At 38.3% G+C, this 417,030-nt stretch overlaps 6 protein-coding genes and 2 long non-coding RNA genes across 13 annotated transcripts in view; 6 read left to right on the top strand and 2 right to left on the bottom strand.

Moving 5' to 3' along the window:
- The first annotated feature begins 12,379 nt into the window (after positions 1 to 12,379).
- mocs1 (molybdenum cofactor synthesis 1) lies at positions 12,380 to 34,097 on the top strand. 2 transcript variants are annotated; one of them, XM_022673197.2, is made up of 11 exons: positions 12,380 to 12,634; positions 15,742 to 15,874; positions 17,487 to 17,654; positions 20,789 to 20,953; positions 23,273 to 23,334; positions 24,262 to 24,373; positions 27,135 to 27,247; positions 28,093 to 28,203; positions 29,185 to 29,305; positions 30,585 to 30,632; positions 31,669 to 34,097. In XM_022673197.2, exons 1-11 carry the CDS (start codon positions 12,461 to 12,463, stop codon positions 32,703 to 32,705), a joined length of 2,244 nt encoding a protein of 747 aa, XP_022528918.1. In that variant the 5' UTR covers positions 12,380 to 12,460; the 3' UTR covers positions 32,706 to 34,097. The 2 variants fall into 2 exon arrangements, with proteins under 2 accessions (XP_022528918.1, XP_022528919.1); XM_022673198.2 differs by having other exon boundaries at positions 12,382 to 12,634; positions 30,585 to 30,647; positions 31,669 to 31,807.
- Positions 34,098 to 49,595: 15,498 nt separating this feature from the next.
- On the bottom strand, positions 49,596 to 248,739 carry daam2 (dishevelled associated activator of morphogenesis 2). Of its 3 annotated transcripts, none has more exons than XM_022673199.2 (26): positions 248,558 to 248,739; positions 158,779 to 159,029; positions 144,022 to 144,111; positions 127,568 to 127,642; positions 117,875 to 117,969; positions 98,235 to 98,568; positions 96,848 to 96,958; positions 94,354 to 94,457; positions 94,179 to 94,245; positions 93,887 to 94,004; positions 91,891 to 92,029; positions 84,874 to 84,932; positions 84,059 to 84,243; positions 82,633 to 82,941; positions 82,359 to 82,466; positions 80,667 to 80,696; positions 77,050 to 77,156; positions 73,649 to 73,733; positions 72,538 to 72,644; positions 67,694 to 67,782; positions 64,238 to 64,406; positions 62,837 to 62,944; positions 60,514 to 60,574; positions 59,222 to 59,353; positions 52,225 to 52,395; positions 49,596 to 50,509 (listed from the first exon to the last, which is right to left on the bottom strand). In XM_022673199.2, the coding sequence occupies exons 2-26, from the start codon at positions 158,944 to 158,946 to the stop codon at positions 50,294 to 50,296; spliced, it is 3,237 nt and encodes a 1,078-aa protein (XP_022528920.1). In that variant the 5' UTR covers positions 158,947 to 159,029; positions 248,558 to 248,739; the 3' UTR covers positions 49,596 to 50,293. The 3 variants fall into 3 exon arrangements, with proteins under 3 accessions (XP_022528920.1, XP_022528921.1, XP_022528922.1); XM_022673200.2 differs by lacking the exon at positions 248,558 to 248,739 and adding an exon at positions 187,209 to 187,471; XM_022673201.2 differs by lacking the exon at positions 80,667 to 80,696.
- Positions 52,353 to 53,753, top strand: LOC111193252 (uncharacterized). The gene is made up of 2 exons (XR_007424022.1): positions 52,353 to 52,486; positions 53,302 to 53,753. It is a non-coding gene; the product is annotated as an uncharacterized LOC111193252 (long non-coding RNA).
- LOC125780979 (E3 SUMO-protein ligase ZBED1-like) lies at positions 68,379 to 71,637 on the top strand. Its single transcript, XM_049463501.1, has 2 exons — positions 68,379 to 70,511; positions 71,231 to 71,637. The coding sequence occupies exon 1, from the start codon at positions 68,782 to 68,784 to the stop codon at positions 70,153 to 70,155; it is 1,374 nt and encodes a 457-aa protein (XP_049319458.1). The 5' UTR covers positions 68,379 to 68,781; the 3' UTR covers positions 70,156 to 70,511; positions 71,231 to 71,637.
- A 22,023-nt stretch (positions 248,740 to 270,762) lies between the features above and the next one.
- kif6 (kinesin family member 6) lies at positions 270,763 to 401,144 on the top strand. 3 transcript variants are annotated; one of them, XM_049463498.1, is made up of 22 exons: positions 270,763 to 270,935; positions 272,242 to 272,351; positions 273,822 to 273,896; positions 282,589 to 282,736; positions 282,881 to 282,990; positions 285,264 to 285,393; positions 293,384 to 293,590; positions 293,816 to 293,959; positions 294,048 to 294,134; positions 305,470 to 305,573; positions 312,031 to 312,136; positions 325,077 to 325,221; positions 333,578 to 333,769; positions 355,769 to 355,871; positions 357,939 to 357,994; positions 382,284 to 382,334; positions 386,136 to 386,217; positions 386,336 to 386,471; positions 388,763 to 388,833; positions 389,601 to 389,675; positions 391,849 to 391,964; positions 398,536 to 401,144. In XM_049463498.1, exons 1-22 carry the CDS (start codon positions 270,876 to 270,878, stop codon positions 398,550 to 398,552), a joined length of 2,325 nt encoding a protein of 774 aa, XP_049319455.1. In that variant the 5' UTR covers positions 270,763 to 270,875; the 3' UTR covers positions 398,553 to 401,144. The 3 variants fall into 3 exon arrangements, with proteins under 3 accessions (XP_049319455.1, XP_049319454.1, XP_049319452.1); XM_049463497.1 differs by having other exon boundaries at positions 333,569 to 333,769; positions 388,766 to 388,833; XM_049463495.1 differs by having other exon boundaries at positions 333,569 to 333,769.
- On the bottom strand, positions 313,334 to 315,922 carry LOC125780982 (uncharacterized). Its single transcript, XR_007424024.1, has 4 exons — positions 315,822 to 315,922; positions 315,269 to 315,316; positions 314,094 to 314,189; positions 313,334 to 313,404 (listed from the first exon to the last, which is right to left on the bottom strand). It is a non-coding gene; the product is annotated as an uncharacterized LOC125780982 (long non-coding RNA).
- A 371-nt stretch (positions 401,145 to 401,515) lies between the features above and the next one.
- On the top strand, positions 401,516 to 409,157 carry LOC103040539 (potassium channel subfamily K member 16). The gene is made up of 5 exons (XM_007248490.4): positions 401,516 to 404,058; positions 404,160 to 404,274; positions 405,384 to 405,550; positions 405,716 to 405,893; positions 408,026 to 409,157. The coding sequence occupies exons 1-5, from the start codon at positions 403,846 to 403,848 to the stop codon at positions 408,241 to 408,243; spliced, it is 891 nt and encodes a 296-aa protein (XP_007248552.2). The 5' UTR covers positions 401,516 to 403,845; the 3' UTR covers positions 408,244 to 409,157.
- Positions 409,158 to 413,245: 4,088 nt separating this feature from the next.
- Positions 413,246 to 417,030, top strand: part of kcnk17 (potassium channel, subfamily K, member 17) — an 11,557-nt gene continuing 7,772 nt past the window's right edge. The window contains exon 1 of the mRNA XM_007248491.3: positions 413,246 to 413,618. Coding sequence (XP_007248553.1) covers positions 413,385 to 413,618 — 234 coding nt within the window. The 5' untranslated portion in view covers positions 413,246 to 413,384. The remainder of the gene's footprint in view (positions 413,619 to 417,030) is intronic.

The raw sequence follows: 417,030 nt of genomic DNA, 5'->3' as shown, positions 1-417,030 counted from the left end.
CAAAAGCCTGATATGAATATGAACAGCTTACAGCATCAATTCAGGAAGCTTTTCACTTCAGAATCATTTATATTTGGCACATTTTAGAATTGTGGGTATGTGACGCTGCCTCGCTGAACCCCGAGCTCGGGGACACGAAGTCAGCGGGTAGGTAGTGACCGAGGGAAAAAAATGCAGGGAATCCAGCAGTTCAAAGGGTGAGTTTTTATTTACAGTGCGTGCAAAAAAAAAACTGTGCAAAAACGGAAAATAAACGCAGTTAAAATTCCTGACTAGTTTCAGTACAGGTAAATTAAACCAAGGCCGCAAGGCCATAGGTTTCAAACTCAGTACCAGCTCAACCCGCACCTGTGCCCCCTCTCAGCATCAGGTCAGTCATAACTGAGCCAGCCCCCCAACCAAAGCTTACCCAGTCCCTCTTAACCACTTAGCCCCGCCCCCAATTTAATGGATCACACCATTTCTATACCTACAGGGGAAAATGGCTAGACTACAGAGGTTCAAAACATAACAGACACAGACAAACCAAGTCTCCCTGAAGCTGTGGCAGTCTCCCGCATTTCGGTAGTGGCTCCCGGATGCCCGCGAGTCACATATAATCTCCCGGAATTCAGAACGAGCGCCCCAAACGCGCACACAGGCCACAGACTTTTTTTCTCTAATCGCGTGTGGGAAGGAGAGAGAGAAAACAGAGAGGGTTCTGATTGGCCTGTTCTCTGCAGTTTTTAGTGTGGGCGGGCAGTGTTTTTTCCCCCTCCCGGGATTTGTTCAGTGAGTGAGAGAAAGCAGATCATGGCGGAGGAAATATTAATAATTATTGTAATATGATATGAAATGTTTCTGATGTTGTGCAATTTTTTGTGATATTGTAACTGTCAATTTTTGTCAAATAAAGGCTCCCCCCCCCCCCCCCCCCCCAAAGAAAAAAAGGAAAGCAGAGGCAGGGCCTTCCAAAAAGAAAAAAGATAAAACTCATTTTACCTCTGAATACTCTAAATTTAATTAAAAAAAAGTAAAATTAATTATAATAAAAGTAAAGTTTCGTTATCCTTTGGTGTGTGTGCATTTTTTTTTTTTTTTGGGTGGGGGGTGGGGGGGGATCAACTTTTGCAACTTGGGATGTCTGCAGACATGAAGAAATTATAACTATTTACACAAGGCCTTAACAAAGAGAATGAATTTACAAATGTCGACATGAACATATATCAATGCGAACATTACCGTTTTTGTTATATTATCTGAGGTAGCCGAGGGCCCTTCAGCTTGCCCCAGAGACAAAAAAATGTATAACAGGTAAGTAATACAGGTAAGTATCTACGCTGGTGATGAAGACAACTATTTTCTTCATCACAGGGTACATTTCAAGTTTAGAAAGATTTGACTCTTTGATAACTCTCTTCTCAATATACTGATGAGTTGGGGCTGCAATCACAGAGGATCTCATGATACAATATCATCATGTTACATTGCCCATGATAATGAAAATATCACAATACTGTGATCACACGATAATCAATATACAGCTCTGGAAAAAAATAAAAAGCCACTTCTCTTTCAGTTTCTGAATCAGTTTTTTTTTCTGATTTAGCTAATTATACCTATGTTTGAGTTGTTGTAATACAGTAATTTGACAATAGAGGTCAGTAATGTGAAGTGCTGCCACCTGAAGTCTCCCTGTATCTAACCGTTTTGTTCTGAATAAACGTATAAACCCTCAACAGGTTATGGGGTCAGTCACACAGCTTAAACTGGCTGTTTTACACGGGATTTGTATGGTATAAACGGTGTTTTGGGATTCGCAATGGAAGATAAGCTGTTTATTGAGAAGCTGAGTGGACCAGAGAACTGAGCAACATGGGAATTTCAAATGGAGCATCTAAGTTACTGAAAGGACTGTGGGCCATGCTTATGCAAACAAATAATGTAGCAGCAGATGATAATGTACAGGTACAAGCTGAATTCACGAAACGAAAAGAAAAGGCATTTTCTATGTTAGTGCTGAATGTAAGTACACCCCAGTTGTATCTGATTACAAGCTGTCAGACTCCTAAAGAAGCGTGGGACACACTGAAAAGACATTTTGAGAGAGATACTCTTGCAAGTAAGCTGTTTCTAAAGAAACAGTACCTCAGGTGTGAGATAAACCTTAAATTTCAAATGTACGTATCCAAAATATCTAAATGACTTTTTTTGTGAAAAATGTACGTGTTAAGACAAACTGTAAAATATGGTGGAAAAATAAGCTCCTTAGATATTATTCAAAAGACCGAATACCTTTGGACCACCTCAAAAAAGGGCCGTTTTCTCTTGTACCACACATTGGGTGATCAACTTTTAATGTAACGATTAAAATAAGCTCTAAATAAAAGACTTCCTCTTGTAAATTGTTGATATGCATCTCCTTTACTTATGAAAACAACTTCTTTGGTCTACATTGTTTTGCATGTTACAGTTTTTATGCTCCCACAACATGCACGCAACCCTGTTACCATAAGGAATTTTACCTGCAGAGAAAGAGTTAAAAATATTTGTCTACTGCCACAAAGGAAGTTACATCACAAGGACATTTTCTGCATACATTGCAAGACCAAGAGTAAGTACTCTAACAAGTTTCAAGTTTTTTTTCCAAATATGTTTGTCAAAGTTGTGTGTGTCACTCAGTGAACGCAACCCTGTTACTCATATTGTAAGACTAATAATGAGTAGAGTCAAAATTTACTTTATATACTTATATAACCATGTTTGGAAGTGACCACCCCTGAAATTTACCAAAATCCTGTAATGTCCCAAATATGAAAATTATAATGAATATTTATACAAAAAAAGCTTATTTCGCCCTAGATGTTTATTTTCTCATTTTCTATTTTACAGCTAAATATGCAAAAAAAAAAAAAAAAAAAAAGATATTTTGAATTATGATATTTATCTGGACCGCCGGTGGGCCAGGGCACGTTAATCAGGCAAGTATTAATTATTCAGATGGTTATTAAGGTAGCTGTCTCGTGTATTCAGATCTGTATTGTGTAAACTGGTATAGGAGTTGGACGGCAGTAATCCTGCTCCATAGCGTTGAGTAAAACTCAAGCGTACTCATAGCATGAGTAAAATTAACATTGTTGTTCTAAAAACTACGGACAACATTTCTCCCAAATTCCAATTAAAAATATAGTAATTTAGAGAATGTATTTGCAGAAACTGAGAAATGACTGAAATAACAAAAAAATATGAAGTTTGAAGAGTTCAGAAATCAATATTTGGTGGAATAACACTGGTTTTTAATCACAGTTTTCATGCATCTTGGCATGTTCTCCTCCACCAGTCTTACATACTGCTTTTTGATAATTTTATGCCTGCACTTCTGGTGCAAATATTTAAGCAGTTCAGCTTAGTTTGATGGCTTGTGATCATTCATCTTCCTCTTGATTATATTCCAGAGGTTTTCAATTTGGTTAAATTAAAGAAACTCATCAGTTTAAAGTGGTCTCTTATTTTTTTTTCCAGTACTGTATATAACAAGACAATTCTCTATGATACTAAACAGCATCTATGTTATAAAACATAAAAGGATAAAATACTTCTACATAAGTAAATACCAGAAATGTTGAATTTATTGGCGTCAGTTTCACAGAATTTCACAACTAATATTCTTCACTACAGGTTTACCCTATTTATATGATTGCACCTTGTGGAGTAACAAAACAGTAACTTTTGTAAGTGCAAAGACAGGGATACTCACAAAAATCACCAGATTTATTCACTCTACTTTTTAGGATGTTCTGTGCAATTATACATTCTCACAAAAAGCGTAGAAAAACTGCCACTTTCAGCATAATTTACATAAAACATATCAATATTCACTATTAAATAAAGATAATATAAAAATAATAATTAATAATAAAATCTGGGAGATGTACAATATCTGAAACGTGTAGAAATATCTATTTATTCACAGTGATGTCATCACTGTCCAATGAAAAATAGGTATCAACAACACAACAACTTTACAGGAGAGAGAAAAAAAAACTTTTAAACTTTTAATGGAAGTCAATGAAAAAATAGTTTATTTCAGGTACTTTTGAGAGTTTCTATTGGTCCATTCATGCCAGTTTAAATTATGTAGTAAACTGCAAATCAACAAAAAAAGGAGATACTTGGTTATCATTGGACAGCAGTGATATCCACTGGTCCTACATAGGCATGACTTGATGTGGTAACTCTATTAAAAGGTCACTGTTGTTCCCATAAAGAACCATGTTTGTAATAGTGCTGTATGATGGATTGTTTTTTCTATGACGTCATAATTAAGAGTATACTTCATAGCTGAAAGAATACAAAGCTAATAGTTACTTAAACTCTACTCTATAACAGCCAGTTTTCATCCATACTAAATATAGCATTACAGAAACACACTGACACACTTGGAATCGCTGAACAGAAGCTGCTACTTCCGATCCTGACCTTTATCACAGTAATAATGTAGGCCAAAAGCCCTGTGCTGGACTCAGTCAACACATTCCAACCCAAATTCATGATGGTGTGATGTGATTTCAGGAGAGTAATGTGTTAGTCTGTGCTGCCATCTAGTGATACTGCAAGGAATTACACTCTCAAAGCAAAGTTCATTACTATATTACACATTTAGTTATCTAACAAATCCTTACAGATCAATTCTAATTCTTCAAGAGCCCCTTTAGGCATCTCCAAGTGTCCCTTTGGGCATCTTCAAGTGTCCATTTGGGCATCTCCAAGTGTCCTTTTGGGCTTCTCCAAGTGTCATTTTGGGCATTTCCATGTGTCCATTTGGGCATCTCCAAATGTCATTTGGGCATCTCCAAATTTCCTTTTGGGCATCTCCAAATGTCATTTTGGGCATCTCCAAGTGTCATTTTGGGCATCTTCAAGTGTCCCTTTGGGCATCTCCAAGTGTCATTTTGGGCATTTCCAAGTGTCCCTTTGGGCATCTCCAAGTGTCCCTTTGGGCATTTCCATGTGTACATTTGGGCTTCTTCAAGTGTCCCTTTGGGCATCTCCAAATGTCATTTGGGCATCTCCATATGCCCCTTTGGGAATTTCCAAATGTCATTTTGGGCATCTCCAAATGTCATTTTGGGCATCTTCAAGAGTCCCTTTGGGCATCTCCAAATGTCATTTTGGGCATCTCCAAGTGTCCATTTGGGCATCTTCAAGTGTCCATTTGGGCATCTCCAAGTGTCCTTTTGGGCATTTCCAAGTGTCCTTTTGGGCTTCTCCAAGTGTCATTTTGGGCATTTCCATGTGTCCATTTGGGCATCTCCAAATGTCATTTGGGCATCTCCAAATGTCATTTGGGCATCTCCAAATTTCCTTTTGGGCATCTCCAAATGTCATTTTGGGCATCTCCAAGTGTCATTTTGGGCCTCTCCAAATGTCATTTTGGGCATCTTCAAGTGTCCCTTTGGGCATCTCCAAATGTCATTTTGGGCATCTTCAAGAGTCCCTTTGGGCATCTCCAAATGTCATTTTGGGCTTCTTCAAATGTCATTTTGGGCATCTTCAAGAGTCCCTTTGGGCATCTCCAAATGTCATTTTGGGCATCTCCAAGTGTCCATTTGGGCTTCTTCAAGTGTCCCTTTGGGCATCTCCAAATGTCATTTTGGGCATCTTCAAGAGTCCCTTTGGGCATCTCCAAATGTCATTTTGGGCATCTCCAAGTGTCCATTTGGGCTTCTTCAAGTGTCCCTTTGGGCATCTCCAAATGTCATTTTGGGCTTCTTCAAATGTCATTTTGGGCATCTTCAAGAGTCCCTTTGGGCATCTCCAAATGTCATTTTGGGCATTTCCATGTGTCCATTTGGGCTTCTTCAAGTGTCCCTTTGGACATCTCCAAATTTCATTTTGGCCATCTCCAAATGTCATTTCGGGCATCTCCAAATATCATTTTGGGCATCTTCAAGTGTCCCTTTGGGCATCTGTAAGTGTCATTTTTGGCATCTCCAAGTGTCCCTTTGGGCATCTCCAAGTGTCCTTTTGGTCATTTTCAAGTGTCATTTTGGGCATCTCCAAGTGTCCCTTTGGGCATCCGCAAGTTTTATTTTGGGCAACTCCAAGTGTCATTTTGGACATCTCCAAGTGTCATTTTGGACATCTCCAAGTGTCATTTTGGACATCTCCAAGTGTCATTTTGGGCATCTCCAAGAGTCCCTTTGGGCATCTCCAAGTGTCATTTTGGGCATCTCCAAGAGTCCCTTTGGGCATCTCCAAATGTCCCTTTGGGCATCTCCAAGTGTCCTTTTGGTCATTTTCAAGTGTCATTTTGGGCATCTCCAAGTGTCCCTTTGGGCATCCGCAAGTTTTATTTTGGGCATCTCCAAGTGTCACTTTGGGCATCTCCAAGTGTCCCTTTGGGCATCTCCAAGTGTCATTTTGGGCATCTCCAAGTGTCCATTTAGGCATCTCCAACTGTCCCTTTGGGCATCTCCAAGTGTCATTTTGGGCATCTCCAAGTGTCCCTTTGGGCATCTCCAAGTGTCATTTTGGGCATTTCCATGTGTCCATTTGGGCATCTCCAAATGTCATTTGGGCATCTCCAAATGTCATTTTGGGCATCTCCAAATGTCCATTTAGGCATCTCCAACTGTCCTTTTGGGCTTCTCCAAGTGTCATTTTGGGCATTTCCATGTGTCCATTTGGGCCTCTCCTAATGTCATTTTGGGCCTCTCCAAATGTCATTTTGGGCATCTTCAAGTGTCCCTTTGGGCATCTCCAAGTGTCATTTTGGGCATTTCCAAGTGTCCCTTTGGGCATCTCCAAGTGTCCCTTTGGGCATTTCCATGTATACATTTGGGCTTCTTCAAGTGTCATTTTGGGCATTTCCATGTGTCCATTTGGGCTTCTTCAAGTGTCCCTTTGGGCATTTCCAAATGTCATTTTGGGCATCTCCAAATGTCATTTTGGGCATCTTCAAGTGTCCCTTTGGGCATCTGTAAGTGTCATTTTTGGCATCTCCAAGTGTCCCTTTGGGCATCTCCAAGTGTCCTTTTGGTCATTTTCAAGTGTCATTTTGGGCATCTCCAAGTGTCCCTTTGGGCATCCGCAAGTTTTATTTTGGGCAACTCCAAGTGTCATTTTGGACATCTCCAAGTGTCCCTTTGGGCATCTCCAAGTGTCCCTTTGGGCATCTCCAAGAGTCCCTTTGGGCATCTCCAAATGTCCCTTTGGGCATCTCCAAGTGTCCTTTTGGTCATTTTCAAGTGTCATTTTGGGCATCTCCAAGTGTCCCTTTGGGCATCTCCAAGTGTCATTTTGGGCATCTCCAAGAGTCCCTTTGGGCATCTCCAAATGTCATTTTGGGCATCTTCAAGTGTCCCTTTGGGCATCTGTAAGTGTCATTTTTGGCATCTCCAAGTGTCACTTTGGGCATCTCCAAGTGTCCCTTTGGGCATCTCCAAATGTCATTTTGGGCATCTCCAAGTGTCATTTTGGGCATCTCCAGGTGTCCCTTTGGGCATCTCCAAGTGTCATGTTGGGCATCTTCAACTGTCACTTTGGGCATATTCAACTGTCACTTTGGGCATCTCCAAGTGTCCCTTTGAGCATCTCCAAATGTCATTTTGGGCATCTCCAAATGTCATTTTGGGCATCTCCAAGTGTCTCTTTGGGCATCTCCAAGTGTCCATTTGGGCATCTCCAAATATCCTTTTGGGCATCTCCAAGTGTCATGTTGGGCATCTTCAACTGTCACTTTGGGCATATTCAACTGTCACTTTGGGCATCTCCAAGTGTCCCTTTGAGCATCTCCAAATGTCATTTTGGGCATCTCCAAATGTCATTTTGGGCATCTCCAAGTGTCTCTTTGGGCATCTCCAAGTGTCCATTTGGGCATCTCCAAATATCCTTTTGGGCATCTCCAAGTGTCATTTTGGGCATCTCCAAGTGTCATTTTGGACATCACCAAGTGTCCCTTTGGGCATCTCCAAATGTCATTTTGGGCATCTCCAAGTGTCATTTTGGGCATCTCCAAATGTCATTTTGGGCATCTTCAAGTGTCCCTTTGGGCATCTGTAAGTGTCATTTTTGGCATCTCCAAGTGTCCCTTTGGGCATCTCCAAGTGTTCCTTTGGGCATCTCCAAATGTCATTTTGGGCATCTCCAAGTGTCATTTTGGACATCTCCAAGAGTCCCTTTGGGCATCTCCAAGTGTCGCTTTGGGAATCTTCAACTGTCCTTTTGGGCAGCTCCAGGTGTCCATTTGGGCATTTCCAGGTGTCCATTTGGGCATCTCCAAATATCATTTTGGGCATATCCAAGTGTCTCTTTGGGCATCTCCAAGTGTCCCTTTGGGCATCTCCAAGTGTCCATTTGGGCATCTCCAAATATCCTTTTGGGCATCTCAAAGTGTCATTTTGGGCATCTCCAAGTGTCATTTTGGGTATCTCCAAGTGCCCCTTTGGGCATCTTCAACTGTCACTTTGGGCATCTCCAAGTGTCCCTTTGGGCATCTCCAAATGTCATTTTGGGCATCTCCAAGTGTCATTTTGGGCATCTCCAAATGTCATTTTGGGCATCTCCAAATGTCATTTTGGGCATTTCCAAGTGTTTCTTTGGGCATCTCCAAGTGTCATTTTGGGCATCTTCAAGTGTCCCTTTGGGCATCTGTAAGTGTCATTTTTGGCATCTCCAAGTGTCCCTTTGGGCATCTCCAAGTGTCCCTTTGGGCATCTCCAAATGTCATTTTGGGCATCTCCAAGTGTCATTTTGGACATCTCCAAGTGTCCCTTTGGGCATCTCCAAGTGTCCCTTTGGGCATCTCCAAGTGTCCCTTTGGGAATCTTCAACTGTCCTTTTGGGCATCTCCAAGTGTCCCTCTGGACATCTCCAAATGTCATTTTGGGCATCTCCAAGTGTCATTTTGGGCATCTCCAAGTGTCCATTTGGGCATCTCCAAATATCCTTTTGGGCATCTCCAAGTGTCATTTTGGGCATCTCCAAGTGTCATTTTGGACATCTCCAAGTGTCCCTTTGGGCATCTCCAAATGTCATTTTGGGCATCTCTAAGTGTCATTTTGGGCATCTCCAAATGTCATTTTGGGCATCTTCAAGTGTCCCTTTGGGCATCTGTAAGTGCCATTTTTGGCATCTCCAAGTGTCCCTTTGGGCATCTCCAAATGTCATTTTGGGCATCTCCAAGTGTCATTTTGGGCATCTCCAAGTGTCATTTTGGACATCTCCAAGTGTCCCTTTGGGCATCTCCAAGTGTCCCTTTGGGCATCTCCAAATGTCATTTTGGGCATCTCCAAGTGTCATTTTGGGCATCTCCAAATGTCATTTTGGGCATCTTCAAGTGTCCCTTTGGGCATCTCCAAGTGTCCCTTTGGGCATCTCCAAATGTCATTTTGGGCATCTCCAAGTGTCATTTTGGGCATCTCCAGGTGTCATTTTGGGCATCTCCAAGTGTTCCTTTGGGAATCTTCAACTGTCCTTTTGGGCATCTCCAAATATCATTTTGGGCATATCCAAGTGTCTCTTTGGGCATCTCCAAGTGTCCCTTTGGGCATCTCCAAGTGTCCATTTGGGCATCTCCAAGTGTCATTTTGGGCATCTCCAAGAGTCCCTTTGGGCATCTTTAAATGTCATTTTGGACATCTCCAAGTGTCCCTCTGGGCATCTCCAAATATCATTTTGGGCATCTCAAAGTGTCACTTTGGGCATCTCCAAATGTCATTTTGGGCATCTCCAAGTGCCCCTTTGGGCATCTTCAACTGTCACTTTGGGCATCTCCAAGTGTCCCTTTGGGCATCTCCAAATGTCATTTTGGGCATCTCCAAGTGTCATTTTGGGCATCTCCAGGTGTCCCTTTGGGCATCTCCAAGTGTCATGTTGGGCATCTTCAACTGTCACTTTGGGCATCTCCAAGCGTCCCTTTGAGCATCTCCAAATGTCATTTTGGGCATCTCCAAATGTCATTTTGGGCATCTCCAAGTGTCTCTTTGGGCATCTCCAAGTGTCCATTTGGGCATCTCCAAATGTCATTTTGGGCATCTCCAAGTGTCTCTTTGGGCATCTCCAAGTGTCCATTTGGGCATCTCCAAATATCCTTTTGGGCATCTCCAAGTGTCATTTTGGGCATCTCCAAGTGTCATTTTGGACATCTCCAAGTGTCCCTTTGGGCATCTCCAAGTGTCCCTTTGGGCATCTCCAAATGTCATTTTGGGCTTCTCCAAGTGTCCACTCGGGCATCTCCATATGTTATTTTGGGCTTCTCCAAGTATAATTTTGGGCACCTTTAAGTTTCTGTTTGGGCATCTGCCAGTGTCCTTTAGGGCATCTCAAAAAAACTACAGTCAGATTATTTTATTTAGAGTTATGGTACAAATGCAAAGTACTGCAGTTTATTTTTGCTGGATGCAGATAAACAGGAATATCTGTTGGAAAAAAGTGTGTATATATTACTGTGGGCAAATAATTTATAGGTTCTCACTTATTTAAATAATATTTCATTATGGGCTTGATTTTTGACATTTAGTAACAATTTTAACATTGTGCAACTGCAGCCTGGCCATGACCCTGCCCAAAATTAAAATTTTTGCTCCATAAGCTATTTTTATACCTCAGAAATATTCAGCTTTATATTAGGCGATCAATGAAACTATTTTACCCAGAAAAGTAAACACATTGAGGTGCATTAATAGGCTGGGAAGGCTGAACACCCAGACTGAGCTGTTTAAATGTAGAACTTTAGCTTTTCTTGGTAAGAAACCAGCTGAATTCTGTCTCTAAATAGTTTAATTCACTACTGTTAAACTGAAGTGTTTCTCAGGATCACCACATAAGCATTGCTGCTTGTGATTCAGAAAGCATGCTTCAACTCGTTTTTAACTATAAATAGCACAAAGTGATTAACAGCGAATTTAGTACTGAGTAATAAAAATGCACCAAACTCTTAGGAAAAATACATACAGTGCTTAAAAGCGTGCACTTTGCACAAATGCCGGTAAAGAGTGCTCATTCTGAATTCCCAAAAGTAACAAACATTATATGTTTTATTTGTAGTTATATGTATTCATCTGTACACTGACTGGTAGCAAACAGGTTCTAATTAATTTACTTGAATGTATTAGAATCACTTTTTAAAGCTTCTGTAGATAGCTTTATAAAGGTTTACCAGCTGAGAAGAGTCTTCTGCCCAGGCAAAGAAAGTTTTAAGAAAGCATTTAAACATTCGGTTGGTTCTTTAAAATGTTATTGTCTTGCACTGAACCACTAGATTACTTCAGAACCCTTAAAAACCCTTTGCTTTTGCAACGTTTATGTTTGAATGATTTTTTTCAATCACAAGTTTTTCCTCTAAAACACTGGTAGCTGTAGTGTTCAAAGGTTACCATGCAGTAAAACAGTAATCTAAATCACATAAGCAGATCAAGATCAGAACTGCTGAAACAGAACAAAGTCTGGACAATACAGTATCCAGACCTCACTATAGAGCAAATGCTTTGAAGTGATCCAAAGACAGAAATTCCAGAAATAGTATATGAATTTAAAGAGGTTTGTGCTGTTCAGGTCTCAATATCAGACACTGTTTATTTGAGGTACTGCCAATAAAGCCCTAACAATAACCTTCAGTGGAAAATATGACAGTATGAACATGTTTGTTCTCTGTTAACCCTTTCAGGCACCCAGAGTATTTCTTTCAAAATGTCAGATTTATTCACTATTACAAACAAAATAAAAAAACAAAAATAGAAAAAAAAAACTAAAATAAATTATGTATGGTCTTATACAGTTAAATAAAAAAGTAAGAATTAATTTTTTTTATTTATTTTACCAAATTGGAAACCTCTGCAATATAATCAAGATGAGGATGGATGATCACAAGCCATCAAACCAAACTGAACTGCTTGAGTTTTTGCACCAGGAGTGGCATGAAGTTATCCAATAGCAGTGTGTTAGACTGGTGGAGGTGAATAAGCCAAGATGCATGAAAACTGTCCTTAAAAACCAGGGTTATTACACCATATATTGATTTCTGAACTCTTAAAGCTTAATGAATATGAACTTGTTTTCTTTGCATTATTTGAGGTCTGAAAGCTCTGCATCCTTTTTTGTTATTTCACACTTTATTTATTTACTTATTTGCAAATAAATTCTCTAAATGAACAATATTTTAATTTGGAATTTGGGAGAAACATATACCTATAAATAGCAAAATCAGATAAACTAATTCATAAACTAAAGTGGTATGTTAATATTTTTTCAGAGCTGTGTATAAATTTGGTCCAGTGTCTCTTTAAAACATTAAAAAACATCTCCGAACTACATTTCCCGAAATGCCCTGCGTGTCGCAGCTGATTGGCGGAGCAGTGACCCTCCCTCTCTCGTGTCGGTGGAGTAGAAGGGGAGTGAAGTTGATCTGCTGAGGAGCTTCAGATGGGGAGAGTGATGATAAGCTCCGGGTCAGAGCTGAGCCGGGGAGTCCTGCACTGATATGGCCCTCCACAGCGGCCTGTGCTCCCGGCTTATCTACAGCACGCACCCCGCCCAGGCCCTGCGGACCGCGGCCAACACGCTGCAGTGCTTCCGCTACTCCGGCAGAACCAAAGAGGAGAACCAGAGACATGCAGCTTACCCTGAGATACCAGAGAGACCCCAGCCTGAGCAGGTAATACCCAATAAAGTCTGGAAACAGAGCTAATGCTGTAAAATTAAAATCTTGACTGATCTGGTAATCATTCTCCAGAGTTCAGACTCTTTTTAGGCCTCTTATACATGAACTCTCATGACTTTAAAAACAGGTTGTAGTCACTTTAGTTACAAACAGTTACTTAATATAACTAATGTAACATTATTGTTACGTAATCCTGACTGCTCTAATTATTATTAAGCACTGTTTATTGTATTTTTAGGTCCTTTTTTCCCTTTTTCCTTTTTTTAGCAACTTTATCATCGTCTAATATTATTATTATTATTATTATTATTATTATTATTATTATTATTATTATTATTATTATTATTATTAAAGCACATGACAAGTTTTCAAATGGTTTATTTTATACAGTTATTTTTGAAAGGGCAATGTGTATATATATATATATATATATATATATATATATATATATATATATATATATATATATATATATATATACAGCACCAGTCTAAGTTTTTGACACACTTCTTCTCGTTTAATGTTTTTTTTTTCTTTTTGTAAGTTCTTGCATGTTTTTCTTACATTGTAAATTTTGAATATTAAAAACTATATTTAAGCTCTACAGGAACAATGTCGTGCAGAATTGTTCTATAAACAAAAAGTGTTAAACAAACCAGGATATGTTTTATACTTTGAAATTAATCTAAAGAAGTAGCCACATTTATCTTTGAGGACAGATCTGCACACTCTTGATGTTTTAATCTCAGTGTCTTCATGAGGAAGAGTCACCTGGTATAGATTCTCAGAGTTCCTGGGGGTGCTGAACAATAGTTGCTGCTTTTTCTTTATGATGTGAAGCTTCAGCTCAATATCTCAAATTACTACTTAATTCCATATAAGTCCCTTAATTGTTTTCATGCCTTTAATATTAATTTAATATACATAGAAGAAAATAAATATAATTAAGAAAAACATTGAAAGAGAAGGTGTGTCCAAACTTTTGACTGGTACTGTATACAGAATGCAGGTTAGAGGACTTCAGCTAACAAAAAGCAAAGCAAAAAAAACAAGCCTAAAGGTCTGAGTTTAGGCTGTGAAGAGTGTTTGTTCTGTAGCACTTGGGCAACTTGTCACAGTTAATCCTGACTGGCCTGGTAATCATTCGCCACAGTTCAGGCTGTTTTAGGACTTTTAAATACTTGATCTAAAATCTGGTTGTAATCACTTTAATTGTATATTTAGGGCAGTTTAGGTGACTGTAAACCATTTTTCAAAGCTTCTTTAGAAAGGAAAAAAGGTTATGCATACTGGCTTAAACTGAGTTTAGCCAGTATGTTTAGTTTAGTTTTGTCAGTACTGTAGCACATGTGGTCTGTTAAACTTGGGCAGCTTGGCATGCTGTTCTCTAGTGTTAAATGGTGTAACTGGTTGCCAGTTGTTACAGTCTTCACTCCTCGGGCAGTATTAATGTTTAGGCTCTTTTAGGTCCCCTTGCAAAGGAGTTATTTGATAGGGTTCTTTAAAAAGGGCAACTGTTATTTATACAACCTGCAGAGCCGAGGACCACAGCTTACACTGAGCTAAAAGAGGCCAAATATGAACCTGAGCAGGTAAACAAGCCTAACAGTGAGATTAGGCTCTAGTGTCTAATGCTGTAGCACTCGGGCAATGTGGCATGCTGTTTTTCGGTTGTTAACCCTAATTGGCTGGATTATAATACCTCTACTGTTCAGGCTATTTACATACATTTAAATAAAATGCATATGACAAATATACTATTACAAAAATAAAAAAACGTTTTATTTAATGTACACATAAGCAATTCATACATTCAGTAAAAACAGAAACAACAAAAAACGTTAATGTTAAAGTTAGTAGTAAACAATAACATACAAAGACCTTATTTTGTATAAAATAATAGTATAACAAAAAAAATCATGAATAAATAAAAAATGTACAGTATTTTACAATATTATTGCATATGATACAATATTGTCGCCCCCTCTAATTCATGATTCTAACATAAAAAAAAATAAACAAAATTGGAATTTGCAATGTCTTCAGTATCTATGTAAACATTACTAAAATATGTTTAGTTTTTAGTGGTTTACATTTTAAAACAGTGCATTAATGTTTAAAAACAGGTCTGTGTTTATATTGTAGATTTTGGTTTTGTATTTTTCTTTTTTGCAGCAAAAAAGTAGTAGCCTGATGTTAGAATTAGGGTTGGGTGATATGGCACAATATTTAAGAGTATAATATTGTTCATGATATTCAAAAACATTCAGTGAATCAAGACTTGTTTAACGTCTCTGATAATATAATCATTATTAATATTATCATTAGCAGTAATACTAGTAGTGTTTTACCATTGTTTTTCTTTTCAAAGTGCAGAAGAAGTGACAAGTTAGCATTGGGTGTTTTTCCCAACAGTTTTTTTTTTTTTGGAAATTGCAAAAATTATCTATACAACCTGTACAGCAGAGAACAGGTAGCTATGAGTAAAATCTGTACATTTTTTGTTTGCTTTGTAATGCTTAGGCAACTTGCACACTGTTCTCCAGTGCTAAGTGCTTTACAGGTGTTTCTTTGGTTAGCTGACTAGCTGTATATATTTAGTCTCCACTGTTCGGGCTCTTTTGAGGCGTCTCAAACATTCAGGAGACTTACAGTCTGGTTGTATTTACTTTAGTAGCATGTATTATTGTGTAATCCTCAGTGGCCTGATAACCGGGGCAAAGGTTATCTATACAACCTGCAGAGCAGATGACTTTAGTTTACACAGAAGGTAAATGCCAAACTGTGCAGGAGTTTAGGCTGGTAAAAGTGTTCTAGCTGTAGCACATTTTGTTTGTAACACCAGTCAAACTTGGCATGCTTTCTGGTGTTAATCCTGACTGGCCTGATAATCAGTCTTCACTGTTTTGGCTCATTTAGGCTTCTTAGTAGAGTTAGTTTGTTCCTACAACATTTAACACAATTCTAATTAGTTATTATTGTTATTAGTAGTAGTAGTTGTATTATTACTAAACATATGAAATGAACTAGGCTAAGGTACTTTCAAATATATTATACTTTAAAACACTTTTAATGTTTTATTCTTTTGCTTTCGCATTCAGGAATTAGTTGTAGCACGTGGTCGCAGGAGAGTTCTGAAGGACGTCTTGCCTTTCTCAGAATTCCTCACTGATTCTTTTGGACGAAGACACAGCTATCTGCGAATATCTCTTACAGAAAAATGCAACCTGCGCTGTAAGTGCTTCTTCTGGTGAAATGTAGTGCTTTATTACTATACACTGCCTGACCAAAAAAATAAGTCGCCACCTGGATTTAAGTAAGTAAATGATGTGGGGTTAATGATGCTGCAGTTGGTCTGCAGGTTTAGTTTCAGCAACAGTATGTGCTGAAAGAATGAGGTCAGCTGACTACCTGAATATACTGAATATAGACCAGGTTATTCCTGGATCAATGGATTTTTTCTTCCCTGATTATACAGACATATTCCAAGATAACAATGTCAGGATTCATGAGGCTGGAGTTGTGAAAGAGTGATTCAGGGAGCATGAGATCATCATTTTCACACATGGATTGAGAGAGTTCACCACAGAGTTCAGATCTTAACCTCATTGAGAATCTTTGGGATGTGCTGGATGGAGAAGAGCTGCTTTGTGCAGTGGTCAGACTCTACCATCATCAATTCTGCTGCAAGATCTTGGTTAAAAATGAGTGAAACGCTGGATTGAAATAAATCTAGTGACATTGCAGAAGCTTATCTAAACAATGCCATAGAGAATGTGTGCTGCAATCAAAGCTGAAGGTGGTTCAAAAAAATATTAGAGTGTGTGAGCCTTTTTTTGGTGGCGACTTTTTTTTTGGCCAGGCAGTCATACTGTTTTGTTGCTGTCCTAAACAAATGTGTATGTCCAATGAAGTAACTTTTCAGAAAAAGGAAAATATACAAAATGTAATTTTGTAGCATTTCTATTATTTCATTTTTCATAAAGTGTGCACATGACGTGAGAGAGGTTCTTGTGTGCTAATGCAGATCAACGAAAATGAAAAATCAGTCAAAAGTGTGGACTTATCTTATTCATTATTTATATTTTTTCTACATTGTAAATTAATACTAAAGTCATCCAGATTATGAAGAAACACATAAGGAATCGTGTAGTAACTTAAAATTGCTAAACACACCAAACATACTGCTGTATTTGCTGTTTCTGAGGCTGAAAACTGATTCTGTGGAACAGAACTTCCTTTCTTGGGGTGGTCCTGATGAGAGCCGGTTTCATCATACCGTTTTGATGGTCTTTGTGACTGTGACTTTGTGACATTTTTTTTTTTTAATTCTTGATTTTTTTTTGTTTCCTTCAGATTGACTGACTTTTATTTCTTATTTTTTCTTTACTTAGTTAAGTAGTTCTTGACATAGTATGCATTAGAACATTACTCAAATAGAGCTATTCACTGTATACCAACTATACCTCTTCACTACTTTACAACTGATGCTCTCAAACACATTAAGAGACAAGACATTTGTGTAATTAACTCTTGACGAGTTCAGCACAGTTGTTAACTGAAAGCCTGAATTCCAGGTGACTCATAAAACTGACTGAGAAAATGCCAAAAATCTAAGCTAGAGGTTCTACTTTGTTTCCATATGTTTTTACTTCATAGTTTGTATGACTTAGTATTAATCTACAATGCAGAACAGCAAATTTTAGGTGTCAACTTTTTACTGTACATCTATGTCTTTAAACAGCAACAGTATATTTTAGATTTGGAAACCTTTAGGAATCACAGAGATGAATAGATGCGTACAGTAGATTTAGTAGATAAAGAGTATAAATGTGTTTTTCCTCAGGTCAGTACTGTATGCCAGAGGAGGGGGTGAAACTGACTCCGAGAGGGCAGCTCTTGACCACAGAGGAGGTGCTGACTCTGGCTCGGCTCTTTGTGAGAGAGGGGGTGGAGAAGATCCGCCTGACTGGAGGAGAGCCACTTATCCGCCCTGATGTTCTCCACATTATCAGTAAGTCAACGTGATACCTATTTGGCATTTTTACAGTATAGTGTACAAGAAATAATTGTGCTAAACAATATTATTGTCATTTAAGTGCACATTAAGCTACTGCTATAATTTTCATACACTCATCAAAAACATAGTTTCACTCAGAAGGAATGAAGCATAAGCAGTGAAACTTGGTGGAAAGGTTTTAACATTGTGAAACTATGGGCTCTATTTTTGTGACCCATAGGGGAGGCGTCAACCGTGCACCACAAAGCTTGATTTATAGAGTATCAATGTGTTGATCAAATATATATATATATATATATATATATTTATTTATTTCTTTTTTTTTGTATTCGGTTTATTGTTAATGTAAAAGTTGGGTCTGTACGCTGCTGTGCAGTCAGAGGCCCACCTGTGTTTTCCATTGCCAAGATAGCAATACACCAGAAATATACAGCTCTGGAAATAATTAAGAGATCACCTTTTTTCAGTTTTTGAATCAGTTTCTCTAATTTTGCTATTTATAGGTTTATGTTTAAGTAAAATGAACATTGTTGTTTTATTCTATAAACTACAGACAACATTTCTCAAAATGTCAACTAAAGATAGTCATTTAGAGCATTTATTTGTAGAAAATAAGAAATGGCTGAAATAAAAAAAAAGATGCAGAGCTTTCAGACCTCAAATAATGCAAAGAAAACAAGTTCATATTCATAAAGCTTTAAGAGTTCAGAAATCAATATTTGGTGGAATAACCCTGCTTTTTAATCACAGTTTTCATGCATCATGTCATGTTCTCCTCCACCAGTCTTACACACTGCTTTTAGATAAATTTATGCCACTCCTGGTGCAAAAATTCAAGCAGTTCAGCTTGGTTCGATGGCTTGTTATCATCCATCCTATATTCCAATTATATATATACCAAAGGTTTTCAATTTGGTAAAATGAAAGAAACTCATTATTTGTTAAGTGTGCTCTTATATTTTTTGAGAGCTGTATATCTCAATAACATAATTATTGTGACAGACCAGAAAGATGAGTTTGTATTTTTCTGAGAACTGTATTAGAAACAGTTTAGAAATTGTGCCACCAAATTTCTTCAGTTTCTTCATTGTGATATATAATGGTAGTGGAGCAGTGAAGCGTGGTCTTGGATGAAGTCTTTAAAAGCCAATTCATTCAGACAGCCCTGCTAAGCCTGTGAGTATGCACTTCAGTCTGCAATGGATATTTAACCTTCAAACCTCTAACGGATCTAACACTAAAGTCTCTCTTTTGCACACAGAAAATGTATTTATTTTATATTACTATATGCACTGTAGGTTCTGAAGATTATATTCCTTTATTAGAAAATCACAGTGACGTGTTATGTATTTTTTTAGCAGGCAAGTTCAATCAAATGTTTTAAAATGCAGTAAAATATTAAAGTACATTGTGCCAGGCAGCCTTTCAGTATCTGTATGGCATTCTTTAAAGATTTAATTAATATTATAGTTTCTAGTCAGTGTTAGTCACTCTTAAAATAGCCTTCTCTGACATTAATATTGAATAAGGGATGTTAAGGGGCATGATTTTTTTTCTTCTCTGCCATTGGCAGCTTTCTGAGACATAAAGATGTGTGGTAATACAGTAATATTAATAGTGGTGTAACAGATGAGTGTGAGGGGCTGAGCTCAGAGCTTTAAACTGGAGATCTGTGAAGCTCTGTAATGTGTGATATTCAGTTTATTAGCATGCATAATGCCAATGTCTTGGTGAGGCTTCGCTAGATAAGTCAGCAGTCATGTGTTGTTATGCACATCATGCGTTCATGTCCCATGTCACATGAGACTACTTGTAGGTTTATGTAAATTTCTTAGATACGGGTTCAAGAAGTATAGTTTTTCTAAATCTTTTTGGTAATGCAGCAACATGTGGCCAAAGTAGACATCAAACTTATTTTCTGTGGGGTATGATGAGGTTAGCATTACTCTCTGATATGTGGGGTTTCTCATGCCCACACTTCTTGATGGTGAAATTACAAACCTACAGTAAAAAAAAATAAGAGACCACTTAAAAAGGATGATGTTCTCTGATTTTACCAAATTGAAAACCTCTGGAATATGATCAAGAGGAAGATGGATGATCACAAGCCATCAAACCAAGCTGAACTGCTTGAATTTTTGCACCAGGAGCAGCATAAAGTTATCCAAAAGCAGTGTGTAAGACTGGTGGAGGAGAACATGCCAAGATGCATGAAAACTGTGATTAAAAAACAGGGTTTTTTCACCAAATATTGATTTTTTTTTTAACTCTTAAAACTTTATGAATATTGAATATTGTTTTCTTTGCATTTTTTAAGGTCTGAAAGGTCTGCATTGTTTTTGTTATTTCAGCCATTTCTCATTTTCTGCAAATAAATGCTCTAAATGACAATATCTTTATTTGGCATTTGGGAGAAATGTTGGCCCTTTATTTTCCTCAAACATATACCTATCAATAGCAAAGTCAGAGAAACTGGTTCAGAAACTGAAGGGGAGTGATCTCTTACTTAGGAGTATAAACTTAGTGGTCAAAGTCAAGTGTATTCATTGTTATATAGTTCTCCCATTAGTTTATCACTCACTACCTGTGTTAGTTTCTTTCTAACTTGCTTGATTGGAAGCAGAAAAGCAGGTTTTAAAAATGCCTCGACCAGGGTCCAGAAAAAAATAGCCGAAGTGTGTGTGTGATTTGCAATTTCGGATCATTTAAAGTACATATTTCCTTGCCTTGATGTTGTGTGCTTTATATGATTCTATTTCTTGCTACCACATTTCGGTTAAACTAAAAATTCTTTAACCCATGGCCTTTGTTCTAAAGTGTCAGTACTTGTTTATTATATAGTTTCCTGTTTCTTTGTTAAGCTAGAGAAGCCTGTTCAAATAGGTGTCTGTAGTAATAGGCCATATTGTAATGGAAATCAGTGTATTAAGTTTTAGTCCAAATAATTTTGGAGCCTTTTTATTTTTTCTATTTAGACAGTAAAAATGACCAAACAATCTATGCAATATTTTGGTGTGACAGCAATGATAAGACATATACATAGACATAGTGTTTCTTTAGTCTCAATTTTCCTAAATGTGGAGTTTGCTAAGATAAGCTCTTTAATATGTTAACATCAACGTCTCCAGCGGAAATGAGGAAGTTGGAAGGTCTGAAGACGATTGCTGTAACTACTAATGGCATGAACCTCGCCAGACTGTTGCCGGGTCTGAAGAAGGCGGGAGTGGACCTGCTCAACGTCAGTCTGGACTCTTTGGTGCCGGCCAAGTTTGAGTTCATAGTTAGACGTAAAGGTAAGCGCTTGGTTCAAAAAGAGAGTCCTTCTTTGAGACACCAGGATTACTTGTTTTACAATCACCACTAGTGTTGCACTGGTGTTGTAACCGGTTTTATGGTATGAAAATTCATGGTTATACTGGGGAGGTTTGCTTATTACTGTTATGAGGGGTGAAAAGAGAAACAAACTGAGAATCTTGTCTATGCATGGGCATTTCTTTTTTACATCAGCTGTCCCTTAGTCTCATCAACAGGTGCTACACTTAAACACACACAGCGGAGAAAACAACAATAAATGATAGATAATGATTTAAAAAAAATAATAATCTGTGGGATTATGCTGCATTTATGTGGTGTCAGTTGTATTAGAAAAATGAGTTTCTCAACAGGAAGCACCACATGAACACCCTCAGAAGTGGGATCCTTAAAGAGTTATGATGTAAATAACTTCCAATGTGACTGAGCATGTAAACAACAGTAAAATACCAAATATTAATGCGCTTTTTGTACATTTGTTTTAATAGTCATAGTATACATCTACACACAACATAGACAGCTCTGGAAAAAAATAAGAGACCACCTAAAAATGATGATGAGTTTCTTTGATTTTACCAAATTGAAAACCTCTGATGGATGATCACAGCCATCAAACCAAGCTGGCATAAAGTTAAAGGCATAAAGTTATCCAAAAACAGTGTATAAGACTGGTGGAGGAGAACATGCCAAGATGCATGAAAACTGTGATAAAAAAACAGGGTTATTCCACCAAATATTGATTTCTGAACTCTTTAAACTGCATGATTATGAACTTGTTTTCTTTGCATTATTTATTATTTATTTGCAAATAAATGCTCTAAATGACAATATTCTTATTTGGAATTTGGAAGAAACGTTGTCTGAAGTTTATAGAATAAAACAACATTTTATTTTACTCAATCATATACCTATAAATAGCAAAATCAGAGAAACTGATTAAAAAATAAAGTGGTCTCTTAATTTTTTTCAGAGCTGTATGTTATTAAGCATATTAGAAAAAAACAAAAAACAAACGTACAACTTGACGAGCATGTGAATACAACATTACTCTGAATATCACCTAAATAAAAGGGGATTTATAGATACTGTTGGCAACTATAGGGGAGACTCTAATTGGAGTTCCAGTGACTAAGTGTAATGTAATCTCACACCCAGAAACAATCCCAGGAAAGAGTTAAACTGCCACTCTGGTTCAGGCTTATTGAAACACTGATAAGCAGGTAATCTTGTTGCTGCTCGAGCAGAACTGTTGTAAATGCCAACTGGAAAGACAGAATGCTGGAGCCTTGGGTGGCAGATACCTCTGTGCTGGAGACAGATGGAGGAGTGCGGCTCTGGAGAAGTAACAGCAGTAGACAGGAAGACATGGAGGGGGATTGTGTTTGTGCACACAAACACACACACACAAACACAGAGAAACTGGATTATTAATTAATGAGTTGTTTATTTTGCACTGTGGAAAGACCATATATCTCATTTGTTTAATCTACCATGTATTGCTAGCTTAAATAGTAAGGGTGGGCGATATGGCCCTTAAATAATATCACAATATTTCATGTTTTTTTCAGATAACGATACTCTTGGCAATATGACAAAACACTGAATTAAAAAAAAAAAAGGATATACTACTGCAACAAAATAAAAATTCGGTTTATTATTGCATTCAATATGACGTGGCACACCCCTAACTGAGATATTAGATATCAGATTTGTAACAGAATTCAGTGACCCAGAATGTCATGATACTAACAATAATGCACTCCAAATATCTCCACATATTAAAATAAAATAAATGATACTGGACAGATATAATATTTCAGTAGTAGATATATAATGTGAAATAAGAACAGTGAGAAATTTTCTATTTATAAAAACAGCAAAAAGTAGTACCCTGATGTGATAATTAGGGGTGGGTGATATGGCATCATATTTCAAGGTATAATATCGTTCACAATAATACAAATATGTTGGATACGATATTATATGGCACACCTCTATTACATAGCCATTAAAAAAACTTTGTTAAAAAGCCTTGTTGGCCAGTCATGCTGCAGTAACACATTTTGATTTGTTCTGCTATTACTGTTGTCATGTGTTAAATCTAAAATATTATTCTTGTGTCAAGAACAGAAGGACCACTGTGTGCTGTTTAATTTGGTATATACTCAGAGGAAACAAGGAGTAACTGCAGAAACACTCTGATCATTTCTCCAGACTAAAAATATGTGTAGTTTTATTTAGAAAAAAAAAAGGTCTGAACCAGGTAACCACTTAAATGTTTTTATATATATTGTCTGCAGGGTTCCATAAGGTGATGGAAGGGATTGACAAGGCTATTAAAATGGGTTACAACCCAGTTAAGGTAAATATTTTTTGATGTTTGATTATTACTATAAACACTATCATATTGCATTAAAATCTGTTTCTTTAGACATGATCATGGCCATCATTCCTTTAATTGTGGTTATGTTTATTGTGTATCTATTCTGTTTTTCAGACAGACACAGAGTCAGACAGACACAGAGTCAGACAGACACAGAGTCAGACAGACACAGAGTCAGACAGACACAGAGTCAGACAGACACAGAGTCAGACAGACACAGAGTCAGACAGACACAGAGTCAGCCAGACACAGAGTCAGCCAGACACAGAGTCAGCCAGACACAGAGTCAGCTACAATGGCATGCAATGTGACCAGTAAACTTGATTTGATTGTATTTCAGAGCTTCACTTGCATAAGAAGTTATAGCAATTTATTTTTCATTTATTCTGCTCAATGTTGGACAGAGACAGACACAGAGACAGACACAGAGACAGACACAGAGACAGACACAGAGACAGACACAGAGACAGACACAGAGACAGACACAGAGACAGACACAGAGACAGACACAGAGACAGACACAGAGACCAGTAAACTTGATTTCATTAGATTTCATAGCTTCGCTTGCAGAAGAAGTTATAGCTAATTTTTACAGTTTTATTGTACTTGATATCAAACCGACACAGGCACAGAGACACAGGCACAGAGACACAGGCACAGAGACACAGGCACAGAGACACAGGCACAGAGACACAGGCACAGAGACACAGGCACAATGGCATGCAATGTGACCAGTAAACTTGATTTGATTGGATTTCAAAGCTTCACTTGCATAAGAAGTTATAGCTGAAATGTTTTATTACATTCTGCTCGACATTTGAAGTATATAAAAGCTTCAGCTGTTTAGTTATGGTTTTAAGGTATGTTTAAACAGAGCATGGAGTAAATGTTGTTTTTTTGTGGCAGGTGAACTGTGTGGTAATGAGAGGCCTGAATGAAGATGAGCTGTTGGATTTTGTGGCTCTGACTGAGAGGAAGCCTCTGGATGTGCGCTTTATTGAGTACATGCCTTTTGATGGTAAGAATATTAAATGTGTGTAACACACCTTGTAACTGAAAATGAGTATGAATGTAAAGACATGGACTGTACATACTTGCTGGTATGTTTCTGATGTTTGTGTTCGGCTGGTTAACACTTGTAGTTAGTAGATAGATATGACTGTTCCTGCCTGCAGCTTACGTTTGCCCGAGTGCTCTTTGAACCCAGTCACGAGCTGTGATTGATGAATGAATAGAAGTGTGTCATCATTAATCAGTTTAGCCTGGCAGGACCTCCAGCATGGCAGATTTACAACATACATTTCATCTGTTTGTCTTAGTTCCTTAATGTCCTGAATTTTTTTATTTGTATTGGGCAATGATAAAAATAGTTGCTGTTTTTTGTTTAAAATAGAAACATTTGTGTGGTGTTGCACCAGCTATTTTTTTTGCATTTAATGTAGTTTATTTTTGTGTTTTTTTTTTTTTTCTTAACCTTAACATACTTCAGGTAATTTATGGATCTGAATATTTTCAAATCTTAAAAAATATATGGATTTGGATATGGATTTTTTCAGACCACTTCAGTTTCTGAATCAGTTTCTCTGATTTTGCTATTTATAGATAAAACCAAGGTAAATCAGGTAAAACCAAGATCTGCTTGGTTTGATGGCTTGTGATCATCCACCTTCCTCTTGATTATATTCCAGAGGTTTTTTATTTGGTAAAATCAAAGAAACTCATCATTTTTAAATGGTCTATTTTTTATTTATGATCTGACAATATAGCTGAGATTTTTTTATCTAATTTATGAAATACACTGTTACTGTTATTTCAAGTTTGTCAAATGTGAGATCTAATCCAAATAAACAGTCTTTTTAAGTCAGTTTTTAAAGTCCATACTCATACTTTTGATAGAGAAGGCACAGTTGGCTTGACTTAAATTTGTTTTTTTCATGTGATTTGGATACGATTTAGATATTCTGTAAATCAAATTTTGGCTACCAAAATGTGTTCTACTGAAAAGTTGAGTAGAATGTTAAAAATGATAATAAAAAAACTAAAGCATTTCTTTTTTTTTCTCCTGCTTGGGCGAAGCTGTCACTTGATGGTTTATTTTAGTTTTTGTGAAGGCTGAAGTTTTTATTAGCTTTAAAGGTCAATAAGAAGCCTGTGTCTTTCTGAGTTGTTATTAGAGGGATTTTATAAAGCAGCTGTCAGTCAGTGATTGTGATGGAGAGTTTGCGCAAATAATGACTCATTTCCCCTCTTTACTTCACTTTGATGCTTATTATGAAATACTAAGTGGGTTCTGCTTAGGTTGCATTATGAATTTCGGGTGTCGATTAAGCAATTTATACACAATATGGACAAAAGTATTGGGACACATTTGTTTATTGTCTCTTAAAAAGACTGTATCCTGTTTCTTTATTAAGTGGTTATAAATGTAATGTCTGAACTAATAATTAATATGGCTGCAACTAATTATTATTATTATGGAAGTTTACTAGTTCTAGATGATTATTTTTTTCATTTAGTCTATTAGTCAGCGATTATTTCTGGCATGTCCTCCATCTCTGAAAACAATAGAAACAGCTGATCATAAGATTTAAAAGGCATTAAAATGTCTTGCTGTTTTTTAAACGTGGAAAGTACTGAAATTTAGAGAGTAAATGTGTAATCTGTTGTGTTTGGGCACTTTTGGAGACACAGACCAAGTTGAGTATAATATGTGTGAGTCAGACATTTACCCATCTCCCATTGTGCTTCTGACTCAGCACTTTGTGTAATGCGGTACTGTTACAAAACGATCAGTCGACAATTAAATTTGTAGTCGAAAAAATTAAATAATTGACTAATTGTTGCAGGCCTAAAAATGAATTGACACTTGTTAAGACATTGTACACTACTTCATTTTAATTCTTAAGAATGTTGTATATAATAATAATTTTGTTGTACAGTACAGGCCAAAATTTTGGACACACCTTCTCTTTTTCAATGCGTTTTCTTTATTTTCATGATTATTTACATTGTAGATTCTCACTGAAGCATCAAAACTATGAATGAACACATGTGGAGTTTTATGTACTAACAAAAAACGGTGAAATAACTGAAAACATGTTTTATATTCTAGTTCCTTCAAAACAGCCACCCTTTGTTCTGATTACTGCTTTGCACACTCTTGGCATCATTCTCCCAATGAGCTTCAAGAGGTGGTCACCGGAAATGGTTTCCAACAGTCTTGAAGGAAGGGGTTCCCAGAGGTGTTTATTAGCACTTGTTGCCCCTTTGCCTTCTTTACTCTGAGCTCCAGCTCACCCCAAACCATCTGGATTGGGTTCAGGTCCGGTGACTGTGGAGGTCAGGTCATTTTTGTTAAGTACATAAAACTCCACATGTGTTCATTCATAGTTTTGATGCTTCAGTGAGAATCTACAATGTAAAAAGTCATGAAAATAAAGAAAACACATTGAAAAAGAGAAGGTGTGTCCAAACTTTTGGCATGAACTGTAAGTATTGTTAATTAATGTATCCCCTATGGTTAAGTGTTTCCTAATAAAAAATAATATAAACTATTTTATTTCAGTTTTTCCTTTTTTCTTTTTGTTGTTTTTATACAATAAAAAAATATCTTTTAATGATCTTGTTAATATTTTACCCTATTTTATCAAAAATCCTTAAAACCCATTATAAACTATTGTGCTACAGTATGAAAGCTGATATTTTATTAATTCTCATTAAATCCCTGCACTTTGTATTTGTTAACTGTGTCTGTTCTGTCTGACTCCCTCCCTCTGCAGGCAACAAGTGGAACTTTAAGAAGATGGTGAGCTATGCGGAGATGCTGGATCGCATTAAGCAGCAGTGGCCCAGTCTGGAGACGCTTCCTGGGGACGAGACGGGCACAGCCAAGGTCATCTAGTCTCCAGACTCTCCTGCTGAATAAATCATTACAATCATGAATTATTTCTAATGTTGGTTTCTTACTGGAACCTATTAGAGGATGCTATTAGTTGTGGCTCTGTGCTTAAGATAAATTACGATAGAGGTCTTTAATACTCTCTATGTCCACTCTGGAGATGATTTAGACAGTATTAGTATTGTTTTATTCTTTATATGAGCCAGTTTGCATCTAGGAGTGTGCGATATGGCCCAAACCTCGTAAAACAATATTTAGGAGTATATTTGTGATTATGATAAAAACATTGAAAAAATATCGTATTAATTTTAAGGGTATACTACTGCAAATCAATTCAAAAGAAACAGCAGAAAACCAAGACTGGTTTTGTATAACAATAACAATACAGAATGAAAAAAAAAAAAACATAAAATGACAATGGAACATAAAAATAATGTAATGTAACAAACAATAAATCCCACAATATTAAAAGTGCAGGATATTTAGTGCATTGATATAAACTGCAATACTAAAGAAATCTGCAAAAAATACCTTTAAAGCTTTACAAATTAAATTGAAATCTCACAATGGATTTATTTAGGGGTTTTAAGAATTATGAAATTATTTACTGTATTTTTGTATGGCACACTGCTATATGTACCTGTGGGTACTGCATTGTTATCTTAAGTGTTTCTGATGTTTTCAATTAATTGAGATACTCCTGAATTTTTACATGAGCACGAAATGGAATTTCCAGTAATTGCCAATTTATTACCTACATTTTACCTTTTAGAGACAGTTTATTGATTGATTATTTGATTCTCTGATTGATGTTTATCTGTGTGTGTGTGTGCTTTTAGGCATTCAGAGTACCAGGGTTTCAAGGGCAGCTGGGATTCATCACCTCCATGTCAGACCATTTCTGTGGCTCCTGCAACCGTCTGCGCATCACTGCTGATGGCAACTTAAAGGTATGATTGCTCATTATTTGCATGAGTGTTTATAAAAAAACACTGTACTAATCAGTCAGTTTTTACATACATTCGTTTAGATATCAAATCAATTGTTGTATAAAGGAGCCATCAGCCTAGAAATTACACTGTAATAGAATGTATGGAATTGAAGATAGGAACAATATGCACTAAATGTGTCTCATAACTGTCAAAATTCAATTAGGGAGCTTAATTTTTATATATGAAAAAAGTATCAAAATTATTTCAGGGTTTTAGAGAATATCTGTCAGGTTTGATCCCTGGACCTGTCAGCGAAACTTATATTCCAGTGGCAAATTAGGGTATTTAAAGGGCAAATAGGAACAGGAACTCTTTACCAATTAATATTCGTCAGGCATCTAGTGTCACAAGCTTTAAAAAGCAGCTAAAAACGTTCTTTTTACTAGTTCTGTTCCTCTTATACTTAATTATTTTATTTATTTATTTTTGCTTGTGCTGTTCTTATACTTATTCTATAATTTTTTGTTAAAATTTATTTTATATTTTATTTTAATATAAATGTCCTATTCCCTACTATTTTATAAAATTGTTACTTTTTAATTGTTTTATATTACTTTTACATTTTGCTGATTTATTTAATTTTATTGTGAAGCACTTTGAGCTGCATTTATATGTATGAAAGGTGTTATATAAATAAAGATTATTATTATTATTATTATTATTATTATTAAATATGAATTATACAGTTTTCATAAAACAAACAGATTTCCACCCCTTAATAGACAGTTCAGAGCAGAAAATACTGGCTAAAGCACTGCTCCCAGGAGATGCTAGATGCTTAGAATATTTCCTTAATATCTGATCAAGCATCCTGATCAGATAGTACAAAAAATATATTTTGGATTAAATTGCAATTATGTATTAAATACAAGTTTGTATGTTTTTCCTATTATTAGTGATGAAAACCCACACCTCTCTTTGTGTGTTCATGTGTTGTAGGTGTGTTTGTTTGGGAACTCTGAAGTGTCTCTGAGAGACTGTCTGCGCTCTGGTGCGTCGGATGAGGAGCTGCTGCAGATTATAGGAGCTGCAGTGGGGAGGAAAAAGAAGCAGCATGCAGGTATTCTACACACACAGATTCACTTATCAGAGCAGATCCACACGTGTAGGCCTGAGACAATAACTATTCTTTATTTTTTTTATTGCAATAATGTCAAATTATAAGACCAGTTTATATCATATGGTATAATGATACTAGAATAGCATAATAATGCAACTACACCCTTTAAAGAGCAATGAAGCTTTAAAGTATCTAGATTATTTGGACATTAGAATTATTAATCAGTAATGTAATTATCGTGGCAGGCCTACCTAGCCAACATTTTGATGGAACATTTTCTGAATGTTACAGTTAATATTCTTAGAATGTTTAATCTAAACATTTTTTTCTAGATGTTCTTAGAATGTTTTTATCTAACTTTTTTTTTATTATCTGGTAACATCGCTGCAATGACACTAATTTTTAGTTTTGGGAATATCACTTTTAACGTTTCTGTAACATTAGTATTTGTATAGCTGGCAATGTTATGAGAATGTTTTAATGACGTTGTGTGTTAACATATGTATGGCAAAACATATGTTTTCAGAACGTTCCTAAAAGATTATTTCTGTAATGTTACAGGCCAAGTTTCATGGAACCTTTTTATTGACATTTTGCCACCCATTTAGCTGCTACTCAACTGTACATCCCCCCATCACAAGTGATGCTACAACACAAGGAGGGTGAAGCCTCCTCTGACACACGTGAAGTCAGCCACCACCTCTTCTCAAACTGCTGCTGTTGTATCATTGCCAGGTAGCATCACAGCGTGCTCGGAGGAATGTGCAGCGACTCAGTTTTGATACATTAGCTCACAGACGCTTTGTGCTGATCGACATCACCCTTTGGAGTTATGATGAGAAAGAGTGCCATCTACCCACCCAGAGAGCGCAAGACCCATTGTGCTCTCTTAGTGCTCCGGCAGCTGATGGCAAGCTGCATGACCAGGATTCAAACAAGCGGTCTCCCGATCTCTTACCTGACATTGTTTAATAATTGCTCCTATTATTTTCCTATTTACTGTTTGTATCTTCCTCCCCTGTGGCTTAAATAAAGAGGCTCATTCTCCTCTCCACAGGGTTTAGACACACTCCACAGGTCATCATCCATCTCGCTGTAATCCACCTCTTTCTCTCCTGTTAATGGAGGAGGATTCGCTCCATTTCACTAATGCTCCCTCACTGCACTGTACAGCACAGCACACAGCCTAATAGACATACAGATTTCTTTTACGTGCCACGCTCATTTCCTCTTCCTCTGTAAGTATATGATTGTAACCATTTGTCCTTATTTTAAACAGGCATGTTCAATATATCCCAGATGAAGAACAGGCCGATGATCCTCATTGGTGGGTGACACAGCTGTACGTAATAGGCTCTGGCCCATTCACACTTGTTTTATTCATCAAAAACATTCTAAATTATGCACTAATTCTTTATGTCATAATTAAAACATTTGATTTTTCTTGCAGTTAATTAAATGTATGTTAGTTAAGATGTATGATAAGACATTTAGCTCTATCATCAAATTAAGCAAACAGCTAGTTCCGTATAGAAGTATTGTCATTTTAATATATTCATCTTTAAACTCATGATTTACCATCAATGTAAGCATGCTGTATGAGCAAATAATATTACAGCCACATACTGTACATAAATATATATTTTTCTAGTTTATCATTTTGCTGCAATTATGTGTCAGACTGCATGCTATTTTGAGATTTAAATAACAGAAAAATTAAAATTAACAAAACATTCAAAATGTATATATTATATAAATGTATTACACACATAGTGATCTATTCTTTATATTGTTGATGATTATGGCTTACAGCCAATGGAAAATCAAAAAGCAGTAAAATTATAATATTATATAAGACCAATTGGTACTTTTGGCAGTGTGGGCAGTGTGCCAAATTCTGCTGGAAAATTAAATCTGCATCTCCATGCTTTCCTCTGCTGACAACATTTATGAAGATGCAGATTTCATTTTCCAGCAGGATTTGGCACACTGGCCACACTGCCAAAAGTACCAATTGGGTTTATATAATATTCTAATTTTCTGAGATACTGATTTTGGGTTATCATTAGCTGTAAAATCATCAACAATAAAACAAACAAACACTTAAAATAGATCACTCTCTGTGTGTAATACATCATCTGTATAATATATTAGTTTCACATTTTGAACTGAATTATTGACATAAAGCAACTTTCAGTGATAATAAAGCAGTCGGACAGGCTCCACATCATTAACCCAAACATTTCTGTAAGAATGAATAATTAGAATATTATTATTCAGGCCTATTTTTTTTTTCATTTCCTTACAGTTTATTATCAGTGGGGAACTGTTTAACTGTCTTTTTTATCCTTCTTGTTCCTCAGCTGGAGAATGCAGTCAGCCTGTGCCAGAGTTAAGAGGCGAGCGAAGGGATCATCCTCTCTCCACTCCTAGCATGGCTCTCTCTGGCCCAGTAGCACCCCAGGTGCCACGTTCTCCAAGACCCCACAACCTTCTACACTGGAGTAGCCAAGATAGCGATGACTTTACTAACAGCACCTTTGCAACAGATGATTTTTACTCTACAAACTCTTCTAAAATCTCTTCTCAAACTGACACGGCGGTAAAGATTTACCATGCCCATCTGGGAAGGTGCCAGCCTGTCCCTGGAGTATTAAGAAATGATGCAAGGACAGTTTTTGATTATCAATATGTTTCTGAAACACGCACAGAGAAGTTGTTTGCACAGCTGAGATACGCACACAGACCTGTAGACCGTCTCAGACCGACGTCACTGAGGGGTCTATGTTCCCACAGCAGCATACTAGGATGCTTCAAACCAAGGCAGCAGAACATTAGGAAGTGTCACCACCAAAGTGGTGGTGGTCCTGACAGTTCTGATGGTCCTGAAAACCCCCAGTTCCCAAACCAAGATCAAACTTCTGATCATTTAACCCACACTGATGCACAGGGCAAAGCCACAATGGTCAATGTTGGAGATAAAGCAGTGACTCGCCGCACAGCCACAGCCAGTGCTCGGGTCATCCTCGGCCCTAAAGCTTTCAAGCTGGTTCGTGCCAACCAGCTTTCCAAGGGTGATGCTTTAGCCGTGGCTCAGCTAGCAGGCATCATGGGTGCTAAGCAGACGTCTTCTCTAATTCCTCTATGCCACCCTCTGCCCCTGGACCACGCCACCGTCACTATGGAGCTGCAGGAGGAAGGGCATTTGGCCATGGTTATGGCGACATGCCAGACCACAGGCCGTACGGGGGTGGAGATGGAGGCGCTGACAGCAGTAAGCGTAGCAGCCCTGGCTCTTTACGACATGTGCAAAGCAGTCAGTCGTGACATCGTTATTACTGACATCAAGCTGCTCAGCAAAACAGGAGGACAGAGAGGAGACTTTCAGCGCACCAGCTAAACTAGCGGCTAAGCTAGCATCTACACCAAACTACAAAACATCCATGAATGTTCTTCAGTGTGGCTACATGTACTTTCCTCAAAGTGTTACAAAGCTAAGCTGATACAGCTCCCCTTACCAATGCTCTTACTGACGTCTTCATCGTGCCTTTGGGCTATGTTCACACAGCAGGTGAAGGTAAATTGGTGGCCCAGATACAGTTTTTTTTTTTTTTTTTTTTTTGTCGTCATATTTAACACATATTATTGTTTGTTATGTGTGGCTGTGTGAAAAGCAAACAACACATTAAATCGGACATTTTCAATTCTGATTTGGGCCACTTTTTGAATTTTTATGTACTGAAAACCCATTATGTATTGAAACCCAGTATATATTTTGTAGGTATGTGACTCATCCTGAACAGCTGCACTGAAAATTACTGTGACGTTTATGCTAGGAATAATAAAAAAAATAGGTGCGAGTAGACAGAGACATGGACGACAGCGGCTCCATTTGAAAATTAAGTTTGATCTCTTAATCAAACAAATTTGTAACATCAATGCATGCAATCGCAATAAATAATACAAACTAAAGTGCAAGTAACCTTGAAATAAAAATATTGAAAATATATAATTCAATATAGCAGCTTTGCTCCAGCATTAGGTTGGGCATTTGCAATGTATTATGTAAATTTCTTGTATTATATTACTTGATATCTAGTTAAGCTAGTTACTGCTGTGAAGAGAACAGTTGAGAACAGAGGAAAGACCCTATGACAGCATGGAAAGACCGCTGACAAGAGGGAATAGACCCTAATGGTGCTGCCATGGGCTGGCAATCCGTGGTAGCAGCCACCATGGTTAACCATGTGTGTGCAACCATGCAAGCTACATTGAGAAAGAGAAAAGCAATACCCCAGGAGTCCGAGAGAGCAGGGTCTCAAGCACTTTGTGTAATGTATTGCAGTTTCAACGTAAAGCATTACTCTCCTGAATATGTGCAGCAGTTTAGAAGTGAACTGTTCAGGCTAATATTGGATATAGCTCTGATTTTAAACGATGGTGTAAACAGCCTAAAATAAAACGTCTGCTTTTAAATATGGTGAGAAAATCATATTTGAGCCACTTTTACCTTCTGTGTGAATGTAGCCTCAGAAACCCTCACCAGTGTATTCCTACCTGTATTCATGTATTTGCAGCTGACTGCATTTGCAGCTGACTGAAACAAACACTGCCCTGAATAACTGGACTGATTTAATGGAGGAGTTTCTATGTACTGAACTGAGAATATCCATAGAAACAGGGTAAAACTCTTTTGTGCTGTGAGTATGTTTTGATAATGTTAAAGGGGAGTTTCACTAATATTTCCAAATTCCTTTGTAATTAAATCAGTAAACAAATCATTTACCCAAAACCTTTGAGTTGTTTGAATGAAAGTCACTGTTCGAGAGAAATGTAGGCCCATTTTAAGCAGCATTTCTAAAAATACACTCCCTGGCCAAAAAAAAGCTGCCACTTGGATGTAACTATTTAAATGATGTGGGGTTAATGCTGCAGTTGGTCAGGTTTAGGTTCAGCAACAGTATGTGCTGAAAGAATGAGGTCACCTGACTACCCGAATATACTGAATATAATTCCATCAATGGATTTTTTTGTCCCTGATGGCACGAGCATATTCCAAGATAACAATACTAGGATTCATGGTGCTGGAATTTTGAAAGAGTTCAGGGAGCATGAGATCATCATTTTCACACATGGATTGTTCGCCACAGAGTCTAGACCTTAACCCATCTTTGGGCTTTGCGCAGCAATCAGACTCTACCATCGTCAATGCTGCAAGATCTTTGTGGAAAAATTAATGCAACACGGGATTGAATGCGGTCCAACCAAATAGTGTGTCCTTTTTTTGGCCAGGCAGTTTATCAGTCTAAAAGGAAACCCAAAGTAACCCATACTACTTTCATGAGTATGCCAAGAAGGGGGTGCAACTGTGTCCCAGCTGCACACTCTGCACACAATTTAAATTACTAATACTAAATAGCTATTGAGTATGAAGTATGTAGTATAGAGAAAAGTGTATAAAAATCCATGATGCATACTCAGAAATGGTTTCTGAATGTGGGTACAATGAACAACCATTATCCTACAACTCATTGTAAAACACAAAAGGAGCTACTCACATCAGAAACAAAATTAGAAACAAAAATTGTTAATACAAAACTATTTACTTTGTCCATATTTTTTGCTCTAACCTGCCAAACCTGCCAAACCCATACTATAAAAATAGTATACAGTACACATTTTAGTGTGCAATTATGCAGTTGGGACACAGCCAGTAGTGTTGGGCAATACAAAGATAATAGCATATACTGCTGTATTTTAAATTGTATGACTGTGCATTTCAAAATTACAATATTTTCAATGTACAAAATTTGTGTTACATGTCTACATCTAGTCTGTATTTTTTAATGGCCAAATTAGCTTATTAATTTATTGTGCATTACAGAGGGCTACAGGGAGGGGGTGCTGTGGGAGCCCATTAATATTGATGTCGCTCAATTAAAACAGGTGGGGAAAAAACACAGGCCTATAGAGGGAGCCCGTGTATGAGATTTTAGAAGCAATAGAGGTGGAGCTAAATTACAAAAACATAAAACTGAAAATAGTATCAACCTGCTTGTCCAGTATTTTGCTTTTTACAAAGTAAAAAAAAGTAATTTGCTAAAAAGCAAGCAAATAAATATTAACAGTATATTTCCAATTTTCTAAATATAATTTGTTGTAGAAAACAGAGACTCTGGCATACAGTTAGGCCCATAAGTATTTTGGACAGTGAGACAATGTTCATAATTTGAGCTCTGCATGCTACAACACTGGATTTAAAATGAAATAAAAATATTCTATGAAGCTTTTAGAAATTACAATACTTTTTCTACAAAGCCTCCTCATTTCAAGGGCTCAAAAGTAATTGGACAAATGTCAAACGCTATTTTAGAGGCTGCATAAGCTATTTACTCATTAAATAGCAGGTATGCAGATGATTCTATGTGTGACATTTGCATTTGGGAGCTGATGCTGTGAACCCATAACATGCGATTAAACAAGCTCTCAATGGTGAAACAGGTGAAACATTAGGTGAACTCTGAACCCAAAATGCCCCTGACCTTTACAGAATACAATTACAGAATTTCTTTCATGGTGAAGAAAGAACCTTTCACAACTTCCACCCAAGTAAAGAACACCTCAGTCTACCATAAAGAGAAGACTTCATGAGAGTGAATACAGAGGGTTCACCACAAGGTAAAAATCATCCAGAGTACTGGACTTTACCAAAAAACATCTAAAGAAACCAGCCCAGTTCTGGAACAGCATTCTTTGGGCAGGTGAAACTAAGGTCAACCTGTACCAAAACGATATGAAGAAGAAAGTTAAGAACAGAATTTGAATTTTTGAATTTGGTATAAGTATTCAGAAATGGGTTTTAAAAGGTTTAAAAAGCTTATAGAACTTAAGTTGTGTGTGCTGTACTGAAACATTGGAAATTTAAGTCTAAACAATATAAAACATTTATAAACTATGATTTTGCTCAATTGCTTCATATCATAGACTGTATATAGCTGGACAGAGCATCGTCTCTCAAAAGTGAAGCCACCACAGGTCGGGCGCCCCCTGCTGTTCGGCTGCAGAAAGCTGTGTAACCCCACCCATCCCCATAGGTTTCAATGGCAAAACAGACAACTTTTAATCGCGTTTTTTTCTAATATGCTGTAATTCTACCTCCATTATTTAAATGCAGCAGCTAGTGTAACCTCTGCTTATATTGTCAAATTTTTAAAACGTTATTCAGCTCTATTCAAAAAAGGTGTGGTTATTGTAAAAGGGCTGGTTATGGGCGGGACCAATAACAGACCGTCAGCTCCGCTCCGCTCCGCAGCCTGTGACCGCGAGGCAGCCCTCAATTCAATTCAATTTTATTTATAAAGCGCTTTTTACAACAAAGGTTGTCACAAAGCCGCTTTACAGGAAAAACAGGTCCACGCCTCTTATGAGCAGCACCACAGAGATGCCAATTTTATGGTGACACAGTGGCAAGGAAAAACTCCCTTTAAGAGGAAGAAACATTGGAAGGAACCAAGACTCAGTCCGAGGAACCCATCCTACTCAGGTTGACCCGCTCAGTACAAACAAACAACAAACAAATAACAGAACAAAAACAGTACAGAGAATTAATGTGAACTATGGCTAATATAACAGGTACTAATTTATGAATATAAGAATGTGATGGGCACAAACTATAGAGCTATGGCTAATACAGAAACAGATACTGAGTGTGTTAATGGTAATCAGTGCAGGGTTGCAGAGCCGGAGAACAACACAGCGGGCAGTGGAGAGCCAGGCTGGGAACATCAGGAACAGGGCATCTCCATACATGTAAAAGAGATAGATAGAGAAGACAGAAAGGAAAGGAAGAGAAAAAAAGCAGAAGCTAGAAGGGTTGTGAAATAATTCTGATGAGTAGAAGGACAGGGCTGATTCCTGCAAGCTGGAACCACAGACGGACACATCCAGGAAGACCGGCCGGCCAGGCGTCTCAGCACATGTGAGAAAGATAGAGAGAGAGAACAGAGAGGGGAGGGAAGAAAAAGGGGTTAGAATGGTTTTATAAAACTCTGCTGGAGTGGGATGGGCACTGGTAGCAGCAGCTCAGGACATGGGGAGAGAAAGAGAAAGCAGATGATTAGGACAGGGTTTATATTTGCTGGATAAGCTGTAAGAGGAAGAAAATTGTAATGAGACATTACTCAAAAGCTTGAGCAAATAGAAATGTTTTGAGTCTAGATTTAAAGATTGAGAGTGTGTCTGAGTCCCGTATATTAATAGGGAGGCTATTCCAAAGTTGGGGAGCTTTATAAAAGAACGCTCTTCCTCCTGCATAGTTTTTTCTAATACGCGGGACTAATAACAGGCCAGCGTCTTGGGAGCGGAGTGAACACGGCGGATTGTAAGGAGTAAGGAGTTCCTGTAGATAATGCGGGGCCAGACCATTAAGGGATTTATACGTCAGGAGAAGTATTTTATAATCTATACGAAATCTAACAGGTAGCCAATGTAGGGATGAAAGAATAGGTGTAATGTGATCGAACTTTCTAGCTCTGGTAAGCACTCTTGCGGCTGCATTCTGAACTAGCTGGAGTTTATGGAGTAATTTATGTGGACTTCCAGCCAACAACGCGTTGCAGTAGTCCAGCCTGGAGGTTATGAATGCATGTACCAGCTTCTCAGCATCTTCCAGAGAGAGTATACTGCGGATTTTAGCTATATTTCTTAAGTGGAAGAATGCAATTTTGACTATGCTACATATGTGAGCATCAAACGAAAGAATTGGGTCAAAGATGACCCCAAGGTTTCTCACAGTTTTACCAGGTATAATTAAGTGACCGTCTATGTCTACAGTATTAACATTTATGTCTTTATCAATATTAGGACCTAATAGAAGGACCTCAGTTTTATCAGAATTAAGTAAGAGAAAGTTGTGTGTCATCCAATTTTTAATGTCTTTAATACAGTCTGTTATTTGATTTATACAGAGCTCCTCGTTGGGTTTAGCAGATATGTAAAGTTGCGTGTCATCAGCATAGCAGTGAAAGTTAATACCATGCCTACGGATAATTTTACCCAGTGGTAGCATATAAAGAGTAAAGAGTAATGGACCCAGTATTGATCCTTGAGGGACACCATATTTTACTCTAGACTGATAAGAGCATTCGTTATTTAAGTAAACACACTGGAATCGATCTCTCAGATAAGATCTGAACCAGGTGAGGGCTGATCCTTTAATTCCTATAAGATTTTCTAACCTATCAAGTAGAATAGCGTGATCTATGGTGTCAAAGGCAGCACTTAGATCTAGCAGTACAAGGATGGCATTACTGCCCCTATCAAGAGCTGAAAGTAAATCATTAGTTACTCTAAGTAGAGCTGTTTCAGTACTATGGTTTTGTCTAAATCCAGATTGAAAAACCTCATGCATACTATTACTTTGTAGATACAAGCGCAGCTGGTTAAACACAATTTATTCTAGGATTTTGGCTATAAAGGAAAGATTAGAAATTGGTCTATAATTAGCAAGCTCGTGGGGGTCCAGATTTGGCTTTTTGATAATGGGCTTAATGACCGCCAATTTAAGAGAATTGGGTACGTAGCCCATGCTAAGGGATGAATTTACTATTTCTAGTAATGATTTTCCCACCTTTGGCAGTGCCTGTTTCAATAATTGTGTGGGTACTGGATCTAATATACATGATGTTGATTTTGATGAGTTAATTACACTAAGTAAATCTTTTTTTGTAACCGGGCTGAAACACTCTAGGTGTGTCTCAGAGCTGGAGCAGCATTCATCGATATCTATAAGTAAATTTTGGGGGTGATACTGAATTTTTTTTTTAATGCTATTAATTTTATCATCAAAGAACTTCATGAAATCATTACTATTAATGTCGACAGGGATAACGGAGCTAGTTTGTTTTTGACTGCCGGTGAGTTTAGCCACAGTAGTGAAATGGAATCTAGGATTGTCTCTATTTTTCTCAATAAGCGATGAAATATACTGGGATTTTGTTTTAATTAGGGCTTTTTTGTAGTCTGTGAGACTATGCTGCCATGCTAGCCGGAAAAATTCTAGTTTTGTGTGTCGCCATTTACGTTCAAAGTTACGAGCGGTTTGTTTTAATGTACGTGTGTGGTCATTATACCACGGTGCTAGCTTTTTATCCCTGATTTGTTTTATTTTTGTCTGCGCTGCGCGGTCAAGGTTAGAGCGGAGCACAGTTTGTAGATTTTCTGTTTTGTGCTCGAGATCATGCTCATAGGACGGAAGGGAGATGGTTAAGTCGGGGAGTTTATTTACAAATTCATTAGCAATTGCGGTTGTTATTTTACGCTTGCTGATATAGCGGGGCGGGAGGAGGATATTTTGATTAAAAACTATTTCAAACATAATTAGATAATGATCGGATATTGAGTCATGTTGAGAAAGAGTAACTATCTTCTTAGCCTCAATACCCAGTGTCAAAACTAAGTCTAATGTATGACTACATCGGTGAGTGGGGCCAATTACATTTTGTTTAAAGCCTAGAGCATCTTAAACTGATTTAAATGCAATTTTTAGTGGATCCTGGTCCTTTTCAAAGTGGATATTAAAGTCTCCAACAATTATGATCTTATCAGAAAGAAGAATTACTGCTGCTAGAAAGTCAGCAAATTCACTAATAAAATTTGAGTATGGTCCAGGAGGACGATACAGTGTTATAAGCAGAAACGAATGCTGCGTTTTGGAAGCAGGAGACGGGCCTGCTACCTTAAGACTAAGAACTTCAAACGACTTAGCATCCAATTGTGAGTTTTGAGATATACCTAACATTGAGTCATAGATTGTGGCAACACCACCGCCACGACCAGAGCTGCGTGGGTAACTGAAATAGCTAAAACCTGGGGGGGGGGGGGGGTAGACTCATTTAAAGCGATATATTCATCAGGTTTAATCCAGGTTTCACACAGACATAGTGCATTAAGGTGATTATCAGTAATAATATCATTAACAATAACTGATTTTGGTGATCTTATATTTAATAGCCCTAGTTTCATACGGACGCTGCTGGTACTCTGAGAGACGGATGCTGTTGTTTTAATTTTAAAAAGATTATTAAAACAGATTTTCTGAGTTTTTCGGTTTCGAGCGACACGGGGGACAGACACAGTCTCAATCCTACAAGGTAAAAATGCACTTGTATCTGAAAAAGGCACATAATTAAAACTCACAGCCTTATGCACAGGAAAGTGGCAAGATAACTCATTAGAACAATGTATATTACTAAACTGCCCATTACTTAGACCACTAACCTGGCCGGTATGACTGGTTAGAGCCAGTCAGTCCCGGCGTAGCACCGCCTCAATGTTACCAGAGAGGACGGTGGATCCCAGGCGGCTGGGGTGAAGCCCGTCTCGGTGGAAGAGGGCTGGACGTTCCCGAAAACTCTCCCAGTTGTCCACGCAGCCAACTCCACTAGCAGAGCACCAGTCCCGCAGCCAGCAGTGGAGAGCGTAGAGGTGACTGAACGGCTGGCTCCCGCGGCGGTAGGTGGGCATCGGACCAGAGATGAGGAGGCGGGCGCGGGTCAGTCTGCGAGCGGTATCCAGAAGAGTGCGAAAGTGCTCCTTCAGGACCTCACCGGGCGGACGTGTCGTTGGTACCCACATGCAGGATGACGGTGCCGGGGTCCCCGCGATGCCGAAGCACCGTAGGAAGCCGCCGGGCGACGTGCAGGACCCGAGCTCCTGGAAAACACGACACTGCAGCATTACCCTTAGCGTTAGACACCTTTAAATGCCTAACAATGGAATCTCCGACAATGAGGGTACTGCCCTTATCTGTTTTCCTCGGGGCTGGGGGAGGTGAAGGAGGCGACGGCGACGAGCTGAGGACCTCAAACCGGTTTGCGGAGGCAAAATCCCGCTGAGAAGGTAGGGGGAAAACCCGCTTTCCTCGGCCGCGCTGCCGCTCCCAGGCCCCTCCCAGAGCGAGGGTGAAGCAAACGACCGCCGGGGTCCGCCGCGCCGGCAGCACCGGGTTGGAGACGGCCGCGAAGGCGGCGTCGCGGGATTCCTCCAGCCTCGTCCTCTGCCTGTGGAGCTCCGACTGCCTCTCGAGCAGGCGGTGGATCTGCTGATCCAGACGGACGAGCTCCTCGCTGAGTGTCAGGACGCCATTACCTCGAAGTAAGCACAAAACACACAAAAAACAACGGCAAAAATCGATAAATAACACAAAAATAATGGCTACCTGAGGGATTTTATAAGTTTAGGAAGGTTATAAGACGGTTAAAAGTTAATAAGTAGTAGAAAACGTAAACAAATAGCTAAAACAGAGAGGAGCTAAACAAACCATCAGGGGCGGGGTTATTCAAATGAGTAGGAGCTCTCCACAGTCTTTCTCCCTGCTCTGGACTCTACTGCGCAGACTCTGGTCTCAGAATCGCCAAAATGGCGGAAGATTTTGGCTTCATTTTCATTGAATGAATGGGAACGGTGACACGGCGTCCATCTTTATACACAGTCTATGCTTCATATGAACCCATTCATTTTGGGTTACGCACCTGGGAGCGCCCCCTAGTGTCTGACACAGACCAATTCTCAAGTGGGTATTCTCCTCTGTAGAAGATCTCTGGCCTCTTGTTCGTGATTAGCAACCTGTTGACCTGCTGAGGTCGAATTCAAGACTAAGCCGCTGAAGTTGGAGGAAACAGTCTGCAAGATGTTCCCAAAAACAGCTGAAATACTCTCAGGTATGGGGCTTTTTCTTTTTTTAGTTAAAGTCTGTGAGTGCCGCACAATCTGCGCGGTGGTGTTAGCTGTTAGCCTGTTAACTAGCGTTAGCCTCAGAGCTAACACCACAGCGCAGTCTCGATGCGGTAGTTCTGTTTGCTGTTGAATCATTTCACTATTGCTAGTTGTAATATAATACTTGTTTCTAAAAGATCAGGTAAATCTGAAGTGATAACGCCTAGCGTTAGCTATCTAGGTTAATTAACGTTAGACCGGGTTCTGTCGGGTCTATATTCGTATCTATTTAGCTCCGCCCTTGGTTAACTGGGAGGCAGCGCTGTAAGTTAGCTGCTGTGGTGTTAGCTGTTAGCTAAGTTAGCCAGAGAACCCAAAACCGCAGAAAAATAAATCGCTTTAACAGGTAATGTAGCTAACCTTGCTTTATTGCCTGTCCACCAACAGCTGCTTAGTCCAAGTTATTCTCCCCTAAACGTTTGTAAGTGGAGTTTCATACACTCTTAAGTGTGTTATGTGGTGAACGGAGTTAGTTAAGTAAGCTTAGCATTCAAACATTCGCAGCTAATGGTCAGACTGACAGTTTAACGGTCAGTTTTTTGTCATCATTTCATTTCCATTCAGTACACTAAAAAGAATGGGGAATTATATATATATATATATATATATATATATATATATATATATATATAATTATTATTATTTTTTTTTCATGTTCTCTAGTTTAGAAAATTACAACATAATTGAAAACTATACAAAACTCATATTATATAGATGTATTACACACACGGTTATCTATTTTATGCGTGTATTTCTTTCATTGTTGATGATTAACGTTATGGCTTACAGCCAATAAAAAAACAAAATCAGTGTCTCAGAAAAGTAGAAAAGTATGTTGTGGCGTTGTGGGCAGTGTTACTGATGGTCAATGATGGTTTTGAGAGCCATATGTCATCTGCTGGTGTTGATCCATTGTGTTTTATTATCAAGTCTAAAATCAGTGCAGTTTTGTTTTCCCACAAAATCTTACAGCACTCCATGCTTCCCTCTGCTGACAACTTTTATGGAGATGCGGATTTCATTTTCCAGCAGAACTTGGCACACTGCCCACACTTACAAAAGTACTGATTGGTTTTATGTATAATATTCACATTTTCTGAGACACTGATTTTTGAAAAATCTAGATATACTGAAAATCGATGTACACATGGATACATATGTATATGGCTGCGCGTGCACACGCTGCGGCTCACCCTGTCTTTCTGTCCTGTATGGATGGGTTGATGGCTAATTTCGCTTGGACTTGTGACCATGTGACAATAAAGGCGATTCTGATTCTGATTCTGACTATTTGCAAACCAGACTGTAAAAAAAAAAGTCTATGGTTAAAATGCAATTACAATCAGATTTGTACAGATGCGTCTCAGTTTGTAATCAAATTGAATTCCAAGGTTACTTTAGTGTCACAATGTCACAGATTAAATTTTTCAGCAACACTGCCCACGCTGCCAAAAGTACCAATTGGTCTTTTATAATATTCAAATTTTCTGAGCTTCCGTTTTTGGGGTTTCATTGGCTGTAAACCATTATTTTCAACAATAAAAAACACTTAAATGTTTTTGAGATGCTCTAGTATGTATGTGTGAGTGATATTTCTGGGTATTTTTTTTATATTCTCGGTTATGTGGCAAACATTGATCTCTTTTAGAAACTTGTAAAGAACTTTTAAGGTGATCTTTTATATTTTACACTTGTCCTTAACTTAAACACAAGGACATTATGCTTGCATTGTGTTTAATATAAAAGCTAATAAGGTTGAAGGGGTCTGCTCACTGTATAAAGCAACATTTTTTATGAAAATTATAGAACCTAAACTATGAATAGAAGTCAGTGTAATAAGATTCAAGTCATTTTAAAGCATTTCTGTTGGTTCATTCAGTAAAATCCATTTTGACATAATATAAAGAACAACTGTCAAATTCATACAGTCAAAACTGAAATTACAACAGTAAAGAAGAGGTACAAGGTTTTCTGATAGCAGCTTAACAACTACAACTTTATCTTTTAAGCTTATGATTTGAAAGTGCTATGTTTTTCTTTCATTTAAATAGCCATATTATTATTTTTTTCATGGTCAAGCAAGTCTTGATGGACGAAATATGTTTGAGATTTTTCAATAAATGTATGTAAACTGAAATATCAATAATCCTCTTCATTTATCCTTTTATTTATTGTTTCAGGTGTTTTGCTATTCTGAGGAAGACCCATCTAAGGTGGTGCATGCAGTAACTCTAACCAGGCGAGGGCAGTGTTGAGCTTGCATTGAGTTGAGACTGTAAGTAAGAATGAACACAAACACACTCATTGTAAGGGAAACAGGTTTATTTTACCCTACAAAAGGACGCATGTCGAGCAAAAACAAAACAAACAAATTATAAAATGAAAGTTTTTCAGACTATGATGGGAATGAAAAACCTATTTGACATACAGGGACCACAGTATAGTTATTCATATTTATATAACATTTTTGCTGTAATGCTGTGTATACATACAAAATATAGCAAACTAAATAAGGCAAATAAATAGAGATTCAATTTACAGGAAAAAAAATGGAACATTCCATAACTTTTTTTTTTTTTCTTTTTTACTTTTCACTTTTTTTTTTTCCTCATTTTCCTCAAACAACAATAACGGTGTACAAAATATTTCAGAACTATACATCTTTCGGGTGAAGCTCGTCAAGTCAACCTTTTAAAAATACTCACTCTGCACAATATACAACCTGCCAAAGTCGAGTGCAGCTTTCTATGGTCAATACAAAGGTCGTGTAACTCGTGTAAAGGTTGTGTCTCAGGTCGCAGGTAATTTTTTTTCTATACAATTACCCATAATATAAATCTTTTATTTATTTTTATTTATTTATTTATTTTTACCAAAGGATCAAACTTGTGCACCACGTTCGAGTCGTTCTGGCAAACAACAACAAGTGCATTCATTACTGGACCAAACGAAGGTGAAAAAGGCAAACATTCGCTTGGAGAAGAGAAAAAAATACAAAAAAAGTGATGCACATGGAGGCAGTGGAGGATAGTGGTGTGCTCTGATCTGATGCAGTTGAAGTTTAACTCTAAAGGACTACATTCTCTATATATTTATCTCCTCATCATAGTGTCAACATGTGGTCACCAGACCAAAGTCAAATGTGCATTTAAAAAGTCTGTATTGGTACTTCCTGTCTTGTCCCTTTGTGAATTTAACCACATACTGACGTAAAACCAGTTCCATCCCACTTTTTTCCTCTACGGGTAGATGATGCCCAGTTCAGGCCAAGGGGAGCTGTAGCCAGCCACCTTTTAATACAATTTAGAAGGGCTATCTTTCCTACCAAAATAAATCTGACCATACTTTCTCTTACTTTCTCTCACTCGTTCCACAAACTTCTCTGCCTCTATGCATTCTTTTTCCTTTAATAATTATTATAATAATGATGATGATAATAAGCTGCGTGAGCTGCGTGTCCATACTGAGGGTGCAGGAAAAAAAGCCTTTCCTACAAAACAAAAGTGCATCAAGCAACAAAGCTACATTTATTATTATCTTTTCTTTCCATTCTGTCTGGCCAGTCAATGACCATTCATAGTACATATATCAAAATAAATCTACAAAATTAAAAATAAATGATAATACTGATGATCTTCAAATACCCCGTGGTATCAGACTAAAGAAAGTGAGCTTAGACTGTTCTACTGGTATACTGTGCAACCATATATTTCTACCAGCATCTGCTAAAGCGCTTTTTTCTCACTGCTAAAAATATTTTGAGCTGAAGAATAGAATGAACCCACAGGCCCAAATATTTAGACACCTATTTTTAAAATTGGCATTGGCACAGAGAAAGAAAATGCTCATTAATCTGTGACATAATTAATCTGTCAATCCTTTTCCTTCATCGAAACATCAAATTTATAAATCCAATGCGAGAAACATTCCAAAGTGTCAATGAACGGGTTAATATGTTCCTTTTCCTATTTGGTATTCAAGGCCTATATCTTCATCTATTAAACAACATAGCGTTACTTTACAGGAAGGACACAGTCACCATTTTACATAATGTTTTCAGTTACATACTGAAGGAAAATTACCCCACATTTAGCTGCAGACCTCTAAACCCTTTTAATACCATTTCTCCTGTCTCTTAGGATGTGTTCAGACTACAAGCAAATCAGATTTGTTCTTAAATCAGATCTGTTAAGATGACTGTCTCACTGCAATGTTATTTTCCTGTAATCAAATCGTATTAGCGGGTAGAGAAATCACATCACAACATATCTGCATGGGTTGTTGTGATAATTTGCTTGGAGTTTGTTGCATAGCAAGTGATACAAGAGACACAATTAAATACACTAAGCATCTAGATTGAGACACATCTGTACTAATCTGATTATAATCTCATTTCAAATCACCTCTGAATTTTGGTTGTCCAGACTATCAACCTTCAATCTGGATACAAATCTAGATATGCTGAAAATCAATCTAGATATATATTTGAACTAGAAGTCCAAACATAACCGAACGTAACCATTCGCAAATCTGACCTAAACCACATTTGGTGGCGGTCTAAAATGCAATCACAGTCAGATTTGTACAGATTCATCTTAGTCTGGACTCAAATAGAATTTTTAAATTAAAGGTGTCTTTTGTGTCACAGTGTAACAAACAGCGACCTTTTCATATCCAGGGAGTGACAAGTGTAAGGGTCCAAGAAGAGCTCAAAAAGGCCTCATTACCACAGCAGCTCATGTGCATACATTTGTAATGTCTGATCACTTGCAGATAACAGTGTGGACAGTCATCTCATCCGGTCTGATTTGAGAAATCTGCTTTGTCTTTAGGCTGAACACAGCCTTTGTCCTTCACCTTTGTCCTGGCCATTATGGTCTAGCATTAGGCGTATTCAGCTTATAATTTAAGGGTCTGGAACTAGTGCCGCTATACCTGATTGATTAAGCCGATAAGCTCACATTTATTAATATGCAATACATTATTAAATAAGGTAGTGTTTGATTAGATCAGTCAGACTGAACACTGGGTATTTGGTTAGTACTTTTGGTATATGCTCATTAGAGGAAAAAAATATATAGGTATATATAAATAATGAAAGAAAGTGACCACACCCAAGCCCTCACCTATTACGTATTAAACACCAAGAAGGAAACCCGTCCCCTCTCAAAAGAAAAAAAAAAACTAGAATAATGAGAAAAATATGCAGTAATTCTCTGTAATGGCACCATATGCTGTGTCTGTGTGCTATTTTATATTTTGTGCAACCAATAACCACCTAAGCTCACCTCACCTTTTGGCTTATGGATAAAGTACCCTCCTCCTGGCATACTGGCACTGGCAGAAAAGTAAAAAGTAGAAAGTAGCAAAGAATCCTTGTCCAAACCTAAACCCCCAAATCCAACCCCCAACTTAATGGGCATGGGGTGGTACCACCCTAATGAAAGATTAACAACAAGGCTTTAAATAATCAATCAAATCTATTATCCCTTAAGAGATAAGAAGGAGGAATCCTTGTATTAACTGCCTTAAACCAATGGTTTACCCATCCACAGATGGGCAAGACAGGACAAAAAAAAGAAAGGAAATGGAAAAGAAACACGCATATTAAAGTCTCTAACCCGTAACAATCTTGCAAAACCAGGTATCACCAAAAAAATAATAATAATAATAATATTTACACTTTAGACTTGTACTCTTAGGCAGTGTTCAGACAGCCAACCCAAATCGAGATTTGTATCCAGATTTGATAGCCAGAAAACCCACAAGAAATGAGATTTATACATATTTAAAATGAAATGCAGAGATCCAAAAAAGTGCCAAAGGGTAGTTTCTGACACTGACTTCATTACCACAGCAGTCTGGACACATCCGATCTGATCACTTGCAAATTACAGGACGGACAGTCACCTCTGATTTGGGAAACAAGTCTGATTTTTGGCATATCTAGATTGTATCCAGATTGATGTTTGACAGTCTGGACAGCCAGAAACCACACAAAATCCGATTTTAGCAAATGGGATCCAAACCAGATTTGGAGGTGGTTTGAAAAGTGATTAGATTGCATTTTATACAGATTCGTCACAGTCTGGGTGCTCAAACCTAAGTCCATAAAGAGTGCCATTAACATTAATTACTAATGCAGACCTCATAACCACGGCGGTCATGCAGTTATCTCAACAGATCTGATTTAAGAACAAATCCGATTTGCCTGCAGTCTGAACACAGCCTTACTCTCAATCTGTCCTCGGTTTGCTGGTTTGTCCCCCTCCCAATATCTCTCATCATTCCTTTCATTCTTGGGAGCAATATGCATCCGAATAGGTCATTGTCCGTGCATTTGCAACCTTTGTCTTACGTACATCTCTACAGAAACACTTAATATACATGTCATGAAAACCAATAACAAAAACAAACAAAAATATATATATATTTATATATAGATGGAAAAGAAAGTGGGTTGCGTCATCTGGATTTGGAGCTCATTGACTGGTTTGAGTGAGACCACTGAGGATGCAAATAAACCAACAAATGCATACCTGCTATATATTGACTAACTGACTGAATTAGTAACACAATCTGCATGTATCTTCTTTTTATATGTTTTAAACTTCTACATACTGAAAGTACTCTTGGCCTAAAGATGATACAGGGTAGAGTGGCACTATAGGTCGTTAGTGGATTTGGGGTGACTAGTCTGAGTGGTCACCAATGACAGAGCATGACATCTATGTTGTTGCTTTTATTATTATATATTTTTTTATGTTTGTATTGCATGAACCCAAGACCTTTATCAATTATCAAGGGAAACAACTTTACAGGAATTATTAAAAAGTATTAAAGGAAAACTAGAAAATGTTTGGAGAGCTTACAAAAAAAAAATTGGCATGTCTTTGTATAAATATATACTATAAATGCCACTCTACCTGCATTTAGTATTGTGTACTACATATAAACTTTTAGTTTTTGTCCCTATTCTTTTCCACTTTGGCACTTTTTTTGCAGTACCATCACAAATCCTTTGATTGAGTTTTAGACAGACTGAACTTTGACACATGCTTTCAGCATCTTCCGGTCTCAGAACGCTTTGGTTCTTTACACTTCAGTCTTTTTCCCCCCAGACGTGCTGTGCTTTCTTGGCACCTCCAACTTCACATAGTCATGTAGTCCTTGGGAATGCCATCTATTTAGCGGAGGCACTTGTGAAGGGGATATCCCAGCCAGTAAAGGCTGCGACCACAGTGTCCTGTTTTGTTTTTTTCTTTCCCTAACTGGCCATCATTATTAAGAGGTTCTCCTGCTTGCCTCATCCTTGTTTCATCTACGATACCACCATACATTACATACATAAGGTTGACAATCTATTATCGCTAGTTTTTCTCTATCGCTAGCTGAGTAGCCACGTTAGATTCATTGTTCAGCCTGATGTGGTATTAGTTATTGCATTAGCCAAGATTTTTTTTTTTAATTATTATGTTTCCCCTCCCTCTCTCATTTTTTTTCTCAGTCTCTCATTGAGGACACGGTCTTCTAATCAAAGCACCAGAGAAATGTAGCTGGAGAGAGAGGCACACAGGGTATCAGCACCTAACACAGCTGGCAGTGTCTTTCAACACAGGGCAAAAAGGTGTCCAGAGGTGTTTCAGAGAGTCCTCCCATGTTCTGCTCAAACATGTTTGCAACCTGAACTAGATTGACCCATTTCCAATCTCCAAGTGCTACTAGTACAGGCTATGGCACCAGCCAACCATATTGGACCTAGATTAGCGGTTCTTCTCAGGCTAATCGTAACCATCTTGTGATAATTTTGCGGTAATCGTGAACGTGAAAGCTAAAACTAAAATCTGGACACTGCAGTGGTTGGTTTGGGAACTCGGCAGTTTGAGGCTACATTTGGAGTTGATCTGGAGGAGTGAATACTCGTCATCATCATCATCATCATCTTCACCACCATCATCTTCATACATGCGGAGGAGGAAGACCATGTAGGATTTCTTTAGGAATAAGCAATAAGAGGAGATTAAAGAAAGTGTATGGAGCACAGTGCTCTAGGAATTTCCGGCACACAGAGGACTGTCCCACAGTGTCTGTCGTCTTTAGCTTGTAAATCGTTATGGGTTAGGACAGGATGGAAGATGTAGGTGACAAGGGAGGCGTACGGCAGTTAGGAGTTTCCTTCAGGTACAGTGTCTGTGAAACAAGCTTTCACAGGGGTCAATAGTTGACCTTGGTGATTGGCCTTTCGCGCCCACCGCTCTCCACCAGCTGGTTGACTGAGCGCTTGCGGTTGCGTTTCAGCTTTGAGAGGTCCTTATCAAACACTTCTCCCGAGCGCAGGGCCGACACCAGGTCATCGAACTCGCCCACTTCCTCGGACACACCTCCTGCACTTTTCTTGGCCCTCCTTTCTCGCTCCCTTTGATCCTTCAACTGAAAAGACACACAAGACAGGTCATTTTATTAAAAGACGTCAAACGCGGTTGGTCGCATACAATATTATACAATGGTTAGCATCAGAAATTAAGGGAGAGCAAGTATATATGCTTTCCCAGACAGGGATAAAGCCTAGTACTTTGAAAATGCTGTGTAGTCTAAACCTAGTCTTAATCTCTTTCTGGGAAACTGCTCCATAGAAATGCCTTTTGGTCCTAGAGCAGAACATTTAGAGACACCAAACATAATTTTTGTACTACTGGCCAGTTAAAGTTAGAAAAACCTGAGCGATTTTTGTCTGTAATAATTAGATTAATGACCATACCATATTTGGTAGTAACCAGCTTCATCCTAAGCATTTTATTTGTTTATTGGTGCTATAGAGCGCCAAACCATGCCCAGGGCCTATGCCCTGTATTTATTATTATTATTTTTTTTTTACATTTTGTGAGTTTGAGGCCTGTGCCATTTTTTTTCAACTGCTGTGAATGCTTCACAAATGGGTGAATCCTGTTAATAATCAAATATAAAATAATAAAAAACACAAAAAAAAAACAAGTCTTTGTACCTTCAGTCCTCATGCACTATATATCTCATGGGGTACAACTACTGCTTTCACATATTTAGCCATTTTCATTCACTAGAGTGTGCCTTTCTGTGAAAATACTCTGAATTATGTGTAAACAGTTCAGTAAGTACAGTATGTGCTTATTTTCATTGCCTGCACATGAGCACGAGTGCATTAGCTAATAAGCAGCACTGCGCCCCATAATCCACATGGCCGAGGGTTGAGTTAAAGTCAGAGAGGCTGCCCTGTTCCCAGACTCTCTCCACTCTCTACAGGCCAAGCCACATTCCCAGCATTCCCTGGGGAGGCCTGTGAGTGAACAGGCTAGGAGGGAGAGGGAACTGGGGGTGCTCCGGACAGCTGATCTGAAGGAATGACCATTTTGGAATGATAAAGTGGAGGAAAGATAAATAATAAACAGAACACACTGAAGCCTGATCTCATATCTGTGACCAGAGAGACCCTCTGTATTTATGAGAGGAAGTGAGGTAAAACTGAAGAATGTGGGCCGTGCTGGAGAAAATGTGGTAGGGGTGGCCCCAAGTCTATTTAGCCCTCTGATTAATGAATTACAGCATTCAGGCATAAAATGTGGTGGTGAGACCTCAAGCATTCGACTGTTATTACTGGCAGAAGACACATTAAATGTCTGTTCACCCCTTCTAAGTAATGTATTTAGCTACTTTTAGTTACACCAATTGCTGAAACACATGATGGGTAAACGTACACAAGCACAGCTTGTCTAGCTTCTGTAGAGAATTACTGCTAACAGGGCCCTATTAAATCCATTTTATTTATTTTTTTTGTTATTATACATTTTTTCATATATCGTTTTAGGTTTTTAATAGTGCTGTTAGGCCATTAAAAAATCTATTTAATTTCCAGAGGTTATTTTTTAGGAGATTCTAGGTTACTTAGATATGTCTTAAAGAGTAACTACACTCAGGTCAGTTCATCAGATGCAAATATTAACAAAATTTTGGTATTTCATTTCATTAGATTGCATTGGAGTAATTATAAGGCCGTATGCTAATAGAATAGGACTCTTTGGAGCAGATAAACTATTCCATGACTTTTGGCATGTCAGTGTATCTTGTAAACTGTCCTCAGACCCAGTGGTGCCAGTAAGCAATAAATCTCTTACCATAGCCTCCATACGTGCTCTCTTTTCTTCCTCCTCCTTACGGCGCTGCATGTTCTCCAGGTCCTGCCGAGCCTCACTGAATGACTGCAGGAAGGTGTCAAAAATCCCAAAGAATTCATCCGGCTGCATTCGCCCCTGCTCCTCTCCAAAGTGCTTCAGCGCCTTCATAAACTAAGAAGAGAAGACGAGTGAAATTAAGCACATCAGTCAAACAATAATCACTGGAGAAGGAGTAGAAAGTAATCAGTTCTGCTGAATGAAGGTAATCAATACACAGTGTTTAACATAAACACCACTTACAGTATATACAGTATATCTTTTTAAAGATAAAAAAGTCATACAGTAAATAAAAACAGTGGAAACTAGGGCTGCAACGATAAGTCAATATAATCAACAACGATGATTATAAAAATGTAATGGCTTCAAAATTTATGCATCAACTAGGGGACAGTGGGACAATCGGAGGGAGGTAAAGGGCTCACAGAGTTTACAATCAGCTGGATATATAAATGATTTATGAAGTTTTATTCCAAAGTGATTGAGGTCATGGCAGCAACGAAAATAGAAAAAAGGAATTCAGATTAGTTGATTTCTACAGTAATCATTAGTTGCAGCTCTAGTGCATACTTTAACATTAATTATTATTTGAGACATTTGAAACTGTGGAGAAACCCCTTAATGTTCTTTGAGAAAATGTACAAAAAACGTAAGCTGCTTTAATATAATTCTTAAATTCTGTTCTTAAAGCTGAAGCCTTCAAAGGGGGTTCCACCACACTCACATTAAAGATATCAGAAAAGTTCCTCAAGAAACTTAGAAGTAATACAGTATACTTATACAATACTATACAGTGTATCTTCAGCAATTAGAAAGAGAAGATGCGGGTACACCTTAATTTCTCCTGGACATCCTACAGCCAACCAATCGTTATGTTTAGAACTAGAAATAATACTAGACTATCATGAGGAGAGATAATATAATTAGGATAATTTGCAAAAAAATGAAAATCACTTTAAATCACTCTGAGCTTAAATCAGATGAATTTGACAAGTCATTCATTAACACCCTCTAATCCAGGTGAACATCACTGAACATCTGTGAAGCCCAAAGGCAGGATAATGAGGCTGATAAGGCAGCACTGTGTACACATACAAACAAATTGTGATGCCATTGTAGAGCTGCAGTCAGACAACTGTATCCCGCCAGCTTTCTCACCGCTGCCTTATCTGCCTGCTGATCTGTATACTGAGCAAGCTGCATCAGTTACAGCTACATCCATCAACACTGCATTCACCAACAACCACAATTCTATCTGTCTCTCCTGTGTGTGTGATTGATGAGACCATGCATGATTTGACTACCATATGTCCTCTCTTATCACTACCACCTGTCCAATGACCAAGGGCCAGAGGAGAGAGAAAGAGAGCAAAATAGATAGGTTTCCATTTCCCTGTAGAATAAAATGTAAAAATGCACAATGAATGGAAAAGGCAGAATTTTGTTTTCTGTGAATAAAGGATAAGAGTGAATGGTGAAATCTTTTACCGATAAGAGGGCGAGCAGAAAGAAAGCAGAACAAGTTCAAGAGAAAAAAACAAACAAGAAAAAGCAGAGAGCAAGAGACAATAGAAATAAGGAGAGAGAGAGAGAGAGAGAAAGGGAATAATATAGAGAATGTGAGTATGAATAAAGAAAAAAGAAACAGAGTGAAAAGAAAAATAGTAAGAGACAGCAGAACTGAGTCAGGCTATGAATGTAGACAAGAGAGAACAGGATAGATATACAGACAGACAAAAGCAGTGTTTTGGTTCTTCTCAGTCCAAGGGAGGCTAATAGACAAATATAGATGGATAAACATATACAGATGGACAGAAAGAGAAAAAAAACAATATATAAAGACAGAGGTAGACAGATATAGATGAATAGATACAAAGATCGATAGCCAAACATACAGCATTCCAGCGCTTTTAGTTGATGCTTCCAACAGGCTTATAATGCTAGAGATAGGGGCATAGCATTGCCCAAGCAAAGAAACCCCACCAGTCCATTTCATACTGGACTTCTCCTTTAAACAAATACTTATTGATAACACAGCCTAAGCTTCTGTTTGTCTGAAGATCATTAATAGAATGAGGTAGAGGAGGCCAGTGCTGGGCTGGTATTGAACATGGCCGACGCTGTATCTTTAGGAAGGGTCTGGCACCCGTGCAGTGTTAAATCATAAGGTTAGGCCATCCATTTAGATATGATTCCTGCTCTAAAAGTGTAAATCCATTTTAAGGTCAGACTGCTCCCACTGCCAAGAGCATCCCGAATCCGCAGCAGATTTGCTCTGAAGTGCTCTACGTAGCATTTATCCTGGCTCCTGCTGGCTTCCCGCCCGCTGGGAGTTTGGCCAGTTCTGCCGGCTCTGAACTCTGAAGTGGCAGTGCATTAGAGCTCAGTGCCTCAGCTTTTCCCAATAAGAGACCAGAGCTGTGTCCCAATTTAATATTAAACACTAATACTGTAAGATATTCACTCTGTACTAATCCGAACAGGGAAAGATCCCAGCAGGTTAGTGTGTGAAATATTAAAACACTGCACTGCTTGCACTAACAGGAGGTATTAAAGTGACGCTGCTATCAACTAAAAGCACGTTGCATTATTTTTTAAATAGAGCAGTCTTGATGATCCAACAGTTTACTGAAGGAAATACAAAGCCAAATTGTGGGATGCAGAGGGTGTTTTTTCAGAACTGTTAATGGAAATGGCATTATTATTATTATTATTATTATTATTATTATTATAACAGTTAAAGTGTGTAGAACAGTGATTTTATTAAGTTTGTGGGGGTTAAATTGCATATTTGCCCTTTTTTAAACCTTAAGTAAGGGCTGATTATCACTTGTTAACTTGTTTTAAATGTATTTACATTCTTTACAACACAAAACAATATTGTCAGATATATTTTTAATTTAATAAAGCAGTCAATTTTTATGTTTAAGACAGATATATTGTTGTCTCATTCCACATCACTACAGTTTGTGTTAACTAGCATTAACATTTCCTGAAGAATTGTTGCACAGATTAAATGTTTCCCATTTCCCTGCTTTTCCAGCTAAGCTACTTGTAAAATGTTAGTAGTGTAAATTTGTTTTTGCTAGGTGGTCCCTATGGTATTCTAGGTGGTTAATAATGAGTGACTTGGTTGATGCTGTTGTATTACAAGCCGGTTGCTGTGTATGTGGTAGATATGAAATTGTTGAATGGTTGCGGTGGTATATCTAGGGGGTTGGTATGATATCCCAAGTGGCTATCAAGTTCTTGCATGATTGGGGATTGTATTAAAAGTGTTAAATGGTTGGTATTAGGGGTGTCACGATTCTCTAAATCCTCGATTCGATTTCATTTTCGATTTGAGGGTCACGATTCGATTCGATTCTCGATTTTCTTGTTTTTTTTTCTTGTTATTATTTTATGCCTCATAAAATTTAAATAATATATTTATTATTATTATTATTATTATTATTATTATAAATATTATAAATATTATTATTATTATTTATTAAGATATATATGGTAATGCCATCTAGTGACTTTTTTTGGTAGCAACAGTGTGCACTATTAAAACAAGCAGTTTATCAGAGCTGTGTGTGGATGGCTGGTGAAACTGCTCATTACATGAAGCTGCAGTTCTTCATCCAACCACTAGTCGGAGCTGCAGCAGCACAAGCCCCGCTCTCTTCACTCAGTCACTACTTCAGTACAGCCCAGCCACGGGCTACAGAGCTCAGCCAGTCCGTTTTTACTGTTTCTGTAAACAAATAAAGGTTTTAACCCCACTAACCGGATAATACAGCTCACTACAGTTCATCTTTCAGCCCAAGCAGCTAACAGCAGCAGGTTAGAACAGCCGACACGCAGTCACTGCTCGGATTACATTAGAAACAGGTCAGTTAGCGCGCTGCTAACCTCAGGATGTTTATAACTACGGAGTTTAGTGGACACGGCCGCCAGGTAAGTCTTTTAAAGGCTACTGAAGACTATTAAAGGCTATTAGAGTGTAACCCCTGGCTCCCAGGGGTTACAAGAGGTTATTGAAAGCATTATTGGGGGGCAGAAATCAGTACAGGCTGGTTAGATAAGTGATGTGGGTATTGTCTTATAAATATTTACACATAACTTATATCTCTCCTGAAAAGCTTTTATTTTAGTCAGAAACACGCTTGTGTTTACTTTATCTGAGAGAAAGATGTTTTTTTAATTCAATGGAAAGCAACAGGTGTAGTCAATTATAAGTTTAAGATTTTTAATCCACCTCACTGTGATCTATAGTCAGTGTTCTCAAGTCACACTGACACACGCATTTCAGCGAGTTCACACGCTCTCACCTGCGCGCACCCACCCCTCCGTTAGATACAGATACAAAACCTGCGCGCCCTCCCCTCGCCCCCCCCTCCCCCGTTGGACAGATAAAAACAGTGATCACACTCCCGCCGACTGCGCTCATGCAGTGGCTATCTCTATTTAAATGAATAGGATGCGCTGTGTTGGTGCCGCGCCATTTGCGTAGCGCGCTGCGCTATTTGCGTAGCGCGCGCGGGAGGGATCGTCGATCCTCTTTTTGACTTCGATACTCGAGATCGTGACCTCATTTCGATTCGATTTCGATAAAATATCGAGATCGTGACACCCCTAGTTGGTATGGTGTTGCCAGGCAGTTGATACAGTGTCCCAGGTGGTTGCTATGTTGTTTCCAATTATTCCAAATGGTTTCTAGGTGAAGTGGTTACTAGGGGGTTGTAATGGTGTTGCTGTCAGGTGAGAGGTGGTTGCTAGGTAATTGTAATGAAGTTGAAATTGGTTTCTTTGATGTTTCTATAGTATCTCAGGTTGTTGCCATGATGCTGCTAAGTGCCATTGTACCCTATGTGGTTGCTATTGTGTTCCAAAAGTGTAATTTATCAAATGTCCAATCCTATAGAGAAAGTATTTTCTTTGCATATATGGCACGCAGAATTACTTTAGTACCCTAAACTCAAACATGTACTAGCAGCAGGAGTAAATAAACAGAAATGTGGCCATCACCTATGAGCTAAAGATGTTCTATCTTTCCAAAGATACCCTGAACACCTGTGTAAATGTATTAAGCTCCTTTCACTGCCTCTTAGTTTGTTCTCCACTTCCCTGTGTCCCTGAGCCCAATATTTATGTTATTCCAGGGCCACCTCAGGAGACGCTAAGCTAGCATCAACAGCAGTTAGAGTGTGGCCCCGGGAAGGCCGTGCGGAGGCGGCAGGGCCGCGGGAGTACAGCGCTGCTTTTGTTTGCCGGCAGCAAAATGTTTCAGGGTCAGGCTTTTCCCTGTGACGTCTCTTGAAATAGCCTTTTCATTTTTTATGGCAATGCTTAAATAAATAACTCGACTAGTGATGGGTGGAGCACAGTGCTGGCTGTGTGGTTGGAGGCTGAGCTCTCAGGTTTTCTGGATGCCGTGTATTTGGTCAGGGGAGAAACAGTGACCAGCTTGTCCCTAATCACATTTTCCTTCATTACAAGTAAGGAACTGGAAAAGATGAGCACCATCACACATGCTTAGAAACATAAGCACAAAACATAAAGGTTAAGAACGTCTTATTGTGGGGTCATACAGATGTGTATATACCCATGCACACACACCAGGGAGATAAAACTTTGTGATCACTTACAACTAAAGCAAATAACAGTGGTTGCTGTAGTGTAGCGGATAACAACACTGCCTTCCCTCTGTTGCTCTGGGGCATATTGGAGTGTAAGTGGTCTGAGCAGAGACAAACCACAAACCAGAGGCAGGGTGTTGGGTACCCAAGCACTTAACAATGTGTAAAGGCCACTCAAAGATCTATAATGGTCACGGGAGGAACGTGTCACAACATCAGCTATGGACCTTTGAGCAATGCTTGAAGGTCACTTTGTCTGGTAAGTCCCAGTTTCTCCATATAGCTCTGATATAGAAAAATAAAGATGTTATGCAACAGTGACAACCCATTACTAACCTTAACCTAACTAACCTTACTAATCAAAAATACATGGTTTTGCCATTTTAGTTTCAATAAACAAATCATGTAGTTTGTCTGGTTATTGTAGGTCAGGAACCTGCAATTCTTTGGTTTAGTTAAAAAAGACAAAAAGACATTTTTGTGCTGTGTAAAACAAACACTCATTCACCAGCTCATTCCCAGGAGGGCATCAGAATACGTCTCTGTTAGATTCTTAAGTGACAGGGACACAGCCTAGCAGGGGAACGGAGACTCTGCCAAAACTTTCTAAAGAGAGAGAGCTCTCTTTGTACAGAGAAAGAGAAGCTCAGAAGAAGTCAGGGCCAGCCGCTGGGTTTCCCCCGGGACGTTTAAGTCATCACACCGAGCCGGCAGGGGTACATAAAGGCTTTTCTTTCTCTCTTGCTCCCTTTTTCCTCCCTCACTCTTTCTCTCTCTTCACAGTTCCAAGATGTTCGGCCTGGCCCATGCACATGCTTGGCAGGGCTGCAGGCTCTTGTGTGTGAAGAGCAATGGAAGGCCCAGTGAGCCCATCCTTGCAGCCATCTCACCCCCCTTTCACCCCCCAGCCAACACACACCCATGGTCTACTTACAACCATTTAAAGACAACCAAGCTGGAAAACACCTCGCATCTCCACAACAACTATCAAAGCAAGCATAAAGACAAAAAGCATTAGGTATTAGGAACCAGGGAAAAATAACCAAGCCCCGTCTCGCTCTCTTGATGTGAATTCCTCTGTGCAATTGCATCTGGCTTAGATGAAAGCTCTGTAAATGAGTTCCATGGAGCAGAGATGGAGAGTAGGTGGTTTTCTTTGATGAGCATGCAGACACATTTATTAGATTAGGCTGTGGAACTTCGGCAGCCCACGCAAATTGGAGAAAATATACCTCGAGCCTTAGATCAGTGGAGTTAAACCCTCTAGATGTACGATAATGATGATGGAGCAGGTAAAAAAAAAAGGAAAGCTTTACCTTTTCTTTTGCCTCGTTCAGCAGATCCTCCAACTCAGAGAAACTAAAACTGGCCACTGTGATGAAGTCGCTGACCACAGGCACAAACTTGTCCCCTCTGTCTCGTACTCTGGCCTGCTGGTACTGCAGCTCCTGTGGTTATGAGACAGACATGGCATGCTTACAAACTCATACATCATGACTGGCTATGTTTTAACTCTTTAGTAGTCACATTAGGGGCACTGTTCCAACAAGACAATGCTTGTCCACATACTGATGCTGTCTCAGGTACTTCATTTTAAAATGTTATGCTATTTCATGGGCAGCTTCATCGGCAGACCCATTCCTGGCGCAAAATCTGCATGGGATGGATGGATCATTGCAGGCCACCATTAAGATTCTCTACAGAGTTCTGTCAAAAATGTATCATTATTTGTTACCTTCTTCCTTTTAAATAGCTTTAAAACTATTTTTTAAAATAACGACTGTATATAATCCCCCTAACAAAATTTATTATAAATATTATTAAATATAAAAGTAGCTTCAAATATTGTGATTATAATTGTTGGTCCTCACTGCCCACTCCTAGTCATAGCTCACTTTCTGTTTCTTACCATTTCCTCCTCATCAACTCTAAATACAGTCCATGTGTGTCTGACATATTGTGCATTCATGTGCTGCTATTAAACTGTCCACACGCCACTGTTTTCCATGGCGTGCAGACAGGAAGATTAATGCAGGCGCTCGATTTTGAGGCTTTTCGCTCGTCCTGTCCTCTAGTTTCCTTTTTCTTAATTACTTAATGAATACGTGGATTGGTGTACATCACACATATTGGCCTTGATCTCTGGTTCAGTGGTCAGCTCTGACAGAGGCTGTGTGAAGTGCAGCAGGGTGCTGAGAGGGTGAGTGCAACTCGTTCCTTCATTGAAAAATGAAAAGAAATGGAGTACGGCTGAACGTGACTTGTCTCAATTTACAGCTAAATAGCTTGACCACTAAGTGCTACACCCTGTCAGCCAATTCATAGCTTATATTAACTTGGACTCAGACATGAATTACACCACAGCACACTCTCACATTCTGGAATATCCGTTATATTATCCACTATAATCTCCATGACCAAAGATAAACAATTGTGCAGGCACATACAAAAGATCATGCTATGCTAACTCTACACTCACTTCTCTATTTTTAGACGGCAGTAATACCATCTAAACTCACTAATCTCTTTAATACAATAAATCATGCCTCAACACTGTGCTTTATAACAGCTCAGTACTGGCTACAGTAATGACTAATAAAATACTCACAGCCTCCAGACCCTTTAGTCCACTCTTTATACTGTAGACCTCCTTCTCCAGTTCAGCCAGACTAAGCAAAGAAGAAGAAGAACGACAGTCACACAAAGAGTAGTCACATTCAGAAGAAACAGGTTTATCTTTCTTATCTAGATGTTTTAAATAGAGAAGTTCGTTTTTTTTCCCCCCCAACAATGTCCAACTTCTCTACCCATGTTAATACTTTGTGCAACTGAATTACTGAAAAATGAGTCTTACAAAGTTTCAGTAGAAAATGCAAGATGGAATATGTTGGACTAACTGGCTGCCCCATCTTAACTGGCTGCCCCATCTTATCTTATTTTCATTCCTTTTTCCAAAAGTTCCAATAGATACGGCTCTGTCTGTTCTGTATGATGGGTTGGATCAGAGACTGTAAAAAAAGATGGACGCCGTGTCGCCGTTCCCATTCATTCAATGAAAATGAAGCCAAAATCTTCCGCCATGTTGGCGATCCTGACACCCGATTCTGCGCAGTAGAGTCCAGAGGAGGGAGAAAGACTGTGGAGAGCAGCCTACTCATTTAAATAAACCCTCCCCTGAGGGCTGCCTCGCGGTCACAGACTGCAGAGCAGGGCGGAGCGGAGCTGACGGTCTGTTATTGGTCCCGCCCATAACCAGCCGTTTTACAATAACCACACCTTTTTTGAATAGAGCTGAATAACGTTTTAAAAAACGAATTCTGTGGGGATATAAAAATTTGACAATATAAGCAGATGTTACACTAGCTGCTGCATTTAAATAAAGGAGGTAGAATTACAGTATATTAGAAAAAAACGTGATTGAAAGTTGTCTGTTTTGCCATTGAAACCTATGGGAATGGGTGGGGTTAGACAGCTTTCTGAAACCGAACAGCAGGGGGCGCCCGACCTGTGGTGGCTTCACTTTTGAGAGACGATGCTCTGTCCAGCTATATACAGTCTATGGGTTGGATATTATGTTTGATATGTCCGAACAACAATGGTTAAAACAATAAATGATCCACAGGTAAAGATTTTACCTTTTCATTTTGGTGCAGAATATATATTATAATAGTCAGAGGTAGGGGTGGGCGATATGGCTCTAAACAAAAATCATGATATTTCATGATATTTTCACGATAACGATACTTTTGGCAATATGACAAAACACTAAATTAGAAAAAATATTAAATTTTATTATTGCATGCAATATGATATGGCTAACTGAGATATTAAAGTTAGATTTGTAACAGAAGTCAATGATCCAGAATGTCATGATACTAGTAATGCACTCCAAATATCTCCATATATCCAGGATTAAAGTAAAATAAATTATACTGAACAGATATAATCTGTCTCTAGTAGATATATAGGAAATAAGAACAGTGTGAAATTTTTATTTTGCTGAAAAAGGGCAAAAAAAGTAGTACACTGATGTGATATTTAGGGTTGGGTGATATGTCACGATATTTTAGGGTATAATATCGTTCACGATATTCAAAATTTTTGGCGATATTATCGCGTACGATGCGATATGGCACACCCCTAGTTAGAGGTATATATTATAGATGGATATATAGATATATATATATATCCATCTATAATGTATATATATACGATGCGAAATGGCACACCCCTAGTTAGAGGTATATATTATAGATGGATATATAGAATAGGTGTTAAAAAATACCTATTCTTAAATGTCTGCATTCAGTAAATTCACCTGAAAAGCTGGACTTAATAAAGCTTAATAAATATTAGTAAAATACAAATGCCATTTTTACACAGTGTTCATTAAAACATCCCCAAAGCCTAGTATAAGCCGAGTCTAGTATCATTTTTAGTTCTTATTATATCAACACCTGGTTTGTTAAATCTGTGCTTAATGATGATAAATCAGGTGAACAGCTAATTGAATTGAACACATCCACAAACTTGCTCAACTATGATAAAGAACTCTAATTTTCTTTATTAAAGCTTCTCATAATTAAGCAATTAAATGTGAATAGACTGAGCTTGATTCATTTTGTGATTTGCTGTTAAATAAGTTAAAATGCATTAGATCACACTTTATACAACATAACTGAAGACTGATCTACATTATTACGATACACATTATTCATGCTGCATCTCACAGGCACACTATCCTCAACAGAACAATGCTCACAGAACAATGTTAAAATTGGTCACAGTTTGAGTTTTGTGCATAACCTATTAATATTAGATTAAGTTATGTAATAAAAAAACAACTTAATATTTAACCTCTTATGTGTAACTTACAGCACTTACAGTTCTAGAATGAATAATGACTTTTTTCCCCTGAATGTGTCACTCACTTGACTTTGGCTGCATCTGGGACACTGAGCAGATCCTGCGGTATGTTAAGGGTGTCAGGATAGTTCTTCTCAAAGATCATGATCAGGTAGTGCAACATGGTGATGCTCCTGCAGAGGAATCGCATACAGGTAAGAATCTCTCCTTATTAAACAAGGTTCAAAGCACTACAGCGATCTCCTGGTTATTGCAATTTAATACAATATAATACATTGCTCAAGTTATACTCAAGGTGCCAGTGATATTTCACTTACATATTAGTTTTAATTTATATATTAGTGTCATAGTAGTTGCTGATGTAAAATGCATTCTTTAAAAAATCTAATCTTAACCCTCTGGAGTTGACAAACAAGCTGGCTCAGCTAGTTTGAGGTCTCTTGATGTTTCTATTAATATTTTTGGGATAATACAGCCTTTTTGAGAAACTACTACTTTTACCTCTTGCCGTATTTTAACTGGTGGAATTGTGTCATATTTAACCCTTGTGTGGTGTTCGGGTCTGTGGGACCCGTTTTCATTTTTCATCAAATGATACTAAAAATATATTTTTTCTAACTCAAACTCATTGGCATTGGCTCATTTTTTGTGAAAAACATATATCAAAACACATTTTCAATAAACACACACTGTACACCCCCCCCCCCCCCCCCAACCATTTATATTACATACAGTATGTTTGGCCGAGGGCTAATAAACATTGCTTCATTTGTAAATTTGAAACTAAACAAATTTTCTACTCATATCTTGAGTTTAATTCATTTTCTTTTTTTTTTCATTCATTTTATTAAAAAAGTAATAAAAAAAAGAGTAGCACTTTTGAAAGAAATGTAACATAAGAAAGGTAAAGGGCAAATATTAAGCATGTAAGCTGTTTATATTGCTTGCAATTTAGGTGAAGCAAGCATGTGTAAAGCATTTTAATGTAAAATTGCTTAATTTTGAGTAAACGAGTAACAAAAATATGAACACCACACAAGGGTTAATTGACCTGTCTGTGTTTTGTGTAAAACTGACCAGTGGACAGAACATCAATAAGAAACTGCCTAATTGAAATTATGTACTAAAACATAAATACTTGATTAGAAATCACTAAGGACTTTCTTTACTGTGCAGTGTATAGTTATACAGAGTTTTCATTGGTCAGACACAAATCCACCATCTACCAATGAGAGGCAAAAGACAGACACATAAATCCACCAGTTAAACACAGCAAGAGGCAGAATTACAGACAAATTACTTATCTGTGCTGTATTATTCCATGTTTATTTAAAGGAAACGGTTAATATCAATAACTGAATAAGTGTAGGGGTTTAAATGCCAACATCACATCAGAAGGTCCTGTAAAGGGTTTTCACAGGACTCAGTTTAAGTGATGTGCTTCAAATGCTGATTACAGTACTGACCTGTCTATGCTCGACTTGGTGTCAGCTATCTTATTCAGGCTGGACACTTTGAAGCCGTAGGCATTCCCTCTTTGGCCTTTGTTCATGAAGTTCCCAAAGGCTAGGACCACCTCCAGAATCTGAGTCAGACGCTTACTCCTCACCAGCTCACGGGATGCATGGAGAATGGCTGAGGAAAAAGCAGGGGGAGACATGATGAAGAAACCAGTTTTTTGTTCTTGTGACTCACAGAGAGCACACAGAGCAGAGGATGAAAAGATGCTATTGAAAAACGGTGATTAGAAGGATAAAAGAACATTCTGTAACATCAGTATACACATATCAGCCATAACATTATCACCTTTCCCTTGTTTCTTACGTTCATTTTTCATCAGCACCACTGATCACACAGCACTTTGTAGTTTTATAATATGGATTATAAACCTTCTTTTTCTCTGCACACTTTATTATTATATTATCCTAACACTCTGTTCTTCAAATGGTCAGGACCCCACAGGATAGCACTACAGTGACACTGCCATGGTGTTAGCGTGTGTTTTGCTGGTATGAGTGGATTTGTGTTTAAAGCAAGAGTTGGACATCATTTCCACCCTCTGAAGGATAAAAGCTTTAAAATTGTGTTTGGGGCAGTTTCTAAGGTCTCCAACGTTGTTAGTTGTTCCACGTTGTCTAAAAAAAAAAAAAAAAAAATTGTATTTCTTCATTTTTTCAATTATGGTTATAAGAACATCTGTTATCCAGTTTTTTACACTTCTCTTACATTGATGTTTTCCTTCCTTTTGCAAGAAAATTATGTCTATAACCTTAGATATAATCTCTCCAGAAAGAGCTTGTTGTACTGTACCTAACGGTCATTCTAACTTGAAATTAATAAGTGGTCTCTTAAATTGTGCAATACTGTGCAAAAGTATCTATATTTTGATACATGTTATTTACACACTGCTTCTCCCTATATTTGTTTTTCTTTATTGAAAATGAAAAAAATAAAATAAACCATAGCAAAATCCATATTCTGCTGGTTAAAGAGGTGAAGCATCTACTAGAGCCATAGTGCTGACGTCAGCTGCGCACCATGCCGGCATCTTCCCTCAAAACCAAATCGTCCATCGTCCTGTCTTTACTATTAACGTTTCAAAAGGCACATTGTGATCAATGCAATCAAGAGCCCTGAACTGCACACAATATGTACACAGTGTACAAGACGAAGTCTTCATCCATCTTTTTTTTTCAGCATCTCCCTTCTTTTCCACAAATCAGGCGCTCAGGAACACACAGAGCAACACGAAACCACCAAATTTCCCAAAAAGCCCCTGGCTTCAGCACAAAACTGGTACTTAACCTCAGAGCGCACTCTGAAAAGAGTTTATGAATTCCTCCATCGTTGTGTGTTTGAGGGTGTTGTGAACTGGTTTCAACTCTCTCCTGCCCTCACTGTACTGGGATTCCCATCATGAGCTCATGTTACTTATGCAGGCAGTGCTGCACTGAGCAATCCTGACGCCCGGCCACGGTTTTCTCTTCACCCACTCCCATACAAAAGCATATCCCAAAGGAGCTCGGCTAAAGTTAGTTGGTAAAACACTCAAAATGCCTCCATGTTGACACGAATGAACATTCAGAGAGGCAGGGCCAGAGAAATCTCGGCCAGTATTTGATGGTTCTCACTGATGGTAGTTAAAACTAACCGTTCTCCACAGTCTATAAAGCCGATTTGGACTCCAGTTCTTCACTGGGTTTTCCTGGGTGGCCCGGCCTCTCCTGAGTTATATATTCTCAGACAGGGCATGGCATGGAAGGCGTGGGATCGCTCTCATTTCAGCTATAATCCTGACCCTCCCATGCGTGTTATTCCACACAGACGTCCAGCTAAGATGAAACAGTGCACTAACAGGTGGGGCTGGTAACGTAGCTTGTTTGCATTGTTAGCAACAGATGTCTGTGTATTGTGTACGAGAGACGCAACCTTTTTTGGGACTGGGCTGTTTTTGTACCTCAGCCAAAACGTATTTCCATTTTTGAATGAAACCCTCAAGTCTCATGAACCACAGCTCAGATACTTGGGAGTGTTCCTCAGACAGGGCATGGCAGGCGCCTGTCCCAAGAACAGTCCAGCACAGGGGAGGAAAAATGCACTGACATCACTTTTCCTTCTGAAATAGATTTTGAAATGTCAAAGATTTAAGAGTGGGGACAAAATATTGCTGAGCAATACATCATAATATTGCTTACGTTTGGGAAACATGATCGATACTGGTGTCAAATATCGATATTTGATATTTTTGCATTAAATGTTTTTGTTTTATTGTTTCTGTAAGCTTTTGTTAGTTCCGCAGTTAAGTGGATAATGCCACACTTGGAAGATTTGCAGCCAGTGTATGTATGTAAAGAGATGCGAGCAAGCAAAGCTATGCACTGATTTTATAACACCACAATTGCCTACACTATTTATTTATTTTTTTAAATATTGTTCTATTCTATTGCTTTTGATTAAACTGATTTTCTCTATGACTGTGTGAATTGTTCTTCCAGGCACATTTGTGGCTTAAGTATATTTTTAAAAATTAAATTACATTAAATAAGTTCTGAAGGAATCAAACCCAGATTGCATAATTGCAGACTGAACTGCACTAAGAAAGAAAGAGGTCAAGTGTAAATCCCACCCCTCCCACACTCTCTATCACACTCTTGCTACAACACTCACTATTTACTCTTATAAGCAAGAACAATTCAGTGTGGTGATTGGAAGATTATTGATTTAGGTATATGATTTCTGGGCATTAGGAAGCTTCTATCAATATGGATGTCTGTAATCAGGTTATTGAGGTAGGGAAATATATCAGTTTTGGTCTTGCCCAAGAAACTGTAGAGTTGTTTGCTTGAGCAGGCATACAGACAGCATTCACAAAACACTGTACAGCCACATACTGTGGTAGTGTGATGAGCTAGCAGTGGCTAACTTACTGCAGTGACCTTTCATGTGTGTGAACCAAGTGTATTGATGAGGTTTACGGGGAGGCCTGGAGCCGGCCAACAGGATAGCCTCTGTTCATACAGGGCGCACACACACACACATACACCCACCCACCCCCTTTGCATGAAGTGTATTCTAACGCTTTGAAGCAGTGAGCAGTGTTTATAAGAGAGTGACTCCCCTCTCAACATTTGCCAGCTTTCCAAAACAGCCTCCCTGGTAACCCCATTCTTTATTTGAACTGGAGAGAAACTCAAGCACAGAAGCCATACACATGCGCTCACACACACACACACACACACTCTAGTACCCCACTCTCCCAGGCCTATTTTCCCCATCTCTCTTTGGCTCACACAGACAAACACACAGAAGTTATGGCCATCGCTGCGAGGCTCTCTTGAGAATGAACTGTTCTGTATGACTTGGAAGAGGCTCTGAGTCGTGAGTTTACAGTGCAATACTCAACAATGCAGTCAAAAACTTACCCTCAACCTTTGGCTTGGTCTCTGCCAGTCTTTCTGCAAACTTCTTCTTGAAGAAGAGAGACTGAAGCCTTTGCTGGTAGTGGTCAATCCTAAATGATGCAGCAAAAAGAGAAGGAAGAAGACAAAGGGGGTTATATGCTTTTAAACAAAATATGAAAGAGTCAATATGGTTCTTTGGAGCGATGAAGCACTTTTGATCCCTGGTGATGCTTTTTTTTTCGGCATCTCTGTAAATGAGACCTATGAGTGTGAAGAACATTTGTAGTCTATAGGTTCTTAGCAGGTCCTGGTTTATTTAGAGCAATGGGTCAAGTTTGGTTCTGTTATGAATCTTTCCATAGTTGGTTCTTTAAAAAATAGGTGTTAAGTGTTGGGAAACGTGTTGCCTGTTGCACCAGCTGAACGCATGTTGTTTAGGGTATAAAGTCGATTCTAACTCACACGTTAAACTAGCCGTGTGCAGTATTTCTTGGGGTTCAACTTAACCATCAGTGCATAAACTAAGGGTTGATCAAAATACAGTCTCACTGTGGGTAGGTGTGAGTTTTAAGGACATAACTTGAATATATGCTAAGACTAGTTTGACTGGTGCAACCCATTAAAGAGTAAATAAGATGAGTCTGAAGACCATCTGTATTCTAATGGACCTCCATAAGAACATAAAGGCTCCATACCAGTTAAATCTTTCTGCTAAAACTATCAATCCAAATCCAGAACTGCTTAGTATGCTCTACTCTGTAAAGTCCTCCTCATCAGAGACAATATAAATAAAGACTGAGTACTACATTTCCTGAGCTTTTATCATTAATAAACTCCAAACATTCATAAAGAACCATGTGCAGGATGCCGGGAGACCCCCGTCCGTCTGTGTGGGGAGGAGACGGGGGGTGTACTGAATGATAAAGAGGGAAAATAATAGCGTGTTTGGGGCGCCGGTGAGACTAGAGAGGAGGCAGTGGAAATTCAAAAGACCACAGGCGACTGCGGTGGCTCATTTTATACAAGACAAAAGCATGCCATTAGTAATCAAGCAGACCACAATCAGAAGGAACTTTCATTCATGAAAACGGGATGTTTTTCATCCGCATATGAAAAGACCACTCATCCTGGACAGATATATACTAAATAGGCATGGAACGGTTTTTGTGAAGGAACCGAACCGTACGGTTTGCTTGTCACGGCGCGGGGCGTGTGTAAACCGTACAGGGTCCACGGGTTTTTTTTTTCTCCAGACGTTCGAAATTCGCATTATAGCCAAATGCCCGTATGTCACCATGTGGTTCTCATTCGTGCCAAAGAAGCGAAAGCGAAGGTTTGTGGTGGCATGGACAAACATGGCAAGTGGGAGTGGAGTAGGCAGGCTGCCTAGGCCAGAGATGAAGGATGCCCCAGCATTGTTTAAATCAGGTGTGTGGGATCATTTCGGATTCCCCGTCACATACGATGATACTGGCAATAAAAACGTGGATCGAACTGTTACAATATGCAAGCATTGCAAAACCCGCATTGCATACGCTAGTGGAAACACTTCCAATATGACCGGCCATTTACGAAGACATCACCCAAGTGTGTCAGTAAAGGGGAGGAGAGGAGAGCCTGCCAAAAAGCCATTCACAATCAGCGCGGCATTTAAACAGCCCCTGGCTGAGGACACCGCCAAGGCGAAATCAATTTCCAAAGCCATAGGTATATTCATTGCAAAGGACATGCAGCCCTACAGCGTGGTGGAGGGTGAAGGCTTTAGGAATATGATAAAGGTGCTGGAGCCGCGGTACGTCATGCCCTCTCGTAGATACTTTGGCACCAATGTGATACCGAACTTATATGAAGAGACAAGGGTGGACATAGTTAAGGAGTTATCTGAGGCATGCCAAATAGCTCTGACGACGGATGGATGGACTTCCAGGTCCACCGAAAGTTACCTTACAGTGACTGCCCACTACATTACGCCCCAATGGGAGTTACGAAGCTGCGTATTGCAAACGCGCCCAATATATGAGAGTCACACAAGCGAATTTCTCTCCGAAAAGCTAAGAGAGGTGGTGGAGGAATGGAAATTGGAGAGGGACAACGGCACCATCCCTGTCACGACTGACAATGCCAAGAACATAGTGAATGCAGTAGGTTTGACGGAGGGACTTGGGCCACAGATATCCTGCTTTGCTCACACAGTCAACCTGGCAGCCAAAAGCGCCATCTCTACAGCCCAAATCTCACGACTGCTGGCGAAGGTCAGAAAGGTGGTCACCTTTTTCCATCGAAGCACAACAGCCGCCTTCATCTTGAAAACAAAGCAGGACATGCTGACACTGCCAGACCACAAGTTAATTCACGACGTGCCAACGCGCTGGAACTCCACATACGATATGTTAAAGCGCTATGTGGAGCAACAGGCGGCCCTCTATTCCACGGTGACAGACAAAAATATGAAAAAAAAAAAGCCAAGGACATTTCCCTGTTAACCGACAGTGAAACAAAGCTGACAGAGGGCCTCATTGATGTTCTTAAACCTTTGAAGAATGTGACTACCCTGATGAGCACAGAAACATCTCCCTCTGTCTCAATGATTATGCCACTGCAGAGGATGGTACTGAAAGCAATGGCACCAAGTGCAGACGACAGTTCCACCATCAAAGATGCCAAGGCAGCCATCACCAAGGATCTTCAAAGCAGATACAGTGACCATAGTATTCAGGATTATCTGCACAGAGCCACAGCACTGGATCCCAGGTTCAAGTCCTTGCCTTATCTGGATGAAGCCTGCGTTCAGAAAATCTGGGATGATCTCACATTGGAAATTGTAAACCTCGAAGAGCAGGTAAGCTATTTTGATTTTATGATGTATATTATCTAAAATAGGCCTAAATGTTATTTATCAATTCTAAACTGCATTTAAAGTTTTTTTTTTTTGCATTTGTAATATTTATATTCCCCACTGCCCTGTGGAACATACTGTAACTGTGTTAGAGTTTAGATTCTCAGCCCGGGTCGGGCAGAGATTTCCCAACACTCGCCGGCGGGCTCTGCCTTAAAAAAAATATCCATGATGTAGGCGTCTGTTTTTAATGCTATTTTTATTTTATATAAAGCTATGGCGTGATCATCAAATATATAGAAAAGTAACACATCAAACTGTGATGTAAAAAAGTTGCACAACTTAGAATGTTATAATCAGGCAGTAGTTTAGCATTAGCGTTTTTTTATATTAGTTTATTGATTTTCTACTGTTGTGTTGACTATTTAGTTTTTATCTTTTGAAATTCGTTAGATTATATTTTTGTTATTATTTTGGGGTTAGTTTAGTTGGTGATTTTGCCAATTTCATATTTTTTTTCTGTTATAATTAAATTCGCATTAGCAGTTCCTCTGGGCTCTGCTCTGTATTTTAGCTCCCTCTTCTATCGGTGGATCGCTCATAGCGTTGGTATGCCTGAACGGCTCGGGCCTGGTCGGGCTGGCATTTTTGGGCCTGATCAGCTCTAAACTGTGTCACTTTCATTAACATTTCCTAAATGTCTATTTTCTGATTCTTGTCAGGCTCAACAACACTGTGAAGCTCAGGCAGCCAGTTCATATTCAGCAGCGGAATCTGAGCCGTCAGAGACCTCTCCTCCCCCCAAGAAATCTGCCATGGCAACAGTTTTTGCTGATTTTTTTACAACAGAGGCAAGAAGTACAAAGCCTTTGCCAGAAACCATTCGTGAAGAGGTCACCTCATACAAGGAAACAAGCTGCATTTCTGTGGATGAAGATCCCCTCGCATGGTGGAAAACCAACGCACATAAGTATCCCCATGTAGCAAAGTTGGCACAACGTGACCTGGCTGTCCCAGGTACATCTGTGCCAAGTGAGCGTGTTTTTTCCACAGCAGGGGACATTGTCACTGCAAGTAGGTCTCGCCTCTTGCCAGAAAATGTTGACAAACTGATTTTCATGCAGAAGAATATGAGAATTGAGTGAAAGGGGGAGGGCTGTTTTAAACAGTGCAGTGCAGTGCAGTGCAGGGTTTTATTGCAATATTTACACTGATGGTGTCTGTGTGTTTTTGTTCTAAGTTGTTTTAATATAACAATGGCACTTTAAGTTTAGGTTTAAAAAAATCCAGCCATATGTTTCAAAGCACTGCACTTTAATTTCAAGTGGAAAAAAATACATCCTTACTCTCAGGGATTAGAAGAGTTGTTGATTTTGTTTTCTGTTGAGCTGGTTGGATGGTGGGCTCATATTATGTTTCAATTTCTATTCTGTGATATTGAAAAAGGTTCCTGTAGATGGATGTCACCAGATGGCAGCACACATTCCTGACACTTTTTTTGAGTAATAAATGTAAAACATGTTGAAATCATCTATGTCTTCCCTCTTGTTCTATCAAAATACTATCTTTCTGAGATTGTTAAAACAGCGTGCTTTGAGTTAATTGAAACTCAAGTTTGTGCATTATTATTATTATTATTATTATTATTATTATTATTATTATTATTATGTATTATGTATGATTATGTAATGCTTTGCTAAAGGCAGCACTGTGTAATGTCATAGAAGTGTAGTGCTATGGTAGTAAAATCTTTTCAGCGACTATTACAGTGTTCCACTGGTGTAACGGCGTGTATTATGGGGCTAAGATAAAAAAAAAAAAAAAAACGTAAACCGTAGACCTCAAACCGTGATACACACCGAACCGTGAATTTTGTGATCCGTGCCACCCCTAATACTAAACTACCATATTAAAACAGTACAGGGCTGTTTCCAAACAAAGCTCTGCCTCAGCACAGATACTCACACACACAAACATACACACACCACAAGGTTCATTTATTATTACTGCATAATCTGCAATCCCTCACCTGCTCATCTCGAAGAGAAAGCGGTCGGCTCGGGCCATGCGCTCCAACTCATGCTTGTGCTCCTCCAAAAGGTCAATGTCACTCTTCTCGGGAACGAATTTAAGCAGCTGTCAAAAAAAGGACGAACATTGGTGTCCATAAACAGTTGGATAAATTCATTTATGAAGTTAAAACCTTAAAAAGTGGTCTTGTTCAGTTAGTAATATGAAAAATCTTTATTTAGAAACCAATTAGTTCTACAAAACAGGTGCCATTTGCAACAGTAACTTTTAAAGTGCAGGGAAAATAAGCTAAGGCTTAGATCTATTAATTAACTTGTTTTTGTTAATTTCTGTAAATTTCCATTAGCACATCCCTATTTGTTTAGGATGTTATGGGTATATGTGCTAACAAGACACTTTAAAGCTAGCAAGACCTTGACAACCACTGAGAAAAACCATGGCAACTGACTGAAATACAAAAACACAGCAGTCAATAGTATTTAACAATCACCTGGGTTACCAAAGGAACACCACAGCAACCAACTTGGATACCAACCACTTAGCAACCTAGCATTTTGCACTTCATAGCAAACTACAGATATACCATAAAAACCACTTAGCAACACTTCAGAAACCACCTAGTTAACACTTAGCAACAGCATAGCAACCACCTGTTATAGCAAAAAATACCTAGCACCAACTTAGTAACACCATAGTAACCACCAAGGATACCACAGCAACCACCTTAGAGCAACACCATAGCAAACACCTGCAAAACCACTGCAACTACCTTGCGAATGGTTGAAATCACTTTAGTTGCACAATCATTTTGAGATTCTGAGATCTCAACTAAAATTAAACTGTAAATTTAAACTTAAACCTAACTGCTTCTTCTGCTCCGTTTATCTATATCTATACATTATACTTTTGCCATTATAGATAACTCTATACTGTATCATACACATAAAAAAAACATCAAAGCATGAACATTTGAGACTTTTTGATCTCTTAATTAACAGTGAAGTAGATTGAGCTTTGAATAGAGTACATATTAAACCACATCAAACGGACAGAGACACAACAGTCCCGCAGCTGAGAGATCAGGATCAACACTGAAAGCTGAAGAATACCTGCTCAAGCATATCTTTAGCCAGTTCCTCCCTCTCATCCATCTCCAGAATGGCTCGCTTGATCTCCTCATTGCTCATTTTCAACCTGCAGGGTAGGAGGGAGAAAAATGGTCAGATGGGCAGAGAAGCCTAAATCCAAGTAAAAAAAAAACTCAACTGATTGTTACTTTACTAAATTCATGTCTAAAGTAGAAATAAAAATAAGCTAGTAAAGAAATCACATTGACTGGAAAAGCAACAGGTCAATACAGAGGAAAAAAACTGCAGGGGAACTTTGTGGGACATCCAGCATCTGTTAGCATTTTCTCCAATTTCTGACCAACACTCACAAAAAGGCTTTAAATGGTATTTTCTTCCATGCATTAGAGAATAGGTGGCAATAAGTTCCTATGTATCTGCTCCAGAGAGTCATATTCTATTAGCAATACTTCTCTAAGGGGACAAGCTGTGAGCAACTTTAGGTGATAAATGTATTTGTTAAGGGTGCTCTCTAAAAACATGTGGACAAGTAGTGTACACAAATACGTAAGTTGCTAATACAGATATGCAAATGCACACACACAGCTTGTCTAGCCCCTGTAGAGAAGTACCTGTTGCCACCATGCTGAATTACAGGTGTGGACTAAAAGGATTATAAAGGAATGATGATTGTGCTCCATCCAATACTTCAATTGATGCAATCAAATCCTCACAGCAATGCTCCAAAATCCAGTAGAAAGCCTTCCCTGGACAGTAGAGACACGATCAACACGCTCAGCTCTACCTTAATGCCCTTGATTTTAAAGTGAACAACAAGTAAGTAGGCGTAATTTATTCTTTTGTCCACACAGTGGATCTCTGTGGATTTCTCCAGCTGAAAAGTTCAATACACTGCACCAGGGGTGTCCAAACTACGGCCCGCGGGCCATTTGCGCCCTGTTTCCTTTTTTGGAGCGGCCCGCTGTTAAGCAGGTTTTTATAATGTGAGATTCAAAATTTGAACGCTAGGTGTCAGAAACGGCCCAAAGAGTCTAAAAGCGGCAAGAGTGCACATTTCTAGCGCAAAAAAACGGGCCAAAGAGTCTAAAAGCGGAGAGAGTGCACATTTCTAGCGCAGAAAAACGGGCCAAAGAGTCTAAAAGCAGAGAGAGTGCGCATTTCTAGCGCAGAAAAACGGGCAAAAGAGTCTAAAAGTTGCCGTAATTAAGGAGTTTAATATTAAGAGAAATCATGAAATGAAAAATCAACTTGAAAAATCTTAGTTTACACAATACTTTCAAAGATAAAGACAGTAAATCAAGTAAAATGGTGTGTAAATGAAATAATCAGGAAAAAGTATTATTTAAAGTGGTGTATTTCATTATTTGTTTTATTACAGAGTCTGTGGCCCGTGACTTCAAATATATTTCTCCTTCTGGCCCCCAACAAAAAAAGTTTGGACACCCCTGAAATACACCAATAAAGCTCCTTGGACAAGACTCCTAATGCTATCCTTACATCCTCAAATGAAAGTCACTCTGCATAAGTGCACCAGTCAAATGTCATAAATATAAATGTACAATCACATTTACACATATCCACCATCCACACACGTGATTAGGCCCTTGGCGACCTTCCACATACTCACAGTGCAGTGACTGTGTTAGGGTTAATCAATGCTTTGCTCCGTAAGCTGTGATCAATAGGGGCCTGACTGAACTACAAAGCTTCATCGACCTCCTGCTGCCCTCATTAGGACGTTAGCTGCCCCCTGGGCCAGTTCAGGCAGAGTGAACTTTCTCCAGCTCCGCTGCTTTCTCCAAAACTTGGCACGTTAAGAAACAAAACAGGCTAATTTATCTGCAGACCAAACGGCCCATGTGTGGAATTTTAAATAATCCTACCAGAACACAATGAGCTGAAGTCTAAAATGCAAGATAAACGATGCTAATCTGAAAAAAGCACATCATTTGACAGGGACTAGTATTAAGTCCATTTTGGCATGGGCAGTGTATGAGAGAAAGCACAGGACAAAGCACCAAAGATACAAAATAAAAGGTGCTACAAAAGAACCATTATTGTACAAGAGAAAAACACTGTTTGTCCAAAGGTTTGTGGTCACTCTTTCTAATGAATGCATTCTTTTTATTTAAATATGTTGCACCCATTGCTGACACTGACGTGCAAATGCATACTCAGATTGCCTAGCCAATTGGTTCTCAAACGATGGTACGTGTACTAGTGTACCACTGGTGGTACCAGAAACATCCCAGGGTGGTGTGCCAGATTACCTCAGACAATTTGCACAATGCATGCACAAAACTAATAAGGATTAGACCCATGATCAGGTTTTGTATGGTCATGAAAAACCTGGAAGAGTCAACATATCAAAATAGCAATTTCCAGACCTGGATAAGTTTTGGACAAATAAAAATATCCAGATAGTTTAATACTGAAGATTGTGTTGTTTTTTCTTACTGCATGACAGTAAGTCCATAATTCAGTTCTTCACTCTGATAACTTCAGTTCTATAATTATTATCATCAACAGCTTCACAGGCCCTATTATAGAACCACGTGGAACACCATAATCCTCAATAATTAACCTGGGGTTCACAGAGATCCTGTTATTCTCTCTTGTCCCAAGATGATGAAATTACATTTGATCTTGGGTGGTACATGGTCTTAAAGTTTTGGGAACCACTGGCCTAGTTCATATAGAAGAACTAGAGTGCTGCCAAAAGAATAGGACTCTCTGGAGCAGCTAAACATACCAAAAGTCAGACATCTTGATCTCACTAATTATCTGGTCTCTAAATGCAATCAAATCCTCACAGCAATGCTCAAAATGCTAGTAGAAAACCATCAGTCTATGGACAGTAGATACAATTACTCAGTTACTGCAGAAACAGTGAAAGAGCAGGAGTCTTTATACGTTTGATCATGTAGTTTATATGTACAGAACCTTTTACTCGTTTAAAGGGTTTAAAGATGTGAATGTTAAGGTTCTTTACTTATTTCATGGATATTCACAAAGAACAATGGTTCTTTATTGAACCAAGAATGGTTATTTCGCAGCACCCTTACTTTTAATAATCCAAGCAAAATCCAAGCAAACTGAACTGCGCAGGCAGGCAACAACAGCCATTATAAAACATTTTAACACGCACTGCCAAATGAGCAAACATTTCAGTTCTAAAAATGGTAATGATCCAAACTGATCCAATCTTTCATTACTGTGTAAACAGGTTTCACTCAACAGCCAAACACTGAGAACCTCGCAGCAGAAATGTGAACAACATCATTATTCAGAAGTGACAGATTTCTCCCTAGGGGCGACGCCCGTTACACCGAGCGGCTCATGTCCGCCTGAGCTTAGAGCCAGCTTCTCCTGAGTAAATGAAAGTACTGAGTCAGCAGGGAACTGACTCATTAAGTACATACTTGGAGAGCAAGATAACACAGTTCTGTGCCCGCCGCCCATCGATGACTGACAGCTCCTTCACTTTCCGTGAGGTGAGGTACAAGTCGTCCATGGAGCCGGTCTCCTTCTGCAAAGAGAGAGAGCGAGAGTGGAAAAGAGAGAGAGAGAGGGGTCATCGGACTGAAAACTGGACATGAGGGTCACACCCTGTGTGAGAACTTAAGAGTCTTGGATTAAAAGGTGCAACAGAATGCATTTATACTGTACTTTATGTTGTTATTTGATGCATAAATAGTATGTGAAAATGCTCACATACAGTTTTACAATTTAGCTTCAAAATAGAACACATTCATTTTCCTTTTGTAAAGGGCATGTGGAGGGAAAATGACCATTAACTGGTTTATGTCATTGGGACAACCAACAGGAGCCACGAACAAGTTTCGTACAGTCGTGAAAAACATGGAAAAGTCATGGAATTTAAACACGGCAATTTCCAGCCCTGGATAAATTTTGGAAATATAAAAAAAACACCCATAAAGTTTTGGAAAAGTCATGGAATTGATTAAAAAAAAAAAAAAAAAAAAAAAAAACGATTTTAATCATTTAATTAGCCAGCTGGCTGCTTGGGTCCTACTTTGACTGTCGTTTTAGCTGCAATATAACTATAAATTCACACAGAGATAAATTATATAAGGCATAGATGTGCAGAAATGTTTTTCATCTAGTAAAATGTGATATTTAAGGTTTTTGCACTCATTTTAGGTAAGATAAACCCCTACTATAATCAGTTTTTACATGAATCTTTTTTTTTTTTTTTTTTTTACATGAATCTTTAGTGTCCATGTCTGCACTGATGTTTTAAAGATTGTATGATCATGAGAATTAGCAGCAAAGGCATGGAAAAGTCATGGACGTTTATTGGTTTTAAAAGTGTCTGAACCCTGCACATATTGTATCAGTGAATTACTATGAAACACTTTTTATTAAACTATGGCAAAATAAATACAAATTTTCATCCTAGGACACCTTTAATTTCTCAGTTGTCTACTTTATTAATAAATATATATATATATATATATATATATATATATATATTATACATGGCTGTGTCTTTGTGATTGTGATATTTGTCTATAACTGAGTGCCCTGTACTGTGCCACCTTATACAAAAAGCATTCCAGGCTGAAACACTCCTTATAACTTCAGTCTGAATGGGCGAGTCTAAACCTCTTTATGGACATGCATTGTTTTTTGGGACCTAACACAAAAAAAAATGAATTTAAAACTAAACTGTCTGGTTTGCCACTATGTTTTATTTTTATATGGACTGTACAGACTGATAAGTGAACAACACACTTACATACTATCTAAAAAAAAAAAACAGTTTTCTGTGACATTAGCCCTTTTAATCAAAAACTGATGTAATCTGGAACAAAACACAAAACATCATCTGGCCAAAGATCATGTTAGATTTATTTTATTGTGCTAATATAAAGGGAAAAGTGCAAAGATCGCATTGATTTATTGCTGATGGTTTGATTAGCCATTCCTGGATCTTGTTCCATGAGTGCCTTAACTGTACAGTGTGTGGGTGAAGTGGCTTTCCAGTTCATCAATTTGCCAAAACTTACATCAGGGATCATGTACTTGGCTTTATAGGGATTACGAGGCAACAGTAAATTTCACCCCAAGACCCATGTTTTACAATCGTCAAGCTCGTTCCAGTGGAGGGGAATATATTGGTGCAGTATTAGACAAACAAAGGAAACTGTGAGAAGATGCATTGAGTCATAAAACGGACATTAAATCCATAACTTTCCATAAACCACTCAAAAGGACAGGAAACAGCACCGGGTTTCGGAGCAGACGGTGAGCGCGGGTCACGTGACCGAGGCTCTGCGGACATGTGAGGGGAACCTTGGCTGTTGAGGTGAGTGTGTTTAAAGTTCAGTGTGCTATTTATGGTTGGAGAGCTTTTCCTGTGCTCTGTATGTTCTCTGAAGGTTCTTGGAGTGATGCAACTGTCCCTAGACCAGCTTCCAAATAAGGCTCATTTCTTCCATGGCTGTGGGTTCTGTTCTCTCTCTCTCCCACTCCCTGTCTTTTTCTCTCATTCAGGAGTGAATGACGAGGTTTCGGTTTGGCTGGAGGGCAGGAGACTACTCCTACTCGTGTAACTTTTAGGCCATGCCAAAATACCACTCACTACCACTAACTCTGCAGATGTGCTGGGCAGTGCAGAATCAGGAATTGGAGTCTGATTTTGGATTTATTTTTGAATGGTTGAATTAATTAGCTCATTTAAACAAACATTACTACCCAGACTGGTGACAAACTGAAGGGAAAAACTATGCAAGGACTATGTTTGGCCACCACAAGCCACCAGAATGGCCTTAGGGCACCATGGCATTGACACAAGTCTTCTGGAATTGTCCTAGCATAAAGAATGGTATTCTAAGATTCTAAAATATATTTAAAACTGGGGTTTAGTTGATGGTGGTAAAGAGAGAAACTACCATAGCATACAATTTCCACCATTCCCATGCTCATTTAACAATTCAGTGACCCCTCTTGACCTATGGATGAAGAGACTACCGATTTCCATTAGATTATAAAAGTTTCATTGTAGGTTGAAGGTAATCTTTTAGAATGGCTTTGCATTGATTTGTAGTAAATCCTCTTTCTTACTCATGGGACCCAATTTAAATTTCTACCAGTTTAGCTTAGCTTATTTACCCACCCACTCACTAGGACTCTTCCCATCTCTTGTAAAAGGGAGGGTAAGGACAAGCTACAGACTGTGTAGCATCACTAGGAAGTCAACACGCTAAACCATCTCTTATTTTAGGGTTTTAGATGTGAGGTCAGGTGTGCTGTCTTGCCATGAGCACATTGACCAGTGATTAGCCTCACTTACAAGATAACACCTCACAAGTTACACAGATGTGGCCTATATGAGGAAACACATAAATTTACCAATAAATTACATACTGCTGGCTGAGTGGTCCATTAGGCTAAGCGCTGCCACGATGATAATGAGATCTCCGTTCGAATCCTGTTCATGTAGCTTGCCATCGGCTACCAGAGTCCTGAGAGAGATTGGCAATTGGCCTTGCTCTCTCTGGGTGGGTAGATGGCACTCTCTCCCCACATCACTCTAAAAAGGTGATGATATCTGCAGCAGGCGTCTGTGAGCTGATGTATCAGAACCGAGTGGCTGCGCTTTCCTCTGAGTGTGCTGTGATGCTACTCAGCAATGCTACTTCAGCAGCAGTTCAAAAAGAGTGCTAGTCTTCACCTTTCTGGTGTTGTGGCATCACTAGTGACAGGGGGAGTCCTAATGAGTGGGTTGGGTAATTGGCCATGTAAATTAGGGAGCAAATGGGATAAAAAGTAGAAATAAAATAAAATAAGACATAAAAAAATTACATACTGCTGTACTATGACTTCTCCTTTGTGAAGATTTAGGTGGTTTGTCACTTGTTTAATACATTTTTGACTTTTTAACCAATAAGAAATTCAGACATATTCATACTCTCAAATCTACATAATCCCCTGAAATGTGTTTGTTAAAGCAGACAGCTGGAAGCTGCAGCAGAAAGATAAAGGCTCTAACTAAAGAGATCTGAAGACTCACCTGCTTGAAGGATTGGTTAGTGAGCAGCTCCTGGGCAGGCAGATGTAGAGAGCAGCAGCAGAGATGATGGAAAACATTGGAAAACATGCAGAGATTAGCATCTCAAGCAGCAGAACAACAGAAAACAGGCTCAGCCAGCGCTGGGCTGCAGATCAGACAGCACGCAGGGCTGGAAGCTCCACACATCCTCTTAGGCCCACTTCCATGATGCCACAAAGAGAAGTACTGATAGACTGAATAAATAATCAATTGCTGTTACCTATTATTTCAAAATTGTATGATGAATAGACCAATAAAAATGCACCAAAAATACAATAATATCAAAATACTCTATATTGCCAAAAGTATTCACTCTCCAGAATTCTGAGAATCACGACAGACCATAGACTGTGTATAGCTGGACAGAGCATCGTCTCTCAAAAGTGAAGCCACCACAGGTCGGGCGCCCCCTGCTGTTCGGTTTCAGAAAGCCGTGTAACCCCACCCATTCCCATAGGTTTCAATGGCAAAACAGACAACTTTCAATCACGTTTTTTTTCTAATATGCTGTAATTCTACCTCTATTATTTAAATGCAACAGCTAGTGTAACCTCTGCTTATATTGTCAAATTTTTATATCCCCACAGAATTCGTTTTTTTAAAACGTTATTCAGCTCTATTCAAAAAAGGTGTGGTTATTGTAAAAGGGCTGGTTATGGGCGGGACCAATACCAGACCGCCAGCTCCGCTCCGCCCTGCTCTGCAGCCTGTGACCTCAAGGCAGCCCTCAGGGGCGGGGTTATTTAAATGAGTAGGCTGCTCTCCACAGTCTTTCTCTCTCCTCTGGACTCTACTGCGCAGAATCGGGTTTCAGGATCGCCAACATGGCGGAAGATTTTGGCTTCATTTTCATTGAATGAATGGGAACGGCGACACGGCGTCCATCTTTTTTTACAGTCTCTGCTACAGACTTCCACACATGTGTCTTTAGATCAGTTGAAGAACAGCTAACAGAGCGTAGAGAGCTTTATGAAATGAGTTTCAATGGCTGAGCAGCTGCATCCAAGCCTTTTGTCACATGCAAGGTCTATAAACACATGGTTGAGCAAGTTTGGTGTGGAAGAACTTGACTGGCCTGCACAGTCATGACCTCAAACCATATAGAACACCTTTGAGAATAAAAAGAGAGTAGACTTTCTGCCAAAATGTCAAAACTCTCCATAAACACACTCTTAAAGCTTTTACAGAACAGTTGAGAGCTTATATTAAACCCTATAAATTAAGGATGGGATGTCACTGAAGTTTTTATGCATGCGAAGGCAGAAGAGTGAAGACTTTTGTCAATAAAGTGTAGGTTAAAACAATATATTTAATATATCTGACATTTGTAATTTAATTAAAATATTTGCCATATTATTAAGACAGGTTTTGTCTCTGACACCAGTGTGCTGTTGGCACAGTCAGGCCTTAAAGAGCATCTGTTGATAGAGCCCAATGAAAGCACTAAAGATACTACTGCATGCTCAAGCTCTAGAGCACAAAACAAGCCATTCAACTACGAACAGCTGCTGGAGCTACAGCTAGAACCTTCTACTGCAATCACACCCTCATACACATCCAACAAATCAAACACAGTCATATTCAAGCATGATATGAAAATACCTAATTTAACTATATTAGAAGATGCATGCTCTTATACAAAATTGCCCATACTTGTTGCCTCTGATAAGCCGAGAACATCTTCTCGATTTCTTTCAGATCGAGAACTTTGAAGGCCCTCAGGTCATCGATGTCGTGCCAAATGGTACCAGTAATCTTGTTCTGTGGAAAAAACAAAATAACACACACTAAATGGAAGCCAAACAATTACCCAACACTTTCTCAAGCGCCCAACCTGTCCGTGTGTTTATTCTGCATTTGATTCATGTGACCTAAGTGAGCCCTTTCTGTTTGTTCAGCCATTACAGCACCATGGCATTGTGCTCACCTCGCCCAGTTTGGCCCAGTTGAAGGACTTGAGCGGATGCGAGGGCTGTGGGATGCTCTTGGTGCGCAGGCTGGTGGTGCTGCTGCTGAAGGAGCCGGGCCCTGGAGGAGGCGGAGCTCCGGTGAAGAGTGGGGGCGCTCCGGGTGGAGGAGGTGGACCGCCGGGAGGAGGTGGGGGTGGAGGCGGGGGTGGGCTGGAGAAGGGGAGTGGAGGAGGAGGCGGAGGAAAGCCACCCATCATGGGTGGAGGAGGAGGAGCCATCGGGCCTCCAGGTGGAGGAGGTGGTGGAGGGAATGGGACACCTCCATTCTAAAGAGGGACGAGAAAGAGAAATGAAATATTAACCGAAGACAAGCAAGTTTAAATTTATTAGAAGTGAATAAACTTGTCATTTCTATTCTTTTTTTGGTGGGTTTCTGCTCATGAGAAATCATCATACTTCAGCACCAGTTAAGAAATAAAATAAAGCAATAATACATGAGAGGGAGTGCTATGGCGTGTAATATTGGCACTGGTGTATTGCGTCATGGGCACGAGGCCGCAGGCCGAGAAAATACTGTTTAGTTTAAAACACTCCGCAAGTTGAAATAGTTCCATTGCTGCTCTGTTTGTAGCTGCGCTGTTTGGCTGGTAATCACTGCATCGTTGCTAGGTTACCCATATGTGGCAGAGTAATACATAGAGAGCTTCTGTTACAGTGCATTGCCAGCTGATAATGGCACTCATAGAACGCCATCCAGCCAATCACATTGCAGGGCTGGAACTAACTGTGGTATAATGTACCACAACCCTTTATTTCTAGGTTAATTATTCAGTTACATAGTACAGAAACGACCCTGACATGCCAAATATCAGGGGACAGGAACTAGCATCACACCACATGACTTTTGCAATGTCGCATGGAACATGCATGCAACACTGCACTGTAATATTACCCAGTTGCGTACTGCGCTGTCCATTGTGGGTGGTAATGTCTCTTATGATGTATTTTGGTACATATGTGACCATATGGAGTGTTGCACAAACTCCCAATCAGGCCTCGTTCCAAATCAGTGAGCACACTGACCAGTGTTCCGCCTTGTTAACAAGATAACACCTCACAACTAATACAGGAGTTGGCGTTCCCAAGTCATTCCCTGAGGTAACACTCTCATGATCAAGTTACATATTGCTGCCCCATGACTTTTGACATATCAGTGTATTATGAACTATTTACTAGCTATTAACGTAAGCACATTTTGGGGAGCCCCACAGGGCTCTATCACAGGGCCTTCTGAGATATACGACTGTAATCTAGTAGTAAATAAAATAGGAGGGGTTAAATAGTTAAACACATGATGATGCTACTTGTGGATGTTGACTTCTTAAGGCAAGAACAAGACAAGAACAATAGAACAATAAGAACAATATAAAAACTACTGAATACCGAATAGTCGTTGATCCGAGAGGACAGGTCTATAACCTGCTCTCTGGCAGAGCGCAGCTCCACTCCTTCCCTCTGCAGCTTATCCTTCATCTTGTTCAGAGTCTTCATCATTTCATCTTTCTCTTGGGTTTTGGTCTCACACTCGCGCTCCTTCCTCTCCAGCCGTGCCATCAGCTCAGCATGGTCTAACAGAACAAATACATACAAACACAGCTGTTAGGACTGTTAATAGCTTAAAAAACAACTAATTAATTACACAATTTAAAGTGATTAATCATAATTTTTATAACTGACTAAACTTTTAAATGATAGATATTTAAATGTAAAATTGAAAAATCCATGCAAGAGCATCACAATAGGATTCAATTTATATTTAAAAATATCCATGTTTAATTGTATCTTTTTAATTTTGAACACAGATTGTCTTTGGTAAAACTATGTAAAACTATGTTTAAATATCATTTAAATTTAAGGTCTAAACATCAATGTAAAATATTAAAAATGAGCAGTGAGGGAGAGGGGGATGCAGATTGAATTAACTCATAATTAATCAATAAATAAAAAGCAAGGTAATTGGTGAAAAATGCTAATATGTCATTTATTATACAGGAACTGTAAAATAAGTAAATTAAGGAAGTATGTTTTGGCCAACCTTAATTAAATGATTACATTGCATTAACTTGCATTAATGCAAGTTGACCACACTACTGAATATGCATGTGCACATACAGCAGGTTATTAAATGCATGCACACAAACACATTTTTATTCCAAAATACATAATCATAAAATCATCCAAACCTTATACACACTTACCTTTTCTGAACTTCTCAGCCTGGTCTCGCCACTGCTTCACCTCGTTCTCATTGACGAGCCTGTAAACAGAGCAAACAGCCATTAGCATACTGCGCTAAAAGCTCATACATCTGTATACAGCATGTTAAAACCTTCTCTTCTGATTTATTTTATTTTATTCACTTTACTTACCGCTGATAAATAATCAATTAATGCACCCATCAGGTTATTGTTATTTATTATGTATTAATTTAAAAGAATACATTATATAAATATCAAGTTAAAATCAGTTTTCAGGTCAGAGACGTTGTAACATGTAATAGCACACATAAATATAAACTGTGTTATTTCCATTTAATCTCAGTATTACAGACTCACTGACACAGTTAAGCTTTAAAAGTTTTATACAGAAGCAGGTTTTTAGACAGGACATTTTCTTAACAGCAAGGGGGTCATTAAATGCCTATTCATCTTTATTAGAGATGCAACGAATATTTGGCAATGGAAATTATTAAGCCAATACTGGAAAAAATTATTTCTGAATTAGCAAAAATAATGTAAAGCTGCAGAAAACTATAACTTTGTTTTATGTGGGAAAATGTGGAAAAAACATAAAAATAGTAGACTGAGAATAAAGTCATAATATTTCAAGAATAATGTATTATTTTGTGAATTAAGTCATAGAATTGCAGTAATACAAAGATATTGCTACCTGTAAAAGTCCTGGTTGCCAAGAATATTCCTGGCACGATTGTTGAAATATTATTTAAACTTATTTTTAAACATATTTTTTCTATATTAGTATTGTTATATCGAAGCATTATGACGTTATTGTTAAAAAATATTTAAACTTTAATCTCAATATATTTAGGGTTCAAGCACCGAAGGTGCGTAGAACCCTATTGTTTTTGCTAAGATTTTTCTTCTTCTTCTTCTTCTTCTTCTTCTTCTTCTTATTATTATTATTATTATTATTATTAGGGTTCAAGCACCGAAGGTGCGTAGAACCCTATTGTTTTTGCTAAGATTTTTCTTCTTCTTATTATTATTAGGGTTCAAGCACCGAAGGTGCGTAGAACCCTATTGTTTTTGCTAAGATTTTTCTTCTTCTTCTTCTTCTTCTTCTTCTTCTTCTTCTTCTTATTATTATTCTTTTTTTCCTGTAAAAACAGTTGTGCAGCCTAAACCGTAAGTCATAGAGAAATGAAACTTGGTAGGTAGATGTAGGATCAGTGCATCTCGGTGGACAACAAAAATGGCACCGATTGGTCAAGTGGTGGCGCTATAAACAAGGAAATTCATTTTTCACAATTTTCTCAATAACTCAAAAACCATAAGACCTACATTCAAAATTCTTTTTTTGATGGATTCCTTGGGTCAATACCAACAACTTTCCAATTTGGACCATGCACTTCCGTCTATATAGATTTTGTGCTAATTTGCATAATATGCAAAACCTACTTTTGCAAACTAGTCCTAGGAATTTTGACCAATCCTAGCATGTTTGGTACCAAAACACTCGTGAGAGCATGCGCTTCAATATTCATTAAGAAAAAGTTGAAATATGTAAACAATATGGCCGCCATATGCAAATTAGTCCTTCCGGATATATGCCCCATTCACTTCAAGAGGTAAATTTGGAGCACTGTTTCTCAGCAACCGTGCAACCTAGCAAGTTGAAACTTTGCATGCAGAATCTATCATACAGCCTCTAAAGGATGTTCAAAGGGCAACTTAATCAATCAACATGGCTGAACACCATCAGCCAATCAGCATTCAGTAGACATTTTGGCAGGCTGAATGTTGCTCAATCTAGATGATATTTGGCAGTTATGTTCAGGTGGAGACACTGTAGTGACCTGCAAAGTGCTGAAACAATCCGCCCACTGGGGGGCGCTGTTCCAAAAAAACGAGTATATGTCAATCATGCTGTACTATTTTGACATCTAATTGTTTTTGCCATATTTAGTACAGTGGCTCTGACAAATTTCTCAATACAACTATGTTTAAAAAGTGCTTTGTTCATTCATAATTGCTAATTGTTTGAAAATAGCTATATTGAAACTACTCACTGGATATTTGGCCTATCACCTCCATTTCAGTCTTGCTGCACACTGTAGAGTCTCTAGGTAAATGTTCATTAAAAACATTTGTGAAAATTTCACATACAATACTCTCCAGGCATCAAGCAATCTGTGCGTCCTTGGAATTTCTAACCTAAATTGCTGTAACTCTGCAGTATTTGCTGTAATCTCACAATGTTAAAGACCTCTGTACAATATCACTCTGATGAAGCGCCATTTAATACAGAACTAGATTAAGAATAACTTGACATTACATGTCATATCAGAACATTCACTCCTTTGTGCCTCTTCTCAACATTAATAACAGGTGAAAGACTTTTGATCATTTTAAATGTGACAGAATGTCTCCAATTGTGTTAGACCTTCTTACACATCACCATCCTATGCTCTAGTAGGCACCATTGTGCTAGTTGGTGCTTGATGAAGCGCCATTTAATTCAGAACTAGATTTATAATAACTTCGTAATTACATGTCATATCAGAACATTCACTCCTTTGTGTTAATTTAAACTTGTTTGGTCAAACATTTCAGCTTGTTCTGCAAAGGTTCAAAGGTCAATCTGAATACCACTTTGTGAACATTCTGGTTGAAGCCACCTGATCAATACCAATAACATGTAGACACCTTTTGACTAGTTCTAACTCACTTAATGAATATCCTACAAAGTTCACTAGATTTACATGTGAATTTAAGCACGGATCAGGTTGAAAGGCCTCTGCTCAACATTAATAACAGGTGAAAAACTTGATAATTTCTAAATGTGACAGGGCATCTCCAATCATATTAGACCTTCTTACACATCACCATTCAATGCTCCAGTAGGCACCATTGTGCAAGTTGGTGCTTGAACCCGATGATTGCCGCTTGCGGCTATATTTCTACTTTATACTGGAAATATTATTTTTTTTACTACTTCATTCACAAAAAATATGACATTATTCTCAAACTATTCCAACTTATTAGAATATTATATTACAAATATTATATTACAAATATTAGAATATTATTCTTAATATGTAGAAAAGAAAATCTATAAATATTCTGACTTAATTCCCAAAATATTACGACTCTATCGTGAAAACTGTCCAAAATATTAACACTAGTCTACTAATGTAATATATATATATATATATATATATTTTTTTTTTTTTAAGTGGCCCTAAAACAGCTTCATGACAAATGGGTGTTTGCTATTCTGTATTTTGTTCGGTTTCTGTCCAAAATTCTCAATTCGCTGCATCTCTAATCATTATAAAAGGTTTTAGTTAAATGATGAGATGAGATAAAAGTTATGAGAAGTTTATGGGAACAGATTTCTGAAAAAATGTCCTGAAATAAAAGACCTGGACAAGCACTGCTTTCCATAGCTGAGGAGAACAAAGAGAGAGTGAGAGAAGAGAATTACAGTGAACGTCTGACAGCAGCAGAGAAACGAAATGAACAAGAAAAATAAAGATGATCAACATGAACCCAGAGAAATATGATGGATAACGGAGAGTGTTGTCTCTTTCCATATAAGCAAACAGTTTAAATGTCAGCGCTTCTGATTAACGAGCGCACTGTCATTTATTTAAACATTTCTGCCCCACAGAGGCTAAACAAATGAGAGATTAAGTCGGTGGAGGACGCCAGTATTGTTGAGGTGAAACAAAAGGCTTTCAGCTACCAGCCAGCACCAGGAAAAACACTGGCTGTTTTTGTAGGACAATTTATTCCTACGGCTAGAAGAAACATGTCAGGACAAAAGGCCATTAGTGAAGCAGAAGATCCATCTCGGCTCTGTAACGCTAACGCAGGCTCCACAATACAGATGATGCAGCTTCACTACTGGAAAGAATTACACCAGAGTGTAAAAATTAGATAAACAAAAGTTCAGTAGGAGCTGGCAGAGCAGCCCACGCCACACAGGCCGATCCTGTGGAACACTTTCCAACCCTGCCTTCAAACTGGAGACTAAACACATTCATCACCGGCACTGGAGCTCTGGAGCACTCTCCTCGCTGATGGAGAATGGAAGTGTGTGAACACTGATTATTATTACTCAGTCTAAACTTAGAAACACTGAAAAAAGCATCAGGAAAAGTGTAAAGAGAGATGACAGACAGACGGACAGAGGAGTAAAATAATCACACTGCTAAATCAGCCAACTAGTCTCTACTATTATTTAGAAATGTGTGAGAGTGAGAGAGCATGAGAATGAGCAAAAGTATGACAAAGAGAATCAGAGCCAGAGATAAAGAGAGATTTAGAGTTCAAGAGTATTGTGTGAGAGAACAGAGAGAGAGAGAGAGTTTAAGAGAATGTGAGAGAGCACAGAAAGAGTTTAAGAGAATGTGGAGAGAGAGAGCACAGAGAGAGAGAGTTTAAGAGAATGTGTGAGAGCGCAGAGAGAGAGAGAGAGTTTAAGAGAATGTGTGAGAGCGCAGAGAGAGAGAGAGTTTAAGAGAATGTGTGAGAGCGCAGAGAGAGAGAGAGTTTAAGAGAATGTGAGAGAGCACAGAGAGAGAGAGAGTTTAAGAGAATGTGAGAGAGCACAGAAAGAGTTTAAGAGAATGTGGACAGAGAGAGAGCACAGAGAGAGAGAGTTTAAGAGAATGTGTGAGAGCGCAGAGAGAGAGAGAGAGTTTAAGAGAATGTGTGAGAGCGCAGAGAGAGAGAGAGTTTAGGAGAATGTGTGAGAGCGCAGAGAGAGAGAGTTTAAGAGAATGTGTGAGAGCGCAGAGAGAGAGAGTTTAAGAGAATGTGTGAGCGCAGAGAGAGAGAGAGAGAGAGAGAGTTTAAGAGAATGTGTGAGAGCGCAGAGAGAGAGAGAGAGTTTAAGAGAATGTGAGAGAGAGAAAGCACAGAGAGAGAGAGAGATAGAGTTCAAGAGAATGAGAGAGCGCAGAGAGAGAGAGAAAGAGTTTAAGCGAATGTGAGAGAGTTCAAGAGAATGTGAGAGAACGCAGAGAGAAAGAGAGGAGAGAGAGAGAGTTTAAGAGAATGTGTGAGAGCGCAGAGAGAGAGAGAGAGAGAGAGAGTTTAAGAGAATGTGTGAGAGCGCAGAGAGAGAGAGAGTTTAAGAGAATGTGTGAGAGCGCAGAGAGAGAGAGAGTTTAAGAGAATGTGAGAGAGAAAGCACAGAGAGAGAGAGAGAGTTCAAGAGAATGAGAGAGAGCGCAGAGAGAGAGAGAGAGTTTAAGCGAATGTGAGAGAGAGAGTTCAAGAGAATGTGAGAGAACACAGAGAGAAAGAGAGAGAGAGCGGAGAGAGAGAGAGTTTAAGAGAATGTGTGAGAGCGCAGAGAGAGAGAGTTTAAGAGAATGTGAGAGAGAGAGAGAGAGAGTTGAAGAGAATGTGAGTGAGAAAGAGAGTTTAAGAGAGTTTAAGAGAACAGGGCATGAGTGAGTGGGAGACAATGTAAGAGAAGAAAGAAATAATGAGAGAGTCTGAGAAAAAGAAAGTGAGAGAAAGCAAGTGAAAAAGACAGAGTGCGCAAATGCAAATTTTAAAGGTGATGGGGAAAAAACAAGAGGGCACCAAAACATGAGAATATCTGAGAGAAGAAAAAATAAGTGAAAGAGAGTAAGAGAATGAGAGAAACTGAGAGAGAGTAAGAGACTGAGGTTACACTGCCAGACTGTACGTCAGAGAGCATTAGAAAGATTGAGTAAGAGTAAGAGGGTGCAAAAGCGAGAGACAATGTGAGAGAAAGAGTGAGTGACGAAGTGAGAGAAAGACAGATCACCAGAGCCAGAGAGAGAGCATGTGGGGAAGATAGAGCACACAAGAAAGACTGATTAAAGAGACAGAGAGAGAAGGAGAGAATAAGAAAAAGAGAGAATAAGAGGGTGCAAGAGTGAAAGAACATGTGCGAAAGCATGAGTGTGAAAAAGTTAGACGAGTTTAAGAACATGTGAAAGACAATGTAAGAGAAAACAAAAAAAAAAGTGTGAGTGAATGAGAGAGACAAGGACAGGGTGAGCCTAAGGAGGACAAAAAAGCAAAACAGTGAGAGAAAGTTACAATAAAAAAAGAGTGAGATAAAGTGAGAGAGCATGTCAGAAAGCATGAGAGCAAGAGAGGGGGATATAAAAAGGGTATAAAATACCCGGTATAAAAGAAACACTGGGTATAAAAGAAAGAGTGAGAAAGAGTACACAAAAGTGCAAGAAAGAAAACAAGTAAAAGAGTGAGAGAATGTGGGTAAAAGAGCAAAAAAGAATGAGAACGATAGATTTATAGATAGAGACATATAAATATAGATAAAATAGAGAGATGTATGAATAATTAAAGGCAGCTAAATTTTAAGTTCTTAAGTTCTTAGCTTGAATGTATTGAATCTTTATATGGTTCTTGGGTTCCTTAACTTAATAAAAATAAAAACATTCTTTACAATAGTAAAGAAATGAGTAAATAACCTAAAAAAAAGAGCAAAAAAAATTAATAAATAAAACCAGAATACAGGCATAGCTCTCGCTAAAGCTTGCGTAACAGCTGCTGCTGCTACAGATTCACTGGGCTAATACAATTGGAGTCCGAGCTTTTGATCATACTTTCACCACATCCGGCACATCACCACCTCTGACCCCGTTACGCTCACTCAGCTCAGCTTCAGCTCCTCCGGGTGAAATAGGTGGCACAAATACGGTACACATCTATACCCCCCACCCCCCAAAACCCCTCTCACTGCAAACACCACCCCTCCCACCACCTCAGCAGACGTCCTGCTCGTCCTATTGTGTGCACTGTTCAAGCACTGTCCTCCAATCAGCAACCCGGTGAGGCGGAGCAGCTCTTCTTCAGTCAGGCCTGAACCGTTCCAGCTCTGCTGCTTTGATCTGCACCAGATCTAAAGGTGAGCTCATGACTCCCCACACTCTTCCCCTCCACCTTCCTCCACTGTTCCCATGTCCTTTTAGGCTTATAAGCACTCCAGCCATGTTTGGATTACAGAGTGTCTACAGTACTTACATTCGAATGATGTTCTTGACATTGAAGTTGTCCAACGGAGAAACATCCGGGTCTTCTCCTTTGTCATCCTGCAGAACAATCTGCTGGAGGATTCGATCTAGAAGCTGCCACTGCTGGATGCCACCTGCACCACGTTTATCTGGTAAAAAAAAAGCACAATCTAGTGTTAATGTATAAATTGATACCAGGTGATCGTTTGTGTTTTGTGCCATATCAGCAACGTATTGGCTATTTTATGGCATCGACAATTTTCTTGCGCATCACAGACTTAGGTATTTTAGCAGGTGGACGTTTTTCAAACAGTTCTTTCATATTTGTTAACCTATAAAATATATTTCTGGTGGTTAAAAGTGCAGGGCAGTCTACTAAGATGTATTTAATAGTTTGAGGAGTATCACAGAATTGGCAGACTGGAGCCTGTTCTGATGTCACGATGTCACAGATGTCACCTTTTTTTATTTTTATTTTTTATTTATTTATTTGCGCAAATAGAATGTGACATCAAGTAAACAAATGAACAAACAAACAAACAAACAAAATATATATGCAGGGAAAGTAAAAAAGCCTAAAGGAGGCTAGTACAAAGTACTTTCCCACCAAGGAAACTATAAGAGAAACACAAAAAAAGAAAAAGAAAAAAATAATAGTAATAATAATAATATGAAGTTACTCAATATACATAATCACAAGAATATACACAAATACATATTTACTTTTTGGATTGCTTACAGTAATACTTATTCATGCTTTTTGATCATTCATAGCCACTTATTAGCTTTGCTGTATGTTCCAGTCTCGTAAAAGCTGTCCTGTGACACCCAATATTATACAAGCTCTTGAGATACAGCTACACTACTGTTTTCCTACAAGAATATTTACCGGCAATAATATGTTTTGTGTACAATGACATTTACCAGCAGTAATGTGTTTTTGTGATCTATTATAAACTACTATAGACTTCTCGTATGTCAAGTTATTCTGTTTTTTTGTTTTTTGTTTTATTTTTCATATGATGATGTAATTCTTCATTTCAGTGACTGTAAGGTCCAAAAATTAGCCTTTTAGCATGTTCACATTGACATTACATTAGATAAGACTACTGACAGTACAAACATTTAAAATCTAAATTTAAAAACTATAGGCACAAAAGTATTGGGACTCATTCATTGCTTTTTTCCCCAAACTCAAAGGGTTTAAAAAGAGTTTATCTGCTTTTTTAAAAATCATTTTATTTTTAAATTTTTCTCCCATTTTTCTCCCAATTTAGGAGTGATGAGGAGAAAGAGTCATCTCTTAAAGCTGATGGCAAGCTGCATGACCAGGATTTGAACCAGCAATCTCCCGATCATAGTGGCAGTAGCCAAATGCATTCATTAGAAGATGTGTCCCCAAATAAGTGTAGATACAGCATATTTCTAATTACTGTAGTATTTTCTCTCATTTAATTATTTAATCCTGTAATACTTTCATATTATCCCCCCTTTAAAACATCAAAACATCAAAATGTCTCTTTGCATATAAAAAAAAAAAAAACGAAACACAATGATTATCCCTTGTTTATTTAGATTAAGCACTTTTCCTTTCTGGAAAAAGAAGAGACACCACGGTAAGTAAGACTATGTATTTAAATACACCATTCTATACATAATTGCAAAAAGAATGTATTTCTTTTCTACTTTTTAAGCTAGAGCTGGGCGATAAACCCTCAAATCATCACGATTAATGGAACATTTTACCTTGGTTACAATTAATGTACGACTTTAAGCTTCTCAAGTTGCTTAATTAGATTGATGGCTCAAGTTGCTAACATGTTGCAGACATGGATGGTGTCCACTTTTAAATTTTAAGAATTAGAAAATAAATAAAAAAACTCATATGGACAAAAATAAGTCAGTTAAATTTTTAACCAAAATTTAATTGCTAGAAAAAGATATCAGATACTTAACGTACACAGAATAAATATAGTGTTTTACAGTGGTTGTGAAACAGCACTCACATGGCATCTGAAGGCAGTGCTGGAGAATAGACAGAAGGTGAGGGTAGGCATCTGAGTGGCTCAGCTTCTTCTTGATCAGCTCAAACATCTGGCCGGCGCTCTTGGTGTCCACGTGCGTCTGCAAGGAAATTCCCCCGTTCATTTCCTCAATTAGTGCATAAACCAAGTCACAAGTTCCAACAACAGGTCCTAAATCTCATGCTTTTCTGATAGATCATCTCACTGTGAGTGTAAACAGCCTCTCGGTCTAAGCTGATTGATTTATCACTGCAGGGTAGTTAATAAGATTTACCATGTCAAAGCGCTTGGCCAGTTCACTGTCGTCCTCATTTCGCACCATCTCAAAGAAGTCCAGATGTCTAAAAATCGGTGAAAAGACAAAATCAGGAGTGAACATCATGAAGATCTCTGAATGGATAAAAGTGATGGCTCATTTAAAAAAGAAAAATCAAATAAGAGGCTCTCACCTGTCGAGGGTTGCGTTCTCGTGACCTCGGAGCTTGTCGATGACTGGCTGGATGCCCAACATTAGAAACTCGTACCTTAAATGGAGGCGAAACTCTAGGTTGTCCTAAAGACAAAAGCAAAAATAGCTTATAAGTACCTTTTCAATGAGAAATTTACATTTAAAAAAACAACGTGTTTTTTAACATGTGTTCAATGTTGCTTATAGTCCTTCTATCTAATCTACCTTTTTCTTGGTCATCTAAATACTTGTTATTTTAAAATAATGCAATATCACTTAATCACAGCGATGGTAAAGATGTGATAAATTTGGGTTTATTTTACAGTGGGATGCTAATAACCATTTCAAGTATTGTGTTTATACCTGGGCTGTCAATGTTAAAGCGTTTAAGCACGCGATTCATTTAGAATCAGCAACTTGTTTTTTGTTGTTTTTTTTACGCAAATTAGTTACGCCACCAAGTTTGACCCCAGCTTCCACTGTAATCAACCCAGAGCCCACCCAACGAATGACAACGCCTCCAGACGGCCCAAAAGTCCCTCCAGACAGCCACCAACGTGATGCTGGTCAATCTGGCACTCGCAGACCTGCTGCACTGCCTCATGGATGGCCCAACACTCCTGGTGGTTTTGTTGCTGTCTAATTTATCATGCATTCTTTTTTCCAGCGCTCCATGTTGGCTTTATTTCCCCTCAAACACAAAAGTATCTAGTATTTTAAGTATATCTAGTATTTTAACTTGCACCACAAATATAAAAGTAACTGTATTTTACATTTCTTCCACACATTCTTTTATTTATATTTAAACAGCCACCCTAAAAAACTTGCATCTTAAGAAGAACAAGTACAATTATTGCAGTTAATCACAAAATATTGTTTTGATTAATTGGATAATTTTTTTTCATTGATTAACACCACAATAAACAATACATCAATGACTGTAGAAAACTTGGGACACTTTGGTTCCATTTTCTTTTGTTTTGTAGAAAACTAAAGTTTGCTCAAAAGAGAAGCAGATTTGTCTACTCATTTGGTAGATCCGCCTCTTTTTCCCTGGCCAATCGTATCTCAAACAAATCGGATTTTCCCATGGATACCGACTTTGCCCTAGAAGTGCCACTACTACTCCATGTAATGAGCAGAAAGAGTGTGAAACAGTAGCAGTAGCAGCTGCTCTTTATGAATTTTGTGTGTGTGCAGGTGGACAGGGCTTAGGCCCAATCCCATTTCACCTCTTACCCCTACCACTTACCCCTACCCCTCTGTTTGGCATGGGTTAGGAGTAGGGGATAGGGCTTATTAGCACTTCATTCAGAGATTTTTCAGACGCACACTTCAAACCGAGGAGTATTAAAATCACTGGTAAGATGCCGAAACAAACGACCGAAGAAACCCACAAATGTGAGTATCGTTCAAGTGATGATTAGCACTGTATTATCATACTTTAATGTGTAGTTTCAATGTTTTATGGCTGAATTCTTCATGACAAGCATAAAAAATATTGCTAATAGTTTGTCTCAATAGCTAGTTAGCTTATCAAACTTTCCCGTTACACCTTAAATGGCGCAACAGACGGCAGGAGCTGCAGCATTTAAGGCGGAACGGAAAAATAAAATAAAATAAAAGCTAATCAAAGCTAATTTTATGATGGTATAGTTATAGTATATAATCAGTTATATAGATTACTGATTACTCCTTTAAAAAGTAACTTAGTTACTTTATGGATTACTTGATTTTAAAAGTAACTAAGTTACTTTATTAGTTACTTTCAGCAGCTGCATAAAACATAAAACTTATAACCAGTTTTACCAATACTCCCTTTATTGGAAAATGCATTTTTAACAGCAACAACGTATCTCTAGACATTTAAAGTAGACATTTAAAGAACTATTTCCTGAAGAAATAATAATTTTTATAAAAATAAAAGACCATTTCTCTTGAATTAACTTAACATAAATATATTTTTATAAAAAATAAAAAATGGTCTTTCTTGATTTCACTAAACATAAATACTTGTTTAAAAAAAATAAAAATAAAATAAAATTCTTTCTTGACCTGACATATTTAACACTGTAAAACTGAACATTGAACTTGTTGTTCTCTGCAGGGCAGCAAGGAGTGGTTTTATAAAACAGAACCGTGTATATGGTCTAGGCCAGGGATCACGGTCCGGGTGGAGAGAGAGAGAGTAACGCACAGTGACTTCGATAAGTAACTTTAATCTGATTACTGGATGGGAAATAGTAACGAGTTAGATTACTCGTTACTGAAAAAAATGGTCAGATTAGAGTAACGCATTACTGACATCACTGCCCATCACAGAGAAATTAAAGAATGGACAATAATAATTAATTTCTGTTCCAAAGGGAAAGGGGTAAGTGGTAGGGCCAATGGTGAAATGGGATTGGGCCTTAGTCTGTTTATTTTTCTATTTGGGTTCTTCGGTAGAAATCTGATAAAGAAGAATTAGAATGAAGCCACAGAGATCAGCCCACCTCTCCCGCTCCAGCGTTCAGCACAGCGTTAATGAAAGACATGATGGCCGTCTTCAGGTTGACCTCGTCTCTGTAGCGCCCTGTGCTCCTGTCCAGCTCGTTCAGAAGAGTCTGAGAAACACAAGCAATACTGTTTAAACACTGTAAACTAGACTCGACTCCCATAAGTTGTCGCCAAGCAGGAGTAAAAAAAAAATACATAAATACAAGAACAAACAAAGTGAAGACAGTGAAGATATATGACTCTACATATATTTTAAGGTCCATAAAACATGACCTCTGGTAGAGTACGTGTTACTGTTCTACACAGCATATCACACGGTTAAAATTACACACTCACAGACTCTCAGTATATTTTAAAACACTGGCAATAAAAGCAACTGATGAAATTCTAGTGCCAAATTCTAGGAAACAAAACAGTGTCAATCAACCGTATTTCATTTATATTGCATCAGCTTGCAGACATCATGCAGTTTTTTACATCAATACATCCTAGTTAACTGGAATCTTAAGTCCTAGAATGAGCTTTTTTTAGCAGTTTTTTTATTTTATTTTATTTTATTTTATTTTTTTAGTTAACTTGTTTTTAATTTGGTTAATTTTAGCTGTTTATTTTTTCAAATTTATTTTATTGTTCCTTTCTTTTCTTTTTTTATTTATTTCTAATTTATATAATTTAATCTTTTATGTAATTAGTTTTATTTATTCATCTGAAGTTGCATTATATTAGTTTTATTACCTACTTTTAAATTATTTTATTTTCTACATTATTTGTTTTATATCTTTTTTTATATATATTTTATATCTTATTTTTTTTTTTTTTGTCAATCCCTTCCCTATGTAATTGTTTGACTCCACTGTAAATAAGGGCCACCCTCAATGTACTCAGAGTTTAAATAAAGGTTGATTGAATGTTTAAAAAAATAATAAATTATTATTATTATTATTATTATTATTATTAAAAACAAAATGAAGGTTTTGGAGTGGTCTATCAAAGTCTTTTTAAAATTTATTTAAAAAGGCAGTTCATGCTGGAAAACTCTCTAATGTGGCTAAATTAAAGCATTTCTGTAAAGAGGAGTGGACCAGAATTTCTCCACAGAAATGTGAAAGACACTTTTTCACACAGGGCTAAATTGTTTTGGAGAGTTTTTGTCCTGTAATAAATGAAATTATCATTTTAAAAGTGCTTTCTACCTTTGTCTGATATTAAAGTATGACAAAAATGCAAAACCCCTCATAGTAAAATGTTTCAACATAAGTAGTAATGCCCTCCAAGAGTAGTATAATGATTGGCTGAACAGGTGTCGGAAAACTTTTGCACATATATTTGCTGCTTTGCCCAATTAATCATCCCAACCCAAACCTATTCAGTAGAGCACGCTACCTGGAAGCGCGTCCTTTCCGCAGCGTACTTCTGGTAGTGAGCCATCGCCTGCAGCACCTTCTTATGGCCGTCAGGAACCAGACAGACCGCACCCAGGATCTCCAGCACAGCCACCTTGGTCTTGATGTTGTCCTGGCGTAAGCTCTGAGAGATGGTGTTGATGCTCTGCGGGTGGGCGAGGACGTGAGCCCGGCCCTGAGAGTTATTCATCAGTGCTTTGATGCAGCCGATGATGGAGGTGTGGATGCGGCTCTCTGAAGTCTCGAAGTCCATGCTCTTCAAGAAGTTCAGCAGACAGGTCAGACCATCCAGCTCGATGAAGCGTGTCACAAACCTGCAGAGCAAGCGACAGGCTGTCAAATTGCATCATATAGATAAAAAGAAAAAGAAAATTAATAAATAAGAACCACTGCTTTAGCATGACTGACTTTTCAGGTAACTGAATAATGTTGCCCTGAGGGAACAAATAAATAAATAAATAAATAAACCACTGTTTTAGTAAGCAAATGGGAATAAAATAGCCACATACACAGGTGCATCTCAAACAACTACAATATAATTGAAAAGTTACCTTAATTTCAAAAATTTGGTTCAAAATATGAAACTCGTATTATATAAATGTATTATACACTTTTATGGAGATGGGGATTTCATTTTCCAGCAGGACTTGGCACACTGACCACACTGCCAAAAGTACCAATTGGTCTTATATAATATTCTAATTTCTGAGACACTGATTTTTGGGGTTTCATTGGTCGTAAGCCATAATCATTAACAATAAAAGAAAGAAACACTTAAAATAGATCACAGTATGTGCAATACATCTATATAATATATGAGTTTCACATTTTGAACTCAATTACTGAAATAAAGTAACTTCTTAATGATATTCTAATGTTTTGCGATGCACCTGTATGTACAGTAAAACAAAAGATCACTGTCAGCATGGATTGCTTATGGTTGCACATTTTATTTGTTTAATATTACTTCGTTTTATTTTTATAGAGATGTGAGTATAAAGAACTCTTTTACACCAAGTTCACCATGGAATCACTCAAAGAACTTTATTAATTTTTTCATCTTTTTTTTTTTCAAAGCATATATTTTTTAATATTTCTAATTTTCTCTTTTTTTTTCCCCATTTTTCTGCCCAATTTACAAGTCCAATTACACAACCCACTCATTAGGACTCCCCTATTACTAGTGATGCCCGAACACCAGGAGGGTGAAGAATAACACACGCCTCCTCAGGCCTCTTTTCAAACTGCTGCTGATGCAGCATTGCCGAGAAGCATCACAGCGCTCTCGGAGGAAAGTGCAGCGACTCGGTTCTGATACATCAGCTCACAGACGCAGCCTTGTGCTGATCAACATCACCCTTTGGAGTGATGAAGGGAAGAAAAAGCACTGTACTGTACCCACCCAGAGAGAGAGAGAACAAGGCCAAGTGTGCTCTCTCTGGGCTCCGGCAGCTGATGGCAAGCTACATAAAGAGGAATCGTACCAGCGATCTCCAGATCATAGTGGCAGAGCTTATTTATTAGCCACAATGTTGGTTAATTTATTAGCCTAATCAATTGACAATACTGACATAACTCCAATATAATAGCACTCTCCTTCAGTAAAACTGTGCTAAGCTGATCTATCCTCATCTTCCCCTCTTCACTTGTATTCCTAGCAGTCTTGGCAGAGGCTCTAGATCCAGATGGCTTCCATATAGTCTCAGCTGCGTAAATACCAAACACATAAAACTGTATGTTCTGTAAGCGAAACCTGAAATAAGTCAGTATGGAACGAGCCTCTCAACCCCTCGTTCATCACGGCGGTCTGAACGACAGTGCTCATTAGCCAAGCTAATTAAGGTCAATGGTGTTCTTAACCTCAACGCTCCACCGCAGCCCTCTCAAATGACCTGCAGTTTACATATACGGAGGAGGCATGACATCAACGTCGGCGACATTCTGTCTTCTATTAATGATAGTTCCCTCCGCTCCATTCCTCTTCTGAACGAGCCCCATATTTTATATCAACCCAAACCCAGGATGAAGTCCCAGCGAGGCTCAGAGATGATATACAAAATAAAGAAGAAGAAGAGGAGGAGGAGGAGGGGGAGGCCTGCAGTGTGATTTATCCTCACTAATCACAACAGATACACTGTTTTGACACAGTCAGACCAAAACGGTCCAAGTTGCAACTTTTCCCAGTACTTTCTTGGCCTCAGCTGGGCCATGAAATCCATGGATCCCTTCATTGCTTCAATACTGTTTCATACAGTAAAGCTCCAAACATTTTAAACCACAATCTACCCCTGTTCTGTCTAGAGGTGTAAGAAAATATTGATCCATTGATGTACCACAATATTATATTAATTTATAATAATACAGTATTTTTAGTATTTTAGATTTTTTGATAAACTATCAGTTAATATGTAAAGATTAGTGTCAGACAGTGGTTCATTTTGGGTTGTGTTTTAACTTTGACCACTAGATAGCAGTATTCACTGTTCTGACTGGAGAAAAAGTTAACTTTTTAACTTGGATTCTATGCATATGAAGGTGTACATTTTATTTGATTGTGATTTTTCCAAAAAAAAAAAAAGAAAAGAAAAAACATACATAGTAACACTTTTTATGAATGTAATGTCTGTTAGTCTGTAATGTCTTTTACGTTTTTAATTTTACTTCTCTATGTTTTAATCCTGTTTGAATCAATCATGCTTCATTCTTATTTTAGTTTTTATTTCCATTTTTCCATTTTAATGTTATTCTTTTACATGTTTTAAATTTGACTTCTCTTTGTATTTATTTTTATTTGTAAAGCACTTTAAATGACCATTGTGTTTGAAAGGTGCTATATAAATAAACTTGCCTTGCCTTGTCTTGCCTTAGACTCTATAAACATACTCATAACTCATTATAATGCATTCATAAGACATTAAAACATGGTTTTATATATATTTATAAACCTATCCAATCTGATTGGTTGAGAAGTGTTCTAACCTTCTCGCACTAAATCTGTATCACTCTGCGGACGCGTTGCCGACTATTGGCATAAACACACAAGACATTTTTGTATTATTGCCTCCACCAGCAGCACCACCAGCAGCACCAATAGCAGCATTAGCTTAGCATAGGGTAGCACCTAGCAAAGGCACGCTCCCCCTTAGCCTGCTGTGCTGGCTCATCCTTTGTGGGAAAAAAGAGAAAGAAAATCTATCAGTCACCTCGGCCGCAGTCTGACAGCCAGAATGGTAACCAGCCAGGCTAAGTTAGGCTAGGCTAAGCTAATGCTAAGCTAAAACAAGCTACACTAACCTAATCACAGTGCTGCAGGCTAGCTATCCAACACCACCCAGCAAACGAGACCAAAAAAGACCAAGTCACATCTGTGATGTTATTCACAATAACTCACACCCTCTCGTTTTCATTTGCTTAAATAACACATTTTCGCCATGTTTATTAGACATTATTTATTGTGATTATAATGCATTATAAGCTGTGGTTGTGTAGTATGTTACACATCTTCATTAAAATATCATATATCTGTCACTATTAATTAATATTCCCATAAACTGTCATCTGACATCTGTCACTTTACTTGGAGTGTACAATGACACATTATAAAACATTATAAACTAATATTAGCTATTATAGTATATCGGGTAACACTTTCCATGAATGTCATCTTTATTAGACTCTATAACTACATTCATAATATATTATAATGCATACATAAGGCATTATAAACATGACTATAAATATTTATAAAAATTCATAACCCACTATAGCCATGTTTATTAAGCATTATGACTTGTGATCATAATACATTATAAGTTATGCTTATGATATACATGTTAAAATAATATATATCTATCTTTAAAAATGAAAGTCTGTCACTTTACTTAGAGCGCACAAATACCTGTTATAATACATTATAATTGACTATAACTAATATTATATTCAAGACAAGTATAATTCATGAGCGGTTAAAAATATATTTATAGGATTATTTAGGATGCGTTTATAAGTTGGAAGCTGTTTTAGTCATAATACAAGTCTACTTGGACTGAGTTTCTTGGTATTGACGTATAACATGTTATAAACACAGCTAGTAATGCATTATAATCACAGTTCATGATGCATAAAAAACATGGCTATGATGAATTTTAGAGTTTTATAAATATGGATAGCCATGTTTATAATGCCTTATGAATGCATTATAATGTGTTATGAATATGTTTATAGAGTCTTATAGAGATGACATTCATAGAAAGTGTTACTGTATATTGTATATATAAGTCTAACTCATGAGTGGTTAAATGTAAGGCAGTTTTGTTGAGTTTATTGGTACTGACATTGGTATTGAATTGTGTATTATATATTACATGCTTTATAAATGCATTATAATGTGTTATGACATGACATTAATAAAAAGTTTTTTTTTTTTTTAGGAAAAACATTGTCAAATCACAACATACTAAACTGTGAGCCCTGTATCATGATACATATCATATTCCTAAATTCTTACCAATACTGTACACAACCTTATTGGACTAAGCTCAGCTCAGTTTACCTGGAACACAGCAGCTGTCTCACGAACTGACCTGCAGATTTCTACGTTTCTAGGATCAGCGCATGCATGAGCTCATGTCTGGCCTGCACTAAACATGCTACTCTACACAGTTAATTGTTAACACGACCATCTGGATCAGCTCCTTATCCAATTTCCACATCAAACCGATACCGAGCACCCAGAGATCGCTTAACCCTAATCTCAGACATGGACGATCTGCGGTGGATTGAGCCGGTCTGCTCTGAAAGAATGCTAAGAGTAAAACACCGACCTTTCACACAGCAGCTGGTCAAATCCTCCGTGTCCAGTTCTCTGTTAGAGACGCATAACATCTGAACTACGCTCTTTTAAACAAAGATATTTTTAACTGGATTTACAATTGAGAGAACATAAACTTTGAATAGGAACTGATTAGCGAAGGAATGATCATACCTTTTTTCCTTTAAGATACAAGACAAAAACTTGCTGTTTTCATACTTCAGAACAGGCTATTTTGCAAAGCTGAATGTTACACTTTAAAAAGCTTTAAAATTAGCAGGACCTTTCGTATACAGCATACCTTTGAAACAGTTTCAAGGATGTCACTGGTTAGTCGATTATAGCCCTTAATTACCCAGGATTCCCTGTGCAATACATGTTGCAATAAAGCAACTGTTTTATCATTTTTTTCTTCGAGTACATGGCAGACACTACCAGCAGTAGACTGGTAGCAGCTGTCGAGTAAACTGTAATACATGTATGCAAATATCTTTTTGCAAATGTCATGAATTATTAAGGTGCACTTTTGGTCACACACACACACATATATATATATATATATATATATATATATATATATATATATATATATATACACACACACACATTACATTATTACATTTCATTACATTTTTACTTTTGTCCAAAGCGACTTACAATAGCGAAGTGCAAAAGTAATAGAAGTTTAAGGTAAAAACATCTTCAGATAGAGCTTAAAGGAGGTTAAAGGGAAGTAATGGGATAGAGGAGTGAAGGAGGGGAAGAAGGAAATGAGGTTAGAAGTAGGTAGTTAGTTAGAGGTGTTAGGAGGGTAAGTGCTCTTTGATGAGCTCTGTCTTCAGGAGTTTTTTAAAGATAGTGAGAGATTCTCCTGATCTGGTAGTAGAAGGTAGTTAGTTAGAGGTGTTAGGAGAGTAGGTGTTCTTTGAAGAGCTCTGTCTTCAGGAGTTTATTAAAGACAGTGAGAGATTCTCCTGATCTGGTAGTGGAAGGTAGTTAGTTAGAGGTGTTAGGAGAGTAGGTGCTCTTTGAAGAGCTCTGTCTTCAGGAGTTTATTAAAGATAGCAAGAGATTCTCCTGATCTGGTAGTGGAAGGTAGTTTGTTCCACCATTGGGGAACTCTGTATGAGAACAGTCTGGATTGCTTTGTGTGAATGTGTGTTTGGTAAAGCGAGGCGACGTTCATTGGAGGAGCGCAGCGGTCGGGAGGTGGCGTAAGCCTTCAGGAGTTATCAGTGCAGGTAGGAAGGAGCTGTTGTGTCATCACCTTATAGGAGCTTTGAATTTGATATGAGCAGCAACTGGTAGCCAATGGAGCTCAATGAGCATAATTGAATGAGACTGTATTGGTCTACACCAAACTGCAGCTTGATTAATCCTTGGACACTAACTGCAGTTCCAATGCTAAATCATCAAGTTTTGAATTGTTTGAGTCTACATTCAAAATGTATATTAAATTAAAAAACAACATGTTTAGTCCTGTGTCTCACTACTGTATGTAACTGGCACAAGATCTGAAATCTACAAGGTCTAAAATCTACAGTACATACTTCTAGGAACTGTAAGACAATGTAAATAATCCACTGGTCCTCATGTTCCATCAGCATATCTCTTTCCTTATGCTGCTTCCATTTCATATCCATCATTAATAACCTGAGACTGGAACATATTCGTCTCTCTGTGCTGACGGCTCTGCTCAGCCAAGACCCTGGATGCATTCTGGAGCAGAACTGCATGCTGAACACTGAGGAAGCACGACCTCACGGCATCAAACACGAGCCAACGCACAGACAGACGCACGCTGTGCCAAAGAAGCCGGCACTACAGCTCTCGCTTCTGGAATAATGAGGTCGGATCATTATTCCAGAACGGAGACAGCCTGTTAAAAGGGCCACCTTGTCGAGTCAGTGCATTTGGCTGGATGAAAGCCAACGCAATTAGACGCTGTAAAGTGAATTGGTGGTGCGACGGGCTTATCGCTACTAGACGGCAATAATCTGAGGCAGAGAAGAAGAATGGAGAGACTAGCTGCCCACAATAACACAGTATAAAGGGGGTCTGACAGATATTAAGGAACATTAAAGTTGGAAGCAGGTTTTAAAAGAAGCAGCAATACTTGCAATGTCGCACATCAAGCACAAGCACCTCAATCGTTTTCTTTGTTCTCATCTGCTTCTTGAGAAAACAGCATTAGAAAAATAATATATTTGCTACCTATAAATGATGAACAGCACTGTTCTAGATCTGATTAAAAACACAACTTATAGGGTGCAGAGTGGTCCAGCTGTCTAAAGTGCTGCCACTATGATTGGGAGATCGCTGGTTTAAATCCCAGTCATGCAGCTTGCCATCAGCTGCCGGAGCCCTGAGAGAGCACAACTGGCCTTGCTTTCTCTGGGTGGGTACAGTAAATGGTGCTCTTTCTCCACATCACTTATAGGGTGATGTTGATCAGAACAAAGCATCTGTGAGCTGATGTATCAGAATCGAGTTGCTGGGCTTTCCTCCGAGTGTTAGCGCTGTGATGCTGCTCAGCAATGCTGCACTATCAGCAGCAGCAGTTCAAAAAGAGTCTGACTTCACATGTGCCAGGAGGAGGCATGTGCTAGTCTTCACCCTCCTTGTGTTGTGGCATCACTAGTGATGGGGGATATATATCTGAGTGGCAGCAAAAGGAGTGGGACAATTGGCCTAGCTAAATTCAGGGGAAAATAGGAAAATAAATGGAAATAAATGTATATAAAAATATATATAGTTATAGTTTCTAGACCTTTGACCATGAGTATGCATGTCTTGACTGATGTTAAGGTTGTATCTTGTGAGTGAGGCTTAGCACTATCAAGCATGCTTATTGCAATATGAATATTTCATAAAACCTCTGGTTTTAGTTTTCTTTAACTTTCATGGCTCATGGCAGAAGTCATAGGAAACAATAATAGTTCCTACAATCCACAATAATTGATTGTGCATAAATTGATTGGAAAAACACTGCTAATAGAATATGATGTCCTAGAGCTGATACACATAAACCAAATTCACAATACCCTATTGAACCCTCTATTGACTCTACTTGAATGATTCTGTGGAATGATTAAGTCTCATCCAGAACCTCTGGGATAGGTTGGAGTTAGATTTTTTATCTATTTTTTATCAGTACCAAGCATCAGTAATGCTCTTTGTTTCTGATTACAGCAATAGCAATGTCCTAACATCTAGTATAAAGCCATGCCTAAAGAGTAAAAACTGCAGCCAATGGGGATAAAATGCTTAATAAAAAATAAGAAAATGGTAAAGCCAATGTCTATAAACAGATTTTTTTAGGGTTTGGACTGCAATCATCTGGCTAACGTTCACTGTAGACCACTACAAACCTTTTCCTCAAAAGATAGAGAAGGAAAAGCAAGGTTAATGTTGGGCCTGCTGTAGACAATTGTGTAGACCACTGATTTTTTTTACTACTTTCTTTTTTTTCTCAGCGGTGACTTCAATGAAAGGGCCGAGGAAACTCAGCACCTTCTCAGCAGGCTAACTTTTCATAGCTGGAAAGGGTGAACTAGCCCCCCGGTCTCACCTTTACAATCCTCATAAACACGTCACACACACCTGCGAATAGTTCCATGTACTTTTTATTTATTTAGGTTTTAAGCTTTTTTTTTTTTTAGTCTGCTAGTAGAGTACAGGCCAGTGAAGCTTTGCGTCCTGCCAGAGGTGTCAGAAGATCCTAAGGGAGCGACATACAACACCGCTACAGCTGTGGATAAATAAGCTATAAAAATAATCCATCTGATCTCAGCTTCTGCTGGCCTGCTGAACAAAGGCCCCAACAAAGCGCTACAAATCACTCAACCCGTAACGGCTGGTGGCCCAGACTGCAAAGTCTGTCACTGAAGCCTTCGGGGGACCATTAAGTACAGGGTGTGAGGACACACACAAGCTGCATGCTTGCTGGTCACTGCCAGCATTCAGGTATGACGTGTCCAATGATATAATTCAAGGGATCATAAAATACTTATCTGAATCAGCGCCATTTCGATTCCAAGTGAATTTTCGAGGCCTTCTGCTGAATATGTGCAGTTTTAAAGTAACCTCTGGGACTCAGTAAACATTAACAGTGACATCCCACCAGCTGAGGTTTGATGAATAGCCTCCCTGGCTACTCTGGCTATACAGAAAGAGAGACCACTACAAAAAGAAACCACAAAAAAAGACAAAAGCTGCACACCTACACTATCCTAAAACACTGTTTATTAGATCACATTGGAAGCCAAGCATCTGGAGGACATAGCTAAGGTAGCACACAGCCGTTTATAGCTCGGCCAACACAAACGCTGCCTCACAGGATGGATTCTGCAGTCCAAATCCTCCTCGCCGTCAAGGCCCTCCTTTCGTTTCCTCTCAGACGGCGCAGCGCTCACCCCAAAGGGTAGCCTACTATATTCATACAGCCCCGGGAAAAAAACACAAGGCCGTCCAAACAGTCTTAAAAGGTGCGGTGTTGAGTTTCACTGAAGGCATTTGACAAATGCGAAAACAAAGAGGTTTAGTAGGTTCAATCTATCTAGCCTTTTACTGAGGTCACGCAGTCAATATTATGAAGGCTAATATTTGAACGAGAGCTAGAAGCTCTGATTATTTATACAAGCTGTGGAGAGGTCAGCTAAGCGCCCCAAAGGCCTGATCGTCCTCAAAGTATCTCCACAGCACTGCCAAAACATCACCAAAACCAATGGACTGGGACTTCCTATCACCTCACATTAACGATAAAGGATTCAAGCATGGGAATTTGTGTTAGTAGCAGTAAAGTAGAGAATATTATGATCAACTCCTCGTTTTCTTGTTTCTACACTCACTATCAATCAATGTGGACCACCTAGGCAGAAGTGTCTAATGGTGTTTAAAAACTCCAGCAGCATTGCTGTGTCTGATCTACTTGTACCAGCTCAACACACACTACTAAAACACACTACTACCACCACCATGCCAGTGTTATACACAGTAGTGCTGAGAATAATAGTGACCCACCACCTAAATAATACCTGTTCTTTGGTGGGCTTGTGGGGCCCAGACCATTAAAAACAGGGTAAAAGGAGGATATTAAACATACAGAACACAGAGAGAAACAGAAGTACTACAGTCTGTAATTATAGAAGGCACAACATTAACAGGATCATATTTATCTGTTTCAGGCAGTCCTATTCTATTGGCAGTACTTCTCTACAGGGACTTGACAACCTGTATGTTAGCATTTGCAAGAGCTAGCAATGGATGAGACTTAATGAAGCTGAAATTTTTAATTAGAAACAATGTCCATATACATTTGGGCATACAGTAGCTTGGACCCTGATCTCTGTAAAGCTGCTTTGCTTTTTAATGTCCACTGTGAAAGCATACTGTGTGTAATATATTATTCTATACTACATAATTACTATTGATATGTATGATATGATAAGTATGTATTGTCTTCATTAAAATACAGCTTTGGAAAAATAAGAGCCCACTTAAAAATGATGAGTTTCTTTGATTTGACCAAAAAAAAAAAAAAAAAAAAAACAGAAATAAAAGAGGAATCTTTAAGAGGGAGATGGAAGCTGAACTGCTTGAAGTTTTGAACCATTAGTAAAGGCATAAAGTTATCCAAAAGCAGTGTGTAAGACTGGTGGAGGAGAACATGCCAAGATGCATGAAAACTGATTAAATGCCAGGGTTATTCCACCAAATACTGATTTCTAAACTCTTTATGAATATGAATATTTTTTTGCATTATTTGAGGGCTGAAAGCTCTGCATCTTTTTTGTTATTTCATTTTTCAGTTTCTGCAAATAAATGACTAAATGACAATAATTATAAACTAAATGACAATAATTTTATTTGGAATTTGAGAAAATATTGTCTGTAGTTCATAGAACAAAACAACAACTCAAACATATATCTATAAATAGCAAAATCAGAAAAACTGATTCAGACACTAAAGTGGTCTCTTACTTTTTTCCAGGGCTGCATGGCAGAGATACTTTAGAAATGTCATTAGACCCACTGTTTAAAAGGTTGACATTACACAGTTATTGGAATTAAAAATATTTAACAGTATGATTCATACATCATTATAACTGTCAACTATTATCTATAATAGTGTATTAGTATAACACACACTATAGCATTTTTTTACTTTACCCCAGTTTAAAGAGACCACTGTATATGTATGTACAGTGTGTGAGTGTGAGTCATCACACTAAGCAGTGTCCCTCTGATCTGAGCTCATTATGCAGTGCTGAGAGATTCAGGCTGGGTCAGAGACTATTAAAGCAGACTGGGGTGGGGGGTGGGGGGGCTTGTGCAGACAGCGGGGGTCTGTGTTGTGGGCACACTGTAAACTTCACTCAGACCAAACCAATCATGAGGAGGTGGTCAGAGGAGGAGGAGGTGGTCAGACTGCATTACATCATCATCATCATCATCAAACACCATTATCAAACACAGCACAGAAGTCTCAGACTATGTATGGTCTGGGACCAACACATTAAAAAGACAGTGATGAGTGGTCCAGTCTGGGGAGGGCTAACAGCAGTAATTACAGAGACAGTGATCTAGACAGTGGAATGACGACTCAATTTAGTTTGATATCCGTCTCCATGTGCCTGTGTGTGTGTGTGTGTGTGTGTGTTGGAGATAAAGGAACAGACACACACATACTAACCATAATGACATCACTGGTTTAACTGATAATTACTTATACTTATCACTTTTGCCACAAGCCTGTTTTACTAAATCAACAGAGCAGCTTTTACCCATATACAGGGGTTGGACAAAGAAACTGAAACACCTGTCATTTTAGTGTGGGAGGTTTCATGGCTAAATTGGAGCAGCCTGGTGTCCAATCTTCATTAATTGCACATTGCACCAGTAAGAGCAGAGTGTGAAGGTTCAATTAGCAGGGTAAGAGCACAGTTTTGCTCAAAATATTGCAATGCACACAACATTATGTTTGACATAGCAGAGTTAAAAAGAGGACAAATTGTTGGTGCACGTCTTGCTGGCGCATCTGTGACCAAGACAGCAAGTCTTTGTGACGTATCAAGAGACACAGTATCCAGGGTAATGTCAGCATACCACCAAGAAGGACCAACCACATCCAAAAGGATTAACTGTGGACGCTGTAAGAGGAAGCTGTCTGAAAGGGATGTTCAGGTGCTAACCTGGATTGTATCCCTAAAAGTATAAAACCACGGCTGCCCAAATCACGGCAGAATTTAATGTGCACCTCAACTCTCCTGTTTCCACCAGAACTGTCCTTAGGGACAATAAATTATTGTGGTCTAAAATCAGGTGTTTTAGTTGTATTTTTAATGGTAATGATTAGTCGCATTGCTACGAATAGTGAATGCTGCACATACCACCTGTGTAAACAGCATGGAGCAGCAGAGACAGCGTTTGTCCATAGCTGTGGTAGCTAGCATTATCTGGCTAATTAAACTGCACCTTATCAGCAGTTTAGCTACAATAAAAAGAGTGTATTTGATAGCTGGGTGAGATTGAGACCAGATCACATTCTCACCACAAGCAAACTGCCCCAGAGTTCGTTCATGACCCAGCTCCTGGAGGTGGCTTTAAATATTTTGGAGGAGGCATGTCCTCGCATTCATACTTCTAGTGATGGGACATTGTAAGTGATGGGGAAGTTCTAATGAGTGTTCAGGAAAGTTGACTAAGCTAAATTGGTAAGAAATTAAAAAGAAAAAAATAGAAATTAATTTGGGGAATATAGCATAAAAATGGATAATGTTACTTGCTTGTATCATTTGCTTTGGCACTAATAGTCTGCAGTGTACAGAAACACCCCCAGACAGTGTTGTGCTTTTAGCTGCTTCTTTCTTGACCCTGAGCAACCCCTGCTCTGCTTTAAACCGCATGCAATTAACACTACTGTCAACAAACTCTTAATGCAATGCCACAGAAAGCTCAGTGTTTGCAGAGCTAACAGTGACTCGCAAGAGCTTTTTGGTGTTCATGCTGTTAATGTAACGTAATTACAGTGGCAGTTTGTGCACCGTCCTTGTAAAACATTCTCCTTTGGCTCAGAACCAGTTTCTTTTAAACCCTCTTCAAACAGCATTAGGCAATTCTGTAACTTTGCAAGAGTTCTAGGAGAGCTGTCAGTAAAAAAAAAAAACGAGACTACATCACTCTGTAAGAATGTTTCTTCTAGCCTTTTTTCGCTAAGTACAAGTCACCTAGGTGCATACATAGAATAAAACTTAGAAAATCTATGTGAGCTTTATACTGTATGTGTATACAAGATTATCTCAAATACTTGATTGGCAATAAATCCAGCAACCAGGTAGATCAAGGAAGTCAATGAAATGACAACAGTGTGGACGAGCATTATCCTGCTGGAAATGCCAGTTGAAAGCCCTTCCAAGTGAATAAAACATGTGACCACATGATGTCCAACACAAATTTCTGAGCCTTTAGTGTTCCTTGAGCTAATATTAGGGATGGCCAAATGTTGTATGCAATGGCTCCCCAGATTATCAAACCAGCAGTTGAGACAGTGTGTTGCTCTACAATAAAGACAGGATTTTGAAATGCTCCATACTCAATTCTAGACACAATCAGATTCTATACAAAACTTGGAATCACTATTGATCACAAGATGATAGGGTTCCAGTCTGTAGCACTTCAGGTTTCTTGTTCACGACACCACTGCAAAGAAGCAAAGAAGGCAATAGTGGGGGCGCTGAGTGGACCAGCACTTTAATGTGCTGCCGCTATTAACGGGAGGTCGCAAGTTTGAATCCTGTTCATGTACAGTAGCCCTGCCATCAGCTGCCGGCATCCAGAGGGAGCAAAATTGGCCTTGCTCCCTCCAGGTGGGTAGATGGCACTCTCTCCCCATCACACTCAAAGGTGGCACCGGGCGGCAGATAAACCGAGACGCTGTGCTTTCCTTCGAGTGCGTTAGCCGCTCAGGCAATGATGCATCGGAAGCAGCTCGAAAAGCTTGGTAACTAACTTCACATGTGTCTGAGGAGGCATGTGCTCATCAGCCTCCTCTCTGGTGATGGGGATGTACAAAGGTGCAGTACAATTGGATAAACAAATTGGGAGGAAAAATGGGGGAAAAAAAAGATAAAATAATAATAATAAAAAAAGAAGGCAACAGTGGTTGTCTGAAGGCTGGTTCAGATGATGGGCAACTGGTTGAAACAATCATTCTTCTTTCCTCATTCTCAAAGTTTCTCAACCGGGAAAAATGTCTAAGTGCATTGTAGAGGCATGTCTAGCATTTAATGATCCCTCAGCAGGAGCTACACTACTTAAAAGTAGATTTTCTTTGTTAGCGCAGCGTGAGAAAACTTTTGCACCCACTTTTACAACGTCAAACGTAACTGCAAGCACAGTTTTGTAGCAATCAGGGTGCTTTATTTTTTTGCCAATGAGTGTACCATGAAAAAAAGGCTGAAAATGAAGACTAAAGCCAGTGCAGTGTATAATATGAAAGCTCAGCACATTAACACACCATTTATCTTGTGTGTGTAAAGTCCTTATGATCCTCTGCCCACTGCTTTTCTCTGTGTAGTCGTCTAGTGTGTCAGAAGTGCATCAAATGACATGGATTTACAGTTGGAGTTATGGAAGGGAACATCTGCAAGCATTTGTGTTTGTGGCACACACACACACACACACACACACACACACACTTATACACACACAGAGATGACCTAGTGCAATTTTGGAGCCAGAACACCACAATGCCTTGTTTGTGTGTGATCCACGTCCCCCCCGCCACCAGCGCTGCCAGTGTTATGCTCGATTGGCGGCAGACTGTCTATGCTGAGTAACAAATCCCTCGAATCGAGCATCAAGCTGGACTCGCAGCTGTCAGTTCTGTCCGACTTGGGGACAGTGACTCGGGATTCGGTGGAACGCTGCCTGGGTTGTAAATTCACACACTGTTGAGCCGAGGCTGAAGATGAGTTGCAAACAATCGTCAGTGCACTCGCGTGTTGTTGTGCTCGTACAAGGCTTCGCACCCCCATTCAGCCGGAAAGAGAGGCAGGATTGTGTTGTCTGTCGGATTGGGCCACAGCTGTTCCCTAAGCAGAGAGTGGGCCAACATCTGGAACAGGAGCAAATGTCGGCAACACAAGCGCTAAAAAACACACGTGACCCATCACTCATGCTGCTGAAGGCGGGCAATTTTTGCATTGGGAAACAAATTTATTTGTATAGGAAAGAAAAAAATAATTAGCATTTAGCTATTTTAAGTTGCACCCATTGCTGACACAGATGTGCAAGTGCACACACAGAGTTTGCTATATTATTGGTAATATTTATCTACAGGGACTAGACAATCACTGAGGCACATATACATGAACCTAATGGCACCATGCCTAGGATAATGGTGCTATAGAAAATTAAAAATGGTGGATTAATCTCTGAAATAAATGGTGCTCCATGCAATACTATTGGAATTGTCAGCTTGTAAGGTTGGGGATGACATTGGATGGGGTGGTGCTCATCCAACATATGGCCCTCACTAATTATCTTGTCGATAAATACAATTAAATCCCACAAATCTCAGACTAATAGCTCGAAATCAAGTACATAGCCTTATACATGGACAAGTCAAGTCAATTCAGTATCCAGTGGATTCACCAATCACTTGCTTATATAAGCTTCAGTTTGATCTGTCTGTTGTAAAAGAAGACTACCTTTATAAAGGGTTTATAAATGGTTTACAATTAGTGTATTAATGGTTACTAGTTAGGTTGTAAATGCCTTAAAAATCCTTAATAATCAATTATTACACATACGTAGAAAGGGCAACAATGATCTTTTGTCTGTCAAATAGTGAACCCACAGCCGTCTATATTGTTGCCCTTTCTACATATGTGTTATAACTGATTATAAATTAATATAAATTTTTAAGGCATTTACAACCTAATTAATAACTATTAATAAACTAATTGTAAACCATTTATAAACCCTTTATAAAGGTAGTCTTATTCTAAAGTGGTACCATATTTTGCATACTCAACAGTGCTCTAAAAGGTATATTTAAATAATTAATTTCAGCCAAAGCTGATTTGTATTAAAGGGGTAAAGTGATGTAGAGAAATGGTCAGGTAAAAATATTTTTTACCTTATAAAAAATATTTACAGTGCACTGCATAAGGAAACCAAATAAAACTCAAGAGAAACAACTGATATTGGTCTTTTAATAAACTGAAAGCTTTAAAAAGACTTGAATTTTCTAGGGCTGAGGATTTTCAGCTTTGAATGACATTCAGAAGGCAGCCTCAATGCTTTCCATTTTTCCTGACTGATGTGGAGATTACATCATCTAATTGTGGTGAGGGCTGGATTTATAGGAGTCTAAACGTTGTATAAAGAAGCTGTAATTCATAGGGTGGCGCTAAATTGGGAGTTTCTAAAACAGTGCAGCCGAAATACTGGCTTATTGGATAAAATCAGAGAGAATGAGGGTAGCAAGTTATTTCCGATCTGGAGCAGAGCCTTGGCTAGTAACTAACCCAAGCTAGTAAACCATTCACGCAGTGCTATAATACCTTATACGAGCCCTCCTGTAGTATTTCAAATCTAATTTCCTGTCTCCTGTGTGATTTCATCCTGGGCTGGTATTCATCTGAACTGAGGGTTAAAAACTACAAAGTAGAAAAGAGAAAAGCGTCTAATTGTATTAGTGGATTACACTGAAAAACATCTGTTTCTATAGGGCCCAAATTTTAAAATTCAGAATTCAGCTACTTTAGGTTTAGGCTGCATACGTTGCTAACAAAGAAGAGCTTATCTAGTCCCTGTAGAAAAGTATTAGCAGTAGAATAGAATAAGACACTCTGAAGAAGATCAGTCTAAACCCATCGTCACCGATGCCAGACTAGTAAACCATTCATGCGATGCTATAATATGTAACACAAGCCCTTTTTCTGCAGTATTTCAAAACAAATTTCGGTAACACTTTCTATGAATGTCATCTCTATAAGACTCTATAAGCTCTACAAGACTCATAACGCATTTTAATGCATTCATAAGGCATTATATACATGCTTATACATATTTATATACATATAAATGTATGTTTTATGTACCATAATGCATTATTAACATGGCTATAATAGGTTAGGTATTTTTATGAACATTTATAGCCATGTTTATAATGCCTTATGAATGCATTATAATGAGTTATGAGTATGTTTATAGAGTCTAATAAAGATGACATTCATAGAAAGTGTTACACAAAATTCCTTTGTTGAACTGGATTAAACTGGACTGAGGTTAAAATCTAATTGTAAAAAATATAAAAGAAAAAAAAAGCACCAGTCTGAATGTATTAGTGGATTACACTACAACCACTAGTTGCTCTCAAGGAAAAGCGGGGAAAAAAATCAAATAAATAAATATTAAAACCCAATAACCTTTTGATTGCTTTCAAATTGCAGGCTACTCCAGTGGTGTCTCTCGTTCTGTTTTTTTCCCTCTCTCAGCGGTTAGTGAACTCGCACAGCTTCCTGTCTCTGCAGGGACCGCTCGGTTAACGGCGCGTTTTCATCCCCTCTAAAGTTCCAGCCTTGCCGGCCCGGCCGCCGCGAGCCAAAGGTGCTCAGACATACCGAGAGTGCAGAAAGAAAACAAGTTACCCCCCCTCATTCCATTCCATCCCATTACACCCCACGACAAAATACACAGACCACAAAAACCCTAGACACGACCCAGATGCTCTCTGGTATACGGTAACGGGGAGCGGGGACTCTTGGGAGGACTGGATATAAAGTGGTGTCCAGATCGCACCGTGCGGCTAGACGTCCGGGTCCGGCGTGATGGACGGCTCCCGGCTCAGTCTCCCACCTCAGTCTCCCGCTGTCTGGCACAGCGCTCAGATCTGTTCGCTGTTAGCGGCTCCTGATGAAAGAGACGCTAAAGCATTTGTAGCGTCTGAGGGAAAGCAGGAGCTCAGAGGAGAAAAATGCTTCTGAACGAGGAACGCGTTATTCTTTCAAGACCTTTCTAACCCATCACAGGGTTTCAGGCTATTTTAAGAACAGACAAGATTTTCTCTGCTTTCTAGACTTGACAGATTATATATCCAACATAATCAGCTTAATCTGGACTTAATCTCAGATGCTGCACTTGAAACTTCTGTTTGGCTGGAGGTCTAAATTCCTACTTTACATAGTATCCAGTATTCCCATAAAGAGAAGAGTTTGGAGGAATGCATCAACAAGACCACACTCCACAGAATTCACTCCACAGAATTCACTCCACAGAATTCACTCCACAGAATTCACTCCACAGAGCTCACTCCACAGAGCTCACTCCACAGAGCTCACTCCACAGAATTCACTCCACAGAATTCACTCCACAGAATTCACTCCACAGAGCTCACTCCACAGAGCTCACTCCACAGAGCTCACTCCACAGAGCTCACTCCACTGAATTCAATTTACAGAATTCAATTTACAGAATTCACTCCACAGAATTCACTCCACAGAATTCACTCCACAGAATTCACTCCACAGAATTCACTCCACTGAATTCACTCCACTGAATTCACTCCACTGAATTCACTCCACTGAATTCACTCCACTGAATTCAATTTACAGAATTCACTCCACAGAATTCACTCCACAGAATTCACTCCACAGAATTCACTCCACAGAATTCACTCCACAGAATTCACTCCACTGAATTCAATTTACAGAATTCAATTTACAGAATTCACTCCACTGGATTCACTCCACTGGATTCACTCCACTGGATTCACTCCACTGAGCTCACCCCACTGAGCTCACCCCACAGAGCTCACCCCACAGAGCTCACCCCACAGAGCTCACCCCACTGAACTCAACTCCACTGAACTCAACTCCACTGAACTCAACTCCACTGAACTCAACTCCACTGAACTCAACTCCACTGAACTCAACCCCACTGAACTCACCCCACTCAATTCACTCCACTCAATTCACTCCACTCAATTCACTCCACTCAATTCACTCCACTCAATTCGCCATTAAGCTTGACTTAACTTTTACTCAGTTTTGAGTAGAGCTTTGCTAGTGGGTTGGGTGTATGTAAGTCTTTAGGGACTAAGTATAACAAAACATGCTGTAAAAAGGTTTGGCAGGGGGATACAATTGCTTAAGAAATACTGTTTTGATTGTGCTTTATTTTTCTTTAAAATCCAATGTTTAAGGGCGTTCTCACACATGAGAGTCTGAACCAAGTTTGAACTAAACTTTATATGTTTATTACACTGTATAGTCAACATTTATTCCAGTTAGGTTTGGTTTCACACTGCAGTTTAGTGTGGTAAATTTGACAGGTCTCCTTTCCATGTCAAATTCTGTCTCTCTTCAAGTTCACATTCGTAAGCTAGTTTCTCAGATACTTTTTATTTCTGATTATAAATAAAGATTAATCTACAGTTACAGTAGGCACAGGAACGGCCAGCGTAAATTGTTTTTTTTGCATAACACCATTTGTTTCTTCTTCGTTTGTTCCTATTATTTATTGAAATGTCTAAAACTCCAAAAAAGTGCTTCCATACTTCAGACTGGGACCACCAATTTTCGTCCAATCAAAAACTCAATTCAGTCCCTGGAATTATGGTTTGCAGGACCTTCCACACCTTCTGAAAAAATCTAAAGTGCAGCCCAAACAAGGTAGGTGTGAAAGCACCCTTAGGTTTATGGCAAGTCAACTGCATTTACGGAACTCTCATTATTCAAATACGCCACTGTTAAAGACTAAATATATAAGGTTATGTGTATATAATTATAGCCAGCTCTTACCTCATTGGCTGAGTGCGGAGTGCCGTCTTCAGATCCTCCACCACTTTATTCCTCATCTCCATCTCCTCCTCGTCAAATGCGAAAAGTGCCTGCATCTGTAATAAATAGAAGAACTGAGTGTTATATTGTTTGCATCACAATTGCAAAAGTATATATATAAAATGATGTCCAAATGCATACACACAGCTCGTAGAGAAGAGCTGCCAATAGAATAGGACTTCTGGAGCAGTGTGTTTTCTGGAATGGTGGTACAATACAATACAATACCTTTGGGATTTTTGATTTAGGGAGTCAATTCTGGTCACTGAATACATTTAAATCTTCATAGCAATGTTTTAAAATCTAGTAGAAAGTTTTCATCCTGGAGAGTAGAGACAGTTACTCCAACAAAATCAGGAAAAACTATTTTTTTTTATAGCTTGTGTCAAAACAACAGCCCAGTACTTTTGTCCACAGTGTATTAACAATAGCCAATTGTGCTCTCTCAGGGCTCCGGCTTCTGAGGACAAGCTACATAACTGGGATTCAAACCAGCGATCTACTGACCACAGTGTCAGTGCCTTAGTCCACTGGAACACTCTGAGCCCCCGTAGGAGGTGGCTTAAAACTTATAGGAGTATGAATATGAGTTTTAAGAGTTTAGAAATCAATATTTGGTGGAATAACCCTGGTTTTTAATCACAGTTTTCATGCATCTTACCGTGTTCTCCTCCACCAGTCTTACACACTGCTTTTGATAACTTGTTGCCACTCCTGCAAAAATTCAAGCAGTTCAACTTGATTTAATGGCTTGTGATCATCCATCTTTTTCTTGATTATATTCCAGAGGTTTTTCAATTGGTGAAATCAAGAAACTTATAATTTTAAGCGGTCTCTTTCTTTTTCCTAGAGCTGTTTTCTACTTAAGGTGTTCATTTTTGTAGGTCATTGCTAGGCATGTCAGTGTATCATGCAAAATGTAGTGCTAGTTAAACCGTACACACCCACACTTTCACAGGCTGTTATATAATGTTTTTTTTTTTTTTTTTTTTTTTAATAATTTTATTTCTAATTTTTCCCATTTTTATCCCCAATTTACACGGCCAATTACCCCACCCACTCATTAGGACTCCCCCTATCACTAGTAATGCCACAACACACCAGGAGGGTGAAGACTAACACATGCTTCCTCCGATACATGTGAAGTCAGCCACCGCTTCTTTTCGAGCTGCTGCTGATGCAGCATTGCCGAGCAGCCAGCGCGCTTGGAGGAAAGCACAGCGACTCGGCTCCGGTACATCAGCTCACAGACGCCCTGTGCTGCGGACATCACCCTAGGAGTGATATGGGGAGAGAGCGCCATCTACCCACCCAGAGGGAGCAGGGCCAATTTTGCTCCCTCTGACGCCGGCAGCTTAATGGCAAAGCTGCATGAGCGGGGGTTCGAACCTGCGACCTCCTGCTCATAGTGGCAGCGCCTTAGACCGCTGGACCACTCGGCGCCCCGTTATATAATGTTATATGAAATCCACACATCGCAGCAGCAGTAGTGTGCGCTGCAGCAGTGAGGAGAGTTTCTGCTATGACTTCATGGCTTGGAGAGGATTTGTACAGTGTGCTTATGGGATAGAGCTCTGGTAGCTGAATTATTGAATGAGCTCATTTTCCCAGTGTCTTCTTGGCCCGGCGAGGATACACACAGCTCCCTGAAGCCATGCAGAACACAGTCAGGACTAATGCAACCTCGCTCCTCCATTCACGTCTGTTTTATTTGTATCATTTTCGTAATGTCTGCGCCATATATCAGAGAATTTAGAGCACAGGAGCCCAGGCCAGGACTGAAGCCTCTTAAATTAGGTCTAGGGTGAAATCTTTGGTCTAGAGTCATGAGAGTCCCAAACCTTTGGAGGAGCTCTACGCATGAGCTCAATTTATGAGGCCTAACTGTAAGCCTGTGTATTGCGAGAAATTGGTGATACAGGGGTTATGATTCAATATATTACAAAACAGTTTGACACTGTAAGAAATGTGAAAATTTTATTCTTTAAAACAAATTTTAAGAAATCTATGTGAAGCCCTATTCAGACTGTAATAGTTTTGTAATAGGGAGGTGGTGTAACATAAAAGTTACTATAGGCCACCATTAAAAAAAAAAATCATTATGAGTTTCACATTAGATGAGATAAGACAAGAAATCTTAGCGCAAATGACTGAAATGGGAACGGCTACTCGATTTATGCACTGATAATGATAACCTATCGTATAGCCTACTTTAATAGTAAAAATAAACTTAAGGTTTAATAATAAGCTGCTACGTATACATTCTTAACATGTATGAAGACAAATATGCTACAATACACAATAACTTGACGAACAGAAAAGGCAAAATAAAAAAAAAACTTTTAACGTGTGTGTTATACGATTAGAGGCAGCAAGATGAACAACAGTTACAAACATTTTAATATAAAGACGTTTTTACACTAATAACAGTGTTTGCAATGTCATATGTTACTTTAGAACATGTATTGTAACAACAATGCCCTGCTAAGTGCAGTTCAGTCACTGACCCAGTCTTAGAGTCTCTGTAAAATGCAAAATCATAGGTTGCATAGGAGATCCTATGTAAACCTATAGTAACACACAGAGGTGGGTAGTCTAGGTCCAGAAAGTAAAAATTCACGGGGTTGGCTGAGCCAAAGCATAGCCACCTAGGAAGTTGGAACAAAATCCCAGGGTGAATTTTAACTTTTAACAACTGTAAAAAGAATAATTTGTTCCTTGAATTACTGAATTACTGGGTAAAGCATATAACACTTATGTGCTATTTGCACAAAAAACAAGGGAACAAACTGCTATGCTGTTCCCAGCGCTGTTAGCTCCTATCTGACGAGACGGTGTCATTGCGTGGCTTTAGCTCTGCCTGTGGGCAGTCGTGAGCCAATGTGGGCGTGGCCATGAATACTAATTCTCAGGTTGAAGTAGACAAAGTGCTTTTCCTGATCGACGCGTTTTTCTGAATATTTTCTTTTACTAGCTACTACAGACAATGGAGGTTGAATAGCAGTTTCATATGCATCATCATATACAACTCAAAAGATACTACTGTATTTAACAAAGATCAAGAAAAAGTGGATTTAAACAGAAGGACACCCTTAAACACAACACTAAAATACAACTGTCTCACACCAATCTTTATATGTAAATTAATAATTAGAAATTGATACTTTGTTGTTGAACATTGATACAGTATTGCAACACAAAATATTGTGATACCTTGATGCATCAGGTATTGATTGTGCACACCAGGAGTCAACTAAAGTGCATTGAAAGAGATTAATGAAAAGTGCAGTATTAGCATGCATTATCTATGAAGATAGGAATTGCTTGGAACTAGGGCTGCAACGATTAGTCGATATAAATTATATAATTGTCGATTATAAAAATTTGTAAACTCCAAATCTTTGATGTAGACTAATCGTCAATTATAAGCACTACACAAATTACTGGGGACAAAAAAAAACACAACGTTAAAGACAAGTAACACTCAACTCTGCATGCATCTCCAAAGAGACCAATCACAACAGAATTCACATTTCCTCACTAAATATCGGCACCTTCCACATTTAAAAAACAATGTTCTGGACATTTGAAAGGCATTTAAATCCCATGTTCAGCTGTTTCTATTGTTTTGAAAATAATCGTTGACTAATCGATTAAATTAATCGGAAAAATAATCGGCAGATTAGTCGACTCCTAAAATAATCGTTAGTTGCAGCCCTACTTGGAACTGTGTGTAAGTAAGCATTACTGTTTACACTAAGACAATTATGTAGAAGAGGTCAGAGAAGTTGGTCGCTGGTCAGCTGACGCTCAGTAGATAAGGTCATCCTTATCTGGCTAACCTTTGACATCATTAATCTTCTTGTTGGGTCATCAACCAGAGCTGGCTGGCTCTCTGTTCAGGCAATGAGTTCACATTTCGCCTGCGTTTAGCCTGTGTTTAATGCACAGTCGTAGACTTCAGCAGATAATCCGACCTCGCTTCACCCTCTGGACTTCCTCCACATCCTACTGTCCGCCATGGAGAACACGCATCCACTTAGGGAGCAGAGCCAGAGGGCTTTGCAGGCCTGCCAGTGATCCGGGAGCCATCTGGACAAGGCCAGGCCGGCCCCGTCCAATGGATGTTATGACTGAAACATCTGCACAGCCCCACGGTGAGAGAGAGAGAGAGAGAGAGCCGAGCCTGGATTTGGTTGTACGTGAATAAGAGGACCCTGGTGCCATAGCTGCTCTTTTTCCATAAACATGATCTACGTCGCTCTTTAAAAAACAGTACCAGGCTACCAAGCATGACTCTCAACACTTCCTTCTACCAAGTCGGCCAACACAAGTCTTCACTTTGGGTACCTTGGCAGAGTTTCTGTCTTTTTTTTCTTTTCTGTTGGGTTATTAGACAGCCTTCATGAATAGGATTTAGTGCGTAGCTGCAACACACAGTCGCGAATCTTTTTCTGCTTGGCAGGAGCCCATAGTGGAAGGAGAACGGCAGCAGAGAAGCAGAACAGGAGCTCAGCGCTAAAGCGAACAAGAGATGCTAAAGATGCTAAAGATCTAAAGCACAACTGCCCTGCACTTAAACGATCAGACTCTCCATCTCCGACTGGTGGGTTTATTGTAAATACATGAGAATCTCTTTGTCAATTATATTCCTAAAGGTGTAATTTCACTAGAAAGTAGGGGTGGGCGATATGGCTCTAAAATAATATCACAATATTTCAGGGTATTTTTGCGATAACAATATACTGCGATATAGGAAAACAGAAAAATAATTAATTAATTTCAGGAATATGGTATAATAGTATAACAGCATAATCATAATGTGGCAAAATAAATAATATAGCATAAAATAATATAATGCAGCAAATAATATTGCAGAATATTTAGTGCATGCATATAAACTGCAAACTAAAATAATTATACAATAAATACACCTAAAGCTTCACAGTAAATAATAGACTACTTTTAAGACAGAACAGCCCTATTATCACGATATGGATTTTTAATATCATAATATTTCTGTGTCACGATATATTGTATACGATATAATATTGCCCACCCCTATTAGAAAGCATTTAGTACTTGCTCTTTTTGTGTTTGTGTTGCCTATTCATGCTGCATGTGAAACTGTTCTTCTACCCAAAATTGCCTGCATTAGCCAGAAAAAGAAAACAGGCAGAAAATCGAGTGAATCAGGAAAAGCCCTCAGACTGACGTCAACCCGTAAATTAGGATTCATCTCCTCGCCCATTTTGGCTTGTGACCGCCCACTGCACAGCCATGGAGGGAGCATCACAGTACCATTTAGAGGCAAGACGTTTGCGTGTCATGGATATTCATGTATAAGAACAGAAATCCTGTCGCTTTTTTCCTGCAAAAATATTTGGTTGGAGGTACAGCTAGTTTTATCATAGTTGTCTCGTGGATGAAGCAATCAATTCCTCAAGTTATGCAGGCTTTTAACATACCTCGATCCACAGTGTCATATGTGTACTGGAAAAACGTGATGATAGAAATATTTACTACCACCTACAGTGGACTGTACAGTGCATATTGTCGCTGTCCTATGAAAAACACTTATCTCCATTTTTGTTGATTTTTTTTTTTACACTGTGCCAAAATTTCTTGATGAATGGACCAATAGAAACTCTTCAAAATGACCTGAAATAAACTCTTTTTACATTGACTTCCATTGAAAGTTTACAAGGTTTTTTCTCTCTTCTGTAAAGTTGCTGTTTTGGAGATAAGTGTTTTTCATTGGACAGCGACGATATATACTAGCTCCTATTCCTTAAGTTTTGGCATATCAATGAATTCTCTTCCAATTACAGGCCAAATTCTGCACTTCAGTTGTTGATGTGTGGGGTGTAATGTTGGCAATTGATTGATTTATAGAGCAAACACACTCCATAGAGTGAGTCAGTACATTTTAAAAGTCTGTTCAATCTATTTATTTACAGAGCAAACACTGAAGTACCACCACTGATTGACCACTTTTATTGAACAGCAGTGTTTTTCTAAACTTTGGTAGATCTTAGATACTTATAAGCTGACTGTTTGAGGTTTACAGGCACTGTTTAAAAGAGAGATCGCCTCAAAACTATAAACTCATTTTTAGTTTTTTCCATAGATTTGATCCAACATTATATAGTGTTGAAATACAGTTCTGGAAAAATATAAGAGACCACTTAAAAATGAGGATTTTCTTGATTTTACCAAATTTTTACCAAATTGAAAACCTCTGGAATATAATCAAGAGGAAGACGGATGATCACAAGCCATCAAATCAAGCTGAACTGCTTGAATTTTTGCACCAGGAGTGGCATAAAGTTATCCAAAAGCAGTGTGTAAGACTGGTGGAGGAGAACATGACATGATGCATGAAAAGTGTGATTAAAAAACAGGGTTATTCCACCAAATAAACTCTTAAAACGTTATGAATATGAACTTGTTTTCTTTGCATTATTTGAAGTCTGAAATTGTTATTTCAGTAATTTCTCATTTATTTCTGCAAATAAATGCTCAAAATGACAATTTTTTTATTTGGAATTCAGGAATGAAATGTCAGTAGTTTATAGAATGAAACAAAAATGTCCCAAAAAAAAAATATTTTTCCCAAAGCTCTCTCTCTCTCTCTCTCTCTCTCTCTCTCTCTCTCTCTCTATATATATATATATATATATATATGAAATGTATAATAGTTATTTAGTCAAAATTTCTTAAAACATGTATTGGTCCACAACTACATGTTGTACGTGTGAAAACAACACTGATTAACCTACAGCAAACATAATTCATGTTTATAACAGTGATTAGATACTATATAAAAACACACCCTACGGCTCAGTGAACCCCAAACCCAGCTGGAGTTCTGTTCCAAAACCAGCGCCATAAACAAAAACATCTGCAAAAATGGTCAAGACCTAAAAAAAGACCTAAAAAAAAAAGAAGAAGTGTGTATTGCTAGCAGCACCAAGCATCTGCAAGTCAAATTAAAAATGAAATAAATAAAACAATGCAGTAAAACTATAATGGTGATTGCTTTTTGGCTATCTGTCCTCCATCCTTTACGACACGCTTAAATAACGTTCTACTACTGCAGAGATATGCTAATGCTGGGATATTTTGGCTGGTTGGTCTACGAGCAGCATGGAAAACTGACCTTAAGGAATGTTAATGCCCGATAGCACGTCAGAAACACTCCGGCTCCGGTGTCGTGTCCAGAAGTGAATGAAATCAGCCATCGATAGGGCGAGTATAAACAGTCAAAACAAACAGCAATTCATTTCCATTGTTTTTTTGTTTTTTTTATAGTCGGGCCGCTGGTGTGCGGTCTGGTTCTGATCATCAGAAACCGGGCAGACTGAGCGTCTCCAGAGGAAGGACGAGGGTCAGGAATGACTGAAACTGATCCCCAAGTCACTCGTACTGAACTCACTCTTATTCTTTTATTTTTTTCATTGACGTGATACTCAAACAGCAACTCCACAGCGCTGAAAGATGCATATTCTGGATTCTGGAAATGCATCCTGAACATTCTGTGTGGAACCTTCTGGTGACCTGCGAGAGGTACTTTTTGTTTTAGAGTATTTCTAGCTCGCTGTGTGCTTTTCCCTCAGGGCTAAAGTTCAAAAACTTCATCAGTCATCAGCCAAGGTGTAAAATACTGAAGCTAAAAAAATACCAGCATAAGGTATGTTTTGTTTGTATCGAATGGTTTAGCTGGTCTGCAAGGATGTTTAATCTGATTAAGCTAAACAACCACTATGACCATGCTGTAGCATGCTGGTTGATCAATGTGGTCATGCAATAGCTCTTGACAAGCAGTATAACCAAGCTTGACTAATTTATTTAAGAGACATTCCCTGCAAGACCAAAAGATGGTAGACCAGCATGACCTACAAGACCAAGCTGGTTGGCCAGCATGACCGGTAGTATTAAGCTGGTAGTCAAAGACCAAGCTGTTTGACCAGATTGACCTGCAAGACAAAGTTGGTTGACCAGCATGACCTGTAGTATCAAGCTGGTAGTCAAGGATCAAGTTAGTTGACCAGCATGACCTGTAGTATAAAGCTGGTAGTCAAAGACCAAGCTGCTTGACCAGATTGACCTGCAAGACCAAGCTGGTTGACCAGCATGACCTGTAGTATCAAACTGGTCGTCAAAGACCAAGCTGGTTGACCAGACTGACCTGCAAGACCAAGCTGATTGATCAGTATGACCTGTAGTATCAAGCTGTATGTCAAATATCAAGTTAGCTAATCAGCATGACCTGTGGTATTAATCTGGTAGCCAAAGATCAAGTTGTTAGACCAGCATGACCTGCAAGACCAAGCTAATTGACCATCATGACCTGTAGTAACAAGATGGTTGTCAAAGACCAAGCTGGCCGACTGGCATGACCTCTAAGACAAAGTTAGTAGACCAGCATGACCTGCAAGCCAAGTTGATTTATCAGCAGGACCTGCAAGACCAAGCTGATTTACCTGCATTATGTGCAAGACCAAGCAACAAAGCATTACCCGTAAAACCAAGATGCTGACCAGCATGACTTGTAAGTCCAAGCTGGTATACGCTATACTCTGTGCCTTAACTATTATACCTTTATTATATTATTATTATTACTATTATTATTATTATTATTATTATTATTATTATTATTATTATTATTATATTGTACCTTTATTATTATTATTTTTGTACAATGATGTACCATTGCCAAGTGAAGAGCCATTATCTATTCAAATGGTTGTTCAAGAGGTCATAATACTTTACCATTACCTTTAATAAAATAACCTTAAGGAATATACTGAATACTCTGATTCTGCAATTCCTTAGAATCAGTATGAAAGATCATGGCCTGGGAATGCCCACACCTGTATACGTTGTGAGGTGTTATCTTGTGAGTGAGGTTGAATACTGAACAGCATGCTTATGGCAAGAATATGTGAATTATTGAGAGTTTAATTGAGGCCTGATAGTAGGTGCCAGATGGATGGTCCATTTTCTGCAAGACCAAGCTACCAAGCTTGACCTACATGATGAAGCTGGCTGACCAAGCTGGTTGATTAACATGATCTGCAAGACCAAGTTTGTAGAAAAGCATGATCAACCTGACCTAGATAGACAACTGGGATGACCAATGGTCACCAGACGATTACTAAAAAGAACAGAAGTAATTACCGGGTTCATACATGTTTTAACCAATACATTTCCATTATTTTTTTCCATGATTTTTAATGTCTTCAAGACAAATTTGACAGAGCAATTTTTAAAACATCAGTGCAGACATTGACAATAAAACCAAAATCGACTAAAACGCTAATTAAAATGGATATAATATAGGTCTAAAATGAACCAGAAAAATGTTGGGATACTATCTTTAATAATAAAATGTGTTTTAGATCCTGAGAGCATTGATAAACTGAAACACAAAGATTTGTAGAGCAAATTTACATTATTTTTTTATTTTTCCAAAATGTATCCGGGCCTGGAAATTGCTTTTTTTTCCCCCAAATTCCATGACTTTTTCAGGTTTTTCATGACCGTACGAACCTTGAAAGAAGGGTTTATTAGTGGCTTGTGATTTATCAATAAGATGACATTCTAATTTATTCAGTAAAATATTGAAAAGAAAAATCCCATATCACTTACAGCAGCCATGGAGTTGATACGGTCTATGTAGTAGTCAGGCCAGCTGGTGGCGAGCTTGTTGGGATCCTCTTGTTCCTGAATAAAGATGGAAAACAAAACTGCGTGAGTACAACATAAATACTTCACTTTACCGTAAGAAACCTCAGACTTTACGGCTTGGAGAGAATGACTGAAGGCACATGTGCAGAAGACGTGTGTTCCGAATCTTTCATTAAGCAGAAGAAAAAACCACAGCATCAGCATAATTGATACCACTGCCTTCATCTGCACATCATACATATGCATGGGAAGCTGTGAGGTATTAAATATGCAAGGAGTTCCATGTCCTGCGGAAAACTCCGGCAGACAGGAGACTACACACTCAGACTGGAGTCTGCTGGATTGCTGCTGTTGTGCTTAGGGGAATGTTCTCTTTATAACGAGAGAGTTTACTGCATTCAGACATGTCTGTGTTGGATCTTTCTACTGTACAAGCATTCCACTATACTATTCAATATGCTGGGTTTTTTTATCTGAGAAATGCAATTTGTCCTCTTTATTACATAACAAATCTAAAATATGATTGGCTGAGGCACCTTTAAATCTTTGAATACACCAAAAAAAAAAAAGACATACAGTGTACACATCAACTAAACTGTGTTGTAGTAAATTATAATCTAATTACAGACCACTGTCACAGAAGGAAGTTTATTGGTTTATTGTGAATCTCAAGGTCACATATAGAATAAGTTTTGCTTCCATTTAAATGGCCTGGGAGAAATATGTAACAGTCAGTATTCACTAATGTGTACACTGTCCCTTTAAGAGCCCCTTATGCTAAGTGCTTATTTAAAAGAAACAATAATGCGTTACTTATTTTAAATTAATCGTTGACAGCCCTAATCAAAGATTCACAATATACTTATGACTTAAGTAAGTCATAAGAAAGTGTTGGGTTGCAAGGCTATTCAGAAGTAAAATAAAAAACGTTACAGAGAACAATTCATGATTAAAATATAGACTAAAATGGTCTTCATATAGAATATGTGTAATCCTCTGTAACTAAGAATTGCAGCATAGAGTTGTAGAGGTTCTTAATGGTGTCCTAAGATAATCCATCCTATGCAGCCTATGAATATTCCTGCAGATTTTGAGTTAGGGGTTAATGTGGTGGCTATGGCATAGTATCATCAGCAGTATCTGGATGAGCATTGTCCTGTTGGAGTAGTGCACTGCAATGTACCTTCAGAAAAGGCCATGCAATACATATTTCCTACATATATATACAATATATACAATATATAATTTCGTTCTATAACAGACTGAGCAATAAGAATTCTCTTACCTCAATCCATTTTTAGTCTATATAGGCTTAAGCAATGTATATACTCTTATCTGCACTTTGTCCATTACCATTACCGTTTGATCCTCCATTTGCAACATTAATTGTCTTTTTTGTATCTGATCTTCTGTAGCTTCTGTCTGGTCCCAGCTGGTGTACATAAAGCTTTTAGTCCAGTAATAGTCATTACTCCCTCAGGGAGCAGCTCGCTGATCTAATGGCACATGTTCTCCCCAAAGAGACCACAGCAGGCAGGCCATGTGGAGACCACTCTTCTGTTTAGCATCAAACAAGAGCGCTACTCAAGCTGCTTGGAAAATGGATCACAGTGTGCTGGCTTTGAGCATTAGGGCTGCTTTAAACTGGGGATGATCCAAATCCCTTGTTTTTCAAGTTTCCGTGCATCGTGATCTGTGTTTAATGTGCAAACTGTAGAGTCCTTTCACCAAATATCATCAACCATTATCAAACTTTACTCCAATAGATGCGGGTCATACTGATGTCTGAAGCTTATGTGGACTTTTAACAGCAGAGAACTGGTTTCTGTCAACTGATTCTGTTATAATTTACTGGTTAAATGTGGTTTCTGTTAAAAATTCAGCTTTTACCTAAACCAGTAGTGTAGCAAAGTTTGTGATCCAAAAGAAGGAGTAGAAGGACTGGCAGATAATTTAAGGGTGTCATTTAATTCAGGTGTTTTCAACCAATGGAATGGCAACAAGGTGTGAATGAGCAAAGCCCTGTATTATTTAAAGAACAAGGATCTACTAAAATCTGATTATCAAGGAGCTGATTCAAATCGCTGGTTCGAATCCTGGTCATGCAGCTTGCCATCAGCTGCCATAGCCCAAAGAGAGCATTTGGCCTTGGCCTTGCTCTCTCTGGGCTGGTAGATGGTGCTCTTTCCCCTCATCACTCCTAGGGTGATGTCGATCAGCACAAGGCTGCGTCTGTGAGCTGATGTATCAGAACCGAGTCGCTGTGCTTTCCTCCAAATGCGCTGTGATGCTACTCGGCAATAATGCATTAGCAGCAGTTTGAAAAGGCGGTGATCGGCTTCACATGTATCTGAGGAGGCATGTGCTAGTCTTAACCCTCTTGTCTTGAGGTATCAATAGTGATGGGTGATGTACAGCCAGCTAGCAGCTGAATGGGTGGGACAATTAGCCAAATAAATTAGAAAAAATGGGAGAAAAATTGAAGAAAATTGTGACTACACATGACTGATCAGCAGATTGACTGGTTCTCTATCTACGTGATCCCATTGGCTGTAGGTAGTCGCTATTTTATGACTCACAGTCAGAGACTGATTCAGATATTAAACCTGCTAGATGTAAGTGCCTGTAATGAAGGACAAAAATGATCGGCTATTGTGTGAAACTGCACCACACACCATGACACCTGGACGTCCGACTTGATCTTGATGAAACATGGATTTGTTGGTTTCCTAGACAAATAAAAAGATAAAAGTGTCTTGGTTGAGATGACCAAGCACTTTTTTGATTTTCTGCAGTGTTTCATTCAGTTAAACTGTACAGAAATTTACTGAAAATGGACAAACAGAAGTTCTTTAGGCTACAAATACACTTTGTGGTCTTTCATGTCCAACGACAAAACAAAAGTGTTTTTGGAACCTAAAACAAAAGCTTGGACCGTACCTCATCCTGCAATTTGCTTTCCCCTCAACCTCCAATCTGCACACAGATGCAGTCTGCTCCCGCAGCCAGACAGATTCTAACTACCTGATTACTAACCTAAGCGACTTTACACCAATTGCTGCCTATTTATCGCCCGCCGCCTTAAAACTGCTCACCCTGTACAGAACATTTCTCCTGGCAGGCTCACCAGAGCCATTAGGAGGCCGGTGAATTTCCTCACGGCTACAAACAAGGGGAGATGGGGGAGATGGTTGTGTTTGCTTTAAGGTCGGCACGGTAGTGCGCCGCTCTCCCTGTGCGTCAATATTTGTGCTATTAAAGCAGACAGAGTGGAGGGAGCAATAATAAACACGACCCCCTGCTCTCGGCCCCGCCGTGGGTCCAGCTCTGTGAAGCTAGTCTGGTGCAGGGCCTTATAAAAAATGAGAGAGCACCACAAACACAAAGCTCGATTTTGTAATTTATAGCTTTTTTTGCAATGGTTTATCCTATGGTTTATTTGATGCCTGAATGCTCTTTTAGTCCAACATAGTATCAATTTTCTGTATGAAAAATATAAAAAAAAATAAAGGACAACTACATTTAGCATCTGTGTGTTGGACACAAATTTGGTCTATCTATGCAGTGAAAACACACCTATCTATACACTAGTGCAGGGGTGTCCAAACTTTTTTGTTGGGGGACAGAAGGAGAAATATATGTCAAGTTACGGGCCAAAGACTCTGTAGTAAAACAAATAATGAAATATACCACTTTAGATAATACATTTTACTGATTATTTAATTTACACACCATTTTACTTGACTTACTATCTTTATCTTTGACAGTGTTGTGTAATCTAAGATTTTTCAAATTGATTTTTCATTTCATGATGTCTCTTAATATTAAACTCCTTAATTACGTAAACTTTTAGACACATTTGCCCTTTTTCTGCGCTAGAAATGCGCACCCTCTCCGCTTTTAGACTCTTTGGCCCGTTTTTCTGCGCTAGAAATGCGCACTCTCTCCACTTTTAGACTCTTTGGCCTGTTTTCTGCACTAGAAATGCACACCCTCTCCGCTTTTAGACTCTTTGGCCCGTTTCTGACACCTAGCATTCAAACTTTGAATCTCACATTATAAAAACCTGCTTAACAGCGGCCGCAAAAGGCCCGCGGGCCGTAGTTTGGACACCCAACCCAGTCATCAATAACCCATAGCTCTAGCACTAAGCAACCACTTCTCAATCAAGTAAGGAAGAACATAGAACAGTACAGTATTCAGAACTCCAACAGTTAGATATTTGGAACATCTTTAAAGAACCACTAAACCCTACAATTATTTTTATTTTCCATTTATAGCTGAACTGTGTTGCTTTAAAGTAATGAAACATACCAGCCCTACTAAAAATCTTTAGAAACATTTCCTAAAACTTCCTAAAAAGTGCTTTTATTGTGGAATTTCGGCCTTTGCAGCACCCTCTCAGGTTCAACTGTGCTATAGGCGTGGATGATGTTTTCATATACTTTAATTCGCAGACGCATCACAATATGCAGATTAGTTAATCAATCAAAAATGCCGCCCACCTGCTGACGAAGTCCAATCATGTGTCTCTCACTATTATTAAAGTCACATTGCTGCTGCTGCTGCAGCTCAGCCAATAAGCTCTCCCTCCTGCCCTGCCTCTAAACCCAAACACCGCCCAGTGCCCCTCCCAAACTATCCCTTTGTCGAGTAGGAAAGCGCAGCAACTAGTTCCGATACATCAGCTCACAGACGCAGCCTTGTGCTGATTGACATCACCCTTTGGAATGATGTGGAGAAAGAGCATCATCTACCCTCCAAGGAGAGCAAGGCCAGTGTGTTCTCTCTCGGGGCTCCAGCAGCCGATGGCAAGCTACATGAACAGGATTCGAACCTGCGATCTCCTGATCCTAGTGGCGCCCCCCAAAACTTTATTTTTTATAAGACTTCCTCAATTTCCAGAACAAGACTAGACTGTATTAAATGCCCTTGTCATGACCCTGCTAACTGGTACGGTACACATTCACTCTTACTCCGAGTCAGCCCCGCCGAGGAGCTCACGATCGATTATTCAACACTTTTCTCTTTCATGTCTCCTCATACGCTCCAGCGCTGCAGTGAGTTTTGGCAGCGTTGGTTTGAGAATCTCACTCACTCATTCTCAGAGAGTAAAATCCTATCCCCTTTGTGGCCAAGGTGACCCCTGCATCTGTGCGTTCACTAAAGCGCTTCCCTGCTTCTCTGATTTCTGTGGTTTGGATTGAACGGGGCTCCAGGCCTGAGACTGCGCTGCCGAGTGTTTGTGGAGATTTGGAAGCTTGTTGGCTGAACCCACAGTCTCTCTTAAGGGAGCAGCTGTACAAATGCAAACGTGATGACACAGCTACCAAAACATGGAACGCATCGGCGAATTCAAAGAGCATGTCTCATAACATCGCTGCTGGGTTATCATCACAGGCATTGATGATAGTGATAAATCAGTGACATTGACTACTGATAGTTACTAACTTGAAAGACGAACCATAGTTAAAGCAGCAGCAGCAGAAAATAAAGCTGTATAATTCATTCATTATACAGCTCTGGAAAAAAATTATACTTTTACCAAATTAAAAACCTCTGGAATATAATCAAAAAGAAGATAAATGATCACAAGCCATCAAACCTGAAAGCTGAACTGCTTGAATGTTTGCACCAGGAGTAGCTTCAGGTTATCCAAAATCAGTGTGTAAGACTGGTGGAGGAGAACATGATGCCAAGATGCATGTGATTAAAACTGTGATTAAAAACCAGGGTTATTCCACCAAATATTAATTTCTGAACTCTTAAAACTTTATGAATATGAACTTTTTTTTACATTATTTGAGGTCTAAAAGAAGCTCTGCATCTTTTTTTATTTCAGACATTTCTCATTTTCTTTTTTTTGGAATTTAGTAGAAATGTTGTCCGTAGTTTAGAGAATTAAACATCAAGGGTTGATTTTACTCAAATATAAACCTATAAATAACAAAATCAGAGAAACTGATTCAGAAATTGAAGTGGTCCCAATTTTTTTCAGAGATGTACTGTATATTGTAACGAATGGTATCAGTGTGCTGGTGCATCAGTCTTTGCAATATCTAATAAATTTAACCTAAAAACAGAGTGGTCTGGTAGGTTTCTAAAGGAATTTTACTGCAAGAAGGTCTTCACGATTTTAAGCCTTCAAATTTTCTATTTTTTTATTTTTTTATATTTGTTGGCTGCAACCACTCTCTACATTTTGACAGCTTTTCACACACAACAATTCACTTCACTCCAAAACACAGAATTTCTATTCCTATTTTATACAAAAATACATGACAAATATATGAAATTACACTACTTTCCAGACAGAATACTCCCATTATCACAATATAGATTGTTTTTATATTTAAAAAAAAAATACACCCGATTACAACTTACACGTTATTTCAATCATCTAATCATAAGTAATCTTGAATAATCCTTTGAGTAACTGATTTTCTTCATATTTTAGAGTTGTTCTGAATGTGAATGATAACCAATCATCATCAAGCTAATTGGCCAAAAGTGGGAACCCGCACTAATAGCTAAAATGAGTACAGCTTTACTGTAGTACAGCTGTCTGGATAGCATGTTTGGTTCCTGAAGTAATTTAATAGTAAGAAAGACGATCCCTTCATGATGAAAGCTTGACTCAAAAAGTGCAGCAGGGCTCCGTTCTCGGCACCCTTTATTTGTGGAAAAAGGGAAATAAACTTTAAGCCAGAGGGAAGAAATGTGGCTTAAAGACTGCAGCTAGAGTAATGGGCATGTTTCCTCCAGAGGTTATTATGTGAGGTGAACGGTGAATTTAACCACAGGGGATTGTTTAGGTCTCTTTTTTCATGGGGAATGGTGATGATATTAACTGGGCAATTTTGGAAATCTGTTCCTCATTATTCCACCACAGTGATGGCTTAGGTTAAGAATACAAGAAGACAGGAGACATCCAAATATTTCCCTTGGCAGATTTTGAACAAGGTATTTAGTCCACTTACACCTGGACTGTGGTATGCCTAGAATTAGAAGTAGAAGTAAGCATATACAGTAAGCGCTCAGACAGTAGAGGCACATATGGGAAGCTGTTTAACCAAGAAAAGCCTTATTATTCTTATTATTCTATGAAATATAACTATATTCATCACTTTTAAGCTTCTCTCATGCTGCCTCTCGTCTGTTTTTCTCTCTCTTTCTCCCTCTGTATTTGGCTTTTCACCTGGACGCCAGCGCTGTTTTCATGCTCAATAGTAAGAAATATAACTCTGACTTACTGTAAGCATTTGAGGCTCTAACAAGAAGCTGCTCTGTGCCTCCAATAACAGCCTGGCTCTCCAGAATCCTCTGCCTAAATCACATTAGCACACAAATCTCTGCCTGTCCCTGAGCCAGAGTAGTAATCAGCCATGTTTTTGAGGCTAGACAACCATCTCACCAGTATCCAACATCTCAGCAGGCCGTCCGACCCCTGCTTTATCCTGCAGTCCAATTCGCAGATCCAATTACAGCTGGAAGAATTCAGTTCAGAGAACATCTCGATAACTTCTTCACATCTGTGTGTGCGTTTGATGATACGGGAGAATCTAATTTCACTTGACGACTCGCTGTCATTTCCATATTTACAAAGTTATCGTCTTAATCTGAGGAATTATCTGTGAGAACTATGAGAACTTTGTAGGCGAATCGTCACAACATTTTCATTATTGACTTATCGTACCATATATAGATATGCTGAGCTCAATATAGTCCATTGTTCGCTTAGGAGAGAAGAAGTCAACAAGCAGAGTCGCGCAGCTGCATGTAGTGAACGCTGCACAGACCGAGCATGTAAACAGCATGGAGCAGCAGAGACATTGCATTTGTTCATAGCTGTGGTAGTTAGCGTTATCTGGCTAATATATCAAATTAAACTGTGCCTTAGAAGCAGTTTAGCTCAAATAAAAGGATTACATTTAATAGCCGGGTCAGATTAAACAGACCAGACCAAAACCATTTCCTCTAGCTGGTCCTAGTCTGGTTGTTTTAATCAGAAACCGAGTGAGATAACTGTTTTCACACCTGCTCAATTGAACCACACTAAGAGCATTTTCACACCAGCACTATTTGGTCCGTTTAAAGCGAACTCTGGTCCGTTTGTAACTTTAGTGCGCTTCGATTGAGCAGGTGTGAAAACAGTAATCGCACTCGGGTGCGGATCAAACTCTGGAGCGGTTCGTTTGTGGTGAGAACGTAATCCGGTCTCGATCGGACCCAGCTATTAAATGTAGTCTATTTATTTGAGCTAAACTGCTGATAAGGCGCAGTTTAAACTGATATATTAGCCAGATAACGCTAATTTACACAGCAATGAACAAACACTGTGTACATGCACGTGCGGTCTGTGCTGCGTTCACTGCTCACAGCCACATGATTCGGTTTACTATGTGTACATCTGCACTGCAAGTCCAAACAATGTGTTTAAAAACGCAGCGTTTCAGCGCTCAGTGTTAAAGCACAAATATATGCTCTGGAACACAGAATCTTCTTGCTATATTTTGTATATTTTCGTATTGCTTTTTTCGTATATTTATATTTACTCCCACGCCAGACAGCTCTGGCCAATCAGAGGACACAGTCTGCTTGAGTGGTTTATTGGTGCGCATTTTAGTGTGTTTAGGTTTATGTCTGTATAAAACCAGAACAAACAGAGGGAGGAACGCTCCAAGTAAACAAACACAACAACTGATTCAGACCATAGAAACCAACTACAGGTGTGAAAACCTGTACAGTACACACAAACCAGAGTCCGTTTTAACCAGACCAAATAGTGCTGGTGTGAAAATGCCTTAAACTTCATTATTATTGAATTACTATGGTATAATTTCATCTTTATACAAGTGTCAAGAAACTGTGGCTTTGAACCGCCATAACTTTGCTTATTACATTTATTTCTGTGACAATATATCATCCAAAAAATAGCATTTTGTGACTTTTTTTGGCCCAGGTCAATACTACTTGAATCAACATAACCATAACAATCAGCACTCTACCACCGAAGAAGCATGATCCTCTCAGGAGATGAAGCACTTCCTCTGTAAAACCCCTGTTTATCCAAAACAAGACATGCTTTCAGCAAGGACACCTTCAAACAAAAAACAAACTCTGAATTGTTTTTCCCAAAAGCGCTGGCCGAGGAAAGCTCTAATTCGAACAACAGGTCAGAGCAACCACTGCTTTGGCAGGAGCCACAAAAGCAGGACAAAGGAGATGTTTCCGACAGCTTTAGGTCTCCAAGTTCCTCTGGATCAGACAGTACCAAGAGCAACACAACAACTGAAAATATTCAATTCAACTCAATTCAATTAAACTTAACTGTTTTACCAACACAGGACTGTACAGTACAGTGAAACACCGGCAGGCGGCTAAAACTATGGTGAAATAAAGCATGTGACACGTCATCTGCTGGTGTTGATCCACTGTGTCTTATCAAGTCCATGCAGTGTTTTTCCACAAAATCTTACAGCACTTCATGCTTCCCTCTGCTGACAACTTTTATGGAGATGCGGATTTCATTTTCCAGCAGGACTTGGCACACTGCCCACACTGCCAAAAGTACCAATTGCTCTTATATAATATTCAAATTTCTGAGACACTGATTTATGGGTTTTAATTGGCTGTAAGCCATTAAGTCATATTCATCAACAATAAAATAAAATCTTAAAATAGATCACTCTGTGTGTAATACATCTATATAATATAGAAGTTCCACATTTTGAACTGAATTACTGAAATAAAGTTTTTATTTAGTTTAATAAACTTTTCAATGATTTTCTATGTTTTTTAGATGCACCTGTATATCACATGGGACATGGGAACTACTGGAAAAAAAGTGTAATTGCAGTTTAGCAGTGCTCCTGTGATTTCCAGGGTGGCTGCTAAGGAGTTTTTTAGGTGGTTGCTAAGGTGTTGCTATGGTGTAGCTATTGTTTGTAAAGGGATTTTCTACTACGGTTGACATATATCCATAAGACAATGCATTTTTATATCAAAAATATGAGTAAATATGACCCAATGTTCAGCATGGTTTCACTCCAGTTCAGTTTAACTCCCATTGTATTAGTTGCCTTGTTAAAAATGCATGATGACATGAATCACAGTTTTGGTATTTATTCTAATATTAATGTTTACTAGCGAGTAATTAAACACTTACTGTCCAAATAAGAAAATGAGTGTTTTATTTAAAATTTTCCTAGGTACCTACAATGTACCGTACTGCACAGTACTGTACAACAAGGTCCAACAGAATAGTCTTACATTATTGGCGTATTTCCAAGCTAAAGATCTCTTTCCAGAGAGCGAGGAAGATGAGGCCATGTCTAATCACACCGTTGTCCTTGAGAGGTTGGTGATTTCAGTTGGTCCACCAGCTGTAAGCAAACACAGTGAGCGAGCGCACGCCCCTGTTTACTGCAATCATGCAAATCCAGTCACTCAGAATACATTACCGCAGAATTCAGATGCATGAGCCGTTTAAAAACAAGGCTTTAGGAGCATCAGCGCACACAAAACATCCACATCCATCCAGCCCGTGGTCTTACGAAACATCTGCATGACAGCCACAAGACGTTCTCATCAGAGCTGGAATGCATATAAGGCCTGGTTTGTTTACAGTAATACTATTATGAGCGCAGAGTTATTGCACCCAGAACGGCAGGCTGAAAGTGCACGGCCTAGCTACGCTGCTTCATGAGCTTTCTTCAGTACTGACTTTTAAATCTACTGTACAAAACAGCTGTACGGACTTGTTCTAAGAGGAGAATCAGGAAGATTGCAAGCTATTTAAATGTGAACACTTAAAATACAATTACATACCTGGATATTATACTGTAGACTACAATAACAAGCACAGAGTTGTTATTATTAAAATAAAAGCTAAGTGTATATATTTTCCTGGAAATATAGGTTGTTTTAAGTAAAATGTAAGGTGGCCGAAAAAAGGGGATGCTTGTAACTCAGGAGGTCTTGGCGCTGGGTGGCGCTGAGGTAGACAAAACCTTTAATTCTAAAAAATATATATATATATATATTTATCTAATAAGTCAAACAAGCACTGGACTTTGATCTTCACAGATGTTTCTTTCCTGAAAACCATTTATTTGGGTTGGTAAAGCTCTTACGTTTATTTACAGTAAGCTTAGATTTAACCACAATTTTGACCGAAATGGCCGAAAATAGAGGCCACAACGCTAACCTATAGCAACAATGCAGCGCAGCTACAAACAGAGCAGCAATGGAACTATTTTAACTTGCTAGGATCGTATTTTCTCATCCTCTTTAACTTAAAATCTTTCAATAAGCAGCGATAATGGAACTGTGGTATAATCGCAATAATACACTCAAGGTTCGTGCTATAATGTGTAATATTGGCACTGCTGTGCTGATCTACTCTATACTCAGCCGGCGGTCTCGTGCTGCGACCGAAGCTCAGCAGTGCCAATATTACACGTTATAACATGAACCTCCAGTGTATTATTGCTTAATTACAACATACTCTAGCATTAAAATGTAGTAAAGAGAGTATATAGATTTGTTCACATCATTGCTAAAGATGTCTTAACTAGTGTTAATTAAAAGTGATTATTGTGTTAGATGGACTGATCTACTTTCAGGAGGATATCACTTGCTAATTCTGTAGGTACGCTGTCTATAACTTTAGGGCACACAAGGTGCCAGAACAAGCTGTCTGAGCATTTGCTTCTTTCAAGGGCTTTCTGAGCTCACAGAGTCCCGATTCTTCCTCTGTACATTGTGCTGCATGTTAATCAGGCATGTGTGGGACAGCCCTCCTCCGCTGCAGCTGACGAGAATCAGCTTTTTATTTTCTTTTGCGTCGTTTTTCCGAGCGACCCGGTTCTGGTTCCTGTTTCCTGGCCTTGGTTTAAAGTTGTTTTTTTTTTTTTTTTTCTCCTTCAGTTTTGAACATTTTTGTCCTTTTTCGAACAATCTGCACTGCCAGGAAACCCTGCGAGAGAGAACATCAGCTCTCTGCCCAAAACCCCACCCTGCCGTGAACACCCCCACCACTTCCCCAACCTGAGCTCTGAGTGCAGGAACAGGTCAAAACTGTGGCCTCGGCACAGCCCTGTGCGCACAGTGATGAAGCTACAGGACCTTTATTAACTGTTCACTGGTAATACAGCCAATGTGGGTCCAGATGCAGATAAATAAAAATTCTAACAACCAAGCTCTCTCTGAGCAACCTCACAGGTTTCAACAGAGTCATAAGAAGAAGGAGACAAAGGAGTAGGAAGAAAAAGAGGGGGAGGAGGAGAAGACAAAACAAGATGTTTTGAGAAGATGAAGATAAATACAAAAGATAAAAAGGAGAGAGGGGGGAAATGGACAAGAATAAGAAGAAAATTATCAGAAAAAAGGTATAAATATTTCACTGGGGTGGAAACCTGCTTGTCATTGCAGTGATAACTCTAATGCAGGGGTGTCCAAACTACGAAAAAAAAGTCTAAAAGCGGAGAGAGTGCGCATTTCTAGCGCAGAAAAACGGGCCAAAGAGTCTAAAAGCGGAGAGAGTGCGCATTTCTAGCGCAGAAAAACGGGCCAAAGAGTCTTAAAGTTGTCGTAATTAAGGAGTTTAATATTAAGAGACATCATGAAATTAAACATCAATTTGAAAAATCTTAGTTTACACAATACTGTCAAAGATAAAGATAGTTAGTCAAGTAAAATGGTGTGTAAATGAAATACGTAAAAAAGTATTATTTAAAGTGGTATATTTCATTATTTGTTTTATTACAGAGTCTGTGGCCCGTGACTTCAATTATATTTCTCCTTCTGGCCCCCAACAAAAAAAAGTTTGAACACCCCTGCTCTGATGGTATGTCTTCAGCACCTTTAGTTAAAGCTGCTATCCGTAAGTTTTGGGATTTAGAGAATCACTTTAAACTGGGCGGGTGTGATGCATTCTCTTTTCAAAGCAGATTAAATCCGATTCCAGGTTATGTTCAGTCAGAGACGGAGAGAGAGAGAGAGAGAGAGAGAGAGAGAGCTCAGTTTGAAAGTTTACTCCTTTGTTTCTTTGTTTTTACTATGAGTGAATGAGCAACTGACTGCCACTTTAAGGGACACAGTGGAACCTGTAGGACCGTTTTGTACATGACCGAATAAATAGGGTTGGACGATATGGTCCTAAAATAATATCATAATATTTAATGGTATTTTTGCGATAACTATACTCTTGGCGAAATGACAAAACACTGAAATAAAAAAATAATATTTCAAGAATACACTACTGCAACAAAATGAAAATTTCATTTTATTATTGCACATGTATGATATGGAACACCCCTAAATTAAATTAAATTAAATACAATTAAAAATACAAGAATTCAATCAGATTTGTAATCTGATAGAAGAATGTCATAGAATAATGTCATGATGCTATAAATGCACTCCATTTATCTCCATATATCCAGGATTAAATAAAATGAATGATTATAATCTGTCTCTAGTAGATATATTTTTTGGGAAATGTGAACAAAAAAGTAGCAAAAAACAGCAAAAAAGTAGTACCCTGATGTGATAATTAGAGGTGGGTGATATGGCACCATATTTCAGGGTATAATATGGTTCATGTTATTCAAAAATGTTGGCGATATTATTGTGTATGATACGATATGACACACCTCTAGTGTGAAAACACCCTAGATACAGTATATAAGGCAACTGTTTAGCTGGAGCTGCAGGAGATGCTGGTAACTGTTCCTCCAAAACGACACAGAGGAGTGCACAGAGGAAAAACGGTGGGAGTCATGTGCGATTGTTTAACGTTAGATCCGGCGAGGCTTTCAGACGCTGCCACAGCCCTCCCACTGTAATCAGAGAGAGAGTAATATCCTGCGAGCCGCCGACCACAAGCACAACTCCAAAGGACCAGCCCCGTCCAGCAGAGGAAGGGAGGAGAGACGTGCGACGAGAACGCTGGACACTCTGACCAGCGGTTTGGGTTTAGAGGGAGCTGTGGTCACACATTTCCATTTCAAAGGTTTTAATCACAGAAGAGGAAGTGTTACAGTTATTTGTCTAAAAGCAGACGTTAGAAAGCCAGCGTCCAACGAGCTGTTTTGACAGTACAGTATCTCTAAATCCACAATATCACACAGCTAAGAGAATTTTTACTCCCTTTAACCCTCCTGTTATGCAAATTTTTCAGGAACAGCAATAGTGCCCTCGGGTCAATTTGATTCGGTGAATGATTTATAATCTAATTAATATCCTAAATAATGATTATCCAAAGTAATCATTTTTCCAGTAATAAAATCCAAACAATCAGTGTGAATATTTCATTACTAACTACATTACTAATTATTCCATCAATATTTAGTGCAATGGAGTTTCGTACCTCTAACAGGTAAAGGTTCAATCAGGATAATTCACTCGTTTTTCAAAAAATAAAAAAATAAAAAGACATGTTAAAACTTTCTTTAATGTTTTACTATTTTACTACTTTTGACAGACCAACATATAAAACATAACAGCTTTACATATCATTAAAACATAACACTGATTTTTTTTTTTTAGTTCTGTAGTTTGTTTTGTTGATTACACGAATTAAGGCAAGCAAAATAAGTTTTATACTGAAAATATACTTTTAGCAATTTTTCCTTGATCTGTAAAATTTTAAACAGGTCAATTTCACTCGTTACATAACAGGAGGGTTAACTCCCCAAAAACAAAGAAGAGAAGGTTGATACTGTAGAGCAGGGGTCGGCAATTAAGTTTGGCTGGGCCACAAAAAAAAATCTGTTTTGGAAAATGAAGTGTAATGGGATGGATTGCTACAGACTAGTAGCTCTCCAGCCGAGAGCTTTGTTGAACCCAACTGCAGAACAGTTAATCTCAAAGAGAAAAAAAATAAATAAATAAATAAAAATAAATAAATAAACACACCGCTTCTCACGCGGGATTGAACCCGTGTCGACAGGGTCTCGGTACAATACACTACCGCTGCCCCGGCTAGTGAATTGGGAAAAAAACGCCCTTATAAGGAGATAGGGAGCCCAAAAATGGGTGGAAAAAAGAGAACAGGGGGAAACTAAAGTCACATCGAGCACAACAGGGAGGCAGGGGGGGAGGAACGTAAACAAAAGCTCACCAGAAAATAATTTTATTTATTATTTTTTCATTATCGTTCATTATAGTTTAAACAATCTCACGGGCCAGATGTTTCATCTCTACGGACCACATCTGTTGTCGACCCCTGCTGTAGAATAATACGTGTGTTATGACAATATTGCTATATTTTAATACTGACTTATTTTACTTATTATCAATCAGATTTATGCTGTAATCCTGAGCAGATCATTTGTTCTAGCAGTACTTAGAAGACGCTCCCAAGAGGAATTTCCTCTGGGAGTCCAAGAGAGCATAATCATCCACACTAAATTAGTGTAATTAGGCATGCCTAATTAGCATAATTATCCCCGCTTAATTTGAACAATTGCTCCTGCTTAATTGCATGTGGTTTTGTATGGCATGTAACAAAAAAGAAACCAAATGTTCTCATTGTTTTAATCACATTTTTTTATTATCACACTGCTGGTGAATATATATCTGTATCTAATCTGTGTAATGAATAAATAAGTGTTTGTTCTGATTCAGTTTATTTTAACCCATTTTAACTGATTTGTAAGCATTTAGCTCTCTTTAAATCAGACCCCACACATTAAATAGGAAAGATAAAGACATCCAGATTGGAAAGTCATTAAATAGTTAAGAATTAAAGCCATTTGAGTTGCAATCTCAGGAGGGCCTTTAGGATGTAGTACTGTATTTCGCTGTGACTTTACCTCTTTCTTTTCTCTTTTGTCTTGTGATCAGTAATCTTTTAGTGGGTGTGGTTTGCACACTACATGATTGATCACACACACACACAAAGTCATGAATCACATGATCTTTCACCAGAAAGCACTAGATCATGAAAATGTGACATATATTAATTTATTTTATTTTATTTCTCTGTAAGAAAAACAAGCAATACTAGTTGAAGCAAAAAAAAAAGAAGCAAATAAAAAGAAAATAATTTGGACAAAAATGTGTAAAGAAACATTTCCTGTGTCTTAGACTCTGATTGGCTGTATCTAGTTGCTGCATTAACTTCTAGTCACATCAATTTTCACATATTCAGAGTCTCTGACTGAACCAGATATTAAACCTGCTAGATATTTGTCTAGGGTTTGCAAGGCATCTGAATCACTTGGTCAGCTCTAGAATTGCATAAATCTTAAAAAAACTAGATGTAACTCAATAAACAAGAATAAAATGAAGTACAGGTATTATAAACCTATCATTAGCCTCAGAACTTTCTGAATCTTGCCTAATCATAGGACTGGACTAGCCTTAATTGTGCATATCTTTATTATCGTACAATCCTTAGCACTCACCTTCTTCTTGCTGCAGTAGATCTGCCATTTCTTCTCAGCCGGCAGGGCAAACATGGCCTCCCTGTTCTTATCAGTGAGGTCCAGTTCATCCTGTAGAGACACAGAAGTGAGAATAAATACAAGACATAATACAGAACAAATGACAATACAGTATACAGTATGAACAATACATTAAAAATACAGCAAAAGCTTTCTGTGGTGGTTTAAAGTTACATGCCTGAATTACATTCTGAACCAATATACAGTTGCAGGAGTATGTGCAAATATGTGAACCCTTGGTATTACTTGGATTTCTGCATAAATTGGTCATTAAATGTGTTCTGATCTTCATCTATATCACAACAATAGACAAACACAGTCTGATTAAACTAATACCACACGAAAAATGATATGTTTGCATAGTTTTATAGAACACAACATGGTAACATTCAAAGTGAGGGTCATCATGGTTTTGCTGCCTCAGGGCCTGGACTGATTGCCGTCATCAACAGAAAAATTAATTCCCAAGTTAACCAAGACATTTTGCAGGAAAACTTCAGACCATCTGTCCGCCAACTGAAGCTCAACAGAGGATGGATGATGCAACAGGACAACGACCCGAAACATAGAAGTAAATCAACAACCGAATGGGTTCAACAGAAGAAAATTCGTCTTCTGGAGAGTCCTTGAGACCTCAAGAGAGCGATTCACATCAGAAATCCCAAGAATATTGCTGAAATTAAACAGTTTAGTGAAGAGGAATGATCCAAAATTTCTCCTGACCATTGTGCAGGTCTGATCTGCTGATCTACAACTACAGGAAACGTTTGGTTGAGGTTTTTGCTGCCAAAGGAGGGTCAACCAGTTATTAAACTCAAAGGTTCACATACTTTTTCCCCCCTCAATGTGAATGTTAACATGTTATGTTCAATAAAACCATGTTAACATATATATTTTTTGTGTGGTATTAGTTTAACCAGACTGTGTTTGTCTATTGTTGTGACCTAGATGAAGATCAGAAATTTTTAATGACCAATTTATCCAGAAATCCAAGTAATACCAAAGGGTATGTTGGTGCGCTGGCTATTTTATAATCTACACACCCTTATTGAACACTGTGGCTTGGTTGGAGTACGCTAAAGCCATCAGTGCTTGTAAAAAACTGAAAGTGTGCATGTGTGTGTGTGTGTGTGTGTGTTATGTAATAAACCTCAAGGTAAGGAATCAAGCCCCTCATACAGTTTTCCATAAAGACCCTGTAATCCAAAAACCTAACCACAAGCCGCCCCACCCCACCGGCTCCATCACGCAGCCAGCTGCTCAGCTCCAACTTCTGAGAGGAATTCACATAAAGCTAAACTAATATTGATTCACCTGTTCACTGCGAAACAAAATATATCCTCCATCTCCCTGCACACTTTTCCTATGTTTCAGTGAAGAACACTGTAGTTCTGAAATTATAGAACATTTTAAATATATTATAGGTACCCCAGGACTCTATATATACAGGAGACTGTATGTCTTTTATATGTTCAAATGCTGAAATGAATGTGGATAACACATTAATAAGCAGTGTAAACTCAGAAAACCCATCTTCAGCTGTGTGACCTTATTCCCCTCATTGAAAAATGTGTATTACCAAATATGTAACAGCTTCAGGGAAAAAAATAAGAGACTTTACTTTGATTTTACCAAACTGAAAACCTCTGGAATATAATCAAGAAGAAGATGGATGATCACAAGCCATCAAACCAAGCTAAACTGCATAAAGGTATCCAAAAGCATTGTGTAAGACTGGTGGAGGTGATTAAAAAACAGGGTTATTCCACCAAATATTGATTTCTAAACTCTTAAAACTTTATGAATATGAACTTGTTTTCTTTGCATTATTTGAGGTCTGAAAGCTCTGCATCTTTTTTGTTATTTCAGCCATTTCTCATTTTCATAAAATAACGTGTTACTCATTTCACACTCATCACGGCCTAGAATTACCCTAATTGGGCAAACCAACCAGCTGACTGACTTATGTCTATCTGCTTTCTCAATGGGTTATCTTGTGGTGAAAACTTGGAAAGTTACTAAATGAGAAAAGAAGAACACATTTGAACGTATTACTTAGTTATGTGGACTTTATTGACTCTTGCTAGAGAACAATTATCTTAACTCACTAAGGCGTAAGTTCTTCTAAGGGGAAATGAGAGAGAAAAATGAAATGCTGAGAGGAAATAAGAGAGAGGGTGTTTAAATGTCTTATAAACTCAAACTGCATGAGTGTATGTGTTCAGTACAGGAGGGGCAGGAAAGACAATTCACAGACTATCAAGATGGAAGGAAGTCATATGAGGCCCAGAGGGGACCGACAGGAAGCTGCTGGGTCAACAGAGATCCGATGGCCGAGCCAGACCGAGAGCGAGCGAGAGAAAGTGCGAGAGATCACAACAGCAAGACAAAAGGAGAGAAAGAACCAGAAAAAGAAAAAAAAACAAGACAAGGAAATAGAGGTGGAGAGAGAAGAAAGAGAGTCTTTGGTCCACTGGAGGTCAGTGGCTTGGCTCTGGCCGAGGCTTTGTAATCATCACCTCCGCCGGCCAGCTGTTCTCCGCTGAGTGGTGGTATCTGGGCAGAGCTGGGGTTTGTAAAGGACAGGGAAGTGGCTGAGCAAGCCAGGAAGTGCTTCCCCACCCAGAACTCTCAGCTGAGGGAAGGAGGGAGAGTCTGATCCTGCTGACCTCCACACCGTCCTGAGAGAGGGTGAATCAGCCAGAGAGAAACTCTGTAGTTATATCACATTTCTCTCTTCTACTATCCAGCCTAGAGCCTAGGGTGCTTGGACTGGTTGGGTGGGTGGATGATTGGACTGGGTGGGTGGGTGGGTGGATGATTGGACTGGGTGGGTGGGTGGGTGGATGATTGGACTCGGTGGGTGGGTGGGTGGATGATTGGACTGGGTGGGTGGGTGGGTGGATGATTGGACTGGGTGGGTGGGTGGATGCCTGGACTGGATGGGTGGGTGGTTGCTTGGACTGGGTGGGTGGACTGGGTGGGTGGGTGGATGGATTGAGTGGGTGGATGGATTGGGTGGGTGGGTGAGTGGGTGGGTGGATAGATTGGGTGGGTGGGTGGATAGATTGGGTGGGTGGGTGGATGGATTGGGTGGGTGGGTGGGTGGGTGGATGGATTGGGTGGGTGGGTGTTTGGATGGATGGATTGGATGGATGGATTGGGTGGGTGGATTGGGTGGGTGGGTGGGTGTTTGGATGGATGGATTGGATGGATGGATTGGGTGGGTGGGTGGGTGGGTGGATGGAAGGATGGATTGGATGGATTGGGTGGGTGGGTGGATGGATTGGGTGGATGGATTGGGTGGGTGTATTAGATGGATGGGTGGGAGGGTGGGGCTTTGGAGAATGGGTGGGTGGGTGTCTGGATGGATGGGTGGGTGTCTGGATGGATGGGTGGGCGGTTGGTTGGGCAGATGGGGTTGATTGGCTGGATGGATGGGCGAATGGGGTTGAGTGGATGGATGCGGGGGTGGTTGGGGTGGTGGATGGGGCTTGGGTGAATGGATGGATGGATGGATGCTTTATTGATCAAAGAGGGAAATTCGGGATAAATTCTGGATTTTATCCCAATTCTGAAAATTTGTCTGTGATTGAGAACTCATTTGAAAATCTTTGACAGGACTTGACTTGTTCTACACAGAGACCATTAAATGCATCCACAAGAAGTTAAAAATGCTTCCTTCTACAACAATCATACCGTACAGTACTTAGGCAGCATTTTGTAGGACACACAAAAAAAAAAAAAAAAAAAAAAAAACACACACACTATAATAAAATAGCTCAGCTAATCTAAGGTACAATCTTCCCATCTGAGAGAAGTGAATATATTTAACTGCCACACACTGCTTACAACAGGGAATAGCGAGGAACAAGTAGCTCAAGAACAACCGTCCCTCAGCCAAAGCAGGAAGGATAGGATTAAAACTGCTCCAAATCCTGAAACAGACAGAGCGAGACACGAGAGAGAAACACAGAGACAGATAATCTGTCTACGTCCTTTACTGACCACATGTTGGCTCAATGGTCCTGAATTGCTGCAACACTGTCTGCTGGTCACATTGTTATACGTCTCGTAATAATTAATTCATTTCCATTAACAAATAAAATCATTGTTTTATAATGTAAATGTGCCCAATTTAGCCGTGTTTCTTCTTTTCTCCTGTTCTTTTGCTGAGATATCTCTGGTGCCAGTGCCAGGCCGGGTCTCGGATAAGAACAGCTACACACACATGGCTGCCAGATGTCCAGTGGCCTCCCCATTTCTCACTAACAGCCTCTAACACTTTTAAAAAAGATGACATTTAACTCCATTCTATCCCAGTTTTTAAATAACAGTCCCAGTACCCTGTCCTCACATGACCCTCAAACCCCTTTAACCACAGCTGGGTGATTTTATGGTTCTGATCAACTTTAAGCATGCATTAGAGGCAAAAAAAAAAAAAAAAAAAACTTTTCTGAAAAGTTTGTCTGGATTTCATTAAAAGCAGAGCACATCATTGACATATGAATTAAATTTAAGCGCACTCTCATTCATAAGAAGCCTCTCTTTTAAAAATCCTTAGTTATAGAGTATTCTTCTACTGTATACAGTGGGCCATGATATATCGATAGGCAACAGGCGAATTAAATGGGTTGGTGTACCAGGGACTGCAATAGATGCAAACATGATATCTTCTACGGTCGATTTTACACATGGGGTACCACATGGTTCTATCTATGGCCCATTTTTACTCTCGTTCTACATCACTTAAGGCAATTAAATCAAACATCATGTTGCAATGGTTTTGATTCTTGACTCAAGAAGTAGATACACAGCGCTGCCTCTGTGTCTGTGTGAGTGACAGGCTGGTGCTGCCTGAGAAGCACGAGGGGGAGGGGGAGCACGAGGAGGGGGGCAGGAGTAAACACGAGGTAACAGCATGGACTCCATTCACATGGTTGGGCACGTGCTTGTGAACACATATGTGGAAAGCTGTGCACCTCAGTCCAGCACAGTTTTGCAGTGCAGATATTTCCCGTTACAGCTGAATTCACGCTTTTAATCACAGAAAAAATGCTCTTATTTACCTTTTTAAAAGTCATTTAAATGTCTGATTAAAGGGCTGATTACTGTTGTTTTGCTGTTTTTCTCGGGTTTTGAGAGCTCGGCGCTGATCCAGCTATTGATCAGTCAGGACGCAAGACTCATGGGCCCTGCATTGTTAAATATTGCGATATATATATCGTCAAAAAATTTGCAATGTAATTTTTTTTCCAATATCATGCAGCCCTAATTGTAGCTATGAATAACTATGAAAGCACTGCTATTTTCTTACATTTTTTGGTTGTTGGTCTTGATAATGTTCCTAGGAATCTGAAAGTAGTTCATTCAAATCTTGAGTTAATGATTTTTCAAGAAATCATTAAAATGAATGTTGTTTTAAATTCTTATTTATAATAAGTCTACACTGTTTCTAGCTGTGTTTAGAGTTGTGACAACAGGTAATGAGCTCAGCTTTTTTTGTGTTGTGTTTCTTCTAATAACTTTGTATTATTTTTGACTCATGTATTATTTCTGTTTTTTTTTTATAACATACTTTATATATTTGTTTAAGAAAAGGCTCTATACAAATAAAATTAAAAGTTTGGAACCACCACCTTCTATAAAGTATTTAAATATATTCTGGTTATGTTGATTACATACATAACCCCATACATGTCCCTTTAAAGATTTGATGTCTTCATACAATGTGAAAATAAATAATTAAACTAAAATAAAAACATTAAATTAAAAGGTGGTTTGTACTCCTTCATCAAAGATAACCATGAAACTATACAGCTAAATTTCTGCCACCTGCTAACTGTTAATAACCTTCTACATGTCCTCACTCAGAACTACTTCATACTGCATTAATTCTCTTCCATTGCCACTGGAACCAAGCCACACGATACACAACAAACACCACATGCTCACATGAGAGCTCAAACTTCCAAGGATTTACAGCAAAGCCACTTCAAATGCTTCGAATGTGTGGGCAATTTCGTCTGGCAATAAAACATTATTGTTTTTAATCAAGTTACCAGATAAACAAAAGTTACATTGTGACTGTTCGTCTGAATACATGTGCAACACATTCTCTACTGTGATCTATATGGATCGCAAAGCTGTAGATGTGGAAAAGACGACCCGCAGTGCATCGTGGGGCTGCAAACACGCTGTTCTAAAGGGCTATTCGTGATCGACTTGACTGGAGCGGCTATAATTTGCGATGTGGGCTCTGTTGAAAATAGTCCAATCAATCAGACAGAGCTAATTACTCCCAGCCTCATTCCGTGCAGTGATCAGTAATAAACTGGTAACACTGGGCACCCTGGGCTTTGGGTTCGTAATAGTGGCATATGGTGCAGAGCTGCCCCACATTTAAGATATAAAACTATCTAGGATAATTTTTCATTGGAACACCAGGTTTCCTAACTCTGGAAACTTAAAGCCTAATCTATATGTAATCTATAGACTCAACATCAAAAACTAACTGCATCCATAAAGAGGTGTCTGATTACAATGTTTTAGTAATTGCGGTACCACTTTAAAATAAGACTACCTTTATAAAGGATTTATAAATGGTTTGTAAATTAGATTGATTAGGTTGTAAATGCCTTAAAAACCATTGATAAGCAGTTAAAACACATCAGTTAAAAAAAGCAAGCAACAGTGGAAACTTAGTCATTTGATTTATGGTAAAAAGTTAAACATACTTTTAAATATTATATATATAGATATAATATATATCTATATATATATATATAGATTAAAAATCGCAATATGGCTGGTAAGGTAGGCTTTCCAGATGACAGCAGCACATGGATGAGCATTGTCCTTTTGGAATATCAGAAAAGGTGGGGCCACAGGTCGCATGGGGCTCATTTACATAACGTTGGGCTGCCCAATAGTGCCTGTAATGAAGACTAAATGTGATTTGCTACTGTACGAAATTACAAACACCACACCTTGATGGCTTTAAGGTCTTCTGAAAGTATGTGCAACCAAAAAACTGTTGATCTGGCAAAATCTGGCACTTTTATCTGGGTATAACTATTTTTTTTTCATCACCACCATCATAATAATCACCCTCCAGAGATCCCAAAGTCTTACATCAAAACTAGGAATTAATAGCAAAACACCCAACGCAAATCATGTTGAGGTCGCAGAGTGTACAAAACTGGAAATAAATAAAAGGAGAAACTGATTTCCTTCAGTTGGACCTCGTCCAAAACTTTGACCACACAGCAATGTAGGAGCTGTGCCCTCTACTATGTGCATAGTGATATAAAAACAAAATAGGTTATGATACAGTATGACTGTATCATACTTTAAAATCATGAGCACAGATTATTCGCCTGCCCTGTGTCCCAGTTCTGTCAGCACTATTCCGTCTTTCTGTAAATTAATATTTATCACAGCACAAATAAAACTTGTAGACTGCTGTGTGAACTAAAATAATCTGATTCTGTGACTTTTCCCCCCTTATGTTGAACACAATGATTAGAACATAGAGGCCTTCCTCATTGAAGTTCTATGACATAAGTTTTCTAGACCAATAAAGATGATTGATTGATGATTTGTAGGGTTTTTCTAGAGGTTCACATGAGTGAAACTTTGTGGGCTAGTTGTGTCGATAACTGGCACCAGTTGGTTTTCCCAAAGGATTATTCGTAAAACCCATCCAATCTAGGATCCCATGTTTAGTGTACAACCCAAAACACAAATGGGATCAATGATAACCCCCCTCCTGGTCCCATTAGTGACCCAATTATAGGGGCCCAACATTGAATCCATGGTCAAAACTCAAACCCCAGTTGGGGATACCCAATACAGGCCCTCACATGAGCATGTTATCTGAGAAGATGTATGCCATTTGTAGACAATTTTCTTTCTTTAACATTAATGATAACTTTTGTTGTTTTGAAACTTATAGAAATACTTTTGTTTTTTGTCCATTTAGAATGCATCAAAATCATGAGCACAGATTATTCACCCGCCCTGTGTCCCAGTTCTGTCAGCACTATTCCGACTTCCTGTAAATAAATATTTATCATGGCAGAAATAAAACTTGTAGACTGCTGTGTGAACTAAAATAATCTGATTTTGTGACTTTCCCCTCCATGTTGAGGCGAAGGCGTCTGAGTTTTCTAGACCAATAAAGATAGTTGATTGATGATTTGTAGGGTTTTTCTAGAAGTTCACATGAGTGAAACTTTGTGGGCGAGTTGGGATAACTGGCCCCAGTTGGTTTTCCCAAAGGATTAATGGTAAAGCCCACCCAATTTAGGGTCCCATGTTCAGTATACAACCCAAAACTCAAATGGGATCCATGATAAAAAAAAAAAACCCTCCTAGTCCCATCATTGACACAATTTATGGGGCCAACATTGACCAATGGTTGAAACTCAAACCCCAATTGGGAATACCCAAAACAGGCCCTCACATGAGCATGTTATCTGAATAGATATATATGCCATATTTTTCTTTCTTTACTATTAATGATCAGTGTTGTTGTTTTAAAACTTGAAGAAATATATATTTACTTTTGTTTCCTTACTAGAATAAGTACAAGAATAATGTCCCATAACTTTTGGCATATCCTACAAAAGCCTATGTTTATTGACCACTCCTGCATTGAATGTTGATATGATTTCCACCAAAGACACTTCTAGCCAGAAGTCGCCAGTCACCATCATTACTTTAAGAAATTGCCTATCACTTCCATCTTGCACCCACTCAATCAGGCCTCACTCAAACTCCCATAACTTTATGTCGCCTTGCTATTAGCACCATGACCAGTGTTCAACGTGATTCACAAGATATCACCTCACCACTTATATAGGTGTGGGTGTTTCCAAGCCATTTCCTGAGGAAACACTAGGATAACTAGGATCCATCTATTCAGATAGGGCTATTCGCCAACAAAGTTACGTATCTATCTCAGCATTTACTTCATTTTCATTTCAAACAGTGCGGAACGCAAACAGTGACTAAGTGCAATAATATTAGTTTGAGCCTCGTAGTAAAAAGCAGAATTACTCCATTGGTTCTGCTAGTTGCTTAATTTCTTCAAAGCTTCCGTGCTTGAGCTAACCTTTCCCATATGTCCAGCATGTTTTGCTTGATTCCTCCCAATTAGCACTTATTCATTCCACACTCTCAGCTGAAACAGCATGTGCAGTTCCTGTCCAAACAGCACACTAAAAGAGAATAATTCTCACAATATAATTAGACTAATTATGGCTAAAGCCATCCGAATGTGGAAGACTTCACTGGGCCTGGTTCCTTAACTGTAGACTCACAGATCCAGATAACATGACCATGTAGGGGCTGTATGAGAAGCACAACTGGGATGCATAAATTCCAAAAATTCTAAGTGGACCCCACATATGGTTAAACACTGCACATGAGAATACTGATGCTGTATTAATGGGGTCCATTTGAGTCTCAGCCCAACCGGGTGTCAGTAAAAAAAAACACCCATGTATCCCATAAAGAGCCCATGCCCATGTTTTCTTTTTTTTTTTCTTTTTTTTTTTTACATGACTGCTTCCCAAGTACCAGGGTTAAAGTGTTTTGTCTGCTTTAAAACAATAACTTGCTGATTAAATTGTGAATTAGATATACAACATTCCACTGTCCAAATAAGCTTAGATCGGGCCCAAAAATCGGGCCCAAACATTTTGCTGCGATTACATTATTCATTATTACTCTATCAGTTTTGCACATTGAGAGACTGAAATGTTTGCCCATTCTTCCTTGCAAAACAGCTGGAGCTCAGTGAGGTTGGATGGAGGGCGATTGTGAACAGCAGTTTTCAGCTCTTTCCACAGATTATTTGACTTGGCCATTCGAACACCTGGATAAATTTATTTGTGAACCATTCCATTGTAGATTTTGCTTCATGTTTTGGATCATTGTCTTGTTGGAAGATAAATCTCCATCGCAGTCTCAGGTCTTTTGCAGACTCCAACAGGTTTTCTTCCAGAATGGTCCTGTATTTGGCTCCATCCATCTTCCCATCAATTCATTCATTCATTCATTCATTCATTCATCTTCCCTGACCCTGCTGAAGAAAAGCAGGCCTAAACCATGATGCTGCCACCACCATGACTTGACTGTTTTGCCCAATCCTTTTGCAAGGCACTGTACAGCTTGCTTGGTCTTTATAGATAAGTCTTTGTAGCCAAAAGAATAGAACCATTTGAGGCAGAAAGATAAATGAAGCTATTGATACTATACCTAATACAAGGTCCTGATTCATTGATTCATTAACACTCTTGTATCAATGTCCCAAAATCTAGTATAAAGCCTTCTTTGAAGAGTAGAGACATTTACTCCAGTAACAAAAGCAAACTCTTTTTCTAATATTTTTGATTTCAGAAGAAAATCCAACAAATAAATCTATATGCTGTATGTGTGGTACAGCAGGGAAAGCAGTACATATAAAGGATACAGGTCTTCTCTAAGACTGGGAAATCACTCTTCTGCATGCTTCCCTGCCTGAGGCCTGATTGCCCCACCCAACTGGTGACTCAGCCTGTACACTGTGATTGCTGGGCAGTGACTGGGTGTAAGTTTATCCTGGCATTTAGAAGGTTGGTGTGTTCGATTTTGGCCAAGGCCAGCCAAAACTACCATTTCTGTGTCATACTTGTGAAGAATATGTCTGTAAAGTTACTATACAACATATGGGCCAAAAATAAATAAAATGAATGATGAATGTTTTAATATTTAATATCTAATTTTCACTTTTTTGTAGTCCCTTTAAGTTGTACATTATTTCATTGCTTGGCTGCTTTGAAAATGAGGGTTTCATCAATGTATTCCTGAGTGAAAGTAAAGGTTGATTGATTAATATGATCATGGGTAATTAGATAATGAGACATCTCAAGATTTACATAAGTCAGACAATAAATCAGATTTTGCTTTGCAATCGGCCGATAATTTCACAGAATTTGATGAGACAAACATCACAACAGCCCAAATTTAATGCTTTAAAGCTCATATTTAATGTTTTTTAATACCTTTTTAAGATCTTAATAAATATTATTTAAGACCCAAAAATGTAGTCATAGTTTCTTTAGTTCTCTCCCTGGTAACATTAGCTATCTTTCCGCTGACGTTAGTTAGTATGTTAACTAACTCGCCGCTTATAAAAAAGCTTTCTGCTATCTTTAGTTCTGTCCCTGGTAATGTTAGCTAGCTCTTTTAAGCTAGCTAAAATTAGTATGTAAACTAACTCCCCGCTAATGTTAGCTAGCTTTCCGCTAACCTAAGTTCTCCCCGGATCAGATGTTTACGATGGGCCAATGTGTTTTCCCACCGTCATTAAAAGGTGCTGCTAACATTAGTTAGCTTGCTGCTAACGTTAGTATGTTCACCAACTCGCCACTAATGTTAGCTAGCTTTCGGCTAACTTTAGTTCTAGCCCTGGTAATGTTAGCTAGCTCGCTTTAGCTAGCTAAAGTTAGGATGTTCACTATCTCGCTGCTAAAGTTAGTATGTTAGCTAGCTTGCCGCTAAAGTTAATATGTAAGCTAACTCACCACTAATGTTAGCTAGTTCTTTGCTAACCTTAGTTCTATCCCTGGTAACGTTAGCTAGCTCTTTTAAGCTAGCTAAAGTTAGTATGTTAGCTAACTCGCCGCTAATGTAGCTAGCTTTCCCCCAACTTTAGTTCTATCGCTGGTAACATTAGCTATCTAACCGCTAAAGTTAGTATGTTAGCTAGCTTCCAGCTAAAGTTAATATGTTAGCTAGCTCTCTGATAACCTTAGTTCTCTTCCTGGATTAGATGTTTACGATGGGCCAATGTGTTTTCCCACTGGCATTAAAAGATGGTGCTAACATTAGTTAGCTTGCTGCTAACATTAGAATGTTCACCAACTCGCTACTAATGTTAGCTAGCTTTCCACTAACTTTAGTTCTAGCCCTGGTAATGTTAGCTAGTTCACTTTAGCTAGCTAAAGTTAGTATGTTAACTAGGTCACCGCTAAAGTTAGTATGTTAGCTAGCTTGCCGCTAAAGTTAATATGTAAGCTAACTCACCACTAATGTTAGCTAGTTCTTTGCTAACCTTAGTTCTATCCCTGGTAACGTTAGCTAGCTCTTTTAAGCTAGCTAAAGTTAGTATGTTAGCTAACTCGCCCCTAATGTAGCTAGCTTTCCCCCAACTTTAGTTCTATCGCTGGTAACATTAGCTATCTAACCGCTAAAGTTAATACGTTAGCTAGCTTCCAGCTAAAGTTAATATGTTAGCTAGCTCTCTGATAACCTTAGATCTCTTCCTGGATTAGATGTTTACGATGGGCCACTGTGTTTTCCCACCGGCCTTAAAAGGTGCTGCTAACATTAGTTAGCTTGCTGCTAACATTAGTATGTTCGTTAACTTGCCATTAATGTTAGCTAGCTTTCCGCTAACTTTAGTTCTATCCCTGGTAACATTAGCCTGCTCGATTTAGCTAGCTAAAGTATGTTCGCAATCTTGCTGATAAAGTTAGCTATGTTAGCTACCTTCCTGCTTAAGTTAATAAGTTAGCAAGCTCATAGCTAATGTTAGCTAACATTTTTAGCATTGTTCATTATTTAGTGTTATTATTTCTGCTACTATGGTCTGTTTTTACTCATTCACAAACTGAGAAATCCCAGAGTGGTTGAGAGTTTCCGATAACTGAGATAAAATCCTTCTTTCTTCATCAGATTTCATCAAAAAAATCAGAGGATGCTGTTTACATGACTACTTGAATAATATAGACAACTGCAGTAATTTGATTTTGAATGTGCATGTAATTGAACTCCATATTTCCTCCAAATAAAAGTAGTCACCATGACGGGCCTAAGTGCAGCACCAGCTGACTACAATTGGTGCCTGAGGAGGTCAGTAACACAGCATGTGAGGCTCTGATTGAGTCCAGGTTGCCATTGTCTTCAAAGGCAGTAAATTATCCTACTTAATGTTGCTTTCTACATGCATCTGCTCGAGTGCATGTGAGTTGACAGGGCCGTTGACATGTTCATGGCTTGCAGATGGTAATTAGGATTAATCCTGCTCACTGGGCTGCGTGGGGGCAACCAAGATCAAGGAGGCCAAGATCATAGAATCTCCTATTATCCTGATACCAGCAAGATTTACCACATTATTGGGAAGCGAACAACATACAAAGAGGCTTTACAAGACATACATAAGCATTACAAATTGCCTAAATTTCCTTCGGGATGAATAAAGTATCTCTCTCTCTCTCTCTCTCTCTCTCTCTCTCTCTCTCTCTATCTCTCTATCTCTCTATCTCTCTATCTATCTATCTATCTATCTATTTATCTATCTATCTATAACACTGTGTTAAAATAAGGGCTTTAAAGTGGTGTACAGGTTTTCTATTTACAACAAAGTCCCAGTTAGGAATAATAAATATCCATATACTACCCTATATAAACAATGGACACAGACATGACTAAACTCATGGGACAGCAATACGCATGTTAAATGCATGTTAAAATAGTTGCCTTATACAAAAACTTGAAAACTGCCACACCTGTTAAAGTGTTGTGAGGTGTTATTTTGTCAGTAAGGCTGAACACTGGCCACAGTGCTCAAGGCAAGGCTACATAAATAATTGATTATAGGAATGTTTTGATTAATTTTCTTATCGTAGCGACAACATGCTGTTTGAAGCATTTCCAGGATACCATCAGTGCTTAAAAAAAGACTGATCTAAATGTACTTTTCATTACAGAGTGCGCAATAAGTAAGAAGAAAAAAGATGTGCATAAAATATGAATAAAAGATTTTCTGAATTGTAAGATACACAATATTTAACACAATATCATGCTTTAAATACTGTGACATAAAATTTTTACTCTATTACTTAGCTTTACCCAACAGTGCCAGATATTGCTGAAAATTTTAATTTCCATTGTCACCTGAATACCAGGATTATATTATGGGAGGCTTTACAATACAAATCTCTCCCCATTAAAGTTTAGTATTGTTATTTCTAATTCTCATCATATTAACACCTGATTTGGTAAATTTGTAAATTTGGTAAGTCAGGTGAGCTGCTGACGGAATTGAACATAATATACACATGCTGGCTTAGGGAAATCATCCAGGAGAAATCTGAAACTGCACTTTCCTCTACAGCTTGGCTCAGGATACAACCTACTTCCCTAAAATGTAAAATTCTTGTTACATTCTACTGTATTTATGTTTATTTGCATCTGTTTAAATCATATGTGGTGCTTTTTTTCAGGTAAAAACACTCATATTGCTGAAATATATGAATTAGTGTAATTTGCTTAGGTGCTTAAAACTTTTGCACAGTACTGTATTTCCATCCTGGATGTAAATTTAACACCAATTTAATATTTATATTTAGCTAGTTTGTTATTTCATGCTTTATTATATATGTTATATATACATTTCTGTTTATGCTGCATACCTGGCAAGGAGCGAATAAAGAATTTTAATTGTACGAGAAAACTTGACGATATGACGATAAATTGTTTGAATATTGAATGGCAAAAGTCATGGGACACAATGTTAACCCCATGTCCTATAGTATATGGTCTTTCACTATGGTCTTTTCAGTAGCTTTTATTACACTGCAATAATGCTTCATAACAGTGCTATAAACAAAGGAAAACTAGCTTATGAAGTCACGGTCCTGATTGAGAAGTAACAGGACTACTCACCACCAGTTCAGAGAAGCGGGCATGCAGTTCCTCCTCCGGGGGCATGGGGGCGCTGAACTCCAGCAGCTGCAGGGGGACGCTGTCCTTCAGGTTAATCTCAGGGGGCTCGCTGCTGCCGAAGCAGCACAGGAAGCCCAGGGCGGGCCGCGTGCGCTTCCGGGGAGGCATCCTCTCCAGGCTGGAGGGGCCGAGGCCGGGGCCGGGGGCCAGAAAGGCGAAAAACGCTGAGTCTGCTATCTAGGGGGCATGATCTGAAAAAGATAGAAGAGAGGACGACGTGATCAGGATGAATGAATTCTCATTTCTCACTTTGTAATTGTGTTTAAACAGTGTCAATCAGCATAAATAAAAAGTAATCTACCTTCTGAACATGACAGTAGCAATACTGTGTTTACATTGATCAATAAAAACACTAATACAGTCCCTAAAGTGATTAATTCAATGTATTTGTATTGTTTTCCTACATTGTAAATGAACACTGAAGCCATCCACACTAGGAAGAAACACATAAGGAATCATGTAGTAACTTAGAAGTGTTAAACAAACCTAAATATTCTGTGAATCATTTAGGTTTCTGAGGCTGGTAACTCTGATGCACTTATCCTGTGCAACAGAGGAAACTCTTGATCTTTCTTTTCTAGAGTGATCCTGATGAGAGCCAGTTTCATCATAACGTTTGTTTTATGTTTTTTGCAACTGCACTTAAGGGTACTTTACATTTTCTTCATTTCTTAAAATATGTTTTTTTCTTTGATTAGTTGAGTAGTTCTTGCCATAGTATGGATTAGAACATTACTCAAATAGAGCTATTCACTGTATACCTGTAACTCTACCTCTTCACTACTTTACAACTGATGCTCTCAAACACTTTAAGAGGTAAGAAATTCAAGTAATTAACTCTTGATGAGTTCAGCACAGCTGTTAACTGAAAGCGTGAATTCCAGGTGACTCTACCTCATAAAGCTGACTGAGAAAATCCTGCAAAGGTGTGCAAAGCTTTTCTAAGCATTTAAGAGGTGCTACTTTAAACTTTGATATTACACCTAAAAATTAGACCACAAATCTGCTTTAGTTTAAGGGGTTGTCATTGTAATAAGGGTCTGTATCAGAAAGTCTGCTATTTTTAAAGAGATTCTCTGTGCATGATTGAAAGGGTTAAGAAAGGGGCTTCAGAGCATACTGTCATAACAAGAGCACAATCAGAGTTTACACTGTAGATCTACAGGCATAAACTCCAGTAATGTGAAAAGTCAAACAAGCAGAACTCATTGAGTTTTAATGAAATGTAACAGCGCTCACATGCAGAGAGGGTCAGTTTACCCTGCTGTGACGTCGTTCCTGCATTTGTTTGCAAATTATTAAAGTGGCTCCACATGTGAGAAATCAGTGACCATGGAAGCTCAACCCTCAAACAGCTCTACTGCTCCAGGACACCTGATTACTGTTAAAGCAACATTAAGCAGCATTTTAACGTTAGAACAGCAGCTTTGTGATGGTCTCTAATATGAATGAACGTTTTTTTTTTGTGTGTGTGTAAAAAAAGGGCTCAGGTGTTTCTATTTAGCCCTGCTTTAAAACACTGAATTAGTGGTCTCTAAAGACAGACTTTGTGTTGGCTCCTGTACATGAAAATTCATACATGCAAATATACAATATCATCTCTGATTGGCTCACCCCCTACACATGGCGCCACTATCACCACGGCAAAGCCCCAGAGTCCGCTCTGTATCATAAAATCAGTTGAGTTGAGCTGCCTCATAAAATCGTGCTTCCCTAGTGTAAACCAAGAGTTACCTACACAAGATAGCTAATGCTAACTAGCGCTAACTACTAGAGTAAACAGAGCTGTTAGCTCCAGCTTAGCTATAGCTCCTAATGCTGTAGTCCGGGTTTAAGCTCTGTCTGTGGGTGGGTCCTTAGCCGAGGTGGGCGAGGCCATGAACTCACTGATTGACGTAGAAACCTCTGTGATCAACTCATATTTCTGAGGATTTTCTTTTACGAGCTACTAGCAGACAACTCACTAAGAGAGACCTATAATATTTCACAAAGAACAAGAAAAAGTGGATTTTAGCCGAAAGAGGCCTTTAAACAATAGAATTATTTGAGATCTTGTGAAAAAAGTAAAGTTTGATCCTTATGAATGAGCACACAGGCTTTATACACTTCTTCACCTGTTCTGAAAGGTATCAGAGAAAAGCTGTGCGTCTGATTGGCCGAGCCGGGGCCATACTGCAGGCCGGGTGGGCACAGAGCTGGGAGCAGCCTGGCACTTCTCTGGGTGCGTTGGCATTAACTAGGCTGCCACAAAGGCTTCTCTGTTGCTGCACAGAGAGGGTAGGAGGGGAGGGAGAGGCGAAAGCTGGCCGTACCCGACGCACTCTCACCAGAAGCTGAAAAAAAAACAAGATCTGGAAAAGAGCCCAGTGTTTTCTACAGCCTGTCTGCTCTCAGCTGCATCCTCTACCACCATCAGGACACTTAGACATTCAAGACACTGCAAATTTATAAGGGGGTAAAGGTGTTTTATGAGTACTAAAGCATCTCAACAATGCATGCCTGACAATGAAGTACCACCCACATTAACCCCATCTGTTCCCCCTGCTGGAGTATATGCAATAATAACCTTGGGACCACACTGTCCACCAATTTAGCAGAGTATGCTACACTAACAAGCTTAATAAAAATAAAAACTGTAATACTTGGGGTTGGTCCTCAAGCAAAACTCCAGTGTGAGCTTCATTTGGATTTGGGCTGAAGCAGGAAGCAGGCTATCATCACCCATAAACAATAGAAGAAGAAAAAGAACTGAAAGAAATTTGCTAAAATCTGTAGAAACTATGCTGATAATTTCTGTATCTACTGTAACTGTAGATTAATCCTTTGTTATAAACAGAAATAAAAGTAATCCAAAAGGGAATCAATAACAGTCCTTCAGCTGCATAACTTACATTCACAGAAAAAGAGTCAGATTCTGTCAAGGATGCAGAATTTGGCACAACACCTGTACACATATCTTAAACTATTTTATTGTCAATTTAATGACTGATAAAATAATATAATAGCATAATAATGCAATTGCACACTTTTAAAATACAAAAATAAATAAAGTTAATAAATAAATAAAGCATAAATATAATATAACAACTGTAGACCCAACTCACTTAAATTAACTGAATTCTCTTGCTAAGAAAAACATAAATGGGCAATATTGAGATCAGAAAAATACAATTATACAATGTAATAATGTATTTACAGTAGGGGTGTGTCATATTATATTGTTTTGTGATAATTCTATATTCCTGAAAGCTGTCTATTTACGCTACTACATTTACTTTAATTTATTTCGGTTTTTTGCAGTTTATATGTATGCGCTAACTTTAGCTGAACTTTAGTTTTATTGTAGATATTTGTTGTTACATTAACTTTGCATTATAGTTTCTATTTGTTTAAACTAAATGTGTAAAACTGAATGCATAAAAAAGTATATGTATGTGTGTTATTTACTATACTATTATTTTGTAGTAGTCTATTAATAAATGTATTTAATAATAAATAACACATTTAATAGTTTGCCATATCACCAAGAAAATCATTATCGTAAAATACCCTGAAACAATATAGAATTTTAGGACCATATTGCCCACCCCTAATGTATAACATAAGTTACGTGTCCATATTCTATATTATGTTCTACACAATATACACCTGTTTTTAATGTGATGCAACGACAAAACCCACCTGATTTAATTTTAAATAACTGAGTTAACGTCCACATATTGCATGATAAGTCGATACCGTAATTATTTTAATCGTCACAACATGAACCCTGGTTAAGACTCTGGTCCGGATGTTTAGGTGTGAAAATGCTCTAAAATATATCTTTTGAAACTCCTGAGTCTCCTAAATAGTCCATTAACAGCTTATTATTGCTGATGCCAGAGTTTCACACATGCTCATCTTTAAACCGATTGGCTTTTATAGCTCCTCAGTCGAAGTGTTAATTGAAGACACCTGCCTATACTCCATATTCTGATACAGCTCCCCGCGGTGAATGTATTTTTTACTGCTTTCTCTAAGAATAGAGAGCGGTAAATTCTTTATGAGTGCCCTCTCTCTCTCTCTCTCTCTCGCGCTGCAGATGTGTGTGAGAGAGAGAGAGAGAGAGAGGAGAGTGTGGGGTTATGAAAGCAGCAGTGGGAAAACTTCAGCTTTCTGTCTCGTGTGCTCAGTTTCAGTGCGGGATGTGCATGACCGTGCTGCACGTGTGCGGAAAAACACTCAGGAACGACCCGGATTCCTGTCTGCCTGTGAAAAGTGCATGGTATCTGGAGGGCTAAAATGCATTAGTGCTTTCTGATGCACTGGTCTATATATGGGATTTAACTGCACTAATTAAAAAAATATAGAATATAACACAATGTTCCAATAAATGACTGGGTCTTATGAGATTATTACGACCATCTACCTTGATTCTACACCTGCTTTTCCTCTTATCGGCTTCACTGAACACATAGGACACTTTGTAGTTCTATAATAATTACAGACTGTAGTCCTGTATCTCTTTCCTACACTTCACTTTATCATCCTCCTTTCACTCTGTTCTTCAATGCTTAGGTGAGAAAACCACCACAGAGCAGCTATTATTATTTGGGTGGTGGTTCATTTTTTCTCAGCAGTTCATATTCATTAAGTTTTAAGAATTTAGAAATCAATATTTGGTGGAATAACCCTGTTTTTTAATCACAGCTTTAAATCACACGCATCTTGCCATTATGTTTTCCTCCACCAGTCTTACACACTGCTTTTGGATAACTTTATGCTACTCACTCCTGGTGCAAAAATTCAAGCAGTTCAGTTTGGTTTGATGGTTGTGATCACCCATCTTCCTCTTGATTATATTCCAGAGTTTTTCAATTTGGAAAAATCAAAGAAACTCATCATTTTTAAACGGTCTCATTTTTTCCAGAGCTCTATATAGAGAAACAGATACAGGACTAATATTAGTCTGTAATTATAGAACTGCAAAGCGCTGCTATATAATCAGTGGAGCTGATGCACACCGATCACTCGCTGTATATTATACTGTATATCTTGCATACTTCAGTCCTGTGTAAACAGTCACATTTAGTGAACTGCATGTGATACTATAGTCAGAGATTTACACCATTCATTTTAACCAGAGACACTAAAGATGGGCGTTCTGAATGCAGAAGGGTTTTTGGAGAAACCCTGCCCCTGAATCTTTGTTTCCATGGAGACACACTGGGATGTTCACAGCAGATTCAGGGTTGCTGTCTATGTGTGTGTGTGTGTGTGTGTGTGTGTGTGTCATGTCTGGGTGTGTGATTCTGGTCCTGTATTAATAACCCAGCTTCAGTCAGCGCTGTAAAATCCTGCTGTACTGTTTTTGGGTCAGCAGGTCAAAAGAAGTAACTAAAATATCAGATCTAGTTATTTTTCTAAAATGTCAGAAATTCCTAGAATGCCTATTTTAAAGAGGAAAAGCACAACGTTCATCAAAAACATAGAATAGAAATGAACAGTTAACCAATTGGAACTATTTAGCCAACAGGCTCTAATCATGACACTACCTCCACCATGTTTCACAGTTGTCAAAGGTGGTAAAGTCCTGTATTTTATGAATGGCGAACCTGTCGCTGTATTTATAACGCTGTTGTCACCAACAGAGATCAGATCAGTGCTGCTCAGTGGGATCAGAGCGGTAATTGGATGAACTACTTATTCTGAAGCACTGGCACCATTGTTTGCACACTCATTTTACACAAGGTAAAACAAGGTAACAAGAGTATTTAGAATATTTCTTTCATGACTTTTTTGTAGTTTCATGATTCAATATTATATCGTATACAATATATCGTGACACAGAAATATCATGATATTAAAAATCCATATCGTGATAATAGGGCTGTTCTGTCTTAAAATTAGTCTATTATTTACTGTGAAGCTTTAGGTGTATTTATTGTATAATTGTTTTAGTTTACAGTTTATTTGCATGCACTAAATATTCTGCAATATTTTTTGCTGCATTATTTTATTTTATGCTTTATTATTTATTTTGTCACATTATGATTATACTGTTATACTATTATACTTTATTCCTGAAATTAACTAATTATTTTAGTTTTCCTATATCGCCAAGTATATCGTTATCGCAAAAACACCCTGAAATATCGTGATATTATTTTAGAGCCATATCGCCCACCCATACTGGGCACACAGTCATACATATATTTTTATCACACACAATCCTATACAATACACATACCTATACATAATATACAAATCAATTTAGAGTATTACATTTTTCTGGGTAACTATGAGTATCCAATTTACATGATCTTACATGTTTTTGGACTGCAGGAGGAAAACCACGCAGATGCAGGGAGAAACTCAAAAAACTCAACACAGATAGAGACTTGAACCCAAGACCCCAGTGCTGGGAGGCAAATGTGTTAACCATTAAGCCACTGGGCCACCTATGAAGCTTTTGGCACATTTACTATGTCATTTTTATAAATTGTTCCCAAAATGTTAAATTCAACAGATAAAAAGCATTATTATCCCAATGTGCTCACAATGATCTAAAAGCTTCTAAATGGGGTAAAGTCCTGTATTTCATGAATGAAGTAAACCCTAGGCCAGCAGCAGAGATCAGATCAGTGCTGCTCAGTAGGATCAGAGCTGTAATTGGATGAACTACTTACTCTGAAGCACTGGCACCATTTTTTTGCACACTCATTGTGCACAGAGCCTGCAGTTTAATACAGCAGTCAAAGGACCTGACAGGTCTCTCCCTGACGTGAGTAGAGGACATATATATATGCTATTTGCAGGATCGCTCTTCAAACTATCTCTGATAGGAACCAATACAGATGCTCACATGATTGCCAAGAACGATCACACACACTTATCAACACTATTCCTCTTCCCAAAACACACACACATTCATAACACACACACACACACACACACACTCTTAGTCTGAACACAGGCGGTCAGCATTCAATCATCACCCACCCTGGCACACATCCAACACAGCTGAGAAAAGTAGGCCAGGAGGGTATCTATCACACACACACACACACACACATGCAAACGCACCCACACAGACACACATACATGCAGATACAAGGGCTGGACGATATGTCCCCAAAATAGCATCATGATTTTTCTGTGTATTTTTGCAATAATTATATTCTTAGTTATATCTATGATATATGATATTAATTAAAGCAAAAAAAAAACTATTAAAATTTTATTTAGAATAAACACGAGTTTTGTATATTCAGTAGAAACAAAAAAATATAATAATTAACATTTGAATATTCCGTAAAAAGTAACAGATTTTTTACAATGAAATAATCATAAGTGCAACAAAATAAAAAAAAAACGTAATAGATGCAAACATACACTCACATAGACACTAGAGGTGGGCTAAATGTCCCTAAAATATCACAATATTTCTGTGTATATTTATTGCGATAATAATAATAAAATAATAAAATTCGTGGTGATATGACAAAAAATAAATAAATAAATAAATAAATAAATTATATATATATATATATATATATATATATATATATATATATATATATATATATATATATATATATATATAATTTAAAAAAATAATTTCAGAAATATATCCACACAGTAAAATAAAATTTAATATTTATTTATTAGAATAAACATGATTTTAATCAAAGCCAAAAACTCCCTCATAAACATTTGAAAAATAATTTTAATTCTGTATAAAATAATATGCGTAATAATTTTTTTTTAAATAACAAAAAGTAAGTAATGTAACAACAAAAATCTACCACAAATATGCAGAATACTAAGTGTGTTACAAGTTAATACCAACTGCTTTCAAGAATATTGTAATTATTGCGATATGAGTTTTTTTTTTTATAAATCATCTCAGAATTTTTTGCTATATTATTATGTATATGATATGGCACACTGCTAACAGACGCAGACACAAACACAAACACAGACACACACACATACACACAGCTATAGAATGCAATAGAATAATAGAATGAAAGGGAAAGAAAGAGAGGAAATCCATTGATTGGCATCCTGTCTGAATTAGCACTAATGGTTCAGGAGGGACTGGTGGGGAAGTAGATTTAGCCTCGTACTGAAGTCTATTCACCCGGACAGAGCAGACAGGTCTGCATCCTTCACAGCTCTCAGGAACATGGGTGGAGAACACTGACAAAGGTACAGTAGAGGATGGAGGGAAGGGAGGGGATGAGGGGTGGGGGCTACAGCAAAATCAACACCCTCAGTTCCTTACACCCACACACACTACTGACCATGTATTCACCTCACCCAGTTTAATAACCATCCTACCAAACCCTCACACCTCACACCACTCCCTCCATCTGATTAAACACCGCCAGCCTGGATGTGTGAAGGTCACACACACTTCCTCTCTGGTGAGGAAGGTCAGCTGCAGCATCCTCTCACTCTCTCTTTCTCTCTCTCCCTCTCTCTCTGTCCAGCAGCTGAACATCACCTCACGCATTACTCAGAGTGATTAGTGACTGCAGGACAATTCTGCCAACTTAGCTTAATCCACTAATGTACAGCACAGATGTTCATGAACTGTATGTTCTAGAGCAAGAGCCAACAAATGTGCACATATACATACAAATACTGTTTCCAGACATGAAGGCATGTTATAACTTAATGCTATCTAAATATTTTAATGTACAAAAACTTCAAAAGCTTGGACCCATATCTTTACATGCAATGTGTTTCTCTTATTTTTATATATATATATATATTTTAGCATTGTAAATGTAATATTGAAGACTATAATAAAGCTAGACACAAACACATGGGGAATTACATGTGTTAAACAAACCAGAATATATGTTTTATTCTTTAGATTCTTCTATAGAAGGATCACATAGCAGTCGTCATCTCACGCCTTGACTACTGCAATGCCCTACTAACTGGCCTCCCGGCCTGTGTAGTAAAAACACTCCAAATGATCCAGACTGCAGCAGCACGTTCAACCGTTCAAACATTCAACCAGCCAAAACCAACGGGCTCATGTCACCCAGCTGCTCATTGAGCTCCATTGGTTACCAGTTGCTGCTCGTATCGAATTCAAAGCTCTTACAATCGCCTACAAGGTGATGACAGAACAGAACAGCTCCTTCCTACCTGCACTGATAACTCCTGAAGGCTTACACTACCTCCCGGCCGCTGCGCTCCTCGAATGAACTTCGCCTTGCTTTACCAAACACACATTCACACAAAGCAATCCAGACTGTTCTCATACAGAGTTCCCCAAAGGTGGAACAAACTACCTTCCACTACCAGATCAGGAGAATCTTTCACTAATAAACTCCTGAAGACAGAGCTCTTCAAAGAGCACATACTCTCCTAACACCTCTAACACACTACTAACTACTTCTAACCTCATTTCCTTCTTACCTTCCTTCACTCCTCTATCCCATTATTTCCCTTTGACCTCCTTTAGGCTCTGTCTAAAGATGTTTTACCTTTAACTTCGATTACTTTTGTACTTCATTATTGTAAGTCGCTTTGGACAAAAGCGTCTGCCAAATGTAATGTAATGTAATGTAATGTTAAATGTAATTCATCTTTGAGGACAGATTTGCACACTCTTGCTATTTTAATCTCAGTGTCTTTATGAGGGAGAGCAAAAACATAAATCATTAGTAATTAGTAAATATAATGCAATGGAATAACAGAAGACTGAACATGGAACAAACTATTTTGTAAGAACATAATATGTTTATGAAATTTCTTTGGTAGTTAACTTGGTCTGTGAGCTGTCAGAAGAGAGCCCCTCCTAACCAGAAAATCTCTGGAGGAAAAATAAATATATAAAAATAAGTGACATAAAGAAAAGAACCAAGTCATTATTCGGTGTTTTTGATTCACTAGATCACTGAGAAGCAGAGAGAAATAAAAATAAGGCATTTAAAAGCAAGTAGACATTAAAACTTTAAAATTCAATATTTCATAACTGAATTAGCATATGACCTGTGCTGTTTGGATGCTATATATTGCAAAAAGGGAAAACAAAATGTGACATGCACAAAGTCTATTTGATGATTTATTGTTCGCAAAATGTTAAATTCAACAGACAGACAGTGTCTGTGTATCTACAAATGATTTGACTAGATCCCCTCCCCTATGCATGTGATTGTACTGGCTCTATTAGTTTAAAGCAGCTAACAGTAAACTGCTGTGGAGGTGCTCTGCTGGTGCTGTGATGCTGAGAGAGGAGTGACGAGTGGAGGAAGCATTCGGAAATAGCCTGATGGAGAGAACACTCCATTAGACTCTCTGTGCTGGAACTGGCACCACACTGAATGTTTGTATCACTGATATAAATTTAGATAACAGCTTCATTTCCTATAACAGAGATTCTAACTCTCCTTCACTGAGCCATATTCTTACTGCCTCGCTCACTTTATCCTACTCTAACTGTATTTCTGGTTTACTGTATAACTGGATGTCAGTGTCAATGGTATGGAAGCATGAGTAAGTCATGGGATTTGAACCAGCATTGTATCCCATGACTTCTGACATGTCGCATGAAAGCTAAAGCATGCCAGAGTTGCCAGAAGCCTATTCCGTGACTGTCCACTGTGGGTGGTAATGGCTTCTACGAGGCAACACTGTAGATCAGGCCTTGCCATGAGTACTCTGGCCAGCATTCGACCTCACCTTAAAGAATACCTTAATTAAAGCTGCTCGATACTGGGAAAATTTTTACATTGCAAAATATTGTCTTTTTTCGACTATATATATCGCAATATTTAACAATACAGGGCCCATGATGTCACCAGCCCTGTCCCGTTCCTCAAAACCTGAGGAAAACACCAAAACAACAGTAATCGGCCCTTTAATCAGGAATTGAAATGGCTTTTTAAAAGGAAAAAAAATAAGCTTTTTTTCTGGGATTACATTTACAAGCACGTGCCCAACCATGTGGATGGAGGCCACGCAGTTACCTTGTATGTAGTGTAACATGACGTGTTTGATTTAGCTGCCTTAAGTGACACTGCACGTATTTCGCATGCGCACATCGTGATGACGATGCTTAAACAATATATCGTGCAGCCCTAACCTTAATACAGGTGTGGACTTTCTTTCTCAATGTACATAAAATGACTTGAGAAAGAGTGAATGCTGTGGTGAAAAGATTAAACATGTTCTAAAACATGATATGAAACCACTAGTGTTCTTCTTTTGTATCAATTGATAAACTAGAGCTGATTATTGAAGTATCAGCTCTTGGTTTGCAGTGAAGCGGTGCCTCGCCCTCTCCTCTGCAGACGTGCTCTGCTGCAGCTGATTGTGTATGCAATGCAGACGAGGTGAGGAGGTGTGTCCTCTGCCCACGACAAGGAGATGAAACAGAGCCCTAGTTAAAGGTGAAACATCAATGGTGGCATGACATTAGAGAAGAAACAGAGGGCTGCTTCTGTGCATGTGCGCACACACACATATACACACATACACACCTACACAAACACACACACACACACACACACACACACAATATGCAGAATGCATTGTCATGCATAGAAGCTTAAGCTAATGCACAGTAAAGCAGTCTCTGTAAATGTGGCTGCACTCTCTCTCTCTCACTCCCTCTCTCTATGTCTCTCGCACACTCACACACCCCTCGAGGCAGAACATGCCAGCCAGTCTGTGTGTGCCTCACAGAGCACCAGTACAGAGAGAGAGAGAGAGAGAGAGAGAGAGAGAGAGAGATTTGAGAGCGAGAGATATACAGGAAGACAGAAATATTGTGCAAAACATTTGAGAGAGAATATATAATGGGGAGTGAGGGATCTAACAGAAAGAGAGTGAGAAAGAGAGAGAGAGAGAGAGAGAGAGAGAGAGTGTGTGAGAGAGAGAGAAAGAGAAAGAGTGACAGAGAGAGAGAGAGAGAGAAAGAGAGAGAAAGATGTGGACAAGAGAGAAAAGATGGAAAAGACTGTGAGTGAGTTTGAGAAACATTTTAAACCAAAAAAGAGATATAGAGTGAGAGAAAAAGAAGGAAGAGACTATGACGGACACATTTGACAGAAAGAAAGACAGAGAAAAGAGAGACAATAAGACTGAGAGACAAACAGAATGTGTAAGGGAAAGAGTGAGAGAGAAACATTTAAGAGAAAGGGAAATTAACATTCTAAACAGAGTGAAAGCAAGACATTCGATAGAAACAGAAAGAGAGATCTAACAGAGAAAGAGAGAGAGAGATGAGAGAAAGCAATAGACAAGACATTTGACAAGAGATTTGAATGAATGCAAGAGAAACAGAGAGAAAAAGAATAGACCGAGCGAGAGACAGAGTGAGACAGAGCGAGACAGAGAGCGAGAGACAGAGAGCGAGAGACAGAGCGAGAGAGCTGCTGCCACTTCTTATTCAGCATGCTACCACATCCCTTCATCCCCTGAGCTTACTGGCTGCTGGAAGTAGGTCAGTGGAGGAGAACAGAGAGGGAGGGAGCGAGAGAAAAAGAGAGAGAGAGAGAGAGAGAGAGAGAGGGGATAACAGAGCGACTGCGCTCTCACTCTCTCTCTCTTAAACACACACATATACACACCTTCTTCTCTTTAACTCATCCATCCATTTGCTCCCTTTACTCGTTCTCTGCTTTAAAATACACAACATTAACAGCTTCCTCTTTGGCCATTCCCTTCTCTCTATCTCTCTCTTTTTTTCTCCGATGAGATCACATCCTTCGCTTTCCCACTCTAATGTAAACTCAGCCCAACTGCTTTGCCTCTCTCGCACTCTCTTTCTCTCTCGTTCTCTCTCTCGCTCAAATTCGTGCCTTCGCTACAGTCACAGGGGGTTTACAGGAATCTCTGGCATTCTCTACTGCCAAATGGAATCTTTTCATTTTCTTCCACTCTAAGCTTTTGCACAGAAATGAAATGAAAAAAATAATAAAATGCTCCAAGAAGGAGTTGTTAGAATGGAATTAAATTCTGTGTTTGAGAAAGTAATGATGATATATGTAATTGATTGGCTACAATATTAAAGCGAAAGAAGTGAAAGTTTATGGAGTAAATCCGTTGAAGAATTAAAGTGTGTGGTAGAGGCATGTCTAGCAGTCACAAATACTGTTTGTCTATCTCTCACCAGGAGGTACACTTCCCTTTAAGTAGTGCTGGGTGATTGCCATTGTGATGAGCGCATGCGAAACAGTCACATCGCAGGACGTGCAATGTAACTTAAGGCAATTAAATCAAACACGTCATGTTACAATGTTTTGATTCTTGACACAAGAGGTAAATACACAGCGCTGTCTCTGTGTCTGTGTGAGTGACAGGCTGCTGCTGCCTGAGAAGCGCGAGGAGGAGGCGAAAGTAAACACGAGGTAACCGCATGGACTCCATCCACATGGCTGAACCTGTGCTTGTAAACGCATGTGTTGAAAGCTGTGCACCTCAGTCCAGCACAGTTTTGCAGCGCAGATATTTCCAGTTACAGCTGAATTCACGCTTTTAATCCCAGAAAAAATGCTCTTTATTTACATTCTAAAAAGCCCTTTAAATGGCTGATTAAAGGGAAGATTATGTTGTTTTGCTTGATTGGTCCTGACGCAAGACAGAGCGCAGGTGGGGGTGGGGCTGGTGACATCATGGGCCCTGCATTGTTTAATATTGCGACATATATAGCAGAAAAAAGAACATTTGCAATGTAATTTTTTTCCCCCAATATTTTATATTTTATCTTTTTAATCTAAAATATCTGAAAACGCTACTCATTTCTGAAGTGTTTATTGATTTATCATTGATTCACTCAATGGGTCGACTCATCCCAAAGCGTCTGAACATCAAACTTTTTTTTTTTTTTTTATTAAGAGGTAACCTTAATTTTGAACCATTTCTTAGTCATTTGTAATTTAAAAATGATTGATTATAATCGGAAATATAATTTATGTATAATATGTAGATTATTTTTTAGGCCATAATGGCCCAGCACTACCCCTGATCCTCTAGGAGCCTCTTCATAGGGCAGCAGTTCAAGCACTTTTACGCCCTCTATCCTCTTTACATGCTTTTCTACAAATGTTGGTCACGTCTGTCAGAATGTGTGTGTGTGTGTGTGTGTGTGTGTACAAAAACAAGGCTGATTCTGACTTCCCCCACGAGTCATATTGATCGTATCTGATTAGCATTTGCTTTTTGTGTCAATGCAGTAAACTGCGTTTGAACAACACATGCTTGTATATGTGGTGCTGTAAGTGTAACTGCTGTTAATACACACATAAAAACATACACACACACACAGCTAGATTCTTGCCATGCATTAGCCCAGCATATGAATGCAGCCGTGCCCCAGACGTCGCCTCCACAGGACCCTCGCCCTCCGGCCACAGGCAGCATGAAAACCCCACTGCCCCCTTTACACACTCCCCCACCCGGCCCCTGGGCCTCAAAGCTCTCTTTCTCTCCACCAGCTCTCTTCATCTCCAGCCCACCCAGCATTAACAGGCCTGGGGTCCCAACTGTCCAGCTACAGTGGATAGAATACAGGTCATGTACAGGCTAATTTAAATGAGAATGCTAATGGCTAAATGTGAACACAGCATTTTTTTTGCCAACAATGAGTGGAAATAGACAAAGTTCACATGAGTTTCCAAACTAACACAAAAAAGCAAGCAACAACGAGTGTTACTCTGTAGCTAATTAGTGAGTATGGGTCTCCAATATCCAAAATGTCTACTACGCTACTAGCAGTGGTAAATTACTTAGCTATGGTTAGCAGCAACCTTACTGAAGCTTAGTGATTACCTGTTCAGAAGAAAAAAAGCCAGCTCACTCGTTTCCTCAGCTGCAGCACACTGTGCGCATGCAGCTGTCTATACCTGGCAACCCGGGGTGTGGAAATGGGGCTGGTGGAATGGCAGTGGGCAGATTCAGAGGCTACGTTTCACACCTTTTTGGCCAGCACAGTACTGCACAGTTCTAATAAGAAAATACTGTCTGAAGTAGAGCTGGGCGATATGGCCCAAAAAAAAATCTTCGATTTTTTTAAAAAAATCAGATTTTCGATTTAAATCGATTTTTTTCCCCTTCTAAAATCTCCTAAAAGTTGCTAGAAGTCGCTAAATGATGTCATCTCCTAATTTGCATAATACATGTTTTTGAAGCTGTTAAGAATTAACATTGTGAGAGAGAAAAAGTGAGTAAAAAGCACTCTAAATATGTTAGAAATGATACAAATAAACTTCAACAAATGAACAACTTCTGTTGCTTTTCAAATAGGCAGTCACGTCTCAAAATAACTTTATTTTTACATACATAAATCAGTTTTTTGCCGTGTTGTTAAATGTTATTATAAGAGCAGTTTTTTATTTTATTAAATTTTTTTTTAGCTTTCTTAATTTTTCTTTATTTTCAAACCTATTATAGACAAATTGTTGAATAGCTTTTTACAAAGAGGGAGAGACCGTGCACGCAGGAGAGAGGGGCGGGGCTAAGCTCAGGGTGTTGAAAATTAAAACTCAGAGAAAATTGATTTTTATAAAAACACATCGTCCTTAACTGTAAATTCGAATTAATCGATAAAATCGATTAATCGCCCAGCTCTAGTCTAAAGCTCTGCTGATAAAAATGCAGATAATTTGTACAGTAGTCCAAACTTATTACTAAATACAATACAAAAATGATAAATTCCAATCAAATATCTCTCAAATGAACACTAAACAACCTATTTCTGATTACAATGGAACAACAAGCTGACCGCAGACAGTACAGACCACCACTGAGCCAGCTCTGAGTAATTAATGACTAAGTAGCAAGGATAAACACACACACACACACACACACACACACACACACACACACACACACACATGCAGGCTTAATATAGAAACAAAGCTATTATGAATAAGTGATGTGAATGTAAACATGCCTCGACAATTTCTTCCATTTGTCCGCCCACACGGACACACACACACACAAACACACTCACACATTCCTATCTCCTTACTGCATCATCTAAACCCCCCCAATCCAAAACACAGCAATGAGAGCTAGGTTACTGTCCAAATTGATAAATGACCATCGCTAACCTTGTAACGGAGAGGCTAGCGTAATTTCACGCCACATTTGCAGGAGGCACATTCCACGTTCTTTTGAAAGCGAGCTCTGTGTTTCTTTTAAATCAAAACCAAATAAAAAAAACTGAACTGAAATTTTATGATGTACTGAATCACTTCTAAAAGAATCACAATCAAAAAGTGAGATCTGAGATTATAATGCTTTAACACTTCCTAAAAGATCACAATCAAATCTAAGTGAAATCTGAGATTATATTTCACAAAGGTCTGTGATTTTTTTTATTAATTAATTCCTAAATATTTGCATATAATTAAAACCAGATATTGTGATGCAATGAATCATTTCCAAAAGATATCATAATGAAAAAGATCTGAAATGATTATGAACTGAATCCTTTTCTGAATAATATGTAAAATCACACCCAAAAAGTATCTAAGATTGTTTGCATAAATAATTTCACAAGGAATCAGAATTGAATATAGTTATAAAATATGGGATCTAAATGCTCTGAATCATTTTTCCTAAAGATTCACAATAAAAAAAATGACCACTGAGATTTTATTAAGCTCTGAATCACTACTTAAAGAACAAAAATGGGATTAAACCATGCTGTGGTGAAAGATCCCTGATCTCCTATCTTTAGGCTGAACTGTGGAGGGTGACTGGGCATCAGCATGCCTACGTGCCCCACAGAGGATGAGCAGGGCTGTTAGGAAAGACAAACCCATCCCTCCTTCCTCCTCCCGCTGCTGCAGCCTCTCCAAATCACTTCCTCTCCATCGCTGTATCAGATAAGACTGAGAGAAACGGAGGAAACGCCTCTGATGAGAGAAGGCTCAGATATATTTCACCGTGCGATTCCGGGCCAAGCGCTCGCTCGTCTGAAGCTGCCAGTGTTCTGCTGGAGAAGGTAGGGGAGGGGCAGGGTTTAAGTCGGAGGAAATTTCATCATTACGTAAGGACTGGGGTTCTGATCCAGCACGAGCATGCAGCTAGCAGCCAAGTGCTACAGCATTACTTCATCTAATAGCACAGATCAGCTTCATATAGCTCTGCCAAATTAATATTTACACATATCAGAGCTTATAATTAGACGTGCATCGAATTTACCACAAACAAATTATAAAGAATAAGTTTGGAAATTAGAAAACTCGTCCGCATTACGCACTCAACTTACAGCGCTGTGTGCATGCATCTATTCTTAATAAACCTTTTTTATTAAATAATAGGTCTATGCTTCTTCAGTGTTGCAATGTTAAATCACCTGAATAGATTTCACTCATTCAAATCAGCCTGATAGTGTTTTAAAAAAATCTCAGTTGTAAAGCTGTACTTACAAAAAAAAAATGTTGTGTTTAAATTGTGCTCGGGTTCTGACAGAAGATTTTTTGGGCCTAACTATTTAGATCCAAGTTTTTCCACACTTTTATCTTCATTAATGCAGATGCATAAAAGTTGTGCGTTTTACGGTCATGTTGTAATCAATGGCCCTGTATCTCAAAACAAACTAGCCTTTATTACATGCTGGAGGAACATCCAAACAAGTTGGCTGTGCTCCTGTTATCTGTGCTCCTGTTAGTTGTGCTCCTGTTAGTTGTGCTCCTGTTAGCTGTGCTACTTTTAGCTGTGCTACTTTTAGCTGTGCTACTTTTAGCTGTGCTACTTTTAGCTGTGCTCCTGTTAGCTGGGAATTCAATAATGCTGCTTTTCAGATTTAGTTATCGCTAGTGAGGAGCTGACCAATCCAGAGGATTAATTGGCTATGCTTCTGTTCTATTAGCTGTGCTTCTGTTCTATTAGCTGTGCTCCTGTTAGCTGTGTTCCTATTCTTCCGGTAGCTGCTCCTGTTATCTGTGCACTTATTTTATTAGCTGTGCTCTTTTTAGCTGTTTTTTTGTTCTTCTGATAGCTATTAGCTGCTCCTGTTAGCTGTGCACTTATTCTATTAGCTGTGCTTCTGTTAGCTGTGCTCCTATTCTGTTAGCTGTGCTCCTGTACTGTTGGCTGTGCTCCTGTACTGTTGGCTGTGCTCCTGTGCTTTTGGCTGTGCTCCTGTGCTTTTGGCTGTGCTCCTGTGCTTTTGGCTGTGCTCCTGTTCTATTAACTGTGCTCCTGTTCTATTAACTGTGCTCCTGTTCTATTAACTGTGCTCCTGTTCGCGTTTTTCCTATTCTTCTGGTAGCTGCTCCTGTTAGCTGTGCACCTATTCTATTAGCTGTGCTACTGTTAGCTGTGTTTCTATTCTTCTGGTATCTATTAGCTGCTCCTGTTCTATTCTGTTAGCTGTGCCCAGTTGTGTTAGCTGTGCCCCTGTTCTGTTAGCTGTGCTCCTGTTAGCTGGGTTGCAGCTCAGTAAAGGTGATTGACAGAGCTCTCAATTTAATAATGCTGCTATTCTGATTTAGTTATTGTTAGGGATGACCTGATCCAATCCAGAGGATTTATTTTAACTGGTAAGTGTGGTGACTAAGATACATGATCATATTGCTATCATATCGGTATCGGCTGATAATTGTTTATAAAATTTATTTATGTTTTATATGGCAACATGTGGGATTTCATTCCACCTTAAATAGGCAAACATAACTAATAATAAATAAACTCTTCCTATATGTAGATAAATATTCTCTGTTCCACACTTAATCAAATGGTTCCACAATTCAGCTGAAAAGAAAGGCTCAACATTCACTTCACACTACACACTACACACTACAGACATACATACACACACTACACACTACACACTACAGACATACATACACACACTACACACACTACACACGGGCAGACACGCACACGCTTTAGGCATCATTCCTGACAAACAGCTTATAAGACTGCTGGGCTGCGTTAATGTTGCTCTCTCAGGGAGGGTAAATATTTCGGTTAAATCTAAGGAAAGTGGGGATTCGCGAGGGATGTTGATAAAAGCCATTTCATTCTCTCCTTCTCTCATAAAAATTAAAGCCATGTCCACATCTGCTGCGGGGCCCAGAACTCAATTTCAGCCTGCGTGCAAGCCAAATAGTTGGAAGGGAAAAAAAAAAAAAAAAAAAAAAAGCACCCTTTGTGTCTGTTCCCTTCATTCTGCTTTAACAGGAATCCTCCCCATTAAAACAGATGATTATAATAACTCAAGTCTGTGGTGATGTTTAAAATGGCATTTGACATGTTTTCCTTTTCCTTTAACAAACTTCAGAGCTCTCTGAACAAGCTGGAAGTCAGAGGTCGAGGACATGACGGATTTATGTTCATGCTAAAAAAGCCACACAAGCTTCTCGGTCAGGACGGGTGAAGCTCCTCAGATAATCTCAGATTTTTTTTTTTTTTGGAAGCATAGGAAGACTGACTCTGGAGTTAAATATTACAGAAAAATACTTCTTATCCAGTTTATTATAGAGTTATAGAGAGTTAAAAAGTAGAGATCATTACCTCAATTTTTTTTTATTCAAGCAACAAGTATTTAACCCTGTTTTTAACCCTTTTGTACCCAGAATCCAATACAATGGACTTCATGCATTTTCTTTTTTTTTTTTTTAGGAATGAGTTGCTGCACATGACACTAATCAAGACATGTTGCCCAACAGATTTGATCAGGAACCAGCCAATGACCAATGAGGCAAAGTAAAAGCTCATTTTGATCCAAATATTGATCAAATTTTATATGACTTTGGCAAACCATCCCTAAATATACCGTATATATATAAATATACATCCCTTCATTATTATTGGCCCTTTTTCCTCGTAAGCGGTCACTCTTTTCCCGCGCCGCTTCAAAATACCCTCTTCTCAACTAAAACCTCCGCCACCTGCTCCATCTTTCTGCGCGTGGGTGACGTAGCGCTAAGCGAAATGTCACATTAAAAGAGTGAGATACCGCGCGCTGAGTTTTTTAATTAAATAAATTATTACTCAAGGGACAGAAAATTACTCAATCTGTTTTTTAACCCTTGTGTGGTGTTCGGGTCTGTGGGACCCGTTTTCATTTTTCATCAAATGATACGAAAAAAAATAATTTTTCTAACTCAAACTCATTGGCATTGGCTCATTTTTTGTGAAAAACATATATCAAAACACATTTTCAATAAACACACACTGTACACCCCCTCCCCCCACACACACACATTTATATTACATACAGTATGTTTGGCCAAGGACTAATAAACATTGCTTCATTTGTAAATTTGAAACTAAACAAATTTTCTACTCATATCTTGAGTTTAATTCATTTTCTTTTACATTTTATTAAAAAACTAATAAAAAAAAAGAGTAGCACTTTTTGAAAGAAATGTAACATAAGAATGGTAAAGGGCAAATATTAACCATGTAAGCTGTTTATATTGCTTGCAGTTTAGGTGAAGCAAGCATGTGTAAAGCATTTTAATGTAAAATTGCTTAATTTTGCTGAATTAAATACAAGTATCAAAGTAAACGAGTAACAAAAATATGAACACCACACAAGGGTTAAATCGAGTTACTCGAATTACTCGAGTAATCATTTCACCCCTAAAAAATTTATTTGATAATTATTCAGCCATGTCTAGCAGTAAACTTGCCTAAACATTCCCTTTAAACATATGCACATTTACAGGTACGGCCTTAAAGGACCTGCAGTGCCACTGTTACAGCTGTTACTGTCTCAAATCTGGAGCTGCTGTTTACAGTATGCAAGCATGGGCTGGAATTCTGCACCGTCTCAAACACGTAGTACTACTGACCCACTTTTTAACAGGCAGATATAGCTGTTGCTAGGAGTCTCCAAATAGCGAGAGGGGTCATCCGAAATCGGTGCTATTTACGTTATAGCTTCAGCGCTCCGTGAGCTCCTCGCCGTGCATTCCCGTGCATCATCAGGGCTTTGGGGGGAAACCTGATACCCTTCATCGCTCTCTATCAGATCCCCCAGCATCCCCTCTGTGGGGGAATCAAACTATTTTCTCTATCTGTCTATTGGAGGCACACGGTCAGGTCTTGGAGAGAGCCGAGCTCTGTTTGTTGTCACATAACTGCCTGCGGGTGCAAAATCGACAGAGAAAGAAACCCGATGCTGAAGCATGCAGTTTATCCTGACGCTGCAGGATAAAGACACCCAGCCTTAGACCATGAACTCTGATCCCTGCTTAAAACTAACCTTGAAGAAACACTTGTAGTTGAAGTGTAACAAAACAATGACTCAACAGCTGCAATTATTGAGATTTCCAGGCTTTTTAAAGAGTCAAAACCCTCTCAGGTTAAACTGTGCTATAAGGGAGGATGATGTGTCCATGTACTTTATTACAGATACTCACAATATGCAGATCAATCTATCAATAATACCCCCCACTGACGTCCAACCAGCTGGGTCAACCATCACCACTATCAGAGGCACACTAATCAGCCCAATCAGCTCTCCCACTTGCCCTGCCTCTAAACCCATACATCATCACTCAGTGCCCCTCCCAAACTACTTCTCTAATTTTTAAGCCTTTTTATATATTTAAGCTGAAGTTTTAAGTGCAGCTTTAAGGACTAATAGGATCAAACCGCCTTCTCCTTCTACTACTTGCCAAGGTTATTATCGCTAACCAAAACTGAAAGTGAAGAACCATTTCCGTTAACTGATAGATAACTAATAGAAACGGTAATTAAAAGAAAAAAAAAACAGTAACTAAAATGAACTGAAATTGCAAATAGACTACCCTTCATTTTAGTGTTTGTTCATTTATTTATAAGGGCTGTTTGTTATGTGTGATGTAATGTGTGTTTTATGTTCATGTGTGTCCTATTGGGTATTTTAAGCAGCTGTATTACATATATTCTGCACTTAAGGCTGCTAGATTGTGGACTGTTATAGTTGTTGTGGAAAGCTGGTTGTTTAATAGCAACTGAATATTTAATATTAATATTAAAGTGATTTAATTGTTGAGTTTTATTACATAACACCTTTTTAAATCCTGTATCTCACAAATAGAAAACTAAAACTAATACTAGAAGGAAGGAAGGGAGACAGGAAGGAAGGCAGGGAGGAAGGCAGGAAGGCAGGAAGGAAGGAAGGAAGGAAGGCAGGCAGGCAGGCAGGCAGGAAGGAAGGAAGGAAGGAAGGCAGGAAGGCAGGAGAGAAGGCAGGCAGGAGCAAGGACGGAAGGATCAAAGGAAGGATGGAAGGATGGAACAAGTTCCCAGAGAAGGATAAGATAAAACAATAAAATAAAATATAAAGTATAAAGGTACAGTCTGTAGTGTGTAATGGAGGTAGTGCAGTTGAACACAGTAGACAATGAACACCAGCTGATGTGCATATTGTGAGATTAACTGATGCCAGACAGAAAGTGTAAATACACAGTTTTAATAATATTAATAATAAAATAATTAAATTTGCAGTGAAAACTTGTGCAAAAACTACTAGTGCAAAAATAGGTAAGACTGTAAAAATAATGTAATGTAACAGGGCATCTCTGAGTGTGTGTCTGCAGAGATGGAGTGTGTGTCCATGGTGTGGCCAGAGTTGCCGGAATGAAAAAGTGTCACAGAGTCTTTAGTTTGCTGTGATGAGAGGAGTTGAACAGTCCGTCGAGCAGGACTGAGACATTGTAAAAAAAAAAAAAAAACTGGCCACGAGTAAAAAAAATTATAACTAATACAAAATTAAAAACTAAGAAAAACTAGCAAACCCGCTCTAAAAACGAATTAAAACTAACTGAATTGGAGGAGAAAAAGTGAAAATGAAATAAAATTAAACTATGAGACATTCTAAACTATTGTAACCTTGCTACCTGCAGGCATGTGTTATGTCAGCTCGCTCTGGGCGGTGACAGGTTGATACAGACCGGCCCTCCTGGCTGGATGTAAAGGATTTCCTCCACTCGTTCTGGTCATCCAGAAGACCCAGCACACACCCAGACAGACCCAGACAGTGAGCAGCCTTGGTACTTTATAACAGTGCAGTCCTCAACTGTACCACGTCTTTACAAGGTCAGGGGTCAGCAGCTGCACTCTGAAGGACACAGGTCTGCAAGCTTGTGAGTAATGGCTGGAATGTGCATATCAGACCTTTATGGAGCTCTATACAGTCTGCCCTCAACAGAGACAGCCTTTAAAATGGCAGCAGCAAAGCTCTTCCCCGGAGCAGACTGCAGAGCCGTACCACACAATGATAAGCTTATGTGCTATAAGCCTCAAAACTGTGTCACTGGCACAATGAGGAGCTTTTTTCACACTCGTTTAGGGGACTTACCCATGAGGTCAGCATTAATATTACACTGTCACTTCTCAAGTCTCAAGCATTTCCTGAGATACTCCATCTCTGGGTTCACCAGCTATTTTTAGAGGTTCTTCAAATCTGGGCTACAATTATGCCTTTATTTAGCAAATGTTAGAAAGACGGGGAAAATATTCAAGACCCCAATCATTGATCAACGTTCAGAGTTCCTCTGTACAAAAAAAAAAGAGAACTCCAGCAACGTCCAGCGATGTCTACATTAGAAACTTGTGATACCTGTTCTTATAGGACTAATGCTGCATTTAAATGCTAATCAATTTATATATATACAGGGGTTGGACAATGAAACTGAAACACCTGGTTTTAGACCACAATAATTTATTGTGGTGACGGACAGTTCTGGTGGAAACAGGAGAGTTGAGGTGCACATTGAATTCTGCGTGATTTGTTCAGCCGTGGTTTTATGTTTTTTGGATACAATCCGGGTTAGCACCCGAACATCCCTTTCAGACAGCTTCCTCTTACAGCGTCCACAGTTAATCCTGTTGGATGTGGTTGGTCCTTCTTGGTGGTTTGCTGACATTACCCTGGATACCGTGGCTCTTGATACATCACCTCTTTTGAACTCTGGTATGTCACCCATAATGTTGTGTGCATTGCAATATTTTGAGCAAAACTGTGCTCTTACCCTGCTAAATGAACTTTCACACTCTGCTCTTACTGGTGCAATGTGCAATTAATGAAGATTGGCCACCATGCTGCTCCAATTTAGCCATGAAGTGTGAAGTTTCCACAATCAGTGATGGTTTGTAGAGTCATGTCATCTGCTGGTGTTGATCCACTGTGTTATATCAAGTCCAAGGTCAGCACAGCGTTTTCCCGAATTTCACCGAGATGTGAATTTCATTTTTCAGCAGGACTTGGCACACTGCCCACACTGCCATTAACAATAAAATAAATAAACACTTAAAATAGATCACTCTGTGTGTAACATCTATATAATATAGGAGTTTCACATGTGTAACTGAATTACTGAAATAAAGTAACTTTTCAATGATGTTCTAATCTTTTGAGATGCACTAGTATGTTTATATAAAGATCAGTGCCTGGCGGTGACTCATTTTGTGTTGTTTTTAAACCCCACCCACTAGATAACAGAAAAAACTATGTCTTTTTATACCATATATATGCAATATAATTCTTGCTTAAAGTAACAATATTTTGTACTACATTAAATATATTGAATCCCTGTATTGTGATCAATATCATTTTATGTAGTTCTTGCCAATGCACAGCCCTAATAAAATATATGCCAAATAAATGACGGTTGTCTTCAAAAAATGGGAAACATTAAAGGGAAATTAAGAACACGAATCAGATCAGTTACACATACACTGCATTTCATTGGATGTTTGAGTGTCATTTATAAGTGGCAGTTACTGTTACTGACCACACTTTTCAGAGAATTTGGATCCAACCCTCATCGGTCCCATCTAATCCAACTAATGACTACCTTTACTAGACCTTGATTGGCTGAATGGGATGTATTGATCCGAGTTGGATTTGAAACCTGTAGAAATTTAGCTCTTCAAAATAGGGTTGAAGACCAACGATCTTCAAAAGGTCTTTACCATAGACTACTTAAGATTCTGCTTACCAGTCCAAGTCAATGACCAGCAAGCGAGTGCATGCAATGCCACTGCTGAACCTTTTTGATGCACTTCACCTCCAGTATAAAGCTAACTGAGAGCTTTGCTGCTTGCTGAAGCTGCCTTCCCACCTCCCACATCGCACTCCTCCAGCTAGAGCATTATAGCTCTATATACATTCATAATATATGAGATGCAAAGAGGCGGCATGTGCCAGAGTTGGCAGCTGTGACTTAGGGCCAGTGCTCATCTTTTGTTAATGTCTTAATGCTTTAAGATCTTCAGAGATGAAGCATATCTTTGCACAAGAGGACACGTGAAGGACAGCATGTGTTTTACTCTTCATATCTACAGTCAATCAAAGAGAAAGAAGGCCACATTTGGAGAGATGCCACTTTCACATTTATTACATTAATTCTTATTCAGAACAGTTTATGCTAATGTAATTTTATAGAGTTTACTGTCTAGGTAAAGTGGGTATAGTTATTGTCTGGACAAGGAATTGAACACAAATCCTCTACCTGGAAGAAGTGGTGTTTTTTTTTAATACTACACCAAAAACAAGGCTTTTGTATCCCTGAAGAGCCAGGAAATCGATCAAGCTGGACAAAAACCCACACTTATGTGCCACATCTTTTCCATTTATTCAGTATCAGGCCTTAATTGAACTCCGATAACTCACATTGCCTTGCCATGAGCACACTGCCCAGAGTGCAGCCTCACTCACAAGATAACTTCTCACAACTTACACAGATGTAAGCATTGCTGAACTGTCTCCTGGAGTAACAATTAATTAAGACAATGCTATAAAATGTCAGTTAAAAAGTCCATAAAAGGTCAGTTCAAGCAATATAAGGCAAAAGATGGGTTTCCTCACATGTGGTACCAATGTTTAAGTATTTGTAAAACGGTTTTTCTAACTTTCTAAAGGCTGCATCTTAGTAAGAATTAAAAAACTGAAACGTAAAACCAAAGTGTCATCCAGAGAGCAAAAAAACCCACACCATAGTGAGCAGACCCAATATTAAAGCAAGATGGTCCCCATTATATTCATCCCAAAAGTACTCCATGACTCAAAATCCAGTTTTCTCCCAAATTCAAAAGGTCAATTAACCTATCCACTCATTAAGACTTGCTATATCGTTTGTAGCGACCCCAACCCTCGAAGGATAAAGACTAGCACATGCCTCCTCTGACACATGTGGAGTCAGCCATCACCTATTTTGAACTGTTATTGAGGTAGCATCACTGGTTCGCCATCACACTCACACAGAAAAAGTAGGACGCAGGATCCCCAGCTCTGTCCCACATTCGTTAGTGATGTGGGGAGATTACACCATACCCACCCAGAAAGAGCATGGCCAATTGTGCTCGCTCGGACTCTGGCTGCTGATGGAGATTCTCGGATCATAGTGGCAGTGCCTTAGTCTGCTGGACCACTCGGAGCCCCAGGTTTGTGGAATTTAGGCCCCTACAGTAGGGGTGTTCAGGGTTTTACCACGAACAGCAGCATATCTGACTCCACCCCAGTTCTTTGCAAATAAGACTGGACACCCCTGCCGTACAGGGATAAGCCAACCCCCAGAGCCTAGCCTAATAGATTATTTTAGAATGATGAATGCTTTTTTTTATCTGACTCCCAGACTCATGCCCATCACACCCACAATTCCTTGCATTCTTCAATTTCCTCCATGTCAAATAAGCATCCCAGAATTCCCAGTTGGGAAGCAGTGCTCCATTCATAGCATTACCACAGACCACGGGCAGACCAGCAGTGCCCCGGGGACCGGCACATTTGATCAACAGCATAAATCTGCCACTTGAGCAGCTACTACAGACAAATCATTCCCAGGATACTCTGGGATTTGAGCGCACCCAGAGGTTCTGGTCACACCATGGAATTTCACCTATTTTAAAATCTGCTGTGTGAGGCATGTATTGAGTTTTGCATTCTCGAGCCACTCGAAAAGACTAAACTTTGAGGTGTAAGGAAGGGATCGAATCATTCACACCATAAGTCTGGATAGACAGAAAAATTATTTATATAGATTTAATAGAATGATTCTTATTTTAGAGCTTTTAAACATTGAATCCAGGCCATTACTCATTATATGATCTACCTTTTTACCTAAGGTAGCCTGGTGGAATGACTACAAACTGATGGTGAGTGTTAGAAACTGGGGGACACAGGGACACCACCAGTATGCAAAGAGATGCTGCCAGACGCCAATGCAATAGAAGCTGCTAATGGCAACATACTAAACGCAATTATTATAAGCTGTCTTAACTCAAAAGCCCTATCTTGCATCCAGAGTGGAATTGAAAAAACAGGAGGACCAGTGAGTTTTTGGCTTTCTTGGTCACATGACACCTGATTGCTTTCAGTAGCTCCTCTATTTCCACTCGCTGTTGTGTTTACATGGATCTCCATGGAAACGCACGCCCAAAGTGTAATTACAGTGTGTGACAGTGGACAAATAGCTATTTTTTAAACGCCAGGTGATAAAACTCAGAGATGGCCGTCTGGACAGGGTTAAAATTACCAGAGGACCACAGAGTTCTCAGAGGACATCTGAGAAAAACACAAACATGGTCGTTCCAGACGGAAATAAAATCACAGAGGACCCCCCATAAAGGTGAAAATGACCCCAGAACACCCTGAGAAACTAATCCCATCCGGACAGGGCTAAAGATTCAATTGGAGCATTATAAAACATGCCAAATATTTTGAGTTAGGTGAACATTTGCCATTTCCCACATAGAAAAGACCTTAAACAAATTGCACGTTCATGGTTTAAATGATGGAGATGGGAAATAGACAAGAATGACAACAACTAGGGGTGCAAGATATGAACAAACAAACTTAATTATAATTATATAATTATATAATTATATATATATATATATATATATATATATATATATATATATATATATATATATATATATAAAAAAAATCATAATTATATTGTTGGTAATGCAGTTTGAGTTTGCCATTATTCGCAATGCTATCACGGCTCTTTTAAAGTGGTTTTTTTTTTGTTGGTAAAACTCATTTCACAATAATTATGAAATTGTGATTTATTGTAACAGCCCTAAAAACAACAACAACAACAACAACAACAGTGAAGTGCCCTTGAATTGAAGTACAGTATTTGCAGTATACACATAATTCCTGACGCCTATACTTTCCCTATGTTCAAATTAGGGTCAATCAAAGTCCATCTATCTGTTTCTTAGCAGATTCCGAGACTCATCCTCCAAAAACGAAGACCTCAATTCAGTTTAATCTGCAGAAACTCTTTGGTGGTCTGCTTTTTAACAGACTCTATTTAACTCTATTTAAAGGCCTGCAAACCCGCCCGGGTCCTGCTCCTCCTCTAAAGCATCTCCACAGTCCGGCTCGTCTTACAGTCATGCCGAAGCGACGCACATCAACAGCGTGATCGTATTGCAGAGCGTGAGCAGAGACTTACCCCTTTCAGAAAGCAGCCCCTGAAATTCTCTCATCCTGCCCACTTCATGAGCACCGAGACCCCTCCAGATCCTTCAAAAGTCCCTTTCAAAGTGTAACGTATCTTGTTTTTCCCAGATCCTATGCTTCTGATCCGGATAGAACCTTCTCCACCAATAGATGAACACAGAAAGCGTTCCCGGCCGGAGCAGAACGCTGTTTCTGCCTGAGCGGCTACTTCCCTTTGAGCTACTGCACCAGAGCCTGCTTTTCAGCTGAGTGTGCTGAGACTGGAGCTGTTGACATTACTCCCCCTCCTCCTTCCCTCGCTCGCTCTCTCGCTCTCTCTCGCTCAGTCGCGCTCTCGCTCTTCCCTCCTACTTTGGATCCTGAGCTCAGCATATAACATAGCTTGTTCCTGGTCGTTCAAAAGTTTGGAATCACTGCTGTGAACAATGACCAATGAGAGAAAAAAAAAAAAAAAAAAAAAAAAAAAAACTAAACTAGTGCAAATAAAGGTTCCCAAATGGTTCATGGCCTTGACCTATGGGTTCATAATGACCATAACTAAAACTTGCACAGCTCAGAATATGAACTAGCTTTCATTCAAGGTCATTTAAAAGCTTTGGAAGCACTTGTTAAAGCAATGTTCTTGGTCCTATGACTAAGATAAAGATTACTAAAAGGCTAAGACTTGAACATCATCCCCCTTCTTTTGGAATGTTAAATCAAGAGGATTTTATTGTCATTCCATCTAAGAACACGTACACAGTGCAATGAAATTACATTCCACTGGAAACATGGTGTTCATAACCATTCATAAGTTTGGAAGCAAAGTTTTGAGTATAATAGGACCCTCTGATACAAGTAAATAACTGGTGCAAATACAGGTTCCTAAATGGCTCTTGGCTTCAACCTATGGGTTCATAATGACCATAACTAAAACCTTCCGGGTTTGGATTTTAAGCCCAAAAGTTTGGAAGAACAGCTTTGAGTGAGTATCATAAAGCCCTCTGATACAAATAAAGGCTCCTAAATGGTTCTTGGCCTTGACTTATGGGTTCATAATGACCATATCTGAAACTTGACTAAACTAAAACCCTCCTGGATTGAATCCTGAGCTCAGAATATAAAATGGCATTAAGTCAAGGCTATTTCAAACTTTTGGAAGCACTTTTTAGATCATACTTTTAGTATGGATCAAGGTTTCACCAAATGGTTCTTGGTCCTAAGTTAGAAATAAAGATTCCTAAATGGCTGTCTTTAACATCCTTCTCCTTCTGTTGGAATGTTAAATCAAGAGGATTTTATTGTCATTCCATCTGAGTACAAGGACACGGTGCAATGAAATAACATTCCTCTGGAACCATGGTGTTTACAACCATTCAAACTTTGGAAGAACAGTTTTGAGTGAGTACCAAAGCCCTCTGATGCAAATAATGGTTCCTAAATGGTTCTTGGCCTTGACCTATGGGTTTATAATGTCCTGGTTTGGATTTTAAGCTCAGAATATGAACTAGCTTTAATTCAAGGTCAATTAAAAGCTTTGGAAGCACTTGTTAAAACAATGTTCTTGGTTCTTGGTCTTATGGCTAAGATAAAGATGGCTAAAAGGCTATGACTTGAACATCATCCTCCTTCTTTTGGAATGTAAAAATCAAGAGGATTTTATTGTCATTCCATCTAAGAACAAGTACACAGTGCAATGAAATTACATTCCTCCAGAAACATGGTGTTCATAACCATTCATAAGTTTGGAAGCAAAGTTTTGAGTATAATAAGACCCTCTGATACAAGTAAATAACTGGTGCAAACACAGGTTCCTAAATGTTTTTTGCCATAATGGCCATAGCTTAAACTTGCACCCTCCTGGTTTGGATCTTGAGCTCAGAATATAAAACAGCATTCATTCAAGACCATGTAAGCACTTTTTGGATCATACTTTTAGTATGGATCAAGGTCTCCTGCAATGGTTCGTGGTCCTAGGTTAAAAATAAAGGTTCCTAAATGACTATGGCTTTAATGTTCTCCTTTTTCATTTGAATCCAAAGCTTAGCATAAAACATAGCCTGTTTAAAACATGGCCATTCAACAGTTTGGAAGAACAGTTTAGAGCATCATAAATCCCACTGATGAAAATAAAGGTTCCTAATGGTTCTTGGATTGGACCAATGACCAATTAGGAATGTATATGTATGTGTAGATATGGAAATTCGTGACACTTCACAATGGTTCTTCACACTTTGATAGAATTCAAATGTATAGTTAGGCGTCTTGCCCAAGGACTCTCTTATAGCGCTTTTCCACCAAAATAACTCTAGTTCTTGAACCAGTTCCATTCAGGCTCTTTAGAAAACCACCCTGTGTTTTCTCTAGTTTTAGTGGAACCATGAAAATGTTACATCACAAACATCCCTGGTTCTGAAACTTTCTTTTGTTGGTGGAAACGTGGCAAACCGGTTCAAAATTAGGTTTGAAAACCAGAACGATGCCTGTTCCACGTTGGTGGAAAAGCGCCATTATTGGTTTAAACTGGTGCACTAAAAAACACACTAAAGAATGTGTATCAAGTATGATATTAGCTTGATATTAAACTCTATATAACAAGCTTCCACATTTTCAATAGCAGTTAATGCCCATCCATTATCCGATATGTTCTGAGAGGAGGGTGAAAGGAAGTGACCCTCCACAGCTTGTGCTTCCAACCCCATAACCACTCCAACGCCACAGTCTCCAGCAAACACATTCCCGAGCACAGCTTTCAGCGGAAATGGGCCGGGGATCACAGAACACCCAGAGGAACTCCTTTCCTGTCCAGTGTCTTCCTCACATAAAGGCATGCTGACACATCCACACACTGCCAGACTACACACCAGCGACTCCACGCTCTCCCGGAGTCGGAGAACAGCGGCCTGAGCTTGGCTAACAACGAGAAACCTGCGTACACGCTCACGAGATGTCGATGTAATTCAGATAGAGCCATCAAACAAAGTTCTGGCAGACATGGCCACTTCACACCATTAGACGTCTCACATCCAGCAGGACTGGAATCAGATAAAAGTCGCCGGAGCGGCCCCTCAAGGACCCCAGCGCAATTATCTTATCGCTTTAAACTGGAGGTCGGTGGAGACAGGAAGGTACTGTCAGTAACTCAAGACTCCCTCAGCGCGTCTCCGCTACTCGTGCAGAAATGCACCGAGCGCAAACCCAAACAGTGAGCAACTCAGACAGGAATGTGCTTTCACACCACCAATTACAGGCCCATCCTCTACATATCTGCCTTAAGAAGATCCAACCCATTCACACCCTACCACTTACCTCTACTCCTCTGTTTAGTGAGTCTATGCCTACAGATAGGGTGTTCTGATTTTGGCTGTGATGGAGGGGTAAGGTGAAGTGTTAGTGCTAGATAGAGGGCACACTTCAAACAGAGGCTTATCAGAAAATAACCTACAAATGTTGTATTTAATCTTTGTTAAAAAAATTACGATAACTACTAGGGGTGTCATGATCTCGATATTTTATCGAAATCGATCGAGATTATGTCATGGTCTCGAGCATCGAAGTCAAAAAGATGATCGACGATCATCTTTGAGCACGCTACGTAATTGGCGCAGCACATTACGCAAATGTCGCAGCACACTGTAGCCGACGCTGCGGACATTGTGACTGCTGAAAGAGCAGCTCTTTCTCCAGAGAATGTGGACATTCTCATCTTCTTAAAGAAAAACTTGAAAATATAAAAATAACAGTAGTTTTGTCTAGCCTCAAATATGTGAATAGTTCTGGTACCTTAAGGAGCATCTTTCTCTCAGATAAAGTTAATTATATATCTTTGTTAAAGGAAAAGAAAACTTGTCATTCTCAGGGAATGGAAAAGTCTCATTCTCATACTCTCTCCGCTTTTAGACTCTTTTGCCCCGTTTTTCTGCGCTAGAAATGAGCACTCTCTCCGCTTTTAGACTCGTTGTCTCACTTTTGACACCTAGCGTTCAAACTTTGAATCTCACATTATAAAAACCTGCCTAACAGCGGGCCAACTTTCATTTTATTACTAAAATACCGTAGTTTGGACACCCCTGCTCTATATGCTGAAATAAAAGCATGTAATATGAATCCTTGCAATATAATAAGACAAAATACATATGGTCATATCACCCACCTCTAATAAGCACAATTTCCCATTTCCTACAGGAAGGATTTCAACCACTTCCCCCTTGTAACTCAGTTCCCAGAAGAAGGGGTGACGCTTTAAAACATGGGGTAGGGGTAAATATGAGAAATGGGACAGGGCCGAAGCGGAGTGCGAATGATTGATATGCTTGACCTTCAGCACCGACTGTAAAAGAGCAGCTCAGGTCATGTGGGAAACAGCAGAGCTGCTGTAAAGGAGAAAAGCAGCTGGGACATCTTCAGTGACCTCTGACCTTCCCGACTGTTCAAGTCCAAGGACCCACACGGCAGTCCCCAGACGCCTCACAGCGAGCGCACGCCGGGTTCCTCAACTTCAGCCAAGTCTGTGCATTAAAGCCCTAAAAATAGTAAGCCGTACTTAAGAGTTTATGGATGTATGCCCTGTTAAACATATGTTAGCATTTCCCTCGGCTTGGCACGGCCAGCTATCCACAATATGGAACAAATCCACGGGGATTTATAGCTGTCTCACAATTACGTGAGTCGTTTCCACAAAGAAGAATTCTGCCCTGGTCATTTTTGACCTTTTGTGTTTCTGCTGTTGGCAGCTGTTTGAGCTTCGGCGCTGGAGTCTGAGACAGATGGCTAATGCATAGTGACTTGCATTAGCAATAGATCCTGATCAATAAATAAACCAGCTAACGGCAGCCTAGTGTTACGTACTGTCAATTAAAGTGGATACAGACATGCAAAAAAAAAAAAAAAAAAGTCATGGGACAGAGGTTTGTAAATGAATTACCGTAATTTCCTTGCTATAAGACGCTACTTTTTTCACACACTTTGAAGACTGTGGCTTGTTTATAAGTGTCTTTTTTGTTTACCGCCTAACAAGCTTCATGCCGTCAAAACCCCTAGTTCTAAATCTAAAAAAATATTGGGTGAGTAAAGCACTTATATTTATTTATAGTAAGCTCAGATTTCCAAACTGTTTTCAATAAAACAAGCGTGTAGATTAATCCAGGGCTCTAATCAGAGCAGCAGCCAGCGCTAGTGGTTAGCCACCAATGCTAGAGCTAATGCTGCTGCACCCAGCCTTAGTGGAAATCTGGAAATCTCAGTTTACTGTAAATAATTTGAAGCATACTTTACTCACCCAAACAGACAGTTTTCAGGAGAGACATCTGTGTAGATTAATATCTAACTTTGTTAGATGTTAATGTAAATTTTTTTTTTTTGTTTTTTTTATTCAGAAGAAGATAAAGGTTACCAGAAGCTATTAAATCTAATAAATTGGATAAAATGTTACTGATATGGTTAACATTTATTGAGCTACAGAAGTACTCTGTATAAGTCATGTGTGATGAAGTTGTAGAGGTTCCTAATGGTGTCCTGCAATAACTCATCCCATGCAGCTTGAATATTCACACAGTTCCTGTACATTTTGTAGTATGAGTAGAGTGGTAATAGTGCTTCCAATAGCATCCCACACATTTTCAACCGGGGATAGTTGGATTATTGCACCAATGAATCAGAAATGAATTAACACAGGCCATTATTAGGAACCTCTACCTGTTACACATTATCAGATTATTTTTTTTAATTGTGTATTGTTTCTGTTAACCTTTTCCTTCCTGAACAGCACTGCAATTAAACACTTTCTTCTTCTGTGTGCAACTATTATTTTTTTAATGATGAGTGTACAGTATGATAATTGATAATTTCTTGAACATAATGTACCACTTGAGTAACTGACATTTTAAGACCCTACTATGCTCCTATCTCTCAGCAATAGGCTAAAAAAAAAGAAACAGTGCTACAACACAGTGCTTAGATGCATTCTTCCACGTCTCTGGGGACAGATCCATTATTCCAGCTCCCAGTCTCTTCCTTTCCTGCTCTGGCTTAGTAAAAAACAAATCTTTCATCCCACTAATCTTACTGACACCATACTACCAAACTTCAAACTCCTGTTTTGCCCCAAATACAGCTCATCTAGACCAGGGTCGGTAATTAGAAAAAAAAATCTGTTTGAGAAATTGAAGTGTAATGGGATGGAGTGATATAGACTAGTAGCTCTCCAGCCCAGAGGGTTGTTGAACCCAATTGCAGTACAGTTGAATTTAAAGCAGGTAAATAAACACACTGCTCCTCATGCAGGATCAAACCCGTGTCATCAGGGTCGCGGTCCAATACACTACCTCTTCCCCGGCTAGTGAATTGGGACATGGCTTTGAAAAAATGCCCTTATAAGGAGATAGGGAGCCCAAGATCAGGTGGAAAAATTAAAACAGGTGGAAACTAAAGTCACGCAGAGCGCAACAGAGAGACAGGGGGAGTTAAGTAAACAAAAGCTCACCAGAGAAGCATTTCTTTATTTTTCTTTTTTTTTTTATTATCGTTCACTATAGCTCAAACAACCTCACAGGCCAGACTATTGTCGACCCCTGCTCTACACCTTCCCAAAGCCATCAAATGAATGATAGTTGGGAAGATCTCCTCAGACAATGAGAGAAGACAAATTGATTCTAGCTGTGTGGCTTCAGTAGCTTCAGCGGTCTCCTCACGTGGAGGGTGTGTTTTGTTTTGACGCATGGTTATTATAGCATGCACTTTCCCACTGAGAGAAAACGAGAGGCCAGACGCAGTCATCTCCAACACCATGCCGTCATCCGGAATGCCAGGGGGAGACCACAAAGAGCAGAGAGCTTCAGACTGCACCACACCAGAGATCCTCACAAACCTTCACAATCACCAGACTGAACTCAGACTGCTTCTTCACAGATTTACACTGCATGTTACATGTTACATTTACTGTTGGAGCAGCACTGTCACCAAAAAAAAAGCCAAGATTTGGACTCTATGTCCACATTTGTGTGGAAACAACTTCTAATTAATGGATTTAAATACTAATGGTGGGCAATATGGCTCCAAGTTAACATCACAACATTTCATGGTATTTTTGCGATATTGATACTCTTTGCGATATGACAAGACGTAAAAAAAAAAAAAAGATAAAACTAATAATAATAATAATAAATTAAATAATATATATATATATATATATATATATATATATATATATATACACATATATATACACACATATATATATATATATATATATATATATATATATATATATATATATATATAGAGAGAGAGAGAGAGAGAGAGAGAGAGAGAGAGAGTGTGTATTTCAAATAGCGTATTTCAAGAATACTATAACAAAATGAAAATAAAATTGTATTATTGTGTATGTCACACTCCTAACTGAGATATTAAAATAAACAAGAATTTTAATTGGATTTGTAACAAAAGACAATTAATCCATATATCCAGGATTAAAGTAAAATAAATGATACTGGACAGATATAATCTGCCTCTAGTAGATATATAATAGGAAATGAGAACAGTGTGAATTTTTCTTTTGCTATTCTTTAATCGTCCACATCTGTGGTAAAACAAAAATAATAAAAAAAAATTTAAAAAAAGTTTTGCATGAAATTAACTCCAGCATGACGGCCAAACAATTGGCAAATGGTCATTATGCTGCATTTGATGGCTGATGTTAACATCATGTTGGCAGGATGGTGTGAAAATCAGAAAATCGCATTCCCTTCTGGTCATCATAAAAGATCCCACTTTAACAAAATGAGATGATAGTTAGGAAACTATAAAATTGTGGTGGTGCTTCAATTTGAACCCGTAGCCCATGACCAAGCATCCCTGCGGTGTTTCATCTAACTGCAAAACCATCAGTACCATCATTATCTGATAATCCAAATACAATTGGGACGATCAAACTCAATAAGATACGACAAGAGACAGAGGCTCCTTCTTTAATAACGGGTTCGGACGCCACGACTTCAAATGCCCGTAAAACAGCAAGCTAAATTGCAGCTCTGGCAAGACGGTGCTTTAGGAATTACTGGAACCAGAATCTGGACAGTATTCTTAGTTCCTGCAGGACACACTCAAACCTACTGCCAGAAACAGCCACCGCTGGGTTCTGACTCCTGGCTCCTGTTCTGGATGCAACCAGTACCAGTAGAGCCTTCAGAGTAATAGCATACCTCTTTTAATCCTATTTGGGTCATTATCAGAACACAGTGTCTTTTGACCATTATAACAAATTGTTTTTAATCTACACAGACATATATTTTCCAGCTTAATCACTTTTTTTTTATTTCCTGTCAAGCATGCGTCCACCCTGGCATGCAGTTTGACGTGACAGGGTGGACGCATGCAATAGCATGATGGAAAATGTAAGAAAAAGTTGGCATTAGCTGGTTGCATACATTGACGAGTTCATGGTGACCTCATATTATTTTAAAGAGACATTTTGATTTTCTTCACTGTGATATTTTACCACGACTGGATAGACAGTTTAAGCATATTGACCACAGCTAAAATTGTAGTCAAAAAAAAGATAATTAAGGTAAAATGAATATCATTAATTGCTGATCAAGCAATCATACATCCGGTATCTTTATTCCCTTTATTTCCAGTATACTTTCTTTTCTTGTAATTGCAACATGACAGAGTGAACAGGGACTTCTCTGCAACATACTTCATTACATAGAGTGTAAAGCCTGTTAAAAACTGTATGAAAGGCAGAAAAAGTTGAATAAAAACACTGTATCATGCATGAAAATGACAACAAAGTTTGTCTGTGTGCTAAAATATTGCAATAGAGTGAGCACAGAGTGATCCAGCTGTCTAAAGTGCTGCCACTATGATTGGGAGATCACTGGTTCAAATCCCGTTTATGCAGCTTGCCATCAGCTGCCGGAGCCCTGAGAGAGCTCAATTGGCCTTGCTCTCTCCGGGTGGGTACAGCAGATGGCACTCTTTCCCCTCATCACTCCCCAAAGGGTGATGGCGATTAGCACAAGGCTGCGTCTGTGAGCTGGTGTATCAGAACCGAGTCGCTGCGCTTTCCTTTGAACATGCTGTGCTGCTACTCTGCAATGCTGCATCAGCAGCAGTTGAAAAAAAAGAGGCGGACTCTGACTTTACATGCATCGAAGGAGGCATGTGCTAGTCTTCACTAAATTGAAAGAAAATGGGGAAAAATTAGGAATAATAAAAATGTCTTTAAATATCGCAGTGAAGGAACAGTAAAGGGTTAATATGAAATGTAATATGCCAATATTAATAGGAATAAAGGTGCTTGTTAGGAGCTGAGATAAGTAAAGCAAAAAGAGTGAAGTAAAGCAGATTTTTTTTGCCTTTTTTTTCTCCCAAACTGCAGAATAAGTAAATCACTGGCATTCACAGACTGACCTCAAGAGCCGGGCACCTCCTATAACCTCTATTTACCAGCGCTTCCGAAATGACTAAAACAGACAGTGCACTGTCACCGACATCCCCAGCCCTCCCCATCCCTCCTCTTCTCCCCCCCATCCCTCCTCTTCTCGCCCCCCCATCCCTTCTCTTCTCCCCCCCATCCCTCCTCTTCTCCAGGCCCTTCCTCTTAGGACACAGCACTGAGCCATGTGGCACACCGGAGCGGCTGTTTAGTGTAAACACCGTCCATAGAGACGGACACACCAAGAGCAAACTGAGAACTCAACAGAGTTCCCAATGCCCATTCATTCAGCCTGCTTCTCCCAGCTAATGCACAGAATCAGAACTGCACACCAGGAAACCTCAGCCTCTTTTCTTAGAAAGCAGTGGGAAGAAAGTGTGTGTGTGTGTGTGTGTGGGTTTGTGTGTGTGTGGGGGTTTGTGCATATTGACTCTTGTTTGACAGCAAGAAAGACTACATTTATGTCAGTGTGCCACTGCACTGTGAAAACACACACACTGCCCTAGGTGTTAAATATATTTGACCTTCAAACCGCCAATCTTCACCATTATCGGGGCCCCAAAATCACCTTTAATTGGGCAATATGCACAGGCAGCCCAAACAAAAGGGTCAACTTCACACCTGCAGAGTCAGGCCACGGTTTCATCGCACTGTTCTGCTACTGAAAGAGTGACGAGTTTGAGATTGAGCTCGAGTTTGAGATTGAGCTGGGGCATTGGTATATTGATATCAATACCATAGACAACAATATAATAACAATATACAGTACAGGCCAAAAGTTTGGACACACCTTCTCTTTTTCAATGTGTTTTCTTTATTTTCATGACTATTTACATTGTAGATTCTCACTGAAGGCATCAAAACTATGAATGAACACATGTGGAGTTTTATGTACTTAACAAAAAATTAGCTGAACCTCCACAGTCACCAGACCTGAACCCAATCCAGATGGTTTGGGGTGAGCTGGAGCACAGAGTGAAGGCAAAGGGGCAACACGTGCTAATAAACACCTCTGGGAACTCCTTCCTTCAAGACTGTTGGAAAACCACCATTTCAGGTGGCCACCTCTTAAAGCTCATTGAGAGAATGATGCCAAGAGTGTGCAAAGCAGTAATCAGAGCAAAGGGTGGCTGTTTCGAAGACACTAGAAAATATTTTTTGTTTTAGTTATTTCACCTTTTTTTTGTTAAGTACATAAAACTCCACATGTGTTCATTCATAGTTTTGATGCTTCAGTGAGAATCTACAATGTAAATAATCATGAAAATAAAGAAAACACATTGAAAAAGAGAAGGTGTGTCCAAACTTTTGGCCTGTACTGTAGAACTCAAGTTAAATTAGCAATGGCAGATTACAGGGTGGGTTATTAGGGCTGGAAAATTAGGTTCAATCAAATAGAAAAAAAAAAAAAAAAAAAAGATTCCTATGAATAATGTATGTATGTATTCATTAAGCTCACTTGTCCTTGGTCACCAAAAATAAAAGAATTATAAAGATATTTCATGATTTTGACAATCATCCATGTTATCTTAACCCTTTCAGACCCTTCTTTAAAATGTTTTGTTGCACAGAACACTAACTGAGACCTGTTGTCCAGCAGAAAAGATCATAATCCAGCCAATTCAACTAAAGTAGCTTAGCCCCGCCCACTGCACCGGACCAAAAAAAAAACCAACAAAAAAAAAAAACATCTGCGTCACTAAGGGATGTTATTACCTCATTTTTACTAATTCACTGTTATTTGGAACACGTTATGTTCTATGTAGAAATAATTAGAAACCATGTTATTAATTGGACTTTTTATGTAGATTTTGTATTAGTATATTAGATAGTATTGTCATATTTTGTGTGCATTACAGACAAAAAAAAAGAGCATTGATTTTTAGTTTACTAAATAATTTGAGCAGACAAACGGTCCCTTACACTGTGTAAAATGTTATTGACAAACGGACCAATAGAAAAACTCCAAAATGACCTGAGATCAACTCCTTTTACTTTGATTTCCACTCTTTTCAGTTAAGATGCTGTTTTGGAGATACTTGTCTTTAATTGGACAGCAACTATATATTTTCAATAACTGGAATATAATTCAGGTTTAAAAGGGTTAATTGGGATGTTTTTTTTTTTCACTGTGATATTTTACCACGACTGGGTAGACAGTTTAAGCATATCGACCCCAGCTAAAATTGTAGTCAAAAAAAGGACAATATTATCCAAGAGCAGATCTGTTCTTTGAAAGACATTGGTGAATGAGCCTAACCAACTTGTAATATTAAACATCAAATATATTGAGAAAATATCTCAATATTTATTGCATCAGTATCTCTCAGCAATACAGTTTTAATAAAAGGTGTAGAGGTAGGATATTCTTGGGAGTTTTCTAAATGGTTATTCAGTATTGATTATAGTTAAAATGCAATTAAAAATATTGCAAAACACTGTAGAGCTTCCTTTGGTTTCAGTCCTCATAGAATTACATGCATTATAAAGTCCCTACAGTATATGTCTAAATCACACACAGATCCACAGATTGCATTCCTCCTGGTTTACGGCTTTATTTAAGCCCCCATATTACCACTGTAATAATGTTGGGGAGTTGAAACTGGATGGGGGGGGTATATAATAGTCAATCAGACATTAAGCTTCCAGCTTATCATCAATCCCTGATCGTACAACCTGTTACTCTCCCGACTGCTCCTCTCCAAACATTTACACAGATGGTTTAATTACAACCAAACTGAGAGGAGCAATCAGAGCCATGCATTCACACCTACAATCAATCCCAATCAGTAACACACAGACGCTGGACACGCTCCATAACTGAGGTCCAGCCCAAGTTCTCACAGGTTCATCTCAAGAGTTCAAGAGTCTTACCAACAGTGTTAATGAATTCAGTGTGCTGTAAAATGATACTTCTCCCTCTTAGCTCGAGTTCACACTTGGTGACACAGAGCATGTCAGTCTTTTCCTATAAAGGAAGATGCCATTGTAGATCCAACTCCAACTGTAGCTGGTTCCCTCCAGAGTTTTTCCCTACTGGTCTATTGGTCTACATTGGCCAAGGCAGATATACTGGGGAAAAAAGTAGAGACCACTTAATAATGATGTTTCTTTGATTTTACCAAATTGAAAACCTCTGCAATACAATCAAGAGAAAGTTGGATGATCACAAGCCATCAAACCAAACTGAACTGCTTGAATTTTTGCACCAGGAGTAAAGCAGCATAAAGTTATCCAAAAGCAGTGTGTAAGACTGGTGGAGGAGAACATGCCAAGATGCATGAAAACTGTGATTAAAAACCAGGGTTATTCCACCAAATATTGATTTCTGAACTCTTAAAACTTTATGAATAGGAACTTGTTTTCTTTGCATTATTTAAGGTCTGAAAGCTCTGCATTTTTTTTGTTATTTCAGCATTTCTCATTTTCTGCAAATAAATGCTCTAAATGACAATATTTTTTTATTTGGAATTTGGGAGAAATGTTGTCTGTAGTTTATAGAATAAAACAACAATGTTCATTTTACTCAAACATAAACCTATAAATAGCAAAATCAGAGAAACTAATACAGAAACTGAAATGGCCTCTTAATTTGATTGATAAACTAACTTGATTCTTTTCCGACATACAATAAATACACCAGCAAATATTGGTCTTCTTTTAAAATGGCTTATTTCTACCACTGTCTTTTGACCATCTCAACTGTTTATATGATTCATCTTTGTGCATATTTAGGGATAATTCTGAGGAAAATTATGCATGAAAGTACGTAGCAGATAGCTTGATCAGGGTATAAGCACATATAAGGAAATTTAACTTAAAATTTTAATACTACTAAGGGACAAAATTAAGACAATTTTTTTCCAATAGAAAAATGGCAAAAAGCACACAACATAATATTAATACATTTAAAGACTTCACAGAAAACTGTAAATACCTGTATTTTCTGACAAATCAAAAATTCAACAATGAACAATAAAAAAAACAGGGTTGCACAAATGCATGTATCCTTTTGTACACTTAAAAATAGGGTCAAATGCAAAACTGTGATTATCCAACTAGTTATAGTTAAAATTACACTTTCCTATGCCCCCTACAGTACTGAATCTGCCAGCTAAAAGCAAATAATGAATGTTTCTCTCCATCTGCTTAGTTTAGTGTTTTGGTAAAAAACAACTTAAATCAAGTTAAATTGCATATGAAATGTACATAAAATGCACAAAAATAAACCAATAAACCTTTTGGAAGCTTGACTGTGCAAGCGGTCTAGTTACCCACTGACTAGAGTTGTGGAGTGTGAGTGTAGGGTTTTGCACCAGTCTCCTCCAGAAAGTGCTGGTTTAGTGCCTCCAGGTGTGCAAATGAAGCTGCAAAGAGAGGCTAATTTCCAGTGCCCCCAGTACAGAAGTTCAAACGCACGGTTTCTATATCCCACTTGGTGGTATTACTTGTATCAAGGGACTGCACTTGGATCTACGGGTCAAGCAGAATGACAGGTCCACCATTCATCAACAGCTCTTTTACAGGCCCCCCAAAAAAACGAGAACCAGCTTTGTGTCCCTGAACTTTTTAACGAGCTATTTTCTCTGAATGGTAAAAGCACACAGGTCTCCGACAGCCTTTAAACTGTTCCATGTGCAGAACTGTCCTTTTTAGGCTCCATATCAAGGCCTATAAATCAGCGTGTTCGCACCGTGCTCTGCGGCTGCGCGCCAGTACCTTGCCGAACGTGGTCTCAGACACCAGACGGCGGGTGGAAAGTTGAGTCGGGTTTATGGCTGGAAACCTGTGCAGACCTGACCTGGGTAGAACACATTACACCACCCCTCTGCTGCCACATCTGCAAGTGGTCTTCTCTGAAACGACGGGGAGGCCCCGTAAACAGGTGCACGTCTCAAATGCTGACCTCTGTGACCTTTTGGATGACCTTTAAACCTCTGCTCAAGCAGGACAACTTGAACTTCTATAAACCTTGAAGAGCTGATACACTTGCTCATGACTAGGCTTGTCCTGATAATTACATTATGGACATATTGTACAATATATGAACATAATAATTTCAAAACAAAGGAACCTGGAAACTTTAACACATTCAAGTTTTTGATGCAAATATATCAGATCCTGCTGATATATTAGTGTTTGTTTGTTTTTTATTCCGCTTTTCTCCCCAACTTATCTATGCCCATTATCCCACTCACTCAGCTGTAGCACTAGTAATGCCCCAACATCAGGAGGGTGAGGACTAGTACTCTCTGATGGCAAGCTGCATGACCGGGATTCGAACCAGCGATCTCCTAATCATAGTGGCAGCTCCTTAGCTCGCTGGACCACTCAGAGTCCCAATATTAGCATATTATGTAAACACAGCAGAGCTACTAAAGAGTACAGAAATTAGATTTTACTTTTTAAAATATGCTGAAATATGGATTAAATCTCATAACTAACTCTCAATGCCTCCCTCTCTCACTTCATTTTTCTTTTCATTAAACTTTTACTCAGCACATTAAATATATATATATATATATAAAGCATCAAAGCTAACTTGAGATAATTATAACAAAGTAAAAAAACTTAAATTTTAATTCAATTTTAAAGCATTTAACACCACTGACAAATATAATTCTAATTTGGCAACCTTGCTTTTAGTGGTTTTAATATATTTCAATCTGCACAGTCCATGTCTCAAAATTAGAATATCATTGAAACGTTACTTTATTTTTAGTAATTCAGTTCAAAATGTGAAATTCACAGATTATGCATTCATTCTAGGGGTAGGCGATATGGATAAAATATATCATACTAGAGGCCGACCGATCGATCGGCCAGCCGATTTAATCGGCCGATTTTTGTTATTTTTTTATCAATCGGCATCGGCCGATTTTCTTATTTGGCCGCGCCGATTTTAATCCGGCACATCTGCAGGCAGCTACTTGGAACGCAGCGCAAGGTTTCAAGAGTGAGCAAGACTTTCAACGGGTAAGGCATCCATTTTTACAATCCAGTGTCCCAAAGTCTATATTTTCTCTCATGATTAGTAATCTGTGATGTTGCTTCATTTACTGAAAAAGAATAGAATTTCAACTGCATCGGTGTTGTAGCATTTCTCTCCAAACGAAACTATGCTTAGCGTTGATGGCAGGAGTGCATTTGGAATGCGCCCTGACTATGCAAGGCAAGCCCTATCTATAAGCTCTAGTATAAAATAACTGACGTCTCTTCTTCAGAAACGAAAATCTAAGTAAATAAAATCAAATTAACACTTGATATTTTCAGTATTTAAATTATTTTTAGACGAAATGAAAAAGGGCAGGACTAAAACTGTTTAAGGATATTTGCAGCATCAGCTGCGCTGAAATAATAATTACTGGTTAGTCAGGATTATTAGAGGACTGTACTTCTCCTTATATATAAACAGTGTTGGGCACGTTACTTTGAAAAAGTAATTAGTTATAGTTACTGGTTACTTCTCCAAAAAAGTAACTGAGTTACTAACGGAGTTACTCCACTATAAAAGTAATTAGTTACCAGTAAAAGTAACTATCGCGTTACTTTTTATTATTCGCCCGTCAAAAAAAGGAAATCAATTATGCATTTACTATTATTATTAGAAAAATAACAAAAAATAACAAACGAAAATAAACCCAAAATGTTGACAAAAATATAATCTAACGAATTTCAAAAAAATAAAACGAAATTCTCCACACAACCAAAGAAAATTACTAAAACTTGTAATACTGAAAAAAGCGGAAAAAACGCGTCTGGGGATGAAATTTAACAAACCAAGCCACACTCAAAAGAAATATGTATATATAAAACAAAATAATGGACAAAAACAACAATTTAATGCCCGTTAAAATGGTATTAATATAACAGCTTCACCAAAAGAGAATAGAGCTTAGATCGTGCCCAAAAAATCCGACCCAGCCGGAGCCCGTGCACATTCTGCCCAAGCCCGAACCATAAACTGTCATTATGAGCCTGACCCGATCCGCCCCATAAACTGTCTGTTTTCGGGCTGATTGAATGAGCGAAATATAATCAGAATTATGTTAATTAACACTGTAACATAGAAGCATAGAACTATTATTTAATTTAAATGATTTTTAAGAACAGCTACACACAATACTGCAAGTCAAACGCGGAGGCGTTCACGTGCGCCCAGAGCTACGTGATTACAGTTTTCATTTTTATTATAGTTTAATTTTATTTTGTTTTTATTTTTTCTGTTCATTTTAGGGTGGGCTTGCTAGCGCGAGCGCTTTACACAAGAACTAACGGACCACGAGTGCCGCGCGCTCGGCACAACAACTCCCGCTGTACAACTCCGCTGTACAACAGCGCTTATAAATAAATTAAACACAAAAATGAGGGTATTCTATCAGTAATTTCAGTTCGTTTTAGTTAGTTTTATAAACACAAAATACAGTTCGAGATAGTTATGTTTTTCCTTTTAATTACCGTTTTTATTAGATTCAGTTAACACAAATGTTTTTCACTTTCAATTTTCGCTATTTCGTTCGCTTTAGTGAACAATAATAATTGGTTACTTAGCAACATTGTGATTATCACACCAGAGCTTTATATAAAATAAAAATAGGAGCCTGATTTCGGGTCGGTCCTCAGGTCAGGTGGGATTCGGGCAGAGAATCTAAGCTCTAAAATAGAAAGCAGCAGCACCACAAAAACCGGAGCAGCTAAAAAGAGCTTAACGTCCTTAATTCGGAACTTGGGTTGTCCACGGCAATCACTGAATTGATTAGAGCACGCAAATCGTCACAATTGTGCCTCACTTCACCACGCCAAACCACAGGCACAGCGGCCAGAAGCTCAAGTTCACCGGACAGAGGAGGGGTTAACCAGGGCAAAGCGAAAAAAAAAAAAAAAGTTCATAGAGCTGCTAAAGTAACGTGCAGTAACGGGGTGTCGGAAATGGTAACGGCGTTATAGATACAGTCATAGTAATTAGTTAGATTACTCGTTACTGAAAAAAAGTAACGGCGCTAGTAACGCCGTTAGTTTTAACGCCGTTACTCCCAACACTGTATATAAATAAGCTTTATTGTAAACGAATTAATAAAACAAATAGTTTCTAAAATAATGGAGTTAAAATAAAACATCTCTTTTTCCTTCACTACAAACAGACATTAAATCATGCCGCCTCCTGCTGTTCTGCTGTAAAACTCACCCGTTTAAAGCGGTTTGCGCTGTTAGATATTAAATGAAACGATGAGCAGAATTTTCTGTTTTGTCGGGTTCTACTTTAGAACCCCCTCCAGACTTTTCTGATAAAAGCTCATTTTATCCTGAACCTATAAAGTCCGCGCTCTTCAGCTTTCTCAACTCATTTTCCGCTCACGCACCGAACCTCCAGTACAGCTGATGAGACGCGTTTCTCTGGCTAAGGAGCTCATTTGAAGAAGAAAAAAAAACAGATAAAGCTATATTTAAATTACAGCACCTGTCTGTTTTTGCATTATTTATAATTTTATTCTTAATTTAAACGTCACCCATTTTTGTAAAATAATAGCTGCAGCCCTAATGTGAACATTTTATAACATTGTCCTCCCATGTCCATTCGTTTTCAACTGCATGGAGTTGAAGAAGAAATGAGCTTTGCCGTTTTGGAGTAACTATCTAAAGTTGTCACATTATGGAAGTCTTCTTGCACTCTGTTAAACATATTAAAATGAATAATTAATAGACTAACAGACTGCAACAAGTCATACATTTGTTAATTAGTAGGCCCCTACAGTAAATTTTATATAATAGCCAACATAATATTTCTACTATAAACATGAATATATAGTGTATATAGAACATATGTTATATAATGAATAAAATAAAATGCTATGGATAATACAATCTAAATAAAATTAATATATTTTTATTAACATATAGTGATATAGTAACATTAAAGTCACTATAAAATGCTAACCTTATTTTCAATAAATTGTGTGAAGTTTACAACTGTTGTTCCTCCTCTTACTAGTATGATTTTAAGCATGCCAAATAAATATAGCATATCGGCACTAAAAATCGGCAGGTCACATCGGCCATCGGCTGACTCTGACCACTAATGATCGGTATCGGCATCGGCCTTAGAAAAACCCATATCGGTCGGTCTCTATATCATACATATCTTTTATACATATATAATAACAAAATGCAATATACGATATATATATTGTATATGATATATATATATATATATATATATATATATATATATATATATATATATATATATATTTTTTTTTTTTTCATCTCATAAGATAGTAACAAAAAGAGACTTCTGAGACATCACTACATGTTGCACATTTCATACAGGCACTTTTGTTAACATTTAGCTGTAGATAAACATGAAATATATTTTAGAGATTGAAAGATTAATCGGCTATGTATCGGTATTGACAAACTGGGAGAAGAGAAAGCAAACTGCCAGAGCTAATTAGAACACAGCATAGTATATGTCTTTTCTTAGATTTTGTATTAAAATATCAATTATTCTTTAAAAAAAAAAAAAAAAAAAAATATATATATATATATATATATATATATATATATATATATATATATATATATATATATATATATATATATATATATATATATATATATAATTATATATACAGGCAGCCCTAATTAATTATTTAGTTTACCTTTAAATATCCATTATTAAACACATTTAGAAGATACAACAGTTGTGATTGATCACTGTTAATAACAGATTATTGTTGTGATTAATCGGTTACTTGTTTTTAATTAACATTACTACAACAATTAAGTTGTTATCAGTGCTTTGACACCTTTTTTTAAAGAGCAATGAACTTTTATGTTATATCATCATAATATCAGCATCATTAAATGGTCTTAAAATGACAATATTGTTTAATCCTGATTATTTCTGGTCATCGTGACTGGCCGACTCGTGTCACATGGCCGAGAACAAATAGCAAGTTTGTGTTTACATTAAGATTGTGCTAAGGAAGCAGCAGAGCTGTAAACAGCGGTCAGCTGGAATATCTCAGCGCAGTGTTTACAGCAGGGAGACGGGGGAGCATCTGGAATTACCGTGTTAGTCTTACATTACTAAAGCTTCCCAAAAAAAAAAAAAAAAAAAAAGCAACAAGGCATGCACTCCACTTACGACTACTTTTATACTGAGGATTTACTGCCCAATCTGGGAAACACCCCAGTTCCCAGCCCTCAATTAGCCTCATCTCCCTGATTAGGAGCAGCAGCATGTGCCCAGGAGGAGGATTAAGGTCCAGCGTGCAGCACAATGACTTTATCTGCCTGTAATCCTATGCCTGCCTCCTCCAAAATATTCAACAAACACTTATTTCCTGTTTATTTTTAATCTGTCCTCGTACATGTCGGTTCAACGTCTTCTGTCCCCGAGGGATTACACAGTAGTTCAGCTTCTAGGGAAGCAGTTTTAATATGACTGTGCATATAAATATAAAACAAGGCACCTCCACAGTAGATTTTCTACCAGATAAACATTTAATTTCTACTCATCTGATCCAAAATACTTAAATAATGCAGTTTAAAACATATATACATAGCTGTAAGGTATTGTAGAGAATTATCTTGCAATACATGAATATATCTTGCAACCGATCACCACAGGATTCCTCCAGACGAAGTTCCCAGTTTTAAAGTAGTAGAACAACTCAGTGCTGACCTGCTCATCTGCTTTTTTTTTGGTGAAAATTCAGATTTTTTATTATTTATAACTATACACTCAACTGACAATAAACTATCATATTTTTCACACAATAAGGTGCATCGGATTATAAAGCACGCCATCAACGAACGTCTATTTTCTGGTCTATTTTCATACATAAGGTGCACCAGATTATGCGACACTAGTAAGGAACAGGGGTGTCAACCTGTTTCCTTTTAATCTAATTCAACAGGTTAAATAAAGCTAAGTTAAGCAAAAAAAAAAAATCTTAACAAGTAAGGTTTTTAAAGAGTTTATTTACAGTACGCTTAGATTTCCAGATTTCAGCTAAGGCTGGGTGAAGCAGCATTAGCATTATTGGCTAACCGCTAGCGCTAGCCGTGGTTAGAGCTAGTAAATGCTGCCCGACAACGGTACACTATTAGCTAGCGGTTCGTCCCACGTAGCTTGTATTAACACGGTAAACAACAGTCCGATATTCTCACCTCTGAATGGCGAAAGAGCTAGTGTTTAGCGTAGTAAGTGGCTAATGCTAATACTGCTCCAGCCTTGGTGCTGGAGAAACTTTACTAAAACTCCTGTAGTACTTCAGTGGAGTGGCTTTACTGCTCCTTACTTCTACCTGACTGGTACAATTCATACACAAGATGCACCAAATTATAAGGCTCATTGATAATTTTTGGGAATTTTTTGGGGGGGGATTTTGTGCATCTTATAGTGCAAAAAATATGGTGAACACTTATTTATAGTTTACTTTTCTTTTGGATATGTTTGAAAAGTACTAGCACAAACATGTAAATATAGTTAAATGTTGTTCTTGCTGTTGGAAATGGTAAAAATACATAAAACTATGCCTGACAACCTCTGACCTGATGGCTTTATGGCCTGCCTCTGCCTTTTATGACGTTCTGCGCATGTGCTGAACTCTGCTTTGTGCTGCGGCTTCCGGAAAAATCAGAAGCTCTACACATCTACTGTGGAGGATTCAGAACCAGAGCAACCATGACTTAAAACATACTGGATACACTGCCATGCAGAGCGCAGAAGCAATGCAAATGCATCTGTTGAGATCATAAGATTATTGTTATCATGGGCAATATATCATAATAAAAATAATATCATATATCATAAGATGCCCTGTGTTCCAAAAGCCAGAGAACTCCAATGTTTGGAGTTACGCACGTGTATTTCTACTATTCCAAAGATGTGGGAGTACATCCAGCAACAGCCTCCACTTGTCCAGCTCTCCATCAGATTTACGGTGGTTCTCAACGCGGGACAATGTGTTCCGCTAACTTCCAGCGCCAAGTTTTGCAATGGGCGCATTCCTCTGGTCAAGCACCGACCTTTGACCCGGACAGCAGCAGTTTCACATGGACAGCCATGTGCTGATGTGATGTCAAAAAAAGACGAAACGGTCAGTCAGCCAAATGATTACACAAACTTTTGGACACGTCTCGCACTAAAACATTCACATTCACTGCTATCAGTTCCACTACCAAAGCCTTCTAGAGGATTACCATATTTTCTGTGATTTCTTACAACCCTCTGTTTGGAGTGTTCCTCTGAAAACCCTCTGTCTAGAGGCCATGCAGCCTGAACACTGAAAGCTCCACTAGGTAGGATTGAGATTTTGTGCTCGTGGGCTCCCCCTACAGTGGTAGAGTGTAATAAATGTTTCAGGCGGATTAGTTTCTCTTTCTCGTTTTCTGGCTTTCACAGACATATTCGGTCTCTTTCCAGCTTCTACCAGAGTGTCTGTATGTTAGTTTGTAAAGAATGAACCAGTATTCCTTGTAGAACTGTTAGAACTAAAGGTCGGAAAGCAGGTCGCAGTTCTCACGAGCGTTGGTCGCGGCCGCTTCGGAAAACTTACAGAGTCTGGTTTGAGCTCAGAGGAGCTCCGGCACAGACACGAGAGCACCGCTATTCCTCCTATTACACCTCAATGCAGCGCTGCAGTACGTTTCAAGCTGTAATTTTACTTCTTTAAAAAGATAAAAAAAATAATATATAAATTAAATTATATATATATATATAAACTGTTATTTTCAGTTCAGTAATGGCAGCGCATGGAGCTGAAGATAGCATTATAGGATGTAAAAAGTGTTTTTTAATAAGCTTCTTGTGCACTTTTTAAGTTATTAATGCCTCGTTTTAAATGTCAGGACTCTCCGGATTCTAGCAAGGAGGTGTGGAGCTACTTTGAGCTGGATAACGGTGGAAAAAGCGAATTATTGGGGCAAATTATGCCCCATGTCACCCAGTCTAAAGGGTGTTTGGACAAACTGTTTAAATTTCTGGATCTCGGAACTCGGTGGGAGGTGTGCTATTCATCAAAGGTAAATACTTTTTATCATGTCTTACTACACCAAAAGTCTATTTTACAGCGGAGTTCTCCTTTAACCCTACAAGACTCGAAACACCAAAACATGTGAACATATAAAACAGAGGAGTAGGGCTAAGTGTGATTGGGCCTAAAAAGGAAAGCACCTCAGTCGCTGGTCAGGAGCAGGAGAGGAAGGTAGAGGGGGTAGATGGTGAGATGATGGAGGAGGGGAGCGAGGGACTGCACTGATGGAGAAGAGGGAGCTCTTTGTGCTTATTTTTGGGAGTGCTGATTGGAAGCAGCTGTAGCTGTGGGGGCCTGCTGGCCCTCGCCACGCGACTCTCAGCAGCCCAAACTTCAGGACAGCCTCACTCCACCTCCTCTTACTCCTCCTCCTCTTCTTTCACTCCAGAGAGAGTAAAACCTCCACCAATATATAGCCTACAGCTTTTACAGCTGCCAGAGGTGGGCAACAAGGGGGCTGGGCTTCAGCACAGTTTGTTAGTCTGGTAACTAACAGGTGAGGAGCCCGATTACTGATCCAGAACCGTGACTTTGAATGAAATTCAAATTGAAATTGAAATTCCCATTCCTGAACATTGTACGGTAATCATTGGAAAGTTTCAAAGTGAGAACTAAATCCGGGAATGGAAACTGGATTAAAAAGTTCCAGATTTGAAGACCTAGGCTTTAATCTAATAACTGATTTCTTATGCTTCTTAACTTCATTAGGTACTTTCTTTTTTTTTTTAATAGGTGCATACATAAACACACTCATTGTCAAGAAATAAAAGGTGCATGCTGAAGGAATTGACCAACAGGAATGAAACTTGTAGGTAGTCATGCCAGACTGTCAGGGAGTGACTCAGAATGGTAGTTTTGGTGGAGATGCACAACAAATCTGTGTATGGAGGGACTGTGTGGAAGGGGTGTGCTTTGGACCCATGGTTCTTTCTTTCTACGTAATTGCATTGGCAGTACAGCAGTATGTCGCTGCTGCTTCTGACTCCCAGTCGTCGACTGAGTCAGATATCTTCTATATAGATATCTAGATATCAGATAGCTTCTTTCAGCAGTTCATACTACATGCCTGTGCGAGCCCCAAGTGATCCCTGATTTTCCATAGAGTGGATTTTTTGTCAGCAATCAATAAAAAACTGTTGGCAACTGAAAAAAATAGGTAAACTGGGTAAAAGCGTGTAGTGTGAACCTGGCATTAGAGGCAAAATTAAGGATTCACTAGACAACGGGCATGTGTGAAATATAACTCAAATAAATATGAGCAATTGTTACCCTCATATCTGTCTAAAATTGTAACCACATATTGTTCCTGGTAACTTTTATTATCTTCCTTTAAATAACAAAGCAGTCAGTTTCTTCCTTTTGGATGCAACTATTTTGCAACCATTTCTCTAAGATGAGTGTACATAAGTTTCTCCAGTTCCCCAACATTTTCTCAATCAAAACACTGAAGTAATGAGGTCAGTAATTAAAACACATTTAACATCGTAATTCCTACAGCATGATCACTGAAAACCAACCCATTAATATATAGAACAAAATACACTATATACAATATACAACAAAAAAATAAGCACAGCAGTTTGTGAATCAGTTTCTCTGATTTTGCTATTTATAGGTTTATGTTTGAGTAAAATGAACATTGTTGTTTTATTCTATAAACTACAAACAACATTTCTCCCAAATTCCAAAAAAATATTGTAATTTAGAGAATTTATTTGTAGAAAATGAGAATTAGCTGAAATAACAAAAAGATGCAGAACTTTCAGACCTTAAATAACACAAAGAAAACAAGTTCATATTCATAAAGATTTAAAAGTTCAGAAATCAGTATTTGGTGGAATAACCCTGTTTTTAAACACAGTTTTCATGCATCTTAGCATGTTCTCTTCACCAGTGTTACACACTGCTTTTGAATAACTTTATGCCACTTCTGGTGCAAAAAATCAAGCAGTTCAGTTTGGTTTGATGGTTTGTGATCATCCATCTTCCTCTTGATTATATTCCAGAGGTTTTCAATTTGGTAAAATCAAAGAAACTCATTTTTTTCCAGAGCTGAATTTATCTAAAAATACATATATATCTACAAACTTTTCAAAGCACACAAGTATCGATTGCAGCCGCTGAAGTGCCAGCATCATTCAGTAATGCAAGAGTAAATCTCGCAGCTAAACGAACAGCGCCAGTGAGAAATTTATGGAGATCAGTTTTATTATGCAGCAGAGAGGACTGTGCGTGTTTGCTTTGTAGCTGAGACTGATGTTATGGCAGCATTTGAGTCATTTACTTGGGATGCAAAACATACTGTAAAATGGATCTTTCTTTCTTTTGTGAAGCAGAATGTTTCCCCAGCCATCTCCTCTAAACGCAGCCAAAATGAGCTCCACATTCAGCATTCCAGCACAGCAGTGCAGAAAGACACAGCAATCTGCTTCTTAAAAGATCTGCACAGCTATCAGTGTGCATGGAATGAACACCAAACAGACTGGGTGTGGTGAAGATTTGAAGATGGCATGAACGAGCAGCTTCCAAGCCATAGGCAAGACCAGGCACTTCACTGGCATTCAAACCTAGGTACAGCGGTCTTGGTTAGGCAACAAAAACACATTATCCAAAATGAGAAAAGAGTTTTGTCTTAAAAAGTAAAGGTGAAGCATGTGTGTTGTGCTGTTCGAGTGCATCAGACACAGCAGTGCTGCTGGAGTTTTTAAACACCTTAGTGTCACTGCTTGACTTAAGCCCTATCTGGACGGGATTATGTTTTTTTAGGGGGACGTCTGTGAAAAATATTTCACACTTCTACTCTACTAGTGATAAAACTCTTGCAGCCAGACTGCAATAAAAAAAACAGGAGGATTAGTAGGGTTTTTTGGTTTTCTCGGTCACATGACAATGCGTTCAGTAGCTCCTCCATTTCCACTCGCTGTTGTGTTTACATGGATCTCAGTGGAAACACGCGCCCAAAGTGCAATTACCTTTTTTTTGTCTGTGGCAGTGGACAAATAGCTTTTTTTTTTTTTTTTACGTGAGGAGGCAAAGCTCAGAGATGAGACTCTGGACGGAAATAAAATGACCAGAGGACCACGGAGTTCAGCAATGCGTATGATAATAGACCTGACACCATTTCAAGAAATTATGAAATAAAGAACTTTTCTTTAGCATCTAAATATTTTCCTTGTTTTAAAGCTACTTGTTTAATGCTTAAACTATTAGGCTACTCTAATACACATTACATTATGCTACATTGCATTACACTGCATTGAGCGGACACTTTCAGCTAAAGAAATGTTCAGGCAAATATTCAAATATATTACAAATATTGATGTACATTAGCAATAGAGGACATAGAAGGCCAAGGCAAAAACACATTTTTAGGCAAGGTCTAAAGGAGGCCAAAGAGAATAGTGGGGTAGAGGAGGAAATAAAGAGGAGCAGGAAGTGAGGTAAGAAGTAGTTAGTTAGTTTGTTAGAGGTGTTAGGAGGGTAAGTGCTCTTTGAAGAGCTCTGTCTTCAGGAGTTTATTAAAGATAGTGAGAGATTCTCCTGATCTGGTAGTAGAAGGTAGTTAGTTAGAGGTGTTAGGAGAGTAAGTGCTTTGAGGAGCTCTGTCTTCAGGAGTTTATTAAAGATAGCAGTTGAAGGTAGGCGACGTTCACTGTACAAGGGAGCCTGCTCTGTCATCACCTTGTAGGCAATCAAAAGGGCTTTGAAACAGGATATGACACTAAATGATAAAAGTGCCTGTATAAATCTGGAATATGTAGCTTTATATTGGAAGTGTCTTTTTGTTATTATCTTATTTCGCAAAAACAGCAAAAGCAAGCCACCTGTCCTTTTTTCTCCTCCTCGACCTGAGCATGTTCTTCAGACCAGCTGTTTACTCTCCACTCCAGCAAAAGATGCTCCACATATGAGCTGCTAACTCATCCGTTTCCCTTTTTTTAAAGCTACGAGTCGTCTCTCAAATATGACAGTTTATTTTTTTTGTTGGTGGTGAAGAAGACAGATTTGTTCACATTACACCAAGATACAAGTCACTTTCTTTTGTGAATGTGAACCGTCAAATCCCATCTGAGAAAAAAAAAAAAATCAGATTTGAGCAATGTGGCTTCTAATGTGACCGTAGCCCAACACCCAAATAACAACAGCTGCTCTGTGGTGGATAATAGAATAGTAAAGTATGCAGAGTAGCAGAAGGACTACAGTCTGTAATTACAGAACTACAAAGTGCTCCTATATGATCAATGAATGGGCAGTGAGAGTATTAACAAAATGTCTCTTATTGCAGAAATTAATGCTTTTATACAACAGCATATATAAATCTCACTACAGTACCAACCCTGTGCATGTCTGAATCTGAGCTGTATCCAGCAGAACCAGCTCTACCCCTCACTTGCACTCATTCGCTCTCTCACTCTCGCTCTCTCTCTCTCGCTCGTTCGTTTGCTCGCACAAACAATAAATCTAGGTCAATCGCATCCACTGCAGCAGCAATGCAAGATCAAATCAACACACATTGTTCCCATTAGAGGCGTCTTATGAAGAAGTGGCCAGGTCGAGATCTGTTAGCTTCAATGGGTCTCCTTCCTCGCTGTGGACGGGCTTCAGTGTTAGCAGTTTAGCGTTTCCTCTCTGAAACAATAGCACTGCTGTGAAATTTCTATTGCTACTGTTTGTCTAGTGCTGGAATGGAATGCACCATTCAAGCTTTGCCCTGAATGCACCTAGCCTGAGCAGCCTGAGCAGCCTGGCTGTTCTTTTGGGCGTTTAGCAGTTTGTTTGTGGACAAATACCTCTGCTATTGAACACATTCAGCTACTTTAAATTGCACTCATTGCTGAAACAGATGTGCAAATGTTCTCACATACTATAGCCTGTCTTCACCTTGTAGTAAAAAGTATTGCCGACAGATTAGGTCTCTCTTTGCTGGGAGTTCTTCCCAAACGTGTGGTCAGAGGGTCCATAAAATACTTATTTAAAATATTACTTACAGCATATTTGCATAAGCGTATTAGAATTAAACAGACGAAGCATTTCCTATTGTTATACTTTATCTCTCATCTTTTATTTGTACATTTGAAGGAGTGTGGTACAAGGTTGAACGGAATTGTGATCTCACTGTCCACTTTACACCCAAAGAGTAGGGGTGTGACGAGACACTAATATCACGAGACGAGACGAGACACGATACTGGGTTCACGAGAACGAGACGAGACGAGATTTAAAAAAAAAACATTTAAGTAAACGTCAAAAATTAAAAATGGCTTGAAAACTAGAGTTTTATTTGACAAAATCTTATAAAAAAACAACTTAACAGACTGGTTTCTCTCACACATTGATTTTATAAAAAATAGAAATAAGAATAAAAAATAAAAATAAAACTTTTCTAAGTCTTATATAGTGTAAACAATAAGTGCAAACCACAAGCAGTCATATTAAGCCTATGGTTTGTGTTTTTTTCCCCTAAATCTCTTGTAATTTAACTATGCATAACCATAACCAGTCATATTAATACTATGCTTACCGGTTATTGTTTCCACTGGAGCCGAAATGCAGCCAGACATACAACTTAAAAGTAGCAGAAGCATCTTCTACGCAAATACCCGAATTTTCCTCTTCTGCTGAGAGCTGCTCTCACTGCTCAGCCACCACACTCGCTGCTATCACTACTGTGTTGCCAGATCCCTCTTAAAAAGTCCACACTAAACAGTTTTTTTCCCGCGAGACAGGTTTAAGCTTGACGAGAAATATTGCCACGTTTTAATCTTGCGAGATCTCGTCACACTCCTACCAAAAAGCATTGACAAAACAGATTAATATAATATTAAATAAAATAGAATAAAAAAATAGTAGATAATAGAACAAAATAGATATCAAGATAAATACACAAAAATAGAGAGAGTACACCGGTAGCAGCAACATGAAGCCCAAAGTGCAAGTTTTCTATAGCAGCATGATAATGTGAATAAAGAGCAGTAACAACATTCTTACATGCTCATTATGTGTGAGACTATAAATCATTTGGGAGCAGATTTTTCTATTTGTATACTTATTTTATTCATTTTATCTTATACTTTTGTTTTGAAATGATGCAAAAAACACTGGAAAAAAATACTGGAAAAAGGAAAATGTAACATTTTTAAAATGTTTTAAACTATATTGTGCTATATTGCAAAATACAAGTAAGAATAGGTCGCTCTAAAGCAGATTTAACTTATTTCAGATTTAATCTTAATTCTAAGGTTTGTCATTGGTGGTCAAGGGCTTGTTCTCTTAGATTTTGTAAAGTTAAGATTTGTTTCTTTACCAGATAAAAACAAATACATCTATACCATAGGCCCATGTGTTAAATGTGGATATAGTATGTACTGAGTAATGTTAATAAATCCCAATTATTATGGATCGGCGACACGGTGGCTTAGTGGTTAGCACGTTTGCCTCCTAGCACTGGGGTCTTGGGTTCAAGTCCCTATCTGGGTGGAGTTTCAATGTTTTTCCTGTGTCTGTGTGGGTTTCCTCCGGGGACACTGGTTTCTTCCCACAGTCCAAAAACATGGAGATCAGGTAAATTGGATACTCTAAATTCCACAGAAAAATTGGAGTGTGTGGATAGTGGATGTGGATGGTTGTTTCTGGTTGAGAGTATGCTGTGTGCAATTGGTTGCCACTTCTCATCTGTCTGTTGACCGCATGTGGAATGTAATTGTAAGCGTCTTTAAGTGCCTTGAGTAGCAGAAAGGCGCTATATAAAAGTAAGTAAGGATGTAATAGTCAATGTAATGTAATATTGAAGCTGAATCCATTGCTGACGCAGATGTGCAAACTCACATACACACATATACAACTTGTCTAATCCCAAACATGAACCTCTTAACACAATGCTGGTGCTCTATATCCAGTATCCAGTGCTTTTGGGATGAGCTGGGGAATTAGGGACCTGCTTGTCCACTCTTTAAACTGAATGCAATCAAATCCTCAGCAGAATGCATGATAAACCCTTGACTAAGGGCCAATGACAAAGCCAACAGCCCTATTACAAGCCCTGTTCTACAAGTAGATGGTTAACAATGACAAACATGTGAATGATTACCTTGTTATCCGGAAATGTTAGCTATTAGCCCAAAGCTACAAAGTGCAAACTCCAAAACAACAACAACAGATCCAATATTAGTCTAGACCACCCTGTTACAGAATACCTCTGGTTAATCTTTTTATTCATTCACGTTCACAGAGACGGACGTTAAAGTGAGGCTGCAAGCTCAGAAGTGAAATATACACCCAAGGCAGTAAAACATGTTGGACAGAAAAGCCCAAATCATCATAAATTCAGTGCAATAACGAATGTGCATGCACGCCGCGTATGTTAATATGATTATACGACGACTACAGAAGAAAGCAGAAACATAAAGCATAGCAAGCATGCACAACAAACTATAGAAGAGAACGCAGGATTTTGACAGGTTTCTGTTCTGATATAAAGCAGGAGCTCTTTGATTTGGGAAAAGCAGCACAGCTGGCAGCTCTGAACGCTACCCTGGAGTGAATAACAAATAGGAAGTGGAGACGTATAAATAAAGATCAAACACTGACAAGCCTGGAAGAAAAGTTGCGCTGGTTGGAAAGAGATATATATATATTTATATATATTTGGACGATAATGAGATACGAATCCACACCATATATTTATACATATGGCCTATATTTACAGAATTCAACAGCAAGCTTCCCAAAAAAGGAAGGTAAAGCTCAATACTGCAGTTATTTCCAGAAACTATCTTAAATAATATGTGCAATTTTTGCATTTATGGGATCAACAAAAAAGCCAGTAGAGATTTGGCAACCTACGAGTGTGCAGGATATACAGGCCCAGCTACAACATATGTGCAACATCTTATCTTATGTTTTTTTAATGAGGGTTTTCCCCTCATATCCTTTCACTTTAACACTGAAAATCATTTACATCAGGGGTGTCCAAACTACGGCCCGCGGGCCATTTGCGGCCCGTTTCCTTTTTTAGGAGCGGCCCACGAGGTATTTTAGAAATAGAATGAAAGTTGGCCCACTGTTAAGCAGGATTTTATAATGTGAGATTCAAAGTTTGAACGCTAGGTGTCAGAAACGGGGCAAAAAACACTAAAAGCGGAGAGAGTGCGCATTTTTAGCGCAGAAAAACGTGGCAAAGAGTCTAAAAGCGGAGAGGCTGTGCATTTCTAGCGCAGAAAAACAGGGCAAAGAGTCTAAAAGTTGCCGTAATTAAGGAGTTTAATATTAAGAGACATCATGAAATTAAACATCAATTTAAAAAATCTTAGTTTACACAACACTGTCAAAGATAAAGACAGTAAGTCAAGTAAAATGGTGTGTAAATGAAATAATCAAGAAAAAAGTATTATTTATATTGGTATATTTCATTATTTGTTTTATTACAGAGTGTGGCCCGTGACTTCAATTATATTTCTCTTTCTGGCCCCCAACAAAAAAAGTTTGGACACCCCTGACTTACATATATGATCATTACATTCACACATATTAAGTTTCATTGCATTACATTCCAAAAACTCCATCTGTGTGTATTTTTGTCAATGACTAAATATATATATATATATGTGTTTCTAAACTGAAGCATGAAGTAAGAGTGTATTTTCAGCTCACAATCAAGATAAAAATCTACTGAGAAAAAGTGATGAAAATGAGCTGAAATGCTGAGAAATGTTTTATATCCTGTGGTAATCTGTCTCCGTCAGAAATATATATCTCGATTCACAGCAGCTCACGCACTATATCTCAGACTTAATGTTATTGGAGCGTTGGTGCGAGCTCATTCATAACAGGAGACTGGAAATATAGATAAGGGCAGGCTACCAGTATGGATTACAGTGATCCCCGCGGAGCGCTCTGGCATGATCCGAGCCTTACTTTACTTGGCTTAAGGCCTAGACTGAGCATGCTTCTGTTGTTTAGACTGGCCTCCGCCTGCACTAAAGGAAGGAGACATGTCAGTGGCATTAATGATTATTATCCATCAATGTGACTGCAGCTCTACGGCTCGGTCAGAGCGGATCCGTTCTGCCCTCAATTTTCCTCCCTTCGCTTATTACCCTCCATCACTTTCTTTAGACAGTTCAACATTAAGTATGGTTTTCCTCACTCAAGCCTAAACTGGACAACTGGGAACTCTGATTTCCTAGATATATGGGCAAAGGATAACTCTCAAAGTTTACTATAGAAGCCCTATGTAGGGAAGCACCGATTAGTCGATATAATCAATCAATCAATCAATGTCAATTATAAAAATTATTTAAAAAAAACTCCAAATATTCATTGTCGAGTGTAAACTGTGTCTCCAAAGAGTGCCCAAGCACAACAGATTACACATTTCCTCACTAAATATCAGCATTTTCTTAAGGGCTACTTGAAACTGGGAAAATTTGACAATGCATTTTTTTCCGGCGATATATATCGCAATATTAAACAATGCTCTATCACAACACAGATCCAGGCCGGCAAGAGTCAACCAAGAGTCAGCCAAGCGCTTAAAACCTGAGGAAAACAGCAAAATAATAATAATCAAGCATCTAAAGGGCCTTTTAAAAGGTAAATATATGCATGTTTCTGGGATTAAAAGTATGATTTTGTCTGTAACTGGAAATATCTGCACAAAACTGTGCAGAACTGAGGTGCACAGCTTTGGACAGGCTGTCTGCTTTGCGTTTACATCACGTATCCAACCATGTGGACAGAGGTCATGCAGTTACCTTGTGTTTATAATCTTTGACTAACCGACTTATTGGAAAAATTGTCGGCAGATTAGTCGGCTACAAAAATAATTGGTTGCAGCCCAAGCCAAGCCCTAGGTCAACAATATTCAAAAGTGGTGTTGATTTCTTTGAGCTTGGAGGAATCTGGGATGGACCATTATGCAGTAGAAACATGTATTCTGGTCAGACCAGAAACTTAAGCTGTGTTCTTTGGACCAAAGATGAAAAGGAACATCCAGACTGTTATCAGTAACAAGGTCAAAAAGAAGTGTCGGTCATGGAATGGTAGGATGGGTGTGTGTCTAAAGCGTTAATGATTAATATCCATCAATGCGTCTACAACTCTACAGTCCTAGCTAATCCGTTTTACTCTCAATTTTCCTCTCCTCACTCACTATTTCTTTCTTTATCTACAGTTTTACTGGCTTAAGAGTAAACTGAACACCCTGGATCTCCGATCCCTCAGACGGCACTGCATATAGAACAATCGTTCTATACAATAGTTGATAGAACCACATGAGCAAAGGATGACTTTGTCAAGCACTACACAATCCTGAGTTTCTTTTACATATGCTTTTAAACTTCCATACAAACAGAAGCCTTATGTTAATCATGTCCAGAAGTGGCATCAACTTCTCTGGGCTTGGAGGAATCTGGAATGGACCATTACAAAAACGGAAACATGCATTGTGGTCAGTCCAATTATGCTAGAAATTGATGTGCTTTTGAATAAAGATGAAAAGTAAAAAGAACCTTTCAAAAAGGAGGATTCATCATAGTGTGTTGATGCATTAGCTATATGTACTCATGATTAATATCCAACATCAATGTGACTACAGCTCCATGGGTCGGTCAAAAGGGATCAGTTCTGCACTCAATTTCCAAGTTTCCCAACTCAAGATCCTTACTAAACTGATTACCCATGATCTCTGATCCTTCAGACGGCGCTCAATCAAAAACTATAATTCAACATCAGCTGAAATAATCAAATGGGCAAAGGATTACTTTAGTGAACATTTGTCAAGCACTTTAATACAAAGTTACGTTCATAATTGCCACTTAAATCTTTAGGGTGCAAACCAGAAGCCTTGTGTTAACCATGTCCAGAAGGGGCATCAACTTCTCTGGGCTCTAAGGGCCTCAGTTTTTTCCTCCATTCCTTCATTATCCTCACTCGCTCAACCCTACACTCAACACCGATGGTCACCAATCCCTCAGGCAATACTGCATCAGGAACAACATTTGTCACTGGATAATCACATGGGCAAGGGATTATGGTGGTACATCTTCATCAAACATCTCAACACAGATTTAAATCTTTAAAACTTTACTGGGCAAAACAGAAGCCTCATGTTAACCATAACCAGAAGTGGCATTGGCTTCTCTGGGCTTGAAGGCGTCTAGGATGAACCAATGGTGTGTGGGTTAAGGCCTATTATCCATCTATTTGACTACAGTTCTACAGTTCTACAGCTCCACAGTCAAAGTGGATTCGTTATGCCCTTAATTTTCCTCCCTCCACTCATTATCTTCCCTCGCTTTATCTTTCTTCACGCAGCTCCTCTTTAAGTACGGTTTTCCTCGCTCATTAGCTCTTCGCCTCTCCCGTTCTCCCGTTCTCTCCCCCAGTCTCTCACACAGAGGTTAGGCTGTTTTCAGAGGGTAATTCGAACGCTTTCTTCTCCAAAGGCCTCTCTCTCTGCTGAAGGTGAGCTGGAAAGAGGAAATGCCGGGCTGAATTCGCTCCGTGTGCTGCCTGACATCCAGCGGCTCACAGATAAAGAATGCATAAGATTTCCTGCTCCAAAGCCCACCGCTCCCAAAACATCTCCCCGTTTATGTACCGCGGCCCGTCGCCCGGGCAACCTTGCGGCGAATCGGGGCCCTGCACCAGAAAATTAGTCTTCCAGCAGAGAGAAAAAGAGAAAGAGAAGAGAGAGAGAGATGTGAGCCGGTCTTAAAGAGACAGCCGCATTATTATCAATGAAAGCAATGCAACCGCAGAGGAATGAACGTCATTAGTTGAAGTAATCATCTAAAGAAATAACCACAAACTGGGGCAAAATAGTTTGGACTGCATTAAGTCTGCATCAATTACTTAACTCACATGTAGTTTCCAGTTATTAGTGTGTGCAACTAATGATACTAATGAGGGGATGAGGGTTGGAATACAGGCAATGAACAGTAAATATTGTTTTTGGCAACAACTTAGGCCATAGAAGACCGAACACGATACAGGTTACAATTCAATATATCACAATATCCTGCAATATTGTAAGCAGAGAGATATATTGTATAAAGTGTGATTGTTCAAATCGAATTTGAGGAAAACTGTCATAGCATGAAAAACATGGTTGACTTATATCCCACTAGAACAGAGGGAACTTCCTACTTACTCATGCTTTCCAACACAGTCCACAAGTTAAGGATTTAAAGCTGGTGATTGGTGACATTTAACCCACTCAATCACTCATTTAAGCACCTGTTTTGCTGAAGACCTATCCTGGTACCACTTTAAAATGGTTTACAATTTGTTTATTAATGGTTACTAGGTTTATGATGACAGGATGTAGCACACTAAACTGCAGTGTGAAACCAAAACTAAACAGACCAAATGTTCACAATGTCAAAATCTGATGTGAGTTACCTCAAGGCTGGTAATACACTGCCTGGCCAAAAAAAGTTGCCAAACCAAAAAAAAAAAAGTTCACAAATCTAACATTGTATTGGAATGCATTTATCTTTGATTGTAGAACACATTTACTGTGGCATTGTTTCGTGCTTCTCCTGCACATCCCAAAGATTCTCAATGACTTCAAGATCTGGACTCTGTGGTGAACTCTCTCAATCTATGTGTGAAAATGATGATCTCATGCTCCCTGAATCACTCTTTCACAATTCCAGCAGCATGAATCCTGGCATTGTTATCTTGGAATATGGCCGTGCCATCAAGGAAGAAAAAATCCATTGATGGAATAACCTGGTCTATATTCAGTATATTCAGGTAGTCAGCTGACCTTGAATAACCCTGTTTTTTATCACAGTTTTCATGCAGCTTGGCATGTTCTCCTCCACCAGTCTTACACACTGCTTTTGGATAACTTTAAGCCCCTCCTGGTGGAAAAATTCAAGCAGTTCAGCTTCCTCTTGATTATATTCCAGAGGTTTTCAATTTGGTAAAATCAAAGGAACTCATCATTTTTAGGTGGTCTCTTATTTTTTCCAGAGCTGTAGATACATAAATAATACATAATGTTTCTTTTAATGTTACTGTTTTGCTCGTATCATCCAACACTTCTCATTACACTCAGCAGTAGTCCAATTAAGGCATGTGAAGAGGTGCAGAGCAGGATAGCAGAGGCAAGCTGACCTTTACTGTAATCTCACTGTGTGATATCGGGAAACTGGCACTCGGGCTCTTATAAATTCCTCCGTACGCTTTTATACTCATGCCGTGATTCAGCATGGCAGCACGGCCTGGTTCAGCCGGGTCACGCCACCCTCCGCCCTCCGGTGCACCTCATCACGAAGCTCGTCCACCAGCGCATCACTGGATAATAAACAGCAACTTCTGGAAGGAATGTGGACCTGTTTTCCATTTAGGCGACCAAATACAAACACACACACATTGCCACACACATCCTTTCCTTTTCCCAATCTGAACCCCTCACACTCACTTAACCTGCTTCATGCTGCCATATACAGCACCTAGGAGATCCTTCGGTTGCTAAGACACCGGCAGGCGGACAGTCAGTATCTAAATCCTGGCACTCTGCTCTTGTTTATGTCTCTATTTCCTGGATGCAGATAACAGATTATTCAGTGTTTATTCATCAGGAAGCAGCAGCAGCAGCAGCAGCAGCGCAGCAGCAGCAGCAGCGCAGCAGCATCAGATCTCCAGTAGAGAAGCCCAGGCTGCACGATTGGGCCTTAATATATTTGTATTTGATAGATGTGTGAGGATGCATTGCAATGTGATGCATTAATCAATCAATTAATCAATCAATCTACCTTTAGGGCAACCCTTATTTTCAATATAGCTAAACATTTATAAAAATAGGGCTTGACATGCCAATGAAAATGATGAATGATGAAAACATTTAATCATAAAAAAATAAAAATAAAAATAAGAGTGAATAAAATATAAATATAGATAAAAAAACTTGAAGTTTAATTGATAAGAAATTAAGATGAAAAGAAAATACAAGATTAATAAAATAAATAAAACAAACTTGCATAGTACAATAATAATAATAATAATAATAATAATAATAATAATAAAAGAAACAAGCTAAAAAGTAACAATAGAAAAGTATAAAAAAATAATAATAATATGAATTAAACAAGAATAAAAAAACTAAGAGAGGAACTAAAACAAAAAATAAAAGCTAAGAATAAATAAGATTAAGTAAACCAGGTACAGACTGTCTAAAATGTATTTTTAAAAACTGCAGCAAACATTTTAAACATAACAGATCAAATCCTTTCCAAAATAATAATAATAATAATAATAATAATAATAATAATAATAATAATAATAAACATCTTTATAAAAATTAAGGTCGGATATTTATACCCTAGTGCCCTACAATTCCAGGACTTCAGATATAAATATAAATAAATAAATATAAATAATGGGGGGAAAAGGAGCTACAATAATAAAAGGAAACAATAATAAAAAAAAACAACAAAATAAAATGTCATAGGGGCCTCTATCCCTAGTATTTGTGATTTGTTTTATGAGTGTGACCTCCTTAATAACTTACATTTAGATGCTACTTTATTGATTTACTAAAAAAAAATGCAATTGGCTCCTCAGCTCCCCCTATAGTCGGAGAGTATAATGAATTGGTCACGTTTTCTTCACTGTTAGATCCCTCTCATGGACAACTGCACACATGCATTTGTTGACAAGTTGAGACACACAGAATCAGCATCTGCAGTGAGAGAATCTTGTGGAATGAGGTGGTTGATTATTTATTCGACTATGATTTATAATTCAGGTTATACAGCATCACACAGATCAGGAGAGAGGTCTTTTGTAGCGCCACCAAAGTTACATAGTGCAGTAGAAGCATTTTTATGATCATATGTTACAAAGGTACAAATGCTGTATAATTTTAAATGCTCTAAGTGAAGAGCTTATATTGTTAACAGCTCATTTTTGGAAACAAAAAGATTTATCAAGGCAGACAAAGTTAACAATAAAAACAACCCGTCAAACACCTAAAAAAGGCTTCACATGCACATTAAAAGGGCAGCCGAAAACAAACCTAAACTAAAGGCCTCATTAGAGACAAAGAGGGGCCACACAGCATTCTGGAATTCCTCAGGGCTTAAGCCATTTAAAAGCCATAGGAGATGGCAGCTGCCACATCTCTTTGGGGTTGAAATGCTTGAAACCATCGGCATAAGCGCACGGTACGTTTCACTCAACAGCCCATTTGGAGCACACCAACAGTGCAGAAGAGGCAGAAAGCGTTCAGAGTCAGTAAGGATGAAAGCTGAAAGGAAAAGCCTCATTCTGCTGGATAAACTCTCCAGAGAGGGAGCTCTTAATGGTTAAACAGATGCTTTGGTACATTTTGCTACAAATGATGGGGTCTGTCACTCAACTTGTGATAACTTGGATGACTTTGTAGGGGTGGGCGATATGGTCCTAAAATAATATCATGATATTTTTTGGTATTTTCGTGATAATGTTACTCTTGGTGATATGACTATTGGTGATATTTCAAGAATACACTCCTACACTACTGCAACAACATGAAAATTTAATTTTATTATAGTATATGACATGATATGGTACACCCCCAACTGATATATAAAAAAAAAATACAAGAATTTCATCAGATTTGTAACAGAAGTCAATGATCCAGAACCTCGTGATACTGATAATGCACTCCATATATCTCCATATATCCAGGATTAAAGTAAAATAAATGATACTGGACAGATATAATCTGTCTCTAGTAGATATATAATGGGAAATAAGAACAGTGTGAATTTTTCTTTTGCTAAAAACAGTAAAAAAGTAGTACCCTGATGTGATAATTAGGGGTGGGTGATATGGCACGATATTTCAGGGTATAATATCGTTCACGATATTTAAAAAAATATTGCCAATATTATTGAGCACAATACGATATGGCACACCCCTAATACATAGTTACATGTGTGCTGGGAGTGCATAGAAGGTATTACCACCCTCAGTGGACAGCACAGTAGAATGGGTGGTAATAACAGTGACCAATAACAGACATATGGTTAGAATTGTACATGAAAATACATGAAAACTGATACTGAAAACTGAAAAGTGATTCAATGCACATGCATACCTTGCAGGCTAGTGCATGATAGCTTTTATAAGACAATGCAAAAATCATAGGACACAATAAAAGCTCATTTACTACCATCATGTGTCTTTCATTTTTCCCATTTTCTCCCAATTTATTTGGCCAATTGTTCCACTCATTCAGCTCCTACTTAGCTGTATATCCTGCATAACTAATGATGGCACAGCACAAGGAGGGTGAAGACTAACACATGCTTCCTCCGACACAGGTGACGTCAGACTCCACCTCTTTTCGATCTGCCAAATAGCATCAAAGCACACTCGGAGGAAAGTAAGGCCAAGAGAGAGCAAGGCCAAATGTGCTCTCTCAGGGCTTCGACAGCTGATGGCAAGCTGCATGACCGGGATTTGAACCAGCGATCTCCCGATCACAGGGGCAGCATTTTAGACTGCTGGACCACTCGGCGCCTTATAATAAGTTCTTAAGGTAACTTGACACTTGAACTTGAGCTAAACACTTTTGCTTTTGCTTTTTCTTTTGCTTTTGTTTTGTTTTGTTTTGTTTTGTTTCTTGATATAAAAACAGGTTGTTCTTATTGTGGGACAAAACAAGTGCGAACAAGGCAATGATTTCAAGTGTTTGGACCCGTGCCATAAGAACAAGAAAGATAAGAGCATTTAAGGCAGATGATCATAAGCTTTAACTTATCTTGAGTGGTGGATTACAGCAGTCTTACTGTAAACGACTGAAGTAAACACTTGATAAGATCAAATTCAGCCAGTACACACTGAGAGAAAACAATCCATCTTCCGTAGGGCTCAACATCACTGATTCACTGATTCTTAGGCTGGGAAAGAATAGGGCTAAAACACCTGAAACGAACCAAATATGAAAGTAAAGGTACGCCAAACGCGGTCCTTGTAATTCCCCCAAGGAGTCGAGTTGCATGGACTGAAACAACAGATCCACAGGAGATAAAATTCCACAAGAGAATGCAATGTGCAGGTATGATTAATGTTAAAAACAAAAACCCGTTCCATTCGCCAAAGGGCAAATCCTTCAACTAAAACACAAAGGCAGCTTGAAATGAAATTACAAACTCCAAATATCTTACATTCAATATCCTGCCCGTTTTTCAAGCCTGATCTGGACAGAGACGGAGTCCAAAGTAAACCCGTAGCGCTTAGACGTTCCCAAGCGTTCTACACTGCATTGAGATCTCCATCTCCCTCTTGGCCTCTGAGCTCGGCCATTGATCTGAGCAGATTTCTAAGGGGAGCTTTACTTTCTGCCAGATCGCTGAAGTTAGCCGTGGTGCTAAAAAGCTGGAGGGCTTCCACTCGTGCTTTCACTGGTGTTTTTCTTATATTCAGGTTTTCTTTTACCTTGTCTTGAAGGTGTGAGGAACTAATGGAAAGTTCTGGGATGTTAAAAAAGAAGAAAAAGAAGCAGAGGGTCTCTTGGACTTAGAATGGGGGGCTTTTTTGTGACTGTGAACCCTTAAAAGACTACTCAAGGAACTCTTCCTTAGGCATCCTTAGACTTTTTTCAGTTTTCAGTTTGTTTTACCATCCCCATCTGAATTTTGCCCAGTATTTGAACTCCAGAGTCCAACACAATTTGCTACAAAGTTGTGCTACTCCAATTGGCCAACATTAATGTTGGACATGTAGCATTTTTCCAAGTAATTTGTTCCAAAACTTCTCACCCATACAGATGCCACAGATGTCAAAGCTGGTGGACAAGCAGATAAAAAGGGCCCTGTGTCTAAATACCACTAGGTTTTTAATGGACGCTTTGACCACTGATCTGAGCAGGTTTTCTAGGGGGTCTGCACTTTCTGACAGGTTGCTGAAGCTTTTTTTAGGTTTTTCTTTTATCTTCTCTTGAAGGTGTGAAGGACTAATGACATGTTTTTTTGGATTTTAAATAAGAAACAGAAGCAGAGGGCCTTTACTCTGACTTAAAGAGACACTAAATCCTCAGATTTTTGCTGACTCCACCCTCAGCTCAAATTTGAAAGGCTGAAAAATAATGGGAGGGGTAGTTTGGGAGGGGGCAATGGGTGATGTATGGGTTTAGAGGTAGGGCAGGAGGTAGAGCTGATTGGCTGAGCTGCAGCACTAGAAGTGTGCCTCTGATAGCGTGAACTGTAGACACTCAGAAGATCATTTAAGGACATGTTTTTGGTAACACTTTACTTGGATGGTCCATTTTATGGCTTTGTTGATGCTAACATTGACCTAACATTCAAATGAATGTCTTAAATGCAACTTAACCCTATGTTAAATGTAAAGGATTGAAACATTAAATCAATCCTAAAATTTAACACCAACACTAACCGTAACCTAAAGTTAAAATCACTAAACCACTCTAATTCAGATTAGAGTAAGATTAGAGTTTAGATTACAGTTGGGTGTAGGGTTACATTCAATAGAGAATCATTTACTTTCACTTTTCAGTTCAATTACATTTAATAGACATGCAGTTTAATGCTAGTTGAACGTCACCTCAGCCTCAATTAGGCCATCAAATGGACCATTCAAGTAAAGTGTTACCATGTTTTCAGTTCCTATCTGCTTGTTTTCAGTTTGTTTTATCCCCAGCTTACTATACCCATCTTATTTATTTTTTTAACTTTGGTGTCCAACACAATTTGCTAAAAAAAAAAAAAAAAAAAAAAGCTAGGCTATTAGGCTAGTTGTTATTTGTTCTCTTATCTCTCACATAGATGCCACAGGTGTCCAAAGCAGGTGGACAAGCTGACATAAAGGCTATGTGTCTTTATATCACCAGGGTTATCACCTGGATGCTTTGGGCATCAGACTGAGTAGATTTTCCAGGGGCCAAGACACTTTATGCCAGATTGCCAAAGCAAGTGGTGGTGCTAAAAAGCCAAAGGGCTTCCAGTAGCCAAGAATCAAGAGGGCCTTTCTTGGGGTCTGCAGAGCTGAATTCGGCCTGTCCTGCCACCCAGCGGGACTTCTGAGAGAAGCAGGACCCAAGGCCACTGCGGGCCGGAGCCCCTGGGAAATGCTCTCTCACGACCATTCCAAGAATTTTCCCACAATCAAACAAATAAACAATGAGCTGTGCAGGGCAGTTTTGGGACCCTGTACGCTGGGGGAGGGCGATTGCGCTCATAAAACATCCATCTCTGGGACTAGCGGAGTCCAGCAAAAAAATGTGAACCCTCAGATGATCATTTAAAGAACATGTCATCCTCAGAGACTTCTGTTTTACTTCATATCTGAATTCATGCTTGATATCTAAAATTTACTATACAACTAATATAAATATCACAACTAGTTTTCTTGTGGTTTGTTTGTACAGAAGAAGTGTCGTCAGTCCGAATCCCAGTCATGCGGCTTGTCATCAGCTACTAGAGACCCAAGAGGGAACATTTGGCGTTGCTCTCTCTGGGAGGGTAGATGGTGCTCTTTCCCCCTCATCACTCCAAAGGGTGATGTCGATCAGCACAAGGCATCTGTGAGCTGATGTATTGAAAATGAGTCGCTGCGCTTTCCTCCAAGTGCGCTGGATATTTGGAAACAGGTGGTGGTGGAAACCAGTAATGGGGGGATGGGACATTTGGCCAGATAAATTGGGAGAAAAACAGGAGAAAATTAAAATTATTTATATACTATTAAATTCATACATTTCACAAGAAAAAGTCACACTTGTTTTTGAATCACATCTACTCTAGGTCATACCAGACAACATTATTGAGAGAGCTGAGATTATTCTGCATATTTTAAATGTAACACAGGTATTATAGTAGGTAGGTTTTAATGCAAAATTAATAAAAACGCTGCCAAAAATTTAAATGCATACATTAGGATTAGCCTAACTAATATTTGTATTAATGGTAGGTTGAGCTTTCATATCCAAACCAAACCTGTGATTGTAACTGAAATATTCCTAACTGTATCGGTCAAAGTATGATCATTTGAAAATCAAACTGAAATCTTATGAATCTTAACTAATTTAGGAAATTTGTGACATATGGTGGCTTGCATAAGTATACATTACAACTTCTTTCCCACACAGAAAGCCCAGATGTCCAAGGCTGGTGGACAAGCTGACATGACATGAAGGGCCCTGTGTCTTAATACCACCAGGTTTCCTGGACCCATAAGCAACGGGGTCATTGAGAGGCAACAACCCATTTCATCCTCCATTTCCCATCTGCCAGGCCTTAATGGAGCGTAAGTCTACTGAACACATCTGGAATCCCACAAAGGAGCTGGATCAGACACATCTCTCTTCTACTGCAAATGACGTGGGAACAGTCTATGAAGGTTTCAACACTAGTGGCAGAAATTAGACTTATGATGTCGTACAATCCCTGGCCAAACATAGATACATCACATCACATTAGTTACGTTCAGTAGTGTACATCACACACTGCCACTGCCAGGCTACAGAAGCCTATAGTGTGCTGCCCGTTGTGCTCAGCTCGAATACATTAAACAACAGTGCCCTGTAAATAGTGTATATAGCTTAGAATTCTAGGAGACTTTCACCAAACAACTTTATTCAGTAAAAAATGTTTTAGGAGATCCTAAAATACAGTGTATTGCAAATAAAATATATTTTTTGTCATCTGGCTAATTACTAGTGCATCTAAAAAATGTGAATCCCAAACATTACATAGATGCATTACACACAGTGCTCTATTTTAAGTGTTTATTTATTTTATTGTTGATGATTATGGCTCACAGCCAATAAAAACCCAAAAATCAGTGTCTCAGAAAATTTGAATATTATATCAGACAAATTGGTACTTTTGGTAGTGTGGGCAGTGTGGGCAGTGTGGGCAGTGTGCCAAGTCCTGCTGGAAAATGAAATCCGCACCTCCATAAACGTTGTCAGCAAAGGGAAGCATGAAGTGCTGTAAGATTTTGTGGGAAAACAAAACTGCACTGATTTTAGACTTGATAATAAAACACAGTGGATCAACACCAGCAGATGACATGTCTCTCCAAACCATCACTGATCATCAGTAAATTTTACATTTCATTTGTAAATCAAGGGAGCAGAATCTGGAGGAAGAGTGGAGAGAAACACAGTCCAAACTGCTTGAGGTCTAGTGTGAAATTTCCAAAGTCCAACAATTGAAATCTTGTGAATCAGAATTGATTTAGGAAATATGTAACATATTGTGCAGTCCTATTATGTAGTATAGGCTGTGCATGCTCTGGTTTTGTGCAGAGCATCTCTCTCAGGTTCAGCAGAAGCACATCTCCAGAGCTGCACGACAGAAGCAGTAGAAGGTAGTTTTAGGTAAGAGGGAAAACTCAGGTCTGGAGGAAGGGGAGGAGGAAAGCAGAAAAAAAAAATGTTTCCATATGTGCCCCAGTTCCCCAGTGAAAGAACAGCTTTGTGCTGAGCTCAAGCAGCACACAAAATAAATGTCCAGCCTTTTCCACCCTCCCCTTCCTTCCAGTAGCTTGGGGTAACATTAGTCAAGAAGGGGGGTGACAAGAGGTGCCCCTCTAGCTTCATGCCCAGTCATGTGGCCTGTTTTGACGGGGGCTAATTGTCTGTGACTGTGAGGGAGGCTGGGGGACCGAAACAAGCATCTTATTGAGGCCGGAGGGTGGGGGGGTAGGCCAGGTTAGGCAGAACAGATGAGGAGAAATCACACAGGCCATTTTAGCAGCACTAAATCATCCCTACTGATGGCTTAATGATTCACAAACCCATCGTTTTGTGAAGAACATGAAGAACAAGTGCACCTGCTACCAATGACCAGAGATAATGATTACAGACAGCTTTCTGAGTGCAGACCTGGGGCTTAAGGTTAGGGGTGGGCAATATGGCTCTAAAATAATATCACGATATTTCAGGGTGTTTTTGCGATAACGATATACTTGGCGATATAGGAAAACTAAAATAATTAATTAATTTCAGGAATAAAGTATAATAGTATAACAGCATAATCATAATGTGGCAAAATACACAATAATAATATAATGCAGCTAAACATATTGCAGAATATTTAGTGCATGCATATAAACTACAAACTAAAATAATTATACAATAAATACACCTAAAGCGTCACAGTGAATAACAGACTAATTTTAAAACAGAACAGCCCTATTATCACGATATGGATTTTTAATATCATGGTATTTCTGTGTCACGATATAATAATAATAATATATAATATGTATTGTATTATATTGTACTGTAGTGACTGCAAAGGTTTGGCAAATTAATCCCTTGTGGTCCGCATGTGGTTCTATTAGCTATTGTAGAATGGTGTTTTTTTTGTATACCACATTTTCTGAAGGATAAGTGATCACGCATATATTTAGCTTAGGCGTACTGAAATTGCGCCAGATTGCTTGCATGATTTAATTACCGTATTTTTCGCACAATAAGTCGAACTTAAAATCTTTTATTTTCCCAAAAATCACCAGTGCGTCTTATAATCTGGTGAGCCTTATGTATAAATTCTACCTGTCAGGTTGTGAGAAGCAGTAAATCCACTCCACTGAAGTACAGCGTACTCAGCAGTATTAGCATTAGCTGCTAATGAAGCACTAGCTCTCTGGCTGTTCAGAGGTGAGTATGATCAGCCTGTAGCCTGCTGCTAACTCTGGATAGCACTGCTGGAGCAGCATTAGCATTAGCCGCTAACCGCGCTGAGCGCTAGCTCTTTGGCCGTCCGAAGGTGAATATTTTCGGCCTGTAGGCTGCTGCTAACCCCAGCTAGCAGCCAGCAGCCTACAGGCCGATAATACTCCCCTTCGGACGGCCAAAGGCAGCACTAGCATTAGCCGCTAACCGTGCTGAGTGCTAGCCAGGGGCGAGAACTGTTAAATTTAGAAGGAAAACATCCCTGACGACACCCCTGTTCCTACTACTAGTTACCAGCGTTGCATTGCAAAATGCACCTTATAATCCAGTGCGCCATATGTATGAAAACAGACCAGAAAATAGACGTTTATCGATAGTGCTCCTCATAGTACAAAAAATATGGTATATAATGATATTATGCTGTGTAGAGACAGAACTATGCAAATCCCTTCCAAAAGTTTTAAAACATATAAATTATTTTTTCATATTTTTGCAAATACCACTTGCTCCAGAACCACAAGTCCAGGGGGTGTGGCTGGATCTGATCCAACTCCTCCCATAAGTCCAAGGGTTAGGGTTAGGTATAGAGTCTAATCTGCTTCAGACCAATGAAAACACAAAGTAGGAGGAGTTTAATCAGATCCAGCCCCACCTCCAGGACTTGTGGTTCTGCAGCAATGACCATCTCCATATTTGTTACAAACTTGCAGATCTATAGTGCTTCTTTGCTCCTCAAACACTTGTGGATTCTGCTCTTATTCCAAATCATGCTTATAATCACCTGTTGACATCACCTTTTATGATCTGAACATTTGTTGAAATGTGTTGCAAATCTAAAATGCAGGAATGGATGTACAGTATATTAACAAATTATTACAAATGAAGTTGACCAAACTAAACATGAAATAGCTTGGGTTCATACTGTCTGCAATCAAATAAGTGTAAGAATTAATGTAAGAAACAGTGTTTTATATTTGTAATTTCCACACTGTCCCAACTTTCTGATCTGGGGTTATCTTAGTCAACATCCTCAATGGCCTACTATTGGCCACCGTCCCACGCCAATGACCTACATTCATTGAAGCTTTCGCTTCGAGAGTAAAGTGGCTGTGCCAAAAAATGAAGCTTGCAGGTAGTCAAGGCAGCACTCTTTTGTTTCCTACACAGAGCCGGGCAGCAGGAAAAGGTTCTCCGTGCTACGAACACTGCGCTCGAGCGGCTCTGGAAGAAAACAATGAAACATTGTGTTTTTAAGTGCTGGAAAGAAAGAAACGGCTTGGGAGTGAAAATAGCTCTCCAGCCAGTTATTATAATATTCGGTGTCTGGCTATAGGAATGCAGCCATGATTCAACCGGAGGATTACATAGCGCTTCTACTGGTCTGAACGTCAGCTTCCTGTTCCTTATAAACTACAGTAGAAAATTAAGCCATGAGTACGGCTGAGCGATATACATTATGAATATGACATACGATAAAATAACATACATATCGTCGCTGTCCAATGAAAAACACTTATCTTCAAAACAGCAACTTTACAGGAGAGAGAAAAAACCTTGTAAACTTTCAATTGAAGTCAATGTAAAAAGAGTTTATTTCAGGTCATTTTGAAGAGTTTCTATTGGTCTGTTCATCAAGAAATTTGGGCACAGTGTAAGGGACAGTTTGTCTCTTCAAATTATGTAGTAAACTAAAAATCAACAAAAATGGAGATGTGTTTTTCATTGGACAGCGACGATATACATAAACGATGTGTATGGGATTTTTTTTGCGGTATGAGACACAGCTGAATACAGTGCTGTGCAAAAATGTCGCAAAAACAATATAATTTTTAATATTCTACCCGACAAACCAACAAATCGCAATACATTTACCTCAGCAGTGCTATTCTAGTTATGCATTTTCCTCAGCACTGCTACTCAAGTGATGTGAGTGAGAATTTTGGCAAACAAACAGATAGATGTCAACTAAGGCTAAGTTACCTCAGCTAATGTGATATCTGTAGAAAAGTTAAGCAATTATCTGGGCACTACTACATGGCACTGTATTAGAAGTCTTGCATCGCGGCACAGAATTGAATTATTATTGAAGGAAGCAGGAGTTTAATCAATCCAGTCGATGTGGGGGCGGGACCAGATATACACGTAGATTATGCTACAAGATTCTTGAACTGGCTGCAATCCATGCACTGATAATAATGCAAAGAAATTCATTCTAAAATGAACTTTACACATTACATTCAGAATAACAGAATGATAAATGATAGAAAAAGCTGACCATGGGATTTAAAATGAATTTAAAAGTCTAGATGATGTTTAATCATGGAAAGTACTGATATTTAGTGATTAAATATGTAATCTGTTGAGTTTGGGCACTTTTGGAGACACAGACGAAGACTAAGTTGAGTGTAAACTGTGTGAGTAAACAATTTACCCACCTCCCATTGCGCTTCTGTTCCCAGCACTTTGTGTAACTGTTATAACAACTAAAAATTAATTGACAAAATTAGTATTAGACACACTTCAATAGTTGTTGAATTAATATAAATAATCGTTGCAGCCCTACAAGACAGCATGTCTGTCATTTTGTTCTGTAAGAATTGTGTAAATAAACAGTCAACAACTTAATTTGATTTTTTTTTTTTTTGTCGTATTGCCGAGTCCTAGTCATTAGAATGATAAATGGAGATAGGAAAATTGAACTTTTCTTTTTCTTCACTGAACATAAGAGAAATCTTTTCAGAAAGCAGAATGAAGACATCAGGTCCGAACCCACTGAAGAAAAGACCAATCCAAGTTTACGGTTCAGGCCAAACTGAATTTATATTTGGGTCACAGTGGAAAATTGATCTATATATATATTTCTATATTTATAGCTTCAGAACTGACATGTCCCTCAACAGGTTGTGAGCTTGTGTGTGAGTGTGAATGCATGAATGAGCCTGCGAGAAAGCCTGCATAACTCCAGCGCTGCCATGGAAATCACCTCGCCATGCTCGGATAGTGCCAGTCCTGACCACGTGCCAGCTGTGGTTGGCGTACTGGAGCATTCCTTCCATGCTGTACTTCCTCCTCTCTACACTCAGGTGTTTCCCAGAACCCATCCAGCACTATCAAACACAAAACCTCTGAAGAATATTCAAGCTGACCCTCCTCCATCCCTCCTCCAGCTTCAATCTCCTCACTGCCTCATGCACTGGCAGGATGGTGCTCCATTAAATGAACAAAGAACAGGTAAAACAGAAAGACAGACAGACAGACAGATATGACTACAGTTGGGTTAGGAAGTGGGCGGCGGCTCTGTAAGACTGGTTGGAAGGAAATCGTCCTAATGTAGGAGCTGAACAGACATCTGTGGTGAACAATTTCCTTAATTTAACGGATTTAATTTAATTTAATTTTCTTGGACAAGATATTATTCTAGAAACGAGTATAATAAACAATACTATTGACCAATTTTTTAATATTATGGAATATATAACAAATATAAGAATAATAATGCATTTACACATTACATTTAAAAAAAACATCGAACCTTTAATTAATAAGAATATTCACACACTGGAATTTTAAAATGATTAAATATCTTAAGTAAATACACAATATAATATATATCAAATAAACTACTGTCTCATACTTGTTAATGAGCTCTTCTCACAACACAAGTTAACACAATGGGCATTATTGAGGTCATGCTAAAGCTGGCAAATATGCTATATTTATGATATTTAAAGATATTTTAAATATATTTGATACACAATAATTATTTTAATGTTTTAACTTGCAGAAAAATCCATCAGCAGTGGTAAATTCTTAAAAACTGCTATTTAATTACTAAAATTCCAATTCATCATGTAATGTATCCATCCTCTGTAATGATCACGAAAAACAATACTATTGACCATTTTATAAATATTATATAATATTAAATATAATAATTATACTGCATGTATATATTACAAAAAAAAAAAACTTTAACTACAGTAGTAGAAATATTCACACACTGGAACTGCAATATTAAAATGTGATTAAAGTGAATTAAATATATATATATATATATATATATATATATATATATATATATAAAACAAAATATTGTCTCATACTAATACTCAATATATGTGTGTGTGTGTGTGTGTGTGTGTGTGTATATATATATATATATATATATATATATATATATATATATATATATATATATATATATAATAAACTATTGTCTCATACTTGTACTAGTACTCATACTCATACTAGTAAACACAATGGGCATTATTGAGGTCACGCAAGAGATGGGCAATATGGCAAATATATTATATTATTGTGATATTTAAAAACAATAATTATCGCAACATTTTAACCTGTAGAAAAAAAAAAGAATTAATCGGCAGTTTTAAATTCTTAAAAACTGCTATTCAATTACTAAAATTCATCATCCAATTTATCCACTCTTTGTAATGAAATGTACAGTTTCATTACAAACATGTAAATGAAGTGTTCGATAAGCACTGATGACATCCTTGATATACTTAAAAAAAAGTATAATATTGTCAAAATACTAAGAAATTGTATCATATTACAATAAAACATAGTCTTATTGCCCAGCTCCAGGTTCTGCCCATATATTGTATGTATATAAACTGATAATACAATTATTGTGACAGGCCTAAATGTAAATCAAATATTCGCCCTTTTATCAACAGAGCTTTGATTATGCTACCAATCACAGAATGTTCAGTGTGTGAACACACAAGATTCACAGATTCAGACAAGGTCATGTTTTAGTCTGTGGCGTTCCTCGTCACTCACCCAGACAGAACTTTTGTTCTGCTGTAATGAAGTTGGATACTGAGTAAAACCATTTCCTTCAATAACAGCAGGTTAGACTGGTTCTGATGCAGGAATGCATCCACAAACCGTGACTGTTCCACCACTATCATACGCACTAGAGTGTGAGAATTTACACCTCTAGAATTTCTCTTCTAAATGTGAGTCAGTCAAACTAACATCAAAGAGTCCAAATGAGAGCAAACTTTGTACATAAACAAGGTACTTATTTCTAATAAATGCTAGAAATGTAAGATTATCATTCCTTTTAATCACATGGAGGTAGAGCGAGGCAGAGAGAGGCAGAGGTCCAGAGTGAAAGCCTGCATCTCACTACTTTTGGTGCTAAAAACCTTTGCAGAGTTTACCACAAAAGTTTTCACATCAATTACAGGATATCCAACAGCAATAACACACTTCAGATTTTCCACTCATATCAAACAACCATAAAAAATACCATAAATCATTTAGTTTAATCAGTTCAATTAGTTTCAGTGGCTGGATACTGTTACACACCTCATGTTACACCTTTAAAATAATTCACTTTTTGGAAACATATGAATCTTCAGTTGTTCTTTAAATGAGCCTAAAACTGGATAATATGATAAAAAATATTATATAACAATATTTAAGGACATTTTAACTAGACCCAATATTTACTGTGATTTTGATTCAGACAAAGCATCAAATGAAGCACACCACTATTTTAAAGGCACTTTCAAACCACACTGATTTTAATTTACAACTTGCAGCACTCCAGTCAATTACAAATGATAAATTGTATGGATGATTTTGAGCACAGTGTGCTCACACAGGTTTGATTACTGTATCACGATAATAAAAATGCATACAATACAATAAAAAAATGAATGTTATATTTCACACTCTTTCACACATACTTGAGCCATAGATAAACTATTAAGATACTACACTCTAAAAAAGTGATTGTGGTTTATTCAGGAGAACTAATATTATCAAGTTAATTGAACTTGACAACTCAATAAAATGAGTTTAGAGAACTTCAACCTGAAACCTGAAAACCTATTGAGCCAATAAAAAAAATAAGTGATTTGAACCAACTTTTAGTATACTACACGTCAATGCTCTTTCCACAGTGTTACCCATAAGGCTCCTGGCAGTTCTATAAAAAATAATAAAACAAACTGTTGAGTTAATGAAGTTAATATTGTTGGGTGAACAAAATTCAGTTAAGTTAAATAAACTAACCTGATTCAAGTTATCATCTAGCTTTGACTGAGTCAATGTTGAATAAACTTAAAATTGTATATACCGGTATTTACAAATTAAATTGAGTTAAATCTAAATGACAACTTGACTGGGTTACGTTGAATGAACTTAAAATGTTATAGATTTACGACTAAACTGAGTCAAAGCAAAATGATAACTGAGCTAATGAATACTTTTTTTTAGTGTAGTTTTTTGCTTATTTTGAACATACCAGCTTTTTGCATTACAGCTTAATTGCTTGCCCCAGCCACTGGGTGTGAAGTCTCTACTAGGCCTTAATTAAAAAGCTGGAAATGGAAAAATGGCTAATTGATTTTCCCTGTGCCGTTTGTGCTCAACGTGGGAAAAACACACAAACACTCTGCAGCAGCTCTTATACGAGGTGAAACTGGTAGAGTTTACCATCAACATTTCCTTTGGCCTGAGGATTATCATCTCGAGTGAGATTAACTCTCCACAATCCACACTTGACTCTGAGAGCTCACACCTACTTCCAGAAGAGCCACAAACACTCAAACACCACAAACACAGCATTCACCATTCCTCCCTCATCCTCACTGGAATGTCTAGAAGCTGCTTCACACCATTGAGCCTGCATTCAGCACAGCCTCCAACCCGCTCGCCTCGCTCCTGCTGACAGAGAGAGAGTGTACCAACACCTCAGACCTGTCTCAATCCCTTACTGCACACACAGAGGACCTTTAACCACACACTGAGACACAACTGAGATATCATCATCATCATCATCATCATCATCATCATCATCATCATCGCTCTCTAATGAAATTACATTACCCTGCACTGAACCTTTAGAACGAGTCAGCCTTTTCCTGTAAAATTTTCGTTTGAAAGATCTTTATGACTGAAGTCATGATGATACAAATCAACCATGATGATAGTCATATATAAAGTGATGCAACTAATGATCATTTTGGTAGTCGAATAATCTGATGTTAATCAGATCTCTCTAAAAACAATAGAAACAGCTAAACATGAGATTTAAAAGGCATTAAAATGTCTAGATGTTGTTTAAACATGGAAAGAACTGATATTTAGTGAATAAATATGTAATCTGTTGTGTTTGGGCACTTTTGGAAACACATTTACCCATCTCCCATTGCATTTCTGTTCCCAGCACTTTGTGTAATGTGGTACTAATAACAAATAACATTTAGTCGGCAATGAAATTTGTGGTCAAATTTAATTAAAATAATCGACATTGTCGATTATATCGACTAATCGTTGCAGCCCTAGTCATAGATAGAAAGGACATAAATAAACGTAGGCTACATATACTTTATACTGCCAATAATAACACACAGAAGCAGTTTTTAAAAGAAAAAAAAAAGTCCAAATACTGCAAAAAGTTTTTTGAAGCTAGAATGAGGTGGAAAAGCTGAATATAGCTGAAGCCAAAATGCGAATAAATCATGACATATCAAGTTAATATAGGTGACCAATGACTAGAAACTACTGTCCTGTAATGCTGAACCCAAAGCTAGTGTGAAAAATGCCTCTGCACTTCTCTCACAGAACTGTCTGGTGTGAGATTTCAATGAGCACAAAACAGGAATACCACCTGAACAGGGCACCAATCCAATACATGGCAACACACCACCCACTCTCTTTTATGTTTAAGTCCAAGTCATGCTTTAACATGAGTGATATACTGATCCTGTCTTTAAGACAACACTAGAGCACCTGAAGAGCCAGGTTATAACCTGGAATTCACTGTTGAGCACTGGTTTGGCTGTACATCCAGAAATTTGATAAAAGTTTGATAAATGACTAATCATGAATGTTCTATTAAAGCTTCAATTTATGGTCAATGGACAAAAAGTCCATTACAGGATTGTAAGGATGTTGGATAATCACCACTCCACCTCATCCACCCTCAACTCCTCAACTAATGTCTTAAAATACTGGATGGAGCACCATCCTTCCAGAGAACACAGTTCCACTGGGATTTGGACCACTCTAGCCTTGGTCTGGCATTAGGCAAGATAGTGCAGAGACTGCAGACAGTCCACATAGCATTGGGAATACTTGTCTACAAGTAGTACAAGTAATATACAAGTAATATATTGATCCTGTCTTTGAGACAACACTACAGCACCTGAAGGACCTGTATAGAAGAGACCTGCAGATCAAACCTGAAACACCAGATCCATGGAACTCTTTTTAAAAATACTCTTGTAAACTATAAAAGCTGCCTAAAGTCTACTAGAGAGAACTAATCAACCAGAATGGGAAACTCATTTACCACGTTTTGCTTAGACAGTGCAGTCCAAACCCTTTAGACTTTAGTGACTGGTTCTGAGCAAGGTTCTGACCCAAAAATCCAGACCCCTGGAGATCTTTCCTCAAATATGTTTCTAAACCTTAGCAGCTGCTTCCTGCTTAGTAGTCTGCTTGAGAACATATATCAGCTAAACATGCTAACATGAGGGAACTGTGGGTGTTGATTTAGGCATGAAGACTACTGAAAATGGCAATTAGCTTCCATTAGTTTTTAATGTTTAAAGTTATTCTTCGTGAATATTTGTTTGTTTCACTTTGTTGAACATGTGACCCTTAAAAGCTTAGTGTGAAACCAAAGATCCTGACCTTAGGAACCAGATATTGGCTAACGGACAACATCTGCAGTTCCAAACACTTTTTTGGAACATTTTTTACCAAAACTGCTATTGTAAGAGTGTCAAAATGTTACATTGAGTTAGAACAGGGTAAGCACTTACTAAATTACCGCAGGTGTCTCGATTGGTTTAGAAAGGGCTGATTTCTCAGTTTTTGTTATGTCTACTTTAACAATGTGAGGGCTAACAATGTAAATGCTACAAGGTGTTTCACGACGCACATAAACCCAAACAATGTCAGGCAAGTCTGCCAGAACTCTAAACACCAGGCCCACACCCTGTGCCAACTCTATCGGCAACCCACCGCGGGCAGCTGCACAGCCCTAAACGTAGCCGTAAACATAGTCGAGCGTCAGCGCAGAAAACAAAGGCTCCCAGTGTGTTTTTTAGCAGAGCACATTGGAATCCATTAATAAACCTTCGCATTTTGCCTTCGCATTCAACTCTGCGCTGCTCCTGGCGGTAATGTGGGCCAGCTGAACACGGGGGGACCCTAAGCAAGGCCCAGTGATTGGGGGAGACCGGCGCAGACAGACTGTATATACTGTACAACCCTGCTGACTGCTAATTACTCCCAGACCTCCAAAAACCTGTGCCAAGCAACGTCCATTCATTTAACACAGCCACAGCTCTACTCTGCGGCAGTGAATGGGCCAGACTGACAAGAGGCTGAGAAAAGAAACTATTAGGTACGAAGATAGGGGTCCTTTCACTGGCACAGCAGGCACTCAGAGTGGCCACAGAATAGTTTGTGGTCTAATTTCACACAGCATGTTTGTGGGTCTTGTTGTTGGGTGTCTCACAGCTCAGGGCTTCACTGTTGAGCACTGGTTTGGCTGTAGGTCAGTTTTTAGGCCACTGAAGTTTGCTATGAACATATTACTTAATTACACTTAGAATGTTTGATACATGACTAATCATGAATGTTCTAGTAAATCTACAAATGATGTACTGGATGGAGCACCATTCTTCCAGAGAACACAGTTCCACTGGGATCTGGACTCATCTAGCCTTGGTCTGGTATGAAGCAAGATAGGCTAGGTTTTTTCCAGTCCAGAGATTCCATATTTTATTGGAAATAAAGGTGCAAGAAGCCGAATGTGTTCATTAGAAGAATATGAGATTGGACATATGGGTGTACAAACCTCACATGCTTATCCACATCTACCTCTAGATATGATCTAGAGGATCAATTAGTCTTGGATATGCAAAGGCACAGAGCTTTCAATGGGCACAAAACAGGAAAACCAACTGAACAGGGCACCAGTGCAATGCAAGGTACCACACCACCCATTCTCTTATATGTTCCTGTCCAAGTCATGCTTTAACACGGGTTATATACTGATCCTGTCTTTGAGACAACATTCAAGCACCTGAAGGACCAGGTTATAACCAGGATTACATCTAAAAAGTTTGATAAAAGTTTGATAAATGACTAATCATGAATGTTCTATTAAAGCTACAATATATGGTCAACGGACAAAATGAACCAATTAGGATTGGATATGCAAACCCCACTACAGTCACAGTTCAGACCAGCTACAAATGCAGCCACCACTGCCGCTGCAGACGCCAACCGACCAACCAGCCAGCCAGCCAGTTCACCCGCCTTCTCACCTTACCTGCTCACAAGGCAGGAGGACCGCCAAGCACAACATCTGGCCAGAAGTGCTTTACTTCAGAGCCTTCCAACGAACAATGGCCCACTCTTTCCTCCTGCCACCCCCTCCCTGAGCCAGGCACACAGCAGTCGCGTGCACTGCCCGATGCCCGCCGCATACATGGGTACGGTTTCCCGGCAGTACCCCTCCTCAGGCCCCTCTGCATCCTGCTTGGTCAGCAGTCTGCTGGCCCTGATGGGCACAGTCATTAGGAAAACACTTAAGCCCATCTCTGTGCTCTGTGTTGGTGTTGGATGGAGAGTTTGTTTGGTTATTTTGTAAAAAAAAGTACCTAGAGGGGTCTTTGCTAAAATATCCTGTGGGGTCAGTGTGGCTCAATTGTTAGATTTTTTTTTCTTTTTTTTTCAATTGCAATGCAATTTTGATTAAACGCTTCCCTAATAATATATATGGTTTCAAAGAGTTTTGGACAAAAGCACAAGTTACTGACAGATACTGACTGCCTGATTTTGTCCCCCCAATTAAGTTTACTATAGACTTTACCATCATTTGCAATACTTTCAACACTCCAAAACACAGGACTCATGGAAGTCTGATTCCACCACTATTCCAAGCCAACTGCATCAATGATTCAATGAAGCATTACTGGGCATCCATCCAGCCAACTCTGAGGAAAGTGCTGTATCCCCAGCACTGATACATCAGCTAACAGACACCTGCAGTGTTGCCAACTTATCAGCTTTGTCACTATATTTAGCGACTTTTCAGACCCTCTAGTGACTTTTTTTTTAAGTGGCTAAAGTGACTTTGTGTGGTGTTATTTGAGACTTTTGGAGACTCTGAGATGAACACACAGTTAAATCACAGCATTTAACTCAGAACTCACCTCGTTCACAGCGTGTGCCTCTTTGTGAAAAGCTTAACATCTTGCTAGCTAGCTCATCATTGAACAATTTGTCTTTAACAGTTTTGAAACTAAAGAAAACTTAATAAAAAATAATAAAAAATGAAAAAAAGAATACATAATAATAACTGCTAACTCTTATGATAACATTTAACAATACTGATTTATGTAATGTACGTAAAAATAAAAAAAAAAAATTTAAAAAGCAACAGAAGTTGTTCATTTGTTAGAGTTCATTTGTAACATTTCTAACATATTTAGGGTTTTTTTTACTCACTTTTTTTCTCTCTCACAATCTTTACAGCTTCAAAAACATGCATTATGCAAATTAGGAGATGACGTCATTTAGAGACTTCTAGCGACTTTCAGGACAGCCAATAGCTACTTTCCTTACTGAGTTGGCAGGAGTTGGCAACACTAGACACCTGTGCCAGACAGCATAACTGTGAGAGTCAGGGTGCCAGGGTACACAAATCATCCAAAGAGATCATGAACAATTCTCCTCTCTCGGGCTCCGGCTGCTGATGTCGAAGCACCATGACCCAGGGTTTGAACTCTTAAACCTCTGGCCATAGTGTACAATATGCTTTACGCAGGCTAATACTCGTAATTCCATCATTGACATCATTTGGAAAAAGTCAGGAATAAGCCTACTCAAAGTCTTATTAAAATGTGATTTCTGCAATATAAGCCCCTCCAATCTTTTTAACTCTAATCACATTTCTAACTCTGCCCCTCCACCACCCCTTCTCATTTTTAATCTCCCTGAATCGACACATGATCTGCTTTTCCACTCAACACCAGCAAGCCGTCTAGCTAGGATATTTTAATGCTGCGCACCTTGTTTGAAGCAGTAGCTCAGCAGGGCTCCAGAACTGTGAACGAGAACAGGTTAGAAGCTTGTCAGATACATTACAACTCCCCAGCAGCCGAGGAACCGCATCCCTCGAGGAACAGCGCGAAAGCACTACCAGATGTTTGGTGTAATGTCGCCACCACAGCGCTCAACCCAAAAATAGTGCGATGTGTATGGAACCAACCCTACTCTACAGGATACAGGAGTCCATGCATGCAGGCTTGTTCTATTGACCTAAGTGCTAAAAACAAATAGAATTGACAAGGAAGAAACACTAAAACTAAAAAACAAACTGAATTCAATTTCTAAAGTGCAAAATCTATTGGGGGAAAAAAATAAACATAAAATATAAAGCGTCCAATCTTGTGAACAAGCCAAAAATTTTATTTTATTTTGCCAGCATGTAAAATTAAGCAAATAAACAACCATTCTGCATTAAAACACACATAAATGTGTTATTATTGAACGCACCATTATGCATATAGTATTGGGTTTCAGATTTCAGCCAGCTTATAGCATTCAGAGACAATCAGAATCAATTTTGCACCATTAAACCTGCTTAATGTCTATTAACTAGTATTTGAAATTCAATTTAAATCAACTAGTACAGTCTGTACAATAGCAGTTGTTGTTTAATATAAATTACATTGGTTCATTCCATAAGGTCAGTGCAGAAGAAGAGCATGTTGCCCTTAACACTAAACACTGTATACATTTATCAAAATGGTCTTTTTTATATATAAAAAGTCAGTTCAAGACCAGTTTCTTTCCATCCACTATAACTCCACTGAACTCTACACTAGAGCTCATTAAACATGCTGGTCAACCAGCTTAGTGATGGTGATTATACTGGTGATGCTTGGTCATCTGGCTGGGCCATGCCAGTCAGCATGCTCATGCACTTGGTAATACCAATTGTAAGTAAAGTTTATCATCATATGTTATCATGCAAATAACATTCTACAATGGATGTCTTTAAGGATGGATGATGATATATATTTTATTGATGTCATTGAAATAATTAGTGCATCAAGTAGCTTAAAACAACACATCTAAGTACATGTGACACCCATGAGACTAGATAGATAAACAAAGGGTATAAACATGTTGGTTAAAACAGTGCAATCAGCCAATAAATTATCTACAAAGCAAAATGCAAATGAATTTGTATATGGCATAAAGTGCCATATGTATATATAGGCCTGGACAATAATTCGATATCGGTATTTATCGCGATAAGAAATGTTTCAATAACGGTGATATCACTTTTGTGGTATATCGATATGTATTATGTACAGAATCTGTCACGGACAGGCGTTTTTTACTGGCGTCAGCTCGCCGCAGAGCCAAACACATTCAGCCCCCATAGCCGTGCTACCTCAGTGCGTGATGACGCAATCACACAGGCACGTAGCCAGATAGGCTAGGCTAGGCTGGGTTAAAATGGCTAGGCTAGGCTAGGCTAGGTTAGGTTCAGGTCCGCTCCGCTACGCATCTAAAATGTCTCGAAACGGAGCCGGGACGAGCGGATCCAAGGCTAGGGTAGACTCTGTTCGGTCAGCCGCTGTTTCGCTCGCCCATTCGCGCGTCCGCTCGCTCGTCCGCTCGCTCATCCGCGGCTCCGCTGGCCCAGCCGCGGGTCCGCTCGCTCATCCGCGCCTCCGCTCGCTCATCCGCGGCTCCGCTCGCCCAGCCGCGGGTCCGCTCGCTCATCCGCGCCTCCGCTCGCCCAGCCGCGGCTCTTTGCTGCAAATTGTGCCGGTGAGTGGAGCCGACAAGCAGCGTAACGTTAATACATCTAATCTGTTCCACCACCTCAAGCATCTTCACTACATACAATATTTTCCTTATACTGACTGAAGCACTTTAATAGATTATGTTGAAACTAAGTTATTTAAAGTTTATGAATCCTTTAGGTTTGTTTATTTGACGTGGATATCATGTTGAATACCTCTTGTATTCTGGCTGAAGCACTTTAATAGATTATGTTGTCACTAAGTTATTTATAGTTGAAAAATCCTATAGGTTTGTTTATTTGACGGGAAAATCTTGTTGCTTTTATGTATATAAAGGCTTCTATATCCTAGTTAAAACACTTTTGTTTTAATCTGTTAAATTTGTTTACAATGAATAAGAAGCTCTGCTTCTTGTCATTTAAAGTTATTTTTATTTGTAATAGTTATATAGGCTTATGTTTGACAGGGATGTCATGTTATTATTTTGCTATATGCAAATAAAATTGAGCATTGATTTATTTTGACTACTTTTATTTCTAAAGTATTAAAGTTTTTGTGAAAGGAGGTTTCAAAGACTTAAAAAACATTTTCATACAGTAGTAGGTACAGATTTCCATTAGATAGATTGATACAAAAAGTGCAAATACACAGTTAAATAATAATTTAAATTTGCAGTGCAAGCTGCAGAGATTGCAGGGATTCTTTTTCTGAGGCCTTCAAAGTATTTATCGATATCGAAATTATATCGTATCGACCGAAATTTAAGGAATATATCGTGATATAAATTTTGGCCATATCGTCCAGCACTATGTATATATATCTATATGTATATTGTCGCGGTCCAATAAAAAAACACTTCTCTAAAACAGCGGCTTTACAGAAGAGAGAAAAAAACCTTCTAAACTTTCAATGGAAGTCAATGTTAAAAAAAGCTTATATCAGATCTTTCTGAAGAGTTTCTATTGGTCCGTTCATCAAGAAATTTTGGCACAGTGTAAGGGACAGCTTGTCTGTTCAAATTATGTAGTAAACTAAAAATCAACAAAAATGGAGATAAGTGTTTTTCATAGGACAGCAACAATATTTACATAGGTATGTGCCCATATACAACATTTTCGTATATGACTCATCTTGTTATAGTTGCCATATACACAGTACCAGTTTAAAAAACTAAAGGAAGGTCAGTCAATACAAAAAAAAACGTAAGAACTTTGAACGTATCCTCAAGTTGCAAAAAGACCATCAAAAACCCTATGATGAAACTGGCTCTCATCAGGAGCACCCCCAAGAAAGGAAGGGCAAGAGCAGAGTTTCCTCTGTTGCACAGGATAAGTTTATCAGAGTTACCAGCCTCAGAAACCGCAAGTTAACAGCTTAACCCCAGATAAGAGCACAAAAAATCTTTTCCACAGAGTATTTTGGTTTGTTGAACGCTTTTAATTTTACTAAATGATTCCTTATAAAGTGTTCCTTCATAGTCTGGATCACTTCAGCATTCATTTACAGTGTAGACAAAGAAAAAAAAAGAAACATTAAATGAGAAGTTATGTCCAAACTTTTGATTAATACTGTATATATATATATATATATATATATATATATATATATATATATATATATATATATATATATATATATATATATATATATATATAAATTTAAATAAATTTAAATAAAATCCATCCAAAACAAGCTGATACTGATATTTTCCCTATGTAAAAAATATATAATGAGAAACAGCGCCCTCTAGCCACACTTACGAGGACTGCACCGCTCTTCCAAATACACTATAGCAGTGCAACCATACATAATAATAATCGCCATTAAAAACTGTGTGTGCCTTTTCTCAAATACACACATATAAAGCTGAATCTCAATGCAATTAAATGCAGCCTTGGGTGACATTCATAAAAACAAAACACACACAAACGTAAAAAAAAAAAAAAACATAAAACAAATATCTGGCAACATGTTTACCACACAATGCTAAATCATCAATTATCTCAATCAATCACCTTTCAGTGTAGCTATAGCTGTATGTGAATGGGTAAAATGGATAGACTTGGATGAATAATAATAATAATAATAATAATAATAATAAAAAACAATGACTGTCTAGGCTTAGTATTATTATGATGATGCATAAGAATTATTATATATAAACATGCCAAACATCCCATTCATTATTAACCCAATGTATGAAAATACAAAATATAGGTTGTAAAACTATTTACGCATATGTATCAGCACTGTAGTGGTTTTAAACATTAAATTAAATTCAGATTTATAAAATAAAAGCTTTTTAATTCTGGTTAAATCAGGTTGGTGAATGAGAAGCAGCCCCAGCGTTGGGCTGGTTATTCCAGCCTGGCTGCAGGCAGAGCCTGAACGCGCCTATTTCAGCAGAAATCTCACACTTACCGAGTGTTTTGATGGAGGACAGGATCATGGTGCTGAGTTTAATCCGTTAATGATGATCCTCGGTCAGTAGAGGAGGGAAACGCTGAGGCTCGGCGTGTCTGCGTGTGTGTAAACCTGTGCTCCAGCCTCAGTAACGCTGACTGACTGAGAGACAGAGCTGCTGCTGCTGCACGCGGACAGGCGCTCAGCTCCACACTCATTATTACCTTCCACCCGTATTCACAGAGGCCCCGCCCACTGCGCTGCGATTGGCCGAGAGCGTCCCGCCTCCTACGCTGTTATTGGATACAGCTTTATATGCATCTATATAATATGAGTTTCACATTTCAAACAGAATTACTGAAATAAAGTTACTATTCAATGATATTCAAATTTTTTGAGAAGCACTAGTATACAGTACCAATTAAACATTCGGACACCTTCTCATTCAATGTTTTTCTTTATTTAATGTATTTTCTAGATTGTAGATGAATATTAAAGGCATGGAAACTATTAAGGGACACATATGGAGTTACATAGTAAACAGTAAAAAAGTGTTTGTCCTCCACATTGATCCCTTGATCTAAACCTGATGATTTGAGGTGATTTATTTGGGATGAGCTGGAGCTTCACAGCATGAAGAAAAAGCAGCAACTATTGTTCAGCACCTCCAGGAACTCCTTCATTCAAGATGCTGAGAAAACTATTCCAGGCCTCCTCCTACAATGCTGAGTAGCCAGCACACTCTGAGGAAAGCGCAACTCGGTTCCGATACATCAGCTCACAGACGCCTTGATCTGATCGACATCACCCTTGGAATGATGAGGGGAAAGAGCGCCATCTACCCACACAGAGAGAGCAAGGCCAGTTGTGCTCTCTCAGGGCTCCTGCAGCCGATGGCAAGCTGCATGACCGGGATTCGAACCAGCGATCTCCCGATCACAGCAGCAGCGTTTGAGACTGCTGGACCACTCTGCACCCCTACGTTAGCTTTTTTAACATTGTGTTTTTGATGCGTATAATTAAACTTTTTGTTAGAAAGGATACCCAATTTTAAATGGCATATCGAATAATCCATCAGACTACTAAATACTTTTTAGAATATATAGCTACAAAAAAATACATCCGCCAGTGGCCAGTAGTCAAGTTTTGAGTATTTTTTTTAATTTGTGCATACTGGTATATACATACAGAAGAAAGGTAATTATCTAATGCAAGAAGAAAATGACAACATGGGCTGGCAATGATGTTCCTGTCTGGCCATATTTAGGAATGTGGCAAAAAAGAACATTAAATAAAGTAAGTTAAATGTGTACAAAAAGGACCTTAGCTTCTAATAATGAAGGAACAGTTCATACACCAGCTCTTATTACAAGTTATTGTAAACAGAAATATCTTGAACTGATGCACCTCGTCTCTGCCATAGATCACCATTCTCAAAAGGACTCTAAATCATCATTAGTGCCTGTAATGAGATGAACATGTTTATTTCTAGGCAGAACTCTCATAAAACACATTTTTGGAGCCAAATATAGATTTTTAAATGTCACTTGAGGCCAGAAATATTAAAAAAGAAAGATTCCAGCTGAATCATCCTCTCAAGGCTTCAGTAAAAGGCATCAAGAGGATCTTAATATGAAGTAATGTTCCTCTAGAGATTCAGACGTTATATTTTCTGCTGAGTTTCTGCTGTTCAGTCTGAACAGTTAGTGTAACAGAGTTTAGTTGTAACAGAGTTGTGTGTAGTTGTGTGATGTCACTGGACTCAAGCACAAGCAGTCACTTAGAAGACACTAAAGCATTAACCCTTGTGTGGTGTTCGGGTCTGTGGGACCCGTTTTCATTTTTCTTCAAATGATACTAAAAATTTTTTTTTTCTAACTCAAACTCATTGGCATTGGCTCATTTTTGTAAAAAACATATATCAAAACACATTTTCGATAAACAAACACTGTACACCCCTCCCCCCCCCACACACACACACATTTATATTACATACAGTATGTTTGGCCAAGGGCTAATAAACATTGCTTCATTTGTAAATTTAAAACTAAACACATGTTCTACTCATATCTTGAGTTAAATTCATTTTCTTTTACATTTTATTAAAAAACTAATAAAAAAAAGAGTAGCACTTTTTGAAAGAAATGTAACATAAGAAAGGTAAAGGGCAAATATTAACCATGTAAGCTGTTTATATTGCTTGCAATTTAGGTGAAGCAAGCATGTGTAAAGCATTTTAATGTAAAATTGCTTAATTTTGCTGAATTAAATACAAGTAACAAAGTAAACGAGTAACAAAAATATGAACACCACACAAGGGTTAAATCTGACATAGTGAAGATCAGCAGAGTGATTTTGTTTCCGGAAAAGCAGGAGAAGTCTTTGACTTAACTCAAATGATTCCTGAGCCTTAATCCAGGCCGGTTACTGAATCATCCTGGAATTAGCTTAATGTCAAGGAATGTCACTCAAACTGCAGCCCCATTACATCATCTTCATTCCAGGCCTTGCTTCCTCTTTACATTCTGAACTCTCGCCGTTCACTATCATGTTGATTTTGGTGAATTGTGCATGCCGCATGATTAGACGACCATGTCGCAGAGCTGCATAGTTTGTAATGAAATCCACCACAATGAGCCATGCATAGAGGAAACTGTGAAGTTTTCCATGATTGAGCATGAGATGGAATGTGTTTTTGAGTCTAAGAGAGACTAAAGTGGGCAAAATAATATCAATCCTATCCTATGGAGTGTGGGCCCTGCATTAATGAGAAGACCTCCCAGATTTTCCCAGAGTACAAAGCAGGTCATTCTGACTCACAAGTGATGCAGACTCTAGCAGACAAGTTGCAAAAGTTGATTTCAGGGAGGTTACCCCCCCTACACCCCCCCTCTGGTGTGCAACATTAAGTTGTCTGTGAACAAGGACCAGGAAGTTCATGGAACTGAACATACTAGCTAACTAAAAGCAAACTGGAGATCATAACTGGCATCATCTATCGCCACTAAGTCAAAGGATCCACCCAGCTAGCCAATAAGCAGATCCCTTGGTTGTTAAAGGTGTATCATACAATAGTTCGCTCCAAATTAAATATGCGTGCTGCATGTGAAACTTTTCTTCTACCTCCATTGCCTGTATTAGCCAATAAAAGAAAACAGACAGAAAAAAAACATGTGTAAATCAGGTAAAGCCACCAGACTGACCTCAACCAATAAATTAGGATTTATGTCCACGCTCACCTTGGCTTGCAACTGCCCACTACAGAGCCGTGGAGGGAGAATCGCAGTGATGTTAGCCAATCAGAGGTGAGACATGTGCATGTCATGAATATTGATTGATGAGTTGTTCTTCTTTGCCCACTCCCCACCCTAATGAAACAGCCAGAAACAGGAGCACTGGAGAACTTTCTCACAAATACCATCTCACAGGGTCTTCATTCATATTAAAGACCATGACAAAAATACATTAAATGAGACCTTTAAGTCCTCCCACTATACAGTTCTGTGGCTCCATGGATGGTTAGTTAACCATGCTGCGAAGTCCTGGCCTAACCCAGTTTGTATCACTGCAAACACACAGACTACTGTCCAATTTATTAGTTTCTGAATGGCAATAGAGCTAGCGCTGTGGTTAGCGGCTAATGCTAATGCTGCTGCACCCAGCCACTGGATTATAAGGTGCATTGTCAATTTTTGGGAAAATGAAAGGATTTTAAGTGCACCATATAGTCTGAAAAATACGGTACCCTCTGTCCTCTGAACTGATGCGTGATGTGATATCACACAATAGGATTGATAAAAGTGTTTTAGCAGCTAGAATAATCCATCAATTAACAGTTTCAATGCCAATTTGTCTAATAAAGAATGCTGTACTATGTACTATGTATTAACAACAAATTGCCATGCTTTATCGCCATTTCTGCCAGTGTACATCAAAATAGTCCACCAGATCTTGCAGATCTTCTTCCTCCCCAGATTTTTTTAAGCTGGTACCACAGGGAGGGTATGAAATATAAGCTATGACTGAAAGTAATCAGTGATCTCATTTTCAGGGAAAATCTATGAAGTGAAAATGGAACATGTAGTGTTACATTCCTCCGATTTATAGCCATCGACCGCAGCAACAAGATTTTATGACAAGCCTGACCAAAAGCTCTGGAGAAAGTGACCGCCGCTCCTCGATCATCTGGGATGCCAAAACACCTGCTGAAATACAATATAATGAAGCCAAATTAAATTTCTAGGCATTTCTGAATTCTCAGAACATCTGCAGGCTGACCAGCTGGCACTGAAAGATGTAGCGTTTAGCTACTTTAATTAAACCAGAGCAACGTTCTTCCTGAATCCTCTGACCCTTCTACACACCGCTGTTTCCACAGACCTACTCGGCATGCTGGTCCCTCTCTTACTGCGGTCTCTTACTGCCCTGGACTCCATCCACTTTTCTTTCTATTGAAGTTTGGCCTTCTTTTGTGCAGGTGGGAGGCAAAGCATCAGCCAAAATGCTTTTCTGACATTAATTATTTCACCAAACTTTGATTCAACCACAGAACCTTTTGCAGTCTTTTCACGTGAACTTTCTCATGAATTGGACAGTTTGTGTATTTTGCTCACTCTTTACAACTTAGTGTGTCCAGAAAGTGACCTAGTACAATTGCCTTCAGCCCTGAATACAAGATGAGATGCGGTTGTGTAAGCCATGCTTGGTCGCATTTACCCACAGATGTTGCAGCTGGACCTGTAGATCCTACACACTTATATTTCAAGGTGTTGAAGTTTGTCTCCCAGCTGCTCCCATCAATGCTCAACATAAATGGCAATAAATCTGGTGACCAGGCAGATCAAGAAAATGTTGTGCCCATGTTGTGTGTGGAAGTGCATTATCCTGCTTAAACATGCCATAAACTGAGGCTACAATTCGCACAGGCTCACCAAAATTGGACAATCCCAGATTCCACATCCCTTTATGACCACTGTGTACCATCTACTGATGGCTACTTCCAGCAGGATAATGTGCCGTGTCATAAAGCGTGAATCTTCTCAGGCTGGTTTCTTGAACATGACAATGAGTTCTGTTCTGTACTTGAATGACCTCCACAGTCAACAGATATCAATCTAATAGAGCACCTTTTCATGATGCTATCATGTCAATATGGACCAGAATCTCTGAGTAATGTTTCCAGTACCTTGTTGAGCAGTTTTCTAGGCAAAAGGGGGTCCAACCCGGTACTAGCAAGGTGCATATAATAAAGTATAATAAAGTCTTTTTTCTTTCCACTCATCTGTCACTTCTTTATATTTTTCTGCTTCATTTTTCTTTCTGAGGGCAGTTAGAGAGAGAGAGAGAGAAAGAGAGAAAGAGCGAGCAAGAGAGGGATAGAAAGAGTGGTGTTGTCTGTGGGCCTGCTAACCGAAGCTGCTCTATTTATACCCAGCAGTTAGGGTGGTTAGCGCTGGGCTCCAGGCTCTTTGGGCTCCTGACTCAGGCCTGCTCTCCAAAGCCACCCGCTGCATCTGGGTGCCAGGGCCTGCTCCGCCCAGCCCAGCCCAGCCCAGCCCAATCCATACCCATACCATACCATCTCAGACCAGCCAGGCCCTGCTAAATCAGACCTGTGCTCAGCAGCTGGGTCGCTGGGTGAAACACTTTCACTCCCTCCAGATCCCACAGAAATAAAACTGTTCGGTGCGTATCATGTTCTATAGCGTTTCATTTTTAAACTCAAACCTCCAGCCCTGCATGCTTCGGCCCTCCATCACGCGGCTGACAGCACGCGGCCAAAACAGATGTTTCAGAGTCTAAATTTACGAAAGAGAAAAAATGTTCAGAGATGCCTGTCTGGGCAAAAGTATCTGGACGTAATCATGAGTCAGATCGAGAAAAGTTCCAGTGTTTCTGTACACAGTATATATAACGCTACCGCTCTCCTGCATGCCTGGGTAGATAATTTACAGCGTCTACCTGCTAACGCAATACGAGCTCGATCTGTAACAAGACACAAAGGCAGAACACAGGAATATTCCTGCCAAAGGAATATTTATACAGGTGCTTTTCATTGCATTCTTCTGATTGAACATGAGAGAGCCCGAGCCATCTGCATGGGAGGGCCTGATATAACGTCTATTACGCGGCAGAACCTGGAGAGCCTTCAGGAAAAGCATTGCTATAAAAGGAAATGGTATGCATCACAAACTTTTGGCCAAGCATGTGGCCAAGCATTTTGCGCACATGTCACAGATTGCTTTGGCTGCATTTCCATAAGCTGATATGAAAATGTCACAAAAAAAAGCAACACTCAAGAGCTTGTATCTCTGGATGGAATGTTAGAAATATACAGTATGCTACCACTTTACAGTCTAAACTGAAGGAGGTGATGAATGGTTTGTAATGCTAAGCTTCCAAAGAAGGACTTTGTCAGGGGTGTACTGCATAAATACCAAAATTAAAGCAACATTACACACTAATAGCACCATAATAAAGGTGTGCTTTCTTACATTTGGCTCACAGACAGAATAATAAGCAGTGTCATGTATGTCCTTTACAACACTACACGAGAAAGCAGCTTAAATTTAGCCAATGAACAAGGCATATATGCGTCACTATGTGAGCTGGAATTCACTATGGCCGCATACCCTGTAGCAGCTCCTGTCCACAGTAGGTATAAGCCAGTTTTTAGCTGTAACACTGCATTAAAACTAACCCCCCTGGTAAGGAGGCCAGACTTCCCAAGTCTCCCGGAAGTCACGGCAGTCTACCGCATATTAATAACGGCTCCTTGTTTCCCGCAAACATATAAAATTCTCCCGGAATCTAGAACGAGCCACAACCACACACGAAAGTAACAAAAAGGTTTTTACCCAATCGCGTGAGGGAAAGAAAGGGAGAGGGAGAGAAAGGCACTCCCTTCGTGTGCATATTGATGAAGCACATGCAAAACAGAGAGGGTTCTGATTGGCCTGTTCTCTACAAAGAGTCTGTGAGTCAGCCAATCAGTTTTTACTGTGGACAGGCAGTGTTTTTTTTCCCCCTCCTGGACAGGATGCGTTCAGTAAGGAGCATCATGGCTCCCATCAAATCTCATTTCACCTCAGACTACTCTAAAGTATATCCATTTCTGGTAAAAGTAAAAAAACAAAAAAAACAATGAAAGTCTTTCCCACTGTACAGTTTTTAATAGTAATTTTAAATGATTGCAAAAGACATGTTGAGGTGAGTTGTCAACCTGTAATCTGCCAATGTTACATTTTACTCTGTTTAAATACATGCCCCACACTTCCATACGTATCTCTATACTAATCAATACTCTATACTAAGAAACAGCCTGTTTTAGAACAGTTATAGGACATGGACTATAGGCAAATATGTGCATTTTAATTTAATTTGGTTTGTGGTAAACATCGAAGAATCTGAAATACTATCTAAACACAATTCACATTTCTATTCACACATATTCATATTAGCCTAATCAAAACTGGATTTGACTTAAAATTTCCCATAAAACCTTGTTTAAGCTGAAACACTGCATTAAAACTAACCCCCGGGTAAGGAGGCTGTATGTCAGTCTGGTTAGCTCTGACTGTGTTTCTAGATAACATTTCTAGAGGGCAAATAAATCATTACTGAATCAATGACCCAGATGACCTCAGAAAGTGCATTAAAACATGCCTCTGGTTGCAATAAAATATTTAGGACTAAAATCTATAAATTTCCCACCTGTAATTTTACTAACATTATATCTGTTTGTGTTTAGTCATTTATATTCATTTATTTATTCATTAGAACCTGTGTGTAAGCTACACTTCAGGCCTTCACTTCTCAATACAGTTTTTTTTAATTATTAACATCAATTTCATTGGTCCTAGAGCAAAACCCTGTGGAACACCACAAGATATGTTATATTAACCAACGGTCACCAACAGTTCACAACAGTTACTTAATTATGATTAATAGCTAAATAAGGTAGTGAAGGTTGTAGTTCACTCTTGTTGTTTCCGTCTGTCCAAATCTTTCCGAGATATCTCAGTAGGAATACTGTATTAACCCTCTTGTTATGTTACAGGTCAAAATGACTCGTTTTAAAGTTTGAAGATCTAGGAAAAATAGTTTAAAGTATTTTTTTTCTGCTTGTCTTCGTTTAATATTAAAATGGTTCATCTCACAAACCACCCACTGCAAAAACTAATACTAAATCAAAATTGCAATGTTATGTTTCAATGTTTGTAAAACTATTGTTTTATATGTTGGTCTTTCAAATGAAATAAATTAGTGAAACATTAAAATAAGTTTATTTTATTTTATTTTTTTTATGAAAAACAAGTGAATTATCAAGAGTGAACCATCACCTGTTAGAGGAAAAGAACACCATTGCACTAAATATTGATAGAATAATTAGTAATGGAGTTAGTAATGAAATATTCACACTGCTTGGTAGGATTATTTTGGTTTTAGACATTTTTTGGATAATTAAATATGCACCTTATCAAACTGACCCCAAAACACCATTGCTGTTTCGGACAAATGAACATAACAGGAGGGTTAACCAGAAACAATAACCAATCAAACAACTTACCATATTAACTTGCATAATTCTAAAGCTGGCAGGATCCACACAACAGGTGAAGAACAATCGTCTAAAGATCTGACATGTACAGTATATGTGTGGATTATACATTTAGCTGACTGTGTGTGGTACATGTGTTCCTGTGAAATGGCTTGTAGGTGATAATGTGAGATTCAAAGTTTGAACGCTAGGTGTCAGAATCGGGCCAAAGAGTCTAAAAGCAGAGAGGGTGCGCATTTCTAGCGCAGGAAAACGGGCCAAAGATTCTAAAAGCGGAGAGTGCACATTTGTAGCGCAGAAAAACGGGGCAAAGAGTCTAAAAGCGGAGAGAGTGCACATTTCTAGCACAGAAAAAACGGAGCAAAAGAGTCTAAAAGCGGAGAGTGCACATTTCTAGCACAGAAAAAACGGGCCAAAAAGTCTAAAAGCGGAGAGAGTGCGCATTTCTAGCGCAGAGAAATGGGCAAAAGAGTCTAAAAGTTGCCGTAATTAAGGAGTTTAATATTAAAAGACATCATGAAATGAAACATCAATTTGAAAAATCTTAGTTTACACAACACTGTCAAATTTAAAGATAGTATGTCAAGTAAAATGGTGTGTAAATAAAATAAACAGGAAAAATGTATTAATTAAAGTGGTATATTTAATTATTTGTTTTATTACAGAGTGTGGCCCGTGACTTTATTTCTCCTTCTGGCCCCCAACAAAAAAAAGTTTGGACACCCCTGCTTTAAACAGTGAGCTTCCCTAAAACTCATTCAAACATGAACACAGCTCATACTACACAGTTCACGCAGCTCTGCTGGCTGGAGAATGTGCTGATCCCACACCCTGTGTCTAATCCTCAGCAAAGCCCATCCATTTTGTGAGCTCTTTTGAAATCTCACAATAACATAACCACGCGAAGTGCGCTACTCGCCGAGCAACATGACTGAACCCTCCCAGCAGCCAGCAGAGACGTTTCAGACTTCCATGTTACTCACATGTTCATTCACTGGAACACAAAGCAGGCCTGTCCTCGTCTGAATGCAGGCTGAGGCTGCGGCTCGGTTAAAAACCCACTGACCAATTTCCAACATACGTCACGTAGAGAAAACTCTGTCATCATGGCTGAGATGAAAGAGCGTGTCCACACGAGCCCCCGCTGGGAAACTCTGGCCACCCACAATTTAAGAGGAGACATCAACCCGGAGAATTAATGACAGGCCATCCCTAAACAACACCGGCATCCCCAAAGCCATGAAGCCTCGGAAATGCATGCATTTGTAAATTGTGCACTGCCGCTCTGCTGCTCTGTAATATAAAATGTTTATAGTATAGAGCGACTGGTTTGTAGGAGGGGGTCTGCTCAGAGACCTCATGCTGGATTGATTAGAGGATTTTCTCTGTCCTCACTAAAGATATACAGTAGATGTATTGTACTGTCTGGGCTAAATGCATCACTTTAACAAGGTACAGGGTGTTCCAACACATAATTGCACAAAAAAAAACAAAAACAAAAAAAAAACTCATGGCTAATGCCTTTGCAGCATTTCATACAATATTTATGCTTCTAAATCTAAGAGAATGGAAGCTGTATTGGCTTTTATTGCAGTGCAGCCTTAATGCAGGCTTTTATACATTTTACATTTTACTCTGTCTATGGATCGCTGAACACAGCGCCAATTAAAGTACTGTGAAAGCAAAAGCAAAAGCACTAAAGTCTTATCAGACTAGATCAGACAGCCACGTTAACAAACTACTAAAAAAATACTCAAGGCAAAACTTAGTTAATCAAACTTTTGCTGCTGTTTTAACTGAAAACCAACCACAAATCAGATCTGCTTACACTTTATTTGGATGGTTCATTATAAACGCCTCATAATTGCTCAACTAACATTCAGCTAAATGTCTATTAAATGCACCTTAACCCTAAGTCGAATGTACAGGGGTTGGACAATGAAACCGAAACACCTGTCATTTTAGTGTGGGAGGTTTCATGGCTAAATTGGAGCAGCCTGGTGGCCAATCTTCATTAATTGCACATTATTGCACCAGTAAGAGCAGAGTGTGAAGGTTCAATTAGCAGGGTAAGAGCACAGTTTTGCTCAAAATATTGCAATGCACACAACATTATGGGTAACATACCAGAGTTCAAAAGAGGACAAATTGTTGGTGCACGTCTTGCTGGAGCATCTGTGACCAAGACAGCAAGTCTTTGTGATGTATCAAGAGCCACGGTATCCAGGGTAATGTCAGCATACCACCAAGAAGGACCAACCACATCCAACAGGATTAACTGTGGACGCTGTACGAGGAAGCTGTCTGAAAGGAATGTTCGGGTGCTATCTATATTTTAAAAACTTTCCAGAAGGGTTAGCCTCCTATGTTACATGTTATGTTACTGAAAACAAGTAACATAATAACGGTTTGCATCACAACCTTAGTAGAATGTTTCTTACATAACATTCCCAGACAGATGTATACTGACATCATGGAAAGGTTAAAAGTAACATTGCAAAAAGTAAACATTAAAACATTGACCAAACGTTCTTTGAACATTAACACAACTTGACATCAAAACAACTTGACAGATGAAACGTTATAAGAATATTAACTGTAACGTTCAGAAAATGTTCTACTAACCAAAAAAATGTTAGCTGACCTAAACCAGATGCAAACACAGGACTCTAGACTTGTTCCTTCGGTGTTTGGATTTGCAAAATACCATATAATGCATTTTTATTAGTTTCTATCGCTAAGAATGCTAAATTGAGACAATGCTAAAAATCTTATAAACTGGGACATTACTGTAAATATCGGACATATTATCAGACAAATTAGAATCGCCATAAATCACTGATAAATGATTGACAGACCTGTTGTTTTAAACATCAAACAGTGCTTTTAAATAGTGCACAGTTACCAGAAAGCCACAAATTGGGTGTGACATTATTCCCGGTTCTGACATCCGACTTCTGAGGTAAAGGGAACGCAGCATTATTTATTTATTTTTTAGCAACCAGAAGCTGAAAGCTTGGCACAGCGAGGTGGATAAACGAGTTTGTTCTATCCTTTGACTGACTGTCTGAGAGATTGTTGTTCTTTCATTAGTGCATTAGTTTCTCTTAGCTGAATCTTTAACAGGGAATTCCACAGATTTTAACATATTTCTGTGTAATTAAATGTTTACGTGGTAAGAAAAGCAATTTAGCAGAATTGTTGAAGGTGTGAAACACTTACAGTGCATTAGCGAAAGTGTTTAAATTAATGCTACCAGTTTAAATGACTGTGAAAGCTCCTTCTAATGAATGCATTTAGTTGCACCAATTGCTCTACTCTTTGTAAAGCAAAGTAAAGTACTGCCAATAGAATATGACTCTCTAAAGCAGATAAACATTAATCTATTGTCACAATGCCTAATGCCAGGTGTAGGTTAAAAGAGGTATTTTATTTTTTTATAATTTTCTCCCATTTTCCTACCTATTTAGCTGCTACTCAGCTGTATATCCACTATCACTAGTGATGCCACAACACAAGATGGGTGAAGACTAGCACACACCTCCTCTGATACACGTGAAGGCAGACTCCGCCTCTTTTCAAACTGTTGCTGATGCAGCATTGCCGAGTAGCATTACAGTGCATTTGGAGAAAAGTGAAGCGACTCGGTTCTGATACATCAGCTCACAGACGCCTTGTGTTGATTGACATCACCCTAGATCAAGGCCAATTGTGCTCTCTCTCAGGGCTCCAGCAGCTGATGGCAAGCTGCATGACCAGAATTCGAACGATTCAGCAATCTCCTGATCATAGCGGCAGCACTCGCTTTAGTTCGCTGGACCACTCTGCACACTTTTGGCATGAGTTGAGTAGTTGGGGGTGAGGTGGATTGGGAATTGGTGTTCAATCAACATCCTGTCATTATAAACATTTTTTGTCACCAAATGCAATCAAATCAGCACGGCAATGCTCCAAAATACAGTCGAAAGGGTACATTGTTTGTGCAGTGCTTATTATTGTACACTACATGGACAAAAGTATTAGGGCATCTGCTCATGTTATTTATCCTGGTGTTGCTGGAGTAACTGTCTCATATAAGCCTACTGTTTAGATAAGCCCTTCTACTAGATTTGGAGCGTTGCTGTGAGTATTTTATTGCATTTATTGCCCAACAAGAGCATTAGTGAGGTCAGGATATTGGATAATCACCAGCCCACCTCATCAAACCTACTCCCCAACTCTACTGAATCCCAAAATACTGAACGGAGCTCCATTATTTCAGAGAATGCCTTAATTTCACTGATATACAGCTCACTGCTGGGTGGATATTTAACCTTTATCTGCTTCAGAGCATCCTATTCTATGGAAAATACTTCTCCACAGGGACTAGGCAAGTCAGCACTGTACTCATTAGAAGGGGTGACCTCAAAGATTTAGGCATACTGCAAAGTGTATAGTGTATAGTGTAGTCCAGCAGGACTATAGTTAGCTTGGCATCTGTCTTCGATTCTTTTTTTGACCCTCTTTTAGTTTAGCCTAGCTTAAAGCCTTAGCTTAGCTTAGCTTAGCTTAATTTTAAAACAAACACGGCACAGTGATCTCCTGTGAACTCTTGAACAACTGAATGTCACTATTCATGGTATGCTAAGCTGTTAAAGTATAAAGTGTAATCTTACGATGTGATGCCTGATGTGATCTCAGTGAAAATGTTAGGACAATTAATGGAGGCAGATTAAAGCAGAAAGACAGCCTACAGTAAAGTGCCGACGACTGAGAAGAATGCCGTCAGCCGTGTTTTGACAAGCTGCGTCTCACATGATGTATCTGATGTATGATGTTTCAGTCACGCCAGTTCAGGAGCAGTACCTTGAAGGCACCTTGAAGTTTTCCACGCCACTGAATCACAAAGAAGCTCACAAAGAGAAGGTGCACAAACATCACTGGCCTTTTTCAGCGGCAGCTTTCCTTCGTGCCAATGTAGGCTGTTTATACTAACTACACTTTAGATATGTTGTATCTCTACACTGAACAATGGCCTATTCTGTATAATATTGAATTATTGGAGCAGCTTGGGCCTGTAAAGTGGGTTGAAAACAATTACACTGGGGGAAAATAGTGTTTGGCTGCTTTTGAAAAAACACTGTTTCTGCCCTACATTCTACTTTGTTATGCCCGGATGTGAGACAAGCATTTGGGCCAGAACTGAACCAATGTAACTTAAGCTTGGCGTGTGGTATTTGGCCTGGAAATGGCCTGAATGATTTTTGCTATTTGGGTTAGACATGAGGATTTAAGTTCTGTAATGATATTTCTCAGTGCATGTACACTGTTACCCAGAGTATTCTCTTATTTCTCAGTCTGAGCATGAGTGAAAACAGACCTTGGTAGACGAAAAAAGTGATTTAAATATTGTATTTATCTTCATCTTTTAGCTGATGTTCATATTGCGCTCAATATGATAAAAAAAAAGCAGCAGCATCAGGGTTTTTTTTTATCATTTTATTTCTAATATTTATTTTTTCCATTTTCTCCCCAATTTACACAGCCAATTACCCAACCCACTCATTAGGACTCTTCAGGACTCATCAGAACTAGTAATGCCCCAACATTAACAGGGTGAAGACTAGCACATGCCTCATCTGAAACTGCCTCCTTTCGAACTGCTGCTGAGTAGCATCACAGCATGCTTGGAGAAAAACGCAGCAACTCGGTTCTGATACATCAGCTCACAGACGCAGCCTTGTGCTAAGTGACATCACCTTTTGGAGTGATGTGGGAAGAGAGAGAGTGCCATCCACCCACCCAGAAAGAGCAAGGCCAATTGTGCTCTCTCAGGGCTCTGGCAGCTGATGGCAAGCTACATGAACAGGATTCGAACTGTCGATCTCCGGATCATAGTGCCAGCGCTTAGCCTGCTGGATCACTCAGAGCTCTAGGGTAGGGCATTAGGGTTTTATATGGTGTTAACATCACGGTTGCAAAGCAAAATTGGATTCCTTTTAACTGATAAACCCACTGATCAGATTAAGAACAAATTCATATGTTCTGTAGAAATCAGGTTATGAACTGCATGTAAACACACTCAGTGCTGCAGACATCTGCACTCCTGTACTGGGACTGAAAGGCCAAGGCTTCCTGAGGTCAGTACTCCCAGTATGGACAGTGTTTCCATTAGAGCTGGACAGCATCATACTGTACAGTAAGTGCCTTCTGATCTAATAATGCATAATAAATTATAACACAGTGACACAGACAGTAGGTAGGGAGAAAACTGTGTATCTTTTTTTGTTTCAATATCGATTCTATACAACAAAATGAAAATTTGTTTATCGGTTGAAAGCCAATAATGATCTGACACCATTGTTGAATAAATAAACTGTTACCTCACATTGTGGGAGGGACTTAAGCCACCAGGACTTAATTATAAAAAGCTATTAAAGAAAAGTTTGTGTTTATTTTTGGATGTGCATAAACTCTAAAACTGCTGATCATTATCTACATTAAAACAGAGACTATAAGACAAAGTAAGAGACCAGTACACATGCACTGAATGGCTGCTATGGGATTTGGTTTTAATGCCCATAAAATTAATAAATTATAGCGAAATTTCTTAGCTGGATTAATCTGACATGGACTGATGACAGTCTAATGGCTCCAGTTTTTTTAGATAATGTAAGACTTGCTTATTGTTCTAACATATGTTTAATGTCCGTGGGTTACTCTGATCTCTTATGAGTAGTTATGAAGCTTATAATAGTGAGTTAGCCGCAATGCTAACAGCTGGACTCAAAAGAGATGGAGCCATAAGGCTAAGAGATACAACAGCTGGTCTTTGCAGGGTGTGATTGTTTTTTTTTTTTGTTTTTGTTTTTTTGCTGGATTACTCACTAATAGTTGATGACAGGCTGAGAGCACCCAATACCTGATCCAGCTAATTTTCTTAACATCAGGATACTCAATATCCAATCATAATATTGGATAGGTGCACCCCTATTTATAATCATTTAAAAAGCAGTCAAACACATCTAGAGAACATTATGTCCAGAACATCAAGTCCAGAACAGTCTGTAACTGATTCATAAAAACTATTATTTCATTGATTTTATTGATTATAACTGAATTTATGCAGTGTTGGTATTGGATAATATCTGGTTTTGGTTTGCGGGCCTAGACAAAGTTACTCTATCAAGGGAATGACCCCTGAATCTAATCTGGCCCATGTTTTAGTTTCCCACCAGCTCTCTGTTTTAAAGGAACAGGCTTTAAATATTTGTTCTGAGCAATTAGCATTTATGTGGCATTTAAGCAGCGGGGTGTGAAGTTGGGATTTTTTCCCCTTAGAGAAAAAAGAATAAAATGAATCAGGAGGGAAACCTTTTACACATACAGTACAGGCCAAAAGTTTGGACACAACTTCTCTTTTTCAATGCCTTTTTCTTTATTTTCATGACTATTTACATTGTAGATTCTCACTGAAGGCATCAAAACTATGAATGAACACATGTGGAGTTTTATGTACAAAAAAAGGTGAAATAACTAAAAAATATATACTGTATATATATTCTAGTTTCTTTAAAATAGCCACCCTTTGCTCTGATTACTGCTTTGCACACTCTTGGCATCATTCTCTCAATGAGCTTCAAGAGGTGGTCACCTGAAATGGATGGTTTTCCAACAGTCTTGAAGGAAGGAGTTCCCAGAGGTGTTTATTAGCACTTGTTGCCCCTTTGCCTTCTTCACTCTGTGGTCCAGCTCACCCCAAACCATCTGGATTGGGTTCAGGTCCGGTGACTGTGGAGGCCAGCTCATTTTTTGTTAAGTACATAAAACTCCACATGTGTTCATTCATAGTTTTGATGCTTCAGTGAGAATCTACAATGTAAATAGTCATGAAAATAAAGAAAACACATTGAATGAGAACTTTTGGCCTGTACTGTACACACACAGATGCAAACACGTGCATAGAACTCCATATACTGGATATTTAACCTCTATAGCAGACATTTACAGGCTTGCACACACAGACTTATACAGAGCTGTGATAAAAAAAGCCTCATGAAATGAAAGATAAAAACAGGGTGATTATCATTCACTGCAAAACCTGGTGCCACTGTGGCAAACCACATTCTGCTTCATAATTGGCACCAAAGAGACAAATACAGTTCCTTACCCAACCGGCTGCAGCTTCCTGGCATGCTATATTTGGAAAGGAAGGTAAACTTCTAGGAAAGCACACACACACACACACACACACACAATAACGCAGAAAGTATCTGTCTCCATTCAAGCCTTGTCGAGGTGGTGAAACACCAGTGACAATAGAGGCTCTCCAGAAGCAGGAGGTGGTTTTGTTAATCAGCGTTATAACAACATCACTGCCCTGTATTGTTAACCTTGTGGCGGGAGGAAACGCAGGCTGTGTACTATACTGAGACCTCGTTAGTCCAGATTCATGCTCCTAAATTGTGCACACTGCTGCAGGCTACACTTAGAACCGTTTCCACCGCATCATTAAGGTTTTACAGTCACCTGCAACTACTACTGTACACTGAACACACCAGCGCTGGAAACCATACGCCTGCTCTCAAGGTGCTGCCTTGAGAATTAAGTCAACTCTATACATGACTTATCTGTGAACTGTATTTTTTATATACTGTAAGTGGTGCTAGAAAGTTTGTAATCCTTTTAGAATATTCAATATATTGTCAGTATAATTTTGACCTAAAACAATCAACCAATAGGAATAAAACTTGAGTAGTGAGTAGTTGTGCCAGACTGTCATGAAGTGACTTAAAATGGCAACAGAATGGAGTCCCACTTTTACTTGGTGGAAATGACCAATGAATCTGTGTGTGGATGCACAGTGATCAGTGCCAGGATCAGTAGTTTATTGTCATGCATCACAAGACCAGAATAAATAAAATAGGGCCCTATTTTAGTGATCTATAACGCATTGGTCACTTACGCATCGTGCAGGGTGTGTCTTTGGTATCGTGAGGGCGCAAAAAATACGCCTTGCGTGGCTCAAAAAGCGCAAAAGGCATGTACTAATTCTCTTAGTTAATCTTGGGTGTGTTTTGGGCGTAACATGCAACAAACCAATCAGTGTGCCAGTTGTTATTTTACTTTAAGAGTCAGGTGAGCTCTGACTTTGTCGCGTTCGTATTTTAACAGCGTGATGCTTTTATGCTTCTCAGCAGAGAATACTGATCTGCGTGTTCACGCTGTAAGAGTACACCAGCAGCTCATTTAAGGCAACAGCAATATTATTTTATTCTTTATTCTGTTTATTGTTGAGTTAAAAGTTGGGTTTGCCCTCTGCAACAGGTCTGTGTGTGTGTGTTTAACAAGTGTGAGGTGTACACACGCATACACTTCTGCATGGCTAAGATAGGATTGAGTGGCTGACTGCTGACTGTTGTCAGGGTTTTAATCAGTCAGTAGAGCTCCTGTTTTTCCTGCCACCAAGATAAAAAACATGCCACATATATACTTACGCCCATCAGTGTAGATTTATTCCTAAACTAAAATGCAAGGCGTAAAAATAGACTGTTGACGGGGTGTAAGGAAGCAACAAACATCACAACGCGCCTTGCACAGGGTGTACAATAGTGCCCCTAGTGTCCTGCAGCCACTGGCCCTACCTTTACTCCGGTGCACTATTTCAGTAGGACAATAATCATCCACATACTGCTTCTGCTGTCACAAGAGCTTGCCTTGAAGACACTGATAGTTTGCTTTTTTTTTTCAAAGAAACGTTTTTAATCATTTCAAAATATTACAATCAAACATACAAACATCAACAATTATATATAACAAACAATTAAACATCAAAATATATAGATTTTGAAAGATAGAAAGTTCCAGTTGTTACCTTTTTGTAATTTATAGTCCAGAGTTCGTATGCGTTTTAGTTCAGTGATAATAAGTTTTAAAACACAGCCGCTTGATACAAATTGTTGATCGATAGTCGTGCGACATCTAGTGTTCCACAGTTTTAGTTTTACAATGCAGAAGGTTAACTATAAAATGTATTTTTTTTCTGAATCTGACAGTTTATTGTTTTAAATACCAAATACTACAGTTTTTGTATTGATTGAACATGAAATATTAAGAACTTTTAATTTATCCCAGACTTCTTTTGACCTATAACATTCAAATAAAAAAAACAAATGTAAAGTTTCGTCACTGAAGCAGTTTGGCATCAGAGACTGAGAGGTGTTTACATAACAGCTCCATTATGCTACTGCTCTCACTGGGAGCCTACGTACAGAGATCAACCAAGAGATATCACGCAACTTTTCAGATACTTTTCAGCCATGGCCAGACTTATCCCTGATTGAAAATATGTGAGATGCTACTGGACATGCAAAATCTACAGGAACTGTATGATTATTCAAGCTACATGATATATACAGTATATATACACCATACACTATAATGACAACTAATGAAGGTATTTATGCTAGAGCCACTGACTCATTAACAGTGTTGGGCACGTTACTTTGAAAAAGTAATTAGTTATAGTTACTGGTTACTTCTCCAAAAAAGTAACTGAGTTACTAACGGAGTTACTCCACTATAAAAGTAATTAGTTACCAGTAACTAACAGTTACTTTTTATTATTCGCCCGTCAAAAAAAGGAAATCAATTATGCATTTACTATTATTATTAGAAAAATAACAAACGAAAATAAACCCAAAATGTCGACAAAAATATAATCTAACAAATTTCAAAAAAATAAAACGAAATTCTCCACACAACCAAAGAAAATTACTAAAACTTGTAATACTGAAAAAAGCGGAAAAACGCGTCTGGGGATGAAATTTAACAAACCAAGCCACACTCAAAAGAAATATGTATATATAAAACAAAATAATGGACAAAAACAACAATTTAATGCCCGTTAAAATGGTATTAATATAACAGCTTCACCAAAAGAGAATAGAGCTTAGATCATGCCCAAAAAATCCGACCCAGCCGGAGCCCGTGCACATTCTGCCCAAGCCCGAACCATAAACTGTCATTATGAGCCTGACCCGATCCGCCCCATAAACTGTCTGTTTTCGGGCTGATTGAATGAGCGAAATATAATCAGAATTATGTTAATTAACACTGTAACATAGAAGCATAGAACTATTATTTAATTTAAATGATTTTTAAGAACAGCTACACACAATGCTGCAAGTCAAACGCGGAGGCGTTCACGTGCGCCCAGAGCTACGTGATTACAGTTTTCATTTTTATTATAGTTTAATTTTATTTTGGTTTTATTTTTTCTGTTCATTTTAGGGTGGGCTTGCTAGCGCGAGCGCTTTACACAAGAACTAACGGACCACGAGTGCCGCGCGCTCGGCACAACAACTCCCGCTGTACAACTCCGCTGTACAACAGCGCTTATAAATAAATTAAACACAAAAATGAGGGTATTTTATCAGTAATTTCAGTTCGTTTTAGTTAGTTTTATAAACACAAAATACAGTTCGAGATAGTTATGTTTTTCCTTTTAATTACCGTTTTTATTAGATTCAGTTAACACAAATGTTTTTCACTTTCAATTTTCGCTATTTCGTTCGCTTTAGTGAACAATAATTGGTTACTTAGCAACATTGTGATTATCACACCAGAGCTTTATATAAAATAAAAATAGGAGCCTGATTTCGGGTCGGTCCTCAGGTCAGGTGGGATTCGGGCAGAGAATCTAAGCTCTAAAATAGAAAGCAGCAGCACCACAAAAACCGGAGCAGCTAAAAAGAGCTTAACGTCCTTAATTCGGAACTTGGGCTGTCCACGGCAATCACTGAATTGATTAGAGCACGCAAATCGTCACAATTGTGCCTCACTTCACCACGCCAAACCACAGGCACAGCGGCCAGAAGCTCAAGTTCACCGGACAGAGGAGGGGTTAACCAGGGCAAAGCGAAATAAAAAAAAAAGTTCATAGAGCTGCTAAAGTAACGTGCAGTAACGGGGTGTCGGAAATGGTAACGGCGTTATAGTTACAGCCATAGTAATTAGTTAGATTACTCGTTACTGAAAAAAAGTAACGGCGTTAGTAACGCCGTTAGTTTTAACGCCGTTACTCCCAACACTGCTCATTAACTGAGCAGAATGCTGCCAACAGTGTTATGACAAGTCAGTTCCTGTGGTGCACGCCTGTCTGCAGCAGGTCTCACCTATTCTGGTATTCTGGCTATGCATTGTATTCTGCATTGTATCTGGATACATTAGTGACGAATGAAAAGCACATTGGGTGTCTAGAGAACTGAGATGATGGTTGCTCTGCTGCTTTGTGTTTTCTTTCTTCACTTTCAGCTTGTTTACCCTTTTTTTAACATGGTCCCCCACAGCCACCAATAGCCTGTTAAACTACCCATGAAGTTCAGAGAAGAGAAAGTGAGAGGGTGTAACAGAGAGAGAGACAGAAAAAGAACAAGGGATATAGAGAGAAACTACCTACTCAATTCAATGGCCTATTTTATTAGGTAATTTTTGGAGAAATTCTATTGGTCCATTCTTAAAGAAATGTTGACACAGTCTAATGTCGACCTTACACCTAAAGATTTTCAAACGATTTCACTGTTGCAAACAAATTTCAGGATAAAATGACGAGACTCTTGCTAGAGCCGAGTTGCGATCCTTCAGTGTAAGGTGGTTTGGATTGAAGATTTAATTCAGTCTTTTTCTCGTTCTGGAGTTCAGATAAAATCAACCGTGTTTAATATTATCATAGTCATATCATAGTCTTGAGACTTGACTCTCACGCAGCTAGTGTCGTGAACACTGTCAACAACCAATAGGAGAAGAGCTACGGGAAGCCGCAAGGAAATAATATTGTACCTGACTGTTTACAAACGATTTAAAAAAGAACACATTTTGCAGTTAATGGGCCTTATATGGTTCTTACTTTAATATGTACTGTATTTTAAACGCAGGTATCACTTTAAAGTTATTATATTTAAAGTTATTTTATTGTGCACTACTTTGTCTTATTGTGCAGTTATTGTTATTTTTAATACAAACAAGTTTAATAAATAAACATTTTGCAAGAATTATGTTCTTTGTTTCGTTAATTCTATCTGTGATTCTTTGCTACACAAGATTGTAGCAAAAAATCGGGGAAAGAAGCTTACAGGCAGAGTTATACACAAAATCTATTATATAAAAAAATATCAAGACCTAACAAAAAATGGCAAAAAAATAAATACAGTGTGATAGATCACAGTATTGATGTACACATTATTTGTAATTTAATATGTAATATGTATTGTATGCAAACTCCACCAGAAGCATGATGGAAAAAAAATCTCAGAAAGAATCTTGCTGCAGTCTTGCAGTTAGTGATCCCCAGTCTTTGCACAATATGTTCTGTTTCTGGTCTTTAGATGTGGGAGAGTTACAAACTTTACTCTGTTAAAAGTCTTTCCAAAGTCAAGTCATATAGTGTATATGGACAGCATAAGGGACAATTGGTTTGTTGAAATTATGTAGGAATAAAAAAAATCAACAAAACATTTTTTCATTAGACAGCAATTTAATTAGACAGCCGTTTAATTTCCTTTTTTTATACAAAAATTATAATATTTTATTTGGGTTTCATGGAGGGACGTAGGTAGGCCTCTTCTAGCCAATCACCGGTCATGTATTCATCACGTTGGCCACGCCACGCCCCCTCACCTAGCAACCGCCACAAACAGAGGACCTGATTACCCCAGCACTGAGGGGATATGGAGGAGCTGCTAAAGGCTGTAAATAAACGGGTTTCTGACTGAAATATCGCTGCTAATCTGACGGAAGATGGTAAAGCAGACTATCCAGATCTTCGCCCGGGTTAAACCGGCAGGAAAAGCCCCGGCGGTGAGTGCTCTGGGCCGCAGGGCTGCTGAGGGGCTGCCGGTGTTCTGTCGAGTTGCGCTCCCCATCATAACGTGCTACTGAGCGGCTCTGCGCATGCGTGAATTCTCATTTATTCTATATATTTTACTACTTTCAGGTGTTTTTTTAATAATTTAGTTTTTCTTGGCAGCATTATACAAGCTGAGATCAGTCACATTTTTTTGCTTGAGTGAGATTTTTTAGAACCGTATAAAAAAAAAAAAAAACAAGACAAATATAATAAAAAAATAACTACAAACGGGTTCTAATCACCCATATTTCTCTAACTTCACCCTGATACAACGATTTATACTATTATTTAGGATATTAAAATATCATACCGAGAATTCTACAACGAGCATGTTTTATTTTTTTCTTTCAAATACGCATGGGTAGCACGGTTTGACAAGGTCACACAAATTGACAGAACACCGGTCAGCTGCTGTCAGTGCATTAAAGTTGACCTTGCTAAGTTAGTTAGTCAGTTAGTTAGTCAGTCAGTCAGTTAGTCAGTCAGTCAGTCAGTCAGTCAGTTAGTCAGGTAGTTAGTCAGTCAGTCAGTTAGTCAGTTAGTTACTCAGTCAGTTAGTCAGTCAGTTAGTCAGTTAGTTAGTCAGTCAGTCAGTTAGTCAGTTAGTTAGTCAGTCAGTCAGTCAGTCAGTCAGTCAGTTAGTCAGTCAGTTAGTTAGTCATTTAGTCAGTCAGTTAGTCAGTTAGTTAGTCAGTTAGCCAGTCAGTTAGTCAGTTAGTCAGTTAGTTAGTCAGTTAGTCAGTCAGTTAGTCAGTTAGTCAGTCAGTTAGTTAGTCAGTTAGTCAGTCAGTCAGTTAGTTAGTCAGTTAGTTAGTCAGTTAGTTAGTCAGTCAGTCAGTTAGTCAGTCAGTTAGTCAGTCAGTTAGTCAGTCAGTTAGTTAGTCAGTCAGTCAGTTAGTCAGTCAGTTAGTCAGTCAGTCAGTCAGTTAGCCAGTCAGTTAGCCAGTCAGTCAGTCAGTCAGTTAGTCAGTCAGTTAGTCAGTCAGTTAGTTAGCCAGTCAGTCAGTCAGTCAGTTAGGTTAGCTGTTAGCTAACTAACCTAGCTAGCGTAGCTAGTTAGTTAAGTCCGCCTTATAGCTACATGTCTGTTCACCATATATACAAAATATTAATTCTCACACGTTATAATATTAGTAATATATTCATTTGTTTATTTATTTTATTGATTAGGTTTCTCAGTGATCCACTGCTCCATAATATGTAGAAAAGTGTCTCATTCTCCTGACTGATGTGCTTTATCTGTCCTGCTCTTCTCAGGTGTACTCTGCGGATAATGAGGAGCAGGGTGGAGGCAGACTGGAGTTCGTCGTTCCGAGAGATCTCGCAGATGGCTTCGTTAACAACAAGAGGGAGAGCTACAGATTCAGGTACAAATTAACATCTATATCTGCATATCAGCCTATATTTTTATTGAAAGTATCACTGGCTCTAAATGAGCTTGAAAAATGTAATCTCTTAATAAATTGAAACCTTTTTAGTATTTGCCATTGAAGCTCTTGCATTTCCTGAAATATCATGGCCATCTGTCTAAAGCTGGAGCTAAAACATCTGTTTTACTCTATTCACGGACACTCATGCTTACCCAGTGGCCAGAGCAAATTTAAAATTCACAGTTGTAAATGCTAGCGATGGATATTGCCAACCACAGGACTTGCTTCAATGAAGTTCTATAGTGAAATATTCTATAAATTAGGTGATCAGCCATTGGTTAAAATATCAATGAGAGGTCTTGGTACTGCTCAACATGGCATCTGTTTACAGATAAAGTCCTGCCCTTCATTAAAAAGAGCCAATCAGCTTGCTTATTGCAGGTGGAGGAGGGTCAATGATATTTTATGCTATTAGAGGAAGCCAAAGTCTCAGCAACCAGATACACTTCACAATATTGCTGGGCAGTCTATAGGAATAGAGACTGTAGGGGTGTGCCATATCGTATCGTACACAATAATATCACAAACATTTTTAAACATTGTGAATGGTATTATACCCTGAAATATGGTGCCAAATCACCCACCCCTAATTATCACATCAGGGTTCTACTTTTTTTTACTGTTTTTCGCAAAAGAAAAATTCACACTGTTCTCATTTTCCATTATATATCTACTGTACAGTATCATTTATTTTACTTTAATCCTGGATATATGGAGATATTTGGAGTGCATTATTATTAGGATCATGACATTCTGGATCATTGACTTCTGATACAAATCAAATTCTTGTATTTTTTAATATCTCAGTTAGGTGTGTGCCATATCATATCGAATACAAAAATAAAATGTCATTTTCATTTTGATGCAGTAGTTTATTTTTGAAATATTTTTTTTTTATTCAATGTTTTGTTATATCGTTATATCAAGAGTATCGTTATCCCGAAAATACACTGAAATATCGTGATATTTTTTAGGGCCGTATCGCCCACCCTTAATTGACTGTGCATATATACTGTACAAGTGACTCTGGCAGAAATTAAATTCCCTTTGGATCAAGAGGTCCCACATGAATATCCCACAGGTTAGGGTAGCATTCTTTAGCCCTAACCATGAGACACGGCAAAAGTCATGGGACACAATACTAGTAACTTTTCATGGCATTTTATTGGCATTTTTTATACTGCTAGTGAATGTAACAGTTGTAGAAGTAGACTTATAAGCAGAAGTATAAGCAGACACCCTATTTAAAAATATCAATACTCAATTTTAACATTCCGCTTTTTTATTTCTCTATAAAAATATTGATTCATAAAATTGTTGTTTTTCACAGATTGCAGCCCTACTGAAATATAAATTCAGATTTTATCAGTGGACAGATTTGAGTCCTTTTTTCTGTTTCATTTTCAGATTCCAGAAGGTTTTTGATCAAACAGCCAAGCAAGACGACATTTTTAAGATGATTGCCAAGCCTGTAGCTGATAAGTGAGTATGATACCCTATTCTTTGGCTGTGTTCATACATACAAACAATCAAATCTAATTTTGGTTTACATGGTATGTACAGTACATTAGCCGCAGTCAAACCAGAACCAGATCTTCTCAATCTTTTCAGGTCTGATTTGGACCATATTTACATACCAGCACGGCCATTTTCGCAAACAATCGCAGATCAATTGCTTGCCTAAGTAGCAATAGCTTGGACAGATTCACTCAAGCAAGGAGAACAAGCCTGAATTGTGTATTACAGTCTGCTGTAGCTCGTGTGCGTGTAATCACCGGGTCTACTCTGCCAGAGAGCAACAATTACACAGTGTTTGACTCTACATGACCAAATCCAGTGTGTAGTGCTGTGGGCCTGTATTATTCCACAGCCTGAATGAATATTTAGATTAGCGAGCGGTCATCATGTTCTGATAGCGTCCGGTCCATAATCACTGCTATTTCACACCCAATCACATCACGCCAGGGTTAATTAAGCTAGACTCGGGGTTAATTAGGTTCGGCCTTCAAGCTAGATGTCCTTCAGTGTGACGCAGGTCCACAAGCTGAGTTTGTGAACTTGATTTGGGATGGTTTATTACAGATGTCCTCGCTGAAGGGCAGACTGGGTTTTTAGAGTGGTCTAGTGTATTGTAAGGTGGTGTAATCAGAGAGGAAATAACCAAATCACTCCATACTCTTATAAAAATCCCAAATCCCAAATTTCATGGAAAAAAACAAACAAAATTATTTATTTTCTAACCTATTACACTAAAAAAATCTCTATATTATTTGCTGATGTATTCCACTTTTTCCCCAAAGACAGCATTAGGCCTGTTGAATTTAGTGCGTAAAGAGTTGCTAAAATGGTACCAGTAGATATGTTCTATAAACGAGGTGCCCAAACAATACTTAAAATGTCAATGAGGGCCCTGTTTTAGCAATCTATAGCACACCGGTGATTGATTTAGGGGCATGTCCTGTGTCTTTGGTATCATAAGGGTTGAAAAAAATACAGCTTGTGCAGCTTGTAATACGCAAAATACTCGTTTTTGGGCAAAATGTGAAATAAACCAATCAGTGTGCCAGTTGTCTTTCCTTTTAAGAACCAGGTGAGCTCTGACTTTGGCACGTTCATATCTTAAGATCGCTGTGCTTTATGCGTTTCAGCAGAGGAGACTGGGACAGCAATATTATTTTATTCTCTATTCTGTTTATTGTTGATGTAAAAGCTGGGTTTGCAAAACATTATTTTCACTTTCAAATCATAGGAGCAGCACACCAAAACCTCAACGTATATTTATATTTGACAATATTTGATTAACTTTACAGGTCCTTACTCCTCTTAAGTTTATTTAACTAAACTGAGTTTTATATCTGTAGCCTATATGTAGCCTGTTTTTGTGCCGTGCGTCTCCAGCAGCCAGCTGCATTTTAGAGCGCTACACGAGACTTTAATTAATGAATTCATATATTTTCTGTGTATTTCTTGTAATGCTTTCTTGTATTTTCTGCATTTTTATTAATAACAGACTAATAAACCTAGAGTTTAAAAGGTTAAAGTTGTTTTATGTAATAATCGTTATTTTTACTTTGGTGCTCTTTACTTTAGTGCTCCCCCTACAGTCCAGAATTGTAGTTTATTCTTCAAGCCATGCTGAGAACACACTTTACACATGCATTTTTGGACAAGCTTAGAAACAGCATCTGTAGTAATTGAAGCATGAATAATATTGCAAGATTTTCACAAATATGAAACAAATATGGATTATGAAGAATTCTCACCAGAACTGCAGCTCCATTTCAAGTGCATTAATAGCATTCTCTAAAAACTGAAACCACTGAATGGGTTCAACAGAAAATGTGGATTTTTTTTATAGGTCTTTATTGTTAAATTGCAACTGTAATGTCTGCTCAAATAGTCCAGCTCAAACTGCCTTTGGAGCAGTTCCTAGCATTTCTCCACTTATCCATGTCAGTGCTCTGATAAAACGAAATTAAGTAATCTTATGTAGACTTCTTTTCTGCTTTTAACATTTTTGTATCAATTAAGCTCAGGTTGTGACCTGCGTTTTTAAATGGAGTGTTGCGAGCTATCTAAGTGTGAAGTGTGCAGGAAATTGTGAATGGTGTCTGGCCTGGTGAGGACCACACAGGCTTGATGGCTCACATGGTAAGCTGAGCTGGTACGCGGACAGTAATGAAGGAAAGCTGTGATTCTTGGCCTGTCCTTAACCTCTAACCACTAAATGGAGCATTGGCACTGCATGCCGCACCGTACCAGTCAACCGTCTGCATTTCTCTCGCTTCATCATATTAAGAGACTTGGAATTCAGAGAGCTTGGAGTTTGTTGGTGATGTATTTTACTGGTAATTTGTTGGATAAAAAGGGGATTTTGATTGCTGCCTGGATTGTGATCAGCTTTGTGTTAACTGGTAGTTTTTACTTGTGGTCTAAATGTAAGATGGATTATCCAACTGTAAGAAGTTTGTAGGTTGAAGCTTTTTTTTCTGCAGGTGTGAAAACAGTAATCATGCTTGGATGCAGACTAAAAAAACTGCAGTTGACCCGCAAGAAGACTGCTTTTTGGAGCCATTTGTTTGTGGTGAGAATGTTCAGGTGCAGTTTAACCTGATTTATTTATATTAATCCTAATTCCTGTCTGTTTCACATCAAGCTGTTTTCACACTGAACGTGGTACATGCAGTATTTGCCACTTATGTGCATGCAACTCGTTTAGTAATGTGACAAACCGTGCTAAAAATCCAATTCAAAACAACATGTTTTCAAAGCAGGGTTATTATCGTTAACGAAAACGACAAAATAATGAAAACTAAAAGTTAACTGAAACTAATACAAATGGTAATTAATTTATAAGTGCTGTTTCCTCCACTCAAGCTGTTTCACAGCGGGCAGTGTTGTGCCGAAATCCAGGATCCTGCACCTCATAAAATAACCCAACGTATGAAAAAAGAATAAAATGAACACTAGAATTAATAAAAACTAAAATTAAGCACATATAAAAAAATTAAAAATAATAAAAATTAAAATTAAGCACATATAAAAAAATAATAATAAAAACTAGCAAAATCACTCTAAAAGCTAATTAAAACTAACTGAATTGGAGGAGAAGAAGTGAAAACGAAATAAAATTTAACTATAATAAAATTTAGAAACTATTATAACCTTGTTTCAAAGTGCAGCTGAAAAGTATCCGCATTTAGTGTGAAAGCGCTTGAACACAGGATCTTCTTGCTGCATTTACATTCTAGCTCCCTCTGACTTTGACCAATTAGCTGATACACCATGCTCACATGGTTTGTTGTGGAGCGTTTGGTTGCACCAAACAAGGGGAAAATGCTCCAGGTCAATGAGCTCAATAATTTATTCGGGACAGAGAAAAAAAAAGAATAGGAGTAAAAGCACCATCTAAGCATCAACTTCAGAGCACAGTGGGACCCCAAAAATGTGCCAAATTAACAAGTAACCAAAAATACATAATTAAATAAATAAATAAATAAATAACTGATCAACACAGTGATGTATCTGTGTAGCTAATTCCACATATTCTCTGTTGTGGACCAGTCCAGTACCTGTATCTTTTCTTACTGCAGCCATGGCTTTTGTAATGAGTGCAAAATGTGTGGTTTTGTATTGTTTGTCATGACCCTGGTAAAGGTGATGCTTTAAGGACAGCACAGGTTGCTCTGCATGGGGACTAGTAACTAAATAACAATTTAAATACAGTGCTTGAAAACACTCTTAGAAAATCTTAATCATGCTTTTTCCCCTCCATTAGATTCTCTTTGCCTATATTTTGTCATTCTCACCAAAAATGTCACTCGCCTAACACCGAACCCCAAACCTTCCTACCAGCAACCAAGTGCACCAGCTCCCTTGAATATATTAAAAGGATCTCTCTTTCATGCATTACTCATAATCTCAATTTGGAGAGCGCCTAAAACCCCACCCTTCATGTGGGTTGGAAGACCTTTAATTATCATGACGACGCAGGATAGGGACAGAGTGGCATGGACTACTTAGAGACTCGCCCTTCGATCTCACCAGAGAATTTTTTTTATATAGACTGGTGGTGGATTTATAAATTCATGAGGAAATTTCCTTTAAGAGAGTAGAGGCAGGGTGAGGGAGCTTGTGGAGGATCAGGCTTTGTGTGAATGTCTCAGAACTGAACAGAACTGATGCCATTTGTGATTTGTTCTAGGGATAGAAGTGAAAACTTCAGCAATGTGTTGATCTTTTGCTCTGCACACTTTAAAAAGTCAAAGCTTGAGTGCTTATTTTGTGAGTTCAGACAATGCCATAAGCATATGAAATTTTTAATTATATGGGAGAAAATGTAAGAGGGATGGAGTTTAGGTGGAGAAGCTTTTAGCTTAACTCTGATAAGTTGAGCTAGAACTGGACTACATAGCTGGAATATGAAAAGGAGGAGATGGGGTGGTGGTGGTGGGATATGAAAAGTTTGTCATAGACACAAAAGTAAAAGATATGATATAGTAGTGCATCTCAACAAAAAAAGAATATAATTGCAAAGTTACTTTATTTTAGTAATTCAGTTCAAAATGTGAAACTCATACATTATATAGATGTATTATACACAAAGCAGGGCTGTACGTTTTTGGTAGAAAAATAAAAAGGCTGGTTATTCTGTATGGCTGCACCTTTATTAACATCATAATAACAATGAATCTTTATTATAATCATGTTTTGTTTTTTGGTATGGACGGGGCTTGAGCTCTTTTATATGAAACCAGGGTTCTCTCCTACTGTCATCATGAGCATGATTGTGGCGCTTTATTAAAAACAACAGCATTACTTAAACTGCTTAAATTACAAAGTGCCTGAGAGAGAGAGAGAGAGAGAGAGAGAGAGTTTACCTGCTTTGAGATCAACTGTTCTGCAATTGGGTTCAACAACCCTCTGGGCTGGAGAGCTACTAGTCTGTAGCACTCCATCCCATTACACTTCATATTACAAAACAGATTTATTTTTTTATTTTTTATGGCCTGCCACATAATGTCTTAAAAAATATTCTGTTGCCGACCCCTGCTCTAGAGAAAGAAGTCCTTACCTGGTCATTCACTGCATTTTTTCTGCACTTTTCTGATTTGCGGTTAAAACTTAATCTGACCAGTCATGCCAGGCTGGTCTAGGTCATATAGTCATCCTATTTAAGCTCTTGCTCCCTCAGGCTGCTTAAGGTCAATGCCAGTCTATTGGCATTTCCTGTGACTAGATCCTGATTCCTGACTCTTGCTAGGTTTATTGCCTTCTGTTTCTCTTCTGCTCCGTGTTCTATCTCTGCTAATTTAAACGCTAGGCCTTGATTTGTGGTATTTACAAATGTTCAGTATTATCCCTGGCCTTACAACATCATAGACAGGACCGTTCTAAACTCAGAATTTAATATAGTGCCAGTCTGTTTAGTCACAGACCCCCTCTGGCTCCACTGATTTGTAAATGAGTCAAATGATGACCAGTCACTCCGTAATCTCCAACAGCTCCCAGTTAGCTTCTGAGACAGTGTGCGTGCCTGTTTATGGGGAATATTTACAGCGCTTTAGACATTCCTAGACTTGACTTTTCCAGTCTCGTCTAATAAGTGGTTCAGGCTAAATGAAGACAGGTCCTGTGAATCACTGGAGCAGTCATAAGCAGTAACTCATTTTGCACAGCTTTTTATCACCTGTAATGGGATTTGCTGAAGACGAGGGATGTTTCACATATGTCAGTTCTTTTCTTCTCACAGGCTAAAAATGTCTTAGATTCTCAAGGCTTGCAGTTCCAGAGAATAATAACTGCATTGAACCCATATGTGAGCTGGTTAAGCTAGTTAAGTAGTTTAGCTCTTAGCCAGAATTAGGTATGTTTTCGCTTGAGATTGATGGTTTATCTCATAGACTGTGTATAGCTGGACAGAGCATCGTCACTCAAAAGTGAAGCCACCACAGGTCGGGCGCCCCCTGCTGTTCGGTTTCAGAAAGCTGTGTAACCCCACCCATCCCCATAGGTTTCAATGGCAAAACAGACAACTTTCAATCACGTTTTTTTCTAATATACTGTAATTCTACCTCCATTATTTAAATGCAGCAGCTAGTGTAACCTCTGCTTATATTGTTAATTTTTATATCCCCACAGAATTTGTTTTTTAAAACGTTATTCAGCTCTATTCAAAAAAGGTGTGGTTATTGTAAAAGGGCTGGTTATGGGCGGGACCAATAACAGACCATCAGCTCCGCTCTGCAGCCTGTGACCTCGAGGCATCCCTCAGGGGCGGAGTTATTCAAATGAGTAGGCTCATTTTTGTGTGACAATAACGATAATTAAAGCTGATGTCAGTAAGTTCTGGAATTTAGGGCCCTCTCTAGTGAGAATTGCACAGAGCATGCGGAAGAATCATTTTATTAAACTGGGCGGGTGTGATTCGGCCTCCTTTCAGAGCGGACGAATCCGATTCCAGGTTATGTTCAGTCAGAGAGAGAGAGAGCGCTCATCTGCGCTCAGTCAGAAACTTCACTCCTTCGTTTTTTTGGTTTTACTATGAGTGAATGAGCTACTGAGCTCTGAGTTTCCTCTTCTGAAGTCTCCATTGCTCCACCAGCCGCTCGCGTTCAGTAAAACTGAGCCGGATCCTCTTTTAGAGGCTGTACGTGTGACGTAAGTACGTAAAGACGAGTGATGTGGCCAGAGTAAGAACTCCTGAGACCCTGAGACCCAAAAACCCAGTTTTTGGAATGAATATATTAGGCTTAGCAGGGATGGCTGTTTCAGCACACTGGTACCATTAATTAAGCACAATATTTTATCCCTTCTCCACTCAGAAATCCACTAAATCATACAGACTCTACCACTTTAACTTACAAATAAAGGTAACTGTATGTGTTTTACAGTGGAGGAGGGGGTTTAAAGGGGGATATGATGAATCAGCTGGTAATATGATGGCTCAGATAAGCAAGTCACTTTTCATTCTGTACTGTAAAGTAAAATGTCTTTATTCCTGAAATATCAGACCAACTGCCTTTATTAGTCTAATGTCATTCAAAGCATGCTGTGGTGATTGGCAGTAATTGAGGTTCCAGGAGAAATGCCCAGTGCAGTGAAGCTGTCGTGTGTAGCTCCTCCAGAAGCTCTGCGAAACATCATAATCACCATCAGTGCCTCCACCACGTTACGTATAGATCCAAACCCAAACTCTCTAACCCACACTGTAACCATTACACCCTCTTACAGACACTCCTGATGAAAGATCTGAGGAAACGAGGTCTTATTGACGTTGCGTCTGCTTTCTTCTCGCGTCATGTGATGCAGTCTCGGATGTCGGCCGCTTATCTGGTGTGGTTGGCGCTTAGGAAAACAGGCTCTAACTGCTTGTGATTTCTTTGAATCTTCGTTGGTTAGCTGGTGGGTTAATTGCAGTTCTGGTTTCCTGAATGGCACCCTGAATTCCTGCGGCAGTGCCAAACCGAAGAGTGCTCTGCACGATCCATACTGGGTTCGGGCTTCTAATGGCAGCCGTTTGTCTGTCTCCGTGGCTGTGAGCGCCTCAGGAGCTGTTCCTTCCCCAGGGTGATTTCCAATGTCAGGTTTCATTGAGTCAAAGCTCAGAATCTCAGACAGTGTCAGCAGTTTTTGTGCTGGTTTTTAGGGCTGTGCCTACTTTTGTGATTCTGTTGAAAAAAGTAGAATTAAATATACAGTATATACAGTACTAGCCAAACGTTAGGACACACCTTAAATTCAGTGGTGTTTTTGTTATTATTTTAAAATATTCTGCATTGTAGATTTAATGCTAACATCATCCAAACTATGAAGAAAAACATATGAAATTATGTATTAAACAAAAAAAGTGTTAAACAAACTAGAATATGTTTTATGTTTTAGATTTTCTTAGTCAGCTTAATTAAGTAGAGTCACCTGGGATTCAGGCTTTCAGTTAACAGCTGTGCTGAACTCATCAAGAGTTAATTACTTTAAGAATTTCTTGCCTCTTAATGTGTTTGAGAGCATCAGTTGTAAAGTATTGAAGAGGTAGAGTTACAGATATACAGTGAATAGCTCTATTTAAGTAATGTTCTAATCCATATTATAAGAAGCAAGAATGACTCAACTAAGTAAAGAAAAAACGACTTTAAATTTCAAAATTTCAGCAACTTTAAAAGTATCTTCAAGTACAGTAGCAAAGACCATTAAAAATGTTATGATGAAACTTGCTCTTATCAGGAAAGGCACAGGAAAAAAGGAGCAATAGTTACCTCTGTTGCACAGGATAAGACATATTTAAGATTACTTTATAAAATATTTAACATGATTTTTTTTTCAAGAATTGTATTTAAGAACTTTCTTATGATTGTAATTTTTATCTTAGGATTCTTGGTATGATTAAGAAAGGCTTTTGTGAATATAGATCAGGTGTTTTAAAGAGACTGGTGGAAAACACTGTCCAGAATTTTTCATAAATGTTTCTTTAGTGTCTCCAATATGTGTGGATTCATCTGTAGACAAGGTCTACAAATGTTTTTTTTTTTTTTTTTTTTTTTTTTTTGCAATACTAAACTCTTAAAAGTGAATTTGTATTTCTAGTGAGAGGTTTCTGCTTAGTTACCCACTCCTAAATGTCTCCGGTATACTGTAAATTGTCCTAATACTAACCATGTTTTATAAATGTGTTCAGTGTGCTGGCAGGATACAATGGCACAATCTTTGCCTATGGGCAGACCGGCAGCGGCAAGACCTTCACCATCACCGGTGGTGCTGAGAGCTACAGTGACCGAGGAATCATCCCCAGAACCCTGTCTTACCTCTACCAGCATTTCAGCCAGGTCTCTTTCTCCCCTACAGTGATTTCTAGTGTTACCAGTGTTTGCAACAATAAATACAGTAGTAGGACAATACAATACTAATCTGTAGATTATAGATATGTATCTTGTGATTAATTGTTTTATTGATTCTGCCTTTAACTGCAGGACAGCAGCAAGGTGTACACCACTCACATATCTTACCTGGAGATCTACAATGAGGTGGGATACGACCTTCTGGATCCCCGACATGAAGCATCCAACCTGGAGGACTTACCGTAAGTACACGGTCAGTCATTTACAGCTGAGTAGCAGCTGAAAGTTTGGGACAATTGGTTTAGATGAATTGAGAGAAAATGGGAAAAAATGAGAAATAAAATAATTTAAGAATTTTGATCTTGTATGTGTTTCTGTTGGTACTGTCTTCTGTTTTCTGTCCTCCCTTATTCTAACTCTCTCTCTCTCAATGTCTCACTGTCTCCTTTTGCCGGGTATCTAACTCAAGGCCTCAAGTCCCACTAATTACACCCTGCTGAAAATAGACAATGCCCACTCCTGACCACACAGGCTAAACTTTCAAGGAGCTATGGTACTGTTACTGTTACAAGTTGCCTGGTTTCTCCTACTCTCTTGCTCTCTCTCTCTTTCTCTCTCTCTCGCTCTCTCTCTCTTTCTCTCTCTTTCTTTCTCTCTCTCTCTCTTTTTTTCCCTATTGCTCTTGCTTTGCCATCCAAAACACTGGGTGTCAACGGTTAGATTACAGTTTAGCCGAGTCCAAACTGTCAGAACCCCCTTCAGCAAATTGAGCAAGAGTGAGGTTTTTAGCACCCACTGACAAAAACCTCTTTTTTTAAACGTCTATCTCTAAACTAGATCTGTACACTTTTCCATTCCGTTTTTCCGAAGCCTCGAGATTAATTGACAAACCACCTCAATTCTCTTATTTTGATCGGGACGCAGCCAGCCTGCCATTCTTTTCAGGAAGCTGTTGGATCGCGCTGAAGCAGTACGTTCAAAGCAAGCTTCCAGCATCTGCGCAAGCCATCGCCGAGCCCCAAGGCACTGAACGTGGGCAGTAATTCATTTGTTTGTTTTGAAAAAGCTTGCCGGTTCATTATCACATTATAAGCCCCTGCGCTTGATTGATAAAGCATGTGTGTAGCATGTTGCTAGCCCTACAGTGTTGGGATGCACAGCTGTGGTTTGCTCCAACTGTTTACATAAGAGGCCTCAGTTCAATGTGTTTCACCCACAGCCAGCCCTCTGTGAGCTCTTATTATCTTACTGCACTCATTTGCCCTTTTGTGAGGTGATAGACTCTGTAGGAGACGTCACTCTGTTGCTTGATATATATAAAAAAAAATATATACAGTTCTGGAAAAAATGAAGTGACCACTCAGTTTCTAAATCAGTTTCTCTGATTTTGCTATTTATATGAATACATTTGAGTAAAATGAACATTATTGTGTTATTCTTTAAACTATGAACAACATTTCTCCCAAATTCCAAATAAATATTTTGTCATTTAAAGCATTTATTTGCAAACATAAATAAAATGGCTGAAATAACAAAAAAAAGATGCAGAGCTTTTAGACCTCAAATGATGCAAAGAAAACAAGTTCATATTTATAAAGTTTGAAGAGTTCAGAAATCAATATTTGGTGGAAAAACTGTTTTCTTAATAAGTTTTCATGCATCTTGGCATGTCCTCCTCCACCATTCTTACACCTTGCTTTTGGATATGTTTATGCCACTCCTGGTGCTTGGTTTGATGGCTTGTGGTCATCCACCTTTCTTCTTGATTTATAATCCTTCCAGAGGTTTTCAATTTGGAAAAATCAAGGAAAAACATAATCATCAAGTGGTCTCTTATTTTTTCCAGAGCTGTTTGAATACTGAATAACTAGCAGGTTTTCAATAATTTTGTCGCTTTTTCAAACAAAAGGAAAAAAAACAACAAAGCACAAAACATTTACCTCAGCAGTGCTATTTTTTTTATCACGAATTGACTTTAGCAGTGCTATTCTAGTCACATGATTAGATACCTCAGCAGTTTAGATTTAGTATAACATTTACAGCAACCAAGCCCTAATTCGAAACATATCTTAGCAATGCTACTCAGGTCACATGTGATTAAACTTTACACAGACAAAGGTAGCCAGTCTTTTGAGAAACCAACAGATACCTTGGCTAGCTAACATTACTATCCTAGCCCTTTCAGCCACAAAGCACACTTTACACTAAAACTGAGTGTCATAGAAAGTGATACTGGATGCTTTATTTCATTAATTCATGTGCAAAAATGAACTTAAACCTGCCGTTTTTTGACTACTGGTCACCTGCCGACTCCCTCCAATGCTGGTACTGTAGATACCTATACTATACAGCTATGACTATATAGCAGTGCTCTCATATGCAGTGAAATGCAATATGACAATTGTTTGGTATAAATTATTCTCATTAAACCATTTTTATTTGTGTAACTGCCAAATATCTGATGCGTTCCTAATAACTGACTTTGTTCTTCTTCTTGTGTTTTTTCATTGGAAAGGAAAGTGACAATTATGGAAGATCCTGACCAAAACATTCACCTCAAGAATCTGTCATTGCAAGCATCAGCCAATGAAGAAGAGGCTTTAAATTTGCTGTTCCTGGGTGACACCAATCGCATGATTGCAGAGGTGAGTGCTTGACTGATCAACCTGATATTTAGCCTGGTTTCACTGTCTGTTTCTATTTGCTGCACTGCTTAATAAGGACCAGGAAGTGCATGGAATAGATCATAATAGGCAAAGGTGCTGGGCGGTATGACCAAAAATGTATATCACAGTATTTATTTTATAGGTTTTAGGGGTGCAACGATTAATCGAAATAATCGACAGTGTCGATTCTCAAGACTCTGCACTTTCCACATTCAAAGTACAATGTTCTGGACATTTGAACGGCATTTAAATCCCATGTTCAGCTGGTTTTTATCATTTTAAACCAATAGTAAAAGCTAGAAACAGGAGCCGTACCCACAGCAAGCAGAGATGAAGGTCATGGCAGAAATAATCATTGACTAATCGATTAATTGGAAAAATAATCAGCAAATTAGAAGAATAATCTAAAATAATACTAAAATAATCATTAGTTGCAGCCCTAATATGTTTTTGACTTACTCTACTGTTAGGGGTACATATAATATAAAACACTAAGGCTTATGTTAAGGCTTTGATTAGTGTTGGGTTTACTTTGTCTCACAAAATATATACACAACAAAATATATACACAATATATGAAGAAATCACACTTTGTTAAAAAAAAAAAGCTGAAGAATGTAAATCGTAGACTTTAAAAGAGATACAACTTTCCATAAGTTCCATAAACATTATAAATTGACATAAATACTCCATGTTTAAGAATCCAAAAGAGATATATTTTCTGAGCAAATCTATTCTACAAGTAAGACACAAGTTTAATATCAATTTACAATATGTTATTTTGGAAGCCTTTTAAGGCATTAGAGTATTAAAATCAGACACAGTTTCCAATTATAGGGAGTTTTATCAATTGGATAAAGAATAAATAATTCTTTATCCAGGACCGACTCTGGGCATGTCTGCAGGATGAGGGGAACTTTTCTCTGAGCTGTGGATCGATTGCTTAACTTCATCTGTCCCTCTTTTTAAGTAAATAGCTGCTGTTTGCTGTTGTTTTTCTATTTTACTTGGATAAAAACACTCTTACAGTGAGGAACAACAGCAGGAGCTCCTTAGATAAAGTGCTGTTCTCATTTTTCTTCAAGCAGGACACAGAGTTGAGCTGCTGTCTGTCTGTTGTTCTAAAATAATCAAACAGCCCTATTGATTAATGTATTGCACTGCTGGCACATGACCTGCTGATTAGATAAATGCAGGAATGAGTAGGTGTGCAGATCTTCCTAGTAACGTACTCAGTGAGTGTATGATTATTGAAACACAGGTTTAGCTTCAATGCCATTTATTTTTTAATTTGAGCCAAGTCTTTCATGGTACATAAATACATATTCATAAGATTTCTGAGAGCTTCCTTCAACATCCTGCGTTTAATTCCAAATGGACCCAGCAGCTGCACCTTCATCTGGATTTAACCTTAAGTACACTCAGAGCGACTCCACAGCGCAGTGATTTCAGCCTGCGGGACTGTTTCTATCATACTGCTGAAGTAAGAACCAGGAAATAAGTGCTGTGCAGTTTGGCGGCTTTGGAGATGTTTATTTGTTTAATCGGACTTTTGCTCACTGTGCTGCGTTGAGGATGCTCGTACACTTTGTTGCCAAATTCCTTCAGGCCTCATTGTTTCCAGAATGACTTTACTCAGGAGCAGCGATGCTCTTTAAGCCGTTCCTCTGCTAGCTGACCTGTTCTCTCTGAAGGGGAGCGAAATGATGAGCTCATGACTTTAGAGGCCTGACCACCCACGTGTTCCAGGACAGCAGGTCAGGAAATGACCCTCTGGTCATTAGGAGAAGTCAAAGCTCTGAATGGGGTCTTTTCTCTTTAGCTCCCACCTGACTTCTTGTACACAAATAATACACACACGTGGGTCATTATCAGAATTCTGTGCCTTTTAGTGTCTCATTACTTCTAACAAAAAGTTAAGATTTCATTTATTTTTATTTTTCTATGATGTGTTGCTTGATTAAGTTGAATTTTTCTTTTAAGTGTTTAAATAACACAATTACAATTTTATTAGTATATTTTTATTTAAAATAGATTTTTAAATCAATTTTAATTAAAATATATATATACTAATAAAATTGTAATGAGTGTGATCAGAGAGTAGATTTTTACAAATATTTCAGCAATATTTTAAAAATAATTTCAATTATCAGCTACTATCAGCTACATATAGTTTTTTCAACTTTTTTCATATATTTCAACTAGCAATCTGTTTAAACATTGCTTTACTTTCAAAGTGACTTAAGACACTTGCTGCATGTTCAGCAATTAATAATATGAATTTCACGTAATATTTCACTTGATATTTAAAATATCAAGGTAAATAAAATCATTTTACAAAATCAAAAAGTGTCTTTGAAACAGAACAATGTCTGCATGAACAATTTAATGTTTGCAACTTTAGGTCAACCGCTTTTTTCTAAAAAATATTTATCCTCTAAAAATATTTATCCTGTTATGCAACTTACCATAACAGAGTGGATGCATACAGGTCAGAAAAAAAGAAAAGCCCGGAAAATATAATTTATGTGAATATCATCACTGTCCATTAAAAAATCTCCAAACCAGCAACTTTACAGGAGGGAGAAAAAAACTTCTTTATTTTCTCTAAACTTTTAATGGAAGTCAATGATAAAAAGTTAATAAATAAATATTTATAAAAGTTTATTTCAGGTAATGTTGAAGTATTTCTATTGGTCTATTCATCAATAACTTTTGGCACAGTGTAAGGAATAGTTTGTCTGTTCAAATTATGTAGTAAACTAAAAATCTACTAAAAGGAAGATACTTGTTTTTCATTGGACAGCGATAATATGTACATGCACTATATTTTCCAGGCTTTTTTTTCTGGCCTGCATGCATTCAACCTGTTATGGTAAGTTGCGTAACAAGGTAAATAATTTTTGAGAAAACTGGTATTTGATAAAAAGAAGTGGTTGAATTGTTCATGCTGGCAACAGGGTGGACAGCTTATTGACCTAAATACGGAGACAATATGAAAAATATAAAGTGAAATTAATATTATTAATGGCTGAACATGCTACAAGTGCCTTCAGTCTCTTTACAAGTAAAGCGATGTTTAAATAGATTTATATTTATATGAAAATAGCTAGTAGCTAATAATGGGAATTGCAAAATATTAAAAAAATCTAATTTAAATAAAAATTTACTAATAAAATTGTAATTGTGTTATTTAACCTCTTAAAAGGATCATTCAACTTAATCTGACAGCACTGCAAGCGTCCACAACAAAGAAAAATATTTAAAAAACATATTAAAAGTGCTTATATTTACTATAAATTCTGTAAAACTTATACCAATAATTCCATAATTATTGGTATTTGATTGTATAAGAGTATAATATCCTCGTGAGTAAAACAGATCCTTTGAGGTATCATAGAAAACTGTCCTGCGTTATATTAAGAATCGCAGAGTTACAGTATTGTGATATCATCATAATCATTATTGTGTGCAACATATTGTGATAATATCATATCGTGAGATGCTCTTTAATTCTTACCCTATTATACAGTGTATGCTGTGCACACAAAAGGCATGTTATTATATTGATATTAACCAACGTTGCCACTATAATTGAGAGATCGCTGGTTCGAATCCTAGTCATGCAGCTTGCCATCAGCTGCCGGAGCCCTGAGAGAGTACAATTGGCCTTGTTCTCTCTGGCTGTGTAGATGGCGCTCTCTCACCACATCACTCTTAAGGGTGATAACAATCAGCACAAGGCATCTGTGAGCTGATGTATTGGAACCGAGTCGCTGTGCTTTCCTCAGAGCGTGCTTTGATGCTACTCGGCAAAGCAGTTTGAAAAGATGCGGAGTCTGACTTCACATGTTTTGGAGAAGGCATGTGCTAGTCCTCACCCTTCTCCTGTTTTGGGGAAAATATTAGAAATATTTTTTTAAGAAAAGAGAAGAAGAAAAAGGTATTAACCCACGTATAGATTAGCAGCAGCAGCAACAGCAGCAGGAGTTTTAAGTCAAGGTCTGCTGACCACTGCCCCTCTTTTTTGGGGTCCTGCTGAATCAGGCACTGCTCGAAGTGTGTGGCCGGGGGTGGCTGGCGAGGGTCAGCTTTTTAAAAGGTAAATAAGAGCTGTGGTTTAAGCCTCGGTGTCTGAGCGTCATGAAATGAACCAGAGAAGGGAAGCGAGTAAGTTTTCATGTCAGCTCAAATTGAAGTCTTCTGTTTTCTTTGTGGTTCGGACAATTTTTACTCAGCTGTTTGTGGTGTAAAAAAGCCACATAGGAGTGTGTATTCTGAGCTATTAGCTCACTACCCATGTATGGAGTTCTGAGAATAAGCTCACACATATATGAGTTAGCCAAAACATTAACACCACACACCTAATACCTAATATTGTGTACTTATTATCACACTACCAAAATAAGTCTGACATATGCCAGTATGACCTTGGCATGTGTTTTGTGTTATTCGGCACCAACACTAGCAAAATTAGCAGAAGATCTATTAAGTAGGGCTGCCAATGATAAAGTGTTATTGCACACGATTAATTTGGATTCGGTAACACGTTATTCCTTTTTAAATGCAAGTTATACCAGAGTTAGTCCGGACCCTGCAATGTGATTGGCTGAGAGGCATTTTATGAGTTCCGTTCTCAGCCGGTAATGCACTGTAACCGAAGCTCTCCATGTATTACTCCACCACATACAGGTGACCTAGCAACGATGCAGCGCTTACAAGCCAAACTACACAGCTACAAACAGAGCAGCAATGGAACTATTTTAACTCAAAAATGTTTATAACCGAACAGATTATTATGTATTTTCTCATCCACTTTAGCTCAAAATCTTTCACTAAATAGCGATGATGGAACTGTGGTATAATCGCAATAATACACTCAAGGTTCATGCGATAATGTTTAATATTGGCACTGCTGAGCTACGTGCAGCCTCGTGCTTACGATCGCAGCACAGCAGTGCCAATATTACATGTTATAGCACTCCCTCTCATGTATTATTGCTTAATTAATTTCAGTGCAGTTTTTTTTTGGATCGGCTTTCTTGTTATTGACACACCCCTTTAATATCACCAAATAACTCCAGTAAAACATGCTAATTGTTAAGAGAATTGTTAACAGTGGAGGTGTTTCCCGTCTGCCCCATTTACTTGCATGTAAATGGACAAAGCTTAGAATTTGTATTGCAGTCAACCACCAAAGAGGGTAAAAGACATTTGTTGTCCACTGATGTCCATCTGACTCTTTAAATCCTGACTTCACAAATGCTTTTGTGGCGTTTTTCAGTCAAATCCTTATAGCAATGCACCAACATCTAGTGTAAAAACATCCCTGGACAACAACTCCAATGAAAGTCACATGTTTCTCCCAATTTAGCTAGGCCAATTGTTCCACCCATTCAGCTGCCACTCAGTTGTACATCTCCCATCACTAGTAATGCCAAAACACAAGGAGGGAAAAGACTAGCATATGCCTCCTCTGATACAAACTCCGCCTCTTTTTGAGCTGCTGCTGATGCAGCATTGCCGAGTAGCATCACAGCGCGCTCGGAGGAAAGCGCAGCGACTTAGTTCTGATGCATTAGCTCACAGATGCCTTGTTCTGATCGACATCATCCGAGGAAAAAGCGCCATCTACTGTACCCACCCAGAGAGAGAGCAAGGCCAGTTGTGCTTTCTCAGGGCTCTGGCAGCTGATGGCAAGCTGCATCACAGGGATTCGAACCAGCGATCTCCCAATCATAGTGGCAGCACTTTAGACCAAGTCTTTCTTTTTTTAATTACATTGGTTTTGGGAGAAACAATGAACAGTAGCTGTGTGGTGGTGGAACTCGGACATGATGACCTCACAGCAGTGCTTAAAAATCTAGTATAAAAGTCTTCTTTCAACAGTAGTAGACAGTAGACAGTTACTCCAACAAAAGCAAGTCTATTTCGGTGTATGCTTCAAACAGATTGCTCAGATTGGATGTACTGTAAGCTGTAAGTTTGTTGCATGGTTTTATTATTCCACTAAGCCAGATATGATGACCTCAGGACTCTGAGGCACAGTACTGCTGAAGAAGGCCATGAATCAATAAGGATTTAGCTCTCTGACCATGTCAATAAGCATGTGCTCCATCAGCACAGGCCAATGCGTCATCTAACTCGAAGTACAGTGCTCCTTTATCTGCTTCAGCTCTGGGCTTTTCCTTTGCTTTGTTGTCACTCGAGGTTACACGCGGTCTTCTTTAGCTCATTGAAAAATGCACACCAGTGAGTCAGAGCAGATCAGAGCCGAGGCTTCGGCCTCATCTGACCTGCTTATTTCTGACTCGGTTAAACGAGGTGCATTCAAACGACTGCACTGTTTACTGGGTATCAAACACACACGTCTGCCATCGATGCAAATGTTGGGCGCATGCGAGCAGGCGCATACAAACAACCGGCTTATTTTCTAGGGATTCAGAAAAGTCCCACTTGCTGCGTGTTTGCTCATGCTTTGTTTACTCTGCTCTGCTGCTCCTCGCAGATCTTATTCTCACACACAACAGAGATTTCATCCCCACCCAATACACAACAGCAAGATAAAACAGCTGAATTACAGCAAAAATGCACGAGTGGAATAACTGGATTGCTCTCCATACACTAAGCACAGTCATAACCAGCACTGGTGATGAATGACACTCACAAGGGCTGCACGATATTGTAAATTTTTTACATTTTAAATGTTCTTTTTTCAACGATATACAGGGGGTTGGACAATGAAACTGAAACACCTTTTCATTTTAGTGTGGGAGGTTTCATGGCTAAATTGAAATTGGAGCAGCCTAGTGGCCAATCTTCATTAATTGCACATTGCACCAGTAAGAGCAGAGTGTGTAGGTGCAATTAACAGAGTAAGAGCACCGTTTTGCTCAAAATACTGCAATGCACACAAAATGCCAGAGTTCATTAGAGGACAAATTGTTGGTCAACGTCTTGCTGGAGCATCTGTGACCAAGACAGCAAGTCTTTGTGATGTATCAAGAGCCACGGTATCCAGGGTAATGTTAGCATACCACATCCAACAGGATTAACTGTGGACGCTGTAAGAGGAAGCTGTCTGAAAGGGATGTTCGGGTGCTAACCCGGATTGTATCCAAAAAACATAAAACCACGGCTGCCCAAATCACGGCAGAATTCAGTCATTTAATCAAGCATTTAAAACTGTGCTGGACTGAGGTACCAGTCTCTACTATGCTAGTAGTGGTGGTGCTAAATTACCCAGCTACAGTTAGCAACCTAACTGAAGCTTCGTTACCTGTTCAGCAGAAAAATAGAGCCAGTTTGCTCATTCCCTTACTGCAGCAAACTGTTTGCATGCTGTTGTAAGTCGCTCTGGATAGGAGCACCTGTTTAATGCCTTAAATGTAAATGTAAAATATAAATGTTGTCTATACCTGGCAACCGAAATTGTGAAAATGGGACTTGGGGATTGGCAGTGGGCAGATTCGGAGGCTACATCCCACGCAGATTTATTTTATGTGCTGCGCAGTTCAAATAAGAAAATACTGTCTAAAGCTCTGCTAGCACTATCTGCCAGTGCTTTAACTCAGCATCTTTTTTTCTTTATATCCTTAATAGTTTGTAAGGATCCCATCAGTTCCTTACAAACTATCAATTAATTAACAGTAGAAAAATATAAGGATTATTCTATTTTAGAAATAATCTTTAGCCGGATCCAGAATGAACTCCAAAGAGCTCTACCTAATGTTCATTAAATCAAATTATTATACTGTTATATATAAGTTTCATACCATTGCAACTCCAGTCTTTTTTATTTTTTTTTTACACATCGACCAAAAAAACGTATACCAAAACCATGTTAACCAAATATTCTAATAATAAAAAAGATGAGTAAACAGGTCTCAAAACTTTCAACAGTGTATGTGCTGAGTGTCACTTCCTTCTGCTCATCTTCTTCTTTTGTTCTTTCCCTGTCCTCTCACAGACCCCCATGAATCAGGCCTCCACACGCTCCCACTGCATCTTCACCGTTCACCTGTGCGTCCGTGAGCCGGGCTCGGCGACTGTGTGCCGCTCCAAACTCCACCTGGTAGATCTGGCTGGTTCTGAGAGAGTGGGAAAGACGGGTGTGGGGGGGCAGATCCTAACTGAGGCCAAGTATATCAACCTGTCCCTGCACTACCTAGAGCAGGTTAATTTCTTCATTTTCTCATTTCTCATTTTTAGGGAATGTATTTTATTTGTATTTTGATGCCAGTAACAATATCTGGCAATTTAATCTGACAATATAATGTGAGTCCAAACTTTTGACTGGTACTGTATTGTTAAAAAACACGATTAAATGTGGGGATAATGTAAATGTGCTCATGCAGTTACTGTATATATGCCCATATATAAACCTTCTGTCTCATTTCAGGTCATCACAGCTCTCTCGGAGAAGAACCGTTCTCACATCCCGTACCGCAACTCCATGATGACCTCTGTTCTCAGAGACAGTCTGGGGGGAAACTGCATGACCACCATGATTGCCACTGTGTCAGTGGATAAGAGGAACATCGATGTAAGGGTTAATCTTCAAGAGTTCTAGAGCTATAACTTTAGAGTTCTAATATTAATGTCTAATATTAATATCTCTACGTTTATTTCAGGAGTCTATTTCCACATGCCGCTTTGCTCAGAGAGTGGCCCTGATTAAAAACGAAGCTCTACTGAATGAGGAGCTGGATCCAGCACTTGTGAGTCTACATGTTTAAAACTTTTTATTTTATTACATCATCACAGGTTTAATAGTGTGGTCACCAGAGTAACGATAATAATAATAAACTTTATTTACTATATAACACCTTTTATATACATAAAAATGCAGCTCAAAGTACTTTATATAGGGAGTAAGGGAGTAAAAAAATAGCACAACAATAAAAAGACACTTCTAAAATATAGTACTCAAAAATGAATGATAGAATAAAAATACAATCAAAACCAGACAGATAAAAATAAGATCTTATTAAAAGCTAGAAAAAACCTAAACAATAAGATAAAAATAGGGCTAAAATAAAATCAAAACCAAATAATAAAACAGCTATAATAGATAAATAATAAGAAGGATCTAAATGAAAGCTAGAAAAATATGAATAAGGTCTAATTAAAAGCTAATGTAAAAAAAAAAAAAAGTTTTAAGCTTTTTCTCTTTTTTTGTTTCATACGTGGGATCTGGAGGAGTTTATCAGTTGATGATTTGATGATCTTAAGACACGATTTGGAACATATTTAATCAACATTTCAGAGATGTATGAAAGGTGCTAAACCATTAATTGATTCATAGACTAGTAATAAAACCTTAAACTTGATTCTAAAAGAAATAGGTAGCCAATGGAGGGAAGCTAAAATTGGTTTGATATGGTCATGTTGATTTTCTCGCTGCTGCCTTTTTCACCAATTGGAGTTTAAATACTGGAGCTTAAATAGCTGTATTTGAGTAATGTTACTTTGAGAAGTAAAGGAGAGTCAAAAGAAAACTTTTCAAGAACTTTGAAAGTATCCTCAAGAACAGTCAGAGAACAGAGCATTGAAATTTATGATAAAACTGGCTCTCATCAGGACCACCCCAGAAAAGGAAGACCAAGAGTTACCTTTGTTGCACAGGATAAGTTTATCAGTGTTACCAGAGAATTTTGGTTTGTTTATTTTTTACTTACAGTAAAATTTACTTACAGTATGTGTTTCTTCATAGTCTGCAGGAATGTAGTGCTCCTGGATTAGATTTGAAGACCTCTGGTTTACATTAGCATTAGCATTAGCATGTTATCTGGGAAAGAGTTTATCTTGTTTCTTTTGTCTCTGTTGTCCAGAGATGTATTTCTACTAGATTTTACAACACTGCTGTGAGAATTTGATTGTACTGTCCCAGTGACCCATTACACTTCAAATGTAGCAAATTAATACTATTGATATTTACAGATTATTAAGAGTACTAAAATTACAAATAGTGTTTTATTACAAACAAGCTAAATGTTTGCTGGTTAAATGGATTATTAATATTCTACTATTCCAGGTGAAAGTGAAGCCACCGCAGGTCGGGTGCCCCCTGCTGTTCGGTTGCAGAAAGCTGTGTAACCCCACCCATCCCCATAGGTTTCAATGGCAAAACAGACAACTTTCAATCACGTTTGTTTCTAATATACTGTAATACTGTAATACGCTCTGCAGCCTGTGACCTCGAGGCAGCCCTCAGGGGCAGGGTTATTTAAATGAGTAGGCTGTCTCTCTACAGTCTTTCTCCCTTCTCTGGTCTCTACTGAGCAGACTCGGGTATCAGGATCGCCAACATGGTGGAAGATTTTGCCTTCATTTTCATTGAATGAATGGGAACGGCGACACGGCGTCCATCTTTTTTACAGTCTCTGGATTAGTTCATTATTTTCACAAAGACTAAAGGCGAATTAATAAATTTAACATTCACACCTACATATCACCTACCCCTACAAATGTATATTTATACAAATTCATATTTATATTTAAATATTTAAAATTAAATTTATATTTAATATTCTACTGCTGGCCCTTCCATGGTTTATTTTTGTTCATTATTATCACAACTACGCTATCAAGACTAAAGGCGAACTAATAGATTTTACATTCCCACTATATCGCCCACCCCTACAAGAGACCCTGATATTGATATGGGTGAGTAGTTTTGAATGTCCAGAATGTCCAAAAACGTCCTGCTCCTCCCTCACACCTGTGCTTACATCGTCCACATTCCACCGTGTCATCAGTGGGACTGGCTGCATGTCTTCACACATAAATGTGGAAAAATCCAAAATATCCCTTTTGGATTTCTCGCATCATGTTTACATTCCTCTCTGAAAGTTTACATGTTCTGATTCGGTTATGGCTCATCACACATGTGCAGATAGTTGTTCCCCTTACTGAATGAGCCTGAGACACACCTTACATATTAGCACTAAATCACCACTGAGCAAAGACTGATTGCTGTGTACAGCCATTGCCTGATACTGGTGTCAATAGCAAACAGCTGCTGAAGGAATGAGCACAGTACTTGCAAGCATCTAGTGCATCTCAACAAATTTGAATATCATTGAATAGTTACTTTATTTCAGTAATTCTGTTCAAAATGTGAAACTCATATATATTATATAGATGTATTACACACAGAGTGATCTGTTTTAAGTGTTTATTTCTTATATTGTTCATGATTATGGCTTACAGTCAATGAAAACCCAAAAATCAGTGTCTCAGAAAATTTGTATATGAATATTATATAAGACCAGTCAGTACTTTTGGCAGTATGGTGCCGAGTCCTGCTGGAAAATGAAATCCACTTCTCCACTGCATTGACTTTAGACTTGATAGAACACAGTGGATCAACACCAGCAGATGACATGTTTCTCCAAACCATCACTGATTGTGGAAACTTCACACTAGACCTCAAGCAGCTTGGACTGTGTGCCTCTCCATTTTTCTCCAATCAGTGACCATTGATGGTTTGGAGAGTCATGTCATCTGTTGGTGTTGGTCCAAAGTCCAAAGTCAGTGGAGTGTTTTCCTGGAAAATCTTACTGCACTTAATGCTTCCCTCTGCTGACAACTTTTATGGAGATGCAGATTTCATTTTCCAGCAGGACTTGGCACACTGCCCACACTGCCGAAAGTACCAATTGGTCTTATATAATGTTCTAATTTTATGAGACAGATTTTTGGGTTTTCTTTGGCTGTAAGCCATAATCATCAACAATAAAATAAATAAACGCTTTAATATATCACTCTGTGTGTAATACATCTATATAATTACTGAAATAAAGTACATTTTTAATGGTATTATATTTTTTGAGATTCATTAGTAGATATACACTCAATGTCAAAGACATACTTGTACACAAAAGGAATCAGCCAACAGGAATGAAAGTTTGTGGGAAATCTTGACAGACTGTCATAACAGAGTGTGACTCAGGGGGTCATCTTCTGTTGTTTTTGTTGAAAAAGACTAACAAATCCACATGTGGAAGCACTGTGGTCAGCATCCAGTCACACATCCAAAAGTCCAACATTTCATTAATGATGTAGTTGGTAAAACCAACCATTGGTCTATTCCAGCAGGACAATGCTTGTCCACATACTGCTTGCTGCCTTCTCAAGAGCTTCCCTTGAAGACAGAGATACTATGCCATGTCCTACACCACCCCTGTGTGAGAATATTCAAGTTGTATTCGGTGGATTATTGCAGGACACCATTCAAAACCTCTACATCTCAATATCAAAATGTCTGGCATGTTGCTTTGTGCATACAGCTCTGGAAAAATTATTGGTTTATTTGATTTTACCAAATTGAAAACGTCTGGAATATAATCAAGAGGAAGATGGATAATCACAAGCCATCAAACCAAACTGAACTGTTTGAATTTTTGCACCAGGAGTAAAGATATAAAGTTATCCAAAAGCAGTGTGTAAGACTGGTGGAGGAGAACATGCCAAGATGCATAAAACTTTGATTAAAAAACTGTTTTTTTTTGTTTTTGTTTTTTTTTTTACCAAAAATTGATTTTTGAACTCTTAAAACTTTATGAATATGAATTTATTTTCTTTGCATTATTTGAGGTCTGAAAGCTCTGCTATTTCTCAATTTCTGCAAATAAATGCTCTAAAATACAATATTTTTATTTGGAATTTGGGAGAAATGTTGTCTGTAGTTTATAGAATAAAACAACAATGCTCATTTTACTCAAACATATACCTATAAATAGCAAAATCAGAGAAACTGATTCAGAAACTGAAGTGGTCTCTTTATTTTTTTGTTTTGTTTTCCAGAGTAGTATAACACACGCTGTGCAGACTAATTCAGTGTGTGTAGCGTAGTAAAAATGACCAATAGTTGCTTATATCAGGCTAAATCAGTGTAAAACTAATTATTTATTTACTACTTGGCTCAAGAGTAGTAAAGTCCAGGTCCCCAAATTAGCACAGTGTTAATGTGTGAACCCTGGTTCAGGTTCTGTTCAGGGATGAAGTGTGACTTCCCCAGCCTGCCTGCTTTTCATCCATCATCTCCTGATTTTGACTGTTGACTGTAAGTGATGACTCCGGCGAGAGTGAAGATAAACATGGCGCAATGAGCGAACGCTCCTGATTTGTTTTCATTCAGAGGGAAGGTAATGAATCTTCTCCTGTGGAACGCTGAGCCGGAAGGTTACGACTCCCGATCACCGCTCCCTGCTTTTCACCTCAGAACTGATAGGACTTGATGAACGTGTTGAAAGTTCAGAGCGACGCTGTGCGCGGGGAGAAAGGCCTTCCAGGCTTCATACCTTGGCCCTGATAATGAGCTCCTCTCTGAACCCCCCTCCTTCTCTCGTGCTTTCAGTTTCTTTGCCTTTTAGCAGTTAGAACTTGGCTGCCCAATTTCAAACCCCGGAGAGGTATTTTTAAGAGAGTCTGCGGTTGCCTGTTAATTGAGGCAGTGTCTGCCTGCAGAAGGTGGAGGTATGGCAAATATCCTGCAGCTACTGTTTGACTATTTGACTGAAAACCAGATCCTTGATCCTCAGCAAAAAAAAAAAGAAAAAAAAAATACTAGTTAGAACCAAACTCATGCCAAAGATAAGTCATATAAAACATTCATCTTTATTTATTTTAATTTATGCACAACCCCAAATACGCCTGTCACAAAAACTACATTACTGACCTATTGTGAAATTTGTAGATAAGTGCACAATAAGTTTTGCAAACCTTAATATCATTGCAGTAGTTTTTATTCCTGATATATACAGTATATTGAGATATTAAACATATTTTGTCTAATGTTTAGCAGATTTCATAAATATATATAAATAATAAAATAATAAAATATAAGAGTAAAATAAATTACGGATGCATCAAAATAACTTTTGGACAAAACTGAACTAAATTAATAATTTGTCCAAATAACAGATTTTTTTTTTTTTTTTTAACAGATTTCATTATTTCAATTATTTTTGCCTCTTTTTTAACCATTGTTTAAATAAATAGTCTACATGTAATTTTAGTCTACATGTAATTTTAGTCTACATGTAAGAAAAGCAATAGCAAAACTGAACATTTTTAACATTCCAGCAGGTTGCAATTAGATCACATCATTAAAACCTGCATTTTTTGGTAAAAATTTGTTTTTTCCCTTATTCATCTAAACACTAAAAGCACCTATTTTTGCCTTTTCTGTCCTAATAATTTTAATTGCCAAATATTTGTTGCGACCCTAAAATAAATTATATTGGGCAGTCTGCCCCTGGTATAATTTTAATGTAAAATGAAAACAGTACATATAATTAAAACATACACATACTGTAATGCTGAGCGGGAACGATATATTGTGTAGCCCTAATTATCATGTTTTTACTTTATAGTGAGGAGATCCTGTTTATATGAATTTATTTTCTGGTATGTTGAATTCCTTTAAAAACAGTGTCTTTATTTTATTTATTTATTTGGGGTATTCAGACATTTATATTCCAGTTTTAATTTATTAATTCTCCTAGTAAAGTCCACTACTCTTTAACAGGGTGCAGTTTCATTATTAAACATTTTCATATCATCATATTATAAGGTACAAAAATGGTCATAAATTGTGACAATACTTGTAATTTTCACTATTTTCAGTTGTAAGTTTATCTGCTCCAGAATGTCCTATACCTATTGTAGTACTTCTTTAAAATGACTAGATTACGGTTTACACATTTGTGTCTGCCATAGGTGAAAAATAAAGTAGGTAAATACATTTCAGACACTTCTTATAATCTCTCTTATTTGCTATTTTGAACTATAATGATCATAGTGCACCATTTGAAGCCTAGATTAGAATTAAAACTGAGCGAACACATAAATCAGGAATTGTTTAGGGCAGATTTAAGTTTCTGTAACTGAAGAACATGGAATCAGGATGCACCGCAGTCGTTTTGGAAGTGTTCAGATATTGATGTCATTGGTCGTAACGCAGTGCCTCCCTCTGGGCGGCTGGTTTATTCTCAGACACTTGGAGCTGAAGCTGGCCCTGTGGTTCCTGTGTGGTTTTACAGTCCAGAATAAAACGCGGTGGCGATAGGCCCGGCCTGCTGGACCCAGCTGCATGTGTTGCATCAGCCCCAGGGCGTGCTGGATGCTGGATGGGTGAGAGAGGCAGCTTTCGGGTTCGGGCAGAGCCAAATGCCAAACATACGGAGAGATGTGACCATAAAAAGACACGGTGATGGTAACACTGCCCTTTAGGCCCTCAGCGGTACACAGCTGCGTTAGCCGAGTCTGGATGCTGCCTCAGTTCCGCTGAGCTATTGTAAGGGATGGGGCGGTGCTGATCTGTAGATAAGTGATGACCTGCTGTAGTATTTATATCATGAAATGTGCATCTGAATGAATCTTAATATGCTGTTCTCATACAGAGCATCCCTCACTATCTTTAATAAACACCTGAAGACAGAGCTCTTAAAGGAGCACTTACTCTCCTAACACCTCTAACTAACTACCTTCTACTACCAGATCAGGAGAATCTCTCACTATCTTTAATAAACTCCTGAAGACAGAGCTCTTCAAAGAGCACCTACTCTCCTAACACCTCTAACTAACTAACTACTAACTACTTCTAACCTCATTTCCTTCTTCCCCTCATTTCCTCCCCTATCATACAATTTCCCCTTAGCCTCCTTTAGACCCTGACTAAAAAAAGTTTTTGTCTTGAGCTTTTATGTCCTCTATTGCTAAATATACATACTTATTTGTAAGTCGTTTTAGATAAAAGCATCCGCTAAAAGCAATATTGTGACGAAGGGAGCAGATGGGAGGCGGACGTAAATGCGGGTAAGACAAACAGATTTATTAAATAACAAATAAATAAACAAACAAACAGGGAATAAACGAGAGAATAAGTAAACATAAACAAACAGGGAAAACAATGAGGAACTAAACTAGACAGAAAACTAACTAAACAAGAAAAGGGATATATACAAGGAAATAAACGTGATAAACGAGGAACTAGAAGATAAACAGAGCGTAAAGAAAACCGTGAACAAACTATAGCAAAAGTGGAGAGACAAATGACAGAGGAAGGTGCAAAGACCGACAGCAAACATAGACTAAATGGAACTATATATACTAACAGGTAACAATGAACACCTGGGGAAAGGGCGGAGCTACAAAATACAGACACGTGATGGAAAATTACAGGGGAAACACACTAGGAAACGCAGAAACACAGGGAAACAGAGAGATGCCGTGACAAATATAATGTAAAATGTAAGTAATGATGACCACCAATAAAAGTCTCTATGGAGTTGTATATGTTTTTTTGTTCCCTTTCCTGTGGCTTTTTTATTGAAATGTGCCACTGGGAACATCTCTACTCTGCAAAATGAGTGACCTTTGGCCTCTATCAGCCACGTGTTAAAAGTTTCAGGCTGCTAGCACATAGTTGTTTCCCTCATTAGCATTTCTCCCACTCCATTTAAAAAAACATAAGAGGAATTTAAGGGGAAACTAAAGGAAAATAGTACTTTGCAGTTAAAGTGAATAAATGCGTACTTTCTCAAAATTGTATTAAATTAAAAGTAAAATCACCAGGCCTTTTAAATGGAGCCACATTTTCAAGGAACATGCATTGGTGGGATGAGCAGCAGAGCTGAGTATGTGGTTTTCACCCATTAAAAATGTGCCAAATCTTCTCTGCCATTGCCAAACAGCTTATTCTGCTGTTGCTGTTGATACTAGTTTGGAGCTTCTGGCATGTGCAGGTAGCAGGGCACCTGATTGGCTGCAAAATTGAGCATAGGTGTTGCTACAGTGCTTAGTAAGTATCTGCACCAACTGGCATCATGCCATGTTTAACTGATCTTGAAAAAGCCTGTGCGATAGAGCAACTTTAAGCCTGTGCTCCGCAAAACTAGTGATCTGAAATGCTAGTGTAAAAATTAGTGTTTTAATTCATTCAAATGTTTCATTAAAATTCACAAAGGTTTGCAGCTTAAGCATGAAAATATACTGTAAAATAATTTAACTCTCACCAATTGAAACTTTCAATTAAAACAATCAACTTGTGTCAATCACATTTTTTACATAAATCAAACTCACATAATAAGTGCAATACTAGTTAATTGTTGATAGTTGATTGTTGATTTAGGTTAGCAACTGGAAATTTATGACTTATTGTCAGTCATATAAGCTTGCAGTAATACAAATATAACCAGATTATATATATATATATATATATATATATATATATATATATATAGCCAGCCCATAGTAACACTGAGGAACATAAACCATAGCGACTTGCTCTTACAGCCTACAACAGCGAGGACAAGCTATAGTTACCTATTATATAACATAGGCCAAAAGTTTGGACACACCTTCTCTTTTTCAATGCATTTTCTTTATTTTCATGATTATATACATTGTAGATTCTCACTGAAGGCATCAAAACTATGAATGAACACATGTGGAGTTTAGGTACTTAACAAAAAAAAGGTGAAATAAAAAACATGTTTTATATTCTAGTTTCTTTAAAATAGCCCCCTTTGCTCTGATTACTGCGTTGCACACTCTTGGCATCATTCTCTCAATGAGCTTCAAGAGGTGGCCACCTGAAATGAGTGGTTTTCCAACAGTCTTGAAGGAAGGAGTTCCCAGAGGTGTTTATTAGCACTTGTTGCCCCATTGCCTTCTTCACTCTGAGCTCCAGCTCACCCCAAACCATCTGGATTGGGTTCAGGTCTGGTGACTGTGGAGGTCAGGTCATGTTTTGTTAAGAACATAAAACTCCAAATGTGTTCATTCATAGTTTTGATGCCTAGAGAGTCAAACTGAGCATGGGCAGAGTAGTGTTAGTATTTTGCCAACACAAATGATTTAGTTTGGCCAACTTTTAACAAGACACTTAATAAAGTTTTTTTTTGTACAGTGATACAACAAGTAAAATGTGGACCTTTTAAGTACAGTAACAAAGTACAATTACTTAGGTATTTTCCACTATCCCTGGCTTAGAATATGTTGGCCTTTTTTCTGAGCATCTGTGTGTGTAGGCAGATGTGTAAGATCAGCTCTGTTTAGGTAAAGAGAGACGGCAGAGTTCAGAAATCAGAATTTTTAAGGACGTGCCGCCAAAAAAACGTAAAAAAATAAAATATATGAGTTCCGACCCTCAAAACTCCCAACCCCCCCTCTTCCCATTCCTGACACCAGTGATGCTGTTTCACTTTCCCTTTTATAGTCACGTCTCCCATCTCTCCCATCAGCCTCAGCTTATCCCAGTTTAACCTCTTAAAAACACACAGAGTGTCGAGTTCAAGCTGTCCGGTCCTGCAGAGTCTCAGGCCGGAGCTGTGGCTGCTAACGATCAAACTCAGATGGATGTCTGGGTGGATGACCTTTGACCTTCAGAGGAAAACCCCAGTGCTGAGGCTCTTATAGATACATCCTCTCCAGCCCAGACATCAGCTACTGAGGTGGGGTTGTACCCAAACTGACCTTATGAACTCTGAACACTATGCTAGTAGAGCAGTTTTAGTGCTAGCAGTGACACAGTCTGAAGGGGTAGTGTGTGTTTTTCTTAGGCCTCAGTGGGATGTCTGGGAACTGGGCTTATCTCTTAAGATTACAATGTGGACTGTTCAGCTGTCAGAACTGTAGAATTCCTCCGCACTGTTTTTAGAGGCTCACTGGAATAAAGTTGTTTTCAGAGTTAGCTGTATTGGAGTTTGTGATTAATGTAATACTGTGGAGTTCCTGTTTCCTCTTGCAATCCATCAACCATTGCAATTTACTCTAGGGCTGCACAGTAAACTCCTGAGACCCAGACTTTAGCTTGGTGTGCATTTTTAATTTCTTCCAGCTATTTGGAACCTAACAAGTATAAAAAATATAAAAACTTAACTTTCTCTTTGTATAGAAAGTATTTTTTTTTTCCCAATTTCTCCCCAATTTACACGGCCAATTACCAAACCCACTCATTAGAACTCCCCCTATCACTAGTAATACCCCAACACACCAGGAGGTTGAAGACTAACACATGCTTCCTCCGACACATGTGAAGTCAGCCACCGCTTCTTTTCGAGCTGCTGCTGATGCAGCATTGCCGAGCAGCCAGCGTGCTTGGAGGAAAGCACAGCGGCTTGGTTTCGGTACTTCAGCTCACAGACGCCCTGTGCTGCAGACATCACCCTAGGAGTGATGTGGGGAGAGAGAGCCATCTACCCACCCGGAGGGAGCAGGGACAATTTTGCTCCCTCTAACGCCAGCAGCATAGGAAGTATTTTTACTCATATTAACATTTTAAAATACATTTAAAATGGATCAGAAGAACCCAATTAGTCTAAAAACTAGATTTTTACTTTCTACATAAAGTAAGTAGCCTAGTTTCAAACATAAAATTCGATGAGAATTTTTACCTGTCCCATGTTTCTCTCTGGACTGGCTGTAGAAACGTATCCTTTAACAATAATGTTATCATGAGGCTAAAATGTCAACATTAAAAAAAAAGTATAATAGTGCAAAGAAGCAGAAATATAATGTCGTCATATGAGGACACCGGGTCTTAAGAGGATATTGGAAAACCTTTACATTCCAAATAAATAACTTTTTTTGACAATATATATCACGATATTAAACAATGCAGGGCTCATGACATCACCAGCCCCGCCTCCACCCCATGCGCTGTCTCGCGCCCGGACCTATCAAGAGCTGAGTCAGCACCGAGCTCAACTCAAAACCCGAGGAAAACAGCAATACAACAGTAATCGGTTCTTTAATCAGACATTTAAATGGCTTTTTAAAAAGCATGTGCCCAACCATGTGGATGGAGCCCATGCAGTTACCTCATGCAATCAAATCCTCATAGCAGGGCTTCAATAATCTAGTAGAAAGCTTAGGACAGTAGAGGCAGTTACTCCAACAAAAGTAGGATAAACTTGAAGCTCAGCAAAGCAAAAAATGAATGCAAAGGGTCTGAAGCAAGTACCCTACAGCAGCTAATGTCATAACCACACTATACAGTAATTTCCTCTCATCTGATGGCTTTTTGCTCTGCTTCTTCTACAGTTGATTGCTCGTCTGAAGAAGGAGATCCAGAGCTTAAAGGCGGAGCTGGCCATGGTGACTGGAGAGCAAAGAAGTGATGAGCTAACTGCTGAGGAGATCCAGAGGTGAGAACTAACCAGAACTAAATCGTTCGGAACTCCAGTTATGCAGTAAGCATTTTAAACATGCTCTACCTCTATCTCTAGGATCAGTTCAGCAACCAATTAGCTCACAATAGCAGTAATGCTAGTGCTTTATAGTGTAAAACCTGTTTTCTCTAGATAAACTGAAATATACAGACAAGCTTTCTGTACTTTTTTATTAAAATACATTATTGTACTTTCTGAAATTTAAGACTCAGAATTAGTATTAGTTTTAATGTTTAAGTTTTTAGCTTTTAGCTACATTCACCCCATTTATAGAGCACTCGCATGAGCTCCCTCTAGAGTTTACCAGTCATTCTATGATATAACAGGGGGGAATGGAAAGTGGCCAGACTCTCCATTAACGTGATGCTAACATCCAGGCTCAGCAGGGTAAGAGCTGTTGTGTTGATACCAGGGACAGCAGCCAGGATCCACAGAGTTTAAACAGGTTAGCCATGATGCTAACATCCAGGCTCAGCAGGGTAAGAGCTGCGCTGCTACAAAGACAGCATCCAGGATCCACAGGGTTGGAGCAGATTAGCCGTAATGCTAACAGCTGGGCTCAGCAGAATAAGCTGTGCTGATACCAGGGACAGCAGCCAGGATTTACAGGATTGAAACAGGTTAGCTGTGATGTTTACAGCTGGGCTCAGCAGGGTAAGAGCTGTGCTGATACCAGGGACAGCAGCCAGGATTTACAGGATTGAAACAGGTTAGCTGTGAAGCTAACAGCTGGGCTCAGCAGGGTAAGAGCTGTGCTGATACCAGGGACAGCAGTTAGCATCCACAGGGTTTGAGCAGATTAGCCATGATGCTAACAGCCAGGCTCAACAGGGTAAGAATTTTGCTCCTACCAAAGACAGAAGCCAGGATCCACAGAGTTGGATCAGGTTAGCCATGATGCAAACAGCCAGGTTCTGCAGAATAAGAGCTGTGCTGATACCAGGGACAGCAGCCAGGATTTACAGGATTGAAACAGGTTAGCTGTGAAGCTAACAGCTGGGCTCAGCAGGGTAAGAGCTGTGCTGATACCAGGGACAGCAGTTAGCATCCACAGGGTTTGAGCAGATTAGCCATGATGCTAACATCCAGGCTCAGCAGGGTAAGAATTTTGCTCCTACCAAAGACAGAAGCCAGGATCCACAGAGTTGGAACAGGTTACCTGTGAAGGTAACAGCTGGGCTCAGCAGAATAAGAGCTGTGCCGCTACCAGAGACAGCAACCAGGTTCCACAGGGTTGGAGAAGGTTAGCTGTGATGCTAACAGCCAGACTTGGCAATGTTGTAACAGGATGGTCGTAGCAAAGTACCAAAACCAGTGTTGTCTTATCCAACAGTTTTATTGTTAGTAGTAGTTTTCTCCTGGCTTCTCAACATCATGTTGAGACCACAGGCAGTCTCAGCAGGATGCAGGCGTGGCTAAACACAAAGCATTTCCTTTGGTCTGAGATGCTGGTGCTCTACTGTGACTGGTATCTACTGGTAGAAAACACATAGTGCTTCTTTTAAGATGTTGCTTTAACCCACACAAGGCTTTGTCTTTGTGCCATTTAAAGTCAGTCAGATTGTGATCCTGTTGCCATTTGGCACTGCGGGATCACTGAGCAGGAGAAGATTGAACATATGGTGTACTGTTTTGTCCCTTGGGCCAAAATTATGTTGATAAAAATAGAGTCCGAGATGTGAGATACTGTAGGAATTTTTTTTATAATCTATCCATTTCCTTTACGTCCACATTTTATAATGCAAATCAGATTTTTCCCCCTTTCTTTATATGAATAATTTGCTCTCCTTTATCAAACCACTAGACCTACAGGCTACGTCCTTTTGCAGTGGAAAGGTAGATATGCCATTACTCTGAATTCAGTTAACGCTTAGCGTCGTCTGCCAGTTCAAAAGGGTGCTTTCTCCATCACACAGCACTGGAACCCTGGAACCTATTTTTAACAAGCAGGGTTAAATCAGAATAGCTACCTCGATATGCCACAGGACAGATTCACGAGCCCATTCAGCAGTTCAGCAGGTTCTTGCGGGCAGCCGCCTGTGTGTGTCGAGCCCGAGAAGATGTGTGTAATGGTCTGAGCAGCAGCGTGCTTGGATGCAGTTACCCAGGTCACCGGGGACTGGAGCAGCGCTGAGCTGGCCTCCTTCATCTTCCTGCTTGTTTATAGCTTTAGAGCTAATGGAGGATGAAGATAAAGCAGCTCAGAGAGAGCCGTGCTGCTGTTTGTGGGCGGTCAGCAACGGATCAGGATGGTAATAATGTTGTAATAGTGCTGTAGTTACGCTTTGTTAATAGAGCCTCTGGCTGCCACTTCAAGCTGCACTGGGAATGTGATGAGTAGAGAATTATTAGTAGAGAAACTGTCCCTTGTCTGCAGTCAAGCATGGTGGTGGTAGCATCATGCTCTGGGGCTACATGAGTGCTGCAATCAATGGTAAGCAGAATTCCAACATGTACTGTGACATTCCAAAGCAGAGGATGATCCCCTTCCATCAGAAATTGGGCTGAATTGCAGTTTTCCAACATGATAACGACCAGAAAGGAAAGACATCACCAAGATGACAACTGCTTTTCTAAGGAAGATGAAGATAAAGGCGATGGACCAATGGCCAAGTATGTCTCTTGACTTAAACCCAGTTGAGTATCTCTGGGGCATCCTCACATTGAAACTGGCAGACTCCATGGTTTGAAGAGTCATGTCTGTCATCTGCTGGTGTTGGTCCACTGTGTTATATTAAGTGTAAAGTCAGTGCAGTTTTGTTTTCCCGGAAAATCCTACAGCACTTCATGTTTCTTCCCTCTGCTGACAACTTTTATAAAGAAGCAAATTTCATTTTCCAGCAGGACTTGACACACTGCCCGCATTGCCAAAAGTACCAATTGGTCTTATATAATATTCTAATTCTCTGAGACTGTGGGCTATAATTATCAACAATAAAAGAAAAGAATGCTTAAAATACACCACCCTGTGTGTAACATTTTAAACTGAATTACTGAAATAAAGTAACTTTTCAATGATATTCAGATGGTACTATTCTGGTACTATTTTTAGGGGCAGTACTAGTGATAGGTGTCCTGGTGAGTGGGTTGGGTAAGTTTCACTCACCAGATCCACCCTCATAAAATAATCACAACTTATTTCAGTGTGGCAGTATTTTAGAACATGTTACACTGTACACACCTGTAGTTTTGACAAGCAATTTTGATCAAATGTATCCATTTTAGGCTTTTAAGTCAGAAAAGGGGCCCTATTTTAGCAATCTACAGTACATTGTTGCGGTCAATTGCAGATCGTGCAGCTGGATGTAGAGCGTATCGGTTTGTCTTTGGCATCGTGAACTCTAATGAGCTAATTTCCTTAACGTAACTTAAATAAACCATTCGTTGTGTCACTAGCCCTTCCATTTAAGAGCCGGGTGAGCTCTGACTTTGGCGCATTGATATCTTAACAGTGCAGAGCTTTTCGAGTCTTAGCAGAGAATGCTGATTTGCATTGTTCACACTGTGAAGGTACACCAGCAGCTCATTTAAGGAAACAGCAATGTTATTTTATTCTTTATTCTGTTTATTGTTGAGTTTGAATTCAGTTTTGATTTCTGAAGTACATCTGTGTGTGTGTGTTTGTTTAATAGATAGATAGATAGATAGATAGATAGATAGATAGATAGATAGATAGATAGATAGATAGATAGATAGATACTTTATTGATCCCCGAGGGGAAATTCCAGACATCCAGCAGCAGGTATAAACCACAAGGTTACAAAATGAAAAATATAAAATATAAAGATACATATAAATACAATCAAATAAAAAATAGAATGTACAATGTAAAAGTACAGTCTTTAGTGTATGTGTAATGTAGAATGGAGGTTGCAGTTGAACCATAGACAGTGAACACCAGTTGATGTGCAGCTCAACTGAGGATAACTGAGTGGGGATAAATGAGTGAGGATAAAGTGAGGATAACTGAGTGGGGGTGTACGTGAGTTGGGGCACCTATAGGAACGGACTCTGACAATTGACTGTTGTCTAGGTTAATTTCAGTCAGTGGCGCACCTCAGTCACCTCAGTCAGGTTTCCCGTTGCCAAAATATAAACATGCCAGAAATGTACCTGAACACACCTCACTTCCAGACCACCACGCCCATCAGTGTTTAGATTTATTCCTTAACTTCGGCACTATTTTAAAAGCGCAGGCTCAAGGTGTTTAAATGGTCTGTTGACAGGGCGTAAGATAGCAAAGAGCATTGCGACGCTTCTTGCACAGAATGTACGATAGCCCCCAAAGTGTTAAAACCGCAGATGTTGCATTCATAGAGTGGCTGGGGACCTGTCCTCTAAAGTCTTCTAAAGTCTTCTTGATTCCCCATTACATTCTACATTCTTCCCACTGCTTGGACTGGTATAGGAGCTGGCACTGCTCGGAGAACATGTGGGCTTCAGAAATGCTTCCCTCACCTCTTTTCCCACTCTCTGATGTCTTTACCTGCGGCTGCATCTCTGTTTTATTATTTCCTCTCTTTAATCTCTGCTGACGATAGTTCTCATCTTCTCTGCCCAGCTTCTCTCCTCCATATCTCTCCGGCTGTCCGTGCCTCGCGTCCAGCCGCCTGTGCCAGCAGCGAGCACGCATTCGAGTGTGTTTATGATGGATGGTTTCTTGTTTCTTGTTTAGTGACTCTGACTCAACTGACAAACAAAAGAGAGTGGCAGGGAAATATGGTCCAGCTTCGGGGTCTTCAAACAGTCACTACAAATACCTGTCACAACCTCTCCGTCTCTGCTCACCATCTACATATATACAGTACAGGCCAAAAGTTCGGACACACCTTCTTATTCAATGCGTTTTTTTTTCTTTATTGACTATTTACATTGTAGATTCTCACTGAAGGCATCAAAACACAGGTGGAGTTTTATATACTTAACAAAAAATGAGCTGAACCCAATCCAGATGGTTTGGGGTGAGCTGGACCACAGAGTGAAGAAGGCAAAGAGCCAACAAGTGCTAATAAACACCTCTGGGAACTCCTTCCTTTAAGACTGTTGGAAAACCATCCATTTCAGGTGACCACCTCTTGAAGCTCATTGAGAGAATGATACCAAGAGTGTGCAAAGCAGTAATCAGAGCAAAGGGTGGATATTTAGAAGAAACTAGAATCTAAAAATATATATATTTTTTTGTTAAGTACATAAAACTCCACATGTGTTCATTCATAGTGTTAATGCCTTAAGTGAGAATCTACAATGTAAATAGTCATTGAAAATGAGAAGGTGTGTCCAAACCTTTGGCCTGTACTGTATTTAGAGTAGATGATAAACACAGTGGGAGAAAAGCGCGAGAGCTCTCAGTCTATAACAGAAGTTTGTGGATAACCACCATCCGCGTGAAGATGAATCGGATTGGGATTCCAGCTGAATGAACTTGATGACTTCCAGGGAGTCTGAAATCCAAATCCACAGGCTTTGTTTAAAGTCTTCATTTGTGTAAACGTTGCTGGTATTGACATGGAGGATACTGTAGTGGAAAACTGGAGTGCACTCGCTCGTGTGTTTGTCTCTGGCCTCTCACCCATCTTCGATTCCACCAGCTCCATCCAGGCCACAGACTGCTAATGTTTGCAGGGCCTTCTTGTGATAGTTTATCAACAGGTCAGCTCAGTGGAACTGCGGAGTACGCTAACGTAAATAGTTTCGCTTTTACTCAACATAGAATTTAAACATTTTATAGTGTCTGCTTCAAACACGACTCGTGCTTGATTAAGTGCATGTTTAAAGGATGGGGTGAAGTAGTCTTTTGTTTTGTGTCTAAAGCTGTTTTAAGGGCCTATCCATGACACCAGATGCACGATAAACCCTTGCAAATACCAAACACAGTTTATTTACAAAGGGGCTAGGCTTACAGAAGTAGTAAGGGGCAGGCAGGGTCAGTAACAGTAAGGCAGCAAATATAAACAACATATCAGCGTGTAGACAGGCAAAACAGGGTCTTACACAGTATATTTAGCAAAGGGAGTGCTAAGGCAAAAGAGTAGTCAAATATACAATTACAAAGGTTGGCAACAGAGTGAACAATGGAAAGGGCAAGGCAAAAAAAATTATAGTTGGAAACAAAAAGAAGTCGATAACCAAAGACAATAAACAATAAAAGGAAATGTGTTGTAGAAAAGCTAAAAAACTAGAGTCAATACTCAGCAGGTAACATAGCAAACTGAGGGGTATTTATACAAGACAGGCCAGGTGGAAACAATCAGTAACCAGGGGAGCGGGAACGCCATAGCGTCATATGCTCAGCAGAATCAGGGAAGTCTGGTGGGAATTGGAGTCTTTCAGTACTTCAGAGGCTTATAGGATGGATATAAAACTAATGAGCGACTAAGTGTGTTTGTGTGTGTGTTTGTGTGTGTGTGTTTGTGTGTGTGTGTGCTGGCCATAGGTTGGAGGAGCAGGTAAAGGTGTTTTTGGATGATCATGACCTTGACGGAACTCTAGACCTCGGGCCAGACATGAGAAAAATACACTACTGCTTTTCGCTTCTAAAGGTAAATGAAATGTATACAATTTATTTCTGGAAGTTTTAACATGTTAATTATTGTAATTCACAAATTAATCATGTGACAAGGTTTACAGAACCTGGTGATGCATTAGCAGTTTTATTTTTATTTAGCAGTATAACAAGGCGTCATTTACTGTTGAGTTTAGAAGGTGGGTTCATTTTGTATTCATGCTGAAATGTATGCTCCCTCTCTCTCTCTCTCTCTCTCTTTCATACACACACACACACACACACACACACAGCTGATGGCACATTTCCACTTTCCAAGTTGATGAAAGTGGAATATGGAGCGACACTAGTGTTTATTTTCTACATTTAGCCTCTCGGTTATACTCAGTAACTTCACACATTAAAATACTATAAACTAAAACTAATAAAACTTCCCTGAGATAATGATTTAAAGCTTAAGTCTCAAAAATACTGTTGATTAATTTGATTAATCTGATTATATTTTTTAGTCTATTGACCCCTCTATTTAACATATTTTTGCCAATTTGTGTCTTTAGCCCTATCCGGACAGGATTAGTTTCTCAGGGGGGCATCTGTGGTAAAACTCTTGTATCCGGACTGCAGTTGAAAAAACATCAGTGAGAAAAAGATCAGTGAGTTTTTTTTGGCTTTTTGGTCACATGACATTGTGTTCAGTAGCTCTTCCATTTCCACTCACTTTTATTTTTACATGGATCTCGTGGAAATGCGCGGGTATCTGTGGTGTGTGGCAGTGGACAAATAACTTTTTTATTAAACGCAAAATGACAAAACTTGGACAATCATAGAGTTTATCGAAAAAACAGAAGGTAATTCAGCCTGTAAAACAAGTACATGTTCGTTCTAGACGGGAATAAAATCACAAAAATTACCCCCTAACCCCCTGAAAGTTAAATTGATTTATCATACAATATATACAGTACACATAACATCAGTCATGTTTTTCTTAACCTTGATATTGTCTACTGTGTTTAATTATTACTTATTTCTTTAAATAAAAATTAATAAAGCTAATATCAATCATTTTTGGGCCAATGTATTGTCCAGAAACTATGAGTTTTATTGGTAACACTTTACTTGGATGGTCCATTTTATGGCCTTGTTGATGCTCAGCTGACATTCAACTAACACTGAATTAAATGTCTATTCAATTTAACTTAACCCTATGTTGAATGTAAATTATTCAAAATAGAATCTAACCCTACACCTAACCCTAACCTTAACCCTTAATCAACCATAAAATCAAACCCTACACCTAACCCTAACCTTAACCCATAATCAACCATAAAATCTAACCCTACACCTAACCCTAACCTTAACCCTTAATCAACCCTAAAATCCTACCCTACACCTAACCCTAACCTTTAATCAACCATAAAATCTAACCCTACACCTAACCCTAACCTTAACCCTTAATCAACCATAAAATCAAACCCTACACCTAACCCTAACCTTAACCCTTAATCAACCATAAAATCAAACCCTACACCTAACCCTAACCTTAACCCTTAATCAACCATAAAATCAAACCCTACACCTAACCCTAACCTTAACCCTTAATCAACCATAAAATCAAACCCTACACCTAACCCCAACCCTAACCTTAACCCGTAATCTACCCTAAAATCTAACGTACACCTAACCCTAACCTTAACCTAAACCCTTAATCAACCATAAAATCTAAACCTACACCTAACCTTAACACTTAATCATCCATAAAATCTAACCCTACACCTAACCCTTACCCTAACCTTAACCATTAATCAACCATAAAATCTAACCCTACACCTAACTCTTACCTTAACCTTAACCCTTAATCAACCATAAAATCTAAACCTACACCTAACCTTAACCCTTAATCAACCATAAAATCTAACCCTACACCTAACCCTTACCCTAATCTTAACCCTAACCCTTAATCAACCATAAAATCTAACCCTACATCTAACCCTAACCTTAACCCTAAATCAACCATAAAATCAAACCCTACACCTAACCCTAACCTTAACCCTTAATCAACCATAAAATCAAACACTACACCTAACCCTAACCTTAACCCTTAATCAACCATAAAATCAAACACTACACCTAACCCTAACCTTAACCCTAAATCAACCATAAAATCTAACCCTACACCTAACCCTAACCTTAACCCTTAATCAACCATAAAATCTAACCCTACACCTAACCCTTACCCTAACCTTAACCATTAATCAACCATAAAATCTAACCCTACACCTAACCCTAACCTTAACCCTTAATCAATCATTAAATCTAACCCTACACCTACCCCTTACCCTAACCTTAACCATTAATCAACCATAAAATCTAACCCTACACCTAACCCTTACCTTAACCCCCTAATCAACCATAAAATCGAACCCTACACCTTACCATTACCTTAACCCTTAATCAACCCTAAAATATAACCCTACACCTAACCCTAACCTTAACCCCCTAATTAACCATAAAATCTAACTCTACACCTAACCCTTACCTTAACCCTTAAACAACCCTAAAATCTAACCCTACACCTAACCCTTAACCCTAACCTTAACCATTAATCAACCATAAAATCTAACCCTACACCTAACCCTAACCTTAACCCTTAATCAACCATTAAATCTAACCCTACACCTAACCCTTACCCTAACCTTAACCATTAATCAACCATAAAATCTAACCCTACACCTAACCCTTACCTTAACCCCCTAATCAACCATAAAATCGAACCATACACCTAACCCTTACCTTAACCCTTAAACAACCCTAAAATCTAACCCTACACCTAACCCTAACCTTAACCCTTAATCAACCCTAAAATCTAACCCTACGCCTAACCCTAACATTAACCCTTAATCAATCCTAAAATCTAAACCTACACCTAACCCTAACCTTAACCCTTAATCAACCCTAAAATCTAACCCTACGCCTAACCCTAACATTAACCCTTAATCAATCCTAAAATCTAACCCTACACCTAACCCTAACCTTAACCCCCTAATTAACCATAAAATCTAACTCTACACCTAACCCTTACCTTAACCCTTAAACAACCCTAAAATCTAACCCTACACCTAACCCTAACCTTAACCCTTAATCAACCCTAAAATCTAACCCTACACCTAACCTTAACCCTTAATCAACCCTAAAATCTAACCCTACACCTAACCCTAACCTTAACCCCCAAATTAACCATAAAATCTAACCCTACACCTAACCCTAACCTTAGCCCTTAATCAACCATAAAATCTAACCCTACACCTAACCCTTACCCTAACATTAACCCTTAATCAACCCTAAAATCTAACCCTACACCTAACCCTTACCCTAACATTAACCCTTAATCAACCCTAAAATCTAACCCTACACCTAACCCTAACCTTAACCCTTAATCAACCATAAAATCTAACCCTACACCTAACCCTAACATTAACCCTTAATCAATCCTAAAATCTAACCCTACACCTAACCCTAACCTTAACCCTTAATCAACCCTAAAATCTAACCCTACACCTAACCCTTACCCTAACATTAACCCTTAATCAACCCTAAAATCTAACCCTACACCTAACCCTTACCCTAACATTAACCCTTAATCAACCCTAAAATCTAACCCTACGCCTAACCCTAACATTAACCCTTAATCAATCCTAAAATCTAACCCTACACCTAACCCTAACCTTAACCCTTAATCAACCCTAAAATCTAACCCTACGCCTAACCCTAACATTAACCCTTAATCAATCCTAAAATCTAACCCTACACCTAACCCTAACCTTAACCCTTAATCAATCAATCCAATCCAATGGTTAAATTCATGTAGTGCTGAAAGTGTATAATTGAGTCGGCTCCACCAAACTTTAACTTTTTAAATGTCTCACGTACCGGCAAGAAAGGTGGAGGTGTAGCTATGCTGTTTGATGATACATTCCAATGCAAGCAGTTATCACTTGGTGACTTCACATCTTTTGAATATTTAGGTGCAGTTTTAAAAGGGACACCAAGAATATTACTAGTAATTGTCTACAGGCCTCCAAGGTACAATGCTGATTTTATTGATGATTTTACAGATATGCTGTCTTTTATTTCTACTGAATTTGATCATTTTATTATTGCTGGTGATTTTAACATTCATATTGATAATTCCAAGGATAATTATGCCAGAGAACTCTATGATGTATTTGACTCTTTTGAACTCTCTCAGCATGTGACTGGAAGCACACACTGTCATGGTCACACCCTGGATTTGGTTATTTCGAAGGGTCTCAACATATCAGCCTCTATTAAGGATGTTGCACTATCAGATCACTACTGTGTATTCTTTGAAATGTGGACTTCAATACACAGTGAAACCAGACAGATTAGGTACAAGAAAAGGCAGATAAATGACATGACAGCTGAACTTTTTGTGAGCAAAGTGTGCTCTGCACCATGCAAACCATCAGACTCTGTAGATACTCTGCTGGATAGTTTTAACTCAAAAACTGCTAGAGTTTTAGATGAGATTGCACCAGTTAGAGTTAAAACCATGCCATGCAAGCAGAAAGCTCCATGGAGAAATGATGCTGCAGTTCAGCTCCAAAAGAGAGAATGCAGAAAGGCTGAGCGCAGATGGCGTAAAACCAAGCTTCACATTCACAAAGAAATTTTTAAAGATAGATTGCGTGATTACAATAAAATAATGTGCACATGTAGACAAACCTACTTCTCCAGCATTATTAACAATAATATTAACAATAGCAAAGTTCTTTTCACTGTGGTTGACAGACTAACTAACTCACCTACATATATGACCTCTGAGCTAGTTTCAACTGAGAGATGTAATGAGTTTGCTAAATTTTTTAATACTAAAATCCACAATATCAGGCAAGACATCAGAACATCTACATTCACCAACGAGCCCTCGTGCTCCCCAAAACCATGCATCATAGTCAACATGTCCCAATTTAGCACTATTAATGAAGAAGTTTTAATTGATACAGTGAGTCACCTCAAATCATCCACTTGCAGTCTTGATACATTACCAACCAAGTTTTTAAAGAATGTTTTTTACTCAATATCAGAAGACATTCTTCAAATTGTAAATACCTCACTCATGTCGGGTGATTTTCCAAATTCATTAAAAACAGCCGTTGTGAAGCCTCTCTTAAAAAAGAAAAATTTAGATACAAACTTATTAAACAATTACAGACCAATTTCTAATCTACCATTCATTGGAAAAATAATTGAAAAAATTGTCTTCAATCAAGTTATGCACTTTCTGTCCATAAATAACTGTCTAGACCAATTTCAGTCAGGTTTCCGGCCCAATCATAGTACTGAGACTGCGCTAATTAAGGTTATCAATGACATTCGCTTAAACACAGACTCAGGAAAAATGTCTATTCTACTACTGCTGGATCTCAGTGCTGCTTTTGACACCATTGACCACAACATTCTCATAGATAGACTTGAGAACCGGGTTGGACTTTCTGGAACTGTCCTAAAATGGTTTAGTTCATACCTTCAAGGAAGGAAATACTTTGTGGAAATGGAAAATAATGTTTCTGAGACTGTGCCAGTGACCTGTGGTGTACCCCAGGGTTCAATTCTTGGGCCACTCTTATTTAATTTATATATGATTCCTCTGGGGGAAATCATGCGTGACTATGGGATATCTTACCACAGCTATGCAGATGACACTCAGATCTACATGGCCCTCTGCCCAAACAATTTCAGTCCCATTGACTCACTGTGTAAATGCCTTGAGCAGATAAATAAATGGATGGGACAGAACTTTCTGCAGTTAAATAAAGATAAAACAGAGATTATTTTATTTGGGAATAGTAATGAGAGGCACAGACTAGCTACCTATCTGGATTCAAAAAGCCTGAAATCTAAAGAACTAGTGCGTAATCTTGGTGTACAAATGGACTCTGATCTCACTTTTAACAGTCACGTCAAAGCCGTCACCAAATCAGCATTTTATCACCTCAAGAACATAAATAAGATCAGAGATTTTCTGTCTAAAGCAGATCTGGAGAAACTCATCCACGCCTTTATTTCTAGTAGGATTGATTACTGTAATGGACTCCTAACTGGACTCCCAAAAAAGACCATCAAACAGCTTCAGCTGATTCAGAATTCAGCAGCCAGAGTTCTGACTAGAAGTAAAAGAAGAGAACACATCACCCCCATCCTTAAATCTCTGCACTGGATACCAGTATGTTACAGAATAGACTTTAAGGTACTGTTACTGGTGTATAAATGTGTTAATGGTGCAGGACCAGCATATTTATCTGATGTGATCCAGCAGTATGAGCCGAGCAGAACTCTCAGATCATCAGGAACTGGTCAGTTAGAGCTTCCTAAAGTAAAAACTAAACACAGAGAGGCAGCGTTTAGCTACTACGCTGCTCTTAAATGGAACCAGTTAACAGAGAGCATTAGAAGAGCCCCAACACTAAACATGTTTAAATCTAGACTGAAAACCTACATGTTTGATCAGGCCTTTAGCTCAGCTTAAAACACTGCAGCTCCGCCCACTTTTATTCTGTAACGGCACTTTTATATTATGTTTTTTTATTATTTTAATTTTATTTCCAATTCCTTGTTGTTCTTTTACATGTTTTTAATTTTACTTCTCTTTGTTTTAATCATGTATGTTTTATTCATGCTTTATTCTTATTTTATTTTTATTTCAAATTCCTTGTTGTTCTTTTACATATTTTTAATTTGACTTATCTTTGTTTTAATACTCTTATTTTAGTTTTTATTTTCCATTTTTACTGTTATTCTTTTACATGTTACATTTTTTTTATTTTTTTTTTTTATATGACTTCTCTGTGTATTTTCTAATTTGTAAAGCACTTTGAATGACCGCTGTGTATGAAAGGTGCTATATAAATAAACTTGCCTTGCCTTGCCTTGCCTTAATCAACCCTAAAATCTAACCCTACACCTAACCCTAACCTTAACCCTTAATCAACCCTAAAATCTAACCCTACACCTAACCCTAACCTTAACCCCCTAATTAACCATAAAATCTAACCCTTCACCCAACCCTAACCTTAACCCTTAATATACTCTAAAATCTAACCCTACACCTAACCCTAACCTTAACCCTTAATCAACCATAAAATCAAACTCTACACCTAACCCTAACCTTAACCCTTAATCAACCATAAAATCAAACTCTACACCTAACCCTTATCCTAACCTTAACCTAAGCTTAAAATCTAACCCTAAACCCAATCCTAAAATATTAAGAGAAGCGTTTGGGTTAGAGTTGAATGTAGGGTTTTATTCAATAGAGAATCATTTACTTTCACCTTTTAGTTCATTTGCATTTAAAAGACATGTAGTTGAAGGTTAGTTGAATGTCAGTTGAGCATCAAAGAGGCCATCAAATGGACCATCCAAGTAAAGTGTTACCATTTTATTTAGTTAGTATTCCTGAGGCCTCCACTCTGTACATCCAGTGACCACCTACTCGCACGTAGCGCTCGCCCGTCTGATTGTATTCTCTCTGACACATCAACCACAATGACTGAGCTGTGTTGATTGGCCTATTTTGTGGATCTCATCGTTGCATGAAATCCTGCATTGCAACAGAAACCGCTGACTGTCCGGTTGGGATGTTCTCTAGAGGCAGAAAACCTGGACCTCGCCGAGGTTCTGACCGCAGCAACACTACAGTCAACACATTCTAGCGCTTGTTTATTATATTATTTACTGTACCACTTACAAAGTGGGAGTTAAGTGTGTAAGACACCAGCCAATCAGCCGTTTACCCGAGCTCAACAATGGCTGGACTCACCAGCACACAAACATGGTCAGAGGGGTTATTTATCCTAGTTTCACAACGATGAAGAGTTTGGCTTCTGCCAGGCCTGAGGTCAGTGTTCCAGCTCCTCTGTGGCTGAGATGTATGTGCTGCGCTGATAGTTGTGTTGGAATCTGGCAGGAGAGGGTTTTATCTGCTCTCTGCTTTGCATCTTGTTTTCACTCTTCCTCTGTTTCTCTCTCTTTCTTTCTACTTTGTCTTCATGTTTCCACTTACCCCCTGGCTGCACCTTCAGAGTGCCTCGCTTTACTGCCTGTGAAGATAGAGCTGCTGCTGCTGCTCTTCTTCCAGTAGCCAAAAACAGTCAGATCAAGTCCTCCTGCTCTCAGTATTCACTTACAACCTCCTCTTTTCTCACTGCTTTAAAAATATACAAATAAGTGATTGTCAAACAGTTTAAATAATTGAGTCATATTGGTTAACTGCATTTGTCTTATTTGCCTAATTATTTGCTTATAGAATGCATTCATCCACTTTAAGTTGCACCATCTAATTCTTTTGAGCAACAGCCTTATAGATCATATATATACAGCTCTGGAAAAAAGAGTCCACTTCAGTTTCTGAATCACTTTCTCTAAATTTGCTATTAATATGTATATGTTTGAGTAAAATTAACATTGTTGTTTTATTCTACTACAGACAACTACAGACAACATTTCTCCCAAAGTCCAAATAAAAATGAGAAATGGCTGAAATAAAAAAAAAAGATGCAGAGCTTTCAGACCTCAAATAATGCAAAGAAAACAAGTTCATATTCATCAAGATTAAAGAGTTCAGAAATCAATATTTGGTGGAATAACCCTGTTTTTTAATCACAGTTTTTATACATCTTGGCATGTTCTCCTCCACCAGTCTTACACACTGCTTTTGGATAACTTTATGCTGCATTACTCCTGGTGCAAAAATTCGAGCAGTTCAGTTTGGTTTGATGGCTTGTGAACATCCATCTTCCTCTTGATTATATTCCAGAGGTTTTTAATTAGGTAAAATTAAAGAAACTCATCATTTTAAGTGGTCTCAAATTTTTTTCCAGAGCTGTATATTAAATATACAGTCAATGGTTCAGATTCACTACATAGCCTCTCTGTTTTTATACAGTTCGTAGATTCTTGTTAGAATGAAGTCTGAACACTGTCCAGGGAAGGATTTTTACTTGATTTCAGAGCATTGCTTTGAAGATTTGGTTACATTCAGTGACAGGACATCATTATTGAGATCTCATTGTTGGATAATCATCACCAAACTCCAACCCAACCCCAAATGTGCTGAATAGAGTGCTGTGCATTCGAGAGAACACAGCTCCACTGGGGTTCTTTATACCCTTCAAGCCCATCTCTGTCAATAGGTTCATGTTTATTTGCACCAGAGAGTCCACTTTTATTGGCAGTACTTCTCTATGGGGACTAGACAAGCTGTGTGTGTGCATCTGCACATTGGTGTCACATGTGGATCCTCCATTTTTGTCATTGTTTGACACTGAAAAACAAACAGAAAAGGGCGGAAAAGCCTTGAAAAGACTTGATGAGTGAATACAGATTATAATTTGAATGTAAATGTAATCTATTGATTAAGTAACTGTATAATAAATGGTGTATAAGTACAGTAGTATACAGTAGCAGTATACTGAGAACTCTAGCTATAGGATTCTGTAGGTTTCATGTATGTTGGGACTCCACACCGCTGTATGTGAGCTGCTGGCAGTGAGCTGCATGTTTGCACACATACTGAATCTCTAATTAACCCTACAATTGGCTTTAGTCTGAGAACGCCCGACCACACTGCGCCCCCCCACAGGCTAAATCAGCTCGTCTCCTTTCACTACTGACCAAGAGCGAGCCGTATTCTCTCCAAGCCTTTCCATTTTTACCAGAGAACTAAAAACAGGTTGTCTAAGTTGAGATTATCTAAGTTTATATATCCTCTCTCACAGCCAAGCCTAGTTATTATCTAAATGTGTTTGGACAGACGTTGGGCGATTCTGAAGGATTAGGCCTCTTTGCAGTGTGGAACATGTATGCAGACATGGGGGATCTGGCACAGGATCCAGTCCATCTGTGTGCAGCCTGTACCGCTGCTGTTCTCTCTGATTATTATTTCATGCTACATGTAGCCTATATATTTACACTGTTGTACAAAAAAGCTTGAAATTGCAATTTCACAGAAAAAGAAAAATGCTGCTCAACTTTCATTTGTAGTCTGTCTAAAAATAGTACATGTGTTTTTACCAGTGCTGTCAGGCCATAATCTAATTAATTAATCTAATACCTGCACTGTGATTAATTAATCTAAATTAATCGCTTAATATTATTCATCATCAAAGCATTTTAAACTGTACAGTTCTAATGAATTTTAGCTCAGGAGCATTTTACATGAATACATGAACAACTGTTATTCCCCTAAAAATTACAAAACAATAGAAGACGGTAACACACTACTCAAATATGTCTTAAAGAGTAACTATACTAAAATGCATGTTTGACATTAATAGCTTACAAGTGTTGCTCTGTAATATTAAAATATTCCAGCCCTACTTCAAAATGCTTAACAATTGGATGCAAATATTAACAGAATTTGTATATTTGACCATATTTTGATTTTTTTTTTTAAATACAGCGATTGATTTTAGCATTCATCTTCTCATATATTATCTGCCCTGGGGTGTTTATCGTGAAGCCCAAAATGGCAGATAAGCTATTATGGCTCTCCATATTTTTGTAATTTTTTGTAAAATTTAAACAGTCACATTGCAGTCACATTTGTCCAACATTTTTTTACGTATTGTTATTTATTTATGTTTTTTTTTTTTTATTTAAGTAGTTTCATAGAATTTCTATTGGCCCATTATATACTAGAACTACTGCCAAATTTACATTTAGTCAAAAAGTCAAAAGCGTCAAAAATGGAGAATATTAACAATGTCATGCCACAAGTCATAGGAACAAAAACTAGTATTGTGTCCCATGACTTTTGCCATATGCCATGTAAGCTAAAGAGGGATAGGTGTGTGTGGGGAGTCTCTTGCATTGAATTTGGAAAGATTTTTGCAAAGGTGGTTTGTCTGTTTGCATAGACAATTCTAGCCAGATGCCACCACTCACGATCATTACCTCCCACTGCACTGTTCACCGACCCTCCCCTTCCATCAGGCACAAACTAGCTAGATAATTAACATCCCTTGGCCATTTAGTCCCCATTTGCAGTGTACAACCCAGATTGGGTTCATTTATAACCCCCTCCGTACCCATCATTAACCTACATGCCAGGTTCACAAGAATTTAACCCAGTTTTTCAGTCAGCGACAGTATTTCAATGATTGCTGTCAAAAAATCTGATCGGAGTGAAATCTTGGATCTCTAGCACAGTCGTGTGGTGTGAACTACTGAAAGATGCCAGCCGAGCTGTTGCGAACTGATCGCCAATGAGCCGCAGACACCTGGCAAATATTCAACATGTTTAATATCTGACTCAGTCAGTGACTGGGAGTGAAGTACCTATTCCCTATTATAATGGAATCACAGAGAGAGAGAGAGAGACCATAGGTCTAAACCACGTCTCCTGCATTACCAGAGCTGTTTATAGAGAGTCTGACCACTTCCTGTTCCCCTGTTATATCACTGTTAAACACTAGAGGGAGCTAAGTGTGAGTCCTCAATATTTACTATTAAAAATAGTAAAGAACTACTTGTTCAGAGTATTCCTTTAATTACAGATAGTAGAACCAAGTTTTACTTAAAAGCAAAGAAAGTGTGCCTGTTTATTTCAGTTTATCTACAAAAAAAAACAGGTTTTACACAGTAAAGGCACTACTGTAAGCTTATTGGTTGGTAATTTGATGCTGGAGATACAGGCAGAGCACTGAGTTTTAAACCTTAATAATTAAGGTTATTAAGGTCTCCTGTGCTGAAACATTTGATATAATTTTGTGTTGAGGACATAGATACATATATCAGTATAAAACTGATCAGATATTTTGCTCAGTTGCTTCATATGAACGCGGTCATTTTGGACTCACTTCTAGTGCGTATTCTCCTCTATAGAGATTCTCTGGAATGTGTTTTAGTTCTGGTGTGTGAAGAGTCTGCGATTTTCCACAGTGAAAAATTGTGTAAATTGTAAGCCTGCTTTGCTAAACAGTCATATAGTGTGAAAGTCTCAACAACTGAAGGACTCAACCAGTCGTGTAGTGTGAACAGCACAATGTGCTTCGATGTTACTTCAAATATCCAAAGCTAGTTTGTAGACTAGGATCAAGAGATACAGAGCTTGATCATGTTTAGAACCCTAGGAACCTTTTTTTATTTATTTTTTGGATAAGTCTAGGAACTCTTTGAAAAGATGTGTCTTCAGTCGGCGTTTGAAGACTGCGAGTGACTCTGCTGTTCTGACAACCAGTGGAAGTTCATTCCACCACCTTGGTCTTCCAGCACAGAGAAGAGTCTGGATGTCTGTTTTCTGTGTGTTTTGAGGGATGGAGGTTCGAACCGAGCCGTTACTGGAAGATCTAAGAGCTTATGGTAAAGATCTGGCTTTGACCATCAATACCATCAAGCAGGAAGGAGCTGGTCCGATTTTTTGCCTCGTAGGCCAGCGTCAGGGTTTTGAGTTGGATGTGGGCGGCAACAGGAAGCCAGTGGAGGGAACGCAGCAAAGGAATCACATGACTGAACTTCGAAAGATTGAAGAGTCGTGCTGCTGCTGATTCTGAACTAGTTGCAGGGTTTGGGTGCCTCTCAGTGGAAGACCAGCCAGTAGAGAGTTGCAGGAGTCAAGTCTTGAGATGACAAGAGACTGCACAAGCACCTGAGTGGCTTCCTGTACAGGAGAAATCTGCATGACCGAGTCAGATTTGCAATATGGATCGAGATAGTAATGATTACTGGTCATCCATTACTACACCAAGGCTGACGACTCAACAAAGTCATATAGTGTAAACCTGGCATTATTAAGCTTATCTCTGACATACATATGTGGAGCCAATATGGAAGCCATACAGGGCTACCTATACAGGCCCTACATGTGTTATATGAGATAATACAGTCTCATAACTTCTGGCATGGCTTAGTTTCAGTGTGGAGCAGAAGAATAATAAGCAGTGCTCTGTTGTTTGCAGGCGAGGGTGCAGGAGAAGCCGAGTCTTCAGATCGGGACAGATACCAGCAGTCCTCTGTCATTATCGGACAGGCATGACCGCCAAACCAGCGCTGAAGAGCTGCTGAAACTGAAGGACATGCTAACTCAGCGCGACAACGAGATCAGTATCCTTTCTGCACTTTATTCACTGCCATATTTTACCATATTCTACCTAAACAACTACTAAATGCATGTTTAGTTTCTGTTTAACAGTGTAATAACCCTTGGATGGTGGTCAGTACTGAATGATGTCCAAACTGCCACAAATATTTACTGGTCAGCTGTTGGTCAACGTGCATAGCTGTTTTTTTTATTCAATTCAATTATGGCTAAGTTGGCAACAATAAATAAATAATAAATAAATAAAAAACCCTCAATATAAAAGAATAGTAGAGCAGCAGAATAGAGCAGCTTCTGCTGCTGTAATCCAGCCAAGCCATGCTTATTTTTTTTAACAAGGCCCTAAGCAAGTATTATGGGATGTCTGCATTTCATGTACGAATAATGAATGGAATAAAGGAAGCAGCTTCATGAATTGAAACCATGAATTATAAACTATAACACGGTGAGATTTATGGGTAAATAATCGGGTTACACGAAATTCCAACATTACATCTCTTTACTGTCAAACCTTCTTCTACCTAGTTAACCATAATTGTGCTTGTTTAAGGGTGATGTTTCACATAGTTGGGGTTTGGGGGAAATTAGCAGTTTAACCACGTCGTCTTGTGTCATTACGTCTGACGATGTACGGTGGAAAATGTGGACAGCGACTTGATCATCTGCTGGTAGAAATTTATATCCAGAGTAAACATTAGGCTCTTGTGCTGAGATTTCGGGTTTGTGTGTTTTGGATGAAGCGAGGTAATCTGAAGTCTGCCTTTTTCTACAACAGCCTCATCGTGTGTCCTCAGATCACGCTAGCAGTTACATACGTCTGCATCAGTCTTCTCATGCAACTAAACATCTGATAACTGATAAAGCATGTGGCAAACAAACAAATACTTAGGACAGAATGGAAAAACTGAAAAAACAGTATTTCTTATCTTTACTTTGACTTTCTTTTATTTAATTGCACACAGAATGAACCCAAGATATTCCTTGTTTTCTCTGGTCAACTTCAATTAATTTATTAGCATACATCCATTTCTGCATTTTGGGTCTGCAACACATTCCAAAATTCCAAAAAATGTTGCAACAGGGGTGATTGAGGGGCTAGTAGTGAAGTAAAAATAACTAAATAGTAGTGGGGCCCATGTTTAACCATTTCTCGTCCAATCTCTGAGCCTAATAGAGCCCATTACTGATAGCCATATATGGCGCCAACATGAAGTCCATAGACCAAACCTTCTGGTTCCCAGTTTGTCTACACATAGGCATGTTATCTGGAAAACTACAGTCCCATGACTTTTGGTAAATTAAAGTGTGACTGGAAAACAGAAGGATAAAAAAATTGTTCCACCCATTTAGCTGATACACAGCTGTATATCCCCATCACTTCTGATGCCACAACACAAGGAGGGTGAAGACTAGCACATGCCTCCTCTGATACATGTGAATTTAGACTCTGTCTCTTTTTTCGCACTGCTGCTGATGCAGCGTTATCGAGTAGCATCACAGTGCACTCGGAGGAAAGTGCAGCGACACATCAGCTCACAGATGCCCTGTGCTGATCCACATCCCCCTTTGGAGTGATAAAGAGGGGAAAGAGCACCATCTACCCACCCAGAGAGCAAGGCCAATTGTGCTCTCTCGGGGCTCCGGCAGCTGATGGCAAGCTGCATGGCTGGGATTCGAACCAGCGATCTTCCGATCATAGTGGCAATGCTTTAGACCGCTGGACCACAAATTTAGGGGCTAATGATGAAGGAAAAAAACTAAATAATGATCTACAGGATCTACTGTTTGCCTGTTAAAATGATTAGAAACAATGTTCCTTAGAAAAGAGTTGACGGGATTTACCTACAGTATTTCTGCCAAGATCCATGATCTGTCATTGTATGAAATATATATTAAATATTTCTAAGTTGATACACAGGTAGATATGTAGGTGGATGGATGGATGGATGAATGGATGACAGATTAACCAAACTCCAAATATAGACATAAGCCTGGAAAAATAAAATAAAAATAATCAGCATTGTAGTTACTCTCTCTACCACTGAGATTGAAAATTGTATTTTATAGTCTGCTACTACAACAAGATGTATGCAGTACTGGAGCAATGTTAATGGAAAGATGGAACACAAATGCTGAAAAAAACTAGATTTATTGATAAAGCTGTGAATATACTGTTTAGAATGATGACAAATAAATCAAATAAACATAATAAAATGCCTTATATCTCAAGTTCTGTAATGGCAGCATTAATGTAAACACATATATTGAGATCTTGGAGCAATGAGGGCTGCTTTCAATATGATCTTTTCCAGTGATGTTCATGCATTTTTCAACAAGACCATACAAAACCACATGCTGTACATATTACAAAAGCATAAAGAAGATAGAGAGATAGATAGATAGATAGATAGATGGATAGATAGATAGATGGATAGATGGATAGATAGATAGATAGATAGATGGATAGATGGATAGATAGATAGATAGATAGATAGATAGATAGATAGATAGATAGATAGATAGATAGATAGATAGATAGATAGATAGATACTTTATTTATACCGAATGAAATTTAGGCATCCAGCAGCAACAACACAATACAATAAGAAACATATTCAAACATAAATTAAAACAAAGAAGAATAGAAAATATATAAGGCTATAATAAACTTACTATACAAGGTAAGATATGTCTGTAAACAGAGCAGTGCAGTAGATGTTGCTAATGGTCATTAAAGAATTAAATAATTAACAGTAAAGTGCAATGTGCAAGGACATTGATTATGAAAGTGACTGATGTGACATAGAACTATAATATAAATATGCATCTGTAACAAATATAGTTCTAAAAAGAGAATGTGAATATGTGAATACCCAATCATGAGTAAAGTGTACTTGAATGTAAGCGAGGTTGGGGAAGTGTTAATGTAAATAATTAAGTGGTTGAATAATTCCGTCAAGAAGACGGTAAAAATGCTGGATTGCTGCCTGCAGTCCTGGCCTGTCCTTCACAGAGAATGTTAAAGCATTTTAAATGTTAAGAATTGTAAAGCAAGTGGCAACAGTCCTTTCCCAGTGGTGTTGCACACCATAAAATAGTTTGCAGGAAAAATCAGACAAAATAACACCTGAAGCACATCAGTGCTGTGTATCTTCAGTGCTAAAATCTCATGTAATTGTAGTGAGAAGGAATCTTACAAAATGGTAAATTATTTTCCATCAAAATGTATTTTGGAATGTGTTGCAGTCCTGAAATGCAGAAATGGATGTAAATTAATACATTAACTAAAGTTGAGACATAAAAGCAAATGTAAGACATACTTTATACATGTCTTTATTTATTTTTTGGGTTGTAAAAACTGGACTAATTTATTCGTGAACATTTCATCAGTATGTTCTCATAACAGCCGAATGGCTCTTTAAAGCTCTGTTTCCATTAGAGATATTGAGGGCTTTTTATTGAAACAATATTATCTGGCATGTTACCAGCGGACAGAGGAGATTCATCGGCCTCCATGAAGAATCCAAACGTATTGACAGGGCTTAAATCCTCAGTTCAGACTACCATCTCCCCTTGAGGAGGGATATAGTGTACTGGACTCTCAAAGACATGCACCCACCTGGTCTTCAGTAGCACAATGCAGGAGAGATGAATTTACTATCTTTGCTTTGCGGGTTTAACTGGGAATGTCTAGTTTTCCACCAAAACAAATGTAGTTTCTAAGAAACATTCATAAAACACAGAGAGCTGGTGGAGCAGCTTGAGTTCAGGGTCACAAATGCAAAGTACCAGTAGATTAGATATCCCATACCATGCTGTGGTCATATGCAGGTTATTAATGCTGTATATGGCCAGTATTCTCTTTGTGGTATTTTGTTTCTAAAGCTGTACATTACATACCACTAAACATCAAGATCAAGATGTTCCAATTTAGGTACATTTTATCATGGACACGCAACCCACTCATTAGGACTCCCCCTATCACTAGTGATGCCCCAACACACCAGAAGGGTGAAGACTAACACATGCCTCCTCTGACACATGTGAAGTCAGACTCCGCCTCTTTTTGAACTGCTGCTGTTGAAGCATTGCCAAGTAGCATCATAGCACACTTGGAGGAAAGTGCAGTGACTCGGTTCTGATACATCAGCTCACAGACGCAGCCTTGTGCTGATCAACATCACCCTGGGAGTGTGTGGGAGAGCAAGGCCAATTGTTCTTTCTCAAGGCTACAGCAGCTGATGGCAAGCTGCATGACCGGGACTCAAACCAGCGATCTCTGGATCATAGTAGCACCGTTTTAAACTGCTGGACCACTCCATAGAGCCCAGTATTGTCATTTTTATATACCATTTTTTTATTTTTGATAAAATAGAAGTGGCAGTTTTTTTTTATCATAGCAAAATAGCAAAATATCATGATGAATGCACAAATAGAAATGCACCAGTTGCCGTTTTTAAGATGCAAGGTTTTTGTGAAACATTGACGATTTGTTGCTGTTGCAATACAAGTGGCAATAAGCAGTTTGTAGCAACTACTCAGACTTACTGTCTGATTGATCATGCTTGTAGATCAACTAAACCATCAAACTCATACAACAGTGTATTTGCCATGTAGCATGGTACCATGGTCAACCAACTTGAGTTGGCACGCTGTATTTTTCAGAAGCAGCCAAGAGGCCCATGGTCACACTAGAGGAGCTGCAGAGATCCACAGCTCATGTAGGAGAATCTTCCCTACAGCCAGAGCTACAATGGAATGGTTTAGATCAGGGGTCACCATGGCCCGCAAAAACCTTATGAGTAGCCCGTGGGCCTGTTCTAAAAATAGTTTTTTTTTTTTTAGTTGCTATTGTTTTTTAAATCACAGTTTCATTGGTGTTAATTTGAAAAAAAAAAAAATATATATATATATATTTGTGGGGAGACTGTGGTGACGGCAAAGTGGCACAATGTACAGAGACATTTCAGGATGTGTCACACAAGCTACCTTGCTAACTTTATTACATAATATGACATGTGTAATGTTTTATTAAAATATAATATCAAATATAAAATGTAATTGCTTGCAGAGATTTAAAAATAGTGTTGCATATCGATACTTATCTTTTTCTTTACATAGATGAATATCATTCATTATTAATAATAACATATAAGTAAATAAAAGGTTAATTTAGCAAATTTGTGATTTCACAAGTGACTATCAAACTGGTAGCCCTTCACATCAATTGGTACCCAAAAAGTAGCTCTCAGTTTCAAAAAGGGTGGTGATAGCTGGTTTAGATAAAAGCTGTATTTTTCAGCAGTGATGTCTTAGGAAATGTATCTGATTCAAGTGATAAATCAAGTCCATTTGATATGTTTGACTAATATTAGAACAAACTGAAATTAGAGTAAATGCTAGGGTTCGGGTGCCCGAGCTTTTATGCACGGTTGTGTATTTATGAAATGAAGCTTGCCGGCCACTAACCAGTAAAAATAACCACATGCTAGAAGCATCCTCAAACCAACATCTAACAACAGCAGGCTTCAGCCACAGCACCACAGAGCTGGTGGAATCAGCCTTTGATATGCAGCCTGTTATTAATTACTCATCTGTAATCAGAGTATCAGTGATACCAGCTTACTGCATCAGTCTAACACAACACAGGACCTATCCTCAGAAAACCTTTCGAGGTGGACACAGATTCTGATTGTGTACAGAATGTACACGGTCCAGTCTTTGGTCCATACATCCTTTGCATCCGCAGCTTTTAAACTCTACTTAAAATAGTTATTTGAGTACTATAATATGTAGCAAAGAATCTGAAGGTACCTTTAAACAGGAAAAGATCTATTAAAGCTCATCATCTATTGATGAATAGACATTCAGTTGATGAACGTGTTTTTGGTCCGGATGTTGTATGATCACCAGCCCACCTCATCACCAACTCAACAACTCAAATCTCCCAGACTTATTGGATGGAGCTTCATCCTTCCAGAGAGCACAGTTCCACTGCCCCACAGTTCAGTGCTGCCGAGTGGAATTTATACCCCTCTTCTCCACATCTGAAGTGTTTTCTCTCTCTGTTTGGTTTGGTTTCACACAGGCATGAACCAAAACGCACCAAAATGTGCACCAATAAACCACAGGAGCACTTCGTCTCCTCTGATTGGTAGATAGTGAGAAATGTCTGTGTTCCAGCGCGTATATCTGTGCAGTGTGAAGCTGCTTTAACACAGAACACTAAACATTTGCTGCTGTGCTTTCAAACACAGTGTTTTCAATATGACGTGCAGTGCAGATGTCTACATAGTAAACAGAGTCACGCAGCTGTGAGAAGTGAACGCAGCACAGACAGTGTGTGTAAACAGCATGGAGCAGCAGAGATAGCGTTTGCCCATACAGGTAGCTGTGGTAATTAGTGTAATCTGGTTAATATATCAGATTTAAATGTGCCTTATCAGCAGTTTAGCTCAAATAAAAGAGTATGTTTGATAGCTGGGTTGGATCGAGACTGGATCATGTTCTCACCACAAGCAAACCGCTCCAGAGTTGTTTTGATCCAAACCTGATTACTGTTTTTACACCTGCTCAATCAATCTGCAATAAGCGGACAAACAGATCAGAGTCCGCTTTAACCAGACCAAATACTGCCGGTGTGAAAACACCATTATATGTGTAGGTTTTTTTGCTTTAGAAAGTCCTTTTTTTTGGCTAGAAGTTTGCTAAACTTCTCTGAATGCATTAGCTAATTTTTCTTTCAGGGTGTCCACAAACATTTGGACATGTACAGAATAAGAAGTGTATCTCTTGCAGTTAAATGCTCCTCAGCCTCTACTGCTCCTGGATCTGTTCTCCACTAAAGAAACTTGTAGAAAATGCTGATCTAAAAATATTGAGCCATTTATCATAATGTTCAGGACATCTTTCAGACGCAGGGAGTTACGAGTTTGTCTTTGCTGAGCAGCATTATTTTTAGGGCAACTAAACTATATGTCTTATTGTACCACATGGTAAAATAAGAACAGAATGTAGCAACCATAAAACAAGCAGTTCCTCTAAGAATCAGGATTAAGTACCACATTTTACGGCTCAGATATAAAATAAGTTGGACAGTTATAGAGGAGCTGTGGAGATCTGACCCTGCCAGAGGGTTCAATGTACAATATTGGAAAAAACTGACATTGTGAAATTGTGTTGTTCTATACAAAGCATGCGAAGGGTCATGAGTAAAAAATAATTAAGCTAATGACATTACATTAAAAGTTTTGCCTTTCTTATTGAAATGCATGCATTTACTAGCAAATGAGTTCAAAGGCTGGATGGATGAATGGATGGATGGATGGATGGATGGATGGATGAATGGATGGATGGATGGATGGATGAATGTATGAATGAATGAATGAATGAATGGATGGATGGATGAATGGATGGATGGATGGATGGATGGATGAATGGATGGATGAATCGATGAATGGATGGTTGAATGAATGGATGGATGAATTGATGGATGGATGAATGAATGAATGAATGAATGAATGGACGGATGTATAAATGTATAGATGGACGGATGGATGGATGGATGGATGAATCGATGGATGGATGGATGGATGAATGGATGGATGAATGACTGGATAGATGGATGGATGGATGGATGGAATAAAAGACCAATTGGTAATTTTGGCATCGTGGGCAGTGTGCCAAGTCCTGCTGGAAAATTAAATCCTCATCTTCATAAAAGTTGTCAGTAGCAGAAGGAAGCAAGAAGTGCTGTAAGATTTGGCAGCCGAGTGGATCAACACCAGCAGATGACATGTCTCTCCAAACCATCACTGATTATCAGTAAATTTTACATTTCATTCAGAAATCAAGGGATCAGAGTCTGGAGGAAGAGTGGAGAGACATACAGTCCAAACTGCTTGAGGTCTAGTGTGAAGTTTCCACCAATCAGTGATGGTTTGGATGAAGAGACATGTCATCTGCTGGTGTTGATCCACTGTGTTTTATTATCAAGTCTAAAGTCAGTGCAGTGTTTTCCCAGAAAATCTTAAACTTTGTATGGAGATGAGGATTTCATTTTCCAGCAGGACTTGGCGCACTGCCCACACTGCCAATTGGTCTTATAATATAATATTCTAATTTTTCTAAGACACATATTTTGGGTTTTTACTGGCTGTAAGTCATAATCTTCAACAATAAAATAAATAAATGCTTAAAATAGATCACTGTTTGTAATCAATCTATATAATAAATGAGTTTCACATTTTTAACTGAATTATTGAAATAATGTAGCTTTTCAATGATATGAATTTTTTTTAGATGCACCTGTAGTTAAATTGATAATATTGCAACATCTCATTCTTAACTCAGTCTCGTCAGGTATACTCGTGAGCATGCTGAAGAAGGAGAAGAAGAAGGTTCAGGAAGCCAGCGCTCAGATAGCGAACTTCTCCAGCAGAGATACGGCCTTCAGTAACTCCTCCTCCAGCAGCACTCCTGCTGAGAAGAGACTGACAGGTGAAGCTTCAGAGAGCTTCACACAAACTCAGCATCTAAAGACCAGACCAAGAGGTGAGTCACCAGAAACACACACACACACAGTATATATTTTTACAAAAACAAATTAAACAATTTTGAAATATACAGCTCTGGAATAAACTTTCCAGATTTCTGAATCAGTTTCGCTGATTTTGCTATTTATAGGTTTATGTTTGAGTAAAATTAACATTGTTATTTTATTCTATAAACTACAAACAACATTTCTCCCAAATTCCAAATAAAAATATTGTAATTTAGAGCATTTATTTGCTGAAAATGAGAAATGCCTGAAATAACAAAAAGATGCAGAGCTTTCAGACCTCAAATAATGCAAAATAAAAAAAAAATAAGTTCATATTCATAAAAAATTAAGAGTTCAGTAATCAATAAATGGTGGAATAACCCTGGTTTTAATCACGGTTTTCATGCATCTTGGCATCATGTTCTCCTCCACCAGTCTTACACACTGCTTTTGGATAACTTTTGGATGCTTTGCACTCCTGGTGGAAAAATTCAAGCAGTTCAGTTTGGTTTGATGGCTTGTGATCATCCATCTTCCTCCTAATTATATTCCAGAGGTTTTCAATTTGGTAAAATCAAAGAAATCTTCTGGTCCTTTTGAAAAGTGTGTAATAACATTATTGTGCAACTCTATTATCCTCATAATCAGTGGAGTATTGTGGATTGTGTATTACTCCATTGCATATATGCAGATATGCAGTGACGCTAGCACATATATAACACAAAAACAGCCATAACAAAGCAGCAGTGGTATTATTTTACAAGTAAAAGACTGATAATATGACTTACTTTAGACATTAGTGCCTTTATTATATGTATATAAACAGTAAATCCCAACCAAAGCTAAATGCTGGAGATTTTACACTGTTATTCTTTAACTGTCTGGTTTGTCCCTGTTTGTCCTGTAGCTTCCTGTCCTGAGTTTAGTCTCAAATCACAGGTTATCTAAGGCTATATAGTTCAGTTTCATATGTCTGAACAGAACGTATTTTCCAGTGCGTATAAGGAAAAGGCTGTTAAAGCTCTGCTGTGTTCTGTTCTGGATTATGGTGATGTGATATATAGATATACATCTGCTGCTGCTCTTAAATCATAAACATTCACTACTGATAACCCCAGCATCGCACATCAAGACTGTGTGTTGAGAAACGCATTAGCTTCTCTGTGTCTATAAAGCACTTACTGTACAGTGATGAGCCATAACATTAAAACCATCTGCATCCTATTGCCCTTTGACTTTGGCACGTCTCAGCAGAGGAAACTGAACTGCTGGTTCATGCTGTGAAGGTACATCAGCAGCTCATTTAAGGGAACAGCAATGTTATGTTATTTTTTATTCTGGTGATGGTTGAGTTGAATTTTGGATTTGCGTGTGTGTGATGGGCAAGGGTGTACACGCGCTGAGTGTGCGCAACGTGCATGCTGCTCCTGCATGGCAAAAATAGGACGTTTAATGAACACCAGAACCAGGAGAGCCACACGCTAATGTAATTAACACTTTTATTAACAGAGAGATTATAAACAAAAGGATAGTCAAAAGCAGGCAGGTTCAAAAACCAAAGGGCAGCATAAAAGAACAACATACCAGGAGTACTAGGGAAAGCACGATCGGTACACAAGTAGACAGATAGCAGGGGCAAAGGCCTGAGAGGGGTCCAAATAACAAACAAGGTTGGCAATTAACTAACAAACAACAATAAACTAGGTAAGGCTAGAGAGTAAATGATAAACAGAAACGGGCCATACACAGAGCAGGAATACACAGAAGAGAAACACGTTGTGGAAGGGCTAGGGAGCCTTGATTCAATACTCTGCACTAGAGAGAGCAAATAAAGGGGTATTTAGTCTAAAAAGTCCTGGTGGTAGTCAGTAGCTGGGTGATGCGGAACGCCAGGGAGTCCTAAGCAGGCAGACAGCTTCAGGGCTGACAGGGTGGATGACTGTTGACTGTTGTCAGGGTTTAAATCAGTCAGTGGAGCACCTGTGTTTTCCACCACCAAGATAGAAACAAGACAGAAATTTACCTGACTTTACACCTTGCTTCTAGACCACCATGCCCATCGGTGTGGATGCAAAGTGTAAAAATAGGGTGCAAGAGGAGTGTTGATAGGGTGCAAGAGAGCCACAAGCATTGCGACGCGGCTTGTGCAGGGTGTAACGATAGGGCCCATAGTATCGCAACTCCAGATAAGAGTCACATGCTTTCTCAAGATTCCAACAGTATTAATAGAACAGTATTTAGTAGATACACTAAAGGGAGAATGTTTTTGGCGTGCTGGCACGTCCACCATGTGTCAGCCAGGTTAAAGATCAATCTTCATCAATATTGGATCATTTAAACAGAAAATATCAATTTAAATTGAAAAATCTATTTTTTTTAATCCAGCCTTTCTTCTAGGGTTGGGCGATGTCTCCTTAATTGGCAGATGACGATGTTTACAGTGAAACATTGCGATGGATGATGATATTGTTGGCGGAGAGGGGCTTTCAGTTAGTTTCAGTTTCAAATAATTGAAACAGCTCCCCACAACCTCAACTTATCCTTTATATTTGACAATATTTGATTAACTTTAGAGGTCCTCACTCATCTTAATTTATTTAACTAAACTGAGTTGTTATATTATTTCTAGCCTCGCGCTGAATTCAGCTCCGCGCTGCGCGAGAGAGAGAGAGAGAGAGATTAAATATCAATAAATATGTGAATTTAATACCTTTTAATACCATACATTTAACTACACTTGATAGGACCTTATTTATTAATACGTTTTTTTTGTTTGTTTGTTTGTTTGTTTTTTATCGCAATGCCGCACGCTTTCCTTATGACTGACGCTAAACTGTTTGATCCAGCTGTTATATTATATTATGTTATATTAATACCATTTTAACGTTTTTCTTTTCTATGTTTTGAAATTCGTTAGATTATATTTTTGTCAACATTTTGGGTTTATTTTCGTTTGTTATTTTTTAAATAATAATAGAAATGGCATGATTTATTTTCTTTTGTACATTTTTAAGGGACGAGGAACAAAAGTAAGTCAATAGTTACTTTTACTGGTAACTAGTTACTTTTATAGTGGAGTACTTTTTTGGAGAAGTAAATATAACTATTACTTTTTCAAAGTAACGTGCCCAACACTGGTTGACAATGAGCAAGTTTCCCGACGCACAACGAGCGAAGCACAAGGAGCAGGCTTATTCTATTTGCGTGAATAACATGAAATGTTTAAAATTAATACAGACATTTAGAAAAAAAACGAAGACAAGCTGTAACCTAGATATAAATAATAATATCTTAATAATAATAGAATAATTATAGAATATTAATAAATAATAAAATAATATGCCAATTTGCAATACAATATGCATATTTGTAGCACTAGGGTATTTTAATTTTCATCCCTGATTCTAATTCATATAAGTTATATACCTGATTTGATCTTTTTCCGTACAATCCCTGCTAAAGTTTTAGGTGAAGGAGACCTAAAGAAGGTCAGTGCATGTTTCTGGAAAAAAACAAAAAGTGGGCATGGCATCGCGATGGTTACCATCCATGGCGATGTTGGATCATAAATGACGATCGTCCATCGGCACAACCCTACTTTCTTCTATCCTATGACTTTTGGCAAGTAAAGCAGCAGATCCCAATCCCATTGCGCTTCATAGTTTTTAGAGAGCAGTGAGAGATCCAGAGCTGGAGGCAGAGCTCCTAACTACCATGAATCACCATGTGTTTGGCTCTGCTTCTCTCAGCATGGTTTTAAAGATGATGATAAACCTGAGTGCTGATAATTACTGTGATCGTGGCTTTGGGGATGCAGCGCGAGCCAGCAGCTCATCAACTGAGCCGCTGCTCCTGTCCGCTCCACCACAGGCCCCGGATCAGCCGCCACCCCGTTTCTCGGGACATTTTTGGTTAATGATGCCCCCGCTTATGGGGTAATAGGGCCAGCGAGGGTAATTGCGGGCAGGGTTCAGAAAGAGGAGACCATTAAAAAAAAAAAATAAATAAACTAACACATGTTTGGATGAGGTCCAGCTCTAGTTAGGAGAGAATCAATCAGTCATCAAGCTGTGATACACAGTGGCTAATGGACAGTCCTGGAGAGCTGTGTTTATATAAAACGCTGAAGAAATGATGTGTATGGTGTATGAATATATATGTGTGTGTGTGTATGAGTGCTGTTTGCTCCACATTTGTCTCAGATTTCTCAAAGGAAAACTGTAATAGACCCTCATGCCATCAGTGCTCTGTATTTATGTAGAGGATTTATGAGCTGGTTGTGATCATTTACACCAGGTTGATCTGTTATATCTTAATAACTGTAGCTGTAGCTCTATAAAGTTGTGTTCCATTGCGCCAAGTTGTTCTGGAATTGCGTTTCTCTCGTCTTTTGTTTAAATATGGGTTAAAAAAAATTAACATATTTGCACTCAGAAGGAGGAAATGTCACATTGCAGCAGCCAGAAGGAAGATAAAGATTACCAGGAGCAAAACATGATTAAAAAAACATTAAGTATTATATTTTCAGTAGTAAATAAAAACATAATCAGGATGTAACATCAGCTATTAAGGAAGATCTTGTCAGCAGCTCTTCGGACATCTGTGTTTGATATCATGATATCTGTGTTTGTTTCGGCCTCTGAATTTCCCAACACTAACTCCACTCCTGAGGTTGCCAATACACAACAGTGAGCAAGTGGTGCTGCAGCATGGAAGCTAGCAAGCAGGCTGTTTCAGCTTAAACCATAAATACTACATTGGCAGTGAGTTTGGAAGGTTCTCTACTTAGACTTAAGCTGGGATAACAAGGCAGAGGGTACCTGAGAGAGCTACTGTAGATAGCTTAGCATGGTTAGCTAAAATGATCTGGACTATTCTGGCTAATGCAGTCATGCTAAACACGCTAACGTGCAATCTGCAATCAATCACAGCGGAAAAGCAGGTGCGTCACATCTCGTCTCGTTGACATTTACTCTCGTTGCTTGCCATGGTAGAAGTTACTGAACTCGTCTTGCACTGGTAGTGTAACGCAACATGCCATACGCTCAACATGTTGTAGAGTTGTAGAGTTGTAGAGTCCCTAATGGTGTCCTATGATAGTTGATCACATACAGCTCTCTGAGATTAACAGTGCAGGGTAGCTGTAGAATTTATATCCTCAAATATATACAGGGGATGGACAATGAAACTGAAACACCTGGTTTTAGAGCACAATAATTTATTGTCCTGACGGACGTGCACCAACAATTTGTCCTCTTTTGAACTCTGGTATGTCACCCATAATGTTTTGTGCATTGCAATATTTTAAGTAAAACTGTGCTCTTACCCTGCTAATCGAACCTTCACACTCTTACTGCTCTTACTGGTTCAATGTGCAATTAATGATTAAAGATTGGCCACCAGGCTGTTCCAATTTAGCCATGAAACCTCCCACACTAAAATGACTACAGGTGTTTCAGTTTCATTGTCCAACCCCCTGTATATTTTTGCTCTTTACTAGCAGCTCTTTCCTACTATGTGTGCATCATGAATTAGGATTGGGTTGCAGTGTAAACGCTTTCGACAATGGCCTGGTTTTGAATTTGGATTTGGTGAATTATTATTGAATGCTGCTAAGCAGGTTTTCTCTGGCAACTCGGGGACATATTTCTTCTCAGTTTTCGCCAAAATACGCAGCAATAAATCGCATTGACGCAAAATGTGGCCAACTGTAAACAGCCCTGCTTCAACACAGAAAGTGCACTACAGTGTTCGAGGGCCTCTAGCCTCATTTGAACCGAGTGAAATATGGAGTGAACATATTGTTTCAATGTCGTCGGCTAAACTGGAGGACTGGTGTTTGTTTAGCGCCTAAGAAGCGCTGGACTTAAAGACAAAGCCAAAGGAATCTGAAATATTACAAACCTCGCAGAATGCTCCTGACTCTTGATCTCGGGACTGGAAACACACAACCTAAAGGGCTGCATTGTTGGCGAGGTCCCTTTACAGGCCATTAATTACCCCCTCCAGTGACATTTTTAGAGACTCTTCTCCTCTCAGCACGTGATAGTGTTTACATGTCGTGGCCTTCTCCAAGAAAACACTCCACCGTAGCGCACGCAGTGTGCTGAGTACGATCTGCAGATGCTGCTGTGTTGTTTTTAGCTTTTGTCAGGGGAAAGATCCTGGCTACCAGTATTTTTTTCATATTAACATTTTAAGATAATAATTATTTTTGCCTAATAAGGACTGTTTAACCCTTGTGTGGTGTTTGTAGTTTTGTTACTCATTTACTTTGTTACTTGTATTTAATTCAGCAAAATTAAGCAATTCTACATTAAAATGCTTTACACATGCTTGCTTCACCTAAATTACAAGCAATATAAACTTAGCTTACATGCTTAATATTTGCCCTTTACCTTTCTTTTGTTACATTTCTTTCAAAAAATGAATTAAACTCAAGATATGAGTAGAACATGTGTTGATTTTCAAAATTACAAATGAAGCTATGTTTATTAGTCCTTGGCCAAACATACTGTATGTAATATAAATGTGTAGGGGGGGGGGGGGGGGTGTGTACAGTGTGTGTTTATGGAAAATGTGTTTTGATATATGTTTTTGCACAAAAAATGAGCCAATGCCAATGAGTTTGAGTTAGAAAAAATATTTTTTTTAGTATCATTTGAAGAAAAATGAAAACAGGTCCCACAGACCCGAACACATCACAAGGGTTAAACCTGAAGCAGAATTCTAAAAATCGTAGACTTTGGAAAATTCATCCATCTTTCATCCAAATCCTCCAAAGAAAAAAAACAGCATGCATTCCTTTTTCAAGAAGGCCCTACCTTAAACCACTTCCTCTCCCTTATGTAGTATCTAGCACTTTCTACACTGTAAAATAGCAACACCATTTAAACAACAGCCTGTTTAACAAGGCGCAGTTTAATCTGATATATAAGCCAGATAATATACGACTGTAAACAAACGCTGTCTCTGCTGCTGCTCCATGCTTTTTACACAACTGATCTGTACCATAGAAACAAACAACCTTTTATACTCAGCAAATTAAGTTTAAATTCAGAAATCCAACGTTGGCTTTATCTCTCCTCAAACATACAAGCATATACTAGTATAATATAATATAATTGCATTTTACTATGTATTTTCTTTCATTCTTTTAGTTACATTTAAATATCCACCATAAAAAAAATGCAGTAAATCACAGAATATCGTTGTCTAATCGATTGACAGCAATAGTATGTGATGTGCAAAATTCCTGTGGATTGTTTAGCTGCATCTCCCTCTTCCAACGCGCAGATATAGATAACAGGTTTCTGAGGCTATTTTAGGCAGCAGTATTACATATATTCTGCCTGTAAGGCTGCTAGCTTGTGGACTGTTACAGTTTTTGTGGACAGTTGGTTGTTTAATAGTAACTTTTGTTGAGATTTATTACATATTTATATGTATCTTTATATTTTATATTTTATCTTTTTTAACTTTGTGTATTGTGTAACCTGCTGCTGGATGCCAAGAATTTCCCCCTGTGGATCAATAAAGTATCAATCATCTATCTATCTATCTATCTATCTATCTATCTATCTATCTATCTATCTATCTATCTATCTATCTATCTATCTATCTATCTATCTATCTATCTATCTATCTATCTATCTATCTATCTATCTATCTATCTATCTATCTATCTATCTATCTATCTATCTATCTATCTATCTATCTATCTATCTATCTAAACACATTTTTGAATCATGCGCCTAACAAATAACCCAAAGTATATAAAAAAAAATGTATACTGGAAATAATAAAAACTAACTAAAACTAAGCACTAATCAAAAATAGAAAGTAATAAAAACTAGCAAACCCACTCTAAAACTAATTAAAACTAACCGAATTGAAGGAGAAAAAGTAAATAAGGAGAAAAACTCATCCCATGCAACTCAGACAGCAGCAACACAATGAAAATCACATGATTTTTTTTTTTTTTTTTTTTATCTATGTAGGGTTAATAAGTGCAAGATTAGCATTGTGTGGTCCTTGTTATTGCTCTGTTTTTGAAATGTGCCCCAGTATAACTGCAGTGCTGTAGCTTTTTTCTCAGATGACTTTCCTGGAAGGAACTTGAATAATCATACATTATAAAATCCATATGGATGCCCTAATTTTTGGTCAGGAAATGAGGAGAGTTCATTATGGACCAAGTGTGTTCAATCAAATCATTATCCTGTAATGTTCTATAATTCCTATAATTCCTGCGATCCGATTCTGATCACATTTGAAGGATTACGTGCATTTCTCAGCCAGAGCAGACACATTTCATGTACATTTGAACCGGTTCCAGTGATCTGCTGAGTGTGTGTGTGTGTGCTTGTTACAGTATAATGTAATTAAATAGATCAGTGTTAATTGCAAAAGTCATTCGTGTTCACTCTGTGTTTATGAAATAAATAATAATGAGATTATACTGTACAGGGGTTGGACAGACAGTTCTGGTGGAAACAGGAGAGTTGAGGTGCACATTGAATTCTGCGTGATTTGATCAGCAGTGGTTTTATGTTTTTCGAATACAATCCGGATTAGCACCTGAACATTCCTTTCAGACAGCTTCCTCTTACAGCGTCCACAGTTAATCCTGTTGGATGTGGTTGGTCCTTCTTGGTGGTATGCTAACATTACCCTGGATACCGTGGCTCTTGATGCATCACAAAGACTTGCTGTCTTGGTCACAGATGCGTCAGCAAGACGTGCACCAACAATTTGTCCTCTTTTGAACTCTAGTATGTCACCCATAATGTTGTGTGCATTGCAATATTTGGAGCAGAACTGTGCTCTTACCCTGCTAATTGAACCTTCACACTCTGCTCTTACTGGTGCAATAATGTGCAATTAATGAAGATTGACCACCAGGCTGCTCCAATTTAGCCATGAAACCTCCCACACTAAAATGACAGATGTTTTAGTTTCAGCGCAGTGTCTGTACGACAGTATGTATCATATCTCATTGGTTGTATATAAGTCATGCTCTTCCGAGGCCGCTGTTGGCCGAGAGTCTTGTTTATGGAAAGTGGTGCACAGCAGCCGCGCTGTTTCAGACTGGGGGAGCGGCGATTGCTAAGTGCTCCTCTCAGACATCTCTTGTGGATGTGGCGACACTAAAGAGGCCTTGGCCTGGCCTCGCCGTTTAGCTCATTTAAATGCCTTGAAATCATCAGAGTGACCCGGTGTAATTGTTGCCATACTGCCCGATCCGGTGAAGCCCGGTCCGTCAGCGCCTGCGGGGCTCTGCCAGCTGCTTCTGCTACACTGTCATTTTAGAAAATAAGCTCACCTTAAATAGACTCCATCCACATTTCTCTGCACTGAAATGACATTAAATATAGTTAGACGCCTGATGAATTACATCTTTAGTCATAATAAAGAGAGAGAGAGATTTAATCTCTGTGTTGGATGTTTCTTGACCCTTTTCCAGCAACCAGTTATTTATTTGACATAAATAAGCTGAACAGGAGACTATATATATATATATATATATATATATATATATTTCTTAAATATTGTATTAAAATACTTAATGTAAAGGTTGAAGCAGTACACTGTTTGGGGGGAAAAAAAGTTTTGGGACAAATATGCTTGTTAATTGTATTTAAAAAAGAAAATAAGAGTTTATCATGAGTGCCGAGTAGCTAAGTGGTCTAAAGCACTGCCACTAAAATCACTAGTTCACGCTGGTTCGAATCCTGGTCATGCAGATTGCCGTCAGCTGCCAGAGCCCTCAGAGAGCACAGTTGGCCTTGCTCTCTCTGGGTGGGTACAGTAGATGACGCTCTTTCCCCTCATCACTCCAAAGGGTGATGTCGATCAGCACGAGGCTGCATCTGTGAGCTGATGTATCAGAACCGCGTGCTGTGATTGTACTTTGCAATGCTGACTTCACATGTGTTGGTGGAGATGTGAAGACTATTTGACAGTTATTGGGTGGCACAACCAAGCTATTAGGTTTAGAGGGTAAATATTTTTTTCACACAGGGCTAGATTTGGGTTGGGTTTAGGTTTTTTCTTTTAATAAGTAAAATCATCATTTAAAAAGTGCTTTTTATATTTATTCAGGTTATCTTTGTCTGATATTAAAGTTTGTTTGATAATTGGAAAAATATCAGCGTGACAAAAAAGCAAAAACAAAAGAAAGTTTTCCCGTCTCTGTATAAAATTAATATGAGTAGTATTGTGTTAAGAGTGAGCTAGATGATTGTAAATATGGGAACTTAAACTGAGATGCCACATCCTTTCATGGGACATGATCTAAGATTATGTTCAATGACTTTTGCCATGTCTAATGAAAGCTATAGAGCACTGCGCTGTGCTGTGGGATATTAGTGCAGGGTCTACAGCATTGAATGTGGATGTGATTGGTTGCCAGGGTAACAGGTCTGTTTGCAAGGACATTTCTAGCCAGATTCTGCCAGTCACGATCAATATTACCAACTGTGCACTTATAACAATGTGGATTATGGAATGTTAAATGCCTGCAGATCTTTGGAAATGGAGTGACTCGCCATCTGGTACCAACTTACAAGCATAAATATTTAAACTTTGATAATTCATGGCACCTTGCCATGAGCACACTATCAACTTCTACAGGTGTGGACTTTTGCAAGCTATTTCCAGAGGTAACACTTTATGATCATGTATTTGTGTATTGTGTATGTATTGCGGGCATAAGTAAAAACTCATGAGGTGCCGTGCCACTTGTAACCCAAACCCAGAGCTTTGAGACTGTTCTTGGGCTTCTCCTGCAGCAGGGATTCTGCTCAGTTGTGGGTCTCTTGTGTTGTTCTTAGTCCTCTGTCTGTCTGTCTGTCTACATGCAGAACAGAGCGGATGGGCCTGATGTTATCCAGAAGTAGAAGTGTTCTGCGTCAATCTAATCATACAGCTAAATCTCGGATGGAGCAGCTGGGGAAAGAATGTGTTCTTCCTTTGATTGCTCCCAAAAATATCCCCTGCTAGAGGAAGTGCTCAAAAGTTCAAGAGATGCTAAGAATCTATTAACTGATTTGAACTAAAGAAAAGATTGTAAAAGTTCATGTTGAAGAATGAAAGTTAAAAAAGGTAAGATGAAGGATGAAAGTTAAGAAAACAAAACATTGTAAGACAAATTCCTGCATGAGTTTTAAGGCTAACTCAAATATTTTGGAAAAAAAAAACACCTAAAACAGAAGCATTTCTGAGTGAAGAAGAAAAAAAATATTGTGTTTATAGGCTGGAACGACCATCTCTGTTAAGTCTAATATACAGTACTCATTCTAAAAACAGGGGTGTCTGGTCGCTTTTTACTGGAGTTCTTCTGGCCACCTCACTCGTCTTTACGTATTGCGTCACACGAACAGCCTCTAAAAGAGGATCTGGCTCAGTTTTACTGAACGCGAGTGGCTGGTGGAGCATTGGGGACTTCAGAAGAGGAACTCAGAGCTCAGTAGCTCATTCACTCATAGTAAAAAACAAAGTGTGTAGTTGAAGTAAAGTTTCTGACTGAGCTCTCTCTCTCTCTTTCTGACTGAACATAACCTGGAATCAGATTCATTCGTTCTGAAAGGAGACCACATCACACCCGCCCAGTTTAAAATGATTCTTCCACATGCTCTGTGTAATTGCCTATTCTCACCAGAGAGGGTCCTCAATCTGAAAACTTACGGTTTTGAACTTTTTGATGAATAAAATTTATTCAAATTGTAAGAAATGTTTATTTCTTTAATTAACTAGTGTTAACTTTCTGCCATTAAAGTCGCAACAAAGGCTTTTGATAAAGCAAGAGAGACCAGCTGTACCCAGCCAAACACTCAGCAACACAGAAAATGGTAACTTGTTCTTACAACCTACAACTCTGAGGCCTGACTTTCAACCATTATAAAAGATGCATGTGTACGTCTATAAGAAGATACTGTATACTTGCAGGGGATAGCTATACACTGAGAGAGAATAAGGGGTGTGGGGCTTACAAATCATATTAAGATATGATCAGTTTCATTTCCTTGTTTTTACAGTGAAAGAAAGGATTCTATAAACCTTTAAAAAGTTTCTTTGGTTTTTCAGAATTTTTTTCTATGGAGTATATTGTTCTTGTAATTTGAGAAATATCACAAATGACAGTTTAATTTTTCTTAAATAAGCTTTTTCAGGTCTGTGATGTTTGTTACATGATTGTCTCATAAAAGCAGGCAACAGTACATTTAGTTTTATAAGTTAGACGTTGTAAAGATCACGAGGAACCCAAACAAAATCCGCCAGCATTTTGTATGTGGGTTGTGGTCTATGTGACTGCGTTCCACGTTGCAGTTTAACTGATCTCACTGTGTGACCACAGTCATATATCCTGCATATCACACGCCTGCCACCTCCTGTGCTCATGGCATGGAATCTTGTTTATGGTCATATGGGACTGTAACGTGGATTTATAGACGAGGGACTGTGTAGTGGAGTGGCCAGTACAGTCGTATTTTATCTAAAGCACAGTGTATTGTGTGAAATGGTAAACTGTATTTTTTAAAATAGGGATTAGTGCAGTGTAATATAATAAAATCAATGTTATTCAATGGACTGTATCTTTATAACTTGATTTAACTGACCAACATAGGGTCCATTGTGTATTGTTCCAGCCCAGTACTAAACTATTTTATTCAAGTCTATTGTTTATTATCTTAATTATCAAGTCATCCAGTAGCGCTGGGTGATTTTTTTGGGTGATTTTCATAATTAATTTGGTTAATTTGAATTACAGTGTTAATTTGATTTTCAAAATGGAGTAATCATGATTTTACATACTGTGAGGCAGAATGGACCTTTAAAAGACTGGAAGTCACAAGTTAAGCGGCTGGAGCCCCACTGGGCCAGCGTAGTCATGTTTTGAGTTGTTTTTGGGTGTTGGCGGAGGGCATTTAAACCAATAAAGGTACATTTTGATTTCACACAATCCCTGTGTCTGTTTATCCTCGGACTGAGCTCATACTGAAAACAGTTCCAGCAAACACTCGGTGGGATAAAGCATATATTTAGCATATATTTAGCTAGAAATAAATCCTACCGCTTCTAAAAACTGCAGCATCATCGCTATCCAGTGAGGATCCGTGATTAATTTTGGAAAACCATAATAATCTCTTCTTCAAAGTTTTTTCTGTGACTCGTTTAGATCATTATTTCTCTATTTTCCGTCACAAACCCGCGTTCTGAGGTATAATCCAGTGTCCCTCAGTGTGTGACACGAGATCAGCACGTGATATAAACGCATGGGCTTGAAAACAATGTTTTGAATCATTGATTCACTCAATGAGCCGACTCAGCCCAAAGCGTCTGAACACCAAACATATAGAACAGACAGAAACGTTTTTTTTTTTGTTAGTTTTTTTATATACAGGTAAACCTAGTTTGAAACCATTTCTTTGTCATCTGTAGTTTGATTTTTAGTAGGGGGAGAAATTGATTATAATCAAAAATCTGTTTTTTTTTTTGTGTGAAAAAATCGAAGATAATTTTTTAGGCCATAATCGCCCAGCACTAATCCAGAGTACCACTGTCTTTTTTCCTCTTTTCGGAAAATGCCAAACAACCAACTGTAAATGTCCACAGCTGCTTGTTGACATATGCTTGTGCCTTTTTTGAAGTGTGATCAGGAGATACGGCCACTTTCCCCTGAGGGCAGTATGGGTGCAGCTGGGTAATTGCAGGCCTCTGCTCCTCTAGGATTAACATTAAGGGCACATAATGAGTGTAACCTTTGCTCAGAGCCATTCTGGTTCTGGGATATCCCGCTCTCTGCCCGTCTGGCAGTTTTTGGTTGACTTGTTTTGCTGTATTTTTTTTTTTTTTTTCATGAGAAGCATCGTTCCATTGCTCCTGTATTTTTAGAATTTTGGAGTCACTGTTTATGATCGCACAAAAAAAAAAAAACAATTGTGTTGGACATAAAGATATATGGTGCCCAAATGAAGCTTCTATGGTAACTGACAATGATATACTGCCATACCAAACAACATGGGATAGTATGTACTGTACATTGATTATTAAGTAGCACCTCAGGGGATGGCTTGACTTGGGAATGCCCACAGCTGCAGTTTTGAGTGATGTTAAATATAATGTTTGAAAGAATGCCTGGATTAATATTTTAAAAAATATATATTAATATACATAACAGTATGTCATCTTGGCTTGATTTTCTCAGTCAGCTTTATGATGTACAGTACATCTACAGAGTCACCTGGAATTCAGGCTTTCAGTTAACAGCTGTGCTGAACTCACAAAGACGATCACAAATGTAATGATGAAACTGGCAACTTTGACACTTTTTTCTATAGCGCATACTTTATACTCAGAAACTATTTACTGTTAATATTTAATGTGCAATTGGGATGCATCCATTGTTTTACCTTTAATTTGATGCATTTTACACCATGTTCCAAATTACTATGCAAATTGTGTCAAAGATTTGGTTTCTCAGTTAAACTCAGTTAAAATGGATGGTATTGTGTCTCAGTGCTCTTTGGATCACTGAAATCAATTTCAGACACCTGTGGTAATTAGTTTTCCAGAAGGATGTTCCACATTGTTAAGCAGGCCACAGGTTTCAAGCAACATGGGAAAGAAAAATCATCTCTCTGCTGGTGTGAAACGTCAAATAGTGCAATGCCTTGGACAAGGTATGAAAATCTAGGAAAATATCATTTGCATTTGCATAAATCTAAGCCCAGAAAACATTCTTTTTGTCCCTTTTTTCTCCAAGTCTGTTGTAACTGCGTGACAGACGGGACCGTGAACACAGAACTAAAGAGCTTAAAACCTTCCGCGGACCTCCGTAACCCAATATGCCCTTTAGAAGTATTATGTCCAGGATGTCGTCTGAATCTCTTCACGGTGCTCTTCCCCGGTCAGTTCTGGCCATAACCCTCAGTCATGCTTTAGTGAGTAATGGCTGTATCTATATTCCCTGTAAGCTCTGTGCTCTCTGGCCGCTGCTTTAAAGAGAAACACAGCTTGCTGCTCTGATACATGGACCCGCGGTGCTCCCTGTTGCCCTGCTGAGCTACAGCACCTGTGACGGGATGGTGAGCCACCGCCGCTCTTTACTGTAAGCAGAGCTTCCATAGAGTAGCGTGAAGATAATATATAAAACAGACTGGACCTTCTAAACTCTGGATCAACCTACTCTGGAGGATCAGGGGCCTTAACTCTTAGTTCCTCCTAGTTCCTCCTGGTTCTTCCTCAGGTGATGGGAGGTTTGTTTCAGGTATAGAGTGGCCTAATAAGAGTTATAGGTGCTGAGGGACGTCCACAGTAGACCATGCCACCTTGCATTCAGGTCTTCTGCTCATATTGCAATGCTAAAAGTTACCAGGAAAAACAAACGATTGAAGACATAGGGCCCTATTTTAGCTATAGCTATTTATCTATAGCGCACCGGTCAATTGTGCATCACACAGCTTGATTTAGGGCGTGTTGATGTGTCTTTGTTGTCGTGAGGGCATGTACTAATTCTCTTACTTAATCATGGGTGTGTTTTGGGCGTAACATGAAATAAACCAATCAGTGTGTCACTTTTCATTCCCTTTAAGAGCCAGGTGAGCTCTGACTTTGGCGCATTCGTATCTTAACAGCGTGGTGCTTTTGCCCATCTCAGCAAAAGATACTGACTGGCGCATTCACATCGTCAAGGTACAGCAATGTTATTTTATTCTTTATTCTGTTTATTGTTGATGTAAAAGCTGTATTTGAGCACTGTAGCACGTTTATTTGTGTTTAACCAGCGGGGGTGTACATGTGCATGGCTAAGATAGAATTGGGTGGCTGACTGTTGACTGTTGTCAGGGTTTTAATCAGTCAGTGGCGCGCTTCTGTTTTCCACAGCCAAGATAGATTTTTACCTGAACGCCAAATATTTACCTGAACTAGGTAAATTGCACTGTTGATGGGGTGTAAGATAGAAATAAGTGTACGATAGACTTCTATGGGCAACCCTTTGTCTTATTTATTGAGCTACACATACAGATATAGTGTATAAAGCATGTGTAATATAATACAACATGCCAGATATATCAGCTGTGTCCCATCTCAAATATTCCCAAACAGTCCAGTAGCATCCCACACATTCTCATTCGGTATCTGTATCTGTGTCTTTCCAGGCAAGGTTCTGTGCACCAGCATTGTCCTGTAAGAATAGAGCACTGTAGAGTGTAGGCCAATGATTGCAGGACCTCATTAGCATAATGTTGGGCTGTCAAAGTCCTGTAATGAAGACTAACTTTGTCAGATCACTAACAGTGATCTGACATTGCGCAAAATTGTACTTCACGCCACGACACCAGGCCTTCTGGACGTTTCTTTCCTGTAAGTTGATTCCTTCTGGAAGCATCTATATTTTTGATAATGTGCGTATTTCCCCGAAGCCCTGGAACTTTGGTGCTTTTCAGCATTGCAAAACTGGACCATGTATGCTCTCCGTGTAGATACTCTGTTTCTGATTCTCTGTTTCTGATTATGAAGACATTTTACATTTCTAAACAAGCTCCAGCTTTCTGCAGCTCTCCGATTACTCATCTGATTGTCATCTCAGTTTATGCTGAAAAAGTGCCGAGCAATTCCAGCTGGGCTTCTTGAGTGAAGAAAGAAACAAAATGCGGTGTCATAACCCTGCAAGCCTTCTCCAGAACATTTACAGTGTGATGTCATAGTGCTTGTGGAGAAATATGTCTGGAATGCTCCTCCAGTTTACAAAGGAAAGACGAGGCTGTTTCCTTGGCAAGACTTGTTGTGGTTGGCTGTTGCAAGACCTTCTCTGGTCTATGTGTGTGAGTGTGTGTTTGGGTTGGGTTGGGGGGGTTGTTGTTCCTGGTTTTAATCAGGGTATTCCAAAAAATAAAAACAATATTCCGAAATGCCGGACAATTAATCGCACATGGCCTTGTTTCTGCTCCCACTGCGTGTTGTGTAATTGAAATCATGTGATAGATTTAGGTGTTTAGGAAAACGGCGCAATCTCTAAATGCGCTGAAGGAATTCACATCGCAATTGTCTTTGATTTCCATGCTGAAGGCAGAAGCTACGCAAATGGCTAAACAATGCCAGAAGTCCCGCGTTAAACTCAGCACATTCCTGTTTGGCGCTGGTGACGATGTGTTAAATGTCTTTTAAATAAATGCGTGATGGGTTACACATCCCGGCTCTGCGGACTGTGTAGCGTAATGATCACCTAACTAAAAATAACCGCCTGCTTTTACTACAGGCTGATTCAGATCTGATCAAATTTCCTGGATTCCTGTTTGTCAGACAGAGCTGAAATGAGGGATAATTAGAGGAACTTTAGCCTGCAGTGTGTAACAAAGTACAAACACAAGATGTGTGTGACACTCAGAGTAAACATGCCTCAAAAACAAAGCAGTGCTACAGAGGAGAATCATCTCAGAGGAATAATGACTTCAAGTCTTCTTTTTTCTTATTTGGCAGATACAGTTATATGAAAAAGTTTGGGCACCCCTATTAATCTTAATCATTTTTAGTTCTAAATATTTGTGTGTTTGCAACAGCCATTTCAGTTTGAATGGCTAAGGTGTGCAAAAGCACACCTCAGGCGACTCTGTTTGTGGCGTGCTTGCAGAAATGGCTTCTTTCGCATCACTCTCCCATACAGCTTCTCCTTGCGCAAAGTGCGCTGTATTGTTGACCGATGCACAGTGACACCATCTGCAGCAAGATGATGCTGCAGCTCTTTGGAGGTGGTCTGTGGATTGTCCTTGACTGTTCTCACCGTTCTTCTTCTCTGCCTTTCTGATATTTTTCTTGGCCTGCCACTTCTGGGCTTAACAAGAACTGTCCCTGTGGTCTTCCATTTCCTTACTATGTTCCTCACAGTGGAAACTGACAGGTTAAATCTCTGAGACAACTTTTTGTCTCCTTCCCCTGAACAACTATGTTGAACAATCTTAGTTTTTAGATCATTTGAGAGTTGTTTTGATGAGCCCATGATGCCACTCTTCAGAGGAGATTCAAATAGGAGAACAACTTGCAATTGGCCACCTTAAATACCTTTTCTCATGATTGGATACACCTGGCTATGAAGTTCAAAGCTCAATGAGGTTACCAAACCAATTTTGTGCTTCAGTAAGTCAGTAAAAAGTAGTTCAAATTTTGGTTTAATGCATATTGCACATTTTCTGTTAGTACAATAAACCTCATTTCAATCCTGAAATATTACTGTGTCCATCAGTTATTAGATATATCAAACTGAAATGGCTGTTGCAAACACCCAAATATTTAGAACTAAAAATGATTAAGATTAATAGGGCCCAAACTTTTTCATATGACTGTATATAGTGCTGTGTGTTTTCAGGAAAGAAATTATCTGAATTTATCAGCTTTTCATAGACGTTCCTGACAATGTTAAATAATATGATTCATAAATTATGTATATAGTATATATTTTTCGAATTTGTTTCGTTAACACTTAAAATAAGGGAATATTAATTAACAGTACTTATGACAGAATGTCTCAAACAACTATTAATTGGTGCTAGTTAAGACATTATTAATCATTACTCAATTTTAACTAATGTACCAATTCATTATTATTTGCAACATTCTTTTTAAATTTTAAAATAAAAATTTAATTCACTTGGCGCCGAGTGGTCCATCGGTCTAAAGCGCTGCCACTATGATCGGGAGATTGGTGGTTCAAATCCCAGTTTATGCAGCTTGCCATCAGCTCCCAAAGCCTGAGAGAGAGCACAATTGTGTGAAAAGTATGAAAGCTGCTTTGTAGTCTCCTAAAATTGGTGGTCTGGGGATCGTGTGGAAGCTTTATCTATACCAGCTAAAAAATATGTAGAGAAAAGAAGCTCTCTACAGTGGTCTGATAATGTGTTTGCCCCTTCATAATTTCTTTTTCTGATATATTTTCAGATCATCAGATTTAAATATTAGTCAAAGACAACACAAGTAAACACATAATGCATTTTTTAAGGGAGAAACAAAATCCAAACCTTCATGACCCTATGTGAAAAAGTGTTTGCTCCCCACTTAAAACATAACTTAACTGTGGTTTATCACACAGAAGTTCAATTTCTCTAGCCACAGCCAGGCCTGATTACTGACACACCTGTTCCGAATCAATAAATCAATTAAATAGGACCTGCCTGACACAGTGAAGTAGACCAAAAGATACTCAAAAGCTAAACATCATGCCGAGATCCAAAGAAATTCAGAAACAAATGAGGAAGAAAGTTATAGAGATCTATCAGTCTGGAAAATGTTATAAAGCCACTTGTAAAGTTTTGGGAATCCAGAGAACCATGCTGAGTGCAATTATCTACAAATGGCAAAAACGTGGAACATTGGGGAACCTTACCTTACTTAGGAGTGGCTGGCCGCCCAAAATTACCCCAAGAGTGCAGCGACGACTCATCCAAGAGGACACAAAAGACCCCACAACAACATCCAAAGAGCTGCAGGCCTTACTTGCCCCAGTTAAGGTCAGCATTCATGACTTTACCATTAGTAAAAGACTGGGCGATAATGGTGCAAAAATGAAAACCACTGTGAGCAAAAAGAACATTAAAGCTTGTCTCAATTTTGCCAGAAAACATATTGATGATCCCTAAGTCCTTTGGGAAAATTCTATTTAGACTGACAAGCTAAAACTTGGAAGACTAGCTGTGATAAACAGAACCATCAATTCTGCTCTCTACCAAAAAGTCCTGAAGAAGAATGTCTGTCCCTCTGTTTGTGACCTCAAGCTGAAGCGAACTTGGGTTCTGCAGCAGGACAATGATCCAAAACACACCAGCAGGTCCACCTCTGAATGGCAGAAGAAAAATAAAGTGAAGACTTTGGAGTGGCCTAGTCAAAGTCCTGACCTGAATCTTATTGAGGTGCTGTGGCATGACCTTAAAAATCAGTTCATGCTGGAAAACCCTTGGAATTATGCGGAATTACAACAATTCTGTAAAGAAGAGTGGAACAAAATTCCTCCACAGAGATTCATTGCAAGTTACCACATTAAATGCTTGATTGCAGTTGTTGCTGCTAAGAGTCGCCCAACCATTTATTAGGTTTAGGGGGGCTTAGGGGCCCTTAAAAATAAAAACCTTAATGTAAAAACTGCATTTTGTGTTTACTTGCATTGTCTTTGACTAATATTTTAATGATCTGAAGCATTAAAGAGTGATTTATACTGTATATGTGGACTCTATTAGCTTTGAGTATTTATTTTCCCTTCTGCATTAATCATATTAATATTAAAGTATGTTGTATTGCATTTCATTGACATGTGTTCTAGATCTGGGCTTTATCAGGTAATTGTGCTGAATATGCTGACCTTGTGGAGTGTGCTCACTGTCTGCAGTTCAGGAACACGGGTTTGAAATGTGGTCTCCTCTGATGGATATTTACGACCCCAGATTGAAAACTGCTGAAAGGCGCTGCAGATTTATCACTGAGAACACAATGAGGTTTTGATGAATAGCTTGTCATATTACTAGATATGTAATTTAGCAGATTATTCCTGGAGAGCGTGCGATGCTATTAGCCGTTTTAAGGCTGTACATTATTTCTCCATCTCGATTTTTCATCTGAACGCTGTGCTGATGTTTAGTCGTGTCCGCATGGACCGAGTGGCCTTTCCCGCTGTGAGGTGGGCGGAGCTTAGTGTGGTTTCAAAAGAGCAAATAGAGTCATCTTTTGTTCCTCAGTTCTTCCATCACTCTGAGCACGGCCTCCTCTGCGTTCAGCTGTTACTCCGAGGCTTATTAAAGCGCTCCAGATAGTGATTAGCTGAAGTGTGAGTGTTACAACATTCGCAAATGAATGTGATTCCCGCGAGTGCTATGTGGTTTTTCCTACGTTTAGTTAATTACGTCTAATTCCTATTTACAATGCTTAAATTGCTGCCATACTTTACATCATTACGACAACATTAGACCATAAGCAGGTGTGTTTGCTGTGCTTTATTTATTTATTTATATATTTATTATTTTAGCTTTTTTATGTAGGCTTAAGTATTATTATTGCTAATAATAAGACCCAGGAAATTTTATAACGATTAGTTTTAAAAGTTTAACCCTTTAATGACCAGCAATGACCAGGACCTGCTGGATAGTTCAGAATTCCATTTAACACTCATGCAACATAAGAAAATAATTAATTTTGCAGCTTTTGATGTACAATATTTTATAAGACCTGAATTTCTGAAACCAACACGCCAACAAACAAAGAACATCTTGAAATGGGGGAGGATGGCTCCAAGATGGGCTGTGTCACATTAGCGTCCCATTGCGAACAACAAACATCCTCATGCATGCATGGGCTCTTCTTCAAAGCAACTGCTACAGCTGCAAAGAGTCATTTGATCAACAATGCGATGTGTCCCAACACATTTGTCCATGCAGTGTGTACATTTTCAGATCATTATATAGTGTAGAACTAAGCAAATGATCTGGGGTTGCTGCAGTTGGTCAGGACTAGGTACCTGTGTTACGTTCCCAACTAAAAGTTGTTAAGGTCTAGGGTAAATTAGGAAGTAAACAAAAATAATAATAACGCTGGAATAAAGGGTAAACTGTAAACTGTAAATGTAAAATTAGGCCTGTAATCATCCATATTGAATCCATCTATATCGGAATGTAATTTCTGGCAGATTGCTGAAGTGATTGAATACAGTAGGCCAAGGTATCTCCTTCTGCTCTCGGGAACATGGTCCAAGGAATGTGTCTGGTCAACCTCCTTCCGAAACCTCAGTTTTCTTTAAGTGCCTGTATCATCTGCAATCGCTCGTTTTTTTTTTGTTCTTTTTTTTTTCCAGCTTGTCACTTCAGACGCAGAGCTCACTTTAGGTAATTACATGTTGTATAATAGAATAAGAGCCGTCTGACAGTGTGTGACGTGTGGTGAACTGATCAAATGACATGATCATGCATTAGGGAGGCTGTCTACTTAGTCAGCGATGGCTTCTGACATGCTCTTCTTCTCTTCCTCCTCAGGGCCAGAGCTGTCTATGGGCCGACAAGAAGCATTTGAGATCTTTAGGAGAGATCATGAGGATCGCCTGAGTATTGACGACAATAAGGCCATACTGAAGCAGAGGTCAGTCTTGTTTTATTCATATGGATAAAACTATTGTTGAGTTATCGGTAACACTTTCTATGAATGTCATCTCTATAAGACTCTATAAACATACTTATAACACATTCATAAGGCATTATAAACATGGCTATACATATTTATAAAAATGTATAATTCATCATAGCCATGTTTACTATGCATCATGAACTGTGATTATAATGCATTAATAGCTGTAGTGTTTATAACATGTTATACGTCAATACCAAGAAACTCAGTCCCAGCTTGCAGACTTTATTACGACTAAAAAAGCTTTCCAACGTATAAACACACCCTAAATAATCCTATAAATATATTTTTTAACCACTAATAAATTATTAAGGATTGTCTAGTCTAGCATCTAGTATTGGATATAATACTAGTTATAGTCAGTTATAATGTATTATAACAGGTATCCGTGCGCGCTAAGTAAAGTGCCAGACTTTCATTGTGGGACTAGATTAATAACGATAGATATAAACTATTTTAACATATATATTATAAGCACAGCTTATAATGTATTATGATCACAAGTCATAATGCTTAATAAACATGGCTATAATGGGTTATGCATTTTTATAAATATGTATAGCCATGTTTATAATGCCTTATGAATGCATTATAATATGTTATGAATGTGGTTATAGAGTCTAATAGAGATGACATTCATAGAAAGTGTTACCGAGTTATCTTCTGTCTACACTCAATATTCAGTTCTTTGCATAGGCTACAGTCATGTGAAACAATTGTCGTATTTTTCGCACTTAACATCTATGAATTTTTCCAAAAATCTAAAGTGCACCTTATAATCAGGTGCTCATTATGTATGAATTCTATCAGTCAGGATGTAAAGAGCAGTAAAGCCACTCCACTGAAGTACAATGTTATACAGGAGTTTCAGTTTAGTTCTCCAGTACCAAGACTGGAGCAGTATTAGCATTAGCTGCTAACCGCGCTAAGTGCTAGCTCTTTCGCTGTTCAGAGGCGAGGATATCAAAAACTGTGGCCAGCTGCTTATTCTGGCTAGCACTGCAAGAAGAGCAGCATTAGCCGCTAACCACACTAGCTCTTTCGCCATTCAGAGGTGAGTATTATCCGACTGTAGTCTGTGTGTTTATCGTGATAAAGCAAGCTACATGGGGCAAACCGCTAGCTAATATCACCCTGGCTTACCAGAAAACTCAGGGTCCCTCAGTGTAGTGCTGTCAGGCAGCATTTACGAGGTTAGCTGCTAGTGCTAATGGCAATTCTGCTGCATCCTGCCTTAGTGGAAATCTAAGCTTGCTGTAAATAAATTAAATCTTAACTCACACAATTTTTTAAGTTTTTAAGAGAGAAATCTGTGTAGATTAACATCCTGCACTCATTTGACTTTAAAATATACATTTTTTAAGAATTACAGTTTTATTTACTTAGCTTAGCATTACTTAATTTACCCTCTGCCCCACACTACCACCCTTATATATGAAAATAGACCAGAAAATACATGTTCAATGATGGTGCACCTTACAATCCGATAAACACCCCCCCCCCCCCCACACACACACACATTTTTTTTTTTTATAAATAAATAAGGTTAAGACACTCAATGCCCTAAATGCTGGTTTTTCCCACATTGGCTTAAAAAAAACATTTGGATGTTTCCAATAACCATCAAGCAGTTTCTAAAAAAGCCTGGAAAAAAGTTTTCCAACTTATAATTATATCCAGAATTCTTCATCTACACTGTTTATATGGATGGTCTTAAAACTTTAGTAACTAAAATTTGTGTGCCTAAATTCAAGAGTTTCTAGTGTTTCTACTGTCCAGGGAAGCTTTTCTGCTTGATTTTCTGAGGATTTGATTACAGTTCGAATTATACAGATTTACTGCTCTACACAGTTTTACACGTGGCATTAGGAATGGTGCCAATTATCCAAAGACTGAAGCTGTGTCAGCAATAATTGCTAATAAAAATAGCCTTATGCATTTATTACAAGGGTTGTTCTCCAAAAATTTAACATGTGGTGTACAGTATTTGTCATATTGGCTCTTCACTTCTGTTTTTCACAGGTTTGCAGAAGCTAAAGCACTGGGGGAACAGGTTAACCAGGCCAGGAACAGAGTCAGTAAGTCACTCACATTACCCATAAGCACACAGTCACTGAGCAACAGGATGCTGAGCATGGCTTGCCAGCAGCTTACTCTCCAGAGCTGTGAAGATATAAAACTCTAACCGCCGTGAGCATTAGCATCATTAATATCATTACCCTGATCAAGAACAGCCCTGGCATGGTCCCCTGATGCGTCCGCTCTGTTACTAATGTGCCATGTTTCAAAACCGCACTGCTGGCCAACAGCCCGTTTCATTTAAACCACTGGCCCCTCACCAGGACCCCTCCTCTTCCCGACTAAAGCACTGTCAATCAGCACATTCCAGCCCTGTTCCAGGACCCGGGAGATCCTGGGAGTGAGCTCGGGTCTCAGCCTGGCTCTTCCGTCCTCACTGCGTTTTAAAGGGTGGGAGTTGCTGCGTTTATGAGCCTCTGAAAACACACCTCTGAGCTTTTCCACTGCTCCTGTGGAATCTTGATCCATGCCAGACTGCTGCATGGCCAAGCATGGCACCATTCTCACAAAATTGGGTTTCTACAACCTGTAGTGGAAGGTTTTGACAGTGTACTAAAGTACTTTATCTGCTGGTCTTTTATATATGTTTTCCTGTTTCTGTTTGATGAACACTAATTCAGTATCTGAAATATTATAATTTCTTTTTGAGCAAAGAGTGTTACTAATGGTTTTCTTGGTGACTGTGCTCCCAGCTCCCTTGAGATCATTAACAATCTTGCGAAAAGCTTTAGAGTGAGGGTGATTGACTGTTACCTTGTATTTCTTTCATTTTAAAATGATCCCATCAATAGTGATCTCTGTCTTGCAAACCTTCTTGATGATAGTGCATGCTAGTCTTGTGCAGGTCTAATTAATGAAACACTTAACAATCAATCAAATTGTAATATTAAAAAATCTGTCTACATTCAAACATAGGTTCCTTACTGGTTTTCAAGTTGAATGTTTCTTGAAAAAGGCATGTTTGATGGTGAAGGCCAGCCAGTCCAGTGGCAGTACCCATACCCTCTTTTTCATAGACATGCAGAAGCAGTGTGTAAGACTGGTGGAGGAGAACATGCCAAGATGCATGAAAACTGTGATTGAAACCAGGGTTATTCCACCAAATATTGATTTCTTATTCTCGTAAAAATATATGAATATATATAAAATATTAATATTTTATATAAATATAAAGAAATAGGAACTAGTTTCCTTTGCATTATTTGAGGTCTGAAAGCTCTGCATCTTTTTTTTTTGCTATTTCAGCCATTTCCCATTTTCTGCAAATAAATGCTCTAAATGATAATATATTTATTTGGAATCTGGGAGAAATGTTGTCTGTAGTTTATAGAATAAAACAATGTTTTCATTTTGCTCAAATATATACCTATAAATAGCAAAATCAGAGAAACTGATTGAAAGAAACTAGAAAGTTGTCTCTTCATTTTTTTCCAGAGATGTATATATTTTAGTCAAATTAAGCAGACTTACAGAGATTTTTGTAATATTTAGTGGTTCTAAACTCTTTTAAAATCTTTCTATAGGTTGGAAAAACTATTTTCTTTCCAAAGCTAGGGAGACCACCACCAGCCCACCAAAGTTATTAATAAGAGACCACTTAAAAATTATGAGATTCTTTGATTTTACCAAATCGAAAACCTCTGGAATATAATTAAAATGAAGATGAATGATCAAAGCCAGGAGTAAAGGCATAAAGTTATCCAAAAGCAGTGTGTAAGACTGCTGGAGGAGAACATGATGCCAAGATGCATGAAAAAACTGTGATTAAAACCCAGGGTTATTCCACCTAATATTGATTTCTGAACTCTTAAAATATATCAATCTTTTGAATATGAACTAAATGAATATAAATAAATAATACATATTAATACATTTAAAAATAAATCTTTCTATAGGTTGGAAAAAGTATTTTCTGTCCACCAGCCCAACAACCAAAGTCATTATCATGTTTGCTAACTTATTTAAGAAGTATTCATTAGCCATGAGAGGAAGTTTGCACTGTTTAATGACTTTTAACCAACCATATGGTGTTAAGTCTGAAGCTGGAACTCAAGGAGCTTGAAATGCTCCATAGTTCTGGTCTATCTGTTCGTGTTTTAAGTTGGATTGGAGCAAAAATCTGGACTGGTCTCAGTTTCGGACTGGTTTAAGATCCATAGTTCGTTGGCATTTCCCCAAATAATCCCTTCAGGGATCTTAGTTTTAAGACCGTACAAAAACTGGCTAATATTCCAGAGCTTGGGAAACCATCAACAGACCACCAAAGTACACTCAGTAAGATGTTCCGTACCGATAGCTACGGTAGCTTTCTCCAGACTGTTTTTACACAGTGATACGTGATCCGCTCCATTAACACCTGACACCAGCATGTAGCTCGTTCCAACAGCGGTGATGACAACAGCGAGAGAGAGCCAAAACACTGCAGCTTGAGTAATTGTCTGTACATCAACAAGTCTACCCCTCCTGTCTCACAGGTCAGCACATTTCATCAGGCCTGTACGGACAGTTAGCGCTTTTCTATCTCACGATTGCTTGGATTTAAAGTTTTGCCAGCTTGTTTTAATTCTATAGCCAGGGTATCTACAGATATTTAAAAAAGTCTTAAATTCTGTGGTATGCAAAAAAAATCTTAATTTCTTTTAAAGTATCTTTAGTTCATCTCCCAATTAAAAAAAAACATCCACAGATGTTTCAGGTGCGTTCAGTAATGGCTTTTAGCAAGTAGACAGCACGGTAGGCATGGGAGTTAGATTTTGCACTGGATCTTGTTTTTATTCTCCAAAAAAAAATCAAATTTTATTTGAATAAAGGTTCGTTTGAAAAATTAGTCAGAACATACACGAATTACATAATTTAACATAATTTAAAGCCATTAAACTATACTTAATTATATATTATATATTATAAGTTTGTATGCTTTTTGCCATTTTGTTGCCATGAGAGTGGTTTCCATTCATCAGTTTTTTTTAAATCTCTTTAAAAAAGTATTATTTTTAGTTTTACTATACCTGCAGATAACTTGACTAGCAGTCAGTCAGTCTACAGTGCAGTTTAATATTCAATATCAAGTAAAATATATTGATAATAAGTAGACCAACCACTGAAAAAAAAAAAAAAAAAAAATATATATATATATATATATATATATATATATAGTTGTTGAACATTTACTGTAACTATTGGACCAGTCAAATTTGGCATTGGCCAACTAAATCTTTCTAAAGTTGTTGTTTTCTAATTACAAGATTCAAAATTAAATAAATTTTAACATTGTGAGACTAGTAGTATTGGCACACAAACATTCTGACATCTGGGTTTAATTGAATGCAGTAATCGTAAGATTATCAAAAGCACTCAGCAGTGCTGAAAGACAATGATCATAGACCAGAATTCCTGTTTAAAAAAAAAAAAAGGACACTATTCAAGGAAAAAGTACCGCCCTTCAATTAAAAGAGCCAATCAGCTTGTTTTGTTTGCTGCGAGGGAAGGATGGTCAGCATGCTAGTGAGGAACCCACCTCTAAGTGGACATGTGTAGTAGCTATATGAAACAAATTAAAAATCACGTTTTTGTGCATTATGGAGCCTAACACTATTTTATTGTCCAGAACATGTCCAGAACATTTAAAAGCCCCCATATTTTATTCCTGGAAAAAGAGTTATTTTGACTGACCCTGTTTTATGGCCATTTTCTTAATAACATTTTGGTTTTATTTTAGCTAGCTAAAAAGCTAAATGTCCCAATCCACCTTAAATGGTGCAGCATGTCCTAAAGCTACATCACCTACTATTTTATGTGGAATGGAAAAGAAGCTAGCGGATAGCTAACTTTAGTTCTGTATTACTTGTATCTGTATTTGGGTAGTATATGGGGTGGAAAATTTTATTTTAAAGCAATACTATACTCTAAACCAGGGGTCGCAAGCAAGCATGAAACATCTTGCCCGTGAGGTTGTTTATTTTATTTTAATTTCTTCTTGAGTTTCGCTGCTTTGAGATCAACTGTTCTGCAATTGGGTTCAACAACCCTCTGGGCTGGAGAGCTACTAGTCTGTAGCGTTCCATCCCATTACACTTCATTTTACAAAACTGATTTTTTTTTTATTTAACTTAATTGCCGACCCCTGCTCTAAACTGGAAACTAAAGTCCACGTAGCGAAGTTGCAGAACTTCACTGGTTTTGCTAGCATTTTTTTTTATACAATGTATTGGGTTCTCAATGTAAAGAGTTATCCAATTTCTTGGGTGGAGGAATTCAACCACAAGGGTGACACCTGAAAAACAGAGTAGGTGTACAAATAAGAAATGTGATTGGGCCCAGACCGTAATGACCCCGTTCCAGTTTCAGTTTCAAAAATGTCCCAACCACACGTCTGCCAAACCTCTCTCAACAGCATAATTACTCATCATTCCCGGGCAGTCCTCAGTACATGCTGTTCACGTCAGCTGAGCCTCGCTCTCCTGGTGTTGGGTTGAGGTTCGGATCAGGTTCAGATGAAATGGAGCATCTTACCTCACAACATCGCTCTGACTTTTCCTGCTCATAGAGTCACGCTTGTGGCTTTCAGTGGGATTCGGTGGCATTCAGCTGCTGCACCAAGCAGAGCGCCAACAAAGACATCACACCCTGACACTCCACAAGCCCTGACGTCTCTTCAGTGTTATGCTTCGGTAGGGATACAGCTGGAGTCTGGAATTTTTATTGTGCCAGTAATCTCTTGGAGTTCGGGGAAATGCTTGGGTAGTGAAATTAACGCTAATGCTGACACAGCGTCACTAAGCGTAGATATAGCACAGAGGTACAGTAGCATCACAGTCCATAAAAATGAACATTTTATGCTTAGACACCTCTTGTTCTTGGTAATTGATAAATGTTCTAGTTAACGTATTAATTAGGTATAGTGGAATAAACAGTTGTCGCACATTTAACTAATGGACCAATCATATTTGGCATTGGCCAAATAACTCTTTCTAAAGTTGTTGTTGTTTTCTATTTACAAGATCGAAAAAGAAATAAATTATGACATTATGAGACTAGTTATGTTGCCACCCAAAGTGCCAGATATCTGGATTTAATTGAATTTAATTGCAGTAACTGTAAGAAGATGAATAGCACTCAGTAGTGCTGAAAGACATTAATCATAGATCAGAATTCCTGGATAAAAAAAAAAAAAAAAAAAAAATATATATATATATATATATATATATATATATATATATATATATATATATTTATATATTTACAGGGGTTGGACAATGAAACTGAAACACCTTGTTTCAGACCACAATAATTTATTGTCCCGACGGACAGTTCTGTTGGAAACAGGAGAGTTGAGGTGTCCCTTTCAGACAGCTTCCTCTTACAGCATCCACAGTTAATCCTGTTGGATGTGGTTTGTCCTTCTTGGTGGTATGCTGACATTACCGTGGATACCGTGGCTCTTGATACATCACAAAGACTTGCTGTCTTGGTCACAGATGTGCCAGCAAGACGTGCACCAACAATTTGTCCTCTTTTGAACTCTGGTATGTCACCCATAATGTTGTGTGCATTGCAATATTTTGAGTAAAACTGTGCTCTTACACTGCTAATTGAACCTTCACACTCTGCTCTTTCTGGTGCTGCAATGTGCATTTAATGAAGATTGGTCACCAGGCTGCTCCAATTTAGTTATTGATGGCGGGGTTGTGAGATTGATACCTGGGTGCTACTGTTGCGTCCAGGAGCCCTTATTCCTCATTGGCTGCCTACCACTCTGGGCACTAGTATGCCCTCTATATGTCAGAGACGTTAGTCCAAATACAGACATTACATAGATAGAATAAATACAGAAGACAACAGACAGTAAATACAATAAATACAATTATTTATGTGTGTTACTAAGGTGCAGCTATTACTGACTGTAATGAACATGTAATCAGTGATATATACGTAAGTGATTATGTGTATGGTGAAGAGTCCATTGTTAAGTACACTACCAAGCAAAAGTTTGGAAACACCATAAATTGATTGTTTTTTTTTTTTTTATTATTTTTGTCTGATTTATTTAATAACAAAAAAAGTTTTATATTTTAAATTCTTCAAAGTAGCACCTCTTGCTTAGACGACAGTTTTGCACATCTTGGCTGGATTTTCTCAGTCAGCTTTATGAGGTAGAGACACCTGAAATTCAGGCTTTCAGTTAACAGCTGTGCTGAACTCGTCAAGAGGCACTCGAAGTTGTAAAGTAGTGAAGAGGTAGAGTTGGTATACAGTGAATAGCTCTATTTGAGTAATGTTCTAATCCATATTATGAGAAGCAAGAAATACTCAACTAAGTAAAGACTTTAAAACAATACTTTAAGAAATGAAGGTCAGTCAATTTGAAACATTTCAAGAGCTTTGAAAGTGCGGTCTAAAGACCATCAAAACATTATGATGAAACTGGCTCTCATCAGGACCACTCCAGGAATGAAGGAGCAAGAGTTTCAGAGTTTTTGCAGAGGATACGTTAATCAGAGTTACCAGCCTCAGAAACTGCAAGTTAACAGCACTTAATTTGGTTTGTTTTTAACGTTTTTAAGTTACTACATGATTCCTTATGTGTTCCTAAATAGTCTGGATGACTTCAGTATTCATTTACAATGTAGGAAACAAAATAAAATAAGACTACCTTTATAAATGCTTTATAAATGGCTTACAATTAGTTTTTAATGGTTACTAATTAGGTTGTAATAATAATAATAATAATAATAATAATAATAATAATAATATATTAATATATAATATAACTGTGTTATAATAATCAGTTATAACACATACGTAGGAAGGGCAACAATGACCTGTTGTTTGCCAAATAGTGTACTCACAGCCATCTTTATTGTTAAACTTTAAATCTTGTCAGATATTCAACTTACTTTGTCTTCTCCATCTAACTCAAATTGCTTCTCTATATTTGATTACCAAAAAATCAAATATAAAAACATTAAAGCCAAGCCTTGTTGGGTAACACTTCACGATCCAGTTACAAAAGACTGGTTTGAGACGTTTTCTATATTAGTGTATACTGTACAGCCCTTCTAGACAAGCACTCATTTGCTGTGTCTGTATGTACTACCTTCACTGATTTCTGTGCTGTGCTGTGCTGTACTGTGCTGTGCTGTGCCGTGCTGTACTGTGCTGTGCTGTGCTGTACTGTGCCGTACTGTGCTGTACTGTGCTGTACTGTGCTGTGCTGTACTGTGCTGTGCTGTACTGTGCTGTGCTGTGCTGTGCTGTACTGTACTGTGCTGTGCTGTACTGTGCTGTACTGTACTGTGCTGTGCTGTGCTGTACTGTGCTGTGCTGTGCTGTGCTGTGCTGTACTGTACTGTGCTGTACTGTGCTGTGCTGTGCTGTACTGTACTGTGCTGTACTGTGCTGTGCTGTGCTGTACTGTGCTGTACTGTGCTGTACTGTGCTGTGCCGTACTGTGCTGTGCTGTACTGTGCTGTGCTGTACTGTGCTGTGCTGTGCTGTGCTGTGCTGTGCTGTGCTGTACTGTACTGTGCTGTGCTGTGGTAGTCAGATACTTCTCTGAGTCTTCTTCTGATAGATGATGAGCATCTATCTTCAGTGGCCACTGAAGTGAAGGGAGGCCGTGTGGAGCCTCTGCTGCCAGTGAGCTTTTATTGTTATTGGCTGGGATTTGGGTTGAGAACCCTGTCCTTTCGTATCCCCTCTCTCACTACGTTCCTCTGAACACGCGAGGACAAACACATCTGACGGAGCGTCCTATGATGTATGTGCTCAGCTGGACGAGGAGAAGCGAAGAGCCGCCGAGAAAGCCATCGGAGTCCCCGATAGACTTTCCAGATGTGTGGGGATTTATGGAGTCCTGTCCCACATACAGCATCTGCTATCCTCTTCGCTCATCTCCCCTTCTCCTCAGCCCATTCAGCCCCAGTGCTCCGGTCAATAGCTGTGGCCCACGCTGCTGGAAGAGCGGATCAGTCGTACGGAAGGATCCGGATGAGCATAAATACCATCCGCATGTTTGGGCCATTAGAGCTGTGTGTGTATGTCCCTTACTGACCACAATATTTTCCTTGGTTTGGTACAATTACTCATAGCTACGCTGTTTTTCTCCGTTTTTTAGCTGTTTTTCTCTGTTTTTTAGCTGTTTTTTTATATTGGGGGGGGTGGTTGTAAACACCTCCAAGGGATGTGCTTGGACTCTCTGTAGAGTCCATGTGTTCCTGCCTAGCAGTCGTTGCAGCTTTGCGTGTTTATTGTTGGTGGCTGAAACCCCAGACTCTGTACTTCCATCCAAATCCTCTCCTGGAGCATCATTGTGGTTTTGTATTGGAATTTGTCTATTGGATAAATGTTGTGAAGAACATGCAGGAATAGTATGTTGAGTTCATTAAGTGTCATTATTTCTTCAGTCACATGCTTGCAGAGTTTTAGTTCGTCTGAAAACACTTCATACATCTGGGATTAATTTGTAACAGTAAGACGATGAGTAGTACCCAGTACTGCTGAATGACAGTGATCATTGACCAGAGCTCCTTATTAAACAACACAGTTTCGCATATTTCTACTGAAAATCTTAAGCTGTAGCTTTTTATTTTGCTGCGTTTATCTGAAGTTGATTGGCGTCTGACTATGGCGAGTGGCTCAGTTCATTGGTGTACAGTTGTGACTCCATGTGTTCCCGCCTAGTCGTCGTTACAGCTTTGCGTGTTTATTGTTGGTGGCTGAAACTCTAGGCTTTGTACTGCCAACCAAATGCTCTCCTGGAGCATCACTGTGGTTTTGTATTGGAATTTGTCTGTTTGATAAATGTTGTGAAGAACATGCAGGAATAGTATGTTGAGTTCATTAAGTATCATTATTCCTTCATTCACACAATTGCAGAGTGTTATTAAAAAGCTGAAAACCCTTCAGACATCTATGATTAATTTAATACAGTAACAGTAAGATGATGAGGAGTATGACAGTTATCATTGGACAGAGCTCCTTATTAAAGGATAACTCCAGTGTAAAATTGACTTTTGGTGTAGTAAAACATGATAAAGAGTACTAACCTTTGTTAAATAACCCTCCTTCGCTCTCCCACAGCTTTCTGAGATCCAGATTTTTAGCAGTTTGCCCAAACATGATTTAGAATGGATGATATGGGGCATATTTTGTTCAGGCTCAAAGTAGCTCCACACCTCATTGGTAGAATCCAGAAAACGCTGACATTTAAAATAAGGCATTAAGAACTTTAAAAGTGCACAAGAAGCTTGTTAAAAACCACTGTAGCATAAAAACCCTGTTGCATAAGCTAATCTTAGGGCAAAGTCATGACTAGTAGAGTAATGGCGGTGGTTTTTAATAAGCTTCTTGTGCACTTTTTAAGTTATTAATGCCTCGTTTTAAATATCAGGGCTCTCCGGATTCTACCAATGAGGTCTGGAGCTACTTTGAGCTGGATAACGATGTAAAAAGCATTACTCTTTATCGTGTTTTACTACACCAAAGGTTTTACACCAGAGATCTCATTTAAACGTAGTTTTACACATTTCTACTAAAAATCTTAAACTGTACCTTTTTATCATGCTGCGTTAAACTAATCAAATCAAATCAAATTTATTTGTATAGTGCTTTTTACAACTGATGTTGTCGCAAAGCAGCTTTACTGAAAACACCAAGCATAAAATACAGAAAAGCCCAGGAAGCCCAGAGACAAGGAAAAAATACCCACAGAGAAGGAGGAGGAAGAAACCTTGGGATGGATGGCTGGATGGATGGATGGAGGGATGGAGGGATTGATCGATGATTGGATAGATTGATCAATGGATGGATTTATCAATGGACACGTTGCAAAAACAGGATGATGGGGAAGTCTGAATTCCAAAAACTTCCATCAGTCTGGCCGGTATCGGCTCAGAAAGGTGGTCAGTCATTAACTTGGTGGAAGGCAGAGAGATGGGATTATTTTCAACTGGATTTATGAAGAACAGAAATGTAAAGCATTATCAGAGTGTGATTTTTATCTAATGACTCCGGCAGATCTGAATCTGAATAAAACAGACTAACTAAAGGGAGAGAGCCATCCACCCACTCCACCGTCCACAAACCTGACTCAACAACAGCACCAGCACCTCAGTTCACCACAATTCCCAATGTCCATACATACACAAAATAAGCATGTTTATCTCTTTAGCTGATTGGCGTCTGACTAAGGCGAGTGATTCAGTGCATTGGTGTGCAGTTGTGACTCCATGTGTTTATTGTTGGTGGCTGAAACTCTAGGCTTTGTACTGCCGACCAAATCCACTCCTGGAGCATCACTGTGGTTTTGTATTGGAATTTATCTATTGGATAAATGTTGTCTAGAGCAAGAAAAAATAGTAAGAATAGTACTTTGAGTGTATCATTATTCTGTCACACACACACACTTCTAGAGCGTTAGTTTGTCTGAAAGCACTTCAAAAGCATTGACTGTACTATTTTATACTGTTCTGACTGAGCTGCATTTCTCATGGCCACCAGAAAAGAGAGAGAAACATGAAGTGATGATGTTGGTCGCTGTCCCAAAACGTCAGACTCTGGTGGTTTGTGTCGTGATTTTGTGAATTAGGGTGACTGCGGACACAGAGGATCCGAGCAGAAGAGCATAGTTGTGGGCAAGGCGGCGCCTCTGTTTTCATGTGTGCAATTATTAGTGATGAATCATGTGCTGCTCACCATCCTAGTGTTTACCACTAGCCTAGTCTACCACCAGGCCTCACGTCTGGCTCAATATTAATATAGTGTATTATTTGTGTTTAAATTTCATATAAACGCTGTGTAACAAAATATGTTCAGGATTTATTCTTAATGAACACATTATTTCACATATAAACTTCACTTTAAAGTACTTTTTTGTACTTTTATACATTTTTCTTTGATGTGGGAGGTGAGTTTTTGCCATGTCTGTAGTGCTGCCTGGTTAAGTATACTGTCGATACTGTCAGAAAATTAAAAGGTATCTTTAAAACAGAACAATTCAAGACAGGAAATACTTTGAAGTAGTATACAATTTTATTTCAATTTTTTTCCCATTTTCTCCCTAATTTACAAGGTCAATTACCCAACCCCCTATATCACTAATGATGCCTCAACATCAGGAGGGTGAAGACTCCTCCGATACATGTGAAGTCAGACTCCGACTCTTTTTAAACTGCGTCTGATGCAGCATTACCAAGCAGCATCACAGCGCTATCGCTCGGAGGAAAGCGCAGCGACTCGGTTCTAATACATCGGCTCACAGACGCAGCCTTGTGCTGATCAGCATCACCCATTGGAGTGATGAGATGAAAGAACGCCATCTACTGGACCCACCCAGAGACAGGGCTTTGGTAGCTGATGGCAAGCAACATGAACAGGATTCAAACCGGCGATCTCCTGATCATAGTGGCAGCGCCTTAGTCCGCTGGACCACTGTTTTTTTAATCTTATGAATATTTTTAAGGACTCTTTGCTATCTTACACCCCGCGCCATTAACATAGTGTCAGAGTTTAGTAATAAATCTACGCTGATGGGTGTAGTGGTCTGGAAGTGAGGTGTGTTCAGGTACATTTCTGGTGTGCTTTGCTATTTTGTGGCGGAAAAAACAAGTGCGCCACTGACCGAATAAAACCTAGACAACAGTTAGTCGTCAGAGTCCATTCCTATAGGTGCTGCTGGTGTATCTTTATAGCATGAAAGCTTAGGTCAGTTTCCTCTGCTGAGACGCACAAAGCACTGTGCTGTTAAGATACCAATGCACCAAAGTCAGAGCGCACAAAGCTCTTAAAGTGAATGACAAGTGACACACTATTTGGTTTACTTCACGTTACATCCAAAATTAACCACACCCATGATTAATTAAGAGAATTAGTTTATGCCTTTTGTGTGTTTGAAGCTGCACAAGGCGTATTTTTTGTGCCCTCACAATACCAAAGACACATCGACGCACCCTAAATCCAACTGTGCGATCCACAATTGACCAGTGCACTATAGATCACTAAAATAAGGTCCCTAAAGGCACAGTATCCTGATAATGGCCCACCTACATAAGCCTCAGGAAACCATAGACAGCTGATAGAAAACAAGTCAATGACATATTATAGCCTGGTCTAGCCAAGCTTAGCTTGAGATCAAGTTGAGATCCAAGTTTGAAATATCCATCGAAAAATAAGAACATAGTAGAAGAGGTTATTAATACAAGGTTTAAGGTTTAACTAAGCTGTTTATCATGTTCCCTGAGATGAAAATAGCTCTACTTCTGGCAGAAAAAGCTCAGCCACATGGGAAACCTGTCAGAAACCTGTCAGGAAAAGTGCAGCAACAGCACAAATCCAGAATATGTTTTGGATGTAACCTGATCATTTGCTTTTGCCCAAAAGCAGTAAATCCTCCATTTAGATGCTAAATGGAGCCTTTATCATAATACTTATACCCGTTTGATGATCCAGATTTGTGGAGAAGATGGCTTGGACACGATGGGATGGACCATTTAAGAGCGCTGGGATGGAGGATATTTTTCAGGCATTTACTGTAGAGTGCATCATTTAGCAAGGCCCATTTGCAGCTTCAGAAGATTTACTTACTTAAAGGAACACTTTGCTCAGAAAAGCTAATAGTGAAAACAGAAGATAAGACCTGATTGAGATCAGATTAAGATCAGTATTCCCATCTCTGTATTCACATTTCTGCTGAGATTATTTTAGTAGAAAGTTTGTGTTTTTGCACCCACTTTTCCTGTTTGCTGGTGGTTCAGATCTATGGATTTAGAGCAGGGGTGTCCAAACTACGGCCCGCGGGCCATTTGCGACCCGTTTCCTTTTTTGGAGCGGCCCGCAAGGTATTTTAGAAATAAAATGAAAGTTGGCCCGCTGTTAAGCAGGTTTTTATAATGTGAGATTCAAAGTTTGAACACTAGGAGTCAGAAACGGGCCAAAGAGTCTAAAAGCGGAGAGGGTGCACATTTCTGGGCCAGAAAAACGGGGCAAAAGAGTCTAGAAGCAGAGAGGGTGCGCATTTCTAGTGCAGAAAAACAGGGCAAAAAGGTCTAAAAGCGGAGAGAGTGCGCATTTTTAGCGCAGAAAATCGGGCCAAAGAGTCTAAAAGCGGAGAGGGTGCGCATTTCTAGCACAGAAAAAGGGCCAAAGAGTCTAAAAGCAGAGAGAGTGCGCATTTCTAGCGCAGAAAAACGGGCCAAAGAGTCTAAAAGCGGAGAGGGTGCGCATTTCTAGTGCAGAAAAACGGGGCAAAAGAGTCTAAAAGCGGAGAGGGTGCGCATTTCTAGCACATAAAAAGGGCCAAAGAGTCTAAAAGCAGAGAGAGTGCGCATTTCTAGCGCAGAAAAACGGGCCAAAGAGTCTAAAAGCGGAGAGGGTGCGCATTTCTAGTGCAGAAAAACGGGGCAAAAGAGTCTAAAAGCGGAGAGGGTGCGCATTTCTAGCACATAAAAAGGGCCAAAGAGTCTAAAAGCAGAGAGAGTGCGCATTTCTAGCGCAGAAAAACGGGCCAAAGAGTCTAAAAGCGGAGAGGGTGCGCATTTCTGGCGCAGAAAAACAGGGCAAAAAGGTCTGAAAGCGGAGAGAGTGCCCATTTCTAGCGCAGAAAAACGGGCCAAAGAGTCTAAAAGCAGAGAGAGTGCGCATTTCTAGTGCAGAAAAACGGGGCAAAAGAGTCTAAAAGTGGAGAGGGTGCGCATTTCTAGCACAGAAAAAGGGCCAAAGAGTCTAAAAGCAGAGAGAGTGCGCATTTCTAGCGCAGAAAAACGGGCCAAAGAGTCTAAAAGCGGAGAGGGTGCGCATTTCTGGCGCAGAAAAAAGGGGCAAAAAGGTCTGAAAGCGGAGAGAGTGCGCATTTCTAGCGCAGAAAAACGGGCCAAGGAGTCTAAAAGCGGAGAGAGTGCCCATTTCTAGCGCAGAAAAACAGAGTCTGAAAGTTGCCGTAGTTAAGGAGTTTTAGATTAAGAGACATCATGAAATTAAACATCAATTTGAAAAATCTTAGTTCACACAAATGTATTATTTAAAGTGGTATATTTCATTATTTGTTTTATTACAGAGTGTGGCCTGTGACTTCAAATATCTTTCTCCATCTGGCCCCCAACAAAAAAAAGTTTGGACACCCCTGATTTAGAGTAAAGTTCAGGTACTGTAGAAAGGAACTGTAAGAACCATTCCAACAGCTTTAGCATGCTTCAGTTTCATTAATTACTTCATGGTGGATTCTCACTTTTTGGATCCCTATCTTGTATGCGAAGCCAACTTCTTTAAGCATCTGGTTCTTGACTGACTGCAGTGTGGTTGCTTCTAGAATCTGCTGATATTTAGAAGAATCAATTCTTCTATCCTAATTTTTTTCCCTGTCTGTAGTGAAATTTAAATTTCTTATAGTTTCTGGATGATTTCCTTTTTTTTCTTCTTCTAATTTTTACCTTTTTCTCCCAATTTTACATAGCCAATTACCCAACCCACTCATTAGGACAAATAATGAGACATTGTTAAGCGCCTAATTTGTGTTCATTAAAATAAAGGGTTTTATATTATTTTAAGGAACACAAATTAGGCGATTATTAATGTCTTATTTGCTTAATAAAGCCTTAATTAGACATTTGTGAATGATTAATTCACAACTTATTAGGCTTTATTCTGTGTAAGTGTCATTGGTGATTAATTCGTGGTCTGTGATTGATTAAATATTTATTTAGTTCTTTTTAGTGTCTAATTAGTGATGAACAGAACCTCACTTTAGAATATGGTTCACATCTTGATCTATTAGTGGGTTATTAACCCCTTATTAACTCAATAAAATCCAACACAGCCATAAACTCACATAGATCAAACTGCGGCCAATTATAATAACACTAATAACATGTAGAATTAGCTAATAGTTAATGCTTAATAATCTGCTAACATAACTGTTTATTGTGCAATATAAGATCTAATACAGCCATTATTAATCATTTCCACATAACAGACCCCTAATAAAGCACCAATAACACCTATAGCACAGATAAAGCCTAATAAGTAGTAAATATATCATTTACAAATTATTTGCTTTATTAAGCAAATAATAAGACATTATTAAGCGCCTAATTTGTGTTCCTTAAAATAAAGGGTTTTATTTTAAGGAACACAAATTAGGCGTTTATTAATGTCTTATTTGCTTAATAAAGCCTTAATTAGACCTTTTTAAATTATTTATTCACTACTTATTAGTGTTAGTGTTGTTGGTGCTTAATTAGGGGTCTGTGATTGAATAAATATTTATTTTGTTCTTTTTAGTGTCTAATTAGTAATGAACAGAACCTCACTTTAGAATATGGTGCACATATTGGTCTATTAGTGACTTATTAACCCCTTATTAACTCAATATATATAAACTCAAGCACAGCCATAACCTTACCAAACTCACATAGATCAAACTGCTGCCAGTTATAATAACACTAATAACATGTAGAATTAACTACTAGTTAATGCTTAATAATCTGCTAACATAACTGTTTATAGTGCACTATAAGAACTAATACAGCCATTATTAATCATGTCCACATAATAGACCCCTAATTAAGCACCAATAACACTTAAAGCACAGAATAAAGCCTAATAAGTAATGAATAAATCATTTACAAATGTCTAATTAAGGCTTTATTAAGCAAATAATAAGACATTATTAAGCGCCTAATTTGTGTTCATTAAAATAAAGGGGAACATTTTGTTTTAAGGAACACAAATTAGGTGCTTATTAATGTCTTATTAATTGCTTAATAAAGCCTTAATTAGACCTTTTTAAATTATTTATTCACTACTTATTAGTGTTAGTGTTGTTGGTGCTTAATTAGGGGTCTGTGATTGAATAAATATTTATTTAGTTCTTTTTAGTGTCTAATTAGTGATGAACAGAACCTCACTTTAGAATATGGTTCACATCTTGGTCTATTAGTGGGTTATTAAGCCCTTATTAACTCAATAAAATCCAACACAGCCATAACCTTACCATAAACTCACATAGATCAAACCCCGGGCTAATTATAATAACACTAATAACATGTAGAATTAACTACTAGTTAATGCTTAATAATCTGCTAACATAACTGTTTATTGTGCACTATAAAAACTAATACAGCCATTATTAATCATGTCCACATAACAGACCCCTAATTAAGCACCAATAACACTTATAGCACAGAATAAAGCCTAATAAGTAGTGAATAAATCATTTACAAATGTCTAATTAAGGCTTTATTAAGCAAATAATAAGACTATAATTAATGAGACCTAATATGTGTTCCTTAAAAAAGTGTTACCCCACACTCATTAATCATAGAACTGCATAGAAGTGCTCCTCTATGATCAGTGGAGCTTATGAAATAGATATGTGGGTGTGGAAACAAGGAGATCATAATGGTCATCATGTTATGCTTGCATGTGAGTGATTGATGACTCTAGATCTGCACCACCGACCTAAAATAACCTTCTGAGACTCCGCTTTCATACACAAAAATACGTTGTGGGCTTACATTCCTTATTGATCTCTTTCCCGATTTTTTGAAATGCATACATGTTGGGGAACTCAAGGACATCTTTTGCTCTGACCATGATTTTATGCTGCCGATTGCGTATATGCTCCAGCAGCCCACAGGAATCTCAGAATAACTGTCAAGGCTCTTTTCTGGAAACCAGGCATTTTCAGATATGGAAACATCTTGTGACACATGCACGGGTTTGGAATTAATCTGGGTAACATGATGCTGAGGGCCTTGCGTTTACTGGAAAAGGAAAACGGCTGGATCTGCAGGAGGCCTTTGTGGCACAAGTGGCACACTCCATTCCTGTCCTCCTCCTGGATTATAAATTCCTGTGGAATTTATGTACGAGTCGTACGGAACTGGTGCTTGAGTAATGTGAATGGCAGACACTAGCCTGATTGGAACAGGCACCGTGCTGCAGTGAACCATGTGGGATCACTTTACTCCAAAACACCAGCTTTAGTGCCACCAGGACCTAAACCATGCTTCCATCCTTTCTCTCTTCTATTGCTAATGCTACTTCTATTGCTTTTGCTTGTGTATGATATTATAAAAATCTATTAAGAGATGGTTTAACTTGACCTAGTTTGGGAGAAGTGGAATGATTTTGACATGCTGTGTCGCTTAATTCCATTAGAGTGGCGTGAAAAATTTGTTTTTGCTTTTTTGTCATACTGGTATTTTTTTAAGATTCTCAAACAAACTTTAATATCAGACAAAGATAACCTAACTTAATATAAAAAGCACTTTCTAAATGATGATTTTGTTCATTATTAAAGGGAAAAAAGGTCCAAACCAATCTAGCCCTGTGTGAAAATGTGTTTACCCCTTAAACTTGTTTAACTCCTCTCAGCACAGCAAACTAAAGACTCTTTTTCATTCTGGCCACCCTGGTCACTCAATGAACACATCCTCCGATATGCCCTATTAATAATAGTTTTATAGTTTTACCATATTCTGCACTAATAGTATATTTACTGTCCACTGTTTACATTGTTACAATTTGCACTGCTAAATGAATAACTGCGTACTTGCACATTCTGTTATCGCTGACATCATTCGTATTTTTGATATGCACAGCAACTGGTGTTCATTGTTGTTTTACTGTGTTTACTGCACGACCTCCATTACACACACACTAAAAAAGACTCTACTTTTATACTTTATTTTATTATTTTTATTGCATCTATCGATCTATTGATCTATCTATCTAAACCTAATAGCTTGGTTATGCCACCCTTGGCGACAACAACTGCAATCAAGCTTTACCAATAACTGGCAAGGAGTCTTTTACATCTCTGTGGAGGAGTTTTGGTCCACTCTTCTTCACAGAATAGTTTTAATTCAGCCATATTGGAGGATTTTAGAAAATGAACAGCTTGTTTAAGATCATTCACAGCATCTCAATCAGACTTTGACTAGTCCACTCCAAAGGTTGACTTGTTTGTGAGTTTTGGGTCATTGTCGTGCTGCAGAACCCAAGTACGCCTGAGCTTGAGGTCATGAACAGATGGCTGGATATTGTCTGATAAACAGCAGAATTCCTGGTTTCGTCTATTACAGAAAGTTGTCCAGACCCTGAAGCAAAAACTGCAAAAACAAAAGAAATCTGTGAGGGGGCAAATACTTTTTCACGCCACTGTATATGTTAGTTACATTAGCTTTATAGCTCCAGTGCAAAACCATTGAAGAAAAATGTCAAGAATCTATTATACTGACATGGCAAAAGTCATGGCACAGCAGTATATAAATTGATCTTGAAGTGTTAGCTTTGGGGGCTGCTTGAAAACTCTCACACCTGTGTACAGTACGTTGTGAGGTGCTATCTTGTAAGGGCTCGACTAGCATACTTTTGGCAAGGTGGCATATACAGTATTATTGGAGTTTAGGTGTCTGATAGGATTGGATTGTACAGAGATTTAATATTTCTCCATCCACAGTGGACAGTGCAGTGGATGATAGTGATTGTGACCGGCAGTGTCTTGCTAGAATTGCCCACATGCAAATGCAAACAGACAAGAGACGTTAGTATGTGTCACACCTTACTTGTAGGTGAGGGTAGTTGTGCCGAAAAAAGATTGTGGGTTGTATGAAAAAAAAACTGCAGTAGCACATCCAGTGCAAGTGAATTTATTTGTGAAGGTGCACAAAACTGGCAAAATACCAAAAGAAAACAAAAAGAAAAAAAAAAAAATAAACAAAACAAAATCTATTTACAAAAATTTACACAAGGAATCAACATATTCCTCAAGTCTATAACATTGGTTCATACAACAACCAACCGTACCTTATCTCCACCAACCATCATATATCATTCTCTATCAATCATGAAATGAGGCCTTAAATAGGCCACCACTGGTCTACCCAACCCAGCCAAAACCAACATATTTTCCACTTTAGGGGGATACAATTATAAACAAAACAAACAATAAATCAAATAAACATACAATGGAAAATTAAATTCTCAAAATAATCATAATGCATTCTATAGGCCACTATCCAATGAAATAAACATGAAAATAAGAAAAGAAAAGAATAATTAAAATATTTTTAACCCCAAAGAACCCCCTCAAAAATGGTATGGCCCAAAATAGGCCCAGTGAGCATGCCTCAATTTTGCTCAGTCCCTATATAAGGGCAGCTAAAACAATGATTTGGCCCTTTGCCAGACCTGGAAGAGAGTGCCGGTGAGTGTTTGAATGTGAATGTGAATTGTACCGGCAGCTATTTAAAACAGAAATGTGTGTCCCAGTAGCATACTTTTAAACTGTAAAATATGTGAAATGTCCCAAGCTAGCAAAATGTTTAACTTTTTAAAGGGGAATTAGTATTAACTGGAAAAAATAGTTGAGTAGATGTGTATGCACTGAGAAGAGACAGAACAGGACTGGAAACTCATTTGTTTGTTCTCTCACAGTATTTTTTTTTTTATTTGTAGCAGTACAAACATTTCTTAGATTGTTGTGCCACAAAATTATCCAGCAACAAATTATGCAACATCATCAGCTACACCAATCAAGCAGAACATTATGACCACCTCCTTGCTTCTACACACATCCATTTTTTTCAGCTCCACTGAGTATTAAGGAAAACTTTATAGTTCTATAATTACAGACTGTAGTGGTGGCTCCAGTCCTTGCAGTGGAATTGTTGCATATTAGAGAACTTGGGGCCACCCTTCGGAAGTTTTAGCCAACAGTGACCTGCTTTTAGTGTATAACTAATGATGAAATTGTGAGTCTTCCTGAGAAAAAAAACATCTATCTAATGCCATAAATCTTCTCAGACCCACTGTAAGTGCTCAGCCTCACCTCAGTAATGCACATCTCACCACTCACAGGACACTCAGCCCTGCATTTGGTGATCATCTGTCTGACAGTGACTGACTGTAGAGAGCTCTGTAGTTCTGTAGTGTATAGAATGGGTTCTTCTTATGGTTCTTCTTCTCCAGACCTTCATCTGCCTCCTATGCTTTCTCATTCTGTCAGCGTAGGCAGGTCAGGCAGGGTTCAAACCACTCAGCGGTTCTGCTAAGTGTTTCTTAATCCTGTTACTTTATGAGGAAAGTTATGGCCAGTCGGCTCATGCTGATCACCCAGGGGTTCGGTCAGGCAACTGGATCTCTGCCGCTCCATTCGCCCCTCGGGTGTGTTCTCCCGGTCCTGCTGTTTGTTAATGTGAGCACCTGGCTGGGAGCATCACTGTCTTCAGGATAGCGTTGAGCTCTGTTGCTGAAATGTACGACAGTGAGCTTGAGTTTCCTTTTTTAGAGCTGCCCGCGAGGTATTTTAGAAATAGAATGAAAGTTGGCCCGCTGTTAAGCAGATTTATATAATGTGAGATTCAAAGTTTGAACGCTAGGTGTCAGAAACGGGCCAAAGAGTCTAAAAGCGGAGAGGGTGCACATTTCTAGAGCAGAAAAACGGGGTAAAAGAGTCTAAAAGCGGAGAGGGTGTGCATTTCTAGTGCAGAAAAACAGGCCAAAGAGTCTAAAAGCGGAGAGGGTGCGCATTTCTAGCGCAGAAAAACGGGGCAAAAGAGTCTAAAAGCGGAGAGGGTGAACATTTCTAGCGCAGAAAAACGGGCCAAAGAGTCTAAAAGCGGAGAGGGTGCGCAGTTCTAGCGCAGAAAAACAGGGTAAAAGAGTCTAAAAGCGGATAGGGTGCGCATTTCTAGTGCAGAAAAACGAGCAAAGATTCTAAAAGCGGAGAGGGTGCGCATTTCTAGCGCAGAAAAACAGGGCAAAAGAGTCTAAAAGCGGAGAGGGTGCGCATTTCTAGCGCAGAAAAACAGGAAAAAGAGTCTAAAAGCGGAAAGGGTGCGCATTTCTAGCGCAAAAAAACGGGCCAAAGAGTCTAAAAGCGGATAGGGTGCGCATTTCTAGCGCAGAAAAACGGGCCAAAGAGTCTAAAAGCGGAGAGGGTGCGCATTTCTAGCGCAGAAAAACAGGGCAAAGAGTCTAAAAGTTGCCGTAATTAAGGAGTTTAATATTAAGAGACATCATGAAATTAAACATCAATTTGAAAAATCTTAGTTTACACAACACTGTCAAAGACAAGATAGTAAGTCAAGTAAAATGGTGTGTAAATGATATAATCAGGAAAATTAATTATTTAAAGTGGTATAATTCATTATTTGTTTTATTATAGAGTCTGTGGCCCGTGACTTCAAATATATTTCTCCTTCTGGCCCCCAACAAAAAAAGGTTGAACACCCCTGGTGCAAACATTTTGCACTGAGCTCCATCCCATCTCCAGCCACTCTAGCTTGTCAGCACCTTCTACTTAGCAGGCTGTGGCTTCAGCGTGTCACCATGTGGCTTCCTCATCAACACCAGCTAAACAGTGTGAACAGAAGCAGCAGATGAAGGAGAAGTGATATATGATCACGAGTTCAGTAGCAGAGCTTGAACGTCCAGTTGACTGACGGATAGTTATTTTATTTTTTTTACTAGAGAAGGTGAAGCAGCGTTCGAGGAGCCGTGTTTGTGGAACAGCAGCTCTATGGTGAGGGAAACTGTCGATTTTTCATTTGGCATCTTCCAGCCTGGATGTTCCGAACACGTCACGCGCTTCTGCAGAAGCTGATCCAGCGGACCTCGCCATGGATATTACTTTACCATGGACAGAAATGGGTCAGCAGAAGTGCTACCTGATATCGGAATCCCACATGTCCTGCAATATTTTATCTGGGTTCATCCTTCGGGACGAGTGAAGGGAGGCCCACAGACAGCGAGGCGACTAGCTGGGTCACACATTTGCTACACCGGTCTACACCTGGGACTCCTTATCAAATCGGTCTTCTTTACTTCCTCATATCTTGCTGTTTGAACTTTATCTGCAGTGAGGATATACAGCTCTGGAAAAAAAATTAAGAGACTACTTCAGTTTCTGAATCAGTTTCTCTGATTTTGCTATTTATAGGTTTATGTTTGAGTAAAACTAACATTGTTGTTTTATTCTATAAACTACAGACATTTCTCCCAAATTCCAAACAAAAATATTTTCATTTAGAGCGTTTATTTGCAGAAAATGAAAAATGGCTGAAATAACAGAAAAAAAAGATGCAGATCTATCAGACCTCAAATAATGCAAAGACAACATCATATCATATTCATAAAGTTTTAAGAGTTCAGAAATCACATTCAGTCTCCTCCACCAGTCTTACACACGCTTTTGGATAACTTTATTCCTACACTCCTGGTGCAAATATTTGGTAACACTTCCTATAAATCCTGTATTCATAATGCATTATAAATGCATTCGTAATGCATTATATGGCATGCATAATACCTTATAATGACTATAATAAACCTTTATAATTGCTCATAAGTACTTACAGCGACATTCGTAACACATTATAAACGACAGGTATAAGGGTTTATAAAAAAACAACGTACAAAGCCTTATAATATCGGTTCATAAGAACATTGTACAGTGTAGTGTTGTAATGCACTATAACACAGATTTGGTATATATTCAAGCAAGTTCAGCTTGGTTTGATGTCTTATCTGGACTCTGTGGTGAACTCTTTCAATCCATGTGTGAAAATGATGATCTCAAGCTCCCTGAACCCTGAACTCTTTCATAGTTCCAGCACCATGAATCCTGACACTGTCATCTTGGAATATGGTAGAAATAAATCTATTGATGGAATAACCTGGTCTATATTCAATATATTTAGGTAATCAGTTGACCTCATTCTTTCAGCACATACTGTTGCTGAACCTAAACCTGCAGACCAACTGCAGCATTATTAACCCCACACCATTTACTTACTTACTTAAATCTAGGTGGCCATTAGCACATTAGCAAATGTGATGAAAAACTCATGGCAGTGAATGGTCTTGGTATCATAACTGTCCACTTTCAATAGATTTCTATTCAACTATCTTCCCTATTGTATGCTGCAGCTCCTCAACTACTCCCCCCCCCCCCAATCCCAACCACATGTTTTATTAGGATTGTCAAAGTGTTTAATCTGGCGTATCAACAGCACCAGCGCTCTACACTAAATCGGTGTTTTTCCACTGACTCCCATTGTAAATGCTCTCGCACAGGCACGCAACAGACATGTATGTTTTTGTACGGCTGCTATAAATTGTTAGTTCTTTGCAGCGTGGCAGCTGTAATAGATGTGTCTGGGGCCGGCGTGGTGCCTGTGTTTATGTGAAACATACACAGCACCTTCCACCATGTTCTGTCAGCAGCTGTGGTGGTAAACTGTCACTGTTTTATACCAGATCCTCACTGGACCTTCAGTAGTATCTGCAGGTGTGTCCAGCATCTCATCTACAGGCAGTTTAGTTAACCCAAGTTAAATATTGATATTGGTATGAATTGATGCACAGTCAATTTGTGAGTAGCAGGAAGCAGACATGGCTTAAGAAACGTAAAGGCAATTTTAGATTTGGTGGGTGTAACCATTGTTTCAACATGATCAAGGGTGACTCATTTGTAGATACAGGACAATGAAACTAAAACACCTGTCCGTCGGGAAAATAAATTATTGAGTTGAGGTGCTCATTGAATTCTGCTGTGATTTGAGCAGCCGTGGTTTTATATTTTTTGGATACAATCCGGGTTAGCACCCGAACATCCCTTTCAGACAGCTTCCTCTTACAGCATCCACAGTTAATCCTGTTGGATGTAGTTGGTCCTTCTTGGTGGTATGCTGACATTACCCTGGATACCGTGGCTCTTGATACATCACAAAGACTTGCTGTCTTGGTCACAGATGCGCCAGCAAGACGTGCACCAACAATTTGTCCTCTTTTGAACTCTGGTATGTCACCCATAATGTTGTGTGCATTGCAATATTTAGAGCAGAACTGTGCTCTTACCCTGCTAATTGAACCTTCACACTCTGCTCTTACTGGTGCAATGTGCAATTAATGAGGATGGACACCATTTTTTGCCCTGATGAAGGCCTGGGTAGGCTGCAATACGTTGGCACTTTTTACTACTTTGCCATGTTTCAATAAAGGCTTTTAATTGTTTTAAGATAGTGTGCCCGGGAGTTTCCTTGCTCTGGGTAATTCTTTACCTTTTTTTTCCTGTGGATTTCTCTTGTGGATGCTTATGAATGGCAAATCCTCTCTCTACTCATTTTTAGACTACTGCACCCATTCCCCAGGAGCACCTATCCTTTTGCCTTTACAACCGTGACCCCTGCTGCACTTCTTCTATTCAATTATTTTTTTTATATTTATATGCTAGTCTCTATTATCCTGCCTCTCATTCTCTCTCTACCTGTCTGTCTTCCCCCACAGATGAGCTGAAGAAACAGTTGGAGGTGAGACGGATGCAGATAGCAGCGGAGGGTAGGTGACATCCCTTCATTAATGCTTCATAATGCCTGCGTGCAACTTGAGAGAACTTTCTCGATAAGAAATGGATGACTGCACCATTAATAATCTAATAATTTATTTAGGTAATGAGAAATGAGTGTTGAGATTGAACACATTATTACAAAAGTCTGCCATCAGACTTTTGTAATAATGTGTGATGAGCCTGCTAAAAATATAATGATTTTGACTGGAGTTTAATAGAATCAGATTGGGACAAAACACTTGATCAGGACATCCCTAAACACAGGTTTCTTTGGGTGATTAGAAAAACTAAGGCAATAGTAAATGCCACAGCCATCAGAGAATATGCTCACAGTCTCTCTCTCCCTCTCTCTCTCCCTCTCTCTCCCTCTCTCTCTCTCTCTCTCTCTCTCTCTCTCTCTTGGTGGGTAGCTTGGTCCTCCATTTTCCTCCATTATCCAGCATTTTTTAAAAGACCACTTTGAAACGATGAGTTTCTTTGATTTTACCATATTGAAAACCTCTGGAATATAATCAAGAGGAAGATGGATGATCACAAGCCATCAAACCAAACTGAACTGCTCGAATTTTTGCACCAGGAGTAAAGGCATAAAGTTATCCAAAAACAGTGTATAAGACTGGTGGAGGAGAACATGCCAAGATGCATGAAAACTGTGATTAAAAACCAGGGTTATTCCACCAAATATTGATTTCTGAACTCTTAAAACTTTATGAATTTGAACTTGTTTTTTTTTTTTTTCTTTTTTTGCATTATTTGAGGTCTGAAAGCTCTGCATCTTTATTGTTATTTCAGCCATTTCTCATTTTCTGCAAATAAATGCTCTAAATGACAATATTTTTTATTTGGAATTTGGGAGAAATGTTGTCTGTAGTTTATAGAATAAAACAACAGTGTTCATTTTACTCAAATAATACCTATAAATAGCAAAATAAAAAAAAAATGATCTCTTTTTTTTTTCTGAGAGCTGTATGTTAGCTAATGTTACAAAACAGGCCCTTAATGTACTTGGAGCAAACAGGTGCTAGACTTTACCCTCCCAGGCTGGAAGCATTGTGAGATTCTGGGAACAGATCCCACAGACCTCACACATCTGCACCAGAATGGGTCTGAATGGGTGGAGAGTGGGTGGCATGGCGTTTACACTGATGCCTTCTTCTTTTCGATAAACAACTGGGATGGAGGCTTCTGGTGTACAAACATAGCCTGTGATGCCAGTGGCTGGTGGCCTGAATTTCAGAGAAAGCTGTGTTTTATTATGGAGGAGCATGCAGCAGAAACACACCCAGGAGCTTTTGAATATAGCTGCTGTTCTGTATACAGAAGCCTTTGGGTTGATGGTGATTGGGTGTGTTGCTATGAGTGAGCGATCTGCAGCGGCTGTGTGGAGTGTTTATGAAAGGCTGGATGGAGTATTTTGGTTCTGTTCTGTGGTAGTGTGTGTGGCCTCGACCGCTCAGTGCGCTAGATGTGGAGTTTCCTAGTGGCACCATGTGAGCTGATCCAGTGTAGTGGATTATTACAATGTTCTGAGAAACACAGAGGAAAATGAATAAAGCATGCTGTTTTTTGTCGTGTGAAAAAAAAAGGACAGTCCATGAAACCCTTTATTTATGGTAACCAGCGATGGATATAAGCTACTTTATGGATTACTTGATTTAAATGTTCATTTCAAGCTGCTTTTAAGTTACTGCAGCCTAAACATAACAGTTTTGCCAAAACTCACTTTACTGGAAGCTTTGCCCCACCTTTGTGATTTGTTCTGCAAGTGTGCCGCAGCGAATCCAAACATTTCTTTAGATTTGATAATGTGCTTTTGAAGCTAGGTAGCACTTTATCACCAGCACAGGGTGAACAACCAACCTTGATATTGATCACATTTAGCTGATACAAACTCAGAACAGAGTCTGTATTTCCAGCAGTAAAAAATGCTCATCTCTCATCTTCCTCCAGTGTTTGTCACAGTGCGATGTTACATGTGTGTCACATAGGCCAGACCATAGATATCTTATACGTAGATGCAGCATACCCTGCCTCCTGGTGTGCCTGCGTGGCCGCCATATTGGAGGAGGCAACCCTGAGCACCGAGTGCATTCATTTTCACTGAGGATGGTGTAAAAAACACTTATAAAAATCACAACTCCACCAATTTATACCTGATAATTTTACATGGTTTGGTTTGTTACAAACAGCAGAGATGTAGTAATGATACAGGATGCTGTAACACATTACAAATACCTGATTTCATGCTTAAATACTTTATATTATGCTTTTAAACAGACATATGGTATAGCATATTAATAAGGTTTATAAATTCATTCATATATATATATATATATATATATATATATACTGTTTATTATATTGTATACATATACAAATATGGGCCATTCCACCCGATGGGTGCCAGCTGCTTGTTAAATCTCCAATTTAAACTTATTTTTTTCTTTTTTAAGCTCTGAACCTATTTTAACTTAAATATTATGGATTTATTATGAAAAAATATAAAAGCATGAATGGACTCAACAATGCAAAAAAAAAATACATCTCTAAAAGATTTTAATAATTATATTTCATGGTAAAGTTTCTTTTGTATATGTAAAAAAAAGCATAATATAAAGTATTTAAGCATGAAAGCAGGTATTTGTAATGTGTCACAGCGTCCTGTATCATTACTACATCTCTGCTGTTTGTAACAAACCAAACCGTGTGAAAATCGGATGTAAATTGGTGGAGTTGCGATTTTTATAGGTGTATTTTACACCTTCCTGAGTGTAAATGAATGCACTCAGGGTGCAGTGTTGCCTCCTTCAATATGGCACGTCAGCTCCAATAGGCAGCGTCAGTCGATGCGGCGACTATGTATATAATGTCTATGGGCCAGACGTCACTCCCCGAGACGCATGGACACAGTAAAAATATATAAATGTAGCGAGTCTGCAGTAATGCTCTGTGTTCACTGACTGTTAAGTGTGTGTGTGTGTGTGTGTGTGTGTGTGTGTGTGTGTGTGTGTGTGTGTGTGTGTGTGTGTGTGTGTGTGTTGAGCCTAGAAGGGGTACCCACTATATTAACTGCACGCCACTGCTTTGACTCCATAATGCTCATAAACATGTGGCATCAGATTAGCTGCTTATGAACAGTAGAGTGTAGAGAGAATGGGTCCCTTGGCCAAGCAGCTCCATCCAGGCCAGACATCACCAAATGCAATGCAAAGCATCTGATGGAGTGGGGTAAATACGCTCCACTGGACTCTAGAGCAGTGGTGACGTGTTTTCTGGAGTGGCAATCTGGTGAATGAATGGTACTTGTCTGGCCATGGTCTCTCTGGGTAGATAAATGGTGCCTTACCAGCTCATTACTCCTGGTGTGATGCTGGCTGGCACGACCATCTGTTGGCTAATGTAGCTTTTCTCACAGTGAAAATATCAATGAATATTTTCAGATTTCACATAGTAAGTCACTCACACTGTTAAGATTATGGTTTGTAGGTTAAATGTAAGAGTTTTAAATGAGACAGGCTCCTCCAAAATCTTTTCTAACTATGTTCTAATCAAGACTCACATTCTAAATTTACACATATAAGTAAATATGGCGGTGTTTTAATATTTTTCTTTCAACAAAATTGTGATGTTGTGATTGTGAAATTAAATCTATCTCTCAGTTTTGTTCAAATATTGTTTAAAAGAAAATGTTTCTCATGTAGTGTCCCAATTTCTTTCACTTTAACTTTATATTGTGCTATTTTTTTGTCATTTGCTTGAATAAAGCTTTTGATTTTAATCTTCTATTTCAGGTGTAGTAAAAGATCAGCCAAATTCAGAATCAGACCCTCTAGAGGAGAGATTGCGCAGCCAGATTGAAGAGGAGAAGAAAAGGTTTATTTTTTAATCTAAATAAAAAAGAAAAAAATCCATTTTATTTAGTCCTACACACCTAAGCATGGCAATCAATGAAAATGTAATGCTCATTTTTCTGCTCTTTTTCTTGTTACAGTTATAAGAGCACCTTTGGACGTTTAAAAGGCTTGAAGACTGAGATTGAGCATCTACAGCACCTGCTTCAGAAGTCAAAGATCAGGCTGCAGAGGGACTTTCAGGACTGGTGGACGCAGGAAGCCTCAAGGCTACAGGTCCTGTAGCTCTGCGCTTGATGTACATGACAAAGTGAAGCTCACTTAAATTCAGCATCATAAAAAAAAAAAAAAAAAAAAATCTGTCTCCCAGACCAGGGAACGGTAGAGTGGTCTGCTATGCGCTCTCCAGATGTCTGATGTTGCTCAGATGTGCTTCAGATCCAGCACGGTCCACGTTTTTAATGTCATTCAGCAACATCTGACCAGCAGACTGAGCTGGAAATGCCCCGTTTTGATCCCGTCGATAGGAAATGTGAGTCTTCCATCCAGACTCACGAGCAGCTGTGTAGCATCGCTCCGTCCGTGAATCTTTCCTCCATCATTTCCGAAGGAAACGGCTCATCCTGCACAGACGGCGCACGTCCTGTTTTTAGCACACTTATTAAATTTAGGACTGAGTGGCGTTTTGATCTTATTCTAGAGAGCAAACTTAATCCTTCATTATACAGTGGAAACATCTGCATCATTTGGACATGCCTGAAAGCTCTTGTTCATGTGAACGCTAATCTTAGCATGCCAAACTACCTATTAGCTCATTAGCTTCTGAGTCAGCTTCCCATTCAGGCTTTCATTTCGGTCGTTCTCTCTCTACTTGGAACAGTAAATTGCAATTTATTCTAAAAGTCAGTGTCCAAGATGTGTTCAAAACCAGAAACCACTGCTGTCAAAACAAAAACAGAACGAGACAATGATTCATTGAATCAGGCAGAAAAAAAAGATTCATTCAGGTTTTTTTGTATGTTAATTCATCCAATTCAAATCCAAATCAATGGATGTGGATTGGATGAGTGTTTATCCATCCAATTAAATTATTAAACTTAATTTTCAATCACTTTCATGGCCTCAGGTGTATAAACCCGAGCTCTTAAGCTTGCAGACTGCTTCTACAATCATTAGTAGAAAAAAGGGTCAGTGAATCCTCAGTGAAGTCCAGTCCAAGAACAGTAGAGCATAGAGAGCTTCAATGAATGGGTCACCAAATGTAAAATAGAATAAACAGAAATAAAATAGAATATACAGATAATTTTGCAGTATAATACACACAATATATACACAATAACAATACACACAACAACTTACACTATAGACATATAGACATATGGTATTGCATGGATATACGCGGCACGGTTAAATATATATAATATACACAGTTATATATGAGTATATACAGGGGTTGGACAATAAAACTGAAGCACCTGGTTTTAGACCACAATAATTTATTGTGGTGATGAACAGTTCTGTTGGCAACAGGAGAGTTGAGGTGCACATTGAATTCTGTTGTGATTTTGGCAGCCGTGGTTTTATGTTTTTTGGATACAATCCGGATTAGCACCCGAACATCCCTTTCAGACAGCTTCCTCTTACAGCATCCACAGTTAATCCTGTTGGATGTGTTTGTTCATCCTTGGTGGTATGCTGACATTACCCTGCATACCGTGGCTCTTGATGCATCACAAAGACTTGCTGTCTTGGTCACAGATGCTCCAGCAAGACGTGCACCAACAATTTGTCCTCTTTTGAACTCTGGTATGTCACCCATAATGTTGTGTGAATTGCAATATTTTGAGCAGAACTGTGCTCTTACCCTGCTAATTGAACCTTCACACTCTGCTCTTACTGGTGCAATGTGCAATTAATGAAGATTGGCCACCAGGCTGCTTCAATTTTAAAAGTCTGATAGATGTATTATATAGTAAAGTGCAGGGTGCGGTAAGTTTGTATGGGTGTAAGGGGGGTGTGTTGGGCAGAACACTGTTCTACTGGCTGTTAAGCAGCCTGGGAGCCCGGGGGAAGAAGCTGTCTTGGAACCGGCTGGTTCTGGTCTTCAAGCTTCTGAACCTCCTTTCACTTGGCAGCTGTGAGAATAGGGAGTGGCTCGGGTGGGAGGTGCATGTTGAATGTTTTGGTGATTTTATCATTTACAATAACATACAAACATACACTGACATGCCCAAAGTCATGGGACAGCAGTGCGTAAAAACTCATCACAGAGTGTTTCCTAAAGGGGATGACTTGGCTTACTTTAAACTGCACCCACTGCTGACATAATTGTGCAGATGCACACAGCTTTTCTAGTCCCTGTGGATTGGAAGGATTGTCAATGTATTGCCAATAGAATAGGACTCTTTTAAATAGATAAATATGACGACATTGGCACCATGTCTAAAGACAGGTGAAGGCCTGAAGTTGCAGAATTGAGCTGCAGAGAGTGGTGTGTGTTTTCTGGACTGATGGTGCTCCGTTCACATTTTTAAAATGTTCTTGCATGTTTGGGTCTTAATTTACAGCAGGACCAAAAACCAGAAAGTGCAGAAGTGAGGCAGAGTCAGGAGAGCTCTCTCTTCACCTCTTCATCCAGGTGAGACTCACTGTTTTCCACGTACAACATGTTTTAGCATTTCATTTTTTTTACATTTATACTAGTGTATCTTAAAAATTAGAATATTATTGAAAAGTTACTTTATTTCAGTAATTCAGTTCAAAATGTGAAATTAATATATTATATAAATGTATTACACAAATTTGATCTATTTTAAGCATTTTTTTATTTTATTGTTGTATTATTGTATTATGGCTGACAGTATCTCAAAAAAATTTTATATTCTATAAGATCAATTGGTACTTTTGGCAGTCTGGGCAGTGTGCCAAGTCCTGCTGGAAAATGAAATCTGCCTCTCCAACATCAGCGGATGATATGATTCTCCAAACCATCACTGATTGGTGGAAACTTCACACTAGACCTCAAGCAGTTTGGACTGTGTGTCTCTCCACTCTTCCTCCAGACACTGATCCCTTCATTTACAAATGAAAAACTGTAAAATTTATTGATGATCAGTGATGGTTTGGAGAGTCATGTCTGTCATCTGCTGGTGTTGATCCACTGTGTTTTATTATCAAATCTAAAGTCAGTGCAGTGTCTTCCCTGGAAATCCTACAGCACTTCAGCTTACAGCTTCCCTCTGCTGACAACTTTTATAAGGATGCAGATTTCATTTTCCAGCAGGACTTGGCACACTTTTGGCCCACACTGCCAAAAGAAGCCTGCTTTAGGCTGCATTACACCACCATACTATAATACTTCTTATATTCTAGTGCTGATTTAAGTCTGTTCTTTAAATATTTCAGTTCATATGATCGAGCCATCAACACACAAGAGAGGAAACCCAGTGATGTAACTGCTCCATCTCCAAGAGAACTGAGGTAAATAAATAAGACTATGCACAAAATCTGACCTTTTTTTACTCGTCAGGCTTTTTCGCTTGATCCACAACCAAAATAGCAAATATGGTCTAGACCAAAGGTACAAAATCATTGGTCTCTGTCCAGAATAAATGAACCATGAATCTGGATTGCTTGGTTGGTTTAGTCTTTTTTTTTTACGAATTACAGGCATACTATTGTAACCCGTTAAACAATAGAAGAAGAAAAAGAAGCAGTGCTGTGCTGAAATCATGCTGATTCCCATTTTGTCTCGCAACAGTATGGGTACAACAGATTAGGCTGGTGATTGATTTCTGTATCTACTGCTACTGTAGATTAACCCTTATTTTTAAACAGAAAAAAAGGAGTCTGAGCCGTATCTGTTCATTTAATTCTGTTTTGGAATGAGCTTGCACTTAAAGAAGTTAACACCTGGCGTAACACCTGTAAAGACACTTTGTATGCCCCTCTACAAACCAATCAATTTTAAGTATAGGTAGATGCAGTGCACAAATGTGGTTGCAAAGTTCTTTAGAGTGCTCAGTCACTAATCTGCAGTGTAAAACCAAAACTAGCTGGACTAAACATAACACAGGAACCTTGGATCAGACTTTGTTCTCGACTTTTAGGTGGAAAATGTTTCACAATATTTGCACATATTAAGTGTTTTTTCTTTTATGTCACTTTGTTGCTGGAAGAGCTGAGGCCTATTTTTCTGCCAGCGTTTCAGTGAATAACATGGTATTGTTTCAATAACAATGAGCCACACAAATGGTTTAAATTCTGTGGCGAGGAGAACGGTCAGATGGAATCAGCAGTAATGCCCTCTGAACACTCTCAATACTTCTTGTGGGAACTCTCTTCACTTTTGGAAGGTTGTGAACAAATACAAACAGTGCTGCCACATAGTTTAACCCAGTTTAAGAGCATTAAAACCACAGAGCAGAGAATATAAACCGCTTAACCTTTCACTCTCTGTGTACGCTGTTCACTCTGTGGCGTGTGGTTAGACCTCTGACTAGACCTAGGCTTAGCTTTTTACTGTTTTACTGTGCGTTTTAGTGCACTGCCGCTTACAATGTGTTCCTCAAATTAAACAGTACGATTAAAAGTACACTTACAGACATGCAAAAAAAAAAAAATGTTGCAGTGTTTTAACCTATAACATTATATAGAACAAAAGTATTGAGACACCTGCTAATTCACACCTGTTTTTTGTAATTGCTTCTACTCTCCAAGGAAAGCTTTTTTTTTTTGCAGAGGATTTGATCGCATTTATTAACAAAAGTATTACTGAAGTTAAAGTCTTTAATCTTAATCTCACAAATGGTTTCTCACACTTTATTTTGAAAAATGAGAGGGTTATGGGAAACATCTACAGTGGTGTGAAAAAGTGTTTGCCTGATTTCCTGATTTTCTGATTTTCTGATTTTTTTGCATGTTCTCACACTTAAATGTTTCAGAACATCAAACCAATTTAGTCAAATTAGTCAAAGACAACACCGGTAAACACAAAATGCTATTTTTAAATTAAGGTGTTTATTATTAAGGGAGAAAAAAATTAAAACCTTCATGGCCCTGTGTGAAAAAGTGATTGCCCTCTTGTTAAAACATACCGTCACTGTGGTTTCTGACACTTCTGACCTACACTGTCTCTAGGCACATATTCACACCCACTGCCACACCTGTTCTCAATCAAGAAATCACTTATACCTGCCTGAGAAAGTGAAGTCCACAGAAAGAAGCTAATTGATTGAGATCTATCAGTCTGGAAAGGGTTATAAAGCCATTTCCAAAGCTTTGGGAATCCAGCAAACCACAGTGAGAGCCATTGTCCACAAATGGCGAAGACATGGAACAGTGGTGAACCTTCCCAGGAGTGGCCGGCTGCCCAAAATTTTTGGTATCGTGCCAGAACCAGAAGTGAGCCAAGAGTGATGAACAGGTACAAATTTGCATAAAACATAAAAGATAGAAGCCCTGTAGATCTGAGTTGGACAGTGTGGATACCATGCAGTGGAAAAGTGCCATATACATGAAGGTAGAAGGTGGCACTTTAAGTCCAGTCCACAGGATCTTTATCCCAGTGCCAAGTATTTGTGCCATGTTGGTGGTGGAATACTGTTTTAGACTGCATACTGAATTATATCTTCATGTGTTTGTTTTTTTTTAGAGCCTTGTCTTCTTCTGGCCTGAACTCTACATCTATCCCAATGACTGGAGACCAGCAGACTGACGCAGATATACTGGCCTTTATTAAAGCCAGACAAAGCCTGCTCACCAGATCAGGTACCTGATGCATCCAGTAGAGCTGAGTATCATCAGGATTTCCCAATTCAGTTCGATTTTATATTCTAATAAGGGATTTCCAGATCGTAATATTGCAAACATTTTTCACACGATAAAAGCAGTCTATTTAGTATTTGATTTGCTGTTTACTGTATTTACAATTATTCTTCATGTTTGCTGTTTATATGCATGCATTTAATATGCTGCATTTTAGTTTTGTGGTAAATCTGTGTTTATACATTAGTTTATGTTTGTTACTATGTTATTTAATACAAAATCTTGGTAAGTTACTGTTTACAATATATATAGTTATATTTATATTAAATACATTTGTGATCGCAAATATATTCTTATGATGTTATTTTAGGGCCATATCACCCATCCCTACGAAGCAGTTAAATTATGTATTATATATTATGTTTTTTTTTAAGTTTTAAAGTTTGTTACAGCTTTGCTTTTTTCCAAAGATTGCTAATATTAAAGGTCGATCTTTGGTTTATATAATTTAATATCAGATAATTCAACTAAAGATCAGTTGGAAATGAAACCCATTAAACCCATCCACACACAGACCAGAAGATAACTGATTTAAAGATTTAAACGTTCATTATTACAGTCTGTTTTATTAGTAACAGACCCTGGTTTCTCCCAATCAGGATCGTCATCATCATAATTAAAAATTCTCTTAGAATCACAAATGAACTTCTTATCTGATGAAACTCTGTCATTGCCGTATCAATTAAATTCCAGCTTGAATTCTGGTCACCTCAGGAAGACTGATTAAAAGCAAATAAACAATAAATAAATGAATAAATACACTAATAATGTAAATATATGCTTATAAATGTTAAATACACTTTCTGAACATGAGTCAGAGGTGGCTCCTGCCTCCTTTCACACACCGTCTACAAGAGAAAGACCATTCTCAGATCAGATACGCTGTCTATGTGCGCCCTCTTCAGGCTGTTCTGTATTTATCTGGAGAAAATCTACCTCTTAACCCCTATGATCTCCACTGATAATCTACACTTACACTATATTTACTGTAGGGCTGGCTGATATTCTAATAAAATATCTCAATATTCCTCAGATATAGAAGCAAATCTTAGTTAGTTACAATTAACACCATTTTAATGATCAAATATGCAAACTAATGTATATGCAGCTCTTATATTGAACATGTTATTTAAGAAAAATATGAAAATCACTTTTATATAAAATAATTCTTGACAGTTTTTTTTTTTTTCAGAAAGACAAGTCATATGTGCCATATCGTATCATATGCAATAATATCGACCACATTTTTGAATATCGTGAACAATACTATTGTCACGTCTGGTGCTGTTAGCTCCTCTGTCCCTTCCACACCAAGCTCTAACGGAGGTTCTCAGGTTAACAACTACACTACCCAGAATGCACCACCCGCTGACATCACGCACTCACCTGCTTCCACCAGGAAGCCCCGAATACTGATTACTGGCACTATAAAGGTGCACGCCAAACAGACTTCATGGCCGCGTATTGTAGGTTATCCTCATACAAAGCGTTACTTATCTCTTGTCTCAGTTTACTTTGTGTATGACCTTGCTTTTTGTTTCTCGACGCCGATTCTTGCCTCTGCCTTTGATATTGGATTGTTTGTGTATGACCTGGACTGTACTTTCACCACCGCCTCTTGGATTATCTCTGATACTGGATTGCTTGTGTATGATCTCTGGACTGTCTCTCGTTTATGGTATGGTTTTGTCTTCATTGCTCTGTCTACTGGTGACCACCCTTATTTCTGTATCGACCCTGATTACATCTGTTTATTGTTATAATAAACATACTTTGTTTTTATCAGTATCTGCGCTTGTCTGCTATTCTGTTCTGACCATGACAACTATACCCTGAAATATTGTGCTTTTTCACTCACCCCTAATTATCGCATCAGGGTACTAGATTTTTGCTGTTTTTAGCAAAAGAAAAATTCACACTTTTCTCATTTCTCATTATATATCTACTAGAGCAGACTATACCTGTCCATAATCATTTATTTTACTTTTATCCTGGATATATGGAGATATTTGGAGTGCATTGTTTTTATTATTATTAGTAGTAGTAGTATCATGACAATCTGTTACATTGACTTATGTTACTAATCTGATATCATTCTTGTATTTTTTAATATCTCGGTTAGGGGTGTGCCATATCATATCATATATGCAATAATAAAATTTTATTTTCATTTTGTTGCAGTAGTATATTCTATTTTTTTTTTTAATTCAGTGTTTTGTCATATCGCCAAGAGTATCATTATTGCAAAAAATACCATGAAATATTGTGATATTATTTTATGGCCATATCACCCATCCCCACTAATGAGATTTCCTCTGGTATCTTCTATATGTAAAGAGTACAATCTTCATTATCCGTTTTTGTAAATTAAATTAAAACATGAATTTCATTAATTATATTAATAAGATTCATTTGATTTACCTCCCAGCCCCATTTTACTGTATGTATGTATTTATGATTCCTAATGTGTGTTTTGGGAGCCAGGCTTAAAATCAAATTTGGTGTTTTGGGGTCAATTCTCATATACTGGCCACTGAATATTTAACCTGGCACTTCATGGCAGAGAACTCTCTGAGGATGTTTGCAGAAATGCTGTATACTGGATACTTGGATACTGTATACTGTATACTGAATAAAATCCACAATAGTTCTTAAAACTATTATTTAAACTAAACAGACTTGGTTTCAAATGATTAATATGAAGCATTTGTAGAGAAGAAAATAAAGTCACCCGTTCAGTGAACTCTGTACAAGACTGTTTTTTCACACATGACTCAAAACTTCAAACAGGTCTGTTGTTGACCAACATCCTGAATCATAATATCCTGAATCATCCAGTTCAGAATCACCTTCATCACATTATTTCACATCTGTAGATCAGCCAGCAGTAAATAATGGTTCAGTCAGTTCACTGCCATCTGCATTAAAGTGAAATAACTCAAGAAAACATGAACCTGTCCTGCAGACTGACTGCTGAAAGCCTGTTCCTCACGCTCCATCTGCAAAAAATCATCAAAATCAAACAAGAAATGCATTCAGATTGATTTCATTACTTTCTGATTACTTCTAAAACTATCCAACTGAACATGATGATTTGTTTTTGTTTTCATCTGTTCCACTTTATTTTATTTTCTGAAATAAATTGACAAGAACAGGGTCAGTAAGGTAAAACCTGAGAGATTCAAACAGCTCTTTATTGCTGGATATCATCTCTTCATCACTGTTGATCCATAATTTGTTTTCAAATTATTGTCACACTTTATCCTTTGTCTGTCTTTTTTTTATTATTATTTGTTTGCTCTTTTTGTTCTGTTTTTTTTTCTGGGGTGTCTCAGTGTTTTCCTGTCTGCTTGTTTTCCTTACCATGTGATCTTTAGCACATGGCTCTGTTTTGTTCCTGTTTTGTCTTCTTCCTTGTCTTCTTCCTAGTCATTAGTGTTAACACCTGTCTTGTTTGTTACCCCGCCCTCTTGTTACTGCCCCAGGTGTTCCCAGTCCTCAGTGTGTGTGTGTGTTTGTTTCAATGTTCCTTGTCTAGTCTTTTGCATGCTTTATGTGCTTTTGTCAAATTTGTAAGTTTGTTTGTCCTCCTTGCATGTTCTTGGTTGTTTCTTCTTTTCTAAATCTACTTATCCTATGTAGTTTTCTTAGTCTTGTTTTTTTTTTTTTTTTTTTTTAATACAGATACAATCTTAGTCTTGTTTATGGGTTTTGCGTTATCCTTTCCGTATTTGTTTTCTGTTTACTTCCAGTCTCTCATCCCTGTCTGTGACCATTATAATTAAAAGAGTGATTTAAAACGTGGTGAGGGACTTCAGAAAACAACTAATTTAGATACTGTGAGCAAACATACAGTAATCAGCAGTAATGATTTCTCATTAATGAGTTGTCCGTTTTTTTAGCCCTCTTTTGGTATCACTTTATTTGGATTGTCCATTATTGATGCCTCATAGATGCTCAACTGACATTCAATTGCATTAAATTGAACTGAACTGTGAGATGAAAGTGAATGATTCTCTATTGAATGTAAATTAATTGACTAATTATATTAAAAAGGAGATACAAACTTTTTACAACTAACAGTGGTGGCTGGCAGTGTTAGGCCCTTAAACAACATTGTCTCATTTTTGTCTTTATTTTTCACTCTTATTCCTTTATAATTGCAGCAGTTTTTCCATGACTGTGACAAACATTGTAAAATAATTAAAATAAATTTAGTGAAATTAAAAATAAATAGTTAAATTTACATATACATCCCTCTAGTATGAAAACCCACATGAATCCACAGAGTATTATCTGCCAATTTTAATCTCTGTGATAGAAACCTGTAGATCACTGGAGTTGGAGTTTACACCCCTCTAGTGTTTAGAACATGTAAAAGCAAGTTGTGCACCATGTAAATCTATTTCTAAATCTATCTCTCTTAATTACATAAGAATAATAGAAACACTACTGTTTTTACAGCTCTATAAAAATAAGAGACCACTTCAGTTTCTGAATCAGTTTCTCTGATTTTGCTATTTATAGGTTTATGTTTGAGTAAAATGAACATTGTTGTTTTATTCTATAAACTACAGACAACATTTCTCCCAAATTCCAAATACAAATATTGTCATTTAGAGCATTTATTTGCAGAAAATGAGAAATGGCTGACATGACAAAAAAGACATGAAAAATAAAGCAAAGAAAACAAAGTTCATATTCATAACGTTTTAAGAGTTTAGAAATCAATATTTGGTGGAATAACCCTGGTTTTTATTCACAGTTTTCATGCATCTTGGCATGTTTTCCTCCACCAGTCTTACACACTGCTTTTGGATTTGAGCAGTTCAGTTTGGTTTGATGGCTTGTGATCATCCATCTTCCTCTTGATTATATTCCAGAGGTTTTCAATTTGGTAAAATCAAAGAAATTGTCTTTTGGTCTCTAATAATTTTTCCAAAACTGTATTTATAATATAATTAACTGATCTTTTACACACCTGAACACTGTGGTCTATACATATATTTTACTGACAGTGTGCAGATGAGCTTATATTTATAATAATATTTAAATAATTACATTTAATAGTTAGTTGATTATTAGTGTTGTTTAAGTAAGTTTGGTTGGTGTGTTGGAGGAGATTCATCACCATATTATATTGGTTTCTGTGGTTTAGATGATCATAGCAAGCATCTGTATGTGTGTAGGCTTGTGCTGGTCTGTTGAAGTGTGTGTGTGTGTGTGTGTGTGTGTATGAACAGATGGTGTTTGAAACACTTAGATGCTGGCATGGCTTTTTTCTCTGTTTGAGCAGTGTCAGTGGTGCAGAGTGTGTGTGTGTGTGTGTGTGTGAGTGTGTTTAGGAGCACTTCCTTCCTCCACTGTTTCCACTGCTGCTCTCCACCATGAACTCTCTTCACCTCTTACACACCTCCCGCGCGCTCTCACCACTCTTTCCACCGTTCTCTTTCTCTATCTGTTTTTTTTTCCAGGGTATTACTGAGCAACAGGTTGAGATTCAGAACTTCAGAACATTTTAGAAATGAGTGTTTAATGTACTCTGAGAGCACAACTGACTATTTTATGCAGTTAAAGGAGCAGTTCTTAAGATTTTGTATTTTAAATTGGATGCAATAGTGTTCCTGTTTGGGGAGAAATCAAATTTCATAGGAGTTTCATAAGAGTTAATTTCATAAACAGGATGTCTGGTAGGTCCTGGGACTTTTTTCTGGCAACAAGAGCTTTTGCTGGTTACCTGAGATACCTGATGCTGCTAATGATGCTGATACAATACCTACTGCGAAAACAGAGATATCAGAACCACAAACGTAGTCATTATCTGCTATTTTACACATCATTAAAGGGTAACACTTTACTTGGATGGTCCATTTTATGGCCTTGTTGATGCTCAACTGACATTCAACTAACACTGAATTGAATGTCCATTAAATTTAACTTAACCCTATGTTGAATGTAAATGATTAAAAATAGAACCTAACCCTACACCTAACCCTAACCTTAACCCTTAATCAACCATAAAATCTAACCCTACACCTAACCCTAACCTTAACCCTTAATCAACCATAAAATCTAACCCTAAACCTAACCCTAACCTTAACCATTAATCAACCTTAAAATCAAACCCTACACCTAACCCTAACCTTAACTCTTAATCAATCCTAAAATCAAACCCTACACCTAACCCTTATCCTAACCTTAACCTGAACTTAAAATCTAACCCTAAACCCAATCCTAAAATATTAAGATAAGCGTTTGGGTTAGAGTTGAATGTAGGGTTATATTCAATAGAAAATCATTTACTTTCACCTTTTAGTTCATTTGCATTTAATAGACATGTAGTTGAAGGTTAGTTGAATTTCAGTTGAGCATTAAAGAGGCCATCAAATGGACCATCCAAGTAAAGTGTTACCCATTAAAGTATACTAAAGAAACACAGAATTATAACTCATTGGATTACCCAGTCTTATTTGATTGTTAACTGTACTGTCCTTCTGTCTTATTTTTTTTTTAGGTCTGGCACCAAAATGAAGAGTTCAGAAAACAGGATAAACACAGTGTAGACAAACCTGAGGTTTGATTACACACTTCAAATGAATTTTCGTAATGACATGATGCTTACTGCATTGGAACTGTTTGGACTTTGGCACAGCCATAATGCAGGGGCTCTGATTGGTCCTGCATACTAAAGGTGGTGCCACTTTGATCTGAGGGTTGCTGGGTCAAATCCTGGATTATGCTACTTGCCATCATCAGCGGCCAGACTCTGAGCGAGCACAACTGGCCATGCTGTCTCTGGGTGGGTAGATGGCACTCTCTCCCCTCATCACTCCTACGGTGATGGCGGCTGCACTTTCTTCTGAGCGTGCTGGCTGCCTGGTAATGCTGCATCAGCAGTGGTTCGAAAAAGAGGCGGAGTCTGACTTTACATGTGTCCAGAGGAGGCTTGTGCTTGTCTTCACTCTCCTTGTGTTTGAGGCATTGCTAGTGATAGGGGGAGTAATTGACCTAGCAAAATTGGGGATAAAAATGGGATAGAAATATTAATAAAACGAGCATAATGGACCATGAATTAATGAGTAATTATTTTTAGTAACTTAAACATCTAAACTAGACTAAACTAAACTAAATTTAATAACAGATCTAAAGAGTTACTCTAATTTATAATACTGTTTGGAGTTAAACAAACACACATCTTTAAGTTAACAGACAAACCACAATTACTTAACATTCAAAATGTGGTGTACCTGAAATATTTAAGTTACAGTAATTAATGATTAAAGTAACTAAATAGGGCACACACCCAGTCTGCAAAAAGATTGTGACAGAAGCCAATGGAAAAGAAACTGCCAATGGTAACAGACTAAACTAACTCAGTTATTATACATTTGGTTTAACTCAGAGATCTCAGTTTAAATGTATATATGTGCCCACAAATGTTCATCTAACTCAAAATAGTTGAGTATTGTTTAGAAATATCAGATTTTAAGTTCAAACAACTTATGGGTTTACAGTGTAGGACTAGAAACTGGATCCAGGGTCCAGATTTAAAGACCTCTAGTTTATTACATTAAATCTGTTTCTTTAATGTCACAGTATTGAGTCTTCTAAGTGACGGATGGGCACAAAAAAACACAGGAGATACAGTATTACTTGAGTTTCTCTTTGCCTTTGAAATTGATGTTGGTTTTGCTATTTATAGATTTATGTTTATGAGTAAAATGAACATTATTGTTTTATTCTATAAACTACAGACAACATTTATCTCAAATTCCCCCAAAAATATTGACATTTAGAGCATTTATTTGCAGAAAATGAGAAATGGCTGAAAAAACAAAAAAGACGCAGATAATGCAAATAATGCAAAAAAATATTTGGTGGAATAACCCTGTTTTTTAATCACAGTTTTCATGCATCTTGGCATGTTCTCCTCCACCAGTCTTACACACTGCTTTTGGATAACTTTATGTCTTTACTCCTGGTGCAACAATTCAAGCAGTTCAGCTTGGTTTGATGGCTTGTGATCATCCATCTTCCTCTTGATTATATTCCAGAGGTTTTTAATGAGAAATCTTGTCATTTTTACATGGTCTCTTTATTCTTTTCCAAAGATTGTACTCTGTATTTTGCACAGTGCTGTATATTATGTGTTATTATAACATACATAGCTTAAACAGCCTGGCTTTAGCGTGCTGTCTCGCTGCCTAATGGAAGAGAAGGTTCCGGAAAGTGATGCTCGGATGTCTCCGCAGTCGGCCGTAGCCTAGCAGCAGCATAAATCACTGGTGCAGGCACTTATCCAACCTGAGCAAATGTTTTCACAAGCTATCACACTGCGCTAACTGGATCAGGTGTCTGTCACCCTGCCAAGACCCGGACCTGTTTACTCGAGTCATCAGGTCGTGGGTTTTATTTGTTTTTTTCTTTTATTTTATGAGCGTGTTGATCTATTGATCTTCTTTTCTATCTGCTGTGTATGAAAGTAATTCCCGTCTAATACAGGCACTTTCCGTGTCATTGTTATGTCAACTTGTTCCGTCATAAAACCCACCGCCTGCTGGGTCAGACTGTCAGCTTGTGACCAGCGATAGATGTGGCTTTTAACTGGTCCAGTGTCCTCTCCTGTTCGGCTAATTACTGTATGTCGTGTCTGAAACTGGACTCGGGAAAGATCCCACCAACTGACACCATTCTATCAGATTACTAACCAATCAATTAATCAATCAATCAACCAATTAAGCTTTATTTTAACTCTGAGGTGCAGTGCATTAAGGGTGACAATCATTTTCAATATGGTCAAGCGTTTATAATAAGCAGGGATTGAAAGAAAAAAATAAAATATAAAAAAAATATTTAAAGCAGCAGTCCCTAACATTTAAAATTGATTTTAAATTAAAAGCAGAAGTATTCCTAAAGTATACTCCTATTCCTAATGTCCTCACACAACCATCCCAGTTAAATTAATCTATATTAAAAGTACTCTTCCATATGTTCTGTGCAGTTACACGTTCTCACCATAGAGGTCCAAATCCCCAAAACTTACAGACTGCTACTTTAATCCCCTCAGATAAAAAAAACTATATAGGGAAAATATGCTAATTAAACACATGACAAAAAAAAAAATGAACATAACGAATATAAAATTAACGAATTAGAATGTAATCAGTAAAGTAAAAATAAGAAGGCAAAATACAAAGATTACGCTTAAGAAAATTGAGAGAAAACCAAAATAAAAAAACGAACAGTTTAATATATAAATAATATAATAAAGTAATAAAACATAAATAATAAAATATTATTTTATTATATAAGTACTAGGATTTAATTAGTAAAGTAAAATAAGGTAAAATACAAATATTAAGTAAAAACAATTAAGAGAAACTAAAATTAAATAACTATTAAATATACGAATGATATCATAAAATAGTAAAACATAAATAATAAAAATATTAAGTACTAGGTTTTAATTAGTAAAGTAAAATAAGGTAAAATACAAAGAAAATTAATTAATTAAATAAAACTAAAATGAAAAACGAACTATTAAACTAAATATACAAATAATATAATAAATTATTAAAACAAATAATACAAATATTATGTACTAATGAAAGTAAATCATTCAAAATAAACAAAGAAAAAGTAAATAACATGTAAAATGAATAATTCCTAAAACTTCAGTGGCAAAATGCTGAATTATACCAAAGCTGCTTTAAATAAACTCCTCCCACAAAGACTGAATAGAGCAGTACTAACTATCCTCAGACCAGCACAATTATGAAGCACCTTCTGCATTTAAAACTGATATTATAATGTATTATCCAGTGAAATGTGATAGATAGACAATGTATAAATCTAAAGTTTGGGTAAATGTGATCGTTTAAGAAATATAAAGAAGAGTTGACCATTTCCTCTCACAAAATAAAACCGTGGTTTGCATTTCTCTGACTGTATTTGTTTGAAAGATAAGCAGCAGAAACAGCATTTGCATCGGAGAGCACTTGGCTGGGGATCACAGTCACAGAGTCAGTCTGCACGGGGAGGATTTCTCTACTTATTATGTAACATTTTGACATTTTGTACATTTGTGGCATTTACACCCTGTGCCCTTCATATCAGATATTCTACACAAAATAATATCTGTTCACATTAGATACTGTATATTAAGATTTAGCTTCTGTGAGTGTTTGGGTATATTAAGATATAGTGACATTAGAATCTGGCCGTCATGCAACTTACAACAACAGAACTGTGGAATTTGTGATACATCAAGTGTTTTGTACACTTACATTGTAACAGTATTTGTTTGTATTGTCGGCTGTATTAAATTGTGTGTTGTTATGTGACCCAACCCACCTTAATTTCACAAGGGTACCATCAATAGACCTTCAATACTTTTCGTCCATATAGTGAATTATCCCAGATTATTATTATTTTTTTATCAATCAATCAACCTTTATTTTCACTCGGGAGTACTAATATTATAATTGAGGGTGACCCTCATTTACAATGTTGCCAAAGATTTACAGTATAAAAGGTTTTGAAATTCATTTGACAAGAAATTAGAAATAACAAAGAATAAAATAGTAAAAAAAAAATAAATACTAATTTTAAATCAACATTTAAAATATACGAATAAAATAAATATATGTAAAATAGAAAATTCTAAAAGACCATAAAAAACTAATTGACACATAAAAAGTAAAGAACTTATAAAATATAAAATAAAAAAGATGATAGCAAAAGTAAAATAAAATTATACGAATTATACGAAATGATAAAATAAATAATAAAGAACTAAGAACATAATAATCAAAATATAAAACATTAGAATAAAAAAGTTATAATAAATAATGATTAAATATTAATAAAATAAATGTAAAAAATAAAATTAAAGCAGGGCTTTCTCGTAGTGTTTAGAAACTAAAAGTTTTAAATGATGTTTAAAATGTATTTTTATGTATTTACATTATAAACATTGATGTAAATGATGATGTATTTCTGTGCTTTTCTTTACATTAAGGTTCTGACAGTTAATAGGTTTGTTATGCTCAGCCCATAATTAAGGCAGTAACAATAAGGAGTTTTTTTTCTTTACTCTGGAACAGTTTTGGTCTTCCCGGGAATAACAGCAGCAGCAGCAGCAGAGCGCTCATTAATCACTCAGCCACTAATGCTGTGCGCTCCAATGACCTGCAGCATCAGATCAAACATTAACCAATGTTCTGCTGACATGGTGGCTCTCCTGCGTTTTTATTAGTGATAAATGAGCTTGTGTGAGACGGTTCCTGCTCCGTATTATGGGATTCATGCTCAGGCGTTGTCAAAGGAACCAGTGACACACACACACACACATACACACACGTCCACACGGATCCATCACACATCTGTTTCATCTCAGTCTGACCAATCAGAGCGATGAAAAAGCTCAGAGCACTGTGGTCCTTCTCCTCCATCTATTTCTGGAGCTGGTCTATTGCGAGACTTCTGATTACTTGAAAGCATAAATATGTATTAGAGCAAGTTTAGGTGTTTTAGAGGTTTAAATTTACCTCAGTAGAGCTGATTATGACTTATAAAGTAGTTTATTTATTTAATATCTAATCATTTTTTGTGCTAAACATTAAAATGGTCAGTTTTTTTTTCTATAGATAGTAACTAGTAGCTGTAAGGAGTGTATCAGCATCAGTAGACGTCTTTCACTCCTTCAGTTCTTCACTCCTTCAGTTCTTCATCAGCTTCAGCTCTGTCCAGCAGGGTCTCTCTCCGGAGCTGTCCAGCCCCCTGTGTGCTCTCTAAGCCCCCTCTCTCATGCTTGCGGGCACACATGGCTCAGCTCCGGGTTACGGGCGCAAAGTTCAGCTGGACCACCCTGCTCGCCCTCTCCCACTTCATCTACCTGCTGCTGGGGGCCACCGTGTTCCAGCACCTGGAGCGAGAGGCCGAGAGCAACAACCGCAACAACTTCCAGCTGGAGAAGCTCTACTTCCTCGCCAACTACAGCTGCCTGGACGGTCCGGCCCTGGAGAAGTTTGTGAAGGTCATTATAGTGATCTAATGTAGTGTAACAGTTTTGCTCATGTGTCTGAGATGTGTTATTTTGTGACGTTCATTCTGAATCTGGTTTCTCTTTTGCTGCAGGTGATTTTAGATGCCTGGGAAAATGGGGTGAATCCTTCAGGAAACTCCACTAATCCCAGTAACTGGGACTTCGGCAGTTCCTTCTTCTTCGCAGGGACAGTAGTCACCACCATAGGCAAGTCTTATGTGTGAAATCTGATATATCTATATCTCTACACAGGTAAAAATTCTAAGATGTCTCATTGTGTTGGAATACTTAAGATTACTTTCAAATATTTCATTTATTTTAAATCATTTGATGTTGGTAAAGAGTCTGTTGTCACTGACAAATCATTTTGCTTGTTTCAGACAGTATTTAAACAAACATCTGTATTTATCACAGAAAAGCTAAATTAGCTATAGCATTTATGTATTATTATTAATATGTTATAGATGTTTTATATTTTAGATATGTTTTCACTTACATTTTTTTTGTTTTGTTTTATTTATTTATGTTTTAATGCAATGACTAAATAAAGGACCAATAGAAATTATCAGAATTGCCTATATCTCCCTCCGGTAAAGTAGCTGTTTTGGAGATACATGTTTTTCCCTGGACAGCAGTGATATATATATATATATATATATATATATATATATATATATATATATATATATATATATATATATATATAGTTATATAGTTAAAGCTATAACTATATATATGTATGTATATATATATATATATATATATATATATATATATATAGTATGTATAATACATAGTATTATATTCTATATAATTGTGACTATCAGTACTAGCTTTGGATCCTCTTAGTGAATGATTAAGCACTTTTGTAAGTAGCTTTTAATAAAAAAAAAATACAAAATGCCGTTAATATAATTTAAATGTAGATTCAGTAATAGACACAGTAAACTGATGAGTATAGGTAATAGGTATAGTAATATGTACATTAATGGATATAGTAGTATGTACAGTGATAGATATAGTAATGTATACAGTTATGGTGGAAATAGTAATATGTACACTAATAAATAAAGTAATATGTATAGTAATATCTACAGAAATATATATATATATATATATATATATATATATATATATATATATATATATATATATATATATATAGTAATATGTACAGTAAAATATGTAGTAATATGTACAGTAATAGGAACAGTAACTGTTTATGCTCAGTAATAATGTATTTAGGTGTAGGTTATTCAGGGAGGTGTGCAGTTTGTGATGATAATTAATGTAGATATTGTTTATTTGTGTGAAAGGCTATGGGAATCTCTCCCCCGCCACCTTCCAGGGGCAGGTGTTCTGTGTGTTTTACGCTCTATGTGGAATACCCCTCAACCTGGCCTTCCTCAACCAGCTCAGCAAGTGCCTGGCCTTCCACCTGGGACGCCTGGAGCACAACATGGTCTCCATGGTGCCTCGTAAGGTACAGCTGTTGTCACTGTCGTAGCATAAAGAAAGGCTAGAAAGACACAAGTGGAAATAATTTAGTAATATACAATACTTGGTAACATTATACCATTATGTAATGAATATGAAAGACGTTGGAACTATATAAAGAGCTGTCTATCTCCTACACTGTGTTCATCAGTCTATTCATCAGTGTATGGAGGTGTTGGCGGTGGTTGTGTTCCTGCTGATGGGCAGCGTGCTCTTCCTCATCTTCCCCCCGATCATCTTCAGCTATGTGGAGGGCTGGTCCTACGGAGAGGGATTCTACTACACCTTCATCACACTCAGCACCATCGGGTTTGGAGACTTTGTGGTTGGTGAGTCACGTTTCCTTTTTGATATCCTGAAAATTGACCAAACCAAACATATCTTAATATCTTAATGCAACATATTGATAAAAACAAGATTTTTTAATATATTGCTACTTTTTTTCTAAAATATCATATGTCCAAAATTAAGGGCCTGAAGAAGATAAAAAATAAGGCACTTGTACAAAATAAAAACATGATTTTAAAAGATCAGTACAGTTATGAAGCACCTTCTGCACTTGAAGCTGATATTGTAGTGAATAATCCAGGGGAATATTACAGATAGACAATACTTTCAATACTTTTTGTCCATGTAGTGAATTATCCCAAAAATAAAAATATAATTTATCAATCAATTAACCTTTATTTTCACTCGGGAATACATTTAGGGTGGACCCGTATTTACAATGTTGCCAAGCATTTACAGTATAAAAGGGACTGAAAACATTTAACAAAAAAAAAATAAAATAATAAGGAATAAAATAGTAAAAGCAAAAATAAATGCTCATTTTAAATCAATATTTAAAATGTATGAATACAATATATATGTAAAATAGAAAATTCTAAAACACCATAAAACTAATTGACACTTAAAAATTTATAAGAATTTATAAAATTAAAAAAAGAGAAAGATGACAGTAAAAGTAAAGTAAAATAATAAGAATGATAAAACGATAAAAATATCAAATGTATAATAATAAACTAAGAACATAAGAATCAAAATATAAAACATAAGAATAAAAAATAAAAAGTAATCATAAAAAAATTTAAATAAATGAAATAAATAAAAAAATAAAATAAGTAGAAAAAGATAAACTAATAAAAAAAACTAAGAGGCTTTCTGGTGGTGTTTAGAAACTAAAAGTTCAAAATGATGCTTAAAATGTATGACATTATATTTAGAATGTATGTATTAACATTAATAACATTGAAATGATGATGTACTTCTATGCTTTTCTTTCTATATAAGTTCTGACAGTTAATAGGTTTATTATGCTCAGCCTATAATTAAGGCAGTAACAGTAAGTAGTTTTTACTCTGGAACAGTCCCTGTCTTCCCATATTGTTGGATATAAATATATTAATATTATATGTCAACAACTGCAAAGTTACAGAGGAAAAAACAAAAACCTTTTTTTAACTTTTAATGAAATGCATTGTATTCCGAGCCATTTTGAAGCATTTCTATTGGTCAAATTCATCATGATATTTTGATACAATGCAAAGAACAACTACCAGATTCACATTACATCAGAAAGTGACTTGAAAGTTGAAAAAAGATGAATTTATGAGATTTTTGTGGGACAGTGCCAGTATATTAATTAAGCAATAACACACTTGAGGTTTGTGAAATAATATGTAATATTAGCACTGCTGTGCTGCGGTTGTAGATCACCACATCAGTGCCAATATTACATGTTATATCATAAACCTTGAGTGTATTATTGTGATTATACCACAGTTCCATTATCGCTGTTTATCGAAAGATTTTTAAGAGTTAAAGAGGGTGAGAAAATACGTGATCTGTTTGGTTATGAACACTCTGTGAGTTGAAATGGTTCCATTGCAGCTCTGTTTGTAGCTGCGCTGTTTGGCTTGTAAGCGCTGCATCGTTACCTGTATGTGGCGGAGTGATGCATAAGGAGAGCTTCGGTTACAGTGCATTACCAGCAGATAAGGGCACTCATAGAATGCCTTTCAGCCAATCACATTGCAGGGTCTGAACTAACTGTGGTATAATGTAAGGGTTCAAGGGTTCAAAATTTGTGATCTCACGATCCAGTTTACACCCAAGAGCTGTTGTTAAAATAGATAAATATAGATAAAATAAGATAGCAAAATAAAAGAACACAATTAAAATAGAATAGAACAAAATAGATAGGATAAATACACAAAAACGTTTTGCTATAGCAGCATAATAATGTGAATTTTTTTTTAAGATTCTATTCCAGATTGTTTTAGAATATTTCTAAAGCACTGTGTAAAAAACTAATAAATAAATTAATAAAGAAAATAATTGATTATAAAAATAATACAAAAATAAAGAAACTGTGGTATAAATAAGGTGTATATAATAAGACTACTAATATAAAATCTGTGTAAAAAGATGTTTTTAAATCAGGAGTGTTGCTCTGTATCAGGTAACGGTCAGGACAGGCAGAATGTGTCGGTGTACCGCAGCCTGACGGCCGTGTGGATCATCTTCGCCCTGGCCTGGCTCGCTCTTCTCCTCAACATGGGCGCCAGGATCGTGGAGCATTTCCTGGGCCTGAGAAAGCCGCCCGTCTCCACGGACGAGGAGAGACCTTCATCCAGGAAGCAGGAGGAGAGTCTGAGTCAGAGAGCCATCCAGCAATGAACTCAAAAAACCCAGGGGGCTCGGGAAACCAGCGGCTTCATTATTGTACTGTTTTTGGCACACAATATGCACAGTGTACAGTATATTCATATTCTAGATGTTATACATCAACTTTGTAAGATGTTTAAAGTTGTGAATATTTGCTCTATCCTTGTAGATCAGATTGTTTCTGTGTATTATTATTTTTTTTTTTTGCTCCAAAAATATCACTATTACCCCTAGTGAAAAAAATTAAATTAAAATATACTAAGCATTATTATGCTATATGTATATATATTAAGTGCTAATAGCCACATTATTAATCAGTATATTTAAAGAGTGGTAAAATAGAACAACATTTTTTTCTTACTTATTATACTTTAATTGTATTAAAGTAGTACAGTTAAGTAGTACTTAACTGTACTAAAGTGGAACTATTTTAAATATACTTAAATAAGAAATATTTAAATATACTACTTAATGTATATAACCCCATATTTTAAATATGCATACAGTATACAGTAATTATAATAAATTAATGAGTATTACATCTGTATCCCTATTATACACCAGGTATATATTAGAAATGTACTAAGAATTGATGTTAAATATATGTGATCTTTTGCATTAGAGTAGAGAGACATTGTTCGTGTCTTTTGTAAATAGCACACTTCTAATACATACTTTGCTGGGTATAAAAATATATTTTAATATACTGTACTACATTTTTTAGCGTGTTACAAATTAACTTTAACTTTGATAAATATAGTAATTTAATTTACTTTCTAAAAAAGTTGAAACATGATACATTGTACTTTAAGTGAACTTTTGAAGAAGGTGTATTTATACTGAGACTAAATTAACAACAGCTACACTCACACTTTTTTTTTAGATTTTATTTTATAAAAAAATGTAAAACAATGTTTGGTTTTTATTCCAGTTTTATTCCCAATTATGTGCTACTTTGTGTTGGTTTATCACTTAAAATCTCTGTAAAATTATGTTTAAATTTGTGGTTGTAAAGCGAAGCGATGTGAAAAAGTTCAAGGGGTATGAATACTTTTGCAAGCCACCGTACATCACTTCTGCTCTCTTAACTCAAACCATGTTACAGGTGAGAGGATGCTTTTTGGCTAATAGCAGTGTAGAATACAGTGGAATACATAGACGTGTGTGTGTGTGTTTGTGTGTGTACAGTGTGTGTGTGTGTGTGTGTGTGTGCACAGTGTGTTTGTCACTAGTGCATTATGCATTTGCATTCATGACCTGTGCTGTATTCCCTATGAGCTCTGACATTTGCATCGTCTTGTTGTTTGTTAAAGGACTTGAGTTAGAAGCTGGAAGATGACGTTAACCTCAAGTCAGGTCAGCTGAAAATCATAAAGTAACTGATTACAGAGCAGTTTTTATATTAATTCAACCTAATTTAGTCAAAATGTTATCCTAACTCACATTTCTGTAAATCTGTATCGCAGTTTGGTCAATAGTACTTATTGAGTTGTTTTTTTTTAAAGAAAATCATCAGTAAATGAGCTGCGGATGAAAAGCTTTATTCATAGTGTGTAAGACGTTTATTCTTTGGCTCCTCCTCTTCAATTTGTTTACTTTCATTTCAGGACATGACCCCTATCCGGATTGGATTAATTTTTCAGGGGGTCCTGTGGTAAATTACAGGCTGAATAATTACCTGCTGTTTTATGCTAAACTCTGTGGTCCTCTGGTAATTTTAGTCCTGTCCGGATCCACATCTCTGAGTTTTGTCTCCTCCCATTTAATAAATTAGCTATTTGTCCACTGCTACGCACCGTAATAACACTTTGTACACTTTGGGCGCACGTTTCCACGGAGATCCATGTAAAAACAACAGCGAGTGGAAATGGAGGAGCTACTGAACGCGATGTCATGTGACTGAGAAAGCCAAAAAAAACCTCACTGGTCCACCCTGTTTTTTTTTTTATTGCAGTCCGGATGCAGCAGTTTTATCTTTGAGTAGAAGTGTGAAATATTTATTTTTCACAGACGTCCCCCTGAGAAACTAATCCCGCCCGGATAGCGCTAAGGAGACATTGTCTAGCAGTCACCACTGCCACTATGAATGGGAGATCACTGGTTCAACTCCCAGTCATGCAGCTTGCCATCAGCTGCCTGAGTCCTGAGAGAGCACAATTGACCTAGCTCTCTCTGAGTGTGTGGATGGTGCTCTTTCCACTCATCACTTCTAGGGTGATGTGGATCAGCACAAGGCTGCATCTGTGAGCTGATGTATCAGAACCCGAGTCTCTGCGCTTTCCTCCGAGTACGCTGTGATGCTACTCGTCAATGATGCATCAGCAACAGTTTGCAAAGAGACCGTGGCTGACTTCACATGTGTCCCATGTCCCATGACTATTTGCATATCATTGTAAGATCTCCTGTTTCTTAATAAGCAGACAGTTAGACAGTTGTGCCACTCTAGTGTTGTAAGGCCATGTATGTTTCTATGTTTTTAATATGTCCAATACAGAACAGAACAGTGAATTTCACAGCTCTAACTGCTAGTGCTACTGCTCATCACGTGCGAGTTGTTTCTGAATCAAACACTTGTGATTGGCTGAGTTCTAACCTACTGATGGAACAGTGAACAAACTGAATGGGAGGAGCCACAGACTTTTTAGCAGTTTTAGTTTATTAGCAGCCAGTTTATTCATGTTTTTGAGACTCCACTCGGTATGTATCGTTATCGTTAAGAAGAGATACAGGAATAAAAATGAAAATATGAGTTAGAATTTGTGTCTAATCTATTTTAACTCGGGGAAACATTGTAATTTTTACAGTGTGGGCATTGCTTCATCATATTATAGAGTTTTTTTTTTCTTGTCCTATATGTAAATCATGTTTATGCAGCCCATTAAGTTCAATGAGATTGTTGTTTTTAGCCTTATTATTAAATTTTCAATTATTAGGTTAGGTAAGGTTGAGTCATTGCGTAACGTTTGATGTTCTCAATCAGTGTACAGTACGTGTATGTCAGGGCGTTTATGTGTGTGTGTGTGTGTGTGTGTGTTCTCGTATTTGTAGAGCCTGGATAAAGGCAGCAGATTGAGCAATGAGGCATAAAACAAACAAATCAGAATGATTAGTTGGTTCTGTGATGTGTTGGAGACCCAGCGGAGTTTCTGTCACGGAAACACAGAGCGCAGTAAAGAGACAGTGCTGGGAATGCACAGTTCAGTATAATGTAGTTAAGATTGTATTAATCATATAAATATGCATTTAATGCTGTGTTTAATGCAATATACTATATCAGACTGGATTTGGAAATGGATTTGGTGATTTATTGGTGTTGAAATGTTCAGTACCATGAAAAACTGCAGTGGCTCATTCACACTGGTGCTCTCTGTGGTCGGAGTAACTCATTTTATTAAATGGTTTGACAGCTAAATCTAAACACCATCACCAGCCACAACCACACTGACAGATACATTTACATTATAATACTGTAAAATATTATACTGTAATAATGTGTGATTAAAAATCAAAGTAATAGATGTAAAATGTATAATATGATCTTGTGTTTGTGTATATATATATATATATATATATATATATACTTATAGTACATGTGCATACTGTAAATCAACAGGACTTAATACATTTAAAATATACAGTTCATGTATATTAGTTACATACAAAATAAAGTATTGTAAATTTACTGTACAGCATTGTAAATTACTTTACAGTGACCTACAGACAACTATAGGTCTAATATATCTACGCTAAAATGTGTTTACACATTTATAGAGTACAGAAAGTTTTATATATATATATATATATATATATATATATATATATATATATATATATAATAAATGTTAATCAACAGTGTTTTTGTGACACTATTGTAAATATACAACTGACTGTCTAACACTACATAACACTACATATATTGTTGTATATATATACAGAACAAAAGAAAACAAAAGTTCAGAAATCAATATTTGGTGGAATAACCCTGGTTTTTAATCACAGTTTTCGTGCATCTTGGCATCATGTTCTCCTCCACCAGTCTTACACACTGCTTTTGGATAACTTTATGCCTGCACTCCAAAAATTCAAGCAGTTCAGTTTGTTTTGATGGCTTGTGATCATTCATCTTCCTCTTGATTATATTCCAGAGGTTTTCAGTTTAGTAAAATCAAAGAAACTCATCATTATTTTTAAGTAGTCTTTTATTTTTTCATATATATATATATATATATATATATATATATATATATATACAGGGCTTGGACAGAGTCATGAAAAAACTGGAAAAGTCATAACAGAAATGTCCAGGACTGGATAAATTTTGGAAAAATAAAAATACCCAAATTTTGAAAAAAGTCATGGAAATGTTCCAGTTTATCGATTGAGAGAATCTATTTTGAGCTCAGCTGAGAGTTAATTTACTAAGTTAGCCCTAAACAATGGAGCTCTCAGGATCTGACACACATTTTGTTGTTGAAGATTGTGTCAACATTGCTGAAAGTTTTTTTAATCAAAAAAATTATTTTTTTTCCATGTCTACACTGATGTTTTAACAATTGTATGGTCATGGAAATTTGCATTACCTAAACCAGTCCGATAAATAAACATATATAATAATTTCTCTTTTTTGATAGAAATTATTTTATTTGTTTTTACATGGCACAATAACTATAATTTAATTTATCTATAATTATTTTTTGATTTAGAAAATATCATAACATAGTAAAATCTAACACATTTCTCCCAAAAGGGAGAAGTGCTTGAAATTGTTACTGTATATATTTTCTTTGGCTCAGCTGTGTGTTCACAGGGGATGAAACTGTATAATACAGTATGATGTAGTAGTGTCTGAATTCAGGATGTATATATATATATATATAGTGTATATATTTACTGTGAAGAGTACAGCAGTCGTTTATAGTCTGACGGGTCTTAAATGATATTTCTGTGGCTCTGCAGTTCTTTTTATATGTGGCTCTGTAAATTGCAGTCACCCTCCATTTGCATAGCAGGCTTTAAAGGACTGAAACAGGGAGCACTGCTTGCGCACTCTGATTTGCCTGTAACACAAACATGGGTAAATCCACACCCAACACCTTCCCAATCTGCAGGAGCCACAAACTGGGAAACCTGGGGAGCAAGAGTCTGGGGCCAATATGGTCTCCATACATACTGGGAAGTTTTTTACGCGGCTGAATTTGATCAGATTCCTCTCTCTCCTGCTGCTGGGAACGGTGTACCTGTCCTACGTCCTGATTGGAGGGGTGGTCTTCTGGAAGCTGGAAGGAGAACAGGTCGAGAGCCAGATAACTATTCTAAAGGAGAAGAGGAATACTCTGTTCCAGGTTTACCCATGTCTCAGTCAACAAGGTCTGGAGGAACTGGCAGAGGTGAGAAATGGAGAAACGCTAACCCAGGATAAGAGATTTGAATGAAGCTGCAAAGATGGCCTCAAACTGAAGGAAATCAAACAACCAATATGTATCTATTTCCATTTTCTCTATTGATTTTATCAACCAAACCATTTGAGCAGCTGGATGTCTATTAACATATCAGATCTTTGCCACTTGTGTTGACCTACTTGAGTCTGGAAAGAAAGAATAAATTGGTTCATTTATTGGCAGATTGCTTTTATATGGGGCAAAAATCAGATTTTTGTCCAAAATCAAATTTTGCCACTTGTGTTGAACTACTTGAGTCTAGGAAGAGAATACATTGGTCGATTCATTGGCAAATTGCTCTAATATAGGGCAAAAATCAGATCTTTGCCCAAAATCTAATTATGCCACTTGTGTTGACCTTCTTTGAGTTTAGGAAGAGAGAATACATTGGTCAATTCATTGGCAGATTGCTCTAATATGGAGAAAAAAAACAGATCTTTGCCCAAAATCTAATTTTGCCACTTGTGTTGACCTACTTTAGTCTGGAAAGAAAGAATAAATTGGTCAGTTTATTGGCAGATTGCTCTAATATGGGGAAAAATCAGATCTTTGCCACTTGTGTTGACCTACTTGAGTCTAGGAAGAGAGAGTACATTGGTCGATTTATTGGAAGATTGCTCTAATATGGGGCACAAATCTAATCTTTGCCCAAAATCAAATTTTGCCACTTGTGTTGACCTACTTGAGTATAGGAAGAGTATACATTGGTTAATTCATTGGCCGATTGCTCTAATATGGGGCAAAAATCTGATCTTTTCCACTTGTGTTGACCTACTTGACTCTGAAAACAAAGTATACATTGGTCGATGCATTGGCAGATAGCTCTAATTCGGGGCCAAAATCAGATCTTTGCCCAAAATCAAATTTTGCCAATTGTGTTGATCTACTTAAGTCTAGAAAGAGAGTAAACAGTGGTCGATTCATTGGCAAATTGCTCTAATATGGGGCAAAAATCAAATCTTTGCCACTTGTGTTGATCTACTTGAGTCTAGGAAGAGTATACATTGGTTAATTCATTGGCAGATTGCTCTAGAATAGGGCAAGAATCGGATCTTTGCCACTTGTGCTGACCTACTTGTGTCTGAAAATAGAGTATAAATTAGTCGATTCATTGGCAAATTGCTTTAATATGGGACAAAAATCAGATCTCTGCCACTTGTGTTGACCTACTTGAGTCTGGAAAAATAGAGTATACATTGATCAATTCATTGGCAAATTGCTCTTATATGGGGCAAAAATCGGATCTTTGCCCAAAATCAAATTTTGCCCTTTGTGTTGATCTACTTAAGTCTAGGAAGAGAGTAAACATTGGTCGATTCATTGGCATTCAATTGCTCTATTATGGGGCAAAAATCAGATATTTGGCACTTGTGTTGACCTACTTGAGTCTGGGAAGAAAGTAAGCATTGGTTGATTCATTGGCAAATTGCTCTAATATGGGGCAAGAATCAGATCTTTGCCACTTGTGTCGACCTGCTTGACTCTGAAAAGAGAGTATTGTGGTAGGCCCCTGGGGTTAGGGGCGTGACCACTGTGACCCGGAAGGAAGAAGCACAAAGAGAACACAGACACGGGGAGTAAATTAACTCAAATCATACCTTTATTAGCTCGAAAATGCCCTCCACCACACCCAGAATAAACTTAAACAAACATAGCCCAATGGGGCTCTAGAGTCCGTAGAAATTAACTTCAGCTTCGTTTTAAAGGTCCGTGCAGCCTCAGCCCTCAGCTCCCCAGTCCAAGTCTTCCCAAATGATGGCGGAGGCTGAGTATATATGCCTGTCTCAACTGGCGGCTCAATCAGCCCTCATGCGGGCCAGCTGAGACAGGCATGGCTTTGCGCTCTGGCGTGGGGCGGACCCACAACTCCCCCGCCTCCTCACGCCACAGTATACATTGATCGATTCATTGGCAGATTGCTCTAATATGGGGAAAAATCCAACCTATTCCACTTGTGTTGACCTGCTTGAGTCTTGGAAGAGTATAAATTGGTTGATTCATTGGCAGATTGCTCTAATATGGGGCAAAAATCAGATATTTGCCATTTGTGTTGACCTACTTGAGTCTGAAAAGAGAGTATCCATTGGTTGATTCATTGGCAGATAGCTCTAATATGGGGAAAAATCAGATCTTTGCCCCTTGTGTTGACCTGCTTGAGTCTGGGAAGAGAGTAAACATTGGTCTATTCATTTGTAAATTGCTCTAATATGGTTCAAGAATTTGATCATTTCCACTTGTGTTGACCTACTTGAGTCTAGTAGTATACTATCACTTTGATTGGTCGATTGCTCTTGAGTAATGCTAGAGTTAAGCAAAATCTGTAGACATACTAGTGCATCTGCTGACAACTTTTATTGAGATGTGGATTTCATTTTCCAGCAGGACTTGGCACACTTCCCACACTGGCAAAAGTACCAATTGGTCTTATATTATATTCCAATTTTCTGAGACACAGATTTTAGGGTTTTCATTGGCTGTAAGTCATAATCATCAACAATAAATGAAATAAACACTTAAAATAGATCACTCTGTGTGTTTAATACATCTATATTATATACGAGATTCACATTTTGAACGGAATTACTGAAATAAAGTAACTGGCAAGAGAATACATCCATTAGACTGGTTGTTTTTGATTGGTCGATTTCTCTTGAGTAACTCCAGGGTTGAGCAAAATCTCTAGACATATGTACAGTATGTATTTACATAACATGTAGCTGTGAGATATGAGCTTTATTCTGGAGGGCTGTTATGTAATGTAGGTGTATGTGTGTCTACTCTTGCTTTTTTAACAGCTATGTTACATGTGTGCTATCCAGGCTTAGAGATTCACTGTGACTCATATAATGGAGGTGTGAGATTGTGTGTCCGAACCTCAGGTAGGGGTTCTGTGGTCAGATCTTCTGGAGTTCAAGCCCAAATGCCATTACTGCTATGTGAAAAATCACAGCGATAGTCAAAGTGCTTTGCCATGCAAATAGGGCAGTAGATTGGCCTTCCTCGTTCTCAGAGTATACAATTAGAAAACAGAAACAAACATTTAAGAAAATCAGCAAACATGACCTTCTCATTGGTCAGGGATGTGTAAAGAAAATGCAGGGTTTCTTTTATGACAGTGAAAAAAAAATGTTCTAGAATTGGCCATAAGATCTTCTCCTGTTGAACAGTCTCAGTTGTTGTTGTTTTTTTTAGGTTCAAGCAGTGTATAACGTGAAGGTGTTGCCATGCTACCTTTTATCTCTGTTTATCTCAGTATTTCCCTGATAATGATCTGCATCCTGACAAACAACAATGAACAAAATCAGTACAGTATTAATTTATAATTGGATAAAAAATATGAGCAAACAATTACTGTGTAAAT

The sequence above is a fragment of the Astyanax mexicanus genome, chromosome 14 (assembly GCF_023375975.1).
Source record: "Astyanax mexicanus isolate ESR-SI-001 chromosome 14, AstMex3_surface, whole genome shotgun sequence".
In the NCBI taxonomy this organism is placed as follows: domain Eukaryota; kingdom Metazoa; phylum Chordata; class Actinopteri; order Characiformes; family Acestrorhamphidae; genus Astyanax; species Astyanax mexicanus.
The sequence above is the reverse complement of the archived record's forward strand: the minus strand, read 5'-3'. Positions and strand labels throughout refer to the sequence as shown.

Excerpts from the sequence above, each read along its gene's own strand:
- mocs1 (XM_022673197.2), top strand. The coding sequence starts at position 12,461 with ATGGCCCTCCACAGCGGCCTGTGCTCCCGGCTTATCTACAGCACGCAC. Across the intron at positions 12,635-15,741 it reads AGAGACCCCAGCCTGAGCAG|GAATTAGTTGTAGCACGTGG; the intron begins GTAATACCCAAT and ends TTTCGCATTCAG. Across the intron at positions 30,633-31,668 it reads CAGGCCGATGATCCTCATTG|CTGGAGAATGCAGTCAGCCT; the intron begins GTGGGTGACACA and ends CTTGTTCCTCAG.
- LOC125780979 (XM_049463501.1), top strand. The coding sequence starts at position 68,782 with ATGAAAAGACCACTCATCCTGGACAGATATATACTAAATAGGCATGGA.
- daam2 (XM_022673199.2), bottom strand. The coding sequence starts at position 158,946 with ATGCCTCCCCGGAAGCGCACGCGGCCCGCCCTGGGCTTCCTGTGCTGC. Across the intron at positions 94,005-94,178 it reads TGGCCAAGCGCTTTGACATG|ACGCACGTGGACACCAAGAG; the intron begins GTAAATCTTATT and ends ATTTCCTTGCAG. Across the intron at positions 60,575-62,836 it reads CCAGATGCAGCCAAAGTCAA|TCTGGCTGAACTGGAGAAGG; the intron begins GTGAGTGACACA and ends TTCTTTGCTTAG.
- kif6 (XM_049463495.1), top strand. The coding sequence starts at position 270,876 with ATGGTAAAGCAGACTATCCAGATCTTCGCCCGGGTTAAACCGGCAGGA. Across the intron at positions 357,995-382,283 it reads CCAGGCCAGGAACAGAGTCA|ATGAGCTGAAGAAACAGTTG; the intron begins GTAAGTCACTCA and ends CTTCCCCCACAG. Across the intron at positions 389,676-391,848 it reads CCATCTCCAAGAGAACTGAG|AGCCTTGTCTTCTTCTGGCC; the intron begins GTAAATAAATAA and ends GTTTTTTTTTAG.
- LOC103040539 (XM_007248490.4), top strand. The coding sequence starts at position 403,846 with ATGGCTCAGCTCCGGGTTACGGGCGCAAAGTTCAGCTGGACCACCCTG. Across the intron at positions 404,059-404,159 it reads CCCTGGAGAAGTTTGTGAAG|GTGATTTTAGATGCCTGGGA; the intron begins GTCATTATAGTG and ends CTTTTGCTGCAG. Across the intron at positions 405,894-408,025 it reads GTTTGGAGACTTTGTGGTTG|GTAACGGTCAGGACAGGCAG; the intron begins GTGAGTCACGTT and ends GCTCTGTATCAG.